Consider the following 570,925-nt stretch of genomic DNA (forward strand, 5'->3'; position numbering starts at 1 on the left):
TAGCATTCAGTCTGCCTGCCCACCCCCTAGTATAGCATTCAGTCTGCCTGCCTGCCACCCCCAGTATAGCATTCAGTCTGCCTGCCTGCCACCCCCAGTATAGCATTCAGTCTGCCTGCCTGCCTGCCTGCCACCCCAGTATAGCATTCAGTCGCCTGCCACCCCCAGTATAGCATTCAGTCTGCCTGCCTGCCACCCATGAGTAACATTCAGTCTGCCTGCCACCCCTAGTATAGCATTCAGTCTGCCTGCCACCTAGGATAGCATTCAATCTGCCTGCCACCCCTACTATAGCATTCAGTCTGCCTGCCTGCCACCCCTAGTATAGCATTCAGTCTGCCTGCCACCCCTAGGATAGCATTCAATCTGCCTGCCACCCTAGTAGAGCATTCCAGAGTGCCTGCCTGCCACCCCTAGCATAGCATTCAGTCTGCCTGCCTGCCACCCCTAGTATGGCATTCAGTCTGCCTGCCACCCCCAGTACAGCATTCAGTCTGCCTGCCTGCCACCCCTAGTATAGCATTCAGTCTGCCTGCCTGCCACCCCCAGCATAGCATTCAGTCTGCCTGCCTGCCACCCCTAGTATGGCATTCAGTCTGCCTGCCACCCCAGTACAGCATTCAGTCTGCCTGCCTGCCACCCCTAGTATAGCATTCAGTCTGCCTGCCTGCCACCCCTAGCAAGCATTCAGTCTGCCTGCCTGCCACCCCTAGTATGGCATTCAGTCTGCCTGCCACCCCCAGTACAGCATTCAGTCTGCCTGCCTGCCACCCCTAGTATAGCATTCAGTCTGCCTGCCTCCACCCCTAGCATAGCATTCAGTCGCCCCCCACCCCAGTATGCATTCAGTCTGCCTGCCACCTAGTATACATTCAGTCTACCTGTCGCCCTCATCCCACACACTGTCACACCCACCAAGCACACTAGGTAAGGCGTGAGTCAGTACACCATCACACATAATGTTTGCCGGCAGTCAAGTCATCTGGAAGGGGGGATATCACCTCAGCAGCTGGTGGTGATAGAATGTATTACCTGCCTGCCACCTGCCAGTCACCACTCTTATAAACCTCGTCATCAGTTATAGTCAAGTCAGTTAGCTCTTACACACCTTCCCTGGCTGACTGTCTCAAAATTTATGGTAGAGTTTGGGGCGTAATTTTGATGCTGTAGGTAGGGTGAGGTTGGGTGGGGTGGGGTGGGAGTGGGGAGGTGGGAGTGGGGTGGGGTGAGGTGGGGTGGGAGTAGGGGTGAGGTAGGGGTGGGGTGGGGTTGATAGGGAGGGGTAATGTAAGCCCTCACCTCCCTTATAACACCCCTCTCTCATCCCCTCCTCACCATCCCTACTTTTACCCTCTTCTAGTCTACTTCTCCCCAGTCTCTCTCCTCTCTTCTTCTACAATTCTCCTTTACTTCTCTTCCTATTTTGTTGTGTCTCTTCTATCTCCTTTCTTTGTCTTATATTCACTTAACACGTTCCCTCTCCTCTCTACTCCTACTACTATTACTACGACTTTTTTTTTCATATCATGGCCTCCAGCCTCCCCCAATAGCCACACCTTCGCCGCCATTTTATTACCTTAAAATTAAATATCCTAATACAGTGTTTTTCAAACTCTTTTTACTGCGACCCACAGCCATAACAACAATTTGAATTGCGACCCATTAAACCTAAGTGTAATGATATGAAATGAATAAATCAAAGACAAACACTGTTAGGTTAAGTTAGGTTAGCTTAGGTTAGATTACGGGGGGAAAACTACGATTACGAGTTTTTCTGCGCAAAACGGATGACATGAAAGGTAAAGAAAGAATCAGGAAATGCTCTCCTTGCAGTCGCTTCCTAGACTGTGGAGTGTACATTACAATAACCAAGCCTAAATTATGGTGCATTTATTTTTATTTTCTTATTTATTTTCGCGACCCATTTTATTTATTTTTTCTTATTTATTTTCGCGACCCATTTTTATTTTGCGACCCAATTTATTTATTTCGCGACCCACTGAAGGGTCGGAACCCATAGTTTGAAAACCCCTGTCCTAATACATAAGTAACTATCCTAGCTGCTATTACTACTACTATTACTATTACTGCTACTAAAATTACTACTACTACCACAACAACAAAAACAACAACAACAACAACAACAACAACAACAACAACAACAACAACAACAACAACAACAACAACAACAACAACAACAACTACTACTACTACTACTACTACTACCACAACAATTACTACTACTACACACTCCTTCACACCTCACTCATCACCTCCCAATTAAACCACAGGTATATAACTGGTACTGAGTTACCCCATTAGTGCAGAGCCAGATTAGTCGGTCCCTCACGAGGCGGGTGGGTAAGACGGTACAAGTGGGGGGGTAAATGACGACACAAGTGGAGGGGAAGACAGAGGTATGTTCTGTCGACTGTGTTGTGTTGGATGGTTGAAAAAAATACAGCTAAAAATAGTTAGAGACTCCTTGTTATATGAGAGAGAGAGAGAGAGAGAGAGAGAGAGAGAGTATATCCCCTAGGTGACGAAACAAGGCGGCCTACCTCACTCACTCCCTCGGTGTGTGGTGTCAAGTCGATAGAGCGGTGACCCCCCTCCCCCATCACTCACTGAAGGACAATCGACTGACATAATGAACACAACACTACACCTACAGCAGCTACTGAGGCAGGAAACACCAGGTCACCATACTTACTTCCCTCTCTCCCTCCTCTGTTCCTTCCCTTCCCTCCCCTCTATTCCTTCCCTCCCCTCCCTCCCTCCCTCTCCCTCTTCTAATTCGTTTCTCCTCTCACTTTCTCTCTCCTCTCCGTCTCTCCCTCCTCTATTCCTTCTCAGCAGCTCACACTACCTCCCTCCTTCCCCTCCCCTTCTCACCCACTTGATCCTACCTGACCGTCTTTCTCCTCTCCCTTCTTCCCGGCTTATTCTCCCCTCTCTTCTCCCTTCTTCCAGGCTACACTTCCCCTCCCTCCAGCTTACCATCTCCCTTTTTGTCTCTCTCCCCAATTCCTCCCCGACCCCCTCCCTAAACCGCCCCTCTCTCTTCCAACCCATCACCATAAAAACATCCCTTCTTCCCCTCACCCCTAAACCACCCCCCCTTAAATCACCCCATTCCCCCCCTCTCACCCTTAAACCACCCCATCCTCTCCTCACCTCTAAACCACGCCCTAAACCAACCCATCCCCCTCCCCCCAAGCTGATGATCTCATTCCCCGCTCCAGACGTCAACAACACCACATTAACCACAACAACAAAGGCACCACACCATCTACATAATCCATTACGCATAGTACCTATTTAAGCATACTGCTCCCCCTCACCATGTGGTTCATTTGCATACAGACTTTGATTACGATAACAGATGCGGGGTTTTTTTCCGGTGTGGTGCTCTGGATACGGTACCTGGGATGACTTTACACACAGACAGACAGACAGACAGATGGAGACAAGAGCTACCAGGGATTATTTCTATATCCTCAGGCCTAATTCACTAAGGGGGGATAATAATTCCCCTCAACACACTGAAGTGAGGTACTGATGATTTGAGGTACTGATGTTGCGAGGTACTGATGATGCGAGGTACTGATGATGCGAGGTACTGATGATTTGAGGTACTGATGTTGCGAGGTACTGATGTTGCGAGGTACTGATGATGCGAGGTACTGATGATGCGAGGTACTGATGATTTGAGGTACTGATGTTGCGAGGTACTGATGATGCGAGGTACTGATGATGCGAGGTACTGATGATGCGAGGTACTGATGATGTAGAGGTAACGATGATGCGAGGTACCGATGATGCGAGGCCGATGATGCGAGGTACTGATGATGATGGAGGTACCTGATGATGATGATGCGAGGTAAATTGATGATGATGAGGTACTGATGATGATGTGAGGTACTGATGATGATGGAGGTGCTGATGATGAGGTACCGATTCACGGAGGTGCAGTACTGATGTGATGCGAGTACCGATGATGATGAGGTAATTGATGATTTCAAAGGGTACTAATGACGAAGTGTCATAAGGCTCGAGGGTGTCATAAGACCTGTGGGTGTCATAAGACTGTGGGTGTCATAAGACCTCGTGGTGTCATAAGAATCATAGGTGTCATAAAACCGTGGGTGTCATAAACCGTGGCGCTTAAAAACCTGTTGGTGTCATAAAACTCGTGGGTGTCGTAAAACTCGTGGGTGTCGCAAACTCGTGGGTGTCGTAAAACCTGTGGGTGTCATAAAACTCGTGGGTGCCGGCAAGACTCAGGGTGTCATAAGAACTGGCTGGTGTCATAAAAACTCGTGGGTGTCAAGTAAAACTCGTGGTGTCATAAACCTTCGTGGGTGTCGTAAAACTCGTGGGCGTCGTAAAACTCGTGGGTGTCATAAACTCGTGGGTGCGCTGGCAAACTCGTGGTGTCATAAAAAAACTTGTGGGTGTCGTGAAACCAGGTGTCATAAAACCTGTGGGTGTCATAAACTCGTGGGTAACAAACTCGGTGTCAAAACTCGTGGGTGTCGTAAACTCGTGGGTGTCATAAAATCAGGTGTCGTAAACTTCGGTGTCAAAACCTGTGGAGGCTATAAAAACTGTGGGTGTCATAAAAACTGTGGGTGTCATAAAAAATCAGGGTGTCGTAAAAACTCTGTGGGTGTCGTAAAACTCGTGGGTGTCGTAAAACTCGTGGGTGTCGTAAAACTCGTGGGTGTCGTAAAACTCGTGAGTGTCGTAAAACTCGTGGGTGTCGTAAAACTCGTGGTAAAACTCGTGGGTGTCGTAAAACTCGTGGGTGTCGTAAAACTCGTGGGTGTCGTAAAACTCGTGAGTGTCGTAAAACTCGTGGGTGTCGTAAAACTCGTGGGTGTCGTAAAACTCGTGGGTGTCGTAAATGTAGAGGGAGGACAGTGTGGTGGCGCTGGATATATGGACGGACACAAAGAGACTCCGTTGTTATCATCAGGGAGCGTGTGGAGGAAAGTCTCGTGACGCTGGTTTTAAAATATTGAGTTAATCTGAAGGGTAACACACACACACACAAAGTCAGACTGATAAGCAAACAGACAAACAGACGGACGGACGGACGGACGAACAGACAGACAGACAGACAGACAGAGACAGACACACACACACAAAGACAGACGAACGGACGAAAACAAACACACACTATACAACTCCCACGCCAGCCACAGAGAAGTCTACGGTCACACCCACCCAGGTTTGACTAACAAGCTTAAAAACGTGACCTAAACTGAAGCTTAAAAAAAACTCTCTCTCTCTCTCTCTCTCTCTCTCTCTCTCTCTCTCTCCATGTTTATAATTAAAAAACCTTGTAAAATAATATAAAAACAAATACTTATAACTACAGCCAATAATAAGCAGAAATTGTCTCCCCAAATTGAAAAAACAAAACAAAAAAACAAACAAAAACAAAAATCAATGACTAATTACATTTTACTGAAGGAAAAATATGAGCGAACAGAATGAATGCTTCCACAAAACGCGTCCCCTTGTGAGTAAGAGATAATTTTAGCATCAGCAACGATCAATATCACAAGTCATGAGAGAGAGAGAGAGAGAGAGAGAGATACGCATAGTCCAAGTTGTCATGCTCCTTCCACCGCCTCTCGCTCCTTCCTCTATCTGTACCCTATGACGCCCTTACTCTGGGGATAAAATGGGCACTGAGAATATTGCTCCTGGAGTGAGTGAGTGTGTGGGTGGGTGAGTGAGTGAGTGAGTGAGTGAGTTGAGTGAGTTGAGTGAGTGTGGGAGTTGAGTGAGTGAGTGTGGGAGTTGAGTGAGTTGAGTTGAGTGAGTGAGTGAGTTGAGTGAGTGAGTGAGTGAGTGTGGGAGTTGAGTGAGTTGAGTTGAGTAAGTGAGTGAGTGTTGGAGTTGAGTGAGTGAGCGTGGGAGTTGAGTGGTGAGTGAGTGAGTGTGAGGAGGAGTGAGGTGAGTGGTGAGTGTGGGAGTTGGGTGGTGAGTGAGTGTGGGAGGTGAGTGGTGAGTGAGTGTGGTGGTGAGGAGTGGTGGTGAGTGAGTGAGTGAGTGAGGTGAGTGAGTGAGTGAGTGAGTGAGTGAGTGAGTGAGTGAGTTGAGTTGAGTGAGTGAGTGAGTGTGGGAGTTGAGTGAGTGAGTGAGTGAGTGAGTGTGGGAGTTGAGTGAGTTGAGTTGAGTGAGTCATAGCTGCCGCCACAACACAAGTGCTGCTCCTCAACAACCCGACCAACACCACCAACCGGAGCCCCGCTGTGTGATGGTGACACCTGCAGTATCCTAGCAACTGTCGCCCCGCCTTCCTCCTCTCTCTCTCTTCTTCTTCTTCTCTCCTCCACTTCCCTCGCCCTCATCTCCTCTCTCTCTTCCAGTCTCCTCGTCTCTTCTTCTTCCTCTCCTCTCTCTCTCTCTCTCGCTTTCTCTTCTCACCCACCTTCCCTTTCACCTCTCCCTTCTTTTCCACGTCTTCCCTCTCCCTCTTTTCCCTACCTTCTTCATTGCCTTCTTCTTCTTCCCCTTCACCTCTCCCTTCTTTCCTCCTCCCTATCCTCCTATTCACCTCCCCCATCACCCTCGTTTTCACCTCTCCGTCTTCTAGCGATCCTCCTCCCCTGTCCCTCGTCTTCTCTCTTCCTCTCCCTCTCATTCGCCATCTTCTCTCCCTTCCTTGTTTCCTTCTACTCTCCTTCCATCTCCCTCGTCTTCTCATCCTGTTCCCATTATTCCCCGTCTTCTTTTGTCCTTCCTCCCCTCACCTCATCCAATTCCACCTCTCATCTTTCTCTTACCTCCTTCACTTCCACCTACCTTCTTTCCCTCCCCCCATTCCACCTTCCGTCGCCTCCAAAAGGTCCATAACACAGGTGGGGTATAGACCACACCGAGATATACCGGTGACCATGCAGTCCTTCCAGTCCTCCTTAAAGAGCTTCTGCCCGCCCGCCCGCCCGCTTACTCGTTCACACACACACACACACACACACACACACACACACACACACACACACACACACACACACACATGCATATATACTGTATCCGTGTGTGTGTGTGAAAAATAAAAGGTGGGACAGAGGTAAAGCAGCTCCGTGTAAAGGAGGAAAAAGCGAGAAACAAAAGAAGAAAAAAAAGGGGTGATAAAGAAGACACAAGGGAGGGGGGGGGAAGAATATCCAGTAAGAAAGGCTTAAAATGGAGGGGAAATGGATACAAAGGAGGAAAAATGGATAGAATGATGGGAAAAAAGGATAGAAGGAAAGGAAAAAGGATAGGAGGAAGGGAAAAAGGATAGAAGGAAGGAAAAATGGATATAAGGCAGGAAAAGTGGATAAGAAGGCAAATGGCCTGATAGAAAAATTGATAGAAGGAAGGAAAAAATGGATAGGATGAAGGGAAAATGGATAGAATGAAGGGAAAATTGATAGAGTGGAAGAAAAATGCATAGAATGAAGGAAAAATGAATAGAATAAAGGGAAAATGGATAGAAGGAAGAAAAAATGGACGTTCACTTCACTCTACGTTATTCAGTTCACTCTACACTCTCCTTATTCTCTTAATTATTTACTTATTTTTTTTTTAATTCACCTTCTTCATATCTATCGTGGAGTGTAGCTATGGTATTGGTGGCGAGGAGGAGGAGGAGCGGGGGCGGGGTGGGCGCAGAGCAGGAATGGGGCAGGAGGGTCGTAGCCATAGTAACCCACACAATTATTACAGTGGGGGGGAAGCAGCAAGGACGTCCCCCCACCCCTCACCTTCCCTCAGTAACCCACTATAAATACCGTCCCCAGCAGCCTTACCATCTTCTTCCCCTCCCCCTTCCTTCCTTCTCCTCTTCCTTCTCCTCTTCCTTCCTTCACCTCTTCCTTCCTTCTCCTCTTCCTTCCTTCACCTCTTCCTCCTCTTCCTTCCTTTTTCTCCCTCCGCTAGACACAACCCCTTCGCTGTCGTATCACCCGTCACCCTGGTTACCTCCCTCTCCCTGTCACCCATCGTGTCACCCATCACCCTGGTTACCTCTCTCTCTCTGTGTCACTCATCACCCTGGTTACCTCTCTCTCACTGTGTCACCCTTTCTCTTCGTCATCCATCACCCTGGTTACCTCTCTCTCTCTCTCTCTCACTGTGTCACCCACCACCCTGGTTACCTCCTCTCTCTCTCTTATTACCTCCTCTCTCTCTCTGTGTCATCCATCCCCTCCACCTCTCTCTGTGTCACCCATCACCCTGGTTACCTCCCTCTCTCTCTCTGTGTCATCCATCACCCTGTTTACCTCCCTCTCTCTGTGTCATCCATCACCCTGGTTACCTCCTCTCTCTCTGTGTCACCCATCACCCTGGTTACCTCCCTCTCTCTCTGTGTCATCCATCACCCTGGTTACCTCCCTCTCTCTCTGTGTCACCCATCACCTGGTTACCTCCCTCTCTCTCTGTGTCATCCACCATCACCCTCCTCTCTCTCTGTGTCATCCATCACCCTGGTTACCTCCCTCTCTCTCTGTCACCCATCACCCTGGTTACCTCCCTCTCTCTCTGTGTCATCCATCACCCTGGTTACCTCCCTCTCTCTCTGTGTCACCCACCACCCTGGTTACTTTACATCGCTGGTAACTTTCTTTTTCTATATCATTTCACAGACTGTGTCACCCCGAGTCCTGGTACAGCTTGGGTCATGTTCAGGTGAGGACCATTATTTTCCTTTTTCGGGGACACCTTTTGTCAGCGTCAGCACAGGCTATGGTTACCTTAGGTCATGGCCATATGCAGTCATCTTAGGTCATGGCCATATGCAGTCATCTTAGGTCATGGCCATATGCAGTCATCTTAGGTCATGGCCATATGCAGTCATCTTAGGTCATGGCCATATGCAGTCATCTTCGGTCATGGCCATATGCAGTCATCTTAGGTCATGGCCATATGCAGTCATCTTAGGTCATGGCCATATGCAGTCATCTTAGGTCATGGCCATATGCAGTCATCTTAGGTCATGGCCATATGCAGTCATCTTAGGTCATGGCCATGTGCAGTCATTTGACGTCATGGTCAGTTGAGATCAGGTCAGCTTGGGTTAGGGTCACCTTGCATCGTGGCCATCTTAGGTGAAGGTCAGCTAGAATCATGACCATTATGAGACAGGATCAGCTTGGGTGTGTGTATGTGCCATCAACTACCAGTGGATCATTCCTGTCGTGTGACACGCAGTGGTCGCTGGTACATCCACCCTGGAGATCGATCCAGCCCTCCACCAGGCTCCTGCAAGACTTCATCAACAGCTTAACTGCCACAATAACCTCACCAGACTACACGATACTGAGACAAACTTTCTTTCTCCCATATTTTAGCTTAAATTTCCAAGAAATTATATGTTAAAGTTTGAGAAACTATTAAAGACATAAATATCACGCGCGTGTGTGTGTGTGTGTGTGTGTGTGTGTGTGTGTGTGTGTGTGTGTGTGTGTGTGTGTGTGTGTGTGTGTGTGTGCGTGCGTGCGTGCGTGCGTGCGTGCGTGCGTGTGTGTGTGTGTGTGTGTGAACCCTTACAATTCATGTAATTAGGAGGGGGTGCCTCTGACTGACAGACCACTGGCAACAATAAATCAATAAATTAATTATAATGTAGTGTATTTTTTATTATGTACTTAGTAAGTTGATTCATATCATGGTGAATTATCCATACATTAAACTATGTGCACATTTTATGGGAATTCTAATGTATGTATGTATGTATGTATGTATGTATGTATGTATGTATGTATGTATGTATGTATGTGGATCCCTGCGTGAGTGTGCACGAGGACGAGACAAATGAGTGTACTAATTGGGTCTTTCTGCTTACATAAATTCATAATATTGCCAACAATTACAGGAGCGAACACGGACCTTGTTAAGTACTTTTGTGGCGTAACATGGTGAACGTGCAGGCTGTCAGACGTACAGTTCACTTGTAGTAATCTGAACCAGTTATGGATAAGTTTGTTACAACATCTAATCGGGTTAACATGAACTTGATACCGGGTCCCCTAACCTAACCATCTTTGTCTTATACTACTGTACACCTCGTAATATCAGGCTCCCTCAGTAAACAAAGACAATAACAAGGTCCATAAACATACATTACTAAATCACTAGTATAAACACTGGCTCATAACACCCTGTTTATCCTCAGCCAGCTCCACTAACACACATTATCTGTACCCACGTCACATGCACGTTATGAGGAGTGACGACACAAGGTATTCGCCACCGTCAACCTCATGACTACAATTCATATAAAATATTAAAGACGTGAAAAAGTTGAATCGATGCTTCGCGGAGCTCACCAGTCCAGTCTTAGGGGCCATTCCATTTATTGATATATCATAAACAGTGACATTTTAAGTTAAATCATTTTAAGACTCGCAGAATCGATACTGTGTGACTGCTGCTCGCTCGCTGAGTTTGCGACTAGTGCTTTCTCTCCGCCAGTTTCTTGCTGACTCACCATATGACAATTACATTTTGCAGTCCTTCTTAGAATCACGTCAGCAGTCGACCTGAATACCGTCATCATTACCAACATGCTACATGGTTTGGAGGCTTACCCAGGCCCCTCAGAGTCAAGCAATAGTTTTAACTAGACGCCAGGCAGCCGGAGCCTGCCAGCTGTGGCCACGGTACCACTGGCGGCCGCACGACAATATTTACGGCTATTTTTAACCTTCATCTTTTAATCTCGCCATCAATATGGATCAGCCTTAGTCCTCAATGAACCCGTAAATCAATGCGAGTGACAATTCAACAACCCTAAATGAAGATGACATTCCAACTGCAACGAAGAACACATGCACGGACGAACGCACTCACGCAAGCACTTTCACAGAAAGTGGGATAGGAAGACCGGTGGCCGCAGGCGCGCAAACACACACACACACACACACACACACACACACACACACACACACCAATGGGAGAGACAAATGGACTCAAACCAACGTATCATAACACGTCTTTTCAGAGTGAGAATAAAAAAGCAGTAATACCTCTGTAACTATCTAGTACAGCTGGACACAGGGAGGACATACAGTAATTATTCATGTGCGTCTTGTCCTTGATCTTTCAGTGACGTGTACCACCAGGCAGCGACTGACCACAACTGTTACGCGTAAAAACTCCAAATGATCTTCCTCTAAACTTCTAAAGTCTCATCTCACCACCCCGTCCATGATGTGACTATAAGCATCATCATCATCATCATCATCATCATCATCATCATCATAATCATCATCATCATCATCATCCTTCACAAACACTCTCCTGAACATCCTAGAAGGTAATCATCATCATCATCATCATCATCCTAGAAGGTAAACAAGCATTATTATTCATAGCGGAAGCGTGGACGTCATTCTTTCCCAGCCCTGAAGCCACCAGGTAAGGTAAGGTGTATTATATATATATACACCGTCGCTGGGAGTCGAGATACCGTCACCAACTACCGCGATCAATCTAGAGGGATTATGGCTCACGGAAACTGGCGATAACCATCAATCACTCGGGTGGGTGGGTGGGTGGGCGTGGGTGGGCGTGGATGGTGGGGTGGGTGAATGGTGGGTGTAGTGTGGGTGGTTGGGTATGCTTGGTAGATGGGTGGGGTGGGTGGGTGTGGTGGATGGGTTGGTAGGTGGGTGGATGCGTAGGTGGGTGTGGTGTGGTGGATGAGGTGGGCGGATCATGAGGCCCACCACATACCCCCCAACACCTCCCAAAAGATGATAAAAAAAACGCAAACAAAGAAAAAAATTATTAACTCATACTCAAAATAATGGATAAGGGACATTATATATTAATTACCTTTTTAGGATAGTTTATGCGTCTGTGTAGTTACTGTGTTGTTGCGTGTAATCAAGTAGATAAACCGGTTGTTATGTTTTACGTTGCAGAAACCTATTATATCGTAATGTAATGTAGATACACCTTGTTATATGTTTTTGTTGTTTTTTTTAACCAAGTATTAACACAAGTTCGGCCACACACGCACGCACGCACGCACGCACGCACACACACACACGCACGCAAACACACACACACTTACAACATGCCTTACCTTGGATCGTTAGGTTGGTTTGTTTGCATCGTGACATTTTTCATCCGAATGTTTAAATACCCCGTGTGTGTGTGTGTGTGTGTGTGTGTGTGTTTTTTTACCTTTTCACTACCCATAAAACAGGGTAATAATATAACACCTCACAACGACGATGGAAAGACGGCACAAGACCCGAGACTGCAGGAACACACCAGCCTCGACGACACCACCTGGAGGAGCTTCTGCAGGAGGATCTATTCCATAATGCTGTACAAATGGCTTCCTTCATGACCTATTATGATACTAAACAACTGCCCCTCAACTGCCGTCTTCTGTCTATTTTCCCCATGACATATAACAACTACTAACCCAGCCCATGACCTGCCATAATTCAGCCCATGAACTACCGTGACTCAGCCCATGACCTGCCATAACTCAGCCCATGACCTACCGTGACTCAGCCCATGACCTGCCATAATTCAGCCCACGACCTGCCATAACCCAGCCCACGACCTACCATAATTCAGCCCATGACCTACCGTGACTCAGCCCATGACCTACCGTGACTCAGCCCATGACCTACCATTACTCAACCCACGAACTGCCATTACCCAGCCCACGACCTACCATAACTCAGCCCATGACCTGCCATAACGAGTGACCCAGCCCATGGTGTCTAGCGTGATCCAGCACATGACATTGCATGAATCAGGCATAACGTGCAATGACCTGGTGTGACCCAACCCAGGGAGGGAGGAGGGGGAGAGTAATGTGGCGTGCCCGGGGCTGTGGGAAGGTGGTGGAGCTGCAGTGACGCCGCCCCCCTGAATTACTTGATCAATATAATCGTTTGCCCTCCCCCTCCCCCTCTCCCCCTTCCCCTTCCTTCTCCTACACCCCATTCACCCAACCACCACCACTACACGCCCAGACTCCCACCACAAATCCATTACTATATATCCTACCCACACCACCACATTAAACACACACACACACACACACACACACACACACACACACACACACACACACACACATACCAACATACACTACCCACACCACGCTACCAACACCACACACTACCCACACCAGACCCTACCAACGCCACTCTATATACACCACATTTTACACACATTACGTACACCACACCATACACCATCACCTTACCCTAATCACACCACACACCTTAACTTCACCACAACCTCCCCCACCATCACCACACCATACCCTCCTAATTATGAACAATACTTCGCTATCAACAAGATGACCTTACAGTACACCACCATACTCCTGACCACCATAACCAACAATGTCACCATACACCACATCACCACCATACTCATCACCACCAAGGCCAGATGTGAACATTTAAGATAACAAAAGAAGACATATGAAGTGAAGAACAAAAATATTCCCACTCAACCACTCTCAGTCCTACAGTTAACCCACTCAACCACTTTCAGTACTACGATAAGCCCACTCAACCACTCAGCCAACCCCTTGCAATTTCTGGCTACCTGGGGGAAAATTAAATCCGAGTGTGTAAACATACCGACACTGGAAAGGACCTTCGCCCCCAACTCGAGAACCTTTCCCTACTCGAGGACCTCCCCCTACTCGAGGACCTCCCCCTACTCGAGGACCTCTCCCTACTCGAGAACCTTCCCCCCTACTCGAGGACTTCTCCCTACTCGAGGACCTCCCCCCAACTCGAGGACAGAGACGACACATAGAGACCTGTTGACGGAACAAGTACGGTATGTACAAATAGGGATGCGGATGTGTGGCTCCCAAGCGGGCAGCATATGTCAGGTCAACTTTCGAGTTACTGAGAAGCTAAGGTGTGCAGCGTCCCGTACTGCTCATGTAGTTATAATGTGGACCATTATATTTGGTGCCATACACTCGAGAAAAAACATTTGTACAATAACCCACAAGTATTTGAAATGCATGTACGATAAAGTCTGGAACATTGGAGACAGAACCTGTGTTTATTATATTCAACAAAAATAACACCTTGATTACCAAGAGAACAAGAGTCATGATGCCACGAGGTAATGCCTCAACACACAACACACACCAAGACAAATCTTCGTAACACGACCACTTGATACATTACAGGTGTAGAGCTGCTGGACTCACCTTCAGTTATCTGTATACTGTACTATACTCCGACGACTGTTTGATGCTTGTTGAGGTAAGAAGGACGGAGACAAGAGAGCCTACTAGAGGCACCATGACACAGGTAAGGTGTCTACCTGTATGAGACGACAGAGGGTCGTGTTGGAAGAGAATAAACATGCCTGGGATGAGTTACTCACCGTTGAAGGACCAAAGGTGGGCGGGGAGAGAGTGTGTGGTGAAGACCCGGCCCAGGCCCAGAGAGGTGAGGGGCCCGTCCAGCAGGTACTCCTCGGGCGAGCTGCCGTCCGTCTCGCTGCCAGCGCCACCCGCTGCCGCCCGGGAAAGGAGCGCCGGGATGGTTAAGGGGGGCGCGTTGCCGCTGGCGTCCGGCACGCTGGAGAGAGAGCGAGCACGGCCACGGTCCCCGGTACGGTCCCGGGAGGCTCCGCCGCCGCCTCCGCCCTGGCTGGCCGACCGCAGAAGACCCACCGCCGACCCGCCCCCCTCACTGTCCGCTGTTCCTGCAGGCAAATACAAAACTCTCTCACAACTTATTTTTTTACAACATGCAACACTTCTTATCATTATCGTATCCAGTAATGCATTACCCCAAAACACACACACACACACACACACACACACTATCCATACTCCAGCAAAGGATTTTAATAATAGTAATAACTATAAAAATAATATTAATACTAGGAGATGTGTGGATACAGTCACTTATGTTATTGTTACATCTTCTCCATCCTTGAGGAACCCCATTTAAACTTACATTTTAAATTCAACAAACATTTTTTTTTAATTCAACTAAACATTTCCACCCAAACTCAATCATAACATTCTTAATACTATAGTAAGGTAGGCCTATATATCTAGTGACACAGCGAGCACCTGCGGCACCTGAAGGGTATCAAGGTCTGCTCAAGTGAGGAATATAACCAAAACAAATTCATTATATATCAGGAAGGCATTGTACGAGCAGACGGCGTTTCTCTTAGCTTCCAGAAGAGCCTCGAATAAAAATAATACACCACAATGAACCACTACGACGCCTGAGAGCACCCACCATTCCCTCTCTGTCATGGAGGCAAAAAAAAAAAAGTTAGACCAGGGAACACGAGCCAATTCCAAGTTGGGGAGGTGTGGCGGCCGTGGTACAAAGATAACATTCACTTCACAGCCCCCCCAGCTACACCACTACCACCAAGTCACAACACTAGAGAGAAAGAAGAAAAGTATGTACCAAAGAGATACCCAAGAGATACCACACAATGTATATTCAACTTTGCCAAGACCGACCATCAACTCTGTACTGTACTGTGAGTCCTGTGATTACGTACTAAATCTAACAGTTTCTGGATTATGTTTACAACTCGTGCACTTGGCTCGAAGTTAACGTGATCTATACGTACAGTAGCAGGTAACTCTGAAGTAGTGTCGGACAGATGAATATACATAAAACACCTGTGGCAATTAGTGGGTGATAAAGAACCTTATTAAAAACTTTGAAGCCGAACTAAAAAAACTGACGCAAAATCTAAAAAAAAAAATTGACGTAAACTCTAATATCTTTCTTAAATTTCTAAAAAAGGTTAAGTTGTATTGTGGATGAGTAAAACACGTAACGTACAGGTAAGTAGTCTCCAATTTATGCACAAGACCTTTCGAGTCCACAAAACTATTTATTTATCTATTTATTTATTTTCTGACACGAGTGGCTGCGGTACCTGGAAATAAAGAGCTTCATGTAAAAGACGTGACTCTGATTTAGTTATGGCAGCTGAACAAGGCCAAGTGTAGATAACTGGTCAATCTGGTACTGATCTTAGTGCTGTGCTGACCTCTCGTGCTCTGGCTGGGGGAGGATAATAATAATAAGACCCCATAGATACCGAACATCAACAAATGTACTGAATGTGTTGATGTTTCTTGAATGTGTTGATGTTTCTTGAATGTGTTGATGTTTCTTGAATGTGGTAATGAAACACTTCTCATGGTTGAAATAAAACATAAAAACAAAATACTTGGCGTAATATATAACCCCAAGAAAGTTATTATGTTTATTTACTCATGAAATTGGAATAAAAGAATACAAATCAAATGGCAGTTCGTATACAGTATATATTCCCATGTCTTACTGTAACACTTCAATGGATTTCCACCACCCACTACAAACATTTTACTTGTATGAGCCAAGACCCTAATATTTTACTACAGAAAGGTCAACCCTAAAACTCGCCTTATGCACAGAAAGGTCTCGGGTCTCGACTAATAATGGTCTACAGTAGGTCCCAGAAGGTCTTGGGCTCGGACTTTGTGATCTTGACCACACCGCCGGGCAGGTCATGGTAGAGGAGAATAAAGTGTGTGACGCTGTATATAAAGCAGCGGCCATAGTCAAGACGTCTCACAAGAACCTAAAATAGTAATTCCCCGAGATGGTGGCTGCCGTGGTGCTGCCCGCCATAAACCAACACGGCCTACGGTGTGGCGCTCTTGTAATACGGTGTGATGCTCTTGTAATACTGTGTGACGCTCTTGTAATACGGTGTGACGCTTCTGTATACGGTGTGACGCTCCTGTATACGGTATGACGCTCCTGTATACGATGTGAAGCTCCTGTATACGGTGTGATGCTCTTGTATACGGTGTGACGCACCTGCATACGGTGTGACGCTACTACAATACGGTGTGACGCTCTTGTATGCGGTGTGACGCTCCTGTATATGGTGTGACGCTTATGTATACGGTATCACACCTTTGCAATATGGTGTGAAGCTCCTGTAATAAGGTGTGACGCTCCTGTATACGGTGTGACACTCCTGTATACAGTGTGACGCTTCTGTAATACGGTGTGACGCCCCTGTTCATATCTGGCGTGAATTCGGACAGTTATTTCCCATACATCTTCCGGTTGACACTGACGAACTAAATCAAAATAAGAATACAATGTAAAAACACCACAATGAACCGGATAACAGTAGTAAGAGAGTAATAACCATACGCACCCCAAGAGAACAACTCGCCTCCATCACTCGTGCCTGGCCATAGTCGTGAGTGAGGCAGCAATTAGCCTAAGTGAGGCAAGTAAAGACATCACACAAACTTGCCCCACCACCATTCACGTCATCATTAAAGAAGCAAGTTAGGCCATACAAACCCACCATCACCATTGGTTTATGCTAAGTACGGTGCAGGTATATACGACCCCCCACCCCCCATCGTATCCTCAGCACCATATATATATATATACCCCCCCCCCGCCAACCCCTCACACACACACACTTCACGAGAATACAAGCAAATACTTCTAGAGAAATGGTCGAGTTTCCTAAGTGGCTTTAATTCAGCAGTCGCTCGAGCCTTAACATCAGCAGCAGCACACATAGTCGGCGACGTACTCAGGCCCGTAACGTGAGCCATGGCAGGGACACACACAGTACACTCCACCATCAAAGCACTCAGGGTTAAGAGGGGGAGGCAGGGGGCTGAGACGGGGTCACAGCTTGAGAGGGAACCAAAGAGAGAGAGAACCACAGCTAGAGAGAACCACAGCTAGAGAGAGACCACAATGACAACTAGAGAGGGAACCACAGCTAGAGAGAACCACAGATAGAGAAACCACAGCTAGAGGAGAAAACCACAGATGGAGAGCCAGCTAGAGAGAACCACAGCTAGAGAGGAACCACAGCTAGAGAGAGGGAACCAGAGGTGAACCCACAGCTAGAGAGGGAACCACAACTAGAGGGAACCACAGCTAGAGAGGGAACCACAGCTAAAGAGAGGAACCACAGCTAAGAGAGGAACCACAGCAGCTAGAGAGAGAGGGAACTAGAGAAGCCACAGCTATAGAGAGGAAGAACCACAGATGAGAAACCACAGCTAGAAGAGGGAACCACAGCTAGAGGAAGAGGGGGCTAGAGGGTGAACCACAGCAGCTAGAGGTGAACCACAGCTGACACAGATCATGACAGCAGGGAAGACGATGTACCCTAAGTCACCACACCTCATGACTCTCCTTAAAGTTATGAGAACACTGAGGTGTGTTGAGAGTAAGCACTCCTGTGCCCAGGAAGGGGAGACGGAGGGAAGGAGGCAGAGAGGGAGGGAGGCAGGGGAAGGCAGAGAGGGAGGGAGGGAGGCAGAGGGAGGGAGGAGGGGGGGTTGGGGAAGAGGATGTATCACTTAAGACAAACATCCTGACAGCGGGTTTTTTTTCCTGTTGCTCCTGGTTGGTGACACACACTGAAGAAAATTACACCTGACGATGGAATGAAGACGCTCAATATAGAGTATACTGTATACCCTGCAGCGGCCTCCTCACACACTGACAGGGTGAACACAACGCCGCCACTAACAACACCCCCGCCGACCATCTTTCTCTCTCTGTGACGTAAATACCGGGATCTCTTTAACTCAGTTGCTCCGAGGACGACCAACCAACCCACGTGAGAAATAACCCGGGGGTGGCAAGATCCCATGGTTCACACCCACCCACCCACCCACCCACACACACACACACACACACACACACACACACACACACACACACACACACACACACACACACACACACACACACACACACACACACACACACACACACACACACACACACACACACACACACACACACACACACACACACACACACACACACACACACACACACACACACACACACACACACACACACACACACACACACACACACACACACACACACACACACACACACACACACACACACACACACACACACACACACACACACACACACACACACACACACACACACACACACACACACACACACACACACACACACACACACACACACACACACACACACACACACACACACACACACACACACACACACACACACACACACACACACACACACACACACACATTCATTCATACATACAACCCTATCTTACAATACCAGTCCCAGTTTCAGTGCGGGCGTTCAAGAATCACAAATGTTTAAGGATCAAAAACTCCTAACTAACACTAAACTAAACTAACCTAACCTGTAGTAATCCAATCTTACATCTATCTAAACACTTTATTATAATGACCTTGAAGAAACACACAAAACACATCACAGCAAATGTGTCTAAACAGTGAAATTTATCGCGTGCCAACAAAATTACAGAGAGAGAGAGAGAGAGAGAGAGAGAGAGAGAGAGAGAGAGAGAGAGAGAGAGAGAGAGAGAGAAGGGCGACAAAAAGATAGAGAGGCGGCAAAAAGAGAAAGAGAGAAAGACAAAAAGAGAGACGAAAATGAAAGTAAAGAAAAAATAGAGAAAAGGAGAGAGAAAGTATACAGTCGATGTTAAGGTTCCACCCAAGCTCATACCACATTCACTTAACACACTACAGAAATGAATGGTTGACCCCCCTTCAGCAGCAGACACACCTGCTTTTCTCTGGTGCTCCTCTACACCCCCACCCATCAAGGTCCACACTATTTAGGACCCTATTTTCTCCCCTGGTTTTTTTCCTTTCTCTCTCTCTCTCTCTCTCTCACTTCCTCCCACCTCCACAAGCACCACACTAACACCTGCCACTGTACCACAACCACCACACTAACACCTGCCACTGTACCACAACCACCACACTAACACCTGTCACTGTATCATCACAACCACACACTAACACCTGTCACTCTTACCACATCACCACAACACACTAACACCTGTCACTCTTACCGCAATACCACAACACACTAACACCTGTCACTCTTCACAATACCACAACCACCAAACTAACACCCTCTCACTCTCACCGCACACCAATAACCACCACACTAACACCTGTCACTCTTACCACAACCACCACTGCATCATAACCACCACACTACCACCCACTATGCCCACCTATGAATTAAACCCTTCACCTAGACAACACACTGGATATCCTCAATCCGTACAGTATGTCGTGTAAGTACTGTATAGCGCAGTTCCATATTCGACTCACGCTCAATAACACACCTGACTGTGAATTTATTACCCCCTGAGAAGAGCATTGCCAGGAGATGTATGGGAGTGATCCAGGTGCTTGAGCCATAAAAGGAGTGGTGGTGGGGAGGATCCAGGTGCTTGAGCTAAAAAGGAGGGTGGTGTGGGGGAGTGATCCAGGTGCTTGAGCCAAAAGGAGTGGTGGTGGGGGAGTATACAGGTGCTTGAGTCATAAAAGGAGTGGTGGTGTGGGGGAGTGATCCAGGTGCTTGAGCCATAAAAGGAGTGGTGGTGGGGGGAGACAGGTGCTTGAGCCATAAAAGGAGGGTGGTGTGGGGGATGATCCAGGTGCTTGAGCCATAAAGGAGTGGTGGGGGAGTATACAGGTGCTTGAGCCATAAAAGGAGTGGTGGTGTGGGGGGGTGATCCAGGTGCTGAGCCATAAAAAGTGGTGGTGGTGGGGGGGTGATCCAGGTGCTTGAGCCATAAAAGGAGGGTGGGGTGGGGGAGGATCCAGGTGCTTGAGCCATAAAAGGAGTGGTGGTGGGGGGGAGGATCCAGGTGTTTGAGCCATAAAAGGAGGGTGGGGAGGGGGGAGTGATCCAGGTGCTTGAGCCATAAAAGGAGTGGTGGGGGGGGGGGGGGAGGGATCCAGGTGCTTGAGCCATAAAAGGAGTGGTGGTGGTGGGGGAGAGTATACAGGTATATATATTTTAGCTCTTGAGGTGTGATGGTATAAGATCTATTTGGATGTCACACTCAAGAGGTCACCAGTCTGTATCTCTGTCTTAAGCTCAGGTGTTGTTGTGTCTCGTTCCTCTATTTCTGTGTCCCTGTAGCCCAAAAGTGGGGGGCAGGAGGAGAAGGGAGCAGGAGGGAGAGAGGGGGTGAAGGGAAGGAGGGAGAGAGGGGGTGAAGGGAAGGAGGGAGAGAGGGGGGAGGAGAGAGGGGGAGGGGGAGAGGAGGGTATGTGGGGGGGAGGGGAAACAGGTCATCCAGGAAATGGGCCATGTGTTAGCTGTGAGTGTTCCGTGTGCCTCCTTTTTGCTGGTGAGAGTATGTGTGAGGTGAGTCTTGACGTGTGCTTGTTTCCTTCCTTCCTTCCTGGATAAGATTCTTCACGTGGTGCTTCACTGGTTATCACCGTGACAGTGGTTTAGTGCTACTCTATACCCACGTCACTGTCCCTTTACTAATACACAAAACCACTAACCGTATAGCTACCTGGTAATTACATCACCTTTCACCTATAACGTGACCCAAGAACGTAGCATTAAGTGAACTACTATAAGAATCTAATAACAAAGATTAAACCAGTGTGCTGACAACATATTAACACGCCCCTATACAATATGTACCATCTTTACACACACACGGTAGGTAGGTAGGGAAGGAAGGACAGCGTGACACCTACCGGCACTAGTGGAGAGCGCCCTGGAGCGGGTGGCGGCGGCGGCGGCGTCGGAGGGTCCACCAGCAGCAGCCAAGCCCGCCCCTCCCCCGCCACCACCACCACCTGCCGTGCTCGCCTTGCCGCCCATCTCTACACCCACACCCAGCCGCCCACGCCGCCGCCCACGCCCCCTAGCCGCGCCTCCACCATCACGGTCAACCACTCACACCGCCGCATCCACAATGTCCCTTCTGAAAACAAAAGAAATACATTAGTGTTTACAAAGAGCACAAAGATTATTATTAAAAGCAACATTAATTAACAATACTACAACACTATTACACATAATTAAATAAAAAATGAACAATATTAAGTGAACAAGTCAATCATTAATATTTATACATAAAAAATAATAAAAGCTCTGTTATTATTGTTGTTGTAGACCATCACTACAAAAATAAACAAGAGGTCAATGATATCCTGACGGCTATCTACAACAAACACTGACGTCATACACACTACTGGGAAAACCAACAACACGGCACATGACAACAGTCTCCCCAACACAGAAGGAGAATATCATTACGTTGCCCTAAAATGGGATGGGAGAGAGGGGAGGGGAAGAAGGGAGGGGGAAGAAGGGGAGGGGAAGAAGGAGGGGAAGAAGGGAGGAGGTGGAAGAAGGAGGGGAGAAAAGGAGGGGAAAGGGAGGGAGGGGAAGAAGGGAGGGGGAGAAGGGAGGGGAAGAAGGAGGGGGGAGAAAGGAGGGGGAAGAAGGGAGGGGAGAAAAGGAGGGGGAGAAAGGAGGGGAAGAAGGAGGGGAAGAAGGAGGGGGGGAGAAAGGAGGGGGATGAAGGGAGGGGAGAAGGGAGGAGAAGAAGGGAGGGGGAAGAAGGGAGGGGGAAGAAGGGAGGGGGAAGAAGGGAGGGAAGAAGGGAGGGGGAAGAAGGAGGGGGAAAAGGGGAAAGGAGAAGGGAAGGAGGGGGAAAAGGGAAGGGGTGGTGGAAAAGGGAAGGGAAAGGGAAGGGAAAGGGAAGGAGAGGGGGAAGGGAAGGAGAGAGAATGAGAAGGGGGGAGAGAGGGAGGGAGGAGGGAGAGGGGGGAGGGGGAGGTGGAGAGGGAGAGGAGAGGGGGGAGACGGGGGACAGGGGGGAGATGGGAGGGAGGGGAAACAGTCGCCTCATATTATCTGACAAAGAAGCCATCCAAAGAAAACTTACAACACAACCGAACCATTAATCCCGTAGCTATATATAAGAAAATATCAAGTTCAAACTGTGTTCAAAATGTGTTCAATACCCGTAACTTCAGCCATCTTGCAACCTCGGACACAGATTCTGATTGTGCCATTCGGGGTTCATAATCAGGAACGTATAATATAATCTTAGCCAACAGCTTTTCCCAGCAGCCGAGAATGGGAAAAGTTTACGGTAAGGGTCAGGCCACAGCAGACACCTCACCATGGTTATAGTCTACTTGGGGTCTTTGGCCGATAGGTACTTAAAAAAGTATAAAAATGTCATATAAAAAAGATATAAAAGTAATATATATATATATATATATATATATATATATATATATATATATATATATATATATATATATATATATATATATATATATATATATATATATATATAATATATATATATATATATATATATATATATATATATATATATATATATATATATATATATATATATATATATATATATATATATTAAAAGCTAAAAAAAGACATAAAAGCAAAAAAATATATAAAAGTAAGTCATAAAAAGCTAAAAAGTCATAAAAAACAAAAAACGTAATTTATAACAAGCTAAAACTCATAAAAAAGTAAAAAAAAGGGGGGCAACCTACAAAAGCCAAAAAAAGCCAGAATAAACACAAACATTAACACAAACGTTTATAATACGACAATAAAGGAAGAACTCGACAACAGTATAACATTACAATATTACACCAATGAGTAAAACATATACGGTATACGGCACCCGGGGGCCTATAAGGAAGATAAGCGTGGGCTGACGCAAGACCCACACGACATGACTCTCTCTCTTCACCAACCCGTCTCAAGTGACACTAAAGAAACTATACAGTATATAGTCAAAGTCGCCCCCCCCCACAGTGAAACTACCCAACACGGAGACAGACACACACACACATTTTCTTTCTTTCCTGGGAATTATTATGGCCGTGGTTCCATCTGTGGTATAGAGAGCTTCATGACCCCGCCGCACCTTATAACTCATGCAACAACATAATATATAAACAGATGGAGGCTTCACATCACCCGCCTCCTTCCTCTCTCTCAATGGTCTGGGAACAATGCACGCGAGAATATGAAATGAAGGTCCACATTACATCATACCAGCGGCAGTAAACATTATACCACACCAGCGACAGCAAACATTACATCATACCAGCGGCAGTAAGCATATCATACCACACCAGCGACAGCAAACATTACATCATACCAGCGGCAGTAAACATTATACCACACCAGCGACAGCAAACATTACATCATACCAGCGGCAGTAAACATATCATACCACACCAGCGACAGCAAACATTATATCACACCAGCGACAGCAAACATTACATCATACCAGCGGCAGTAAACATATCATACCACACCAGCGACAGCAAACATTATATCACACCAGCGGCAGCAACATTTTACATCATACCAGCGGCAGTAAACATTATACCACACCAGCGGTAGTAAACATTATACCACACCAGCGACAGGTAAACATACCACACCAGCGACAGTAACATTGTATCACACCAGCGGCAGTAAACATTATACCACACCAGCAGCAGTAAACATTATACCACACCAGCGATAGTAAACATTATACCACACCAGCGGCAGTAAACATTATACCACACCAGCGACAGTAAACATTATACCACACCAGCAGCAGTAAACATTATACCACACCAGCGACAGTAAACATTATACCACACCAGCGGCAGTAAACATTATACCACACCAGCGGCAGTAAACATTATACCACACCAGCGGCAGTAAACATTATACCACACCAGCGGCAGTAAACATTATACCACACCAGCGGCAGTAAACATTATACCACACCAGCGGCAGTAAACAGTCACAAATATCTGCAAGAAAGCGCTAATTACACGAACACTACCTACATGTGATAAGAACGAGGTCAGGTCAGGTCACCCACAGGGGGCAAACAACCATACAGGTGAGGTAAACACTGAACATAAACAACTATGAGGTCTCCCACATAAACAAATACATACAACATTTTCAGAATCATACACATTTAATAAACGAAACGAGAGAGAGAGATGGACTGTGTCGTTACGAGAGAGAGAGAGAGAGAGATGGACTGTGTCGTTAAGAGTATATATATATATATATATCATTTATAAAGAGACCATTGTGGGTAAGAAAGGCAGACAAACAAGACAGATGGCACAGGAAAACACGACAGATGGTACAAACAAAATATAAAGTCCACAAACAGGACAGATGGTACAGACAAACCAGACAGATGGTACAAACACACACACGCTATATGACAGACAGAGCAGACAAACACTAAAGTTTTTTTCAGGCATAGACTTGAGCTATAATCCTCACCGTCCACATTACCCTCTGGTTATGGTGATGTATCTACACAATGTCTCGTGACACTTATCCACATGTGGGGTGATACATCCACATGGGGGTGATACATATCCGCATGGGGGGTGATACATATCCGCATGGGGGGTGATACATATCCGCATGGGGGGTGATACATATCCACATGGGGATGTAGTCATCAAAACACCTACACACTGATGATAGAAGCAATACTCCGGTTAAAGCCTCCGCCCATGACCTCATTCCCGTGATTTTGACCCCTGTGATATAAACACTTAAGAGTTGGTAACGGGAACTTTGAGTTGACATATACTGTACCTTGATGTTTATACGACTACACCACCTAAACAATAACATTATTGTATATGTCGAGGGTTAGGTTAATTTGGTCTTTTGAAGTGAATTCGATTGATGTTCTTGGATTAGTTAGATTTATCATTTTTAGGGGGAATTAATGACAGACAGATGGCTAAGGGTAATGATGTTTGTCATCTTCAGAGGGGTAAAAAAAATAATGATAAGAGAATATAAAAACGTAAAATGAGGGAATGAGAAAAAAAATGAGAAAAGTTGAGGTGGCAAATCTGGTGGTTTATAGAGGCTATGACCTGGTGGTAAATAGTGTACACACATACCCAGCACCTCAACACATAATGACTAGATGTGCCACACTAACCCTGTAATTTATGAAGGGGAAAAAATTAATATCCGCGTCGCACCAACTTTGAACACTTATTGACACGACAATGGCGAGAAGCGAGCAAATGTGGGTCTTGTTTGGGGACACACACACACTAATACAAACAAAAACAAACAAACTAACACACACACACAAAAACAAACACACTACACAAAAAAACACACAACACAAACAAACAAACAAGCGCGCGCACACAAACAAAAACACACACACACACACACACACACACACACGGGGGGGGGTTCACAAGGTCGATGCCACAACACAATACCAGAACATCACAAACCTCAACTCCCAGTAAGCCCAGCAGGTGGCGTGACTAGTGACTATTCGGGGTCTCACAATGCGTTTGGCTGACGTCACAATATCACAGTGAATGGTAAATGTGAATGTATAAACCAAGCGGCAGCAGCACCAGGGGGGCGTGAAGGAGGGAGGGTGTGGCAATGTGACATGATCATCCCCCCCACCCTCACCCCTTTCCAGCACCTTCTCCACTTCATAAACTCCACTTAGGTAACCCCCGCCCTCTTCCTCCTGCTTCTGCTTCTCCTCCTTTTCCTCACCTCCTCTCCTACGATATCTCCTTCCATAATCAGGTTCGTGTCTTTCCTTCGTCTCTTTCTCTCTCCTGATTATCACTATCACCTCCACCCTTCTCTCCCTCCCCCCTTTCCACATTCAGCTGTAATATGTTTAAATTCCTAAGGTTGGAAAGTTCAGTAGGCAGCACCAACCACCACCAGCAGCCCCGCCACCACTATCCCCACTACCACGACAAACTATGTGCAAGGCTCAGGGGACGTGCGAAGATTATGGGATGCACGAAGATCACTTGGTATATGTATATAGGGCGTTTGGGGACCACAGAGGGCGAATATTACTCACAACCTACAACGATGGTACAATCCCCTCTAACTCACAACCTTCAGAATATAAACACAACCCCCTCGACATTTACAACCATTAGAATATAGACAACCTCTCACAATTTCCTATACATCCACAACCATCAGAAAATGCACACAAACTCTCACAACCTCTTCCACCTCCCACAACCTTCAGCAAATACACACAACCCGTTCTTAATTAACACTTACAACCTTCAAAATATATACACAACCTCCCCAACACTCACAACCATCAGAATATACACACACCTCTCACAACCTACTCCCCTCCACTCACAACAACCTTCAGCAACCACACACAACCCCTCCTACAACCTCCACACTATGTCCTACTCCTTCACCTGATACATACTTCTGGAACATGAATAATATAATGGGTCTTACTATTGACAGGCATCGAAGAGACTCCGTTTTCTACAACCCAGATAAATTCATTAGTTATCCCTGTTCGTTTTCTTTGATAGGGTGACGCTACTGGAGTGTTCCCAACGTGAACCTTCCCAGAGACAAGATTAATATCTTGGATGTATATTATTAGTATTATTATATTGATTTTATTAGTGATTGATATGGCAGAAGAGAACATACATAGGAACACATATTACTTACACATACACGCAACCATACGTTATATATATACACGCACATACTGCACTAGATCACATAAACAAAAAACACACAGCACAAAGGGGTCATTACGTCTGGTTGGTTCTCTTTAGGGAGATCTTCACTTCAGACAAGAGAATAAAGGATCGCTCACGGAAGAGGGATTATTTTCACTGATCCAGGTGGTGTAAAAAAGAATGTACCCACACGAGGGAAAATACACAATTCATACACATACCAGGTATTTAGAAGAACGCGACAGCCTTCACTAGCATTGAACTTGGATTCACAAAAGCTCACACTGTACTTTCAATATACAAAAGAGACCATCTCACTGGATCAACTAAAGTTACCCCAAAGATGACGGACAAAATGACCTTGAATTTACCCGGGTGTCGCAGATATGTGAGTGTGTACAGTATATAAAGTCCTGTACTGCATAAAAAAACATTGTTTGGGATGACAAAGCCTCTGTATAAAGCTTCAAGTATATAATAGTCTCTGAATCTCCAGGTTTTGTTCAAGAATTGTATAGTAACCTAACCTTACCTACGGTTACCTAGCCTAGCCTAACCTAATCTAACCCACTCGCTTCACATCAGTTGAGGTATTAACGACAGACACTACTGCGAGGCGCTACATCAATGCCAGTACAGTACACGCCGTGATCTTCCTCAGGGGAGTTTAAGGAGTTTTCAGATATAACGACTACAGTGGTAAAAGATCTTATTGAGTTATATATGATGAGATTACAGTGAGGTTGAACAGATGAACGTCGGTGGAGATGTGACTGAAAAAAAAATATATATATAAAAAAATACATAAAAATCTAGTCCCCACGATGAGTAAGACAGAGGCGACTAAAAACAAAACAAATTAACATCGTTTGTATTTGGACATTTACCATTACCAAGCACTGGGGTTCACTTGGTGTGTGTGTGTGTGTGTGTGTGTGTGTGTGTGTGTGTTGTTTTGAGACCGACACACCACCAATCTGCTTCACCACCAATCACCTATTAATTATGGGCGGGTTGGGTGCATGGCTCAGCTGGCTCCTGGGTAAACTGGCATAGAGTAGAAGATGATTGACAAGTCTTGGTGAATTCTGACGAAGGTGGTGGGGGGAGGTGTGGGGGAGGGGAGATAAGTGTGTACCGTGCCCGACCAGTCTTGATGACACTTGTGAGACGAAAATCAAGGCGGACTAAGTGAATTTCGGTAAACAAGTGGTAGGAGAGGTGAGGAAAAGTGTTCTTGGTGGTGAGGAGCGTGCGGTGGGAGAGAGGACCAGGGCGCTGCTCCCCTCCGCTATCATAATGAGTGGCAGCATAATCAGGGCTGTGTGTAGGGCGTATATGAGGCAGGTTGGGTCAATACTTGTTTGGGTTCACCTGTGGTATAGGTACTATCATACTACACGCCGACGTTACTCCACCCCTCTGCTCTTTTTGTTTTCATTCCTGACCAGCATCTCATCACAGCCACCCAACCAACATCAACAGAGGGATCGTATTAAATAAAGTACTATAACTATACTGGCATATCCCACAAACAAGGGGGAAGGAATGAAGAAGATAAACTATGATAAACTTTCTACTAAATTGATTCGACACAAAATTAGTGGAGGGGAGAGGTGAGGGGTGTGGGGGGAGTGAGAAGAGGGGTGTGGGAACGGGAGGTGTGAGGGGAGGGGTGTAAGGAGGGGAGGAGTGGGGTGAGGGAAAGGAGGGGGAGATAACATGATAAGAAATGACCTGTGTTGCGACGAGGATTGAAAGGAGTGAGTGATGGGTCTGGGGATTCACTGGCACGCTGATCAGGGGAAATAGTGATAAATGAAGGTGAGGAGATTGATCGTCTGACATCAACGGGAGATATAGGAGGAGGTACAGTGAGGGAGGGGGACGGGTCGTTGATGAGAGGGACGACTTTAAAGACTTAATGTTGTCGAACACTATTGATAAAAACTCTACGTGTAAAAAAAAAAGTATTCCGTAAGAGGGACGAACCAAGCTAACCTAACACTAAACTAACCTAATCTACTCTAACACTAACCTAACACTAAACTAACCTAATCTACTCTAACGCTAACCTAACCTAACACTAAACTAACCTAACAGTAAACTAACCTAACCGACTCTTAATTCTAACCTAGCCTCATCTAACCTAACGCTAACCTAACCCAACGCGAACCAAACCTAATGCTAACCTAACGCAGCCTACCCTTCCCTCACCCCAATAGCGTTAGGGTGGTTTACTTAATCTTTAGGTGAAAAAGGAATGAATTGGAGATTCTTCCGGTAATCGATGAAGGAAAACCTAATCTTTTGCAGGTAGGTAGAACTTGGCAATGTTGATTAAGAAAAAATAACAAGGTAAACACAAAAGGGAAATTATTGACCCGTGAACGACAAAGGATTATTGACACTGGTGGCTGGTATACAAAGGGAGGTATTACTAACGGACTGTCAGTGGTTGGTTGATATTAGTCTTGTCTGTGAGAGTGAATGGGTGTTGAGCTGTTGCTTTGGTAGAACTGAATGCAACCTACTACTGCTGCTGCTACTACTACTTCAGCCTACCATTACCATACACAACCCACTACTACTACTACTACTACTACTTTTTTTTTATACGTGGCCTCCATCCTCCCCCAATAGTCACACCTTCGCCGCCATTTTATTACCGTCTACCACCCACCAATAACATACCATTACCGTTTACCATCCACCAATAACTACCATTACCGTCTACCACCCACCAATAACATACCATTACCGTCTACCACCCACCAATAACATACCATTACCGTTTACCACCCACCAATAACCCACCATTACCGTCTACCACCCACCAATAACATACCATTACCGTTTACCACCCACCATTACCGTCTACCCCCCACCAATAACTACCATTACCGTCTATCACCCACCAGTAACTACCACCATCCATCGTTAGGTACGCCCCCTTCCCTACCTACCATTAAGAGCCATCTAGAGAAGCCATAGGCCTCGTCCATTGTAATTATCGATGTATGGGATGGTGACTATCATGAGCCCTTACCTAGCCACTCCTCGACCTCACCTGTCTTCTTCTCTCTCCGTCGCCTACACCTGCCCTGCCCTGCCCTGCCCTGCCCTGATCCATAATTACTTATCTCCTATCAAATATCCCTCATCCTCCAGACAGGCTTGGCATTTGACTTATTCTTGTCATGCCTTGCCATAAACAGATGTACTGTATCGTGAATTTTCCCTCCACACATTCATCCTGTCACTAAATGTAACTTGCCGACATAATCCATGGCCCTTCAGGCCAACCCCCAAGTGGCCATAATTCACCCTCAAATGGCCTTCACTCCATCCCGCAAATAGTTCTCACTCCTCCCCATCCGGCCGTCATCCCCCCCCCCCTCCTCAAATGGCTCTTACTCCACCCTCAAATGGCCTCCCGCTCCCTCCCTATCAAACCCTCACTCTCCATCCCCCCCCCATCCGCCCTCACTCTCCCATCCGGTCCTCATTCCCATCCGACCTCACTCCCCCATCCGGTCCTTATTCCTCCCTATCCGACCCCAACTCCCCCTCCGGCCCTCACTCCCCCATCCGGCCCTACTCCCCATCCAGCCCTCACCTCCCATCCGGTCCTCATTCCTCCCTATCCGACCCCACTCTCCCCATCCGGTCCTTATTCCTCCCCATCCGACCCCAACCCCCCTCCGGCCCTCACTCTCCCCATCCGGCCTCACTCCCCATCCGGTCCTCATTCCTCCCTATCCGACCCCCACTCTCCCCATCCGGCCCTCACTCCTCCCCATCCGACCCTCACTCTTCCCATCCGGCCCTCACTCCTCCCGTCCCCATCCGGCCCACATTTCTTCCCTATCCGGCCCTCAAGTTCCCTCCTTCGTCCTCATAAAACTGTCGGGAGCAAAACACAAGTTATTTTCCCTCTCGGAGCACTAACACGGATATAATGGGCCTGTTCTCTACCGCTATACATTATCCTCCCATTTGTTGGTGTCTTTTATTTATTTTTTTACAGTTTCGTCGTTCACTGTGTTTACTATTGCGTCTGTATCTCTCTTTCTCTCTGTATCTTTCTTTCTGTATCTCTATGTCTCTTTCTATATGCCTAATCCCCCTTCTTCTTCTTCTTTTATTTCGTTTTCGTTCATATTGTAAACAACACGAGGGAGAGAGATGTGATTCATATATGCCTGGTGTAAATGTTTCCTCTTGTGGTGTACTCTCTCTCTCTCTCGGCCTAGCTGCGGTAATAGTTTTTCACTACTGAGGGTGTCCAAGAAGTTTTAATTAGTATGCGGTCATTTACCGTGGAGCTACCGATTCCTATAAACGACATTGAAACTTTGCTTTGTGTGTGTGTGTGTGTGTGTGTGTGTGTGTGTGTGTGTGTGCGAGAGAGAGGGGGTTGTCACTGACTGGCTGCAATGTCAACCCTTTACGCCCCATCACTCAGGTAGGGCGGCCTGACGAGTCTCTTCCTCCTCACCCCTACCTACACCACCACTACCATCACTCCCCTACACCACCATTACCGTTACTCCCCTACACTATACTTACAACTTTCATCAGTGTGCAAGGGCGGACCCAGGGGCGGGGGGGTTCTGAGGGTCCGGATCCTCCACTGCAGGGATTCCAATATTTTTTGTTTAATGCAGTATTGTACTCAGGCATTTTTTGTAAAGTAAAAATTAATTACTGTTGACCTCTGACTATCTCCAAATATAAAGTGCACATGGCTTCAAAATGGCCGTGATATTGGTCTTGATTTCAAAAATAATTCTGGGAGGGGGGAGCTAACAGCTCCCCCACTAAAAAAACCCCAGCTGGGTGGGCTCGCTTTGCTCCCCATGTTTCCCCTCATTCAAAATTTCTTGGACCCCCGTTTGACAATCCTGGATCCGCCTCTGGTGTGGGTGTGTAAGAGGGCGCCTGCGTGTGTGTGTCTGCCGGCACTCTCCCCAATGACCGTGAAGTGAGGCAGACAGACTTGGGACGTCTGGTCGCCGCCGGCCTGGAGGGTCATTACCAAGTGAAATGAATTGGGCGCCTCGTGAAAGCCACGTTACCTACCAGTCAGTTGCCCACCGATCCAACCTAAGCCAAGCCAAGGTCACTCACTTCCGTTCCGCCCCACCTTCCCCTCTTACAAAGCCAGAAACATCCCCTCAATCGTCTAAGAACAAAAGAAAACTCCTCCATCTGATACTACTCTTGTGAACCTATACTGAATCGACACACCACCGAGGAAAGTGCTCCAGGGAAATGCCTGCCAAGAATTTAGTTCACCTTCTATTGAGCAAACCATACTACTGTATACTACATACTCCTGGAGAAATCAACCCCCTCTATCTCTTTTCCCCCATTCCTACCTCCCTCCCCTCCACACCTAGGAGAAACATTCATGTGACCACCACCTACAAAGGAATAGTGTCCTTCTAATATACCACTGATAAATGTATTTCCTTTGTACACCACAAAGGAAAAAAAACACGTCACCCGCACACACATCTGTGAAAGCTATCAGGTAAGTACCCCCCACCATCACACATGTACTGACACCTGAGAAAACCACATCAGGTGGTTAATCTCCTCTCTCTCTGCCCTCCATCACACCTGCATTGACACCTGAAAGCCAACAGGTAAGAACTCCCTCCCACCATCAGACCTACAGTATACTAACACTAATTGAAACTTGACAAATCACCCATAACGCTGTGTTCCCATCATGTAAATTGGCACAGCTAGTGGGAGATCTGCTTCACTGTCATCTGAAGTACCCACTTACCTAGGTTTCTACTCCGTCACTTTAACATACCAGTAACACCATCTTGCACTGCTCTCTCTCTCTCTCTCTCGATTACTGCACATCAATAACTATACAATACATATTGTATAATAAAAAATATATAAAATAAAAATATAAAATATAAGTGTAGAGTGTTCATCGGGTGTGGCTAAGGGTGTCCCGGCTTTCAACCATATCCATATTGCTGTTATTGTTTACTGTGTATACCTGTATTTTTGTATGGTTAAATATAATGTTTCGCTTTAAACTACTTATGTACTCTATTTTGTTTACTATTACTGCTCCTTTTTCGTTATTCATATTATTATTACTGTTATTATTATTATTTCTGCTGCTGCAACATACGTGAGTAATATTTCCATCCAACTTTATTAATTTTAACATTGCAGAAAATAACAATACTGAGAGCTTAATTAAGACATGTGATAGTACGAACAACGTCACCTGAAGCCACGGGCCGTCAAATTCTCCTGACCAAGTTACCAAGTTCAAGTTCGACCGGAAGACCCCCGTGGTGGAGGACATTACTGTATATCGTGTATTCAGGTGTGGTCATCAGGGGCACAGTTAACCAATCTACCTGCCTATACCCACCTGACACCATGGGTAGAGTAGCAGCAGTGTGTGGTGGGCGGCAGGAAGCATGCTAAGGACAATAGGATAAGCCTTGAGGCACCACCCCCCCCCTGGTCACGTGACTCCGCTATATCATCACTATCTGCTCAATAACACACCCCGACTAAACTTCTTATGAACAAATTGTTACTGTACATTAATAAGACCTTACAGTGTTATCCCCCCCCCCAAGAGCAAAGTAAACAAACTAAGGCACAGGTCCAGAAATAGATTGGGGGATAGCTCTCCCCCTCAATACTCCACCCCCACCCCTCCCTCTGCATGCCGTGAGTCACGTCAGGTCGTACTCAGTGACCTCGAAGGTGGGGTAAAGGTCATAAGGCCGGGTCAAAATATATTATTCTTAACGGCGTAGCCCAAAATGAACGCTATAAAATATCTGGGAGAGGTATGGGGGAGGGGAGGGAGTCCGCAGGGCCCCGCGCCGTCCTGTCGCTCTGGCACCCGCAACATCACTTAACCGCAGGTGCACCACACCACTTTGCAGGGCTTCTCCTGACGCAGCCTTACCTGTAGAGGGCCGTGGCTCTCAGAGTCGACTCCTCACTCAGTGTAATACTATACAGGTTTATATAGCAGCCGGAGTTGTTGTGGTGCAGGAGGTGCGGCCGCCGCTGCTGCTGGTCGTGTGGCTACTACACTCACTCACGGGTCTCACTGAGGCTCACACTGACTCAACTAAACAGTCGTCACGCCATAAACTCTTCTGAATTACAACGTTCCATGTGTGGCGGTACACGAATCTTCCAGCGTATGACCTTGACCTTCACAGGTTGAGGAGGGGAGACGACCACCCAAGCGTCCAGAGGATTACCAATGACGACACCAACTACTTACATGCGGTCCACGCTGAGGTCATCACTGTGTACACTACTTCCCCTACCCCACATCAACAACTTCACAAAATCCCCAAACTTGAGGTGGAAATCGATCACAGTGGTATCGATCGCCTTACACAACAGCGTCAAACGTCAGTCACAGCATACGTGCGCCGACAGTGGCTAGGGGGGGCCTTCAGCAGTCAGTCTTAACTTTTCACCAATATTGTAATAATAAACAGTACATTAGCTATATAACTCTACTCTAGGCAACACGTAAGATCTCCGTAGTAAAAACCTTCAGTGCAACACCATGTAAAAACACCAGCTACCGCACTAGTTCCTACACACACACGCACGTCGACAATAGTGTCAGCAAACACAGACTGACGCACTCCACACTAGACGCGTGCGAGCGATAAGCGATCTGCAGTGATGGTGTGTGTTAGGCCAAGTGGCGCCCGTGTCCAGCTGGTGTGTCTCACCCCCCACCCCCCCGCCATCACCCACCTTCACCTGCCGACTTCTTACTACTACACTCATGTCATCACCTGGGAGACAGTGTGATACGTCGTCCTTACGTCCACACCTGACACATGTACAGCCATGTTACGACCACCACGTCTCCGCGACAACCTTGTGGAGGCAGTGCAGTGACAACGCTGACTAGGGACACCAAAGCAGAACACCAGTCGACACATGACTCACGAGTCACAAGCATCACGTTGGGTAGAGAAGAGCACAACGATGTCAGACTAACTGTCGCGGTATAGAAGAAGAGTATCAAGAACAAGATGGTAATGAATAAGAGATGATGAGGGAGGCAAAGGAGACGTCTGGGGCGTTATTGATCACACTCTTATACTGTTCTATTTTGGCTTTGAAGACATTACTGAAACTTCAACTGGGCTACAACATATTCTATACTACGTTTTACCATTATGGGAAAATGTGGATATCAATCATAGTATTTCATACAACACAATGTAGTAGATATTTCATAGTGCAATGGATGTAGGGTAAGTGTTAAGTGAAGATTCAGGCAGAATAGAAAGAGAAAAAGGGAGAGAGGAAGAAGTGAAGATGAAGGGGAGACAAAGGAGGAGGTAGAGAGGTGGAGCGAGGAGACTTTAAAACTAAGATGGCCGACTAAACAACCATAATGAAAAAACGTTGTCCCGACGTGCCCACAGCTGCCCATGAGAGAGCCTGAGAGCAGACTATAGCCGTCACCTGTGGAGGCAACATCTTGGACCTCGCCAGCCAAAGTTTCTTTAGTAGGACATCGTCTTTGTCCTCGTTGGTCTACCACTAGACCCGTAACTGTCGAGTCCTCTGAGAACACTATACGACTTTTGTAGTTATGTACTGTACACTGATCGTATTGTTCAAACTGTGTGTCCTGATGTATCAGCTGTTGTTACGTGTGAGATGTATTCAACTGGTAGTAGGCAGCTATCAAACAGGAAGGTACTACCGCCTGGGAAGATATTGAAAGCATAATGTGTTGTCTATGGTAGACCCTGCTGCCATATGGCATCACGAAAATTGTGACCAAGTCCCAGGTTGCTGATCTGACTTTCTGCTTCATTTACACACAATTGCAGGGTCTCAATTGTTTCTCTTACTTTGACAATACAACATGCATAATGTTTATCATTTCTCATTCTTGATTTATTTTTTTCCATTTTGTATTTATTTATGATTATGATTGTTTAATATTTTTTTTAGCATTTTGTTATTAATATTTATTAATTATTATTATAATAATAATAGTTATTATTATTATTATTATTATTATTATTATTATATTTTCGCCCCCCAGGCCCTGATGTGGGTCAGTAACCTGTGCCCGGGTGGGCTTATCCCCGTAAAAAAAAAAGAAAAAAAGAAAGGCTTTGACCGAATTGTAATGTTCGCGTCAACGTAGAGGATCTTATTGTCCTGCACAGCCACAATCACTCCAACGAGTGGTTACAGTAGGTGAGTGTAGTACAAGGTATAGATGATTGTGTAGTGGGTGAGGGAATATAGTGTAGAGATGATGTATAGCGGATGTAGTAATAGATTGTCTAGTGTAGCCAGGGACATAAGCGGTACCCCCCCCCTCCCCAACAATAAAAAACAAAACACAAAAACAAACCTGGGCAACGCCGGGTTCACCATGCAGCTAGTAACAACAATGGAAAAAAAATCGCGAGGCCCAAGTAGAGAATCCATTTAAAATTGTTGAGATAAATACTAATTCACTCCCCTCGCCTCACCACCCGGTACACTCCCCTCGCCTCACCACCCGGTACACTCCCCTCGCCTCACCACCCGGTACACTATCTCGCCAAAATCACACATTGTTAGACATATTTACAATGGGACCCCGAGATTTATTTTACAGATATAAACACAAACTGACACCTATGCTAATGGCATGTGACAGTTTGTACAACACACCCTTTTCTATTGAACTAGTTTAATCTACTTGGTAATATTATTTCTTACTAGATTATCAAAATAATTTCATAAGATCATTTTGTTAACTTGTGGTGGTGGTGGTAGTACGCTTGTCACCGTAACCTAGCTCTCGATGCTGCACATAGGAGGAACGAGAACGACAAGAGAAGGGCAAATGGGGAGAGAATTCAAAATGTTGATCAAGGCAGCTTCACTCCTCTAGTGTTCACAACCTCTGGTGGGATGGGCCCAAGTGCAATATGTTTCTACGCCAGACTCGCGGAGTTGATCTCCGAACAGAAGCAGTAGCCCAGAAGTTATGTTACAGCCTGGATGAGATGTCGACTGTCCTTCTCTCTCCTTCGGTCGGCTTTGCTCTGCCTCAGGGGAACGAGAGCTTCTGCCCCTACTCCGACAACTGCTGCAGATATTGACTATGAGGCTACAGTCACTGAATGCCGCATAGATCTGCGGCTCAACTAATTTAACACAGATAGGATACCTTCTTATGTATTAGGATATTTAAGAAATAAATGGGAAGGTGTGGCTGGGGAGCAGGAGGCCACGTTAAAAAAAAAAAAAAAGTGGTAATAATGGTGTTGGTGAAGGGTAGGGGAGGCAGGTAAAGGGGTAGAAGGGGTAGGGGTGGTGGTGGTGAAGGGGTAGAGTGGGGTAGGGTGGGTGAAGGGGTAGAGTGGTGGTGGTGAAGGTAGAGTGGTGGTGAAGGGGTAGAGGGTAGGTGGTGAAGGTAGAGGTGGTGGTTGAAGGGGTAGGAGGGTGGTGGTGAAGGGGTAGGTGGTGGTGAAGGGTGGTGGTTGAAGGTAGGGTGGGTAGAGGGTGGTGGTGGTGAAGGGGTAGGAGGGTGGTGTAAGAGAGTGTGTGTAGGTAATAGTGGTGGTGGGAGGAAGGGTGTGAGGGTATAGGGGTGATGGTGAAGGGGGTGGTGGTGGTGAAGGGGGTGGTGGTGAAGGGGTAGTGGTGGTGGTGGTGAGAAGGGGTAGAGGGTGGTGAAGGGGGGTAGAGTGGTGAGGGGTAGAGGGTGGTGGGTGGTATGGGGTGGGGAGAGGTGGTGGAGAAGGGGTAGAGGTGGTGGTGAAGGGGTAGAGTGGTGGTGGTGGTGAAGGGGTAGGTGGTGGTGGTGGTGAAGGGTAGGGTGGTGGGTGGTGGTGAAGGGTAGGGTGGTGGTGGTGAAGGGGAGGGGTGGGTGGTGAAGGGGTAGGGTGGTGGTGAAGGGGTAGGTGGTGGTGGTGAAGGGGTAGGGTGGTGGTGGTGTGGTGAAGGGGTAGGGTGGTGGTGAAGGGGTAGGGTGGTGGTGGTGGGTGAAGGAAGTGGTGGTGAAGGGGTGGGGTGGTGGTGGTGGTGAAGGGGGTAGGGTGTGGTGAAGGGGGTAGGGTGGTGGTGGTGGTGAAGGGGGTGGGTGGTGGTGGTGAAGGGGGTAGGGTGGTGGTGGTGGTGGTGAAGGGGTAGGGTGGTGGTGGTGAAGGGGGTAGGGTAGTGGTGGTGATGGTGGCCTGTCTGCCCCAGCGAGTCACAACCACCTGCAGGCGACAACCGTGAAACATGTCTCCTCTGTTTTATTCCTCTCACAATAAAAACAAAAACAAAACACAAAAATAAAACAGATTTTCTACTTTGGTGTCTAAGCCAAGTGCCTAAGCCAAAACCACTTAAAACACTTGCATCAACGCCACATAAAACACACACACACACACACACACATCCTTGACCACCGAAGGGTCAAGACGTGCCTCGGAGCAGCCAGGTCAACTGTTAAGTTGGCCCATACCAACCCCTTCCCTTGAACCCCCCTCCCCACCGGAATATCAACAAGTTCTCGCCAGAAGTTACAATTTCATTTAGGAAAGGAACGAAACCAGTGTTAAACAGAGGTGAACAGTGGTGAACAGTGCTTAAGTCAGTGAGAACAACTCAACAGTAACAGTCGTACCCAAGTTAACCTTCACACAGTGAGGTCCCAGGTACCCAGTGATAACGGCCCCAGACCCAACAACAATCAGCGATGTGTTAATCCGTCTACGATAAGAAGGCCTGGGACCACACCTCACCATATAACACCATCTGTGAGGAATTACTACACCACATGTCCCTATAACACCATATGTGAGGAATTACTACACCACGTCAAGTCCTCATAACACCATCTGTGAGGGAATTACTACACCACGTGAGGTCCCTCATAACACCATCTGTGAGGGAATTACTACACCACGTCAAGTCCTCATAACACCATCTGTGAGGAAATTACTGCACCACGAGGCCCCTCATAACACCATCTGCGAGGGAATTACTACACCACGCCAGGTCCTCATAACACCATCTGAGGAACTACCTACACCACGAGTTCCTCCTAACACCATCTGGGAGGGAGTATTACACTATGAGTTTGCTGTTCAACACCTACATTAATCTGTATGTTCACTGTATGTTCCTTTACCTTTCTCTAATGAAGGCTTTTTTTAAACCACCAATGTATGTAATAAGTCATTTATGTCCAATGTATATTTTCAGCCATCGGGCTGCAGAATTTTTTCAATAAACCGTTAATTATTATTATTATTATTATTTTATTACACACACCAAAAAATATATAACCAAAGAAAATGAATCAACATTAACATACACAATTAATTAAACGACTCGATCAACATCAAGAATAGTGACGTGAATAAATAATCAAATTGTTAGTTATATTTATCATTGGAATTTCAACAGAATATAGTTAACTGGACTGGCACTGGATATAATAAAATGAGTCACGTGTAATTTTATTGCTGGAGTATTTAGAAATAATGTAGTGACGGGTGTAGCAATGTGAGTCTGAATACTGACAGTGTGTTGTAGTATTGGAGAACGAGGATGACAAACAACTGGCCATGACCTGACCTGACCTGACCTAACCTTCCTCATTCCCTCACACACCACCCATCCACAAGGTTCTAACACCACCACCACATCCACTATTAATCCCCCCACTGAGCTGCACCACATACAACACGACGCGCTAAACGACGCCAAAAAATTACCCACAATTAACGTCAATTAAGACAGTTATTCAAATCACAAGAGTTAATTTACCGCGAGCGAAATGCAGTTACCAGACACACGGCAACACGGCACACTAGTGAGGGAACATCCGGCACACGGTTGACATGTAAATAGTGGACTCCCCAACACCGTGTCAAACTTCACTGTTCCGGGTACCATCATTATGACACCGCAGTCTGCACCTGGTGACACTCCCGCCGCACCTGTGTCGTAATAATACTCCACCACCTGTGTCATAATAATACCCCACCACCTGTGTCAATGAGCTGCAATAATACTCCACCACCACCTTCCGTTATAATACTCGACAGTCTACAACCAGCGTTAAGTATAACCGTAATAAGCATCATTACTACGAATACCCCGGTAAATAAAAAATTAACACCAAGAATTATTGGGTCAGGCCGCCAATCTACATGTTATTGGGGCGACAAAACTGGGAGGAGGAACATTAAGTGTTACCTCCCTGTAAAACTTCCATTATCATTTACTACGACTACTACTACTACTACCATACTACTACTACTTATAAATATAGCCAACTACTCTTACTACTACTACTACTACTACTATTACTTATAAATATCACGAACTTATAATTGAGATCATTTGGTACTTATAAGGGAGTAAAGTGTGGAGTTAAGGCCATAATGAGTTCTGAAGCTGTCATGAGGAGGAGGGAGGAGGGGGGAGAAGAAGAAAAGAAGAGGAAGAAAGGATAAAAAAGAAAGGAGAAAGAAAGAGGGAAGAAGGAAAGAGGAAAGAAAGAAAAGAAGGTGGAAGGAGAAAGAAAGAGGGAAAGACGAAAAAGAGAACACAGAAGGAACGGAGAAAGAAAGATGAAAAAGAAGGAAATAAAGAAACAACGGGAGGAAAAGGAAAGGATGAAAAAAAAGAATAAGCAATTTCTCATCACCAGACCACTTAATACAACACAACAAACAGCAATCATCCATAAGTCTATTCCACCATCCCATAACTGCATAAAAAACAAAAACACACACAGAAAATCTTTAAAAAAAAAAAACCCAACAATCATCCACGTAACTGCATAAAAAAAAACTTACATTGAAAACATAAAAAATAAATAAAAAATCTTCACAAATTCCCAACAAAATCTCGAGAACAGAAACAAGAGGTCCAATTTCTGTCTTTTTGTGTTGCCTGTTGAGTCGAGTGAGTTGAAATTTTTCAAAAGAGTAAATGAATAATGAGGTAGACACAGCCAATCACGGCAGCAGATATGAATTGCAATTTACAGGTAGCACAGGTGGTTAGTGTAGTAGCATGGTGTTGTGTGAGGGGTTGTTGTGTGTGGGGGTTGTGTGTGGGGGGGGTGGGGGGGGTGGGGGTGGGGGGAGTGGAGGTGTGTGGGAGGGCTGTGGGGAGGGGGGGGAGGGGGAGGGCTGGGTGTGGGGGGCTGTGGGGGCTGTGGGGCTGTGGGGGGGTTGTGTGGGGGGCGTGGAGGGGCGGAGGGTTGTGGGGGCTGTGGGGGCTGTGTGGGGGGTTGTGTGTGTGTGGGGGTGGTGTGTGGGGGCTGTGTGTGTGGGGTTTGTGTGTGGGGTGTGTGTGGGGGTTGTGTGTGTGGGGGTTGTGTGTGTGTGGGGGGGTGTGTGTGTGGGGGGTTGTGTGTGGGGGGTAGTTTGTGTGCGTGTGTGGGTAGGGGGGGTAGTTGTGTGGAGGGGTTGTGGGGGTTGTGTGATGTGTGCTTGCTGTGTTGCGTGCTGTGTGATACGTTGTGAGTGCACGGGTTGTGCTACGTGTATGAGTGTGTGTGGCTAGGAGTGCCAGGGGAATACCATCAATGAGATTCTCAGGAATAATGGCGATGAATTGGATTTTATTTTTATTTTGGAAGGAGCTTTAGTAATTAAAGGCCACATCCCCCCCTCATAATACAGGTGACCGATGATGACCTTCAGTAAGCTTGGTAATGGTCTACAAGGTGTGGAGGTAATAGTCTACAAGGTGTGGTGGTAATGTATTAATTTCACTGACACTGTGCACTAACTCCTCCGTGTTAATAAAGTCAATTAAAAATAATTAGTCTAAGTTTATAAGCCTTTATTTCATCATACTCTGTTAACTTAATAATTATACTTTACGAAATGTTAATTTGTTCCGGGTTTTCACGAGCCAGATGAATGCTTGTCAATTAACACCACCAGTGACGTCTAATAGTAATCAAACTGTATCAGCAGACGGTGTGAGTTAACACGAGCAGCAATGACGATATTTTCTTTCGTTTCTGTTAAATAAAGCAGTGAGAGGGGCGTTTCGAGCGGCCCGGAGAGGAAATAATGAATTTCCGGCCGGCGGTGATCACCGGGCCACCGTGACCCAACACTATCCTGGCCGTCAACGTTAGTGCCATATACGTAACACACACACACAACACACACACACACACACACACACACACACACACACAGACACACACACACACACACACACACACTATAATAAATAATGGTTGCCCCTCGAGTAACGAGGATGGCCGGCCCTAGGGCCACCTCGACGTGAATTTGTTTAAGGCGTAGAAGCTGTCGCAAACACAACAACCACACCTCAAGTGTCAGGGAATAGTGCGAGAAGACCGGACAACTCGCCAACTGCACTGGCTAACCATTACCCCGGAATACGATCCGCAAATCGATTAACATCCAGGTTCCCAATTACTGCTGGGCAGACAGAGGCAAATGGCGTAGAGAAACATGTCCAGAGTTTCACCCTGCCCGGGGATCTCACCCGGGTCCGCTCGCTTGCGAGGCGAACATGCTGACCATTACACCACAGGTGCACACACTAATACACACCCACACACTTAAAGACTCTCCTTATCACACATGACTCACTTATCTCTGCTATCATGAAGTCTCCTTTACAGCTTGGGTTTAAGATGATCTGCAGCTGCCTGTACTGCACAACACTCCAGATGACCACTTACCAACACAGACAGGACGCGGTAGCTACCACACACACCTACCACCACTCACCTGCAAGACATTTTATTAATGTCTCTCTCTCTTTCTCTCTCTTACAACCATAAGAAATATATGGAATTATGACATAAAAATTGTTTGTTTGGTGTTAACGATACAATCAACATTATCATTATCATCATCCTGCAAATAAAAATCACAATAACGTTTTTCAGCCACAACAAAGAACCTGAAAGGCATCTGGATATTGCTACAGAGAAACATGCACGAGGTCATGGTGCAAAATTCACCCAACACGTCAATGAAAAGTGGAAAAGACTTGCGCTTTCTTCTCTGCTTATATGACTGATACTTTAGTCTGCGGTTTACCCCAAAACGACCACAAAGTCCTAATCGGTATAACAACCTTGGTGGATCATTAATATCGAGGTTAGGTTGGGTTCCGGGTTACGTGGACTGACTCACAAACTTTCCTTTAAAAGTACTACGTCAAATTAACGCTACACACACACACACACACATACACATTTCCCCTTTTGTTCTTATTGCTGTAAAGTATATTCCCTGTTATTGTACCTTTTGCCTCAACAACAAGGTCCCAAATCTGCCGTTTCACACAACTCGACGTCACCCACCAGAAGCGTCGCCTCTACCCCAAAAAATTACGTGATGCCAAGTTCTCCGTTCATTTATAAATCAAATATAATTAAAATGAAATAAACAATCACACACACACACGAGGCGCGTGCGCAGAGGGTGGAGCTAGTCACGATACAGTTGAACACTTCTACTGATACAAATTGAAACATAAACACATAGTATACAACAATAGTATAAAGACATAATTGTATATCAAAACATTACTGCATGAGTGTTTTATTGTTTATGTGTTCAGTTCAATTCTGACTACCGTTACCAATTTGTCGGAACAGATTTATTTCAGGTAATACGGCAGCTCCTAATCTGTGATATAAGTCGTCTCGCTGTCACGGTCAGCAGTCGTGCCTACTGAACACAAATAACTCAGTATGATTAAGAATTATATATATATATATATATATATATATATATATATATATATATATATATATATATATATATATATATATATATATACCTATATATATACCAACAGAAATAATATAGAGCAATGATTCTAGTGTGTGTTGACAGCGCCGAACCCGACTTGAGCAAACAAGACATACAAACAAACGTAACGTTCAGGCCGGAGTCATTAAACGAAAGCGAAAATATTTTCAGTTGCAGAACTCCACTGGGGAAATCATTACAGATTCCGGGGCGCGCGGCATTATCTCCACAGTGCTGGACTCACATTCTCAGAGCGTTGTACGACAAACTTTTCTTACCGTAAATGTGGATGAGAACGCATGATAGTCTTCCGCAATTTCGACGTCATTAAGACCGCCACCTTTGTGTTCTAGCTGTGAGCCAGGCAGATCTGTTCTCGTCCCCAACAACGGCCGCTATTTTAACTTCAGAGTCTGTGAACCTGGCCCACACCGTGAAGGCCGGGAGCATCAAGGTCGACCACCACACTTAATATTCAATATAGTGTTACACCTTACCGTGGTCATTCTCCCTGCATCACAACAACTACCCCCCCCCACCAACACACACACTGTATTGTCAACACCCCGAGCACAACTGCCCGAGTACAAGATGACTCTATAACTGAGTACATACGTGTTAGACGACCCGTTGCGAAGACCTGACCTCCTGTACAACTAAATTCCTGGTACACACAATCTTAAACGTATCTTTACAATATGACAAAAGAGACGAAGGAATTTGACAACCCATACCGAGACAAGAGGAGTCGTAGTGTTCATTTTGAAATCCATCGAATCCCTCCGTACAGATACTTCATTTGGGGGTGTGTGTGTGTGTAGAAGAGGTACAGTACTTGAGAATGGTAATGAACGATTCTTTCTGTTTTCTGTTGCACGTTAGTCCTTGTTATTTATTTATTGACTGGTTTACCGAGTCATATATCACACATGTTTACCGATATTCTTCTCTCCCACGGCCTCAATCCAACAGTCGCGTCCTCGTAAAATGTGAGTCACTTTTGAGATATGTGAGTTGAAATTACACACACACACACACACACACACACACACACACACACAAACAAATAAAACACAACTCTTTTTTTAGAAGTATCTGCTTTATATAGATGAGAAAAAAACCTAAATGTAATAAAATTAAGCTTTTAAGGTCGCTGCTCAAGGCTAAGTTCACTGCTCACGACTAAGCTCACTGATCAAAACTAAGCTCACTTATAAAAACTAAGCTCACTTATAAAGACTAAGCTCACTGGTCTAGGCGAAGAGATATCCAACATTAATAACGCTCGGCCTGCAACTGCACCAATTTTCATGGACGTCTGAGAGTGGATTGGTCGTTAAGTATTACCACCCATTACCGTCAGAAAGGTCAAGGTCTTGTGGGCGTTGGTTTGGGTTAGGTAGGGTTGGGTTGGGATAGGATAGGATAGGTTAGGATAGAATAGGTTAGGTTAGGATAGAATAGGGTAGGATACAATAGGAACGATAGGTTAGGTAATGGTTAGGTTAGGTTACCAAAATACATACATTAATAGATAAACAGATTCTAATAAATGATAATCCATTACATATAAAACGAAGAACTGACCATCATATATATTTGGGGGAAGGAAAGTAAATCAAAGTTGTTGACAAAACGTAAAAACAAAAAAGTAATGAAAAAATAAAAAATACCCAAAAAATAGAACCGATTTAGCTGGAACTACGGGGAAGGGTCTGGCAGCTGTCCAATAAAATACTTGGACGTGGGACAGAGAAATAGTAGGTGTACAAGGATGAGGAAGTGGGTTTAAAAATTGCAGGAGTGTCTATCTCTTTAGGAACTATTACTTAAAAAAACCAGGATTTTTTTTTTCATGCGATCAGGCAGGTATTAGGGTGCAGTATAAGTCAGAGGTAAGGTATTGGTGCAGGTAAATCCCTCAATTGTTGCGGTAAAGGTTTATCTTATTATATTTACCCTATCCCTTACTCTTATCAGAAGGTCGTAAATATCCCTAATATGAAGGGTTACTTTTTTTCCGCTCCCGCACTGTACAGTATAATGAAGTACACTCAATCCCCAGAAACGTTAATATAATTTAACACACACAGCCCCCAACCAAAACAATAACACGGGTCAGAGGTGGCACAATATAACCGAGGCACCATGATAAAAGACGCTGAACGAGAGTTGCCCCACCAAAGACAGTTTAATATACACAATAATGAACACATTACGCTGCAGAGGTTCTTGATGGCCTCCACCACCGCCGACACTCCCAAGTCCTGCATTTCTCTCCTTCTCCTCCCTCCCTCCTCCTCTCCTTCTCAATATCTCTCCTGCCCTTATATTTATCTTACTATCCCCCTCTCAATTCTTTCCATTTGTTTTCTAAGTCTTGTATTTATTTCTGTGTTTTGTCCCAGTCATCTACTTGTCTTCTCTTTACTGTGACGTGTTCCTACCCCCCCCCCCCTCGTCAGCGTGGTGCAGGCAGGCAGGCGGGGTGTGCATGGAGCAGGCCAGAGGAGCAGGCCAGACAGCACGGACCTACTGCCACTCATCCCCACGTGACCCTCCACACTAACTGAATTATTACAACTTTTATGAAATATACAACCACGGGGGGTCAGGGGAGGGGGGGAGTGACCACACTACACACACACTGCATCACCACCACACCAGTGACTCACCAGGGCTCATGAGTAACCACCACACTCGTGACTCACCAGGGCTAACCATGGCTCAAGTAACAACGCCTCAACACACCATAAACTTAGAATGCACTCGAACTACCACTCCACTCCACACTACAATCTTGAAACTACCACTCCACACCACCATATACTCTTAAAACTACCACTCCACACCACAATCTTTAAACTACCACTCCACACCACCATATACTCTTTAAACTACCACTCACACCATATACTCTTAAAACTACCACTCCACACCACCATATACTCTTAAACTACCACTCCACATCACACCACACTTAAAACTAAAACTCCACACCCCACACTCAAATATCACTTCACAGTCGCATTCGTTCACATCCACCGTTAACTTTCTTCTCTTTACACACACACACACACACACACACACATTTAAAGGCGTTCACCAACAGTTGTAACTTTTCTTCCAAATCGCCCTGGACGAGAGTTTAGTGTGTGTGTGTGTGTGTATGTGTGTGTGTGTGTGTGTGTGTGTGTGTGTGTGTGTGTGTGATCTAAGAAAACAAGCAGCAGAAGTATATCACGTGATTTTTCCTCTGTTAAACTTGCATCTCCTTCCCCGTCAGCTTTTCTCTCTCGTCTCTCCCACCACCACCCATGACAATATCGACAATGTATATATACATCAAAATTACGTTCTCCTTGACGCATATATGTATATCAGTGGGAGGGAGGGGGCAGGGGAAAGGGTAAGGAAAGAGGGATGGGAAGGACAGGTAGGAATTAGATGGGATGGGAAGGGTAGGGTAGGTAACATAATATCTATCTATCTCTCTCTCTCTCTCTCTCTCTCTCTCTCTCTCTTCTCTCTCTCATGTTGTTCAGGTCTAAGGTTAACAACACAATACTATACAAGCTGAATCGCACCGTCACAGGAAGATAAGATTAAGAGGAAGAAATAAAAAAAACACACAAACACCGTGCTAAGTTTTTTACCTGATATAAAGATAAAGCAGAACTAAGACCCCAGAGCTATATTTAAAGACCCGGGGAGCAATGAGAACTTTATCGTGTTTCTTATCGAGGAATCCGGCACAAGTAGGCAGATGAGGTTAGCCTAATTACAGGTATTTTCATGAGACGCAGATACACCTAGATACTGTTATCGGCCCAGGTGACACACACACACACACACACACACACACCTGCGGGCTACTACGCCACACCCCACCACACCTCGGTATAAACACATAACCTAACTAAATTACCTAACCTTCCATTACCGGTAAACCAAGACTGATATCCCACTACCACACCATTACTGCCACACCACCGTCACTACCATACCGTCACTACCACACCATTACTGCCACACCACCACACTACCATACCGTCACTACTACACCATTACTGCCACACCACCGTCACTACCATACCGTCACTACCACACCATTACTGCCACACCGCTACCATACCGTCACTACTCCATTACTGCCACACCACCACCGCTACCATACCGTCACTACTACACCTTACTGCCACACCACCACCGCTACCATACCGTCACTACCACACCATTACTGCCACACCACCACCGCTACCATACCGTCACTACCATACCATTACTGCCACACCACCGTCACTACCATACCGTCACTACCACACCATTACTGCCACACCACCGTCACTACCATACCGTCACTACCACACCATTACTGCCACACCACCACCGTTACCATACCGTCACTACTACACCATTACTGCCACACCACCACCGCTACCATACCGTCACTACTACACCATTACTGCCACACCACCACCGCTACCATACCGTCACTACCATACCATTACTGCCACACCACCGTCACTACCATACCGTCACTACTACACCATTACTGCCACACCACCGTCACTACCATACCGTCACTACCATACCGTCACTACCACACCATTACTGCCACACCACCACCGCTACCATACCGTCACTACCACACCTCACCATCAATAGCACAGGTATACAATGAACCACACACACAGAAACATGTACACAAAAAATACACAGAGAAACATGTACACAAATAAAGACAGACAGAAACATGTACACAAAGAAACAGACACACACACAGAGACATGTACACAAAGAAACACATACACAGAAACACGTACACAAAGAAACACATACATAAACATGTACACAAACACATATACACAAAAGAAACACACGCAGACAGAAGCATTTACACAAAGATACACACACACACAGAGACATGTACACAAAGAAACACATACACACAGACATGCACATAAAGAAACATGTACACAAAGAAACACATACACATAAAGAAACATGTACACATAGAAACAAACGCAGAAAGAGACATGCACACAAAAGCACAGACAGACACATGTACACATCCACACACACAGACATGTACACAAAGAAACAAACACAGACAAGAAAGCATGTACACAAAGAAAACACACAGACAGACAGAAACACATACACAAAAAACAAACACAGACAAACGTGTACACAAAGAAAACACACACACACAAGCATGTACGTACACACACACACTTAGAAACGTAAACAAACAAATCCTGTACAAATACTACGAAGCAAACACTGAAATAAATAAGAGAGAGAGGTGACAAGCGGAGGTAAACAGACATAAAAAAAATCAATACGCTTGTACTTGAGAAATAGACACGGACTAACACGAACAAGGACACACGGACACTTGAAGAAAACGTGTTCCAAAGTTACCCGCAAGTAGTACATATATGATGAAGCAAAACACACCAGCGACAGACACAAGTAAATAAGTGACAGACAGATACGGACACACACACACACACACACACACACACATGAGACACAAAGACAGGCAGACAAACACACACACGAGACAGACGCAGACAGACACAGACAGACAGACAAACGCACACACGAGACAGACGCGAACAGACCACACACACACACACAAACAGCTTCAAATCTGGTCAAGTCATCTGAGAAAGCATATGAAATAAAGGTCGATATATTTTTTTTTCATGGTCCTACTAACAACACGAACTTGACCGGACGGACGGGCGGATGCAGGACCGGATGGACATTTGTAAATGAGTATGACCTCCTGCGTGACCCCATGTATGAACCACGACAGGACCTCATGCATCACAGAGAAAGAGAGAGTATTTCTGAATGTGTATTTGTATCCGTTTGTTACGCGGATAAACCAATATGCCTTCCGCCCCCACCCCACACACAGAGGATACGGAATCACGTACACATATGTAAAAACTCAAAAATATAGTGAAAAACATATAGCTAGGTTTTCATATGTAAGAACTCGTGCACAAAATATGAATTTGTACATAGGTAAACACACACACACACACACACACACACACACACACACACACACACACACACACACACACACACACACACACACACACACACACCTATCCAAGAAGACACATGCATGAAAGTAAAAAAAAAAGTGTTTGTTCAGACACGTATAAACTCGTTAATATGCACAAAAATATATTACTGTACACGGGAATGAACACACAAAGGGACTGTCGATAAAGGACAGCATATTTAAAAAAAAAAAGGGGGAGAAATAGGAGGAATGTGTTGCATGCATCAAACAGTTTTAACACACACACACACACACACACACACACACACACACACACACACACACACACACACACACAAAGTAACTGTTGACACTGAAAGAGCGGACGTCAAGGTCGGCAAAAATCAATGTCGGTATTTGACACGCTGTTTGACATTGGTAAACAAGGGGGCAACACTACTGCAAACACACCCTCCCTTCATATAAACAAACAAAAATACAATCACAAACACGAAACTCTTTCTCCATAGATACTGTTTATACGCGCACTCACACATCTTGACCATCATGAGTGAGGGTAGGCGTGTTTTCTTGGTGCTCCCACTGCTGTTTACTGACCCTTTCTTACTTCCCTCCCTCTAACTCCTCCCCACCAGGATATACCAACAAACTTCCATCACGAAAACAGTGTCAAGATTGATGATAAATCTACAACACAGTAATAACTCCAATTAAAGAGGTAATGAAAACAGTGCAGAACAGTGCCCAAGTGGACACACCCTGGAGTTACGACCAATGTTTATTCTTCCCATACCACCTACCAGTCCGGCCCTACGACACCAGGTGAGGCCCTACACGACACCAGGTGAGGCCCTACACGACACCATTGAGACTCCATGCACCTTTGTTTACTGTGAAACGAGGCATTGGATCCCCGGATGAGTGTTATAGTGCCTAATCCACCTAGTAAGAGACACTCACTATAGCCCCCTCTGACCATTAACTACTCAGCCCCTCTGACCATTAACTACTCAGCCCCTCTGACCATTAACTACTCAGCCCCCTCGACCATTAACTACTCAGCCCCCTCTGACCAACCAACTACTCAGCCCCCTCTGACCATTAACTACAGCCCCCTCTGACCATTAACTACTCAGCCCCTCTAACCATTAACTACACAGCCCCCTCTGACCATTATCACCCCTCCATTTACAAGTTTAGCACAGAGCTGCTGCACCATCCTCACTAACATCACCAGCCACCTCGGGTCCTCCGTAACGTGGCTATATATCGCCTCACACACTCACCAGCAGGAGGTCACGAGTACACATCTCATCACCAGCAGGAGGTCACGAGTACACATCTCACCATCAACAGGAGGTCACGAGTACACATCTCACCAGCAGGAGGTCACGAGTACACATCTCACCATCAACAGGAGGTCACGAATACACATCTCACCACCAGCAGGAGGTCACGAGTAGACATCTCACCATCAACAGAAGGTCACGAGTACACACCTCACCAGCAAGAGGTCACGAATACACATCTCACCACCAGCAGGAAGTCACGAGTACACATCTCACCAGCGGGAGGTCACGAGTACGCATCTCACCAGCAGGAGGTCACGAATACACATCTCACCAGCAGCGCCTCGAATCAAAACACCTCGAGACACCTTGTGGAGCTCCGACAACTTTAATTAAGACGCCGGGGTTAAAAACACAAGACAGATTGCCTAAGACGCTACAATAAACCCTGATACATGGGATAATCAGACAGCCTTAAGGTGTGGGAATAAGGGCTGTCCTGTGGGGCAGACGCCTTTAAGAGGACAACTATCCCAGTCCAGCAGTACAGTACTGCAAAAGAAAGATCTCACAGCTACCCACCCAAAAAGGTAACGCTTATAAAACTTGGTGAACGATCTGGATGTTAGTGGTAGGGGTGGGGCAGAACAACTCCAACACTGCAGGAAACGAGAACAATTAAAACGTGGAAGAATTTATCCACCTTTGTGCTACGAAAATAAATCAATTCCCTGTGCTGTAGACGAAGAATAGACAATAATGCTACTGACGATGAACAATGTTGCCTCTGGGAGGCACCCGGCGCGCCGCGACTAAGAAAATGAGGGGTACACTGTACGTACACCGTAGAACACTAGAACAACTTCAGTAGTACTGGAGGAGAGGACACCGATGAGGATGATGTAGCCTCCGGTGGACAGACCTAAGTTCTACTGTAAAAGGAGAGGGCGATACTGTACAGAGGGAAGAAGCAACGGGAACATTGTAAATGGATAGAGCGACCTCCCAGCGGCTGAAAAATGAAGGAAATTACCTCGAGGTTGGTTGAGAAGGGAGAAGCAATCTCGGAATAAGACGATGAGAAAAGGCCAAGCTCTTGAGCTGGAGGGCAGCAGAAACGACCTTAAGAGTTAGTGGAGGGAGGAAGATGCAACAAATGCTGCAGTTCCCAAAAGGAAACAGAGGTATTGCCTCACAATTCTCACGAGTCAAGCGGCAGAAGTATGGCCATAACAAAGCTATTTTTGAAGCAAATATTCTGCAAATCTGGCCAGGTCATCTACATATTCATAAAGGCCAGTCATCATGCCTCTTGTTACCCCGGAGAGGCTCAGGCTGTGGAGAATACTGTGGGGAGAAGCATTGTGACGACTGATGGACGATGATGTGACCTCAGGAGATGATGGCGTACAACGTGATCATCAAATAGAGATAACGAAGGATGATGCGGCCTCATACGGCGATGAATGATGATCCTACCCCCACAGACTAAGACGATGGAGAATGCTGACAATAAAACCGCACCGGATGATAAAGTATAATGTATGTTCTTGTAAGGTGATCGACTTCCGCAGCGTTGAAGTATGATGTGAAGAGATGAGGAGGAGGATAATGTGACTCGTGAGCTGGAGGATGATGTGAGATCGTGTGGTGATGCAGGATGATATATGCATAGCAGTGAATAATGTGGATCCTTCTTCACTTTATTCACGGACAAGACACGGACACGACCTTGACATTCAGGTACGTACGTGGTAATAGAAGTGACTATTATATTTACGTACGTGGTGATAGAAGTGACTAGTATATTTACGTACGTGGTAATAGAAGAGTAACTAGTATATTTACGTACGTGGTAATAGAAGAGTAACTAGTATATTTACGTACGTGGTAATAGAAGACAATTATATTTACGTACGTGGTAACAGAAGAGACCCGCGTATTTGTGTACGTGGCTGTCGTAACTGTGTCCTTTGTATTCACGTTCGTGGTTCTGGGACCAACATTCGTGTATATGCAGTACTTGCACTATACGTGACTGTGGAAGCGAGTTGGATTGATTGATTGATTGATTGATTGATTAGCTGACTGATTGACTGACTGATTGATTGATTGTTTGACACATTAGTTGATTGATAGATTAACATTGATTGTTGGATTGATTGATTGATTGATTGATTGATTGGCTGATTGATTGATTGACTGATTGATTGATTAGCTGATTGATTGATTGACTTATTGATTGATTGTTTGAATGACTGACTGGTTGATTGTTTGATTGTCTGGCTGAATGATTGATTAGTTGAATGAATGTTTATAGTACATACATCTGGTGCCCTAACAATTTAAGTCTGAATTTAAAGCTATATATTCACAAAGAGGAGGGGAGGGGAGGGGGAAGGGGAAAGGGAAGGAGGGGGAAGGAGAGGGAAGGGGAGGGGTGTTCTATATATAAAAACACAAGAACCTACAGATATAAAATACATACATATAATAACTACACATATAAGATCAATAAAATAAAACTTGCTTATATATTCCAGAAGAAGCCATGCAGACACCTCCATCCCGTCCTCCTCCCTCTTCTCCTCTCTCCCTCTCCTCCTACCTCCCTCTTCTCCCCTCTCTCCCTCTCCTACCTCCCTCCCTCCTGAGTCCTGGGTGAATATCGCTTCCTATGGTCGCCATATTGAGACCTCGGTCAATATTAGGGGCAGGCAAGCAGTCATTGCCTATTGGCTGGGGATGCAGTTAAGGGCAATGGGAATACGACTCTTAGTATACAGTTAAGGGCGGTGGGGAATACGACTCTTAGTATACAGTTAAGGGCAGTGAGAATACGACTCTTAGTATACAGTTAAGGGCGAGTGAGAATACGACTCTTAGTATACAGTTAAGGGCGAGTGAGAATACGACTCTTAGTATACAGTTAAGGGCGAGTGGAATACGATCTTAGTATACAGTTAAGGCGAGTGAGAATACGACTCTTAGTATACAGTTAAGGGCAGTGGGAATACGACTCTTAGTATACAGTTAAGGGCGAGTGGGAATACGACTCTTAGATATACAGTTAGGGCGAGGAGAATACGACTCTTAGTATACAGTTAGGGCGGTGGGAATACGACTCTTAGTATACAGTTGGGCGAGTGGGAATACGACTCTTAGTATACAGTTAAGGGCGAGTGAGAATACGACTCTTAGTATACAGTTAAGGGCAGTGAGAATACGACTCTTAGTATACAGTTAGGGCAGTGAGAATACGACTCTTAGTATACAGTTAAGGGCGAGTGGGAATACGACTCTTAGTACTACAGTTAAGGGCAGTGGGAATACGACTCTTAGTATACAGTTAGGGCGAGTGAAATACGACTCTTAGTATACAGTTAAGGGCGAGTAGGAATACGACTCTTAGTATACAGTTAAGGGCGAGTGGGAATACGACTCTTAGTATACAGTTAAGGGCGAGAGTGGGAATACGACTCTTAGTATACAGTTAAGGGCGAGTGGGAATACGACTCTTAGTATACAGTTAAGGGCGATGGGAATACGACTCTAGTATACAGTTAAGGGCGAGTGGGAATACGACTCTTAGTATACAGTTAAGGGCGTGAGGAATACGACTCTTAGTATACAGTTAAGGCAGAGTGGAATACGACTCTTAGTATACAGTTAAGGGCGAGTGGGAATACGACTCTTAGTATACAGTTAAGGGCGAGTGGAATACGACTCTTAGTGTATAATTGGGCGAGTGGGAATACGACTCTTAGTATACAGTTAGGGCGAGTGGGAATACGACTCTACTATACAGTTAAGGGCGAGTGGGAATACGACTCTTACTATACAGTTAAGGGCGAGTGGGAATACGACTCTTAGTATACAGTTAAGGGCGAGTGAATACGACTCTTACTACATTGATTAAGGGCGAGTGGGAATCGACTCTTAGTATACAGTTAAGGGCGAGTGGGAATAGGACTCTTAGGATACAGTTAAGGGCGAGTGGGAACAGGACTCTTAGTATACAGTTAGGGCGAGTGGGAATACGACTCTTAGTATACAGTTAAGGGCGAGGGGAATACGACTCTTAGTATACAGTTAGGGCGAGTGGGAATACGACTCTTAGTATACAGTTAGGGCGAGGGAATACGACTCTTAGTATACAGTTAAGGGCAGTGGGAATACGACTCTTATACAGTTAGGGCGATTGGAATACGACTCTTAGTATACAGTTAAGGCGAGTGGAACAGGACTCTTAGTATACAGTTAAGGGCAGAGGGGAACAGGACTCTTAGTATACAGTTAAGGGCGAGTGGGACCGACTCTTAGTATACAGTTAAGGGCGAGTGGGAATACGACTCTTAGATATACAGTTAAGGGCGAGTGGGATTAAAACTTGTAACGAAAAAATTGATAAACTGTAAAAACCTGTCCAATAATGATGATCGAGTCGCAAAAAATTTTTAATACCGAGTGTGAATATATTTACCACGAGAGGGAGGGGAGGAGAGAAGGGGAAGGAGTTGAAGAGGAGGAAGGAAGGGAGAGAAGAGGAAGCGGGGGAGCAGGGAGGGGAGGCATCTGTGCCTCTCCTAGACACTCCCTAACATACTTCAATAATGCTCACTAGAGACAGTTAAAGACCAGAGGCAATAAAATGATACAAAGGCTTTAACACACACACACACACACACACACACACACACACACACACACACACACACACACACACACACACACCTCAAACCCAGTTAACTCATGTGTTCGTTTGTGTGTTTATCACCTTCCTGTCCGCGTCTTTGAAATACAGATGATGAGGGTTGGGGTGAGGAGGAACTGGAGGACAGCAGGGGGTAAAAGTGAGAGTGAGGCGGAAGAAGAAGAAGACGTTGATAAGAGTGTGTGTGTGTGTGTGTAAGTCATCGTGTACTACAACCATCAGTCAGGCGGATCACGATGCATAAGCAGAGATGCATGGTAGGTGCAAGATCGATCACCCCCTCTCTCTCTCTCTCCTCTCTCTCTCTCTCTCTCTCTCTCTCTCTCTCTCTCTCTCTCTCTCTCTCTCTCTCTCTCTCTCTCTCTCTCTCTCTCTCTCTCTCTCTCTCTCTCTCTCTCTCTCTCTCTCTCTCTCTCTCTCTCTCTCTCTCTCTCTCTCTCTCTCTCTCTCTCTCTCTCTCTCTCTCTCTCTCTCTCTCTCTCTCTCTCTCTCTCTCTCTCTCTCTCTCTCTCTCTCTCTCTCTCTCTCTCTCTCTCTCTCTCTCTCTCTCTCTCTCTCTCTCTCTCTCTCTCTCTCTCTCTCTCTCTCCTCTCTCTCTCTCTCTCTCTCTCTCTCTCTCTCTCTCTCTCTCTCTCTCTCTCTCTCTCTCTCTCTCTCTCTCTCTCTCTCTCTCTCTCTCTCTCTCTCTCTCTCTCTCTCTCTCTCTCTCTCTCTCTCTCTCTCTCTCTCTCTCTCTCTCTCTCTCTCTCTCTCTCTCTCTCTCTCTCTCTCTCTCTCTCTCTCTCTCTCTCTCTCTCTCTCTCTCCTCTCTCTCTTCTCCTCTCTCTCTCTCTCTCTCTCTCTCTCTCTCTCTCTCTCTCTCTCTCTCTCTCTCTCTCTCTCTCTCTCTCTCTCTCTCTCTCTCTCTCTCTCTCTCTCTCTCCACCAGGACCAGAAGCATTGCTCACACTGGAAGAATAACAGATAAACATACTGTGTCTAGACAAGACAAACAAACAAATTCCTCCACACACTGAATCCCCTTGTGAGATCGTGTGTGTTTGTGTGTGTGTGTGTGTGTGTGTGTGTGTGTGTGTGTGTGTGTGTACCCTCCAAGATCAAGACATAAATTCCATCTCCTGGGACCAAATAACACCGATTTTAGACCCGTGATTTGACGGGTGAGGCGTCATCCATCACGAGTGTGGGTGTGTGAGGCGCCCCGGATATACTGGTGGTGGGAGGTGGTAGGAAGAGAACTACCCAAAATAACAAAACAAACCTGACAGTCACCTAACTTAACCTAACCAAACCTGACAGTCACCTAACTTAACCTAACCAAACCTGACAGTCACCTAACTTAACCTAACCTAACCTGACAGTCGCTTAACTTAACCTAACCAAACCTGAGTCACCTACTCACATACCTGCTCAACTCACACATACACATACGTCCAGGAGAATATATATATATATATATATATATATATATATATATATATATATATATATATATATATATATATATATATATATATATATATATATCACCTGAAGAATCTCCCGTCCACCAGCTTATTTCATCTGAAGATTAACCACCCTAACACTAATCGGGGAGTGGGAGAAATGAGGTTAGGTTAGTTTAAGTAAAGGATATATTATGTTAGGTTAGTTTAAGTAAAGGATAGATTAGGTTAGGTTAGCTTAAGTAAAGGATAGAATAGGTTAGGTTAGCTTAAGTAAAGGATAGATTAGGTTAGGTTAGGTTACGTTAGGTTAGCTTAAGTAAAGGATAGATTAGATTAGGTTAGGTTAGGTTAGGTTACGTTAGGTTAGCTAAAGTAAAGGATATATTAGGTTAGGTTAGGTTACGTTAGGTTAGCTAAAGTAAAGGATAGATTAGGTTAGGTTAGCTTAAGTAAAGGATAGATTAGGTTAGGTTAGGTTACGTGAAATAAGCTGAGGGGAGGGAGGTAGGAGAATCTCCAGGTGATCCCAGAGAAATATAATATTACAGCATAATCGTTTTACCAGGTGGCTTCTCTTTGGCTTCACTTGCATAGCTACAGACTTTTATTATAATATGTGAAAAGTTTTTGTGCCCGAAAAGGGAATTCAGAAATGGATAGACGGGTGGATGGACTGACGGGTAGATGGATGGATGGATGGATAGATGGATGGATGGATGGGCGGACGGGTGGATGGACGGATGAACGGACGGACGGGTGGACGGACGGACGGGTGGACGTACGTACATTACAGAACAGACGGAATCCATTTTAGCATCTCCCTTTATGTTACCTAGCTAGGATCATGATCTACCCAGCTGACATGTTAACCTAGCTAGGAGTAATTATTTTGCTAGGAGGAACATCTTTCTGGCTTTAATTTTTTTAGCTGGTTAGGAATAAGATCGACCAGTGGTGGTGGTGGGTGGGTGGGGGGAGGGGGTGGTGGGGGGGAGGGGTGGGTGGGGGGGGAGGGGTGGTGGTGGGGAGGGGGTGGGTGGGGGAGGGGGGTGGTGGGGTAAGGGGGGGGGGAGGGGGTGGTGGGGGAGGGGGGTGGTGGTGGTGGTGGGGCTGGTAGATGTTGGGGGTTGTGGTGATGGTGGGGTGGGTGGGTGTGGTGGTGGGGGGTGGTGGTGGGGTGGTGGTGGTGGTGGTGGTGGTGGTGGTGGTGGGGGTGGTGGTGGTGGTAGGTGGTGGGTAATATATTATTTGCTGGCTAGAGTAAGATGCCCCTTGCTGTCACGTCTGTTTGGGGCCAGGGCGGAGACGTCAACGAACCAGTAACACGATCCCACTCGACATCGACTGACAGGAACATGACTTAAGTCCCGAGCTAACCCCACACCTACACTCACTCGTTTCCACACCCCAACACAAACCCACACCCACTCAAACCCCCCACACCTGTTGCCCCACACGTTTCCACACCCCCAACACAAACCCCACACCTACACTCACCTGTTTCACACCCAACACAAACCCCACACCCCAACACAAACCCCACACCTGGGTAGTCCTCAAACCCCACACCCCACACTCACTCTGCCCCACACCCCCCAACACAAACCCCACACTCTATGACTGGAACCCCACACCTACACTCACACTGTTTCCACACCCCCAACACAAACCCCACACTACACTCAAACCCCACACCCACACTCACACGTTTCCACACCCCCCAACACAAACCCCACACCTACACTCAAACCCACACCTTCACTCACCTGCTTCCACACCCCCAACACAAACCCACACACCTACACTCAAACCCCACACCTGCACGCCACGTTTCCACACCCCAACACAAACCCCACACCTACACCTACCTGTTTCACACCCCCCAACACACAAACCCCACCCACACTCACACGTTTCTGTCACTCCCCCAACACAAACCCCACACCTGCACTCCCTGCACGTTTCCACACCCCCAACACAAACCCCACACCTACACTCACTCGTTTCCACCCCCCCAACACAAACCCACACACACTTACACCATGACGTTATCAAGCTAGACTCACAAGGACCAAGCTCAGTATACTCCCGTCACCAGAGTATAATAAATAATGACGTCAAGTAACGAGTACACTTGGCGTCGGGAAAATTCCAAAATGATACTAATTGACTATCTAGTACAGGTGTTCTTCGAGTAGCTACACCTGCCCTGGTAACGAGTCTTTATCAGTGAGGAGATAATGTAGGTATAATTCACTCAAGATATTATGGTTCACTACTCAGAAATGTTCCAATAATGTATCTACTCACAAGACGACCATTCCTCGGTATATATGTACATGAAGCAAGAATACTACTTAAAACAATCTACATATGTAAGTACACACACACACACACACACACACACACACACACACACACACACACACACACACACACACATATCACTGAAGCTTAGAAAATCTCAACTTACTCTGATTGTTCTAGTGTCCGAAAAATGTTGCACTGGTATGAAGAGTTGGTAACTGTGCTCTGGGTAAGGTTCATAAAGGCTTTAGGCCAAGTTTCTGTGTCACCAGTAATTGTTAACACAGGTGTTTAAGGAAGATATTACACGGCCACTAATTAACGTGTCACAGCAGTAGCTTAAGGGCACGTTACGTGGCTTTAGGAACAAGTTACACTGTCAAAAGTAACGTGTCACAGTTACTCAAGGGGAATGTTGCACTGCAATAATAACGTGTCACGGTGAGTTAAGGAACCATAGCTTAGTGACAGGTTACATAGCTACTTGTAACGTGACGCGACCACAATCACCAAATCACTATGCCAAGAACAGTCACGCGTCACACCAGCAACACGTATAGCTAACGGCGTGAGTGTCTGATGCTCTTGTGAGACGACAACAGGAAAGCCACCACGAGTTACGCGACGTGGGAGGGAGAGTGGCGGAGCTGGCAAGGACAACAAGCAGGAGACTACTGGAGGAGGGGGCACAGGTATAGCGGGACACCTGGCTCTCAGCCCCGCCCCGCCCCATCCCCACCCACTCCGCCCCGCTCCTGGTACGATGGGAGGTGTGCCGCAAACTGATGCCGGATGTCACAACACGGAAGAGAGAGAACCAAATGCATTTTCTTCACCACCACCTACTAAGGGTCGTTAAGTAGAGGCAGTTCCAGATGGTGCCAGTGTGCGTCTAAGCTCTCGGTATCACCAACCTTCACTGGGATGCTTCGCCCAAGGCCGTCCACACCTCTTCTATCTCTACCCGGATTTGCCCCGACACACACCAGTACTGCTACACTTATCAGAATGGTCGTCACACCAAGATACACACTAGGGATTCCCTCCTTCCCGAAAGTGTGTCAAGTTCTCCACACCAACACCACAATGGTTAACACTACCATACTGTTAACACTACCTCACTTGGGTACGTCTTTCTCCCACCACGTAAGTAAACATCATCCCACAACGGTTAACACTACATTGCACTTGACGCACTCTACTGGGGTCAGCAGTTAAAATACGACAACACACTCCCTATGGTTAACACACTCCAGTGGTGAATGTAATATGGTCAACAGACTTCACCATGGTTAACACACCTCACTTTGGTTAACACACGGTTACCCCACCCCGGTAAAGGTGACACTAAGAAAGATTTGTCCATCCCACTAACTCAACACCGCGATACGATTAATCTCCAAACATTAATACCAGCCTATCTAGGGAAGTTAATCCACTCCAGTATAGTTAATGATACGGTACAGTTAACACACTATAGGAGGGCTAAACTACATTATACATACCATGGTTAATGCTATAAATAACCGTCTAAGTACAGTGACCACCACTCCAAGGGTACTGTACACACCGCACCACCTGACAACTCGCTCTCCCCCACCATTATAACTCTGTTAATAAAGTAAACACTGAATCACTCTGTTTACCCAAAACCATAGTGTGTGTGTGTGTGTGTGTGAGATAACCGAGAACAAAACCCATGTGAAACTGAGTCACTCCTCGGGTGCAGTCCTCCGGCAGGAAGCGAGTTGGATAATTAGTTTCCACTTTTAACCCGCCACCGTATTCCAACTTGGCTCTGAAAAAATCCTCCAAAACATATTAACATATTAACGTAGGTTCAGGAAAGTGACCACAGTAATGGTGAAGTTGGTCATCCTGCCCAACAAAAATAATCCCGTTTTCTGTAGGTGGAAGAAAACGAGACGTTTATTTTTGCAAGAACCTGATCAGGTATGTAGAAACCACATGAATGAATGAATGAATGAATGAGAGAGAGAGAGAGAGAGAGAGATTTATTGGTCCGTGGCATAACGTCACTGAAATATGGTAATCTCAGTAATGTGACCCTTAAAGTAAGGTCATCGCTGGATTAAGCTGGTCAGTGAAGTGAACACTGTAACAAGGTCGTTGCTAGAGTTAAAGTGGTCTCCGATCCCTTTAAAGTCGCTGTAGGTAAGTGGTCTGTATAGTAAGATGGCTGCTAGAAAAAGGTCTTCCCTTCCGATAAAGTAAATTTCCATAAGACTACCAAAAATAAAAAGTTAAAAGACAAAATGGTGGACCAAAAACCTAACCAAATATGTACAATAGAGTTACGACAACCCTCTCACTTGTAATGTCACCTTTAGGGTTGTGGGAAATTCAGAAGACATTCAAGATTTGGGGGAGGGGGGCTTTGGGAAATCAAGCAGACGAGAGTGAGGGAGGAGGGTACATGGTCCGCCGCCGCCAAGACACCCTGGTCACCCCTTCACCTTCCTCAAGATAAAAAGTGTAGCAAATCGCTTCCACGAACTCTGTAATCTTTAACATCTTTTTAATCAGAGAGGAATGTGTACCCGGTAAGGTGGGGGGGGGGGGGTTACATGGACCTGGGCTGGGTATACCTGTACTGTATATAGCATCTCAACTCATAATGTTCTGCAGTACAATATTTACCTGTGACCAGTATAGTTTGCGAGGAAATTAATAGACATTGGGGAAAGTATAAAATTAACATCAAAATCTTTTATCTTCACAAAATTTCAATAGCATGAAATCTATTATTCCTAGATAAAAATATTGGCAGTAATCATTATAATAACACACCAACTATAAACACTATGTTAATTTATGAGATTTGAGAAAGACTCTAATGTTAATAATAATAAAAAAGTTACGTATTAAGAATCGAAACGTGAACCGAACAGCAACATGTAGTGAACTTGGTGACGAAGAGGAGAAGGAAGAGGAGGAAGAGGAGTAGAAAGAGGAGGAAGAGGAGGAGACAGTACAATAGTTTTTCCACTCCCAAATACCGTCTCTTCTCCAAAAACACATTCTCTTAACAATCAATTCTCTCTCTCTGGTTCTCGACAAAATCTTCTTACCACAATTTCAACTCAATTTTGTTTTTCGTGTTTTTTTCTTCATTACCCACAGTTCACTTTACCACAAACAAGTGAAACAACATCTCCAAGGAAAAACAGAGACGTTTCCTAGGACTCTTTGTTTGTCAAAAAATATAATCATCTTTTATCCTACAAAATCTTCCTTGCAGCCAAACCGCACAAAGCACCTTCCTAATTTTGTTACGCTATATTGTATTCTCCTCGCTAGATGGCATTCCTTCAAGAGTCCTGAAGAAATACGCCAATGAATAAACTTTAATCCTTGTCAAGTTTTTCTGGCTATAGTCATTTTCCATTTAAAAATTAACAAAACTCTATGTCTTGTTACTACTACGTGCATCTTCCCTTCTTGTTAACTTCTAAGAAAAAAGTAAATAAAAAATTACATTTAAATAAAAACCCAAAATATTATGAATAAATACATACATTATGAATTAAAACGTATAAAAATAAAACAGTAATGGAAGTATTAAAAAACCTCTTGGTAAAACCTACCCTCTGGAATCCTTACTCGGCACACGTTAAGAGTAATGAAATAATGCGCCACAGTTCACAGTCCAAATTTCCCGGCCGGGAGTCATAAAAATGGAAATATGAGTTTACCTTAAGTCACACACACACACACACACACACACACACACACACACACACACATTTAGTCACTAAAAAAAAAACTTAAATAATTTTGTTGAGAAAATTTGACAACGGACGAAGGATATTTTAACAACCCTACTGGAAACAACAGGAGTCGCAGTGTTCGTTCTGAAATTCATCCATCACCCCCTCCCCCCTTTCTCTCCTTCCTCAAAATACAGATATAGTTTTTATGAGCGACTATACACGTTCAGTCCGGAGTTCTGAACCATTCCATCAAAACTTGCTGAAGTTCGAGGGACAGTTTTATGGAACGACTGACATAACTGATGGATGACGAATGACGCTAAAATGTAATATACCTCACAGCCCAAGACGAGCATAAAGAAATACAAATGCTGCACAGCGCCTCAAAATATGCACACACAATTCCAATTTATAAATCCTGTGAAAAAGAAAAAGTGTTTTTTTTAAAGCTCATCTCTCGCCATATGACCATGAGTTGGATAGAGGTCTGTTACGAGTAGCAATTTCATTTCATGGGCACCGTCACTGCAGGGTCCCCAACACAGGCGCGCGCTATGACCAACAACACACTGCATCAGCCATCCACAGCAACACACATCACAACCATGCAACGGTAACACAACTGCGACAGCATTAAGTATATAAGCAACTGCTACCACCACCAGCAACACTGCAATGATTAGCCAACATAAGCACCGGTAACACAATCACCACCACTAGCGAAATCAATAGCACCACCACCACAAGTAACATTAACACCACTACTACTACTAGCATAAGTAACAGTAACGCCACCACCACTAACATAAGTAACTAACACCCCCATCACTAACATAAGCAACAGTAACATAACCATTAACATAAGCAACAGTAACATAACCATTAACATAAGCAACAGTAACATAACCATTAACATAAGCAACAGTAACATAACCATTAACATAAGCAACAGTAACATAACCATTAACATAAGCAACAGTAACATAACCATTAACATAAGCAACAGTAACATAACCATTAACATAAGCAACAGTAACATAACCATTAACATAAGCAACAGTAACACATAAGGAACAATAACAGCTACACCATCACCACTGGCATCCAATACCGCCTTACTAGCAGGCTTAGACCAAAACTACACACACACACACACACACACACACACCATAACCAACGCTTCAATCACTCTATACTAGGACAGACGGAACACACACACACACTGTATAATTTAAGTGTTCTGGCACGTAGAGCTTAAATGGTACGGTAGGTCAGTAAATGTCTGTACTGGAGCTATTAATTCTCTAATGTCCTTTCACACCTCCCCCAATATCCATCAAGACTGAGGTGATTACAACAGACAGACAGACAGACACACACACGCGATGGACCATGGGAAGAAGGGAATAAATAAGAAAAGAAAATGGCAGAAAAAGAAAGGAAAAGAATGGATGGGAAAGGAAGGAAAAGAAAGGGGAAGGAGAGAGGTTGGGAGGTACTAGGTCCATCACTTGTATAGCTCTAGTTACCACAGCACAGGGTAGATAAGGCAGTAAGTCTGGTCATTCCCCCATACCTAAACCTCGTATCAATAATCTACTTTTCAGTGTGTTAGAAAATATTGCTGTCTTCTTTTTCTGAGTTATTTAGGCTGGGAGAACCTGACTGATAGTGTACAAATAAATCTTTACTCACATGTGTTGGGGCTACACAAACAATAATAACAGTATAGCCAACAAAACGCACATTTAATACCTGAACCTTTTGTTACACTGTGTCCAATATGGAATAGAATCTCTTTCCTGTACACTACGTTTACTTGAGGAAGGTAAGGTACAGTACTGTACCCTGACTTTCTGCCTACCATGAACAGTATAAGGGGTTGAGTCGTACTTGTATGGTATCAAGCGCACACTGAATATTCGGTTCAGTCAGGTTGGTGAGTGAGTACAGACTGACTGATCATATGCTTAGCACACCCTAGTACTAAAGACACATCATCTCGGTGGTAATTTAACACATCACATCACGAATTAGGCACAATGGTAGTTATAGTCTGGTCAAAAATGATTCAAGTTCCGTAGTTACTGTATGTGCAGAGCTGTCGATCCTAATTACCAGACTGTCAAATGAACTGTAACAATTCGACTGTGCATAATTGCTCTGAGTCCAAGGGAATAAATAATATCTGATGCTACGATACATGTTGCGAGGTTAAGTTGGATTGGTTCTCTTCAACTAACCATTTATTCCTGCAGCCTCTGACCCCGATTGTAAACAGACACTACTTACTATATGCCATGCACGGCCATATTCATAAATTCACACTTGTTCCTTATGCTCTATGACGCCAATTTGAGTGACTCACGCTAATCCCTTACATCTGTACTGAATGAAATAACATATCAAGAATTAAGAATACAAAGGCATAGAAGGAAAAACAATTTTTTTATGAGAGCACATTCAGAGGCAGTAGCAAAGGTGTTATTCGTGCACTTTTGTCGAGGCCCAAAAGCCATACCAGTGAAGAGCTTTCTCGCTCACCATCTCAGCGAGGAGCTCCCGGCCCAGGTACTCTGCGAGGAAAAGTACGCCACAGACCCATTTCACTACGCTATAAAGCCTATTCAACCGACGTTAAGAGGTGGAGTCTCCAGTCATGAGATTTTTATACACATTGATTTAACAGTGAATCATCTTCATTCTTCTATTCTACCATATATACCATTCATGTAGCTACCTGAAGAGAGCGAAGCAGTGATAAATGGCCAACCAGTCGATAAGGTTTGTGGACAACCCTGATAAAACCATCACATAACACCCAACACACACCAGGCAAGAACACCAGGCAAGAACACCAGGCAGTACTAACACACACTTACCTAAAACACACCAGGTAGTAACACGTAACATACCATGCAGTAACACCTAACACACCAGGCAGTAACACCTAACACACACCAGGCAGTAACACCTAACACACACCAGGCAGTAACACCTAAAACACACCAGGCAGTACTAACACACACTTACCTAAAACACACCAGGTAGTAACACGTAACATACCATGCAGTAACACCTAACACACCAGGCAGTAACACCTAACACACACCAGGCAGTAACACCTAACACACACCAGGCAGTAACACGTAACATACCAGGCAGTAACACGTAACATACCAGGCAGTAACACCTAACACACCAGGCAGTAACACCAACACACACTTACCTACACACACCTAAACACCAGGCAAACACCACACAACAGGCAGTACTACACACTTACCTAAAACACACCAGGTAGTAACACGTAACATACCAGGCAGTAAACACCTAACACACCAGGCAGTAACACCTAACAGACACTTACCTAAAACACACCAGGTAGTAACACGTAACATACCAGGCAGTAACACCTAACACACCAGGCAGTAACACGTAACATATCAGGCAGTAACACGTAACATACCAGGCAGTAACACGTAACATACCAGGCAGTAACACCTAACACACCAGGTAGTAACACCTAACACACACTTACCTAAAACACACCAGGCAGTAACACGTAACATACCAGGCAGTAACACGTAACACACCAGGTAGTAACACCTAACACACACTTACCTAAAACACACCAGGCAGTAACACGTAACACACTGGTAAGTAACACGTAACATACCAGGCAGTAACACGTAACATACCAGGCAGTAACACCTAACACACCAGGTAGTAACACCTAACACACTTACCTAAAACACACCAGGCAGTAACACGTAACCAGGCAGTAACACGTAACACACCAGGTAGTAACACCTAACACACACTTACCTAAAACACACCAGGCAGTAACACGTAACACACCAGGCAGTAACATGTAACACACCAGGCGAGGCAGCGGTAACACCTAACACACACTACCTAAAACACACCAGGTAGTAACACCTAACACACACCAGGCAGTAACACCTAAAACACACCAGGCAGTACTAACACACACTTACCTAAAACACACCAGGTAGTAACACGTAACATACCAGGCAGTAACACCTAACACACCAGCAGTAACACCTAACACACACTTACCTAAAACACACCAGGTAGTAACACGTAACATACCAGGCAGTAACACGTAACACACCAGGCAGTAACACGTAACACACCAGGCAGTAGTAACACCTAACATACCAGGCAGTAACACCAAACACACACTTACTTACAACAATCATGAGAGATAACATGTCACATCAGTATTCCTTGGGTAGCTACCTATATCTTATCTCAGGCATGTATACAGTACGGCTCATGATAACTGTCAATTATAAGTGTAGCAGCAGCGACTATCACGTACCACCCTCCTCCCTTCTCCCACTCCAAGTACGATATACCACTAGCAGCGATCACGTACCTAACCTAACCCCTCCTCCCTCTCCCCCACTCAACAAGCACGATATAACCACTAGCAGCAATCACGTACTAACCTAACCCCGATCACCCCAAGTGCGATATACCACTAACTCACCTCTCACTCCGACAGCTATCGCCTCGGTCAGCTATTCCATGCCTTAAACCCTGCATTTCATTGCATATTGGGCGCAATTTAGGATAAAAAAGAAATTACCATTGGGGATGGGAAGTAAGAAGGTTGAGGTGGAATAAGGAAAGGTGGGTGTGGGGAGGTGGAGTTGGAATGGTGAGGAGGTGGATGTGGGGGGAGGGAGGTGGATGTGGGGGGAGGTGGGGAATGTAGGAGGTGGATATAGTAGGGAGTGGGGGGGATGGGGTGGTGGGGGAGGTGGATGTGATGGAAATGGGAAGTGGATGTGGGGAGAAGAGGTGTGGGAAGAGGAAGTGGATGTGGTGAGGGAGGTGGATGTGGTGAGAGAGGTGGATGACGTGAGGGGTGGACGTGGTGGGAGGTGGGATGCGGTGGGGTAAGTGGATGTGGTGGGGATGTGAATTATGGATAAAGTAGTGGATACAGTGGGGGAGGTGGATACAGTAGGAGGTGGATACAGTAGGGAGGTGGATACAGTGGGAGGTGGATACAGTAGGGGAGGAGAATACAGTAGGGGTGAATACAGTGGGGGTGAATACAGTAGAATACAGTGGGGAGAATACAGGTACAGTAGGGAGGTGGATACAATAGGGAGCAGAAAACAATAGGGAGAGGTGAATACAGTAGGGGAGGAGGATGCAATATCAACATCATCTTATACATTTAACTAATACAATAACAGGGTCTGCCATCTCACCCCCCACAAAAAGAAAAGAACATCGTTTACACTAGCACTCAGTTTGGCCCAGGAGTTTATAAAAGACAAGCTGGAGAAATTAAAACCAAAATCACATAAACAACTCCAGGTGTGGCAGTGTTTAAACCCAAGCTTTGATGGAGGGTAAAAAAACAGTGTCACCAAGCTTATTGTCCATACTAGAGGTTCACGACACACGGACCTACACAAGGCACGACACACGGACACGGCGACACGCACGGACACTACACAAGGCACGACACGCACGGACACGGCACGACTACACACACTACATTACACAAGGCACGACACACACGGACACTACACAAGGCACGGACACTACGGCACGACACACACACTACACAAGGCACGACACACACGGACACTACACAAGGCACAACACACACGGACACTACACACACAACACACATGGACACTACACAGAGGCACACACACGGACACTACACAAGGCACGACACACACGGACACTACACAAGGCAACACACACGGCACACGGACACATACACGACACACACGGACACTACACATGGCACACGGACACTACACAAGGCACGGACACTACACAAGGACACAACACACACGGACACTACACAAGGCACACACACACGGACACTACACAAGGCACACACACACGGACACTGGCACAACACACACGGACACTACACAGGCACGGGACACTACACAAGGCACGACACACACGGACACTACACAAGGCACGACACACACGGACACTACACAAGGCACGACACACACGGGCACGACACACGACACTACACAAGGCACGACACACACGGACACTACACAAGGCACGACACACACGGACACTACACAACACACACGCACTACACAAGGCACGACACACACGGACACTACAAAGGCACGACACACGGACACGGCACACACACACGAACACTACACTACACAAGGCACACACACACGACACTACAGGCACGACACACACGGACACTACACAAGGCACGACACACGGACACTACACAAGGCACGACACACGGACACTACACAAGGCACACACACGCACACACACACGGACACTACACAAGGCACTTTTTTTGAGGTTAAGTGTGAGATATAATACAGAACTGCAATACTGTAAAGGATGCATGTATGTATGTATGTATGTATGTATGTATGTATGTATGTATGTAGTGACAAGGAACTGAAAAGGAGCAATGAAACTGGCTGAAACAGAAGACTAGGCGAGGGAGAGAGAGGGGGAGGGGGTGGGGGGGTGTCAATGTGGAGTCGGAGTGAGAGAAAAATGGGGAGGGAGGGAGGGAGGGACGGACGGAGACGAGTCGGTGCATATTCATCAGCCGCTTGTGTCTAGCGCTCCACCACTCACCGACCTCCCTCACCCACTACCACTTACTGCCATCACCACAACCACTTACTGCCACTATTACCACCACTTATTGCAATCACCACTACCACTTTACTGTTACCACTTACTGCCACCATCAGAACAACTACCACCATCACTACCACTTACTGCCACCATCGGAACAACTACCACCACTGCCACCATCACTACCACTTACTGCCACCATCAGAACAACTACCACTTACTACCACCCTCAGAACAACTACCACCACTACCACTTACTGCCACCACCAGAACAACTACCACCACTGCCACTACCACTTACCGCCACCATCAGAACAACTATCACCACTGCCACCATCACCTCCACTTACTGCCACCATCAGAACAACTACCACCACTACCACTTACTGCCACCACCAGAACAACTACCACCACTGCCACCATCACTACCACTTACTGCCACCATCAGAACCACTACCAATACCATTACTTCACAATTCTGTATACCATCACTCAAAACCTCCCTACAGTATATCACCGCCCTATACAGACACATCATAACCAAACCTAACATCATCTCACGTCTCTTACAGTATTACATTTACTTACATCACCACCAGTTGGCCACACATCTCTATAACACAACTCTGTAGAATGGTTAAAACATTAAATAGAGAGAAAGTATATATTTGGTTTTGGTAATGGACATCCGGTAATTGGGCAAAAAAGGAGTAAGAAAAAGAAAAGTAAAAGAGAAGTGCCTCACAACAATGCCAAGAAACAGAAATATGACAAAAACTTGATAAAGATATAAGAAAGACAATTACCAAGTACAGTATTTACAGTATGTCACCTTTTGGAAAGAAAACCTTGGCAGAAGTATTCCCTAGACAAGTGGATGCTCAGCGAAAGTAATAAAGTCCAAATACTGTACTGTACCTTAAAAGTATTTTCAGCTAATTGGATGACTGCAGAATGGAGTCTGAAAAAATAAAGAATAAAAATTTGAGAACCTTGTATACCATATTCTGGGGTAGTGATTTATGGATGTATGTGTATAGTGTATATATCTATATACACAGTACACCAATGGTATACAGTATGCAGTTTCTGGATTCACAAATTTTGCTGATTCGTGCCCCTTACCTCTAGTATTTGTGGATTTCATGGGGTTGAAATCCATGCTTCTTGGGGGTAAATTTTATATCAAAACATGAAAATATTATACTGTAATCCACAAAATATAATTTACTGTAACAGCACATTGGGGGTAAAACCACATGCACTTCCCATACTATTCTTTCAAATTTACTAAAAAATCTGAGAATATTAGTGAAAATGGCTTAGTACAGTATTGTATATACCATTCGAGAAAATAGTTTAGCACTGTACCAGCCTGCATGGAATCTTATCTAATAATGTAGAAAATGTATGAAAATTAATCCAGTAATTAAATGGTGATTACACAGAGAAAAAATTAATTATGACGCTTGGATCCAAGTCTGTGTGAGCGTTGAGTTTATGGCTGGATTTGCCTGCTTTCCTACTTAGTCTGTGTTGCATGCAAAGATGTGTGATACTCCTGCATTTTTTTTATTTGAATAATCTTAATGTCAAGGTTATGGTGGCTGATTTCCAATGAGTCTCTCAGAAATTTTCCTTGATCCTGGGATTTTCTTCTTTCTTACCTCTTGAATATAAAAAGAAAGTTGGAGGAATTATATCTTTCCTACTTTTGTTTTATCTGATTCTCTCAACCCGAACATGAATCTACATTAACACGCTGGCTCCATGCACCCATCAATATCACCTGTTTGTGTAAGTGCTAAAAGACAAATATTTCACAGACATTAACGCTTCCATTTCATACACATGAAAAACCAACACCAAGTTTTAAATTTTTTCGTTATTATAATTTTTTTGTTCTTAAATTAATACCATACCAACTTGTAAAAGGGCTTTACAGGACAGTAAAGCATTATACAGTATTAAGTTAGGTTAGGTTAAGTAGGTTGGTTAGGGTGCTACAGTAGTGTACCAGTATTTTGTTAATAATTCACTGGGAAGCATCCAGTTGCTTCGCATTAAGTACTGTAACTGTTTATTATTAGGAACACGTCAACAGGTTAACCAGACATACGGCAACTATGTAGCAACGGATCATATTTATTCAATAAAACAGAGAAAAAAGTAAGGAAATTTCAATTCTTCCATTTTTTTATTTGAGAGATAAGAAAGTTAACTTCTACAGTATCTCTTTTTTTAAGCCTCTTCTTCTCAAAAGTCTGTGTTGTAAACTATTACCCCTTTCCAAACCTAATATAATTTCATCCTAAGGTAGGTAACCTAAGTTAGGTTGGCTCATCTTACCAACGATAAATTGAAGCAGTTGGAGGAAGTAATTACATGAATTCAAATTGCAAATCTTTATTATTTGGGGGGATTTCTTGAGGTAAGAAAGATGAGATCTTTTACAAAACGTTAATTTGCCCATTCACGGAATTTTACTTCAGCTATTTGCCCAATATTCATTTTGATTGGTTGATGCTGATGATTTGGATTATTGAATTCAGTCACTTACAAACATGACTAGACTAGGTTAGGTTAGGTTTGCAAGTGACCAAATTAATAATCTAAGATCAGTGTAATCAGCCTCGAATAATCAGAAAGAATGCTGGATAAATAACATACATAAATAAAGGTCCAAGACCAGAAAAATGAGCATTGCTATATGCAGTGGTTGTCTGGTCGCCAGTTATTAACATCATGGGCCTCGACCTAACAACAAAGGGTATTATTATCGTTTCGGTCATGCAGCGAAATTTAGGATTTTAAGTTTAGTTTAGTTTAGGTTAGGTTAGGTTAGGTTTTAGGTTAGGTTTTTCCGATGGTTTTTGATGTTTTTTAACATGTCTACCCTACTTCCAAATAGGCGCATGACTAAAACGATAATTTTACCCAACAAAGAATGCCAGACAAACAGTGGAAGTAAAGGTACGTGACTCGAGAAATAACCACTGCCGCTGTTTAGAAAAATTTTCCATAGATTCCTGGTTACTTGCAATATCACCCCAAAGTAACACCCCCACCTGCACCAACAGCAGTCAGTGGTGAGTTTTTACCATCTTGTAGGAAGACCTCACTTAAGGGTTAGTACCAACACACTGTTTACTATATACTGTATTATCTCCAGTAAATCACCCCCAAGGTTGATGAAAATATAAATAATTATATACAAAGTATTTATACAGCACACGAATTCTAAAATAATTATCAGTACCTGGGTGACACAGGCTCCACCACACCTATATACTGTCTATAAACTGTTAAGAAAATAATAGTAAGTGCTATGACACCCTGTCTAAGGCTGCCTCCAGCCTGAGATGAGGATGCCGAGTTACAACTTTGGAACAACATGCAAAATGCCATTAAATTTCAGGATCTTTTAGTTATCACAAACATTAATGTTAATTTGATGAACTGTACTCGGTGATTCTCAAACTACGTCAAAATTCCTTCTCCATATCTTAGAGTTTAAACCAAAAATTTAACATTATCCATCCTCTTGATGCATACCGGACAGGAAGTCGGCAATTTATCAGCTCATTTACTTACGTCATGCAGGAATTTCACACTATTCCTTACCTTTAGAGTTTCTCCTTGAACTAATATTGAGTCATTCAACGCGTCAATGCGGTAATCGTCACTAACACTGATAATTGGCAAGAACAATTCCCAACAGCTCTAAAATAAACATGGCGCACCTAACTGCTGACAAAGGACTTATCATCTGGTGTTACTACTACCTTCCACAATAACCATAAAAACCCAAAATAATCACCAAAAATATAAAATCTATGAATATATTAAAGAAAACAATTAGGTAAAATAAAAGAATGGATGAGTTAATATGAAGATATAAATAGAAACAAGGCATAAAGTTCTAGGGTATAAAGTAGTGTCAGCTGTGAGAGGTTCTGGGGGCGGCTGAGGCTGACTACTACCTCACATTCCTCGACCTGTAAACAAACAACACAGCTCGTCCCTCCTTACTACTGGCGTCTCTTACCTACTATCTCTGACAGCTCTACCTACTCTCTCAGGAATGACCTTATGGCTCCCATTGTAGTAAGTAACAACACTAATCATCCTTGTTCTTTATTTGATACTGACAGTTGTATTTACTGTTTCTGGCAGCTCTGTACTGTTTCTGGCAGCTCTGTCTACTCTCTGGCAGCTCTGTCTACTCTCTCTGGCAGCTCTGTCTACTCTCTGGCAGCTGTCTACTCTCTCTGGCAGCTCTGTCTACTCTCTCTGGCAGCTCTATCTACTATCTATGGCTTCCACTACCGTAAGCAACAATGCTGATTATACTTATGCCTTACTAGGTACTGGCAGGTCATTTTACTGTTACTGGAATGACCTTATGACTCCCATAGTAACAAAACTGTTCAACCTTCTTCCTTTCTGGTAACTCATTCTGTTGTCTCTGGAATGATTCTGTGGCTGCCACTGTCATAATTAACAACACTGATCATCTTTTTGCCTTGCTAGTTAATATATATGATTTAAAGGTTACTACAACAGCAACAAAATTGCCCTGTAAAAGCACTGGGAAAATTAATACCTGTGAACATACCTGTATGTCTAAAAGCTCATAATATTTATAGACAAGGATCAGGGTTATACAGCCACCTAATGAAAAATATCTAGGGAAGAAAATTTGTCTTACCTCAAGACTAAAGTAAATCAGGTGGAAGAATAGTACTTTTCTTACTCATATTTTGTCCCTAGTTTTTCCCATAAATTAAGATGCTACTGTCACCTTCACTATTTATAATTGTTGCAGTGTGCACCAACCAACCGACTTTGAATGGTAAGCAACGGAAAGCTTCCCTGGACAGCCACCAAAATCCTGTTACATGTAAACAAACATGTAAAACTAATGTTCCACTGGGTTTGCATGAGGTGTGTGTGTGTGTGGAAGCAAAACCTGACATATTCTACTGATAGGCCGAGGGTAACAGATAGATGACCTAGGACCCAGAAAACCAGAAAAATCTTCAAAACTTGTTCAGTCATTGTTCTAAGGGTCCTGGATTTGAGGGTCTATACCTGTATTGTAATTGATTTGTATACATTTTGCATAAAACAATGCAACATTATTGTACATTACAATAATGCATTTATATATTACCAGTACTGTAAATATAAATTAATACAATGTTACTGCACAGTCAGCTGATCACCACCATGTACTGTACTGTACTAATATCAACAACTCTGCACCTCTAACACCATTAACCCTCTGCATTACCAATAATTTACAGTACCAGCCATCCACACTACAAGAATCATACTGAATATTATTTTTTTTACAGAAAACTGATCTGGGTATAAAGGAGAATAATAACACTATCCTTTTTAATGAGTCCAAGGCAGAACTCTTCAAACTAAGTGATGGATACAAGATTCTTCATCACAAACTAAAGACACAATGGAAAGTTCTCAGGTAAATATAAAACTGTTTAATGTATACTAAATCTTGAACTTAATTGGAAGCAATGCATAGGAAAGCTTTCACAGATGATGCCTTCCATTTAAAGGTTAATGATAGAAATTTTCATAACCTAGTTTCATTCATGTAAGACTTATCAATGTAAATAATTGCTACACTTCAATTGATATCTAATGATACCTCAGAATTGAATTTTGAAAAAATAATGGAAAACTGTACAGGTAAATGTGATTGATACATTCCCTGAAAGTATTGTGCTAAGTGAAATTAATAGTCCCATAGGAAAATAATATGTAAAATTGAGGGTTGTTTGTTTGATTGAAATTATGCGTAACAAATACCTATGAACAGATAATCCTTTATATACAAAAGGGATGTATAGTACCCAGTATTCCTTTTAAAAAAAAAGGTACAGTACTACACTGAAAACATTTAATTTGGAGAATATACTTTTTTTTTCAATTCATATCATTATCATATCTTTTTTCAGCAACCGTGATGACCTGACAAAAGAAAATTTGGGTCAGGCAAGTGTAATTGTTTTTGCCTGTCCCCGGCAAAGGTTAACTGAAGTTCAATTTTCTATTTTACGGCACCATGTGGAAGATGGAGGAAGCCTTTTTGTCATGGCTGAAGAAGGAGGGGAGAAGAAGGCCAACACAAATATTAATTTCCTTTTAGAGGAGTATGGCATAGCTGTGAATAATGGTGAGTGTCAGAGATACTCGTGATTGCTTCTTCACTGTCTTTGTTATCATCATCAGCATTAACATCTTCCCCTGAAGCAGCTTTCACTGTTTCTAACCCCATTGGATTTTTAGTTGTTGAAGGTTCACTGAGAGTCAAGCAATTCCTGAAATCATCTTTGTCAGCCTCTATTAGACCTGATTCATGCACGAGTTTAGCCCTGGATGTGGGTGTTGAAGAGTAAATAGAGACAAGTTTCAAATGAAAATTGGTGTGTAGAAAGAATAGATGAGAGGTATTCTGGGTAATGTGGATATCAAACTACAGTTAACGCATAAGAGTGAAAGTTTGAGGCTTCATGTTCGTGGTTCCTCCTGTAAAAAAAAATGGACTAGAGGATAGTGAACACCAAACCAAATAGTAATATGAAATTTATCCTCAATATAATTAAATTTGAAGTTCCATTGTAAAAATTCTATTGGTGTTTCAGACTCGGTGGTGCGGACTTGCTACTACAAATACTACCACCCTAAAGAATGCCTTATTACCAATGGAATTCTTAATCGTGCCATTTTGGAGGCAACAGGCAAGAATATTCCTGGGTTACTTCTAGATGACACTCTGCCAAGCAGGTCTGTAAAGTACTGTACATGGCAATGAATGTCTCTTTTGTTATTTTAATATTTTATGTTTCTTGGGGTCAGCCAAAGTTGACTTGTTCAGCTAATCTTGCTTAGGACTGAGCCTGGGTCCTTGTTAGGCCCCAGTCACCATGAATTAGGGCTTCCCTGGGTTCCCAAAGCCTCAAGCAGGCATATTCACTAGTCATTCTGTCCAGGCTTAGCTATAATCCAGGATTTCAGTTTCAATTCCACACATGTCTTAAAATTCAAAATATTGATTCAGGTGAGCTTGTGTGAAGGGCAGTACTTGACCTTACCACATGATAATTAATAGATATTTCTGGCACAGTTTTAATGATATGCCCAAATTTATGAACTGTAGTTACAGTACTGTACAGTATAGTCTGGATTTACGCGGTTTTTGTTTACGCGTTTGGTCATTTACGCGGTGCCTTGCCAGAATGAAATGTTTTAATTACACGGTAAATTTCATCATTTACGCGGCGAGTGGCTGGAGAGGTCCAGACGCGCTGCACCATTTTTTACTCACGCGGTCCATTCTTGACAATACGCAGGAAGCGGCGCGGTGAGGGGTGCGCATTAGGTCGCTCTTACGTTATTGCTGACGTCATATGACATATCGGACTGTGATTGAGCCACACATCCTTACCACCCACGCATTCCCTCCGCCGCTAGGTGTGATTGGTCTAATGTAACATGATGTGCCCTGCCACCAGAAGTCGCTGACCTAGCCGGGCCAGTCTCATTGTTCTCAGTCCGCGTATACAGTTCTCTCTTGTGCCCGCTATTCCCCTCACAATGACTTCCGCTGGACCCCCACCACCCCAGAAAAACCTTGAATTACCTGGACCAAGCCATGATTATGTGAAGGAAATCATCGAGTTGGGGGAGAAAATTAAGCTCTTCCTTGACAACGACCCAGACAAGCAACGGTATGAAGTGTCTAATAACCATCTGTCGAAAGTTATGGAGCCGTATATCCAGATCTATCTCGACAACATCAATGCTAGTCGCCAACGTAATATTAAGGACTTCTTCGCCCGCAACCCACCACAACCACAGCCAGCCCAAGTCAGTGATACTGACAGTGAGGATATGGACTTTGAGGGGTTTGTCTGGGAGGCCCTACAAACCTCTGCGAGTAGTGAAAGTGATTCACCAGAGGGCAACTAATCTGCCCTCTGCCTCGGAACCAGCCGCCATCCACGTGTGCCGACCCATCGCTTCTACTAACATAAGTGTTAAACACCTTTAGATTTGTAGTTTTTTATTTAGATATTATGTGTGTAGCAATACCATCATAAAATTATACAAGGTACGTATTGTGTCGGAAAAAGTGGAGTTTGGGAGTCGGCCCAGTCTCTATTTCAATTAATCCCATATGTTCTGTTATTTCGTTTACGCGTTTCTCGTTTTACGCGGACCCCCATGGGTTCAATTGACCGCGTAAATGCAGACTATACTACAATTGTACAAAAAATTACAGTAGGGATCACTTTTACACGCTTAGCTATTGTCATCACCATAATTATCATAACTCTCATATGTGCATATTTATATCAATACTGTATCATGATTCTGTAACTCAGCCTCCTCACTGTTTCAATTTTCCAGGTCAATGTCCTTTGTTTATCCATTTGGGGCCACTCTCAATGTTGCTCGCCCTGCTGTTGCTGTCTTGTCTACAGGCAGCATTTCTTTTCCTCTGAACAGACCAGTAAGTTTTTTAGGTGTTTTATACAACTTCATGTGATACGGGGTAACCATTGCTGACTGTGTCTGTACTGATCAACCACAGTACCTCTGCTCAAATTCCTCTATATCTACCAGTCACTGGCAGATTGGGAGCTTAAAATGGACTGGGGAAATGCTTGCAAATTGGCCCATATGATCACATCACAAATTCATCTATATTATTATGGGTTACAGTACTCTTTAAAATATCAGTGGGCAAAATAATCAGTCTTGATTGTGCCCCCTATACCCGCTCCAGTAATCAGGTAATTTCTTATTCGGGAATGTTGTAACATCACTGTCAATATTAAATATAAAAATTATCTTAAAACTGCTTTCTTAGTAATTGTAATTTTTATTGAAGCTTTGTTGTTCTTAATAAGTACTTAAAATGAGGAAGATCATTTGTAGTCACCCGGTATATACAGCATAGTATATACCATATGTGGCCTTTTACAATGTAGTGATGACAAAGTGGCATTTCTCTGTTATATATTTTTACAGGTGTGTGCCTTTTTTGAGCACCCCAGAAGCCATGGTCGAGTGGCAGTTTTGGGGTCAGCTCACATGTTCACTGACCAGTACATTGACCGTGAAGAGAACAGCAAAATCAAGGATGTTATATTCCAGTTCCTCACGGCCAAAGATTTCAAATTAAACCAGATTGATGCTGATGATCCAGAGGTATATGTGAGAAGGTTTTAGTTGTCATGGCTTACACTACTGTATATTAATGGAGAAGTTGGTGAAACCATGAATATTTAAATTGTATTAATGTTTAAACTGACCTCAATGGTTCATGGTTTACCCATTTGAACCATCTTATATACAGGTCTGATAATACTTGCAGAGTACAAGAGGCTCTGGATTTCAAGAATTAATTAGTGTAGAGTAATAGAATTCAAACACAGTACAGTACTGTAGAGTGGAAGATAGATTACATCATAGATAAGTTAGAAATTTGTTTTTTGTTTTCAGGTCTCTGACTACAATATGACACCAGATACTGCATCACTGGCAGAGAGTCTGCGCACCTGCCTTCAGGAGTCTGAAGAAGTACCTACAGATTATACACAGCTGTTTCATACTCAGGTAAAATATAATAATATTTCATTCAGTAATAAAAGAACTCTCTTAATGTGACCCACACTTTTATCAGCTGGTCGGTGGTGAAGCTTTAGGGGAGGAAAAATCTGCTAAGCTCTTATCATTATTACAATAATCTTCAAGATGATCAACATGACTATTATTTCTTGTGTTCAATATTTTGAGTATTTTTTATATTTCTTATAAAATTTTGTTTGAAAATGGGAATTATTAAAATATTTGGTGTAGTACTAAATACAATACAGGTTGGTAAGGTGTCTACCTAAAAAAAAACCGGCATTTTCAGAAATTGGAACCAGTACAGTACAGTAAACCTACAGTACTTTAAAGGTTTTTTTTCCCCAAAACTTTTGGGTCAGGGAACACTTCCTTATTTTTCCCATGGGAAGTTCAGTGGAATGGATAATGAGACTGTACGGTATCTGACCTTGTTTACTAGGGATGGGCTTACCTAATAACAATGTTGTATTGTATCTGTTTTTCTGTTTTATTTTCTCAAAATAGTTAACATCAATAGACATGCAGCTAGTGCCAGCTGGGATAGAAGCATATAATAAGCTGAATGTGAAACATGAACCTCTGCGCCTCATCACTCCACAATTTGAGACACCTTTGCCTCCACTACAGCCTGCAGTGAGTACAGTATCCCAGTTTTGTATATTTGAGATTTTGTAATAATAATCAAATATCTTTACCCAGAACAAACATAAACTTTTCTCCAGTACTCAGTGATATAATTACCTAAGAATAATTACCGTATTGATTCAAAGAGGTCCACAGCTCTCCCTTCCCAGTCACAGGGGATATGCTCCTTGGCAAAACTGATAATGAGGATAATATGATTGTGTAACCCATTATTGCTTTACCCCAGAAGACCTGCAATAGAAGTACTAAGTCATAAAAATGGACACAGTAATCTCCTATAAGCTGTACTGTATAACCTCTACATAAAGTGTAAAAATCAATTGTACTATACAGTATTGAATGAAGAACCTAAATAATAATAAATCAGAACCTACATCACAATGAGAGAAATTGTCAGATAAATTAACTTGCAGCAGAGACAAGATAGCCTGAGCAGCATTGAGAGTGAGTTGTATACAACCAGTGTGCTGTCTTCCCTGCTGACTGCTTTCATAGGTGCACCACCTATGATATTATTATTAGTCCTTTAAGTTATTATCATCATTGTTAATGTTTGGGTGTGAGTAAAATATTACTTATAAACTCTTCTAAAATAACAACCAGGCATTGCCTTGGATCACATTCACAATACACCAGAGTATTCGTTACTCTGAACAAGTTACATGCAAGACACCTCACTGCCTCTAACCTTATTTAAAATATATCAGCCATGCCTTATTCCTCTGGATAATTTATTCCTCTAGATAATTTATTGTATTAGTTTCAGTAATACACTGTACTGTATTCTTATTCCACTTATATTTAGTACCCGTAATGAGAGAGATATTGGAGAAACCTCGAGACTTGGAACCATGAGACGGGAAGTTGGTGCATTTTACTCTATCGTGAGAATTGGAAAGCGTGATTTAGGATGCCATGATTGGGAAGGGAAACCTGTAATTAGTATCTGAATTTTGTGTTACATAAAAAAATTTTCATGCATATTTTATGTGAATTATTATAAATTAAATTATTTTGCAGGTATTTCCTCCTTCCTTCCGTGAGTTGCCACATCCTTCACTGGAGCTCTTCGACTTAGATGAAGCATTTAGCTCCGAGAAATCAAGGCTGGCTCAGGTAAGGAATGCTGTTTTATAAATATGCATTAAAGGACTGAAGAAGGTAAGTGAAATCTGTCTTTACCACCTTGTTTATGAAATGGTATAATATATATATATATATATATATATATATATATATATATATATATATATATATATATATATATATATATATATATATATATATATATATATATATATATATATATATATATTAGTGTAAGATATTCATCAAGGTATATTGTAGTACAGTAATTCAAGTATTTGATTTCTAGCATATACCCTTTAGTAAGGCAGAGATAGAAACATACACCAGTGATACCCACTTTTGTGTGGTGTGTAAAAAATTTACACGGCCACCATATATTTGATAAAAAGGTACAATTTAAAGTTGTAAAGATCTGCAAAAGTTAAATGTATGAACTGTACTGTATACAGTATTTAAGGGGTACCTTAAAGTACTGGTCAGATTGGAACACTTCCTCATAAAAATGTACTACACTGTTAAGCCTAACCTATTTATATGCTATCATATTAACATACAACAAACCTCCATGGCCCATTGGTTGTGAAGAAATGGGTCTAGAGGGTTGTGAATTATGCCTTTAAAACAGTTGCCCTCTGTTGGACAGCCCCAAGGGGTTTTACCCATATTTACATTGAACAACTTTGAAACAGAAACCATTTTCTTGGGTTTATTAATATAATATGGTTATTGATTGGTTGTTACATTTTTTCAATATATTTTGACAGGTGACCAATAAATGTAAAGATGAAGATTTGGAGTATTACGTGCGAGAATGTGGAGATATTCTTGGTGTAATCTCTAAGCTGCCTCCTACATCAAGGGATGCTAAACATATACTTGAGTACATCTACACTCAACTTGTAGAATTCAAGAAATTGAACCAGGTATGTAAAATGGGTTTGTGTTATTACATCATTGTTTATTGTTAAGTGTTACGTTTTACAGCCTTAATGTGTTTTTGCCTCCCTGATTGTTTACTATAATACATGAGATTTTTATTTTGTGTTGTAAATATTTTGATACCAACATTTATTATTATATTCAAAATATATACATTGTTTTCATTCATTCTGCCCCATCAATTTTTTGTGTGGTCAGTGAAGGACATCTCCAAATGTACTTGTGTATATATTTGTGCTCGACGAATGTGTTCACAAGGAACAAATTTTATTGTGCAAACATCAGTAAAAAGAAACTCACTTTTGTAATTTTCAATGCAACTTCTTCATTTTCTTATCATGTTCCCTTACTCTCATATCCTTCTTTTGCATTGATATCTCCTAATGGTACTTTTCTGTTTTTTAAGTTTTTTGATACAGATATTAAACTGATCCCAAAGCTTCACATTTGTATCTTTCTCTGATTGGTCATGTATGTACTGGGGTAAACACTGTAAAAAGGCATATTTAACTAAACTACTTTGCATTCCAGCTAGAAATATTGAGGAATATTTGTTGCCATATCTTATAATTTTGTATTTTCATTATCAGCAGCACAAGGATTGTCATACCCCTTTTCTTTACCGTTACATTATTTTCATTCATTCCAGGTCTCACCACCCAACCTTTCATTCCTTCTCATATATCACTTCTCCCATACTCCTCTCACTAATAGATATGTTTCCTCAACTCTTCATATGCAGTACATACAGGTACCCCCAGATTTAAATAGGGTTGTGTTCCTGGAAACCCTAATGTAAATTGGGAGCCTTTTAACATGGTTTCAATGGGATACATTCCTGGTCTCTCCAATACAGACATGTTTCACATAAAAAGCTAATGTACACTAATTAAATACAAAAAAATTAAATCACACTCACCACAATAATAATAACAAGCCTGGCGCTTAACAGTGTCGAACTTTGTCTCCAGGGACACGGTCTTCCTTGAAACCTTGGCTTTCTCATAGGTGGGAGACTCGGCAAAACACTTGCTACCTGTTTTCAGTAAACATTAATAACTTCAGTCACCAAAACAGAACAAAATCTGAACAATAGTGTTATCATCTCACCAATAAATGGCAAATATCACAGCAATCACAAGGTAACATTGGTAACACGAGCGAGGGCAGGAGCGATCACGTTGGAACAAAGCGTGAAACTGTAGTATACAGGGTGGCGCGCGGGTAGATGATGCTGTGCAGAGGATGGAAAAGCAGTTTCTGCACATAGCGGCCATCTTGCATTTAACAAGTGAAGGGAGAGATGTGCTTACATTCTGTGTCAGCCAGTAGAGCCTCCTGACAGCTATCGTTAATGTGGAATTTGCCTAATGTAAATTGCAAGTGTGTTAAAACCTAACTAATATTAAAGCGGATTATCGTAAATCGGGGGATACAGTACCTGTATTTAGTCTATCCTTCTGTGAAATTTTGAAATAATTCCCTCATCTTTTCTACAGGATTAATTTCACTCATATTAGATGCAATTATATTTTAAAAGCTTCCTGTGCTCTCCTGCTGCCTTTTCACCAATGTTGCCTTCACCCACAAGGGGCCACTGGTTGGGGATGCACTAAGGAGACTGTGGATGATCATGCTTGTACTGCCCATCTCCTGTCTTGTATCAATGAAACTTCACATTACTGGACTCTTAAAATTTTAGAAACCACTATTTTTGCACCTTTTTTTTTAATCTGAATTTTATGTTGAGGTTCCATGTCTGTAAATACTGGATGGAATGTATACAGGGAACATCTGGCTTAGTAGTCCTTCTGAAATGTAAAAATAACTAAGCCAACAGATATACAGTAGCCTCAGTTAATCTCAATACAGTATTCATGTTTTGAAAATACTGTAATACATTTTCTACTTGGTTTTGCAGTTGTTGTTTTTTATCTGTCCATTATGTTGAGTATTGTTTTGATAACTGATGTGGTGGATCAGGCAACTCATGTACTGCATCATCAAGCTTGCAGGATGATGCCTCGAGGTTCTCCAGAGTTCCCAGTACCCTTCCACTTTTGTGACTAGCATATGCGATACTGTACTCAAAAACTCAACTTGAAAACTAGAGACAGGATCTCTCAGATCAACTGAAACTCCTAAAAATCAGGATAACTCTTGATGAATCAGTTGCCACAGGCTATAAGCTAAGAGTTTGTTGCCACCATGCATTTGTTCCATGGTTCAAGCAGGCCATAAAATAGGACCCAGTTTCAACCAGGTTTCAGTTTCCAGTCACACCTGCTGTTTGAACCTCTCATCTGGCTCCATTTTTTTAGGCAGCTGAATGGATTTTTTACCTGTTTATCTTCATTCTCTTGAAATGAGGTTAAGCTTACCATGGTAAGTGCAAGGTAAATGAGTTGTAAATTAGGTAGTGGTATAAATCAAATGGCAACACATAGGTAAAAGGGTTCAGCTTAAACCAGGTATTGCTGTACTGTACTTCATTTAATTACTGAAATATAGAGTAGGGTGTTATTCCCTTAAAATGTTAGCATTGGAGTTTTGAAGTTAAACAAAATTCAAGAATACAGTATTGAAGAGAAGAAAGTGGTAAAGCAAGCATCCTACAAAAGGAAAGTATTGGATAGAAAGTAAGCAACAACTGAAAACTTTGACCCTGAAAACACCAGCTGTACCTGAAATCACAACTATGAAGGAAAACATTATTCTCAGTGGTCAAGTATCATCAGAAAAAAGAAAAAACAAAGAGCAATCCAAGATATATTTATTTAAAGAGAAAGTAAGACAGAAATATGTAATATTTCTAGGATTACTCTTTAATAGTGAATGCCATTGAAACAAGCTTTAAAGAAAATTAGGGTGACCTTCAAGAGGAAAAGGATAGCACCTAAAATGACTAAAAAGGTTGAGGCAGAGATTTTCCACGGCATTAGACTCACTCTCTAGGCGACGCAATAAAAAAAGTCATTCCAAACCTGTTTATTTATACCGGCATTTACTAAAATCAGAAATGATTTGCAGACATGAGATGCTCGTGTAAAGACGAAGATATGGATACTGTCGCCCTGAGAAATTAAAACACTTGAACTGGCAAGACTAACATACCAAAAGGTGACAAAAAGGAAGAAACCTGAGTTGTTTTTAATGATTTTAAAGTTTCAGAAAAATAGTCAAGACAAATAGAACCTGTTTTGAATGTGGTGTACATCTGTAAAGGAGAAAAGGACAAAAGTGGTATGAAGTGTCATGTTTTACTTCCACAGACATCAGTTGGGGTAATAAACATTCATATTAAATTTAAATCCTTTAGAAAACCCCTACATACTCTCATAGTAACATTTCTGGTTTAGGAGTTACAACAAGAATAGGTAACTTGGACATACAGGGTAAATGTCTGATGTAGATGAATTTAACCTTTGATCTCATAGGTGTTACATTAAGATTCATTTTTGTGTAATTTTTGGTTCAAATGATGATTACTACATATCATTGATTAATTCTTTTGCTCGGCACATTTAAATTACGGTACACTTAACCCTTAAACAGAGTAAAGCATCCCTAAACTGACTCTACATGCACAAAAACTGGGACGAGAGGAACATGAAACATCCATTGATGTTGGCCACCGTCCCTGCAGCCAACATAAATTTATGTTGGTCACTGTTTAAAAATTAATGAATGCTAAGCGCACACTCAGTATATGGTGTGGATACACTCCATGTATGCTCAGCGATGTTAAGTACATACAGTACTCAGCACTTGCTCAGCTTATTATTAGCGCACACACTCAGCATATGCCTGGCACTGCGAATCCACTCTGTGTACTCTGCATACACTCAATACAAACTCAGTACGTATATATTTTGCATATGTTCAGTATATATTCAACACAGTATATACTCAACATTTCACATACTGCATATTTTCACTTTATTTTGGGGGCATACTCAATGCATGCTTAGTATGAACATAAACTCAACAGTCAGTGTAGATGTTCACCACATACTCCGTAATTGCTCACCACAAGGTTTTCATACGCTCAGCAAATTCTGACCACATACTCAATACTCAGTAAAGTTTACAGTACTGTACTCTATACTAAACACACACATATGGTACATAATCACTGAACATGTACCTAAGTGTTTTTTATTCTCTACATCACCTTTCTGATTTGGCCACACAATATCTTATGTAGTGCTTTACCCGATACCTGAAAGAAGTGCAGTAACAGGCTCTAATGTAACTCTGTACCAACATTATCTTTCACATTCTTGTTCAAAACTAATCAACTTTGTGTAATCAAATCAGTTAATATCAGCATCAGTGTCCTTGAACTCGCTGTTGGGTTACTCGATATTAAAATTTAGTATTTAGGCTCTTCCATTAACTCTTGAAGTACAAACTCTTCATTACATTATTTTGTCTCAGACATATTAAAAACACAATCACTACAGGAGAATGTAGGGTAATGCCAATGGAAGAACTCCTAGTAAGTTTTTTTTTTTTTGCATTAAGGGACATACATTTGGGCAGAAAAATTTGACATTTCACATCATTTTTGTCTTAACATAGTATTGAAACTTATACCTGAGGAAATTTGTAAGGAATGTACTGTTTACTGGAAGCAATATGATTACATCTTGACAGGCAAGAGAACTTCAACTGGAACTCAACAAGAGAAGATTGCATTTCTGCAGAGAGAAATGTCACCAAGAGAGCTGTTTCAATACTTTATTAAGTTGTTGGAGAAATACCCCTTCCATCAGCTAATGGCTCTCTGGGAAAGAAAACAACTTGATGATTATATCATGTTGTCTTTACCCATTAACCACCATGAAAGTTAATTGTACAGAGGTAAGAATGAGTTCCAGGCTCAGTAGTGTGACTTAACTAAGGCAAGTCTTCACATCATTGTCATGTTTATATTCATCTTCACGAAGATGTAATGGCAAGGAAAGCATTGCACTCTTGAAGAGCTACAAGTTATTGAAGCACACATTTTGTCAAACATTATGATTTATGCACTTTCCCAGGTGCTCATTGTAAATTAAAATTGCTGTTGGCTAAACACATGAGTTTACAGAAATTATGCAGTTCTGGACGGGATAGTATAAGTTGCAGTGGAGATTTCAAACATTGCCTTGCAAACTGACTTTCCAGTCCAAATACTTTTTTTTCTTCATACCTTGCATGCAAAAATGGTCCTTTTGAAAGTATATAATTTTTCTGGTTTTCCACCAAGAAATAAATGAATTACACCATGCAATAAAGGAAAATGGGAGTAATTTAGGGTGCCGCAAAATAAAGCAAAGTATCAGACCATGAAATGCTACCAATAATATATTTATACACACTCAGTGTGTACAGTGAAAGAAATGAAAACTAACCTATTGGTAGATGCTTGTGCTTGGGTCAAGAAACAAGTAGATAGGCCCCACTCAACACGAAGGTTAGATTCTTGAATGCACGTTGGGTGAGCTTCAGAAGATATGGGGATGATGGGGAGTGGGACATTCAGTCTTCAGATGACCCAAAAAATAAATACTGTACTGTACAAGTTTTATATTATGAAAACCATTAATGTAAGTTAATATTCAATGAAATCATCATACATACTCTTGTCAGGGTTGAGTCTTTAAGACCAAATCTTAAGGGTAAAGTTTGGGGCTATCTGAAACATGCATGTTATTTCTGTGGGAATGATATTCAAGCATGTGCAAGTGTTGAGGCATTTGGAAAAGGGGGAAACAAGTTGTGGGTAAGGTATCACTAGAGCTATAGTTTAACATCACTTCTGAGGTTTGTTTTGTTTTTCTATAAAATCTGAATATTCTTTGTTCAAACTAAATCTCGGTTTAACATAATTTCTGATTTGTTTTTATTAATTTACTAAATTTATTTGTTTCATTAAACTATGATAATAAAACTGTTTAAATCAATCTTAACATTTAAAACTTCTGACATTCATATTTTTCTTTATTTTTTTTGGCTTGAAATGCTGTTCAAATTAAATTGCAACATATAACATCATTACTAAAAATTTTATATTTTTTCATTAAAAAGTCTCAGTACGATTGGTTTTATGTAACTCTCAACATTTATCATCATTTCTGATGTCTTCATGTTTCCTCATTCAAAAAATATCAGAATGTTTTGTTCAAACTAAATCTCAACTTTGAACAGTATTCCAGGCCACCTCCATCCAGCTGGCCTCTATAATAAGATCATCATTTAATCTCCTGTTATTTATTTATTTTACATTACCGTACTGTACCTGTATTTAAAATATTAAATATAGCTTTATATGTTTTAAGTGAAGTACAGTACCATTTATCAGAACAAATTCATAAAATACAGTCTCTCCTCGACTTACGACTGGGTTCCGGACCGACGACCAGGCCGTAAGTTGAAAATGTGAAAATAAAAATTCTAAAATGAAATACGGTACAGTAAAAGTATCAATAATGAAAAATTAATAAAGTGTTACTGTGCACTTACCTTTAATGTAGTCAGCTGAATGCACACGGGGCCACAATATTTTTTTAATTAAACATGGAGACTACATTAATTGGATGAAGCAGAGGAGGAGACAGGGCTGGGTGGGTCATCAATTTTGCTTTCTTCAGACAGGCTAACATACTTGCTTGTCTAAGGTATTGAATCATCTTTAGGGAGTGAAGAGGTAGCAGTGGTGGGGCATGAGGAGACAGCAGTGGGGGGACTTCTTAAAATATATGTCCAATTTAGACTGCACAGTTTGCCTTTTCTTTTCATTGTAAATCTCCCTCTAGCAAGCAAGTGCATCTTGGATCTGTATGTCAACTTTTGCAAAACGCTCAACATTTTGATCCATTTCTTCAAACATTTGCATCCCCTTATTAATACTAGCAAATGCCTCTGCCTTGTCCTTCAAAATTGTTGATTTCGTCGAATGAGAGAAGCCATGGTTGCCACTGATTTTCCATTTTCACATTGCATTATTATTTTCATTTTCATCTCATAAGTAATTGAATGTCTCCTTTTCTTATCAGCACCATGAGAACTCTCACTTTTATGCTTGCCAGCCATTTTAAAGGGAATTAGAAACGAAAATTTTGTCAGTACACAGCGTGATCACTAACAATAACGAAAGGCCAAACACCAACTGAGCGGGCTACGGCGTGGATGCAGTACACCACGAGGCGGCCCAGTCCACGCTATCGTACGGAACAGAAACGTTTCGGTACTAGAAAATACGTTATTTGAAAAATATTTTATACGACTACGGCGGTCGTATGTCCGGGTTGTCGTAAGTTGAGGAGTACCTGTATAACCCCTAACGGAATTCCAACCCAAAACATAACATTTACTCTAGTTTGTGAAATATTAGAGGTTGGCAAGATTTTTGGAAAACACCTTTTTCTTCTGTATCTCAAAAGTCATTCCATACTTTTTGGATTCCTTTAATGCAAATTTTCAGAACTCGAGGGACACCTGTAATATGTTCTTAGTGTTTTTATATACAGGCACTGTTTGTATACTAATGTGGCATGTTTTACATTTTCAGGATCCAGAGACCTTCAGTAGACCCAGATCTGAGTTGGAAGATATCTGAGGGTGAGATCTTTCACTAACTGTCTGCTTGTTGGCAGGAACACTGTACTGTATTTATTATAACTGTTATTGCCATTACAGTAATGAATACAGTCTGTAGTATAAAGACACTTGTGGCTTTTTACTTGCACAAACTACAAATAAAATAATTAAAGGAAATAAGCACATGCAGTATATTATACAGGTATTGTACTCTGAATCTGAACAAGATGCATTGATAAACAGAATGTGCCACACCCCAGAAACCAAATGTCATTTTGTATTTAAAGCAGATTAACACTTACCCCCAATATAGGCACAGTATTGTATGCTTTATTGGAGTCGTTTTGAAAGATCATGGACTTGATTTCATTACATCTTGTGAATGAGATATTGAATGTTATGATAACATTCAGAATTTTATATTAAATTATGGGAATGCATTTTTAATATATATATATATATATATATATATATATATATATATATATATATATATATATATATATATATATATATATATATATATATATATATATATATATATATATACATCTGCTCCCCGACTTACAACGGGGTTAGGGACCCAAATCCAGGTCGTAAGTCAAAAATACTTTAATAATACATAGAAAATCTAAAATGGGTGTCTCTTTTTCTTCTCAACACCACAAAACTCTCACTTTTAAGCTTTCCAGCCATTTTAAAGTGAATTACAAACGAAAATTCTGTCAGTGCACATTGTAATCCCTGACATTGGGACTCGAAAATATGTAATTTGACAAAATTTTGATACGTCTGAGGCGGTCGTAAGTCGGGGAGTATATGTATACTGTATATATGTATGTATATATATGTATGTATGTATGTATATATGTATGTATATATATATATATATATATTTTTTTTTTTTTATTATGTGCTATTAATGTACTGTAAAAGTTTCATCCTATCTACTTCATGAATTACCATAATTCATTCTGTTAACAACTGGTTCATGCCATCACCACATTACTAGTTATAGTATTAGTTAGTGAGAGTTTGTGGGGTTCTTGTGTCACCTATTTATATACTGTACAGTACTGTATTATTTAAGTATCTTGTGGTTGAACACACAGTTTTTCATGTACAGGCATGTTGTAATTTTACCATTATGTATTTTATTGTAATTTAGATTTACTTTTTATATAGCACATAACTATATGTATGATTAAAAATGTTAGATACTGCATAAATAAAATTATTTGAGAAATTGAGAAGGGCGCCTAAAATTTTTACTATTTTCAAACTTTTGTCATAGAATTGGTTCACACAACACCATTTGGCTTTTCTATTTATTTTCCAAAATATAGCACACACTATTGTTATTAATTATGAATTAACTGACAGAAAGCAGCCACCCTTTTGAGAAATATAGGAGGTAATTTACAGAGCTCCATTACCCGGTAACACATCTGTTGTGTGAGATACAGGGGTTAAGTCCACTGCGGGCTGGGCACTTGGTGATGACCTCTGCAAATCGGAGGTGTGCGGAGGACATATCCATTGAGAAAAAAGGGGTTCTTCCCCTGAAATGTTCTATGCATATCACTGTTAGGCATTTACCTAAAGTTCTACATGTACAGCTCAAGGTTAAAAAGTTTTGGGTATATGCTATATAAAGAAAAAAATATTAAAAAATGCCCAAGTAAAATAATGTTTACTGTACTTAAAAAAAATCTGAAGTGTATAGACACTACGAAACGTACACACCACCTATATGTGGTGAGAAGTGGTGGCATTAAGGAGTGTGAGAAAATCATTGCTGAAATTTACTTGGTGTCTACAGTGTTACGTCAAGTGGCTCAAACAAAGTACTAATATTGAAACCTAAAGGATTGAATAATACCTTAATAAATTATGTTACTGTAAAAATATCCTAATATTTTCCATACAATAATATAGTTAATTTAATTTTGCACTTACCAGCCAATTTTGAAACTAAATGGCACCAAATTCAAATTTTACCAGTCAGTCACTTTCATTGTGAAAAAATTGGCATTTCCGGTAAAACCGTACTTTTCAAATTTTGGATTTTACTGTAGCCATATTTAATACTGTTCAATGTGAATTTTTGAAAATTACTTTAAAATCCTCACTAATTCTGTATCTTTTTCAACAATATGAAGATGTCACAATACATTCAATTTACACAAGATCGAATATAGTTTTAAATGGATCTAGACAGAATCTGGAATACAGGAGATCCTCTACTTATGAACAAGTTACGTTCCTGAGGCTTGTTTGTAAGTCCAACTTTACACTTGTAGATACCAAACATATTGTACAAAATGAAAAGATTATGGATATTTAGCACAGCTATACCCTTTAATACAGCCTTAAAACCTGGCTCACTCTATTCCTCTTAGGTAATGTTTGTTCTTTCTGGAATTTTCTTCAAAACAATCCAGTCTCATCCACGTTAAACACCTGTTCTGGCAGATAATCCCCCTCAGTGATGATGTTTGTATCCCTAAAAGTTTGTAAGTTGAATGTTCTTAAGTAGAGGAGCACCTGTAGTAAGAAACTGCTGCATGGCTACTCCATTTGCATCTACATTAATGTTAAGTGATGATTATTGCCAAGACAATAGAAAGAAGCCATATACTATGAATGATGAAACTATGCAAATTGATTAATGAGGTTACAGAAGGAAGAGGACCTGGGCCTGGTAGATGATGATAAATTATCATTTGGAGAACATATACAATACTGTACACGATGGAGCACATGACGAAACACACGATTGACCTGATCCAGAGAGCATCTCCTGAGGTGGCCATGGAAACACATGAATACTTAAAACTGGATACAGTACCATGGCTGACAAGTGTACAAAATATAAAACATGGATACTTAAACCAGTGGATGGCAAACCCATAGTTGATAAGGGATTACCCTGTATATTATTGCAAGTGTGTGGTCATTCATCAACAATCTCATATATATATATATATATATATATATATATATATATCACTTTACACCAGTGTTGTATTTTTACCGTTTAATAATGTAATAATTAAAATTTTATTCAATTTGTATGTTTTTTGGCATCCTTGTGGGCATCTGACATTGCAGAGAGTAACAGTACCCTATCGTGGAAACCCCTTAGATTAAATAAACAACAGCACAATAATACATAACAGGAATACTGTATACTATTACTTACTACTTTTCTGTCATTCAGAATACTGTACCTCTATTCACAACCCCGCTTACACACAATTGACATTTTAACGCTCCTATTCGATATTCACAAAGCATACCCCGCTTATTCGCAAAGAAAAATTACGGTATCACTTCACATGAGCATTTTTTTTTTCCATGTTGCTTAAAAATTAATAAAGTTCAATGGGTCTATTCACACGAGTGGTATGAGGTAGTGGTAGTGACGGGAGTGTGGTGGTGGGTGTGTGTGAGCTGCTGGCTGGAACACAACCCCCCTATTTACATTAATTCTTATGGGAAAAATTGCTCCGACATTTGCAAATTAGTTATACACAATGACTTTTAGGAATGTATCCTTTGCGATATACTGTATATATTTTTTTTAAACAAGGACAAACATAGAATAAATGGGTAAACACATACAAGTCTTCTTTGTAAATAAAGGCTAAAGAGACAAGTCTGTTTGTCAAAGAGGTTGGCTGGGTAAGGCTTGAATTGCAGTTATGACCGACTGTGAATGACAAACCTGAAGGCACACTGCTGGTATGGCATCATGATAACCTTTAATGGCAGCGGTTTCTTCTAATATTCTCTTCAAAGGCACTAGTAGTTATGGGAAGATAAAAACCTTCCAGTCATCATGGTCAGGTTATCCCTGGTTTTCAGCTTGCAGACTTTGGTGAAATAGTAAAAGAGATGTTTTGGCTGAGCATTAGATAATAGAAAAACCATTATACAGTAAAATGAAATGACTTATAGTTTTAATCTACTCTTACAAGTCTTTCCCAATGACACTGTAAGGTGGCCAGAACCAGTATAATATATACATATTTCATTAAAATTGTGCATTTAATCATTAATGAACAAGTACAGGTATACATGTACTTTTTTTTTAATACAGTAATAATTAATAGCCGGGATAAATAATTTCTGAGCCAAGAAGGTAAAAAAGAATTCTATAAAATTAATAAAGTTATATTTAAAATAATTAAAAAACAAAACTAATAATTTAAGAACAATATCTGTGCACCAAATAATACAATACTATCATAAAGCCTGTGCTACCAATACCCAAAAAAACTTACAGTACTAAAACTTCTTTGTCATATATCTGAACCACTTCTTTGATGCAAAACATGATGGATTAACACACAAGGGACAATTGTGGAGGAATTGTTCTGAACAGCGATGACTTGTATTTAGGTGGCTGCTGACGACATCCACCAATGCCTCAATGAAATGAGGATGGTCATTCGGAGAAGCACAGCGACGTATACACTCGGCTCCAACCTGTGAGAAAAACTACTACGTTAGCAAAATTGTAAATACTGTAATGATTCTAATTTTAAAAAGGAAGTTAAAAGGAATTATTTTGCCTGTGCACAATTGTAACTTTATACATCATATTTTGCAATGCAATTCCTGAAATAATTGCACACTAAAATACAGTGGTCCCTCGGTTAACAAATTACTTTCCATAAGAATCTTCAATTTGGTTAAGGAACAAAAATTCGATTAACGAAATTCTTAAGAAAACATGTCAACATGTTTTGGCTTGCTCATCAGCCGGTAAGTTAGTCCGCCAATACAGTAATCGGTTCTAGGGCTTACATTCTTTCCCATTGAAGTAAATATCAAGAAGGTTGTGCTATTCAATATTTTTCCAAGTTTTATACTATTAAAATTATTAATCATTTTAACACTTATTTAACATAATTGCAGTACAGAGAACTAGTTTTTGGTGCGCCCATCAGCCACTTCACTCACCCACCAAGGCGTCTGTTTGTGTGTCTGTTCAGTGGAGGAAACATGTTGCTTGTGGTTCTCTTGAACACAGTATTTTTACGTTTTTACAGTACAATTATTGGTCATTCTGAAATTTATATAACATATTGATAATATGTAGCGCAGTGCAGTGTTGATTTAAAGAAAATAATCTTGAATTACACCTAGTGAACTTAAAATTTTATTGGTGAAATGATGGCATCAAGCATGGGTCCCCTGGAAGGTGATTTCTCCTCCATCCCCACTTCCTTCTCTTCTCCCTTCTCCTCCACCCCCACTTCTAATTCCCATCATCATCATCAACCAGGAGCCTTCTACATACACACCTCAAAGTAAGTGTACTTTATTGCATTTTTTTTTTACTTTGTATGTACCTTTCGGTGAGCTGGAACCAATTACCCAATATCCCAATGAAACAATGGATTCGGTTAACGAACGACCTTCTGGAACGAATTGTGTTCGTTAACCGAGGGACCACTGTACAGTGTTAGTATGTGATTAATACATTCTCATAAAAGTTTCTAATAATTGGGGCATCACCTAAATCAGAGGTGTAAGTGCCAAATGTGCGAATTTAAGATAGGGGTTTTTCCATTTTCAATTCTTCGTCGATTGGTATACGTACGGTACTTACAACCATAGCATGTGGCAGCTGCATTTGCGGGGTCCCAATGTAACCTGCAAGTGGCAATGTTTTGAGAAGATCAGAAAAGCAGACATCAAATTTGGTGTTTGATGATCTCTTGGAAACTAGGCAACTACAAACTGCAGAATGCCTATCTCGACAAGGCAAAGCACTTATGCCCGTTCTATGCCAGAGGTCACGTACGCATAACCTTTAGTTGTCGATATCTCAAAATGTCAGTTTGGCACTTAAACCCCTGCTTTAGGCGACACCTTAATTAATGACAGTGGCTAATGGGAACATGACATAAAAAACAAGACAAGGATCACACTACAAGACAAAACAAGGATTAAGGACCCCCTAGTAAGTCATCCAGTTTACAAGTACTGCCTGACAAAGGGTGAATGCCAGAAAAGATTTTGTGGCTGTGCCCCTATTTCAAGCCTTACTTATGTCTATTTGCTCCAAATTAAGTCAGGAAATGTAATGTTACTTATCTGTTTTGAAAACTGACAAAAACGAGGCAATTCGAGAATCAGCTGATCAATTTGACCAAAAGATCTTCCCACAATGGATTCAAATGCCCAAGTTTTCAACTATCAATGGACACCCCATTTTCTATGTTCAAATGGGAATTGAATGGAAGTAAGCACACTAAGGCTTAGCCATCTCACAGGTGAATCCTCTTCTCCATGAACTGTGAGGTCTCGTTATGACTGGAAACTTAACTACTGTATTTTGACAGCTCATTAATGCTGATGAAATGAGGTAACAAGGGCTCTGTCATGATGAATTAAAGAGCTCTCAACATTGTGAGCCAGTCACAAAGTCTGTCATCATAAAAATATTTACCCTAATGTACATTATACATCTGTTTATGTAAAACTTACCTCTTCACCAATATCCTTGGCATACTCAATGTCCAGCTCATGAAGGGTCTCAATATGGTCACTAGTGAAAGCTATGGGAACTAAGATCATGTTTCTCCTCCCCCGCTGCACCAAACCTTTAAAACAACAATTGCATACAATTAAATAACTTTTGAAACTGAAACATAATAAGATGATAAACAGACACTGTTCTAAATTTATCAAAACTGTATTGATGAAACAGTGGTAAGTGAGGCAACTTTAAGTGGGGATTCCTCATATCTAATACAGTACAGTATTACATTTTATAATTGTTTCTCTATAACTGCACTTTTGGATTGAGTCAACCATGCTCTTCCTCTCTTTCCACATCACATATCTATTCTCCCAAACACTTCTCTGACAGTCTCCAACTGAATTTTCTCCTTTGTTGCAATTCAAGCTATACTAAAATTCTATGATTAATTGGCATAAACTAGTCTATAATAGTTTTGATTTAAAAGGGTTGACTTTATCTTCATCTCTGTTTCCTGAAAAGGTACCACTTACCCTTGATTGCCTCATCAGTGGCAGGTGACAGCCAGGGAAGTGGACCAACTTTGCTCTGCCATACTAAACGATATGGGTTGGAAAAGCCTAACTGCTCCATCACCAGCTGTACAGTGGCTCCCACTTCAGCTGAGTATGGGTCTCCACGGTTAACTTGCTGTTGAATAAAGCATAGTTTTAAATGATCATGACTTAGTTTTATTATCATTGCTGATAAAATTACAGTAGTGTTGTTTAAATAATGCCTGAATGAATAAAGATATCAAGTTTAAATCCAACGATGATTTAAAATTCAGAGGCATAGCATACAGTACTGTAGTTTCAAACAAATGATTGAATTAGTGCTTAATAATCTGCCTTAAATCCATGAATAAATTAAGATCTTTACAACAAAGCTATAAGCCAGTGGCTTTGTGTTTGTACATTACCAAGGTGTCATGCATGACAAATATGAAGAAATTCTTCACACACAAGGTGACAGATCAATAGAACATTTAATCTACCAGCTCAAGCTGTGGAATCAAGAACAGTACTGGGTGCCAAAATAGCTCAAGACATAACTATCAAGAACAATGGAGGGATCCTACGCTGGCCACTGTCCTCCTTCCCTGGCATGGCCACTTCTAGTTTGGGTGGCCATTAGGTAAATCAAAACCAACTTATCTAATGTTTTCCATTTTCATTTTCACTAAATGAGCCAGTAATGATTTGTCTAACAAAAAACAAGTATCAAATTCACTGGTACCCTGTATTGCCTTCAAGAAATTACTAATCCGATTACTAATATGAAAAGTACAGTTTGGGACTGTTACTGAGTAGCTTTGAAAAACATTAAAAAGAATGACTGACCCTTAGTGGCAGAGAGTGTGCTGAGAAAAGAATAAAAACATCTTTTTGTTTTTCTTTAGGAAACTGGTCTAGTTCCTTCTGGATGTTTTCAGCAAAGCATTTGACAAGGAATGAGTTTGTACACCATCGATCGATCACACTCCAGTTCATCCTCGACTCCTCAGACCTGCAAAAGAAGATTGATCCATAAGCAGAAAAATTATGTGCAGTTGCACTTGAAACATTAATTTTGTTCATGAAAAAATCTGTATGAGGAGTGAAGTTACAAATTGTCTAACTGGTTTTAGGGTGTTAGGTTCTGACCCACCTCACTAAACCCTAATTTTGCTGAATTTTGGAAAATATGCACAATCTGTTAAATTTTACACCTTTTGCAATAAAATACTTGGAAAATACACACCCATGACTTTCATAGCACTTATCAAAAGCCATATAGTACAGTACTATACTGTACTGGGTATTTATATACAAAATAATGTTTATCAGCACAATCCTTACAAAATTTGTATCCCTCCATCACTATTTAAGTAGATTACCCCCCCCCCCAAAAATGCCACTCTGGTATGTGTTAAATTCGATTTATTTAGTAGATACATTTCTATACATAAATATGGCTTTGTTGAAATTGTTTTGCAATTTTATTTAATAATAATCCCACTTTATGGTCCTGGTTAATAAGTTTCTTCTCACACAAATGGCACACCAACCAATGACTGAGCTATAAATAAATCATTATACATTAGTAATCTTTTTCACAAAAATGAGTGTGGGTATAGAAATGATACTGAAAATGGGTGAAAAATCACTTACTCACCTTTTTGCATAAAACTGATGAATGGCATTCATGCTTGAGCCTGTTGTGCTGCAGCTGTATTGTGGATATTGTGAAAAAGCGATACAATTTTCAACGCCATCACTGTGGAATAAAAAAAAACCTTGATCTGAATTTGCAAGAGCTTTACAAAGATGTAAGTAAGCCTACAGGCCTTCAGTGAGACCTGTGAGCCAGTGGTCAACAAGAATTTCAGCCTGTGATAGATGAAGCAAACAACACAATGAGAAAATATTTACTGCATATCATTTAGACTCAGTACTGTACTAATGCAAAACATGAAATTCAATGTTACCTGTTGACAGCATAATACAGAATCAAAGTACAGGTACTGTAGCTTCATTGATCATTTCATATTCAACAAAGCAGAATACATTTACTGATATATGAGATCCTGAGATATTAAATTCCAATTGAATCTTTAATCAATTTTAGAAAGGTAGTAATGTAGCTGGCAAACTCAGTTCTGGAAGTGCTGGGGACAGGTACAATAGTTATACATTCTCCAAGTTATCCTTCTTTTCCATAACCATATTTACTCTGCAAAACCACTTGGTTCAGCCAGCCACACACTCTTGAGTACCAGGAATCTAAATACTGTGCAGTATCTATTTTTGGAGAAAAAATTATCCTTAGGATTTTCAGATTCAAAATCCACTCTAAACCTCATCAGCTGATCTTACCTACATCGGTCAGCTGATGGTGCGCTCATGCCGACCACACTTCTTTTTCATCACACAAAAAGCATTATAGATTCTTACTTAGTGTACTGTCCTTAAAATGTCAAAAAACAAATGCCAAAAGAAATATTAAAAATGCTGCAGCTGTGCAAAAAGAAAACAAAGTACTTAGTATCAAAAGAAATAGTGGAAGTTACATTATTCAAACAGCAAGAGAGGTTAGTGCAGGCATGCCACACACTGAATGGCATCCCATTATGTGTCAAGAGTACTGCACTGAGGATACACTTGAAATTCAGACCAGTCGTAGTGAATGGGTGAAGAATTATTCTGTACAGCTGAGACAAAATGTCCAATAAATCAAGATAAAGGATTCTATCTTAGTGACAAAATAATATACATACTCTTCCATCTGCTGTAGTGTGTCTTCTGTGAGAGGATGGGCATAACGGAAGCCAATGTAATGCTTATGGGGAGCAGATTCAGGACACTGAGCATCCAGACGTTCACACAGTAACTTTCCCTGAAAACAACAATGAACATCTACTTCGGTAAATTCTTTCTAAAAAAAATTTGGATGTGGGTATCACTGAATATCAAGAACAATTCCCCACACTGAAAAATAAACAGGGTGGAGTAGATCTCACCCAATCCATGGATTCTCAATTTGCCAATCTACGGTCAACTGAATTATGGAAAATATGCACAATCTGTTAAATTTAACACCTTTTGCAATAAAATACTCAGGAAAATACCACTAGATGTGGTGACAATTAAATAAATTAGTTAATTTTTAATACTGTACTGTATAAGTACTGTATTCATTTCACATTTTTCTTTTATTCTCGATGAACTGACAGCAACACCTGCTATAGAAGATGGTACAGGACAAAGGCAGACCATCCTGTTTAAGTAATATAGAACTACTTTTTGTACTGTACAATATCTCTGTATTACGTACACTGTTTAGTGTTTAATACAATCTTGTATTAAGCAAAGTTTAGACAAATATTCATTGGAAGGTACAAAACACATTTTATTAGAAAGGGGAGCATGAAACTCAGGAGGTAGGTGTGTGGATGTTGCGAGGCAGGGAGTTAAGGGGTCTGCGTGAAACTTAAGCTGTGTCAAACTCGCGAGGCCACTGTACTTTACAACAGTAAATCTAATACTGACTGTACTGTACATAAATTACTACACCACGTCAGGCCCCTCATAACACCATCTGTGGGAGAATTACTACACCACGTGATGCCCCTCATAACACCATCTGTGAGGGAGTTACTACACCACGTGAGGCCCCTCATAACACCATCTGTGAGGGAGTTACTACACCACGTGAGGCCCCTCATAACACCATCTGTGAGGTAATTACTACACCACGTGAGGTCCCTCATAACACCATCTGTGAGGGAATTACTACACCACGTGAGGCCCTCATAACACCATCTATGAGGGAATTACTACACCACGCCAGGTCCCTCATAACACCATCTGAGGGAACTACTACACCACGTGAGTTCCTCCTAACACCATCTGGGAGGGAGTTACTACACTACGAGTTTGCTGTTCAACACCTACATTAATCTGTATGTTCACTGTATGTTCCTTTACCTTTCTCTAATGAAGGCTTTTGTTAAACCACCAATGTATGTAATAAGTCATTTATGTCCAATGTATATTTTCAGCCTTCGGGCTGCAGAATTTTTTCAATAAACCGTTAATTATTATCATTACACACACACACACACACACACACACACACACTCTCTTTTCCCAGTTTTAAAGAGGAACAGAGCATAAAAGAATTTCTCAAACCATTAGTCAATATTCACAGCTTACCTGTATATCAGTCCATTTAAAGATTGGAGATCCACCACCAATTTCATCATATTTCTCTTGAATGCTTGGTGTTCTCCGCTTGGCAATCCATGGGCCCATATAACTGAAGAATGATACATCCATATGTTCAAAAACTATTACCAGAGGCAAACAAAATAGTAGACAGTACATTTACCTGCAGGTTATGATGCACATGATTAACTTTGACAATGTGGTTTCCCAGCTTGCTGGCAAGAAATCTTGGTTGAGGTAATTTTGTCTATGAATGGTACATTCGAACTACAATATATTATTTTACATGAACATTACTTAAATAAATTAACTTTTATTTGAAATACAGTACTGAACTGTAATTTTTCTTTTTTTCCTTACGGGGGGTACGCGGTGCAATACCCACAGCCCTCTCAGTCTGGCCCTGGTAAATACCACTCATTTATACATGGAGTTCCTGAAGAAATCTTATAAAACCTGAATGCACCTATTTACAAGTCACAATGACCAGGTATCAAAGAAAATAAAGATTTCACCAAAATGTAACTGAAATGGAAATTAGAATTTTCCGTAACAGATTTGGCCTTTTTTCTTAATGGAACTTAATGGGTTAACACAAGTAGACAAATTTTAAGAATCAAAACTGAAATGAGGCAATAATTTTCACAGATGTTGGTTTGGGCAATGACACACGGCACCTAGCAATTGATATATTTTTTCCAAGCCATCCTCGTTTGAGCATACAGTACAGTATTTACCATTAGCAGCAGCTTGTACAGTGCACTCACTACTATGTGTAAACACTTGGGCATCCATACACATTGATGATTTAATTTCTGAGACCATACATTATAAAAAAAATTACAAATCAATTGCTTGAAGATATTCAAATCATAAATTAAAAAGTTATATACAGTATCTATCAATGAGGAATTATTATACAGTATGTACCTTTGTGCCTGGTTTAGGCAGGGTTTGACCAAAAGGAATTGAAACTGGGCTGAGTATTCCTGAAATGCAATTTTGGGTTTTTTAAACGAAAAACAGATGGCTCTGTATATGATATAAAAATAATCACATTTCATGCTTACTCTTGGACTGGAAGCTGAATTATATCACGATCTTTAAAAAGTCGAAGTAAGAAGTCATGCACTTCATCTAAAGTTCGGGGGCCACCCATGTTGAGCATAAGTATGCCCGTCTTTGGTGTGGTTGTAGGGGTGGCATTCTCAGAGGTTTGTGGTGCCTCCAGACCATAAAAGTTTGAAGAAGTGGTAAGCCGACAAATTTTTGACAGCAAAGGGCCATCTGAAAAGAAATAAAGCAAGTACTGTACAGTAATTATATCATGCAAATAAAAATTCTTCATCATCGTCTAAAGAGTCATTTTCCACATTGGCGTGGGTTAGCCAATGCATATAAAACTTAAAAGCAACTATTATCCAGCAGCAACATCCCAACGGATACACTAATACTGTACTCTTTAGTGTGAATGTTAAAAGTTAATGATTAATACAGTACATTTAATTAAATAAAGCAGTCGGTTATATCATGTGGACGACAAACTTGTACCAGTAAGTCATTTAATACTTAAATAACTTTAAAAATTTTAGACTACGTATATTAAAGGAGTCTCCCCATGTAACAATATTACAATTTCATAACATACGGTCTAAGTACTGAAGTATTGTAAAATTTTATAACGATACTTGGATAGCAATCAAACTGAAAATTGGTACAGAGGTTTTCAATGTACTGTATACAAAAAAGAAAGGCTTTTTTCATGGCTAGAATTATCAGGGAATAGAGTATCATATTTAGATATATACTGCTGTGAATATATGTGCTTCATGGAGTGCCTAGTTACATAATACAGTTCAGTATTTGAAAGATAAAATATTTTTCCTGAACCCTTTTTTAATAAGTCGGTTTTAACATTCCTGTATAATCCTCATGTCTAGAGGACAGAAACCCAAGCCCCAGAGGCCAAACTAATGACTGAACTCCGTAAAACTAAATGTATAAACTGGATAATCAGCTATACATGCTTCATATCTATAATGATCTGGAAATATAACTACTTTACAATAAGATACCCTTATAAGGGAGAGAGTTTCGCTGCAAGTAAAACAAGAAATGCTCCAGTCTGTTCAAATAACCTTTAAAAAGCAACTATTATCAGTCAAAGTTAGCTGTAGGGACGACAGGCACCATCCATGGGGGGAACGGGGGGGGTGGTAAAGTCTTACTTTCAGACAACGCAGGAATCTTAGAAATTTTATCTTTGCAATCCCTGGATGACCAAAACTAAAACAATACTGAATGGGGAATCCTTAGCTCTGAATTAAGGGCTAATGACATAAGTTACCCTAATGTACCAAACCTAACTTAACCTAAAACAATATTTATCACCGTCTATAACAAAACCTGTCAATGAAATGTACCGATGAAACATCCCAGACACACCAGATGTAAAAAATGGAGTATTGGCGTCCTCAGAGCTCAGAAAAAGTCATTAAGATATTACAAAAAATGCTTTCCTCTTCCATGTCTGTTTTCATGAGGTACAAAAGCATTTATCTTCTATGGAGAAACATCCTTAAGTTGCTGGTTCAGGCTGGCAACCATATTGTCAAATACTACCAAAATAATTTGGTAAGTGTTAAACAGACCATTTCCCTTAATAACATGGCCTGAATAAAATAGGATGTATACTGTACTGTGATAAATATTTGTTTAAAGGCTGTGGCAAGATTTTCATATTTGGTTATTCTAGGATTATTAAAAAAAATTACGAATAAGGTTGGGTTGGGTTAGGTTAGGTTTCAACAGCGATTTGGATTCTTTTCTTCTTTTTTTGAGGGGGAGGGGGTGATTTAAGGGTTTTATTCAAATCTGACCTTCATTTCTCTTTCAAATTATTTAATTATGTAAAACAAAATAAAAACATGGAAAATTTTAATATACTGTATTACAAAATTCGCTCATTTGCCCCCAAAATGGAGGTTAGATTTGAGTAAAACACACCTAAATACACAAAAAATATATATTCTCGTTACAAACAGGAGCCACAGCCATTAAACGAATATTTACCATACTGTGCATGATTGTATTGCACACTGCACAGAACAATACTGTATAGTGTATATCATCATATATTTTGTACCTGGGAAATTTCAGGGAAAACTTTTCCAAGTGTGTGTGGCATATTATTCTCTCCATCTCTCTGGAACGTAACACTTAAGCTCATTTAAGTAAACAAAAATTTATTGCATGATGTAATAAGTAACATATATGTGAGTACTTACAACCACTCTTAAGAAAAGACTTAAATAACATTGTTCGTCTCATGTTGTGGCAGACTATAGCTCCCGACTCTCAGGTCCCCGGCACAACACTGACGTAAACTAAATCTGAAGACTATTTCCTTATTGCATTCTCTATTCGTCATGAAAATTGTTTCGTAGTTATGAAACATTTTACAATCAAATAAAATTATATTGAAATCAATTAAAATACATATTACGTCTGTATATTCAGTATTTTGTTTTTAATGTAAAGTTTAAGTTTATTTTATATATTCACTAGTATACAATACTGGTATAATTAACAATTATTTGTTTACGCAACAGCATACTATGACGTAATATTTACGCGAACAAAAATATAAATACAAATTAAATTTACAGAACTCAATACAAGCAAACACTCAATACAAGCAAACACTCAATACAAGCAAACACTCAATACAAGCAAACACTCAATACAAGCAAACACTCAATACAATCAAACACTCAATACAAGCAAACACTCAATACAAGCAAGCAAACACTCAATACAAGCAAACACTCAACACAAGCAAACACTCAATACAAGCAAACACTCAACACAAGCAAACACTCAATACAAGCAAACACTCAATACAAGCAAACACTCAATACAAGCAAACACTCAATACAAGCAAACACTCAATACAAGCAAACACTCAATACAAGCAAACACTCAATACAAGCAAACACTCAATACAAGCAAACACTCAATACAAGCCAACACTCAATACAAGCAAACACTCAATACAAGCAAACACTCAATACAAGAACATGCACAAGTTCCTGTATTTTTCAAAATCGTGCTAAAGTTGATCACTTTTTTTGCGTCACAACGACTGGTGTAAATTGATGTAAATGGCTTTTCTTGGCTGATTAAGTTAATTAGATCTTATGGTGGAAATAAAAGATATTTTGAGCTGCAATTGATATTAAACTCCGGAAATTTGTAAGTGGGAGGTCATCTATTCTTAGTCATTATGATGAAAAATATTAAATAGACGAAATTGATACAGTTCTGTACCTCCGTAGACCAATGTAAAGAGAACTCATGTTATTAGAGCTGTTGCTCGTTATAACTGCATTTTTTGGTTAAAACCCAAATTTGGTTCAAACACGGTGCCAACGTTAGAAATGCCAGAATAACTTGCAGTACAGTACCTTGATCGTCTAATTAATATAATTATCATTTCACTACTTAACAGATAATTACTAGTCGTTCGGGCGGTTAGTCTTTTCTTTATTACATTGCGAACCTTATCACCCATTGTTAATATAGGAGAAAACAAGAGTATCTGGAGGAAACCTGTGATGTTTGGTATTTGGCAGTAACCTACTTGACTGCTGGGTAACATCCTTCCAATACCGCCATAATATTACATCCTCGATTGATTATTTTACACTTGATATGTTCCCGGTACTGGTGGTGGTGGTGGTGATTGGTGTTCCCGGTACTGGTGGTGGTGGTGGTGATTGGTGTTCCTGGTAATGGTGGTGGTAGTGCTCCTGGTAGTGGTGATGGGGTGGATGGTGATCCTGGTAATGGGGGTGGTAGTTAATTGGTGATCTTGGTAGTAATGGTGGTTGATGTTCCTGGTAGTAGTGAATGTGGTGGTTGGTGTTCCTGTATTTGTTTTGCCTCGGTTTCATCACACCACAAACAATTAACAAGATGATCAGTGACAAAGAGGTAAAGAGTAAAAGTAAAAGCAAATAGAGCGACGATTTAAAGGTGACTTGAACCCACGGAAAATATTCCTTGATTAAACCCTTACTACTCATCCCAACGTTAACACCCTTCAACACCATTGCATTGACTGTTCCAATGTCAAGAACTACCTACCCTAAGGAAAGTCACCACCCATACATCATAATTTTTATTTAATTCTCGTACACTACCTATGCTTTGGTGGGTGCTAAACTCCCATGACTATTTTTCAAACTCGCATAGACTATTCTGCGATACACGATTACCAGAAAAATAGTGTCTGATTCCCCTAGCCCCTGGGGTGTAATAAATGTATTAAATAACCTACTACTTGACTCACACAATTGCGAATTAGAAAGTGGATTTGGTTTGGTTTATAAAATCCTGTTATTACATTTGGGTGTCTCTTTAAGGTCAGTATTGATATAATTATTCATATATATACTCTTTTGGTGAATTTTCCATAAAAGAAAATATAATAGAGTCGCTTATACAAAATAATTATAATAATTTAAAGGAACAATTTTCACCACGTTCTCGTCAATGACGTCATGACCGAGGCTATGTGGTACAACAACAAACTCTTAAACCTGTAGTGTGTGACAGACTGACGGTTTAAACGGTGATTGTCCCGTGGAAGTTGTTAAGGGGTGATCACAATTATTTATGTAGTTGTTAAAGGTCATATATTTAAATGGCGACTGTGGAGCCCAGCAACAAGTGACACCTTACACCCGGATTCTCATTATTGGTAAGTATTTTCTTTTTATTTCGTGTTTTGATGAAGAAAGTTTTCATGTTTACAAGAATATGATGGAAATATTCCAATGTTGCCATGCATGGAGATTACTATGGAAAATAGGTTTTTATAGTATTTCCTTGTCTCCTACGAATTTGGCCATCATTTCCGTCGGAAATGAGTAGTTATAGGGATATGACCTCTCCCTCCCCCCACAATTACCAATACTCTTAGTTACACAAAATGGACAGGGCTTTGAAGTAGAGGGAATTGTGGGGTAAAACACCAAAAACTGAAGAAACGAAACCTAATGAAACCTCATAACCAGAGAAACCAGAAGGACCTGACCTAACCTAGCCTAAAAAAGTGGTAATATAAGAATGGAGGAAACTGCAGCGGGCCTATTGGCCCATACTGGGCAGTCCCGTTTACACCCAACCCCTATTGCTCATATGAGCATCCAACCTATGTTTGAAACTATTCAGCGTATTCGAGTTAATGATGATATTTGGTAACTTGTTCCATTCATCCACTACTGTTTCCGATCCAGTGTTTACCTATTTCACGCCTAAATCTAAATTTGTCTAATTTAAAACCATTGTTACGAGTTCGCTCCTGGTTGGACAGTTTGAGTACCTTTGTAATGTCCCCTTTGTTTAGCCCTGACTTCCACTTGTACACCTCTATCAGGTCGCCACTCGCTCTACGTCTCTCGAGGGAGTGCAAATTAAGATGCTTTAACCTGTCTCTGTACTCAAGGTTCCTAATGCCTGGGATTAGTCTTGTCATTCTCCTCTGAATTCTTTCCAATGATTCTATATCCATTCTGTAATACGGTGACCAGAACTGAACTGCGTAATCCAGGTGTGGTCTCACAAGCGCAAGATACAGTTTTAGGATGACCTCGCTAGTCATGTAACTAACTCTCCTTTGTATGAACCCAAGTACTTTATTAGCGTTGTTACGAGCAAAAACACATTGTTTACTTGGCTTAAGGTTCCTACTTATCATTACTCCTAAATCTCTCTCGCAGTCGGATTTCTCTATGGCATCGTTGTTCATCTGGTATCTGGTTTCCCTGTTTACTTCTCCTATACCGAGTACTTTACATTTGTCCACGTTGAATTTCATCTGCCATTTTTCAGACCATTCGAAAAATTTGTTTAGATCTTCCTGTAGTTTTGCGGAGTCTTCGTCAGATTTAATAACACGTCCTATTTTAGTGTCGTCGGCAAATTTACTTATGTTGCTGTCTATGCTGATATCTATGTCGTTTTTGTATATAATAAATAATAATGGTCCAAGCACTGAGCCTTGAGGAACTCCACTTGTGACGTTGCTCCAATGGGACTTAGTGCCGTTAATGCTCACTCGCTGTTTCCTGTCCTGTAACCACGGCCTAATCCATTTAAGGATGTTACCTTTGTTGCCATGTGCTTCTACCTTTCTAATTAGTCTTTCGTGGGGGACTCTGTCGAAGGCTTTGCTAAAGTCGAGATATACCACATCATAATTGTGCCCCTCGTCCACCGATTCGAAAACTGATGAAAAGAATGTTAATAGATTAGTTAGACAAGAACGTCCGCTTGTGGAGCCATGCTGGGAATCTTTGATCAATCGGTGCTTCTCCAGGTGATTTCGAATAGAGTTTGAAATGATTGCTTCCAGTAATTTGCCTACTATTGATGTTAGACTGATTGAGCGGTAGATAGAGGATAGTGATCTATCCCCCTTCTTGAAAATCGGTATTACATTCGCTATCCTCCAGGATTCTGGTACTACACCTGTTTTTAAGGACATGTTAAACAACTTTCCTAAGGGCATACTAAGCTCTTCCTTACATTCCTTTAATACTCTGGCAAATATCTCATCGGGACCAGGTGACTTATTAGGCTTTAGTTTGTCTATTTGCTTATTAACATCGTTACTAGTCACTACTATCTCGCTTAATTTGTTTTCTTCACTATCTCTGAATAGAGTCGGTGCTTCTATGGAGAAATTTCCTCATGTCACTGCTAAGGCCAGTAGTCCAGGCTATCCAGCCAGTATTACTTGATGATAGTGTTCCGGCCTTAGCAGTGACATGAGGAAATTTCTTCATAGAAGATAAAAGTTTTCGGTAAATTTTTGCTATAGGACACGAGTCCCTAGGGGTTGACCAATATGTTTTTCCAGTGTATTTTGGTGGGTTTTAAATGAATGACTAATTTTTTGCGGAACTTGCTCGTTTTTGTCCCCCCCAACTATAATGGTGGAGAGCCTTGGAAATCGGGGTGTTTGGGTAGGTGGAGGAAACGAGTCCTCTAACCTAACCCCTAGCCCTGGTAGGCCTAGCTTAAACTAACCTAAATGTTTCAGTAGTTAAAAACTTTGAGGCGCTCCATGTCCGAAAGTACAATACCTTCGTTAGAAGTGGAAGGACCAGGGATACGTAAGAATTGGATAGAATGATCGTCTTTCTCATAAAACTCGGCAAGAAACTTTAAAAAAATTGTAGGAGCACAAATGACAGCCAACCTCCACCACGGCCATTGTGAGACTGGTCAATGAAATTACACAGGCTGCTTCCTTTGAAAAAAAATCACTTGACTGGATGACGTCGGTTAATATTGCGCATAAGTGATGCACCATTAACATCTCGCATACACTGATTACTATGTAAAATAAATTAAAGTAAATTGTGGCTATTATCCATTTCCGCCATGTATATGTGGGATTCAAAAAGCTCAGAATAGCGAGATCTAAATGTTTCAGTAGTTTATGACTTTTGAGCACGCTATGTCCTAAAGTAAAAAAATACCAAATTTTCTTAACTTGAGAAAATAACAAAGCGCACAATGAACATGTATTGCACAATATCACTTACAGTATTAGGTCTGAAATCGGTGGAGGAAAATGGCCAAACCTTGCCTTCCTGTGCATGCCATGTTTAGATTATAGGAATGGTTCTTTATTCAGAAAGTAATTTTATTTTAGAAAAATTAAATAAAAGAACTAGTATTTTAGGTTTGGTTAGGTAGGTTAGTTTTTATTTTATGAATGTTAGATTATGGTGTGTAGTTCTATCTAAAACAAAAAGGGGGGGGGGGGAATGGTATTGCATTTCACAAAAATAAAAGACAATACTAGAAGATAATAGCCAGTGTTTTAGGTGGTTAAGATTTCTAAGTTAGTTTTCTTCATTTTATGAATGACAAAGCATTGTCTATCAGTCAATCGATCAATCAAATGTGCCATCTTCACATACGAGGGTTGGCCACTGCAGGCCCTTCACTTTAAACGTTTTTGGTTGTTTTCACCAATCTCCTTGAGGTTTTGCCCATCTCTGGGAACCCATTTTTTAATTTCATTCATCTATCCCAGTCTTTGCCTTCCTCTGACCCTCCTACCCATAACTTTGCCCATTAATATTTCTGCTGTTATCCACTTATCCCTAATTATATTATATGACCAAAGTACAGTACGGTCTCCTTTTCTTGTTCTATAAATTTCAAGTACCGGGTATGAACAGTATTTCAATTGAAGTTTTTGCCAGTCTTGGTACTTTTTCATTTATTTTCATGTCATTGTAACTAGTTTTTAATACTGTATTCTTTAACACCACATTTCAAAGACCTCTTCTTTCTGGTGTCTGCTGAAGGCGTCCACGGCTCCATGCTTCTGATCCATGCAGCAGCCCTAATCATACTGTACTTAGTATTTCAACAACCTTTTTCTCAGATTGAAGTTTGTCCCATTTAGATTATAAATGCTCTTTTTATCTGACCTATTCTCTCTTTTTTTCTTTCGTATATCTACATTCACAGCTAATGTTACTTCATAAGTACTGTACAGTATATTATGTAATAATATATTGCATTTTCCACTTGTTTAAATTCCCTGTTGATTACTACAATTTTTATTTCGGGATTTATTTTTAATTTGGAAACAACCATTACTTTTTTATCAGCATTAATTCTTAACCTGTCTTCTTTATCTTTTTCCACTAATCTGTTAACCTGTCTCTGCAATGCCACTTCCCTGTCTGTGATAATAGCAGTAACTGTACTGTATTGTCTTCATAGCGTATATTTGATATAGCTGCTATATACCATTAGCTTTTATTTCTTAATTGTTACTTAGAACTTTTCCATTTACCAATTCTGAGGACATATTATACTGTACAATGTTGGAGGTAGAATACAGCTTTGCCTTACTCGCCGCTCAATTTGGAACCAACAAGTACACTACATTACAGTACTATACAGCATTTACTAACACTGCAACTTCCTGTTGCCAGTGAAGAATTTTTTGGAATTCTAATATCTTCTTCATAATACTTATTTCTTACAAGACATTGACTATAGTTTATAATGTTATTACCTTATCAAAGGCTTTTTCAAAATCAACAAAGCAGGCATGGTACTACAGTATATACAAATTTCTTTGGACCTTTAAAACTCTTTCATTAAATATTCTCCAACCAAATACCGTACTGCTCTTCTATTTCTTATTCTAATATCCACTGTCCGCATAAATTTTATTCTATTTGAGACTGTGTAATAAACTTTGCGAATATGATTCATTGAGATAATTGTTCTAAGCAGGGTGCACTGTAAGGCTCCTTGTTTTTTTTATAATGTACAGTCCCCTTCACTGGTGCATTTACAGGGGCTCGTCATATAATCATTCCACAAATCATTTCATTGAGATCTTTGTTTTAATATTGTTTTACTTTGATTCAACAGTATGTTTACTATTGTAGATTTCCTACTGTCGAATATAAACAAACCCAGTGCTGCAACACTGCACAAAACCTGACGAGCCCCTGTAAACGCAATAGTGAACGGGACTGTACATAACATAAATAGTGATTTTTTGAAATCCCTGGCAAGGTCTCTGTAACCGCCTTAGTTAAGGACGGTCGGGTGATGGGCAAGTCGAAGGGAATGATCAGAACCCGCCTTTTGACGCACTCGGCATTTATTGTTATGGTCAAAAACCTGCAAGGAGCAAGGCGTCCATTAGTATTATATGGTGATCCATCTGATACGTAATTTGTTAGTCTCACAATTTTATCTAGACTACATAAGGTCATTAAAAATAGTGACGTAATACAAAGTACAGAACTCTATTAATCTTGGTTGCGCTTCATTCCACATTGTCTTATTGCTACAGATTAGGCAGAAAACGAGTAGGCACAGTATTCTATAACATCACATTATTACGAGCATAATTAGTCCACAATATTTCGGGATTAAGGGGTATGTCATCACGTAGGTTGTCGTTACAAGTGCAGGTCGATGCAAATCAGTATGGTGTTCCAAGAGACCATAGTACTGCGAAAGTTGTCTTTGCACAAAACTCGGGGACAGGATTGTGAGTCGGTGTGTTCACTACACTCAATGGGGTTGGACGATACTGTGTGCCAGAGGTGTCCCGAGCCCCTATCCATGGTCATAACGAAATACTTGCTCTATAGCTGCGAGGTTTACAAACCTCTGGTGAGGTCACAGGTTGTGCGGTCACATGGGGGTCACAACACCGCTTCAGTCTACAAGGGAGGTCGCGGCGTACGTGGTCGTAGGCCGAGAGATTTATGTTTGTTTGAGTAAGGTGATACTCGTAGACAGCATATCGGTTGAGGTGCTGGGAGGCACTCGGTGTCGAGTGGAGGTGCTGAAGGCAGCAAAAGCCAGCACTTGTGTAGCTGTAGCCAGTGGCAACAAGTCTCCTTTTAAGTGCACTGTAGTTACATATTTTAGTCGAACATGCGATCCTATTCTTATTCATTTGTTTTAAAATTCTGTTGGAAGCTGAGCAACCTCACAATCTTTATACAGTACAGTAATTTTTCACTTTACTCACAGCTGTCTCTTAACTTCTGTTCCTGAAATTGGAGATTTGATCTTTATTTCCTTTTCATTTCTGCCTTCTTTTTTACTTCAACCTCAAATAGGACCTTATCATCTTTGGTTTTAAAAGTTCCCCCCCTTTAACTACACTGGTTTATTTGTTTAACCCAGTGGTTCCCAACCTTTTTGTACTCGCGACCCATTTCTCAAAACCCCGAAACACGCGCAACCCATCTGCTATCAGCCGCGAACACGAATAGCCTAACCGTAATACATTGAAAAGAGTGAGCGAAAACTGTAGCCTACTCCACCGGCACAATGTTATGTTGTGTGTTCTAGGTTGCTGGTGTATCAGCGAAATGAAAGTTTTTGGTAATGTTCCTGCTGATGTACTAAGTTCTTCTCCCAAGGCTTCTCGACCCCCCCAGCCAACCCTCCGCAACCCCATGCGGGGTCGCCACCCACAGGTTGGGAACCCCTGGTTTAACCATTTGAATATTTCCCTACGGTTATATCTATTATCATCATCTCTTATCTACTTCCTATTTAGAAAATTTCATTCAGCCTGTCTTCAGTCATGTTTAAGTTTTTCATAAGCCTCACTTTGCTTATTAACTTTCTTTGCTTATTTAATTTCTTAAAATTTTAATTTTTTTATCCAATCACTTTTAGGCTCCTTCCTTTGTACTATTAAATTTTTCCCCACTCTCTAATATTGTTGTGCAAATTCTAGCTTATAATGTACACACAATTATTATTTTGTTTAAAGAAAAAATGGAGGCTTATCTTTTACACCCTATACCACACTTTACCTTTCTCTTAACAGTACTTTCAGTTACTGTACTTAGCTTATTGTAGGAAGGGTTTTGACACTAATGAATTTCTGTGAAGACTTCACCACTAATGCTATTTGAATCTGTCCATCCCATTTCACTTAATCCGAGAATGTCTCGCAGCAACCATTTGATTTCCTTGTATCAAGATAAAAAAAAAAGAGAAATAAACCAGCATATGATTATAGAAGTAAACTTGGCGGACAGAGGCAGTCCTTCATGATAGAAAACATGATAAATCATAAAATTTAAGGATTGTGCATGTAGTACGTTTTCTGTAAGTGTTCACACACTGAGGTGAATTGTATGTTGTTGTTTGGAATTCAAGTACGTAATTTAAAAACAGATGTGTTGAGCACACTAAGAAACTGAGAAAGTGTCATTCATGTACGGTACAGGGTATACAGTATATCTTTTGCAGAGTAGTTGTTTAAATCCAACTGGACATGCTTGTAATCATGTAGTACTTTTATCATAGGGCAGAAATGTATTTGCAAGTGTACTTTTACTTTTAGCTTTATCCTCTTCCTTCACCACTGCTCGGCTCGCTAGCCGCTTGGGTTGTCGGTCACGTCTCTGTTCCATGCTGTTGGCAAGTACTGGGCATGCACTGGCTCCTGAATGGATCTGAACCTGCTCCAGTGTTAGTCAGGTCATGAAACCGCTCACACTCAGTGCTGCCACAACACTCTTTGGCAGGTTGTTCCAAGAGTTCACAATTCTCACTCCAAAAAAGTTCGTTCTTGCAGTTTTCTGGACTTTAGGCTTCAACCTTGAGCTGTGACACCTAGTAGGGCAGGCGTCCGCCAGCTCCAAGTATGGACACTCGACGGAGTAGTGCACTTGGAGATGTTTATACACCTCAATTAGGTCACCCCTTGCATGTCCGTAGTATAAGCTAGGCAGTTGCAGGCATTCTAATCTTTCTGGATAGCTGAGGTGGCCCTCCTTTGAACATTCCCAATTAACTGACAGTCCCTAGCATATCTGGGGGACTAGGTGGGGTGACAAATGACAATACTCCAGGCGAGGAAGCATCTCACTTTTGAACCAAATGGTTTAGTCGCTTGATTCACCTTCTCACAATGGCCCGAGAACTTAAATTCATTGTCATCATACACACCCAGGTCCTTTTCACATTCGGTCTCTATTAATGCAGTTTCTTCGTTCCGTTGGGACATATGATACGCCTCCTTACTGTTGGTATGACCCAGGTGCATCCTCTTACACTTCGTGACGTTGAATCTTAGCAGCCATTTCTTCGCCCATTCTTGAAGCTCGCAGGGATCTTTCTGCTGCTCTTCAGTTTGTTTGGTTCTTAATTTTCCTAAATAACTTGGCATCGTCTGCAAACATTTGTATGTAGGCTTGTATAGCTTCTGGCAAGTCATTAATGAAACAAACAAACAAACAGTGGGTCCAATACACTGCCCTGTGGTACCCTGCTTGTCATGGGTACACATGATGATTTTGTACCATTAATCACCACACACTGCTTGTGATCATGCAGAAAGTCTCAGATCCACGCTAGGACACTTATCCCGAAACCCATACCCTTCCAGTTTAATTCTCTGCTTTTCATGGGGTAAGCTGTCGAAAGCCTTGGCAAAATCTATGTACTGTATATATTGTCCATATTGCCACCCTGTTCCAGAATTTGGGTCCAAACATCCAGTACCAAGGGGGGGGCCACCAAATGTTATGCCATCTATCTGATTTCAGTACTGTATACGTACAGTATAATGTTTTGTTGAAAGAATCAACCATAATCCTCGGTTGCCAGAGAGAAAACTTTGTGAAATTGGGAAGCCTTTAGGCCATTTATATTGTAAGCACAGTTCATTAGTATGTAGTTTTAAATTAAGAGGGACAAAGTATATAGATAAACAAATTAAAAGCCCTAGTTATTTACAAGGTAGGCCTAATGGGGCAGCTACCTTTGTGAATTTTTGGAAGTCCGTACAATAGAGAATAAACCTTATCAAATCACGTTAAGACCTCCGTTTTTACCTCAAAATTGATAACACTGACTGACCAGTGCCGGATTAACCATGAGGCATTTGAGGCATTGGCCTCAGGCCCCCCGACTCTAAGGGGCCCCCAAATCCAAACATTCTCGAAGTTGAAGCGTATAAAACATGAACTTCGTTCAACGATGTCCTAGCAACGTCTCAATTTTCTGTCTCTTATGAACATTGAATGTGTTACTTTGCAGAAGCTTAATATTGATGAAATCATTGATAATTTTGGGTATATTTTGTTCTTGTTATTTATATATACCTTGAGGGTAGGGGGCCCCAAGTTGATCTGTGCCTTTGGCCCCTATTAAGCTTAATCCGGCCCTGTGACTGGCACATGCTATAATGGAGAAGAGAGACTGGTGTTTTATGTGATCCATTTTAAAATGTAAGTTAGTTCATGTGTGTTGTTTTCTTTAACTTTTTTCATATTTATATTTTCAAAACATTATGAATCAATGCATTATAAGTCAAATTGTTCCTAAAATTATCTTCTAAGATTTGGCTGCTTCTTCATTTTGCTGAGCTTCTATTTATATTCCTTCTCCTTTAAGGCAGAGATTGCATAAGGAGCTGGTTTAGTAGTCCAATCTTCAGCATTTTAAGCAGTTCATGCAGTGCCGGATTTAGACCTGTGGAGGCCCATGGGCAGCCTCTTTGTGGAGGCCCCCCCTCATTATAACTACCCAAGAGGGTGGGGTGGCGAGTGAAGCGAGCCTAAACATCTGGGAGTTCTGGGAGGCGCTGTAAGCTCCCCGGGAAAATTTTGAAATTTGAACACTTCTTTGGAGAATTTTGAAGCCATATGCAGTTATATTGAGGAAATTAGAACATTGAGAAATTGTTAATTAACTGTATATTTATTGATAGTGTACAAATTCCCAACACACACACACACACACAAAAAAAAAAGTGAGACATGACTGGATTCATTCATGTGGTTTCAAGTCGACCAGCCCTGATATAGCTACTACCGCATATGTCAAAAATTTTCAAGAGACTTCACAGAAAATAATAATATATTATTATTGCTGAACATAGTTTTACGTGATGGAATACATAAACATGAATTTTAAAGAATGAAAATAAAAATAATCCAAATAAATAAACATATAAATAAAATATTGTAATGTGTGGAGGCTCCTGGGCAGCTGCCCACTTTGCCCACTCCTGAATCCGGCCCTGAGTTCATGTGGTTTATTTTTTATTTTTTGTCAAGGTTTGGTGTGGGTAACATTTTGGTATGGAATTTCCTGGATTTTGGCATTGGTATGGTTTTAAATCTGAAGAGAACCGGGGTGTGTGTGTGTGTTGACAATGAACTTATGTTCTCGGTTCATTGTGAGAAGGTGAATTATGCATCTTAGCGAGCTCTTATAAGAAGGGTGTTCAGATCCCTTGTAACGCTCTTAAAAATGAGATGTTTCCCAATTTGGGGTACTGTACTGTTATGCTAGAGACTCAGCTGATTGGTATGTCCAAAAGAGGACCACCAGACTGGTTCCTGCACTAGGGCACCTCAGTTACTTGGAGAGATTAGAATGCATATAGTTGCATAGCATATACAGTAGCTGTGTACTATAGGCGGGTAAGGGGTGACTAATAGAAGTTAATTAACATCTCGGAGGGCACTACTCAGTCGAGTGCTCCACAGTTCATACCTGAAACTGACAGATGCCCGCCCCACCCCCCACTAAAGGTGGCAGCACACTGGGCACTTTCCTTCGAAGTCACAACATGTTAGCCGCTTTCGCTGACTGCTGGCCCCTACAATTCAGCGAGGAGCAGCACGATTTCAGATGTTACGAAAATGGACAATGGTGTTGAATATACAAGTGAAATTTTAAATCCTGAAACAATAATAATTTAAATACACCACATAAAACGGTGACATTTCACTTTGAAAGTTCTTTAGTATTATTAAATCCTCATTCGGGGTTATCTTTGACTTGAAGATGAATCGGCGCACATCACTTAGTCTTAAACCAATTTAAGTAACTTAATATCAGGTCACTTAATAGGTCTGGTCATAAAGGTTTATGTTAGGTTAAGTTTAGCTTATTTCCCGAAGGAGGCCAGTGACTCGTGTAGGATCCGTAGATTAGATGAGTTTAGGGTTGTCAATCTTCAGGTAGAATAAACTAGGGGAAAAATCTTCATATGATCCCTAATTCTTACGAGTCCGTCGATCTTATTCAAACTCAAAACATTTATTGACAATTAAGACGATACTTCGCAGTTTGGAGTTTTGCACACGGCGCGTTAGCTTCCATTGAGCCATTGGTTATGGGTGACTCAGGAGTTAAATATTAATTTTATTTTGGTTGTAAATGCTTTATGGCGAGAAAAATCACCCCTAGTGAATCCTAGTTTCTGAAAGACAGTTATGATCACAAAAACTTACGAATGTGCAAGATTGGGAAAATTTAAAAAGTGTTGTGAAGATGGCAATAGCGGTGGTAGTTGTGCACACGGCACGCAGCGAGAGTTGGTAGGGCAGCCGCTACTAGCTCCGACTCTTCTGTTACCAGACGTCACTAGCTCTTGAACTCCACCGTTTTCTCTAGTGTTGTGTTGATTCTCGTTTTCGTTTATCCAGATCGCTAGCAGTAAGGTCAACTGATATATACATATATTTGTAAGTAGACGATTATTTTTGTTACATTTATAAATTTGTATTTGTTTTTTTTTTCGTTGCCGGGTTTTACCACTTGTGAGAAATGGTGTAATTCCAGAGCCGACTGTGAATTAATTCGGGTATCATTTGAGGAAATCTGAAGTGACTACTTGGTGAAATGGGTTATGAGAACCTGTTGGACGGTTATAGAACTATTATCTGTTTTTACACTTGACTCGGGGCCCATGATCTATGACAATGATAACACGGGCTGTTTACAGTTTGTTTCGACAGCCCTGAAAATATGAAATTGGTGGAGTTCCCATATTGATGAGGGCGCCTCAAGTATAAAATATTCTCATGCACATCTCAACTTTTATTGATAGAATTTCTCAGAATATTATGTAGTCTGTGAATGGCTAATCATTTGTATTACAATTACAAAATTATTTTAAGGAATAAATTCCTGTAGTGTTCAATTTGTCATGAATACTTTAAATGGATCACGTCACATGTTTATTGGATGACATAAGTACTGCAGCTCTTAGGAAATCTTTTTCAACGAATCACTCGGTCAGCTCGATTTGATACCGAAGAATCGTCTGTTTCCTCCCTGATGTTATCCATTTTATCATCATTGATGTTGTGACTTATCATTGTTATCAGTGGACTTTCACAGGACTTGATTGTGCATTTACTTCTGCCATAGTCCTCCCACATTCAGATGGACATGCTTACGTTTCTCGAGAATGATCAACTCCTGTCCAAGTTATCACTAAAAAGTTTGCGCAGCTGGTTATTTTTCTAAGAGGACGATCTTAAAAGTGGCAGAGGACTTTGTCAACGCCTTTTTATGTGTGTATAGGTTACTTGCTATAGGTAGTCTGAAAACTCCCAAGTTAGAGAATGAGACAACCCCACTTAAGATTTTTCATTCTCAAGATTTAATTTGCCCTTAAGGCCGAAAGCAGCCAGTAAGTCGCATTGTGCTATTCAATGATTGGAACCTTGAACCTTGAAAGCACTGTAGTAAGCCAAAACATTGCGGCTAACAAACCTACTGCACTGAATCCATGGCCTCTCTAAACGGGAAGTGCTTGCGTTTATTGACTTTTTTTTTACGATGTTAAAGTGAAATTTTTTCTGTGTTCCTGATTTATAATGGAAATGACAGTAGGCAAAGTTAAACACTATAATTCCTAACATTGTCATAATCTAACAAGTCAACAAAGGCTTCTTGCAGACCAATCAGGTTAGGTACAAACGATGTGTCGCGCGTATTTTAACACCACGGTTGGTATTAAGAGCAAGAATAGTGCTCGCTCTAAAGTTGAGGTGTCCTCTGTTATTGTTATTATGTTTTACCCTTATATTTTAAAAGAAAATATGAAATTACAGTATATACAAAATAATCCGGTTAACTTTGTGTAACCATGGTAGACTTTTTCTCGTAAGATGACTCAAGCCTACCTGTCTATTGTATTCTTCTAGAAACAGAAATGCGATTAGGATAAAATGGTATCACTTGAGGAGTCTTGCATGAATTTCGGAATTGTCACGTGGGCCAGAACAAGACAGTGATGGAGATATATTCCTTAAGGGCGTCTTATATCACATGAACGTTCATATTTACTTATATCGAACCACCCAAGTGGTTACAGATTTGGCGGCGTCACCAAGCGGAAGTGACGTAGCAGTGTACCAGTGAACTCTCTGGTCAACATTTTTTTCGTTTGTGACCATGTACTGTACCGTACCATGTAGTGTATGTATATTTTTTCGACCGTAACGTGCGGTAGATATATATACCATGTAGTAGAGTATTTAAATAAAGATTATTGTGCAGTAACCAAGCTATTATATTATAGTATTTTGTTAGACGATCACCGATTCGTTAAAAAATCGAAAGAAAAGTTAAATGTGCTTTAACTTTTTGTCGGAAAATCTCACTTGAAGTCAACGGGGTCTGGTCCATTCAGGCCAACCTTGGTCATACAGAGTTATTGAGGGAGGCGAAAGGTTATAAAATGGTTCAGCGTAAAATTTAAATAGACAACGTACAGAGAGGCGGGAAACCACAATCTCCTGATCACTGCACAATAGTTGACAGCTCGCCAGTCATACCTTGTCTTATCTATTATCACTATCCGTCATAACAGTTCATGCCCCCTTTTTATACGAACATTGAAAATGGACTTGCTGTTCTGTATTTTTGATTGATGTGTGGGTGGGCGTTGTAAACTTATTTTTATTTTAGCTCCACTCATAAATGGGTAAGTATATTAGGCCTAATAAAACATCAAGTGATGTTTCTTCACTAAACGAAGTGCAGAGTTTTATGTTCCGGTATTTTAACCTGTCTGTTATCGCTACATGCTAATTATCTATATCAGTGTGTGTGTTGTGGAGTGTCTGGCACACCGTTGCTCTTGGAAACCCTGAACACTGCACCGTGCACCAACTCGCATTTACTTCCACGCCATTTCATTGCAAGTCTATTACCGGGTGTTATATTTTATTTATCTTTTTCAGTTCCTAATTAAAAAGAGAATCCGATTCAGGTCTGCATTTACGTAGGCAAAATTTTTCTTCGCAAATAACAATTGACTGGAAACAGGAGTGTGAGGAGGCGGGGTTGGGGAAAGGGGTGGGGGAATGATTAACACGTCGAAGTCAGAAGCAGCTAATGTCAGCACCAATATCCTTCAATTGTGTATAAAGTGTACTGCAGTGAGTAATATAAACTTTTCGGACAGTAACTTCAAGCAGGACCTCCCAGGGTTTCAATGAAGGGACCTCAAATACTTCCATGAACTGTCGTTTTCTCTATTAATCGATTGTGCAGCTAAAGTCGAATTCCATTTACTCGTCAGATTTTGAATACACTAAGCACTGTTCCGGAATGCATGTTAATAATCATGATGAATTGTGTGAAGTGGCAAAACAGCGTTACCAGACGAATAAAGAAGTTTAGACAATGGCAGAACAACTTAACCACACAAGTGAGGAAATTGTAAGTGCAGTTACTGCTTGCTGCATTAGTAACAATCACAGTGGCTGTAGATGCTGCGAAAGATGTCTCAAGACATGGTGACGTGTGCTGCTAAAACTAAAGAGCTCACACATATTCTGGAGGTTTCCTGCCTTTTCTTTACTTTAGTATCTGGTTGGTTTTACGCTATTTAATCGTCGGTCTGAATACACGGGCAAAATTAAATATTTAATACATGCTACAAATGAGAAACAAATTCTCTAGTGTGTCCTTGGCATTAGGAAAATTTTGGCAATTTAAACGAATTATATTGTTCAAGCAGCCAACTGATCTCTTACATCCTTCACATAAGATTAGTTTCAAAAAGCGAATTTGTCTATTTGAGTGAACTTGACTTCATTAATAGTATGATTTAGGATCAATAATATTACCACGGAATTTTATCATTATAACTGTAAATGTAGCTGTGGTCGTGCTAACGAACAAACAGAAACGCGGAAAAAGAAAAGCAGTGTTGCTGTGTGGGGAATTAACGAAGCGAGGTTATAATGATCCCCAGCTTGAGCGTCACAATTAACACACGGCGGCCATAGATAATATACACTCCATCCATTACTCTTATCTCTGTTTAACTACAATACATGGTCACGTACACAACTCATCAGGGACTCGTCTTTATCTCTGTCTTGGCATTCGTACTTAGATTTGGGCTGTCTCGCTGTCTCCTCACAAGAAAGTGGCATTTGTTACTTGTGATTGGCAAATTTAAGTGTAAATATCCAGGAGTCGTGTGTACATTCAACAAGATTATGGATCAGTGTACGTGGTTGACATAGATTGCTTCTTCCGGGTTTTGTAAAGCTAAAATTAACATATACGAGTATTCCACAACAGTGGAGAAGAATGTGTGGAAACGTGTCGTAATAGTCGTGAGAGAACGAACAAGCAAAAAGGACTGGGTATGGTGTTTAGGGAGCTCGTGATGTACTATCTGGTGTAAGGAGAGGTGTCTTGTTTTTATGTGAGTTTCAAGTGAGTACCTCTAAGATTTATTGAGTACATTGCAACTGAACTTCTTTCACGAGCTCTTCATAGATAGGACTTTGATCTTGAAACAGCTGTCAGGAGTCATGATTATCAGATGTGATTCAGGGTTCGGTTTGGTGTATTGGCCACTCCAGTGATAACTAAGAGTTATTAGTGTACAGTATTAGTTGCCATAAGGCACCACTAAATGCTCGCCAAGCAGTTGTGTGAGGTTACAATCCCAGAAAGTGTTGAAAAAAGAAATTAGGTAAATAGAAAGAGATCTTGAGACATGTTGAAATCGTGTTTTTTTCTGTTAGGGTGTAGTATAGACGAGAGTTTATCACACGAAAAGTACGCTCGATTTCAATAAACGAAATTTAAAAGGAAAAATCGGATAGTGCGACTACATTTATTATTTATCTGCATTTCTGTGTTTAAATAGCAATGGTCTTTAAGCGTGTACTCCTAGTAGGTCCATACATTAGACAACTACGAGAAATAAAGGAAGGCAATTCTTGGTGTTGTAACATCTCTGTCTGAGGAAAGTATTACAATCTGGCATGTTCCACTAGTGACTATACTGTACTATGCATTGTAAGAGGACCACCACTAAGAACTACAGGCGTCACACCACCAGCTTTCCCGACAAGTAACTGGCAAAAATACAGTGTTGTACAATGTATTGGAAATTATCGTTTGTCTTTCGTGGTGGTTTTGGGGGTAAAGTAACAAGTGCAACATTTGTTTTTGTATTTTATGAGCACAGTGTGTCTTACAGCTGGTTGATGTGTCATGGACTGAACTGTCCTTAGTTCAGTTAGTTCAGTTGGTCACCTTTTGTATCGTGGATTTATGATAGGAATCGAAGGTAAAAAAATCTGTAGCAACGTTCTTCACGAGCAGTCAAGTGGCGTTGTACAACGCTTCAAATGTACCGATTGTCTTTTGTTACCCCCTTGGAACATTGGACATGACCACATTGTAGGGTGTGCAGGAATCCTCCTTCAAGGAAGTATCCCGTAGCTCTTATGCGTAGTGCAGTAGGAGAGGCCATTAGTTCCTGTGCAAGAGACCTTTTAACTGTTCTCTTCAGCCATCATCATCAAGCTGCTGTAGAAACTCTTCCGTCGGGCTTCCTCCTTTGCCAGCAATCATTTTTGTAACACGTACCTGATGGTCGTGTTCCTGTTTTGATGTTGCTGCTTCCATTTTCAGTACTGTATTTGTCAGTACTCGGGGTGTACAAGTTTGGCAGCGGATGCATGTGTTAATGTTTGCTTAGAAAATGAACACCTCAAAATTGCATGTTTTGACAACTTGTTTTCTGCCGTACCAATCATATGACCTGACAAAGAAAAAATTGCCTTGTCAAAAGTATACATCCACCCACTGGTGTTGTTGTATGTCTTAATGATCTTGTTCACGTTAAACGCGTCCCCCTTGAAGCCGACACTGCCGACGTACACGCCTTCACAATCACGCTAAAAGGCATGTCTCTCAATATTGTCAGTGCCTATGTGCCTCCCTCCACCTCAACTGTACCTGTCCTACACCTCCATCCCCACCCTCCTTGTGGGGGACCTCAATGCCCGACACGTCAGTCTCTGCTCCCAGGTGCCCAACTCAAACTCCCGGGGTAACTCCTGACTGTCTTACCTGCAAACCACTGGTGACCCTGTTACCAACACCGCTTCCCTCCCTGACCAGATCTCTCCTCCCAGAGACAGGCCTGGCACTTGTCATTAATAGGAACCTGCCACGCTTTGCCATAAACAGATAAAACCTAAATGACGTGTGTACCCGTGACCTATCTTAACGGTGGACTAGTTTTGTATTCTTAGGGTCACAGGTGTCCCATGTACACACACTTTTGGTTACTCACATCGTTCCATTTTTATAATCCAGATACCGTCTTCCTAAAACCTCCTATTAGATTGTGGTTCGTATTAAAATACATTGACTCTTATTCAGATGATTATCACATTCCTTCCGTGGCTTGGTCGTCCACCTCAGTCGTGTTGTGCTCCTTCAAGTGGATGATAAGTGTGGAGTATCCCAAGGTCAGTCCTCATGTTGCTAGGCTGCCTCATCTTGTACTGTGCTAGTAGTGTTGAGGGAGGGTGAATTGAATTGAATTGAAACCGTTTATTTAACCAGAAAATCACAGATACAGAGTGGATAATAATAGCAATATTAACATGGGTGAGCCAATTGAGAACCTGAGCTCTTTTAGGCACCTGATATATACTATACATTTATCTTGAAGTATTATGTAACATTTAGTATCTTCTGGAATAGTACAATTATACGGTCGTAATAAGTTCATCTCCTAATGTTACCATGGTTATCACTTCAATATTTATTTTATTTATTTTTTTAGTTTATTTTTTATTTATATATACATAAATTAAAGTGGAATTGAAAAACATAGTACAATGGGGGAGCAGTACAACATGGGTTGTACAGTAATAACGTTGAACAAGAGGGCAGAGATGTCAGGATTATGCCTAGTTGGCAATTATGTTTATTGCAATGGTAATTACTTTTCTATTTACATGATAATTTCCGATAAAACGATTTTGATGGTACAATAAAAGCAGGTACTGTAAATATAGTAGGTGTTACAAGAAATATTAATACTTAGACAATATATATTTTTTAAGATGATTTAAAGGAAGGGAGCGAGCGTAGTCTTTGCTCGGATGGGAGGGGGAAAGTTGTTCCGCACCTTCACAGCATGATATTTTTTGGAGGTCTGGGACTGAGAGGGGCACATGGGGGTCTCAGTAGCTCTGGGTGCCTGTTGTATCTCTGATCATTCCGGAACTGGAAATAATTATTGTCAAGCAAGTGATTGATAGATTTGTAAACAAAGAGGCACAGCAGTAGGCGTTACTATCTTCGAATTTTAAAATTTTCACTATAGCAAATTTTTTTCGTTTGTGATCTGTTTTTTTTTTTTTTTTGTTCAAGTAGGTCATCGTCCGTACAACTCTCTTTTGTGCAGTTACCAGAGTTTGTTTTTGAAGAGCCAGAGGCCCCCCATAGTGTGTGACAGTGTATCAGGTGTTGGTAAACAAGATCATGATAGATTTCTTTCATTGCTGTGCGAGTGAGTGACTGTCGAGTGTGATACATGATACCGCACTGTTTATTGACTTTACTGTGAATGGCTTGTATGTGGTTTCTCCAGTTATGTTTGTCATTAACATTAACTCCGAGGAATTTAGTATTTTGTTAGCGTTTGAGGACTGTATTACCAAGGTACAGGGGGTCCAGGTCTGGGGTAAGTTTTTCCTTCTGTGAAAGATCGTGTAGTGGGTTTTCTCAAGGTTTAAGGTCAGTTTATTACGTATTACCCAGCTCCTGACTCTAGTTAATTCAGTGTTCATAGTTCTCATCAAGGAATGGAGGTCTGAGTTGCTGGCATAGAGATTACTATCATCTGCAAATAAGTTGTATTTTATGTGTGAGCTGGCGTGGTCTATGTCGTTTATGTACAACAAAAACAGTACTGGACCGAGAATGGAACCTTGGGGGACTCCATACAAGATTGGCGAGGAGTCAGATTGGTGATTATTATAGCAGACATACTGCATCCTGTTGGACAGATATGAGGTGAACCAATTGTGGGACAGGCCCCTAACGCTGTAATGTTCAAGTTTTGAGAGGAGGATGGTATGGTCGACAGTATCCAAGAATATACCGACTGTGACTGTCATCAAAGGAATTTAAGATGTCATTAGTAAAGGATAGCAGAGCACTCTCAGTCGACCTTCTAGCTCTAAATCCAAACTGGGAGTCTGTAAAGATGTTATTGGCATTGCAGAAGGAATTTAGTCTATTATATGCTAGCTTTTTCAGTATCTTACTCAAGGCTGGGAGGACTGATACGGGGCGGTAATTCTTGAAGAGACCTTTGTCCCCAGATTTTTTACATGCTGGGTGAACCTTAGCAATTTTCAGTTTATCAGGAAAGACACCACTAGTGAAGGAGGAGTTACAAATGTGTAGGAGAACAGGTAGTAATAAGTGGGCTACTTTCTTAATGATGCTCATTGGTATATTGTCTTCGCCTGCTGCTGCATCTTTGGACATTTTTATGATGGCCAGTAATTCATTTGCTGTGACATGGGATAAGAACAACTCATTTTGCTGTTTTGTTCTTGGTAGTGGGTGAGGGCTCTTTCAAATTCTATGGTAGATCACGGATGCCTTCAGAAGATTTTTAAGCAACATTAATAAAAAAATAGCTCATTAGCGTGGTTGGCAATGGGGAGGTCTTGCCACAACCGAATCATTTATCATAAAAGCTGAGTGGGGGGGGGCTAAGGCCGAGTGTTCCTGTTCTGAATAGAATTCTGACATTCCAGGTTTCTTACTGCCGCCTGATGCTGACTGAGCTTATTTGTATAATAGCATGTCTGGCATTTCTAATTGTTTGTAAGCATTTTTTCTGGTACCGGTAAGCATCACCGAGAGTTATGGGTCTTTTTTGCAATTTCTTTGGGAGTTTGTTTTCTTTTTATCATTATCTTAACTTCGCTTGTGATTAGGTTTGGAAATGACAGTTTTCACCTCGACTTAGTCTTGAGTGGGAAGTACTTATCAAAGTGTATTGATGCAAGAGAAGTTGCAGCTGTTCACGTTAGGTTGTTTGGAAGACAGACAAGATCCCAGTTAGCATGCATTAGGCAGCGGTGTTGTGGGAGGTGAGGCAGCGGTGTTGGGGAGGGTGGAGGCAGTGGTGTTGGGGGAGGGTGAGGCAGTGGTGTTGGGGGAGGGTGAGGCAGCGGTGGGGGGAGGGTGAGGCAGTGGTGTTGGGGGGAGGCAGGAGGCAGCGGTGTTGGGGGAGGTGAGGCAGCGGTGTTGGGGGAGGGTGAGGCAGTGGTGTTGGGTGAGGCAGGGTGTTGAGGGAGGGTGAGGCAGTGGTGTTGAGGGAGGGTGAGGCAGTGGTGTTGGGGGAGGGTGAGAGTTGCCTTCTTTCTCTTGCTTGAGGGTGAAGCTGAGAGGCAGGATGTTGGGTAGATCGGTGTTATAGGTCATGTGTACCGAAGTATATATGCGTGCGTAGATGATTCACATGTGCGGCTGTTGACAACTTGACATACATACAGTACATACTGTACATGCAACATATACACAAGATAATTTCAGTGGCAGTCGTGATTCAGGGATTGCTGAATTTCCTTAATTATTGGTTCAAATGTTATCATAATCTTATTGAACGTAATCAAATTAACCCAAGGTGATATTGCAACGTGTGTACATGTGTGTGGTGGGCGCTCTTTGTGTTTGACCTGTATGGTGAATTCAGGCTGGATTAGTTTAGGTTTTCTTCCTGCATGTGCTTACCTAAGGGTGCGGCCACACTAACGTGATATGTGATAGATAAGAAATTGAAGTGTCAATACTTTATTGACAATAAAACTATCACATCAATCGGACAGAGTAGTATACTACTCCCCACCTCACCTTTGCCATCCCCTTCTGGGGTTTACAAAAAGTTAAATGTTATAACAATACAAGTATTATTTTTGCATTAATGAAATAGTTCATTTTGGCATGAACACTGTACTACATTAAAGTAACAGATAATGTAATATTACACAAAGATAAATGTCATCTCCTTGGAGCAAAATTTTTATACATTGCAAGAATTACTTTAATTTTTCCATTATTAATCATCGAACAAACTGTTCCTGTATGGTTGGATTTTTTCACATCTTAATACATAATGTTGTAGTGTATGTGCATGCCTAAGATGACACAGTTGACAAGGTTGACCCGCCTCCAGTAATATTTGTATCCCAATCTTAGTCTCGTTAAAACAGCATCAACAGATGGTAAGTTAGTCCCATAAGTTACTGATGTTTTGTAAAACATACGAATAGTGCTGAAGAGATTGATAAGAAGAAACGAAGCACTGGGTTCCGACTGATAAGTGCACTTTCGGAACCCTATGCATTGTGCTTTCTTGTCGTTTATATGTTTAAGGCAATATGGACGCCAAGATCTTGCTGGTTTTCTGCTTACTTGAAATGTTTTGAATATAAAATAGTGTCTTTATACAACAAACTTAGTAATACAACTAGTTTAGGGAATTTGTAAGTAACCGAAAGCTTTTTCAAGTATTGACTAATTTGTGAGTTTTGTGCTAAGTGTCGGTATATACTATTCTTAATTTTGTCTATTTGACCTCTGTTTCTTGTTGTTGAACTTGTCATTACTATCATATGGAGGATAAAACGAGGAAATTGGTGGGTGTGGAGTCCCTTAGCCTCTGGGTGGATTGGTTCAATTTCTGATTAAAACTAATTAATTACAATGTGTTTTCTCTACTCTGCATACACTGTATATAGGGGTACATACCTAATGGTAACATGTACGAACAAGTACTGTAGTAGATAAGTAGGACAGCAGCTATGCTATGTCTCCTATGGATCTGGTTGCTGTTCACAGTTCAGTTCACTTTTTGCTTCAAGTGTGGGAGGGTATGACAGTATCAGTCACTTGCCCTATTTGTATTATTTTGCAGTGATATCTAGTTTAAATCCTATATACAGCATGACGCATAATTAAGGTGCCCCAGGCCTCCCCCACAACACAGAACCCGCATTGCCAGTTTATTTAAACGTAAATTTGACTTAAAACCATTTAAAAAACATGGTTTATTTGGTTAAAACATTATTTTTCACAATGACCAAATAAACCATGTTTTTTTTCCCAACCTTGACGATGATCCTGTACTGTGTACCGGTTTTTCGTTTACTGGGACCACTAATTTTCTTCATTACCATATGACTGCTTGATAGTGTTTGTCGAGTTTTCTGGTTATTAACTCCAGAAGCTGTTGCTGGTTGGGGTTCCGAGGACAGACGGCGAGTGTCTGATGGAAGTAAATAAGTCAGACATTTCTGTACAATGTAAAATGAGGGAATTAATTTGAGATAATTACATAACCCAAAAATTACGAAAGGATTCGGTCGAACTTTTGAATTACTTAAGCAAGAATCAATTTTCTGGATAAAGTTCTAATAATCTCGATCCTCTTATTTTACAATGAATCTTGAGGGAGAGAGAAGGCAGTGAGGGGCGGGAGGAACTTATAGTACATTCTTATTTTACTGTAGCTTTAGCCCCGATAGAAACCTTATGACTATGACAACACTTGGTCAGGTTTGTCACTATTTACACCCACAATTTATGACAGGAAAACATTACCTTGCCTCGTAGTTGCATATGATCTACGTGACCTCCACTGTAAACCTTAATCTGTATGTTCACTATGTTCCTTTTCCGTTCTCTAATGAGAACTTTTGTTGAAACCACCAATGTATGTAATAAGTCATTTATGTCCAATGTATATTTTCAGTCCTCGGGCTGCAGAACTTTTTCAATAAACCGTTAATTATTATTATCATTAGTTACAGGCGAGGAAATACCACCTCCCCTGCTAAGTTGTGTTAACAGGTCATGGTGGCGACTTAACCTCCTTCCCTGACCCGCACTTCACCCCGCAACCAGGGAAATTTTTCTGTTAAGGGCTGGTGCTGGCTGGGTGTGATATCTCATTCCGTGCAGATAAAGTTGACTCCACTTTGAAGGTTGACATTACCGCCTCAGCTGGGTATGTAAGATAGCTTACTGTAGTGCCTCATCCCAATTTTAGTAGAGAAAATAGGCACAACAAAAACGAGAGAAAGATGTTGTATCCTTTTATGTGTACATGGGGATGACGCATGTGTTCGTTTGTGTGTGCGCAAGAGAGTCCACATCCGGGCGTTGTTGTGGGTTACTAGGTATTATCAGTCTGGTGCGCGTACGCTTCCTGCCTCATCTCTCCTCCCACCTCATAACAACACTGCCCACAGCTGTTTTGGTCACACCCTTGGCGACAAAATAGAGTACAGTACCAACCTTGGAGAATTCTTTTCGCACTCCCTTTCTTACAGTGTACGTTACAGGTAGTCTTCCTTGAAATATGTATAATTCAACGATACTGTACAGTAGTGTGTATGTAAAAAAAAAAAAGTTATATGAAAACACGTTAAAAGTCCAGCAGCCAATTCATATTTTTGTAAGGAATCGTTCAAGAAGACATCATGGTCACCTAAAAACCGAAGATGTCCACCATTGATGTTCCTGATATTTTGTGTAGCGCGCGCGTCAGAGACAAATATTTAACCGAATAAACTGACGAATGATTTTAGCGTTGGTGTCCCCATTTAGAACCAGACTTTAATGCTTTGTCATCATTTGAGGAAGGTGTAAGGGAAGTATATGTCGTTATATTATAGGAGAATATGCACCGCTAACTACTGTACTTGGGAGTAGCGTTGCAACTTGGTGTGTACTGTATTTGCATCAGCCGTTGGTCATTAGCTAACATTCTTAAACTTTTTTCATGCCGCCTTTACAAGTTGTGACAATATCTTAATGCATTAGATTTATTTGGGTTGAAACTGAAAAAAAATCCTTTACAAGTTTATTACATATGGTACATTATATAGAGAGCTGTAAAGGCAACATATAATTATGGGATGAATGGGACTGGTTCATTTCACTTGCAATCCTGGCGGCAATAATTAGTGTGATCTGGCCAAGTGCATATCGAAGGTCACTCACTCGTCTTAAGTCAGGCGCGTGTATATTCACTAGTACCGTTAAATACTAACCTAAAACAACTATTCATTTAGCGTACACGTTTTACTTTGTGTTGTTTAGTTGTCCTTTTATATACCAATGTTTCTCACTGACCCACCCTAGTTTATGAACCACTGTACGGCCTAAAATGATTAGCTACTGTCACGACTCGCTAACTCGCATGTTGTTCCAAGTACAGTATTTCCTTAAGTAAAGCATCAGGCACACGACCCTATGAATTGCGTTTTCTCGGTGGTTAAACTAGGCGTCTGCATATGCTGATAACCACAAAGGAAAAAGAAAATACGAAATTCCCAAGCTCGAGAAGTACTGTATCGTATCTGGCGGTAGATGATGATTACGTTATCTATGTGGGTGGTGTGGTTATAATCAGCCATGTGGGAGAAAATTAAACCATTACCAGAGCTCACTGGTGACAGCACTGTAATGTTACTCGTCCGAGGGCTCAGTGCCGGCTTATTTACGTGTGGACATCATGTAGGTCTGATTTTATGTTCCAAATGACATATTAAGCCTCTTCTCATTATCTACGGGACGAGACAAAGCGGGAGATCCGAGCCAAGGAAATTCTGAGTAGATAAACTTACCATATTAAAGAGAGAATGTGGCAAGCCTTGCTCTCATTAAACACCAGGGGTAGTGTGTACTCAACCCTAGTGGACTACAATGACGATAACACACTACAAGAGACAGGAAATAGTTGCAGACATTACAGGAAGACTGGGACCTCTTCACTGGACTCTTATCTCATGCCAAGGTTGGCAGTGACTTGTAAGAATTTTTCCAGTTTGAAAACAAATCATTTCCTGCTTCTTAGTGACAACAGGAAGCTTCACGTCAGTCAGTAAACCCAAATAGTGAACTAAAGGCAAATAATCTCTATGGTGGTTCAGCCTTCGTGAATACTCAAGCTTCCACGAACAGCAAATACATGTTATAAAACAAAGCCCAAGTGCGGGCATGGGCGTGGGGCATTTAGTCAGCTGAAGGGTGATGACATGAGCAATAAAACGAAATAAACTTGACGCAACAACCTGCTAAATGACAAAACGAGATGCGAGATTTTCCACTGCCTTGCGTAAGACGAGCTCAGATGTGCAGTAACCGTAAGATTGTTTTAATTGTTTACACAAAAATGGGAGAGCAGTGAACATAAAAAGCGTGCGTTTGGGTATGACTTTGCTTGGGGGATTGGTATCCCCGCATCCCCTGAGCAACGCTCTTGTGCATTATGCAGAAGACCCGACAGCAGCACCCTTATCCACTACCTCCGAAGATGTCCCCACACACAACGCTTCCGTGACGCCTGCTGGACCACCACTCCACGACCCCCTGACGGAGACACGATGATCCTCCCCATACTGGCCAGATATTGTGTAAATAACATTGATTATGTGTTAAAGGAATATCCTTCCTTCCTTAGGCTTTAGTAAGCCCCCTTTATAATATTTATTCTGTATATACTTGTCACACTTGCCAGATGCTTCTGGTGTCATTGTACAGGGGTACCTAGTGACAGCACTAGGATCCCGCTTCCTCTATCAAGGAATAAACAATTGAAATTGAATTAAAAGCGTGCTCGGAAAGCTACCGGGTAATATCAATAGTAATTTAGAAGCAATTAGAATTTCCTGATATTCTTTCTCAGCTGCTTGATACATTTAAGACTAATGTTTTTGGTTCGTATCCCTAACACCGTGTCTCTGGCCGAACAGATATTATGAAGGCCAATGAATTCTCAATCATAACATTTGAGATAATGTATTTAAGAACATGTTATACCTGTATGTTGATAAGAAATATAATACTGTGATAATATAACATATAGGCTATAACACAACCTCTCGTTTATATCATACTGATTATGTGAGGCAGCTGACGCAGTTTACACAAAGTGGATCGATAGTTTAGTAGGACGTCGACGCTATCGCATAATAACGTATGAGGCTTGAGGAGCCCGCTATTTATACAGGGTGTCTCGAAAATATATATACAACACTACCCTAAAAATTTTCGTGGAGATCGCGTGAATGCTTGTACTGGGTTATAAGAGCAACATTGTCCTCACTTGTGGGAGATCTCGTACATCAACAAGTGAGGACAATGTTGGTGGTGCAAATATTTCGACTTCCACGGAAATCTGTAACGCAGTGTTTGTTTACATTTATTTGACACTATTATACTCCTGACTTTGACGTGACTAGTATGGCATAGCAATCGTCCTTCTGTTAACTTTACCTTGTTGGACCAGCTCTACCATCTTCTCACCAAAACATTATAGGTTACAACACCTTTGGGTGGATGTATCATACCAGAACGCTACATTTGTTCCATATTGTTTGTCCGGACTATTAAAGCTATTAATCTCTGTCGGTTATTTCCCGTCTCCTATCAGTCGTTCTGCGTGGGAAACCTTTTAACTCCCATCAGATCCCTAGCGAGAACAAGGAAGAACCGAACTGGTACGTGTACAGTGACGCCTTTCTTTGAGGGAAAACAAATAGAACGAACGAATACTTGTGAAACGAACGGAGACTATAGGGGTGGGGATGGTAAGACACATTCCCCTGAGCGGAGTTGTCTTGGTACAGGCATATCACCCATATTTATACACCATTTGTTCAAAGTTTTATGAAAGCTTTCTGAAAACCGACAGGCCGAATTGATTTGACAAACTTTGATTACAGATAGACCCGCATATTATAGCAGTGTGACAGCAGTAAATGTATGAACATGTTAGGTGTCTCACTTCACAAGGGTATTATTTTCGTGGACATATGTAGGGACCAGACATTTTCGTGTCTTTTGTTTGTAGTTCAGCTTTTGGTCCTTCTGTTTAAGACTTTTAGTAGTAATTTTTGCTTCACCTTGTTCGAAAATTTCACCAATCTTGGAAAGGGATGTTGAGAAAGAACAGTCCTGTATTGAGTACATCATTTCAGGACGGGTTGACTTGCGTATTACTAATAGGAAATTGTATCCTGTTCCTAATACTGGACTTGCAGTAAGTTTTATTGCCTAACTGATGAATGTTTCCTGGGAGTAATAGTTAGTGAGCATTAAGCCTAAATAGATAAGAAGTAAACGAGACGACATTAGGTACACATATGTATATGATCTCTGCGACATCACAGGTGTGTTATATAAAAGCCTTCTTGAAAGAACACCTGTCATCCATTCAGGGACCACCAGGCCATGTATTTACATAGTGTACGAAATGGCTGAAATTAGATGTTAAATTAATTATCACTGATAAATGTGGAGTTTCTTATACTTAATAGGACGGTAATTATTTTTGAATGGAGAGGGGTGTGTAGAGGGCGTTGTCAAGGTAGTACAGGTGTATCAATGGGGGTGGGTGGGTGGGTCATCGTCGTCGAGGTAGTACACACCACACACACACGCCTGCTGCCAAGTGGAAAGCCAGGTGTGATTATAGTTTCTGCAGGTGATGCTTAAGATTGAACTATAACATTTACGATTAGGCTGAAGCGTCATTTATGGTCTCGTGGTGGTGCTCCGTGGTGGTGATCCGTGACTCGGAACATGAAGTCAAAATCCAGAAAACTTTAATGAAAATCCCTAGTTTGTTTGTGACAAATCCCGAAGTCTTTGTTCATGAAGATCAAGGTCACACGCTGAGAGTCCATGAGTCGTTGTGATGCCCTTGTTGAGTCAGGGAAGCGAGTTGGTTGATGATTAATTAACTAAACGTTGCATGAATGTCAACAAATATGTGCCGTGAACAGCTAACCCCCGCAAGTTATATCATTGTGAGGATCTGAGTTACTATACACTGCTGTCTGAGGTTAAAAAAATAAAAGCTTGAAGGGATTTGAATTGTCAAAGCTTAACATTTACAATAACAGATGAGGTAATTTTTCATTGTCTCGTGTTAAGCTTGGCAGCACCCCTAAGAATCAGTCCTATCATCACCAAGCACTATAATGCCAGGAATTGTGGGTAAAACACGTACTGTATAATCATGTAATAAGTTGTTTGAAATATTTTCTCAAAATATATATATATATTAAGAGCTATAATGGTAGGTAATATTAGGCCTACAACTTCTAATAATATAATTTAATGTCGAGTAGATTTACAGGTACAATATATTGGATAAATAAAATTGTAAATTGAGGGATTGATTCAACACTGGTTCGCTAGACAAGGAGCTACGATGAAGTAACTTGTTCTGATTAGACGGATTCACAAGACCGTATAACCTGCTCTGCTGATGGGTGATCTGAGTGGCAGAATCTTAGCTATTAACTATTAATTTATGCAATAATGTAACCTGTATAACTTCTGTTTTTACCACGAATCACTTTTCGTCATAACCTCACCATTTCCCTTTTTAAGTAGTCATAATTATACTGTATGCAGGTATGTCCTTTTTACCGAGTGTTGTAATATTTTTTCCTTAATGCTAATGATTTTCCTCACATACTTGCATGTTTTGACAGGTATTGAAAGTGGTGAAGAAGAGAAAATATACATCAGTAACCGTCAACAATTGAGGACTTGACCACACCATCAAGTGAGCTGTGACAGTGTGCTTCAACAAGAGAAAGTCGAACAATCTGACACGAATGAGTGACTTTAAATATGGACATTTAGTAAACATGTTGTGTAAAGAAATTAATTAAAGAACCTGTGCCCTTTGGAAGTGTACTGGGAGAAAGTTGATATAGCTTCCCAGACTAGACGGACATATATTGTGAATTGGTGACCGTGTTTAATTTTTATGCGTGAAGCTCTATAAGTAAAATGGCTTCCTTAACATCACATGTCGATATTGAAGGTATGACATGCCAGTCATGTGTACAGAACATAGAAGGAGTTGTGAGTGGACTTCCTGGGGTACAGTCCATTAAAGTCGACCTGGCAGCAAAACAGGGAACAGTAGTACACTTCCCCCAAGGATACGGGGGAACAAATAGCTGAAAGGATCGATGATATGGGATTTGAAGCTAAACTTGCTGAGGGAAAAGAAGCACAAGTGAGAATTGACAGAAACCATTTGATTCTGGACAGTTCTATGGAAGGCACTCCAGGGACCTCAGACAGTAATATCAGAGTGGCCAATCTACTGGGAGAACCCATCAATTGTGCCCAGGAGACCAGCTGATTCAGATCTCCGTTAAAGGTGAGGCCATCTTTTTGTTAGTGGGGTTCTGTTGAGAGAGAGAGAGAGAGAGGAAGAGAGAGAGAGAGAGAGACTATGAATGGAAATCTTAAGAAAGAATATATAAATGGAGAGTTTGAGAAGAGAGAAATGTTTGAGTGTTGGAAATTAAGGGCATGCATGAACCACCCCCTGTACCTTTAAGTATGTGCCTAAGGAAGTGTGCGTTTAGGTGCCACTATAAAATTTAAGTGGAGTGAAATATGTACTGCATTTGTGTATCTGCATCAACTTTTAAACTGAAGTATATCTTAGTCCTCATCATCTTCACCGTAGACATTCACGTGATGGTGCTGAGTGTACTGTAGATATTCTTACCATTAAAACACAAAATACCTATATGGGCGAGGGAACGTTTTAAGGTAGTAGGTAGCTACCAAACAGGGAGGTACTACCGCCTGGGTAGATATTGGAAGCATAATGTGTTGTCTAATGGTAGGCCCTGCTGCCATATGGCATCACGAAAATTGTGACCAAGTCCCAGGTTGCTGACCTGACTTTCTGCCTCATTTACACACAATTGCAGGGTCTCTATTGTTTCTCTTGCTTCACAACATACATATAGCCCTCCCAGGCACCGATGTGGGTCAGTGACCTGTGCCCTGGTGGGCTAATCCCCGTAAAAAAAAAGTGTAGGAGCATGCGGGGAGCCAAGATCGGTTGTTGACCTTGAGAAACCTCGTAAGTCTACACACTTACAGTATATAACGCCGTACTGAAGCCGTACCTCGTTTTGGTCCAGTATTGTATGAAATGGCCAAACGCATAAATTATAGGAAAATTATGTCTATAGATATTTTAGATATTTATTAATACCGATTAGTATTAGTAGAATTTCAACTTAACGCCGGTTTGAACCCAGAGGGTCCTCATTAAGTGAACTGCTAAGTGAACAACAGAACATATGATTAACCACTAGAAACCGCCCGACCCCCCAACTCCACTTTTTGAAGGCACATACCTATGTTGTAGAAAATAACATCTTAATTTTATGATGGTACATGCACACAATTAATACTTAAGAGAAATAGAGAAATACAGTGCCAAGTTAATGTCCATTCAAATAATGGACTCAACTCCTCCCCTCTCACATACACTGCTGGCTCTTTCCTCTCAGAGAAATTTTGGGGAAACCACTAAATTTTAATAAATAATACCTCAAACTAAAGTTAGGATAATACATTGACATTGCTGGATTCCTTGTAAGACCAGAATATTTTGAATATAAATGTCATATATTTTGCACAAAAAGATAACATAGTTAATTTGAGAAAATTTTTATCTAAAATTTGTATGTTTACTATATGATGTTTATATTCAAAATGATCACCAAATTATAAGAATTCCAGCAATGTAAATTATATTCTGGCGGGTAATTTGTATGAATTTTATGAGCTAAAACAGGCAGTCAGGCAGGTGGCGGTGGGCAATCTAAAATAGCTGTCTACACTCACACAGATATGGAAAAAATCCGTGTTATGAAAGTCTGGCGAGGCAACACAGATATGATAAAAACGCTGTATGAAACCACGCGTTAGGCGGGGTAATACTGTGCATTAAAAATAATTTAATTGCACCAAATAAACACCTCTAAAAGTGGGGTGTGGCCAACCTAATGTCGTTATAATATATCCATCATCAAAGAAAGTACGGAGGTATTTCAAAACATTATAGACCTTGCAGGAACACGGGCAAATGATCATCAGTCTCTTTAAAAACTACAGCTCTAAATATCATTATTCCCCGCGCGGTTCTCGGAATCCCGTGACGCGGAGCTGTAACAAGCTCTATTGATGGATTTATGGACGTCAATTTGAGTTACCGGGCTCCTCTCCACCTTTGAGATGGTTTGGTAATCAGGCAATCTCTTCCATCAATAACCTTATTTACAACCAAACATCTACATGGCACCAACCACTTCAAACAACCACCTGCGCCACCAACTTTACTGTCTTTGCTAATTCCCATTTACACCACCACCTACCATTTGTACTATCCATCTACCCTACCACCACCTACCATATCCATCTGTTTGTACTACCACCTTTCCGTACCATTAACTATTTACACCACCATTTGCATTACCTTTACGTAAACATCAACCATTGCATCACCTTTACCACCAACCATCTACACCACCAACCTTTAACACCACCAACCTTTAGCACCACCAAACATTAACACCACCAACAACTAACAATTTCCCAACCAAACGTTTGCACCACCAGCACCTTCAACGATCTCTTCCACTAACCATGTTATTACCAAGCTACCAGCCATCTAAACCAATATTTGCACCACCACCACCACCACCAATGTACACTACCAACTATCTGCTTCAACAATTTGCTCCATCGACATTGTAGGCCAACCATAACTAGTACAAATGGCTGATGGTGGTGGTGCAAACGGTTAAGAGGTTGTGTTGGTGGTACAGATATCATTAATTGATATTCAGTCAATTTGACCAAGGCCAGCTGACAAAGCCATGAAAGACATGTTTCCAGTACTGTATAGTCGTAATAGGCAGCATCTGATGTTCTTAGGGCCAGGCGGTCACCCATCCAAGTACTGTACTGAAATAGCCAGACCCAACTTTGCATAACTTTGCTGATCGGACAAGAAGCGGTGTGGTCGATGGAATTTCTGGTGCAATTGTTTGATGGGGGCAAATGTCTATTGTTGTTGGTGGGACGGATGTGGTTGGGGATGGTGAAAATGTTTGGTGGTGAAAAATGGGTGATGGTGTAAAAGATTGGTGTTGGTGAAAATGGGTGGTGTTGGTGGGGCAGATGGTTGATGTGCAATAACTACAGTATTAAAATTGAATCTCTCTCTCTCTCTTCAATATTGTGTATTATAGACTCATTCAAGAAAGGTTTCATAATGATACAGTACGGGTTTATATATAATAAGAGCAATTTTCTTGAATGAGTCTGTAGTACTTGCAAGGAATGAATCTATGAATTACCGGTATCACTCGTATAATACAGTACAGTACAGTGTAGTCTGCATTTATGCGGTCAATTGACACCCGTGGAGGTCCGCGCAAAACGAGAAACGCGTAAACAAAATAACCGAACATATAGGATTAATTGAAATAGAGACTGGGCCGACTCCCAAACTCCACTTTTTCCGACACAATACGTACCTTGTAGTAAAAATAACAACATAATTTTATGGTGGTATTGCTACACACATAATATCTAAATAAAACTAAATCCAAAGGTGTTTAACACTTGCGTTAGTAGAAGCGATGTTTCGGCACACGTGGATGGTGGCTGGTTCCGAGGCAGAGGGCAGATTAGTTGCCCTCCAGTGAATCACTTTCACTAATCGCAGAGGTTTGCAGGGCCTCCCAGACAAACCCCTCAAAGTCCATATCCTCACTGTCACTATCACTGACTTGGCTGGCTGTGGTTGTGGTGGTGGTGGTGGGTTGCGGGCAAAGAAGTCCTTAATACTACGTTGACGACTAGCATTGATGTTGTCGAGATAGATCTGGATATCCGGCTCAATAACTTTCGACAGATGGTTATTAGACACTTCATAGCAATGTTTGTCTGGGTCGTTGACAAGGATGAGCTTAATTTTCTCCCCCAACTCGACGACTTCCTTCACATAACCATGGCTTGGTCCAGGTAATTCAAGGTTTTTCTCGGCTGGTGGGGGTCCAGCGGAAGCCATTGTGAGGGGAATAGCAGGCACAAGAGAGAACTGTATACGTGGACTGAGAACATTGAGACTGGCCCGGCTAGGTCAGCGGCTTCTGGTGGCAGGGTACGTCATGTTACATTAGACCAATCACAGCAAGCAGCGGAGGGAATGCGTGGGTGGTAAGGATGCATGGCCCAATCACAGTCTGATACTTCATATGACGTCAGTGATAACATAAGAGCTACCTAATGCGTGCCCCTCACCACGCCACTTCCCGCGTATGGTCAAGATTGGACCATGTGAATAAAAAATGGCGCGGCGCGTATCAACCTCTCCAGCCGCTCGCCGCAGAAATGATGAAATTTAACGCGTAATTAAAACATTTCATTCTGGCACCCGTAAATCCAGACTATACTGTAATCAGATTTAGGGGGTGGAATAACTGAAAGGCCAGCTGCCTTTGACTTTATTTATTGAACACATCTTAATACCTGTAATAACATTGATACAAGAAATTTCATAAAAACCCATTCCTATGTATAAACAGGGAGATGAATAATTTAACTATATACTGTATGTACCCTATACTGTATATGATTTTATATTAACTTGATACTGTAATGTACACTCGCAACAAAAAGTATCGGTGCATACTGTACTGTGAACAATTTGAGACCAGTGACGATAGGTTTTGGGAAAGGTGAGTTGTTCCAGCCGTATGTTGGCAGCCCTGTAATCCTCCTGAGCTACAATGGCCTGGTCAAGTGAAACAAACCGTTATAAATAAGGTCGGGAAGTGATAGACAGTATGAAATATGAGGAGCTCCCTGTTAACAAAATTATTTGTGATACTTGTGATTATTACCACATTAATTTATGCTACCAAATAAACTATTCAACCTGGTCGTTCTGAGGGGTGGTGCAGCGTGGACGGCCGCTCCGAGACCTGTCGTCTGTAGCACCAGTTTCGAGGTATCGCCGAACCCATCGTGCAGCGGTGTTCCTGTGGACACCAACCCGCCGGCTACTATCTCTGACGCCGAACCCTTCGTTATGAAGGGCAATAATAGCTTCTCGTGTTCCCTCTGAGGTTTCCTTGTCGTCTGGCATGTGTACATCTCTACTGCTTCATATTGCCTCTGACTTATACCCACGTTCACCGACACCGAACCCTTGCTCATCATTCAGTCGACACAAAACAACAATCCGAAAAGAGGAAACAAACACACTGATTGTCAGCCATATGGCAACACCTAGTGGAGGGAGGGGGGGTGTTATGAGGATACACTTACCAACCTTCCCGACATATCACAGTGTATACGTGACGTTTCGGAAGTCGTTGATCTCACCCTGCACCGATACATTTTGGTGCGAGTGTACATTGGGCAATATTATACTTAAAGTAATCCCAGTGAAATGCATACAGGACAGAGATGAGCTTTGAGGTGAAGTGATTATTTATCTCCCTGCTCACTGTTTATTTTGATTCATTAAAAGAGTCATAAAATAATACTTTTAAGTGCAATTTGTGATTGTGTCATATTATAAAACACACCTGTGAATTATTCTTTATGGTAGTTTTCACATACTTCTTAACTTTGTTGATCCATAGGCATGACATGTAATTCTTGTGTGAAGAATATTGAGGGTCACATCGGAAAGCTGGAAGGTGTACGTTCCATAAAAGTTTCTTTGGAGGAGGAAGTTGCCACGCTTATCATAGACCCCACCTTCATATCTCCAGAAACTGCAAGGTAAAAATTTTGATCATGGGTTGCAAAATGAGTTTGTTATTACAGTATTATGACTGAGTTAGGTATGTTTTACTCCAGGAGTGAGATATTGTAGATGAAATAACTCCTCTTATTGTGTTGCATTCAATTAAGGAATACAGTACGTACATGTACAGGGGAATTTTTGAAAAATATATCGTGGATTATATTATTTTTTAATTGAACGTAATGTTTTGAACCATAAATACATAATTTTTCTTGTTCGTCAATATAACTACTGTATTGTTATTACTGTATTGCAGATTGGCCATAGATGACATGGGGTTTGAAGCTTCACTTATTGAGAGTGATATAGCACTTGTGACATTGGGCATTGAAGGCATGACATGCATGTCATGTGTGCAAAGTGAACATAGAATCAACAGTTGGAGCAAAACCTGGTGTATTATCAGTAAAGGTACAGTACATACTGTACATGGCTGCTGCAGAATGTAATATTTAAGGGTGTTGATGGAGGAGGTAATGTTAGTAATATTTTGGGGGGTACTGGAATGTAAATAAGGAGAGATAAATGGCCATGTAAATGGAAACTATCCAAGTATTAAACTACTGGAGTGCAGGTGTAGTCTTGTTGTTAGTCCAGCCTCTTTATACGGAAAAAACACAAACTAAACTCTGGCTTGATAATTTGTGCCAGATTTTTTAAAATATCCACCAAATCCAGTTAATAAAATTCTCTATCCAGTGCATCCTTAATTCATATCATAACCAAGGGTCATTGGTGGGTGGGGGGGATAACAGTGTAGCTACCTGGGGATGCTGTGGTTAACATTCATTCTGTTGATAAGAACAGTATCTGCTAACATTGCGTATCAAGAGATGTGACTGACCGCCCAAGCGGCTAAAGAGCCAGTCGGTAGCGAAGAGGATGAGAGAGAGAGTAAATATGAGACTGTCTTGTGATATTGATTTCGAATATGGTTAAAAAAAAAAAAAAAAAACGATGTAAGAGGCTTATTTCTAATCTCAAGAGTGCAGTTGACACAGGTGGTGAAAGACAGCTGAACTTTTTGAGACCTGTTGTTATTGTATTGTGGTTATCAATGGTTGTAATTATATAAACATTGAGTATACAAATAATTTTTCTATCACACAGGTGAATTTAGAGGAGAAAAAGGGAACCATATCATACAATCCCAGAACAACAAATCCTCAGCAGTTACAGGAACACATAGAAGATATGGGCTTTGAGGCAACATCTCAGGACATGTCATGTCTGAATGTTCAAAACAGGCAGATGTGTGTGTTATATCTATACAGGGAATGACGTGTAACTCCTGTGTACGAAATATTGAAGGCACTATAGGAGGAAAGACTGGTATTAAAAGTGTAAAGGTAAGATTTTTGTATTGTATGTTTGCCTCGCTTGCCATTTTGAATATTTTAGATCTTCTATATTTGATGATTAATAATTATAACCAGATTCACTACACAGGATTTGACGTGCAATCTTATATTCCACATTCTCGACAGGTTAATTTAGAAAAAGCAGAAGGAACATTTAACTTCAACCCTGATGTTGTGAGTGCCGATCTGATAGCAGGAATGATTGATGATATGGGTTTTGAGGCCTCGGTAAAGACTGCAAACTCCATGAACAAACAGCCCATACTTAATGGTAATGGTAAGTTGAGCTGCTACTCACTTAGTCTACAAACAAAAGTCTTCCAATTAACAGTGTACAGAGTATTTCCTGATGACCACTGTCACCATTTTTATTACTAGCAATTTTCCACTTGTGTGTGGATTAGCTGTGTTTATTTGATAACAGCTCTCCAAGCTACCCAGTTTGTTGGTCTCTTCCATCAGGTTATTATATCTGAGGTCATTTTTTACAACCTATCTGTGTCATTCTTGGCTCTTCTCCCCTCCTCATTAAAGCTCGTGCATATCTTGATCAATCTGGTTTCCTCCTTTCTCACCACATGCCCGAACCACCTAGGCCTATCTCTGCACTAAACTTCACTATCTTTTAACATCACTTTATTCTCATGCCAGCAGCATTCATCTTTTCTCTCACACAAAGAGAGTTCCTTGCACTGTCAATAAAAGTAACAGTGCCATAAACTATTTCCAGTTTCCCAGCCTTAAACCCAAGTTGCATTTTATTAATGTCTACTCTCATTTATCAATTTCTCAATTATGAAATGTTTCATAGCTTTTCATTCTTGTTTGTGTATGTGTATTTAACAGTGAAATCATCAAGCATATCTCGAGAGGAAAGTGTCAGCAGTTCGTGGCAGGAAAATGTTGCCTTTGAAGGAGATGAAACGGACTTGGAAAAGTGTTTTCTCCGAATCACTGGCATGACTTGTGCCTCCTGTGTGGCAGCTATTGAGAAGCATGCCAAGAAGGTACAAGGTATGATCTTCAAATTATGTCTTCATTTGTTGCTGTATATATATTTATTATACTGTAGTCGAGGTACCCAGCTTTACCAGGATTGAAGGATAGGAAATACCATAGTACATGACCATCCCCAATGCCAGCTGCACCTTCCTCCCAAATTTCAGCTCGATACTTTATCTTCAAAACTGTGGTAGAGTGTAGTACTGGCCATGCTGCTTCCTTGTGTATGAAGGCTTAGTTTACAGTGTGCTGTATCCACACTGTCTTTATTTGGCAGTCATCCTGTGGGACCCACTTTTGTAGCCATAAAACTCTGCTGCCCTCCCTGAAATTTAATTTTAAAGATAGTGTATAGTGTATTATTGGGATAGTGAGTGGGAGGACTTGGCTTCAGAGTGATGAATGCTGGTTAGATAGACTCCACTCCAGGGGGCCTGCTGCCTTTTGGGGTAAGCTTCACACCTGATTTCATCTAGTTTAGAGTTGATGGGCGAGACAGGTGGGCTAGTCAATGAACTGTGTAAAATAGATTAAACAATGAGTTGCCATATGAAGGCTTAGTTAACTCCCTTGACAACCCAAACAAGGCAGGCACTAACAACAGAGCTGCCTGGTAACAGGCAGTATCAAGGGGGGGTTCCCTAGTTACAGACTGGTTTTGTTCCCGAGGACATTCTTAAGTTGGATTTGTACGGAAGTCGGAACATATGCTGTATGCATACTGCACTTGCAGAACAATGTTTAAAATCCCACTATATCATAGCCTAAGTCCTTGTATACATCGAAAATCACTTAATTTAAGAGAAAAGAAGAAATAGAATGACAAAATACAGTAAATGAAATTAAAAAAAAATAATGTCCTCGGGTAAATAAAATACTGTAAATTTAAATTTTAACCCTGTTTATATCAGTGGGCGTTCGTAAGTCGGGGTCCCCTTGTACTTGAAAACCGAACTTCAGAATGAATCCTTTATTTATTAGCAAGACCAACATGAAACCATGGATAGGTATGGAGTATTTAGCAAAATTATTCATGAAGCAAATGATTGTAAATTGTAATGTGTATTTAAAGTCATTATCCAGCAGAATTTTTAAGTTGTTGAGTAGTCTTATTGCAACAGCTAAAATTAAAAATGCATTTTCAGGAGTCCACAGTATTCTTGTAGCACTTATGGCAGCTAAGGCAGAAGTACGCTATGATGCAACCCTTGTGATGCCACAGCAAATAGCATCCAGCATCACTGACCTGGGATTTCCTACCACTGTGCTGGAAGAGGCAGGGTCAGGCCAAGGGGAAGTGGATGTGGAGGTATACAGTATGGAGTGCTCCCTGTATATTGATATTTGTTTTCTTTGGTTTTTCTCTATGCCTTCTACACTAGGAGGAAGGTTATGGTACCTCCTTCACACACCACAAATACTGCATATTCCTCCAGATACCTTGGCTGTTATCTTGTTTGTGTACATCATTGTTTAATCCAACACAGTCAATTCTAACTGTGCCTGGATCTATTGCTCTGGTAGAGTGTATATTTATTTATGAGGAGATAATAATGAGGCCCCATAGATGAGTAAATGTATCGAGAACATTGATGTTTAACTTTAAACATTAAGCCCCAGGTTAGGATGCTGCTGGCAGTACCCCCTCCCCCCTGTGGGGTTAAATCTAGAAAAAAAAAAGCTTTTCCAAAAATTATTAAAAAAAAAAATGGCGGGAAAATGGGCGGACGTTCTGGAACGTCACCCGGGGCGCGCTAGTCCGATTTTCTGGAACGTCACCCAGGGCCTAAGGGTTAATGAACACACACCATTATATTTTCCATTGTCTCGCTTGCTTCTTCATCTTTGTTGTTTTTATTTACTTTTCATCATACAGTATATACATGTACTTCTTAAGTACAGTAGGCTACAAAATTGAAGAATATTCATGAGAAATAGTTGACACAGTTTACATTGGGTTGTAAATATTAGTACTGTAATATTGTTGAACAGTTGTTTAATTATTTGTTTCATATCCCTAGATATTGGGTATGACTTGTTCATCTTGTGTTTATGCCATTGAGTCAAATGTCAGAAAGTTGAAAGGTGTGAAGTCAGCAGTGGTGGCCCTAGCAACTGAACGTGGCAAGTTTCATTTTGACCCAGCTGTCACAGGCCCTCGGGATATAATTGATTGCATTCATGTAAGTACTCCTATATTTCTGCAAAAAATTTGTGCACATGTGTGTGTATATAATGGACTTTAAGGATGATTTTGAGGTAGATAAATGTACTTTATAATAAACCCTGCATATTAATGAAATATATTTATTTGCACTTGTTAATATGTGAATGTTTTAATGTCGGTGGAAAAATATGTATAGCACGTGTTGTCTTCTTGCAGAGTCTTGGCTTCAATGCAACACTGTATACAAGTGGTGTAAATAAAGGCAACTACCTAGACCATAGAAAAGAGATTCGTAAATGGAGAAATTCGTTCGTTGTCTCTCTTATCTTCGGTAAGTTATGTTTTCCCCTGGAAGAAATTGGTATTGTGTAACTGTAAACTGTAGTATTTAAACACAACAGATTAATAGTTAATACGCACATCTGTCAGAATATATTTAGTGACGAATGCTGAAGCAGTTTGAGAAAAATTGGAGGATGTTAGGAATTACATATATTTAGTAAGACAGTAGGATTGTCTAGTGTATAATGACTGTGTTAAACCCAACAGATTTATAGATTTCAATGGAATTTTATCATCCTGGTTAGAAGTGGTGTACAGTATATGAATGGATGTTGAGCATGTGTCAAGATGGTTCTGCTCTGTTATTTTTAGGTGGGGGCTGAGTAATGGCTCTTTGCTGTCTAGTAATATACCTTGGTTTACAGGTGTACCAGCCATGTTGGTGATGGTGTACTTCATGGCTATGATGGAGCACATGACGCATGAAGAGATGTGCTGTGTATTGCCAGGCCTGTCCCTTGAGAACCTTCTGCTCTTCCTTCTTGCTACTCCAGTTCAGGTAAGCTTTTGATCTAGTAATCCATGTCAGTGCCATTTCTCAAAATCACTTCCCTTTTTGTTAAGTACATTATCTGTTTAAAAGTTAGGGTACATAGTCTTTTCTGCAATGTAGCCAATTTTCACAGCCTATAGGTCATCAATGACCTTTGAGATTCCATGAAATAGAACAACCCCTATCAGAACTTGCTTCGTCTTTTGAGGCTCGTACATTTAAAATTTGTTTGCTATATGACCTTATGGATTGGTATAATTACTGCAAAGCAAATCTTCACCCTCCAAAGGTGGTTTGAATCTGTGCTTTGAATTCCTAGCCCAAAGATTGCTTTGAAAGCTGAAATGTCTCGCAGGTGTCCCTTTCACCCACTCCTACAGAGCCTGGTATATATGAACATGCAGTTCCATCCCTGCCTCAGTATAAAGCAGGTGTCTGGATGAAATTATAGCCTTATTTTAAAATTCTTAACGTTTTGATCTCGCTGCTAAATAGCAAGCCCCTGCTTTATCATGGTACACTAAAATACATAATTTGAATTTATGGACTTCTGCAAATACTGTACAGGACAAAGGATGATCTAATAGAAGTTATAACCACAGCAGAGGACATACCCAGATAAAGTGTTAATGCCTAGAGGTAGCAGGTGGCTGCTCCACTAGGGGTCACAGCCTCAAGTTAAGGAAGCAACAAGTACAGAAAACTGTCCGTTAACTTCTTTGGGGTAAAAGTTGTGAACTCTTGGAATAACTTGCCAGTGAACGTTGTGATGGCATGGAGTGCGAGCTCATTTAAGAACAAACTTGACCAACACTGACACATGTTATGGTATATTCAAGAGCTCTTACATGCCCAGTACAGTACTTGCCAACAGTGCATAACAGTGAAATGACCAAGCACCCAAGCTGCTAGTAAGCTGACCAGGGATGAAGAGGATAAATGTGAAGTAATTAAAGTACTGTGTGAGAATAAATGGCTAATAAGAAAATTCTAAAAGTAATGGGAGAAAAGTGCATAAGATACATGCTACATCCATGCGTGGATGCCATCATACAGTATATCATCATCAATTGAGGCAAGTTTCATGGCTATATGCTCTTCCCAATCGACTATTGCAGAGTGGGAACTGTGCGTTATAAGTCGGACTTTCAAGCTTCCTTTTGGCAGTTGTGCTTCAGTTCAATTTAAGTTTTGTGTGTGTGTGTTTATGTATATTTAACCATTGTAATCTGTTGACTTGAAAGAAGTTACGCAGAAGAAAGAAACATTGTGATGCACCAAAATTATAAAATCGTATATTTTTTCCAGTTCATTGGAGGGCGGCACTTCTATATACAAGCCTTCAAGGCTCTGCGACACAAAACTGCCAATATGGATGTACTTATCATGTTGGCAACAACTATTTCATATGTGTACTCCTTGGGTGTGGTAATTGCAGCCATGGCTCTACAGCAAATGGCAAGCCCAATGACATTCTTTGACACTCCTCCGATGTTGTTGGTATTTGTTTCTCTTGGACGTTGGCTGGAACACATTGCTAAGGTAAGGAAATTTACGTATTTCCAGCTTGTGTGTAAAGTATATATTCTATATACAGGGTAATTAGTAATTTGTGACCACTCCAAGCAAAACATTCTTAATCGTGACAACAAAACATTGACAGCTAGTATTTTTTGTTACATACACTCTTAGTGCAATCTTGTTTTACTCTATTAAGTTGTCTGCTTTTGTCCATCAACAGGGTAAAACTTCTGAGGCTCTAGCAAAGTTGATGTCTTTGCAAGCAACAGAAGCAATGCTAGTGACACTTGATGAGAACAAAGAGGCTATAGCTGAAAAGATCATTGATGTTCACCTGATTCAGAGAGGAGATATGCTGAAGGTAATATCATAAATTTGGTTAAATGTGGGTCGGATTGTAGCCTTGTGACTACAGTATTTTACAATTTACCCGTAAAAGAACTAGGTAGGTACTTTTTTCTTTCTTTTTTTTCAAAAGGAAATTAGAAGTTATATAATTACAGTAGGTGTAGAGGAAGAATAATTCTTTTTAGTAATAACTACAATTAGAAGGTAAAAATAAGTTGCAAAGAGACTGTCACAAAATTTAGCCTTTTACCATTAATCTGTTGACCAGTCCTCATAATGTTTGTTCACTGTCTAATAAGAGCTGTATCATCTGCTTACCATAACCATGCACTTGGTAGGATTAGCTGCACCTCAGTAGGTAATATTGTAAAACACATTGTATAGTTTAAATGAATTTTAATAGGGGTGATATGATGAATGGTTAATTGAATATGGGATAATAAAATCTGGCACCCTGTGAGGTGCATTTCCTGTCAGGTGACCACTTATAACTCCAAATAACACGTGAAATAATTCTTTAGTTTTCTCCAGTGTTTTGAGGCCACCAGGTTTTAATTACAATGTATTATTTGCAAGGTTTGTAATTTATGTATCGAAGATTTTTTACATAAATAATACATTAAGTTTTAAGGAGTTTTTTTTTATTTTTGGTGAAGGCCTTAGCTCAGACATATTTTACAATAAAAAAGTATGAAAGAATAGTAAAAGGCGCAATTTCGTCTTCAGGTAAAACCAGGAGAAAAGGTGCCAGTGGATGGACGTGTTATTTCTGGTCAAAGCATGGCAGACGAGTCGCTCATCACCGGGGAGTCGATGCCTGTTGCCAAGAAACCTGGCTCGCATGTCATTGGTGGATCCATCAACCAAAATGGTCTTCTTCTGATGAAGGCAACACACATTGGTAGTGATACAACACTCTCTCAGGTTGGTTGTAGTAAAGGAACGTATAGCAAGTAATCTTCCTGTTAACTTGCATTAAAGAGATGCATTGTACAGTACAGTATTGATTTTTTCTCGGTATGCTGCTGTCTGTATTTAGTTATATTGAGGAGGCTTTTGCATGAAATTGCAAATGCATGTGCATCATTTTTGGCTATCTATTCTGTGTTTGGGTAAGTGCATTGTACCAGTTATAGAATAGGAATGATGGGGGTTCATATAGGCTGTGTGGGGTACTACCAGCAGTAGCTAAACCTTTGTAGTGATAACATTAGGCTGTTTACTTATTTAATTCAATTAATGCTAATACCTGTAGTCACTTTGTAACATCTATTTGTATAATATGAACTTCTCCTATTGGCTCTGAGAGAAATATGAATCCCATCCTTTTGTAGAATATAAACCTGGATTATGTGCTGGCCCTGGTCTACCAAGGTCTTACATGATACAAGATGTTGGCACCCCAGGACAAAGGGCTCACCAGGAGCCCTTCTTGAAGGTGCCAAGTTAGCTCTTAAAGGTCTCTAATATGGATGTGGTTTTCAATGGAAATATTGCATTTTGAATAGAATTAGGGTTGTTTGCAGATGCAGTTCATGAGCTAGCCCTTCCCATTAAATGGGGATCTCTCTATATGTCTCTCTCTCAACAAAGTGTTTATATATCGGAACCTGTAATGTACACGGGAAAATAAACGCAAACCATTTTCACCCCCGTATATTTAACCCAGGGCACCACGGTTGGTATTCGGTGAATAATCTGCCTAACTATCAATTGTGGTGGCCCAGGTTAGAAACCCGGCTCCTAAAAGTAATATTTTTTTATAAATAGTGTCCACTATCAGTTACCTCCAAACCAATAGTGGGGAAAACTACTCCTGGGGTGAATGTACTTCTCTGTTTGTGAGTTAAGCATATGTGGTGTTTGTGTCTGTCTTGAGCTTTGGATATGGTTATCTTGTTTGCTAAATATATATCTTGGAGGGAGGGTTCACAGCTGGGGTCATGAGATGTAGTGCTCTCTCTCTGCTGTCCAAAATATAACCCGAGGTTTCTCGAGAATTTCTTGGGCCAAGGAGAAGATATCAAAGACCTCCAGATGGTAGGTATCAAATAAACGAAGCAATTTGATTTTAAGATTTTGGCACCAAATTTAATAACCAATTATGTTCACCCGAGATATCTCTAGGAGAATCTCATGAGTTGGCCCGAATTTTAGGGGTTACTGTATAACTCCAGTGATAGGAATGTTAGAAGGCCAAGAGCTGAGCACTAGTCTGAAAATGGATAAATTGTTAAATGTGAGACAATAGGACACAGAGGTAGTTTAATCACTGTTTGCATCATGGTGTAGGATTGTGAGGAGGTGTAAAGTGATGTTTAGGTGAGGTCAGTCCATGAAAATTGCTCTGGTGAGATTTTAGGGCACTATGAAGTGTGCAGATATGCTCTGAAGACTTAGAGTTGTGGAAATGCATGGTGGTGTGGTGGCTGGTGGTAGAATACTAATAATTAAACAAAATATCTTAATGGTTCTCTAACGTGATGGCCAGAGAGAACAACGGTGTTAACAAATGTCATCCTTTTAACTTGATTATCCTTCATCTCCATTACACTTCAAGCCTACTATTGGTTCATAGAATCTGGCAATCTGGAACCAAATGGTGGAGCAGTGCAACGTGTAACCACTTTTTCAATATCCCATCTTGTTTGCCTGAACAGTGTAACCTTCCATTATTATATGTCCTCTCTAAAGGCCACAGAGCGGGTGTTTAGTGGTAGTGTTCTTGCAGGTCAGTTGCAGCAGCCCACTGGTTATAGATGTGGGTTTTTATCCTTCTAGTTGTTAGTTTTAGTGTGATTACATGACAAATCATTCTTCAGTGCAGGTGCCAAACCATGAATTCATAAACAGTTGTTTAGCTTGGCTGTTGCCTGCTGATTGTTTATACTTGTGGTAATGCTGTGTGACTGAAAGGTTTTGTGGAGCTTCAGCATGTGCCAGTTTATCATCGGTGCCAAAAAAAGAAGAAAAATTGCAAATTTTAATTTGGGAACAAAGAGCTATATGTTGGTTACTCTCCTCCATTGTGTGACCACAGTAATGAAAAGTGCAGTTGTTTAATTCTTTGGAATTTTAAAATAAAGAAATCCAATTTTCTTATGTTTTAATCACTTTAGTTTTTTATTAACATGATGATTTTTACTAATTTATTTAATAACCCATGCTCCAGTGATTGGTAGGATGTTACTAAAGTGTGCCACAGTTTCAGCGCTATAAATGTTACTGTAGTTTTCTTCTCGGGTAGAGGAAATAATGGGATTACAAATGTTAATTTATATATTTTTCTTAGATTGTCAAGTTGGTTGAAGAAGCACAAACATCAAAGGCCCCCATCCAACAGCTTGCAGACAAGATTGCTGGCTACTTTGTGCCAATGGTCGTCACAGTGTCCACTCTGACACTCGTCTGCTGGGTTATTGTTGGTTATATTGACATTAACCTTGTTGATGCAGATTATCAAACAAAGGTATGTTATAGTGCCCTATTTCCTGTGGTGTGGAGAGGAGCAGGTAGGGTTGATGGTCGGTAATGGAGAATTAGTCACAAGTTCCATTTTCTGTAGTAAGATACAATTGTCATGACCCATTGACCTTTCTGTTTTTAGTGGTTATACCTGTATCATTCAGGATGTGGCTGAAAAGTCGACTAGATCACTAGCAACAGTTGCCATGCTTATGGGCATGACGATAGATAGTGTTTTCTTGTGAACTAGTGAGCCATGTAGTAGCAAGTCATCTGCTCGCTCATAAAAGGAGATGTCAGGATGAATCCCCCCATTTATCTAAATTTGGAACAATAATTTTTTAATTAATACTTATTTAATTTTATTTAACAGCTAGATGAAGGGTTCACTAAAACTGAAATAGTACTGGAGTTTGCTTTTCGGTGCGCCATCACAGTTCTTGCGATCGCATGCCCTTGTGCCCTAGGGCTGGCTACCCCAACAGCAGTGATGGTTGGCACTGGGGTTGGTGCTACTAATGGCATTCTCATCAAGGGAGCTGAACCCCTAGAAAATGCTCACAAGGTAGGTAAATTTCAAAATAATTGACAGCTACTGATCATTCCCAGTTTAAATGGTTAACTCTGCCTTTTTCTAGTAATCTTTTAACCAGTGGTTAACAGATTTATACAGTACAGTGATACCTCGCTTTACGCGGTCAATTGAACCCACGGAGGCCCGCGTAAAGTGAACAACAGAACATAGGGGATTAATTGAAATAGAGACTGGGCCGACCCCAAACTCCACTTATTCCAGACACAATACGTACGTTATAGTAAAAATAACATCTGAACTTTATGATGGTATGCACACACACATAATATAGAAGAGAAATATCAATAAGAGAATAATATACTGTAGGTTAGGCTAGATAAAATCGAGGTTAGGCTTAACACTTACGTTAGAAGAGATGGGTCGGCGTACGAGAATGGAGGCTGGTTCCGAGGCAGAGGGCAGGCTACTGGCCCTCAGGTGAGTCACCATCACTGTCATCCACACTTATCAGGGCCTCCCTGACAAATCCCTCAAAGTCACCATCACTGTCTCTGTCACTATCACTGGCTTGGGCTGGCTTTGGTGGGTTGCGGGCGAAGAACTCGGTAATGCTTTGTTGATGGCTAGTGTTGATGTTGTCGTGATACACCTTGATGTAGGGCTCCATAATCTGCATCAGTTGGGTAGTGAAGACTTCATACCGGTTATCGTCAGGGTCATCGGGAAGGAGGAGCTTCAGTTTCTCTACACACTCGATGGCACCCCTTACATTACCATGCGATAACTTGCGTTCTTCTTGGGATGACGCACCACCTGCCTCTTCACTGACGTCATCATCTTCTAACATCTCGTCGGCAGTCACATCAGGATCCCTTATCACCTCCATAATGTCGTCGTTGGTGGTCTCGGAGAAGCCTTTAGCTGTAACACTCTGCGCAGCTTCTCTGGCAAGGTCTACTGCAGCAGTCTGAACCTCACCAGTCACAGATTGACTCTGCCTCCCACCTGGGATACCTTGCAACACATGTCTCCATGCGTGACAAACCGTTGCTACAGACAGCTGATCCCATGCCCCCACCAAGAAGTCCACAGCTTTCTTGACGTTGAATTTCCTCCAAAAGTGTTTCACAGGTACTTCTTGCTCTGCCAACTGTTGTTCCTCGTCCTCTTCGCTCTTGCTATCGGTGTCACCCAGGTTACGCAACTCATCCTTGGTGTTGGTATAGATGTTCAGGAGCTTAAACTTCTTTGCAAAGAATGCAGCTTTCACATTGCAGATTTATTCATGGTCCATGGGCTGGATTAATGACGTAGTGTTGGGAGGAAGGAAGACCACTTTTACGTTGGGGTGACGATCCAACAGTAGGGGCGAGTGTCCTGGTGCATTGTCAAGTAGTAACAAAATCTTGAATGGAACATTCTGTTGCTTACAGAATTTCTTCACGTCGGGAACGAAACGGTAATCAAACCAGGAGAGGGACAGAGTAGAGAACATCCACGCCTTACGTGTGGTCAGCCAGTAGACATTTAGCTTGGTCATGTCCATGTTCTTGTAGGCGTGTGGCTTGCGGGCTGTGTGGATCACCGATAACTTGAGTTTACAGGAACCGGAGGCATTGGTGGTAAAGAGGACGGTGATGCGCTCCTTCTGCAACTTCCAACCCCGACACTTGCTGGCAGTCTTGACAGCAAAGGTCTTGGAAGGTAGCTTTTTCCAAAACAGACCAGATTCGTCCATGTTGAACACCTGGTCGTCGGTGTACTGTCCTTCCTCCATAATCTCTCGTAAGAACGGAGGAAAATCCCTAGCCGCAACATGGTCAGCACTTGCTTCTTCACCACCAATGTTAATGTTGGTGATCTTGTTCCTCTTCTTAAACCTCTGCAACCGCCCAGAGGAAGCATTGAAGGGTTTGGGCTCTGCAATTCCCATCTTAGGTGACATTGCTGCATACAGTTCACGTGCGTACTCCTGAAATGAGCTCGTGTCCACCGCCATGTTCCGTCTTACCTGACGAATCAAGTAGCTCGCAAGTAATTTCTCCGTCTTGAGAAGCACCTTGTTGTGACAATACAGTACTTGATCATAGAAGCACCTGTGGACTTTGATGTTCATGTGTTTCTTTTATCTTGGCTGCATTCATCTTGATTGTCCGGATCGTAGATTCGTTCACACCATGCTGGCGCGCCAAATCAACATGTCTTGTTCCTTTCTCCAACTCTTGGATGATCTTGTATTTAATTTCGTAGCTTAGGGCACGTATCTTCTTGGGCCTAGGGCGGCTGGGTCCAGGTAATGCAAGGTTTCTTTGTGGTGGTGGTGGTGGTCCGGTGGCAGCCATTCTTATAGAACAATAGATACCGATATACACAGTGTGGCCGGGAGGGGTGTAACTGACGCAGGTAGGTCAACGGGCTTCATCGCTCCCACGGCGGGTCATTTCATATTACATTAAACCAATCACAGCTAGCGGGGTAGGGAGGTAAGGATGCTTTGCCCAATCACAGTCCGATACGTCATATGACGCCACCGATAACGCAACAAAGACATACACTGCGCAACCTACTCGCGCCGCTTACCCAACATGGCGGGAGGTTTGAATCCAAAAATGGCCCGGAGCGAGATGACCGCCAGCCGCTCTCCGCGTAAAAGAGTACATGCACCTCATAAAGTGAACATTCCGGGTCTGGCAGGGTACTGCATAAACGTGGAAACGAGTAAAAAAAAAAAAACGCGTTAAGCGGAGTAATACTGTATATGAATTTCATAATATGTCTGTTTTGTTGTGTTGTGAAATTTAAGTAAAGAGCCAGTATATCATCATCAATGTATTCAGGTCATTTTCCATGCTTACATAGGTTAGCCTTGATTATCTGATGATATCTGTTGGGTAAAACCAGAATGGGATGTCTTGCCTCCTTCCCCACTGCACAAAAAATGCAGTAGAAACCAAGGGATGGGCACAACTCTGGTAATGGTGGATCTCCACAGATTTGCCAATGCAGAAGCTTTACAGTATAAACTTTGATTACTGTATATTGCCCATAAACATTCACACATGGTGTACTAATTCAAGTCAATTGTGCAGGTTAGGACCATTGTGTTTGATAAGACAGGAACAATCACCCATGGCACACCAACTCTAGCCAAACTCTCCCTGTATGTGGACGAGAAAGTGTGCACACTCGCTCAGTTTCTAGCCATCGTCGGAGTAGCAGAAAACAACAGTGAACACCCTATTGCCTCAGGTATATTATTCTTTCTGTATTCAGTATCCAGTAAGTAATGGAAAGGTACTCATAATGGAAATATTTAGGCTTGAATGAAATATTTAAGTGCTGAAGCACAATAAATTATTTTTAAACTGATACTTTCTGTATCTGCTTCTTTATGCAGTTTAAAAGTCAGATTAGACCCATTCAAAATATCTTTATCACCTCATTTGACTTCCTTAGTTGTGGTCTTTAAATTAGTTATCCTCCTACAGCCATCTCCAAGTTCTGTCGTCAAGCGCTGGGTAACCTGAATGGTCAGTGTGAAGGCTTCAAGGCAGTGTCTGGCTTTGGTTTGCAGTGTATTATTTCTGGCATAGATCGCCTCATCACAGCCGCCGAGTCCTCAGAGATGTTGCTTAATGTAAAAAATCTCACTATTAATTACATCAATGAATATGGGTAAGTACTTGAAAATTTTACTTGGTTGGTGTGTCAGTCTCTTCTAGTAATAGAGTTTGTTTTTAGAGCAAGTTTCATAAGAATTTTTGTTTTAGGAAGGAAAAGCACGAAATATATGTACAGTAATTGCATTAGTAGGTTAGACCACCGTATTTTCTTACACTACTTTGTAACTGACACAGTGGGTCAGGTGACTCGTATACTGCACATGTGTCAACAAAATTAAAGATTTACACAATGGCTTTTATTTTCTTTTGGGTAAAAAGGATATGGGATTCAAGTCTCTTTGAGCACAATTAACTTGATAAATATACAAATATTCTTACATAAGTGTACTGTAAACAAAGTCAGACAAACTTATGTACAGACAGGATTACATACAGATGGCACTATTCAACCAAGATTTTTTATTTTTTTTTACAGTAAAGAATTAACCTTATTTCTCATGAATATCTATATTAAATATGGAAGTAATGCATGACTAGGATTAATAAAAAATGATTCAATTAGCTGTGTATACAGTACTGTATAGAAAAGGTAATTTTGAATTATATTACTATGTTTCAGGTGGAAATTTTTTTCACAAGGTCTGCATCTCCAATTGTGTAATGGAAGTTGATGGAAAAATAGGTTTCAAGTTCTGGAACTCTGACTTGGAGACAACTTTTCAGGAATGTAACCCTTTCATAACTCAAGGGTTGCCTGTGATAGCCATTTCTAATGGTCACTCCTCTCACTTTTAAGTATTGCCATTGTTGATTTGTTATACATTTTCAGACTAACGGATGTGTTGGATCAGCCACCACAGAGACGAGAGGACATGTTTCTCATTGGGGATGTTTTGGTTGACTGTTCTCAAGCACCACACGTATCGGTGGACACAGAAAATACTCCTCTGTTTTCACCGTCTACAACTAGTAGCAGCATGAACAATAAAAAATGCAATGAACCCTATCAGGTACTGATTTGGCTGTTTTTGTTGAATTCTAGTATGGGTATTCCTCGATAACGATTTGTTGGTTTAGTGATGTATAATTTTTTGACACCCTTTCTTGTTTAATGGTCAATTTTTGGTATAGCAAAGTTCGACTCGCTGGGAATAATTTGAGGGAAATCGGAAAAACTGGGGATTCTGTGCTCCAAGTCCACATCATTACAATACATACTCTAATGTGACTTGGAAATAAATAAAATAAAATATGAAACTATATAGTAAGAAAAATCAAGAGCATGAGTGTATTTGTGGGAGGTGAAAGTATGAATTGAGGCAGTGAGCTGTAACTGTGGCCAGCTACGCTCTTTCTTCCCCCTATGTGACCTCACGGCATACAGGCAGTAGCAGCCACACATGCCTCTGAGTCGGCTTGGTGACTTCCTGGCTGAACTGTGTTGCATGTGTACTGGACCAGTTAATCTGTAAATGTGAGGAATAATAAAAAAAAAATAATAGATAAAATAAAAAAAATACTGCATTGCCCTTTGGCAATTGTTTCATTGGACATGACAGAACACCTGAGAGATCCCCCACACTGCTCCTCCCTCCCCTTCCCACTCTGCAAGGAACTCCTGGGCACATAAGAGATGTTTTTTTTTTTTTTTCATAAGGGCAATATTTTTTTTTCCCGTTGACCCAAATTTGGGTCATAATTTCAAAATTCTGTAAGGGCAAAATTCTGTAACGCATGGGATGCCTGTATTATATCGCATATCGTATCATCTGGATTACTACATGTAACAAAGTGTTAGTAAATACAGAGTAGAATTTTGTCACAATTATACTATACAGGTTGTACCTCTCTAGTCCGGCAACCTCGGGACCTGACCGGTGCCGGACCATGGAAATTCACCCTTTTCCTGGATAGATAGTGACTTGTGCTTATGCTTGGAAGCACTAGCACCACTTTCTCTGTCTCATGGTCTCTTTGGAGACATATTGAAGGGTTAAATGTCGTATAGTAGCTTCTCAAATTTCGAGAGTTTTTAATTCTTAATGTATTTTATTGGAACACAAAAAAAAGATAAAAAAAAAAAATTTTGACCGTGGAAACTCGAATTTCGACGGGTTTGAACGGCCCGCCAACGTGCAGACGACGTGCATAATCGTGTAAACGGTGTCATTTCTCTTATGTACAAAAGATTCATTATTGTTTATTACTGAATGTCTTTTTTATTGAATTAATGTTTGTGTGCAAAATGAGCAATACAATTCATTAATAATACTTAGAATATTAAAACACACAAGGAAATGACACAGCATTGTTTTCGTTGATTACAAAGCCAGTGACTGACTGGTTCTACACATAAAACTGAAGAAAATAAGACCTTGGTTGTAGCTGTAGTAAAATTAATATGGTTGTTTTAAGTAATGTTATTTAATGTTTATAAATGGAACAATAGAAGTAGCTAACGATAATGGTAAAGAAAAAAAGAGATCGCGTATGGAAGTGCGCATGCACTCACGTGAAAACATATCGTCATTACTTTACATAAGAATATGAAAGCTACACTTATTTACTGTTCATATATATTTTAATTAATGTTTCTGAATTTTTTTTTATTGAAGTAATGTGTGTGTGTGTGCGTGTGTGTGTGCAAAATTAACAATACAATTTATTAATAATACGTGGAATATTAGAGGAGACGAGACGAGACGGCTGCCGGCATTGTTTGTTAAAGCTTACGAAACCAGTGACTGATTGGTTCTACATATAAAACAAGAAAATGAGACCCTGATTTTAGCTGTAGTAAAATTAATGTAAAAAAATGAATATGGTTGTTTGAAGTACCTGTAATGTTATTTAATGTTAATAAATGGAACAATATAAGTAGTTAACCATTAATGGTAAAAAAAGTGAGACTGCGCGTATGTAAGTGCGCACATGTGAAAACATATCGTCATTACTCTACATAAGAATATGAAAGCAACACTTATTTACTGCTCATATATATATTGAAGGGTTAAATGTTGTACTCTGTATAGACAAGCAGAGAGAACGAGAGCAGCCGAACTGCCAGATGTAAACAAACCTTAATTTCCCACGGCTTTGTTTTGTTTGTTTTTTTTTTTGTTTTTTTTAAGGGGATTAGCCCACCCGGGCAGAGGTCACTGACCCACATTGGGGCCTGGGGTGCAAAAATTTACGTAATACTCCTGTAATAATAATTCAGATAAGTGAAAAAAAAAAGAAAGCTGCCTATCTACCTATTGGATAAACTAAAATCTTTCCGGACCACAGAATGCCGGACTAGAGAGGTACAACCTATAGTACATTTATTTATTTTAATTTTTTACATTGATATTAGAAGTGCAGTATCTACACATTTTTACAGTAGAGTTGATATAGTACAGTAATCTGTTCGTGGGTGGAAGTGTTACAACATGGATAGTGTTGGGTGAAACAAAGGGACAGACAGACATGGTCAGGATCATGTCTAGATCACAAAATATATAATTATTGCATTGGTAATTTCTATCAACCTGACAATATATGATATAATGTTTCCAATGTTACAGTACCCACCTGTTAAAGTATAAAGTGTTACAAAGATGAAATTTCACCCTCTCGATGGGTATCAGAATGAATCCTTTTATAATGTTACACCCTTGAAAAAATTTTTAGTTTTAATGTACCAGGGAAGTTTAATGCTAATATAGGTCAATATTTCAGGTGTTTGTAGGTAATCGAGATTGGATGAGCCAGAATGGAATATTTGTTCCAAAAAATGTGGATGAACAGATGACCGAACAAGAAGCATTGGGCCGCACTGCTGTACTTGCAGCTGTCAATGGTCAGTATTCTGTTAGTTTTCCTAGTTTTAAAGAGTAATGTGCATTTCTAGTTAACCTAAAGATATTTTATTGTTTGAAGTATCCAGCAGCATGTTATGCAGTGCTGGTACCTACTTAAGTGTATGTACGTACATTTGCAGATACTGCACATGCTTTTTATAATGGTGCCATATGTCCGATCATACATAATTATGTCCACAGATAAGTACAATTTACCTGTGCTTAACCTGTCCATCACCATGCACTCACTGATGCTCTTACCTTCTTTTTGTCATAAATATCCATTGGGTTGTGGTCACAAATGGTTCAGTATACAGTACAGTACAGAGTATTTTGTATCATTATCGAGTATCCATTATACCCAACACTACTATAAGAGAAGGGAATAAAAAAAAGATGCTTCTTCTACATCTAGTGGTGTTAAGAAAATGTATAAACGGGTATTATTACTTTTAATAAAATTTAAATAATCCCATTCAAAATACCCTGAAAGCTGCCCCTCCACCTAAGCAATATTTTTTTTTCTCGTATGTAACTACTCCACTCTAGAATGTAAGCGGATACAGGGGGTACAATAATTTAAGGCAAGAAACATAAATTATCAGAATTGTCTTACTGTAGAACTAGTGAGAATCATTCAGGAGGAAAAATTAGTATGTGTTGTTCATACCATCAAGGAGTTTTGTATTGTGGCAGTGATGACTATAACAAGTTTCTTTTCATTTTATTTGTATATTTGTTCATTATTCATGCTATACTGTACTAAGTTTAAGTATTGAGCTTTTTTGCAGTGTAAATGAGTTAAAGTATTGCATTTACCAGTGCATTCAGTGAGCAGCATAGACAGTGGTGGAAAATGAGCTGTGAGGAACTACTGCTATGAGGATGGACTAAGCTGTGACTTGCCCCCCCATAAAACTGTTCACTTCTTGATGAAGATTTTGTGGGTCAATTGAGCTTGCAAACTTATAAAAAAAATTTGGAGTTAGACTTACCACGACATTGTAAGCACGAGTGTGAGGAGTGTGTTCAAGACTGGCTAAGTGAGGTGCAGATTGGCTGAGCACTGATCAATGCATGCTGTTCTGATTAGCTCAGCATGCAGCTTAAAGAAAAGACATGTGTGTTGCCTGTTCTCATATTAGACTTTCGAACTGCTTCACATTTTATTTTTTATTTTTTTTTTACACAAATCCAATAGAGGAAAATGTTATAACAAAAAAGTTCTAAACAAAGCAGCAATGATGGAGATCTTTTGACAAGTGATAATGAGAGCCATGGAATAAAAGGGTAGACTAGTTGGTTATATCTGTTTCTTTTCTTACTACAAAGTGTGTTTCCACCAGGTCAGCTTCTAGGCATGCTGGCTGTAGCAGATACAGTCAAGCCTGAGGCAGCACTGACTATGTATACTCTGAAGAAGAAAGGTTTAGAGGTCATCCTCCTGACTGGTGACAACCAGAAGACAGCAACAGCCATTGCAAAGCAAGTTGGCATCACCAGAGTCTTTGCTGAAGTCCTTCCTTCCCATAAGGTAGGTGTGAGAAGCTTGTTCAGATTACAAATTGGTCCTTGAATCGGAAATTTGATATGTACAGTACTATATGTAGCTACTTCACTTTATTTATCACGTTATAAGGTCAGACATACCGGTACTGCTTGATATGGATTATTTCTACAGAAATATTTGCAATTAAAGAGAATAATTTGTGTTGAATTAAATAAGATTATACAGTATAGTTAATCATTAGTACTAATAAATTGTTGAAATGGAGGAAATATCCCCAAATCATATTTCCAGGCAGACCCCACAGTTTGGATCCCTCTTTTTTTTTTTCCCCCCCCCCCCTTGGGTTCATGGTTAGCTGAAATGAAAGGCAAAAGGGCAGTTAGGTCTTAGAATCAAGATAACTGCCCTTGGCTAATGGGAACTAAGCCTATGTATTGACTAGGTACATAACTCTAAGTAGACCTCTTGCTCTAAAGAGGCAATCTTTGCATCCGATCTCCATCTTCTGAGGGCAATGGGTGTGATGGGGAAGGGTGGACAACTGATAAATCAGAACCCAGTTGCTATAAGGGTGAGACTATTGTACAGGTGCTCCTCTTACGAACATTCAGAGATACAAACAAACCTGCCCATATGTACTGGCTGTAGGTCATTTGCAGAGAACAAAAATGAATACATGCCCACAGTAGGCTAATATTACCAGTAAGCTCCTTTATCCTGTGCTTGCCTACCATAACCTTAAATTTTTGCTTATGTATATGCCACTTTAAATACGGTATACAAATAGAACCTGATGCAAATGAAGATTTACATATACATACTGTATATAATTTTCATAATCCCAAAAAATCTTAGACTGAGTATAGGATTTATGATGATGATCTCTAGGTAAAGAAAGTGAAGCAATTGCAAGAGTTGGGACAGAAGGTGGCGATGGTTGGTGATGGTGTCAACGACTCCCCAGCATTGGCTCAGGCTGATGTCGGTATTGCTATATCATCTGGTACTGATGTTGCTGTCGAGGCTGCTGATGTTGTACTGATAAGGGTAAGACATTTCTGTACTAATATTGTACTGTATGTTGATATACAGTATATTATAGTGAATCTATTATCCATTTTGTTTTTGTAACCCAGCTGTGAATGCATGGTAAATGAAAGAGATGAGTGATTTGTTTTAACTATATAATATTAGTGATAGCAGAAATATCAATGAAGATTATGTAGTATTTTATAAATCTCGCATTGTCTTTACTGTTATATGCACTTTAATATTGACACAATATTATAACACATCTTTATCCAGGAATTCTATGGGTAAAATTTCAGGTCGCAGGGCCCTAACTTATCTGACTGGGATCTAAAAGTTAATTATATTAAAAAATACATACAAAATCTGTTACCTTCTTATTTAGACTACTGTAAAAAGGTAGAACATTTGAGATTTTTGTCCTTCGGTTTGTTTTCTGAAAACTGATGTAAAGTACCATCATCAGGAACAAACCTTAATCTTAGATCCTGGTGGTTTTGTCATTAGGATTAACAAGCTGTGTAATTCACCAGCCATCTACTGAAAATTGTTTTCAAAGTATGGAATTTCTTGCTTTAATTTTTTGTTTTCCAAGAAATGAAAAATGAAAACCGTTTTTAATTTTTTTTTCCAGAATGACTTGATAGACGTGATTGCTTGCTTGGACCTTTCAAAAAAGACAGTGCGCAGAATCCACCTTAACTTCCTCTTTGCTTCGGTCTACAACTTGGTGGGGATACCAGTAGCAGCAGGAATATTTAGGCCACTAGGATTTGTATTACAAGTAAGATAACATATTCATTCATATAAAGTAGGTGTCTTCTTTATAACCTTCAAAACCTCAATGGGTGTCCTCTTTGAGATAATGAGGCTGCTATCTTGGTTTAGTCTTTCTGTCTTGAATGGGAATACCCATATCACCTGAAAGTCCTTTTCTTTAAAAAATGATGGATACATATATGATTGGAAAGATAGTTACTGATTTAGTACCCTTGTTCCTCCCAGGAAACACGAGCTGGCACGGTCATGTGAGCCAGTGCACTTGTATGTCGTGTTGTTTGCACATCCTCTTGATCGTAAAACCTCACAATGGTTGTGCAAGTGCATCTTTGAAATTAGAATATTTGCCCAACTAGAGTGATTAGTTGTCCGGTATCAAAGCAAGGATTTAGACACTGTTGCTACATAAAGTTCCTAACCTGATATCCTTTAAGTTAGGCTGTAAACTAATATCACCCCCCAACCACCAAAAAAAATATGTATATATAAATGTGTTTAAGCTGATTAGATTCAATATCTGTTTAACCAAGTGAAAACCAGTATTCCAAATATGAATATTTTTTGTTATTCCAGCCTTGGATGGGTTCTGCTGCTATGGCCATGAGCTCGGTCTCTGTGGTGTTTTCATCTCTTCTTCTTAAACTGTAAGTAGTAAATTTATCCAGGTGAGCATGATGTTATTTCTTTATTCCATTTAACTTCACCCTTAATATAATCAAGTACTGATCAACACAGCAGAAAGGAAGGGGTGAGGAATAGTGAAATGCTTGGGGTGATTAAATTGGCAGATAGATAGATATTTTATTGACCACGAATTATGAATATACAGAGTTAACACTAAAATTTTACAAAAAATGGTCCAAATGCATTAAAATGCCAAACATCCATAAAAGTTCACTGATTCAACCAGTAACACAAAAAGTAGAGGAAAACCACGAGTATATAAAGTAAAAATAAAAAAAAACTACAAGTAAAATAAACTAGAACATATAAAATAGTGGTGAAATGGGGGGAGAGGAGAAGTTTGTTGCGACGATATGGATGTGTGAGATAGGTGCAGGAGGAGTGTATGGAGGTAATGAAGGTGTATTAGGTAGAAAGAGCCTGCCTATGTAATGGAAGGAAAGGTTGAACAATACATTAAGAAGAGAGCAGTGAAGGAATAAGGGAATGTAAAAATTTGACCTAAAATATTTTCAGGTATCGTAAACCAACTCGAGAAACTCTTGCAACTCTAGAATACCATAAAGCACAGGAGGCTCGCTTAGGTGGACATGACGACGGTGACAACATATCGGTGCATCGAGGCCTTGACGACATCCCTGCTCCTGCCACACCTACTTCAGCTCTCTCCAGGTATGTACTGGGTAATATCATCATAATAAAGCCCCTTTGTGTATACAGTACATCCTGAAAGCTGTGACCCAAATTGGATTATGAAAATTTATATTCAATTAATCCATTATGTAACATCTGGATATTTGGGCTCCTTCACTGTAAACATTATTTAGATTAATGCTTTATGTAACAGATTAAATTTTTATCAAATATAATTTTATAGCCGAGAGGTTCACACACATTGGGGTTTTGCTGTTTGCCAAAAATAGTTAGGGGTCAAAATTGTAATGGATAGCATTAGTTTTCACAATTAATGCATGATTTTTGCAAATATCTTAAATATTTTGTTTTATTAATTGTAAATGATTTAATTGATATGATATAGTTGCCTGTTTTGTTTATATAATAGAAAATCCAGTCGGCAAACAATGAATCGCAACATCTTAAAACAGAAATAAAAAGAAAGAAATTTAGTTATAATGCAATATAAAACACCAGGTTTGGCTTGTGATTGTGTTGGTAGCCCTGCTCTTGCCACCTTCCTTTCCCCAACTGTAAAGTTAGATACAGGTACTCATTTACAACTGGGTGAATTGGGGATGTCCTTGGCCACAAGCTACTGACCCTAATTGAAGGACATGAGGGTATATATATTTGGCTGCTGCTGCACATTGTTTTAATAGTGTTTTGGAATATCCCAAAGTAAATAGAAGATAGAGGTACAGTATTGATTCATATCTGTATGTAGAATTAATTCATATACTGTACAGTGTTACCATAAACAATATGGATATTCATTCAGAACTTTATAACACAACTATAAACACATCCACATCATTAAGATGTGTAAAACAAGTTCAAGCTTTTAGCTAGTACAGTAGTGTTATTGTAGTATGAATAAACTAAACTGGTATTGCAGGGTCTTGTTTTTGTTTATAGTATATGTAGATGATGTCTGTTAATTCAGATAATTTTCACATCTAAACATTATTGATACTAGTGGCAGCATAGGCAGTAAGATGTTCTGTTAACTTAAGCATTACATATGTTTTTGCTTATTTATTAATTGGAGCATCATACCCGGCTGAACAAAAGTCTTGCAGTATTCGATATCCATCATAACCCTGATATTAGAATTTAATTTTTGTATTGGTGTTATCCTCCTCTTCCTCCCCCTTTTTAGCGTCATTAATCATATGTCATATTTGTTGTTGTTATTTTGTGGCACAAAACATTAGGACTACTAACTCCTTCAGGATGTTGTGATATTTTTTTGCTGACTTTACACATCACATTGTTGTCAGATGTGTAATTACATGTTAACCCATTTGTTTTTCAAACAAAAGTAATAATTCTTAGTTATCTTGTACCATGTACAGCATTGTATATGATTTTGTAGTCCATTTTTGGCATTGATTTTAAAGATAAAATATATAACTCGCGATTTAAACAGTAAAATATAGTTTCCCATCATGGAAAAGACATGGTCTTCAAAGTTTTTGGTAGAATCTTTTTTTTCATTTCATCCATTTTTTTGATAGCCCAATTTCCTCGCATTAATTTGAATATTCACAAAATGGACTGGTCTCTTGTTATCTACAGTCATTATGATATTGGAAACCACATTAATCCAAGAATTTTACATTTTGATAAGGTGTGAAGAAGTAAACTACCTTCTGAATAAACTAAAAGCGATAACTATCAACTTAACAGTCAATTAAATATTTTCTGGTTTTCTAGCACTTGCTAATAGAAAGGGAATTTGTCTCCTTAGTCAACACACAGGCCAGAATATTTTTACTTAACCTTCCTTTAACACCTTTAAACCAGGTAGCTCTTGTAATATGAGCCAACTTATTGAGGGATTCCTCAGTCCTTTGGACATCCTCTCCTCCTCCTATGGCATCCTGGGTTGGAATATTAATTCCTTTTGGTTTCCTTGCAGGTCAGGGAATATTTTGAATGTAAACTTCATATATTTTGCACAAAAGATAAAATATTTGCTTTGTGTAAACCAAATTATTACATTAGATCTAAAATTTGTATGTCTAATGCAAAATCCATGATGTTTATATTCAAAATGATCATCATATTGTAAGAATTCCAGCAATGTAAATTATATTCTGGCCGAGTAATTTGTATGAATTTTATGAGCTAAAACAAATATCTTCAGGTAATAAAAAAAAAAAATATTCTTCACGACACTACCTGTCAATCAAAGTACCCCACCTTGCCTCCCCCCCTCCTCACACTCACGCCAGCTGGGTCGGTTCTCCCCCCCCCTTCCCTACCAGAGAAATGTTTGGGTGAAAAAACTAGATTTTAACTTTTAGTAATAAATAATACCTCAGACTAAAGTTAGGATAATATAATTGACATTTCTGGATTCCTTGCAGGTCAGGGAATATTTTGAATGTAAACTTCATATATTTTGCATAAAATATAATATTTGCTTTGTGTAAACCAAATTATTACATTAGATCTAAAATTTGTATGTCTAATGCAAAATCCATGATGTTTATATTCAAAATGATCATCATATTGTAAGAATTCAGAGTGAAACCGTGTAGTGTAATGCGGGGTAATACTGTACAGGTGATACATTACCTTACGTGAGGCAGGTCTCTCCCATTCTTGCTACGGCCTTCCTGCTTTTATGGCACCATTATTTCAAGATTATTTTAAAATTATCACAGACTTACGAGGTCTCTTGGCATTGGTAGGGGTAGCCAAGGAATTGACTCGACACTTGGATGCCATTGTGTGCAGATTCATCAAGGAATGGCACGAATACACATGGATAGAGAGAGCAGTGCACTTCAAACAAACCTTAATCTAATGGCGTGTGAGATATGCTGTATGAGGGGGATGAGGGAGGGAGGAGTTGATGTTATGCTGCCCCAGCTGACTCCCGGATGCGAGGGATTTATATTCCTGATAGCGATCATTCATATAGTAAGGGATACCTGTACTGTATATGATTAGGCCACTCCAGGCATCTTAAAACCCTTGGGGGGGACACAGACTTCATCAGTTTTAAAAATGTACTCTTTGCCGGGTTAAAGTCCACGACCTCTTGAAACGGAACAAGTCGATATGGAGTGCACTTTCAATGTTACATATGGTTTGGTGCTTTTAGCTCTATTAATGTTTCAATGATGGCAGTGAAGAAACTTTTACAAACTTTTGAGTTAGACATCATTGGGCTTGGATCATGATAACCATTTTCTGAAAACCCTTTATCACTGTATTGAGGTGTTTGCTGCTAAACTTTTGTTCAGTACAGCATGCCGTTTTTTCTCAACAAGCAGACAATATTTTATCAGTCAATTTTATGAAATTATTACAAAGCTTATGACTTAATTTTTATTTAAATTTTTTTAGATGAAACTTGCCATTAAAAGTTGAGCATGCAATCTTCTGGATATTGATATAAGATCTTCATTGGGAGTGAGCACTACTATATATTGCTTATATGGGTGAGTTTGAAATGGAGCTTTGGATGAAATGCCTTTGGATTTGAATTGATCTCCTACTTATTTCATAAGAGGTGGTAGAAGAGTAAGCTGTTACTTTAATAGAGGAAATTCGGTTTGAAACTGTACCAGTAAGGGAACACTTCTAAAATGTAATTATGGAAGAATGACTTTACTGTACTGGGATTCAAATATTTCTTGGATTTATCTGCCATCTTAAAGTTTATGAACTGACATTTTTTGTTCTTGGAACATGAAAGCTTTTTTAACTTTAATGTTTAATGCCTGGGATCCTTAACCCCCTTGTGTTAGCCAAATAAACTAATAATAGTGGCATCCCCCACAGTGAGGGTTTTAAATTTAAGATTTATAGGTGACTTCTTGTCAGAATTCTGAGCTAGCATTACATAAAAATTAGGGGTAGTCTTAGGTTCCATGGTGTTTTCCCAGTAGTAAATCCTGGTCATGTGCTCGAGGAATGTTCCTCGACTTTTGCCGTTGATGCAATGCGAGGAATGCATTTCATGCATGACGGTGATAGGCTTTTGGTTTTATGGCCTTTCTTGTGGAACTGGGCTTTTAGGGAACTTTTAGGGCTTAAACTTCATTGGTCTGTGAAATTTAGGAATCTAAATTTGCTTAGAAGTGCACGAGTTTATTGACAACTTTCAGTTGAAGATGCAGATTAGCATTCTGAAGTGTAGTGGACATCGAGAAAGCCAGGGGCCAAGAGGTATCTTGTTTGAGTGGTTTTGGCATTAAATGAGGGCTCAAAAACCACTGAGTAAATAGTGAGGAACATTAGAATTTTGGGGCGAAAGTAGGGGTTCATCAAAACTTATTCTGTTTATCATGGTGCAGGAGGCAATATCATGGGACTTTAGGACTGGTTTACCCTGGGAATTGTTGCATGTGTGATGACTTAGTGCTGAAGTCAAAGGGCTTGAGTTTGGATGTAGTGAAAAACAAAAGTAATGATCAGTGGCATAATATGCAGCGAGTATGGAAGGTGGGTACACAAGAGTTACGGTGGAGTAGGTGACAACTTAAGGGTGCTCTTGACTTTTAAGTGTCTTGAATGCACATGTGCTCCTATGGCCTTAGCAAGGCTGGAGACACACAACATTGGAGATCTATCCCCAGACTGTCCTAAAAGTTCTGCTAACTGGGTGACATGATCAGTGCTGGAGGGGGATGCTAAAACCAGCTCTGTTGCAAGATTCGGAAGTGGCTGGAGTAAGTTAGGAAGTTGCTGCTTTTAATGATGGGAAGGGGAACATTCCTTCCACATGAAAAGACGTACATTGCTGGTGTGATATTGTAATACCTGTATACTGTACTGTACAGTAATTTTTGTAGCAAGAATTCAGATGACTTTGTTTTCTTGCTTGTCTATTCTTCCTCTCCTTACTTTTCATTTCCTTTACCGAGAAGTAGATAACTTCATTATTTTCATACTTTTTTATTAATTAGTTTGAATAATAAATCTTTGAAATTATTATTATTTTTTAATCAAAATGCAGTTTTCAACACAAATAATGAGATTTTATTTTCATTCTTCAACACATAGTATTAGGAATGCTTCACATGGTATGATCAACTAATATGGAGATCAATATCCACAATATGTGCATATTTTTCTTGAATATAATTTGGTGTATACTGTACTGTATAATGCTCATAATTATAAGTTGAAGTTTGTGCTTTGTGTGTTGTTCATGTGCTGCTTTATTATATGTGCCAGTCATGGTATCGTTTTAGATTTGCGCTTGTTATAAACATTTGGATAATGATTGTGAAGTGATTTTCAGCTTTTTGTTAATTGTTCTTGTGATTGATGCAGTGTTTTTTGACACAAATTGCATTTGATAATATTTTCTTCTGCATGGTAATAATCATTGTTCCATAAACTATTTGCATATTTTCTTGTAAACATATTACTGTTATGTACTTAATGAATGGTTCAACATATCAAAACCTAGATTATACAGTATTCAAGAACTGCAGTATTTATGCTGTATAACTTTTAGTTCGTCCTTCAATTTTCTTCCTGGTAAATCTTTTAATTGGTTAATCTCATAACTGGTTCTGATCATTCCTCATTACACTTCATCAATCATAAATTTTATCCTTAATAGGTGACATTATTATACTACCTTCATTTTAGCTTGTTGTCCAGCAATTTTAGCTTTTTTAGTTCAAAAGAAAAGAACTGTCATAAAGAAGCAACATTTTCACTTGACCCTAGTATTTTCCCTTACTTTCCAGGCTAATTGCAATTCAGTAAAGTTGAAAGAAGAGAAACTACTTTTTAATATGATTGAATTAATTTTTTAGAATGAGTTGGCGTGCGGCAGTCGAGTGGACACAGTGCTCACCTCTTGTTCCAGGGGTTGGTGGTTCAATCCATGGGTACTCCCAGCTGTCACTGGGTACCTAAGTTTACAACTTTGGGGAAGTGAATACAGTCGAGTGCAGTACTGGCCATGCTGCGTCCTTTTGTACTGAAGGCTTAGTATACAGTGTGCTATATCTGCACTGTCCATAACAGGCAGTCTGCCTATGGTACCCACTTCAAAGGATGAAGATATTAAAAAAAAAAAAAAAAAAAAAAATCGGTGTCGGAATAACCAAGTTTCAGGGGGTGCCAACGCAGAGTAGCTCTGGATGACTTGCAATATGGTTTAGCAGGAAGCCAAAGGATTCTACACCTGTACAGTTGCTGGTTACTTGTTCCTTGAATTTTGGCAATGTTCCATCGAGATATCAGTTTGAACCAGTTTAAACACAAGTAATAACAAAGTAACTACAGGTGATAATTATTCATGGATTACTAGGAAGAGAGAAGGCATCATTTCCATAGTAACTTTTCTCTTGAATATCCCTTCAGTTTTTGTTTAGCTGTCATTTGATCCTAAACATTTCTATGCACGTTCTTTTACATCTTTCTCGTTTTATTTTGTATTTAATTTTTAATCACATTGTGTTTCCTTTAAGTTGGATGTACACTTGCATGCCATGTCTTATATATCGTTAAAGTTAATTGATATCACATTATGTACAGCTACTTGTATTTTAGCTTTGTAATTTGCACTTTTTTCTTGCCATATTGCATGACTTTTCATGGGATTTTTAGCTCTCTTAGTTAAGTGTCACAAACCAAGTGAAACCTATCTGTCTGTGTATTGCTGTTCAATTATGCACTACACATGTGATGTTTTACCCCGAGTGCATGTTGTATATAGTTTAAAAACCCCTTTAACTGAATAACTGCTTGCCATTAGATATAAAGTATATACAGTACTGTACTTGTTTTTGTGGTCTACCCTCTATCTGCATTTCAGAGCATATGGTTCAATGGGAGGTTGTAATTTATTTGCAGTAGCTGGAGTTAAAATTGCTCATTTGAATAAGAAGGTTGTAGGACTAAGGTGGTCACTGGAGTAAGGTGGTCATTGACATACGGGGTTTGCAGGAATGGGGTAGTCGCTACTTTTAGCTGTGAATTTTTTCTGAAGAGCTCTTCATACTTGTGGAAGATAGAAAGGGTGTTTGACATTGAGCTTTGACTGATTTCAACCCAAATATATCTCTCTCTCTCTCTCTCAACTAGATTGATTAGATATAAAGAAAATACAGAATTTAATGCAAAGAATCCTCACTTTTACTAAATATAAAATCCTGAGCTTTACATTTAAAGACAATCATGGTGTTAGTCCTCTTCTTGGGTTTACCTCAGAAAAATACTTAAAGGAAAACAGAATATTTTTGAGAAATCTGTATCCATGTTGGGTTTAAGGAAGATGCTGTACAGTTTATGTCCTAGTAACAAAGGTGTTTGGGTATTGTTGCTTTTTGTATGTGTGAGTTCTTTCTCAACCAGAGATGCCATTTTAAGACAATGTAGATTTGCTGATGGGTAAAAAAAAACAACTAAGGGAAGAAGTAGTCTGTGAAATATTGTTGCACTGCATATTTATTTACCAATGAATGTAATGTTGTCTTTTATATAGTACATAGGTTGTTTTTGTGTTGAATACTGTTCTTGTTATATTTTTATTAGCTTACATATGGCATTGTTTAGGGATACGTTCTAATTGCACTTGACACTTGACCATTAACTGCAAGATACAAACATTTTTATGATGCAGTCTTTAAATTTGCATGTTATATATATATATTGAGCCATAATTTTATCTTGCCAGAAATTGTACCCCATTTTAGGGTGTCGAGTGTACAACGGTAATGTGCGCATCTCTCGCTACTTTGTTCTGGGTTCGAGTAGTGGTGTGTTACAGACTTGAGAAGGGTGTTGTTCAGTGTGACATTACCAAACATCACAAGTTTCTTCCTGGTACTGCAGACACACCAGGCTAGAGTCTCTACCGGAAAAATGGATTTCGGGATTAATCCTCTGTTTTTTGTTCATATTATGTAAGATTAATGTACCTTTATATAAAAAAAGTGAAAGATGCCCTGAGTATATTTAAAAAAATATTAAACCTATAGTACCCATTTGGAATGTCACTAAATTCAGTTATTAAAATGTTGAGTGAACAATGTAATTCTAAAGATTTATTATAAGAATTGAGAAAGTAGAATTAAAATATCCCATTCTGTTTTCACATCTGTTTGTAGAAATACCAATGTAAAATTACCGTGCCTTAATTTTTTTAACTGAACAGTATAATACTGTAGATGAAAGTTAGAAAGATAGCTCTCAGCTATTAAGTATGCAAACATAAAGAATATATTTATTAAGGATAATAACACATACCAAAAATTTATCCGATACTTTCAAGAATTTCCGTTTTGGAACTAAAAGTTTTGTTTTTTCATTAACAAGATGCCATTAGCATATTTACTGTGGTTTGGACATTTTGTATCACCCACAGATATGTTGAGCTAAAAGTGCAACTTTAAAACACTTAATGTACAGTATATTCTTAAAAGATAAACCTTGTGAATATTTAAATGTTCATCTAATGCACTACACATCATACACATGTAAATGAAAATGCTTGCTCTGTGTACTGAGCATAGCACTTCTACATGACCGTATTAGACTTCAGTAAGCTTCTCTTGTGAATGTATGAGTGGATACAGTGATTACAATTATAAATTATAGACATATTGCATGTGAACATGGTAGCTAGCTATAAGCTAATGCCAACCTTTGGTTATCTGTCTTACTTGGTTCTCACTGGGAGATGTCGAACAGTGTCTACTGAAGCCATATTTTGTGATATGTGAGTATTCCCTTACATCCTCAGAGTCAAAAAGAACCTTCAGGGCATTTACCGGTCAAGGAGACCAGAGTGTCAGTGCGCTGGCATGAGGTATGGTGGAAAGTGTTCGTGCAGCTATACCGAGACCCTGAAAGCCAGGTACCTAGCATATTACAGCACTGTGTTTGGGCTACAAGAAGGGAAGGTGTTACTCATCAGATAATGTTTATTGCATTTAGGGATCAAAAGTAGTTAAATAATATATTGACTAATTACTTAATTGATTAATTATTTGTGATTTTTACTTTGAAGTTTTTCTCCATAAACATGTTATCCTGATCAAAGATTCTATTTGCCTTGGACAAAGTTAGGCAAAAAGTTAAGGGCAGCCAGTATACTTGTATCAAGAACAATCTTCCTTGTAAGTTATGTCTGATGGCAGTTTTTGTTTAGCCATTTATAACAAATTATCTCCTTGGCTGACTGTATCACCTTTTATGACCTAATGCCTGAACCAAAAGTTCCCTAGATAATGCCATCTGGCTCTAATTCATTGAGTAGTAATATATCTCCTGTGTAACCATATCCCTTAAAAATTTGCATGGAAGCAGAAGTAACCATGGAAGGAAGAGGATAAGGAGTTAGGTTCTCGCTATGATCCCAAAGTACTGTACTGGGTCAATCCCTCTCTTCTAGCTGGCTTCTTGCTCGGTGAGACGGGGTCTTCTAACAACTCAAGAGTAGAGATTAAGTTGTTTTGCCTCAATAATATAGTGTTTTGGGAGTTTTATTGATTGTCTCGCAAGGGTTCTTGGTCACTGTCATAAGGAAAGTTATGATCTTTTTATGTATTTGTAAGCGCTGTTGACATTTGTTAAAGACTCCGTTTCGTTGTTGTGTTATTACATTGAACCAACATAGTATAAAATTGTGTTGAGGAAGGACTCCTAATTTTAGTGATAACTAAACCTGTCATAGGACAAAAAATTTTAATACATTGCACAGTTGTCTGGGCTCAGATAGGTGGACACTTGTGTGATCCAGAATAGAATTACAGCACAGGAAGTTAAAATTTAAAGGATGGTTGGGGGCACACTCGCTTCTCGCCTCTAGGTAAACTGACCTGCATATTAAAGGTACAGTATTGTCTTTTAGTTTGCAGTTTGTAAGTTGAGGAGGGTTTTAATCTAACCCATTTTTTGTAAGTTAGTGATAAAGCCTTATTAGCTGCACATTTTAATTTTCCATGAGCTGATAGATGGCAAGACCCTAAAACACAGTGAGCTCTCGTATCCTTGGCAGACTTCATCACTACCACACAGTTGTATGACTTTGTTTTATTCAGTAAGCTTAATATTCATTGTTTTGCACATACTGTTTTATTCTTACTCATTAAGTGATATCTCCGTTAGCCTGAACAATTGGTACAGAGCACTTCCAGGAATGAGAGATTTCCGGGTAACAAGACGACTCAAAGTTGGAAAAAATCCCTTTTCCCTGGAATTTTCCAGGAAACGGAAAAATATTCTCGGAAGCTCCAGTAATTGTGCGTTACCATCTCTCTCGGATCCAGAAAAATATCCCCCATCCCCGGAATTTTTTGGGTACCGGGAAAATTTTTCCAGAAATTTGGTCCCTCTGAAAATTGTTCCAAAAGCTGTAATTTTCTGGGAAATTCTGGCTTTGGGAATGATTTTAAGATAGTTTTAATTCCGGCTAATGGAGATATTATTGTACATTATGAAGACCATAAAGGTATTTGAATACCTCAGAAAGTGACCACTTTACCTTGCCAGATGTTCCCTCCCAGTGGTTTGGCATTAGGAAGGGCAGCCAACCGTAATCTTTGCTTCAATGTGCCCGAGCTGTACCCATCCCGTCATTGCTGTATCTTATAGGCAGTGGTTAGTGGAGGGGATAGGGGACATAACATTAGGGTTTTAACCAACAGCTACCATTAGGTAACCGCTGTTAATCCACACAAGCGTGAAAAATGGCCATAAAACATTGATGATAATAAAGGATTGCGTATGAGAAATTATTACAGAATTACAGGCTATTCATAAATTAGATTTGTATTTTGAAGTACTGTGTAACCTCCACAGGTATATAGTACTGTATAATATAACCTCAACAGGTATACAATACTGCATAACCTCCACAGGTATACAGTACTGTGTATTTAGTTTGATGGTTAAAATTAGATATGATAATATATCTGTAATGAAAGCATTTTAAAGTTGCAGTTGTATGAATTTCATACTGACCTTATTAGTAAGTGTGCCTATGCATTAGTGAATATTGTTGTTATTCTGTACTCCAGATAATAATTCTCTCGACTCTTCCTGGTATAAGTATCATTTATTCTGACTGTGAGGAATCTGCCTATTAAGTGATAATCTCTGGTTAGGATCCTAAAATGTAGTAGGAAGTCGTGTTTCATTGAACAAATTCCTCACGTGTAAATGAAGTGCTCTTAATCATTATAAAGAAATATTCTCCTTATGGTATTATGTTAGTTCTTAATGCCCATAAGCTTTTTGTATTACAGCATTGGTGGTGAATGTCCTTGAAATATATCATTTATCAAATTTTTCCATCTTTGCTTTCAAAATGCCAACAAATAACTTTTCTCTTGAGACAGCTGTGAACAAGCTGACATACTCAAAAGAAAAAGCATTTGGAAGCATAAGAAAGCTTTCAACTACAGTGTTGCCAAGTCACATTACCTGTTCCAACATCTCCTGTACCTCTAGATGACCATAAGAAAAAAGAACCAAAACATGGCTGCCAATAAACTTCATTGCTTTTAATAAGTACAGTATAGTACCTTAATTCCTATTTCTTCCCCCAATGTTTATAAGAGTGCTGATGTTTATATTAGATTTCTTAAACTTTTTTTTGTTAGCTACTACGGTATTGATTTAGTATACTGTATGGTACGGTACAGTATATGCAAAAATGGCGCATCTGTGATCAGGATAACATGTATGTGAATGGGAGAAAAATTTTCCAATCCCTTCAAAAATCTTGATTTATTGATGTTGGAAATGATTTAATTGTAATTAAGTTCTATTTTTTTATTTAAAGGATCATAGTGTAATGTTTTGATAATGTGTATCATGTGATTGTTTGATTAATACTCGTATGTGTATCTTGAGAGTAACCTTCAGTGCAATTGCATATGTTTTATGTTTGATAATCAGATAACCTTCCATTAACCATAATGCTGTGCAGTATAACAACCTTTCAACAATTTCTTCCAACAAAACTGCCATTTACAACTTTCAGATACTGTTTATGGTTGACCCCACTTGTCAGAAAAAATTTGATCTAGTAAGCATGGCAACATTGCAGGTTCAACGCTATAGCTGGTGTGGAGTTAGGAGGTGAGAGTGATGCAGAGATGGAGGAACTTTTACCTAGAGTTGATATAACTCGAGGAGGAGAAAGGGGAATGTTTGAGCATGGCATTGTTGGTGATGGTGGTTATGGTGTTGATGACAGGCCCACACTAGTACCATCAGAGTCTCTAGTGGTACAGCTCTAGTGAGTTACAGCTTCTAGATACGCTCTCCTGTAAGTGCATGCACCGCTTTTTCATATTACTTTATTCTTGCACGATTCCCTGCTCCACAGCTATCTTATATGTGCCTGTGTGATAGATTTAAATATTTACTGCAAAATGCATTACTGTATTAACATCTTGCTTGACTAATATTGAGCTTTCTAATTCTCCAATAATGCAAACCTAGCTAAAGTAAATTCAGATTTTTGCTTTCCCATGAATGTAAATATTTTTGCTCCTCAATATGTATTTCCATGCGTTGTTGTCCTCCCTAAACACCTTGTTAGTTGCCTATTATTTTGCCTTTTTATTGCAGGATATTTGGATCTCTGCGAAGACCAGGGAGACAAGGCCACCTTCCAGTTCCAACAGACGATGACGACTTGGATTTGGAGCTTAAGTTTATTTCACCGTGATAATTTTTCTTTTCTCTAGTCTTCTTTGACAGCTACTAATAATTATATAGAAGTTTGGAGCCTAATTGAAAAAGATACAATTTCCCACCGGATTCTTGTTTTTTTTTAAATACTATTGGAATAGGTTGCCAAAGAAGCTTCATCATCACCACGTGCTGCCCCATGAAAAATTTATCCCACAGAAGTGACTGCTAAAATGTTAATATTTTATTCAGTGTTTTAAAATGACCATAAAAAACTACACAGCACAGTTCACTCATTCCATAGACTTAAGATACTGTACAGTATATACATTATGATCGTTTGTTTACAGTGATCCCTGCAAATGTTTGAAGCTCGGTAGAAGAAAGTCTTGAGATTAAAGTCATACATTTGCACGGCTAACTTCTTCAGGGAATTAGGAAATGCTTTTCAGTCCCACCTGTTGTAGGAGTTTTTAAGACAATATATTTGTTTTTAACCGTTGGTAAACATTCACCAAATGGACACAGCTCTCGCTTCCTGTCCTAAAGGTCTTTATCATGTAAACTAGGGTACCCCGAATCTATACTCTGTTGTAAGTAGGTATAAAGTATTCAGTTGAGGAAGAGAAGGCAGTTGAGTGCAGTGCCAGCTCCACTGCTTTATTGTGTATTGTATGCCTAGTATTCACTGTGCTGTATCAGCACTCCTTAAATAGACTGTTAGTCCATGGGGACCAACTTTCACCTACTCGTAAATTCAACTCCTAAATAGTTTGTATATGATGGTAGGTGGTGATGCATGTTAGTCCCAGTGACAAGCAGGCATGGTGTTTTGTGGCTGGCTTTAAAATGTATTCTTCTAAAGGTAGGTAAACATTTACATGCAATGTTATATCATGCAATTTACACTACAATTAAGTAAATACTTTGGAGGTAGTGAAGATGGTGTTTGATGGTTGAGGCAGCATTCAAGTGGTATGCATGGAGGCTGGTTGTAGATCTTTTGAACATATACCATATAATCTCATCCCTAGTATGAGTTTTTAAACAAATAATTTACCCATAAATCATAGGTAAATGTTCACATTCAATGTAAATAAATAACAAGCAAGTTAATTTTGTGGATACTTAGGGATAGCGATAGATGGTGGTGGTAAAATTGGTGGATAAGTGTATTGAACAGTGGTCAGCACGTGAGTGACTGTATTTCCTTTTTCCTTGCAAGTTACAGCACCAAAAATAGTACACACACACACACATACCGCACAGAAGCTGTAACTATATGTTGCACAGTGCTTGATGACAAATCTGGGAATCCTACCATAGCAAGACACACAATGACTGATGCTGCTCACACCTCCTGGATGGTGTGTAGGTGTCAAAGATGGCTGGTAGAAGACATTACCTGATTTTCCACTGCATACCTATGATGATTGCTCAGATATCTAGGAAATGATTTTCTTTATTCAAAATAGGGGGGAACTAATTTATCAAACCTATGTCATACATTTATGGAGGATCACTGTATGTAGTTGTTTATACCATATACTACTGTACCATGTACTTCTATGACTAGTTTCATCCTGGGATGGGAGAAGCTCATTATATAAGTAATTCAGACCTGCCACTATACTAACCCAGGCCTTGACTGAGGTCTTAGCTAAGACTGATAAAGTTCACATTGTAATATGTGTCTGTATGTCACACACTGCTGTTATAATGGGATTACTTTTTGTTAACTTGACCAGTTTACTGCATCTGTCTCTTTAACTGAAATGAAAGTAAGTGAGATAGTCCACAGAAGCTAATAATTTTTCCTGTAAATCCATTAATTTTACGCTATTTTCTGTTTTTTATAAAAATATCTCATAGAATCTTTGGGAACAAAAAGTGCAGTAATATTTCAGAATCTTGGTACTCAACTCGACCAAATTGCTTTAGTGGGGATTACTATATATGAATGTTTCTTCAAAATAACTTTGCTCAGCTGCTTTAATAGATGGCTGTTTCCTCTCCAAGAGGAATATGTACCCAGCCTGGGCCCAGGAGAGGTGGGTGGATAAGATGTCAGAACTTGAGGCCCCCATGGGCTGGTCTTTTTTAACAGAAAAGAAATTGTTTAAATAATTTATCAATTTAATTTTTAATTGGTATTTAAAAATATTTAACGGGGTATATTGATACTAATAACTATGATTTCTTTTTCTTCTAAACTACTTGGAATTTTAAATCAAGACTTTTAGATGAGAAGTATTTTGAAGTGTTAATAAGGAATATAAGCATGTAAGTGAGATATTAGCCCAAACCTTTAAAATAATCAGCAACAATGTCAATTTGGGGAGTAGTGTCCAATTTCTGCTTGTAAGTGGCATTAAACCACTACTGACAAGTTACGGACCAGAATAATGTAACTTAACATTATGAAGTTATTTTTTTAAGTTAGAATAGAATGGGGGCTTGGAATCAGATTCCTACAATTCCTCTGTCTGCATCAAGGTATAGGATGTGTTGATGTGAGAGAAATGTATATTTATTCACAAAATGTAATTTAGAGGATGAAAGTAAACTGCATATTTTTATACAAGATGAAAGGAATTTGAATGTGGTTTATATTTTTAATCTGATTTTATTGAGTACAGTATATATAAACATTTCACTTTTGTTTATAGTTTAGGTACTTAATGCTTCTGTGCATACAAACCATAGTTGATGTATTTGTGACAGATTTTATAAAAAAAATCATATCCATTACGATTTTATTTTATTTTCTATACTGTACACTAATTGATTGAACTGAATGAAAGCAGTGGTCATTCCAGTGGTCAAGAGTTGAAAACAAATATCAGTTCCAGATAATTTTTTATGCAGTGTATTGGTGTGTAAACCTTTTTGACCTCAAAAACACACAAAATGGTTAACATTATTTAACAGTTTTCCATTTACATCACAGATAAAAATATTTCCTGGCATACAGAATCATTGGCTTTCCAATTTGATTTTATGAAATCCTTTAACACATGTAATAACATTTTCCTTTATTTAAATCTCTCAACAAAGTATATCGTATCTCTTGTGTTTCTCAGGTAGAAGGGGTTCTTTTACATTTTTGCCCTGATCAATGAGAAGCCATTAGTACTGTATAGCTTACCAACTACATTTAGTAAACTTCATTTTTTAATGATATTTTCCATATACAGTTTAAACATTCATTGCTTTCATCCATTTATTTGGTATAGATTCACATTGTCATGTAGCTGTACATTTTTTCACCCCTTATTCAACTGCTGTGTCATTTCCATACTTTATCAGTGCCTGCATCAATATCTTCACCCCTTGATTTTTCATGCTTTTAGGTACATCACTGTTCTTTTTACTTTTCTCAAATGCCTTCATCTTCTCATTATTTGTATGGCTCATCAAAAGATTTCTGTTGAACCAATAACTATATCTATTATTACACCATATTATAATAAATACAGTACTTGTACTGTATTGTGATACCGCTATATACTTTGTGAGTAGACATGCCGCTTCTTCTGTCCTTCTTTTCTCCCTATGATGCACTTTAACTCTTCACAAAGTCTTTCAATTCTCACAAGTTCACCACCAGCCAGAATAGTTTATCTTTGCGAAAATTATCATTTGTCATCTTTACATTTACGTTATTGGACATCTTTTATTTTATTAGATTATGAACTGAAAATTTGGTAGGAGAAACCATCTGTAATATGATAACACTGAGTAAAAGATTGGTTCTGATATCTCATTTTATAAAAAGTATGTTTTGAGGGTCTAATATCCAGGAAACCCTATTTACAGGGGTATTAGTGGTTTGGGTTTATCCTTACAATTGGTCCTCTTCCCTATCTTAATTGTCACCCTAAAAGGGAGGATAGAAGCAACAGTTGCCCTCACTGACAGTAGAGGCCTGGCAGCTAGTGGAGTCATGACATGAGACAGACAGATACCCCTTACTTTTACATTATTCGTGGGTTGGCCATCTTGCATGGTTTCCAGTTAAAATCATTTGGTTCCAGCCAACTGGGAGGAGGGAAGGGTTCCAAGTCACCATGGTACTATCGTGAACAAAAGTTCGCTCCCTGTGGTGAAACCGAGTCGCGGGAATGAGTCTCCGAACTGACTTACCCTAACTGTCATTTGGTGCGGGTGTGCTGTTTTATCTCATTTGGGTCGATACTGCTTCAGTTTGGGAGGGAACGAACTTTTGTCCACGATAGTATATAAAGGTTGTCATGATATGGTGTTTCAGGGTCATTCCTTCATTTGTTTCAATTCTCTCTGCCTGGCAACTTGAGTAACTGAAATTAGCTTAGAATATAGAACTTAGACTTTCACATTTCCCCACTAATTGCTAGCAGCATGAGGTCAACCTGACACAGGAGGTGTACTACTATAAGTATCCATAGCCTGGTGCGTCAACAGACCTCAAAAGGGAGGAAACCTATTAATAGAAATAGGCAATGGAGAAATAACTTGCACACTTCCTTACATTGTGCAGTCCCATAACATTGTTCAAAAGGACATCCAATAAGTGGCTTGGCAGATGCCCAGAATCCTTCAGGCAAAAGTGGCTGAAGGGATGTTCCTTGCAGCAAGACCAGGAATGTCATGATGCTTTAAAGGTAAAGTGCCCATAAAATATAACCCAACAGAGTTCGTCCAAGAATTAAACTTAGTTATAACCTAGTTCCTCCATGTTACTATTTATTGTTCACTATCAAAATGTTGAAGAAATAATCTGAAATTCAGACTACAGTATACTGTATTCATCCTACCAAGTGAGTAGTGAAAACCACTACTGTATTAAATTTCAAGCTTAGAAGTGAATGTAATCCAGCCCAAACCAGGAGTCTAATTCTTGAAAAAGAATCTGAAATTTTATTTGGGTTTAACTTACTCGAGAAATTGTTCAAATAAGACAAACTTATTGTTTGCCTTCAAAGTAAGAAGCTTTAAACACCTTAGTGTAAGATCAAGGAGGGCAATGATTTCTAAAGAATTGAATGACTATTGGTAGTTCAAGAATAAAGACTTCTGAAGCTCAATAAACATTGAGTTCTGTTAACAAGGGCTTCTCTCAAAATGGTTTTCTTCTGTACATGTTTATCACAGTTCAAGCTACTAGAGAATTGACAGAGAATTGGATTCTGGAACTTAAAAATAAAAAAAATCATAAAAGTCAAAACCATAGAGGCTGCAAAAAGAACAGAAAAAGTAGAAATTGAAGGTGTAAACATGTTTGTCTAATGCCAAGATTACAATGGTCTCTTGCCCACCATTATTCGTGAGGTTAATTTTTTTCTACTCCCTTTTACGTTGATGGTTGGGACACGGAGGTGGAAAATCCTAAGATAAATATCAGCCATAATTGTTATGGGATCTCCTGTGTCCTGAACCCCCAAGACTTGTTAAGTGTCTATATTACCGAGTTTTGAAGCACAAGTCATCAAATCATAGAAGAGAATAAATCTCACATTCCAGGTCCATTTTATCTATGCTATGTGATGTTTGGGGTGTATGTACTGTACAAGATATGAACATGTTTATTTTCACTCCACTCTACTAGTTTTCACACAAACTAAGGCAGTAGTCTGACAGACAGGTAATGTACGTTGAAAAAATTTATATTGTACTGTACTATGGTTACTTATACTTTAGATTCTTATATCAAAATATTCATATATTGTACTGTAATAGACACCTATAATAAAATGTGAAAATAAAAGTCGAAGTTTTATTACCAAATATGTATCCACTGTAATTAAAAGAATTGAGAGCTTATTCAGCTTTAAAACTTGCTGGAAAATTAAAGTATAGCATACAGTAGTCTGCATTTACGCGGCTTTTGTTTACGTGTGGTCATTTACGCGGTGCCTTAACAGAATTAAATGCTTTAATTATGCGGTAAATTTGTTCATTTACGCGGGAAGCAGCGCTGGCAGGGTGCGCACAAGGTCGCCCAGTTATCAAAGCATTGCCGAGTTCTTCACCCACCACAGCCGGCCCAAGTCAGTGATAGTGAAGATATGGACTTTGAGGGGTTTGACAAAGAGGCCCTACAAGCCTCTGTGGTGGATAGTGATACAGGTGAGGGCCAATAATCTGCCTTTGCCTCGGAACCAACCTCCCATCCCCGTGAGCCCAGCCATCTTTTCTACTAACGTAAGTGTTAAAAAACCTAATATTATTGATATTTCTCTTAATTATTAATTGTGTGTGCATACCATCATAAAATTAAGATGTTATTTTGACTACAAGGTGCGTATTGTGTCGGAAAAAGTGGAATTTGGGGGTCGGCCCAGTCTCTATTTCAATTAATCCCAAAGTTCTGTTATTTCATTTACGCGTTTCTCGTTTTACGCGGGCCTCCATGGGTTCAATTGACCGCGTAAATGCAGACTATACTGTACTGTATAGGTATCGCTCGCTATGCACATGTTCGAGATTAAAAAATTCGCTTGTACCAATTTCCTAAATTAAAACCTCTTTCATGTTACGAAAGCTTTCCCCGCTTATACAGATTTGGATCCTGGCAAAAATGCAAATCGTGTGCCTCCGGGAGTTAACTGGGACGGCCATTTTGGGTAGATGTGCAGACATATTTTCGTTAACTGGTCATAATTACTCCCACCCCCCCCCTTCCCTCCCTCCCTCCCTCTCACGTCTTTCACAAGCCCACATCTTTCCTTCTGCCATTTGTTGTGTGTGAAGTGATCTCTCTTTATAAGTGTGTATTTGTGCTGTCCTTTCGTTATTTCATTCGTCATGGCATCCAAGCATTCTGCTGAATCTTCGGCTACCCAAACTACACTGAAGAAATTACGAAAGGCTGTGATTCTTGAAACCAAGCTGGAAACATCATGAACGTGGTCATGGCCCTACAATGACCAGCAAACATCTTCGTCTGGTGACGGCAGTGATGAGATGGGCAGCCCTTCTCATCTTGCAGAGTAAAGGCACTTACTCATCCCATCCTAACTACCTTGTGGTGATCACTGACTGCCTTCCAATAAGGTAACGTACCAAAGTTATATAGCATTTTATAAGTGTTTTTAATGTGTGAGGTAGTATATTACAGCATTTTTGTACAGTACTATTTATCATCAATTACAGTGGGCTCTCGCCAATAACGTTTAATAGGTGCCTGAAAAACACCGTTATTAGCGAAAACGTTATTTGTGTGACATTAAAATACATGTAAAAAGGGTTTATTGGTGCCGCCGCCACAAGAATTTCACCCATTTTTCCCCTTGAAGCCCTACTAACACTTTTTGTTAGCTGAAATAAAAAGAATTGTTATTCAATCATCAAAATAAAGAGTTTGAGTAATATAACACTTAGCTTTGGGAAGTTTTTGAGGTGCTTGGTGCGATGGTTGTTCCATATCTGAGGGTCACTAACACTTGCACTGTCTTTCATTCTACAGGCTAACCATTTCACAAGAAAATACTCTGTTATCACTAACAACCTGTTTCTATCGTCTTTATCATTCATAGCTCGCCTCGCATTTCCATCACTACCGAAATATTTTTAGCCAGCACAATACTCTTCTTGGTCTCCTCTAAGTTCCTCTTAATATTTTGCACTGTAGACTCAGGACAGTTCAATTTCCTCACTTTAAAAGTTCCCTGTCATTCAGGTGGCAAATCACTCCCTCCACCACCTCCCCTAGCCCCCACAGGCAAAAATGCAGAAGCCATTATTGATCACCGACCCTAACGACCACTGGTTATAGTGGCGAAAATCTCACACGTGGGCGCAGCGCTGTATTCCACTGAGCCTGTGTGAGAGTGAGAGTGAGGCGGAGTGGACAACTACATCATCAGCATGGCGGCAAACAAACGCTATCATTGATGTGCTTGGACGCTTCCCGCGAAATTTCCATTATTCAAGAGAATCCAGACGTTATTATCGAAAATGGGTATCTATTGTAACTCGCCGTTATTGTCGAAAACGTTATTGTAGAAGTCGTTATTGGCGAGAGCCTACTGTAGGTAGGTGGTGTTGTTTGTGAACCGATTTCATGTTTTGGAGGGTATGATATTAAATTGTGGGCAGTCTTAGAACGAATATTGACCCATTTATCATGTTGGTCTTGGTTGTGTAGAAATTGCACCCGCTTTTGCAGTTTACTCATCTCGAAAAACATTAGAGAAGATTCAAATCAGTACTTCTTCACACAGAGGGTAGTAGACTTGTGGAACAGTCTATCAACACAAACCGTGAAAGCAAGAATAGATCTGGGTTTCAAAATAGCCCTTGACAAGTCCAAAAAAATACACCCAGACCTAGATTATTTTGTCAAATCAAACCAACTTTCGAATTTAACCTACAATAATATATTCAGAATTATATACTGTATTTACTCGATTCTCAAATCAATGTTTTCCTTACCAGCTGACAGACTGACTTATTAAGTCACCAAAAGAAAATAATCCCTTCCTGCAGAACCTGTCTCACCCTTATCAGTTACCCTGGATCACTTCTCCTTTATCTTGCCCTTATCAGTTTCCCTGGATTACTTCTCCCCTGTCTTGCCCTTATCAGTTACCCTGGATCACTTCTCCTTTATCTTGCCCTTATCAGTTACCCTGGATTACTTCTCCCCTGTCTTGCCCTTATCAGTTACCCTGGATCACTTCTCCTTTATCTTGCATCCTTATTATCAGTTACCCTGGATCACTTCTCCTTTGTCTTGCCCTTATCAGTTACCCTGGATCACTTCTCCTTTATCTTGCCCTTATCAGTTACCCTGATCTTTCCTTGCCCGACCTTATCACTTTCCTTATCAGTTGGATTACTTCTCCCCTGTCTTGCCCTTATCAGTTACCCTGGATCACTTCTCCCCTGTCTTGCCCTTATCGGTTACCCTGGATCACTTCTCCTTTATCTTGCCCTTATCAGCTACTCTGGATCACTTCTCCCCTGTCTTGCCCTTATCGGTTACCCTGGATCACTTCTCCTTTATCTTGCCCTTATCAGCTACTCTGGATCATTTCTCCCCTGTCTTGCCCGTATCAGTTACCCTGAATCACTCCTCTCTTGCCTTGCCCTTATCAGCTACTCTGGATTACTTCTCCCTTGCCTTTGCCTTATCAGTTACCCTGGATTACTCCTCCCCTGCCTTTCCCTTATCAGTTGTCCTAGACCACTCCTCACTGCAGGACTTGCCTCGCTTCCGGCCCACATAGTGTACCAGGGGCTACTCACTGAACACTCAACTTGCACAGCTACTCTCAAGTATAGTAAATCCAGTGCAGCCTATGATTCCTTCGTGGTCAACTCATGTTTGATCTTATAACTGGGCATAATTTTGTTGGTAGGAGTTCAACGAGGGCAGTTTGGATTAATTTAAGAGAGAGAACGTCATTACATAGTCTTGAGTCGATTAATTAACAGTAGATAAAGCCTCATTATATTGCTCAAGGTTATATTGATACTTATGTTTAACTAACTTTATAGATAAGAGAGAATACAGTATCATCTCTCAGTTGAGTGTGCATTATTGTTTTGAGTTTAGGTTAGTTTGATTAAATTAGTTTTTTTTTTTAAGGGGATTAGCCCACCCAGGCACAGGCCACCGACCCACATTGGGGCCTAGGGGGCGAAAATATAATAATAATAATATAGAACCACAAAGAAATACAAATTGAAAACAAAATCAAGTGAGAAACAATATATGTATGTTGTTTTGTCAATAGTAAGAGAAACAATTGAGACCCTGCAATTGTGTGAATGAGGCTGAAAGTCAGATCAGCAACCTGGGACTTGGTCACAATTTTCGTGATGCCATATGGCAGCAGGGTCTACCATAGACAACATATTATGCTTCCAATATCTTCCCAGGCGATAGTACCTCTCTGTTTGGTAGCTGCCTAATACCTACTACCTGTTAAATTATGACAGGTTGTTTGGTTAAAATAGATGATATTGTATTGAGTCAGGGCATTTAAATATATTTATTGATATTCTACACCAAGTTGACAAGTGGGCAGTAAATGTGAGCTGCGACACTAAGGTCGGTGGCAGGCTGGCAGCAACCTGTGCTCACTAAATTTAGGCGAGGATGTGATAAGCTAAGTGGAGCGGACAGGAAGTGCTATCTACTCTACACTGTAGAGTGTAAATAGTTACAAGATGATCCCACACCACACCGACTACCTCACGAGCCGGGCTGCCCCCAGTTCTCTACTTCTCTTATCAGTCATTGTTCTACTTTTTCTGTTACTATATTGGATTATCTGAAAGGCAAATTATAAAATATTGAATATGTATTGCATTCACTTCCGCTGCAGGCTCAGAAGTGTTCAGACAATCAAGGCTAAAATCCACTGGCTTTCCTGAACCCTAAACCACTGGAAATTACAATGCCATCTTTTAGATTAATGATGCCACCACTCGACATTATTTGACCAACACTGGCACATGTTTAGGTCAGTACATTTTCCCATACATGTCAACAGTGAACAACATACCTAATGCTGCTAATACAGTAATGCTTAACATAGTGCATACCCAGTACTTGCTAACAGTGCATGACAGTGAACCCATATATGTTCAGTACATGTCAATAGTGCGTAACAGGCTAACATTGTAATTGAGCCCGCACATGTCCAATATAATTATGTACAGTACTTGTCAACAGTGTGTAACAGAGAACAGATCGACCGTCCGACTGCTTAGTAATCTGGGGATTGGCGAAGAGGATAAAGTTATTAAAGTATTAAAAAACATACTCGGGAGACATCCCCCAGGGTAACTCCATTTCTAGTTAGATTTGTCTCTTAATAACGTTAAAAATCCCCTACAATACAAACGTTTAGACTTTAATTCGAAATGACTTATTATTTCAAGATCGGGCGATCCATATATTTTACTTCCCCTAACCCTGTAATTAGATTTTCCCCCCATCATCGTTTTTGCTCTTTTCAAATTGTTTTTGTTAACCTTTGTACCGCCACGTCGTTTGATGTTCTGGGTGTGTACCGCCACATACGAACATAATAAAATGTTAAATATCTCGCTTATACGTAATTTGCACCATAAATGCCATTGAAGTGTCTTAGAATTTTCAAAACTACTGATTGCAACCATAAAATTCTCGAGATTCATGTAGTGGCAATAAGTGAAATAATACCGTATTTTTTTGATGCACCGCTTCAGATTTTTCCGTCAAACTACGTACTACCTTTCCTCCTTTCTTGATCTTTCTATCAGTGAAATAATTTCTGTCTCTTAAGGAGATCTTTTTTTGGCATCAGGAAGCTGCAGTTTTAATGAAAAATGAATGCACAATTTAGTTCATAGTTAGGCAAGAATATAAAAAAGACTGGTTACTATTTTTATTAAGAGAAGCCGTACCAAAGAAAAGAATAATAGCCACGTCAAAGCCCAAATCAGACGTCCAACTTTTCAAGTGACTTCAGATGAAGTTCAGTTACTCTTATGGCGTATTATTCTTCATTCATTTGGTAAGTAATAACTCTCAGCTGGGATGGCGATAAGGGTTGTAAGGGCTTCAACTCGTAATTTTTTTTTGGGGGGGGGGGGTAGCGTGCAGTGAACATGACAGACCGATATCTGCCGAGGAAGTTCTGAAGGATGGCTTTTGTAAATAGATAGATTGGTAGATGGAAATGCTCGAAGTAAGAATTCCTTTAGGTAGTGCGGAATATTTGTTCACTTGTTACTATAACTAGTTTGCGATTGGAAATGGCGGAAAGTAAGCGCAAGTTTTAACATTGATTATTTCAACAAAAATTATTTGAATATAGATACAGGTAAATTCACTTGGGATAGATAATGCAGTTAAATTGAAATTGAAACTGAAATACTTTATTGAAAATAAAACTATTACATCGAAAGGACAGGGTAGTATACTACTCCCACCCTCACCTTTGCCATCCCCTTCTGGGGTTTACAAAAAGTTATAAATGTTAATACAATAATTATTTTTGCATCAATGTAATGGTTCATTTTGGCATGAACACTGTACTACATCAAAAGAACAAATAATGTAATCCTACACAAAATTAAATGTCATATCCTTGGAGCAAATTTTTTATACATTGCAAGAATTACTTTATTTTTTCCATTATTAATGGTTGACCCGCCCTTCCACTTATCTGCCGTTAATATTTGTATCCCAATCTTAGTATCATTATAACAGTATTAACAGATGTTAAGTTAGTCCCATAAGTTACATTGGTGTTTTGTAAAACTGAAAACTCTCGCTACATATGGCAATCACTTCTCGTCTTGTTTTTCCCGTTCCTTATTTTTTCTTTTATTTTCCCTCTTTATCGCTCTAATAATTTACATTGTTAACAATATCTATATACATCTTTTTTACAGGTTTTTGTTTGCCAATTTGTTAGCCATTTCATTTAAATGAATCCCCACATGTGATGGAATCCATAAAAACTGCACTACATTCCATTTCTTGCATTACTATGACCAGTCGTTTACAGATATTAACAATATGAAAGTTTCATGGATTTTTACTCTTCAAATCTTCCAATGCACTTTTACTATCAACAAATATATTTGTTTCTTTACATTTCTCTATAGCAACTTGGAGTCCTTCACATTTTGCTTGAAGTTCAGCCAGCGTGGATGAGGTGTTTTCACTAATTCTTTTACAAACTGTTTCATCTGCATAACACTCATTGATAAATTATTCCCTTATAAAAACACCACATCCCGCTTGACCGGCATTTAATACTGATCCATCACAATATATATGTACAGTGTTTCGCGTGGTAAAACTATTTATTTTCTCTAAAAAGACATTTCGTAAATAACTGGGATGCCAATCATCTTTTTCCCTCAGGCTGTAAAATATCTACTGCAATGCATCCTTCCTGAAATGGTCTAACCCTTAGATAAGTTTGTAATGAAATGCAATATTTATCTACTCCATACTTCATCAAAATATTATACAGTAGCCTTGCATACTTGGACACATTGCCAAGATCTGTTCTTTCATTTAAGCACATTATTGTACGGGGCAACCTATTATCTCCTCCTCTCCTAATGGTCCTAAGAGTATCGGCTACAGCAAGTTTCTTTACTCTATGTTCTATACTTGGTAAATTTAACTCCATTCTCATTATTTCAATTCTAGTGTTCCGTTGACTACCTAAAACGATTTTCACGGCCTTGTTTTGTATCACTTCAAGCTTTTGGATATTGTTTTTACTCTACATTATAAGGATGGGAGCTGCATAGTCAGTAAATGAACGTATAGTATTGTTCTGATATAAACCATCCTTAAAATAGGAATATCTGCGCCATTTCCCTTCCATGTCAAAGGTCTTAAAAGTCCTTTACATTCATTCTCCAGGTATTGCATGTCACGTATATTATAATCTGTGTGTCTCCAGGAAATTCGTAGCGAGCCATTATAATCATCAATATGTTAAAAAGAGTGGGCTAAGTACACCTCCCTGTGGAGTACTCAACTTCAGTTAAACCACTGTCTCGTTTGATTTTGTTTGAATATATGCTTGCTCATGAGGCTACTGAAACTCGGTAAAGAAAAGCCATAGATTTACAAATTCGATTAATTATTATTAATTTTTGTCTGGTGAGTGCTAATTAGGTATCGTAGTCAATATAATTAGGATGTAGGGGAGTTTGTGTGATGTGGAGAGCTTATCATCTTCGTTGTCTTTGGGGCGTTAGGTATTTACCATGGCGCGTGGTTGAGGGTATCGTGTAGGAGGTGTGGATAGGCAACACGTCACCAAGAGCTATGTAATCATCATATAAAAAACTAAGCATCTCTGTGACCAACTTCCTGGTATTCCCGGGGCTCAACTTGCTAGGGTGTTCCTGGGATTCAACCTGCTGGAGTACTCACGAGGTTCAAACTTCTCGGGGTACTTCAAGGCTCAACCTACCGAGGTACTCACGGGGATTGAACCTGTTGAGGGTACTCCTGGGGTTCGACCTGCCGGAAGAACCTTAATAACATCAGTATTCTTGTTCTAAGGGATCATTTCTTACTTAACTGGTGACGACCCCTGAAAGAACTTGTTTACAACTGTATGTCTGTTTGAGTTTGTTTAGGAGAAGAAAGGTGGTGGTGGGGAGATACTCGGCTAGGGTGGGGTGAGGGCGTGAAGACAGGGTTGGCTCTATCAATCTATCTATCTATCTGTCTGTCTGTTTGTCTGTCTATATGTGTATCTATCATACCACTCCGTAGTCCAGCAGGGTGTGATGTACAGTATAATAAAGTTATGAATATTTGCCTGTCATCATCACCCGGGACAACACGCTCAGCGACTGACAGCTCGGGTTGTAAGATGTCTTCACTTAAGTTTCAGGATCAGATTTTAATAAACACAAATCTTGAATGTGAGAGGGAGGTATTGTGTTCAAAGCTTTGTCAGTAGTGAGGAGAAGTGATATTGATCTATATATATGAATATCCGCTAGACTGTAGTAGTTTCCATGAGGTAAGACAGCACCCACTCTCCGCCACTCCTCTCTTCCTCTCTCTTTATCTCTTATCGCCAAGAGATGAAGTTACCGAATATACATGGCAGCTCAGATGACGTCAGTAGCCGATATATGACGACACTGTATTACGTCAGTAGGTGAGCATTACGTCATCAGTGTACCTCCGTCATCTTTGGAACCGCAAAAATCAATCAGATTTGCTGGAGCGCAAACCACCTGCAATATTTCATTTGTCGTCTAACAATATCATCAAGGAACCATTTAGGAGACCCCAGAGGAGGAAATCGAGATGTGTGAGGTCCGGAGACCTACAGGTAGGTGACCATTCGACTCTGGTCCTCGTCGCCCAATCTTCGTTGGTATATATATATATATATATATATATATATATATATATATATATATATATATATATATATATATATATATATATATATATATATATATATATATATACTTCATTTTAGTCCATATAACACGCGGACTTAGAACATATAATCAACGACCTCACCATCCAGGAAGGTTGAGGGTTCGATTCCTGGCTGGTGAGGTCGTTGATTATATATATATATATATATATATATATATATATAGAGAGAGAGAGAGAGAGAGAGAGAGAGAGAGAGAGAGAGACCCCTTTTAATCTGAACTTCTTTGACGGGATCTGACCTGTGATGCTTTAATTCTACAATGTAAATCAAGTATCGGGGAAGAGAAAAAACTAGTGATGGAAGGACAAAGAAACCCTAAGACTACATGCAGTGTCGTACTTGTGCTTTGAGGACAGGTTGAAAGTGTCTTGGTATGACCTACTTGTTCCCCCACCTGAGAATCTTCAAATGACTTTTCATAAAAAACGAGAACTTCATTGTGTCGGAGTTCAATAAGGAGGGCAGGTGCGAGGCTATTGTTTTCGGTCCTATTTGTTGTTGTCTCCCAAAATAGCTCGAGAAGGGTTTTGCGGATTTGTACCAAACTTGGCAGGTTTGATCAAACTCTAACATGGTTCGAAATAAACTTTTCGCGGAAATTGGGCTAAAATTGAACAAGTGTTGCAATGGTAAAACAGCTTTTCGAGGTTAAAGAAGACGTTGACATGAGACAGTCTCAAGTGATAACTACATTAATCATCACAAGCTCGATATTTACCCTGCCATGGTTAACTAAATAATTTTCAATTTTTTTATGACAGACGACACGAATCAACCAAAACCTAAGTTTCTTAGTCTTTCTTAACTGAACTAGAAAGTATTCTGAGATCGTCAGCACAAGTTGATTGGTTCCTCTTGTTTGTTTTAAAAGAAGCGCGATATAACGCAGGTGTCATGGTGGATCATTCATCACACGGTGACACATGCTAGGGTCACTTCGTATGTCATATGTTTATACTGAACTGTCCTTCAAGATCCAGGCACCGGGCATAGTAGAATGAGAAGGTAATGAGCAAATTTTCTTCAGTAAAAAATAATTAATCAATGCTTAGAATAGCCAAGGCAACACCCTTCACTTACTAACACTTGTACACCACACCCAGCCTATACTGCCCCAACACCCTACCGAGCCTACGTTGCCCCAACATCACATCCAGCTCACAGTTCACGAGGAATGGAACAATGGCTACTGAAGTTAGAGCTGATTGTGTTAAATGCGTAGCAGAATAGTTTCTTATTGTTTGGGTTGTTCAATTGTTTACTTGCCTTTTATGTAGAAACTTTCATTTGGATAATTTGATAACTGCTTGGGCGTGACCTCTTATTTACGCCTTGAGTGTCTGTACTGATAAGTGGATTTTTATAATCAATGTGTCTTTTCTTTGTTAAATATAGCAATGACACTGGAACAATTAAACCATATGATGGAAATAAGACGTTTTTGGGCTGTTTTACTGGGCATGAATTCATTCATCTCAACTTTGACGATGACGGTGATGTGTTCAACAGAAAAGAAAGAAGACCAAGGACAAAATAAATATAGAAATTCTCAAGCCTGTGTAGTGATTCTCAGGGGTTTACAATCAATAATCCTCGTAACTTAAGATGCAAGGTTGCACTTACTGGATGACTTAAGCTAAAACACACAAAAAAAATCTAAATAAATTTGTCTAGTTTTAAGTGAACGTGTCTGATAGTGACGTTATGAAAGCTGTAATTCGTAGTGTTGATGCAGGTTGTTGAGTTATTGAGAAGTGTCCAGCACTCGCAGTCACTCCCTTCACTTCACAACTATTGAACATGAACATAACATAGGGAATTGACGTCATTCACCTGTTGAAGAGATCCTTGCTCACTTCGGTAACAAATTCTGTTTGCTATTATTCTACTCACCAATATAAAAAATGTATTAAATGAGGATATTAAATTAGTTTAATCTTCTAGTTTTAACGTACAGCCGCTTTTTTATGATAGAAGGCATATTAATGACTCTTGAGCGCTGACAGAATATTGTCTAGTGTATTATATCAACAACAACTTTTAAATAATATGGGTAATAAACATATTCACATATCACATTATTCACAAATGAAGGAAACTCCTTTCTTTACCTGTAAGATATGCAGTACATTAACATTTAACACAAAAGGAAATTATGAAGGGTATTGACTGATGGCAGAGTAATACCTGATCATACTTTTAATATCTGCTTTAAAAATTCTGAAGATATTAACACGAATTACCTAGAGAATTATATGAAGGGATACCCTTAACGTTTCTCACCTGACGTCACCGAATATTGTACTGCGAACCTGATTGGTTAAAAACGTCAGAATTGGTAACTTTGTAAGCTGTTCTCTTCCCTCTTCCCCTTTAAATGCATCAATAAATTAATCCTATGCGCATTAGAAATTGATTCTATACACAAATTATTATAAATATGAATGATTTATGATATATATTAGCCAGTGATTATATAGAAAGCGGAAGCAGGAATAAATAGTAACTGGCACCTCTGCGGCAAACATTGAAGAACGGCGACTCTGACAACACAAGCTCAGTGATGGCCAGACTGTGCGAGTGAGAGTGTGCGTCGCGCTCGTTACTAGTGAATGGTATTGTACCATGATAGTGGGAAATTTCTAGTGGCGAGGATTTCGTAAATCTTTACCATGGAGCGGATCTTTGGGGCCAACGGTAAGTGCAATACTCAGTTATATCAGGATTGTGGGATAGCAGAGACAAGGGAATGTAAGGGGAGGTCTAGAGCCTCATCGATTTTTGAGGGGACAAGAGACCGCCCCAACCCAGCCCCGATTTTCCCCTTGGATCTGCCCCGTAAAACATGTTCAGTTTTAGGGGCCGTCGCCATCAACAACATGGCTCTTATTGTAAATACACCACGGGGACTTGTATCAAAATATTAATTACATGGGCATCGAAATCTCTTACAAACCTTTGTGTTGGGAGGATGAGGAGGGAAACAGTGGCACTGTTGTAGATAAAATACTGTTGTAATACCCTGTCACGCCGCTACAACATTAAAACATGATTGTTATCACAGTAGCTGCACGAATACGCCACATGTCAACAGCTAGAAAGAAATACGCTTGGGAATACAAGATGAAAAAGTTAAAGTAGGTGGGTGGTGCAACAAGCTAGCCCGGCCACCCTTCTTCCTCTCCTGCCACTGTTGATGGTTGACTTATGATGAAGCCCCTACAACTATTATTGAAGATGTTTTTTAAATCTTTCAACGGTAGTGCATGAATGTGGTGTTAGTGTTACGTTTCATATAATTGAAAATAAATTGTACGATGCATCTTCTGCCACTCCCAAGACTGAGGGTAATTTAAAGGAAATCAGCTAAATTGTGATTGTCCTCTTAGGCTGTTTAGACTCCTGCCCTGTGTCAAGGGAGTTTACCCTCATTATCAAATTTTTAATGAGTATATAAACGTACACAGGTGTACGTTTATATTCGGGAAACATAACCCAACCACACCTATCTTATTTAATATGATCGTACCTTATTTTATGTATTTATGTTAGGCTCAAAAATGAAAAACGCGTTATGGTCGTTTTCAAAATAACCAGAAAGCAAAATTTTGCTTTTGGGTTTTATCCAAACCTAATCTAACTTAACCTAAACAAACCAAACCTAATCTAACCTAACCTAATCTAACCAAACCTAATCTAACCAAACCTAAGTGAACATAACCTAATCTACCAAAACCTAAACTAATCGAATCTAACCCAAACTAAACTAACCTATAGCAACAGTTCGCTTTCTAGTTATTTCCAAACAACTACAACACGTTGTGGTCGTTTTTCGGTCTGAGTCCAACACACACACACACACACACACACACGTACGTTCATTATACTACCACCTGGAAAGATATTGAAAGCATAATGTGTTGTCTATGGTAGGCCCTGCTGCCATATGGCATCACGAAAATTGTGACCAAGTCCCAGGTTGCTGATCTGACTTTCTGCCTCATTTACACACAATTACAGGGTCTCAATTGTTTCTCTTACTTGGACAACACAACATACATAATATGTATCGTTTCTCACTCTTGATATATTTTTCGTTTTTGTATTTATTTATGGTTATTACTATTATTATTTTATTTGTACAGTATTTGTATTAATTTGCTATTAATTTTATTAATTGTAATAATAATAATAATAGATACTATTATTATTATTATTATTATTATTATTATTATTATTATTATTATTATTATTATTATTATATTTTCGCCCCCCAGGCCCTGAAGTGTGGGTCAGTGACCATGCCTGCACAGCTATTCTCAAAAAAAAAAAAAAAAAAAAATATATATATATATATATATATATATATATATATATATATATATATATATATATAGATATATATAGATATATATATAGATATATATATATATATCTATATATATATATATATATATATATATATATATATATTTCATGTAAATCCATAATGAAAACGTGGATAAGATAAATTTGATAGGTCATTATCGGGAAATATTCAAGACATCTTCAGTTGCCTCTGAAGATGTCTTGAATAAAAGACGAAAGCTAAGGTAATTCATGTTTCCATTTTCCCGTGTGATTTTATCATATATATATATATATATATATATATATATATATATATATATATATATATATATATATATATATATATATATATATAACTTTGGAAAAAATTCAGAGGAGAAATGACAAGACTAATCCTGCATTAGGAATCTTGAGTACAGAGACAGGTTAAGAACATAAGAATGGAGGAAACTGCAGTGGCCTATATTATCTATACTACAGTCCTGCTTACACCCAACCCCTATTGCTCATATAAGCATCCAACCTATGTTTGAAGCTATTCAGCGTATTCGAGTTAATGATGATATTTGGTAACTTGTTCCATTCATCCACTACTCTGTTTCCAAACCAGTGTTTACCTATTTCACGCCTAAATCTAAATTTGTCTAATTTAAAACCCAAGCGCAGTTGCCCAAACCGAGCCCACCATATATTGTTTAAACGCCTCCATACACAACCATATGGTATTACAGTTACGGGTGTTTTCTATAGTTTCATGATGTAAGAATGACAGCCAAATTACCAGCTTTATTCGGATCATTCCTATTATGTCATATTTAAGATTGGCGGGGAGAAAGATTACTGTCCTTGCTAAACTTTAAGAAAGAATGTAAGTTTCGTCAGGAGTAATCGTGCTCACAAGGTCACTGCTATGACATGCGACGTAATATCCCGCGAACTCGTCTGAGGATTAAATGATTACCACTTTGAATACTGTTATATACAGTACTTGTCTATGGCGGGTCCCTTGCATGTTGTTTGTTGGATTGGTTCCTGCACTTAATAAACTGTATTGGCTCCACAAATTCCTTTGCTGTTGCACATATGTGTGTGCTTATAATTGTATACAGTACGGTATGTGACATTCGCAATATACATGGGAAGTTCTTTTCTAATGTAATACATGTTTATATAGTATGTGGACACCTAGAGGATTCTGTAGACTTTCCCGTATATTTTTTATATTAATATTATTTTTTTTATGTATTAGTTTTATACTGTGCGAAGATGGCCATTTATGGCTTGCGTGACAGCTTATAGCCCATTGTACTCAGAGAGACGATTAAGTTGCTGGTTTCAGTGTGTGTGTGTGTCTCAACAGGATGACCCTGCGATGATCAAAATGTTTATGTCAATAAGGTGGGCACTTGTGCCTCTGAAAGATTAGAACTGTATGTCACTAGGAAACACAATTACTGAGCTTAGTGACTTGTCTCATATATGTATACATTTATTAGCGAGTGTGCATGTGAAATTATTAGTTGGTATCCTGGAGCATTACTAACATTTACGTTATTTTGTACTGGGTATTTTAAAACTCGGGGAGTGTGTCACACGCATCTTCACCTCCAGTAAAGAATCTTCAGTGCCACGTAAAATTCCTTAGAATTAATGCCCACGGCTCAGAACAGACTCGTGTCCTAATAGGCTACTCACCCGAGCGATCATTATAAGACGGCGAGCCATCCTGGTAATTCTGATTCATTATTAACTTTGAGGGACACTTTCAGGAGATTTGTGACGTGGCTGTTCCGCATTTTGTGTCCGGCGGTGTGTGATCATCCTCTTACGTCTTCCCACTATCTTGTGCCAGGGATGAGTTAAGAGCTTCTAGGTGGCGTGGTGGTGGTGGGAAGGAGGGTGTGTCGGGTCTGAGCTCACATTAATATTGCCTCCTAATTAGACACGGGAGAAAACATCTAGTTGTCGCAGTATAATTTCACTACAATTTGTGCCGCCATCTTTTTGTACACAATGTTAGCCAGTTCGGTATGTTCTTATATCCTAAGCTGCGGGAAAAGAAACAGTTGTGAGCAAACATTGATGATTTGGCTGCGTTAAACATCACTTGAAACATCATCTACATTTGAAAACCTCCATTTATCAGACCAAGAAAGGTATAGAGATGGGCTGACTCAACGCCGCCAATAATGTAGTAATCTTGGTAAAGGTAAATTACGTCAGGCGTTCCTGGTGCTACACTGAGTATCCAGCCTTGGGTGTAACTCTTGTATCAGTGCGGATATTTTGGTAAAACTGAAGAGGAATATGTGTCATACCTCCCTTACAAGTCCACACCGCATTTAGGTTTGTATCTCTGGAGTTAAGTTCACAACTGAAGGTCAAGGGTTAAATTTGACAAGGGACATAATAACCGGTATATATATGTAGCGCATCTCAGCTCTCTTGTTGGTATAATTATGGTCACTGTTAAGACAACATTTGATGGAGAGGTTTTGTTTTTATCTGCCAGCTGCATTGTTTTTCGTGTTCTAAAATTATCTATAGATACATTGTCATCCACACACTAGTGAATATAAGCTCCTGGTGGCATTGGACAGTTCTTGTTCGACTCATCTTCCTGGATACCATTGTATATATCGGTACCTGCCCCTTGTGTGTACATTGTATAGTACCTGCTTAGTTTATGTTCATTATACCTGCAATATTTCTGTACATGCTGAATTAGTGTGATGTTGCATTAGGGTTTTACTGAGTATCGATCTATATATCTATCTACCAGTGTCTCTATCTATCTATCTATCCATCTTCCTATTTTGTTTACTTGGAAGAGGATATTACAATCGTTTCAATCGTGTGGGATTAAAAAAATAAAATATGTTAATTGATTTTGGTTATTCATGAAAGGCGAGTCCTGTAACCTAATGGTGGTACAGTATCTACGAAAAGAAACCATTACTTTAACACTTTATTGCCATTACAGTTAATATCACGTTACAGCGATATTATTGCTGTAGGTTAAGTGATGTGTTTCTTATTTAGTGATGGTATTGGTAGCTTTGGTGGTGATGGTTGTGGTGGTGGTGTGGGTATGGTGATGGTGGTGGTGTGGGTGTATTTATGGTTGTGGTGGTGTGGGTTTGGTAGTGTGGGTGCGGTAGTGGTTGTGGTGTGGGTATAGTTATGGTTGTGGTGGTGGGTGAGGGTGTGATAGTGGCTGTGGTGGTGGGTGAGGTAGTGATGGTGGTGTGGTAGTGGTGGTGTGGGTGTAAATATGTTTGTGGTAATGAGGCAATGTGATGGTAGAGTGGCAATATGATGGATACCGTAGTGATGGTAGATGGATGTGAAATGAACCTAGTAGTAATGGTTGTAATGGTTGTGATGGTTGTAATGGTTGTAATGGTTGTGATGGTGGTAATGGTAGTAATGGTTGTGATGGTAGTAATGGTTGTAATGGTAGTGATGGTAGTAATGGTAGTAATGGTAGTGATGGTAGTAATGGTAGTAATGGTTGTAATGGTAGTAATGGTTGTAATGGTTGTAATGGTAGTGATGGTAGTAATGGTTGTAATGGTAGTAATGGTTGTAATGGTTGCAGTGGTAGTACTTAAGGTAATGGCAGTAATGGCAGTACGGTTGTAATGGTTGTGATGGTTGTAATGGTTGTAATGGTTGTGATGGTGGTAATGGTAGTAATGGTTGTGATGGTAGTAATGGTTGTAATGGTAGTGATGGTAGTAATGGTAGTAATGGTAGTGATGGTAGTAATGGTAGTAATGGTTGTAATGGTAGTAATGGTTGTAATGGTTGTAATGGTAGTGATGGTAGTAATGGTTGAGATAGAAGAGGTGGGTAATGGTGTGGTGTGGTGTTATTGCAGACAGGAGTGGATGTCCTGTAAGATAAAACATACGTTACAACACTAGCCTCGTCCAGTTGGTGAGAGGAGGAGGAGGATAAAGAGATGGATAGGGTAAGATAGGATAGGATATAGGATAAGATAGGATAGACTTTTAGGGATGAAGAAGGGAATGTAATGAATAGATAGATGTATAGGATAGGATATAGGATAGTATAGTATAAGATAGGATAGAATATAAGGATACAGAAGGAAATTTAATGAATAGATTGATGTATAGGATAGTACAGGATATAGGATGATATAGTATAGGATAGGATAGAATTTAAGGGATGAAAAAGGGAATGAAATGGGGTTTTATTTTCGTTGATGGAGCCAAGTTCTGAGTGGCGGTGTGTAGTGATCTGATTGCCATAATAAAGAATTCTGTTTGACCCTTTGGTGTTTATTGTGTGTTAGTCTGTCTGATGCTGAGAGAGACATTTTTTATATAATTATGGTACAGTTTCAATTCAGGTTATAGATGTCATTTTTAGTTGTTGTTGCTTTAAGGGGTAGGAAGGGGGGAGAGGGGGGTAGGAAGGGGGAGGGGGGAGAGATTCTTTGTCTACCACCCTCCCACCACCACCACCATAACTATACTATACCATCATCATCATCATCATCATCAACAACCACTGTTACTACCACCACCACCATCAGCAGCTATTCTCACCATTACTCACTGTCACTACCACCACCATCAGCTATTCTCACTACTACCATCATCCAGTCACTACCACCACCATCACTCACTGTCACCTACCACCACCACCAGCTATTCTCACTATACTACTCACTGTCACCTACCACCATCACACCACTGTCACTACCACCACCACCACCATTTGTTTTTAGTTCATTAGTTACGCAAGACATCAATAACCACTATGTGTAGTTCTCATGACCACTCCAGCGTATCATCCAGGTATCATCTTGACCAGGTGAGAGGAGCGGGCAATAATATTCATCTCAGGTAAAGATATATTATATTACTTAGCTCTGACTGTATTGTACTCGACGTTATTTATTTACGTTTCATCTGTTTATTATTTGACTTTTCATGACTTAATTTATTTATTTTTCTATCATGAGGAATGATGTTTTTTTTTTCTCTCTTTCTCTCACACGCACAGGGAGACCGACACGCACATAGACACACGTACATACACACACACACACACACACACACACGAACACTTTTTTCATGACCTAATTAATTTTTTTCTCCCATAATGAATGCCTCTCTGCAAGTGCTCAACACAATCACTGACCTATTCTTTTTGAACCTTTTTTTTGTAGATCAACAAGGAAGTGTTGATAGTTAGGTGACATAAAAAGTAATATGGTTTCCTCCCCATTGGCGGCACTGCTGCTGTAGTATCATACCAGGATGTTGTTGGTGATAGTTGTTGACGATTATGATGTTGTGGTGGTGGTGATGGTATTTGTTGTTGTTGTTGACGATTATGGTGTTATGATGGTGATTATGGTGGTGTTATGATGGTGGTTGTTGTTAATGGTGTTGTGGTGGTGGTTGTTGTTGATGATAATAATGGTGCTGTGGTTGATGATAATTCCTTAATTCTTCCCACATTAACTCCCCTCGTGACGTGCTTCTCACCTCACCCTTCCTCCCTACTTATCTCCCATCTCTCCCTCCCCTTCCCTCCACCCTTCCTCCTCTCCCTCCCTCTCTCCCACCCTCCTCCTCCTCCTAGGGTGTGCGTTATCGTGGTGGGCGTCGACCTTCATTAATTTAACAGTGATCAATGATTGGCAGTATGGTCCACTCCCTACTTCCCTCTACTCCTCTTCCCCCTCCCCACACTAACACCCCCACCCTTCCCATCCCCAAACAACCTCTCCCTCACCCCCTTTACCCCTCTCCACCCCCTCCCTCTCACCCAACCACCTATCCGTCACACCTTCCCCCTCCCTCTTCCTGGTTTACCGTATTAGGTCGTGTGTTGCGTGTCATTGTATACACTGAACTGCCATAGGTAGCCAAGACGCTGTTACTATATACTGTACGTGTGTGTGTGTGTGTGGGAGAGAGAGAGAGGTTATGGACTCATAGCTGGTGCTGTAGGTGAGGGAGGGAGGGAGGGGTATAGATGAGGAAGGGGGGGAGGGGTTATAGGTGAGGGAGGGAAGGGTATAGGGAGTCTATGAACACTTACCTGGTGGTGTAGCATCGTGCGTCAACTAGGCATTCATCTCCCTCCTGTTGTAAATATTGGTGGCTAACTACCACCACCTGTGCCTCCAAGCTATTAGAAAGTGCCTCGTGTGTACCAGGTGTGTGTGTGAAGGGTCGTCGTCAGTCAGTACCCACCTCCCACTACCTACCCCCCATTATACCCTGAGGCCAATGGTCATTAATGCCCAACGCGGCCAGTTACCATGTTCTGCTGGAAGGTTCAACCAGTCTGTTACCGTATTTGTAGGTTTGACCATCGTGTGTGTGTGTGCGTGTGCGTGTGCGTGTGTGTGTGTGTGTGTAAAGGAGAATTAATTGAACCTACTCGATAATACGTGGTGGCATTAAAGCCTTCTTGGGGACCTATAGTGAGAGACAGATGTTACCGTAGCTATCAGTAAATACAGGTGTTTGTAGACAGATGTTTGCAGATGAGTTTTGTTTTGCGTTGGGGTTATTAAGAGTTATATTTACTGTTAGAGTTTAGTTGAATGTATGCACGTAATAACTATGCGACACGTGTTAGTTGTATTGTATGTTATTGGTATTCATATTCACTGTTGGTGTTGATGTGATATATTGCTCATTGTATGTGTTTCTGAACGCGTGGAATATAAACGTGATATTTGTAGCTTTAATATGTATATACCCATGTAGTGTGATACGGCCTATATAGCGGCAAGATCTGGATAAAGTGTCGGGTATAATATACAGTACAGTATGTGTGTGTGGCGGGCGGCGGAGTAGTGTAGGGTGTGGCCTCTCAGTCCAGAGGTCCCTTTGTCTAGCGTTGGACGCACGTGGCCACACCAGCTGATCACACCCTCCCCCACCCACCCCCACACACGCCCCCTCCTCCTCCTCCTCCTTCTCCACACGCTCTGTCCTTAACCCATCTTACCTCCTCCTCTCTCTTATCCTCTTATTACTACTCCTGTCTATCCTCTACCCCCTCCTCCCTGTCTATTCTCCTGTCTAGCCTCTTCTCTGTGTGCCGTCGTCATCATCATCATCATCCTAGCTGTCTTTCCTCTCTCGTTTGACCCAGCACGAGCCTGTCAGTCCGCCATTCACTGCCTCGTTTAAAATTTTATTAGGGACAGACGCTAAGGGGAAGTGGAGAACGAGGAAGATTAGTGACCGTAATGTTGGTGGCAGGAGGGAATGAGAGGGAGAGTGATGGGAAAGGGTGGCAGGGGACAGGGAAGGGAGAGGGTGACATGGGGCAGGGGAGGGAAAGGAAAGGGTGGCAGGGGACAGGGAAGGGAGAGGGTGACATGGGCAGGGAGGGAAAGGAAAGGTGGCAGGGGACAGGAAGGAGGGTGACATGGGGCAGGGGAGGGAAAAGAAAGGTGGGGGGGACAGGGAAGGAGAGGTGACATGGGGCAGGGGAGGGAAAGGAAAGGGTGGGTATGGGGCAGGGGAGGGAGATGGGTGTGACATGGGGCAGGGGAGGGAAAGGAAAGGGTGGCATGGGGTGGGAGGAAAGTGAGTGACAGGAGAGGGTGGCAGGGGAGGGGAGAGGGTGGTAGGGGAGGGAGAGGGTGGGCAGGGGGAGGGAGAGGGTGGTAGGGGAGGGAGAGGGTGGCAGGGGAAGGGGATATGGTGGCAGGGGGAGGGAGAGGGGTGGTAGGGGAGAGGGTAGGGGGGAGGGAGAGGGCGGCAGGGGGAGGAGAGGAGGGGGAAGGATAGGTGGCAGGGGAAGGAGAGGGTGGGGGGGATAGGGTGGTAGGGGAGGGAGAGGGTGGCAGGGGGAAGGATAGGGTGGCAGGGGAAGGGAGAGGGTGGCAGGGGGAGGGATAGGGTGACAGGGGACAGGTGAGAGTATAGGCATATCATACCTTCATGGCCATCTCTCCACCTGTGTTGTGTCTCGTCTCCTTCCTTCCTTCCCTCACTATCCACCTTTTATCTTATCTGTGGCGGTCTGTACATGGAGTGTGGGAGATGAAAGGTTAGGTTAAGCTGTTTGATGTGGTTAAGTTATGTTAGGTGTGGTTAGGTTAGGTTATGTTTGATGTGGTTAAGTTATATTAGGTTAGCGTTAGGGTGGTTACTATGGAGATGAAATTAACCTGGGGTGTCATATCTTCAGGTGATCCGAGGTATCTTATGTCACACCGCTAATGTCGTGTCTTGACTCTCGACCACATCACTGGTCCTGTTTCACTCACCTGTTTGTCTGTGTATGAGGAAATAACTATTATAATTTTCAGTGTTTCGTGAGATTTCGGTGTGTGTGTGTGTGTGTGTGTGTGTGTGTGTGTGTGTGTGTGTGTGTGTGTTATAGACAGAGAGACTCACAGTGGTGATCTGATACACCCTGGGATAGATCACGTCGTGTTCTCACTGTGGTGGATTAAGTACACTCACTCACCACTATGCCCCTCCATCCCCCCACTCACACGCACACTAGTGACATTACAGGGACATCCTATGGCACTATAGTGACTCTACGTGACACTTTACTGGTATTTTTTGACACTTATGATACTCTGTGTTATTGTAGTGAAACTGTAATGTTATAGTGATACCCTGTGACATTGGTCAGACATCTGGCATTAATGTCATACTTCCTGACACTGTGGTAATACCTGTGACACCATGCCCCATGCCAGTGGTGACAGCTTGTAACACAATGGCTACATCCCACAACATAGTGGTCACACCTCATACCATAGTGGTCACACCTCATAACACATGTTGTGGAGGAGTAGTTAAGTAATTGTGAGAGACGGCAGTGTGTGTGTTGTGACACCACCTCGCTTATTGTGTCAGCCTTGTTATATTATGAGTGATGGTGTATGGTGGTGAGGGGTGGGCGGGGTGGAGGTGTGGAGGGGTGGGCTGGGTGAGATGGGCGGGGTGGAGGTGTGGAGGGCGTGGGCAGTGGAGGTGTGAGGTGGGCTGGGTGGAGATGGGCGTGTGGGAGGTGTGGAGGAGGGCTGGGTGGAGGTTTGAGGGGTGGGCTGGTGGAGTGGGCGGGGTGGAGATTTGAGGGGTGGACTGGGTGGAGGTTTGAGGGGTGGGCTGGGTGGAGGTTTGAGGGGTGGGCGGGGTGGAGGTGTGAGGGGTGGGCTGGGTGGAGGTGGGTAGGGTGGAGGATGGGAGGTGTGAGAGGATGGTGTAGATGAAATAGCTCACCACCGCCCACATCCTGGTGTACCTCTGAGTGGGTAGATGATGCCCTCGTGCCCTTGGCCTGTCCTCCTGTGACCCTGATAAGTCTTGTAGAGGTTCACAGTAATAGTTGTGGGGCTGTTAAAATAGTCGACAGATTTAATGGTCATTTTTCGGATCGCCTGAAGATATGCACACACACACACACACACACACACACACACACACACACACACACACACACACATATATATATATACAGTATATATATATAAGATTAACCCCCCTAATGGTAACCTAATCCAAACTAACTTAATTTGATCTAACCTAATCCTTTCCCGGTACTATTAGGGTGGTTAATCTTCAGGTGATATAATCTTGGGAAATTTTAGCCGTCCAATATCTGGTGGAGTTTACGAACCTCTGAAAGTCTAGACACTATGTTATTGGTGTTAGAGAATTAGTGGAAATTTGGTAAAATGGTTGTAATAACTAGTGGAGAGGTGAGCTGCTCTCTCATTGGTTACAACAATGTTTAATGGCTCACTGATTGGTCAGGAGATCATCGTTGCTTGGTCTTGTGGTCACGTGTTGAAAGTTGTCGAATTTCTCTTCTTCTTCTTTTTTAACTTAAAGGTAATAACTTCTCCCTTGGCCCAGATTCTTATTAAATTGTACACTAATTATTCCCCCATAAGTAACGGCCTCATTTTTACTCCGACACAATGACGATGATGATGATGATGATGGTGGTGGTGATGATGATGGTGATGATGATGATGGTGGTGGTGATGATGATGATGATGATGATGATGATGATACTTTCTCTTATTACCGGTTGAGACTTAAGCTCCCTGTACACACACACACACCAACCAACGTAGTAACTCTTAAAGCATTGTCTGTACATTAATACCCCAAGATATATTTGTATATACAACCTTGATTATTATTGGTGACTACTACTACTACTACTACTACTTTTTTGGTTTTACTACTACTACTACTACTACAAAAAACTACTTCTACTACTACTACTTCTACTACTACTACTACAGCAACTGACGCGCAACTTGTATCTAATTTTTTTACTTCATGTTATAGTGTGTGTGTTGGTTCATGTTAGTCTGTATGTAGTAGGGGTGAGGGAGTGAGGGGGAAGAAAGGGTGAGGGAGAAGAAGAAGGGGTGAGGAGGGGGGAGAAATAAGAAGGGAGGTTGAGGGGGGAGAAGAAATGGGGGTGTAAGGGGGGGGGGACAGGCTCTCTCTCTACTGCTTCCTATCATGACAAGTCTTACTCTTCACTCGTAATATTTTATCCGTGTGGCTTGATGGCTAATTCCCACTGTAGCTAATGATAACGTTATTTTGGGGGTTCTGTTTATGATCAATATTCTCTACGGCGTCACTGTTGAGGCGGGTGGGGAGGTTAAAGGAGTCTCTCTCTCTCTCTCTCTCTCTCTCTCTCTCTCTCTCTCTCTCTCCTATCCCTCTTCCCATTCACTCTCCCCCATTCCCCCTTTCTCTTCACCCATCTATCCTTCCTTCTTTTTTCTTCCCACTCCCTCCCTCCCTCTCTCTCTCCCTCATTTCTTTCCTCTCATTCCCACTTCCTCTCCTTCCCCCTCCCCCCATTACAAATTAAACCATTGTCGAATAGAGTCAAACGATAATCCAAGGTAGTAGGCAGCTATCAAACAGGGAGGTACTACCGCCTGGGGAAGATATTGGAAGCATAATGTGTTGTCTAATAGTAGACCCTGCTGCCAGATATGGTTTACCTCATATCTGTTCAACAGGATGCAGTATGTCTGCTATAATAATCACCAATCTGACTCCTCGCCAATCTTGTATGGAGTCCCCCAAGGTTCTATTCTCGGTCCAGTACTGTTTTTGTTGTACATAACGATATAGTCCACGCCAGCACACTCATAAAATACAACATATTTGCAGACGATAGTAATCTCTATGCCAGCAACTCAGACCTCCATTCCTTGATAAGAACTATGAACACTGAATTGACTAAAGTCAGGACCTGGGTAATACGTAATAAACTGACCTTAAACCTTGAGAACACCCACTACACGATCTTTCACAGAAGGAAAACTTACCCCCAGACCTGGACCCCCTGTACCTTGGTAATACAGTATTCAAACGCTAACAAAATACTAAATTCCTCGGAGTTATTGTTGATGAGAAACTTAACTGGAGAAACCACATACAAGCCATTCACAGTAAAGTCAATAAACAGTGCCGTATCATGTATCACACTCGACAGTCACTCACTCTCACAGCAATGAAAGAAATCTATCATGATCTCGTTTACCAACACCTGATACACTGTCACACACTATGGGGGGCCTCTGGCTCTTCAAAAACACAATCTCTGGTTACTGCACAAAAGAGTTGTACGGACAATGACCTACTTGAAAAAAACTGAACACACAAACGAAAAATTTGCTAAATTGAAAATGTTAAAATTCGAAGATATTAACACCTATCAATCACTTGCTTGACAATAATTATTTCCAGTTGGGGAATAATTGGAGATACAACTTAAGGCACCCAGAGCTGTTAAGACCACCCCCCATGCTCTCCTCTCACTCCCAGACCTCCATAAAATATCACGGTGTGAAGGTGTGGAACAATTTACCCCCACCCATCCCAGCAAAGACTACGCTCCCTTCCTTCAAATCATCTCTTAAAAAATATCTATTGTCTAGGTATTAATATTTTTTGTAACACCTACTATATTTACAGTATGGTCAAAGCATCCCCTGGCGTCTTCCCCTGTGAGCTAGCGGGTGTTTACTGCGTTACGCCACCGTCAGTTCTTTTTTGTAAGCGTCGTGTTGATATAGCATCTAAGAGTACTTCTCCTTACCCGGAATTAATGGCTCATCACGCAAAGGATAATGGAAATAGCTCAGGTGGTTACAACAGGAATAGACATTATTGTTTACTAAAAATATATCATTGTTTACTAAAAGTACACTTGTTTACTCAATATACCATTGTTTACTAAAAGTATACCATTGTTTACCCAAAATATACCATTGTTTACTAAAAGTATACCATTGTTTACCCAAAATATACCATTGTTTACAAAAAAACATATCAGGTTGCCTCTTTAGTTAAACATTGGTAACTACATAATGGCTTGGATAAATAATATACGTGAATCATCTTGTACTCGTTGGTACTCAAAATAGATATTCACTTAGACGGGTGTGTGGTAGTGTAGGGAGGACAGGTGTGTGGTAGTGTAGGGAGGGACAGGTGTGTGGTAGTGTAGGGAGGGACAGGTGTGTGTGTGTGTGTGTGTGGTGGATGGGTGTACTGTATGTGTGTGTGTGTGATGGGTGGGGGCATGTGTGTGTGGTGGTGTTGGGAGGGACACGTGTGTGTGGTAGTGTAGGGAGACAGGTGTGTGGTGGTGTGGGGAGGGACACGTGTGTGGTAGTGTGGGGAGGACAGGTGTGTGGCGGTGTGGGGTGACAGGTGTGTGGTAGTGTAGGGAGGACAGGTGTGTGGCGGTAAAGGGAGTGACAGATGTGTGGTAGTGTAGGGGGGGCAGGTGTGGTGGTGTAGGAAGAAACAGGTGTGTGGTAGTGTAAGGAATGGGTGGTGGTGGTGGTGTAGGAAAGGACAGGTGTGTGTGTATGTGTGGTGGGTGGGTGGCCGGGGGCAGGTGTTGTGGCCAGGCGTGGGGTTTTAAACTGAGTAGGACAGGTGAGGGAAGAGTAAAGGGAGCCGGGTTGGACCAGGCTAGCCAAGGTTGATCGATTGTCAAGGTTTGTATAGTAGTAGCGAGCTGTGGAGGGATACAGTACTGGAGGAAGGCAGTGTGTGTGTGTGTGTGTGTGTGTGTGTGTGTGTGTGTGTGTGTGTGTGTGTGTGTGTGTGTGCGCGTGCAGTATGTAACAGCACAAGGTTGAAGTAGTTACAGTATTGGAAGAGTGTGTGTGTGTGTGTTGGGTGGTGGCAGCATGGTGGGGAGGTGAGCACTGTTGCAGCTTTGTTACTTCCTGTCTACCCCTACACTCCTTCCCCATTATTATGACTCTACACTCCTCCCTTACCCTCCCCTTCCCCTCCTCCTCCTCCCATCACCCACACACACGGACACACCTGGAATTCTCCCTCTCCCTCCCCCCCCCTCCCCTCCCCCTACTACCTTTTAATTCCTTACCCCCACCCCTCCCCCCCCAACCCCCCATCAGCTCTATTTCAAGTCCGTTGGTGAAGTGTATTTGGTGTTACTGTTGTATGTTGTTTTTGTTGTTGGCTGTTATTGTTTCTGTGGTTATTTTTGTTTTTGTTGGTGATGATGATGTTATTGTTGTTTGTGCTGCTGTTGTTATTGCTGTTTGTGTTATTGTTTTTTGGTTGATGCTAATGTTATTGTTGTTTGTTTTTTGTCTTGGTGTTGATGCAAATGTTATTGTAGTTAGCGTTGTAGGTGTCACTGTAGCTTCTGGTTAAATTTACACTAATAACACTATGAATGCTGATGCTCTAAATGTTGTCTTGTCGCTACACAGTTTATCAGACAGACAGACACAGATTTACCCCCCCACGCAAAGTTCACTACAGAGACACCCCGTTACGTCTGTGTGTAAGTGTGTCTTAGCGTGGGGGTCCTCTAGGTGGGGTGAAGTGTGAGGTGTGGATGGCTGGCGTCCCAAAGGCTTCTGTCTCCTGCTGTTTTCCTGGGGTCTCCATCTCCCGCATAATCTCTCCCCCAACACCTCTTACTAAAGTCATCTCCCGGGGCGATATTCCCAGATCAAAGTATCAAGGTGGATTACGCTAGCAGGATGTTCTCAGTCGAGGTGGAGGCCAGAGAGGTACAAAGGTTCCCCCTCGCCTACCTGTAACCTGTAACCATACCTGCTACCTTTTTTATATTGTTCGTAATGTATTATATAATGTTGTATAAACCTTGTTGTGATGAAGTGAAGTGTGTATTATTAGCCAAATATAGTGTGTATGTTTGGTGGGCAATAGGGTGTATGGGGCGACACTTTACGAGGTAGAGACTTTAGGATACGTGGGAAAATATGCGCCATGACCGTCTTAGTAGGGTGTAGTAAGGTGTAGTAGACAGCAACATCACTCTCATTGTCACCCAGAAAACATGGTTCCAGTATGATGGTTAAAGTTACACCATGACCACCATCACATTGACACCTTTTTCACCTGGAGTGTGTATTTGCGCTGAGCTGCTAATGAGTCATACTTTCAGTCATACTTCAGTCATACATCACCCAATATTATCATACCAAGAAGCTAAGGTCTGTTTTGGTGAGTGTTCTGATTTATTTTTTTTTCTCGTAAATAAGGAAGGAATATATGTATTGCTGATAGTGTTATAGTACAGTGCTGACACCATTATATAGCAGGTGTTATGATGGTGTGGTAGCTTAAGGGGTTATAATCTACAGTTGAATGTGATCTGTTGTTGTGGATGGTTGTGGTGTTTGTGTCCTTGTTATAGTTGTGTTTAATATATTGAGTGTTGTATGTTGTAATAACCGGTGACGCACACATACATACATACATATCCGGTACCACACACAATCCACCCACCCCACCACAACGGTCAGTCAATCTTATTAAAGGGGGATAATACGTAATGAGTTAAGGGTTTGTGAGGAGCAGTTTAGGTAGCTACTGAATGTTGATAAATTGTTACAGAGTTATGGGTGAAAAGTAGCTACGTGAAGGGTATTTATGTTTAATAAATGTATGTATGTGCGTGCATGTATTTATTTATGTATCTTTGTATGTATTAATGTATGTATGTATGTTGGAGAAGCAATGGGCGTTGGGGAGGCAGCGGTAATGTTGGAGAGGGCAGCGGTAGTGTTGGAGAGGGCAGCGGTGTTGGGGAAGCAGGCCGTCATCTGCGGTAACGTGAACTATCGTTGCGGGTTAACCCCTGCTGCCCCTGCTTGCTTATTTCCTCCCCCATCCTCTCCTTCCTTTCTCTACATCTGTCTTAAGTATGTACAGTATACATATTATGTTCCCATGATACCACAACACGTACCAGGTATAAATTTTTTTTGGAACTGATAAACGTATTCTTATTATATATTGTAAGGTAAGGTATCAAGGTGTGTGTGCGTGTACATACTGGGATCACCTGAAGATTAGTCACCCCCGCTTATTTCCTCTATGATAAAATATCTTACCATAACCTAACCTCTAACCCAACATAACTAATCAAGTAAAATAAGCTGGGGTTAACCAGGTGATATCAAAGGAAAAATATTGTTGGAATCTTGAGAACACGAGAGGGAAGCATATATAAATCCCAAGTTTTATGTATGTATGTATTTATGTATTATAGGGTGGGGAGAGGTGGTGGCGCTGGTGTGCATGATGGTGGGGTGTGATGTATGCAGGAGGTGCCTTGGTGAAAAGTGATTGCGGCGCTCATTTACAAGTCAAAAGCACGATTCTCGGTGCTTTTACACTTTTTTCTTACTTATTTATATTGCTATTCTGGGTGTTATTATTGTTATTTTGAGTGTTATTGTTGTTAGTAGTTAATGTTATTATGAAATGAGATTGTGGGGTCAAAGTTCAGTTATAATTATTATTATTATTATTATTATTATTATTATTATTATTATTATTATTACTGTAATTTTAGTGTTATTGTTATTATTTTATTATTATTATTATTATTATTATTATCAATAGTAGTAATAGTAGCTAGTATTATTGTTATTCTTGTTATTTTACTACAACTATTACTATTACTACACAGATATTTTTAAAAAGCTTGTTAGCAGTATGAGGGTGGGGTGGTGGCTCGGCCGTGCTGGGTTGTGTGGCACCAAATGGCCTGAGTCCTTGAATAATACATACACGTGTTATATGTGTTTTTGATGTGGTGGGCGAGAGATGAGGACCAAGCTGACTGAAATAAGAAATGGGCTTCAGGTACAGCAAAACCTTACGTATGAGAGGGAAGGAATTCTTTTATGACTCTTGGTAATTTATTTTTATTTTTTTATTTTTATTTTTTTATGGTTCAGGGCAACAAAAAAAATGTTAAGATGGAAGTGTGAATTATTGTTTGTTTGTATGTAATAAGTTATTTGTTTGTTTGTTTCACTGCTGTTATTCGTATGTTTCCTGCTGTTATTTGTATGTTTCCTGCTGTTATTCGTATGTTTCCTGCTGTTATTTGTTTCTTTCCTGCTGTTATCCCTATGTTTCCTACTGTTATTTGTATGTTTCACTGCTGTCATTCGTAAGTTTCCTGCTGTTATTCGTAAGTTTCCTGCTGTTATTCGTATGTTTCCTGCTGTTATCCCTGTGTTTCCTGCTTTTATTCCTATGTTCATTGCTGTTATCCCTGTTCACTGCTGTTATTCATATTTTTGCCGCTGTTATCTGCTTTACTAGTGTCAGGGGGTTCAATATTTAACCTTGTCTATGTACACTTATTTCGTATCATGTGTAATTCTTGTATCTCTTGAAATATGGCATTGCCGCATATGTTGTTGTTGTGTATAAGAGTTTGTGGGCCACTCTGAGGGAACACGCCAGGCTGAAGTTGTGTTCCTTAAGTGTCAAGAAGTGGATGTTGGCTTTAAGTGGCTGCATGTTGTTGGTCATGAGGGATTTAGTCAGTTGTGGTGTCTGTCTGTGTGAGGGAGTGTAGGGGTTGTGGTGGCTGTCAGGTGTGAAGGTTGTGGGGGCTGTGGTGTGAGGGCTGTGATGTCTGTGTGTGAGGGAGTGTGGGGGCTGTGGTGTGAGGGCTGTGATGTCTGTGTGTGACGGAGTGTGTGGGGCTATGGTGTGAGAATGTGAGGGCTGTGGTGTGAGGGAGTGTGGGGCTGTGATGTCTGTGTGTGAGGGAGTGTGGGGGGCTGTGGTGTGAGGGCTGTGGTGTCTGTGTGTAGAGAGTGTGGGGGCTGTGGTGTGAGGGAGTGTGAGGGATTGTGGTGTGAGGGGTTGTGGTGTCTGCCAGGTGTGAGGGTTGTGGTGTCTGCCAGGTGTGAGGGAGTGTGGTGTTGTGATGTCTGCTAGGTGTGATGGAGTGTGAGTGTTGTGATGTCTGCCAGGTGTGAGGGAGTATGAGTGTTGTGATGTCTGCCAGGTGTGAGGGAGTGTGAGTGTTGTGATGTCTGCCAGGTGTGAGGGAGTGTGAGTGTTGTGATGTCTGCCAGGTGTGAGGGAGTGTGAGTGTTGTGATGTCTGCCAGGTGTGAGGGAGTGTGACAGTGACCACACCTGGAGAAGGTAGCCTTGAGGGCCGGTAATTCCTCCACCACTGGGTAATACCATCAGGACCCGTGACTGTGTTGTGGTTCAGTGTACGTCTAGTGGTAAAGTCAACATCACCTAAAGGAGGTTTAAAATTTGTTGATTGTTTAAACTACACTTGGAGTATCAGGTAAAAGGTTCTCACGGAGCTCCTTATAGAGAGTGAAAGGGATTAGTAAAAGGAAGGTAGCTCTTGTGTCTTCCTGAACAAACACACTACAAGAACATTCCCATTTGCTAGCGGTCTGTCCTTGTTTGAGTGAAGACGCCATCTGAGCGTAAAGGCTGGTGGCATTTCTTCAGGTATTGGTGTGTCTGGAAGGTGCCTTTGAGTGTCGTGATGTCGGCGAATAACTTATGTTGATAGGCATTTTTTGGCGTCACTGAAGATGGCTGTAAACTCGTTCCTCAGGATGATGTGCGGTGCTCTCGCTGGTTATGGGATGTTCGTCGAGTCTGAAATATCTTCCTTGAGAAGTGTATTTTTCCTCGCCACTCTTACAGCTGCTGTGTTGTAGCGAGGTTGTCGATGACTTGTCTTTTGTACCTCTACTTCTCCATCACCGAGGTTGATTCTTTGACAGTGGTTGAGTGGATCTGGTTGATGTTCAGGTCATGCCCTAACAAGGTGTCTCAGTATAGATTATTTATATATGTCCACAAGGCCTCGTTATCCCCCCATCCCTCAAGTAGTCCATCCTCTGCTGAGCCACACAGAGGTACCTCAAGTGGATTTTTTCTCTGGTCACTCTCCCGGAGGTCTCTCACTGTGAGGTTGTCAACACCGTTAGGTTGTGGAGTGATGAACGGGAAGAGGGAGGGCGTGTACCGGTACTCGGGAGATAGTCACTTCTGGCACCCGTGTGAGCTTCCTGAAGGGTATCTTGAAGTGTGAGTCTACTGAGAAAGGAGATGCAGTTATGAGTGATCCTGTTTGTTATTTTGCTTTAGTTTGTCACGGAGGATGACCTTCACGGCCTTCTTCACCAGTTGTTAAAAATAAAAAGGCTTCGTCATTTCCCTCACTACTATCTCGCTTCCTGTACACTACTCCAGCCAGTAACGTGAGGCTGTTTTATACTTCATGTGTATCCATGTAGATTCCTCTCCTTATGAAGGTTTATGGATGAGCATTATAGTGTTTTGTTCTGGTGGCTTAAGAGACAGGACCAGCATCTCACTGTCACTAATGTTGCTCTGATAAACATGTGACGTCAGGTGTTGTCTCGTAAACACTACTTCATCTAGTTTGTGTCTTACACTCACCGTGCCGAGGAAGTGTACAGTATATGGTCCAGGTGTTGGGGGCCGCTTTGTTCTGGCCAACCCGAGAGGTGTGTGTGTGTGTGGTCAGGTGATACATGGTCTCTGCCAGCGCTGTATCCGAAGAGGCAACCGTACTGCTAGCACCATTTTTTTTTACTTGGTTCCAGCAGCAGTGTTGTGTTAACTGATTCTCGATGTTACTTCGTGTGGCTATTTGACCTGAAGATGTGACCATTGTTTGGCTATTGTGATGTAGAATTGTTTGATTATTTTAAAGCTAGTTTAGTGTAAGCGTGAGTGGTGAGTGATCTCTCGAGGTCATTCTTTGTGTTGGTAATAGATGATGACGTCTACCTTGGGATTGATGAGGAAAAATATGACAGAATAAAAAGCTACATAAAAAGACAGTGTGGTGCTCGGGAAGGTCTCGTAACCAGATGATTTTGTGGGGGAAACTTGAAGGTCGTTCTTTATACTGGAGGCGGGCGGTCGCGACGACAACGCACCTGGCAGCGATAGTGACGGCCCTGCCAGACGTGTTGACTCTCCCGTACAACACCCGCTGTACTTTACTCCAGTCTTATTACTGTATTCACCTCATGTTTTGGCGCTACTTCTTCTCTACGGTATTTACACATACTTTATCGCAAATTTTATTGTTTGTGGATTCTACTAGATGCCGAACGTATGTATACTGTAGATAAATAGAAAGTTAATGAAAAGCTATTGGACGGATTATAAAGCACTGATAAAGTTTTTGTGATATAGAGGACTGTGTGTGTGTGTGTGCCTGTACCTAACACACCCTCCCTCCCTTCCTCCCCTAACTTTCTATTAAAACTCTCTACCTGTTAATACCTTCATGCCATCACTCTCTGCTTAAGAAAAAGCAAATATAAACAACAACAAAAAATACTTAAATCCCCCCCAAAATCAGATTGACAAATATAATGTATAAAATATTTAATTAAAAATAATGTGATATTTTTCTACCTCTGACGAGTAGTTTTAACGTGTCGACAATACACAGGGTGGCAGTCATAGCCGCCCTTCACAGTACGTAAGGTCGAGGTCAACATACTGGTAACTTGTTCATCGTGGTCTGTGCAGCGTCTTATGTACGTGAGGTTAAAACTAAACACATACTAACATATCTGTCCAGTGTCTTCTGTACGTGAGGTTAAAACTAAACACATACTAGCATCTGTCCAATGTCCTCTGTATGTAAGGTTAAAACTAAACACATACTAGCATCTGTCCAGTGTCTTCTGTACGTAAGGTTAAAACTAAACACATACTAGCATCTGTCCAATGTCCTCTGTATGTAAGGTTAAAACTAAACACATACTAGCATCTGTCCAGTGTCTTCTGTACGTAAGGTTAAAACTAAACACATACTAGCATCTGTCCAATGTCCTCTGTATGTAAGGTTAAAACTAAACACATACTAGCATCTGTCCAATGTCCTCTGTATGTAAGGTTAAAACTAAACACATACTAGCATCTGTCCAATGTCATCTGTATGTAAGGTTAAAACTAAACACATACTAGCATCTGTCCAATGTCCTCTGTATGTAAGGTTAAACCAAACACATCCAATCATCAACTTCTCTCAGTATCAAATATCATCTTCATTAATGCTAAGTTGATCACCCCATTGACAGCTGGAGTATACCGCCATGTCATCCTAGGAGTGAGAGTGTATTAGTAACAGACTCACCTCTCACTTAACCAGAACTTCACTCTATTACCACACCTGAACTACGTCTGTTTATTACCTATTAAATTACTAGAGCATTTCCCGCCCAGGTGAGGTATACTGCTGGATGTGGTAGCCATGTTTCTTGATCTACACTGTGTCTCCTCTCTCTCCTCCCTCACCTCACCCTTCTTCTTCTTCCACCCTTCTTCCCTAGTCTCCTTCTTCCCCCTTTTTCATACCCACCTTCCTCCTCTTCACCCCTCCTTCCTCCCCCTCCTGCCTATCTTCACCCTTCCGTGACTCTCTCCTCCTCCTTAATCTCCTCCCCCCCCTCCACCCTACCTTCCTTCCTCCCCCTCCACCCTAGTCTCATTCCTCCTCCTCCTCCACCCTACCCCTTCCACCCTTTCCTTCCTCCCTCCACCCTTCCCTGATCCTCTTCCTCATCCTCCTTAATCTCCCTTCCTCCCCTCCACCCTCCCCTCCACCCCTACCCCTGCCCTCCACCCAAGTACAGCTGCCCCAGTACAGTTAGGGTCTCCCACTGGCAGCTGGTGTGTGTCTGAGAGACACACTTCCTGCAGGGGCGTCACCACACCCAGCTGGTAAACATGCTAGACCGACTTTAATGTGTTGCTCACTGATGGTTGTGTTGTGTTGCCTTTTGAGTGTGTGTGTGTGGGGTAGGGTAGGTAGGCCGTCTTATGGTAGCTACGGCAGCCACTTTCTCTTGATCGCCAGCCACCACCTGCCCCTGCCACTCACCGTCACCCTCTTCTACTTCCTCTCTCTCTCTCTCTCATTCATACCTTCCGTCCCCTCTCCTCTCCCGTATCCTCTCCTCCTACCTCCCCCCCTCTCTACCCCCTTCCCCACCTCACCCCAGTCCATTTTCCCCTTTTAGCCACTCTCCTCCTCCCAGTATCCGGGTGACGCACTTAACCTTTGATGGTCTGGCCTTCTTTTCTTCCTTCCTTCCTTCCTTCCTTCCTTCCCTCCTTCCTTCACTCTCTCTCTCTTACATACGCACACTTTAATGACACAATAAAACAAAAATCTATATGTAATGCCTTTCTCCATCTCTCTCTTCTTTTTCTGTACCTCCTCCTCCTCCTTATTCCTGTCTTGTTTCCTATTTCCTCCCGTATCCTACTTCCTCCTCTCTACCCTATCCTTCTTCCTCCTTCCCCTTCCACCCTACCCCCCTTCCTTCCTTCCTTTCGCCCTTCTAGTCATTCTTGTTCTTCCTTCATTTCATCTTCCTAGAGCTGCTCATTACCCCTTGGTCATTCCTTGTTGTGGTAATGTGAGCCCCAGGTGTTAAAATAAGCCCCTGGTGCTAATGTGAGCCCCAGGTGTTGATGTGAGCCCCTGGTGTTAATGTGAGCCCCGGGTGTTAATGTGAGCCCCGGGTGTTAATGTGAGCCCCGGGGGTTAATGTGAGCCCCGGGTGTTAATGTGAGCCCCGGGTGTTAATGTGAGCCCTGGGTGTTAATGTGAGCCCCGGGTGTTGATGTGAGCCCTGGGTGTTAATGTGAGCCCCAAGTGTTGGCGGTCTCCATCACCAGGAGAACCATGGGATATATGTATACAGGAAGAGGGTGAGAGGTAGGGAGGAAGGGAAAAGTTATCACAGGTGGCGGGGAAAAAAGAGTCACTGTCAAGAAGTAATGATTTAGGTCAGGGGAAAAGTCAGGGGAAAAAATGAATTGCCAAGAAATATTAGTCTGGGCCAGGGAAAAAAGTTAGGGGAAAAAATTTTAATTGTCAAGAAATATTGATTTGGATAGTAGTGAGGGGTAAGGGGAGGTGTCTGGGGTAGTAAGGGAGGTATCAGGGAATGTCAGGGGTGATAAGGAGAGGTAAGGAGGGTGTCAGGGATGGTAAAGAGGGTGTTAGGGTAGGTAGTGAGGGGTAAGGGGGTGTCAGGGATGGTAAGTGGGTTGTCAGCTGTGGTAAGGGGGTTGTCAGCGGGTGTCAGGGGTGATAAGGAAGGGAAAGAGGGTGTCAGGGGAAGTAAAGGGAGTGTCAGGGGTGGTAATGAAGGGGTAAGGGGGTGTCGGGTGATAACGAGGGGTAAGGTGGGGTGTCAGGGGTGATAATGAAGGGTAAGAGAGTGTTAGGGGAGGTAAAGGGAGTGCCAAGGGTGGTAAGGGGGTATCAGGGGGGTGGTAAGGGGGTGTCAGGGGTGCTAAGGGAAGTATCAGGGTGTGTCAGAGGTGGCAAGGGAGGTATCAGGAGGCGTCAGGGGTGATAAGGAAGGGAAAGAGGGTGTCAGGGGTGGCAAGAGAGGTATCAGGGGGTCAGGGGTGGTAAGGGAGGTATCAGGGGGTCAGGGGTGATAGGGAGGTGTTAGGACTGTTATTAGATTACTGTTATAATTCTCGAAGGAAATATTAAGAAAAAATTCGTACCGTCAGATCCACACCCCTTTAAACCTCTTATGTGTGATGGGTCAGCCTGGGAAGGTGTCGGGCGGGTCTTTCTTTCTTTTTTCTTACGTTTTTCTGTCTTTCTTTCTTTTTTTTTCTTTCTTTCTCTCTTCTTTCTCTCCTTTTTTCTTTCGGTTTTTTCTTTTTCTTTCTTTTTTATCTTTCTTTTCTGTTTTTCTCTTTCTTTCTTTCTTTCTTTTCTTTTCTTTCTTTTTTCTTTCAGTTTTTCTTTCTTTTTCTTTTCTCTCTCTCTCTCTTTCTTTATTTTTCTTTCTTTTTTCTTTTTTTCACCAGGTAACTGAAGTCCGCTCATGCAAAATATAGTGTGTGTGTAGTAGCAGCAGTAGTGACTCTTAGGAGGTTGTAGAGGAGATATCTAAGTGGAACACCTTTTAAGTAGCTACACCTTTACACACACACACACACACACACACACAAAACCTGGTCTCATGGCTCACTGATTTCTTGAGTGGACGTCGCCAGGCAGTGAGGTATCAGGGCTTGGTCTCCACATTTCAACACCTCACCTGCGGTGTTCCCCAGGGGACCAAGATGGGACCACTGTGCTTCCTCATCCTGATCAACGACGCTCTATCCGACACTCCTCACAGGTGGAAGTACGTGGATGACTGCACTGTGGGGGTTTCAGTGGACAACACCGCACCAGACTACTCATCGCTACAAGGCACCCTGGACAGGCTACAGGCATGAACTACGGAGAACAAGGTCACCATCAACCACACCAAAACCGTAGTCATGCACATCAATACCGCCACCACTCCAGTGCAAGCCCCAGCAGTCACAGTGGGTGCCCATCCTCTCCAGCTGGTGCAGTCTGCCAAACTCCTGGGTGTAACTATAGACAAACTTGACTGGAAGGCCCATGTAAATAACACAGTCAAGGCAGCCTCGTACCGTCTCTACATGCTACGACGACTTAGGTCACTTGGAACACCCACGCCAGAGCTGAGGACCATCTACAACGCCTTTATTCTCCCCAAACTAACGTATGCGTCACCAGCCTGGTCGTCTTCTCTCAACTCCACCCAACAACGTCACCTAGAGAAGGTACAGAAAAGGGCCTGCAGAATCATGCTCGGCGCAGAATACTCCGGCTACACCAACGCTCTCTCCACCCTGGAAATGCCATTCCTCAGTGACCTCCACTACCAAGCACTGGAAAGGTTTGGCAGTGGACTACTGCACCACCCTCGTCATCGCCACCTGCCACCTGCAGCCCCCCACCCAACTTACGCAGTCCGCCACTACAACAAAATTCAGCCCATAAGAGCCCGCACCGATGGATATAAGAACAGCACCATCCCATCTATTGTTAAAATAATAAACATCTCCTGATTTATGTACTGTACAGCCCTGTAAATGTATTCAATGCATATTATATCATTATGTCTAAATCAAATGTAAGTCTGTATATTTTCAGCCACCGGCTGCAACTCTATTAATAAACCGTTTATTATGTTATTATTATTATTATTACACTCAAAGAGGGAAGAGGAAGTGCGTGAGGCTTTCCCAAGGTCCCTGTTAAGGTAATTTCACCCCTTTGATTATGTCATGATAATTTTACCCCCTGTTTTCTTTCTCCCGCCATTATTGTTGAGCAGCGACTTGTCTTCTCAACACCATAGCTGTACTGATGCCGTATACGACCTCGTCAACCTTCTTCAAGAGTAAATGGGTTTATATACTTTAAAAAGCCATCATAACAATCAATAAAAAATAATAAATAAATAAATAAAATAAATCCTGTATTATATAAACTCCATCAAGTGAAATTATACAACTTTAAGATGGGAAGGTACCTCGGGGAATATAGATTTGGCAACGGCGTTTCTAATCTAATCCAACACATTTCGCTGATACTATTTCCGCTGCAAGATGTGTTACAATATATACACAGGGCTGGGTGTTGATGGTGGTGTATGCTGTGGATGGCAGGTGTATATACAGAGAGCGGGTGGGTGTATGAGGGTGTGAATGCGTGGTAGTATAGAAGGCAGGTGTATATATGCAGAGAGGACAGGTGTATGGGGGTGTTTATGAGTGGTAGTATAGAAGGCAGGTATACACAGAGAGCAGGTGTATGAGTGGTAGTATATACAGGTCCTCGTTGGGGGGGGGGGGAGATCATACTGGTATAGGTGAGGTTCCTGCTGCATCTATCCTTGAGCTGCACTAGTCATCACGGTGTGTATATGTGTCAGTCACAGCTTCATGGAGACGGTGTCCTCTGCGGGCTTATTATGTGACGCGTGGTTGTGGTGTGTGACGTGTGACAGGTGACGTGCGCTGGTGTTGCGTCACGTGTGTGTGTGACGTGGCTGTGTGTGTGTGTCTACACATGTTATCATCACTGAGTAGCATCTCGTGGTAAACATCCTTCCCCGATGCTCTTTTGTTTCACGATAAAGAAGACACGGCTCCGTAACTCAGCCGAACCTTGTTTACGTGTTAGTATTATTATTAGTATTACTACTATTATTAAAAGAAACACAACAATTTGATATATAATTTAAATCCTATCTATGTAATTTGATTTATTTTATAGTTTTTATTTATTGAGATGAGTTAATGTGTTGTGGAGAGAAAAGATAGTGATGCCTTTTATATACATATACAAGAGAGAGAGAGAGAGAGGGGGGGGGGCAGAAGAGAACACGGGAGAAAGATAAAGAGAGAGTATACATGAAGGTTAATGAGGGTGAGGCGAGGTACTTGGTGGTGTGTTAGAGACGACTGTCTCTTAGTGTCGTCTTACGCGTTATATTAGACACTGGTGCCTTCCTCCCTCCTTCTCTCTCTCCCTCTCTCTCATTCACTTTTTTACTCTCTCTCTCTCTCTCTCTCTCTCTCACTCTCTCTCTGTATGACACAGCCTCCCTCATTCATGTTATATAACGTAACAATTATATTACGAAGGTTACTCACTGTCAAAGATAAATCCCAGAGCAGTGTTTTCCAGCCTTCTCCTCTCCTCTCTCCTCTCCTCTTCTCTCCTCATAATATACTAAGTAGCTATGAAACTTTGTGTTGTGTTGTGTGTAGGAAAAACCATAGTTACACATAATGGTTAATGGAACTAATACACTTTTTGTCTCACCTTTTTTGTGTTCACAGGTGATAACACAGTGTTTGTTTACCTGATATACTTATTATGTTATCTCTGTGTGAGGTAAACATCCTGGGGTTAACGCGGTTGGGTTATGATATGAACACCGTGTAGGCTGAGCTGATGTTATCTATACGTGTGATCTTGTATTTGCTCTGTGATGGAGGCTTACGACCCAGACTGTGGTGTGATTACCATTGTTGCTGCAGCGATTGTGTCTGGCAGAGTGTCTTGAGGAGGCGGGATAAAAGTCTTCTTAGTGTGTGTGTGTCAGTCAGGTTAACACTATACTCTGAATGGTAGACGGAGGCGCTGTTGTGTGGTACAATATAGTGGTACAGTGATACAGTACAGTGGTATACTACCTACCATAACGACCATTCCTCCACATAAACATTATGGACGTCATTTGTATTTAATTGATTAATTATTACAGTTGACTGTGTGTGTGTGTGTGTGTGTGTGTACGGACGCATTATGGCTTCATTACCTCTATTTTCCCTCTTCCTTATTTTGATAAATTTGTTTTCATAATTAAAGAGGTACCACATGTAATAACAGTAACTACAGGTATATGCAGCTGCTCACTGTGTCACAGCCACAGTAGGGCTTATCACGTCCCAACCACCTCTGTTTTCATAGGTTAGGTTAGGTTAAGTTAGGCTAGTGCAACTTGACCTCACCAACCTGCCCTAACCTAAACTAACAGAGGAAGGAAATACAAGTGTGGTGTGACTCTCAACAGTCAGTCACTTGTACCAGGAAATACAATGACGACTCTTGGTCGCTTATAACCACAGTGTCGTATTGTGCGGGCATGATGGACCCTGACTAGGGGGCTGCATCCACTACCTCAACCCCCGCTCTATTAATAATAAGTTACGTCAAGTTTACAGGCAGTTGAGTTAACTTGTCTCACTTGATACATAACCAATATACATACTGCTTTCCCCGTACCCCAAGTTAACCCTTAATGATATTCGTCTTATTTAACTTCAACGTGAAGATGTCTAATATTTCAAGGCATTTTTGTATATAACCTAACCCATTCCATCCCCTCACACTGCAATGCTACAACACTACCTCACACCTCACCATCTCGCACACACACACACACTTTGGACTCTCAATAATATATAACGTACAATCTAATAATTTTTATATAATATATCTTGACATTGCAGTTAATTTATTTTTTTCATGTAATATCATACAGACATATTGGAACTATCGACATGTAGCTATAGTGTAATATGTACTTTTATTTACATTAGTAGTATAGTTTCAAATGCTCTAACATATAATAATAAAATATAAAGTAATATTATTTACTTAAGAGGGAAAAATATAATTACTGAAGACAACCAGTAACTTTGGCTCTTAAATTTTCGCAAGTGAAGTTTGTGTTGGCTTCAACCACTCGCTGAAACAATTGACGATCGGCCACCTGACAACGTTTACTTTACGTTTATAACGGAGATACTGATGTGTTATTGAACTCACCGTAAAGTTAAACGTTTCATAAATACCCCGATGACTGTGTTGTGTGTGTAAGTGACGCACTGGTTGTAGGGATTCGCCTCATATGGACCGAGACGGAAGACACCATTGTGGGTTCGGATTTTTAGAAGACTCCCACGTAATTTTTCCTGTGATTGAGGATGACACAGCGTATATACTGTTACTGCTGAGTCTTACCTTTGTGTGTGTGTGAACCTTACATACACTATACTTCCTACAGGTAAACACGTACTGAGGTTCAATAGGCTTTTTCCTGTTCGAGAATAATGTAGTCCAGATGAATTCTTTTCTAGTAATAATAATAAGTATATCGTTAAGAACTACTATTAGTGAGGGCAAAAGGTGAAGAAAGTGTTGCTAAATTCGCTCACAAACAAACACAGTCGGTTGTTATGACTGACGGCGGTTATAAGAGGAAATATTTGATCAGCCAGGACGGAGAGATTCACTGTATCCAAAACGTAGCAATATTTCAGGAATGTTATTTTATTTTTTATTTTTTTTATTTATTGGGCACTCCCCTACATCCTTGTGTTAGGCGACGCGCAGAAGCGTTTACAGCGCCCAACAGGGAAGCATGCTAAGTTCATGCTTGCCTTTATGTCTCACGAGTTAAGGGCGTAGAAGCCTGAAGTGTCAATGGTTTATGTCATCAAGTTATTGGAAGCTCCAACAACTTTCCCTGAATACGAATTCGCAATTTTCGATATACAACAGGTACCTACTTTACTGCTAGGTGAACAGGGACTAATGGGGGCTAGGAAGTAAGTCCAAACAACTTCCACCGGCCCGGGAATCGAACCCGTGACATCTCGCTTGCGAGGCAAGAACGGTACCGCATCTACCACCGATCCCCCCAGGAATGTTATGAAAGATATAAAAAAAAATTTTTGGTTTAATAATAAGATAATTTACCTATAGTTAACGGTCGATGTGAGTGTAAAATTTTGTGGTATATATTTAAATTTTTCTCAATCTTAAGTCATGTGTGGAATTGATTTAACATAAATATCCACATGACAGTAAGAAACCAGACACCCTATACGTTATATTACTGCTCATTATATTAGAGTTTATTGACCGATAGTAATTATATACAGGTGTGACTATGATAGCACTTACCTGTAGCAGTTTTATAGCAATAGTAAATAGGTGTTGGCGTTGGCCGAGTAGAGGTACAGGTGATAGTGTGTGTGTCTGAAGCTACTTAATCCATTACCACGATACAATTGACAAAATCATATAAATTAACCAGGAATAAAATGCTATGATTACCATGATTTACAGGCTGACAAAATCACAATTAACCTTTCTGATATATACAGCCCACACACACCTGTACGTACACACCTGATTAGTGAAGTAATATACCTGGCGATGTAATAACCATGATGGACTGAAGGATAATCTCGTTTCTCTTCATCCTGTTTATCTTGTGTTGTGTGTGAAGGAGTGATAAGAATAATCAGAGTGAAAACATTTTTGTGGATAGGAAACAACAATATTCGATCTGTTCACACGATACCTTAAATAGCTAGCTGACCGGTCTAGTGGCTCTGACTAACACACAAACACTGACGTGGTTCTTTGTAGACAGGACGTGCCATACAGCAGAGGAACTGAGGGGATGTATAGCAGTGTATTTCTTCTCATTGTATTAATCTTTGTTTTATATTTAGTCTCTACTTATTTTACATCACTCTTCTATCGTCTCTTTGTTTTTACCCAGAAATAGATTAGAGTTACTTTACAAAGGTACATAGATAATTGATAAATCTATAAATACATAAAGAAAGGGGAAAAATTAGCTCCAAAAGTCACTGGGTGTTTCATTAATACCTTGTTTCTCCTCATCGTATAGAGAGATTTTCACTGGTTTAACTTTCACGGTTTTTATTGGTCAGCAGCTTCCTCGTCGACTCAACTCTCTCTATGATTGGTTGCTAACGTTTGGGTTGATCTGTGCTGATTGGGTCGTAACTCATCATCGTGTGTGTGTGTGTGTGTGTTTGAGGTTGGTTGGTTCTGCACCGTCTATCAGTTTTACAATTGGTGTTTAGAGCGCATGTTGAAGCTTTCTTTATGGTGTGTGTGTGTGTGACCTTGGCAGTAGTAGGTGGTGGTCGGGTGCAGGAGGTGTGTGTTGGTAGAAGAGGAGGAGGAGGCAGCAGTAGTAGTGGTAGTAAAAAAAGTGGTGGAGGCGGCGGCAGTAGTAGTGGTTGGTGGGGGGTGGCAGTGGTAGTACTGTAGTAGTAGTAAGGTGGTGGAGTGGAGGAGGCAGCGGCAGTGATGGTAGTGGGTAGGGGGGGGGGTAAGTAACTCCTGGAACCTGGCGGGCACTGACTCACCCTCTTGGTATTCTCTTCCTCCAACTCTACCAGGAATTCACTCTTAGGTTTCCTCTCTTCCTGTACACACTCTCACCTGGCTACTGGACTGACTGGTGTTGTGTTGTTGTCTGTTTCTCTTCTTACGGCGGGTCTGTGTTCGCGTTTACTCATATAACATTATTGATCGGGTGTTTTACTGGCGTTAACATTGTCTCCTTACGATATGTGTGTATATATATATATATATATATATATATATATATATATATATATATATATATATATATATATATATATATATATATTATTTAGATTAGATTTTTAGTTTGCCCGGGAGGGGGCTAGTTTATTGGGCACCCCCTTACATCCTGTGCAAGATGAAGCACAGAAGCGTTTACAGCGCCCATCTGGGAAGCATGCTAAGTTCATGCTTGCCTTTATGACTCATGCATTAAGGGCGTAAAAGCCTGAAGGGTCATAGGTTTTGTCAGCAAGTTACATAAAGTGACAGAATGATGAGTGTGTGGGGGGGATTAGCCCACCCGAGCACAGGTCACTGACCCAGTGACCCACATCGTGGCCAAGGGGGTGAAAACGCAATAATAATGATAATAATAATGATAATAATAATTCATAGTAAATACTATTTATATAATAATAATAATAATAATAATAATAATAATAATAATAATAAAGAACCATAAATAAACATAAAGAAATACAAAAATGAAAACATTATCAATAGTGAGAAACAATATATGTATGTTGTGTTGTCAGTGTAAATGAGGCAGAAAGTCAGATCAGTAACCTGGGACTTGGTCACAATTTTCGTGATGCCATATGGCAGCAGGGTCTACCATTAGACAACACATTATGCTTCCAATATCTTCCCAGGCGATAGTACCTTCCTGTTTGATAGCTGCCTAATACCTACTTGTGGTGACTTTACACACCAACGATATCTTGTGGTGACTTTACACACCAACAATATCTTGTGGTGACTTTACACACCAATGATATCTTGTGGTGACTTTACACACCAACGATATCTTGTGATGATGACTTTACAACAACGATATCTTGTGGTGACTTTACACACCAACGATATCTTGTGGTGACTTTACACACCAACGATATCTTGTGATGATGACTTTACAACAACAACGATATCTTGTGGTGACTTTACACACCAACGATATCTTGTGGTGACTTTACACACCAACGATATCTTGTAGTGACTTTACACACCAACGATATCTTGTGGTGACTTTACACTCCAACGATATCTTGTGGTGACTTTACACTCCAACGATATCTTGTGGCAACTTTACACACCAACGATATCTTGTGGTGACTTTACACACCAACGATATCTTGTGGTGACTTTACACACCAACGATATCTTGTGGTGACTTTACACTCCAACGATATCTTGTGGTGACTTTACACTCCAACGATATCTTGTGGTAACTTTACACACCAACGATATCTTGTGGTGACTTTACACACCAACGATATCTTGTGATGATGACTTTACAACAACAACGATATCTTGTGGTGACTTTACACCAACGATATCTTGTGATGATGACTTACACACCAACGATATCTTGTGATGATGACTTTACACACCAACGATATCTTGTGGTGACTTTACACACCAACGATATCTTGTGATGATGACACACACCAACGATATCTTGTGGTGACTTTACACACCAACGATATCTTGTTATGATGACAACACACCAACGATTCGTCATGACTTTACACACCAACGATATCTTGTGATGATGACTTTACAACAACAACGATATCTTGTGGTGACTTTACATAAGCAAACAATAAAATATCAACTTACTTTCCTAGTGTTAGTAAAAAGATTATTATCAAGCATGTATATGTGTAAATGGACCATTATTATTTATTTATTTTGTATTTGTTATTAATTATTTGAGTGTGAGACAGGAAGGAGAGGGGGTGTCTAAATGTGTTATATTTTCATCATCATAGACTCGAGTTTGGTGAAGCAATTGGGTCACCTGAAAATTCTCCCTCTCCCCTCCCCTTTAGCTTATTTTACCTAAAGATTAACGACCCTAACACTAGTTGAGGGGATGAGATTAGGTTAAGTTTGGTTAGGATTAGGTTAGTGTTAGGTTAGCGTTTGGTTAGATGAGGTTATGCTAGGTTTGGTTCTGTCAGGTTAGGTTATGTTAGTGAATAGTGTTAGGTTTGTTTAGCATTAGGTTAGGTTAGTGTTAGGTTAGGTTATGTTTGGTTTGGTTAGGTTAGGTTAGCGTGTGGTTAGGTGAGGTTATATGAGTTGAGGTTAGTGTTAGGTTAGGTTAGTATTAGGGTGGTTAATCTTCAGGTGATGCCCTCAATCTTGTCAACACCTTCACATCAAGTTATACTTAGTGATGGTCGCTGAGTTTGTCCAGTCACCCGCCATCTTACATTACGAAATTTATGATGTGGCTTTATGACATTTCCTCCCGTGCGATCATTCCTGTGGATGATACTGGACACACCACACCATGGACACATAGCACTATTGGCACCCACCATTGGCACACCACACCATTGGCACACCACACCATTGACACCACACATTAACACACCACACCATTGACACACCACATCATTGATACACCACACCATTGGCACACCACACCATTGGCACACCACACCATTGGCACACCACACCATGGACACATCGCACTATTGATACACCACCATTGGCACGCACTATTGATACATCACACCATTGGCACACCACACCATGGATACATCGCACTATTGGCACACCACACCATTGGCACACCGCACCATTGGCACACCACGCCAAGGACACACCATACCATTGACACTACACCATGGACACACCACACCATGAATCATTGTGACTCACTGACGCACACACTTAACCTTCTGTTACTGTGAGATGAGGGAGACATTAACGTGGCACTCACCTGTAAAATGTCGGAAGATTCTGGTTTAAAAAATCTTCCTCACTCGCTCTTTTCCATCCTTTATTTTATATTTTTTACGATTTTTTTTTTATTTTCGGACTTTTATTTTGTGTGTGTAAAAATTTATTGTGCAAAAAGAAAAACAAACAACAAATATATTCTGGATCAACTGAAGAATCTCCACCCCAGCTTATTTCACAAGGTTAAGTCACCCCCTAACCTAACATTATTTGAGGAGATAAGATTAGGTTAGGTTAGGGTGGCTTAATCTTTTGGTGATATAAACTGGGTTGGAGATTCTTCAGGTCATCCCCCCACAAAAAACAAAACCAATAAAACCAATAAATAAATTCCTAATTGTATTTTAACTTGTTGCAGGGAGCCGGGCGGAGGATGGGGTACCGGACATGACGATATTGTCCGACATCGACGAGAACTCCATCAACCACAACCTGCGCGTCAGATACCTACACGACCGCATCTATGTATCCTTTTGTGTGTGTGTGTGTGTGTGTGTGTGCGCGCTTCAATATGCATTTAACAATCTTTTTTTCACTAAGGAAGAGGTAAGTTATTATCATAGTTAAAACTGTAAGTAATTCTGGTCTGTGTACTAATTGTGGTAATAATATTTGTGTATTAGAAAATGTACAGAATGTGTGAGCAACTCTTCTCATTATAGAAAAAAATATGGCCAGTTGTTTTCATTATAAAGGTTATAATGCGTGTAAATTAATCGTGTACAATAATACAGTAGACATTACAAAAGTTACAGATTAAAAGACCTATAACATATGACACGATATTACAGAAACTGCAGTAAGTAATAATATAAATACAGAATACAGTTTAAGAGTGTCTCATATTACAAGAATCACTATATATCATTAGTGTTAAAAACTGCCTGAGAAATAATGAAATTGCTGGATGATGTAAACTTGTAAACAAAAGAGCATCAACATAGCTCAGTAATTGAGTGTTGGTAACTTTTTAATGAGATGGAGTTTGCTAGTTTCATTATCATCATATACTGAGGTCTTGTCATAATTTTTTTTAGCCAGCCTCAAACTTTCCACATTAAATAAATTTTATTGTGATTAAACGAGTAGCTGATAAATTATTTCGTAAGTGACGAAAGAGCAATTATAAAGTGTCTGGTTATAAATGGAACTGTCAAAAAGGTTCGGACAAAATCACCTCAGAGATACTTGTCTTGCACCATCACCACCACCAGCTGTCATGAATGTCATCACCACCATCATTCTCACTCACAGTATATATATCTCACAATTTCTTCCTTCAATAACACAGTTTGTTTACATCTTACGCGCAGAGGAGTGTTAACCGTCACTCACTCGGGCGTTGACTCTTGATACATACAGCTACACCCAGCGGAGTGAGGCGGCGGATTATTATTGGATGTCATTTTTAATACTTTAGATAAAATAAATCTTCTTGTTTACTTTGAGATACGAATTACAGATAAGGAAGAAAAGAAAGATAAGAACAATAATCGATACGGGAGAGAGATCGCTATATTTTACTACTTCCCATAAAAATAAACACGCACCATTATAATGATCATAACTTGTATACATGAGATGTGAATATAAGAAAAAAAATTTAGAATGAGGATGTATATTGTTCTGGTATTGTGTGACCAAACCTGAAATATATATCATGAAATATACCAACATGGGCACAATATATGGTACTAAAGTTAATTGTGCGATGGTATTAAATTTTATAATAATAATAATAATAATAATAGGACATATAAACAGTAAAGCATAGTGAAGACTTACAGTGTGGAAGGCAGTTATTATTTTTATTGTTGGAGGAGGAAAAGCCTACTCACTTTGCCGTCCGCGTCGCCTTTGTCACGTTACGTACACTCACTGGACGTCAACACAAAATATCATACATATTATTTTGTCATAGATGCTTAGGGAAGCTTACGTCAACAAGCCTCATTCCTCCAGACTACAACTTACTGGTTTGTATTGGTTTATTTCCACCTAGTTTCGCCACATGTCTTAATAAGGAGTGTCAATGTTCATAGTATTAGTATGTAGTACGTACATAATTTTAGTCTCTAAGTTCAAGAATTATTCTGTTATTAACCTCATGAGTACGATGACTTAACCCCTCGAATACGACATCAACCCCCGAGTACGATAATTTAAACCCTTGAGTACGATGACTTAACCCCCTGAGAACGTAGTCAGGGGTTAGTTTATTGTACTCAGGGGGTTAATATTTCGTACTCAAGGGATTAAATTATTTTGCTCAAGCGGTTAATATGTCGTACTCAGGGGGTCAAGTTATCAAGGGGTTAGTGTTATTATAGGGATATATCCTTTACGTAAACTTCATTTGGAGAATTGTGTCGTTTTCTTTACCTCTTACAGTGATCAAGGTGGTGGCCTACACTACCAGACACTCAGTATATGATAACTATTGATGATTAATTTATTTTCCAGAATTTCAAAGTTATTAACAAAGATAAAATTCTTATGGGATTTTTACATCAACGTGTTCTCTATTAAAGGGGGTGAGTGAGAGTTTTATGAATATTGAAAGGTTAGGTGTGAAGGAGTAGTGTGAGGGTAGATGAGGACACAGAGGTCACAGGTTGTGTTGGACGCTCACCCACACCTGCAACATTGAGTGGGCGGCCACCTGTGAACCTTTTATGTGAGATGTGTGGCGCGGGAGGTGAGTGAATGATAGAGGCGCTGCTTGTCCCAGCCATGGTTACTGCCTCCCCTGCCTGCTCCAGCCATGGCTACTGCCTCCCCTGCCTGCCTCAGTCATGACTGCTGCCTCCCCTGCCTGCTCCACCCATGGTTACTGCCTCCCCTGCCTGCCCCAGTCAGACCTATTGCCCTGTTAGTGGTAGTGAAAAAAATATTAGGTAGAGTTAGTGGACGTAGTAGATGAGAGAGAGAGAGAGGGATGGACGTGCAGGAAGCAGCGGTGTGCGTGCAGGCTCAGGAAGTGTTGTGTTGAGGGGCCAGCTGGTAGTGGGTGGAGGTGGGCAGCACAGGTCCAACGAATGGAGGAGAGGCTGCCAAGGAGAAGGAGGAGGTGAAGGAGAGGAAGAGAAGGAGATCATTAAAAAGATGTTTAGATATACAGTGAAAAGAAACTTGGAAAGAGAGGAGGATGGATGATAGTGGCTGAGGAGCTGCCCAGATGGTGCTAGATTGTGGACGGAGCTGGCAGTGAGACACCCAGGGAGGCGCTGTGTGATGTGTAAAGCTGTGTGATGCTGTGTTGTGTGATGCTGTGTTGTATGTAAAACTGTGTTCTATGTAAAGCTGTGTGAAGCTGTTTGGTATGACGGAACACCATAATGGAACACACCAATTAAATAGATGGTTATGGTAGGAAGATGAAGGTAGAGGGAGGGAGAATGTGGGAGGGAGGGAGGGAGAGACAGAAAGAGTGGACGAGTAATTGGATGGAAAGCAAGAGTGGGTGAGAGTATAGCTGGAAGTGAGAGGAAGAGTTGGTGAGAAGGAAAGTGAGGGTGGGTAGGACGGTTGAGCAAGGAGTGAGAGTTGATGGGAAGAGGCAGGAAGAGAGTAAGAGTGGGTCGAGAGAAAGAGTGGGTGGGAGGAGAGGCAGATTGGGAGAGTGAGAGAGACAGGACACGTGACCACCTGCTGGTTAGAATTGGGTGGTGAATGAGAGCGAGTGTGAGAGAGATGTATTGATTTCCCCTCTCTCTCTCTCATATATTATTTATTGTAAAGGGTAATTTTTTATGCACCTGGATGTATTCGTGTGTATATGTGTATCTGTGTGTGTGTGTATATATTTTAGTCTGTACGTTTGGGTGGTGGTTGTGTGTGTGTGTGTGTGTGTGTGAATTGGGTGCTTGTATGTTTTTAAGTTGGGGTTGGGGGTGGATTGAGTGCGGTAAACAGTATGTGAATGTGTGTGCGTGTACCTTTGTGTGTGCGTATCTATATGTATACAGTACTTGTGTGCACCTATCAGCTACCGTTCTTAATAAGCGCCGTCATCAGTGTAAATATACTAAGCTATCATCTCGGTTCCTTTTCCTCACTTTAAACCAGGACACTCAAGACCCCCTTAAACCAGGACACTCAAGACCCCCTTAAACCAGGACCTCAGACCCCTTAAACCAGGACACTTAAGACCCCTTAAACCAGGACACGCAGACCCTCCCCTAAACCAGGACACTCAGGACCCCTAAACCAGGACACTCAACCCCTTAAACCAGGACACTCAAGACCCCTTAAACCAGGACACTTAAGACCCCTAAACCAGGACACGCAACCCTCCCCTAAACCAGGACACTCGGACCCCTAAACCAGACACTCAAGACCCCTTAAACCAGGACACTTAGACCCCTTAAACCAGGACACGCAAGACCCTCCCTAAACCAGGACACTCAGGACCCTAAACCAGGACACTCAAGACCCCCTAAACCAGGACACTCAAAGACCCTCCACCACCCCATTCATTTTTGCCTGGTCCGTAATGGTGAATGGGAGGCAGTGTATGGGTTTTGTGCTATCAGCTGACACTGTTGTGGCGTCCCATAGCCACACCCACTGTCTCATACGTCCCTAATACTCCTCCATCACCGTGGGAGTTACGCCCATCTTGCCCGTCAGATGCTCTCTCTCTCTCTCTCTCTCTCTCTCTCTCTCTCTCTCTCTCTCTCTCTCCTCTCCTCCTTTTTCCCCTGGCGCCATCGTGTCTGTTTCGCGCCAAATTTTTGTGTTCCTCGTCTGTTCCAGTGTTTGTCCTTGTTTTTTTTTAATCTTTCTCATCTATTCCCCTTGTCTTGTTTCGCTCTTTCTTTCATTCTGTTTGTTATGTTCGTAAGAGAGCCTTTAGCTACTAAATATGCTTTACCTATGAAGATAAAAAAACATCGTAATATGATTGTTATCGGTGTACAATTGAACAAATTCACATTATAAGCTCTTTTTTATTTTTTGCTGTAAGATTACGAACAGCAGGGAATATCACGCAATGCGATTCTTAAACAAAATCAATAACCCCGGTGACGTAACGCTGTTCGTGTTATAGGCCTACTGGGGGAGCTTTGAACATCTGGCTGGCGGGAAGGAGCCACATTTTTTTTAAAGGGACTCGGAGTTAATGGAAATATTTGACTGAAAATTTCTATGAATATTGTATTAATTTTCATGTTTTAAAAGTTCTCTCTTGTTGTTATTTGAGTGTTTGACCTTTAGTGAAAATAATAGAGGCGACATGAGTGGGTGGTATTGGTGGGCCGCGTTGCTTGGTGGATGGCAGACGACACCAGCCAAGTGAACCACGCCTACCTAGTTTAACGGTAGTACTGTATGTTAGTTGTTTCGTTAGAGTATTTGGTTATTATTTTATTTTTTGAGGAAGTTTACCTAGATTATGTTAGATTAGTTACTCGGTTTTGTTTGTGTTCATAAATAAACTACTAACTTGCACCATCAAAGCCTAGCTGATGTATGGCTCTGTAAGGTTCACAAAGGATTTAAAATATTAACAAATTCGAGAAAAAAATCATTTGTGAATATTAAACCTTTATTCACTGATGCGTATGTACGTGTGTGTATATTATGTGTATTTGTGTTATATATGTATGTATGTGTACGTTTATCGCTGTATGTGAAAAATAACCCCACAAAAGGTTCACGTTAAACAATTTCGTTCACCAAAATGTCAGTGTAAACTTATGTAGAAGCAACACTGAACACCCTAATACCAGTAAACACTTAATTTACTCATTAAAGTGAGTTATATTTTTAATAGTTGATGGACTAACGTAATTACTGACCTTATTACGCTTTTTAAAGACCTTAGTTGTTGAAGCGCAGTAATGACATTATCAAGTCAACGATTGATCGCTTTATCAGCCAGGGACAGATATTGTTGTAGTAAATCGCTGTTGTTAAGTGCTTGTATTCTACTACTTTGGTAAAATAATGTGAATTTATTAATTATATAAAATAAATAAGGAATATAGCGTCTAAATAATAATAAATGTAATAGACTAATAATAAGGTACAGTAATAGACAATAATCACGTTCTATTTTAAGTCCGTTAGAATGTGTCTCATACAGACGGCCACAGAGAGATGTTCTACTCACTAACAACTGTTATGTATCTGTCCTGAACTTTTGAGTGTCCTGATTTAAAATGAACCAAGAGACGTAACCTGACTTACATTGTTACCCAACCCAACCCAACTCAACCCAGCAACCCAACCCAGCAACCCAACTCAACCCAACCTATCCTATCTTATCCTATCCTCAAAATAACGGTCTTAGAATGTTTTAGTTAAGTAAGGTTCGGTTGGTATGTTTGACAGAATATGTTAGGTTAGGTTAGGTTAGGTTTAGTTGGTATGTTTGTTAGATTATGTTGGGTTAGGTTGGGTTAGGTTAGGTTTAGTTGGTTTCTTTTTGTGTCTTTAAACAACTGCTTGATACAGCCGCCACCACGATGATGGACAGGGACGGTGATACTGATCTTAATAGTTACCAATAATAATTACAGTGAGAGAGAGAATGGAAGTGTGTAGCAAAGGGAACAAAGAGAGGGAAAGATAAACGACAAGAGAAAGGAATGGATAGAGGAGAGATAGATAGATAAATAGATAGGTAGGTAGGTAGAGAGAGAGAAGCGCAGCATTACCTCACTCGATGTCTATCACCTTTAACCTGCCTCTACCTCCTCCCTCCCTCCCTCCCCCTCTCCCTGCCACTCTACCTCTTTCCCTCCTACTACCTCTCTCCCATCCTCTACCTCTTTCCCTCCCACTCTACCTCCTCCCTCCCACTCTACCTCCTCCCTCCACTCTACCTCCCTCCCTCCCTCTACCTCTTTCCCTCCCCTCTACCTCTTTCCCTCCCACTCTACCTCTTTCCCTCCCTCCTACCTCTTTCCTCCCACTCTACCTCTTTCCCTCCTCTACCTCTTTCCCTCCTCTACCTCTTTCCCTCCCTCTACCTCTTTCCCTCCCCTCTACCCTCTCTCCCACCCCACCTCTACCTCTTTCCCTCCCTCTACCTCTCTCCCCACCCCCTCTACCTCTTTCCCTCCACTCTACCTCCCTCCCTCCCTCCCTTCAATTTTCTGATATTGCCCACGCCTGCTGTAATACCCACCTGTAATGTGCCCACCCTTCTGTAATTTTTTCCACGCCTTCTGTAATACTACCCACGCCTATAATACTACTCACGCCTTCTGTAATACTACCCACGCCTTCTGTAATGCTACCCACGCCTATAATATTACCCGCCTTCTGTAATACTACCCGCCTATAATATTACCCACGCCTTCTGTAATACTACCCACGCCTTCTGTAATACTACCCACGCCTATAATATTACCCGCCTTCTGTAATGCCCGCCTATAATACCCACGTCTTCTGTAATACTACCCACCCTATAATACTACCACCTATAATACTACCCACGCCTTCTGTAATACTACCCCACGCCTATAATACTACCCACACGCTTTCTGTAATGCTACCCACGCCTATATAATACCCCACGCCTTCTGTAATACTACCCACGCCTATAATACTACCCACGCCTTCTGTTATACTACCCACGCCTTCTGTTATACTACCCACGCCTTCTGTTATACTACCCACGCCTTCTGTAATACTACACGCCTTCTGTAATACTACCCACGCCTTCTGTAACTACCCACCTTTTAATACTACCCACGCCTTCTGTAATACTACCACGCCTTCTGTAATACTACCCAAGCCAATACTACCCACGCCTTCTGTAATACTACCCACGCCTTTTTAATACTACCTACGCCTTTTAATACCCCACTTCTGTAATACTACACGCCCTCTGTAATACCCTACCCTGTAATACTACCTACGCCTTCTGTAATACTACCCCACGCCTTTTAATACTACCCACGCCTTTTAATACTACCCACGCCTTCTGTAATACTACCTACGCCTTTTTAATACTACCCACGCCTTCTGTAATACTACCTACGCCTTCTGTAATACTACCCACGCCTTTTAATACTACCCACTTTAATACTACCCACTTAGATACTACCCACGCCCTCTGTAATACTACCTACGCCTTCTCAAACCTTGGGCGACGGATAATATTCTTAGAAGCAGTGCGTGAGAGAGAGAGAGAGACGAATAAATAAAGAAAATATCAGATAGAGATAAAGAGATAGGAAGATTAAGAGAGAGAGAGATTTGTTAGCACGTAGGAGTAATTTTGTTTTACGCAAGTTCAGACTAGAGTCCCACACACACACACACACACACACACACACACACACACACACACACACACACACACACACACACACACACACACCCACACATTGTGTTATAATCCACCAGCTGTTGAAACACCAGCTGGGTGGTTGTGTTGTTGTTGTGAACCATCTCTCCCTGTGTTGATTCTATATTTCTTGTTGATAAAATTGTTGTGGATGATGTTGGGATGATGATAATGATGGGATGATGATGATGATGGATGATGATGATGAGATGATGATGATGGATGATGATAATGATGGGATGATGATGATGATGGATGATGATAATGATGGATGATGATAATGATGGGATGATGATGATGGATGATGATAATGATGGGATGATGATGATGGATGATGATAATGATGGGATGATGATAATGATGGGATGATGATATGATGATGATGATGGGATGATGATGATGGTGCTGGGATGATGATAATGATGGGATGATGATGGATGTATATGATGGATGATGATGATGGTGTGAGATGATAATGATGGGATGATGATGGTGTGGGATGATGATAATGATGGGATGATGATGATGGTGCTGGGTTGATGATGATGGGATGATGATGGTGCTGGGATGATGATAATGATGGGATGATGATGATGGTGCTGGATGATGATAATGATGGGATGATGATGGTGCTGGGATAATATATGATGGGATGATGATGATGGTGCTGAGATGATGATAATGATGGGATGATGATGATGGTGCTGGGATGATGATGATGATGGGATGATGATGATGGTGCTGGGATGATGATAATGATGGGATGTTAGTGGTCTGAGATGATGATAATGATGGGTTGATGATGATGGTGCTGGGATGATGATAATGATGGGATGATGATGGTGCTGGGATGATGATAATGATGGGATGATGATGATGGTGCTGGGTTGATGATAATGATGGGATGATGATGGTGCTGGGATGATGATAATATGGGATGTTAGTGGTCCTGGGATAATAATAATGATGGGATGATGATGATGACATTGTTGGGATGTTGTTTTATAAATGTAGTCAGATCATCATTTTATTGTCATCATCCCTGTCAAGCCTTCATGAACACACACACACACACACACACACACACACACACACACACACACATTAACTTATGGAATATATATTTTTTATATTTCGAGTAATATAATAATAATAATAATATACTTGAGTAAAATTTATGTACTAAAACTAACCTAACATAATTTGCCCTGACCTAACCTAACCTAACTTGACCTGACCTGACCTGACCTGACCTAACCTAACCTAACCTAACCTACCGTAACCTAACTAACCCCGCATAGTGTTAGGGTGGTTAATCTTTAGGTGAAATAAGCCGGGGTAGAAATTCTTCAGGTGACCGGTTCATTATAAGTGCCGAAATCATAGTGAGTGCGTGTGTGGTGGTGGTAGTGGGTGTGGTGAGTGGGTGGAGAGTGAGTGAGTGGGTGGGTGGGTGGGTGGGTGAATGAGTGTGTGATTGAGTGCTTGATTGAGTATGTGAGTGGGTGAGTGTGTGAGTGAGTGAGTGGGTGAGTGGGTGTGTGAGTGAGTGGGTAGGTGCAGAGATTGTGGTTTACTTCCCTTTATATATATACCTCGGGCCTGGTGTGACGTCATTACCCCACCCGCTTGTCCGCTCTGTTTCTTCTGGACGTCAAGACTCATGATGCCGCTCCTCCTCCTCCCCCTCCTGCTGTCTCCTCCTCCTTCTTGTTCTTGTTGTTCTTCTTCTTCTTGGTCTTGTTCTTCTGTTTCTCCTCCTCTTCGTCTTGTTGTTGTTCTTCTTCTGTTCCTTCTCCTCTTCTGCACTGTCTTCTTCATCTTGTTCTACTTCTTGTTCTTCTTCTGCTGTTCCTCCTCCTCTTCTTCATTGTCTTCTTCGTCTTGTTTTTCGTCTTGTTATTGTTCTTCTTCGTCTGTTCCTCCTCCTTTTCTTTATTGTCTTGTTTTTCGTCTTGTTTTTCGTCTTCATCTATTCTTCCTCCTCATTCTTCTTCTTCTTCTTCTTCTTATTTTTGTTGTTCTCCTGTTGTTCCTCCTCCTCCTCCTCCTCCTCCTCCTCTCTCTCCTTCTCCTCCTCTTCCTCTCCTCCCACTCCTGCCATTAAATATTACATATCAACATTCCTAAGTGTCGACTCATTCACATTGCTTGACCTCTCGCCTGGGTATGAATGGACTCACTTCCTCTCTGTAGATAATAAGCTACTCAGTAAAACCTCCATATAACGGACTTCTTTCTTCGTATAACGGACTCTCCATATAACGGATTTTCCCCTATATAACTCGTTAAATGGGGGGAGGGGTTCACATCTAACGGACAGATCCTCTATATAACGGACTTTCCTCTCCATGTAATACGTTAAATAGAAATGTCACTGTACGTAATTTAAGTGTCAACAATATTTTCCCTTGTTTGCTTGTTTGAGTGATCCAGTGTTTGTTTACTGAGTGATCCAGTGTTTGTTTACTGAGTGATCCAGTGTTTGTTTACTGAGTGATCCAGTGTTTGTTTTAGTTATCCAGTGTTTGTTTGAGTTATCCAGTGTTTGTTTGCTGAGTTATCCAGTGTTTGTATGATTGATCTAGTGTTTGTATATTTGAGTTATCCAGTGTTTGTATATTTGAGTTATCCAGTGTTTGTTTGGGTTATCCAGTGTTTGTTTTTTGGGTTATCCAGTGTTTGTTCGATTGATTCTTTGTTTGTTTGATTCAGTCAGGTGTACAGTACGTTCTGACCTCTACAGTGTATACCTGATAAATACATAAACTTACGATGTTTTATATTGCTGATCGTATAATGGCGTTGGTTTCTGTCTATCTGTGTCTGTCTGTATCCGTCTGTATGTCTGTATCTGTCTGCCTGTATGTTTGTCTGTCTATCCATCTTTCTGTCTGCCTGTCCGTCCGTCTGTCTGTATCAATTTTTCTGTCTGCCTGTCCGTCCGTCTGTCTGTTTCTGCCTGTCTGCCTGTCTCTGTCTGTCAAAAAAATCCCACCTGAGTCGTAATTATAGTGTCCATCACGTAATATCATCCAGGTAGCTACTTTACACTACCTGGGGTTTCCGTGTCAAAGGTCAAGGTCATTGGTACTAAAACTTCGAGTTGTAGCTTGATGTTGTTGGTGTTGTGGTTGGATGGCTCGGTGTCGGTATGCTGTTGTGTGTGTTTGTGTGTGTGTGTGTGTGGTAGGTACTGTTGTGGTAGATACCGACGTGCCATGACCATCATCACTCAGTCACTATACTTTACTATACACCTGTGAAGAGAGAGAGAGAGAGAGAGAGCCACTCATTCACTCACCCAAGTTCTGCAGTCTAGTCACCATCACTCTTAAAATATTAACTCGCTTTAACTCACCAATGTCAAGAACTGTGTTGGCTCTCTGCTGCTGAATCTCACTTAACTGTAGTGTATGAGGAAGTTAATTGTCAAACTGTGGTAAACTCCCCCCCACCCCCCCGATGATAACTACTGATGATAATGTTATTAACAGTATAAACTTCCTGTGGTGATGTGAGTGACCTTCAACATGGTTTATTCTTGAGTGTTACTGAGGGTTAATGTAGATATTTTGTTTAAACGAGGAGAAGGAGGTGGGGGAAGAGGAGGAGGAGGAGAGGAGGCAAGGGAGAAGGAGGAGGCGAGAGGAAGAGAAGGGGTATATACGGAGGGGGAGGGAGACGATGGGAACAGGAGGTGGAGGAAGAGGAGGAGGGGGAGTAAAAGGAAGAGAAGGAGTATAAACGGAGGAAGAGGAAGAAGAGAAGGAGTATAAACAAAGGAGGAGGAGGAGGATGAGGAGGCAGAGAAGAAAGAAGAGAAAGAGCATTAACACAAAATACTCTCCTTTCTACCCAATACCATGTGTCATGTATCCCAATAAAATGACACATGTACAGTACTTATTCGTGTACACGCTCCCCCCCCCCCAAGTATCTATACACAGTGGTCAGATGAATCTCAAAATGAACACCGGGACTCCTGTTGAATCGGTAGGGTTGTCAGAATCCTTCGTCCGTCATGTCATATTGTCTCGTACAAAAGAGTCACGATATTTTTTGTTTTAGGAACTGGACACTAATGAAAGTGTATTTGTGTCTTTATATAAACACTCCCTTGTGTCACTTCACTTTCAAGCTGTTTGGTAAATGTCATTGTGGTTTTTTTTTGGTGTTACTTTGTGTTGACAGAGAAGTTATATCACCACCACAACAACACTATCGTAGCTTATTGTGTATTAATAATAATCTTTTGTGTCCAGTAATTATATATATATATATATATATATATATATATATATATATATATATATATATATATATATATATATATATATATATATTATAATTTTAATAAGTTTAATTAAGTAGTGCACCTTCTGGACGAAAACTTTTACACCTGTGATCTCTATATTATATATTTTGACCTTTTTCACGATGTTTACAAATTGACGTCAGGTGTTATGAATAATTTAAGAACATAAGAATGGAGGAAACTGCAGCGGGCCTGTTGGCCCATACTGGGCAGTCCCGTTTACACCCAACCCCTATTGCTCATATAAGCATCCAACCTATGTTTGAAGCTATTCAGCGTATTCGAGTTAATGATAATATTTGGCAACTTGTTCCATTCATCCACTACTCTGTTTCCAAACCAGTGTTTACCTATTTCACGCCTAAATCTAAATTTGTCTAATTTAAAACCATTGTTACGAGTTCGCTCCTGGTTGGATAGTTTGAGTACCTTTGTAATGTCCCCTTTATTTAGCCCTGACTTCCACTTATAAACCTCTATCAGGTCGCCCCCCGCTCTACGTCTCTCGAGGGAGTGCAAATTAAAATGCTTTAACCTGTCTCTATACTCAAGGTTCCTAATGCCCGGGATTAGTCTTGTCATTCTCCTCTGAATTCTTTCCAATGATTCTGTATCCATTCTGTAATACGGTGACCAGAACTGAACTGCGTAATCCAGGTGTGGTCTCACAAGAGCAAGAAACAGTTTTAGCATGACCTCGCTAGTCTTGTAACTAACACTCCTTTGTATGAGCCCAAGTACTTTAGTAGCCTTGTTACGAGCAAAAACACATTGTTTACTTGGCTTAAGGTTCCTACTTATCATTACTCCTAAATCTCTCCGCGCAGTCGGATTTATCTATAACATCGTTGTTCATCTGGTATCTGGTTTCCCTGTTTACATCTCCTATACTGAGTACTTTACATTTGTCCACGTTGAATTTCATCTGCCATTTTTCAGACCATTCGAAAAATTTGTTTAGATCTTCCTGTAGTTTTTCCGAGTCCTCGTCAGTTATATAGAAATTTATTAATTTATTTATTTGTGTGTTTGTTTATATACTTGTTGATATGGTAGGTGTTATGTGTCAGTGTTGATGACTGGAGAGGAATGTATCAGTAATGTATTAATCTGTCTAGTGATTGTGGGTTGGGACTGTTAGTTAATACGTGTGACAATGGCTCATTACTATAGTGGTCTTAAGTGTGGAAGGTACTGTGTGTGTGTGTGTGTGTGTGTGTGTGTGTGTGTGTGTGTGTGTGTGTGTGTGTGTGTGTGTGTGTGTGTGTGTGTGTGTGTGTGTGTGTGTGTGTGTGAGTGACGTGGATAGATAGATGGATAGATAGATAGATACTGGTTGAGTTGCTCTGCTTCGCCTTGATGGAGGGACAAGATAGTGCACGTCCTTGGCAGTGTGTGAACCTTTGTATGTCAGCCGTACCCTCTTTGATCTCGGTGTAAGGCGTCACGTGCAGCTCCAATAAGATATCTCGGTCATTTTTTTTATCTTCATATGACACATCCTGTAGACATCCAATATATCTTTGACTCCTATTTTGGGAACTCATGTAACCCTCCTGCGGCTTCAAGCACGCTCTGAAGTTTCACGTACCCCCTGTCCTGAGGCTTCACGTACTCCCTGAGGCTCCGTAGACACCCATTTCAGTGCCTCTTCCCTAGGCCAATCGCACCTCCTTACCAAATTTCAGTTCTGTATTTAAAAGAATGGAAATATATCCGACCCGAGGGTAAGGTGTTGTGGCCTTTATGGAGGGTAAATATATCACCAACTAACACCATCACATCCACAACAACAGTGACTGAATGACCGAGATCTTACTTCAATACAACATTTTAAAAGATATTAGTTACTACACGAAAGCGCCTGGGAACTTCGTGTTGTCCTTTTTCTTATGTGTGATTATCAGCATATTAGTTATTTATGAATAATGTTCTATCTCTTTGTTGTTTCTGCAAGTTATGAGAGACTCGTCTACCAACTGTTGCTCATATCAGAGTGGGGACAGGATGTATGATAAGAAAGACCACTAACAAACTCACTTAGGTAATTTCTCTTCTCTCTTGTAATCATGTCCACCGCTTGGCTACCAAAACAACCTTGAAACCGAACTGATAACGAGATCTGAGGTTGCCGAGTTCCACGACAATTTAAATAATGAGATACTTAATACACAAAGGCAAAACATACCATACAGAAAACGCAGATCAGACAACAATGACCCTAAATGGATAAATAATTATTTAAAGAACATTATTGGCCAAATGAAGGCTATAGGTAGAAGGATAAATCGTGGCGAAATTTACCTCCGGGATTATTATAAGGTATTGGCCAGTAGGGTTAAGACCGAGATAAGGAAAGCAGAGGAATAATGAGGTGAAGATAGCAAGGGAGGTGAAGACAAACCCCAAAGGATTCTATCAAATGTATCAAACTAAAACACGAGAAAAGATTGGACCAATACAGTCAGATACTGGCGAGCTCACTGATAACGACGGAGAAATGAGCAATAATATGAATAAATATTTTTCAACAGTTTTCACCACCGAAAATTTATACATGATACCCGAGGCACCGACTCTATTCAGAGATAGTGAAGAAAACAAATTAAGCGAGATGGTAGTGACTAGTAACGATGTTAATAAGCAAATAGACAAACTAAAGCCTAATACGTCACCTGGTCCCGATGAGATATTTGCCAGAGTATTAAAGGAATGTAAGGAAGAGCTTAGTATGCCCTTAGCAAAGTTGTTTAACGTGTCCTTAAAAACAGGTGTAGTACCAGAATCCTGGAAGATAGCGAATGTAATACCGATTTTCAAGAAGGGGGATAGATCACTATCCTCTAACTACCGTTCAATCAGTCTAACATCAATAGTAGGCAAATTACTGGAAGCAATCATTTCAAACTCTATTGGAAATCACCTGGAGAAACACCAATTGATCAATGATTCCCAACATGGCTTCACAAGCAGGCGTTCACGTCTAACTAATCTATTAACATTCTTTTCATCAGTTTTCGAATCGGTGGACGAGGGGCACAATTATGATGTGGTATATCTCGACTTTAGCAAAGCCTTCGACAGAGTCCCCCACGAAAGACTAATTAGAAAGGTAGAAGCACATGGCATCAAAGGTAATATCCTTAAATAGATTAGGGCGTGGTTACAGGACAGGAAACAGCGAGTTAGCATTAACGGCATTAAATCCCATTGGAGTAACTTCACTTGTGGAGTTCCCCAAGGCTCAGTACTTGGACCATTATTATTTATTATATACATAAACGACATAGATATCGGCATAGTCAGCAACATAAGTAAATTTACTGATGACACTAAAATAGGACGTGTTATTAAATCTGACGAGGACTCTGCAAAACTACAGGAAGATCTAAAAAAAATTTTCGAATGGTCTGAAAAATGGCAGATGAAATTCAACGTGGACAAATGTAAAGTACTCAGTATAGGAGATGTAAACAGGGAAACCAGTTACCAGATGAACAACGATGCCATAGAGAAATCCGACTGCGAGAGAGATTTAAGAGTAATGATAAGTAGGAACCTTAAGCCAAGTAAACAATGTGTTTTTGCTCGTAACAAGGCTAATAAAAGTACTTGGGTTCATACAAAAGTGTTAATTACAAGACTAGCGAGGTCATCCTAAACTGTACCTTATTAACCCATAAGACCTCACCTGAATTCACGCAGTTCAGTTCTGGTCACCGTATTACAGAATGGATATAGAATCCTTGGAAAGAATTCAGAGGAGAATGACAAAGACTAATCCCGGGCATTAGGAACCTTGAGTATAGAGACAGGTTAAAAAGCATCTTAATTTGCACTCCCTTGAGAGAAAGTAGAGCAAGGGGCGACCTGATAGAGGTGTATAAGTGGAAGTCAGGGCTAAACAAAGAGGACATTACAAAGGTACTCAAACTGTCCAACCAGGAGCGAACTCGTAACAATGTTTTTAAATTAGACAAATTTAGATTTAGGCGTGAAATAGGTAAACACTGGATCGGAAACAGTAGTGAATGAATGGAACAAGTTACCAAATATCATCATTAACTCGAATACGCTGAATAGCTTCAAACATAGGTTGGATGCTTATATGAGCAATAGGGGTTGGGTGTAAACGGGACTGCCCAGTATGAGCCAATAGGCCCGCTGCAGTTTCCTCCATTCTTATGTTCTTAGTGTATTTGGGTCACAGCTTGAGATAAACTTGAAGGTAGTGAGGATGGGATGGACATGTGTGGTGTACAGTACTGTATAATAACATAACGGAAGGTACAATTAGTGTTTCATATCTGGTTCACAACTGAAGAAAAAAAGAAGTAAAATTATCTTATTCGATTTTGTATTTATTTTTTTACTTTAGTCTTGTGTAAATCCCCACCCAGCTTCATTAACCTAAGCGCAACACAAGGCTCACCAGGTCCACATTATCACACATTAGTACAGAATGTTGGTGTTCCCTCCCCCTGAGCTTGGTGTTGGTGGTGATGTTTGGGCCACAGTGACTTAGGCGCCTCGGCCTTGATAGAACATATTATATCACAACACATGTATAAGGGTTGTCTCTCGTGCTCGGGGCTGACTGGTTCTAGAGCCACCTGGACGTGAATTTTGTTTTATTAACTCTAAGGTGTAGAAGCCGTCGCCAACACAACCACACCCACGAACCCAATTACTGCTGGGTAGTGAGAGAGGCAAATGGCGTTATGAAACTTGCCCATTAGTTTCACCCTGCCCGGGGATCGAACCATGGACCACTGAGTTGACAGGTGAGCACACACACACGGTATTAACTCGGCACAATATGAATACCATTTAGTAAACACCTTCATGTGGTGGGTAAAGTAAGGTGAGGTGATGTGATTTAAGGTGAGGTCAGGTAAGGATAGGTAAGGTAAGGTGAGTTGAGGTCAGTTAAGGTAAGGTAAGGTAAGGCGTGGTAAGCCTAGGCCACACTTCATCACTAAAGGCCACGAAAATTATACTGTAGTGATTTATAAGAACCCCAGCCCCGTCCACATCAATTCGTACTGTGTTCCTGGGTAGTGTAATGGTCTTCTGTAAGCCACATGTAACGTGTGTAGCTGTAACTCTACCTCTGTCTGTAACTGAAATATGTATTCTGAATGAAATAAGTATAGTGTGATGGGCGGTGTTGCCATATGGAGGGTCAGGAAAATTTACCAGTGATGTATTTTCTAGTTTGGCTTTATGTTGTCCGTCTGTGAGAACGACGCTTAGGCAGAAAAAAAAATACATAAAGCTAGACAAACAACTTGAGAGCAGATAATAAAAGGCACATAAAATTGACCGATGGAAAAAAAATACCAAAGAAAGACAAAAAATCGAATAGACAAAACAAACAAACAAACAAACGTAAAGAGACAGAGACAAAGAGATAATAAAAGAGAGACTTAACTAAACATCTCGGACATTATTATATACATATTTCCACGGTTCGTCAATATCAATAATCACAATTCTCTCTAATTTTATACACACGGTGAGGCTATCCCGGATGTTGTGGGTACTGGCCTCTCCTTCCCCCCCTACCCCCTTACCCCCACCCTGTCTCCTTCCTCCCCCCCCTACCCACCCACCCACCCACCACTCCCTCTGTTAGTGTATGTATGACTCAGTGTGTTGACAATGTATACTAGTGTTGCTTTTATGTATGTATTTATGTATTTCTATGACTATTGTTCATTTTTATTTGTATATTTAATTTTTGTTTTGTGTATTTTGTAGTGTAGTGTGGATAGTGACTTTAACTCCTTGTGTACGATGATTTAACCCCTTGTGTACGATGACTTAACCCCTTGTGTACGATGACTTAACCCCTTGTGTGCGATGATTTAACCCCTTGTGTACGATGACTTAACCCCTTGTGTACGATGACTTAACTTGCTTGGACGCTAACAACACTTGTGTACGATGACTTAACTTGTGGACGATGACTTAACCCCTTGTGTACGGTAACCAACCCTTGTGGACGCTAACCCAACCCCTTGTGTACGATGAGCAACATGTGGACGCTAACTTAACCCCTTGTGGACGATGACTTAACCCCTTATGGACGATGACTTAACCCCTTGTGGACGCTAACTTAACCCCTTGTGGACGATGACTTAACCCCTTGTGGACGATGACTTAACCTCTTTAGTACAGGAATATTTAGTAAGAGTTAATGAGAGTATGAGTGTTGGGTCGTCACCATCTGGGCAAGATGTTATTCCCAGACTGTGTGTGTGTGTGTATCTCATTGGGTTATTACCACCATCACAACTACTACTACTACTACTACTACCACCACCACTACTACCATCACCCCTCGTCCCTCCCACAACTATTGGGCAGGATATTGTTTTCGGTCCTGTCTGCCTGTCTGAGTGTGTGTCTGTCTGTTTATCTATCTGTCTGTCTGAGTGTGTGTGTGTGTGTCTGTCCCTAAAATAACTCAAGAACGGGTTTGCGGATCTGTACTAAACTTGGCATTTATTATCATCTTGCAACAAGGTTTAAATGATAAAATTATCTTGCTGTTAGTTGCAAATTTGACCAGAAGTTGCCATTTTTTTGTTGTTATTTTTTATTGTTATTTATTTTTATTATTATTATTATTATAAATATTATTATTATTATTATTATTATTATTATTATTATTATTATTATTGTTTTTATTATATTATTATTGCTATTATTATTATTATTAGCATTATATTATTTTTGTTGTTATTATTATTATTATTATTATTATTATTATTATTATTATTATTATTATGATGCCCAGGGTGGTGAGTCAGTTGTGTGTGTACAGTAATGTTGGTGCTGGTGTAGATAGGCCAAAATTTAATAGTGGGTCACTGAGGAGGTGTTGAGCCGGGGCAGGACAGAGGTGTGGTTGAGGTGTGGTCAAGTGTGGTACTGTGGTCCCTTCTGAGTCCCAAGGTCCTTCTGCCACCCACTCCTCCCTTGCTAAAATAACTCACAATATTTTAATTGGAAGTAGAATGACATAGTGAATAAAACAACCTTTTTTTTTAATAGTAGCATCAAGAACTTGAATTAAACCCAGATTTTAATTGGAATTAGAAAAGAAAAACCATGATTTATTAGAAATTTAAAAAAGGTTGAACATAATATTACACCACACACACACACACACACACACACACACACACACACACACACACACTTCCCAAGCTCACCTAAGCCTCCCCTACCTGGTCTTCCTCCCTAAATGCCACACAACGTAAACACCTAGAAAAAGTGCAAAAGAGGGCATGCAAGATTACTCTCTCCCCTTCCTACTCCACATATCAAGAAGCTGACTCTCTCGTCTCTCACTGACCATCACCACGACCTCTTCTGCAAATTTGGTGAGAAGCTCGCCCGAGAATTGCTGTTCGACTCCACAACCGCATCCAGCCCATACGAGCACGAACTGATCGCTATTAGAACAGCCCAGTCCCAACCATTGCAAAAATTATCAATAACTTGTAATAAACCAGTGTATTCACTCCCAGTAAATCCTACTTTTTGCACTGTCACTATGTTGAAATGCTCTGTAGTTTGAGCTTCTCCCCACCTAGTTATTATATATCATATTTGTATCACTTATGTCACTTGTATATTATTTGTAAATCAAGAGACCCATTTTCCAATTAGGTCACTGTATATTTTCAGCCTTCCTTCTACCATACTCTTCCAATAAACCGTTAATTATTATTATTATTATTATTATTATTATTTGTATTATTACACACACACACACACACACACACACACACACACACACACACACACACAGGGGTTAAGACAGTCACTTATAGTCAATACTGATATTATTTACTGACAGAGTTTGTTGTTATTATAGAATCTTGCTGGAGTGGTTAGGCTAGGTTAGTGTATCTCTTGTGTTAGCTTCCTGTAGGTGAGGTAAAGATGCAGACGGAGATGAGCGCCATTAACACCATAACCTAAGTTGAGGTGGTCGTGACTTACTGCTGAGTGTGCAATTATGTAAAAGACTGAGAGAGAGAGGAGGAGGAGATAGGGAGGAGAGAGAGAGAGAGAGGAGGAGGAGATATGGGAGGAGAGAGAGAGAGAGAGAGGAGGGGGAGATGGGGAGGAGAGAGAGAGAGAGGAGGGGGAGATAGGGAGGATAGAGAGAGAGAGGAGGAGATAGGGGAGGAGAGAGAGAGAGGAGGAGGAGATGGAGGAGAGAGAGAGAGAGAGAGAGGAGGAGGAGATGGGGAGAGAGAGAGAGAGAGAGAGGAGGGGGAGAGGAGGATAGGAGAGAGAGAGAGAGTAATGGTGGTATGTGAGACAATAGGAATCACGAGTGAGTCAGCTGGACAATGGCGTCACCCACCACCACCAGCTGACTGCTACCACCACTACCACTACCAGCTGTCTGCTACCACACCACCACCACCAGCTGTCTGCTACCACACCACCACCACCAGCTGTCTGCTTTCCACACCACCACCACCAGCTGTCTGCTAACACGCCACCACCACCAGCTGTCTCCTACCACACCACCACCACCAGCTGTCTGCTACCACCACTACCACCACCAGCTGTCTGCTACCACACCGCTACCTGTCACTACATCTTAGCTTAGACCGTGCAAAAATAGAACCTTTTAGGGACGCACTTTATGTGATGGTAAGATGGCTGATATACTAAAGCTGTAGCCACATATCGCACCTCGTAGCTAAGGAAACATCTATGTGCTGAACTAAACTAACAATGTACTGGAAATACTCTGTAACACTCACCACCACAATATCCTAACCAACCTCAATCCCTTTTCACTGCCGCTCACAGGATAAACTAGTTGCTTTCCTCGACAAAATTCAAATTCAAATGTCTACTCCCACACACCACCAGGTAAACGCCAGGTGTGAGACTAAACTACACGTGAGAGTTCATTAAGGTAACTTGGGTTTAACTGGCCATAAGAATTAATAACTTTGGCTCCACTAGATCGTTAAGTTGAGGTCCATGATGAAGTGGTAAGGAACGCTGGCTTAAGTCTGGTATTTATTTTTTATTTTTTATTTATTTTTTTGCTTTTATGTCGTTTGTAAGTTTGTTGATAAGATAACGTAAAGGAAGAATTGTGTATTATTACCAACATGAATGGAGGGTTGGTGAGGAGCGTAGTGAGGAGTGTGGTGAGGAGGGTTGGTGAGGGGTGTGTTGAGGAGCGTGGTGAGGGGTGTGTTGAGGAGTATGGTGAGGAGGGTTGGTGAGGGGTGTGGTGAGGAGGGTTGGTGAGGGGTGTGGGTGAGGGTGTGATGAGGAGCGTAGGAGTGTGGGTGAGGGGTGTGTTGAGGAGGGTTGGTGAGGAGTGTATTGAGGAGGGTTGGTGAGGAGCGTGGGGCGTGGTGAGGAGGGTTGGGTGAGGAGTGTGAGGCGTGGTGAGGGAGGCTGTGTGGTGAGGAGCGTGGAGGGCTGGTGAAGGTGTGGTGAAGAGTGTGGTGTGGAGCGTGGTGAAGGGTGTGGTCAAGGGTGTGCTGAGGAGCGTGGTGTGGGGCGTGGTGAGGGGTGTGGTGAGGAGCGTGGTGAGGAAGGTTGGTGAGGGCGGTGGCATCTAGGACTCGACCTTGACGTGTGTGTGTAAGGAGGAAGTGTGTTTTGAGTCTCTGGGGATGTGAGGGTAGGGAAGTGGAGGTGGTGAGGGGAGGGGAGATGGTGAGGGGTTAGAGGGGGGTGAGGGGAGGGGAGATGGTGAGGGGTTAGAGGGGGGTGAGGGGAGGGGGGAGGTAGTAGGAGACAGTTGATGGAGACATGACCTGAGGAAACACCAGAGCCTCAGTACCGTTACGTCACCCATAACGTTATATTGTGCACTCAAGTGTTATTACAGCCTCGACATTCCTGGTTACCGTGCAGCCCTGAGTCGTGGAGGTCATCACATTACCCTCATTCCTCCTCCCCTCATTCCTCATTCTTCCTTTCTTCTCACTTACCCTCTGTTCCCCTCATTCCTCCTCACTTCACCCCTATTCTCCTCATTCCTCCTCACTTCATCCCTATTCCCCTCACCCTGCTTCCCATCACCCCTTCATCCCTCATTCGTCTTCCCCTCACCCCTCCTTTCACCCCTCCATCCCTCACCTCTCCATTCCTTACCCCTACACCCATCACCCCTTCATGCCTCACCCTTACACCTCACATCCTATATCTACCCATCACCCCCCATCACCCCCCATCACCCTAAATGGCACCGCTCTCTAGTAGTCACAGTCATCAATGAAGTATACAGTATCCAGGTGAGTAAATCTACAGGTGAGAACAGAGTCTAATTAGTCTACAGGGGCGACGCCTTTAACCCGACGATCACCATGTTGTTGTTCTTGTTGTTTGTGGTGATAGTGGCTTGACCTCGTAAAGACACTGCAATCTAACACCTACAACAGGATCGTCATTAAGTGTTTAGATAGATAGATAATTAGATTGATTGATAGATAGAGAATTAGACAGTTTATGGACCACAAGTTACAAATGGTTTATGATTGATGTGTTGCTGTTAAGTAGAAATAGATCAAAGATTTTGACTTGTGATAATACCTTGATGATTGATAGAAATTGATACTGGCTTAAAATGATACGCTGGAGGGGGGAGGGAGGGAGGGAGAGAAGGAGAGAGGGAGGAAGGGAGGGATTGAGGGATGAAGGAGTAAGGGAGGGGGGGTGGATTTAGGGGGGAAGGATTGCGGAGGAGGGGGGGAAGCTGTCGGCATCCTTCAGTCAATTGCTCACTATCCTCTGTAATGAGTGCATTCTCTGGCTAGTAGGATGTAATACTCATTAACTCCCCATCATGCACTAATCTACTGTCTGATCTTGTGGGCGGGGGGCAGGTGTAGAGGGGTGTGGGGTATGGAGTGGTGGGGCAGATGTGGGAGTGTGGGGAGAGGCAGGGGAGGGAGTGGGATGGGCAGGTGGGAGAGTGTTGGAGAGGTGGGTGAGGAGTGTGGGAGGGGCAGGTGGGGATTGTGGGAGGGGAGTGTTGGTGGGACAGGTAATAGAATGGTTTTTAAAGTATATACCTGTATTTGTTAGTGTCATATATATTTTGGAGTGACGGCGCTTGTATTGTTGCAGGTGTGCGTGTGTCAGTAACAGCTGGTGCAGGTGTATGTATGTCAGTAACAGCTGGTGCAGGTGTGTGTGTGTGTATGTCAGTAACAGCTGGTGCAGGTGTGTGTGTGTGTCAGAAACAGCTGGTGCAGGTGTATGTATGCCGCAACAGCTGGCAGGTGTGTGTGTGTGTGGTGTCAGAAATAGCTGGTGCAGGTGTATAGTATGTCAGTAACAGCTGGTGCAGGTGTGTGTATGTCAGAAACAGCTGGCAGGTGTATGTATGTCAGTAACAGCTTGGCAGGTGTGTGTGTGCTGGGAAACAGCTGGTGCAGGTTGCTGGTGCAACAGCTGGTGCAGGTGTGTGTGTATGTCAGTAAAGCTGGCGCAGGTGTGTGTGTGTGTATGTCAGTAACAGCTGGTGCAGGTGTGTATGTGTCAGAAACAGCTGGTGCAGGTGTATGTATGTCAGTAACAGCTGGTGCAGGTGTGTGTGTGTGTGTGTCAGAAACAGCTGGTGCAGGTGTATGTATGTCAGTAACAGCTGGTGCAGGTGTGTCAATAAGAGCTCAGGTGTTACAATATTGTCCAGGTCATACAGAAGTAATCCTAAAATTACTTTGTTATGAAAGAATACTGTAACCCCTCATGACGTCACCACAGGGTCATTCCGGAACCTAAAACTGTAATTGTGAATATATTGTCTGTCCGGGAGAGGTGTAATTGTGCCTCCCCTCTTCCCTTTCTCTCCTCTCCCTCCCCTCCCTCCCTCCCTCTCCCCTTCCCCCCTCTCCCCCTCCCGGTAGTATTAGGTAAGGCAGGGAGGGAGACAGTGACGGGTGATGTCACACAAGAGAGAGGGAAGCTGACAGGCTGGGAAACTCTCATGTTCAGTCTCCCATTCCTGAGAAAGTTTGGTATAGTTCAGTGATTCTTTCTGCGGTAGCTCACGATATTGTTCATCATTATGTTGCAGCCGTTCACGTTACTCATGTTGGCGTTATGTTGCAGCCGTTCACGTGACTCATGTCGGCGTTATGTTGCAGCCGTTCACGTTACTCATGTTGGCGTTATGTTGCAGCCGTTCACGTGACTCGTGTCGACGTTATGTTGCAGCCGTTCACGTGACTCATGTCGGCGTTATGTTGCAGCCGTTCACGTGACTCATGTCGGCGTTATGTTGCAGCCGTTCACGTTACTCATGTTGGCGTTATGTTGCAGCCGTTCACGTGACTCGTGTCGACGTTATGTTGCAGCCGTTCACGTGACTCATGTCGGCGTTATGTTGCAGCCGTTCACGTGACTCATGTCGGCGTTATGTTGCAGCCGTTCACGTGATGGATGGTGTAAGAGTTGTATTATCCGGCTCTACATGTGGTCACTGATCCCTCTATGAGAACAAACGACCGTAATGCATAGATTTAAATATTCCGGACCCAAAGTGATGGCGCTGTTCATTGTTTTCGTCCCCGGGAGCAGAAATTCCCTTCACGCGGCCAACGGCGTGTAAGTCTAGACAGGTTGATGGAAAGGTTGGAACAAAAGTTTTTAATAGTTCAATTTTGTTTGTGTAATTGCTTATTATAATGGCTTCAAGAGAGTGGTTCATTGTGCGTGTGTGTTATGGTACTCGAACAATGTGTGAGGTAGGGAGAGGTGAGGAGGGGGGAGGGAGGGAGGGAGGGAGAGGCCAGTAGGGGCGGCAGAGTGGCGGCGGGAGAGGCTGTCGAGTGCCACCAGGGATTTAATACCTCTTTGTGTTCCTCACTAAGAGGCTTATCACGCTGCTTCATGGTCTTATCTGGCCTCTCACAGCCTCTTGTTGTCAGTTGTTCACCTGATTAGTCACCAAGTCCTCCTCCCAGCAGCAGCAGAAGCGCGTCAGGAGCCCTCCACACACACACACACACAAACACACACACACACACACACACACAAACACACACACACAAACACACACACACACACATTCCTCCATTGTTTTGTGTCGTTGAATTGAATACCTCGCGTCAACGTTATAGGGACTACTGGGGGAAGAATAACTGTTATACTGTAGTTCATTCCTGTGGTTCTTGTTCATCATATAAAAACAATAAACTTTGTAAGAGAAAAGTTTGTCGCAACTTAAAACATTGTCATCACTATATTGAGGTGAAATATTAGATTTTATTAATATTACTTCTGTATTTTGAGAGAGAGAGAGAGAGAGAGAGAGAGAGAGAGAGAGAGAGAGAGAGAGAGAGAGAGAGAGAGAGAGAGTGTGTCTGATATACAAACTCGTTCCTGCTAATTACCATAACCTTATCATCCAAACAAAGAACTCCTCTGTATCACTCTACAAAACAAACATAAAAACAATAAACATATTCTAACTCAATAATCTTGGCGAATTCCTCTAAACATTGTTAAGTGTTGGATGAGCTAAACATTACGTCATACAGTCATTCATAACATCAGAGAGACGCCCTCACCTCTTAACGAAACACTATGACATTTTTTATGTTATGTAACCTCTAGTAACAGTGCAGTATCATAAAGTATTTGTAAATTAATTTGTCTTCTTGGATCATTATTTTAATCATTATTTTCATTCAAAACAGCTAGAGATAACATTTTAAAATAGTGTACATATAACTAGTGGAGTATAAACACATTAAACTGTTGTGTTGTACATGTTGATGTTTAAATTATATCATATATTATTCCTCTTAAACAACTAAGGCATTTAACCGCATATTCTAGTTTAATACACTATATTAAGAGAGACAACCTAACCTAACTTAACTTAACGTAACCTAAACCTAATCTAACTTAACGTAACCTATCCTAACCTAACTTAACTTAACCTAATCTAACTTAACGTAACCTAACCTAACCCAACCGAACCTCCCCCCCCGTTCATCAATATCACAACACAACATCACCACAACAGATGACGTCAAAAGTGTGGCCTGTATTTATAGACCGTGTTGGTGTCGGAGCTCAGGTTAGCTTCACCGACTCTTGCATTGTTTATACTTTGCAGGTAAAAAAAAACCCTCCCCCCTCCCGTTCGTCACCTTGTAGAGTGAGCGCAGAAGGTATACGAGGGAGGGTATTGATAAAGTGTAGTTTCCCCCTTCTTTTCCCCTCTCCTCCCCTCCCCGCAGTTCCCCTTCCCTCCTCGGCTTCCCCTCTCCCCTGCTGTTCCCTCCCCGGCTTCCCTCCCCTGCAGTTTCTCCCCCTCGGTCATTTCCTCCCCACAGTTCCCCTTCCCGGCTTCCTCCCTCCTGCAGTTCCTTCCCTCCCCGGTTCCTCCCCCGCGCCGTTCCCTTCTCGGTTCCTCCCCGTTCCCCTTCTTCCTTCCTCGGTTTCTTCCTTCCTGCCCAGCACTTTCTTCCTCCCACACACATTAACCACCAACCACGGCTTGAACCACGCTCTAAACCTCCCCACAATTGTACCACGCCTCCGAAACTTGTTGTTCATGATCGTACCACGCGTTACCGTATCATTCAGCCTCCGCCCATTGGCTTAGACTCGCTCCCCCTCAATCCAAATAACGCGTGATTGTTATACCCCCATCGTGATTTATGGTGTGTGTGTGTGTGTGTGTGGTCGCTTCTTACCTCACTCATACTGTTGTGGGTCGTGTTAGTCATCTCCTTCAAGTACTAGTCATTCCTAACTCACTTGTCTGATCGAGTTTTGTTTGGCGTTTCAAAGTTCATTTTGTCATAGTAGTTTGGTTAGGTTAGGTTAGTGTTAGGGTGATTAATCTTAAGGTGAAATAATCTGGGATGGAGATTCTTCAAGTAATTCCCAAGTTTATTTTTTGTATATTATTATATTCGAGTAAACTAAACCAAAACTGCTCTTACCGTAACTTAGAGGTCAAGTTTTATAGAACCTTTAACTCTAGTGGTAAGTTGATTTTCATGGGATATTTTTACTTTTATATTCTCAGTTGTACTTATGAAAACACCTGAGAGAATTTAATCCGAATAGAGACAGATTTTCTTGAACGTCTGTGTAGGTTTTCATGTGTGTGTGTGTGTGTGTGTGTGTGTGTGTGTGTGTGTGTGTTTGTGATGTAATTACGTTTTAAGTGAACCTGATTTAATGCATATAATTCAATTCTTTATTCAACGTTACTCCAAAGTAATTTAACCCAATTATGTGTATTTTTCACTGAGTTATGATGATAGCTGTACTTTATCATAATTACCCCCCCCCCCCCTCCTACATGTTCGTGGTATTTTGGTCAACATTGTCTGTCGCAACTTGGTCTAAACTGGTTCGTGGTGTGGGACAATGTTGAATCTACCGACTTAATCTCCTTGTGTATGATGACTTAACCCCTTGTGAACGATGACTTAACCCCTTGTGTACGATGACTTAACCCCTTGTGTACGATGACTTAATCCCTTGTGTACGAAGACTTAATCCCTTGTGTACGATGACTTAACCCCATATGTACGATGACTTAATCCCTTGTGTACGATGACTTAATCCCTTGTGTACGATGACTTAACCCCATATGTACGATGACTTAATCCCTTGTGCATGATGACTTAACTTTGTGTACGAAGATCTAACCTTGTGTACGATGACTTAACCCATATGTATTACGATGAGACTGAACCCGTAATACGATGACTTAATCCGCCGAAGACTTAACTTTGTGTGATGACTTAACCTTGTTATGTACGATGACTTAAGCCCTTGTGTACGATGACTTAAACCCGTATGTACGATGACTTAATCCCTTGTGTACGATGACTTAATCCCTTGTGTACGATGACTTAATCCCTTGTGTATGATGACTTAATCCCTTGTGTACGATGACTTAACCCCATGTGTACGATGACTTAATCCCTTGTGTACGATGACTTAATCCCTTGTGTACGATGACTTAATCCCTTGTGTACGATGACTTAACCCCTTGTGGGCGATGACTTAATCCCTTGTGTACGATGACTTAATCCCATGTTATAGTATATTATTAAGTATTTATTTTACTTATTTTCATCAGTTTATATGTATGTATGATGGTCCGCTTCACCTTCCATCTAAGTGTGTGTGTGTCTGTGTGTGTGTGTGTGTGTGTGTGTGTGTGTGTGTGTGTGTGTGTGTTCGTTCTCTCGTGTTTACCTGGCATTAGCACAGTGTAAAGAGGGGAGGGGTTTTGGGAGGGGTGACGATCATGGCTGTTATGGTGCACCTCTCTCTTTCCTCCCCATCCCTCACCTCCTTACTCCCCATCCCCTTCCCTCCCCCACCCACTCCTCCACCCCCTCCCTCCCTTCCCCCACCTCACCTCCATTACTGCTAATTATGTTGTGCAGGCAACGTAAAAGGTCACCATGGGTCAAGCTTCAGCAGGTGAACTCAAGGTCTGACTGACTACATGTGGTAACGTTCTTGCCTCGCAAGCGAGATGTCACGGGTTCGATTCCCGGGCCGGTGGAAGTTGTTTGGACTTACTTCCTAGCCCCCATTAGTCCCTGTTCACCTAGCAGTAAAGTAGGTACCTGTTGTAAGTCGAAAGTTGCGAATCCTTATTCAGGGACAAGTTGTTGGAGCTTCCTATAACTTGATGACATAAACCATTGACTCTCCAGGCTTCTACGCCCTTAACTCATGAGACATAAAGGCAAGCATGAACTTAGCATGCTTCCCTGTTGGGCGCTGTAAACGCTTCTGCGCTTCACCTTACACAAGGATGTAGGGGAGTGCCCAATAAATAAATAAAAAAAAAACGTGTGTGTATGTATGTATGTATGTATGTATGTGTTTGTTTAATAATAATAATAATTAACCCGTTTATAAAAAGAATACAACAGGCATAATCTGAAAAAAATACAAGTGTGTGTATGATCATGTGCTTATATATGTGTTTGTGTATTTAACTCCTGTATTTATGGTGTTGTTGTTACAGTTACACGTGTTTTTGTATCAGTGTGTATGAATGTTACGCTTAATAATCATAAGCTTAAAACCATAAAACACACCTGGATGTTTTTACCAATTAGGAATAACATTGTTTTTATTGATGTAATGTAATTGAGATTATTTTAATTATGGATCAAATTTGTTCTTGTTTAATTGAGATGATGTTTATTATCATGGTGTAAATACCTGTACTAAATTAGGTTAGGTTAGGTTAGGTAAAGTAAGGTTAGGTTAGGTTAGGATAGGTTAGGTTAGGTTAGGTTAGGTTAGGTTAGATAAAGTATGGTAAGGTTAGATAAATTAGGCTAGAAATGATGTCGATTGTTATAGTTTGTAACAGACGGTCTCTGCTATGTGATCGTCCTTTATATACTGTTAGGTGTATATTTGTTTATACAGTAATGATGAAAAATATAGAAAGTACCGCTATTTCTTTATGTATATACGTATGTTTATCGTTGTGTGTATGTATGCATCTGTGTAGACATTATAAAAAGCGGGGTACAGTATAAAACAACAGTGGAGGTTTAAGAGGAATGACTCACACACACACACACACACACACACACACACACCGAGTACAGAAGGCTGCACATCATCTTTCAGTGTGTGTGTGTGTGTGTGTGTGTGTGTGTGTGTGTGTGTGTGTCTGCTCAAGATATCAACTCAGTAACAACACACATTACTGCTACCACTTGTGTTTGCTTTACCCACTATATATATATTTTTTTTAACCATAGTAAAAAGATGTTAAAGACTCACTCATACACCGTGTGTGTGTGTGTGTGTGTGTGTGTGTGTGTGTGTGTGTGTGTGTGTGTGTGTTTTGTGGCGTCTTATAGGTTTTGTTGTTATTTTAAGTGTAGCTTATTTAAGGGTTGTTAGTTATGCTAGAAGGGTTAGATATGATAGAAGTATTTAAGTGGGTGAAAGGAATCAATAAAGGGGATATAGATAAAGTTCTTATAATATCCGAGCAGGATAGGACTCGGAGCAACGGATTTAAGTTGATAAGCTTTAGGTTTAGGAGGGAGAGCAGGGATGAACTGGTTCACAAATAGGGTGGTGGACGAGGAACAAGCTTAGCAACTTTGTAGTAAGCAAGGGGAACTCTGGAAAGTTTCAAAAGGAGGCTAGATAGATTCATGGATGATAGAGAGTGGTAGTAACTCTCGACAGGAGCTGCCACGCACAGGCCAACCGGCCTATTGCAGACTCCTTATGTTCTTATTAATCTGCATCCTCATAGAAATCACATTACAAGTGTTAGGTTAAGTTAGGTTAGGTCTGAGTAGTGTTACAGCATCATCTTATATTAGCTTCTTTTTTTTATTGGGCACACCCCTACATCCTGTGCAAAGTGAAGCGCAAAAGTGCCTACAGCGCCCAACTGGGAAGCATGCTAAGTTCATGCTTGCTTTATTAGTTTAGGTCAGGTCAGGATAGGTAATGTCAGGTCGGGTCAGGTCAGGTCACAGCAGTGTTACCGCATCATTTTAGGTTAGGTCAGGTCAGAATAGGTCAAGTTAGGTCAGGTCACAGCAGTGTTACCGCATCATGTTACTACTATAATAAAACACAGGAAACTTTCAACATTTATTATATTAAAAGAACATAAGAAACTAAGGAGTCTGCAATAGGCCGGTTGGCCTGTGCGTGGCAGCTCCTGTCGAGAGTTACTACCACTCTCTATCATCCATGAATCTATCTAGCCTCCTTTTGAAACTTTCCAGAGTTGACGGTGCTGGAGGAGTGATCACAAGCACGTCCTGTTTACTTCATTAATGATCTAGATAATGGAGTGTTGTACTGTATTTGTAACTCTATGTTATAGTACGTTAATAGTAACTAGTGGTGATGTGCTTATTTGTTGGTGGTGGTGTGTGTGTGTGTGTGTGTGTGTGTGTGTGTGTGTGTGTGTGTGTGTGTGTGTGTGTGTGTGTGTGTGTGTGGTAACATGGACAGCATCACACTAGTAATAACATGGCCAACATCACACTAGTAGTAACATGGACAGCATCACACTAGAGGCAGGATGAGTGTGGTGGGTGAAAGGAACAACACACTACTGCCTCACCAGAAGTATTAGTGTGTAGTGTGAAGTAAGAGACACACTGCCCCCAGCCACTCACAGTGTAGTAAGAATATTCACAGTAATTTGTACATTGAACTTAGTAATTGAAGTTCTCATTCATAGGAACTTTTTTGTGGTTGTTGTTTTGTGTTCAAGTTTGTATTTGTGTCTCGTTTGTTTATGTTGGTTTGGGGTGAAATTATAATTAGTGTTTTTTTGGTTCAGGTTTAGAAACACACACACACACACACACACACACACACACACACACACACACACACACACACATGTTTATACTTTGTTGTTATGGAATGAGCTGATGAGTGTAGGAACAACGAAGAAGAAAAACCTAAGGCGTGTGTGGGATGATCACACCCAAGTGTGTGTGGTTGGGGGTGGGGTGAGGGGATCTAGGAGGGGGGGGGCAGGTAACCAGGAAGGCGGGGAAGGAGGGGAACAGGTGAGGGGGCAGGGTAGGAAGGCGTGAACCTGGTGGTCGAGCTGTTACACGCTGTGTGAGAGCTATATACTGGGTGGAAACACATGTAGGAATCTAGCTTTATCGTTATCTTGGGTTTTCGTATCGGGGTCGTCACTGGGTGGGGGAGGTCATCACGAAGTATCATTATTTAATCTCATAAGGCCCCTCCTTCCTTCCCCCCTCCTGCATCATCATCTCAGTCGTCGGTTAGGCTACGGGAAGGATAGCTGCAAACATTATCCCATGTTAAAATATTACCCCGACCGAAGAACGCGAAGACCCCCCCCCTCATCCGGACATACACAGACTACAAACGAATTGAGTCTCATACACCTATTTATGAGGGGAGAATGAGGTAAGAATCTTTTAGAATGAGGAGCGTGTGTGGTGTTGATAGCTTGAGCGGGTCACGGGTGGATGAGAATGGTTCACAGTTTATCGACAGGGTAAGGAAGAGACTGGCTGTATTATGCATGCCCTGGCGCCACTACTTGTTGCTTGTAACACTTATATGTCAACACTTCACATCCTGGGCTCCTATCTCCCTCTCCCTCTCTCCTTTCTTCTTCTCTCCCCTGCCCTCAAACATTACACACTCTCCTGAATGAGATATGTATCTAATTAGGGTACAGTCTTGGTGAACTATTGGAGCCATTTTGTCCGGCAAGTTTATACCATATCTTAAATGTGACTTGCCGCTTGGGTAGGTTGTAAAGTCCGTGGTAGATTGTAACGTCCGTGGAGGGTTGTAACATCCGTGGGGGGTTGTAACGTCCGTGGGGGGTTGTAACGTCCGTGTGGAGGGTTGTAGAGGTAACGTCCGTGGAGGGAAGCCGAAGAGGTAACGTCCGTGGAGGGTTGTAGAGGTAATGTCTGTGGAAGGTTGTAAAGGTAATGTCTGTGGGGTTGTGGTGTGTCACGTCCGTGGAGGGTTGTAGAGGTAATGTCTGTGGAGGGTTGTAGAGGTAACGTCTGTGAAGGTTAAAGGTAACGTCTGGAGGTTGTAGAGGTAACGTCTCGTGGAGGGTTGTAAAGGTAACGTCTGGTTAAAGGCTGCCCGTGAGGGTTGTAGAGGTAGTCTGTGGAGGGTTGTAAATGTCACTGGGGTTGTAAAGGTAAATATCCGTGGGGTTGTAAAGGAAGGTCTCTTGTGGGTTGTAGAGGTAACGTCCGTAAGCGTTGTAAAATTAACGTCTGTGGGGTTGTAAAGATAACGTCCTTGGTGGGTTGTAAAGGTAACGTCGTGGAGGGGTTAGAGGTAATGTCCGGGGGTAAGTAAAAGTAACGTCAGTGGAGGGTTATAGAGGTAACGTCCGTGGAGGGTTGTAAATATAACGTCCGTGGAGGGTTGTAGAGGTAACGTCCGTGGATGGCTGTAAAGGTAACGTCCGTAGAGGGTTGTAGAGGTAACGTCCGTGGAGGGTTGTAGAGGTAACGTCCGTGGAGGGTTGTAAAGGTAATGTCCGTGGAGAGTTGTAGAGGTAACGTCCGTGGAGGGTTGTAAATATAACGTCCGTGGAGGGTTGTAGAGGTAACGTCCGTGGATGGCTGTAAAGGTAACGTCCGTGGAGGGTTGTAACAGTAACGTTACTGAGGTAGATTGAGTGCTTGGAGGGGCTGGCTGGCTGACTGATTGGCTGGTTGGCTGTACAGTATGTAGCTGATGGTTTATGGGTAATCGATGAGGTTTCAGAGCTGCCACCACCACCTTCTGTCTCCGTCATCATCATTATCATCGTCATCATCATCATCATCATCATTATCTTCCTGTCATTCAGTCTGGCTCATAAAGTACCGTATCTTGTGCTCTTACGTGATTCAGTTACTTGATGTTTACGTGTGTGTGTACCATTGTGTTTACGTGTCTGTGCCATTGTGCTTGTACCACCAGTTTTAAATCACATGGGTCATAAAACTCGTCAATAAACTTAGGAAATTGACGGCTACATTTTTATTCCACATGGTCGAGGTGTGTCTTGGGTTATTGATAACGCCATTTTTTGTAGTCGTAAGAGAGACAGGGAGATAGACATACCCCTGTACCATACGCTATAGACTGGAGAACTTTTAAAACTGTTGTAATATATTTCACAACCCATCAAGGGACCAGTAATATACGCTTTGAAAAATAGATGGTCAAAATATGCGAAAGAAGTATATATATATGCTGATAACCACAAGGAAAGAAGAAAACACGGAGTTCCCAAGCGCTTTCGTGTAATTCACATCTTCAGGGGTGAGTACAGACTGTACTCACCCCTGAAGATGTGAATTACACGAAAGCACCTGGGAACTCCGTGTTTTCTTCTTTCCTTGTGGTTATCAGCATATATATATATATATATATATATATATATATATATATATATATATATATATATATATATATATATATAAACTAACTTTTGAATTAGATATGAAGGAAGAATGATTTATGAACTCAAAGCTATCACTGAAACATTTATACGGAATAGATTAATAAACTAGAACGAATGAATTAAAGTTTTGAAAATAGAATAAATCTAACGATAAGACATAAACAAGGGAATAAATGTGAGGGGAAACGTTATATTCGTCACCTATTCGTCACCTCCCCCTCCTGCTGGTCAACACAAGTGGCGCCAGAACGTCGTCAACAATAATACTTCAGCAGCCATCGTCAGGGAAGCTTCATAGTGAGTCAGAAAATATCATATAAATTACTCTCACAAGAATAAATACAACGATATACACAATTTGATACTATATACATTATACATCATAGTGTGGTCTGTAGTATATATATATATATATATATATATATATATATATATATATATATATAATCAACACCACCCCGCCAGGATTCGAACCCACGATCTAATAATTGTGACCGGGGAACACTACTTCTGGGCCACCAGGACACTAAAAGCAATCCTAGACTCTGTTATATTTCACACAAAGCCTGTTCAAGGAGCTTATGGCGCCGTGAACCTCAAATGGGGACCACCCTTGCCTCTTAGGTGATCAGAGCAACGTTTTACCAAATCCGGCTTCGAAACAAGATCGTGGGTTCGAATCCTGGCGGGGTGAGGTGTTGATTATATGTAGAAGTCCGCGTGCTTTATTGGGCTAATGAAATATATATATATATATATATATATATATATATATAAAATACAATTCTAGTTGTGTATATCTGAGTGAAGATAGTGGAAAGGGGGGGGCAACACCTCCGTCCGTCCGGTCAGGTGGGCATAATCTGACACCTGCCGGAGATTACCTGTTGCTCACACACACACACACACACACACACATATACTTTACAGACATACGTACAGCAACATACATACTGTACATACACTAATTTCTCATATCTATTTTCTGAAGTGACAAAGAGAGAGAAATTGTCGTGTGATGGTGTGTGTGTTTTTTCATTCGTCGAAATTCCCCCAACGAGTGTACGTGTTGTCAGTGTTTCAGCCTGTTGTCAGTGTATTAAAGTGTTGTCAGTGTAAAATGTTGTCAGTGTATTAAATTGTCAATGTATCAAAATGTTGTTAGTGTGTCAAGGTGTTGTCAGTGTAAAGTGTTGTCAGTATATTAAAGTGTTGTCAGTGTATCAAAATTTTGTCAATGTGTCACTGACCCAAGCTGTTGTTTACCTGTCGTGTTGTTGAGGGTGACGTTGATAAGCCTTGCCCACCTGTAGTAAACAAGGCGACGTGAAGGCTGAAGGCATAAGCTGGTACAGGAAGCCCTCACCTGTTGGGGCAGAGTGATACCTGGAGCTAATTACAGGTACATTATACACAAGCTATATTTAACTACGGGTATACTACACATAAGCTATACGTAACTACAGGTATACTACACATAAGCTACGTACAGTTAACTACAGGTACACATAAGATACAGTTAACTACAGGTACACTACACATAAGCTACAGTTAACTACAGGTACTCTACAAAAGCTACAGTTAACTACAGATACACTACACATAAGCTTCAGTTAACTACAGGTACACTACACATAAGCTAAAGTTAACTACAGGTACTCTACAAAAGCTAGTTAACTACAGATACACTACACATAAGCTACAGTTGACTACAGGTACACTACACATAAGCTAAAGTTAACTACAGGTACTCTACAAAAGCTACAGATAACTACAGATACACTACACACAAGCTACAGATAACTACAGGTACACTACACATAAGCTACAGATAACTACAGGTACACTACACATAAGCTACAGTTAACTACAGGTACACTACACATAAGCTACAGTTACTACAAAACTACATCAGGCATCTAACAGTTTTACGTAAAGTATTTTATTGCACTGGTTACTTAGTGTTGTCAGTAGCAAGTTGTAGTGTTGTCAGTAGCAAGTTGTAGTGTTGTCAGTGGCAAGTTGTTGTGTTGTCAGTAGCAAGTTGTAGTGGTGTCAGTATCTAGTTGGAGTGTTGTCAGTGGCAAGTTGTCGTGCTGTCAGTAGCTAGTTGTAGTGTTGTCAGTGGCAAGTTGTTGTGTTGTCAGTGGCAAGTTGTAGTGTTGTCAGTGGCAAGTTGTAGTGTTGTCAGTATCTAGTTGGAGTGTTGTCAGTGGCAAGTTGTAGTGTTGTCAGTAGCAAGTTGTTGTGTTGTCAGTAGCAAGTTGTAGTGTTGTCAGTATCTAGTTGGAGTGTTGTCAGTGGCAAGTTGTCGTGCTGTCAGTAGCTAGTTGTAGTGTTGTCGGTAGCTAGTTGTAGTGTTGTCAGTAGCAAGTTGTAGTGTTGTCAGTATCTAGTTGTAGTGTTGTCAGTAGCAAGTTGTAGTGATGTTCATAGCAAGTTGTAGTGATGTTCATAGCAAGTTGTAGTGTTGTGAAGCCTCATTGTAGTCATGTTTTTCACGCTTGTGTTGTATTTATAACACTCTAAACGTGCACTCGAGTTATGTTGCAAAATCTATCGTGTTTCTCAACTTATATATTGTAGAAAATATATATGTGCCTTCTGCCTTGTCTCCCTGTAAGAATGGTATGTCTTTAGTGAGAAATATTGGCAAAAAAGACGTGGTGTATCGTGTTTACTGAGAAATATTGGCATAAAAGATGTGGTGTATCGTGTTTACTTAGATATATTGGCAAAAGGACGTGGTGTATCGTGTTTACTGAGAAATATTGGCAACAGGACGTGGTGTATCGTGTTTACTGAGAAATATTGGCATAAAAGATGTGGTGTATCGTGTTTACTTAGATATATTGGCAAAAGGACGTGGTGTATCGTGTTTACTGAGAAATATTGGCAACAGGACGTGGTGTATCGTGTTTACTGAGAAATATTGGCATAAATGTCGTGGTATATTTATTACGAGAGATATAACCAAGGATATAACTCTTAGAATCTTCTGTATCCTGTCACCATTTACTAGAGTTTATTTATCGTATTCTTTTAAAACTTTTTAGTGTTAGTACATTGTTCCACTTTAAAATGTTGGAAGATTTTATGCATCATATTTTCATATATATATTTTTTGTGTGTGCTGTAATTGGACATAACTCGCACACAAACACAAACATCAGGGCTGCCAACCTTTCAGACTCTGCAGTGTTTATCCCGCATGAGTCCCCTTTGTTTACGGTATGTTGTTATGTTTATTTTGGTGTGTGTACAGTACTTTTAGAACTTGTACCATATTACCCTTTTTTTAAACAGAATTTCAGTGGGCTAAAATATTCCAGTGGAAAATGTATTGGTGTTGTAGTGTGTTTATTTAGTGTGTGTGTGTCAGTAACGTCGTCCTGGTCTCAGCTGCTGCTCCACCACGACCAAGCTTCACAGGATAACTTGATAAACTCAGCTGTTGCAGCATCCAGTCACCTTCAGGCTATAACCAAACCTCCATAGCCTTCAATCTCTCTCTCTCTCTGTGTAGTTGGCAATAAGTTGAAGACCCTTCCCCTACCTCCTCACCCCCCGCCTTAACCCTTTGAGGATGAGAGGATGGAATCATAATACTCAAGGGATTAAACATATCGTTATCAAAAGGTTAAACACATTATCATCAAAGGGTTAAAACACATCGTCCTCAAAGGGTTAAACTTAATTATCAAAGGGTTTAAATACATCATCAAAGAGTTAAAACACATGTCCTCAAAGGGTTAAATATCATCAAAGTGTTAAAACAATTATCAAAGGGGTTTAATATCATTATCGATAGGATAAAATATCGTCCTCAAAGGGTTATAAAAGGGTTAAAACACATCGTCCTCAAAGGGTTATAAAAGGGTTAAATCACATCGTCCTCAAAAGGTTAAACACATCACCATCATCAAAGGGTTAAACACATCATCATCAAAGGGTTAAGACACATCGTCCTCAAAAGGTTAAACACATCACCATCATCAAAGGGTTAAACACATCATCATCAAAGGGTTAAGACACATCGTCCTCAAAGGCTTAAACGTTAATATAAAGATAGTTTATATTACTCCTGACACTTCTAGTTCTTACTTGGGATATCACTTACTTTCTACATTGTCTCATATTACATTGATGTTTATTGACATAATAGTTGCCAACGTAATAATAGCGTGTCGTTTTGTGCATTATTTCCTTGGCGTTGCATGGTGGTCTTGTGCTAGCCAACGTAAGAATAGCGTGTCGTTTTGTGCATTATTTCCTTGGCGTTGGGTGGTGGTCTTGTACTAGCCAAAGTAAGAATAGCGTGTCGTGTTGTGCATTATTTCCGTGGCGTTATATGGTGGTGATTGTTATGTACTGTGGCTGGCTGGTTGTTAGAAAGTGATCCAACAACACAAGAGAGGGTTTGTGTCTTCTGAAAATGAGAATAGAGTGTTGTGGTTGTGCACGATGGTGTTTGATAACCTTGTTTGACACGGATTATGGTAATTTCAAATACTGTATTGATATATCTTCCGACCTTACGATTTTATTTGTGAGTGGATAACTGTGAGAAATGAAGATATAATGATGGATAACTTGAGAGAGAGAGAGAGAGAGAGAGAGAGAGAGAGAGAGAGAGAGAGAGAGAGAGACCATAAACCAGTATAATTTTCCATAGTTGTGAGTGATGACGCCCTTGACACACCATGACACAGGTAACAAATATGCGAGTCTGTTATGTGTGGAGAGAGCTACGTTACACACACACACACACACACACACACACTAGCATATGAAGGATAACTGCATGTGATTGCTGTATAATGTAACAGGAGTAATACTCATGATGCCAATGTCCATGACTTTATAACTTTCACCATGCAGTAGTTACGCGTACACGAAAAATACCAGAGACTTGATTCATTGTTTCTTAGAGTATCTGTCGTTGTTGTTATTATTGTTGTTTTTGTTATTGTTGTTTTTGTTGTTATTATTGTTGTTATTATTGTTGTTGTTATTGTTTTCTTATTATTATTATTACCGTAGTAGTATTATGTCCCTCAGTAACAAGGGGGTTTCTTATCGTTAGCAGGATTAAGATAAAACTGGTCAGTTATTTTAGGTGACATCCTGAAATATTTTTCCTGAATATGAAGAACTAGCGCGCGCCCTTGGTCTCGCCTTCCTGTAAACCACACAACTTAAAGTGCGCTTTTTCTCAGCTGAGAAAAGATGCCCCGCACCCTCCTTAAGAGTTACAGCTGATTGGCTTTTGCAAATCTGTTCGATTTCGTCCTGAAGTAATGATGTATTTTAAAGGAGTTTATTCATAATCGTTGGGATGACCGTTTCCGACGAGAAAGATATTTAGCTAAATTATATAAAGATACATACATTCATTATTTCAAACAGGAGCACGTAGGAAGTTTATCAGAAAACTTATACATGAATTAACTGTTAAACTCTGGTAAGAGATTCACGCTTTCGGAGGACGCATTTAATATATACTTTTTTACCTACAATAAGGCATACTAAGACAAATTACGTATCAATAAAACTACATTATGCAAAAACTAACATTTTAAAACATCAGAATCACACTGAAATATTACACGGCCCTTGAAAATTGGTGGATGAGTGTGACAGACTTGGCCGCTCGAGCGAACAGCCGTCAGTAGGCGGGAAATATATCTGTGAATAACTTCATATTTCAGTGATTCTGAACCTTTAAAATGTTAGTTTTAATAACTGTCTCACCTTAATCACTCATGACTCACCTTAATCACTCATGACTCACCTTAATCACTAATGACTCACCTTAATTATTCAGGACTCACCTTAATCACTAATGACTCACCTTAATCATTCAGGACTCACCTTAATAACTGACTCACCTTAATAACTGACTCATCTTAATCACTCATGACTCACCTTTATAAATAATGACTCGCCTTAGCCACTCGTGACACCTTAATAACTAATGACTCACATTTATAATTAATGACTCATCTTATTCACTCATGACTCACCTTTATAAATAATGACTCGCCTTAGCCACTCGTGACACCTTAATAACTAATGACTCACATTTATAATTAATGACTCACCATAATCACTAAAGACTCACCTTAATCACTCATGACTCACCTTTATAACTCATGACTCGACTTAATAACTCATGACTCACCTTAATAACTCATAACTCACCTGAACCACTCATGACTCACCATTATATTTTATACAACTTACTAATTTACGAAGAATGAATTAGTTATGGATTAGATAAGAGTATTTCGTCGAAGGTTTACATAAGATAAGTGAAGCAAGACGAGTTCCCGAAGAAAAATTATGCAAAGTTATGGTATGGAGGATCTTATTAGTAAACAGTGTTGAAATATTAGCTAGGGAATGGCAGTCAGTCGTCCTGCAGAGTCAGTCGTCCTGCAGAGTCAGTCGTCCTACATTGCCGTTTTCTATAATAAACTTCAACGACCACGTGTATTGTAGTCACCAACGTCTTATTATTCTTCTAGCTGATGTATTTCAAATTGTATAATCTATTTATTTCAATGTGTTTTTTTTACTATTATTTGTATTAGATTTATAAGAAGTGGTATTTTGTATTTAGTGAGAAATACTGGCAAAAAATATCTAGAATTTCGTATTTAGTTAGAAATATTGGCAAAAACAGACTTTAGATTTTCGTGCTTGGGAGAATATTGGCGTTAATATAGGAGATACTGTGGCTTGAAGTGATAAATATTAAAAATATCTAGAATTTCGTATTTAGTTAGAAATATTGGCAAACAGACGTGGGATATTGTGTTTAGTGAGAAATATTGGCAAAAAAGACCTACAATTTCGTGTTTAGTGAGAAATATTGGCAAATATATTATTATTTCGTGTTTAGCTATGTATAAGTGATTCATAGTACAGTAGCCGGAAAAGTATGGTTTCGAATCAGTGACGTACCGGAAATTAACGAGATGTTTAATAGTGTGAGTAAGACGGTGGCTGGGCTGGGCGGGGCGGGTCTTAAGGGAGGCGCCCATTTCTACTTGGCGGTGCGGAAATATACTGTGTTATTTTCCGCGAGATGACGCTCAAGTCAGCTGATTATTTGACTCCATATGACGTCATTTCCGTTCTCCTCTCTCTCTCTCTCTCTCCCCACTTCCCTGAACCATCGTCCTGGAACGCGATAGTGGTGAAGGAAGGTGGTGGTGAAGGAAGGTGGTGGTGAGGGAAAGTGGTGGTGGTGAGGAAAGTTTTCACATATAGTCCCAAATTTGACTTAATATTATTAGTAGTGGTAGTAGTAGTAGTAGTAGTAGTAGTAGTAGTAGTAGTAGTAGTAGTAGTAAGGTAAGAACACCAACAACAACACACGGGCTAGCAGGGGGGGTTAAGTCTTATCTTTTAAACCGGAAATTTTGGCTCAAAGTTAACGAGGTAATATTATTTTTACCCGCGAGGCACACCGACCACCTCCCTCTCACGCCATCCCAGTATCTTGTTTCCTTGTTTTTCTATTACACAAGAAAGTGACTTAGTTTTCTATTACACAAGACAGTGACTTAGTTTTCTAATACACAAGAAAGTGACTTAGTTTTCTATTACACAAGGAAGTGAATCAGTTTTCTATCACACAAGAAAGTGATTCAATTTTCTATTATACAAGAAAGTGACTCAGTTTTCTATTACACAAGAGACCCAGTTTTCTTTTATACAAGAAAGTGACTCAGTTTTCTATTACACAAGAAAGTGACTCAGTTTTCTATTACACAAGAAAGTGACTCAGTTTTCTATTACACAAGAAAGTGACTTGAAGTTTTCCATCACACAAGAAACTAACTGACTTGAAGACTTCTTTACCAATCTGAGTGTTGCGGTGGTACAGAGTGAAGTTATACTGTTTATAGCTGTAAATACCGTAACATAATTCTATTGCTTCATACATAAGTGACAATATGAATATCTTTATACGTATTCAACATCCAATTATTCCCCCATTTACACCCATTACGAGGAACTTATACAACAATTATCTTATTACACAGCAGAACTCGCCCCCCCCCGCAACACCCCCCAATCCCAGTGTGTGTGTGTGGTTCTCTGTTGATGGTGGAGAGTTGTGGTGGAGTGGTTGTTGTGAGGGAGATGTGGGAGGAGGTGGGTGTTGTAAAGGGGTGGTAGTGTAGTTGGTGGAGATGCAGGTTAGGTCAGGTTAGGTTAGATTAGGTTAGGCTAGGCTAGGCTATGTCAGGTGAATACTTCTTCATATGATTAGAACAGTAAAGGTATATTATAGGGAGATACACACCTTCGTCAGTCCTTAACTAATAATTATACAGGTAAATCACTTTCTTCAGCCATGTTCCTTTTAACCTGTGACACACACACACACACACACACACACACACACACACTACACACACACACACACACACACACACGCTTAATAGTTAATTATCTGTTATTTCCTCTTGATTTTTGGTTACGTTAGCCTGGGTGGAATGCTTATGTGTGCGAGTCTGTACTTCCATTATGGTTAGGTTAGGTTAGTTTAGGTTAGGTTAGGTTAGTTTAGGTTAGGTTAGTTTAGGTTAGGTTAGGTTAGGTTAGTTTAGGTTAGGTTAGTTTAGGTTCGTTTAGGTTAGTTTAGGTTTGGTTAGGTTAGGTTAGGTTAGGTTAGTTTAGTTTAGTTTAGGTTAGTTTAGGTTCGGTTAGGTTAGTTTAGGTTCGGTTCGGTTAGGTTAGGTTAGGTTAGTTTAGGTTCGGTTCGGTTAGGTTAGGTTAGGTTAATTTAGTTTAGGTTAGGTTCGGTTAGGTTAGTTTAGGTTCGGTTCGGTTAGGTTAGGTTAGGTTAATTTAGTTTAGGTTAGGTTCGGTTAGGTTAGTTTAGGTTCGGTTAGGGTTAGTTTAGGTTCGGTTAGGTTAGTTTAGGTTTGGTTAGGTAGTTTAGTCTTGGGTTAGTAGGTAGTGTTTAGTTCGGTTAGGGTTAGTTTAGGTTCGGTTCGGTTAGGTTAGGTTAGTTTAGGTTAGGTTAGGTTGGGTTAGGTTAGGTTAGGTTGGTTTAGGTTCGGTGGGTTAGGTTAGTTTAGGTTCGGGTTGGGTTGGTTTTGGGTTTGGTTGGGTTAGTTTAGGTTCGGTTAGGTTAGGTTGGTTTGGGTTCGGTTAGGTTGGGTTAGGTTGGTTTAGTTTAGTTTAGGTTCGGTTGGGTTGGGTTATTTAGGTTCGGTTGGTTAGTTTAGGTTTGGTTAGGTTAGGTTGGTTTGGTTCATTTCGGTTGGGTTGGGTTGGTTTCGGTTGGGTTAGTTTGGGGGTTTGGTTAGGTTGGTTTAGGTTCTAGGTTTTGGTTGGGTTAGTTTAGGTTCGGTTCGGTTAGAGTTAGGTTAGTTTAGGTTCGGTTAGGTTGGGTTGGTTTAGGTTCGGTTGGGTTGGTTTAGGTTTGGTTAGGTTGGTTTAGTTTAGGTTCGGTTGGGTTTGGGGTTGGTTTGGGTTCGGTTACAGGTTGGTTTATGGATGGCTGGTGTTTGTGGTTATGTGATTAGATTGTTTGTAGATGGAATTATCTGTTATTATTATCATGTTATTACTACGGTTCAACAACTAAGGTGTTTTATGGGTGTAGTTAGATTAGGTTTAGGTTATCTTATACTGGATTATTAAGGATGTGTGTTGGTGTATGGTGGTGTGTGATGGTGTGTGGTAGTGGTGTATGTTGGTGGTAGTAGCTTGGTGTGGTGGTGTGTGATGGTGGTGTGTTTTAATAGTATTGGTGGGTGGTTGTAATAGTGGTGGTAGTGGTAGTGGTGGTAGTAGTAGTAGTTAGTGTGTGTGTGTGTGTGTGTGTGTGTGTCTGGTGGTGGTAGAGGAACTATGCAGGAAGTAGTTAAACATCACCACCATTCACCTATAAAACCACGCCCACAAACACCATCGTGTGGTGTGTTGGCTCTCCTGACTGAACATAAACACATTCACATATTTCTGATTCTCACTCGTTTATGTCAACCATGCCTTGAAGAGAGAAGAGATGGGGAAGATGGGGGATGATCAGGGGGTAGGAGGGAAGAAAGACCCCCAGCCTTCCTCAGTTCCAAAAGATTCCAACACAGTAACTTCCCGTACACCACACACACACACACACACACACACACACACACACACACACACACACACACACACACACACACATACATTCCCCAAATATGTAGTATATTTTCAGCCTTCCTCAAGCTCTTCAATAAACCTAATTATTATATATATTATATATACACACACACACACACACACAGAGGGTATTTATAATTCTCTCCCTCAAGACGTCAACTAAAAGTACTAAACGTGATGAGGGAGTTACTATGTTACATTCCTGTTTTCCTGTTCCTCCTGCAACCCCTCCTCTCCTTCCCTCTCTCCCTCCTTCCCTCTCTCCCTCCCTCCCTCTCTCTCTCTCCCTTCCTTCTCTCTTTCTCTCCCATCTCTCAGTGGGCCTCTCAATCCCTTCCCTACACTACCTTTATTCTCCCTCTGTTTTCGGGTTTTTCTCTCTCTCATGGGGGTTGTTGACCATGTGTGTGCATCCTGTCCCTGTACGGAGGAAACTGTACCTTTACTACCCGGTAATTACAGGTACAGATAACCAGTACAAGTATAGATACATGTTATTGTGTTTGCATCCTATACTTATATAATGTACCTGTACTTGTATCTACCTGTACCTGTCTTTGTATCTATACCTGTACTGATTACCTGTATAAATTAATCAAATGAATTATATCACTACCTGGGCGTGTCAATGGTCTTACACTGTGTTAAGAGACAAATGAAGAGTGTTAGACCAGCCACTACAGGACATCCAGGTAATAATAATAATAATAATAATATATATAAAGTAGTAGTAGTAATGTGTGTGTGTGTGTGTGTGTGTGTGTGTGTGTGTGTTTGAAATACTCTGGATAGTTTAGGAAATGTGTTAACTATTTGAGAGTAGCAGACGGTCTGTGGTTACGTCCTTGGGGTGTGGTTGTTGGCTAGGTGAGGGTGGTTGTTGGCTAGGTGAGGGTTGGTTGTTGGCTAGGTGAGGTGGTTGTTGGCTAGGTGAGGTTGGTTGTTGGCTAGGTGAAGGGGTGGTTGTTGGCTAGGTGAGGGTTGGTTGTTGGCTAGGTGAGGATTGTTTGTTGGCTAGGTGGTGGTTGTTGGCTAGGTGAGGGTTGGTTGTTGGCTAGTGAGGGTGGTTGTTATCACTACCATCACCAACACCATCAAGTCACCCAAGTCACAAAGTCCCCTACAACATCATCAAGTCACCAACAAGTCACCATCATCATCACAGTCATCACCAACAAGTCACCATCACCATTCATCAAGTACCACCACCACCAAGTCACCATCACCATCAAGTCACCAGCATCAACACCACCAAATCATCATCACCAACACCATCAAGTTATCACCATCATCAACTCACCATCAAGTCACCATCACCATCAAGTCACCATCACCATCAAGTCATCATCACCACCATCAAGTCACCATCACCAACGCCATCAAGTCACCATCACCATCAGAGTCACCATCACCAGGTTTTACCCTCGCTAAATATAACTTTCCCATATCTAATTTCCAGTCAATTATCGGATTGTTAAGATGACCAATTGAAGAGCATAGATTGTGCAGGAGATTGATCTTAACTGACACACACACACACACACACACACACACACACACACACACACACAAAAAAGGCAGACTATGGCCTGTGTACCGGAGGTGTGTGTGTGTGAAGGTCATAATGTTATCTAGTATTAGTTCAACAACACACAATATAATAATAATAATAATAATAATAATAATAAAATAATAATAATAAAATAATATATAATAATATATAACCAACACGTTGCTCCTATTTTAAAACCAGTCCTTATTCCTATGTCATTATTACTATATCTTCATATTTATTACATTTTATTATACATTTAGGTGTGTATCCTCTCTTGTACAGCGTTCCTCTCACGCCACTTGACGCCACATGATGGTTGAAGTGGTGTAAACAAATGACGTCACTCCTCCTTTATCCCCGCCGCCACGTCTGCAACTCCTACTTGGTAACAGGGTGTAATAAGGTGTACTCTGACTTGGTAACAGGGTGTAATACGGTGTACTCTGACTTGGTAACAGGGTGTAATAAGGTGTACTCTGACTTGGTAACAGGGTGTAATAAGGTGTACTCTGACTTGGTAACAGGGTGTAATAAGGTGTACTCTGACTTGGTAACAGGGTGTAATAAGGTGTACTCTGACTTGGTAACAGGTGTAATACGGTGTACTACTACTTGGTAATAATGTCCACTATTATAGTTTGTGATGTAATTTGTATCGTTTATTATTCCTCTCTCTCTCTCTCTCTCTCTCTCTCCGGATGTTACCTAATGTCAGCTGGCATCCTGTAAGGTGACCTCTGACCTCCCAGGCTCCATGTCTTTAAACCTAATCTTATCTAACTAACCTAATGAAGTGCAGCGTAGTACAGTACTAGAGTCCAATACACCCGTCGCCTTTGTACTGTACTGCCGGTGATGTAACTGTCGAGAAGAAGGGGGGAGGGAGAGAGAGGGGCAGGCAGGCAGGGGGAGAGAGAGAGAGGGAGAGGGAGGCAGGAAGGGAGAGGATGTAGTGGTTAGTTAAGGGGTCAAGATGTGATAATCTGGTCAAACTTCCGATGAGAGACCGACACTTGGTGGAATTTACCCGTGTTGTGACACCGTGAAGGAGGGGGGTACATCTCTCACAACACTGCTACTGCTCTTGTCACTTTGACTAAAATACATAAAAACTCACCACCAGTAGCACCGTTACCACCAGTAACAACGCATCATGTTGCCCCACTGCAAATGGTGTCAGTATCAGGGAGTGTTGTCAGTAAAAAAAGTTTGTGCTGGTGGTAGTAGCTTAGTAGAAGTGATAGTAGTAGTAGTAGTGTTGGCAGTATTATTAAGAGTTGTCAGTGGGTTACATAATACTTCTCTCACACAAGATCCGCTCAACCTCGGCTTATCTAAAAGTTACAGAATATTGACGGATATTAACACACCTTGACTGCTGGACGGGTAGATTAAACCTAACCTAACCTAATCCTTTGACGACTATGGTTTAATGATTCATTTTCTATCATAACAAAAAACTATAGTCGAGGAATAATCTTTGTCGTTCTGTGTTCCACCTCTACTCTATCTATCTATCTATCTATCTATCTATCTCTATCTATCTATCTATCTATCTATCTCTATCTATCTATCTAATGCTACAACTCCCGGATTCTTAAAAGCGGACGCGAGAAAAACAATACAGGAAACCCTCTATTTAACGGACTATATAGACAAAGAAGTCCATTATATCGAGGGTTCGTTACATGTGAAACACCCCATCTTACGAACTATCTGTAGATGAAAGTCCTTTATATCGAGGTTTCACTGTAGTCAGCTCATTAATTTGAAGTGGGTGGTTAATATGACGTGTGTGTGTGTGTGTGTGTGTGTGTGTGTGTGTGTGTGTGTGTGTATGTTGATAATGATGTAGCAATGGTGGAGACTGTGCTGAACATGTAGTAGTAGTGTTGGAGGCTAAGTTTACATGTAGCAGACGTGAATACTCCGCTACAGGATGGATGCAAGCAGTGTTTACTGTGGGGGTGGTGGGGGGGCTCTGATGAATGTTTTGGTCGATCAGCTGATACGGTAAAGATTTCAATGTTTACAAACAAACTAGACATCTCGTGCGGGCGTGAGGAGGAGAGGCAGGCAGCGGTGAGAGGTTAATGTTTTGCTTGGTGAAAGAGACGTGTGAAATGTGGTTGAGGATGAAGGAGGATGAAGGAAGGAGGAGGGAAGGAGAAATTAGGTAAATAGCGGGGGTGATGAGTGCCTGTGGGGAGGGACTTAGGTAGTGAGAGGTTGAGTGGGGTTAGTGAGGTGTAGGAGAATGAAGGATGGAAGGTGAAGGATGGAAGATGAAGGATAAGAGTGAAGGATGGAGGGTGAAGGATGGAAGGTGAGGATGGAGGGTGTAGGATGGAGGTGTAGGATGGAAGGTGTAGGATGGAAGGTGTAGGGTGGAGGGTGTAGGATGGAAGGTGAAGGATGGAAGGTGAAGGATGGAAGGGTGTAGGATGGAGGTGTAGGATGGAGGTGAGGATGGAGGTGTAGGATGGAGGTGTAGGATGGAGGGTGCAGGATGGAGGTGTAGGATGGAGGGTGAAGGATGGAAGGTGAAGGATGGAAGGTGAAGGATGGAAGGTGAAGGATGGAAGGTTAGGATGGAGGGGTGTGGGATGGAGGGTGTAGGATGGAAGGTGTGGGGATGGAGGTGTAGGATGGGTGTAGGATGTAGGATGGAAGGGAAGGATGGAAGGTAAGGATGGAAGGGTGAAGGATGGAGGTGTGGGATGGAGGGTGTAGGATGGAGGGGGGATGGAGGGTGGGATGGATGTAGGATGGAAGGGTAGGATGGAGGGTGGATGGAAGGTGAAGGATGGAGGTGAAGGATGGAAGGTGGGATGGAGGGTGTAGGATGGAGGGTGTGGATGGAGGGTGTGGAGGAGGAGGATGGAGGGTGAAGGATGGAGGTGAAGGATGGAAGGTGAAGGATGGAGTGAAGGATGGAGGTGTAGGATGGAGGTGTGGGATGGAGGGTGGATGGAAGGTGTAGGATGGAGGGTAGGATGGAGGTGTGGATGGAGGTGTAGGGTCAGGGTGAGGATGGAGGGAAGATGGAAGGTAAGGATGGAGGTGTGGGATGGAGGTGGAGGATGGGGTGGGATGGAGGGTGTGGATGGAGGGGGGAGGATGGAGGGTAGGATGGTGAGGATGGAGGTGTAGGATGGAAGGTGAAGGATGGAAGGTGAAGGATGGAAGGTGTAGGATGGAGGGTGAGGATGGAGGGTGTAGGATGGAGGGTGTAGGATGGAGGTGAAGGATGGAAGGTGGAAGGATGGAAGGTGAAGGATGGAGGGTGAAGGATGGAGGTGTAGGATGGAGGGTGGGATGGAGGGTGTGGGAGGAAGGTGTAGGATGGGGTGTAGGATGGAAGGGGAAGGATGGAAGGTAAAGGATGGATGGTGAGAAGGATGGGTGAAGGATGGAAGGTGAAGGATGGAGTGCAGGGTGGAAGGTGCAGGATGGAAGGGAAGGATGGAAGGTAAAGGATGGATGGTGAAGGATGGAAGTGAAGGATGGAAGGTGTGGATGGAGGTGTGGATGGAGGTGGGGTGGGGTGGGATGGAAGGGAAGGATGGAAGGTAAAGGATGGATGGTGGGATGGAAGTGAAGGATGGAAGGTGAAGGATGGAGGGTGCAGGGTGGAAGGTGCAGGATGGAAGGGAAGGATGGAAGGGTAAGGATGGATGGTGAAGGATGGAGGTGAAGGATGGAAGGTGTAGGATGGAAGGTGAGGATGGAAGGTGTAGGATGGAAGGGTGGTGGAAGGGGATGGAAGGTAAAGATGGATGGTGAAGGATGAAGTGAAAGGATGGAAGGTGAAGGATGGAGGGTGCAGGGTGGAAGGTGCAGGATGGAAGGGAAGGATGGAAGGTAAAGGATGGATGGTGAAGGATGGAAGTGAAGGATGGAGGAGGATGAGGTAGAAGGGGTGGATGAAGGAAGAGGAAGGTAGGATGGATGGTGAGGATGGAGTGAAGGTTGGAGGTGTAGGATGGAGGGTGAAGGATGAAAGGTGAAGGATGGAAAGTGAAGGATCTGGGTTGAAGGAGGGAAGGTGAAGGATCTAGGGTGAAGGATGGAGGGTGGAGGATCTAGGTTAGGGTGAAGGATGGAGGATGGAGGATGGAAGGTGAAGGATGAAAGTTGAAGGATCGACGGTGAAGGATGAGGGTGATGGATGGAGGTGAAGGATGGAAGGTGAGGATGGACGGTGAAGGATGGACGGTGAAGGATGGAAGGTGAAGGATGGAACGTGAAGGATGGAACGTGAAGGATGGAATTGATGGAGGGTGAAGGACGATGAAGGATGGAGGGTGAAGGATGGAAGGTGAAGGAGTAGGGTAGGATGTAGGTGGAGGATGGAAGGTGAAGGATGAGAGTGAATGATGGAGAGTGAAGGATGGGGTGAAGGATGGAAGGTGAAGGATGGAGGTTGAAGGATGGAACGTGAAGGATGGAGGGTGATGGATGGAGGGTGAAGGACGGTGAAGGATGGAGGGTGAAGGATGGAAGGTGAAGGAAGTAGGGTGAAGGATGTAGGGTGTAGGATGGAAGGTGAAGGATGGAGTGAATGATGGAGAGTGAAGGATGGGAGAAGTGAAGGATGGAAGGTGAAGGACGTTGAAGGGTGGAGGTGAAGGATGGAAGGTGAAGGATGGAGGGTGAAGGATGGAATTTGAAGGATGGAAGGTGGAGGATGGGAGGTGTAGGATGGAAGGTGAAGGATGGAAGGTGAAGGATGGAAGGTGTAGGATGGAAGGTGAAGGATGTAAGGAAGTTAATGAAGGGTGGAGCGAAATAGAGGTGGTTGATTTAGTTAGTTAACCTGAAGTGTACACGTATTACCTCCGTTTGTTCTGTCACACGGACCACGACAACATCTCGTGGTTAGGTTAGCTTTAGTGTTAGGTTAGCGTTAGGATAAGTTAGTGGGTTAGGATAGGATAGGATAGCTTTAGGTTAGGTTAGGTTAGGTTAGGCTAGGGTGGCTTATCTTTAGGCGAAATAAGCTGTCTCCATTATCTCTCTGTCTCTCTCTATTATCTCTGACACTGCATTATCTCTTCGTCACTTCATTTTCTCTCTTTCTCTCTATCTCCATTGTTTCCTCTCTCTCCATTATCTTTATCTATCTCCATTATCTCTCTCTCTCTCTCTCTCTCTCTCACATACCTTCCTCCTCCTTCCTCAATTTATTGCTGTAATAGTCCCACAGGGTGGCCTTCCCCTCATATACTATCCACATTACTTTCCCTCCCTGGCCTAACCCCTCTCCCCCTCATCTTGCCTCATTCTTCTCCTTACCCGGTCTCACCCCCCCTCACTCCACCTCACTTGTTAGCGTACTTCACCCCTCCTCTTATCCTTATCCTCATCCCACTTCACCCATAAGCTTCCTTCACTCCTCACCTCACCTCATGCCTCCACCTCAGAGTAGCTTGTGGGGAATCCGGTCAGATCTTGAAGGACAACTCAAGAATGTATTGCAGGAAGATGAATTTATATAAGATAGCAGAACTACATGAAGAGGTGAAGAGGGTGGGGGGTTGAGCTAGACCTTAAAACACACGAGCGGTGTAAGAGAAGGAATTAGAAACCATTGTTAGGGCTACTGATCTAAAGGAGGGTCGTTACTGATAACACACACACACACACACACACACACACACACATAATATATATATATATATCTTTCCATCCTATAGACAATCAGAGCTTCATCATCTTATGGCAAACGATGGCGCGCCTCACTCCTAGAGCATTGTGTCCAGCGGCTAATAACAAATTGTGCTCACCTCTACAAGCCTTTCATCATTGTCATTAGTTTAAGGACTGTAATATAAACTTTGAAGAATCTTTATAAAACATACGAGGTAGGAGGCAAAAAACATGGTAACTTCTATGTAAATAATTAATGTAAACCCGTGAGTCATATTAGAATGTGTGTGTGTGTGTGTGTGTGTGTATATGTGTGTGTTCTATACCACTAGTTAACCCTTCTTCCTCTTCTTCCTTCTTCACCATTTGTCCCTTTCTTGATAATTCCCACTCCGTCACCATAATCCAACCTCAAGACAATGGTATACACACACACACACGATCAATAAACATGACTCACTCCTCGCGTGGTTATCAATAATATTATCGTCTCCCCGCGGTCTTCATTGAACGGGGTAATTATGGCTATTCATTGTGAACTATTGTTTTATTTTGCCGTGAGAGGGATTGGTTGGCGGGAAAGCAGGATATGACGAAGACAAAATAATGTAGTGTAAAAGATGTCCAAAAGATGTTTACTCCCAGAATACGTCGTGTTGGGTACGTTAAGGTCGCGTTTACCCCCAAAAAACGTCGTGTTGGGTTCATTAAGGTCGTGTTTACCTCCAAAAGACGTCGTGTTGGGTACATGGTCGTGTTTACCTCCAAAAGACGTCGTGTTGGGTACATGGTCGTGTTTACCTCCTAAAGAGGGTCGTGTTGGGTACATGGTCGTGTTTACCTCCAAAATATGTCGTTATGTAGACGATAGAGATACAGAGAGGAGATGGGGTGGGACGTCATGTCAGGATGAGAGCTGGCCACCGCATACAACCAGGCTGGTGTTATGTTAACTTACTACACAGTATAGTTACAGTAACCAGTATACAACACTGCAGGTACCACAAAACAGGTGTACAGGTACAGCATGTTATCACAATAAACGCGGGTTATCCACCATTGAGTGTTCTCTGGGTGTAGATGGTGGCTATATAATTGTCGCTGTAATACACACAGTTTTCTAATTACCAACATCGAGTTAATGTAGAGTTAATTTTCCTCAATAACCTTTAACCTTTTCCCTCTGGAGGTGTGAATAATGTATGTGTAATTACTGTACCGGGTTAACATTATACACAAGTCGATGGAAATGTTACCCCGATGGTGTTTGTTTACACACACACACACACCAGGCTTCTACTTTCATTTCATCTACCATACACTCTGCATCAACGAATGTTTCTGGTTATATACATTCGTTGTTCAGCATACAGTTCTCGCACACTCACAGACGGTCGTGTAGTTATGATAACCTACCGCCAGCTCTTGGTCTTGTTCACCCAGTCCCCTTCTCTCTGCGTGTCAGATAGTAAGTAGAAAAAGGCTAGATCATGTTAGCCATAACACCTGTTGTGATATCGAGCAGCGCCACAGGTGTCAGACATTTGTTATATACTCCACTTCTTATAATATAGCAACATGATGCAGGAATTATGTACTGACCCGACGGTGTACTAACGACTGACAGCCTGGCGGCACCAGTAAACTGGGCGTCACGTCAAATAACTGATAATAACAGTTAGACTGTTAGAGGATGTAACTGAAGTAGGAATTTTAATATTACTGACTGTACAGTAGGTTGAGTGGTGTGGTGTTGAGTGGACGAGTTGCTGGTGATCTACAACAATTGCTGCTGCTTCTGTTACCTAGCTTTTGTTATGTAATGTATATAAGGCTCGGAGAGCTAATTCAAGAAGCTTTGCATTAATACAACGAAAAAAATACAGTTTTAGAGTTGAATTTGGGCTTTGAACGTACTCTTTCATTGAGAAAGTGGGTAGTGAGCCACTTTGAATTATACAAGGAGTGGGTGGGCGATGGTGCGGGTGTGGCCGAGGTCACTGACCTAGGCAGCCGTGTTAGACCACCATGTCACCGAGGACGGCCCGCGCCTCACACCACCACCTGGGGGCAGTATTCTTCCACCACACGTTTCACTTTACTCGAGTTTACCTGATATAAGCTTTTTTATTGTATTTTCTTCCTTTTGTCAATTTTATCCTTTAGTATCTTTACTGATATCTCGTCACGCTTTATTATATGAACAAGGTATCTTTTTGTGTAAAATTCCAGTATTTCTGTCGTTGCTCTGGAGTTCACCCAGTATAAGCATTTCACCACGTTTCTTTCATTCAGTGTATCTTATATTTAGCTTTCTTTGTATCAACACCTTTTGCACGAGGAAAGTGTCCACGCTTCTCATCTGATCAATACAGCTATACTGACCATACGCCAGCATGTTGTAAAGTAATTACAGTATATTCACCTTACCAAAATAGGTTCCCTCAGGGATAATGTGGCCCAAACCTTGACTCCAGAAGGGTCGAGACACAGGAACCTTTTCAGACTTAAACCACATGTGGTGGGTTATACTGTAGCACACACACACAACTATAAGGTGATCAAGTACAAAACTTATTATCATGTGTACTTGATAAAGTGAATGTTTTCTTTGGTTAAATCATCTTGCTTTTAGGATAAACTTAAATATTTGTCCTTAACTTTATCTCAGACCTACACTGGCAGCATCCTTATAGCCGTCAACCCATACAAGGAGGTGGAGATCTACGGTCCTGTGAGTATTGTGTTAGTTTGATTGAAAACACGAGAAAATGAAAGAGAGCCCCACAGGTTAATGTTCGAAATAAGGCAAACTGAGTATTAGGTTTTATATCTAGAAGTGTAAGTAATAAGAGTGCAGAGGTCTGATTGCAACTATATCTTGCGCTAGTCAGGCCGCACCTCGATTATGCGGTTCAGTTCTGGTGCCCTTATTATAGAATGGATATCAATTCACTCGAGTCGGTGCAGCGAAGAATGATGAAAATGATTCCGGGACTAAGAAACCTTCCATATCAAGATAGGTTAAAGAAACTATACTTGCATGCCCTAGAAAGACGAAGAGTGCGGGGAGATATGATAGAAGTATTTAAGTGGGTGAAAGAAATCAATAAAGGGGATATAGATAAAGTTCTTATAATATCCGAGCAGGATAGGACTCGGAGCAACAGATTTAAGTTGGATAAGTTTAGGTTTAGGAGGGAGATAGGAAGGAACTGGTTCACAAATAGGGTGGTGGACGAGTGGAACAAGCTTAGCAACTTTGTAATAAGTGCTGGAATGCTGGGAAGTTTCAAAAGGAGGCTGGATAGAGTCATGGATGATAGAGAGTGGTAGTAACTCTCGACAGGAGCTGCCATGCACAGGCCAACCGGCCTATTGCAGTTTCCTTATTTTCTTATGTTCCTATGTTATGTTCTATTTAGTGATACTCCAAATAAAACGAGTTTATTGATGGGGATTACTTAATCCGGAGGAAATCCAGATTAACATAGAAAATTCTGGATGGAAAATAAGCATTTTCTCTCTGCCGTTCATAACGCTACCCAGTAGCTGCTTTGTTTATTAGCCAGTTGCACTTCTACAGCCCTTGTGTGTTTATTACTTAACTCCTGTGGACTATTTGTGAATTTGTTTAATAATTGCCATGGCTTTCAAGGTGCAAGACAACGTCAAAATAAGAATACTGTACGGTATGGATGAAAAATCCGGATGGCCGTCTGGCTGCTCATGAATGCCACCCAGCCGCTTTGTTATACAGCTGAAGTCACGACAGTAGACTACCAAAACAGCTACAATACTTTACAGCTACCTAACAAATGGTAAATGTAACACTAGCGGACAGCAGAAAAGGTATAGGGATAGTCTCAAGACAAACCTGAAAAAGTGCCAAATCGACCCCTTCACCTGGGAGGTGATCACTCCACACCGTAACGTTTGGAGGAGCACCACACGAGAAGGTGTCAATACTTTGGAATTAGCCCAACTGTACACCGAGGCAGACAAGTGTCAGCCAAGTCATATTTCCCGCCTTTGCTGATGGCCCTGTAATATTTCAATGTTATTGATATTTAAAAATTTTGCATAATGTAGTATTACTTATACATAATTTGTCTAAGCATGAATTTGCTACCAAAGTTTAACCTGTTATTTCCTGTATAAGATTTCTGATAAACTTCTTACGTGCTCATGTTTGAAATAATGAATGTACTGTATGTATCTTTATATAATTTAGCTAAATATCTTTCTCGTCAGAAACAGTCATCACAACGATTAGGAATAAACTCATTTAGAAAAACATCATTTCTTCAGGATGAAATCGAACAGGTTTCCGACAGCCAATCAGCTCTAACTCTTGAAGAGGGGGTGGGGCATCTTTCCTCAGCTGAGAAAAAACGCACTATAGTATACAGTAATCACAGACGGTATTACAGCAACAGTGGACGTCATCATCCGTACAACACACTTACTACACACACAACGCTGCCCTTACACACACACTTACCAATTTTAATTTGAAAGAACAAGTGAAATAAGATGTTACTGAACACAGGTGCTCATTTTCTCTTCATTTTACAAAATTCATGATTCTGTTCTTAGAGTTGTAAATGTTTAAAACAGCGTAACACAGTAGCTTCCTGCCACAGTCATAAATGTCTTCCTAGATACAAGGATACTGTAGCAGAGGAGCTCTTACTCCTTGGGAGAATGAGGAATGGGGAAGGGGGAGAAAACTTTAAAATATACAAATGGGAAGAAAATATCACTCAGAAAAACTTCAGTTTTACAGGTACTGATGAACCCTTCTGCTCTTCTTTCACACCTTACATGATATATAATTACTGCCTGTGTGCTGTTTGCTGGATGACATGTACATCTCTTAAATGTAGGACAGGACAAGAAAATACTGCGAGAGAGAAAGAGAGAGGGGGAGGACACCAAACTTGCCCCTCACTGATACACTGTAGCTAAGGGAAAACACAAATAAGTACAGAGGATGGGAGCAAACAAACATTTTTATTTCTCTTGAAGACACTTAAAATGGAGGAGAAAGACATGAATAATATAATAGCCAATGTGAAATATGTGGTGAGACGTCAGGCACATTAAAATTACTGGGACTCTGAGGGAATTAAAAATACAGGAAGAAAATACAAACATTTAAAATAGCTGGAGAAGTCACCTTTGGGAATGAGAGAGAGACATTGAAAATGGTGATTAAAGACATTAAAAATTGCAGGGAGAACATTGTAAAACCTGAAAATGTAGAGAGCCACTGGAAATATATGTGGAGCTGACATTATTAGGGGTTACTGTGGGGAAAACTGAAATTATAGGGATACTGTACTAGCTGAATATGTTGGGGGAATTAAGCTGTGAAAATAAAGAGGATCTCTGAAAATGTAGGGCGTCTGAGACAGAGGCCTGAAAAAAAAACCTTGAGGCCTACATCACTGTGTTTTTGAAATGGACTCCTCTGAAGTTGATTCCTGTAATTTCTCAACTGTAAACTACTCTTTTGTGTTTTTTTTATATACTGTACTATAGTTATGCAATTGGAAATGTTATGGTTGATGCTCACTTCACAATAGATGTTTATGTTTTAAATTTATCTACCTACAGGAAGCAATTGTGAGATACCAAAGAAAAAAGCTGCTAGAAGAGGAGCCTCATGTGTTCGCCATCTCAGAGTCGTCCTTCGTGGCCCTGCAGAGGCTCGATAAGAACCAGTCATGTGTCATATCTGGGGAGTCAGGAGCTGGCAAGACAGAAACCACAAAATTTATTCTTCAGTATCTCTGCTCAGTTACCTCTGGAGTTTCCACCTGGGTTGAACAACAAATCATTGAGGCTAACACCATTCTAGAAGCATTTGGTAAGTTATGATAATGAAAGACTGTTGAGTGTTGTTGAATTTGGGTCTGGCAGTAGGGTTGCCACCTCTCAGATTTTGGGCCAGGGTCTTTGCATTTTCAGCTTTGTCTCAGGACTGGTCAAAGTTGGTAAAATCATGGGATATATCTAGCGTGGGCCGCGTGGCACCACACAAATGGCTGCCACATGAAATTGCTTGAGGTAATTTTTGGTAAAGTTCAAACTGGCCAAATAAACTAAAGTATGACATATTCCAATTTTCTTGAGTCTGCAATGAGCAACCAAATGTATACATTTACGAAGCAGTAAGTAAAGGCGAGCCATTAAGTAAATTTTGTTTGCCCCTGTACGTAAGTTTTTCTTTTAGTATCAGATAATGGATAATTATGATTTTGCTTTTATATTTGTGTAAACCAAATTATTTATTTTCATATTTTGTTTATGATCAATTGGTGGCAAAATATTTACACTGTATAAAATCTCTGGACTCAAATACCTTCATAGGTAAAATATTCAGACTTCAAAAGCCACAGAGTTGGTAATGGTACTTGGCAATCAGATAATGTTTGCATGGTAAGCTTCTAAGATCTTGTGAAAGTTTACCGATATCATTTGTGTCTCTTCTGTGTGGAGTTTATGGTCTGTTATTTGTGATTGTGTTGTCATATATATTTTTTGTAGGAAATTTATTATGAACTTCCTTGACTAATGACATCTGTTATGTATCGTTATGTATTGTATCTTCAGGTAATGCCAAGACAGTAAGAAATGACAACTCTAGTCGATTTGGAAAGTTCATGCAGGTGTGCTTTGATACTTCGTGGCACATAAAGGGGTGTGTTATGCAGGACTATCTTCTGGAACAGTCTCGCATCACCTTCCAGGGACCACAAGAGCGCAACTATCATGTTTTGTATCAACTGGTCGCTGCAGCACAGGTGTGATGTACATTATAATTTTTCGACATGTAGTTGTGCTAGATTTTAAATGTGTAACTGTGTTCTCTGTGAAATTGAGGTTATGAATATTTTTTGGTATATCACAAAATTTAATTGAAGATGTGAATGTTTTTGGAATACGTACTTTACAATACTGCATCATGAATGTAGTATCAGAACTGTGGTGACCTTGTTAAGTGTTTATATTACAGTTGTACCCCGCTTTACGCGGTCAATTGAACCCACAGGGTACCGCGTTAAGTGAAAACCGCGTTAAGTGAACAACAGAACATATGGGATTAATTCCAATAGAGATTGGCCCGACCCCCAAACTCCACTTTTTGACGACACACAACTATGTTGTAGTAAAAATTTTATCTTAACTTTATGATGGTATGAACAAACAAGTATTATAGAAGAGGTTAGGTTAGGAAAAATATAGGTTAGGTTAGGAAAACTAAAAGTTAGGTGTAACACTTACGTTAGTAGAAGAGATGGGTCGGCATATGGGGATGGAGGCGGAGGGGAGGGAGGGAGGAGGAGGAGGGAGAGGCGAGGCAGGCGGTAGGCGGGAGCGGGTGGCGGGTGGGGCGAATCTAAAAATAGCGTCTCGAGCCGGACACTCTGCGCGTATATGGGTAGATGAACCGCGTTAAGTGAAAGTTCGGTTCTGGCGAGGCACTGCGTATATGAGAAATCGCGTTAAGTGAAACCGCGTAAAGCGGGTTACAACTGTATTCTTGAATTTACAAAAGATTTTCCCTTGATATATAATGCTTCAAAATTTGCTGTCACATTCTTTCTTGTTCTTAGTTGTGTTTATACTCTGCTGTGTTTATTGTAGCTTGTAAGTTCACGTTTAATGGATCTCAACCCAGATTTTTTTTATTGATATTATTATTTTCTTTGGCTGGATGCTGTTTTTTATGCAATATCTTATATATTTCCCAGAACAACAAAGAACTCGCTGACCAGTTCCACCTGAGGCCTGCCAAGTTCTACACATATCTGAACCAGTCTGGCTGTTTCACTATAGACGGTGTTGATGATGTTCGCAAGTTTGATAGTCTGCGGTTAGCTTTTAATGTTTTACATGTGCCACCAGAAATCTGTGATGGAATATATGGAACATTGGCAGCCATCCTGTGGCTTGGCAACTTGGAGGTAAGGACTCTAGATGTATTTGTTTTATTTTTGTAGCTGGTTTAGTGCTATGGTTTGTATACAAGAAAATTTATACAATACAGTGATATAGATTTCATCAGAATATTGTCGATAGTAATAGTTCAGTAGGTTGTATGCATGAACACCCCTCTGCAGTTGTGTAATTTTGTTTCATTAGCTATATACAGTATACTGTATGTACAGTACTTGATCTTGCATACAACTAAATCACAATATACCTGTAATGTAAACACTGGAAAATACCCAAAGTAGCCAGTTTGATGTCCTCATGGAAACTGATGGGACCTCGTTCATCGACCAGTGCCATCAATACTTTCCTCGATAAGAGAGCTGAGTTTGAAACTCTACTCAAGATCCATCAACCGGATATAATATAGGTGTTGTGGAACTGTTTGTTGTATAAGAACAGGAGGACTGACCCGTAGGAGTGCTAGTTGTATGCAAATGGATAGGACTCGGTCACCGTATTTATATAAAATGGAGAGGTTAAAATGTATAAATGTTTCTGAGTTTAGTAATAGCTTCCACATACCCTCTCCCCTCCCAAGTCTTACAAGCACATTACTACCCGGACTACTGACTTTTTTGGCACATGTGGCTTAAAGGTAGAATCAATCATCTGATAACAGAACAGTGTGGTGCAGGTAGCCTTAGGTACTAACTGTGCACGATGGTGGGTCAGTCATCCTTGTTTCTTGTAAAGCTCGTGCATGTTAATTAAACATAAACATTTAATTCATACTAGGGGACCCCTGTCTTCCTTCATATATATCTTAGGCACCTTTTGAGCTAGGAATCTGACATTTGAATAAATTAGTGAACAAGTTCTTTGGTTATATATATTCATATTGTACAGTGGTCCCTCGGTTAACGAGCGCCTCGGTTAACGAGATTTCGGTTAACGAGTTACCTTCCATAAGATTCTTAACTTCGGTTAACGAGCAATCCCTCGATTAACGAGTTTCTTACGAGCCGACCTGAACATGTTTTCGCTTGCATTTGGCGGTCCACCAGCTGTAGTATTAGTCCGCCAATACAGTAATCGGTTCTAGGGCTTAAATTCCTTACCATTTTAGCAAATATCAAAAAGTTTATACTATTCAATAATTTTAAAAGTTTAATATTAAATTTTTTAGTCATTTTAACAATTATTGAACATAATTGAAGGTAATGAAACTAGTTTTATGCTCACCATCCAGCCTCTGAACACACCATACAGGCGTCAGTCTGTGTCTTTTTAGTGGAGGTAACATCTTGCTTGAGACTGTTCAACTAAACGCTTTTTTCTGTGTTTGCAAGCAAATTATTGGTTATTTTGAAATTTATTTTACATATTGACAATATATAATGCAGTGCAGTGTTGATTTAAAGAAAATAATCTTGAGCTACACCAAGAGAACTAAAATTTTATGGGTGAAATGGCACCATGGGGTAACTTCTTTTCCACCCCAATGCCTTATCTTCTCCCTTCTCCTCCACCCCCATTCTAATTCCCATCATCATCATCATCATCCAGGAGCCTTCTACATACACACCTCAAAGTAAGTGTACTTTTCTACCTTTTTTGTTGAATTTAGGCAATTTTCGGTGAGCTGGAACCAATTACCCAAAAACCCATTGAAACAATGGTTTCGGTTAACGAGTTTTTCGGTTAACGAGCAACCTTCTAGAATGGGTTGTGCTCGTTAACCGAGGGACCACTGTACAGTTGCTCAAAAAGCCATTTTTACAGACTGAAGGATTTTGACAACCCTACTGAGACAGTAAGAGTCTCTACTGTATGTTCATTCTAAAATTCATCGAAACCCCACCCCCCTTAAAGTTGTTTTTTTAGCAACTATACAGGGTATACCTACCACCTCCTCCCTTATCCCATCTCCAGTTGTCACACAAAATACAAGTACGGGGCAGTGTACCACTACTGTACCTGTTAATGTTTCAGTTCTGCAGAGTTGAATGATTTAAAGGTTATAACATTGCACAATTTTAAAATGGTTATGACTTTATGTAGCAAATGTTCTGCATTATAAAATGTGCACCAAGCCAATTTTAATTATTGTCTATTTGTATTGTTATGAACATTATTAAACACAGGTATTACATGTGTGTGTGTGTGGTTTTTTATGTTTAGTATATTGTATCTTTTCTTTTTTATTCCCCAGTTTGCTGACATTGATGGTGAAAAATGTGAACTGACAAGCAATGACAAAGAGGTGCTAACAAAATTGTCTGAACTACTGGGGCTTACAGAGGAAGATCTTCTTGGTATTGTGCTACAGAGACAGATTAACATTAGAGGCAACATCACTCATATCCCACTGAAACATGCTGAAGCCAAGGAAAACAGACATGCCATGGGAAAAGCGCTTTACTCTCGTACATTTGCATGGCTGGTGGACCATATCAACAAATGCACAAACCCAGGCCAGGACCAAACTAGGTGATTTGTCTCTTCATTTTGTATACACACATTATGACAGAATCTCATCTAATGTAACATGCCATTTTACAAGTTCATATCATTCAAGACTCACTTTTAAGTTGTCTTTAAATTTTTTTATTTTATTTACTTGCATTGCCGACATCACTTCTCATAAAGTCCCTACTGGGAGTTCTAAGTTCTAAGATTGTCGTATTAATATTTTGGGAGAGATAAGGTTCCTCTGGGGTGCAATGGCTGAGTAGATCCAGCATTTGCCTCCTATCCCAAGGATCTTTGGTTTGAACCCAGGGCACTCCCAGTCCATCCAGCTGTGAATGGGTACCTATTTCTACAGTTGGGGAAGAGAAGGCAGTTGAATGCAGTGCCAGCCTTGTTACCACCTTGCATATTAAAAGCTTAGTATTTTGTGTGCTGTAATCACACTGTACTTAATGGACTGTTTTGAGCGAATGCATTCCTTATAGATTGCAGTGATACCTGTGACAGTATAAAGCTTGTTATGTCCATAAATCTTGATATCTATTTTGTTTGTTTCATTGAGGAACAGATGACAAGTTCCTGTCTTAAGTTTGTTCTTTGGGAATTAATCCTTTAGTGGTTTTGTTTGTGATGAATAATAATTGCAAACTCCCAGTCTTTGTTTTGGTTGTTCCCATGAGATAATTGTCCCTTCTATAGGTTGGGACTATTGGAAGCAGGTGTCTATTTCTCTCATTTGTGCATATTGTTATAGTACAAAGAATAGTTAGATGTGATTAACACTAGGCAACACCCTACTCTATCTAGGAAACCATAAAGTACAGTACAGAGTACTAATATAATGAACTAACCCAGGCACGTCATAAAGAAACTTATGTTTTTCAGGTGAATTTTGAAAGATGGAATTGTGCACTTCATTTTTTTTTAATTATTTCATTACTATCAGAATTGAAATCAATGGGTATCATTTAGAAAAGTGTATTCTTTATGAAACTGTCCTTTTAGTGCCGGTAGTTCAGATTAGATTAAAGTTTTTTTTGCTTGTTGCTGAAAACAAGCATTTGGTACATTTAATCAGGAGCCACATTAGATTAGAGAAATGCTTGACTACAGCTTTGCCATATCAGGTCAAATGCTAATTAAGTTTTCTTTAACAGGTTCTTGGGTGTTCTGGACATCTTTGGCTTTGAAAACTTTGCTGTGAACTCCTTTGAGCAATTATGTATTAACTACACCAATGAGAAGTTGCACAAATTTTTCAATCATTATGTGTTTGCTCTGGAACAGGAAATAGTAAGTCTCTCCTATGTGTTGTGTTTTTACATTTATGAAATATATATTGTATTTAAATTTTTTTTCATCATCTAATTTATTTCACAAACAAAAAAATATGAAATATTATGTTTAACATATGCAGGATCAATCCTAATATCTCTCTTATTATGGATCCTATAGTTCAATGACTTCAGTAATGTGCCAACACTTTTGAGGTTAAGACCCAGGAGCCCCTGATAATGATGAGGTGGAAAAAGTGTCTTGATCATTCTTCTTGTTGCTTGCAAGCATTGCATTCAAAAGACCACAAACCAAGTGAACGTTGTTCACACAATTAAGAATATAGAGGCTAGCGAGTCATGGTCTCACACTGGCCTGGGAATCACCAATTCAAATGGGTCAGCCATTTTGACTGGATTTCGAGGATCACCCATTCAATTCCAGCTAACTTCTACTACCCACTGGGAGGAAGGAGGAACCCGATGTCAGATTTCTTGAAGGGTCCCAGTATGTTCCACCACTTATATTAGAAGGACATAAAATAAACCTTCCTACAGAAAGAACTAGGCATAATACTGTATTATGTGTAAGTATGAACCATCCCCCAAATTGGAATAAATCAACAGTGCCCCAACTAACATCTAAAATAGAATGTATCCTGAAAAATTAAATTTCTTACCTCACCAGAGCACCCCCCACTTTTGTATTAGACCTCCACATTCTTTGGAAATACAGTACTTACCTTAAACAAGGTGAGCTACACACCAGGAAATAACTGATACCAGATTATCATAGAGCTTTGCACCTGTCACACTAGTGATTCTCCAACTAGGCCATTGAGCATAATAGTCAACACATAGCGTGAAACAACAATGACAAAAAGCCTGCGTATTGACAGTACCCCCCCTGTAATGTTAAGGACTATGCAGCAGCAGCCTAGTAGCTAACATGGTGTGTGGGAAAAGACACTAAGCTCCATCAGAAGGCAGGATGAAACAGGTGATAACCTTGCAGGATGGTGGTATGTATACTATAGCTGGAAGTGAATGGGTGACCCTGGAATCCATACTAGATGACTGATCTGTGCAGCGTGGTGAGATGCCTGCCAATGTATTGTCATATTTTGCTCATCTCCATCCCTTATATTGGCTGTAAGGGAAACCTGTACTTGATGTGTGGTCTTTTTTAAAAGCCCTGCCCATGATGGGGATGTAGCTTCAACATGATAGTATTCTTAGCCATACCATTGTCAGGAGTTTGAAGTCCTAACCCTCAAAATTAAAGTTGATACTTTATTTGAGTCACCGAGTAGAGGGCTTTATTTGATATATGTTAGATGCAGTATACAGTACTGTACCTTGTTTTGGTTATTTTCTACAATGTACTGATAAATTCACTGGAATTTTCCCAGGAATGGTACAAATACAAATAAAATTAGTTATTTTTAATGGGTAGGTCTCATAACCATTTAAAAGATATCTGGATAAAAATTTAATTCTTTTTGACTGCAGTATCACCAAGAGGAAATCAAATTTTCCCACATCACTTTTACTGATAACACTGAGTGCCTTGAATTAATGGAGAAGCCGCCAAGATGTATTCTCAAACTTCTCTCTGAAGAGTGTCGGATGCCCAAGGTTAGTTTTCTTTGTGATCGAAATTGTGTAACTGTGATATAGGTCATCATATATAATTTTAATTTTAACACATACCTCTTCATTAATAATAAAGAATTATAATTACTTGGGTATAAATTGAAAACTATATAAATAGACTCAAAATGTTGCTGTTACAGGGTAATATTTTCAGTGAGACATTTATCACATTTAAATTATTGATATAGAGCTTTTTTTTCTTCTATTTTTTTGTGACTGAATTTCATGATAAACTAAACTTTCCAGGGTGCTGACAAGTCCTATCTGACCAAACTGCACCAGGAGTTTGAGAATCATGCAAATTACATCAAAGGTGATGATAGAAGAAAATGGGAAGTTGAGTTTGGCATCAACCACTATGCAGGTATGGAAACTGCTTGACTTTCATAACATTTTATTATAAGTATGAGAAAAATTTTATTGTTGAAGATATTAGTGTATGCAGTAACCTTGAGTTATTTGAAAGATATTTTGGGCCTCTGCTCTCTTACTCCTTATTTTGTATTGAATTACATATACTGTACCAATTTAGACTCACCTAGAACATCATCCTTTAAATAATCTTAGTCAGATTCAGCACCAGGTTGCTCCTCTCACTCAGTGCCCATTCTTGATACACGTGATTCACTGCCCGATCGGTTGTCTCTTCTAATTAAATGGCTTACTCTTCTTTTCTCACTTGAACTGGAAGGAGAAGTGGCTGCTGAATGTTAAGACAACTTGGTAAGTGGTGCACATGGTAAACTCAAGAGAAATTGCAAGAGAGCGAGCATCCTTGACCTTCATTGAGCACAGGCTAATAATAGATTTATAATTAATAGATTTGCCAATTTTTAGACCTTGTACTATGAACCATCCTTTGTATAAAAGATGCTTCTTGCTCAAGCTCTTCTAGTGTTAGTTTGTCGCCACCACACAGCCAGATAATATCATGTTTTAGTGAGTGAACTGAATTTTCCATACAGTATTTTACCCTGAGTATTGTTACTAGGTGCCATTTTGTATTTAATTTATTTATTCTTTTTTTTTTTTTTTACGAGGATTAGCCCACCCTGGCACAGGTCACTGACCCACATTGGGGCTTGGGGGGCAAAAATGTAATACAGTGGTCCCTCGGTTAACAAACGTCTCGGTTAATGAAATTTCGGTATAACGTATTACTTTCCATAAGAATCTTCAATTCGGTTAACGAACAAAAATTCGATTAACGAAATTCTTAAGAAAACATGTCAACATGTTTTGGCTTGCTCATTCGCTGGTAGGTTAGTCCGCCAATACAGTAATCGGTTCTAGGGCTTACATTCTTTCCCATTGGAGTAAATATCAAGAAGGTTGTGCTATTCAATATTTTTCCAAGTTTTATATTAAAATTATGAGTCATTTTAACACTTATTTAACATAATTGCAGTACAGAGAACTAGTTTTTGGTGCACCCATCAGCCACTTCACTCACCCACCAAGGTGTCTGTTCAGTGGAGGAAACATCTTGCTTGTGGCTCTCTTGAACTCAGTAAAGTTTTACATTTTTACAGTACAATTATTGGTCATTCTGAAATTTATATAACATATTTATAATATATAGCACAGTGCAGTGTTGATTTTAAGAAAATATTCTTGAATTACACCTAGTGAACTTAAAATATTATTGGTGAAATGACGGCATCAAGCATGGATCCTCTGGAAGGTGATTTCTCCTCCATCCCCACTTCCTTCTCTTCTCCCTTCTCCTACACCCCACTTCTAATTCCCATCATCATCATCAACCAGGAGCCTTCTACATACACACCTCAATGTAAGTGTACTTTACTGCATTTTTTTTTTTTTTTACTTTGTATGTACTTTTTGGTGAGCTGGAACCAATTACCCAATATCCCATTGAAACAATGGATTCGGTTAATGAAATTTTCGGTTAACGAACAACCTTCTGGAATGAATTGTGTTTGTTAACCGAGGGACCATTATAGTGCAATAATAATAATAATAATAATAATAATAATAATAATAATAATAATAATAATAATAATAATAATAATTCATAGATAAAATTTAGAATAAAAAAAAAATAATAATGATAGTACAGTACTTTAATAATAATAATAATAATAATAATAATAATAATAATAATAATAATAATAATAATAATAATAATAATAAAGAACCATAAATACAAAAATGAAAAAAAGATCAAAAGTGAGAAACAATACAGTATATGTATGTTGCGTTGTCAATACAGTAGTAAGAGAAACAATTGAGACCCTGCAATTGTGTGTAAATGAGGCAGAAAGTCAGATCAGTAACCTGGGACTTGGTCAAAATTTTTGTGATGCCATGTGGCAGCAGGGTCTGCCATTAGACAATACATCATGCTTCCAATATCTTCACAGGCGGTAATACCTCCCTGTTTGATAGCTGCCTACTACCAGGTCACCCCGATTTGCTTTATTTTGCTTTAACGATGTTGATGTTTTAAAACCACCACCCTCTTTGTGATAAAAAAAAATTGCATGAACGATGGTCATCGTCTGGACAAACTCGCTGATGCACGGAATATGGAACGCATCTTTTGCTGCACTTTTCAGCCGCAGTGTCATCAACCTGTGCTCCGCCACGTGGCCACCCAGTGTCTGATAAAAATATACAGACAGACCAGCACTTTGTTCCATGGTGATTGTATCTGCCTATGATCATGTACAGTAACTCAATGACTTTTTTTCTTTATTTTTTTTTTTTACACAGAGATTAGCCCACCCGGGCACAGGTCACTGACCCACATGAGGGCCTGGGGGGCGAAAATGTAATAATAATAACAATAATAATAATAATTAGTTAATAGTAAATAAAATTTATAATAAAAAATTAAAAATTAAATAATGATAATAAAAATAATAACACTGATAATTATACGTAATAATAATAATAATAATAATAATAATTTTAATAAAGAAATACAAAAATTTAAAATAGATCAGTAGTGAGAAACGATATATGTATGTTGTGTTCTCAAAGTAAGAGCAACAATTGAGACCCTGCAATTGTGTGTAAATGTGGCAGAAAGTCAGATCAGCAACCAGGGACTTGGTCACAATTTTCGTGTTGCCATATGGCAGCAGGGTCTACCATTAGACAACACATTATCATCAGTGTTTTTTTGCTTGTTTTTCCACACATTCGTTCTGTCACTGTGTGGAGAAGAAAAAACACAGATAAGTAACAACAACAATACTGACCGATAATAATCGTTGAGTTGCATGATCACCGGCAGATGCGATTACCATGGAACAAAGTGCTGGTCTGTCTGTATATTTTGATCAGACTTACCTTTGTCCTCTTTGTTGCCAGAATAATCACGAGATATTGAGTGTATATTGAGTCCTGTACAGGCAGATTTATCATTCTCATCTTTTTCATGGGATTTTGTCAGTGATGAGCTTTAGATGGTTATGGCAAGAGTGAGTGCACCACACTACTTTGTTCTTTAGGTTGGAACTACGGTATGAAAGAAATATTGGATGGAATCATTTATAATTTTGTTTACTTCTTCTTTGACAGGGAAAGTGATATACACAGTGCAAGGGTTTGTTGACAAGAACAGAGATGCCCAGCAAGATGTCTTCTTTGATCTCATGAGCAAATCAGAGAACAAGTTTATATCTGATCTTACACGGTTTCAGGTAAATAATCATAAACAGTACAGTACATAGTGTGATTCTTATTTTCTTAGTTGTTAGGAAATTTTTATTCAATATCAATGGAGAAATGTTAATTGTATAAATAGAAATTGACAGTGTGAGGTGATGATCTCATGATATTAGTGTTTCATTGCATATTTAAGTAGCCCAGTACAGTATCTAGCTCAGTGCATATCAACAATATAATGAGGGTTTATTGTGTGTGTGTGTGTGTGTATGCGGTGTGTTTACAATCAGAGACAAAAGTCATGTCTCGGTTTTGTCCGAAAATTAAATATAACTCGTGAAACATTATGAGTGCCCCCTATTACAAGGCAGAGCGCACCAAAAGTTTAGCCCTTCGGCTTTTGTTTCCACCAAATTTCACTACATGACATTTGTCTTTCATTGTACAATAATCCCTTACCAACTGTGGGAGTACTGTACCATCAATTGATATCATGAAATTGAAGTATTTGATTACTAGTGTTGTTTTGCCTTGTACAGTATTATCTATTACTCCCTCTCAGGATCTGCTTGGGTGCACTATAGCAAGAATGGGGACCATACATAGTACTATATCACGAGGGACCTCCAAAGGGAAGCCCACAGTGTCAGATGCCTTCCGAAACCAACTCCAGGCTCTGGTTGATGTCTTGCAGTCCACAAACCCTTGGTATGTAACTAAGTTGTAGAATGATATGACAGTCATAGGCCTTGATAGAAGTACTTAAAGCTGAACATATTTAAGTGAGGTAGGGAATATATTTAAGTTTTAAGGTTGAAAGGATTAATTGACCTGTATTAAATACTGGTGAATCCAGGGCTGAGTGAACTATCTGGCCAAGGTTACAACATAGGGGTGCGAGGGAGCTATTTGGCCACAGTTACAACCCAGGGGTGTGAGGGAGCTACCTGGCCAAGGTTATAACCCAGGGGTGTGAGGGAGCTACCTTGCCAAGGTTATAACCCTTCACAGTAATTATATACATGCATTGATATCCTTTGTCTGTACTAGATTAAACAGTAAGGTAACTCTGCAAGTGTTATAAATAGTACCATGTTAACTTAGTATATATATGGTGAAGTTTTGCAAAGGATATACACATCTGAAGGACTGGTCAAATTAATTGGTATATAATGGGATTAAAGAAGATGCAGAGGCCTCTCTTTTTTGTTTTAACTGCCTTAAATGATACTGATGGGTGGGACTAGATATATGTTATGAGATAATAATGGAACAGTAGGTAGTTTTAATATCCTGATAAATATGTGTTTATATCTCCATCAGGTATGTTCGATGTATCAAACCCAACAAGAACAAGGCTGCTGAGTCCTATGATGAGGCTCTGGTACTAGATCAGCTGCGATACTTGGGCATGAATGATATTATCAGGATCCGTAAAGAAGGTTTTCCCATACATATGACTTTTGATGATTTCATTGGCAGATATTTCTGTCTCCATAAGAGGAAACGATTTCCAGATCCCAAGCAGCATGTATGGTGGGTACTTCAGAGCCTGGTAAAGTTATTAAGGACTACATAAGTGTAATGACTGTACAGTTGTAGCTGTGAGAAGTTATGAGAATTAAGATAGGAGTTATTGAGGTACATATATGTGGAACAGAAAATAATATATTTTTCATTGTGGCATATCAATAAATTCTTTAATAATTGTTATTAATGGACAAAGTTTAGTTGCTTTCTTAATATTGAAGACATTAAGATAGATATACAGGTACTAAAAAAATTATGTATTTTTGCTTTGTCTAATTTATTATAATTTATGCATATGATATCTTCTTTATTCCACAGTGAAATTTTAAAGAGTCTAAATTTACTACCAAATGAGTGGCAAGTAGGCAAAACCAAAGTGTTCATCCGACAGATGGTATACGAGCCACTAGAAGACCGTCGGCAGACCAGTCGTGTTGAGGCTGCTATAAAGATACAAGCACTTGTTCGCATGTACAGACACAAGAGAGGTTTGTCTTTACTGTATTGTAATTTGATAATCTATTATTTTATTCAGTAAAGTATTTGTTAACAGAAAAGTTTAGGACCAAGAGGCTTCTGTGAAATGGATAAATATGTAAAGTGGATACTTTCATGAACAAGGCATACTGTACTTTTGTTAGTTTGGTTTTATTATTAGTTTCTGCCAATACCTGTTCACTAACTTAGTTCATTATTTTCTAATATTCTCAATGTTATTAGTCTACAAATAAAGTATGCATTCAATGTGTCACTATTCTTCTACAATCATCATATACTGTACTGTTACTTACTTCTCAAACTCATGTGAAGACAAATAGAGTCATCACTCACACCACCTCACATAGTCACTGAGCCAATTGCCTGATTCCAATTTTTCCTAATTTACTGTCATATAATATGTGAAAAATCAGATACAAAATTTCTTTGTTCTTAGGTCCATATGTAAAAGGCTTAAATTTTTAATGAAAAGTCGTTTTTACCGGTAATGTAGATTTTCAGTTGACAGATATTTTACCCGTTCAAATAGTTATTCCTGTATTTTAGATGAATTTACAGTGTAAGAATATACTGTACATCATCTCATACCTTTCATGGTCAGCCCTCAAGGCAAGCACTAAAAAAAATCTGCAAAGATTAAACATAAAAAAGATGATTTGATATTCCCAGTCAAAAACAAAAATATTAGATATGCTTAGAAAGTCTGTACATTAATGTATCTATTGTTATTTATATACAGAAGTAGTTATAAAAGTGAAATTATGTACATACAGGATACAGGGACAGTACTTTACACTTACTGTACCGCAAAGGATAGTGTTTTGTGTACCTTCCCGTATTAAGGTACAGCTGAAAATTAAATCAACATTTGTTATCAAATAGTAATTCTCATAAGAATTGTCTCAGTATGGTCATTCATCTTCTCTTGTCATCAGTCTTCATTTTATTAATGCAAATTATATTCCACTAACAGAATACGACAGGATACGTGTAGCCTGCTTAGCCATTCAATACCGTTATCGTGGTTGGAGACTTCGTCTTGCATTTATTAGAAAGAGACGAGCAGTCATCATAATCCAGTCTAATGTACGAGGAATGTTTGCACGTGAGGTAAAGGATCTGTTGTTGGCTGCAGAAAGTAGTGATGATTTTTTCATTATGTTTTCATGGTATAATATAAAGTTAATGAATAATCTTAGTACAGTATAAACTATTGAAATTTTGTTTGTCTCTTAATAATTACTGACACCAAATTATATATTATTATCATGTATATAATGTGCACACTTTATATGTGATATTAAAAGACATAACAGTAAGGATCACACATTTGAGCTGATAATTTCTAAAGGTTGCCAACGCCCTACGTGAGATGAAGCATATTGAAGAGGAACAGCGAAGGAGAGAGCGCTTGGAAGAGGAGCGTCGTCAGCGTGAGGAGGAAGCTCTTAGATTGGCTGAGGATCAGGAAAAGAAGCAGGAGCTTCAGGAAGCTCAGAGGTACAAATTTGTTTATAACTGCATGTTTATGGATGAAAATATGATGTTGGGTATTAATTTATTGTGAAATGATTTTATCTGGCTTTACAAAGTATGATCTCATATTTAAGCAGTGTAGAATGTGAATTTGTTTTCCAAAATATCACTCTTGATCCTCTATACCTTAAAGTTGTGAAGATCTAACAACAGTACTCAAAATAGTTACTAAGTAATTCTGCAGATCAATTTGGTTATTACATACTGTACTGTAGTTGCATCACTTGGTTGGTATTTTCACAAGGAAGACAAATGCAGTATAGTACAGGGCACAAGAAAATAAATATAATTTATCTCAGCTAGCATATGCTAGTAAAGTATAAGAAGGAAAGAACAAAAGGATAAAAAAAGCAATAAAGAAATGGAAAAATAAGACAAAAATTAGAAGTTCAGCTTTTTAAATACCCTGTACGGTATTAAAAATTTAACCCAGAACTGCTCTCCATCTCCTGAGGAAGAACTTCTGACATGCCCCTCCACTGATGGGAATAAATTATAAAGAAAAACATACACTAATGTTTCCCTCAAGCATGACCATATTGTCTTGAGCCCAACAGGAGATTAATGACAGGTGTGGCAAACACAACACATCAATGTTCTACTGTCTTGTTCACCATCAGTACTCCAAAACTATTAATTTGAGGAAGGAATGGTGTTGATGCCCCAGGTCATCCTATGTGTAGATGGCACAACATTTATAAAAAAAAAAAACAATTCTTGACGTGTTCACAGGGCCGGATTAAGCTTAATAGGGGCCTGAGGCACAGATCAACTTGGGGCCCCCTACCCTCAAGGTTATATATATATATATAGCAAGAACAAAATATACCAAAATTATCAATGATTTCATCATTATTTAGCTTCTGCAAAATAACACATTCAATGTTCATAAGTGACAGAAAATTGAGACGTTGCTAGGACATCGTTGAACGAATTTCATGTTTTATACGCTTCAACTTCGAGTCGGGGGGCCTGAGGCCAGTGCCTCAAGTGCCTCGTGGTTAATTCGGCACTGCTTGTACTGCTTGAAATCAGAGATTATGACAACCCAATCCTCCACTGATAATTGAAGTTTCTGTCATCTAGTGCAATAGGCCTCAGCAGAAAGGGTAAACTCTGTTCAATAAACATCAGTAAAAACAATTTTGCGATAAAAGAAACATGTGGACCTTAGGGAAAGAGTAAACTACCACGTTGGAAACACTGCTTCTTTTCCGATCAGTGAAGTTAAGTAACGTTGGGTCTGGTTAGTACTTGGATGGGTGACCACCTGGCACGAAGAACACCAAATGCTGTTGTCATAAGGACTCCACTAGAAACAAGCATCTCATGGCTTTGTCAGCTGTCATTGGCCAAATTGACTGAATATCAATTATTATTATTATTTTCTTTGGGCATTATGCTCCAGTGCAGTCTGAGACATAGCCAGAATCAGTCAACTGGCTAAACAAATGATAAAAAGATTCCTCTCAGGCTTTCATAAAATGAAGAATTATGTACCTTCATACTCATATACAGTTGGGTCAGTTTAAGATCCCTTTTGATTTTTTATCTTTTCAGTTTTCAGAAATTTTGATATATTTGACCCTTATATTGTCAGTTATGATAAATATTTATAAATGCAAACAAATTACTATAACATACTGTACAAGCAAACTAATAGTTAATTGCAAGAGAAAGAAGCAAACAAACTTTTGAAGGAAATATGAGTGCACAGGGGGCCCCCAAATTCGCTGGGGTTAGGTTCTCAAAATGGCTGTGAATCGCCAAATCCGCAAATAACATTTGTGGCCTGGGGGGGGGGGGGGGAGGGTTACATTTTTGCTTGTGTACAAAGAAATGTACATTCCTTTTATGTGTTTGCCCTTAGGACAATTATTTCTTTTACCTGTATTGTATATACAGTATATGTGTGTGTGTGTGTGTAGACATACACACACAAAACACATATTAATTAATAAAAACGGGAAAATACTCTGACAAATAATCAGAAACAAATTTATTAAAAATGTGACAGTCTACCCCAAGTCCGTGCTTTATTACTTTATTAATAAAGTTATAAAGCACGGACTTGAGGGAAGACTCACATTTTTAATAAATTTGTTTCTGATTATTTGTGAGAGTATTTTCCCATTATTATTTATTTGTATGTGTACACCCACACACATACAGGGTGTATTTACAATACACGTAAAGGAAATTACTGTCTCTAGAATGAATGGCTCCCTGTCCCAGCTGCGAAAATGCCTGCAACTTTAAAACTACCCACAGGCATTCTTGGGTACATCCAGGGTGTCATCCGCGAATAATAGAGGACCGCGAAATAAAAATCCGCGAACTTGGGGTCCCCTATACTGTACTGTAATTTATTATGTACAGTATATGCAGTAATATATCAAACTGCTGGACATCTATACAGTCACTCAAAAAACTATCTTTATTTAGGGTGATCGATGAATTTTAGAATGAACATTGCAACTCCTGTTGTCTCGGTAGGGTTGTCAAAATCCTTCATCCATTGCATTACCGTATATTTTTTCAACACAATTTTGTAAAGATAGTTTTTTGAGTCACTGTAAATCTGGATCATTAAAAGACAGAATTGGGGATTTCTGGGTAGTTATATTCCAGTTAACATTGGAGTAATAGTACCACAGCAAACTTAATGTAAGTTCAGTGTTATTGTCTGGTGTTTTGGAATTGTAAATAGTTTTAGTAAATTTTCAATGATGCTACTGAAATAATCGTGTGTAAATTTTGGCACACATCACATTGACAAGCATATCTGACATTTTGATTGTAGGGGAAGCTGTTTCATATATATTAGTTGCCAGTGTTGCAAAAGGGGTTGTTAACTCATTAATGTACCTGTGATATTAGTTTTTCTTTAGAAACACATGATCATTTTAGTATTTGTATTTCAACAGTTAGCATATCTTTAAACTCTCCATTTAACTAAATTTTCTTCTTGTGTTGCTAAACCAGAAACATTAACAAACAAGCAAATGATGTGGCTCGTACAACAGAGGCTGGCACACTTCTTATAACAAATATAATACATTATATGTGCCTTTGTAAATAGCTTCATTGCAAATATTGGATGTGTGGATGTTTAGCATTTAAAACATATGGCGATTTTTAAATACTATTCTATATTTAAAGAATTGTTCACAATTTTGATGTCACTTAAAGCACTCGTGATCTTCAGCTACACTAACTGAGATGACAAGACAAATACTTGCACATTAGGATGTGTAGCTATAGTTACAGAGCAGGACATTGCATTACAGAAGTGACACTGCCCAGACCAGTTTATTTACAATTCTTGTCCAGGATGTAGATGTACGGTATGTACAGTCAAAGCTCAAAAATCCAAACAGCTTGGGAAAATTATGTACTTTTTAGTAATGTGAAGCCCATATTGTGGTTTTGGATAAATATCTTTTTATTATTATTGGTACAGGGCCTGTATCTGTATATTATAAAAATAAAGATGCACAAATAAAGACAAGGACTCTTTGGGTTGGAGCCTATCTAAGTTTAAACCATGAGGTATAGGGTTGAAAACTTTTGTTCTGGAGCACATTTTAGCTTTTAACTTGGGATCTTATGGAAAACATTTCTGTCCTGTTGAACGGGAATTCGCGTAGCGAACACTTATTCAAGAACACATAATAGTCACTCATTATGCAGGAACTCACTATCTTTATGATGAGAGTTCATTGAATTATACCTTCTGTGATGATTTATTGAATTAATACCTGTATATATTGTACATTTACTTTGATTAGTTTTTGTTGTGTAAGGTGGCTGAAAATCAGGCTGCAGAGAATTCATCCACCATTTATAACACAATATTCTTGGGAAAATTGCTTCTAATGTGTAAATTTTTGCATTACACATTACTTATGCAGAATGCATTCTTTTTTGTATTGTGAGGACTGGCTGTACTATACTGGGAGGGGAGGGGCAGTGCCATTGTGGCAAAATCCTTGTTATATCCAAAATTCTGGTGTTCTGGCCATCTTCTACAATACTTACTCCAGTATAGTGATGCACCCGGTACTACTGTATAGTGTATAAATTGATATGATTCCTTTTTATATAAGATAGAAAATAATCACAGAATTATCTCTTTATGATTAAGTTTCTGCCCTCAGTAGAAACTTGCATGTACAGTACCGGGTATATTATTCCTGCTGATTGTTACTCATAAGTACAGTACAATCCAATAGGATGGTAGGTATAAATGACATGTTTTATTGTGACTTTTCAATGGAATATTATCAGTGGTACTTGTGTATTGCTTAAACAAATTGCTCATAATGTTTTTTTTTATTACTGAATTCTACACAAAAAGTATCTTATATGCATGATGGAACTTACTAAAAAATTAACATATTGTGTACAGTAATACTTACACTTTCTCTTAATAGGTCTGAAGTGAAGGTGCTTTTAGTTAAAAAGAAATAACATCCAGGCTTGCTTTTCTAGTCTTTATTTTCTCCTTTCCTGCTTGCTAATTTCTTGGTTAAGAGAGTAAGGGAAACTTATCCAGGGATATCTATGTTTGCCTAAAAGCTAAATCTCCTGTAAGAAATAAGAAATGAGTTCTTGTCCTCATTCTTTGTGATTGTTGAGCAAAATTTTCAAAATTTTAGTCTTTCATAATTCTGAATACTAATTTGTTGTGAAACAGCATTATATAGCAAGGTTTATAATATCCTATTTCTATTCACTGAATAATTTTATTTTGGTACAGTATTCATAATTATGATACAAATGTGTACTTATCACTTGTCCTGTTTTTGCTTGATATGCTTTGTGCTTCTCTTTCAAGCCAACAATATGATGGTCTAGCAGCGGTGGGTGAAGGGTGAGTATGGCTGTGGTTTACTAGATTCATTCTCTTCTCATGCACCACAAGTAAACTTGGAATTCAGTATACGTATACCACAAAACCTTCATAATTCGTATCCCCCCAAGTTTGAAATCACTTATAATTCATAATGATTGGCTATTACGATACATATATAACTTTTTTTGTAATATTTGGTAAAATTTGGGATTATGAGAGATATTTACAAATATATATGATGCACATGTCACCATGGGATGTGACCACTGACTGCCTACCTCAATGTAAGCAAGCACTATATGCGTCACACATGTCGGTCACAGTTAGTTGACGTTGGTCAGTTGTGGAGTGCAGATCTATGGACTACCGCAAAAGCTTTTTTTCACTTGTTTTTCCATCATTGTCCAGTGTTTGAGCCTTTATATCCTGATAATCCTAAATCTGGAACTGTACTTTGAATTGTTTTAATTTTGATTGGGGCAGATAATGGGACAGTGCCATTGTTTTTATTTCCCCTCAGGAGTTGTCCCTCATATTCTGTAAAATCTCGTAATTCATAAGGGCTAGAGCCCCTATTATTTTGAATTATGGGGGTTTAACTGTATCTATTTTACATCTATAATTTTCCACAGTATGCTTAGCTAAGATTTAATATCAGTCTAGTAGCTTACTATTACAGTACTGTATATTAACTTAATCATAATACGGTATTGTGGGATTCTTGCAATGATTGTAAAATTTATCTCATGGCTCACATATCATTTATTGCATTGATATCTTTATACTTTTCAGGCATTACTTGTATTTTCACTCCATATTATCTCTGTTGGGATAATATATATTTCTTTAAAAGTCTTCCTTGGTATTGGTTCCATTATTGTTTCTTATCTATGGTTGTCTGTGTGTGTGTGAACCTTGATGACAGGTTTTTGCTATTGTGTGTACCGGTAGTTGCCTGTGACCATTCTCTCTCATATTTTCTTAAGAATTCATTTAAGATATGAAGGACATAAAGTTGCATGATACATTTCCAATACAGTAGACTGTATTTTAGATAATTCTTGTCTTTAATAGAGTATTTCTTTTTATTGTATATTTGTATAACGTTTTTTCAATTAATTTTTTTACTAAAACTCAGGAGAGTGGAAGAAGAAATAGCTACACTCTCCAATATGGCTGAAACTGTCAACAACCGGTTTGCCACATCAGGCCCTGCCAATCCAGATGATGCATCCCAAGGCTCAGGTGAAGGCGTTGACCTGGACAATCTCTTCTCTTTCCTTTCCAATATGGAGTCAGAGAAACATGTTCTAGATGAAATTTCCCGGCAGATGGATGAATTGGCAGATGATGTTGATGTGGAGGTATGTGTTAATAATTAATTATTTTTTTTTACTGAGCTTAACTGTAAATATAAATCATAACTTTCACAATATATTTCATGTTTTGGAGCAATAGTCTGACTGCATACTTCATTAGTGCAGAAAAGTGCAGTAAAGTCTCCGATAACAACGGATCGACCAACAACTTTTCATATTAAAACCCTAGTTAATTTAGGACCCAATTCAATTTACTTCCTTATTTCATTCGTATTTACGACCAAAATATAATAAAATGAAATTAAATTACAATTTCTTATAAATGATAACTAAATCCCAATATGTATGATAAAAAAAAAATTACTGTAAAAAAAATGAAGAGCGCCTTGCGCAAAGAAGCTGCCTTGGTAATGAGTGGTAAACAACAGTCGGTGCTTGGCGGGCCTTTTGTTTTCACGCATCTGGAACAGGAGAAAAACTTTCTCAGGTTTCTTACAGCATTTTTGCATCCCTATTCAACATGAGCAAGAGAGGAGACAAGACAGCATTGTTTTCGTGAGTGACGATGGTGCTACATAAGAAACTGAAGAAAATAAGACCCTGGTTGTAGCTGTAGTGAACTTAATTTAAAAAATTTAATACCTGTATGTATGTTTTAAGTAATGTTAATTAATGTTAATGAATGGAACATTAGAAGTAGCTAACCACTAATGGTAAAAGAAAAGTAACAGAGACGTGACCGATCACCTGAGTGGCTAACAAGCCAATTAGTGGTGAAGAGGATAAAAGTAAAAGTAAATAAGGTGAGACGATTGGGAACGCCAACGTATGAACAGTAAGTGTGTACATGTGAAAACATATCATCACTTCTCTACATATGTATTTGAAAGCAACACTTACTTACTGTTCATATACATTTTAAATAATATTTACGAATGTAAAACAAAAATTCTACTCATCAATGGTGGTAAAGTCTAAAACATAAGGACAGCCAATGAATATTATGCAAGATTTTACTCAGATGACGAAGTCATCAGGTTCAACTCTGACTGAAGCTGTAGCTTTCCATAAAGCTGTTGCTGAAACTGTTACTGAACCTGAAGTTGATGTTGAAGCTGCTTATGATGCTGAATTTGATGGTGAAGCTGAAGTTGATGGTTTAGGCCTTTGAATGATAAAGGTGTCGAAAGAACCTTGCACAGCTGCCTTTTTTTCTCATTATACATCTTTATGTAGAGGTCATTTGCATTTATTTAAATTTTAATGCTTTGTTCTGTTAATGGATCCATTTCAGAAAATATGTTCATTGCTTGCTCCATATAATATCCACAGACCTCTCACCTTTTTCATATCGTTTTAACACATCTAGTTTCTCGGCTAAGCTTATACACTTTCTATTAGCTTTTGAAACAACACTATCATCACTTGCTCTCTTTCTCATGTTGAATAGGGATGCAAAAATGCTGTAAGAAACCTGAGAATGTTTTTCTCCTTTTCCTGTTCAGAGGCGTGAAAACAAAGGGCCCGCCAGCTGCGATTGTTTATACTAGTGATGCTGGCGTCACCACTATCAAGCCTGGCAGCCTCCGTGCGCAAGGCGTGTTTTTTTTATATATATCGAGATTTAGTTATTTAAACGAAAATTACATTTATTTTAATTTTTCGTAAATAAAAAGAAGATAATGGCTTAAATTGAATTGGGTCCTAAGTTAACCAGGGTCTTCGATATGAATCTTCGTTAGTTGAACCGTCATTATCGGAGGCTTTATTGTACTGTATTTCATAAATTAGGTTCCCTCTTTGCAGCATTCTCTAGACCACCCCACACTTTCTGTGATATTTCATTATAGTACATTAAAATATAATCAACCTGTGCCCACAGATTGAAGCCCTCAATCATCTTGAAGATCAAGGGGATAGTTTCCCACCTCCACCTTTACCAGAAGCTCTCAACGATGGGCTTCAGTTTCCACCTCCAGAACAGCCATTTCCTCCACCACCTCTGTCATCATCCCCATCACCACCTCCTGCAAATACAGAGTCAAAATCAAATCGTGTTTCTCGGGAGATCAAAGAAAATGGAGAAGGCACATTGCCTCCTCCTCCTCCACAGGTAATAGCTGAAATTATTTTGTATTAATTAAAGTATCAAGGTGGATATTTCATCTTTCCAGTACATCACCAAAAATAATCCATTATTTTTATTTTGTGCTGTTTTCTATCCCTTCTTTATTATCATCAGAGTTGTTTTCATAAATTAATAAAAGATCTTGAACCATCAGACAGATGTTTGGTTTTGTGAATAAGGTGGTAGAAAATAATGATTATCAGTTGTTAAATAACTGATAGATTACTTACTAACCGCGCGATGAATGTTGTTGGGAAGACTGGAGTATAGAGCTTGACCAGGGTATTTTCACTAAAAAGGATAAAAATACATTTTATACTTTATGAAAAGATGCCTATTTAGGAGACATGATAGACCAACAACACAGTTTAAAAAAATTAATGTTTTAAATTAATATTTCAGATAAATGGATACCATGAAGAAGAAAAGCCTAAGGAACCAATATATGAGACCATCCCAGCAGGCCTGCCAGGGTCTCAAGCACGCCGGGAACCTAACTATGTGTCTGGTCCACCACCTGCAGGTTGGATATTCAAGTACAGTACAACATGTACACCACCGATTTTCCGGAAACAGATGGTCCGGCACCTCCTTTAGTCCGGACAAAATTATGAGAGGGCACTTAACTTCCCTCCCTCCCTCCCAGCCTGGGTGAAGCTAGTTTTAGGCTTAAAGTTTTTATCTTATAAAATGTAGCTGACTAGACATAGCAGAATATAAATTGCATTGCTGGAATCCTTGTAAGATAGTGATTAATTTTAGTATAAACATTATATATTTTGCACAAGATAATTTTTTTTTACTCTAGTGTAGTGCATTTGAGTACAAAGTGTGTACAGTAATGTTGCTCAAAATTATGGCTTTCTCACATTTAATTTACATTTAATATTTGTTTGATTTAAGTTCTAGCAGTCCATGGTTCTTTAGAGACACAGGAGGTGTATAATTAGTAGGTCAGAGGTGTATTGTTGAATTATTATTACCTGACCTCGGTTGGTCCGGCAAAACGGATAATCTGGCAAGGCTTTGGAACCAAGGGTGCCGGAAAATCGGCGGTGGACCTGTACCTGTATTTGTTGAAACGTGACTGATTCACTTTTTGCCGACGACAGAAACATCAAAGACAGATTACTAGCAGTGCTTATGAGTAACAAAGTAGCAATCATTTTTTTCTTTACTTAAGTAAATGTTTTCCAAATTTACTTTATACAGTAAGTCCTCGCTTAACATCAGGGTTACGTTCCTAAAAATGCAATGTTATACTAAACATTAAGTGGATCAATTTTCCCCATGAAATACATATACATATACAGAAAATCATTGTCATTTCTATAGAAAATAATGCATACATATACAACTACTAAGTTTGTGTTGGTACTCACCGATGGGCAGAGGTGGTAGAGTGAGTGTGTGGTGGGTAGTGAAGCAGAGGAGGCGGATGGTGGGTGGGGAGGAGTATGGCGGGAGCGGAGAAGGAAGATGGGAGCGGAGGAGGGCGGGAGAGGAGGGTGGTGAGTCACTGAGACTCTGCGCCGAGCCGAGAGAGCGTAGCACGGCCAGACGAGAGAGGGTGATGCAACGTAGAAAGTAGTCCGTGACAACGCAAAACGACGTAGTATCGGATCACCGGGACGTTAAACGAATTTTTGGTCTAAAGTTTAGCGACGTAGTACTGAAATAACGTTAAGCGGGACGACGTTAAGCACAGACTTACTGTACCTGTACGGCACAAATTCACTGAATTTTTATATACTGTATTTTGATTTAAGTACGGTACAGATAAATCTCTATTTGCGATGGGGTTAGGTTCCTGAAATCTCCATCACGGGTCGAATGTTGTAAATCAGGTTCATTTAAATTTTTCAATTTCAATAGTTTATCCCTTGATAGAGGAAGTGGGATCCCAGTGCTGTCACTAGGTACCCCTGTACAATAATGCCAGAAGCATCTGGCAAGTGTCACAAGTATATACAGTATAAATATTATAAAGGGGCTTATCAGGTTCATTATAACATGGGGTTGAATGGGATAGGTTCCTGGTCTGTCGGACACCCATATGTATCACCCAAAAAAATCTAGAATACTATTATCACTACAACACAATTAAACAACACTTACCATATCATTAAGAATAAGTCTAGTTATCATCACATGTCCCCATCAAGGCTAAGGAAACTCTTAAAGTGGAGTGGAGACATCAACCCGAGTCCCACACAGACTTTGGGGAGTCTAAAGAGTGGGGACTGGAGGTGTAGCCTTAAAGATAGTGAACAAAATGCCTGCCAGACTTTTTCAAAGTTACACTACTCACTTTACAGTCACAAAAATACAATAATAATGATGGGGACTCAATTATTTTATAAAAAAAAAAGTGATGGTGTGGTAGGGGATAAGTGGGTCTTATGTTACTGATCTGACCTGATCAATATCAGGGGAAAGTGGGGCAGGGGATTAGTGGTCTCATGCAGTCAGTTCACCCATTGTTAAGGTGGAGGATTAATGGGTCTCATGACCAGAAGATGTCTTGAATAAAGATGAAAGCTAAGTAGCAAATATATTTATTGGCTAGCAAAATAGTGTATAAACTTGTATTCACAATATCTGCTCTAATTGTTATAGAGAAATGAATTTAGTACCATTGCAAATGTAGAGACGCAGTATTGTATATGAAGGGTACAGGTATTAATGAGCTCAAATTATTACAGTAACATGACTTTACTAATTAATGACTAACAAACAAATAAACAATATTGTATCAAGAATGAGTTAAAACATCTGTTCTAATTGTGTTGAGAGAGATGAAGTTGATACCATAATGATCCTGAATAAAATCTCTACCAGACTTTTCCAATAAAATATCCTTGAACAAAATATTTTGACAAGATATAAAGATGGGGCTCATTTTTTTATGATACAACATAAGAAGGGAAATTCATACCAGAGTCTAAAAAGTACATTCTAATTACGTTAGAAACACAATTTTTTTCCCTGAGAGTAAGCGTTGCATCTCACTCAAACATACACCAAAGCTGTATTTGTGAGATCATGTGGCAGCTCTGTGTTTCTTTACATCATAGAAAAATCCCAGATTGGCCCTAAGGAACCTCACAATACGGTAGTAGGCAAACGAAGGATGGTAAATAAGCATTTCATCTTTATCTGTTATCTGCTAATTGGTGCCGGTGTGGCGGGGTGTTGTGACATAGGAGAGGGAGGGTTGGGGAGTTCTCTTCTCCTGGTAGAGAAAGAGGTGCACCGACATACTATCATGTATCCTTAATCTGTGAATGTTGATCGGCTATATGTGCTTTTAGGTAATACTGTATTGTGATAAGCCAATAAAACATTATTAGATTTAGTCTTCATTATTATGTGGACAATATTCATGCTCTCCATGCTAACTTTTTTGCCATGCCTGGTTATAATGAAGTTTAGCTAAATTTCAAAATCTATTTCTAAGTGCACCTTTAATGATAATCGACTAATACCGAGGTCAGTCTCTTTATGAATCACTTGGAGCAAATGTGTGAAAACCAGTCCTGCCACCACCACACAAGGACATAATTCCCACATAAATTAAGACCAGTGATATTACAACATTTTAAGAATGAATGAAGGTATTTTGGCTCACTTACAGGTCCTCCTCCAGCTCCTCCCGAGGAGGCTGTCGAGTTAAGGAGACCCAGAGAGACCACACTCAGAGAACCATCCAGTGAGCGGCGGCGAAGACCCTCAGGACAAAAGAGACCTTCGCGATCACCTACTTCACGTAGTCCATCTCGTGCAGCTAGATCTAACACAAAGAGTCCTGGGGTGAGTTAAATAAAAATATAATGAAATGTTTGAAATTCAGACAGATTACAGTCAAAAAATGGTCTAGTTATCAGAAATTTCTGGATAGAAGCAAATACTTTTTAAATGAAGCCATGTATACTAGAAAGCATTGAAATATAAACAGGAGTGTTTACCTTGGAAGGCTACTGCATAAATGCCTATGCTGTTTTTTCATTCACATAATTTCTCTGTATTGTCTATGTTGATGTATTGAAGAAATAATTAAGAAGCTTATCTCTGAACAAAATATTATTATGCACAGTATTAGAAAGGTAGTGTTAACATATTTTGTAACTCAGTTTGCTCTTAAAACATGTTTAAGAACAAACCGAGTTACCAGAGACATGGACAATCCTTTCTGATATTGCTTGTGATATATTTTGCTGCAAGAAGTTAATTATCCCTTAAGAAGATTTACATGGACACACAGGTACACTTCTTACAATACTTTAGATGCATTTCCGAAGAATGGAGTGTAAAAATGCCACATACAATTTTGATACAAGTGAGAGTTTATTTTGATTTTAATTAATGAATTTAAGGAGACCAATAATTCCCAATATTATTGTCATCAATATAATTAGATACTTCATCAGGATCTTAATGTTTATTGGTCCATCATCATCATCGTTTTAAGACCATTTTCCATGCTTGTGTGGATTAGCCACAGTTACCTGAGGGCAGCTCTCCATGCAATCTCTTTGGTCGGGTTCCTAACTTGAATGTCATTTCTTACAACCTCTTTCCATGTCATTCTTGGTGTACCCCTGGCTCTCCTCCCCATCACATTTACCATCCATTCTCTTCACATGCCCAAACCATCTCAGCCTGCCACTTTGCAGAACTTCACCAATACTCTCAGTACCCAGCCATCCTTTCAATACCCAGCCATTCTCTTAGCTCTGAACAGGGGTTCCTGTCAGGGGCCTCAGCATATAATGGCTCTTGAGTCTGTACATGGTAGATCTCTATTCTTCATCATATTATGAAAACTAATTTTATTTATTATTTTAAATACAATATGGTTCTGCAGATAGAGGTCACATTGTTTATAAGTTTTTATTTATTAAGGAAATTTCCCTTTATAAACCACTTTGAGATACAGTACTACTGTGTTGTGAAATGGCTCTGTGTTCAGTTTATTGTACTGTGTTCAGCATGGTAGAGTACTAGCCAAAGTCAGCAATGAAATAGACTTACAATTTGCTTCACCATTGTAGCCTTGGTTTGTTTTGCAGCCTCGGGCAAATAGCCGTAATAATGGAGTTGTTGAGGACCCAGACAGAGTGGAGAGAAGGAAACAGCGTGTGGAGCGGAAACTACATGAATTGGAGGAACTTGAAGAAAATAAGGAAAATGAAAATCAAAATCACTTTGATATGATTGAGTTTGCAGAGAAATTCTTTAACAACCATGAACGATCTCCTGAAGGTATAATGCTTGAGTATGATATATTTTTTGGACATATTTTTACTCTGAAGATTTTGTATATACAGTATATGGCTGTTTTCATTAATTGCTAAAATCAGGGAGCTTTCATTTTATTTATTTTTATCTCTATAATGTTGACTATTTTTACATGTCTGATTTTACATTATCATGTTATTCTCTTTGTTGTAAATTAAATTTTTGTTAATTTTTTTTGCTTCTTTGTAGCTGCTTCAAACTTTCCTTTAACTTCAACAAAAAATGTTGTGGTTTTGTATACTATCAATAAAGTTTTCACCTTTACTTGCACCACAGGCACCATCATATCAACACTGACACGCAAGCGTTCTACAGCAGAGTTTCTTCCCAAGTACGAGCTGATCACATATTCTCGCTCTTCCATCATCCCCACCTCCCACGTCCACCTATACGACCCAGAAAATATCAACCTTGCTTGTACCATCTTTAGGGTCAGTGTTTCTTCCACTTGTAGCATATTTGCCACCTGCTGCCAGGTTTTAGCTCACATATCTTTGTGTGCTGTATTATGATATTGTACTCAACCTTATTTCCATGGATATCTGTTGCATTTTTTTTTTTTTTTTAGGAAAGGTGGTAAAATTTTGTCTAGTATGTGAGAGATTGTTATTAATGGTAATTTTTTTTCTTATGGAAATGCATACGCGGCTTGGTATGCATATATTGTACAGTATGAAATGTGATAGCAACATGCAGGTATTCTTTTGGGAGATGATAGAATGAGGGAAGGAGCATGATAAGAAGTGCTGGGATTGCTGAACATCAACTTCATATACAAGTACTGTATTGTGTTTGTAATTGCAATAAAGTACCTGGCATCCAAACCTAACTTGCCTAAGGTTCGGTAGATTAAGTTAAATTAGGTTGGCTAGGTTAGGTTCGGTTAAATTGATTCATCTTATCACCAATAAATCATATAATGTTCAGTAGCTAGTTAGTTGTTCCTCTGTGAATGAAATGCTGTTCAGGAGAAAATCACCAAAATGATATTATGAAACCTACAAAGCCTTGTTTTTTCTTGAAATAGCCAAAATATATTCATTAAGAAAATTTGGGGTAGAGCAGTAACACATGTATCTTTCACTGTTGTGCCCTGGGTTTGAGTCTTGGCCCAGGACAGACATGGGAAGGGTGTTGTTTAGTGTGACCTGACAAAACATCACAGGCTTCCTAAGAGTACTCCGGGTTCCTCCTGTACAACACCGGACAATAAAGTTCATACCAAAGAACAGACCAATTATGCAAATGGCTAGTAAGCTGATAAGTGGTGAAGTGATGAATAAAAAAAAACAATCTTATTATCTTTACACAACTGTTCTATAGCACAGTTTGTGATTGGCATCACAAAAATGTGGGCGGAGCTTCTGGGCAACCACATGGTAGTAGTGCGGAGGACAAACAAATCGCTATTTACCACTGCTACCATTATTATCTTACTCATTAAAAGGCGTAGAACAAAATACACGAAAATATAACGGCTGTCAGCATATGAAGTACAGTATATATTTCTATGAGATGTTTGTCCTTTGTTCTGATGTTACCACGCTGTTGCCATGTCGTCTCGAATGTCGTCGGCGAATAATGAACTGTGTTATAGACCTAGTTGCTGGTTGTTTGTGTGTTACAGGATAAACAAAATTATGCAAAATAATTGCCATGAAAATTGAGGGTTTTCTTATCAGCAGGAAAAGACTAAGGGGTTTGGGTTCCTCAGACTAATTCAGGGTTGTTTCAGTTTGCCTGTTGATTAACTTGTTTTTCAATCCATGTCTGGGTTAGGGTTACAATTATTCCAGTGACCGAAGTGTGTCAGAATAAATATTTCTTGATTAATTTAAGTTAATTCATCATGACTTTGTGTACTGATAGTACAGGGTATTTTATTAGGTTACATGTCTCTTCTTCTCAGCCTTAAAATGGGAGTTTGTACTTTAATCATTTGTATTTTAAGTGACATGAATTCTGTATTTTCTTAGTCCTGCTTATGGAATAATAATATTATATTGTCATATATAGAAATACTCTATAATATTTCCTTATTCCTTTTAGGATTTGTGCAAGTATTGTCGGGGAGAATTAAAAAGCGAACAGGAGACAACAACTGTACAAGGTATTATTGGGTATGGCTTGGATCGAGAGGAGCTACGAAATGAGATATATGTTCAGTGTATGAGGCAGGTGACAAATAACCCAAGCACAGAATCACAGGAACGACTATGGCTAATGTTGTGCCTGTGTGTTGTTGCTTTCCAACCTGGAAAACTTCTACATAAAGTGAGTACCGCAATGAAGATTATCGTATTTTTAAAAGCTGTAGAGCATGTATTTAATAACTTTTAGTAAAGGTCACTTCTTTAAGGCACATTGAAAATATGTAGGATCCCATCCACAATACATGCTTATAAAAAATATCATGCTTTTTAAGGCATATAAACCTTTTTTTTTAATACAGTATAACATAATTTACAATAAGGTGTAGCCACTCAGATGGGGAAGGACAAAAACTCACCAGACAAAACTAACCTCACCTAATTTCACAGTAACCTAACCTAAAGTTAATATATTACCTAACCTGCCTGGTGAGTTTTTATATATGCCCCATAGCCACTCATACATTACTATCACCTTAAGCTGAACTGCCAGAGACATCGGCTGATACTTTACCGACCAATAGGAGACTATCATCAAAAAGAGATGTTTGAAGATAAATCAGGAAGGACACACAGTTATAAACCATATGTACGGTACACTATTAGGTGCATTATGCTGCCTGGATTGTGTGACAGTCATGAACAACTCATAGTAGACTATCCTTAGTTGTTGTTTTCTACTGCCCATGTATAATATTGTTTTGCAGTCAGTGCCCACTTACTGTACGTAATGCATTCCTGGAAACTTGCATGTTTATTGATGTACGGTAATTAAACAGTAATTTCCCATAAAAACCTACGATGTAGATTGATATACATCTCAGTACATTCATATATATATATATATATATATATATATATATATATATATATATATATATATATATATATATATATATATATATATATATATATATATATATATATATATATATATATATATATATATATATATATATATATATATATATATATATACATATAGGTTGTCCTGGACTGTCCTCGTATATATATATATATGTATATATATATATATATATATATATATATATATATATATATATATATATATATATATATATATATATATATATATATATATATATATATCCCAATAAAGCACGCGGACTTCTACATATAATCAACACCTCACCCCGCCAGGATTCGAACCCACGGCCCACGACTCTGACTGGGGAACGCTACCTCTGGACCACCAGGATACTAAAAACAGTCCCTGGTCACAGTTGTGGGTCATGGGTTCGAATCCTGGCGGGGCGAGGTGTTGATTATATGTAGAAGTCCGCGTGCTTTATTGGGCTAATGAACATATATGGATCCTCGTGTTTCGAAGCCGGATTTGGTAAAACGTTACTCTGACCACCAAAGTGATACGGGTAGTCCCCATTAGAGGTTCACGGCGCCATAAGCTCGTTGAACAGGCTGTGTGTGAAATATAACAGAGTCTAGGGCTGCTTTTAGTATCCTGGTGGTCTAGAGGTAGCGTTCCCCGGTCACAGTCACGGGCCGTGGGTTCGAATCCTGGCGGGGTGAGGTGTTGATTGTATATATATATATATATATATATATATATATATATATATATATATATATATATATATATATATATATATATATATATATATATATATATATATATATATATATATATATATATATTAGAACAAATTGCCTCTAGTAATGATGGTATGGTGAAAAAAGTGCAAATAAACTTTAAAACAGTGAACAAGTAACTCATCTCAAATTATTATATCCACTTGTATCCTGGACCCGAGGAGTAGTTACAGATGAGAAGAGAAATTATTGCTTGGAGGTGGAGGGGCAGCTCAAAGGGTATTTAACTGTGGATATCATTTTAATATTATGCAAGCCAGCACACATCTTAAACTTGCAAAACCACTCCCAAGTAACACTAAAAGGGCCAGAATCACTAACACTAACATCTTCCATCACACAAGTTTTCAGATCTTCATATATGACCCTTTCTTTTTTCTTAAATATGAAAAGGCTAAGAGGTATTGTGGGCTGTCTGTAAAGCATGTAGATCATAAAGGAAGGAGTGTTCTTGAATTCCGGTTTCAGTATCAAAGGCAAATGCATAATCAAACCTCCCACCCTCCCTCCTGTGATGTAGAAAGATCTGTGTGGACCTCTACTGGGAGTAGAATCATTCCTAAAGAGCTATTTTCAGAATTCGTGGGAGATGAACATTTTTTTTAGTGATGATAACCGTTCAGATATGGTTATAATGAACAGTGATATCTCCGTTAGCCGGAACAATTGGTGCAGAGCACTTCTGGAAATGAGAGATTTCCGGTTAATGATACGACTCTCAAAGTCAGAAAAAAATCGCTCATCCCTGGAATTTTCCAGGTAACGGAAAAATTTTCTTTGAAGTTCAAAGAATTGCCCATTACATCGTCTCTTGAACCCGGAAAAATATCCCTCATTCTCGGAATTTTCCATAATTTTCTGGGTAACAGAAATTTTTATCTGAAGTTCCAAAAATTGCCTATTACATCATCTCTCGAACCCGGAAAAAAAACCCTCGTCCCCGGAATTTTCCGGGTAACGGAAAATTTTCTCTGAATTAAAAAAAAATTTGCCTGATTTTCATCCCTCAAAACCGGAAAAAAATCCCCCATCGCCAGAATTTTCCGGAAAATGTGCCCCGCGGAAAATCGTTCCCAAAGCTATCGGAGAGTTCCAGGTTTGAGGGATTCCGGCTAACGGAGATATTACTGTACAGTATCTATATTATAGCATTGCCACTGTTCTCAGGGAGCATGATGCAGTGTCTTGTGTGTTGAAACTGTGTGCATTATGATCTATCTACAGGTACTTGCCAGTGATCAAAAAAGGGATATCTATGTTACAGTCCCCCCCCACCTCCTTTTTTTGTTTACCGGTACTCCTTAATATTTTGTATGGTTTTGGTGATTTTAATTTCTCTTTGTTTCTTCCCAGTATTTCGTAAGTTTCCTGCAAAAGAATCTGGTTCTGGAGGGCAAGTTACGTCAGTTTGTTCAGTGGTGTCTTGAGAACTGTAAGAACACAAAGGTCTCCAGTAGACGGCTTCCACCTTCATCAGTGGAAATTGCAGCTATGAAGAAGCTGGGAACAATTGTCTGTAGGTGCGTAAGAACTGGATGATATATTGTACAGTAATTTAAGTTGCTAAAGGCCAATTTTTTCATTTTGTATGCACCGCCTAATTCCATGTTTGTGAAAGTTGAGAGTTTGGCAACAGTTGATTATATTTATAAAAATTATTTTATATCATAAACCTAGATACTGTAGTCTTATTATAGAAACTAAGGATTTTTTTTTTAACTCAACTGCTTTTAATGGAATAGATAGAAAGAGGCCCTTTGTAATGGGATGCTGACTGAATGAGTTGATGGTAGAGTTGAAGGAGATTTTGCTGATTGATAATAGGTCTTACAAGAAAGATTCAATAAAAATTTATAAATGAGAATGAAGAGGTTTAGAGATCATGAATATTCTACTAGTGGTAGAAGCAGCCACATATGTAAGTCCACGCTTAATGTCGTGGTTCCGTTCCTGAAAATCGCGACGTTAACGGAATAAATTTTCCCCATAAGAAATAGATAAAATACGGGAGTTATGTTCCCCAGCCTCCCTTTGCCCCATAAAATACATTACATATACATAAATTCAATGGAATTTTTATAGAAAATAGTATATATTATACATCCAAAAAGATAAATAAACTAAATCATTTTGTATTGTACTCAATGATGGGCGGAGGTGGAGCGAGTGTGTGGTTAAGTAGTGGAGAGGAGTAAGGTTGGAGAGGAGGAGGGTGGCGAGTCACTGAAACCCGGAAGGTGGCTCCTCCTCTGGCTTTGTCTGGGTGAGAGAGGGTGATGCGACGTACAAAGTAGTCCATGACAACGTTATACCGAATTGGCGGGACGTTGTCCGAATCATGGATATCTAAAGACTAGCGACGTTATAATGAAACAACGTTGTCGGGGGCAACGTTAAATGAGGACTTACGGTATGTGAAGCCTGAGTATAGGGGGGTGAAAAAGAAAAAACATCATGATGGAATGAAGATGTTATAAAGCAGGTCGATGGGAAGAAACATCTTCAGATACAGTTGTTGAATCATCCAGAAAATGATGAGGAATGAAAGACAAAGAGTAAAATATAGAAAGTCTTAATGGTGGATTGAAGCATGAAATCCCAATTTATAGATGATGTATCCATATGGGAGTTTTTTTAGATATATTGTACAGTACCATGAAGTGCCTCAGGCAGTGTCTGCCATTGCCAAAGGAGCACACAGTGTTTAACAGCAGGTTACATTGTCCATATGTAAATGTTTATTGAGTAAGCGTCCATCTCATCCAGTTGGATCTGAATTCAGCTGAATTTTTGGGGGGTATTTCACTAACTTTTCCTTTCCAATATCTCTTTTTGTGGTACTGTATATGGTAATAATAAGGAGGCACTGTTAATCAGTGGATTAATACTAGCTGGTATTATAATGGGGTTTCATAGGTACCTGTAATAATCCCAATAGACTTGTCTAGTTATTTCATCCAGATCCTGGCTTGGTCATTAAATGGTATTTTAGGTTTTATGTATTTGTTGTACCTCTTAGAAATGTACTTTAAATATGTTGACAGCTACTATGGAAAATTTGGTAATGGTTCATATGGAATCAAATAAGTGTTACTGTACTGTATTTATATTAATTTAAAAAAATTATACTGTATCCTGATTGATGTCAGTATTTTAAAGATACGGTGGTAGAAATGATTTACCCTGATTATTTTGAAGAAAAAATACTGTAGTTGATTTAGGTAAATATCCTTTGATCACAATTTCTTTATTTTTATAACACGAGTATCATTGCTTTAGGTTTTTCTTCTTGGACGGTCGTACTAAAGCAATTGATGTTCACCCTCGGGACACGGCTGGTGATGCTATGCAGAAACTGGCAGATCGACTCGGCTTGGGAAGCCTGGAAGGTTGGGCCATATATGAATCTGGATCTGATGGAGATAAACATGTGAAAAGTCACGAGTACCTGTATGATGTCATATCATCTTGGGAGATGTAAGTTGTTATAAGTTTGTTTCCCTATACAGTATGCATGTACAGTACGCCCTGATAATTCTTGGATTTTTATTTTGCGGTCCTCTATTAATTTTGCTGATGACACCCTGGATGTACCCAAGAATGTCTAAGGGTAATTTTAAAGTTGCTGGCATTTTCGTGGCCAAGACAGGGAGCCATTCGTTCTGGAGATAGTAATTTCCTTTACCTGTACAGGGTATTGTATATATACGTGCGCGTGTGTGTGTGTGTATACACACACACACACACACACATACAAATAAATAATAATAGAAAAATCCTCTCACAAATAATCAGAAAAAAATTATTAAAAATGTTGAATCTACCCTCAAGTCTACTCCGTGCTTTATTAATAACAAAGCACAGAGTGGACTTGAGGGTAGTCAATATTTTTAATACATTTCTTTCTGAATGTACAGTACCGTATTGTATTGCATATATGTGAGTGTGTGTAGACACACACACACACACACACACACACAAAACACATATTACAAATAAATAATAATGGGAAAATCCTCTCACAAATAATCAGAAAAAAATTATTAAAAATGTTGAGTCTACCCACAACTCCATTCCATGCTTTGTTATTAATAGAGTACAGAATAGACTTGAGGGCAGACTCAAAATTTTTAATATTTTTTGTTCTGATTATTTGTGAGAGGATTTTCCCATTATTATTTATTCGTATGTGTGTATCTACACACACACACACACACACACACACACATATATATACAATATAGGTAAAAGAAATAATTGTCCTAAGGGCAAACACATAAAAGGAATATACGTTTCTTTGTACACAAGTAAAAATGTACCCCCCAAAGTCAGCTTGGCAGTTACTTCATTGCATAAAATGCTCATGATTTAAACATCTTCAATAAAATCTTTCTTTTAGTATGATGAGATGGTGAATTTCACAATTTTGTTACAAATGAACCACAATAATTACTGTACAGTAGTACCCCGATTTACGCGGTCAATTGAACCCACAGGGTACTGCGGAAAGTGAAAACCGCGTAAAGTGAACAACAGAACATATGGGATTAATTCCAATAGAGACTGGCCCGACCCCCAAACTCCACTTTTTCCGACACAATACCTATGTTGTAGTAAAAATAACATCTAAATTTTATGATGGTATGCTCACACAATTAATATTTAAGAGAAATACAGTCGCCAGGTTAATGTCCATTCAAATAATGGACTCAAATCCCCCCCCCTCTTCCCAGCTCACTGGCCCCTACCTCTCTGAGAAATGATTGGGTGAAACACTAGATTTTAACGTTTAGTAATAAATAATACCTCAGACTAAAGTTAGGATAATATAATTGACATTTCTGGATTCCTTGCAGGTCAGGGAATATTTTGAATGTAAACTTCATATATTTTGCACAAAAGATAAAATACTTGCTTTGTGTAAACCAAATTATTACATTAGATCTAAAATTTGTATGTCTAATGCAAAATCCATGATGTTTATATTCAAAATGATCATCATATTGTAAGAATTCCAGCAATGTAAATTATATTCTGGTACAGTAATTTGTATGAATTTTATGAGCTAAAACAAATATCTTCAGTTAATAAAAAAAAAAATATTCTTCACGACACTATCTGTCAAAGTACCCCAACTTGCCTCCGCCCCTCTTCCAACCATGCCAGATGGTCGGTTGGTCCCAACCCTCCCCCCACCCCCCACCTTTCCTCCCTACCAGAGAAATGTTGGGTGAAAGAACTAAATTTTAACTTTTAGTAATAAATAATACCTCAGACTAAAATTAGGATAATATAATTGACATTTCTGGATTCCTTGCAGGTCAGGGAATATTTTGAATGTAAACGTCATATATTTTGCACAAAAGATAACATATTTACTCAGAGTAAACAAAATACTTGGAGTAGATCTAAAATTTGTATGTCTAATGCAAAATCTATGATGTTTATATTCAAAATGATCATCAAATTGTAAGAATTCCAGCAATGTAAATTATATTCTGGCCGGGTAATTTGTATGAATTTTATGAGCTAAAACAAATATCTTCAGTTAATAAAAAAAAAAATATATTCTTCACACACTATCTGTCAATCAAAGTACCCCACCTTGCCTCCCCTCCTCTTCCAACCGCGCCAGATGGTCAGTCCGTCCCTCCCTACCAGAGAAGCTTTGGGAGAAAATAGTAATTTACATTTTTAGTAATAAATAATAACTCAGACTAAAGTTAGGATAATATAATTGACATTTCTGGATTCCTTGCAGGTCAGGGAATATTTTGAATGTAAACTTCATATATTTTGCACAAAAGATAAAATACTTGCTTTGTGTAAACCAAATTATTACATGAGATCTAAAATTTGTATGTCTAATGCAAAATCCATGATGTTTATATTCAAAATGATCGTCATAGTGTAAGAATTCCAGCAATGTAAATTATATTCTGGCCGGGTAATTTGTATGAATTTTATGAGCTAAATAAAAAAAACAAAAAATTATACTTCACGCGTATATGAGTAGATGCACCGCGGAAAGTGAAAGTCCGGTTCTGGCAAGGTACCACGGAAAGTGAAACTGTGCAAAGCGTGGTAATACTGTACGTATATGTATGGATTTTATACCCTCTAAATAATGCCCACAAGTAAAATTTCCTTATAAAAGTTCCTGGCTTTGGCCATGACTTTTAAATTTCCTTTATATAAATTTTCTCATGAATATAGACTAATATTATCATTTAAACATGCTAGTTTTCACTTGCCAAAAAAAAAACCATTTGTTGCTCTGGAAACACCCGACATATTACCTTGAGTTTCAGCACATTAGGTCAAAACTTGTACAGGTTTTTGTTCAAATTTAATGTAAAGGTATTCCTTTACATGCTGGTTAAGGATCTGCATTCAAAATTTTAAAATCAGTAATTTAGTGTTAATTAATGACCTTTGAAATAACTATACACACTTAAAATATTTAAAACATTTATTATGCTGCTCCTGTATGTTTTAAATCACCTTTCTTCACATTTTCTCAAAAGTACAGACTAACTTTACCATTTAAATGTGTAAGTTTTCACCTTCCAGAAAAAAGATACAAAATTTATTTATTTATTGCTGTCAATCATTTCTCTGTAACACACAGTTGGCAAGTAGTTTAATTTCACACCACCACAATTATTCAAATTACCTGGAGGGCCAGTGAAGCCCAGGGGTGCTGTTTGATTAAAGGAATTGCCAAAGCCTAGAACAATCGGTTACAGAAAGTGTGTTTCAAGGTTAAAATAATTTGGAATGTTTGGCCATCAGTTGCTTTTAACCTGTGTTTTTTTTGTGATATTGATTTCTATAAATTAAAAGATTCTGTGAGGGCATCAATTGACCATACAATAATTGTAGCATACAATACTGCTTATGCTTGAGTTTACCTACCTGGTATTTAGTTTTATAAACTATTTCTGGGACCATATTAAATAAACTTCATTTACAGAAAACAACAAAAAGCTGGAACCTCTGGGATGTATGGTACACTTAATAAAAAAGCATCACAGACAGTCAGTGCTGGAGAGAACAGATTTGTGTTCAGGAAGCGACTGTTCCGTACTCCTCGTGAGATCCCAAGTGATCCAGTTCAGGTCAACCTTCTGTATGCCCAGGCTGTGTATAGTGTTGTCAGGGTAAGTATTTGGTAAATGCAAAGTCTTGTACATGATGAGAATGTTTGTTTTGGATGGCAATATTAGTATATTGCCTTTATACTAAACTTTTAAAAAGGTCTTAATCAATTAAAGTATTTTAGGTAACCCCATATTTTGGAGATACTGTATGTACAGTAGATGGAGGAGTGAAGCAATAAATCCAACTTACGGCTTAGGGCTGAAATGAGTGACATGAGAATCCAGTACACTGTTGGTATCTTATAGTACTGTAGAATCTGTGGTAGGATAAATTATTCCTATGAATATTGCAGTAACTGTAATGCAGCTCTTCACCCATTGACTTCAGGAGACTTTTAAGTTATGCAGTATTGTGGTGGTCATCTAGATAGCAGGTGAATCTTCTCAGTCAGGAGAGAAACTTAACAAAGCTCTGCATATCTGCAGAAATTTTAATATTTGTTTTGCCATGTATTTTATATTTTTATTTTGAATTAGAGAACAGTACGGTAAAATAGTTTAAGTATATGGCACAAAATCATATTGAAATGATCATTCTCTTGTGTTACTGCAGTACTTATATTATATCCTAGATCATCTAAAAGCTTATATAAAGAGAAAGAATAAAGAAATGGGCACTTGACAAGCTAATTTTGTTACAAAAATTGCAAAATGTGTTATTGCTTAGAGATAACAAATGCCTTACCAATATTGTGTTCTCATTAATTGTCCAGTTTGTTGGTACAAGACTGAAACACAAAAGCAGGCAACACTAATTATTTAAAAAATATTTTTTTCCCTCATTCTACTTGTTGGTTGCATATTGTATATATAAAAAAAATTTATATTAATTTTAATATGACCACCATGACAATGGACGAGTTGTCGGTCAGAATTTTTTCGTAAGATGGCAGGTCAATGAGTAAAGAAAACTCTTAAATTCACTATGGTAATGACATTTTTAAATAAATTAGGCCAAAAAGTGTAAAAAATAAGGTTTCAAGTTGCTAAAAAGTCACGTGACTGCGAAAAGCTCTGTGATTGGTTGTGATGTCACATACTCGCTCGAGCCGCTGAGAGGGAGCCTGGAGGCAGCCAGCTGTTGTGTATGTGTTACCAGCAGGAATACAGGACTTGTGGTCATGTACAATGTTGATATACACAGGCATCATTAGATTAAAATAAGTTACTGCTCAAGTATCATCGTGTGTATTTACTTGCTGGGTGCCAAAATGATGCAAAAGACTGATAACTCCAACATGGAAGTTTTCATCACTGTTCTCTATTACATTTCTGGAAAATGTAAGTTTTCGTCACTAATGTCTATATTTAATGTTGTGGAAGGACTAGGGACGACCATGACCAGGGGATGGGCTTGACATGATCAGATGACAGTTGTAATTTAACGTGCGTCAAAACTGGATGGCGGAGTTCTTGATAATACTCTACAATCATAAACACATCTACTTTTGGTAAATTTCTTTCATCTGCCTTGTTGAACCCTGGAAGTAGTTGTCCAACCTTCTCGGCTGATTGGCTTTGTAAATAAATATTATTAGATAATTAATTGTGCTTTACTGTGCAACACGGTAATACTATTTTGAATATATAAATATTACTAAGGACATTAACTAATTCAATGGATATTAGCTGCCCCAATGACAAATTTTATAATAAAAACATTCCAAACAATATTGGCATCATTTTGGTTTTGGTCATCTGGTGAACCTTAAGTACTTTAAACAATAAAACACATTATTTCTACAGGACTTCTGTCACAAGACATTTTTCGATTGCACAAGAAAATATGGGTCATAGGTTAGGTTAGGGTATGATAAGTTATATTTTAAGTTATAAGATTAGCTTAACATACACCGGTAAGGGGGAAGTGTTATTCAAAACTAGTGATTTCCAATTGAAATGAAGGTCTTAATTGTTCATAACACATCGAAAACAACCAGAAAAAAAAAACATAGTCTGCATGTCTAAGCACAGGAATGAACCAAAACTTAAAATTTACCCTATATAGCCTATCTCGAATCTAAGCATCTGAATACTTATGGCAGTTAAAGTAAAATTTTACCAATTAATTAATATAAATGATGATATATCCAAGTGGTTCATTAGTGAATCATCAAAACAATAACAGCATTCTGTTGTCATGTCTTCCTAGCATCAGGCATTCTCAAAAAAAAGTCCAGACATTGTCATTACTGTACTTATAAATTGACTCATATCACCACTCCTGCATCGTCTGCAGGGAAGGTGGTGATGTCATTGCAAATGGCCACCCTGTTTCTAGAGAAATAAACTTATCTCAACTATTATAGCAGGACTTTAAGCTTTTATTACAAATTATATATACCGTATCACTCTACGAGCGTGGCAGAGTGTATTTCTTGTGTTAACCCAGAACCAACAACTCGTCCATTGAGTGGGTAGTGGGATGGTCACAGCTTTAAAGAGACCTCCATTTTTGGGGGGAAAATGTTGTGTCATATCCCAGTCATTTGAGGTCAAAAGAGGAAGGGAAAGGTAATCACTTTATCCTAGGGAATAACAGAGTAACTCAGGCTGATGTTGAGAGGTCCTTTCTGATGGTAAGTCATCCAGTATTATAAGAGTTGCCTGACTTCATGTTCTTCTAGTAAAGGGGATTTCCATCCCTCCATGTGGGTTTGTACTGCAAAGAGATGGTTGTGTGTAAACTATAGTTCAACCTTCAGAGATGTCCTGTCTATTATATTTTTTGTGCTTCATTCATACCTTTTGAAAGTTTAGGGTTTGTGTAGGTTATACTAGTCGATGCATAGGATAACCAGATGTGAAGTTGGAGTTTCTAATGGTCACTATTAGATAACCATACCTACATATTTCCCCAAATTTCACTAAGCTTCACTGAAGCATGGCAAAATATGAGATGCTGTTTTTTAGATTCAGTTAGATTGGATTAACTAACTTTGATTAATATCCAAATGCTCCAATTAGGTAAACACATGCATTTGTTTGCAGGTTCCTGAGCTCTATATCTCAGTGGTCGAAGCATCATTACATTTTTGCACTGTTTTATTGTATTTTTATGCCATTTTAGGAGTTTCAAAGGGATACCATCATGGGCTGATTAATTATTTGTGTTGTAAAAAAGTAGTAATATCATATAAGACCTTAAAAAGTCTTATAAATATATTTAGTGGTGTAAAAGAAAATTTAAGTCATGGAATGAATCACTTTTTTCACAGTAAGATGTTAAATTTAATAGACTATAAAATGCCTGAGACAAGACCTTAAAAACCAAACCTTCATAGGGAAGGCATTGTGAATATTTAGTGATAATATTTATCACAGGTCACTTGATTCCTCCCTACATTCATGATGTAGGAGTTTGTTCTTTAATTCTTCACTTATTTTATACTTCAGGCTGATGAATTCCCTATCAACGAAAAAGTTGCACTTCAGCTAGCTGGTCTACAAGCTCAAGTGGCTCTTGCTGATCCCCAAGATGGCAAGACTGAGTTCTATGCTGATATGCAGTCATATTTACCTGGTCGTATAGCTCAAACTAAAAAGCAGACAGAATGGGTGTGTAAAGCATGAAGACAGTATCATAATGTTACATCTAGAGACTTCATTAATCTTTATTACTATTATATGATATCAGTGTCCATATTGAACTCTTTCTCAAATAGATATCTAAGGCCAGACCCAGACAGGGTAATCTAGGAAGGTAGGTGCCCCTCAGACCCCTGCCCTCCAAGCCTGAATATCTGACTAAGAGGTTATACCTTTCTCATTGAATTTATATAAAATAATTGTCTTACAATTTATGTACAGTACAAATTAAAGTATTATTATATAAGATTCCACTGGCACACTAAAGCTTGCTAATTAATCATGAAAATTTAAGGATAGCATGAAGTTTTAACCAATCAAATGTTCTAAGTATAATACAGTATATAATGAGAGGCTTGGAGAATGGCCATGAAATTGTGATGATGATGATGATTATAATAATGATGAGGGTATATGTTCCAACAGGTCCCCATACTTGCTCAGGCCCATCGGCAGTATGGTACAGGAAAGACAGATATTGTGGCCAAAGTGTGGTACTTGACATGTGTGATGCAGTTTCCCTTGTATGGTACCACTATGTTCCCAGTTTCTTACCGAGGATATTGGTCTTATGGCAATACACTCATTTTGGGAATTAATTGCGATGGAATTGCAATGATCAAGCCTGATGACAAATTTATTTTGTATGAATACAGATATTGTGACATAGAATCTATCTTCTTAGACCCCAGGTATGGATGTTTTTATAAGTAGTGAACATAATGTAAAAATATATAAGCAAAATGAATCATTAAAGAATTATGTAGGAGGTTCAAATTAACCATAATAACCCACATTTCAGTGACAACTTCATTACCATCAACTTGCTCCGTACGCTACCAGATGCTCATAAATGTTTTGTATTTGAAACAAAGGAAAAACAAGAGATTGGCTTCCTCATTGCCAGTTATTCCCCTTTGTTGGCTTCATGGATCAAAGATATGGACTCAAATAAGAAGGTCAGTTTATTTGTTGTGATATATTGTATAGATAAAAAAATATAGTTTACCTGAAAATAAGGGGCAAGGAATTTTTTAAGGATTGATTGAATACATGTATTAATTATTTCACTTCTTCATTGGCAATATTGTTTACTGCACTTCTAATGGATATCAGTGTTGCCTATATTTTTCTTGTGTACTTAATTCTTATTAGGAGTTTTTGTTTAATAAAAATGTTAAATGATTCTCTGCTATTACAGGGACTGAAAAATTGAAATGAAGGTAAATGAACTCCTTAACACAAAACAAAAAATTATCTGGTGGTATGCTGATAATTTTTTCCCTTTATTTTGCAGGTGAAACAAATTACTGGTGAGGACCGGGTGAGACTCTACTACAACTTGGTACATTCCAGACGACAAATAATTGATGCGAACATACTCAGGAAACCTCAGGATCAAGGCGGCAACTTCATTGTCAGCACTCTTAGAAGGTGTGAATAGTCTTCTGCTCCTGAATATATAGATCCTCAAAATATTATAAGCAATAAGGCTTTATTTCCTATTGTCTCTTCAGCTATGGTGGAAATAATGTAATAGATAATGCATAGACTTTTAATTATGTGAAATAAGTAAACTTATTTAGAACTACTGAACTTTCAAGGTTGTGGCCACTCACCCCACCACTCCACTGCTTGGTCTATCATAACAGAGTGCATCACACACCCTGATGCCTGGTCTATGATGCACCTGAACTTAAATCATATTCAAAACATGCATAAATGAAAGCCCAAATTTTGTAAATTTTTGCACTACTTCATTTGCAAAAATTATAAAGTCTTTAAATGGGTACAGTAGTACTCCGATTTACGCGGTCAATTGAACCCACAGGGTACCGCGGAAAGTGAAAACCGCGTAAAGTGAACAACAGAACATATGGGATTAATTCCAATAGAGACTGGCCCGACCCCCAAACTCCACTTTTTCCGACACAATACCTATGTTGTAGTAAAAATAACATCTAAATTTTATGATGGTATGCTCACACAATTAATGTTTAAGAGAAATACAGTCGCCAGGTTAATGTCCATTCAAATAATGGACTCAAACCCCCCCCCACCCCTCTTCCCAGCTCACTAGCTCCTACCTCTCTGAGAAATGATTGGGTGAAACACTAGATTTTAACGTTTAGTAATAAATAATACCTCAGACTAAAGTTAGGATAATATAATTGACATTTCTGGATTCCTTGCAGGTCAGGGAATATTTTGAATGTAAACCTCATATACTTTGCACAAAAGATAAAATACTTGCTTTGTGTAAACCAAATTATTACATTAGATCTAAAATTTGTATGTCTAATGCAAAATCCATGATGTTTATATTCAAAAAGATCATCATATTGTAAGAATTCCAGCAATGTAAATTATATTTTGGCCGGGTAATTTGTATGGATTTTATGAGCTAAATAAAAAAAAAAAATTATACTTCACGCGTATATGAGTAGATGCACCGCGGAAAGTGAAAGTCCGGTTCTGGCAAGGTACCGCGTAAATGAGAAATCGCGGAAAGTGAAACCGTGTGAAGCGGGGTAATACTGTATATGAATTTCATATGTGAAATACAGTAATATTTCCGTTAGCCGGAATCCCTCAAACCCAGAACTCTCCGATAGCCGGAATTGAAATTTTCTTGGAAAATCGTTCCAAAAGCCGTAGTTTTCCGGAAAATTCCAGCTTTGAGAATGATTTTCCGAGGGGCACATTTTCTGGAAAATTACAAGAAAATTTTTCCGATACCCGGAAAATTCCAGAAAATTCCAGGGATGGGGGAGTTTCTTCTGGGTTTGAGAGATGAAAATCAGGTGCATTTTTATAAAATTCCGAGAACGCTTTTCCGTTACCCGGAAAATTCCGGGAATGGGGGATTTTTTCCGGCTTTGAGAGAGTCGTCCCGTTACCCGGAAATGTCTCATTCCCGGAAGTGATCTGCACCAATTGTTCTGGCTAATGGGGATATCACTGTACAGTGGTCCCTCGATTAACGAACACAATTCGTTCCACAGAGTCGGTTGTTAACCAAAAATTTTGTTAAATGGATGGATCTATTATTTCAGTGGGATATTGGGTAATTGGTTCCAACTCACAGAAAAAGTAAATACAAAGTACTGTATACCGGTACTATAATTAACAAAACATTAAATATAAACTAAATACAGTACTGTACAATGATAAATAAAAAACAATTGAACACTGTATTTTAACTTACTTTGAGGTGTGTATGTCGTATTCCCGGCAGCTTTGTTTACACATCAAACAACTGATTGTAGCGGCGGTCGATGATGACATGCCATATTCTTTTCAGAGTGCATTGGTTCTAATGCCTTCTTCATGTTTCATAATATTTCTGCACTGTATATTATTAATATGTGAACTAAATTTCAGAATGACCAATAATTTTAATGTAATAATGCAAAAATAGTCAAGAGACCAACAAACTGGATGTTCACACCACTGTAAACAAAGTTAAGCTGAGAAGGGTTGGTGGGTGATTCGATCAGCTGATTGGCACACAAAAACTGTTCCCTGTACTGTTTATATTATCAATATGTTAACTAAATTAGAATGACCAACAATTTTAATATAAAAAATGAAAAAATATTCAAGAGCACAACTTTCTTGATAATTACTCCACTAGAAACAAATGTAAACATCGAACCAATTGCTGTATTGGCGGACTGGCCGATCAGCTGATGCGCACAACAAAGCGTGTTTCTCTTAAGGCTGTCGTTAATCGAAGTTTTGTTCGTTAATGGAATTGAAAATCCTTATGGGAGCTAATTCGTTAACCAAAATTTCATGAATTGGACCGTTCGTTAATTGAGGTGACCACTGTACTTTACTTTATCCTCTTCGCCACTGATCGACTTGCTGTTTGGGTGGTCAGTCACATCTCTGTTATACAATTAGCAATTGTACTGGCTTCAGAATGTATCTGTACCTGTGCCAATGTTAATTAAGTTGGTCATGAGTGAGCTCACACTTGGTGTCATTACAGATTGTTCCATGAGTGTGTATGAAAACCCTGAGAGAATCAAGTAAGAATACAGAGTTACACACATTTAAAAGTACTTTTGTACAGAAAGTAAAGAGTAACTCTGAAAATAATATTTATGTGTATAAATGAAATGTAACCCAAATATTGCTCAGTAGTGCACTTTTTTACAGGATTGTATAAATAATGATAAAAGTTGACTATTGGTAACTCATCATACAATATTAAGTTTTGATAATGCAATAATTCATTGTCAGAACTTTTGCCACCATTAGTAGCACGGTTTGGGGTTAAAAATGAATAAGTATTACCCTTGGCTTACCAGTAGACTACATCAACTTCTGCTTCCACTCTCGCTCACTCACCCAAGCAAAATTTTATAAAAAGAAAGATCACTGACCTGACTAACTTTTATTATAGTAAATCCTCCTGGTCCTTAAACAAAAACATCTGTAATAACTTCTGCACTCCCTCTTTTCCTCCTCTTCCTACCTGATAACTCTATAGCCAATTTTTCCCCTGATAAAGCCAATGTCTTTGACACCTCATTCTCCTCTAACTCCACCTTAGATGATTCCAACTCTATCCCTCCTACACCTGCTCCTCCTACTGAACCTATGCACTTTCCTATAATCTTCACTCATAGTGTTGCTGGTGTGTTATCCAGGTTGGATTGAGTAAGGCACATGGACCGGATGGAATACCCCCTCGTGTTCTGAGGGAGTGTGCTGAAATTCTGGGCCTTGTGCTTGCTTGCCTCTTTTGCCTTTGCCTCAAAACCCAAACTTTTCCTTCTTTTTGGAAGCATGCCTCGGTTCAGCCCATCCCGAAGAAGGGTGACCATTCCAATCCCTCTAACTATTGTCTCATTGCCCTAACTTCATCCCTCTCTAAGATTTTTTAAACTGTCTTAAACTCTCATTTTCTCCGTCACCTTGAACGCCTTTCTCTTTTGTCGGATCACCAGTATGGCTTTCGCCAGGCGAGATCTACTGGTGATCTCCTCTCCTACTGCACCCATCTTTGGTCATCCTCTCTTGGGGATTATGGGGAAACTTTCGTCGTGGCCCTCGACATCTCCAAAGCATTTGACAGGGTATGGCATAAGTCTCTGCTTTCTAAACTTCTCTCTTATTGTTTTTCTTCCCACTTTGTTCTCTAATTTGTAGCTTCCTGGAGAACCAATCCATGGCAGTTGTTGTTGAGGGATCGATCTCTCGCTCTTTCTCTACCAATAGCGGTGTCCCACAGGGTTCTGTTCTTTCACCTACTCTCTTCCTTCTTTTTATCAATGATTTACTTCACACTACAGTATAACTAATTCTATCCATTCTTAAACTGATGATTCTACTCTTTACTCTTCTTCACATTTTTCCTTCCCCCCTAATTCTCAAACTAAATCTGTTTCTAGAGCTGATATCATTTCATATATCAATGCAGATCTGTGCAGCATCTCCAAATGGGGAGGTAGAAACTTGGTTAATTTCAGTAGTAATAAAACACAATATTTACCAATTACACTTTCCAAGATGCAATCATTCTGCCAAATTCTAAAATAGATTTGCTAGGCCTCACCATTTCCTCTTAATATGTCATGGAAGCCACACATCCACAACATTGTTAAAGCTGCCTCTCGAAAGCTGGGAATGCTGTACAGATGCCGTAGCTACTTCACTCCTGAGCAGTTGCTTCAGGTTTATAAGGGATTCATTCGTCCGAACTTGGAGTACTGCTCTCATATTTGGGGTGGCTCTTTTTCTGTCCAACTGTTAGATAAGGTGGAATCAAAGGCATTTCATCTTATTAACTCTCCTCCTTTAGTTGATAATTTTTCTTCCCTTTCTCTTTGCCGCAATGTTGCTTCACTCTCTCTCTTTTACAGGTATTTTAACGGGCAATGATTGGTGGATTTGGCATCCTGTGTACCACCGGCAAGACCGAGGGCTCGTAACACTCGCCTTGCCCGCGGTGCCCACCATTTCTGTGTGGATGTCAGTCACACTAGAATAACCCGTTATAGTACCTCCTTCTTTCCTCACACAGCCAACCTGTGGAATGCTCTGCCCTCTTCTGTGTTTCCATACTCTTACAATCTGTCTCACTTCAAAAAGCTGGTCTTCTGGTATCTTCTCTTTTTAATTTTTATTTTACTCATATTTTTTTGCCCCCCAGACCCCATTGTGGGTCGATGACCTGTGTTTTCTTTTTCCTTGTGGTTATCAGCATATATATATATATATATATATATATATACATACAGCTAGACCCCGACTTACGACGGGGTTAGGGACCTAAATCCAGGTCGTAAGTCCGACATAGATTAAAAAAATAATAATAATAATAAAAATAATAAAAAATCTACAATGAAATACAGTACAGTAAAAGTAATAAATAATGAGGAATGGATACAGTACAGTGAAAGTAATAAATAATAAGGAATGGATACAGTGTGACTGAGCACTTACCTTCAATGTAGTCAGTTGAATGCACATGGGGCCCCCATAATTTTCTAATTATACATGGAGACTACATTAACTGGAAACGTTTCGGTATAGAAAATGTGTGCGTCATTTGGAAAAAAAAAAATTAATAAAAAATCTTCGGCGGTCGTAAGTCGAAGCAGTCGTAAGTCGGGGTCTAGCTGTATATATATATATATATATATATATATATATATATATATATATATATATATATATATATATATATATATATATATATATATATATATATATATATATATATATATATATATAAAATAAGAAAACAAAATTTCATTGTGTATGCATACTTTAAATAAAAAATCTATTTTTTATTTAGAAGTTGAAAATTGCCAAAAAGTGAGGTACATGGGTTTGTTGATATTCCACCAGCTTCTAGTGAGTTGCAACATTTGCCAAAAGTAGAGAGTTCATCAATAATAAATGTTTGATTGAATACAGTAAATAGCCCAATGCCTTGATTGTCTTTATTTATATTTACTTGTGTTAATAATGTAGTTTAATATTGCTTTCACATAGCTTTTGCAGTTAATATTGGTCAAATTAAACCTAAGATTCAAAGTAACATATACCAGATACTTCGTGTCCTCACATGGCCCAACATAACCAAACTTTACCCCCCTTTTTGTATTAGTGAGGTTATACTTTATATAGATGGGTATCATAAGTGCATTTTAATTAATTGTCTGTTATTTTCTGTATTCTTCTTCTAGATTAAACAAACAAAAGTTGGAAAAGCTTCGTCAAGACTATGGGGAAAACTCAGAAACATATAAGGGCTTCCATCACATGTTTTGGGCATTCTCCAAGGCTCCACTAACCCAGACCCTCACCAAAATAGCATCTCCTGAATTTGAACAACAGGCAATTCAAATTTCACTTGTCATTCTAACTTACTCTGGTTTGAATCCAAATGGTAAGTTTAGAAGTTATATTTGCCACTGTCTTTGGAATTTCTGTGAACTAATTTATCTCTCTTTGTAAAGTGTAGTGTCAAAAATTACTCAAGCAACAGTGAACGATGCGCCAACACATGCACCATGATTTATCTTTCGTTCAATAGAATTAATTGATTTTATTCCCTGTTATCTCTAGTATATGACATTAATATCAGTAAAATAGGAGGCCTAGAATTTTCATCACAAATGGTCGACATTGTGTTATTTGCAATGTTATTCAAATACATGCACATACTATACATTATCTTATAACTTTAATGAGGCAAAATGCTTGACTGGGTAAACCCAATTCATTAGGCAGATACTGATTCATTATTGTATTATGCATGAATTGTCTGGTGATGATGTATGTGTGTTGTACAGGTGCTCTTTTCGTTACCAGTATGAACATTAAACTTAAGAACTTTCAGAGATATGTACAAACCTGTCCATACTGTACTGTATTGCCTAAAAAATTTACATAAGCTGTTTATGCATTGCAATGCTGTTAAAGTCTGGTAAGATATACTTCAGAGTAAAATGCTGTATTTATTATTTTGGTATAGCTGTACTGTATATCCTTTATTTTTTTATTTTTTTACAATATGTTCGGTATCTACAAGAGTAAAGGTGGACTTAAGAACAAATGGACTTCAGAACAAGCCTTAAGAACATAACTTGTTTGTAAGTAGAGGAGCACCTGTACTTGAAAAAAAAGTTGTGAAATACATTTTCATGTGAAGCCTTTATTATTACAGTTGAGTCAAGAATTTTTAACTTACCAATATCATAGTTTGGGATATTTTACTATGATAGTGGCACAAATATACAGTAAACAACCTCTAACCCAGACTCACTTAATCCGGATCCCCTTGCAAACCGGACTTTGGTCCAGCACTGGACACATGTATCCCCACCTGGAAAAGCACAACCCAAAATCCAGTTAATATGGAAGAAAGTTCGTTGAAGTGAAGTGTCTAAGAAATATAAATACTGGAGTGTACAGTACAAAGTCAATGAAAGTAGCAGTGAAAACATAACCTCCGTTCCACCTTTGGTGACAAACATTCTGAGTGTTGCACAGTACAGTCACTTTCTGCCTTAACTATCTCCTCACCCCAAGACTCAACTGCATTGCTATAAGTTAATAATTAATAAGTACAGTACTTTGTTATTAACTTGTACTGTGTGTTTCTATTTTTAATCAATAAGTATATTATACAGTAGTGCAATGTATACCGTATGAAACATTCTTCTACTTTGTATGATTCTCTTATCACAATGAGCAAAAGAGTGTATAAACTTTTATCCATAGTATCTGTTCTCATTATGTTAGAAATATGAATTTGGTATCATAATGATCCAGAATAACACCACAAGATTTTTTCAATAAAAAATCCTTGAACAAATTATTTTGAAATGAGTAATGATGGGACCTCAATTCTTTTATGAAAAAATATAAGAAATGTTTATTCCGAAGTCTATAAATTCAGTTCTTATTAAGTTGGAAATACTTTTAAACCAAAATAATCCTGAATAGTTTATCTAAAAGTTTGGTTAAATAAATAAATTAAAAAAGCTATACCAGGTATATATGATTGGGGCATGAGGGCACAAGCAAAAATATTTATGGCTGATAATGCTGTGGCATGTTGCTACTCATGTTAAACCCGGAATTTTTTCTTGCTAAGTGAATAGGTTCACGTACTGGTTCTTTTTGCTAATATTGTGTTGTGTGAACTGTGTTAAGTGAGGACTACTCACACACACACACTGTACCCTCGTTAATTCAGATCATTATAAATTGGATTTCGGCTTAATTCGTATGTTTTTTCAAAAATGAAATCAAAGATTTTAATTCAGAATGAATCTGAAATAACTAAGCAGTTCCAAAAAGTTGCATGGCAACGTGCTTGAAATTTCAATCTTGTTGGTTCAACTGTGCTCTCGCAACTCCCTAAGCAGGTGTGTAGGACTAGGTTAGCTAGCAACCTGATGAAATATCTGGATAGAAGAAAGATAATTTCTTACCAAAAGATTAACTTTAATCGGGTGGATGAATTATGCTTTTCATATTTTGGTTTTATGTGTGTGTCTTTCTTCAAGGAAGAGTTCCATAATTTGTGACTTTATTTGGAAAGTGACCATCTTATGAGGGTACTGTACCACAGGAAAAAATGCCTTATACAGTAATTGTTAACTGACATGTATAGTTTATCTCTGTTTCTAAGTATTGTTTTTTGAGTAATTAATGGATATCAAATATATGTTTATACCATGACTAATATTGTATGCAATTTATTTACAGCAGAAACAGCTGTAACAAGTGATGACCAGCAGCTGACCATGGTGCAGGGTGTGGTGGAACAGTGCATGAAAAGAGACCTTCTCCTTAATGAGACCTACCTTCAACTTATAAAACAGACCACAGACCATCCAGGTAAAATATTAAATTATGAGGATTAATTTAATTCAAATTTTGTTCTTTCTATGTGCAGATGTGATTGATTATAAATCATCCTGAAATTATATGAATTTTCTGTATTGAATATTGTGGAGGTGTATGTATTGGTAGTATAGTACAGGTCATGCCTAGTAAGCGAGTGGTACAAGGTTCGATTCCTGGGCATGGTAAAATTATGGGCAAGTTTAGGAACCTGGATGTCAATCTATTTGCGGATCGTGTTGTGGGGTAATGGTAAGCCAGTGCAGTTGGTGAGTTGTTCAGTCTTCTCAGACTATTCCTTGACACTGGGTCATGCAACTCGTTAACTTAAGGTGTGGTTGTTGTGTTGGCGACAACTTCTACACCCTAAACAAATTCACGCCTGGGTGGCCCTAGGGCCAGCAATCCTCATACACAAGAGGCAACCATTATTATTATAGTACAGTACATTTATTCAGGAGACTTAATTAACATTAAGGGTTTCATTATAAGTACAAATTTAAATAAAGGTAGAATGATGTCTACTTTTATCTCTCTATAGTATTTCTATACTGATTTACAGTGTGTATCCTGCACTGAAATATGCATCCTTAAATTGATAATTGTCATTTAAAAATTTTCCCATAGATCCTAACTCTCGGGTCAACCTTCGCCACTGGTCACTACTCACACTCTTCTGCTCAGTTATACCTCCCACTGACAAAACAATAAGAAAATACCTCCGTGCTCACTTACAGCGTTGTGCAACAGATTATGTATCAGAAGAAGGAAAATATGCTCGTTATGCTGAAAAGGTAAATTTATGTACATGGAACAGGTAATTTCAATTTAATGTATAATACTGAGAATATGTTGTAACAGTTATATAGACACTATCAGTGGTTATAGGTTCTTTTATCCACTTTTTATCTTTTGTCAGTGTTTGGTTAAAGCACTAAACAATCGGCGTCGGCAGTGGGCACCTTCCAAGCAGGAGATTCTCTGTACCATTAATCGTAGACCAATATATGCTCGTTTCCACTTCATGGATGGCCAGTTCCACTCCCTTGAATTTGATGCATCAGCCACTGCCACAGAGGTTGTGCAACTCATAATGCATAAAATTGGCTTAAAAGATACTGCTAAAGGTATGTATGAAATATGTTTTTGTATTACAATAGATTGAAAAAAAATGTTTGAAGTAGTTTTTGGCACTTAAGTACACTACCTGATTTTCTTATGTTTTCATTTTTTTAGTGTTTATTCCAACTCTAACAATCAGGTTGCTTGTTTTGTTAATCAATTTTCCTTTTAATACTGAAGTGCACACTTCACCAAATGCCTTGTATGCATTTCCTGTCAAATATACTACTGTATGTAGTCACTTATAAACACTTCACTCACTGTCAGCCTAATTTTTGTATCATGTACAAGATTTAGTATCACCCATTTCCATCTCAGGCTCAAACATTTTTCAATGATTCATAATATCACATATTATAGGATAAGCACACTGGATTGTAAACATGGAGTGGCAATTTTATATTAATATTGGTGTTGGTTCTTTTATCATTATACGTACATTATTTGTTTCTAATTTGTTGTTGTACAAATAATTGTGGATGTGGTTAGTTATGGTAAAGGAATTCTTTAGTTGCATCAGATTTTGTTGCACACCGATGTTGTGTTGTTTTGGTGGTCATGAGCTGTTTGCTCATGGAAAACCGAAAGTCAGTCACCACACAATCGTCACACTGGCAACATGACCTTCTCTGACCAGAACCATCTCAACCTTTATTATTGCTAAACATCAGTGTAACACCTTTAATTTAATTCATGAGTATACTTCTGTTGCACTCTGTATAGACCTCTCTTGTTGAATTTGTTCACCCAATTCAGCATCGTGTGTAAGATACGGTATATACATATTTATGGTAACCGTTGACTCTACAGTTATTCTTATATGACCAGTATGTTTATTACAGGCCACTTGAGTTATTCATTACTGAGTACAGTAGGTATTCTTAAAATTGGTCATAAAATCACTTCTTCCACTTTACTCTTTACATGAGGATGGACATTCAAGAAGCAGCAGTGTGCTTGTATGTTACAAAAATAATGTCCATATGGTTTTCAGGGATGAATGTGCTCTTGTTATGGAGAATAACGTCTATAGCAGACGACATATGTTATGTTACTTATAAAATGAATGATAATAAATGAATGGAGAATCTTTGTAAACTTTTTATTCCAGCCACCTGATATTATAATGTGGAAAGACTTGTAGAATCAGGAAAAATCCTCAAACTCGTGTTAGTTTAGTTAACAAAATTTCTCTTGCAGGTTATGCAGTCTATGAGATGTTAGGAACGACTGAAAGGTGCATATTAGCAGAAGAAGTGTTAGCTGATGTAATGTCAAGATGGGAGCGGTATCGTCAGTCTACTGCTGCAACTCAACACCATAACCATCATATTTTCTTGTTTAAGGTATGTTAGAATATTCAACACCTATCATCCTATTAAACCTGGTGTCATCCCACTTGGATGATTCCCATCTGGATGATTGTCTTTGTATGTAGCTTTTGCCATCCCACTTGGGTTTGCCACAATTAACTGATGGTAGCAATTGGGTAAAATGGGGGCTCACCACACCAAACCCAGGATGCCAGCCCAGGAATGCAGCAGAGGCCAAAGAATGGGTATAGTTCTAGTGAACTGGTTGCCATTGGGCTATGTTGAAGCAAAGTTTTATGGCTGGATGCCCTCCCTAATGCCAACTCACTGGATGGGAAAAGCTGGTAAAGCAGGACCAGAACTCCCTGAGGTAATCAAAGACTACTCACCTACCTGGAAGTAGGTCTTTGGGTCCCTATATAATTGTTGATCACAATTGATTGTTTGGGTTTATGATCCTAAGGTGCAGTAGCTAAAACAACTCTGTGCAGTGGGGGTCGATAAGCTCCGAAGTTTTACGTGTGTCTAGTGACATATACCAAAATTTATCATCCATGGTCTCACATTGTTTCCCACAAAGTATGCACAGATAGTTGTTTTAACTACTGTACATTGTACTACAGTATCAATTTTGAAGATACACAAAGTTCAGAGATTTTACTGTGCAAACTTTGTATTCTTGTTCATTCTGTGTTATGTGTACAGTTCTTTTGATTAGCATATTTGTATTTAAACATTTTATCTTTATTCTTGGCTAAGAACTTTGATGGTATATTCCGGATGATCACTTTGTAATTTTTGCCGATTTTGTAACTGCTCATTTTTATCCCACAGAAACACTTACTTCTGGAGACATGGCTTGATCTTAGTGATAATGTAGAAAAGGAGTTGCTCTACTTCCAAGTTCTGTACACACTTCGTGCTGATAAATTCCCAGTTACACAGATGGAGGCTGTAAGTAGTAAAATTATTTTTATGATCACTTTTTTTTCATTAAATTAAATTCTCAAACTATGTTATGTGAATGAATCTGACATCATCTACTGTAGATATCTGTGTCCATCTGGCTGTGGCCAAATCTCATAAGAATGGTTAGTCGTGTTTTGAATTAACTTTTAGTGACACTCCCTAGAAGTATTCTTCTAGATAAGATTTCAAAGGGAATTACATATGAAGGATGTTTTACTTATTGGTCATTTAACAAATGACCTGTGAGATCACTATTCCAAAATAGGCAGAGACACTGTCCATAAGGATCAGTGTGAAACTGTATAAACATCTATTCACACAGTTAAACCAAGGTTTATTAAGAAAGCTCCAATCCTGGGTTAGTGGTTACTTTAAAAGCCAGTTAACCAGCAGATACAGCAAGAGTAACTCATAACCAGTTGTCTTGACTCAAACACCTATCTTAAAGTTAAGTCACAGACATCAAAGCTCCCAGTTTACCTTGCCTGTAAAATGTCAACTCATACTGCTTTTGCTGTCCATGTCCCTATGACCTTGAGAGAAATGGCAGTGGAATCTTGCAATCTCCTAGTAAGGCCACTCATGATGGTGAAGTCAAAAACATGTACACAAAAGAAAGAAATTAAAATAAATAATAATTACAAAAGTTCTGTATGTAAATGTATTGAAATATAAAGGAAATACACAAATAAAATGGATAACCTACACTCATTTGCATAAAAATCTTGAACTTTTGGGGTAAAATCTGTGCCAAGAGACCAAATAAAAAAAGCAAGGTGGATGGTCTGGGGCGTGGTGGAGTACGTGGGGGATGATGCTTCTCTCTACTCTCACTGATCCTTTTAACACTTTGTTTCTTCTTACTTTCCACTTCAAATATTTCTCTTGCCTCTGAATATTCCTCACTATCAATGTCGTCACTATAGGAGAGTGGTGTCAATGATATCTATTGGCGACATGTGAACCTATAAAATAAATGGAGTACAGGAAACTTCTGTAGATGATGTCTGCTATTTCAAGGGTAAATGGCGATGGTAAATTTTAAGGAGGACCTATTGTGAGGCCCATTTATGACTATAAGAGTAACTGTTTTGACAACACCACACCACTATTTCTGATGTTACAGATTATCTCTGTTGTGAGATATTAGTGAGTGTCCTGGGATTCAGTCCCCCAATTATCTTCTAAAAATTAATTTTAATTATATTTTCAGGTAATGTTATGTTCCTTAAGGGCTCAGATAGAGTTAGGTAACTTCACAGGAGCAAATATGGACTACGGGGAAGTGATAGCACACACGCTCTCTCCACGGCTTTTGACAAATGTTACTCATGAGGCAGTGGCCATGCACCATCAGAGTTTATTTAATATGGACTCACAAGAGGCTAAACAAGCCTTCCTCAATTTAATAAAGTCTTGGCCTCTCCATAGAGCTACAATTTTTGATGTTACGGTGAGTAGTACTAATTTAGTTCTCACATGAAAGAGACATTTTTCTACAAGTAGAAAGTTGAATGATACAAGTGCCTCAAGTAGTATGTTAAGTAGTATGTCAGTTGTGTGAGCATTTTTGAGGAGATAGTTTTTGGTTCAAGATGGTAATGTTTGAATTTGTAATTATTTTCTTAAACATGCCTCTTTGATCAGTTAGTGTGATTTGTAGCTTCACTTGAAATTTAATTATATTTGTTGGTGCACAGTGAATATTTTGTCTATTTCTGGTATCTTACCACTTTACTTCTCATCAAGAACTGGATCTCGCACATCAATGTTCACCTCTGTGTATTTAAGTCATCAGAGTGAAAGTGATATTTCACAAATGTGTGTGTGATTAATATTTTATAATAATCATAAGGATATGAAGCAATTTTTGTGCACTTTTATTTGTATTATAATCTTGTACTTAAGTAATGAATTATTCTTTGGAGTTGAGGTGATATGGGGATGAAGGCAGATGGTCATAGAAATAAGTGCCACTTGTAGCAGAGGTGGACTTTTGGAAATATTCTGAGTGAGACATTGTGGCATGGAGTTTATTTAACTCAGCATTATAAGTACAGTACTGTATATCCAGAAATTAATTCATCTCAAAATTAGTCACAAATATGTTTTAGGAACTGTCATTTACATTTTCACAAAGTTAATATCGATGTTTATCCGTTTCAGCAATCCTTTACCTCAAACTGGCCCAAAGTTCTTTGGTTGGCCATTGATGAAAGCGGTGTTCACCTGCTGGAACACCGCTCAAGAAATGTCCTTTGCACCTATGAGTACGATTACATTCTCAACTACTCTGCCTCCATCACAGCTCTCATGATCATTACAGGATCAACACGAAAACAGAGCAAAATTATTCTCAACACTACTCAGGTAAAAACAAAATAATTGGTGTTTTCTTGATTTAGAGCTTTGAGGAATGAAGCATGAAATCCTCACCCTTAACCTTCTTAAGGTAGAACAGTTTACTTGAGGGCCCTTAGTTTTATGAGAGAGGGGGTCCCAAATCATCCAAGGATAATCTCATAATTGTTTATGGATAAACCAGTTCCCCTGCCCTCCCATCTTGTACCATTTACCTGTGAGGCCTCCAAGAACCAAGACTCCTTAATCATCATTTGCCTTGCCAAAGTAATGTCTTTGTTCTCTATGAGTCGTCGCTGACACTCTAATAGAATAGAACACCATTGTCATGTCTGCAGAACTATGTATTGAGACCCATTTATGGTACTTCAGGTATCTGTTAACTGTCAGCCCCTGGTACACAATCAGCCACCATACCCTCTTTACTGTTTACAGTAATACCTAAACTTGTGGTAAGTGGGACCCACTAGCATCATTATGTAAAGGAGAATCTTTTTATGAAATTTGAAGAAAATCTATGTTTTGACCTCGCATGCCAAAACACAGGATAATAAGTTGGGCGTTTTTGGGGCAAAGAACATCCTTTTTCTGGAAAGTGAAACTTGTATTATTAAATGGTAATGCTAGTCTTTATTCTTGCTAAAAATTATATGAAGGTGGTTTGAAGCTTAGGATAATTAATGTTTTAAATATTATATGTCTTTAATTATTTTAAGGTTCATTAATTAACACTAATTGCTCAAAATTTAAATTTTTGAACACAGATCCTTAACCAGCAGGTGATATAGTACCTATGTATGAAATTTAAACAAAATCTATGTTTTAACCTCATACTGTATGCTGAAATGCAAGATAATAGGCTAAATGTCATTTTTCCAACAAAACAGCCTTGTTTTGCGAATGTGAAAACTAATGTACAGTATTTAATGGATAAAGTTATTCTATATTACTGAAAAAAATATATAGAGATAATTCAAACATTATGGGTTTGGCATAATTATGTTTTAATTATTCTAAATGAGTTTAACTAATTTAAGGCTAATTAATTAACACTACTCAGATTTTACAACTTCTGAACCTAGATCCTTAACCCTTACACCCTGGGCTAGGGTGCCGCTGGCCATACCCCCAACACAGGATAAAGTGAGAAAAATCAACTTTTCCAAAAATTATTTTTAACCTTTATAAATGATAAAACAATAAAAAAAGACACAAGAAAAACTATACATTGTCTCTCTATATTCTTCCGTGGCGCCTCATTGACGAGTCAAATAAGGGGAATTTTTTTTTTTTTTTTTTACATCGAGTGCTCGCTGTCACTACGCCCTTAGGGGTCATTTTCCCGCTTGCCTTTGTGTCCCAGTTGGCCAATAATGCATTTATTTACTGAATCATAATAGTTATTTCCTGTAAATAATTCATTTAGAATTTTTCTTACATTATTTTTCATAAAAAGTGCTTGGCGGCACACAGCAGTCTGTCACCAGCTCTCTGGCTGTCTTTGTGTTTGGTATAGCAAGTAATACATAAAATAATAATAATTCCACAAATAAATACATTTATAGCATAATCATAGCATTATTTTACAGTAATACACCTTTTCACATATCCGTTGAGACATTGTTACATAACTATTTGACAAATTTCATAACCGAATGACAGAACACATATCGAATGACAATCTAAAATAACTGTTGGTGGTATGTCATTCTCCAATTGTTACATTCTCAAACTATATGTAGACTGTCTGTTTATTGTTCACATCTGTCAACTTCATAACTTATGTCAATCATTTCCGTTTGCATGAACGAACAGTTATTCTAGATTGTCATTCGATATGTGTTCTGTCATTCGGTTATGAAATTTGTCAAATAGTTATGTAACAATGTCTCAACGGATATGTGAAAAGGTGTACTACACTACAATACAACTACACTACTTATTGCAATATTACTTTGATACAACATGATAAAATGGACAAACAATGAAAATGAAACAAACAAAAGTAGGTAATTATGTTCAGGAAGCTTCCCTGTGGCCGAGGTGTGGCGTGACAGGCAAATAGTCACACGGGAACCTGATAACCCACGCTGGGCATTTAAACAGTGGTGGGAAAAGGCGCGCGTTCTGGAACGTCACCCGGGGCCTAAGGGTTAACTAACATGAGTACCTTTGTATGAAATTTGAAGACAATCTGCACTTTGACCTTGTGTGACAAAACTCAAAGTACTGTAATAGGTCAGAGGTTTTCAGGGTAAAATCTTACATTTTGAAATGCTTAATGTATTCTTTTGGAAAAATGTGAATAAAGGTGATTTAAAACTTAGGGTCATGGCATAACTAACATTTTAAATATTTTAAGTACCGTATGTTTAATTATTTCAAGGGTCATTAATTATTCATATTTTAAATTTTGGAAGTCAAATACTTAAACGTGCTGGTTAAAAATTTTATATTTAAGTGATTAGTGTTAATTAATGATCCTTTAAATTATTTATTATTTACCATGTGTTTATTTATTTTATCTATTTATTATTTATTTTATGGGAATTAGCCCACCCGAGCACAGGTCATCAGGGCCGGGGGGAGGGGGGGGGGGATTGGTAAATAAATTTTCGCCATAAATTAATTCAGAAATGGTTAAAAATAAAACATTAAGAGTGAGAAATTATATATATGTTGTGTTGTCAAAGTACTGTAAGAGAAACAATTGAGACTACAATTTTGTGTAAATGAAGCAGAAAGTCAGTCAGATCAGCAACCTGATACTTGGTCACATACCATTAGACAACAAATTATGCTCCCAATATCTTCCCCATTTGATAGCTGTCTACTACCCGTAAACACATTTAAAATGTCAATTATGGTGTGCAGTGAATACAGCATTTTTGTATTGGCCTTAAGTCACAAACACTGCTCACACTGGATCAAATTGACCAGTACATTAAATTCACTGTCTCTATTCTTAGAATGTGTAATGAGCTTATATTTGATTATTGAAATTATAATTCACAAATCCTTCTGGGGTTAAATAAGTGCATCATCAGTAGGAGTTACCTTGATATCTTCCAGTTGCCATTAATGAGAGATTAGCATATTTAATTTTATTATTATAACTAGTAAGATAGTATGATAAGGCAGAATATATTAAGAAAAATAGAAGTGAAAACCAGAGAGAAACTGTAGTGTGTAGGTAGAAGAGTATCTGTGCCACGGTAAATGTCAGGAAATCAACAAGTAGTTTACAGAAGAAACTGAGCAGATGACATGTATAAGAGCCAGGTCATGGGAAATGGACTAGTCCAGAATGGCAGATGGAGTTGGGATGCCTACAAGCTTTGTGATCATACTTAGTATAAATGTGCTTTTTTGAAGTACAGTTGTACCCCACTTAACGCGGTCAATTGAACCCAGAGGGTCCCGCGTTAAGTGAAAACCGCGTTAAGTGAATAACAGAACATATGGGATTAATTCCAATAGAACCCAGCCCGACCCCCAAACTCCACTTTTTGACGACAAATAACTATGTTGTAGTAAAAATAACATCTTAATTTTATGATGGTACATGCACACAATTAATACTTAAGAGAAATAGAGAAATACAGTCGCCAAGTTAATGTCCATTCAAATAATGGACTCAACTCCCTCCCCCTCTTCTCACACTACACTCACTGGCTCTTCCCTCTGAGAAATTTTTGGGGGAAAACCAGGTATAGTAATAAATAATTCCTCAAACTAAAGTTAGGATAATATAATTGACATTGCTGGATTCCTTGTAAGACCAGGAATATTTTGAATATAAATGTCATATATTTTGGACAAAAGATAACATAATTACCTAGAGAACAATTTTTATCTAAAAATTGTATGTTTAATGCAAAATATATGTTGTTTATATTCAAAATGATCAGCAAATTGTAAGAATTCCAGCAATGTAAATTATATTCTGGCCGGATAATTTGTATGAATTTTATGAGCTAAAACAAATATCTTCAGTTAATAAAAAAAAAAAAATATTCTTCGACACTATCTGTCAATCAAAGTACCCCACCTTGCCTTCCCCCCCTCTTCCAACCGCGTGGTCAGTCCCAACCCTCCCCCCACCCCCCACCAATCCTCCATTCAAGAGTTTTTAACATTTAGTATTAAATAATACCTCAGATTAAAGTTAGGATAATATAATTGACATTGCTGGATTCCTTGTAAGACCAGGAATATTTTGAATATAAATGTCATATATTTTGGACAAAAGATAACATAATTACCTAGAGAACAATTTTTATCTAAAAATTGTATGTTTAATGCAAAATATATGTTGTTTATATTCAAAATGATCACCAAATTATAAGAATTCCAGCAATGTAAATTATATTCTGACCGGGTAATTTGTATGAATTTTATGAGCTAAAACAAATATCTTCAGTTAATAAAAAAAAAAATAATTCTTCACTGGGTAACAGATGGTCGGTCGGTCGGTCCCTCCCTCCCCCCCACCCCCCACCAACCGTCCCAAGGAGATGTGTGGGATAACCACTAAATTTTAATAAATAATACCTCAAACTAAAGTTAGGATAATATAATTGACATTGCTGGATTCCTTGTAAGACCAGGAATATTTTGAATATAAATGTCATATATTTTGGACAAAAGATAACATAATTACCTAGAGAACAATTTTTATCTAAAAATTGTATGTTTAATGCAAAATATATGTTGTTTATATTCAAAATGATCACCAAATTATAAGAATTCCAGCAATGTAAATTATATTCTGGCTGGGTAATTTGTATGAATTTTATGAGCTAAAACAGGCAGTCAGGCAGGGTGGCGGGTGGGGGGTGGTGCGAATCTAAAAATAGCTCTCGAGCCGGACACTCACCGTGTATATGATGAAAAATGCCACGTTAAGTGAAAGTTCAGCTTTGGCAAGGCACCGCGTATATGCGAAAACGCGTTAAGTGAAAGCGCGTTAAGCGGGGTAATACTGTAAGTGTTGGGGAAGATGTTATGGTCTTGGGACAGGTTTTGGTTTATTATGGTTCTTATGGCAAGTTGGAGTAGAGCTGCCTTTCTTTTTTAGTAGATGGTGGCTTGGGGACAAGCATTCAGGAGGATCATTCCTATTCTTCTCAGTCAGGAGAACTCAGATAGTCAATCTGTAGTACTGTATTAGGATCCTGATGGTGTAACCCAAATCTAGATAGTCGATAGATGATTACTAGAATTTTTGTGTGTACAAAAAGAACACAAAAGGGTGTGTTCTTGCTTAGAAACAACAAATTCCTTGTCAGAAATTATATTCTCATAAACTGCCCTGTTTTCTGATGTCACAGCATTGATGTAAAACAGCAAGAGTTATATACATATATATTTATGATAATTTATAATTGAACTATCTAATTAACATACTGATTACCTAAGCATCTTCAGTAGCCGGGTTTCATGCCTGAATGTTGTTAGTTCTTCATTTTCTTAATTCTTTGTGTTTTATTAGTAAAGCAGCATTCTGCTGCTTAATAATAGTATTAGACTGTAGTTATATTGCATCATAGACCAAAATATTGTTGTTATTATTTGTAAATCCTTTTCAGGCTTTTATGATTGCAACCTTAATCAAGGATTACACTGAAGTCTTGAGAGAAAATCTTCGTGGTGTGACTGAGGGCCCTACTCCTGTTGGACTGATGGCACCTCCTGCATCACAAGATGGGGAAACCAGACGATCCTGACCTCACAGTATTATGGCTCGACCCCCCCCAACGTTAACGGAGGAGCTTGTTACTCAGTGATCTCATAAATACTTCAGTATACTTAATTTGTCTTTTGGCTACACAGTAATGCTTGTATCCATGCAGTGCTTGATATTCTGATGAATTTCCTCACAATATTATATAAATTTTATTCAAAATTTACAGTACTTTGCCAAATACTAAATACTGTACTGTAGTACAAAATACTGTACAGTGTACTGTAGTATTACATCATTTTGGCTACAAATATCTACTTTTCATTAGTATGCCTGGGAAAGAACCAGATTAACTGTGAAATATAAAATTATTGATATCTAGGCAGGGAAGCTAAGTGCCAGAATACAATCATATTTTTAAATTCAATATGTTTGTAGTAATAGTGTATGGAAATCTCAATTTCACAAGTTTGTTTTTCTGAAAGCTGATATTAATAATGTAATCAAACATGTGATTTGCATTGATTGAATGTTATTTTATTCAATTACAATGCTTAAGAATAGTACTCACTGTTAGAAAAGCATAAAATCAATTCATATTGAAGATTTTTAATCCAAAACTTTATTTATCTTACATAACAGAAAACCATCAGAGTCCTGTACGGATGAGGTAAACAAGTATCATGTCTCACCAAAGTATTCCCCAAACATATTGTATTAATTGAATGACATTATAACAGTTGTATATGTTTTCTTATAAATCTTTGGTGAAACTGAAAAAAATAATATATACTTGAGATGTACATACTGTATTTGTGATCTTGTCATTGGTCTAGAAAAATAACCTCTAGATGATGGCCGAATCTCCACTTCCATGCACTAACTTGCTCAAGAGTTTAACATGCAGACTGATGTTAGTGATCATTCTCATGCAGCAACAACCAAAGCCACATGTTAGTGTGCTGTGCCAAGTATTGGCTTTTTTTTTTTTTTTTTTTTTTTCAAAGCGCTTTTAAGTGTGAATGCTTCTCTGAATGATGATAATTTTTAATGGTTACTGCTTAAATCCTGGAATGATTATACAGTATATCCTAAGACTCATTCAGTGTTTCCTTCATGTACAAATATTTTTTGTTATTTTAAATTTTTGAAAATACTTTTATATGATGTAAACATTATATATACACTATATATATATATACTAAAAAGATTAATTGCCTTGAGGAGTAAAGAACCTCTCCTAAATTGCCTTTGAATTTAGGGTGTTAGGAATTTAAAATGAAGTAGGTTTCCATTCCTTGGTACTATGATCATATAAACCATTTAAAATTATGTGCAACTGAATCTTTATTTAACTTTTCAGTGGTAAATTGATTATATATTTCTGGTGCTACATGTTTGTTGACTGTGTTCTACATGTGATGTAGGAATTACTTGATTTCTTAGTATGTCCCCTTAGCCAGCCATATAATTATTGCAGACCTATTTAGCTTGATATTGGATATCCATTATGTCAGTTTTGTTTATATAAATAGTATTTATGACAGTGTGATGGCATATATCTCATCACTAAAATAAGTTGACATGTGATGCTATGGCTAATGTAAATTCTTGTTAACGAAGGTCTCTTTAATATAAGTACCCAAGATTGTTGATGGCTATAATCATTACTCCCACACACAAGTATTTATTCTTTTCAGTTTCTTTTCAGCCAGCATAGTTTGCTGTGATGCACTTGTCTGTTAAAAAGGGATTATGTGATTAAAGACATTAATTCATACATATAAAAAACTCAAGACAGATATGATCAAATATTTCCTTGATCCAGTTCATGCTAGTCGTTACTTTTTTTTTTAGTTTTTATTAATTACTGTATATTGTTTTGAATATTTTAGTTAGTTTTTTTTTTTGTATAATGATTCCAGAATCCATTTTTCCTACTCAGTGAATGTAGTGTGCAAGCATAACAAGTTATACAACTATTAATTGTTGAAAGATATGATGCTAATGATCAAAGTTTTTACGTGTTTAATTTTTTTTTAGGAAGACTGCATGTATATATTGTAAGAAAGCAGTCTTTAAATTTGATCTCCAGATATGTGTGAAAGGATGGATTATATTGAAGAAAATGCATAGATAATGATAATATTTTCTGAATTCTTTTTTCAAGATTTGTCATTTATTCAAGGAATTGCCTTTCTTTAGTGATATCATCCTTCAGATAAAATGAGTATGTAAATAGATTGTATCCAGAGGTCCTAAGAAATTTACTTTAAAAAATGTCTTGGTCTCAGTGGAGGTCATCTTATTTGATCCTGTAAATTGGATTAAAACACAAGAATGTAAAAAAAATGCAACTAATTTTACTTCCTTTACTATTTGCTAAAGGTTGCCATGACAGTGGGGTAACACTCATCATTTTATAACCCAGGAGTCTCAAATCTAATACTCTGAACAGATAAGGCTGTGGTATACACTCACATGATTACCTTGGTCATGCAGTTCCTTGATTGTAAAACCTTTTATGGTGGATAATGGTACAGTATGAACAGATAGATTTTAACAAGTATTTGCCCCAAAAATGATGTTATATAATGAGAACATATAAATTAATTACAAATCATCTTGCTATCTATCCAGATGTTCCAAAATGCCTTAATGTTTAGAGATGCTTCCTGTTCAGTATTTGTGTAATCTACATTTGGGATGAATATGAATATTTATCAAAGTAATATTGCATTGTTCTCACAATTATGTGCAATAGATTCTCCTCATGCCTTTTGTACTTACATTTTTACCAAAGAATCTCTCAATGGTAGCATGAAAGTGTGTGTATATATTTATTATCTGGTGACTCTGGTAAAGAGAAACTAGCTTTTTATTAAATTTTCATGCTGACTTGGCTGCGATCATGCGAATATGACACATAGTGGACATAGTGAGATAGGCAGAAGTGAATGAGACTATTGCTTTATACAGAAGCTGTCAGACGGTACAGTAATTGGTGAATATAATGATGATGGTGATTATTCTACATTTTATTGATAAAATTTTTTTTTACAAATGAAGATACTGTAGAATTTGTTTTCTAAAATTTCAGAGGTGAGGCCACCATAGAAATGCTCTTTAGCAGGTAGCAAACTATTATAGATAGAAAAGAATTATGCTAGGAAAGATTTAAGATGAAAATGTTGAACTTGGCCAGTGTTACTGTTATACCTTTTTGTGTTTCCTCAGTCACCCATTTTGACTGACAGGTGTTAACAAGGTTGTGTTGACTGTTACTTATCACAAGCCAATGCTGACAAGTAGTCATTTATCCCTCATTGTCTTATATCAAGGGTCTCTGGTACAATTATTATACAGTATACCCAGTCCTTTACATTTATTATTAAAATTCAACTTCACATTACTTGTATTCTCAGTTGGTATTGTTGGACTATTTTTTTTTCTTTTTCTTTTTTTTAATGGGGTGCAAAATGTCAGTTAAGAAGATGGAATGTGATTGTATTAACAAGAAAGCAAGATTAATGATGATGATGATTATGTGAAACTCTCAATGAGCTTTTGTAAATCTTGTCAGTGATATGTCAGATGTTATTTCTACACAAATATATAACAATAATTGTATATTTTTAATTATTTACCTACCATTGTGTAGATTTTTTTTTATTTCCTGCAAAGTAATAGACCAGCCTGTTATTCATCACTCGCATAATTACCTGGGTATGGGAGGCTTCAAACCTGGAGGTTACTGGATATTTTTTTTGTTTTTTTCCAACCCAGAATGCGACATCTAGCTTTATACCTAGGTATGTAAATGCCTAGCATTAACTCGCCAGGCCAACATACAGGCAATTAAAACATCTAATAATAACTTAAATACGTAATATTAGGACACGTTGCTACCTGGCATTTAATTGCAATTCTCAAAACGGCATTTAATTGCAATTCTCAAAACCCCCTCCTGCACCCTCCATCACACGCTTTGCTACCGTCATTTTCTTGCCTGACAAATCAGCTGTAAATGCGCAAAAGGAAAGCTCAGCTAATTTGTGTTGTAATAGCTGAAATAAATCACTGTAGGTGCGCGTGATCTAGGTATATGCTGATAACCACAAGGAAAGAAGAAAACGTGTTTTCTTCTTTCCTTGTGGTTATCTTCAGAGACAACTGAATTACAAGGACCGAGAGAGGCTTAAGTACACAGGGTTGACCTTACTAAACATGAGGTCGTCATAATTACGACATCCACTAATCCGCACACCAGCACTACCACAGGTAGTGCAGGAATGGAGCCAACTGAACATCCACCCTTTATATACTAGCCTACAGGAAGCAGGCATACACTGCCCACTCTGCTATGTATAGTACTGTAAAGTAAAAAAACAAATTATTGTGCCACTTTCAATGCTTTCCATTCTGGAACATAAAATGAAATGTCTAGATAACCCAGGTATGCTGGTGTTGATATGCATGCTCTACTTACCAGATACTGTACTTCCTTATGATAGAGATACGAGTCGTCTCGGGAAGCGATTCGTTTGTATGTATTAAAAATTGAGTTGAGAGTTTTGAGAACGTTTCACAAAGAATATTACTTTTATTTGCATCACTGTAAAACATGCTTCGTATAATTATACAGTACTGTACTTAAAGCAGGGGAATGTTGGAAATGAATAATGTTTCTTTCAACTATATGCCGATGTCGGAGGTGCATTCCAAACCACAGATAAAATGGACATATTTGGTGGATATAAATGTAAACACATTATAACCTTAATCCTCATCACCTTCTATCTTATCTCTATCTCCAATACCCAAGAACTAGAGGTTACACCTGTGACCCATACATATGAATGATATGCCAAAGCGGATTAATGCGTACTGTACTGTGTAAACCGATTCCCATTTTCCTGGATTTCATTTAATCAGCAGAGCTTTTAGGAATTCTTCCAAATGACTTAGGGTAATGTTAAGAGGCTAGAAAAAATTGTGAGCCATACGTTTATTAACATGTGTATTTAATATTCTGTCTGCACCTCCAGCATCAATGACTTGATTACCAGTAAGTCTACACGTCACTGACATAACAATCCACCTTGCTACCGTTTTTCTGCACACACCAGTTCGTCTTGCCACCTTATGATTGCTGAGACCATCATTGTTGAGAGTGATGATGAACCCTCTGGTTTCCTTACCTACTTCAGTCCTGTGTGTGTTTTCCATATACATTACAGTAAATGATTGATGGAGACAAACTCGGTAGCCCCACTTATCTACCACATCAATTGCAAATGCATAATAAATGACCAGATTCCACATAAAATCACATGAACCCACATCCTCATACATATATTAAGATACATAAAGGATGATATGCAGGGATATCCATTTTGTAAGGAGAGAGATTTGAAATATTAAACCATCAAACAGGTAGGGAAATGCCATGTACAGTACAACTATTCTCAAAGTATTTCAGTTAGTCTTTTCCACTACTTGTTGGTTTTCTTCCAGAACACATAAAATATGGTAGCACATCTGTTTCAGTGTCATATAATCCTTTCCTAATCATCTATTAATCAACTACTACAGAGCAATTGACTGTTGATTTTTAGTGCAAATTGAAGGCTATTATAATACAGTAGGGGATGCCAACCCAACACATATCATGAGTGGCCGAGATATTTGCTCATTCCCAGTTCCAACAGATCCCAAGGGCACAGTAATTTTTTTGTTGACTGTACATATGGTACTTTCACACTTACTGAATGTACAGTGCAGTATACATAACTGCACTTATTTACATATTAAAACAACTTTAACTGTATTCTTGACTGATTATATCCTGGTACAACCAGATCCTAAGCGAAAAAAGCAGTAAAAGAGCGAGCAAGTTTGTGCAATGGCAACAGACAATGAACTAAAAATGTCATGATGCAAGAGTTAGGAGAGATAGGCTGTGAGTACATCAGCCAATCACAGGCATCTCAAGCAGTCACATGACAGTAGTGGTCAAGCACTTTCAACCTACCCACCCAAGCACCTGGCATGCATCGGAAACTCGATGCAATCTTTCAGAAATTCGTTCCCATGCCCAGAATGGAGTGATTTTCCAGAAATGCACATGATGCAATCCTCAGAAATTCATTTCCATGACTGGAATGAAAATAATTCCCCTGGAATTTCTCGGAATGCTAAAAAAAAAATCCGGCTATAGGAGAGTTCCGGGGAAAGAAGATTCCGGCTAACAGAGATTACTGTGCAGTATTGGCAACTTAATGATGTTATATTGTTATTACTGTAATGTACTGTACTTCAATAACTAAGGTTTTCAAGCACATAACAAGGATAGTATTTACATAGGTTCACCAACAATTAATAATTATGAGACAGAAATCCCTGTATTGGAAGTTATGTACAGGTATAGTAAAGGTACTGTATATACTTATGAAATTAATAAAATTTTAAATTCTTAAGTATCTATGGCAAACATTCTTTTGATTTTCTTATACAGTATTTACAAACTTTAAGAAAAGTGCACTAACTAAAATGATTTGTGTACAAGTACACATCACTTATTTTCCTCTTGAAGACAAACATCTTATTTGATCTGAGATTTTAGAAATGCACTAAAACCTTCAATTTTTTTAATTTCTCCTAATTTGGCTATTTTGGGAAATTTCAAAGCTCAAATCTAATTTCAACCTTTTCTGAATCATAGTAAATAGCTTCTGAAACAGGCCACATGGTGTGTAGCATCCCCTCACTCTTGGGCTGACAGGGACAGCATCTGTCAGTTAGTGTGGATATTCCATTGCTCATCACTCTGACATGATTTCTTATTTTGTGCATTTTGAAAGCCGTAAGTGTTTCATAATGTCTTTTAATGAAGGTCCTGGAATTTGTACAGGAACTTACAAAAATCCTCTTGAAAGCAAGAGGAATGTTATTTATTTATTTTTTATTGATTGCCAATAAATTGCAAGCACTGGAAATGTGTGTAATTCAAGATAAGTAAAAGTATATTTCATGACATTAGGAAGAGTAAAAATTACCTGCGTGATTATATCATGAAACTCAAAGATCCATGTGAAGGCACAAAGAGAATTGAGCATTGCCAATGCTCTGCTCCAACATTATTATGATTTACCATATGCAGTAAATCCTCGTTTAACATTGCCACCAACAACTTTGTTTCGTTATAACGTAGCTAGTCTTTAGATACCCATGATTCAGTTAACATTCTGCCAATTCGGTATAATGTCGTCACGGACTACTTTGTACGGCGCATCACCCTCTCTCACCCAGTTCGAGCGAGAGGAGCCACCTTCCTCCTCTCCACTACCCACCACACTGTAATGGCCCCTGTCTCATCAACAGAACGTATTATATAAATGGGTTCTTACATCTGATTGTATATTCAGATTCACCACCTGTAACTTTCCACTAACTATGAGTAAGACATGAACTGATCACGTGAAGAGTAACTTTCCCAAGAGGGAGAAGCCCATATGTCAGCATCTATGTAAGCGCGCACTAGTGCGATGCCTTCGTCAGTCACTCACCAACTTTCATCGAACGGACGTTGATCCACGTTTATATTACATAAACGACGTCCTCTTTCTCATTCATTCATAAATAGTGGAACTTACGGTTGATCTACACTCAGGAATTAGACATAATCTTTTTGTAATAAAACAAGAAACTTCAATTGGGTTTTGTTACTAAAAACCCAATATATATTATATGTGTTCCAACCTGGTTAAATGGGGAATTAACCAATGTAACAACACACTCGCTCCACCTCCGCCCATCAGTGAGCACAATACAAAATGATTTAGTTTATTTATCTCTTTGGATGTATAATATATACTATTCTCTATAAAAATTCCATTGAATTTATGTATATGTAATGTATTTTATGGGGCAAAGGGAGGCTGGGGAGCGTAACTCCCATATTTTATCTAGTATTTCTTATGGGGAAAATTGATTCAGTTAATGTTGTTTCCGTTAACGTCGTGGTTTTCAGGAACGGAACCATGACGTTAAGCGAGGACTTACTGTACAGTAATGTATCTTTGTTAAATTAAGTACTGGCTTTAAGAAATTTTCTATCCCTTATTATCACAATAATATTGTTTTCTTTAATTGTATACAATGACTACATTTAATGTCATCTACAAAATTTTCAGAAAACCAAATTTGCATGCCTGATTTTCTGAGGCAATTCACATGCAATTTATAAGGACAAATTCAAACCAACATAACTTAGATTAAGTAAGTTAAGTCAGGTTTGGTTGGTTTGTCATCTTTGATACCGGTAATGGCTTAATAATGAAGTCTAACAGCAACCACTTAAAACTACAGGGAACTTAAAAGATGGTTCTCTTTTATTTTGTATCAAATATTTGGGGAATCATGTAAAATATGTAATACAAAATACTGGAGAAATGAAAATGAGCAAAATTAACAATGACTATGAGGTTATATAATAATGATCAATGTTGAGAAACAATGTGATCACCAGCAACTATGTAATTCTCACAACCATGTAACCAAAATAATGGTGACGCAAAAAGACAATTCATCTATTTCATCTGAAACTTATTGTACATTCAACTATTCTCAATCTATAACCCCTCTTGCATAATACTGAAAAGGTAATAAATAACTTTTAATATACTGTATTACATAATGAGCTAAATGCCATTGTGAAGGAGTGAAAGATAAACTGTGAAGGAGTGCAAGATAAACTATCATACTGTATTTCCTGCATGCCTTGAAAGTTCACTTAGCCTACCTTATTAGCTGAACTAAATCATTGCTGTTAAAAACTGTTACTGTTTACTAAAACAGTTAATAAAAATACAACTCCAGTGCTCTACAATAAATCAAGCAATGACTTCATCAGTGGTGATGTACAAAATTTATCATAATTCAGAATTTGCCTTATTTCAGCACTTGTAGAGGCAGAGCCCATATTATTCTGATTTATGGAGGTTTTACTATACGTATTGCAATTCTTATATCCCCTTTAGATTTTATACTTTACAATAAACTTTAAAAGATCATTGTCTTCAATGATATTCTCATGATCATAATCTTGTGAATAATGTCACAGTAGTACCACCTGAACACTGAGTCAGTAAATGAAAACCTCAAACATTCCAGCTCAGTTGAAAACATAACTTTAAAAATAATTATTTCTATTGCCTAAAATTCTATATGTCACATGTATAAAAATAAGTAAATTCAATACTATAGTGTAGTAACAGTAAGAGCTCTTATATACAATGCTAAGATCAAGTACATAAATGTTGAAACTAAGAACATCCTTACCCAAGGATGTTGATTGACATTACAACCTAGTGCCAACAAGAGTTGACATAACTGCATCCTTTCACTCAGCAGAGGGTGACATATGTCAGGTATGTATTAATTTTTTTACCAAATCAGGTACGTATATATGACAAAACATCTCAGAAGAGTTTCATAATCACTATTTCTATCAATAATATTCAGAGTTATGGCTCCTTAAACTGTTACAGCATTTACAATGATACCTTCTCAGTCTTCCTAAAACCCAAGTTAAGCCAACACTGCTCACCTAGGATGATAGAAAGTTAATTCTTAGCTTAAATTAAGGCAAGAGCAAAGTAACCCTCCTGAGCTGGGATAAAACCACCCCTCTAGTTTGAAGTTATGGAATGACACCATAGTATAAGCATGGCTTTCTCACCTATAGAATGAAGTTAACTCAAAGTAATTACTATATTCATGAAGAGATCACAAAATAAGCTAATCCTTGGACAATGTAACCCATTGCAGGAAGAGAATATCATCAACAGGTTCTTTAGTTTCCACCTATAAGTAATTTTGCAGAGAAAAACTAAGTTGTTGCAGATCACGGAAACTTGAAGGGAACACATGTTAATTCAAATTAATGGTGGGATTCCTTCCAGTTCTTAAACTACTCGCTGTATAATGTGAAAAATTTAAAGTGGTTTCCATAGGCATGACTGCCTGCTAGGGACAGTATGGATATGGCACACTGTATAATGTAGTGCCTTATAAAAAACACCAATGAAAATAAGTTCTCTTTTACAGAAAAATCAATCAACACTATTGGGGGAGATGTGAATATGTTACTATTCATCCATAGTCTCCATTGGAATTGTTTCAAGGTTAGAGGTAGTGGAAATCTTCCTGTTTGCTGTACTCTCCTTAGATTTATTGGGTGTTTCAGAAGTATCACTTAGTTCTGTGGCTGCTTTGTCCCTGTTAGAAGCAGGATGGAAGATATTCGACACAATGGAGAATTTCCTTGGGAGGGAGGTAACTGAAGTCTTTCTAGAAGATTCAGATGCTCCAATACTCAAGTCATTGACTCTTGTACTTGTGTTTGTTCTCATTGTGGAACTGTGCGCTCGCATAGAGCTAAGTGTTTTTTGGACACTCTGAAGGCGAGGATTCCAGGTATCTCGTATCTGTCAAAATAGGTAATGCAGTGTACAAATGGAAAGGTTTTTTACTTGTAAAATCAAATGGTCAAACTTAGTTTAATACTAGAAAATAAATTCTAAGAACATTCTTCCTTACTATCAGTTCTTTTAGACTTACCGGTACTCTGTCAGTCCAGAAAAAATTCTCAAACATCCGAAGAAGTTTCTAACTTTCCAACAGGTGACTCATGTAATGCATAACTAAGCCTTTGGTTTGGTTTTTAAAGAGACCCTTGGTACTAGTGACTGCAAACTAATCACCCTTGAAAAGAAGATGAGAAGCAATAGTTACCATCTCAAGAAGGATATTAACAAGTCATGACATTACTGTATTACAGTGCATCCTCATATAATGTCATCCCGCTTAACGTTATTTCGGTACTAGGTCGCTAAACTTTAGAAAAAAAAAATTTGCTTACCGTCCCAGGGATCTGATACTACGTCGTTTTGCGTCGTCACGGACTACTTTCTACGGCGCATCACCCGCTCTTGTCTGGCCGTGCTACGTTCTCTCGGTTTGGCGCGCTGCCCTCACTCGTGGAACGTCACAGCGTCCCCAAGCCAGTCTCTGTTACGACTTCACAGCATTCATGTGTGCTTAAGTGCTTTTGCTCTAAAACTATACTATAACCATTCAAAATGGCTTCCAAGCACCCATCAAGTGCTACTAATACTTGTGCAGTGAAGAGGCAACGTAAGACCATTACCCTTGCTACGAAAATGGATGTATTAAGCCGATTTGAAAAAGGGAAACGCGCTGTGGACATAGCCGCTGTGCTTGGTCTAACCCCCACAACGGTGCGTACTATCCGGATCAACACTGACAAGATTAAGGTTAGTGCTGGAAGTGGTACTACTCTCAGTGCAACTAAAACAACTCGTACTAGAAGTACTGTGAAAGAAAAAGTGGAAAAGATGCTGGCTATTTGGGTGGAGGACCAGAATCAACGCAATGCGCCTGTAAGCCTTATGGTTATCCAGCATAAGGCCAGATCCTTGTTTGACAATGTAAAGGAAGAAGAGGGTGAAGGATCGAACGAAGAGACCTTTATGGCCAGTCGAGGCTGGTTTCAATGATTTAAGCACAGGTATAACTTCCACAACATTAAGATGACTGGTGAAGTTGCCAGTTCAGATACGGTTGCTGCCGAGACATTCCCACTAGAATTCAAACGGATCAACCAGGAAGGAGGATACTCATCAAAGCAAGTCTTCAATGTGGATGAGACTGGTCTCTTTTGAAAGAGGATGCCTGAGAGGACCTATATCTCCAAATAGGAGAAAAGAGCGCCAGGTTTTAAAGCAGCAAAAGACCGCTTTACGCTGCTGCTTGGCGCAAACGCTGCCGGCGATTTCAAGCTGAAGCCAATTCAGTGGTCCCTCGGTTAACGAGCACAATCCGTTCTAGAAGGTTGCTCGTTACCCGAAAAACTCGTTAACCGAAACCATTGTTTCAATGGGTTTTTGGGTAATTGGTTCCAGCTCACTGAAAATTGCCTAAATTCAACAAAAAAGGTAGAACACTTACTTTGAGGTGTGTATGTAGAAGGCTTCTGGATGATGATGATGATGATGGGAATTAGAATGGGGGTGGAGGAGAAAGGAGAAGAGAAGGCATTGGGGTGGAAGAGAAGTCACCCCATGGTGCCATTTCACCCATAAAGTTTTAGTTCTCTTGGTGTAATTCAAGATTATTTTCTTTAAATCAACACTGCACTGCATTGTATATTGTCAATATGTAAAATAAATTTCAAAATGACCAATAATTTGCTTGCAAACACAGAAAAAAGGAATTTAGTTGAAGAGAGTCTCAAGCAAGATGTTACCTCCACTGAAAAGACACAAAGACTGATGCCTGTATGCTGTGTTGGCAGACTGGATGGCGTGCCACAAACTAGTGACCCTACCTTCAATTATGTTCAATAATTGTTAAAATGACTAAAAAATTTAATATTAAACTTTTAAAATGATTGAATAGTATAAACTTCTTGATATTTACTAAAAGGGTAAGGAATTTAAGCCCTAGAACCGATTACTGTATTGGCGGACTAATACTACAGCTGGTGGGCAGCGAAATGCAGGCGAAAACATGTTGGGAAAAATTTGTAAGGAATTCGTTAACCGAGGGTTTGCTCGTTAACCGAAGTGAAGAATCTTATGGAAGGTAATTCGTTAACCAAAATTTCGTTAATCGAGGCATTCGTTAACCGAGGGATCACTGTAGTCATAATTCAAGACTTTTCTTATTGTTATAAATGTGTCTCTAAGATCATTCACAAAACTTTCAGGGGTCAACCCTGGAGAGCTTTTTGATTGTGTGTGCAATGTTTCACCAAGAATTTACCTATGACGATTCAGCTTTTTCTGTTTAGACAAGGAAGGCCAATCAGTAAGAAAATAAACGCTTATTCGACACAAAATATTGGGTGAATGGTAAATGTGGCAGCTGTTTCTCTTGTTAAATGTGAATCTTAAAGCAGTGATGCAGGGGCATTCTGATAAACTACAACGGGTGTAAACATGAAACTTTTGGTACAGAAATGTGTTGAAGTGGAAAAAGTTCCATGTACAGGTATTATAAAATTGCCCTTCATTGCAAATGGGAAATTGAAAGCATGAAATGTCATTTTACTGCAGAGAAGAGACGAGTAATCTGAGAACAAATTAAGTATACTTTAGTGATAATTAAAGGAGTAATAAGCCTCTCACCTTTTTCTTATTGTCCTTGTTGCAAACAGTCACAAGGAAGATGAATACTCCTTGCAATGCATTGATTATATCAAAAAACACCCTGTAAAATCAATTCACCAAGTTAGATACAATATATCAAATGCTATCTACTGTATTTAATTACTGTACTGAAGTTTAGTGGATTCAAAACAATACTTTATAACAAACAAACTTTACCTAAAGAGCCTTAATAAGTTCTATCTTAATTATGTTTTGTCAGCTTCACTTGGATTTACTTGTAATATTAATAATAAAAACTTATTCTTGGTCTTAAACAGTACAAATTCTCCCTTTAGTGTTACTATATAAACAGTTACCAACTAATGCACAATGTGGAGGATTTGGTTTCAATGAAGACCAAACCAAAAAGGTATGTTACCCTGGTTAATGACAGTCAGTTTGAAAATGCACTTTTATGTATCAAGGAAATTCAAACAATGAAGAGTATAACGTTTGCTGAGAATAACTTTCATTATTATTTCACACGGAAGAGACTCCAGTAACACTCAAGACAAACTTGGTTAAAATAATTATAACTCTACAGTACGTACCTGCAAAAATCAACAATATTTTATTCACTCTTAGCTGCCATAATCCTGTACAAACAAAACTGCACTCAAACAGCCTCGAATAATGATACAGTATTTTGATCTTCCACTGTGATTTTGACCTTGATCTTACAATGACATTTCTAACCACACCCTGCAAAATACAGTGTACTTAGCAAATGCTGCAGCTTCTGAGAATGTGGGGGGAGTGGGTTTATCACTAAGAGCAGAGACGTTACCGAGAACAAATTATGGCTTGAATGTCATGTACACTAATTCTGACACGTTCCTTGATAAGAGAGAGGAGTTTGAAACACTACTAAGAGTACGCCAACAAGATATTGTAGGTGTTGTAGAACTGTTGTACAACTGAAGATGTCTTGAATAAAGACGAAAGCTAAGGTACTCCGTTGTTTCCATCTTCCCGTGTGATTTTATCAAGATTTATCTTATCCACGTTTTCATTGTGGATTTACATGATATATATATATATATATATATATATATATATATATATATATATATATATATATATATATATATATATATATATATATATATATATATATATATATATATATATATATATAAAAAGAGTGAGTCACTGTGCAATATGTATTTTTTGTAGGGTCACGGGGGGGGGAAGGGGGCGGCAAACTCAAGGGCCGCCCCGGGCGGCACACACTCTAGCTACGCCACTGACTCCGAGAGATAATTTTCTGTTCCAACATGTTAGAGACCCGACACATTACAGAGGGGAGCAAACACCCAAGCCACTTGACCTCATCATAACAAAAGAGGAGGGTATGGTGGCCAAACTGGAACACCTTGCCCCAGTTGGCACCAGTCACCATACAGTGTTGTCATTCAGATTTAACTGTTACCTAGTTAAGGATAAGGCCAGGCCAAGGTGGAAATATTACAAGGGAAATTACAATGGGATGAGGGAAGAGATGAGGGGTATCAACTGGCCTGACTTATTAAGGTACAAGAACGCAGACACTACGCTGTATATCATAACTAGTAAAATGACCCATTTGATCGATAAATATATACCCAAGACCAAACCCAGTGCTTCTAGGAATACGAGGGGATCCCTACACATGAACCATGCGGCGGTCAACAAAATTAAGAAAAAACCCCAGAAATTCAAGACGTGGGTTGGGTCAAACGATGAGCAAGACAGGAGGATGTATGCAAGAGCCAGAAACCAAGCAAAGATAGAGTGTAGGAGGGCTGAAAAGGAGTTCCAGAGGCTGGTTGCAAGCGAGGTCAAGTCAAACCCAAAGGCGTTTTACCGCTATGCAAAGTCGAAATTGAAAACTCGAGTAGGAGTATCAGACCTGAGGCTGGTGGATGGTAGTTATGCAGATTCTGACCAGGATAAAGCTGAGGCATTGAACAGCTTCTTTTCCTCAGTGTTCACAAGAGAGGATGCAACTAACCCTCCTGCGTTTGAGGACAGACGGTTCGACACAGCACTGCCCCACATTGTGTTCACAGAAGAGGGTATTAGAAATAAACTGTCCAGGCTAAAGGTCCATAAGAGTCCCGGACCTGACATGGTGCATCCTAGAGTGTTAAGAGAGTTGTGCAATGAGCTTGCAGAGCCCCTGAAGATCCTGTTTTGTAAATGCCTGGACGAACAAATGGTCCCCAGTGAATGGAAAGTGGCTTATGCGAGTCCTATCTTCAAGAAGGGCGATCGTCACTCCACGAACAACTATAGACCGGTGAGCCTGACCAGCATAATATGTAAAGTACTTGAGAGTATTATCAGAGATGCCGCAATGGAACATCTAAAACGAAACAACCTTGTAAAAGATTGCCAACACGGTTTTATGCCGGGGTGCTCCTGCTTAACACAATTGCTCAAGGTATTGGATATTTGGACCCATATTCTGGAACAGGGTGGTAATATTGACAATATTTACCTAGATTTTGCCAAGGCTTTCGACAGTGTACCCACGAAAGGCTGAAAATCAAACTGGAAGGGTACGGAATTCGGGGAAATGTCCTAGCGTGGATAGAAGACTTTCTACATGACCGCAAGCAGTGTGTGGTGATTAATGGTATGAAATCATCATCTGTAACTGTCACAAGTGGGGTACCACAGGGCAGTGTATTGGGCCTGCTGTTGTTTGTTTGTTTCATAAATGACATGCCTGACGTTGTACACTCCTCCATACAAATGTTTGCCGATGACGCCAAGTTATTTCGGGAAATTAAGAACCAAACGGACTGTGAAGAGCTGCAGAAGGACCTCTGTGGGCTCCAGGAATGGTCGAAGAAATGGCTGCTGAGATTCAATGTCACGAAGTGTAAGAGGATGCACCTGGGGCGTACCAACGGTAAGGAGGCGTATCATATGTCCCAACGGGATGAAGAAACTGCACTAGTTGAGACTGTGTGAGAAGGACCTAGGTGTGTATGTTGACAATGAGCTGAAGTTCTCGGGCCATTGTGAGAAGAAGGTAAATCAGGCAAATAAATTATTGGGTCTTATAAGAAGGTCGTTCAGATATCTAGACGGTCCGTCCCTCGTAACGATCTTCAGGAGTGAAGTGCTTTCCCATCTGGTCCCCGAGATATGCTAGGGACTGTCAGTTGGTTGAAAATGTTCAAAGGAGGGCCACCAGACTGGTGCCTGCACTTCGGCACCTCAGCTACCCTGAGAGATTGGAGCGCCTGAACTTGCCAAGCTTATACTACAGACGGGCAAGGGGGGACCTAGTTGAGGTGTATAAGCATCTCGGGGGGCACTACTCAGTTGAGTGTCCTTACTTGGAGCTGGCGGACGCTCGCCCCACAAGGGGTCACAGCTCAAGATTGAAGAAGCCGTCCAGAAAACCCAAACTTTTTTGGAGTGAGGGTTGTAAACTCTTGGAACAATCTACCAGAGAGTGTTGTGACGGCACCGAGTGTGAGCTCTTTCAAGACAAGACTTGACCAACACTGGAGCGGGTTCAGGTACATTCAGGAGCCGGTGCATGCCCAGTATTTGCCAACAGTGCGTGACAGAGACATGACCGATCGCCCGGGCGGCTAGCGAGCCAATCTTTTGGTGAAGAAGATAAATGAAAAGGAAAAGTAATCAGAGACGTGACCGATCGCCCAAGCGGCTAACAAGCCGATCAGTGGCGAAGAGGATAAAAGTAAAAGTAAAAGTTATGGCAACCAAAATTAAATCTCACTGTTTCAAGTGGTCACCACATGAGTGTAAAATTTATTTGAAAATTATCCCTAAAATTTTAATTTATAGTTCTGGTACAACAGTGATACTGCATTCATTTAAACAGAGCAACCAAAATAAATTAAAAAACTTTCATCATTGGCATTCTACAAAATTATGGTAAGAAACAACAATATTGTATCTTATTTATACCTACCAATAGGTACAAGAATTCCTCTGGTGGGCACCGGAGATGGTCTCTGCTATCCATACAATCCCCATGACAATGAAGAGCTTTATGTAGAGCCAGGCCCTGGGAATAATAAAGCCTCACTGTTTAAAGAAACATTATAAAAATAATTTTTATGGCTTCTACATCAACTGTTAAGTGAAATCTGAGATTACCTGCCAGAATATTCCCCAACAAATTATAACTTGTTCAAGGGTCTATCTGCATTCTTGAGGCAGGGTCGATGTTCTACTCAGATCAGTGCAAATTTTGTAACGTGTCAATTACCCAGTTCCTTCAAATATGTGAAGAAAGTTCCAACTTTGATTCAATGATTACTTTGAAGCCAGCAAATCAACAGGTACACTGGGGCCAACTCTGAACTGGTAATATCTCCGTTTGCCGGAATCCCTCTAAAACGGAACTCTCCAACAGCCAGAATTGAAATTTTCTAGGATAATCATTCCCAAAATTTAAATTTTCTGGAAAATTTCAGCTTTGGGAACGATTTTCTGTGGGGCACATTTTCTGGAAAATTCTGAGAAAATTTTTCCGGTAACCGGAAAATTTCAGGAATGGGGGATTTTTATTCCGGGTTTGAGAGATGAAAATCAGGGGTATTTTCCGGAAATTACGAGAAAAAATTTCCAGTACCCAGAAAATTTCAGGAAAGGGGGATTTTTTCCGGCTTTGAGTGATGAAACATAATGTATCATTCTGGTAAATTCCCGGGATGGGGGATTTCTTTCTGGGTTCAAGAGATGACATGATGTATAATTTCTGGAACTTCCGAGAAAATTTTCCCTTTACCCAAAAAATTCCAGGGATGAGGGATTTTTTCTGGCTTTGAGAGAGTCGTCTCGTTACCCAGAAATCTCTCATTCCCATAAGTGCTTTGCACCAATTGTTCTGGCTTACAGAGATATTATAGTTCACATAACTTTTATCCCTCAGACATAAATTGAGGAATCACACTTTCCATATCCCTTCTAATTTTACTATCTTAATATATTTGGTCACTGACTTCCATCCCTCACAAGAGATCAAAACCACCACAACCAAACTGAGGTAGAGTTTTCCTTGCCATAATCAGGGAATCTTCCGAACAAGTAAAATAGAAGAAGACCTGAGCAAACTTTTAATATGGACTGAAAATAGCAGATGCAATGTATAGTACAGGGTAACAAGGAAAAATGTTGAAGTTCTAAGGTAGGGAACAGAAACAGGGAAACAAACTATCAACTGAACAAAGTAGAAAGAGAAATCAGACTGAAAAAGATTTAGGGTTAATGATAAGAACAATATGCTTATCTATAAAATATTGTACAGCTAACAATGTTCATATCTAGAGAGATGTTACTAATTAGAGAACATGATAATGTGGATATACTGGTAGTACAGAAATTAAGTATGTTTTAATTTGCACTGTATAATATATGCTAATTAATGTCTATTTTTTGCTGATAGTAATATAATATCATGAGATAGTTCCATTAAGTCATTGATATAATGCACAAATTCTAAAATGGGCAAACTTACTGTAGTTTGGTTTTGGGAGCATTACTGCTATGGCTTGTGGTAGTGTTAAATGTCCTTCGGGTTTTCTTGAAGTCTCCTGCCAGTGTGACCGCTACATGTACAAAGAAGAACAAGTTGATCACCACTAAGATAAAGATGATCCCTGCTAAGTAGAGCCAGTACTCAGCAGTGCCTGCAATGATTTTAGAGGTACAGTAGATGAATAAGAAATATAATTACTAGTTACTAACTGATTGATTTTAAGATGGCATTTAACAGAAATTATGTAAATTAAGAATATTGAAAGTTTCATTTTAAAATCCTAATCTCTAAGAGAGCCTAGAACCATGCAGTTATCATAACATAGTTTGCTTATGAGGGAACTGGAAACCACCTACCATCCTCAATAAAGCAAGTCAGGGTGATTGATTAACATGTTTGGCCATACCAATTACTCATTCTTCCATGTCACAATTTCTACCTCAAGCAAGGGAAAATTAGGAGCTACAGTTTCCCTTTAATGGTGTGTTAGGCCTCTTCTGTAAGCAGAATCTATCTAATCAGCATGCCTCAAGCAAAGGCTACATATGTCATATTAGAATCCATGACCAATTCACTAGTCAAAATACAATTCCACCTGACCATTGAATCATAGCTGTGTGGCTATGGATTCTACTACAAAATAGGAAAAAAGCTTTCATAATCAAAAGTCAGTTAAGTGACTTTTGTTAAATCCAGACCTAAGTTTCTAAAATACACAGGAAAGTACCAGAACACTGCAATTCCTCCACCTCTTACAGAGCAGTAAAGGTATTAGAAGAGGCCTTGAACAAAGTTTTAAACTTTTGGGGAGAGAAATTACTGGCAGGTCAAAGAGAAACTGCTGTAATTCATGAAACAACTAAAACATTTCTATGACCTAAAGTGTACATCACGGGGGATGGACAAGACAAACTGGTCTATTTTTTCCAAAACCAGTTAGATGAAAGGACATTTATACGGAGAAAAGGTACGGTACCGGCCTAATAGTTTCTTGTTTAACCATAAATAGAATCTTTAATTACAATAATTAAATCTAAATTTTACTTTGGACAGATCAATTTATCATACTCAGAGCTATGAATCAGAGGTGAATGGCAGAAAGGAAAGAGGAAGACCAAGAAGGAAATGAAAGAATTAAGAGAAGAATGACTTAGAAATGAAGGGAAAGCAGTGAAATACATGAATGATGGAAAAGCAGAGTGTAAATCAATTTACAGAAAACAGAGAGTCCACATTAGCTCATGGTTTTGGCCATTCTGTGATGCTGTGGGAAAGAACCAGAAAAATTCTCATAAAAAAATAAAAAGAAAACATAAGCAAAACAAGTGGTAAACCTAAATTCAAACACTAAAATGATATTTAAATTTACTATCACTTTCAATTAAAATCAATGAGGACACCATTGTCACAAAAGCTGAAGGTCTGTTAAAACCAATGTCTGATATTGTCTAATAATTCCAATAAACACTCTATTAACCAGAGGGAAAGTCCGAGAGGCCGCACCAGTGTCTCAGTTTAAACACATGGCCCATGCCATAAACAACACCTCTGTTGTGCTCCACTGTGTGTTCACAAACTGCTACAATATATAAGACAGTTTAAACATAAATTTAAGTGTACTGTATTGTATACTTGAGTGTAGTATGTAAAATTAACAGTGAGTATACAACACAGTGGTTTAATAAGTGTGTTCAAATACTGTGAAAATGTACAAATGTGTATTACACATACAAGTGTACATACTCATTCGCACTTGTGAAATGGCCATTTGAAACAGCTCTGGGAGAAGTTTTTCTGAAATACAGCATCTACATGGTAGAGTAAAAATTCTATTGAATATTTTCATGTTACTTCACTGTTACATACTTTTGTTCCTGAGCCAGACACCTTACCAAGAACTGGGCAGTAACTGACCCCAAACACTAATCAAGTTAAAGGTCTTGTTATAAAAAGTTATCATTACTTTATATTCATTAACATGTTTACCATATTGCTCCTTCCCTATTCAGCATTACTAATGCATTTACAGTACAGTATATTAATACAGGAGAAAAGTAGCAAAGATCATGTTTAAATGTGCCATCTACAATAAACACCATCAACCATTAACAAACACCATAAACTACAACATACATAGGTACATATATATCATAAACTTACATTATACAGTATTCTAAGCCAGAGTTATACAATTAGTTATCAACCACAACCAGTTCCACCGACCAGCGCCCACCACCTCCACACCCCCATACAGTCCAGGAATGTTCTACCCTCCTTCCTTAAAGATATGGAACTCTGGAACACATAACCATGAGCTCAAACAATAGACCATACAATGAAAATTCAGGATCCATGACCCAAGGCACAGAACTTCGGGTCAGGCAGCAGGTAGGCATGGGTCAATGGTTAGGCACCAGTAGGGTCCTCAAGCTTAACCTCCCATATCCAGCTTCATAATAAAACACATACTGTATCAGGCTGTGCAAATTAGCAGCGCCCGGCAGTCCAGCCAAATGATTTTTCAAGTCCATGTGCCTGGCACTTGCCTGGTGGACAAACTAATATTTTGAGAGGAAAAAGAAGACGAGAATTTGTCAGGTGCTGGATCACCCTACCTTCCTGCATGCTTATATATATATGTATATATATATATATACAGTCGACCCTCGTTAAAACGGACTAATAGGGGGGGAAGGGTGTCCGTTTTAGCAGATTGTCCGAATTAACCGATTTAGGGGTTAATATTGCATTATACAGCTATGTGTATGTTTATTTGAGTGCCCCGTCATAGGAGTCCGTTTTCTCTCACTTCAGGACGCCTGAGTCGTCCGTTTTCTCTTAATCTTAGAGTGCATCAGTGACTTTGTTATTCCTTAGTAGTGACAGAATTTGATATTGCAACTGGGGTTGCAATTGTTGAGGCAACTTAGGTATGTCTGATTACAGTTGGAATATTCAAGATCCATTGTGAGTGATGTTTAAAGCTTCAACTGTCTTTATGGTTGGTAAAACTTGTCAATTCTGTCAGTCTGAGTGGCATGTGTGAGGCTTTGCGTTTGTACAACCGCTAAATATATAAATATATAATGTTATGGTAATTATCAGAAACACATAGGCATGACTAGGTTTATTACAAAGTGATGAAAATTAGACGATCAATACTGTACAATGGGTAGTCCACAAAACACGTAGCCATGTCTCTTTATTTGAGTGCCCCGTTATAGGAGTCCGTTTTCTCTCACTTCAGGACGCCTGAGTCGTCCGTTTTCAATTAATCTTAGAGTGCACCAGAGACTTTGTTATTCCTTAGAAGTGACACAGAATTTGAAATTGCAACCCCAATTGCAACTGGGACAATCCCAGAACCAGAAATTTGATACTGACAGTACAGATTTCATCCGATTTATCCGAAATCCGGATTAAAGGGGTCCGAATTAACGAGGGTCGACTTATATATATACTGTATATATTATAAAGTTTTCAAAGAAATAAAAGCCATCCCTTCATTTACTTACAACGGTTTGGCTCAAACTCACCATAGAACCAACAGGTGCCATCTGTATAATGAGGTCGGATGGCATTTTTTAATTGTAGGCTATCAATGACCAGTGCCACCACACCCACCACCAGGGGACCACCCCAAGCATATATGCTGTACAGTAGGAATACTTTCTTGCTGTGATGTTTCTGCTGGGATGATCTGCAAATGGTCCAGACTTTAGTATATGATATGGGTTATGCTGAATCTGCATAATGGTATTATATACACGATCAAAATATAAACTTTGGATGAGTCTTCCCAAAGTAGCTGGACCTGCAGAATTATCAGTTAAAACGAACCGTAAAAAAAAAATACATTATATTTGGTCCTTTTAACAAATATTCACTGAATTATGTCAATTAAAGACTACAGTATACACATATAAATATGTAAAAACAGGTACCGGTATTTTTTGAACGTGGACACAAATGTCTAGCTTCCACTTTACAACAACTGATAGGTATAGAATTACAGGTAAACCTCGCGATACGATGGGGTTAGATTCATGAAAAAACCATCACTAGGTGAATTATCGTAAATAGGGAGTATTATAACATGAGGTTCAATGGGATACATTCCCAGTCAGTCCCCAAACATACATATATCACCAACAAAACAATTCCAACAATACTACTATCAGTACAAAACAATTAAACAACATCCACCACATCCTGAAGAATAAGCCTAAGGGGAAGGGGACTATTGGAGGTGGAGTGGAGACATAACTCTGACTCCACCACAACCTCTGAAGAATCTAATGCTGCTTAACAATGTCAAGCTTCACCTCAGACATGGTTATCTTGGATCCCTTGGCCTTCCCGGACATTTTCAAAGTTACGCTGCTCACTCCACAGCCACAAAAACAGAGCAAAAGCACTCATTACAAAAACAGAGTAAATGATGATAACAAAAACAATAATAGCAGCAGACACTTGTAACATTTTCAAAAGAACCGAGACAATGCACCTTACAGTCACAAAAACACAGAAAATATCACTTCACAGTCACCATAACACAGTTCAATCTAAATGTTAGCGCTGCCCTCTCACTATATAGGGAAAAAAATACATCGATGATAAGTACAATATATGATGCTGGCCGATAATCATGGAGCCATGAGATGGTGGGTTTACGCTCAACAAAAAAACCAAACACAGGGCTATAGTGCACAGGTTGGCTGTGTGGCGGTGCATGGGTAGGCTTACAAGTGTTGATAGAAATGCATCATGCATAGGGTTAAATATTGTTTCCTTACAAAATATCACTGATTTGACATAGAAAAATATAATTTGCATTGCTGGAATTCTTATAAGATAGTGAATAATTTGAATATAATCATGCTATAGTTTGCACAAGACAAAAATTTTAGTAATCATTTAGTACATTATTTTGAGTACATATACAGTACAGCTTTGCCCTTAGGACAGTGTAGCGTGTCCAGAGAAACATTAGTCACAAATTTTAAAATATGATGCGCCAGATATGATGTGCCAGATTGACTCGCGCAAAATAGGAAACATTCGCTTTAAATTAAAACTTTGTCCTTAATTGTGGGTGTCGCTTTAAATCAATAATCTTAAATTGAATCGCTTTAAATCGACATTTTACTGTATGTACTCAAATTAATCAGTTTCTTGCAAGGATTCCAGCAATGTAAATTATATTCTCCGTGGTCACTTCAGTGACATTTTATAAACAAAAAACAAAAACTCAATCTAAAGGACATAAATAAACTAATAAATACTTCACTAGACCTTCGGTGCCAACTGTCAAACATGTCACTGTCACCTCCCCTTCCTACCTCCCTTCCCCCCTCCCAACCAGGGTTTGGTGGTTATACAGTAGGCTTAAGTTTTTATCTTACAGTATATAATATCACACACTAAAGTGAGGAGAATATAATTTGCATTGCTGGAATCCTTGCAAGACAGCGAATAATTGAATATAAATGTCATATATTTTGCACAAAAGATAAAAATTTTAGCCATGTGTAATTAGAACTAAAATTTTTATGTCTGATGCGAACTATAGCATGATTATACAAGTACAGGTATTCAAATTCATCACTATCTTATAAGAAATCCAGCACTGTAAATTATATCCTCCCCGGTCACTTCTATGACATTTTATAAACAAAAAACAAAAACTCAATCTAAAGGACATAAATAAACTAATAAATACTTCACTAGACCTTCGGCCCCAACTGTCAAACGTGTCACTGTCACCCCCCCCTCTCCATCTTCCCAGCCAAGGTGGGGTGGTTATAGGCTTAAAGTTTTTAACTTACATAATATCACAGTCTAAAGTTAGGAGAATATAATTTGCATTGCTAGAATCCTTGCAAGACAGCGAATAATTTGAATAGAAACGTTATATATTTTGCACAGGAGATAAAAATTTTAGCCCTTTGTAATAAAATTAATTACGTATACGGTAACTAAAATTTGTATGTCAAATGTGAACTATAGCATGTATTTATTCAAACTGATTACTATCTTATAAGAATTCTAGCAATGTTAATTATACAGTATTCTCCCAGGTCAGTTTAGTGGCACTTTATAAGAGAAAAATTTAAAGTCACTCTTAAGGACAGATAAATAAATAATAACTAGACCTTGGCATCAACTGTCAAACATATCACCACACATCCCTCCCCCCCATCTTCCCATCAGCTGATCGCTAGTAAACAGACCATTTCACGTCCCATAATTTTAGCTGTGTTGATTTATGAGTGTTTGTTTTAACATAATACAGGTTGACAATCCCTTATCCGAAATCCTTGGGGCCAGACGCATTTCGGAATTCGGAATTTTTCGGTTTACAGAATGGGTAGTTTTTATTTTTTATGTGTGTATTAGCCTACCTGGGCACAAGTCACTGACCCACATTTGGGCCTGGGGGGCGAAAATATAATACAGGTTGTACCTCTCTAGTCCGGCAACCTCGGGACCTGACCGGTGCCGGACCATGGAAATTGCCAGACCATGGAAATTCACCCTTTTCCTGGATAGATAGTGACTTGTGCTTATGCCTGGAAGCACTAGCACCACTTTCTCTGCGTCATGTTCTCTTTGAAGACATATTGAAGGGTTAAATGTCGTATAGTAGCTTCTCAAATTTCGCGAATTTTTAATTCTTAACGTATTTTATTGGAACACACAAAAAAATAAATAAATAAAAATTTTGACGGCGGAAACTTGAATTTCGACGGGTTTGAACGGCCCGCCAACGTGCAGACGACGTGCATAATCGTGTAAACAGCGTCATTTCTCTTATGTACAAAAGATTCATTATTGTTATTACTGAATGTCTTTTTTATTGAATTAATGTTTATGTGTGCAAAATGAGCAATACAATTCATTAATAATACGTAGAAAATTAAAACACATGAGGAAATGACACAGCATTGTTTTCGTTGATTACAAAACCAGTGACTGACTGGTTCTACATATAAAACTTAAGAAAATAAGACCTTGGTTGTAGCTGTAGTAAAATTAATATGGTTGTTTTAAGTAATGTTATTTAATGTTAATAAATGGAACAATAGAAGTAGCTAACGATAATGGTAAAGAAAAAGAGAGATCGCATATGTAAGTGCGCATGCGCACACGTGAAAACATATCGTCATTACTTTACATAAGAATATGAAAGCAACACTTATTTACTGTTCATATATATTTTAATTAATGTTTCTGAATTTGTTTTTATTGAATTAATGTACGTGTGTGCAAAATTAACAATACAATTTATTAATAATACGTGGAATATTAGAGGAGACGAGACGGCTGCCGGCATTGTTTATGTTAAAGCTTACGAAACCAGTGACTGATTGGTTCTACATATAAAACTGAAGAAAATAAGACCCTGAGTTTAGCTGTAATAAAATTAATGTAAAAAATGAATATGGTTGCTTGAAGTACCTGTAATGTTATTTAATGTTAATAAATGGAACAATATAAGTAGCTAACCATTAATGGTAAAAAAAAAGTGAGACTGCTCGTATGTAAGTGCGCACATGTGAAAATATATCGTCATTACTCTACATAAGAATATGAAAGCAACACTTATTTACTCCTCATATATATTGAAGGGTTAAATGTTGTACTCTGTATAGACAAGCAGAGAGAGAGAGAGAGAGAGAGAGAGCGCAGCCGAACTGCCGGATGTAAACAAACCTTAATTTCCCGCGGTTTTTTTTTTTTTTTTAAGGGGATTAGCCCACCCGGGCATAGGTTACTGACCCACATTGGGGCCTGAGAGGCAAAAATTTAATACTCCTGTAATAATAATAATAATTCAGATAAGGAAAAAAAGAAAAGAAAAAAAAGCTGCCTATCTACCTGTACTGCGCACCTCATTGTCATTCCTAAAAACCCGTTTTAATTCATATTACGCTACATAATATTCAAATCCACCGCGCTTGTAGAATCTCAGGAGAGACGTGTATTTCCCATCGGTTTTACCCTCAGGATCACTCTCAGAAAGCCCCGCCTTCGAACACAGTTGTCACTGCGTTTATTGCACTCTCTACTGGCAAACGCAACCTTGAATTAGTCTGTTTAAATCAACTTTAGTAATTCGCCAGACCTTTGTCAACTGAGGGTCATCTTTGAATGAGTAACAGTTAGTTTGTTTGTGATTATTGTCATTGCGTGAGTAGCGATCACTGGCAACTCAGGGGTATATAAACTCAAGATGGCCAGGGAGCGCGTCCCCTGACGCTGCCCCGTTTGTCTCCAGGTATGTTCCGTGTTCCCTAGCCATTCAGTTAATTCAGTCAATTGTAGTGAATATCAGTGTTCACCAGTGTTCATGATTTAACAGTTGAATTGTCATTCACCCAGTGTAGAAGTAATATAACGTAAATACGTCTGTCGTCTAGACAAGAGAGTTTGTTGGTGTTGTCATGTTTCTCAGTCCCCTGATGCTGCCCCGTTTGTCTCCAGGTCGAGGGTGGGCTTAATTGAAACCCACCGGTCGCTCGGAGCCGGTGGATACCCAGCAGTGGTCAATATAGGAGTGATGGCGCTGATTCGGCATGATTAATCGGCTCTACTCTACCTCGTGGGCCGAGGACCCCAAACCCACCTCGGGTCGGAGTGTAACCGACCACAACAGCAGTTGTTAGAGGCGCCAGCGCTATACCCTGGGACAGGCCTTGGAATTATGGTCCACAGTGTGGTTGTATGTGTTTTTTACCAGTATGTTTTGTCAGGAATAAATCAATTAAGACATGTTATGGTTTCACCCTTCTTTACCCTTATCGATCTGGTCAATGGAAAACCTAACCCAATGCCTAGTCCACTCTGCCCGCTACCTAACGAGCTACATGCTGTCCAGAGGGGGTCTGGTGGCAGCGACCCTTAGAAATTAAGATTAGAGTTAAGTTATCCCCTTAGACTTAGTGACCCCAGAATCTGGCAGTATATACCTATTGGACAAACTAAAATCGTTCAGGACCACGGGAGTTTCCGGACCACAGAATGCCGGACTAGAGAGGTACAACCTGTAATAATAATAATAATAATAATAATAATAATAATAATAATAATAATAATAATAATAATAATAATAATAATAATAATAATAATAATAATAATAATAATAATAATAATAATAATAATAATTCTTAGGTCTAGGTCATGTTTCTCACTTTTTATCTTTTTTCATTCTTGTATTTCTTAATTATTATTATTTTATTATTACAGTATTATTGTTTTTATTATTAATTTTATTATTATTATTATTATTATTGTTATCATTATTATTTTATTTGGGTGTATTTTGTATTAAATTTTTTATTGACTATGAATAATTATTATTATAATTATTATTACTATTACCTTTTTGCCCCCAGGCCCCGATGGGCTAATCCCTCTTAAAAAAAAAAAAAAAAACTTTCGGTTTTCAGAGCTTTTCGGTTTTCGGAATTTCGGATAAAGGGTTGTCAACCTATACTACAAAAAACAATGTTTTGTTTATTCTAGGAGATGGGCTGAGGTGCATCTGGGTAGACTCTCAGTCTTTTTCGTAGTTTGTGTTTCTCTCAAGTACCAAACTAAATTATTCCATTGAAAGAACACTTCGATTTAGTGCAAATTCGGTTTACAGCGACCTCTCATGGAACGTATCTTGTGTTATATCAACGTTCTACTGTATATACAATCCATATTTTGCACTACATAAAAAAAAAATCCAACCAATGCATATCGTTGGCTAATTAATCAATGGATATTGTTAAAGCAAGTTGTTTTGATCGTATATAACGAGATGGTTTTAATTTATAACCATCGTTAAAGTGGAATATCGCATCTCAGGATATCGTATCTCAAGGTTTACTTGTACAGGTACTGTATATAGTTGTGGTCCTTTTGCTGCTGTAAAGCAAGTACATTTACATCTGTTCCTCACAGGATACCATAATTAACAGTCTGGGTAAGTAAGAGCAGCCCATTCATCAATTAATGCCACTTGGTTTTTAAGATGAAAAAAGTGAGTGGATCCCTCAGGCCTGGCTGCCCATCAGGGGTATTGTTGATATAAGACAATGTGTACTAAGCCAATGATACATAAGGAGGCAATGTAGTCAACAATATATTAAAGGGACTTCACTTCATTAAAATCTTAGAAACAATTTCTAACTGTGTGGACTTCAGTTGCCCTGGACAAGAACCAGCTACCTTTAGGACAAGAGGCAGACCTTGTAGATGCTTCAGTGAATCCTTACTTACCATTAAAAAAAAAAAATACTACTTTTGAAGCCATGATTAATATTGTTGTGATTTACAAGTATCAAAAAACATGTTTCAGATTACCTGTACTGTACTAAACATTACAGTTCAACTATCTACCTGACTATGCTCAGAATACAGCCTGTAATATGGTGAACAATATGACATCTCTGAGAGGGGTCCATGAAAATTAATGTGATTTCATGACCTAATACAGTACATAAGAAAATATGTTAATCACCACTACCCCAATAACAAAGGCTCTGAGACTTACCGGAGTGTTGACCACATGTCGTAACACATAACGTTAAGCCAGAAGAAAGTTGCTAGAGTGCTCACATGACCGATAAATGCTGAGGAGAAAAATGAACCAGATCATTTGAAATACAAAAAATTCACTTTCATAGTTCTTATCATTTATTGAATATAAATAAAACTGATCATAATTCTAGTGTCTGAGAAGTTACTAGAGACAGAGGGTGAGGGAGAAGGGGGGTTAACCGATTTCCTCCCATCTAAATATGAACAGCAGGTATACTGTACACTCGCAAATGACGGTTGTAATTGGGTGTTTAAATTAGACCTTATGATAAAAAAGTGCATTAAGAGCTATAATCATAATGCTTAAAAAAGTGTTTGGTAACACAATTTAACCAATTATTTCATCTTCACAGAGAAATTGTATAATGCATGACAATATTTTTAGTACAACATGTTGTAATACATCAGCTGGTCCATCTCAATGGCTGATGTAGTACAACATGTTGTAATACATCAGCTGGTCCATCTCAATGGCTGATGAAGGAACAATTTCTTAAGATTGCAGCATACAGGCTTGGAATCCTACTTTTAGAAAGCCCTAACACCCCTAGAAAAGGTGCAACAAAAAGAGGAACTAAGATAATTCTGGATCTTGTATGTTCTATTAATTACTGTATTCAAGAAAGACTGTCAGCCAAGTTATCATGCGGAACGAACATAAGGAAATAATTCTTCACACAGAGGGTAGTAGACCTATGGAATGGTCTGCCAGCTGTGAAATCATGAACAGTACTTAAAATTGCAGTAACACTACCAACTGATTTCTGGCCAGAAATCTAGGTTTTTCCATGGTATTTGGTGTGATTCATTCGAATTTGACCTTCATTTCTGTCGGAAATGAGCCATTTTTTAGTAACCCTCCTCTCCCCTCCAACAATCTTGGGGGACCAGTGAGAATTCGGGGTTTATGGGTTGGGGAGAGCAAAAAAGGAAACTAATAGGAAGCTAATCTAAGCTAATCTAACCCAACCCAACCAAACCTAACCAAAGCCTCACCTAAACTAAGCTACAAAGCTCTGTGATTTGTCCTTTGAGGCCCACCAGATATCATTTTAACTCTTGGGAAAACTGCTAAATGTCTCTCATAGTTACAATCTCAGAAATTTTATTAAGATAACATCAACTCTGATGGCTGCGTGATATTTTACATGAATTCACCATCTCGGTTATTATCCATTTGCGACGATAGTGGTATAAGAAAAAAGTTGTTGCAATTGACATGATACAACTTCTGGTGAACTCAAAATTGCTGTAACTCAATTGGGAGTGAAACTGCAATAATACCAATACTACTATGTACAGAACTTGTATTGTACTGTTCTATCCTGTATATGAAGTTCTAAACTTTAATACCAGATACAAAGTACAGGGGTACCTGTATTACTACTCACCCAAGGGTTCTACTCAAGAAATTATCCAACCTAAATCTAAATTGTTTATGTATTACCATTTAAAATATGTAAGAATGACTTTTATTAAGCATCAAGGAGTGATGTATATCTTACCCATAGTGATGCACTCAGCGTCGGAGGATGCCTGAACTTGATTATTGATAATGAGGGTGAGGTATGAGGCCAACATGGCAGTAACCATTGATATAAGGCATCGACCATAGGTGCGATCCCTTATCTCTGCCACACCTAGGTACACACCAAGGGTAGCCACCAAAAACAAGCAAGAAATTCCAAGCAACACTCCAATAAGAATGTTCTTCCAATGACAGGGAGGTTCCATCTCTCCAGGAGCACACAAAATGACCTGATTGACTAGAGTATAATTCGGACCTGGTTCCAGGTAAAGATCAAGGCAGTAGTTAGTTGGTGGGTAGCTATCTTCAAAATGAGGAATATGAAGTGAACCATTTGGCAATAAGTAGAACTCATCGTAACTTTTCACATCAGATTCTAAATCAAAGAAACTTTCACAAAATGGAAATCCAGCAACTACTGTCCAATTTTCAGCAGGTGCCAAAACTAAAGTGTTATTTTGACTAGCAGAGATTGGTAGCTGCCAAATCTCTTCCTCTGAGTAGGAATTAACACACGTCATACCCAAAAGCAGCTGACCTTGTGGACAACATTTCCGTACACAATTGCTGTTGTTGCACTTAACCTGGTGTTCCAGAGACGGGTCCAGATAGCAGAATTTAGCTACATATTGTTGAACATTAATGTCAATATTCATGCCCACACAGTACTCATATTCCCTATTATAAGTTGTGGGTTTTGTCGATGACTTCCATTCTAATATTGCCCTCTCTGAGTTATAGGCAAGAATTCCCTCTCGAGTGTTCAAGTTAAGATGGCGAACAACTGATATTCCATGACAGGTAACATTTTGAACATCCCCCTCAGCAGCTGCCCATTGCACAGGCATGTTATTAAAGTCTATGGGTGGTGCAAAGTTGCCACTGTAGGCAACACAGGAGTCGTCATGAGCCAAAGCATATCCTGGAGGGCAGCATCGAGGCACTGGAGGAGCAGGCAAACACACGTGAGCTTCCCAGCCCATATGGCCATCATGCAAATAGTTTTCAATACAGTAATCCTGGAAGGATTGTTCACCTTCCCACTGAAGTTCTCCAGATGGCAGAAAAAAAAATCTGAAGGTACTATCATTGAGAACAACACGTATCAGACTACCAGAACACTGTGGCTCTGCCACCACTATGTTCTCAAACATACTGGTGTTAAAAATTAATGGTTCATTATTTATGGTGTCCCACAAAATTACAACTGTCTTCCTTTTTATACAGGTAGACTCATCCAGCACATGATCAACTTCACATTGACATTTCTTAAGTGTGAAATTTGTCAGAAGTGACTCTGTCACCTGTGAGTCAGTAAGTGACTGGGTAAAATTAGAGGAGACTCCCCATACTGTGACGAGGATTACTGTCGTCACCACCTCAAGCCTCTTCCAAGTACAGTATCTCAGGTTCATTGTAAAATCTGGTAAGATGGGAACATCAAGTGTCTGGCAAATATTCTGCTGATGAGACACATCTGAAAAGAAAAAAATATTCAACTCATTGCCAAAATAAATAAAAGGAAATTATATAAGGTCAAGCATTGTAACATCATTAATAAGTCCTTCTGAAAATGAATTTAAAATTTTTTGTTGCTCATACAGTACAGTACTTGTATTATGGTAATGATAAGAACTACGTGCTGCTGCATTTCATGTAAGAATTTTGATCAAAATAAACAACAGACTTAAATGAAATTCGATTATGATAGTGATGTGATTGTTTTTTTTATGTAAGAATCATAAAAATAAATAAAATTAACTTCAGGAGTGAGGTACTTCCTCGCCTGGAGTACTGTCACTACGTCTGGTCTCCGAAATATGGTAGAGACTGTCAGTTGATTGAAAATGTCCAAAGAAAGGCCACCAGACTGGTGCCTGAACTTTGGCACCCCAGTTATCCAGAGAGATTAAAGCACCTGCATTTGCCTAGATTATATGACAGACGGGCATGGGGGGACCTAACTGAGGTGTATAAACATCTCAAAGGGCACTACTCAGTTGAGTGTCCATACCTGGAGCTGGCGGTTGCTTGCCCCACAAGGGGTCACAACTCAAGGTTGAAAAAGCCTCAAGTCCAGAAAACTGTGGAGGCAAACTTTTTGGGGAGAGAGAATTGTGAATTCTTAGAATAACCTGCCAGAGAGAGTTGTGACGGCACTGAATGTGAGCTCTTTCAAGACCAAACGTGATCAACACTGAAGCAGGTTCAGATATTTTCAAGAGGTAGTGCATGCCCAGTACTTGCCAACAGTGCGTAACAGAGATATAACCGATCGCCCAAGCTGATCAGTGGTGAAAAGGATAAAAGTAATAATGTTATCTTGGAAACATTTAAAAATTTATTTTTTAAATCCCAGATGAAATAAACAATTTATGACAACCTCAAGTTTCAGATTAGAGAGGTAATTAGAGCTATCAGTGTAATAATTATTGGGTAGATAAGTATCTACTGTATCTGATTTGTAAACTTGACTAAATCTGTGACCTTGACCTTTCATCTGATTACTACAAAAATCTATTAAGCCTTTTATTTTACCCTTCCCATACAGGGCTAAAATATAATAATAATAATAATAATAATAATAATAATAATAATAATAATAATAATAATAATAATAATAATAATAATAATAATAATAATAATAATAATTATAATAATAGTAATAATAATAATAATTCATTGGTCTAGGTCGTGTTTCTCACTTTTGATCTTTTTTCATTCTTGTATTTCTTTATTATTATTATTATTACTATTTTATTATTACAGTAGTATTATTTTCATTATTATTATTATCATTATTATTTTATTTTTTGTGTATTTTTTATTAAAATTGTTATTTACTATGAATAATTATTATTATAATAATTATTATTACATTTTCGCCCCCAAGGTTAAAAATGCTTTGAAAGCATTTGAGGTAGATTTAGGATAGATGATAAGTGGATCTCATATTTTTTACCTGACTTGACAGACTAGTTATGTCACCTGTTCTTATAAGCTCGTCTTATGTTTGCTGTGGTGGTTGGTGTGTAGATTAGTGGATGTCAATTTTTTTGACCTGACCTCATATTTTGTAAGGTCACCCTGTATACATAAGCTCTCTCTCAGTCTTTGTAATTCAGTTGCCTCCATCAGCATATAAAAGAGTAAATTTGTCTGGAATTTTAACAAAATCCATTGACATTGTAGTGGATACTCTCCCCTACAACTGCCGACTAATCACCTGCCTTTCGCTTACCAGCCAATCAGCTTACAGCCAGTAACGTCGACGGACTAGGTCTCAGGCGCGAATGGAGGAGTACTATCGGTGACCGAGTCTTGACCTTCCACTTCCCAGCCAGGATCAGCGTACCAGTCCTCTCTCGCGTGCTGCACGGTGATAAACATAAGCACATAAGAATGGAGGAAACTGCAGCGGGCCTATTGACCCATATTGGGCAGTCCTGTTTATACCCAACCCCTATTGCTCATATAAGCATCCAACCTATGTTTGAAGCTATCCAGCATATTCGAGTTAATGATGATATTTGGTAACTTGTTCCATTCATCCACTACTCTGTTTCCAAACCAATGTTTACCTATTTTGCGCCTAAATCTAAATTTGTCTAATTTAAAACCAATGTTACGAGTTCGCTCCTGGTTGGATAGTTTAAGTACCTTTGTAATGTCCCCTTTGTTTAGCCCTGACTTCCATTTATACACCTCTATCAAGTCGACCCTCGCTCTACGTCTCTCGAGGGAGTGCAAATTAAGATGCTTTAACCTGTCTCTATACTCAAGGTTCCTAATGCCCGGGATTAGTCTTGTCATTCTCCTCTGAATTCTTTCCAATGATTCTATATCCATTCTGTAATACGGTGACCAGAACTGAACTGCGTAATCCAGGTGAGGTCTCACTAGCGCAAGATATAATCGTAAGATGACCTCGCTAGTCTTGTAACTAACACTCCTTTGTATGAACCCAAGTACTTTATTAGCCTTGTTACGAGCAAAAACACATTGTATACTTGGCTTCAGGTTCCTACTTATCATTACTCCTAAATCTCTCTCGCAGTCGGATTTCTCAATCAATGGCATCGTTGTTCATCTGGTAACTGGTTTCCCTGTTTACATCTCCTATACTGAGTACTTTACATTTGTCCACGTTGAATTTCATCTGCCATTTTTCAGACCATTCAAAAATTTTTTTTAGATCTTCCTGTAGTTTTGCGGAGTCCTCGTCAGATTTAATTACACGTCCTATTTTAGTGTCATTAGCAAATTTACTTATGTTGCTGACTATGCCGATATCTATGTCGTTTACGTATATAATAAATAATAATGGTCCAAGTACTGAGCCTTGGGGAACTCCACTAGTGACGTTACTCCAATGGGATTTAGTGCCGTTAATGCTAACTCGCTGTTTCCTGTCCTGTAACCACGCCCTAATCTATTTAAGGATATTACCTTTGATGCCATGTGCTTCTACCTTTCTAATTAGTCCTTCGTGGGGAACCCTGTCGAAGATATACCACATCATAATTGTGCCCCTCGTCCACTGATTCGAAAACTGATGAAAAGAATGTTAATAGATTAGTTAGACGTGAACGCCCGCTTGTGAAGCCATGTTGGGAATCATTGATTAATTGGTGCTTCTCCAGGTGATTTCGAATAGAGTTTGAAATGATTGCTTCCAGAAATTTGCCTACTATTGATGTTAGACTGATTGAACGGTAGTTAGAGGATAGTGATCTATCCCCCTTCTTGAAAATCGGTATTACATTCGCTATCTTCCAGGATTCTGGTACTACACCTGTTTTTAAGGACATGTTAAACAACTTTGCTAAGGGCATACTAAGCTCTTCCTTACATTCCTTTAATACTCTGGCAAATATCTCATCGGGACCAGGTGACTTATTAGGCTTTAGTTTGTCTATTTGCTTATTAACATCGTTACTAGTCACTACTATCTCGCTTAATTTGTTTTATTCACTATCTCTGAATAGAGTAGGTGCCTCGGGTATCATGTTTAAATTTTCTGTGGTGAAAACTGTTGAAAAATATTTATTCAGATTATTGCTCATTTCTCCTTCGTTATCAGTTAGCTTGCCGGTATCTGAACGTATTGGTCCAATCTTATCTCGTGTTTTAGTTTGATACATTTGGTAGAATCCTTTGGGGTTTGTCTTCGCCTCCCCTGCTATCTTCGGTGATTGGCCCGCACAGTTCACACCTCGTGTCTCTGATCCTGAGCAGCCGTATTAGTATAAATACGAGTAGGCCTGGCTGCGGAACTGTGGCAGCACGCTGTCCAGTAAGAAAAGAGATCGTAAAAGAAAGGAGGGAAATTGAAAAGGAAAGGGCACAGGAAAAGCAAAACAGGACCTACTCACCTGTAGCCAAATTAACAAAGGAAACAACTAAAGTCCTTGAAAAGGTAGCCTCACAATCCCCAGCCCAACAACCTGTAGTGCTCAACCTGGGAAGTCAACTGTCGGTTAAAATCATGGCGGCAATAATACACGCCCACCTCTTGAATATAGCCAAACCAGGATGTTTTGCTAAAAGGGTAAAGGAAATGTTCGCGGCAAATAACCTCCCAGACATGGAATTCCCCAACGACGTTCCCACCTCAGAAATCTTCAACCTCATCTACAAACCGGCGGAAACCACCAGTCAGGCGCATGTCACCCAATCACAAGCCACTTCCGACAACCCCAACCAGAAAGTATTGAAGAGGGGATGGAAGAAGACGAAGATGAGCAGGAACCCATTTTATAACATGAACCTGTTATACAACCTGAACAAGCGATCACATATAGCACCCCTAAAAAGAACAAGATGGGAATCTTGGCACCATCACCGTCACCAAGAAAAATGACTGAGAATCAGGACCTCGGGGAGGCAACCGGTATTAGGTTTTACACGTGCTCAGCCCCCCAAATACTCTCAACCGAGAGACTACTGACAGAGATAAGGGAAGGAAAAGTAAAATATACATATACAGATACGAATCTGGAAGATCACCATATAGAAACATTAATAAAGAGAGGAAGAATCCTGACCAAATATAATAGAATAGAAAAGGTGGAGCAATCCAAATACAGAAAAGTTCGCCTCGGCCTGCACACGGAGAGGAGGTCTTCAGGAGAACATCGATCATCTAAAATGCCGCAAACAAGCTCGAGACATCATCATTCATAATCAACAGACTTAAAATAATTCAACATAATGTGCTGACCATGACCACACCAAGAGCTCACGAAATGTGCAACATATATCGTACCCTGGACCCAGACGTCATATTATTAAATTCTCACAGCAAGGGTAATTCAAATAAAATCAAGATATTCAATTACACAGTATACAAAAAACCCAGCCAAAATCCGTTACAAGATGGAATAGCCATAGCAATTAAAAGAAGTATAAAACATAAAATTCATGATACATTTCAAGAAAACTTTCTGGCAATTGAAATTAACAGCACCACGGGTCCAATCATAATCGGCACCTGCTACCTCCCTCCAAGACGACAAATCTTTCCAATAGCATAATAAAAAAAATAAAAATAAAAATCTTTCCAATAGCAGACATGCTCAGATTGATGAGGAGGAATATACCAGCATACTTTCTGGGCGATCTCAACGCTAGACACCGCATACTAGGACACCATACCAACAACGCAGTAGGCCAGGTCCTGAACACACTAGTGAGCCACGGCAACGTGGTACACCTCGGACCGGAATTCCCCACGTACATTAGAGCAGGTCACACAGAATACCCAGATACCGTGTTAACAAATCAACACCACCACCTAAACATACTACTCGAACCCGGCCCAATATCCACAAGTGATCCCTATCATAGCCACACTCTCCACAGCCCCAATACAGATCCCGGTCTGGCTAAGATTCAACTATAACCGGGCTAACTGGGAAAACTTCAAACAAGAATTAAATAACCCACAACCCATACAATTACACAACAGGCACACTTCTCCAATAGACCGATCACTGGACACATGGCACGAGCACGTTAGCCAGGCCATGGAACACAACATACCCAAGACCACCCACCGAACATTACCACACCCTCAATACTCACACCAATCAAGAATCATACAGACACAATTTAGCAACCTAATTAAACTAATCACACAACAAGGATGGACACCAGGACGCAGAAGGATATATAGCATAATACACGAACAGCTAAAAACATCTCAAAAGAAGCATACAACAGGAACTGGCAGAAGCTGATTTCAGAAACGGAAGGAAACTACCATAAACCGAACTGGAAATAAAGCACTTAATGGGAACCTCCAGCAACGAGTCTAACTATATAGTAAATAGTAATCAAGTCAAATTAACAGATCCAACCGAACAAGAACCGGAATTTAGATCTTTCTGGAGTAAGATCTTTCAAATAACCAAAGAAGAAAACGTAAACTTTTACATGATCACAGAGAGGGAAATATCCAACCACATGTCGCAAATAACCCACATCTGGCAACCGAGCCCCACGATCGACCTGAATACACTGGATGACATGTCCCCACTAAACAAACCAATCACAGTGGACGAAATAGTAAGAACAATCAACAGTTTTAATAACAAGGCTCCTGGAGTCAGTAAAATAAACTCATTTTACAGCAATTACCAAACAACATGGTACTTCTACTAAGAAATATATTCAATGCATCCATAGCTTCAGGCCACTACCCAAAGAGATTTAAGACAGCAATTATCAGACTGATACCAAAACCAGAAAAAGCCCCCACAGCAGTAGCAAACTACAGACTAATCTCTCTATTAGAAACTCCGGGAAAAATTTTAGAAAAAATAATTAACCACCGATTAAGACCACACCTGGAACTAGAATACAAATACAACCCTAGACAACACGGATATAGGAAACACAAAGGAACAAACACAGCCATAGCCCTTATATACGAAAGTATAGCAAACACAATGCATAATAGAGAACAGCGCAACATAGTTTTAAGGGACGTGGCAAAAGCGTTCGATAGGTCTGGCACTTGGGACTTAAATATAAAATAACCAATCAAGAACTCCCTAACAACTTCACCTCTCTACTTTGTAATTTCTTAGACCATAGAGAAGCACACATTATAATAGGCAATCACAAAGGCCCAAGCTTCAGACTTTATAGTAGAGTACCACAAGGAAGTAACTTATCCCCAACTCTTTACACGATCTACACTTCAGACATGCCGCCACCAATTCACGGTGAATACATTGCATATGCTGATGATATCACCCAGATCATCCGCCATCCAGGCAAGGCCAAACAGATGATGGCATTAAAAACAGCTCGCGCCATAATACAAATTAATAATTACGAGAAGAATGGCAAATAAAAACTACGCCCTTAACTCATGAGACATAAAGGCAAGCATGAACTTAGCATGCTTCCTTGTTGGGCGCTGTAAACGCTTCTGTGCTTCACCTTACACAAGTATGTAGGGGAGTGCCCAATAAAAAAAAAAAGTACGGCTGTATAGATGACATTATGTATAAGTATTGTATATGGCATTTTATACTCTGCATTATCTTCATTATATATGAACACGAAGAAAATTACCATAGGTTGTAGTTACGAAATTATGAAGGGAAATAAACACTTCCAAACCACCCAGTGAATCCACACAACGTTTACAGCGCTTGTGTGTGTGTGTGCCAGACCACGGTGCTTCCACCACACCCCATCTATGTCTTTTATTTTCCCTTCATTCGCATAACTATATGAAAAATCGCGTTTAATTTAACTACATATTTCAAAAACCTTAAATTACATGTGGATGAGTCACTCCTCATTTGACACACTTATAGTGTAATACTTTGACCATCCCACCTGGGCACATGGAGGCCCACGGTAACTCTCACGGGGCAACATACAATATTTATATATAATATCATCTATACAGCTGTACTATGACTGTGTGTGTTCGTGCGTGTGTTGCCTCGTGATAGTTAGAGTGGGCCCTCGTCCAGAAAGGACGCTGTACTAACCTCCAGCACCGACCCAGGCGGGCTAGAGATTATGGTTTCCGAGTGTACGTACGTATGTGAGCCCGTTCAAAGAGAAATAGATAAACAAAGATAATTTGACAACTGGCCACATACAGTATGCTACAGTGTAACCAGAAACATATTGTTATGCCAAGGCATAATTTATAATTTCGTATTGTAATCTTGTAAACTAGGTGTTTTGATTGCTTTCTGTCCCATGCAGAAGATATTTTGGGTAAATTTGATGAAATTTTTGTGTATATATTTTTCTGTCTCATCATATATTTAAAATAAATAATTATTAGAACGAAGTTAAGCAACGTTGGATCTGGTTAGTACAGTACTTGGTTAGATGACCGTCTGGCCCAAAGAACACCAGACGATGTTGGCATAAGGACTCTACTGGAAATAAGCATCTCATAGCTTTGTCAGCTGTCATTGGTTAAATTGGCTAAATATCAATTAATACAAAAAACACGACAAATTTACCTGTCAGTGAGACAGATTGCTCAAAAATATTTATCCCGATACCTCTTTAATGATGATAGGTTAAACTCAGCTCTAGTTAGTCAGTATACCCATGTGGTTCTCTACTTTTACAACTATATATATATATGTATATATATATATATATATATATATATATGTATATGTATGTATGTATATATATATATATATATATATATATATATATATATATATATATATATATATATATATATATATATAAAACAATTCAATTATGAATGGAAAAATCTGATGTAAGGAGACGACCGTCCGAGGTGTGCTGTCTCCAATACTATCAAATGGGAAGCGCTCCACTTACGGTTGCCCAAGACGGCCGGACGGCCCCATTACCTTAACCCTCAAGTAAATCAACAGAAAACGTCAATATACGTTAGGTAACTCGGGCAAAATGACCCTTCTCGACCACACGACATACACCCTTGTTGTAAAGGAGGAAACGGATGTTAGACGATACGGAGTAATACTTTTTATAATTGTACAGTACACATCAGGAAGGACGATTTACCAAATGCTACAACATTCTACCACAGATAATCAAATAAAATCACTATTACCCAACACTGCCAACGAACTGAACCGAAGTTTTTGGATCATTGTGAGAAGGTGAATCTTGTTACAACTAGTAAAAAAAAATTAATACGAAGAACTTACTCATCCTATAACGGTCTGCAATTCCCCCTTAAGCTTTACAAGTGATTTGTTACCTCTGCTAGGTCTCCAAAATACACCAAGACGTTGAGAACCTCCAAATGAGGGCCACCATACCGGTGCTAGCGCTCAGACACCTCACTTACCAGGAGATATTAAAACGGCTATAAATGTTTTGCTTACACTACAGAAGGACAAGGGGCATTTTATTTTATTATAAGTTTAACTGTATCTCGCAGAGCAACATGCAGTCAAATGTAACATATCTGAAGACTGAAGTTAGCGGCTGGCCATCAAATATAGAAAACTGCCAAAGCTAATTTCTTTGGAATTATCTGTCACGTCAGAGAAAATGTTATGGCGGCACAAGTACTGGAACATACGAGTATTTAGGTGGTATATTCGAAGTGTTGTGACGGCACCGAGTGTGAGCTCTTTCAAGACCAGACTTGACCAACACTGGAGCAGGTTCAGGTACATTCAGGAGCCGGTGCATGCCCAGTACTTGCCAACAGTGCGTATCAGAGAAGTGACCGATCGCCCAAGCAGCTAACGAACCGATCAATTGGTGAAGAGGATAAAAGAAAAGGAAAAGTAACAGAGACGTGACCGATAGCCCAAGTGGCTAACGAGTCGATCATTTGGTGAAGAGGATAAAAGAAAAAGAAAAGTAAGAGACGTGACCGATCGCTCAAGCGGCTAACGAGCCGATCAGTGGTGAAGAGGATAAAAGTAAAAAGTAAAGTAACCAGTACATCCCCAATCCTAACAGTGTGTAACAGAGAACAAGAGGACAGCTAAGTGGCGAGGAGGATAAAGTAAAAATAAATAAAATAGTATAATACCCAATTCCAAAGCAAAGTTTACCGTCGGGAGGGAGACTGACAGCAGACGATGAACACCAAAAAACCAACACAACCAGAGTTCGTTGAATCAAGTTAGGTTGTTTTGTGTCGTACTGCTGTCAGAAAATTTTCACCTGTAGTCTTCGATCTGATAATTAGCCAAGCATTGGGTAGTATTTGAGAGTGCGTGGCACTCTTTGTGAGGTAAATGTGGTAGCATTTGGGAGATGTGTGGCATTTTTGGCAGGAATGTTCAATGTAGTAGTATTTGGTAGATTCATGTGGCAGTATTTTATCCTTAGTGATCATAGTGCAAGATAAGAATCTTATTAAAGTGGATTTTAGTGTAATTTTCGAGTCGTATCATATAGGAATAAATTTTCATTTTCAAGACAAATTGATTTTTTTAAGGTTGTGGCAAAAAAAAATAGGCCGAGTAGACTACGGTCAACGCCAGGGGGAACAATGGAGGAGATGCCTGGCGGTACCCAGCCCCACTTTTCATCATTATAGTTGTCACTTTCACCTTTATATTCATCAACAACACGGTCAATCTTCGGGGTATTTCCAACAGTTCCACCAGTATTTAACTCCGATGAAATTGAGTTTTGTTTTAGAGATCAGGAGATTTATTAATTATTATGATTTTATGATGAAGGTATTACGTAAAGCAGCTGTACCAGGCTTTCATTTCCTGTTGTTTTTTAGTCTTTGGTTTACTTCTTAGTAGTGAGCTTAATATAACACAAAATAAGTGAAGGAAAAAACAGATAGGCCCTTTTCAAGTTGTCATAGTCAGCTCGAATTAAAATTGTTTGTTAGGCCACAACCCTAAAAACAATACCATGTAAAGTATTAAACTTTTGCATCAACTTGAATATGGATAAGGTCACTCCACTAGTACCCGCCACCCGCCACCGCCGTGTTGTTGCCTCAGTGAACCTCCAGACGAAACGTATTCACCACGCCAGTTATAGGAAATTTTTAAAACTGGAATATCTCTCTAAACTACATTGAGCAAAGTTTTACCATTCTTAAAACTGCAGGCGGATGTAAAGTATGACTACATTTTTGCAATTACAGAGGAAGTTCATTAGCTGGGTCTATACATACAGTACATATCTTACTATTACTTTTATCCTCTTCACCACTGATCTGCTCGTTAGCCGCTTGGGCGATCGGTCACTTCTCTGTTAGGCACTGTTGGCAAGTACTGGGCATGCACCGGCTCCTGAATGTACCTGAACCTGCTCCAATGTTGGTCAAGTCTTGTCTTGAAAGAGCTCACACTCGGTGCCGTCACAATACTCTCTGGCAGATCATTCCAAGAGTTCACAACTCTCACTCCAAAAAAGTTACCCCTCACAGTTTTCTGGACTTGAAGCTTCTTCAACCTTCAGCTGTGACCCCTTGTGCGGCGAGCGTCCGCCAGCTCTAGGTAAGGACACTCGACTGAGTAGTGCCCTTTGAGATGTTTATACACCTCAATTAGGTCCGCCCTTGCCCGACTGTAGTATTGTATAAGCTATGCAACTGCAGGCGGTCTAATTCGTGGCCCTCCTTTGGACATTTCTGTATCTTATAGATAAGTATTTCGGTCATTATAATAATAATAATAATAATAATAATAATAATAATAATAATAATAATAATAATAATAATAGCAGTAAAGTAACATACACACAAACAAGCTCTGAGTCAGCCTGGAAGGCGTCACTCATGACGTGTTCAGGATATTATTTGGTAATGCTAAGCGGAATCACAATGAGACAGTATATTTATGACAGGGTGGCCAAAGCCGGAATATTTGTGACTACTATGTGCATGTGACGAGGTTAAGTAGTTTTTTAAATGCATTATTCTATGCATACCTGTCTCAGGTTACACCAAGATGTGGAAACTAACATGGGAATTATTTTGCCTGCATTTGTACTGTTGTTTCTGAATAAATCAATTTGTTTCTGATACATAAAGTATCAGCTCACTTGACCACGGACAATATCATGAATAATTGAACTTATGGGATCAAACTTAATAACTGTAAACGTTATCAATCATATTATGTTTATTGGGCTATATTAACTTAAATGTTAATTTATCATTTCATTAGTATGTTTTGTTATTTGAGTTCATCGGTTACAGAGCCGACCAGTAGCGAAGACGATATGGTGATTTTTTTTTATAATTATCAAGCGTTGTAAATATTTAATTTGTTACTAATGGTTAAAAGAATCATACTGAGTAATGTGAGTTTTGTTTTTGATAAGTTTAAAGTATGGGTTAGTCACGTAGAAGGTTCAGAGATTAACAACACCTTACGAAACAAATTCTCCCCGATTACCTAAGCGGAAATTTTACAAGAGCGTGACTGAATTCAAGAACAAATTATTAAATTTTGAGGGTGAGCATTGTGCGTGTGTGTGTGTGTAGTATACAGTCTGCCAAACACACCTCTCACCCACCCCCTCTCAACCACGAGTATCCAGCTTATATAAGATCCGTTGTGACGAACTGGTCTAAAGGGACCACATCAAGGCCTCCTAGATACTAAGAGAAGGCATTGACCACTCCCTGTTTCCCTATCCCTCCACACACTTTTTATTTATTTTTTTTTCATTCACTTGGGGATGTCCAAACCCACCCTCCTTCCACACCAACAAACCCATCTCCGACTACTCTCACCCCGGGAAATCCCGTGAGGTGCGTCGTGACCCTCAAAACTGTTATTGAATTTTGATATTGTGTTTGTTTGTTTGTCTATAGCCATATCGAACTCCGAAACAGAAGAAGGCACAATGTTCAGCTCATGTGAGTCCCTACGTGATCCAAGGACTAATCCTTGCTTGGTGCTACTATAGTATGCGTCTACCGAACTGGAGTTACAACTCGCGTCCATTAAACTATTAAGTTAATGGATGATACACTGTAAATATCACGATAGACCAACTCCAGCTCGGTAGACTTGATATTATAGTATAAATATCCAGGTAAACCACATAATATAGCAGCACCCACATTTTGAGGTCACATTGGCTTGAAAATTATTTCTAAACTCCAGCAAACTGTCATCTTGCCACACTCCTCTTCGATAATGCTGTACAGACGTAGTGAATAAAAAAATTTGGTTCGTACAACTCTGTGAAGGCGCGGTCACCAAATTACAGCCATCAGCGTCATCATATGACACTGAAACTACATGTACAACATAATGGCCCGTTTTTCGGAATAATGACGTAGGCAACAGATCAGACAGTTACCGACACAATAACGTCACGCACACTCTGGCCAGATTTGTTGTGTGTGTGGTGCCCTTTATTGTGACTTCCGGCCTGCCGAGTATTCCCCTTACGCACCACCACGAATACGAACGTTTATACAGGGGAAAAAGAGAACTGAATCTAGCACAATAAAACATATCAACAGCTTTATTGTGGTTACATGAACTCTCAACCCCGTGTAGTGTGTAGGTGTAGTCTGGAGATATTCAGAGGCAGGCAGACAGTGGGCGCGCATCGTTCTTTGACAGTAAATGGAGGGAAGGTGACACAGGGACTAATTAATAAAATATGTATGTTTGAGTTCTAATGAGAGAAAAACGATCACAAACCAAATGTTTGTGAGTGGCCACCGAAAGACGCTCGTACAAAAACAATGACCTTCAAGGGACATCCTCGGTCCAAGGTTTTAGTCTAGAAATATGAAGTCGACAACTCAAAGAGCTTAGCCGAGTTTATAAATGTAACTGGCAACACAAAATACTTCGGAATTTGCAGAAGTATTAAAGATGTGATTGAGGGACCATGCTAACTAAATAAAGTGGTCAACATGAAAGAAAATATGTAGTAAAATTTTTGGATGCCCTGCTCTATGTCCTGGTAAATAATAATAATACTATTTTTTATTATTATTAGTGCTGCTACTAATAATGCTGTATTTGTAAAAAAAATACAAAAATGGATTCCGCTTTGTCTTGAATGTAACTAAACTTATATCATTCGATCAGTTATATTCGTGAGACTTTTAAAGGTCATAATGGCCAAAACACGTTCCGTGTCTATCATAAGGCTAGGTTTGTCATTCATTCATAACCTCGTATTGACGAGTGAGTGTAGAACACAACAGGGAATCAGTTCCTCCCTCTCCCTTCAACAACAATCCACTTTTCAGTCCTGAATAAACCATATAAAATAATAGTTGAATGTTGTAATAATGACTAAAAGTCCAAAATATTTGTGATATACACAATGATAATTATTTCATCGTTATTTTCCCCTGCGTCATTATAATATCGTGTTTCCAAGAAACGTGTCACTTTCCGAGTGAAACATAAACTGTTGATCAAGACACAGAACACGGTATCATTGCTTTCCACCTGGTCACGTGCCGCCTTACATATACATTCACCAGCGTGTCACCTGTGGGGACTCCAGTCATGTAATATTAGTATTCCCAGTTGTAAACAAAGAGCATCAGACAATAGGCGTCACCGTAGGTAATATTATATTCTTTCCAACAGTTGTCATCGTTCTCTGTCATTATGAAGATGTAAAAGGGACCCAGCTTATTGTTGGAAATATTATGATCAATGGTAATTAATCATTATAAAAACGAGGTTGACGGAGCTCATTATCTTGAGGAACTTTAATTTTTGAAAATGGACGAAAACAGCTGAAGTTCACGTCAATCTAGACGGTAGTTGTGTTATTTTGACGTCAATTACATTACTTAACCAGTGTATAGATAAATAAGTAGTTTTAATTCAGATTTATATGAAGTAATAAGTTATGATATGTATATAGCAATTTAAGTACCAAAATCTTAGAAACACGTATAAAGTTAGTCCAATATACGGCATTCCGTTTTCAATTCTCATTTATTATTGTGATTATATATTTTGTATAATCAAAATAATCTCGAGATTGTACTCTACACTAACACATCATGCTCCAAACATAGATTCAAACACTCAAATTTTCATTAAGGTGTTTTCGTATTAATTTATTTTTTACTTTTATCCTCTTTGACACTGATCAAATTGTTAAGCTCCCTTAGGCAAGTTAGGCGGTCGGCCACGTCTCAGTTACACACTGTTGGCAAGTACTGGCTCCAGAATGCATCTATACCAGACTACCAGCACCAGTGTTTAGTCAAGTGTCTTGAATGAGCTCACACTCGGTGTCATCGTCACTCTGAGTGTTGATGTTGAGTGATTCACTCAACACAACACACACTGGTAAGCTGTTCAAGGGTTTACAATTTTCATTCCGAAAAGGTTTGCCCTGACAATTTTGCATGTAAGGACCGGTTATATTCCATAAAGTATAATTTCTACGATAATTTTTCACAACTAGCTCCAAATTTCTTACAGAAAAGTTCCTGATACTTTATTATTATAAGTAATGCAGAATATCAATACACATAATAAGTCTAAGTGAAAGTAAACATAATGATGTCACTTACTGGATCTGTTTCACAAACAAGATACGCACTCGCTGAACCACGACAGGTTATTCAAAGACGGGATGATCTTGTACAAATAACACAAAAGAGTGTGTAGCGTCCAGTAATCCACTACATGTGCAGCTCAGCGAACTACCGCCCCATCGGGCAGCAACCGTAATACTGAGTGGTTGAAGCCACTGATCGTCTGATGCAGTGTTTTGGTTGGCCTGGAGGCGGGTGAGAGGTCGTGTTCCAAGTTGTGGTGTGAGGAGGGAGCATCCCCACGTCAAGTGAAGGGATCGTTTTACCGTCTGTGCCACTTTCATACTTTCACTATACTGTACTAGACACACATCTTATGATCATATACCTGTATACACACACGCACACACACACATACCCATATATATATATATATATATATATATATATATATATATATATATATATATATATATATATATATATATATATATATACATATACAAGTAAATCACTGTAGGTGCGCGTGATCCACGTATATGCTGATAACCACAAAGAAACAAGAAAACACGCAGTACTGGGATAATGCCTACTCAATATTACCGTGCAATTCAATTGTCAGTATGAACATTATAGAATCCAGTCTAATTAAACATACCGAATCTGTCAACATGAATTTGAGTAATGATATGTACAAACTGAACAATTTTGTGATTAAGAAGATTTGTAACCAGGTGAGAAGGTTGGGTCATCTTACCCTATAACCGAACTAGGGACAGCTGCTGTGCTTAGAGATGGCATGGTCAATTTTTTTATTAATTAGATTAGTTAGGGTCACTACCTTATGATCAGAACATTGTGGACACCTGCTATCCCCTAGGGACTTGATCTCACTTTCCTCTACTGTATATATTAGCCTTGTCAAGTATTATTCTTTAGTCTGCACTCATCCCTGAAGATGTGAATTACACGAAAGCGCTTGGGAACTTTTTTGTTGTTTCCTTGTGGTTATCAGCATATATTATATATATATATATATATATTATATATATATATATATATATATATATATATATATATATATATATATATATATATATATATATATATATATATATAGCGGACTCTCTATGATCCCCCACCCACAACTTCTTGGACCCCCCCTTTTGATATTTCTGGATCCGCTCCTGATATGTGTGTACCCCGAGTCAGTAATAGCCGTAACATAAGTACACTGATCCATGTTTTGAGTAATTAATACTACTGTATTGTCTTTTCTGGGTCTTACTCAAGCTGTAGCTATACAGTAGGTCACAGTAAGTCAAGAAAGACTGCTAGAACAACCATATTCTTTGTGAAAATTCTTTTAGGGTCACCTGAAGACTTTCCACCCCACCCTGCTCCACCTTAAGAATTCCCCTTTAGAGTATATTTTTAGCTGTATAGTTAGGTTAAGAACAAATGCAAAACAATTATGCTTCTTTTTTACATGCTTATTGGTAGGTTACAAGAATATACAATTTAATATTTACGCAATATTCTAAAGTACACAATACTGATTACATAACTTTATCCTCTTCACCACTTGTTAGCCCCTTGGGATCTCAGTAACATCTCTGTTACACACTGTTAGTAAGTATTGGGCATGTACTGGCTCCAGAATGTACTTGTACCTCAGTGCCATCACAACATTCTCTGGCAGACATATATCAAAGAGTTTACAACACTCACTCCAAAACAGTTTGCCCTGGCATTTTCTGAACCTGTTTTCTTCAACCTTAAACTGTGATTCCTATTGAGGAGCGTATCTGTCAGCTCCCAGTATGAACACTCAACTGAGCAATGACCTCGGAGGTGTTAATAGACTTCTATACTATAGTATAATCTATCTGGGTAACATGGATGCCGTAGTGAGGGCATCAGTCTGGTGGCCCTACTTTGGACATTTTCAATCAATTGACAGTCTCTAGCAGACAAGAAAGAAATTTACCCAATAATACAAAATACTGGATACTGTAGAGCAATATGGTGACAGTCTCAAAAGTATTATGTATGTGAAAAAAGATCATGCCACATGAATTCTTAAAGATAAGCATTTATAGTCTTGTTTGCAACCAAGCATTGCCTAATTGTCTTGATGTAACTCTTGTGCTTGTTCCAATAGGATTCAATTGTTTGCGTGTGTACACTAGGCTAGGACACACTACGTTATATGATGTCAGTGTGGGTCACAGGTCATGTGTGCGTCAGCTATTCAGGTCAGTTCAAAGTCACACAGCCAATACACATTTGATCTGACCTCACCTTAAGACTCCCCCCTCAGCCCCTAGTGCTACCTGGGGTGGAGGTGATTCAGGCGATCTTACATTTTTTAGGGTGAAACAGCCATGGGACATTTTTGTAGTGACACTGAAGAACACAGAACCATGAAATATACTGGCTACAGACATTAGCTTGAGCTTTATTATTGTCTCAAAAAGGACACTTAAAAGGATTTGTCAACATTATCATCAAATAGCAACTATTGTAGTACAATACTTGTCGACAATGCATAACAGAGACGTGACTGACCACCCAAGTGGTTAACAAGCTGACAAGTAGCGAAGATGATAAAATAAACTAAAGTTTGGACACAACTGAGGGAACATTTGTGGTTGAGTGGTGATATCCCTACCCACTATCACACCTCATATTCACCATCAACCCCCCAATCACCATCACACCCCATCCACCATCACATTCCACCCCACCTACCATCAATCCTCAACTAATCCAAACCCCCACACCCACCATCAACCCCTCATTTACATCAGCCTCCCACAAACAGTCCTGACCTGACATGGTGATACAGTAATCCCATGGTTCTTCCCTTATATATATATATATATATATATATATATATATATATATATATATATATATATATATTATATATATATAACCGGTCGGAATTGATGGACCCTTAATTTCTCACTTGACTTGGGGTTTATTAATTATTAGATGGAAATTGCAGTGGAAGCGCCCCTTGGAGAAAAAACCCGAACCAGCACAAGAACACTTAAATTTACTTAACAAAATGAATTCTCCGTGACCCGTGGAAGGATAGCATCTGTGATTGGGATGAATGAGACACACTGTAAAATTTAGACACTTATATTTCCTCCAACACTACAGACACAATCAAATAATGGTACACCAACATATGCGCACCTCTTAACCTGAACTTAAAACGCTACTCTGGGGGATAAAAGTTATACATGATATTGAAATTATTAGCACCTCAGACAATGCCTCATTAGACAACAATAAATTCATATTAAGAAGTGTTGCCTGCACACATGAAACAGGCCTCAAGGGCTTTCAACAAAATAACATCAATCACTGAGGAAATGGTATTAAAAAATAAGAAATTATTAATTCCACCATGAATAGGCCTTAAGGGCACTCAATAAAATAATATTATCCCAATAAATGCACACCTCCTAACCTAACTCAAAGCACTGTCCTCATGTGCTGAGAAAAACATGCATACGACCCCCCTAAAAAATTGTTCTAAGAAACTGCACCTCACACCTGCAACGTGCTAAACGCAACATTTCTGTCTTCTCTTCTCTCTCCCGCTAACATATATATATATATATATATATATATACTGTATATATATAAACACCTGCATGGAGATTCCCTTAATTTACTGACAGGGGAAAACTATGTGTGGAGTATTGTATTGTACAGTATATCAAATATAGTAATTACTTTAAGTTGGCAAAAGGGGGAGTGTGATGTGATGTACGAGCCTCCAAGCTTGACATAAACATGAATGGATTAAAATTGTGACTAGACATAAAATAACCAGAGTGAATACCATACTCTCAAAAAATGATTTTAAAAAAAATCAAGTGTTTAGAGTTGTCACTTTGTGGATGGGGAACCATTTACTATATCAGCAACCCTGACTTGATACTGCAGATAAATACGGTACAAATTTTCTGAATTTTTACTGAATGTACAACTTCCATGGAACATATCCCTTTTGCAGAGCGAGAATGCCTAGCATATACTGTACAGAGTACTGTACTGTAAATATACAATATTTTCTCAAAATACTGTATTATGACTTACCAATACAGTACAGGTACTTTATTTCTCAGCAATCATGATGTACACAAAAATCCTTTTCTAGATCCATTGCACAATAATCCTTATTTGTCATTAGCATAAGATTGACTACAAATCACATTAAGTTACTTTTATCCTCTTCACCACTCATCGGCTCGTTAGCCGCTTGGGGGATCGGTCACGTCTGTCACGCACTGTTGGCAAGTACTCGTCATGTACTGGCTCTCTGTTACGCACTGTTGGCAGGTACTGGGCATGCACCGGCTCCTGAATGTACCCGAGCCTGCTCCAGCGTTGGTCAAGTCTGGTCTTGAAAGAACTCACACTCAGTGCCGTCACAACATTTTTTAGCAGATTGTTCCAAGAGTTCACAACTCTCACTCCAAAAAAGTTTGCCCTCATAGTTTTCTAGACTTGTGACTTCTTCAATCTTGAGCTGTGACCCCTTGTGGGGCGAGCTTCCACCAGCTCCAAGTAAGGACACTCGACTGAGTAGTGCCCCTTGAGATGCTTATACACCTCAATTAGGTCGTCCCTTGCCTGTCTGTAGTATAAGCTAGGCAAGTTCAGGCACTCCAATCTCTCAGGGTAGTTGAGGTGCCGAAGTGCAGGCACCAGTTTGGTGGCCTTCCTTTGAACATTTTCAACCAACTGACAGTCCCTAGTATATCTCAGGGACCAGACGGGGTGGCAGTACTCCAGATGGGGAAGCACTTCACTCCTGAAGATCGTTACGAGGGACGAACGGTCTAGATATCTAAACTACCTTCTTTCAGACCCAATAACTTATTTGCCTGATTTACCTTCATCTCAAAATGGCCTGAGAACTTCAGCTCATTGTCAACATACACACCTGGGTCCTTCTCACATTCAGTCTCAAATACATTGTAGTGCAGTTTCTTCATCCTGTTGGGACATATGATAATGCCTCCTTACTAACTAATTCAATGTGAATTGAGAAACTTACATTAACATCATGGATGCTAAAACTTTGCAGTAAACCACCTCTTTCAGTCCATACGTTTACAAATACAGTACAGTTCAGTATTAATACTATCTTGGTCTACTCAACACCTTCATATGCAAATTGTTTAAAGTAACAGCAAGAGCATTACTAGTTTCTAATTGTCCAAGGAATTAATGTTATTTGTTTTTACAAAGCATAACAAACTTCCTTGAGAAGAAAGTCAACACAGAAGATTCAAAATGCATATAAATTCTAGATTTAGTTTTTGCTTATACTTGTACTGTACTGTACACAATTAAACTCACACTAATAATTTTCCCCAAACATGATGCATTTATTCGATAGGATGGTTGACTTACCAGAACCCTTTATGGGTAGTAACATTGTAGGTAATGCAGCTAACCAATGGGTAAATACAAACCTGTCTTGGATTATCTGCTGACTGAGATATGTGTTTTATGCAAACTTAACTCTTGTGCTGGTCTTTTTACTTTTAATAATGTCTTGGGTTCTATTATTTTTACAGAAATGTAGTGCTAGTGCTACTCAGGCAGAGAATCTTTGAATTTGCATAACAGTTTGAAATATTAAAAAAGCCTTAAAGTGGCAAGAAAATTAATGAATGAATGGTTTATAACTATTAAATGGTCATAGGCGAATATAAAAGCTTCTTTTCCAACTAGTACACCTTTTACTGACCTACACTCTCCCTCTGTCCTTCTCTTCTTTTATAAACAGTAGCCACAGTAAGCTATATCTTCTTTCAGGTATTTTGTACCTAAATCGGTTAATGTACGTAAGTTGGAACGCATGCTGTGTGCATACCGTACTTACAGAATAATGTTTAAAATCTCACTATATCATAGCCTAAGTCCTTGTATACAGTACATCTAAAATCACTTAATTTAAGAGAAAAGGAGAAATAGAATGACAAAATACAGTAAATAAAGGTAAAAAATTTGTCATCAAGCAAATAAAATACTGAAAATTTCAAGTATAACCTCGTTCATATCAGCGGTTGTTCGTAACTTGTAAAAATTTTAGTTGCTTGAGCTGTGTAAGCAAATTAATGGGTGCTTGTGAATGAAGGAGGAAGTTATTCATAAATATAGAAATTTTCTCTTAGTATGGAACCCCATTTTTCTCACAAGGTTATTATTTACCTTACACAGTGTTTTACCGGCACACTTCCCCATGTACGGTGAGACTACTGTATTGGTTCTAGTTTTCATTAAATTGAAAGTGAACTTCCTTCTTAGTCATTACTTTTTCATTATTCATCTTTTTTCACAAACTATTGCTGTACTGTACTTCAATCTTAACCTTTTCTACCTGGATTATCTTTTGGTTCTTTCTTTATTAATTTGGTTATCTTCATGTCATTTATAAACAAATTATTTTTCAATTTGTTGTTAAATTCATATACAGTACTGACTTAGGAAATGGCTTAGCATGAAGAATTTTATGTACAGTGATTATGATAAGCAGTCTTTTGATTTTCTTAAACAAGCATCCAGAGAAGTACACCAACAAACAATGAATACCAAATATGTACAAACCATTTATTGTTTTGTTAACCATGTATGGGATCCACTCTTTGCTGAATAAAATCATAGTGTGTTAACCAAATAAAATATTAAAAGTGGCATCCCATTAGTATTTTTGCCTCACTTTCACATAACTAATTCAATGAGAAACTTTAAAAAAGACAGTGTTCAATCATATTCTCATGATGATGATATTGTGAATTATGTCACAATAGTACTGCCAAAACACTGAGTTAGTAAATGAAAACCTCAAACATTACTTCTCAGTTGAGAACATAAATTTATCACTAGTTATTTCTATTGCCTACAATTCTGGCATCAGTATAAAAATATCAAGTACAGTACATGAAGGTTGTAACTTTGAACATCTTTACACAAGGATTATATATGTTCTGTATGTTCAACCCATAGTTTAATATCAATACAGTGAGGGTTGGCATAACATTATTGCTTTTCACTCAGCAGAGTGACTGATATATGGTAGATATTTATAATTTACAGTATTCTTTTTTCTTTTTTAACCAAACCAGGTACCTGTATGCAAATAACCTAAAAACATCTCAGAAGAGTTTCATAATCACTATTTCTATGAATAATATCCAGAGTTATGGCTCCTTAAACTGTTACAGCAGGGGACTTAGCCATTTTCTTGACAACCAGTTATTTACAATGATACCTTCCCAGTCTTCCTAAAACCCAGGTTAAGCCAACACTGCTCACCAGGGATAATGAAAAGTTAAGATTTTAGGTCAAATTAAGGCCCAAGAGCAAAGTAGTCCCCCTGAACTGGAATAAGACTTCCCCATAGTGTGACACCATAATATGCAGGTTTCCTCACCTAAAACTCAGCTAAAAGAGCTACTGGTTAATACTATACTGTAATTTAATATGGTAGTGTTCTATAAAAGGCAGAATTATAAGTTCCCTTTAAAGAAAAAAATCATGAACACTTAAGACTGAGATATGAGTAGAGTACAGTATGTTACTGATCAGCCGTAGTTTCCATTGGAATAGTTTCAAGATTGGAGGCAGTGGAGATCTTCCTGTGTGTATTGTAAGTGGGATGGAAGATATTCGATGCAAGAGAGAACTTCCTTGGGAGAGAGGTGACTGAAGTCTTTCTAGAAGCATCAGATGTTCCTATACTCACGTCAGTGCCTCGTCTCCCTGCATTTACACCTATTCTTGACATTGGCCCTTGCATAGAGGTAAGTGTATTTTGGACATTCTTAAGGCGAGGATTCCAGGCATCTCGTATCTGTTAAGATAAGTAATGCTTTGTAAAAATTTTAAGTTCTTTTACTGTACTTCTAAAATCAAATCACCAAAATTAGTTTAATAATAGAAAATATAGTTTTGAGAATATTCCTGACTACGTACCTGTACTATAATACAGAACACTGTATTCTTCTGTGCTTAATCTATATCCTATAAACAAAACTCTTATATACAGTAGTGCCTATATAAATTTATAACCTAATGCCTTCTGCTCTCTATGTTGTTCACACTCATCATATTCAAGACTGTCACCCTTGTTCAAGATGTCTAAAGTAGCCATTAAGGGGGCAGTAAGGGTAACCGAGATTTAATAATACGCCTTTATGAAGAAAAAAAATGTACGGTCTGCTCTTGAATGTTGGTTGAAAATGTTCAAAGGAGGGCAACCAGACTAGTGCCTGCACTTCGGCACCTCAGCTACCCTGAGAGATTGGAGCGCCTGAACTTGCCTAGCTTATATTACAGACGGGCAAGGGGTGACCTAGTTGAGGTGTATAAGCATCTCAGGGGGCACTACTCAGTCGAGTCTCCTTACTTGAAGCTGGCGGACGCTCGCCCTACAAGGGGTCACAGCTCTAGATTGAAGAAGCCGCAAGTCCAGAAAACTGTGATGGCAAACTTTTTCAGAGTGAGGGTTGTAAACTCTTGGAACAATCTACCAGAGAGTGTTGTGACAGCACCGAGTGTGAGCTCTTTCAAGACAAGACTTGACCAACACTGGAGCGGGTTCAGGTACATTCAGGAGCCGGTGCATGCCCAGTATTTGCCAACAGTGCGTGACAGAGACGTGACCGATCGCCCGGGCGGCTAGCAAGCCGATCTTTTGGTGAAGAGGATAAATGAAAAGGAAAACTGCTCAGAGTCGTGACCGATCGCCCAAGCGGCTAACGAGCCAATCAGTGGTGAAGAGGATAAAAGAAAAAATAATTCATTAATGATTGTTAATACATAGTAATGATATCTGTTTAGGAATAAAAAACACATTCAAATCGGTTACTGACTTACATAATGGGTCATGAAGAAAAAGTATTGAGTGAAAATGGAAGCAAAAGGCTATAAGTGATATACTGTAGTTTATTAATGAGCTGACATTCATGAGTCTATATAGTGGGTCTTAGGGGTAATAACTTTATCTGTGGAAAAGAGAGAGAGCTTTGTATAGCCTTATTATCGTTGTGCTGATCATAACAACACAACACTGCCCTCAACAACAACACTCACTAAGCAAATAACAAGGTTGATCTTTGTTTAGTTTGCTTCAGTAAAAAACAAACCTTTTCTCTTGCACAACACAAGATACATCTGAACCAAAACTGATGATTACATTTTTTCTTTCCTTGCTAAACAATTGGTCAAGTGATTGAGTCAACAACTAATTTTTTATAATGATCTCAACTAGCTCGCTCACTACCCTTGTCTGGTATATTAGGTAAGGCATATAATGGTGTTCACATACGTCCAAGGTATTTTAACATGTCTTTGAATTGTCAAAATAAAATCATTAACATTAGCATTAAAAAAAAAAAAAAAACACTTCATAACTGATCCAGTAAGTCTCTCAGTTTATTTCATAATAGAGAAGTTCCAGGAATGACCTGAACCCCTGACCTATCCCCATGGCTGCTACCTATCCCCTGACCCTCCCCATGGCTGCCATCTTCCCCCTGGATCTCTCCATGGCTGCCACCTTCCCCCTGAATCTTTCCATGGCTGCCACTTTCCCCCTGACCTCTCCATGGCTGCCATCTACACCTCACCCCTGACCCTCTCCATGGTTGCCACCTGTCCCTTACCCCTAACCCCCCCACTGGCTGCCACCTCCCTCTCACCCTTCCCTTCTCATTAACATTTCCAAAATGTTATGTCAGTGAAGGACATATATCAGTAACATAACCTTGTGTACCTTATTACTAATAAATCTAACCTGCAGGATAATAAGACAGTATCCTAGTAGTAATTACCCATTTATTAATTAACTTCAGAGAATATAAGGTTTTCTATATGGTCATTATTGCATCTCAGTCATAGTTATTTCCTTCTTAAGAACAAGTGGCTGCAGTGAAGTTGAAAGAGCCACGAGTCATTACTTTGAATGTACAGTATACCCAAAAGTGTTAGAGTAGTTTGATGTGGGTGAGGTAAGCCAGACAGCCATAATATAGTACAGTATCACTCCTTGTCCCTCTCTTTCCCATTAACTCCCATTCCATCACCTCAAAACCCATCTACATTGATTCTGCTAAGTTGAATACATACTGTAACTTATGAGTACAAATATTATTGACAACTTATACTACCAAACAACTGACCAGCTGCTGCAGCAGTCATCCCCTCATTTAACTTGTCTAGTAATTCAACTTTCTTTGTCAAGGTCATCATTGACTTCTACCTTTTACATTTAACTTTTCTAGCATTACTCGCACTGACATTAAGCAGTCTATTAGGGGCTATTTCCACACAGAAACACTAAAGTTTGAAAGTACAACACGAGATGCTGCGGGAAAAGGCTCGCAGGCTAGCCATCACAGCCACCATCTGCTTACCGCGAATAGTCAAAATCGTGAATCGGAAACCTGTTAATGGCGAGGGTCTACTGTGTATATACCTACACACACACACTAGACCCTCGCTTTATGCGCATTCACTACATATATGCTTTTATTTTTATCCTGCAATTGTGTGTAAATGAGGCAGAAAATCAGATCAGCAACCTGGGACTTGGTCACAATTTTTGTAGTGACATATGTTCTTTGACTTTTCCATTTTTTATGCACGGTTTCTGTGCTGGTTCATATTTATTTACTAAAGTGGTTAATGTTTTAAAGGAAATTCTATTGAAATATGAATGGCAAATGAAGAAAATGAATAGAGGGACTTAAATGAGGTAGGTTAGGGAAAGGTACTTTGAAAGTGTTTTATTTCCGTAGACTTTATGTACTATTAACCGACCTTTTCGATTAACCGTCGACCCCTTCCCCCATATGTGGTTAATCGAGGTTTTACTATATATATATATATATACAGGTAGTTCTGCTATAACGCGATAATTGTGTTCTTGTAAAATATCGTGTTATAGAAAATCGCGTAATAGAAATAACAGGGCTTATGGAGAAAATAGGGTTAGGTGCAGATTACTCGAAATCGAAAAAATTTAGTAGTTAGCCTAACACAAAGGATAGCACAGTCTAAATAAATGTTACATTCATATCTAATAATGAAATCATACAGTAAATTTAACACTTTACCTTGAAAAAATATGAATGTAACTTGATGGGGGAGAAGGGTGATTTTGAGGTTGATAACATCGAGCTTCTCTTCAAGTGTTATATCCTTTCTTTTACGATAATCACCGGGAATTCTATCATCAGAACGCTTTTTGGAGATATTCTTCTTTACCATATTCACAGTTAATACCACAAAATTGGAGAAATAGTAAGCAAAAATCGCGTTATAGCAAACAAGCGTTCGCGTTATACAAATATTGTTCCGAATTCATAAATCGCGTTAGAGCAAATTCGCGTTATCAAAACACGCGTTATAGCAGAACTCACTGTATATATATATATATATATATATATATATATATATATATATATATATATATATATATATATATATATATATATATATATATATATATATATATATATATATATATATATATATATATATATATATATATATATATATATATATATATATAGTGTGTGTGCATTTATTACATCTTTAGTGTTCAATTTGTTAGGGCACGCCACTGAAACATCCAGGATCATAACTCAAGTGGTATACCTGTACTGTCGTCAATAAGCTCAAATTAGAAAATGGCAATAACTTTCACACTAAAGAATAAGAAGGATAAATTACCTGTACTTGCTTTTATCGTGAGGGGTTACAGGAAAGAACAACACAACAACTGTCCTAAAACATATGAAGAGGAATAAAAAGGAAAAAAGAAAATGACCAGTTAAGTAACAAACTGAAGGGAACACAACAATGAGAACAAATTAAGTATACTTTAGTGATAATTAAAGGAGTAATAAGCCACTCACCTTTTTCTTATTGTCCTTGTTGCAAACACTCACAAAGAAGATGAATACTCCTTGCAATGCATTGATTATATCAAAAAACACCCTGTAAAATCAATTCACCAAGTTAGATACAATATATCAAATGCTATCTACTGTATTTAATTACTGTACTGAAGTTTAGTGGATTCAAAACAATACTTTATAACAAACAAACTTTACCTAAAGAGCCTTAATAAGTTCTATCTTAATTATGTTTTGTCAGCTTCACTTGGATTTACTTGTAATATTAATAATAAAAACTTATTCTTGGTCTTAAACAGTACAAATTCTGCCTTTAGTGTTACTATATAAACAGTTACCAACTAATGCACAATGTGGAGGATTTGGTTTCAATGAAGACCAAACCAAAAAGGTATGTTACCCTGGTTAATGACAGTCAGTTTGAAAATGCACTTTTATGTATCAAGGAAATTCAAACAATGAAGAGCATAACGTTTGCTGAGAATAACTTAAATTATTATTTCACACGGAAGAGACTCCAGTAACACTCAAGACAAACTTAGTTAAAATAATTATAACTCCACAGTACATACCTGCAAAAATCAACACTACTGTACTGTACTGTATTTTATTCACTCTTAAATGACATAACCCTGTACAAATAAAACTACACTCAAACAGCCTCTTATACAGTACTGTTCAGGGGGTCCCCAACTTACGAATGAACACCAATAAGAACAGGGTTAAACTTTAAATTTACAGTATTTTATTTACCTGATGACTTATTTTTTTACTTTCATTTACTCTATTTTGTCACTCTATTTCTCCTTTTCTCTTAAATTAAGTGATTTTAGAGTTATATAAGGACATAGGCTATGATATAGAGGGACTTTAAACATTGTTCTGTAAGTACGGTATGCACATAGCATGTATTTCAACTTAACGTACATTTTTTTACTTAAGAACGTTCTCCAGCACGGAACCCGTTCAGAACCCAGGGACCCCCTGTAATGTTATTTTGATCTTCCACTGTGACTCTGACCTTGGTCTCACAGTAACCAGAATTATTTTAATCTCAGTGTCTCAAGTGGTCACCACATGAGTGTGTAAAATTTATTTGAAAATTATCCCTAAAATGTTTATTTATAGTTCTGGTACAATAATGATACTGTATTCATTTAAACATAGCTACCAAAATAAATATAAAGCTTTCATCATTGGTATTCTGCAAAATTATGGTCAGGAACAACAATATTGTATTTTATTTATACCTACCAATAGGTACAGGTTTTCCTCTGGTGGGCACCGGAGATGGTCTCCGCTATCCATATAATCCCCATGATAATGAAGAGCTTTATGTAGAGCCAGACCCTGGGAATAACAAAACCTCACTGTTTAAAGAAACATTATAAAAATAACTTTTATGGCTTCTCCATCAACTGTTAAGTGAAATCTGAGATTACCTGCCAGAACATTCCTCATGAAGCATACCTTCTGGGACCAACTCTGAACTAGTTCACCTGACTTGTATGCCTCAGACATAAACTGGGGAATCCTACCCTCCATACCCCTTCTACCACATCCAAAGATGAGTGAGTTATGCTCTTTGCAAGGCTAAGTGAAGCAGATACTGTACATTTCATAACTTCAGGGCCAATGCCTAAACACAATAAGTTAATTCCTCTTCAAAAAATGGAAGCAGCAGCATAATCTGTTTTGTAAAGCAGAATAGTGTACTTTATACCCCGTACTAAAAAGTCCTGTGAAAGTCTAATAATACTTAGTATAAGAACATAAGAAAATAAGGAGTCTGCAATAGGCCGGTTGGCCTGTGCATGGCAGCTCCTGTCGAGAGTTACTATCACTCTCTATCATCCATGAATCTATCTAGCCTCCTTTTGAAATTTTCCAGAGTTCCCGCACTTACTACAAAGTTACTAAGCTTGTTCTACTCGTCCACCACCCTATTTGTGAACCAGTTTCTTCCTATCTCCCTCCTAAACCTAAACTTATCCAACATAAATCCGTTGCTCCGAGTCCTATCCTGCTCGGATATTATAAGAACTTTATCTATATCCCCTTTATTGATTCCTTTCACCCACTTAAATAATTCTATCATATCTCCCCGCACTCTTTGTCTTTCTAGGGAATGCAAGTTAAGTTTCTTTAACCTATCCTGATATGGAAGGTTTCTAAGTCCCGGAATCATTTTTGTCATTCTTCGCTGCACCTACTCTAAGTGAATTTATATCCATTCTATAATAAGGGCACCAGAACTGAACCGCATAATCGAGGTGCGGCCTGACTAGCGCAAGATATAGTTGCAATAAGACCTCTGCACTCTTGTTACTTACACTTCTAGATATAAAACCCAATACTCTGTTTGCCTTATTTCGAACATTAACGCACTGTTTTCTAGGCCGTAGGTCCAGGCTTACAAGTACCCCTAAGTCTCTTTCACAAGTCGACTTCTCTAGGTTGATGTTGTTAAGGCTGTATACATTATTAGTATTTGTTCTTCCAATATTAAGTACGCTGCGCTTGCTGGTGTTGAATTTCATTAGCCATATTTCAGACCACCCGTGTAGTTTATTTAGATCCTCCTGTAATGCATTTGCATCCTGCCCTGAATTAATCTGTCGCCCTATTTTGGTGTCATCCGCAAACTTGCTTATGTCACTGTTGATCCCTGTATCTAGATTGTTTATGTAGATTATGAACAAGAGTGGGCCTAGTACAGTCGGCCCTTCACATACGCGGGTTTAGCATTCACGGATTCGCAAATACGCGGATTGCCCCGCCGGAGGAATATTCTGTACATTGAAGTACATTCAAATCGCGCGCCATTCAACTCGCGCGCGGCACCTCACACGGGACATCGCCCGCTCCCGCAACCTCACACACACACGCATACCTCTCCCTCACTCAGTCAAGTCTCGCTGTAACCACGCTTGTGTTGACATCAGCATTGTAGTTGCAAAAATATTACATTTCCGTGAATGTATTATATCAAGCACAGTATGAATAGAATATCACTAATATAAGAGTATTTTAACCGAAAGCTACTAAAAAAACGAGTAACATATCTTGAACATCGGAAGGCTAGGTAAAGTCTTTTGTTTTCATGTAGTTTATCCTAATTTACATTGAAATGCATTACGTTTCAGCAAAACTACTATTTATTTCTGAGAATATGGAAATGTAATACAGTGGGGTATGCTATAACGAACGGATTCTACTACGAATATTCCTATAACGAACGGTTTTACCTATAAAATTGAGAATGCTATAACGAACGAAACTCCTACAGGTAGTTCTGCTATAACGCGATAATTGTGTTCTTGTAAAATATCGTGTTATAGAAAATCGCGTAATAGAAATAACAGGGCTTATGGAGAAAATAGGGTTAGGTGCAGATTACTCGAAATCGAAAAAATTTAGTAGTTAGCCTAACACAAAGGATAGCACAGTCTAAATAAATGTTACATTCATATCTAATAATGAAATCATACAGTAAATTTAACACTTTACCTTGAAAAAATATGAATGTAACTTGATGGGGAAGAAGGGTGATTTTGAGGTTGATAACATCGAGCTTCTCTTCAAGTGTTATATCCTTTCTTTTACGATAATCACCGGGAATTCTATCATCAGAACGCTTTTTGGAGATATTCTTCTTTACCATATTCACAGTTAATACCACAAAATTGGAGAAATAGTAAGCAAAAATCGCGTTATAGCAAACAAGCGTTCGCGTTATAGCAAACAAGCGTTCGCGTTATACAAATATTGTTCCGAATTCATAAATCGCGTTAGAGCAAATTCGCGTTATCAAAACACGCGTTATAGCAGAACTCACTGTACAACGAACATTATTTAATTTTTTTTCTAATTTATTGTTTTTTATTACAAATATTAATGATATTCTTTATTTCAGGGGTTTAGATGCATCTTTATGCACTTTTTTACAATTTTTACAATTTTATATTATATTTTTCAGTGTTAAGTGGTTGTATTTGGGGGCCTGGAACGGATTAATCCTATAATGAACGAATGCTATAACGAACAAGGTTCTAGAACCAATTAGATTCGTTATAGCATACCCCACTGTATTTTGCTGAAATGACGTACGTATTACAGTGGAAAGTGACGAAAGCAATGACTCGCTTTCTTTCGTTCAAAAGATGTTACCGTAATCGCTTTTCGAATGGTTTTCAGTTAAAAAACTGTTGTATTACAATAATATTCTATCCTAATTCACTTGTGATGCAACAGTTTTTTTAACTGAAAACCATTCGAAAAGCGATTACGGTAACATCTTTTGAACGAAAGAAAGCGAAAGTCATTGTTTTCGTCACTTTCCACTGTAATACGTACGTCATTTCAGCAAAAATATTACATTTCCGTGAATGTAGTATATCAAGCACAGTATGAATATAATATCATTGTAATATAACAGTATTTTAACCGAAAACTATTAAAAAAACGAGTAACATCTCTTGAACATTGGAAGGTTAGGTAAAGTCTTTTGTTTTCGTCATGTATTTTATCCTATTTTACATTGAAATACATCACGTTTCAGCAAAACTACTATTTATTTCTGAGAATATATTCATTCAGGCACAGTTTAGGTAAAATATACATGTGCTGTAACATTTTTTTAATTGAAAACGATTCGAAAAACACGTACCCTCTAGCCCTGTTCAAGGAGAAGACTGGGAGGAGCTGTTTGGTGCTTAAGACGATGACAAGGAAAATGATTTTGATGGATTTTAATGAAAATATTCAGAAAGACCCTGGCACTGTCAAGGAAAGTGGCTGCTGAAGGCTTCCGGGACATGGCAGAGGACGAGATTAGGGAGCTAATTGAAGAGCACGACACTGAGCTGACCGAGGAGGATCTACAGGAGTTAGTAGACTCAGGCAAGGAAGAGGAAGCGAAAGGGAAAGAGGATGAGGAAGAGCACCAAGAAATAACGTTGGAGAAGTTGGGGGAGATGACCAGGAATATTGAGGCACTGAAAAACCTGGCCTATAGTATGGACCCCTCCATGGTGCGTGCCCTGAAATTCATGCGAGGGATGGATGACGTTTTCGCTCCATACAAAAACATAATGGAAGAAATGAAAGAAAGAGACAACAACTCCCCATCACCATGTTCTTTGATCACCGAAGGAGAGATTTAACACCATCAATCACTGGCGACTGTGAGGAAGCAGCTGAATCCACAGTCGCCCCCACTTCACCACCTGTTATGGAATTGAGTGACCATGAGCCCGAAGATCCCCGCCCTGTCGCCGAGGAGAGGTACGGTACAGTAAAGTGAAATTCTTATCTCTTTTTTGTAATAGCTTTTCTTACCATGTTTATTGTTTGTAAAAATGCACAGTACAGTTCAGTACAAGTACTGTACATAGGAAGTGGAGGTGCAGTTACTCACAAAGCATTTGTGTTTGTTGTCGGCAGTAGCGACGGTGCGGAGGGAGGGGAGGGAGCAAGTTGGGAGGAGTGGTGAGGTGACCTTGGACGCAGGAGCAGGGACGAGTGGAGATACCAGCCAGTATATTTCGGGTGTATTAATTGTTTTTATAGCTATTTTTGCATTTTAATATTAAATACTGTACATTACGTTTCAACAAAACTACCATTTATTTCTGAGAACATAGAAATGTAATATTTTTGCTGAAATGATGTACGTATTACAGTGGAAAGTGGGATAAAATTGTGACGCAAGCAATGACTCTCTCTCTCTTTCTTTCGTTCAAAAGATGTTGCCGTAATCGCTTTTCGAATGGTTTTCAGTTGTGGGATTATAAGGCTAATGATAGGATAGAATATTATTGTAATACAGTATGAGTACAGTACAACAGTTTTTTAACTGAAAACCATTCGAAAAGCGATTACGGTAAAATCTTTTGAACAACGAAAGAAAGCGAAAGTCATTGTTTTCATAATTTTATCCCACTTTCCACTGTACAGTAATATGTACGTCATTTCAGCCAAAATATTACATTTCCATATTTATTTCTGAGAATATATTCATTCAGTCACAGTTAAGGTAAAATATACTTGTGATGTAATATTTTAATGAAAATACGGTATCGTAGTTTTCTTTTGTATCAAATTTAATTAACAAAGATTGATGTTTCAAATGTAATGAACAAAAATTTATGTACAGTATCTATAAATAAACTTTAACAAATGAATACTTTGTTTTACATCGTCCTGTGTATACCATACCATGCATTTGGCTACTTTGGGCTAGCTATGATGACGCAAGAGATCTGCCCTGGCGACTGTACCGACACTCACAGCTGGTGGTGCGTTGGTGCGTCGTTTCCATTGTTTACTGGTAGTTACTGGTAAATATTTTTCAACCTAACGAAACTATTACCCTTTTAGAGGTCGACCCCCAATTTTTTGCAAAATAATTTGGTCTTAAAAACTCGAACTACACACAGGTATATACAGTAAATAAGGACATGGGGGGCCAGGGGTTTTTTAGGGGGGGGGGCAGCAAAAGTACACGGATTTTAAACATTCACGGGTATCTCTGTTACCTAACCCCGCGTATGTTAAGGGCAGACTGTACTGACCCCTAAGGAACCCCACTGGTTACACAGCCCCACTCAGATTTAACACCATCTACGCTGACCCTCTGCGTTCTATCGGTGAGCCATGATTTTATCCAATTTAAAACTTTCCCCTCGATACCATGAGCCTTAATTTTTCTCAGAAGCCTCTGATGCGGTACTCTGTCAAATGCTTTGCTAAAGTCTAAGTAAATAACATCATAATTTTCGTCATTATCTACTACCTCGAAGACTTTCCTAAAAAACGTCAGCAGATTTGTTAGACAAGATGAAGTATCATGGCAGTTCAACACAAAAAATCATCATGAACAAAATACAGTACCAAACACTTCTGTCCTCAAGACTGCACAACCTATTACACCCCCAAGTTATGCACACCTTATCCCTCCAACTCATCTGAAAATATTAGATTGAATAAGGTCACGCCCATACAAATCTTTTTACAATATTATATGACAATCAATCCACATCATTCAGCACTGCAAAAAGGACAAGCACTTTTGAACATCTCCAATTGCCTAGCTTATACTACAGAAATGGAAGGGATGATTTATTGGAAGTTTCTAAGCACCTCAAAGGACATGACTCGATTAGATGTACCTACCGGGTATTTGGAGTTGGCTGATGGCTGCCTGACTTGAGGTCAAAGCCTGAAGTTATGGAATCTGAGAGCGCAGAAAACTGTCTGAGCTAAATTATTTGCAGTAAGAGTTGTAAACTCTTGGATAACTTGCCAGTGTTGTGACAACACCAAGTGTAGACACATTTAAGACCAGACTTGACAGACACTGACACATGTTGAGGTACATTTAAGAGCCCGTATATGTCAGTGCAGTACTTGCCAACAGTGCATAACAAAGAAAGACCAACTGCATGGCTTGGTAGTTTACTGAGCAATGAGCATACTGTAAATGGAAAAAAGAAAAAATTTAAAATCTAAATTAAGACTCTGACCTTTAGCGGGATAGCCATCTGCTAATTCCAGAAGCAAACATTTGACTGAGTAATGCCCTTTGAGGAGCTCATCAACTTCCTCTTACCCACCCTTCTATAATATAAACAAGGCGACTGAAGACATTCTCAGTAACTTAGGTGTCTGAGTACTGGCACCGACTTCTAGCCCTCCTTTGGACATGTAAGATACCCAGTAATCCAGGCAAAGTACTAGTAATAGGGAATACGTACTATAAAGAGCGGGAACAGAAATACTGTAGATATTAATTAAGTAAAAAAAAGATGAGCTTAGATTAAAATCATATGATAATATGAATATACAGGTAATTCAGAAAACAAGTACTGTATTGAACGTTTTAATCCAAATTGCACTTTATACAGTACAGTATACAGTATGTAAATTAAAGGTTAATTAATCTTTATCCTGATATTAATTAAGTCATAAAATACCATTATTCAGTCTCTGATGAAGTGTAAAACTTACTGCGCATTAGTTTTGGTAGAATTACTGCTTTGGCTTGTATTAGTGCCAAACGTTTCTCGCCTTTTCTTGAAGTCTCTTCCCAGTGTGATCGCTACATGTATAAAGAAGAACAAGTTGATCACCACCAAGACAAAGATGATGCCTGCCAGGTAGAGCCAGTACTCATCATTACCTGCAGTGGGTAGATGGATAATACAAGTGATTATAAATTCGTAAAATGTTTGACATTTTATACAGGTATTGAAATAAAAAAATAAAGGATTGGATTAGAAATCTTATATTTCAGCAGAACTCACAGCCAGGCAGGCCTCAAAATACAGCTGCTGACAAAGGAACTATAATCAACCTTTCATTTCTACAATGGAGGTCAAGATGATACGGTATGTTAAAAAATTTGGGTATACCAATATCTCCTCCCTCCACATCACACCTATCTCAAATGACAACAGGGAACTTAGTGCTACATTGGCCCTCCAGGGGTCAGGTCTTCTGTGAGCAGAGCCTGTCCTATCATCACGCTCAAAGGCAAGGCTAAATCATCTTTCTCAGCATTCAGGACCAATACAGTAGCTATATCAAACAAAGAGAAAATTAAGTAAAACTACTATCCATATTGTTATTGCAAATTTTCTCTTTTTTTTAAGCTTTGAACAATGTTCAGAACTTGGTAGATAAGGGGTTGCTTTGTTCATACTGTATAGACATACTGTACTGAGAAAATGGGAAGTTAAAGAAAAGTAAAGAAAGTGTACAGTACAATATCTATAAATATTAGGTCGATGGTAGAATGGAAAGGGGACAGCCAAAAAGATTGAAGAGGAGCCACAAAAGTGAGGTAGCATGGACCTCAAGTAAACAGCAGTGTGCCTCCACTGACCGTATCTGTATCCTCTTTGCCACTGATTCGGCACGCATAGACATCTCAGAGTCACAGGCCACCTCATCCTACACTACCATCATCCCCGTCTACATAAAAACCAGCCTGTCAGTACAGTACAGTGGTCCCTCGGTTATCGAACACAATTCGTTCCACAGTCGTTCGTTAACCGAAAATTTCGTTAATTGAATCCATTGTTTCAATGGGACATTGGGTAATTGGTTCCAGCTCACAGAAAAGTACATGCAAAGTAAAAAAAAAAAAAATGCATTAAAGTACACTTACTTTGAGGTGTGTATGTAGAAGGTTCCTGGTTGATGATGATGATGGGAATTAGAAGTGGGGTTGGAGGAGAAGGGAGAAGAGAAGGAAGTGGGGATGGAGAAGAAATCACCTTTCAGGGGACCCATGCTTGATGCAGTAATTTCACCAATAAAATTTTAAGATCACTAGGTGTAATTCAAGATTATTTTATTAAAATCAACACTGCACTGCACTATATATTATCAATATGTTAACTAAATTTCAGAATGACCAATAATTTTAATGTAAAAATGCAAAAATATTCAAGACCAACAAAATCGATGTTCACTCCAATGTAAACAAAGCCAAACTGACGTCTGGTGGGTGAGTCAAGCGGCTGATGGGCACACAAAAACTAGTTCCCTGTACTGCATATATTAATGATATGTTAACTAAATTTTACAATGACTAATAATTTTAATATAAAAAATGCAAAAATATTAAAGAGCACAACTATCTTGATATTTACTCCACTGGAAACGAATGTAAACATAGAACAGATTACTGAAATGGCAGACTAGCCCATCAGCTGATCAGCTGATGCTCACAACAAAACGTGTTTGTCGTAAGGATTTCGTTAATCAAAGTTTTGTTCATTAACCGAATTGAAGATCCTTATGGGAGGTAATTCGTTAACCAAAATTTTGTTAATCAAATCGTTCGTTAACCGAGGGACCTACTGATTTATACTGTACAGTACGTCTATTGGATTGTATTAATGTACAGTGACCCCTCCGTTAACGAACTCAATCCGTTCCAGAAGGTCGTTCGTTAACCGAAAAGTTCGTGAACCGAAACCATTGCTTCAATGGGTTTTTGGGTAATTGGTTGCAGCTCACCGAAAATTTCCTAAATTCAACAAAAATGGTAGAAAAGTTCACTTACTTTGAGGTGTGTATGTAGAAGGCTTCTGGATGATGATGATGATGATGGGATTTAGATTGGGGGTGGAGGAGAAGGAAAAAGAGAAGGCATTGGGGTGGAAGAGAAGTCATCCCATGGCGCCATTTCACCCATAAAATTTTAGCTCTCTTGGTGTAATTCAAGATTATTTTCTTTAAATCAACACTGCACTGCATTATATATTGTCAATATGTAAAATATGTTTCAAAATGACCAATAATTTGCTTGGAAACACAGAAAAAAAGTGTTTAGTTAAGAGAGTCTCAAGCAAGATGTTACCTCCAGTGAAAACAGAGAGAGACTAACTCCTGTTTGCTGTGTTAAGAGGCTGGATGCCGCACATTAAACTAGTCACTTTACCTTCAGTTATGTTCAATAATTGTTAAAATGACTAAAAAATTGAATATTAAACTTTTAAAATTATTGAATGGTATAAACTTCTTGATATTTACTAAAATAGTAAGGAATTTAAGCCCTAGAACCGATTAATGTATTGGCGGACTGATACTAAAGCTGGTTGCCCGGTCAGTGCAAGCGAAAACATGTTGAGGTCGGTTCGTAAGAACTTCGTTAACCGAATTTTTTTTCGTTAACCGAATTGAAGATCCTTATGGAAGGCAGTTCGTTAATCGAAATTACGTTAACCGAGGTGTTCGTTAAACGAGGGGTCACTGTATATTTATGTACTGTACTAATTGTGTGTACTGTACTATGTCAGTTAGTGAGGAAACAGTTCAGTAATGTATTGGGTCTTGGGACACAGTGTGGAACCTATCCCCTTTGCACCATGTTAAAATAGGTTCACTTTAAACAAATTCACCTTGAATACTCTTTTCTAGGAATGCACCCCTTATTTAAAGCAAGGAAGCACTGTGCAGATATTAGTAAATACAAAAATTACTGTACTATATAAAAGTATTATTTAGGGAATTAAACATGAATGAAAAGAAGGAAAGGTGAAGACCAAGAAGGAGATGGAAGGATTAGGTGAAGGATGCACTATAAGCCAGGGCATTGACGTCCAGGAAGCAGATGAATAAATGAAAGATAGGAAGGCAGTGCTAATGATTTACAACTGAAGTTATAGCAATAACAGAAAATAATGAGTCTGTATTATCTTCTGGCTTTGACCAACCTATAATGTTGAGGGACAGCCAAAAAGGTAAAATAAAATTTGAAAATAATAGAAAAGGCAATAAAAAAGAAGATTGTTTAATGTCACTTTGAATAGAGAAGAATTAAAAAAAATATAGTATTGTATAAGAAATACATGTAATATGTAATATACCGAAGTCTGTAAATAACATTATTCATACTTTCAATTATATATAAAAAAGGTTGAGCATAAACTCACCATAGAACCAACAGGTTTTGCCATTCAAAAATTGAGGAAGGATGACATTCTTTAATTGTAGGTTATCAATGACCAGCGCTACTACACCCACCACCAGGGGACCACCCCAAGCATATATGCTGTACAGTAGGAATACTTTCTTGCTGTGATGTTTCTGTCGGGATGATCTGCAATTGGTCCAGACTCTTAGCATATGATGTGAATTATGCTGAATCTGCATATGATATGAAATGTTAATAGAAAATACAAACTTCACATGAGAATGACTGGGGTTAAGATCAATTAACACTCGTTAAATTGTAGTGCATTTGATAAATTATAAGGGGTGGCCGGATGGATAATGAGCTCGCTTTCTATCCTTCAGGTTCATGGCACCCCTAATCCACCCAGAGGTACTATAATGAGTACTGTACCTAAGTTGGGAAAGTGAAGACAGCCATGCTGCTTGTTTGTGTACTGCACTAAAGACTCGGTAAACAGTGTGTTACATGCAAACTGTCCCTAACAGGCCCTCAAGCCTATGGGTCCCAGAGGTAACCTGGCAATGTACAAGTATTATCATTTTTAAAGTGCATAATTCCCAAACTTTTCAAATACTTTACTGTATTATGGCTAGAATTCAGGATTATTTTTATACTGTACCTGGTAGTTAAATTATCATTGAAGTTACTATATACAGGGTAATTTTTCTACATGTTAACATGAAGATTAAAGTACTGTACAGTATTATTATCTTTTTTCTTTCTTTTATCCTCTTCACCAAAAGATCGGCTTGTAAAATTGGTACCCTATTACTGTGCTGTATGTTACATTGAATGAAAAAAATATAATAAAATTTGTTCATTTTAACCAAAATTCATTTAGTTATATCAAAGACTAAACACACAGAAGTATGTAAAAACAGGTAATAACAAGGACACAAATGTCTTGCTTCCACTATGCAACAACTGATAGGTATAGGACTATCATACTGTATATAGTTATGGTCGTTTTGCTGCTGTAAAGCGAGGACATTTACATCTGTTCCTCACAGGATACCATAATTAACAGTCTGGGTAAGTCAGAGCAGCCCATTCATCAACTAATGCCACTTGGTTTTTAAGATGAAAAGAGTGAAAGTGGATCCCTCAGGCCTGGCTGCCTATCAGGGGTATTGTTGATAAAATACAACGAGTACTAAGCCAATGATACATAAGGAGGCAATGTAGTCAACAATACATTCAAGGGACTTCACTTCATTATAAATTTTAGAAACATTTTCTAACCGAGCCGATCAGTGGTGAAGAGGATAAAAAAAAAGAAAAAAGAACTGTATGGACTTCAGTTGCCCTGGACAAGAACCAGCTACCTTTAGGACAAGAGGCAGACCTTGTAGATGCTTCAGTAAGTCCTTACTTACCATTTAAAAAAACAAAATGCTACTTTTGAAGCCATGATCAATATTGTTGTGATTTACAAGTATCAAAAAACATGTTTCAGATTACAGTACTGTACTAAACATTACAGTTCAACTATCTACCTGACTATGCTCAGAATACAGCCTGTAATATGGTGAACAATATGACATTCTTGAGAGGGGTCCATGAAAATTAATGTGATTTCATGACCTAATACAGTACATAAGAAAATATGTTAATCACCACTACCCCAATAAAAAAGGCTCTGAGACTTACCGGAGTGTTGACCACATGTCGTAACACATAACGTTAAGCCAGAAGAAAGTTGCTAGAGTGCTCACATGACCGATAAATGCTGAGGAGAAAAATGAACCATATCATTTGAAATACAAAAAATTCACTTTCATAGTTCTTATCATTTATTGAATATAAATAAAACTGATCATAATTCTAGTGTCTGAGAAGTTACTAGAGACAGAGGGTGAGGGAGAAGGGGGGTTAACCGATTTCCTCCCATCAATTCAATTTCAATTGTTTATTCCTTGATAGAGGAAGCGGGATCCTAGTGCTGTCACTAGGTACCCCTGTACAATGACACCAGAAGCATCTGGCAAGTGTCACAAGTATATACAGTATAAATATTATAAAGGGGCTTACTAAAGCCTAAGGAAGGAAGGATATTCCTTTAACACATAATCAATGTTATTTACATAATGTCTGGCCAGTATGGGGAGGATCAACGTGTCTCCGTCAGGGGGTCGTGGAGTATCTAAATATGAACAGCAGGTATACTGTACACTCGCAAATGACGGTTGTAATTGGGTGTTTAAATAAGACCTTATGATAAAACAGTGCATTAAGAGCTATAATCTGGTCTAAGTTTGGTAAATTTTTACTTTCGGATAGGAGTCCCTATGGGTTGACCAATATGTTTTTTCCGGTGTATTTTAAACGAATCTGACCTTCATTTTTGGCGGAAATTGCTCGTTTTTAGCCCCCTCCAATAATAATGGGGGAGAGCCTGGGAAATCGGGGTTATTGGGTGGGGGAGAAAACAAGTCATCTAACCTAACCCCGAGCCGGGGGCTCCGCCTCCAGAGCCCCGGTAGGCCTGTAGTGGATTTCTCCCCTACAAACGCTGTTTGTCGCTGCGTAACCGACCCCACGAATTCCCCAGTGTATGCCTCGTGGTCAGGGTCAACCAGCGCCGCCCACGGAGCGGGGGTCAACTACTAAGCCACGCCTACCTCCGCTATTTAAGACCTGACCTCGTGGTGACCTACCTCTTTCTACCGACACCAACCAGCCAGCAACACCTCCTCCTCTGCCTGCCTGGCGGTCCTCGCTCCCGCCGGCGAGCATGGCGACCCACAAGCTGTCCTCCTCTGAGCACCCTCACCAACCAGCTCTCTCTACACCACGCTTGTAACCATGCTGCCTTCCCTGCCCCAAGCACCACGTCCTACCGACCCCAGCACACCAGTCCTGCCTCAGACGCCGCCCCCGGCCCAGCAGTACTCCCTGCTACTGTCCTGCACCCTGCTGCTGTCGTGGACCCAGCTGCTGTCATGGACCCAGCTGCTGTCACAGGCCCTCATCCGCTTCTGCTGACGCAGCCCCTGCTCCTGACCCAGGCCCACACACCCCAGCAGGCGCATCTGACGACTCTGTACCTGCCGTGAGGGAAGCACATGCACCGCCCGTCCTGCCTCAGACGCCGCCCCGGCCCAGCAGTACCCCCTGCCGCTTCTCCTGACGCGGCCCCTGCTCCTGAGTGCGGACCCACACACCCCTCTTTTCTCCCTCAGGTACTCCCTGCTAATGTCCTGCACCCTGCTGCTGTCGTGGACCCAGCTGCTGTCACGAGCCCTCTTCCGCTTCTGCTGACACAGCCCTTGTTCCTGACCCAGACCCACACACCCCAGCAGGCGCATCTGGCGACTCTGTACCTGCCGTGAAGGAAGCACAACATTCATCGCCTCCACACACCCTTTTTCGCCCTCTTTACTCCCACAGATATTGTGTATCTAGACAGTTGTCTCTAGCGACCGGCTCATCCACGCCATCGCTGTTGTCTCACATGAGGCATGCACTGCCCGTTCTGCCTCACATGTGCTATGCAACCCTGCAGACAACAAGTCTCCTACACCGCCTGGAGGGAAGGAGGGAGTATTGTAGTGGATTTCTCCCCTACAAACGCTGTTTGTCGCTGCGTAGCCGACCCCACGAATTCCCCAGTGTATGCCTCGTGGTCTGGGTCAACCAGCTCCGCCCATGGAGCGGGGGTCAACTACTAAGCCACGCCAACACCCGCTATTTAAGACCTGACCTCGTGGTGATATCTCTCTTTTTACCTCCACCAACCAGCAAGCAACACCTCCTCCTCCTCCGCCTGCCTGGCGGTCCTCGCTCCCACCAAAGAGCATGGCGACCCACAAGCTGGTCCTCCTCTGAGCATCCTCACCAACCAGCTCTCTCTTCTTCTAGCTACAGCCGCAGCAAGCTACACCACCTCCTCCGCCGCTGCCTGGCGGCCCTCGCTCCCACCGGCGAGCATGGCGACCCACAAGCTGTCCTCCTCTGAGCACCCTCATCAACCAGCTCTCTCTACATCACACTTGTAACCATGCTGCCTTCCCAGCACCAAGCTGCATTGTACATCCAATACAACATGTATACAGAGAGCACATTGTGAGTTTCCTTTCTCCAACCCATCCTGAGTGTGAACACAAACATCTCAAAAACCCCACAGGCCTAGCTTAAACTACCCTAACCAAACCTAAATGTTTCAGTAGTTTAAAACTTTGGGGCGCGCCATGTCCGAAAGTACAATACCTTAGTTAGAAGTGAATAGAATGATCGTCTTTCTCGTAAAACTCGGCAAGAAACTTAAAATAATCATAGGAGCAACAATGTCAACCAACCTCCACCACGGCCAATGTCAGACTGGTCACTGAAATTAAAATTTGTACCCAGGCTGCTTCCTTTGAAAAAATTCAAATGTGATCGGTCGAAAAAAAATCGTCTTTGCCTTGACTTTCTTAAAGTGTACACATGCACACACACACATATACAATATCACACAGTAAATTCTATATGATCAATGATATTTAGCAACGTGACAACGTTAACACGGAGTGAGGGTTGTAAACTCTTGGAACAATCTACCAGAGAGTGTTGTGACGGCACCGAGTGCGAGCTCTTTCAAGACAAGACTTGACCAACACTGGAACGGGTTCAGGTACATGCAGGAGCCGGTGCATGCCCAGTATTTGCCAACAGTGCGTAACAGAGACGTGACCCACATTGTGTTCACGGAAGAGGGTATTACAAATAAACTGTCCAGGCTAAAGGTCCATAAGAGTCCCGGACCTGACATGGTGCATCCTAGAGTGCTAAGAGAGCTGTGCAATGAGCTTGCAGAGTCCCTGAAGATCCTGTTTTGTAAATGCCTGGATAAACAAATGGTCCCCAGTGAATGGAAAGTGGCTTATGTGAGTCCTATCTTCAAGAAGGGCGATCGTCACTCTGTGGAGTATGGGATGTTTGTGTTCACACTCAGGATGGGATGGAGAAAGGAAACTCACAATGTGCTCTCTATATACATGTTGTATTGGATGTACAATGCAGCTTGGTGCTGGGAAGGCAGCATGGTTACAAGCGTGATGTAGAGAGAGCTGGTTGGTGAGGGTGCTCAGAGGAGGACAGCTTGTGGGTCGCCATGCTCGCCGGCGGGAGCGAGGACCGCCAGGCAGGCAGGCAGAGGAGGAGGTGTTGCTGGCTGGTTGGTGTCGGTAGAAAGAGGTAGGTCACCACGAGGTCAGGTCTTAAATAGCGGGGGTAAGCGTGGCTTAATAGTTGACCCCCGCTCCGTGGGCGGCGCTGGTTGACCTAGACCACGAGTCATACAGTGGGGAATTCGTGGGGTCGGCTACTCAGCGACAAACAGAGTTTGTAGGGGAGAAATCCACTACAACTCCACGAACAACTATAGACCGGTGAGCCTGACCAGCATAATATGTAAAGTACTTGAGAGTATTATCAGAGATGCCGCAATGGAACATCTAATACGAAACAACCTTGTAAAAGATTGCCAACACGGTTTTATGCCGGGGCGCTCCTGCTTAACACAATTGCTTAAGGTATTGGATATTTGGATCCATATTCTGGAACAGGGTGGTAATATCGACAATATTTACCTAGATTTTGCCAAGGCTTTCGACAGTGTACCCCACGAAAGGCTGAAAATCAAACTGGAAGGGTACGGAATTCGGGGAAATGTCCTAGCGTGGATAGAAGACTTTCTACATGACCGCAAGCAGTGTGTGGTGATTAATGGTACGAAATCTTCATCTGTACCTGTCACAAGTGGGGTACCACAGGGCAGTGTTTTGGGCCCGCTGATGTTTGTTTGTTTCATAAATGACATGCCTGACGTCGTACACTCCTCCATACAAATGTTTGCCGATGATGCCAAGTTATTTCGGGAAATTAAGAATCAAGCGGACTGTGAAGAGCTGCAGAAGGACCTCTGTGGGCTCCAGGAATGGTCGAAGAAATGGCTGCTGAGATTCAATGTCACGAAGTGTAAGAGGATGCACCTGGGGCGTACCAACGGTAAGGAGGCGTATCATATGTCCCAACGGGATGAAGAAACTGCACTAGTTGAGACTGTGTGTGAGAAGGACCTAGGTGTGTATGTTGACAATGAGCTGAAGTTCTCGGGCCATTTGAGAGAAAGAAATCAGGCAAATAAATTATTGGGTCTTATAAGAAGGTCGTTCATATATCTAGACGGTCCGTCCCTCGTAACGATCTTCAGGAGTGAAGTGCTTCCCATTCTGGAGTACTGTCACCCCATCTGGTCCCCGAGATATGCTAGGGACTGTCAGTTGGTTGAAAATGTTCAAAGGAGGGCCACCAGACTGGTGCCTGCACTTCGGCACCTCAGATACCCTGAGAGATTGGAGCGCCTGAACTTGCCTAGCTTATACTACAGACGGGCAAGGGGGGACCTAATTGAGGTGTATAAGCATCTCAGGGGGCACTACTCAGTTGAGTGTCCTTACTTGGAGCTGGCGGACGTCCGCCCCACAAGGGGTCACAGCTCAAGATTGAAGAAGCCGCAAGTCCAGAAAACCGTGAGGGCAACTTTTTTCGGAGTGAGGGTTGTAAACTCTTGGAACAATCTACCAGAGAGTGTTGTGACAGCACCGAGTGTGAGCTCTTTCAAGACAAGACTTGACCAACACTGGAGCGGGTTCAGGTACATTCAGGAGCCGGTGCATGCCCAGTATTTGCCAACAGTGCGTGACAGAGACATGACCGATCGCCCAGGTGGCTAGCGAGTCGATCAGTGGCGAAGAGGATAAAAGTTAAAAAAAAAAGTAAATAAAGTGACCGATCGTCCGGGCGGCTAGCGAGCCGATCTTTTGGTGAAGAGGATGAATGAAAAGGAAAAGTAATCAGAGACGTGACCGATCGCCCAAGCGGCTAACGAGCCGATGAGTGGCGAAGAGGATAAAAAAGTAAAAAGCTCACTCCGCTGGTTACCATGGAAATATGGAAACGCTGCCCTCTCATGCCCCGGGCTTTTAGTTAGCCGCGTTGCCAACAGATGGCGTTGATCGGAGCTCTGGCTTACTTTTTTTTATTGGTATACGCTTTCTCGTCATTCTTATTATACAGTAGTCTTAGGGCACGACTGCATGACATCAGTCAATATTGTGCATGGGTGATGAGCCGATAACATCATCTCACAGACGAAGACTGAAAACTACGTAAAATCAATTAAATTCAATCGTGTCGCTATTATCCATTTCTGCCTGGAATATATGGTGTACAAAATGCTCAGAATAGGGAGATCTAAATGTTATAGTAGTTTAGAACTTTCGGGCGCTCTCTCCGAAAGTAAAATAATACCCAAGTTTTTATAGTATTAAGTCTTTTGCACATTAGGAAAAGTTAGGTCAGGATTTATTTTTTTTATCCCACATTTTCCCTCACCCTCAATGACCTACCCACTCATCAGCTTACTATTACAGTATAGTCATTAAGTTGGTTGGTCTATCCAGAATGCCTGGAAGAAACCTGTGATATTTGGTAGGGTCACACTGGATAACAACCCTTCTCACGTGTGTCCGAGCCAAGCAAGACTCAAACCAAGGAAACATCGGTGAATGGTGCAAGTCAAAACAAACAGCCGTCACAACTTTTCCCACCAATTAATCAGTGCTATCTAGTGATTAGGCGGGCTTCCTCCTATATATTTTCCTTGATTCAAACCCTTCACATATTCGTGAGATAGGCATTACCACCAATACTAAATCATTGTTGTATCTTCTTAAATATACTGCACATGAACATCGAAAATAAATAGAACTGTGGGAACCAAATTTACCAGGGGTGCTGAATGTTAATTCTGGTGGCCTAGATATTATGTAGTGCAATGTACAGTACAATATGTATACAGTAGCACCTTACACCAAAAATATAAGGATGCTGCAGCACCCTCAGCACCCCCTTCTTGTGTCCATGAAAATAAGGGTCATATACTACTGTATTTTTAAATCACAACAATTACCATTAAAGCATAAAATTAATTTTTATATAGGTATAGGTAGAGCGAGATAGTACAAAAGTAAAATACTTTGTAGCGTTTTCATCGGAAATTTATATTTTTTTATTTTATTTCACTTTAAAACATGCAAATTTTGATCACATAAATTGGGCAGGGCTTTGAATAAGAGGGAAATTGTGATAAAAACACATCAAACAAAGAGATCATCAAGAATTTAGCCTAATGACTCAAATATCAGTATTTAACCTAACCAGAAGGACCTGACCTAATTTTCTATCCAGGGTGGCAGACACCCAGGCTATAAATCTAACCTGACCCAACAAGACAAAACAAAATACAAAGGGAACCTAACGAACCACACCTGAAATTGAAAAAAAGGAGTAACACGTTACACGAATATCATGTGGCATCGACAATTCTGCTGATTGCTGGAGTAAAGAATAAACAATTTATATCCACACTAACTTGAACTTTCCTAAGTGAAATAGAAGTCAAATTAATTCGCATACTATAAATTTTCGACGAAAACTCTGTAGACTAAAGTATTCTTAGTATTTGTCTCTAACTCCCCATATGAAAATCAATATAGAATTCCGTGCATGGTCACTTCCGAATATTAACCATATAAACATAAGGATTTAAGGATGACCTTTATTAAACATCAAGGGGTGATATACAGTATATCTTACCTAGGGTGATGCACTCAGCGTCGGAGGATGCCTGATCTTGATTATTGATAATGATGGTGAGGAATGAGGCCAACATGGCAGTAACCATTGATATAAGGCATCGACCATAGGTGCGATCCCTTATCTCTGCCACACCTAGGTACACACCAAGGGTAGCCACCAAAAACAAGCAAGAAATTCCAAGCAACACTGTATTAAGAAGAGTCTTCCAACCGCAGGGAGGATCAATAATACAAAGAATAGCCTTATGGAGAAGGGTGTAGTTCAAACCTGGTTCCAGGTAAAGATCAAGGCAGTAGTTAGTTGGTGGGTAGCTATCTTTATAAAGAGAAATATGAAGTGAACCATTTGGCAATAGGTAGAACTCATCGTAACTTTTCACATCAGATTCAAAATCAAAGAAACTTTCACAAAATGGAAATCCAGCAACTACTGTCCAATTTTCAGCAGGTGCCAAAACTAAAGTGTTATTTTGACTAGCAGGGATTGTTGGCTGCCAAATCTCTTCCTCTGAGTAGGAATTAACACACGTCATACCCAAAAGCAACTGACCTTGTGGACAACATTTCCGTACACAATTGCTGTTGTTGCACTTAACCTGGTGTTCCAGAGAGGGGTCCAGATAGCAGAATTTAGCTACATATTGTTCAACATTATTCATGCCCACACAGTACTCATATTCCCTATTATAAGTTGTGGGTTTCGTAGATGACTTCCATTCTAATATTGCCCTCTCTGAGTTATAGGCAAGAATTCCCTCTCGAGTGTTCAAGTTAAGATGGCGAACAACTGACATTCCATGACAGGTAACATTTTGAACATCCCCCTCAGCAGCTGACCATTGCACAGGCATGTTATTAAAGTCTATGGGTGGTGCAAAGTTGCCACTGTAGGCAACACAGGAGTCGTCATGAGCCAAAGCATATCCTGGAGGGCAGCATCGAGGCACTGGAGGAGGAGGCAAACACACGTGAGCTTCCCAACCCACTTGACCCCCAACGTGCACATGATGTTCGATACAATAATCCAGGAAGAATTGTGTATGTCCATCGTCCAATGTCCATGCAAGTTCTCCAGATGGCAGCAAAACAAAATTGAAGGTACGATCATCGATAACAACACGTGGCAGGCCACCAGGACATTGTGGCTCTGCCACCTCTTTGTTCTCAAACATACTGGTGTTAAAATATAATAGTTCATTATTTGTGGTGGTCCACAAAATTACAACTGTCTTCCTTTCTATACAGGTAGACTCATCCAGCACATGATTAATGTCACACTGACATTTCTTAAGAGTAAAATTTGTCAGGGGTGACTCTGTCACCTGTGAGTCAGTAAGTGACTGGGTAAAATTAGAGGAGACTCCCCATATTGTGACTAGGATCACTGTCGTCACCACCTCAAGCCTCTTCCAGGTACAGTATCTCAGGTTCATTGTAAGATCTAGTTAACACAGGAACACTAGCGTCTGGCGGCAGACACACATCTGGAAAAAATGAAAATAGTGTAACAAACATTAAATCATACATAGCTATATCATTATTACGTAATTTTTTATGACAAAAGTGGGTAAGCATACAATAATATATTCATTTTAACTGGAAATCCTTCTCGAAAAATTTGCACGTGCATGTAATAAGTTATTATAAAAAGTATATCAAGTGACTGACACCAGTAAAGGTTTAAAAACTTGACTGGTGGCCACCTTGAACCCACAGAAGCTGAAGGGTTTTCCCACATTTTATGGATAAAACTCTTTAATTTCATATTTCTGAGGTCTTTATGTCCAAAGCAATATGCACAGTACATTTATACTGTTTATTGTTATACTGAATGTAAGTGAAAAAATGAGGAATGTGTAAGTTGATAACAAAAATCAACATCTTTATAGATTACAAAATTAATATAAAACAGGCATATAAAATTATGCTGACAGAAAGCAATAATTTACTTTAATCCCCTTCACCACTGATCGGCTCGTTAGCCGCTTGGGCGATCGGTCACGTCTCTGGTACGCACTGTTGGCAAGTACTGGGCATGCGCTGGCTCCTGAATATATCTGAACCTGCTCCAGTGTTGGTCAAGTCTGGTCTTGAAAGAGCCCACACTCGGTGCCGTCACAACACTCTCTGGCAGAATGTTCCAAGAGTTCACAACTCTCACTCCAAAAAAGTTTGCCCTCACTGTTTTATTGACTTGTGGCTTCTTCAACCTTGAGTTGTGACCCCTTGTGGGGCGGACGTCCGCTAGCTCCAGCAGGCATGTACTCGACCGAGGAGTGCCCTATGAGATGTTTATACACTTCGATTAGGTCGCCCCTTACCCGTCTGTAGTATAAGCTAGGCAGTTACAGGCGTTCTAATCTCTCTGGATAACTGAGGTGCCGAAGGGCCAGGCACCAGCACTGACTGGAGACGTCAAGTGTGTTGTGCTACTTGGCTATCTTCATTATCTCCCTCTCCCAGTGAAGGTCACTTCACTGATCTAGTGTTCAGAATACAGAGTTAATTCAGACATGTATCAGCAATAGTATAGAATTAGGTATAAAGTGTAGTACGAATAAGCGTCCCATCTGACTTCAGTAACTCGCGTTTACGGTGAACGGTAATTAAAGTCACAGGAAAAAAGTCAGAAATTTTGGCTAGGAAATAGTATTTTAAGTCGCTTATTAACTGACAATACAAGGTTAGGTTAGGTTCGGTTTTCAGATATTGACATCAATGATATCAGTTTTGATATAAAACTGTGATCTCTTGTAAGATGATTCAGATTCTCTTACAATATCTTTGGTGTTTAAAGGAAATGTGACTTTTTTTCCCTGGATTCCACGTTTACACCCAATAAGTTAATGGTCGACTTCGACAACGTATCATGACGATCAGACCTAGACCGTAACTATAACAAAATTCTTCGCCCGTCATATACCTTCAGGATAAAACAACTGTTCACGGGAAAAGGGAAACACCTTAGCTTTCGTCTTTATTCAAGACATCTTCAGAGGCAACTGGATTACATGGACAGAGAGGCTTAAATATACAGGGTGACCTTATTAAACATGAGGTCAGGTCACAATGATGTCATCCACTAATCCCCACACCAACACACACGTAGAGGAGCTTAAGAGAAGGGGTGACGTGACTAGTCAGGTCAAAAATAAGGGACCCACTAAATAACTATCCTACATCTAGATCAAAGGTTTTCAGAGCATTTTTAACCTTGGGCCACTGACAAATAAGTTTATGTAACATATCAGTTTTGAACTGACCATCACTAGGAATTAAAATCTATATATATATATATATATATATATATATATATATATATATATATATATATATATATATATATATATATATATATATATATATATACTGTATATATATAGTCCATAAACTGGGAATGCAAGATCCAGCATGAGAGGACCGTCCGGGCGAGTGCCACACGTTCATGGTATAATCTAAGAAGCCTAGCCCATCACCTTACGAAATTCCCAATTAAGACACCAGAAAACGTCATTATCCGCCAAGTAACGCAGAAAAATGAGCCTTCTCAACCAACCACACGACATAAACCCTTGTTGTAAGAAAGCCAAGGGAACGGATGTTTGGCGAGATAACGTTAACGAAATGTGACGCTTACTGTACACTCCTTGATAAGATTCAAGTATTTATAACACATTCTTCCATATACCACCAAATGCTTTTTTATTTTTACAGGAATTAGTCCACCCGGACACAGGTCATTGACCCACATCGGGGCCTGGGGGCAAAAATATAATAATAATTATTATTATTAAAAATAAACAAAAATTGTCATCAAAATAAAAATTAAATAATAATAATAAAGAACCATAAATACAAAAATTAAAAAAAGAGTGAGAAACAATATACAGTATTATAATAATAAGAATAATTAACGGTTTATTGGAAGAGCATGGCAGCCGGAAGGTTGAAAATATACAATTACATAATTGGGGTCTCTTGATTTACAAATAATATACAGGTAACATAAGTGATACAAATATGATATATAATAATTAGGTGTTGATAATTTTTACAATGGTTGGGACTGGGCTGTTCTTGTAGCAGTTTGTGCTCGTTTGGGCTGGATGCGGTTGGGCAGAATAGTAGCTTGGGGTGTGCAGGTGTGCTCCATCCTTCAGATTAGGTCAGATCCAGCCCCACTCAGTATTGCTGTGTTATTCATTCGAGTTAAAATTGCCACTTTTGTATATTACTTGTGGGTTGATCGTCAATCTTTGCACTGTACTGTTGGTGTGAGGATGTTGATAAATACAGATGGGAAGGAGGAGATGGGGCAGGGGAGGGCCCGACAGACCAGGCTGGCAGCTGTCTCCATGGTCAAGAGACCAAGGCCGCGTTATTGGGCAGCGCCGACTACACACGTCCTTACCCTATGAAGGCTGAGGGAAGTAATGTACAGTATGTTGTGATGTCAGTAGTAAGAGAAACAATTGAGACCTGCAATTGTGTATAAATGAAGCAGAAAGTCAGTTAGATCAGCATCCTGGGACTTGGTCACAATTTTTGTGATGCCATATGGCAGCAATTACTACTACATTGTCAAAAACTAACACATACCTACCAGATGAAATTCAACGTCGACAATGTAAAGTACTCAGTATAGGAGATGTAAACAGGGAAACCAGATACCAAATGAACAACGATGCCATAGAGAAATCCGACTGCGAGAGAGATTTAGGAGTAATGATAAGTGGGAACCTTAAGCCAAGTAAACAATGTGTTTTTGCTCGTAACAAGGCTAATAGAGTACTTGGGTTCATACAAAGGAGTGTTAGTTACAAGACTAGCGAGGTCATCCTAAAACTGTATCTTGCTCTTGTGAGACCACACCTGGATTACGCAGTTCAGTTCTGGTCACCGTATTACAAAATGGATATAGAATCATTGGAAAGAATTCAGAGGAGAATGACAAGACTAATCCCGGGCATTAGAAACCTTAAGTATAGAGACAGGTTAAAGCATCTTAATTTGCACTCCCTTGAGAGGCGTAGAGCGAGGGGCGACCTGATAGAGGTGTATAAATGGAAGTCAGGGCTAAACAAAGGGGACATTACAAAGGTACTTAAACTATCCAACCAGGAGCGAACTCGTAACATTGGTTTTAAATTAGACAAATTTAGATTTAGGCGCGAAATAGGTAAACATTGGTTTGGAAACAGAGTAGTGGATGAATGGAACAAGTTACCAAATATCATCATTAACTCGAATACGCTGAATTGCTTCAACCATAGGGTGGATGCTCATATGAGCATTAGCAATAGGGGTTGGGTGTAAACGGGACTGCCCAGTATGGGCTATATACCCAATACTATGATAAATCTATCCTATGCTACAGCATACGGGTCACCTGAAGATTAGCCCCAGTTTATTTCAACTTAGATTAACCATCCTAATCTAACATAACATTCTATACTCTATCTAACCTAACCTAAACCCCAGGTAGTATTAGGGTATTTAATCTTAAGGGATAATAAGCTGGGAAGGCAAAGATTAGTTTTCGATTGTTATAATTTTTAATAAACACATTACATAAATATTTCGAACTAAGAAATGTTTTTCAGTTATTGGCACTCTTTCTTAACTGCTACACATGAACCATGCGGCGGTCGGCAAAGTTTAGAAGAAAACTCAGGATTTCGAGACGTGTGTTAGGACAAATGATGAGCAGGACAGGAGGATGTATGCCAGATCCAGGAACCAAGCTAAGTCAGAGTGTAGAAGGACTGAAAAAGAGTTCCAGAGGCAGATTGCTAGTGAGGTCAAGTCAAACTCCAAGGCATTTTACCGCTCGCAAAGTCGAAATTAAAAACGCGAGTAGGCATATCGGACCTGAGGCTTGAAGATGGTAGTTATGAAGATTCTGACTATGATAAAGGGAAGGCGTTGAACAATTTTTTTTCATCTGTGTTTACAAGAGAGGATACGAACAATCGTCCTGCGTTTGGGGAAAGATGGTTTGACACAGAGCTGATCCACATTATGTTCTTGGATGAGGTTATAATAAATAAACTGTCAAAGCTGTGGCGCGTGGAAACCATCATGCAAGTAAATCACTGGACAATTTTGTAATTAAGATTTGTAACCAGGTGAGGTTGGGTCACCTTACCCTCTGACCTGACTACCGACCGTTGCGGTGCTTTTTAAAGATTAGTAGGGTCATTACCTAATACCTGACCATTGCGGACCTGATCTCACCCTCCGTGTTTTCTTTTTCCTTGTGGTTATCAGCATATACCTGGATCACGCGCACCTACAGTGAGTTACTTGCATATATATATATATATATATATATATATATATATATATATATATATATATATATATATATATATTTATATATATATATATATCTTGATAAAATCACACGGGGAAAGGGAAACAACGGAGCAATATTATTTTGGTCTTGCCCTGAAGATGTTCATTTTATCAAGATATTTATCTATCCATTGCCATTGTGATCTGCATATATATATATATATATATATATATATATATATATATATATATATATATATATATATATATATATATATATATATATATATATTTCTTATGTAGATCCACAACGAAAATGATACGATAAATCTTGATAAAAATCACACGGGGGGAGGGAATATGGATAACTCCAGCTTTCGTCCCTATTGCCTCTGAAGATGTCTTGAATAAAGACGAAAGCTAAGGTGCTCCGTTGTTTCCTTTTCCCTGTGTGATTTCAACATCAATACATACACACACACACACACACACACACACACACACACACACATATATATATATATATATATATATATATATATATATATATATATATATATATATATATATATATATATATATATATAATTACATATGTTGTCTTATCTTAACACATAGTTACAAATATTCTACCTATGATTACTCTATCACAGAGACGCTGACTCAAGCTAGACAGACATGGACAGTGACATAAAGCGGCGAGTCATCCCGGAAGACATCGCAAGATGTTTCGTCATAACGCTCACAGGAATCACAGCGTAACAGTACTGTACATGGTTGTGTCCATGTCTGTTTAGTTTGAGACAGCGTCTTAGGTATAATATTTGTAACTATGTGTATATGACAAGGTAAATTAGTTTTTAAATACAATTTGTCATACCTATCTTAAGGTAACATTCAAGATGCGGTAACCAATAGAGAATATTATTGTACCTGTGTTTGTATAAAGTTTGTGTCTGATACATAAAGCGCCAGCTCACATGATCAGTGGCATGATTATGAACAGTTCAACTTTCTAGAATCAAACAATCATTCTAAACGTTATCAATCGTATCAAGTTTCTTTGAATATATTAATGTGGGAGGTTCTGGGGTTATTAACGCCTACGAAATAGGAATTCTTCATGACTTAAGCGGGAGTTCCAAGAAAGGGTGGCACGTCACGTCTTCTCCAGCAGTGTTTCAAACTCCTCTCTCTTATCAAGACGGTAAACATAATGGCGTGAACAACTATTAATTTCGGCGTAAAGTATAAGTTATATGATAGTTTTTTCACCGCTAGCTCTAAATTATTTGTAAGAAAAGTCCTGATACTTTATTATAAAAAGTAATGCAGAATATCAATGCCCAGAATAAGGAGTGAAAGTAAACATAATGTTGTCACTTACTGGATCTGTTCACAAACAAGAAGATACACTGGCTGTAGCACACAGATTGTTCAGAAACGAGGTAGTGTACACAGTATAAGCAACAATAACAGTGAACAACTAGTGAGCAGCTCGGCGTAATGCTATCACAATGAGAAGCGGTCGTAGACTGAGTCACTGAAAGGGTGCAGAGATGTGGTAGTTGGCCCAGATGAGTTGGGTGGGGAAGCCCAGCAGATGTAGTAGTGGAAGGAGTTGTGGGAGTTTTCCGGGGCAACAAGGTGATGGGGTGGTTTGCTGGCTGTCATTCTCGCCGGGTCACCCACATCTTATCACTGAGCAATATATATATATATATATATATATATATATATATATATATATATATATATATATATATATATATATATATATATATATATATATATATATATCAACTGTAGTGGAAATTATGTAGGACAGACTGGGAAAGCAGTGCACTATTCGTTCATGCTAGGAATAATAATAATTCCATGGATTGGAAAAACAGCTTAGACGTGTACAAATCATCATGTATCACAGAAAGCCTTCTGGTTGAAGCTAGTTTGATTAGGGAATTAAATTTTATAAACCTTAGTGATGGTCACTACAAAACTGATAATATGTTACACAAATTTATTTGTCATTGGCCCAAGGTTAAAAATGCTTTGAAAGCCTTGGCGTTAGATGTAGGATAGATGATTAGCACAAGTTGATCAATGATTCCCAGCATGGCTTCACAAGCGGGCGTTCATGTCTACCTAATCTATTAACATTCTTTTCATCAGTTTTCGAATCAGTGGACGAGGGGCACAATTATGATGTGGTATATCTCGACTTTAGCAAAGCCTTCGACAGAACCCCCACGAAAGACTAGAAAAGTGGAGGCGCATGGCATTAAAGGTGATATTCTAAAATGGATTAGGGCGTGGTTACTGGACAGAAAACAGGGAGTGAGCATTAACAGCTGTTACATTTGGGTAATTACTCGCTCCCTCGGTACATACACGCGATCTATTAACTCAAATTAAATTACTTTTTCCAATTTTTTTTTACTTTGTGACACCAAATACTAGTTGAGAAGTGATTAGTAATTCGATTTATTCATGTAGGACCATTATTTGACTTCATTGCGGCTACATTTGGGTACATTTGGGTAATTAATCGGACCCGTCCTCCCAGCCCTGAGTAAGATACTGGAAAAGCTAGCATGTAATAGACTAAATTCCTTCTGCAATGCCAATAACATCTTTACAGACTCCCAGTTTGGATTTAGAGCTGGAAGGTCGACTGAGAGTGCTCTGCTATCCTTTACTAATGACATCTTAAATTCCTTTGATGACAGTTCACAGTCGGTATATTCTAAAGCCTTCGATACTGTCGACCATACCATCCTCTTCTCAAAACTTGAACATTACAGCGTTAGGGGCCTGTCCCACAATTGGTTCACCTCATATCTGTCCAACAGGATGCAGTATGTCTGCTATAATAATCACCAATCTGACTCCTCGCCAATCTTGTATGGAGTCCCCCAAGGTTCCATTCTCGGTCCAGTATTGTTTTTGTTGTACATAAACGACATAGACCACGCCAGCTCACACATAAAATACAACTTATTGCAGACGATAGTAATCTCTATGCCAGCAACTCAGACCTCCATTCCTTGATGAGAACTATGAACACTGAATTAACTAAAGTCAGGAGCTGGGTAATACGTAATAAACTGACCTTAAACCTTGAGAAAACCCAGTACACGATCTTTCACAGAAGGAAAAACTCACCCCCAGACTTGGACCCCCTGTACCTTGGTAATACAGTCCTCAAACGTGAACAAAATACTAAATTCCTCGGAGTTATTGTTCATGAGAAACTGGAGAAACCACATACAAGCCGTTCACAGTAAAGTCAATAAACAGTGCAGTTGTGAAGATAAACCCTGTGAACAATTTCGTGAAGATCTAGTGATTATTAAATGAGACTACAGTTCACAAGTGTGTTTCTGTGACCTGGTAGAAATCTACCTGCCTTTTGTTTGTATCTACACTGATACCAATCGTCGGGAAATTACCGGAGACTGGCTGGATAGCCAGTGGTAATTCAACGACAATTGTGATAATATCTACTGCTTTTGTATGTATGACCTGACCGCTGGTAGCCAGCAGTGGAAACTGGTAAGCGGTGAAAGGGGGTTCGTAACATAAGGTTAACATTCGTTTAAAAGCTGCGGCAAGATTTTCGTATTTGGTTATTCTAGGATTATTAAAAAAATATATGAATGCCCGTAGTATATTTCTTTGGGAAAATTAGTATTAACAGAGATATGAGTAAGGTTAGGTTAAGCTTGGTTAGGTTTCAACAATGATTTATAAGTTGAAATTCTTATGAGAAATAGGTTTTTTTTATGTATTTGGGTGTATTTTATTTGGTGTACAAATGAGTGAAAGTAAAAAAAATAAATTTGCTCATTTGCCCCAAAATGAAGGTCAGATTTGAGTAAAACACACCAAAAACTTAATCTCATAACAAAAAGGGGCCACATCCCTTAAACAAATATTTACCACAAATAAAAATTAAAATATATAAAATAAAAGAAAAATACTGTGTTATTCTTTTGGTCAATCATTTCATGTGACACGAGACAGAACAGCTGAGAGATCTCCCATGCTGAACCCACACCCCGACTCTGAGAGTTAACTGCCAAGCATGTAAATTGTTTTTATTACCTTTTTGTTTTTACTTAAAAATAAATAAATAAATAAATAAAATATATATATACTGTATATACATATACAGTGGCCCCTCGGTTAACGAGCACAATCCATTCCAGCAGGTTGTTCGTTAACCGAAAAATTCGTTAATCGAAACCATTGTTTCAATGGGTTTTTGGGTAATTGGTTCCAGCTCCCCGAAAATTGCCTAAATTCAACAAAAATGGTAGAAAAGTTCACTTACTTTGAGGTGTGTATGTAGAAGGCTCCTGGATGATGATGATGATGATGGGAATTAGAATGGGGGTGGAGGAGAAGGAAGAGAAGGCATTGGGGTGGAAGAGAAGTCACCCCATGGCACCATTTCACCCATAAAATTTTAGCTCTCTTGGTGTATTTCAAGATTATTTTCTTTAAATCAACACTGCACTGCATTATATATTGTCAATATGTAAAATATATTTCAAAATGACCAATAATTTGCTTGGAAACACAGAAAAAAAGCGTTTAGTTGTAGAGAGTCTCAAGCAAGATGTTACCTCCAGTGAAAACAGAGAGAGACTAATGCATTTGCTGTGTTAAGAGGCTGGATGCTGCACATTAAACTAATCACTTTACCTTCAATTATGTTAAATAATTGTTAAAATGACTAAAAAATTGAATATTAAACTTTTAAAATTATTGAATAGTATAAACTTCTTGATATTTACTTAAATAGTAAGGAATTTAAGCCCTAGAATCGATTAATGTATTGGCGGACTAATACTAAAGCTGGTTGACCAGCCAGTGCAAGCGAAAACATGTTGAGGTCGGTTCGTAAGAAATTCGTTAACCGAATTTTTGTTCGTTAACTGAATTTAAGAATCTTATGGGAGGCAGTTCGTTAACCGAAATTTCGTTAACCGAGGGACCACTCTCTCTCTCTCTGTGTGTATATATATGTATATATATATATATATATATATATATATATATATATATATATATATATATATATATATATATATATATATATATTTTTTTTTTTTTTTTTTGCAGTCTACCATATGAACAGAAGTGTGTGCATTTAACAGTAAAAAAAAAAGGAAGAAAATTACGTATATCTACCCAAAATTACGAGTTGAACAGTAACATAGCTAACAGCTCAGCCTCACCCGCTCTGAGTGCGACTAGGTGGCGAGTCAATGTCTTGGCTACACAATTATACAAGCCTTCTCCATGGATATTATTCCTCATTTAGCAATCATTTTGCTTAAAACTAGTATTTCAGGAATGCTTTACAACCATTACACGAGGGATACCTGTAATTTAAGTGTTTGAGTCAGTAAAGCTGACAATTCTACGGTTTTGTCTCTAGTGGAATTAATGAGTGTCAGCTTGCAACCAGACTCATGAAGATGTTGAAATTGTTGTCATATTGATATTAAAGAAGCTCATCAATCACTAAACAGCCTAGCCTCTAAACCCCTTGACAGATTTAAAAAACTGCTGACACCGCATTTACCACCGTAAAACGTCAGAAATACAATGGCCAATCCACGAATTCAAAACAAATATAATTGATGCTCTGCAAGCTCAAACACTGATTAGATTATAACCATTAGTCTTCAGGATGTTGTGCCTCCATACTAGAGTTTGTTATTGCATGACTTCCTTAAGAGAAGTTCCCCAGTTGATGGAGTGGAGGAGATGGACCAATCCCCTGGCAGTAAAGAACTAGTTTAGTTAACTCCAGTAAGCAACCCAATTACAAGGGCATCAAATAGAGAAAAAATTATAAAAATCTATACTGTATTTGTACCATCTATACAAAACCATTAATAAATTTTTACACACAGGTTTATACATTCTTTTTTACCTCCCTAAGACTAAACTCCTAACTACTGTACAAGACTTCAATATCTAATAAACTAATTGAACATGAAGGACAGGCATGAATGTAGGTTAATGAGCAGTATATTAGTCTCGAGGGCCATAACTGATGTGTTTGAGATCGATATTCACAAACCTTAAACAAATATATTCATCAATTTTATGAATTACAACAGCAAAGTAAAGAATTTTTAAACCAACATTTATTAAGTACTGAACTGTACAACCTGATCATTTATGGGAAAACATTTTAAACTAAAAAAGGATGTACAGGTATTGCATAAAAAAAGTACAGTACAGGTATTCTTAAATCTGAAAAATATGGATGCCTCAATGTGAATGGAATAGTTTGAAAATCTTTGGTCCTAAGAAATTATTGCTTTTAAGTTGCAATTTCTTCAACACTACTGTACTATAGGTACAACTAGATGATGAGTCTGATATTACAAACAAATATTCGTGAGTTTTACAAATGATCTTTCGTTTCTTCACATTTTTTCTTTGTGAATTAAAGGTCAAATCAAGTGTTTCTAAACACAAGTGTTACTATACTGGTCATTTACATCCATAGTTGGTTTTTTTTAAACATTTAACCATGTCAAAATCTGATGATCCCAAAGTAAGTCAAGAATGGAAATAAGTGTTCAGAAGACCTACACAAATTTCAACCAAATAACAAATTCCCTGATCTTAAACTATATAATACTGGGTGACAGTCTATATCCTGCTTTATTTACAACTATTCTTGAAAAGTGTTGAACATTCTTGTGTACAACTATAATCACACACACAAATGAAAAATATCATTTCAAACTACAGTATTAACATACTGTATTTATATCAGAATTACCGTATATCACGGCCTATAAGACGAAATTTGAACATTAAAAAAATCTGCCCAAAGTTAGGGGGTCGTCTAAACCACCAAGTTTAAAATTCTTACCTCTTAAATATTGTGGTTTAGTGTGTCAAGAGTGGTGATGAAAACATCGTAAGCCACTCACAAGGTCTTACCACTAATTATTTTATACTGAAACTTACGTTTGGCAAGCTGGATTCAAATTAAGATTACCGGTATATTAAAATAATAAAAATGTATTATAAACCTGTCTAACATACCGTAAAAGAGATTTATACCCCTATAATAAACACAGCTATCATCACACACCCCTCCCCACGCCCCCCCCCCCATTTGCCAGTGAGGAGCCGTGGAGGTGGTCAGTAATGCATACCGGTATCGGTATATTTACTCATAATAATATTTATCTCCTATAAATAATTGATTTAAATTTTATTTTTTTCCAAAGAATATTCAGTAAATGAGTGCATTAATTCTTGAAACTATCGACGGTTAATTACAGACGCTCAAGTGACGTCACTAGTGTTTACACTACACCAGCTGGTAATATTTGATGCCATTACTTGAAGTGAATTGGCCTTATTTTAAGTAACTAACTATAAATAAATACAAAAATTAAAAAAAAAGATCAAAACTGAGAAATAATATACTGTATGTATGTTGTGTTGTCAAAGTAAGAGGAACAATTGTGTAAGTACGTAATATTTTTTCACTCAAATCCTAATGAAACACTACTGGAGAACATTCCTTTGTCGCAAAACAGTTTATAAATTAAAGAAAATAATTACAGTGTGTTTAATATATTACAGTATATTATAAATAAATAAATAAAACAAATAATTCGGTAAATCTATTTAAAGTAAATGGAAAATAAGCAAACATGTTATTTACCAAGACCCTTCCGTCTGGCTCAGGGTGAGATGTAGGGGAGATAAAGAAGGCTATTTATAGCCCATCAGAAGTGACCAGTACCCTAATGCACCATAAATAATTCATTGAACATTCATTTTTTGTACATAGTATATTCAGTATATATATATATATATATATATATATATATATATATATATATATATATATATATATATATATATATATATATATATATATATATATATATATATATATATATATATATATATATATATATATATATATATATATATATATATATATTTGTGTAATAAATGTATGTAGTAAGTACATACTGGTAACCTTTTTCACTCAAATCCTAATGAAACACCACAATTAGAATACGGTGGTTGCTGTTGAACCACATGTTGTATAAATAGTCACACCACCGAGACGAGGGAACACTCCCAACACGCTTCAGTGACGTCACTAGTGTTTACACTACACCAGCGGGTATAATTTGATGACATTACTTGAAGTGAATTGGCCTTATTTTAAAAAATCAAGGATGGTTGGTAAAGGACTACTGAGTCAGTGGGTAAGTGTCACATTTGGGGTACTGGTCTTATACAGCAAATAGAGCTCAAAAGCTACTTTTTAAATGGAAATTTGGGGGGGGCGTCTTATGCACCCCGCCGCCTTATAGGCCGTGATATACGGTATCTTAAGTTAATTTTTTCATGAGCATGTCCAATACATAACTCAGCTATATGATGCCTAACAGGGATTGTGACCTGAAAGTCTACTGTAACTTTTATCACATAATCAGATTTCAAATAATATGCCAAGTAACACACTAAGTTGTTTTGCATTATGGTTAAAATAAGTTGTTTTGCATTATGGTTAAAATATCCTAACTCCAAAAGAAACGGGCACAAAAACTTTTAATGGGCCTTTACAAGAAATGCACGATACAGTATTCCCATCCTCCCTGAGTTTTGACATCACATCTTCAGCAAATGAGAGTAACCTTAACCCTTGCTCTATTTGGATTACAGAAGAGTTTATAACATGGCAAGACAGCAGACTAGTATGTAGATGAAGCATCAATTCCAGATACCCATTTCCTATCGTATACGTGGGTTGGCAATTGGAAGGGCATCCAGCCATAAATTTGTTTCAAATTTGCCACCCTACCATCAAGTAACCATGGTTAATCCATGTAAGGATGTAAAACTGCCAAAGAATGGTGGTGATGATGATGAACCCATAAATAGGACAATTCTTGTTCAGGAAGGTAATGGGATACAATTTCAACTTATTTTTTACTTGTTTGGATCCATTTGCAGCCTACTAATGCAAAAGGCAGTACCAATAGAATCGCTGAACATGCCAAATGGCTAAGAATTTGAGATATGAATTATTAACAGTACGTACCAATAATTCTCACCTGTAGGTGTGTTCATCTTATCCATAACATCTTGCCTGAACATGTATAAATCACCAAAGTATACTTATGATTTTAATATAATTATAAGAGAAGACATCTGCTCTGAAACTGTATTTAGAATCTCACTGAATACTGCAGAATGTGTGTGTGTGTAAATACAGAGCATGAAATTTTAACTCAATCATGACAAAAGTCTCAATAACTGTGGTCCTTAGTTTATTGGTGGTTAAAGCAGCTTAGAAAACAAAAATATTGGACCACATTCAAATAATCATTTCTTTACAGTTGGAAGAAAATCTACTGCAATATGTTCAATCTGATTTCAAAAATTAACAATCAGAGTATTAAAGCAATTTTTTTTAATTGAGGAACAAATACCTGTACAGTACTATACAGTTCATTTTAGATAAATATACAATTTAGAACTTAATATAACCTATTAAAAAAAATACATACAGTACTTTTCTACCTAATATTTAAGGATTTTCTTCACAGCACTAAAGCAGCGCCACTTGTCAGGTAAGTAAAACGGTTCAAAGATGTGTGGGAAAGGAGTGTCAAAACCACACACTCGTTCTATTGGTGCCTCTAGGTGAAGGAAACATTCACTCTGCAGAAAAAAGAAAAAAATCAGTACTGTACAGTAAAATAACTCTTTTCTTGAAGGCTTTTTATACAGTACTCAATATTAAATGATATTTAATAAATAATCATAACATGAAGTAATTATTGTATCATAAATACAGTACACAGACAAGTCTTAAATTTGGTATTTTTCATTATAAAAAATTGGTCAAGAAGGCAACATCTGCAACAATTAATGGTACTTAAAATACCACTGGTATGGCTGATGGATTATACAGCTAGATGTTGCATAAATGTATCTGGCTAATATCAAACATGATACATCCCCAAATCTGGTTTATCGATCACTTAACACACACACACACACACACTAGCATCAACCATCAGTAGCAAATCCAGTCCCCAAAACCACTTGATGCCATTGTCTTCCCACATTCATGTACACTGCTGCTTTCTACTTATACAGTATTATTAATGCCACTACCAGTACTCCAGATTACATCCTTATTCATACCTGTACAGCAGCAGCAAGTTCAGCTCCAAATCCATTCGTTATTGGTGCTTCATGAGCAATTATGAGTCGACCAGTTTTCTTTACAGACTGAAACACAACATTCACAGTTTATTGGTATTATGTAGTAACAAGTATATTCCATTCTCAATACAATATAAATACAACATGCCTATATTTACTCTACGCTAAAAGAACAACAGCTGTTAAATTTCATACCAAAATTTATAAAATATGTTATGAACAAAAATACATGCAACATTAACTTTTCAGAATTAATGTACTATATTGTACATGATAAAATTTTAAATTATTTCATGATAAAAATTTAGGTTTAAAAAATCATAAATACATAACACATCACAACAAATCAATTAAGCATGAAACAGTTGTCAAGTGATCAATGTATGATATCATATAAATATGAATCTCAATAGTCAATTCTGAGGTTATTTTTAGATTCTGTGATTTAGCTGAACTCGACTATAGTACAGTATTCCAATGTTAACCTGGCCCGTAAACCACGCCCCTCTTCTATAAAAATAGCTGATTGGTTCATAGAAAAGGTTCATGTAGCTGTCCATTTATTCAAACTAATTGGTAAGCAGACCTGTTATTATCTAAAATAATGTTACATATCGGGGATACCAAAATGTGAATGATTTCAGCTATTTGTATCAATAGATGAGGGGAGTGGCTAATGGGCCACGTTGGCATGGAAATAGTATACTGTAGTTAGGCACAATTATATCTTCAGCTACAAGAAAGTGGTAGTGAAACCAGGGAAGGAGGGGTCATGAATCCTGGGCCTGTCTTACACAACAATAATTCAAATACCCTACCACAATATACACATGTGTCCCTGACCTAATTAGTTTGCTACGTAATAGTGAGCCACGATATAGCAGGGGTTTACTGAATACCCATTGACAAAAATGTAAGAAAGCAAAAAAATTTAAAATCTACTATTGTAACAGGAAAGGGGACAAAAAAATCATAAAAGAAAACAACTATAAGACAAAACTACAACACAGCAATCTGGGAAGGCCAGTAGTGTGTAAGTGAGAGACAACTGTAGGGTTTACACAATATAATGTAAACTAATACAGTACTATACTGTACAACTCTTTGATTATCCAGAGTCTAACTAACAGAAAACTTAAATTACCCACATTTTTGTACTAACCCAGCACTATTAACAACTAGTCAAACACTGATAAATAAAAATACACTATCCATAGCATACTTATTGTAAGTACCGTATCTACAAAATGTATTAATTCATGCTAACGTTAAAAAAACTATATATTAAAACATGTGGTTTTCCTCATCAGTAGTGAATACAAGTCACACTATAAAGAACATGAATACAAGGCTACATGGAAGATATAGAGGATACATAGTTAAGTGACATTGGAAAACTCAGATCAAGTGTGGTGTCATGGGGTGAGGTGAGGCAGCTCCCTTGTCAAATATAATGACACTAAGAAAAAGAAAGCTGAGATTTTCAGCTAATTAATCCCTTCAGTATGATGTCTTCTCATATTTTATTCTGGCTACCACTAGACAATTTTATTCAGCTTGGAAAGTTCCATCTCATAGTCAAGGGGTTAAACAAAACTTTGCTGGTTCTATAAGATGTAGATTCAAGCATATCCATAATCCATTTGCAAAGGAACACTTTACTGGGGGTACTTAGAACATGAAATCATCCCTCTCTCATCCTTTTGTAACTTCATTATTTACATCTGGCTAGCTCTAGATGATTACACTCAGCTGAGGACACCCCTATTGTCAAAGCGTTATTCTGCATTGCAATCTCTCCCAACTGATATGTACTTTCCTTCCTCACCCCTCGTACCCCATCTATCCTGACACACCCATTTGCTCTCCCTCCAACTCACTAGTGAATTCTTCGAATTCACATTTCACAGTTCAGGGTTCACATCTCAGGGAGTGAGATGATTGGCAATGCTGCTAAGTGGTAAATGAAGGAGTGAAGCCAACTGTACTTATCAATAATGAATGGATTGAAAAAGCGGTAAAATGGCACAAAAAGGGTTAACTTCACACACACACCAAAAAAAAAAAAAAAATGTTGAATCAACCTTCATTCAGAAAGCATAAAAACGTTCCAAATATTAATGATTGACAGTACTGTACAGTAAAAGTTAAAATCTGAAATTCAAGATTCCACACAGTTTCAATTTGAAAGTGTGCACTATGTTTCAAGCATGATTTTGGTAGTTTAACTGCTTTAACCCTTAAAGTAATAGTGTTGCACTTATGTGTTTTATTTTGGCTAATGCCAGCTGAGAGACCTCTACCACTCGATGGGTTAATTCTTATGTTCTCCTGCACACAATCATGTCGTATGGTCTATAATGTTGCATTGTTCAGAAATCCTACCCTAACACTGGCTTCCAAGAAAAGACCAAGTGATATTACTCTTAACCCTTTAACAACAGCCTTCATTAGTGCAAGTTAGCTGTAAGGACAGCAGCCATCAAATACAGACATTTCATGTTCTTTGCATTTCATTTTAGCACACATGGGAGTGGAGTAAGGAATCCTTAACTGCCAATTAAAAGGTTAATTTCATGCAAAAGGCTAAAATATTACAAAAACTAATAAAAGTTTATGAAGTCAAGAAGCAGAGTAACAAGTTTTGAAATTCTGTGCTCACAGCAAAACAAACATGGCCAAGCATAAATCACTGCATGGAACAAGATCAACAGTTTGACACAGCAGTATATGAGTAACAGATAATTTCATCAGTTTGAAAATAAATAAGTAATGGTGACATAGCAGCAACATGTATGTAAGGTACCTCTAACCTCCTACCTTCATCCAATATTAGAGCCATGATTACAGCCACTGTGATCTCACATGTCAGATACTGTAACTATCTCACCATGACCAGAGCTTACATCAGAGATTTTTAAAACCTGGCACATCACCTACCCTCTCTCCTGAATAACTTTACATTACTGATAAAGCAGTTTCCTGTTTCTGATATTTGCCTACACTGATTGTAGCTGTTGTCGAGTATAATTCAACAATGAATTACACAATCCTGTACAAGCACAGAATCACTTTCTTAACTTGCAGAAATGTTGCAGGAATGCATGAACTTCATTTTCAATATCTGCCAAGCACCAAACCCAAGGCAATGAAAGATTATACTGTAGAACAAATGTAATGGCTAAAATGATGCAAGAAATTGTTCAAGGAAGTGTCATCACACTTCTTAAAGGTTAATGAATGTTCTTAAAAGTTACAGTAATGTGCTGAAATCTTCACTGTGTATTTAGGTTCTTGTGTTACTAATTGACTACTAAATGGCATCAATTATCCGCCCAAATTTATTATCGACAAGAGATCTGTACCTAACGTGTTGATAGCATAGCCTACTGCATATACTATACCAGAATTTTCCACCTACCAATAAATAATCTAACAATAAATAAAACAATATGGAAATAAGAATCCAGTTACTTTACTTTACTATAATGTGGGTGATTCGCCCATTCAACTAACACACAAAAGCTTCTTACTTACATTAAAAACAGTTTCTGTGTCCCATGGTAGAATGGTGACAAGATCTATCACTTCACAGGACACATTCAGTTGTTGACGTGCAAGTTCTGCCACCTCTCTTAGCACATGGACTTGTGTTCCCCATGCTAAAAGTGTCACATCCTCACCTGTGGATTATCAATATTGTATTGATACATTAAGTTATTCCATCCCTTTGATTTATTATACAAAGTGTGCCCCAAGAGGGGATATATATACCAGTATGCAGATGGTCAGTGCTGGTAACATTACTTTCTTGTATTCAGTTCCTAGAAACAAGAAAAGAAAATAACACTCGGACATTTTAATATACAGTAATTACAATGATAAAAAGAAGCGACTGAAACTACAAAGACAAAAAGAAATTTGAATGATTTGGGTTCATGTACGGTGATGGGGCACAGGAGAGGAGGTGGGGTGATGAGGGTTGTAAGGTGTAAACTGTCTGAAAAGGTTGGAGTGAAAGGGTCTGGCTATGTTGTTTAGTGATGGTACTTAAAGTTGCATCATGGGTTAATGGAAAAGGGGAGAAGAAAGAGGATGGTAATAGGAAGCTCAAGAACAGATGCTATAAGCTTCAATACACGGGATAGAGTGATAGAGATGGAGGATTTTAATGAAATAATTGGGTGAAGGAAATGGAAAGAATGGTGGGGAAATATGGGGAATAAAAAAGAAAGAAAATGAAAAGATGGAAAGATACTCGATAAAAATGTTGGCTGAGAAAGGGTTGATAATGGGAGACATTTAGAAAAGAAAAAAAAAAGGAGCCCCCAAGTTCGCGGATTTTTTTTTTTGGTTCTGGTTATTCGCGGCAGATGACACCCTGGATGTACCCAAGAATGTCTGTGGGTAGTTTTAAAGTTGCCGGCATTTTCGCGGCTGGGACAGTAATTTCCTTTACCTGTATTGTAAATATGTGTGTGTGTGCGTGTGTAGACACACACACACAAAACACATACAGTTAAATAATAATTGGAAAATTCTCTCACAAATAATTAGAAACAAATTTATTAAAAAAAGTGACAGTCTACCCTCAAGTCCGTGCTCTATTACAGTGCAGTGACATCCCCGTTAGCCGGAACAATTGGTGCAGATCACTTCCGGGAATGAGAGATTTCCGGGTAACGAGACGAATCTGTCATACCCGGAATTTTCCCAAATTTTCCGGGTAACGGAAAAATGTTCTAGGAAGTTCCAGAAATTGCCCATTACATCATCTCTCGAACCCGGAAAAATATCCCTCATCCTCGGAATTTTCCGGGTATCGGTTTGGGGTTCCAGAAAATGTGCCCCCTCAGAAAATCGTTCCCAAAGCCTGAATTATCAAGAAAATTACGGTTTTGGGAACAATTTTCCGAGAAAATTTCAATTCCAGCTATCGGAGAGTTCCGGGTTTGAGGGATTCTAGCTAAGGGAGATACGTATTACTTTTTATTAATAGAGCATGAACATGTGGGTAGACTCACATTTTTAATAAATTTGTTTCTGATTATTTGTGAGAGGATTTTCCAATTATTATTTAATTGTATGTGTTTTGTGTGTGTGTGTGTGTATCTGTGTGAGTATCTACACACACACACACACACACACACACACATATACTGTACTACAGGTAAAAGAAATAACCATCCTAAGGGCAAACACATAAAGGGAATATACATTTCTTTGTACACGAGTAAAAATGTACCCACAACCCCCCCTCCCCGGTCCGCAAATATTATTTGCGGATTTGGCGATTCGCAGCCATTTTGGGAGCCTAACCCCCGCGGCGAATTTTGGGGGCCCCCTGTAATTCACAAGTATACACACAGGCACGACAAGGTAAAAGACAGAAGGTTGTTAACCTATGTACTGGTGGACAGAAAATGGAATTCCAAATTGATCAATATTCCTGTCAATCATACACAGATGGAAAGGTGAAAAGGAGGCAGTTCAATCAAATGTACCAAATATGGTAGTTACAAACTTGGAAATAAGAAAAATCTATTAAAAAAAAATATTTTTTTTTTCTGAAAAAAAAAAAATAATAATAATAATATCTCTAGCAAGGACACAAATACAAACTTATTACAACCTCTAAATTTATATTTTGCAATATTATGAGTCAAACTAATAGAAAATGAATTAATCACTAACATTTGAACATAAACTATCAAGAAACAAAGATCACCTTCTACTAGAACATCAGCAGATGAAAGTGGCATGGTGTAATCCTTGGTGGGTACCATTTCTACAGCTGAGCGGTACAGAACCTTGGGTTCAAGGAAGATGCAGGGGTTATTGTCACGAATGCAGGAGAGCAGCAGTCCTTTTGCCTTGATTGGTCCTCGGGGTATTACAACCTGTTAAAGAATACAGAAGTTGGTTAAATCACTTCCATAAATAAAAATTAAAAGAACAAAAATGCTTAGGATATGATGTGTATGGTAATAAGACCTCTAAAACAAAATATTTATTGCTGCAATGCCTTATTAATGCAAAATCTTATGAAATAGTTCCATCCATTTGCTTCATTTTCTACCTTGCAAAATTGCAAAATATTCCATGCTAACCACCTCTAACAATGCACTTTTTTTAGGATTCCTCATTCTTTTATTTTTTTTTATTTTATCCCATTTTCCTACACCTACAGTACATTTAACTTATTACAGACAGTAAAGCATATTTAAAACACATTCCTACTAAGATGCATTTTTCTAAGAGGTAAAAACTAGGACATTAAGGAACCAGTGCATGCCCAGTACTTGCCAACAGTGCATAACAGAGATGTGACCGACCACCCAAGCAGCTAATGAGCCGATCAGTGGTGAAGAGGATATTAAGTAAAAGTAAGACCTGTGGTGTGGCTAAATGATGTTTTGCAGCATGGATGTAATTTTACATGGAATACACTCCTACCTAAGCCTTCCCTCACCATTTAAGAGAGATAAGAGGGATAGTTCTATGGAACAAAGAAGCATAACTGGTTTTGTGATAAAAACTACTAAGTCTGAAAAAGTCACTTTGGATCAGCAAGTTGCTAATTATATATATGCAACAGGATATGTTCCACCTAATAGACATCAAATTGGAGGGTCTCTTTTGGATGAAGCCTACGATTCAGTGATTAAGAATTATTCAGAAGAACTTAGTGGGAAAACAGTTTGCATGGCCATGGATGGATGGAGTAATGTCCATAATGAGCCTATAGTATGTATAACTTTAACAGCGGACAACCGTATTTATCTTGTTGACTCTATAGACACAGAATCAAGACACACAGCTGAATATCTGTTGAAATTAGCTGAATGTGCTACAAAAAAGTGTGAAGACAAATTTGGATGCACAGTAAGCTGTGTAACAGATAATGCTGCTAATATGGCAAAAATGAGAAGTGAATTCGGACAAGATAAATCCATTATAACATATGGTTGCTCTGCACACCTGTTAAATTTGCTTTCACAAGACCTGCAAATCAAGAACATTAAGGAGCACATTACTGAAATCATTAAGTACTTCAGAAACCATCACATCCCAGGATCTTTGTATAGAAGAGCAGGAGGAACAATGCTAGTAATGCCATCAGACACACGATGGAACACAGTGACAGATTATATTGAATCTTATTTAAAGAACTGGGAGACCCTTGTCAAAGTGTGCAAGGAAAATAGAGAAGACATTGATAAGAAAATTGAAAGGAAAGTTAATGATAAGGCATTAAAAAGAACTGCAGAAGACTATTTAGAGAGACTTAAGCCTATTGCTGTGGCATTGGACTGTGTCCAGAGAGAACATACCCTATTAAGTGATGCTGTAGAAATCTGGGTAAAACTGAAAACTGATATTAAGGAGTATTTAACAGAAAAGAAGGATATGGATAATTTTGAAAAAAAAAATCTAAGTAGCATTGACACCTGCCCATTTTCTAGCTAATGTGATAGATCCTAGGTATCAGGGCAGACATCTGACTCCTGAGCAGCAAGACATTGCAGAACAGTATGTGTGCGAGTCTCTTCCACATTTCCTTTCAACATTAATGTCCTTCCATGGAAGAAGTGCACCATTTAAAGAGGTCTATTTTGGTAAAGATGTTGTAAAATCTCTCTCACCCCTTGCTTGGTGGCAGTATTTTGCCAATGATATGACAGAAAATGTAATGGATGCTCCTAGGCAATTATTTACAGCTGTTGCATCATCAGCAGGGGTTGAGAGAACATTTTCCACATAAGGATTTGTACACTCAAAGGTAATAAATCGCCTAGGACAGGAAAAGGCATCTAAGCTTGTCACAGTACATAAGCATTTCAATGTTCAACTATGCTAATTTAAATGTTTTGAACTATTTTTGTAGTTTACAGAATGAGAATATTGTGTTGACTTGAAGTTATTACCGGTAATTCTTAATACACCATAATCCTACAAATGTAAGAAAATAAACTTGTTACCAGAATTATTTTTTTTACAAAATGAGAATATTATTCTGTTGACTTGAAGAAGTTAAGTTATTAATTTTTGAAACACTGTAATCCTATAAGAGCATTTATGTTAAATTTCATTATTACCTTTGGATTTGTGCACTCAAATGTAAGATATGTTACCAGTTTTCTTTTATTTTACAAAAAGAATATTATTGTGTTAAATTCCATTGGTACATCTACTGCATAAATATCTTAATGCCAATTTTCTGTTTATTATCCTGAATAAGCTTTGGTTGAAAAATACTGTTTTTATGGTTTAAAAATACTATTTTGATGCAATTAGTAAAAAAAAAATCGATTTAAATGAAAAAAAATCCAATTTAAATCAAATAAATCGATTTTTTGTATTAAAAAAAAAGAAAAGAAAAATCATGAATTTTTCCAACCCTGGTTTAACCCCTTCACAGCGGGAGGTTACCCTAAGCTGAATAAATTCGTCTGGCGGGAGCCAGAATAAAATGGCCTGACGGTAGCCAGAATAAAATGACAAGTGCGTGACACGCAGTGAAAAGGTTAAGTGACAAGTGTTTTTAGGTCTTGGGATACTTGTGTGGCACTACCCAAAAAATGCATAACATTTGTTTACATTCTCACAGTATTAGGCACATTAAGTTGTTATACACTCATTACTGAATTAGTGCCATTGTTTTATTAAACACTAACAAATTTTCACAGTTTCCCCTCCCTGATATAGGTACAGAAATTACCTCCTGCAATCACCATGGTAATATTTCAGGTAAAGAAATAAAGCGTGACGATTGGGAATGCCAACGTATGTACAGTAAGTGCGTACATGAGAAAACATATCGTCATTTCTCTTCATATGAATATGAAAGCAACACTTATTTACTGTTCATATATGTTTTAAATAATATTTACAAATGTGAAACAAAAATTCTACTCACCAATGGTGGCAAGTCTAAAACATAAGGACAGCCAATGAATATTGTGCGAGTTTTTACTCAGATGACGAAGTCATAAGGTTCAACGCTGGCTGAAACTGTAGGTTTCCATAAACCTGTTCCTGAAACTGTTACTGAACCTGAAGTTGATGTTGAAGCTGCTTATGATGCTCAATTTGATGGTTTAGGCCTTCGAATAATAAAGCTGTCAAAAGAACCTTGCACAGCTGCCTTTTTTTCTCATTATACTGGGTGTCCCATAAATTTCCATACATAGGAAAAATAAACCTTTTTATATGAAAATCCACTTTTATTTATATAATATGCACTACATGACTACCAATCTGTTGAAAACACTCTTCAATGCGTGTCCTCCACTGCTGAAGAACACGTTCAAGCACAGCTGGAGTTATGCTTGTAATGGCGTTGGTGATACGTTGCTCGAGATGATTTATGTTTTGTATCTTTTCCTGATACACCATGGCCTTCAAATGACCCCAAAGGTAAAAATCAAGTGGGGTAAGGTCTGGGGATCTGGGAGGCCACTCCACAGGACCACGCCGACCAATCCAATGTTAAAAACCATATGTATGGAAACTTATGGGACACCCTGTACATCTTTATGTAGAGATCATTTGAATATTTTTATATTTTAATGCTTTGTTCTGTTATTGGATCCACTTCAGAAAATATGTTCATTGCTTGCTCCATATAATATCCACAGACCTCTCACCTTTTTCATATCGTTTTAACACATCTAGTTTCTCGGCTAAGCTTATACACTTTATTAGATTTTGAAACAACACTACCATCACTTTCTCTCTTGCTCATGCTGAATAGGGATGCAAAAATGCTGTAAGAAACCTGAGAAAGTTTTTCTCCAGTTCCAGATGCGTGAAAACAAAAGGCCCGCCAAGCTCCGACTGTTGTTTACCACTCATTAGCAAGGTAGCCTCTTGTGCAAGGTGATCTTAATTTTTTTTACAGTAATTTTTGTTTATAATTCATATCAGGATTTAGTTATTATTTATATGAAAATGTAATTTTATTTTATTTTTATTATATTTTGGTCATAAATACGAATGAAATAAGGACGTAAATATAATTGGGTCCTAAATTAACTAGGGTTTTATATGTGAAAAGTTGTTGGTCGAACACGTTGTTATCGGAGGCTTTACTGCATTTCGGGACAAAATCGGACAGGTTTGCAACAGCCAATCAGCTGTAACTCTTGAGGAGGGGGCGGGGCACCTTTTCTCAACCGAGAAAAAACGCACTATAGTAGGTTGTAGGCAGCTATCAAACAGGAAGTTACTACCACCTGGGAAGATATTGGGAGCATAATGTATTGTCTAATGGTAGACCCTGCTGCCATATGGCATCACAAAAATTGTGACCAAGTCCCAGGTTGCTGATCTGACTTTCTGCCTCATTTACACACAATTGCAGGGTCTCAATTGTTTCTCTTACTTTGACAACACAACATACATATATTGTTTCTCACTATTGATTTTTTCATTTTTGTATTTCTTTATGGTTCTTTATTATTATTATTATTATTATCAGTGTTGTTGTTATTATTGTTATTTTTAATTTGTATTTTTCATTATATATTTTATTTACTATGAACTAATTATTATTATTATTATTATTACATTTTCGGCCCCGATGTGGGTCAGTGATCTGTGCCCGGGTAGGTTAATCTCTGTTAAAAAAATAAAATAAAAATAAATAAATAAATAAATACTGCACCTTATACAGATGCTTTTACTGCACTGTAGTCCTACACTCATTCAGATATTCACATCTTATATCTTAATGCAACTAGATGAAACTTCAGTCACTAACATCAAGCTACTTATTAGGTAGTTAACAGTACCAGTATGTTTTCAGATGTAGAGTGTCAGGAACACAAGAATCTTCAATTATTTAATTGCTGTGAGTGCAAATAAAAACCTAACTTACAGATAACTAGAGAACACTGCCTTGAGTCATACCTTGAGTCCTGGGGTATGAGCAAAGTATGCTTCTGGTGATTGAGAGTGATAAAGAGCACCATGACCCACTGCACCACAAGGAGCTCGGAAAGTCAAATTTCCACAGTCAAAAATGTTGCCCGATCTGTAGCGATATTTTGCTGCCTCATTTACAATCTGAGGAAAAAATAACTTAATTAGATAAATTCTTTCAATCTATATAACAACTCCATTACAGTATTTAATTCTATTTTACCCACTTACTTTAACGCAAGTTGACCTTGACTAAAAGACAAAACATACCTCCCTCATCCAGTCATTTATCCATCCTTTGAATTATTATATGTGTACAGTACTGAACTGTATTTCTCTGTATAAAATTATATTAATAAAGGTGTGTAGTATCATATCAGTTCATATCACTTATTTCACTATTCCTATTCTGCTTAATGCTGAAAATATTGAAATGTATTATAAGAAACAAGTGAGCTACGTTCTGTCTTAAAATTAGATATTATAGTCTGGAGTAATTTAAAATAAAGAAGTGAATTTTTTTTTATAACTCTTAAATGGCAGGTACAGATCCCCTAATCCACCCCATATGAATAAATATTGGAACATAAAGATCATGAAACACATTATTTACTGACAAATGTATGAACTACATTTTATGAATATGTTCTCTAATTTATTAACTCTGGGAGTCTAGTGTAAAATGCTATACAAAATTTCACATTATTATATAAACTGTATTGTATATAATTTATAAATACTTGATCAAATGCAGGGAATATGTAGTCTGCAAACTGGATTTCTGGAATGGCAGTGGCCCCTGCAACAGCAACTCCAATGGCAAAGCCAGCAATTCCTTGTTCACAAAGTGGTGTGTTGAACACTCGGTCCTTGCCATACTTATCTTGAAGTCCAATGGTGCACCGGAACACTCCTCCAAAACCAACATCCTCACCAAACACCACTGAAATCATACAGTTTTGTTGAGTAATCTAATATACATTTTTGATCCTTAAATTAGTAGTTACCTAAAAGTTCAAGTCAATAAAGATCAATTGTCTTTCCACAAGGAAGTACGTGTAGTACAAAATATATTTTATTGTAAGGTGATTTCTGAAACCATGTTTATGACATAAGGTCTACAGCAAATCCTCTTAATTCATATACAGATAAATACTAAATTATAAAGGGCAATTGTATTAACATAATCTTCATGAAAGATGCTGAGAACAATACAGGTTGAACCTCTACAATACAACACCTTAGGACCAGACCAGAGAATTCATCAAGCCACAGGTGGTCAATATATTATGGTAGTAAAAATTATACAAGTTTGTGTACATAAAGCCTCAGGAACATTGGCCACCTAGCCTAGACAATTTTCATAGCAATGAAGCCCTTTTGGGACGCTGCCTCTGCCTACCCCCGAGCAATGGGGGTTCCTGATGATGCTTCCCCCTTCCCTGCTAAGTGGGCTAATTTTCGCAGACGAAGAATTGTTTCTTCCCTTCGTGTTTTTGACCTTCCGATAGTGTGCATGTAAATGAGTACAAAATATTAAGAAAGTTATGTAGATCTATCTGAAGTTATTAGTTGAAAAATAACCATAACATAGCACACAGCTCGGCCAGGTATTGAGAGGTCTAGGGAAATAGGTTAACAGTGACGAGTCTAACTTGACAACAATGCCATGAGTGATGTTAACAGATGCAAATGAAAAGAAAATTATTTGTAAGGCTTCATTTGTATGAAGTATTTGTAGATTTAAAGCACCATATACTGTATAGTGAATGAGGTTCTGCTCTTCATTTACAGAAGCAACATAAAAAAAGAATCTAGGGGTATGGTAGGCAAGCCCAGGATAACGGAGCTTATTGGTAAAGTCTATCGCAAGCACGTACTGTAACGGACAGCTATCTTTCACAGTAAACGACCCATAGAAAGGGATGAATTTTAACCCCACAAAAATATTATGCAAATATATTTTGACCCCTACTTTTGCATAAAAATTTGATCATAACTCAAACTATCCTTAAGTATAATGGTAAATAAGCATGATTTTAAGATACAGGCACTCAGAAATATGTACAGGAAGCAATAAAACACAAGTTATGACAAGAAAAACTCATGCCGGACTGTGGCTTTGAGCCAACACATTAGCATGGATGCTAATTAATAATTCATTAATAATTCAACGAGAGAGAGAGAGAGAGACTTTTATAACTTCTAGAATGATCATAAGACAACCTGCAGTATTATCTGTAGACAGAGCAGTATCTAGAGCATTGTTGATGGACTGGAACAGGTTCAACCTCTGTGTTTCACCTGAAATAAAGAAATTATCAAATTACTGTACTGTATTGTATTACTACGCTGTATTCTTATCTTTAAATCTATTGAATGTAAGCATGTAAAAAAATAAAGAGGACTCATTATAAACTCCATTTTTAAACTCACCTAGGTGACTAATCGAGAGACTTAAGTAATATTGGCCAGGTACTGTAGTATCAACCAATTATATATACTACTGTATACAGTACTGTACCAGGAATTATCTAAACTCAAGGGCACTGTTTAAAAATCATATAGTTAAATATAGTAAACTAAAAATGAAATATATTGATTTATTAGTTGTCCAGTTATATTTTTGGAGTTTATATATTCTTAACATCAAATCAATAAACTATAAAAAATTATCACTCCTCTCACAGTACAGTATTGTACAGTATGTATTAGGGTAAACTATCATGCCTTTGTATTAATAAAGTGTATGAATCTACTTCTGGTGAGACACTTCATCATGGGGAGTTTCATAATTAGACCAGTAGATATTTTCCATGTGATATTTAGATGGGTTGATAATTTCCTCCTATTGTATAGGTAATGTTGCAGAGATTAAAAAAAATTGGGAACATCTGGTTTATGTCAATAAAAAGAGAAGAATTTAAATATATTGAGCAAGTTCACTTAGGTTAAGCTGAATGGGTTAGGTAGTGTACAGTTTCTCCTTGTAAATTTTTTTTCCTACCGGTAATTATACTGTACTGTACAGTATTGCCAGTACCGGTTTCTTGTCTTCCATAGCCCCATACTACTGAAACTAGGAGATTATCCCATCATTATGTAATTTTTTCTTGTTTTAATGTATCATTTTCCCCACTTGTCAGCATACTAGACATCTGGGCAGTCAGTTTGTTCTTTGTCATGACCATCATATTTCAGTATTAACACAGAATGAAACCACAGAACCTGGAGAAAAACTGTGGTGTTTGGCAGATAACACCTTCTAACATCCAACCCAGCATTGAACCTATGACATAATGGTGAGAGGCAACTGTTTTAGTTTAAATTTAAAAAAAAAAGAGGGGGATCACTGACAAATTCCTCCCGACTCATAACTTCAAAACTATGTTCTGCACAACACAATGGCTGATGTATACAATACAAACAAAGATATACTTCAGAAATTAATAAAATTCAAGTTCAACCCTTAAGCCCAGGGTTAGGGTGCTGCTGGCAGCCCCCCCCCCCGAAAAAAAAACTTTTCCCAAAACAATTTTTAACCTTTTTAAATTATAAAACAAAAACAAAAATAAGTAAGAAAAACTATCTATTGACCCTCTAGAAACTTCCCTGGCCGCATGGTGGGAGGGAGGAGGGGGGAGATAAGGAGACCATGCTGGTTTGACAGCCGACGCTTGTGGTCGTTACGCACTTAAGATATTTTAAGCTCGCCTTTGTGTTTGAAGTGGCCAATAATACATAAATTTATTGATCTTAATTATTTGCTATAAATAATTCATTTAGAATATTTTATTTGCATTATTTTTCATAAAAAGTGCTTGGCAACGCTCACCAGTCGGTCGCCAGTCTGCCTGTCTGTCTTTGTGTTTGGTAGAGCAAGTAATGCATAAAATAATAATAGTTCCATAAATAAATACATTTTTAACATAATCATAGCATTATTTTGCAGCAACACTACACTACAATGCATCTACTGTTCACTACTTTAAGCAATAATACTTTGACACAACATGATAAAATAGACAAACAATGAAAATGAAACAAACAAAAGTAGGTAATTATGTTCAGGAAGCTTCCCTGTGGCCGAGGTGTGGCGTGATGGGCAAATAGTCACACTGGAACCTGATAACCCGCGCTGGACATTTAAACAGTGGTGGGAATAGGCGGACGTTCTGGAACGTCACCCGGGGCCTAAGGGTTAAATATACAATACTCAGTGTGATTTTTATTTTAATTTGATGGATTATACAATATGCACTCACATCAATCAGTGGCACTGGGGGGTAAAAATAGTCAATGATGAGTACAGTAATACAGTAGTCTGTACAGTACTGTAATAACATCATTAGTAAAAATCTTCGATCCCCGGAACTTTTCATTTCATTGATGCAATAATAAAATGTTAGCACTCCAAGAAAAATCTCTCCATTCCGGAGATTTGAATGAATTTTTGAGTGATTGCATCATGCACAGACATGTGCCAAGCACCATGTGCCTACAAGCAAGACCTATGATTGGTTTATGTTTCTCGCAGTCCACCTCCTCAATTTCTAGCATCACGACATACTTAGTTCATTGTCTGCTGCCATTATACAAGCTTGTTCACTCACTTGCTACTGATTTTGCATATGTTCAGTATTGTGCATTACAGTTCTGTACATTACAGCCTGTACTGTAACAGGATACAATCAGCCAAGAATACTGTTAAAGCAGTGTTAAGATGCAAAAAGTGATTAAAATTATGTATACTGTACTGTACAGTAGTACTGTATATTCAGCAAGTGTGAAAGTATCATACATACAGTACAGTACTGTACATATCAGAGTGGACAGTGTATATATGCCTACTGTAGGCTAGTGTGTAGAGGGTGCATATACAATCCCTCCTTCATGGAGGTAGAGGAGAGTGACAGTTAGCAACACCTGCTACAGTAGATGCTACAGGACAAAGGCAGGCCAACCTGTACAGTATCATCATATTGCCAGTACAATACAGAGTATACAGCACAGTACTGTTGTATATTTTGTTTATTTACACTACAGTACAATATACAGAGCGGTACTGTATTTATTTATGCAAACAGTATTGCACACGTACAGTATAATACTGTATGTGTACAATAGTGTTTGCATAAATAAATACACTATTGCTGTGTCTGTCCAACTGCAGCTAAGCCTCTATACCAACAGTGTAACAACACCTTTGCTTTATATACCGTAAATATTCACCCAAATGAATAACACCAACTTATTCAACAATGATTCAACCTGTTGACGATAATACACGGCTGAGCTTGTAACTATCTCAGAGGTCGAGTGCAGGTCAAACAACTGGCTGATTCTCACACCCAGAGAAGGTAGTAGAACCTTACCACTTGAACAGGGAAGAATATGTAACTGAAGTGTCCTCTCAAAGAGTAGTCACAACAACTCCCTGGAGAGAATTCATAATTTATTCTCTCAGATTATATCTGTGTATATAGGTGCTTCGACAATGAAGGAAAAACAGCCCTGACACTTAAAGATTTCCAGAACTTAATTAAAACAATTAATGTGATACCAAAACAGCTATCACAACGGTACTCGGTGCATAGTTGAGATGCGGAAACATTCGCCAACGCCCAGAAAAATTCCCTAGATGTGCAATTTTTTTTCAGGGTAAGATAATTCGTCTTAATACTGAAAATCTCTCAAACCCGGAAATGCTCTGTATAGTGCCAAGTGTTCTGTATTACTGCCTCTCCTTAACTACCAAATATGAGACATATCACCATAGACGATACTACAAATGCTTCCTTACCTCATGGGCAGGCAGAAAAGTGCACAAGAAATACATTTTATGCACTACTTCATAAATTTCAAGCGGCCAAGCTCTGCCACATTACCGATGGTTGTGGAGTATAAGTCGACATTTTAAGCTTGAAAAAATCTCTCCAAAACCAAAGGTCGACTTACAAGCCGAGTATAAAATGTGAAGCTTTACCACAGATTGGTAAACAGGTGGAACAGCCTGCCTAATACTCACTGTGCATCACTTAGCGTAACTCCCGTGGCCTGCCGCTAATATTTCCTACTGAAATTCATGTTTGGTAAACTTATTTAACATAGATATTAAAATAAATTAGTAAATTCCAACACAACACCACACGCCATTTCCAACAGCTGATGCACAGTAAACAACCGATCAGAACGTCACTAAACCCAGGCGGCCAGCCAGACAACTACCCGGTACTACAATATGGATGCCATCTACGCAAATTTATGATAGCGCTTAAGATTGTGAGTTCACATACACTACAGGGTTAATGACAGTTTAATGATACATAATGGCAGTTTATTGAATATATACACAATTACATTATTATTGTACTCATATGGTTTAGTAAATTGCCATGTAGGCTTGTTCAGTGTCTGGGGGGTCAATAAGCGGATGACAGTCTAAGTCTAAGCTGTGTGCCGACAGTGTAATGGACCCATAGTTTCGCAGCTGGCCGCGTGGTGTTGTTGGTGCCACTGGCAGTTTGTTTACACCAGCTGATGTAAATGGCGGATCGTAAGCCAGGTGTACCATAATGTTCTACTGTACTATCACACAGTATATAGCGGTACTATCAAGGTGCTATACTGGTATGCTGTGTAAACAATTAATATTTTAGGTAAATTTGTATAAGCGCACCCAACTCTGTTAGAAAGTCATAAATATATTTTTCAAGTGTACTTGTGTGTTTAGACCGATCATGACCTTCATTTCTGTTGGAAATTGCCTAGATTTTTTTTTCATGGAACATTTTCCGAAAAAAATAATAATGGCTAAGCGAATACAAAAAAAAAAAAAAAAAAAAAAAAAAAAAAAAAAAAAAAAAAAAAAAAAAAAAATAGAAAAACATAAACCTGCCCTGACCTAACCTAACTGACTCTCACCATATGATGGAATCACTTATTTCTTACCTTATTGGCCTGGTTCTCGTTCGTCGTTGGAGTTACCACAATGCCACATACAGTGGGGTATGCTGTAACGAACGGATCCTACTACGAATATTCCTATAACGAACGGTTTTACCTATAAAATTGAGAATGCTATAATGAACGAAACTCCTACAACGAACATTATTTAATTATTTTTTTCTAATTTATTGTTTTTTTATTACAAATATTAATGATATTCTTTATTTCAGGGGTTTAGATGCATATTTATGCACTTTTTTACAATTTTTACAATTTTATATTATATTTTTCAGTGTTAAGTGGTTGTATTTGGGGGCCTAGAACGGATTAATCCTATAACAAACGAATGCTATAACGAACAAGGTTCTAGAACCAATTAGATTCGTTATAGCATACCCCACTGTATGTTGGTCTTGACGATACTGTATTTACATTCGTTCTTGCACTTAGGACACTTTACTGAGGCCGGGAGAACCATCAAGAGATCGAAAAAATGCTATACAGTCAACCCTCACTTTACACGGTCCCACATTCCACGTTTACGCGGTGCCCTGCCGGAACTCAGGATGCTCACATTCCGCGGTGCGTGTACCCCATTACGCGGAGTGTCCGGCTCGACGCTATTTTTAGATTCGCCCCACCCGCCTGCTCCCGCCTCGCCAAGCCGCGCGGTAAGGTTGCGCAGTGCATGTCTCTGTTGCGTTATCACTGACGTCATATGACGTATTGGCCATGCATCCCTACCTCCCTCAGCTGCTAGCTGTAATTGGTTTAAAGTAATATGACGTGTCCACCCGGGGGAGGGAGGGAGGGAGGGAGGGAGGAAAGACGACGCTTGACCTAGCCGTGGCAGTTTCATCCCTCTAGGCCACACCGTGTAACCGTGCATCCATTGTTCTGTAAAATGGCTTCCGCCGGACCACCGCCCCCAGAGAGAAACCTTTCCTTACCTGGACCCAGCCGCCCTAAGCCCAAGAAGACACGATGTTCCTTAAGCTACGAGGTGAAGTACAAGATCATCCAAGAGTTAGAGAAAGGAACAAGACAGGTTGATTTGGCGCGCCAGCATGGTGTGAACGAATCTACGATCCAGACGATAAAGAAGGATGCAGCCAAGATAAAGGAGCACATGAAGATCACAAGATCCCCAAATATGTAACTGTATATTTTCAGCCTTCTGGCTGCCAAGCTCTTTCAATAAACCGTTAATTATTATTATTATTAAGTCTACAGGTGCTTCTATGATCAAGTATTTTCACAACCAGATGCTTCTCAAGACTGAAAAATTACTTGTGAGCTACTTGGTGCGTCAGGCGCGACGGAACATGGCGGTCGACACGCGCTCTGTTAAGGACTACGCACGTGAACTGTATGTTGCAGTGTCACGAAAGATGGGAATTACAGAGCCCAAACCCTTTAATGCTTCCTCTGGGTGGTTACAGAGGTTTAAGATGCAGAACAAGATCACCAATATAAACATTGGTGGTGAAGAAGCTAGTGCTGACCGTGCTGTGGCTAGGGAATTTCCTCCGTTTTTACGTGAGATTATGGAGGAAGGACAGTACACCGACGACCAGGTGTTTAACATGGACGAATCTGGTCTTTTTTGGAAAAAGCTACCTTCCAAGACCTTCGTTGTGAAGAATGCCAGCAAGATTCGGGGCCGGAAGATGCAGAAGGAGCGCATCACCTAGTGAAGTTTGTATGATATGGACACAAAGTAGTACCTTAAGCTGTGTACCCTTATATTACTCCATTAATTATGTATAGTAAAGTATTACAGAACATGTATTAATTCTATGTAATATTCCCATTTATTATGCACCATATTATGTATATAAATTATCATATTTACATTGTATGTATTCAACTTGTGAATGCTGGCATCTGTACAGGCCAGCGCACAGTAATACATGTAGAGTGAAGACTGCCAGTCCTTGTGGTGCGGAAGTGAGCTTCTTGGTCCCTTTGTATATATATCTCCCGTACGAGAATAAAACCTACTTTTAAGATAACAGTGGCATAGAACATTTTGTGGGTATTCAAGACGAACACAGAAAGTTGACTTGTGAAAGAGACTTAGGGGTACTTGTAAGCCCGGACCTACGGCCTAGAAAACAGTGCGTTAATGTTCGAAATAAGGCAAACAGATAATTAGGTTTTATATCTAGAAGTGTAAGTAGTAAGAGTGCAGAGGTCATATTGCAACTATATCTTGCGCTAGTCAGGCCGCACCTCGATTATGCTGTTCAGTTCTGGTGCCCTTATTATAGAATGGATATCAATTCACTGGAGTCGGTGCAGCAAAAATGACGAAAATGATTCCGGAACTTAGAAGCCTTCCATATCAAGATAGGTTAAAGAAACTAAAATTGCATTCCCTAGAAAGACAAAGAGTGCGGGGAGATATAATAGAAGTATTTAAGCAGGATAGGACTCGTAGCAACGGATTAAGTTGGATAAGTTTAGGTTTAGGAGGGAGATAGGAAGGAACTGGTTCACAAATAGGGTGGTGGACGAGTGGAACAAGCTTAGCAACTTTGTAGTAAGTGCTGGAACGCTGGAAAATTTTAAAAGGAGGCTAGATAGATTCATGGATGATAGAGAGTGGTAGTACGGGTAACTCTCGACAGGAGCTGCCATGCACAGGCCAACCGGCCTATTGCAGACTCTTATTTTCTTATGTTCTTTTTTTTATGAATAATGATATAGAATGAAGCAGTATCTGGTACTTCAGGAATGTTAGCAGTTGCCAAAAGTTTCCAAGATGGCTCATCAATAAAATTCAGCCTTCATAAAATGAACCAAACTAACCTAACTTAACCTAACCTGAATTAATAGTTACCCTGTACCGAATTTGTATTTTCATATCTAACATAAAACAAACATAAGCCCTTTTTAAATTTATTAATACGAATTCAATATGATAGTTTCGAGAAACTTAGTCAACCGCCTCCAAGTAATAGATAATCACAAGTGATCTTATGCGAAAAGTATTCCTTGTGCACTTTTTGACCTTACCATAAGGTAAGGAAACATTTATCTTTTATGTTGATATGTCCAACAGTTGGAACTTGGAGGATTGTTATTATTAGAGTATATTAATGAAACTTATCCTCTTCACTTCTCATCACTAACTCATGATCAATACTTGCTTGGGTTGGATGTGAGAAAGGTGTTGTCCAGGGTGACCCTATCGAACACTGCAAGTTTTCTATGGGTATTCCAGTTGGCTCTTGTACTAACACAAGATCCATGGAGTGTGGCCCTTGCTGGGCCTCTCGGGAGACTACTGGACTAGTCATAACCTGTCCGACTAATTACCCAAATGTAGCCGCAATGAAGTCAAATGATGGTCGTACAAGCGTAAATCGGGCTGTGAATCACTTCTCGATTATTATTTGGTGTCATAAAGTCACAGAAAATTGGTAAACTTAATTTAATCTGAGTTGTGTTAGGTTAGGTTAGGTACATGCACTTGATCTATTAACTCAGATTAAATTAAGTTTACCAATTTTTTGTGACTTCGTGACACCAAATACCAGTCGAGAAGTGATTGGCAGTCCGATTTATTCATGTAGGACCATTATTTGACTTCATTGCGGCTACATTTGGGTAATTAGTGGGACCCGTTCTCTCTGGTACGACCTTCACTGATAAGTTATCCAATATCAACATAGAAATCTAAAAATCGGGTATCTTTTATTTTTCAGACATTTCACGTTTTAATAACATAAAATAGCTTGAATGTTAAAAATAATCTCAAAATATTTAGTACAGCTGATAAACAATTCTCAGGAGCCTCAGATACTTGTGTCAACGTGATAATGGCAAGCCTAGCAGCCACTTATTCTTTACTCCTTCAAGTTTCATCGTAATAACTTACCTGAAGACTCTGGCACGGTGTCAGGAAAGTAGGTAAAATGTGATGAGTGTCTATTCACCAATATATTACAAACAGGTGAAGCCAACGCCGGCTTTAAAGCCCTCTTCAATAACGGTAACTGGAGCAGCGGCTTCATGTCCCCGGTGCAGACAGCTTTTACCACTGGCTGGCTCACTCACCAGACGTGTGATGATGTTGACATAAATACCACGAACACCACATCAATATTTTCTTAGGGTAACATAAACGAACCAAATCTGTTTTAACTGAGCAAAAAAATGACAAATAATCATGATATTAGATTTTCATTTGGGTCATCTGCCTTTAAATATATATGAATAAGTTTTCGTGGTAAGTTAGTAACATTATCTTCCTTGGACGTTACTTAAACCGAGAGACATATTCTCTACACTTTTTTATTCTCTGTTTGCCTTTTTGGGCTCTCAAACTACGAGAGATAATGTTTGAGAATAGAGATGACAAATAGTATAACACACAAGAGAAAACTGAGGAAAGAAGGGTTGTACAGTACTCACTGATTCAGGTGGTCTGGATGAGTTACCTAAACCCTACTCATTAAATCCAAGGAAGAAACCCGATTAAAATTAAGAAATATATATTACTAAAGGAACTGGAGTTGAAATACTTTAAACTGCATTAAGTTCTCCAATACAGCCATTTTAAACAGCAAGAAAAGAGAAAGTACACACCAGTAAACCCTTTTCTGGATCATCACCTATTATTTGGTCTGACTAATTACCCAAATGTAGCCGCAATGAAGTCAACTAATGGTCCTACATGAATAAATCGGACTGCCAATCACTTCTAGACTAGTATTTGGTGTCATAAAGTCACAAAAAATTGGTAAACTTAATTTAATCTGAGTTGTGTTGTGTTAGGTTAGGTTAGGTACATGCACTCGATCTATTAACTCAGATTAAATTAAGTTTACCAATTTTTTGTGACTTTATGACACCAAATAATAATCGAGAGGTGATTGGCAGTCCGATTTATTCATGTAGGACCATTAGTTGACTTAATTGCGGCTACATTTGGGTAATTAGTCGGACCCCCTATTATTTGCTACTCTTGCTAGTATTGTGTAAGCACCTTCCACAAGGTAATTAAGCGGTCTCTAATGGTTTTTGCTTGGGTCCCTGATACTAGCAAATGAGGAAAAAGTTAATCAGGCCTCCAAATTTATCTCCACGCTCAAACACCTTGAATCAGTCTTTAACTACACCTGCTGAAGAGACTGAAACATTATTAACCTATAGAACCCCTGTGATATGAACTAGTCTAAACACTCAAAGGACCATTTGGGATTGGGAACATTTCTTTTATTAGATTATCACATCAGTCTGTGTACAGCACTCCTAACAAGTGCAGGTGTGGAGTGGGGGTTAAGTAAAGTTCAGACTAATTTTACTTTTTACTTTTATCTTCTTCACCACCGATCGGCTCATTATCTGCGTGGGCAGTCGGTCACATCTCTGTTGGAAAGCACTGGGCATGAACTGGTTCCTGAATGTATCTGAACCTGCTCCAGTGTTGGTCTGTGTATGATCTTGAAAGAGTTCACACTCGGTGTTGTCACATCACTCTCTTTAGACTAACTTTAGATCAGGCTGATCCAATTAATACCAAAGACACATTAATCCTTTTACTATAGAAAGAGTTTTTGTAATTGCCGAGACCATTAAAATCAGATGATGACAGTTCAATCTTTTTAGATTTTGAATTTACGTACTATATTTTCTTTAATGAGTTATAAATTAATAGCCAATCATAAGCTAGGAAGTGATTGTGTTCAATTGTTTAGTTACATTTCTTCTTATCAGTCACCAAATATGTACTGTAATTACAGCTGTACTAAAAATATCTTTCATGTGAAATATTGACCACTAATCTGTCACCTAATAATCATAATGTAACTCACATACAAAACCCAGTGCAGCTTCGAGAACCACAGTTAGGTAATCGTGGATAACACTACAAACTTGGAAAATGGCCATACAGTAGTGATAATGATTATTTTAGTTTTGTTTTTCTGGTAAATAAAAGTCAATGTAATCTGAGGTTTTCATTCATATTAATCTCAATTCCTGGTATAAAACTTTCAAGAGCACTTTTATAAAATCATGAAAAGGAAACAATACTGTGTACTGTATAAGATTTAGATGTACAGGGGGCATAACTAAGACTGCAATTTTCTTTGTCCTTGGATAAAAAAAAAATGTTACCCATAAAAGTTGTCAATATGGTCATGACTTTTTTTTAAATTTAATTAAACATGAAACTGCAGTTGTCTAAAAAATAAGAGAAATTAGAATATCATTGAATTGATATACAGCTGCTCCCCGACTTACGACGGGGTTAGGGACCCAAATCCAGGTCGTAAACCAAAATGGCCTTAAGTCGAAAATGCTTAAATAATACATAGAAAATCTAAAATGGGTGTCTCTTTTTCTTCTCAGCACCACAAAACTCTCACTTTTAAGCTTGCTAGCCACTTTAAAGTGAATTAGAAATAAAAATTTTGTCATTACACAGCGCAATCACTGAAGTTGGGACTCGAAAATATGCAATTTGACAAAATTTTGGTACGACTGAGGCGGTCGTATGTCCGGGTGGTCGTAAGTCGAGTAGCTGTATACACTATAATTATTTTAAGGAATATTTGAAGCAAACTTCTATGCCTTTCAAATAGACATGGTGATGTTTAAAGCTATAGCCTTATCACTTTACTAGCACCATATAAAATTGTTACAAGTTCTTTGGACGTACTTTATACAATTCTGGAAGTCTAAGTAAGTGCAATGTGCAAGGAATGCAATAAAAAATATTGTAAGAACCTTGATCCTGCTGACGAATTACATATTTTAATAAAAAGCTAAAAAAAATGTATTCAAACAATTGTTTCAAAAACACAGATACCATCTGGCATCTGTTCTGAAGTTTACATAAAAATAAAGAATTCAGAGGGGTAATAAATAACTTGTATTTAACCCAAAATATCGACATCGCCTTCATCTTCTTCATCTTGATCATGTTGCTGGACATCACCTTGACAAGTTGCGGCTGATACACATATCACCTCCTCTTGCTTAAAAAGACCACTTCTCTTTTCTTTCATCAACTGCTTGTACTCCTTTCTAGTTCTTGTGCGCAACTGAAGCAGGTCTTGTGAAATGCACTAAAAAATAAAATTGGGAAGGTTGTACCACAAGACTGTGACCAAGTTTTAAGCCATCTTAATACCTAAAAGTTGCAGTCTCAGAATTTTCTGAATTCATACTTGTGCTATAAATCTTTGCACATAATAATCTCTAATAACTGTGATTCACATAAGCATAACAAACAACAGCATGGTTTTTCCCACTAAATCTCTCCATATAATTTTGTGTGCAATTGTGGGGATCCTGTCAATTTATAGGAATTTTCCTTATGACTTTTCTAATGTAATGATCACATACAGTATATACAGTACCTGGGTATGATGTTTGCTTAACCCCTTGAGGGCTGGTTCCATTGTGTACTGAATAAAATCATCTGGCCTTAGCCAAATAAATTACTGTACTGTATTAAGAGAGGCATTCTTGGAGTGAAAGAGTTAGTCGTGTCTGTTATTACTTTCAAGTTGTATATTCTGCCAAACCTTCATTATAAAGGGACCAGTACTGATAAACATTTGGACTGTATGGAAACATCATGACTACCAGGATGTCAGGTTTACTTAGGCACCAACCAAACATTGTATACTAGTACGTTTAATTTACATGTGAAATTGTGCATCTTGTGAAGGCTAATCATGTGCACAGTACTAGGAGAGCCATTGAAGGGGGCCCCAAGTGGCTTAGAAGAGTAGCAATAGGTGTCCAGTTAACATGTATTAAGTATCAAGGAAAACGTTTGTAAGTTTATATAATACAACTGAGAACCATGTTGTCTGGATGACATTCTGCTATGAGCATCCAACTGTGAGGAAATTATTTAAATTTAAGAAGATGAAAACAAAGATTTTTTTCATTTACCTTTTTCCCTTTTTTACTTCCCTGGTACTTCAGAGGCAAACTCTTTTTGGGGTCCTTGTGATGATTAGACCATTGTGTTGTGTTTACTTCATGCGTTGGAAGCCTTGCTGACTGGCTCACTGCATACTGCGTGGAAGGATGGTGACTCAGCTTGATCTTTTTATCAACCTTTCCACCAGCTACATTCTTAGGTTTTTTGGAGTAGTAAAATAATTTTCCCCTTTTTCTAAAGCTGTTGTTATTCCTGCATTTCTGGGATGTTTTACCATACTGCAATGAAAACATAAATATCAATCATAAATTCACAATGCCATTACATAAGAGCTGAATCAAGTAGTCTTTAAAATATTTCTCCCAAATTTAAATAGCACACTGAACTTCTATTTGGTTATATTCTCACTTTCCCTTTTTTTTTTGACCACGAACTAAGTAATCTTCAAATATAAGTTAAGATTCACTACACACCTCCAAACAATCATCCACAGTACCAAATATATTCTTGCCTGCGTGTAACCCTCTCCCCTTTATATCTTACATCTGATACACTGACTTCTCTTCATAAAAATTTTCACTAATGTACAACTTCCTTCACTCTTCCAATATACTTTAACCATCATACGTCAGTACTGCCTCATAACTCAGCTTTGTTTACAATTGGTTTATCAGTGACAGCTCCCCAAAGTTGACATTCCTTAGCCTCTCCTTTATCCATATTTTATATAAACCAGTCTTGAGAAAAACAACAACTTATTAAGGTTAACTACATATCATTATTCATAGAACTTTCTCCAACTTTTAGTATGAAGGCCCTATATCACTTTCAACATTAACACCAGAAGCATATTGGGAATTCACTTTCAGCTCCTACTTGTGCATCAAAACATAACTCACTAACACTAAACTAAGCAGTGTCAATATGGTAAAAAGTGGGTACCACATAACTAATAGCCCACTGGGAGCAGTTCAGACATAACACACTGAATACTAAGCCTTTAGATCACAAGGAGGCAGTGTGGCCAAACACTACACTAACTGCCTTCACTTCCTCAACTGTAAAGTTAAGGTCTCATTCACAGCACAGACTGGGATATATGTGGATGTGAACCAGCTACACTTTTAGACAGGAGGGAAGCAGGCACTTGGCCACATCACAGAATCCACAAACACACAAAATAAAAGGAAGTACAATATTTACTAAAATCAAACTTAAACAGCATGATGTTTGAAGACAAATAAATAAAGCAGGAGCTGTAAACTTTGCTTTCTCTTACCGAAGTATTGGATAATCTGCTCACTGAAGTGGTTTCTTCATTACCCAGTCCTCTTAAGTAACGACGAATGCTTTCTAACTTTTCATCATCTAATGATGAAATCAAATCATGTTCACTGGTCATAATGGGAGCATCTGTTGGTGATTTGGAGCTGAGAAGATTAACAAGATCAAGCCTCTCTCGAACACCTAGGAACTGAGAGAGTACAACACCCAGTCCTTCACCAACTGCCCACTGTTCACTGCTACTCAAATCACTCCTGTAAACAAAGATAATGTTAGGAAACATCAATACTGGCATCTGCTGCATGCAAAGGTTGCCTCATTCAAACCTTTAATGGAAAACCAGTACAGTACTCCTCCAAAAATATATTCCCTTACTGTTTACTGTTAAAAAAAAAAAAAAAAAAAATATATATATATATATATATATATATATATATATATATATATATATATATATATATATATATATATATATATATATATATATATATATATATATATATACATATATATATATATATATATATATATATATATATATATATATATATATATATATATATATATATATATATATATATATAAAGCACACGGACTTCTACATACAATCAACACCTCCACCCGCCAGGATTTGAACCCACGGCCCACGAGCCCATGACTGTGACCGGGAACGCTACCTCTAGACCACCAGGATACTAAAAGCAGTCCTAGACTCTGTTATATTTCACACAAAGCCTGTTCAACGAGCTTATGGCGCCGTGAACCTCTAATGGGGACTACCCGTATCACGTAGGTGGTCAGAGTAACGTTTTGAGTGTATATATATATATATATATATATATATATATATATATATATATATATATATATATATATATATATATATATATATATATATATATAATGAAAAAATAATGTAAAAATTTGGATATATATATATATATATATATATATATATATATATATATATATATATATATATATATATATATATATATATATATATATATATATATATATATATATATATATATATATATATATATATATATATATATATATATATATATATATATATATATATATATATATATATATATATATATATCCAAATTTTTTACATTATTTTCTTCATTATATATTGTTTAACAACACTTTATTTACATTATTTGTTATATATGGGTATATTATTGTTGTTTTGTATGGGCTTTAACCTAATCTAAACTATGGGTCCAGGAACGTATCCCTGTCATATGTCGGGGGACAGCCTGTATTCAATACTGAATTGACCATTCACATCTGCCAAAGAATGCCTAACTTTAATGATACTCTGCCTCAACAAACATTCAAGAGAGTAGGTTTATTCAATCAGAAATATGCTTACCATTTAATGTTGCTATCCAGAATATTGAAAACTTTCTTTTTTCTTGGAGAAACTCCATTTTCTTTAGTAGACACTTTGTACCACTGACACATTGAAGGAGTTTGATCACATGAAGGTGAGACAGGAACAGAGTTAGAAAACATATTAGAATTGGAGGGCACTTGAGAAGCTGTAGTTAGAGGAGACCTCCGTGATTTCTTGTGTTTTTTGGGGTGGTTAGCCCTCCTTCCAGATAATCCTTCAATTCCTGACTTTACCCTCAGCTTCTTACTTTCATGTGTTAACTCATTGGAGCAGACACCTGAGTTCTCCTGTGTTTCTTCATTAAGAAAATTATCAGGTAATACAGAGTTCAAAGATGAAGATTCCAATAAATTGGCTGAAAGACTTGAAAACAGCATAGACGTAGGAGATGTGTCTAAAGATGAAATATCTGGAGAAATTCCTGACGAGTGATCAGGTGACTGAGGAACTGAGTAGGAGGTGATGGTAGAGGAGGAGGAAGATGCATCTGACATATTACTTGTTGTGTCATGAAGGAAGCCAAGGTCCTCTTCAGCCACATGAAAATCATTAGCAAAAGTCAGCAAGTCCATCTCATCTGAAAAAAATAAATAAAATAAAAAATAAGTAAACACAAGTGTACACCAAATGGCATAAACTGTAATAGTGTACAATAAACCCTATGATGTGCAGTAGAAATGTAGATGAAGATGGGTGCAAGAAAACTATCTTCCCTGAATGATATGGATACAGCTTGTATTGGGGCTTTTAACATTTCCCAAATTTACAGTGGCACACAATGGGCATTTCTATATTGTATCTGCTAACAGAATGAACAAACTACTTATTGTGTTACAATCAGCACAAATGTTATCCACTCAGGGATAAAAATTACTCCTACATACCTTGAATGCAATTTTCAATGTTTGTTTCAAACAGATTTGCCTGTAAAACATGGTCAGAATCCCAGACAAAAATGTTGTCATCAGTTAAATCTGCTTGAGGACTTAATGATGGAGAGCTGCTCCTTGTGCCTGAAAATCCACTGTACACTCCTGATGAACTGTCCCAGCTGAAAAAATGAACACTCTTGAAACTTCAGATACAATATTTGCTTTCCTGTGAAATACATCACCAATGCAATGTCAAAATATACATACAGTGACTACCATGGAGATTTAGGGCGAGGTGTATTCTTAATTATAAAATTATAAAACACTAAATCACGATCCCATGAATATGTCTGATCAGAATAATTTAAAGTACAGCCACAAAATTTTTGCCAGAATCACTATTAATCAATAGGTACAGGGTATCACAGTTAACCTAATACTGTAATATTGTTCTGTACATTAAAGGTTTGTCAGGTGATGGCTGGAGGGTTTCCCCATGTATTTATATATACCATACTGTACCGTATATACATGTACACTCCCTGCAAAAAGTATCTGCAATTTTTTTACCAGACAATATGACAACGGACGAAGGATTTAGACAACCCTACCTAGACAATAGGAGTCGCAGTGTTCATTTTAGCTTCCATTGGAACCCACCTTGTAAATACTTTCTGAAGTGAGTGTACATATTGTACAGTACTGCATATATTTTGGGAGAGGAAGGAGGATGAATATTACAGCTTACCTAGTGTCAAACATATCAGAGGTGTTCATTGTTCCTAACAGCAGCTCAGGAGATAAACAGGGTGTGTTGCTTGTAGACAAATCTGCCATTCTTTCACTTGACATCATCTTCAAAGACAAAGATTTCTGTAAAAATGACTTCACATATTACATTCAAGATAAGCTTACAATCAATGGTCTTTGATGCAATTTTATCAAAATTACTCATAATTTTATTCATACTGTACTGTATTTACAAGAGTATAACCCCTTGTGTATGGGGTTGCCTCCGAGCTGAATAAAAGTCTGGTGTTAGCCAAATAAAGCAATAAAAGTAGCATATCCGGAGTGAAGGGGTCAAACTTTATTTTTCAATTTCAATCAAATTAAAACTACCTTCTAACTGTTGGGTCAGGTTTGTTTGCTTATGGTCAGTTTCACAAGTAGATTTTGAACCTGTATTGTCCTTGCTCAACAACTGGAGTTGCAGTCTTCATTAAAACAAAGTCATAGGTGAACATTCCATCAAAAATTACATACCAATTAAGAATGTGGAGCTAAACTCAACCTATGGTTGTAATAATGCGGCTAACTAACCCACACGCTGCGTGGCCGTGATATTACGTTCTTAAGGAATAGAAACCTAACTACAGTATTATATGGAAAGCTGCAATGAGCTTATTCCACTCAATGTGCTAAATACCCAACAACCACACAGCAACTGTCCACCATTTGAACTCTGGCCATGCAACCTATGGAATAGGTAGGCTAGCTGCAATATTATGGCAAGAGAGCCACTTCATTTCTTGAAATTTGTGCTTGGCAAGTTTGGCCTTGTCACTCTAAATGCCTTGCATGATTTATGAGAAATAAATGAACCAAAATAACCTAGGATAGGCTACAGCGAGACACGAACACATGACACCACAGGAGAAATGACGGTGCAATAATTACGCTAAAATATTTATTTCTTCACCTACAAAGCACTCAGACATGAAATTACTGCCATATGATCAGTTTATCGCCGTGTTTTACCACAGAATTTCACCCATCTTTCACCCCCTGCCCACTACAGGTGATTTCTCATCGTAAGTTGAGAAAAACAAAAAATAAATAAATAAATAAAATTACAGGAATTTTTTTTTATAACTTTTATAACTCACACTTGTGGAAAAAATGTACGAAACAGAATAACTCTTTCTGGTATTAGCAGTCTCCTCTAATATTACCAATCATATAATGTAGTAGTATCAATTACGTTTTTATAAGTGTTCCTGGGAAGTAAACAAAACAGCTAGATTTAATCATAGCACGCTAACATAATTTAGTGCTCGTGATGAAAAAATAGCAAATATGACATCATGAAAATTGCAAATCCTTGTCAATGTACAGTATTGCATGAGATTTTCTTGAGGTAAGAAAGCATTTAACTTCTATTGGAAAATTTCCAAAAGTTACTGGTTAGTGTGTGATATTGTTTTCAAGTACTGTATTACCTTCCTAACAAATCATCACTTTTAAAGAGTCCAGTATGGTCTTGGCTCCAAGGATTTCAGAGATGGTGATTGTTTTAGGTGGCACATTTATTGTACTGACCAGACACAAGAAAGAAATTTTCTCCACAATTAAGCCCCTGGATCCTGGTATAAAATATTCATGACCAACATAAGTAATTACATCATATTTAAAAGCTGGCCTTAACTGTCCGACTGGATATTTCACTTTGAGGTTAATACACTGACCTCTAACAAAACATGACATAACGCCTCATTATTGTTATGTAATTTAAGAAAGTTTTTTATTTCTCTTGCTAGCGAAAATAAATTAGAATTGTACTACTGAACCTTTATTATACTTCGATAGTAATAAATACTTACCGAACAAACTCTCACTCAAGGGTAAATCATAACCACTAAACACCATAACATAGACCATGTGAGGCCACTGCTCCACATGCCACATTTTCACCTAAAGTTAATATGCTAAATATAAATAGAATCATGAAACTTACTTTCTCTTTCAATATTTCTGTTGGGTTACCATCCAAATGACTCAATATAAGATGTTTAGTGGCGTAATGGAGTCATTATAATAAGGCAAATGTGGTGAGGGATGGAGAGTGCGGGCCATCAGCTGTGTCACAACAACAACGTGGTAGAAGCGCGCCACCCCCAGCAGACGACACCCTCCACACACCTCTCCTCAACCAGGTACTTTCTCCTTATTCTTACCCAAGTTAACCTCAGTAAGTAACATCGAAAGTTAAGTTATACTATAGTGATTTGATACGACAGAAAATAGAATTACAGAATGGTATGTAAGACACGGGTGAATGAGCTATATATCAACAAGGTAGACGGGCGCGCCAGCACCTTCATCGCTCACACCCTCCTGCAGACGACGTTCCTCCACTCTGAGTCATCTCTCTTTCACCTAGTACTCCTCTGTTATCCTCTTTGTGAAGGTTAGTACCTGTATACTGTGGTGGGGAATGTATGGACATTCATATGGTCCTAAATATATACATCAAGACTTAATATAACGATTTCTCAGGTGAGTCTTGAAGTTTTGGTGTGGTTTTGTTTTGTTCGTGTTATATTATGTTTTCTACGTGTTAGGTGTTACTAGTATAGTTATGTATAACAGTTGTATTTAAAAATCAGCAGTTCGTGTCATCCAAAGGGGTCTAATTTATTGTACCATAGTGAAGAATGGAAGAATTTTTAACTCAACATTTTAGATAAAGTCGCCTTTACCAAGTCAGAAAGGTGTTGCTGGCGTAAACACTACTTTACTTTATTACTTGGTCTTCTAAGTTAACTTGAAAAATCTGTCGTTTATTCAAAGACTTGACTTGATTTAATGTATTATTCAAAGATATCAGACGAGATTTTGTAGAATGAATATCAGTCTTTAAATTATGATATTAAACCTTTCGGAAATTCCAAATATGTTGACGTTCCTCGTGACAAACGCGACTGCTTGCTACGTCTATTGATCTGGTGTAATTAGGCTTCCTCTTTATGGCCGATCTTTAGCGAATTTCCTTCATATATTTTCAGGAAAATATTAATTTGAGGAAATATTTTCAAAACGTTGTAAAACAAACTGCCAAAACTATATGAAGCTCGAACCGTAACATGTACTGCACTCCAAAAATGGGCCATTTCTCAGTGGAACGGTTATTTATGATGTAAAACATATTCACCCTTATCATAAACGGCTGGTTTTGTCGCATTTCTGAAGATCTGAAAATAATTACGTCATAAGACCTTGAAATTTGTGAAAGGTTCAACGCAAACTTTGCCATATTCCATGAGCGCAGCCCCCAGTCGTCCCCCCCCCCTTAAAAAATTAAACACAATACTGTGGAGTAAAATTTTTGCAAATTTCGATTCTATATGTCCAAATTGAGTATTGGAAATATAAAAACGGCCATTAATAAAAATACCTTACAATCAACCCACAAGCTATTTGATAAATTAGTTCACTAAAGAACAAATTATCATAGTTTTCAGTCACCCCAACATTGTATGTTGGTCAGACAGGGAAGGAATTATCTGCTGGATTAACAACATAAAATTGCCATAAGATATACCCAAGATAATTGTGCTGTATTATAACACGTTAGTGAGTCGGGTCATGCCATTAACTGGAATGATTCATCCATAAAGTACAAATCTAATTGTAGGTTTAGAAGAAAAATAGTAAAGTCTGCTTCGATTGAAAAAAAAATCAACATCTCAAGAGGACAATGGTCCCCTGGCTTTATCACCTTGGTAGCTGTTCATAAGACCTTGCCTGACATTCGCCGCGGTCAGCTGCTGGTCAACAGGTTACTTGATGTCACTTGACGCACCTGTAAAACTTTCAATAATACAAAATACTTTTGTTTTCTTCTACAGTGGGATTTCAGTGTTATGATTTATGTGCTTTACAATATATATATATATATATATATATATATATATATATATATATATATATATATATATATATATATATATATATATATATATATATATACAGTATATTTAATATATTTAATATATTTTTCTAATATGTGTTGCATCGCATGTTGTATCGGGGAGCAGAGAGGGTGATGGAGGCTGGGCGGTCGGAAGTGGGCGTGAGCCGGGTGTGGGCAGGGCTGTGGGTGGGTGCCGCCCGGGCCATCACCGCCCACGAGCTAGATACCCGCGGCATCACTACCCTCGTCTGGGCCACGCCTGAAGTAGACCCTCCAGATCTCCCGGTAAGACCTCTACCTGACAACCTCACCGATGCTATATTGTTGAGGTTCTGCCTGTGTGTGTGTGTGTGTGTGTGTGTCACGTGAAGATTTCACACTAGCTTATTTCACCTGATGATTAAACAGCCTAGTGATGACCAAACCTAACTTAACCATAGCCCCCCCTCTGTAGCGTTAGGGTGTTTAAATACCAAGTGAGATAACCTGGGGTGTCTACATCTTCCAGTGATCCCTGTGTGTCTATGCATACAGTATATCTATACATTTACCTCTACATCGTTCACTCGCGAAATTTTGGCAACTGTGTTTAAGAATGTTGTAGAGCGAATACTCAAATACTCAGCTAGAGAGTAGTAAGACAGTTTTGGCTCAGGCTGTGGTAGAACGATGTATTCTCGGCTTGGAATGTTTTAGTTTTTGGTTTTGTAAGTTCAGGCTTCGAATATAAAGGATTGGGCCACGAGTGATAGACGTTTTAACATCAGGTGTAGATATTTTAACTTCGACTATAGACGTTTTAACCTCACTAGAGACGAATGGGCAGCGGGCAGCAGATTCATTAATTTTCTAGTCACCTTTGAAGGATTATGAGGCCATTTGTAGACTTGCACCTAGCTTCTCTCGCCTTAAGATTAATCACCTTAATGCTAACCGAACCAAACCAACTTAACCTAACTCTACCAGGTAACCGTAGGGTGATTCTTCAGGTGAAATAAGCTGGGGGAGAATCTTAAGTTAGGTTAGGTTAAATTATATTAGATTAGATTAAATTAGCGTTAGGGTTGTTAATCTTCAGGTGAAATAAACTGTGGAGGAAGGGGAGAGGGTCGAATCTTCAGATGATCCAGAATATCCTACACTACTTATCAATCTTTCCTTTCTTCCTCTCCTGCAGGATGAAGTTCGCGTGGTAAAGGTCCTCGTGAAGGATGACCCGGAACAAGACATCAGCCCATATTTCCCGGTGGTGGCCGAGGCCTTCAAGGAATGTCGAGGTGAGTCCTGTTGGTGAGTTGCCTGGGGTCCTGTTGGTGTGGGTGAGTTGCCTGGGTTCCTGTTGGTGTGGGTGAGTTGCTTGAGGTCCTGTGAATGTCCTGTTGGTGTGGGTGAGTTGCCTGAGGTCCTGTGAATGTCCTGTTGGTGTGGGTGAGTTGCCTGAGGTCCTGTGAATGTCCTGTTGGTGTGGGTGAGTTGCTTGAGGTCCTGTGAATGTCCTGTTGGTGTGGGTGAGTTGCTTGAGGTCCTGCGAATGTCCTGTTGGTGTGGGTGAGTTGCCTGAGGTCCTGTGAATGTCCTGTTGGTGTGGGTGAGTTGCCTGAGGTCCTGTGAATGTCCTGTTGGTGTGGGTGAGTTGCTTGAGGTCCTGTGAATGTCCTGTTGGTGTGGGTGAGTTGCCTGAGGTCCTATGAATGTCCTGTTGGTGTGGGTGAGTTGCTTGAGGTCCTGTGAGGGTCCTGTAAACGTTCAACTCGAAACGTCTTCGGGGTGAACAACAGAAGGTCTGCTCGGGTGTGAATGTGCTTCATATTTTGTGTTGTTTTTTTATAATTTTTTTTGTCTCTTATATACTTTATTTTTCTATCCCCTGTCCCTCTCATATACTCTTCTTTTTTCTCTCTCAAATATATATATCTCTCTACTATTATTGTATCACCCCTCTCTTACGCTCGTGGGTTGTACAGATTCCGGCGGACGGGGGCTAGCAGTGGTATGTCGGGCTGGGATAAGCAGGTCAGCTTCCCTGGCCCTGGCGGCGCTGGTGGGTCAGACTGACCTTGAGGACATGACCCTGAGACACGCTTATCTCACCGTCAAGGCCGCCAGACCCTTCATCAGGCCCAACTACGGATTTTTCTCTCAGGTCAGTACCGTACAGTACCTCTTCGCCTTCAAGTTAACTGAGCCACTGACATCAGGACCTTACTGGAAATAAATATCCGGTGGTTTTGTCGGTTGTCCTTGTTCGACTTGTTTTACTGTTTACTATTGTTGTATAACTTGCACTGTTTAGATGCATTGAAATTGTATACTGTACTTGCACGGTCTATAAGTTCAGACTCTTGACATCTTGTAGCTCTCTTTGGTTGCTTCGTGTAACATTGGGTTGTGTCAGAGGAGGGACTTCTACATAAGAAGTCCCTCCTCTGACACAACACAATGTTACACTAGGTCAAACAGAGGTCAAATTGACTTCCATGATGGGTTCGTTTAGGTAGGTCACAGTACCCATTGCTCATTATCGTTAAATCTAGTTAAATCACTAAAGAGTACTGTGGGGACGAGTGATCCACATGTCTAATTTTAATGTTATCTCAGCTAATCTTAGTCTGGCCTTTAACTGTTAATACATAAAGTGCCAAATAATGTGTATCTTATGTATTAATTTCCACTTAGCGGATAAAATGATAGATAATGCATACATATGTTTGACAGACTTACGTACTGTACATGTTTCAGATGAAGTTAGTGAGGAGTTGTAAGTTGAGTTTTCTTGGTATATCGCGGCGAGGTTTGTACTACATGGTGTCTTAACTCTCGTACAGCTGATTACTTACGAGGTTGAGGTGCGAGGACGGTCGACGGTGGCCATGCAGGAGTCGCCGTACGAGGCCGGGGAGCATGTGCCTGAGGTCTACCTGGAGGAGCTGAGTGACGGTCTGGGCTCCACCTTCACCTTCTTCCCCTTGTGACGATGGGCTGCTGCGGGGCTTCTGCTGGTGGCTCTCCTGGCCTGGGCCCGGGCCACACCTTAGGCGCTTTCCAGCCGCCACCACCACCACTACTACTACTACTAAAACCATCTGGGCCTTACCAATATCACCACCACCACTAACACCACCACCAACAACACTACCACCACCAACACTCCACAAACACTACTACCACCATGCCCCACTAACACTACCACCACCAACACTCCACAAACACCACCACCAACACTCCACAAACACTACTACCACCATGCCCCAAACACCACCACCACCATGCCCATGCCAAACACCACCACCAACAACACCCCACAAACACCACCACCAAACCATCAACACCCCCACCAACACCACCAACACCCACAAACACCACCACCAACACCCCACAAACACCACCACCACCAACACTCCACCACCACACCACCACCAACACCCACAAACACCACCACCAACACTCCACAAACACCACCACCAACACTCCACAAACACTACTACCACCATGCCACACTAACACTACCACCACCAACACTCCACAAACACTACTACCACCATGCCCCACTAACACTACCACCACCAACACTCCACAAACACCACCACCAACACTCCACAAACACTACTACCACCATGCCCCACTAACACTACCACCACCAACACGTATCCACACTCCACCAACACAGGCATTCAAGATCTCGAAACGATAATATACGCACTGCAGAAGGGAGGAGAACACCATATTATCATCTTGGGAACATTCAAGTTGTTGATACCACGTTACTCGTGGTTTTGCAAGAGGAGACGAAGATGTACTGTATTGGGCTCTACTACATTCATCAATCATATATCTGTATTTTTTTCACTAGCTGCCCAAGACGAGTATTGCTTGTATCGTATGAAGGTTATCTATCCCTGTTTATTTCACCTGTTGATTAAAACTTCCTTACGGTTACCTTTCATAATCTAACGTAACCTAACATCACTTAACCTAACACTGACTTAACCAAACCTAACACAAACTTAACCAAACCTAACATCACTTAACATAACACTGACTTAACCAAACCTAACACTGACTTAACCAAACCTAACACAAACTTAACCAAACCAAACATCGCTTAACCTAACACCGACTTAACCAAACCTAACACTGACTTAACCAAACCTAACACAAACTTAACCAAACCTAACACAAACTTAACCAAACCTAACACAAACTTAACCAAACCAAACATCGCTTAACCTAACACTGACTTAACCAAACCTAACACTGACTTAACCAAACCTAACACAAACTTTAACACAAACCTAACACAAACTTAACCAAACCTAACACCAAACTTAACCAAACCTAACACAAACTTAACCAAACCAAACATCACTTAACCTAACACTGACTTAACCAAACCTAAATACAAACTTAACCAAACTAAACATCACTTAACCAAACCTAACATCACTTAACCTAACACTGACTTAACCAAACTAAACATCCTAACACAAACTTTAACATCAAACCAAACTAAACATCACACCTAACAACTTATCACCTAACACAAACTTAACCAAACCAAACGTAACTTAAAGTAAACAAGCCTAGCCTAATGTTATTATATCCTAACATTTCCTAACCAACCGAACCAAACCAAATCTAATACTAACCTAACCTAACCTAACCTAACCCTTCCCTCTTTCCCCCCCACACACAAGGTAGCATTATTTGGGTGTTTAAAAATCAGGTGAAAAATAAGCTGAGGCTGCGAATCCTCATACTGTACTGTAAAAACGAACCCATTTCTGTGCTCTAGATTGTTCCGTGATGAATGGGTAACGGAGCTGTTGTTATGGTTAAGGAAAAGAAGTTTGTGTTTTAAAGTTTATTTTATTGTGTAGTATGGGAAGGATATTATTTTGTTATATACTACTTTGTTCATGGGGCCAAGATTTGTATATCATAGAGAGAGAGAGAGAGAGAGAGAGAGTATTTATGATATTAATCTTATACGTGTTGGTTTGTTAACTGTTGTTATTCGGCAGAGCCACATTAACGTGTCTTTCATGGTGAGGTATTATGCAAGTTTTCGTGACCTTGGAACTTTCTAAGAATAGACATATCACGTGAAAGGTTAGACATCCTAGCTTATTTCACTTAAAGATTAACCTCTATGTTAACCTAACCTACCCTACGTAGCGTTAGGATGGTTAGTCTTCAGGTAAAATAAGATGATATGTATAAGCTTCAGGTGATGCGATAACAATAAACAAACTAACGAGCACAATATTGGTAAAGTCTTATTATGCATATCCAGTCGAGACATACAGGTAGTCAACTTTATTACTTCAAACCAGGCGTCACAAACCATCCTCACGGTCTATGTATTATGGTCTTGTGGGAGAGTCAGAAACATGTAGTAGTATACAGTGTGACAACACACTTTGGTAGTTTCATTAATAATTGATTTGTGGTGTGCTTTTTCTTGCCTTTGTGTGTGTGTGTTTGTGTTTTACTTTGTGTGGAAGTGCGTGTGTGTTAATGTGTGTGTGTATTGTGTTATGAGTTTGTTCTTGTGTGTATTTTAGGTTTTGTTGTGGATTAGTGTGTTTAGAGTGTATGTGTGTGTGAGAAAGTAAGTGCCTAATGAGTTAGGATAATGGTGGGAAATTTAGAACACCAATCATTATCGCCAATATGTAAACATTCTCTAGAACAGCAGTAAACCTCTAGAACCAATTGTACGTGTGGACAACTCATTTATATTATTTTGTGCTTAGCAGTAGCTAAAAAGTGGTGATATTCTAATGTGTGATAATCGTCGACTCTTGATGATGGATTGTATAATTTGTGTGTATGTGTGTGATGCGACCTTTACATTCTGGCTACTTAAGGATGTTACCGGACTTCAAGGGAGGACGATGGTGTGTGTGTTTCCGAGTGTTAAGTGTTATAAGGGAAAAGAAAAAAATGTGTTAAACTTGTTTGTATCGAGTTAAAAGCTGAGACGTGTGTTTTACTGTGATGCAATTTCTTTTATTTACTGTATTTTTGTATTTAGGATACACCACCTATGACGCACTGCTTTTTTATGAATTTACAGTCGGAGTGTTTTAAGTATATACGAGTTACAAATAAAATTTTGTTCAGTATTCATGTTTTTCCTATTAGTTACCTCTTAAGGAAAGTAATAATTGATAGAAAAATTATATGGTATTTTTTCTCGTGGATATATATATATATATATATATATATATATATATATATATATATATATATATATATATATATATATATATATATATATATATATATATGTATATATATACTCTATATACACAGTATATTTATTGTTCATGAGTTGCCTGTCGAGGTGACGATTGTTGCTGAAATGAGATACTCTTTTCTGGTTTCAAGTTTATGCTGTTGACGCTCACCCACTTGGGGAAAGTCTGGTAGTTTGAACCCCCAGGAACACTGATCCACTAGGAGAGCTCGGGTTCAGTTAGTGTTAGTTTGAGCCCCAAGAACACTGAACCACTGGGGGAGGTCAGGTAGTTTGAACCCCAAGGAACATTGACCTACAAGGAGAGCTCAGGTTCAGTTAGTGTTAGTTTGACCCCCAAGAACACTGAACCACTGGGAGAGCTCAGGTTCAGTTAGTGTTAGTTTGACCCCCAAGAACACTGAACCACTGGGAGAGCTCAGGTTCAGTTATTGTTATTGACCCCAAGAACACTGGGAGAGCTCAGGTTCAGTTAGTGTTAGTTTGACCCAAGAACACTGAACCACTGGGAGAAGGTTCACCCCAAGAACACTGGGAGAGCCAGGTTCAGTTAGTGTTAGTTTGACCCAAGAACACTGAACCACTGGGAGAGCTCAGGTTCAGTTAGTGTTAGTTTGACCCAAGAACACTGAACCACTGGGAGAGCTCAGGTTCAGTTGGTTTGACCCCCAAGAACACTGAACCACTGGAGAGCTCAGGTTCAGTTAGTGTTAGTTTGACCCCCAAGAACACTGAACCACTGGGAGAGCACTGGGACTCCCAAGAACACTGAACCACTGGGAGAGCTCAGGTTCAGTTAGTGTTAGTTTGACCCCCAAGAACACTGAACCACTGGGAGAGCTCAGGTTCAGTTAGTGTTAGTTTGACCCCCAAGAACACTGAACCACTGGGAGAGCTCAGGTTCAGTTAGTGTTAGTTTGACTCCCAAGAACACTGAACCACTGGGAGAGCTCAGGTTCAGTTAGTGTTAATTTGACCCCCAAGAACACTGAACCACTGGGAGAGCTCAGGTTCAGTTAGTGTTAGTTTGACCCCCAAGAACAGACAAACTAAAAAGGGGGGTCCAAACACAAAATGTCTACGATTCTACACAGAAAACATGCATAAGAATTCACTACACCTTCCGTTGTGTTATAGAAATGTTAAGATACGGCATTTAGCAGATCTATCAAGATTCAAAAGACTGTTGATGCGAGATGAAGGCGTGTCAGGGGAATTTTCCGTAATAATGGCAGGAGTTTTGCATGAGGCGAAACAAAGTAGTGAGGGTGTCTAAAACTGCCAAAAGAAAACGTGACAGCGTGTATAGAAAATGTAAGCTCTTCAAAGAAATAGAAGATACAAGGTTAAGTTCACTGCTATTTTGGGGTGAACACTGACACCAAATAAAACATGACACAGATATAAAGGGTCCTAATAAATTTGGCAAAATATTACCTGTAAACTAACATGAATTAATCACCAAAAAGCACAGTTATTATTTCCTAAAAAAGACACATTTAAATACCCTCAACCCATTGCAGAGATATAAGAATAACAAGAAATTATACGTGAAAAAGGAAGGTGAATTAAAAAAGAGCTCGTATCCATATTCAACTCCTGACTCAAACAAAAACAAGCAAAAAAAATACAGGATACTCCTCGACAGAATGACATCCTACACTTTCGATTTATATTTGTTTGTTACTTGCTGACGTGAATATCGGAGCCAAACATTATCGGGTGAAACTTTAAGAAAAACTTTTTAGGTAAAGTTTGTAAACGGGGCACACGGGTCCAACTTAGTAACACAATGAGGTAAATGTCGTCCCCGTCTAACTGGTTGTCCTTGTGTAAAGATCAGCTTCTTTTTTACTATTCATATTGAAAATAACACCATGAACTTGAATCAGGGAATTGAGGAAACACAATCTACACTGGTATGATGATATCAACGTTGAGGAAAAACTAGACGAGAAAGTAATAGTTATAGAATAAATGAAAATTATACATGTCGACAGAGCAACAGGTGGAACCACTGACTGAACATAATACATTTCTATCTCAAACTATTAAGCATCCAATGGCAGAACAATAGACGTAAATATGTGGTTATAATGAAATATTATCATCGATTAATTGATATTTGTTAGCTTCATTTCCCTTCAGTTTTCTCTCTGAGAATGAATCAGATATACTCTCGTCTTGTTGTGATCATTTGCAGTGATCTAAACGCATTGATTCAAACCACGAGATATATTTTCGTTCTTCAGGTTTTCTATGATCTTATCATGCATTAGTATTACCAATAATTACAGTGAAGGCACCATTTGTATAAAACATTAATATCAGCATAAATCTAACCATCGTCCAGTAGATCAATTAAAATATAAGTTGTCCCGGATGCAATTACATTATCATTTATATATTAGGATAGACTTAAAAGCTCAATATACGTTAATTAATATATTTCTTTTTTTACGTTTAGTTTGAATAGAGTGTTATCGCTCAATCGGTCATCCTCCAGCTGTTGTTATGTGGCGCCATGTCTTAGGATTGAGGCTGCGTTGGGTTCCACTCAATGTTTTTCTGCTATTAGTGTGCATTAGAGGCATAAAAGAGAAGATAATATGACAATCTAGTCCACCTTGACATCAAACTTCAAGACAAGTAGGTGAAGTACAGAATATATTTGTGGTGCTGTAATTGGATTTCATCATTTTATCAAACTAGGAATAAGTTGTTTTGTGCATTCATACTGGGAAAATTTACGGTGCATATCTTGTAATGACCTTATTTCCATTCGTTCACTTATTTTTAGTTTAGCCATATAGAAGGAAAGATGTTTATGGCGTCTATTACCGGAAATTCAAAGCTCAAATTTGGGCTTCTAGTTTAGATTAGAACCGAATTTTAAAACCCTGGAATTAGAATGAATATCCCGTTCAGACTCATAATTCAAAGGTTACGTAGAGTAGGCGATCAGACAGAATAAATGAGCTTAATAAAAAATATTATCAACAGTGCTGCAATATTTAGAGGTTATTTTTACTTGTTTGAAAATATTTGACAATGCTTTCAGTGTGGGGCCTCGCATGGTGACCGTGTTGCTAACCCAATGCTTGTGAATATTGAAGATTACTCAATATTTTCAACATTCCCCATCCCTCGTAAGGTTCAAAGGTATTATGACCTGTGCTCGGGTGGGCTAATGCCCGTTGGAAAAAAAAAAAGTCATCCGGGGAATCGGTCAGGTTGGTTAAATGGTTAGGTTAGGTAAGTTGGATATCTAAATACAGGGATGACCTGAACTAAAATTATACCGATTCAAACTTCTAACAGTGTACAGTATTCAGTTCCTTACACTTTACCGATACGCAAAAATAAGACTGAACGACAAGACTATCTTCCGCCTCCAAGAAACTGCCACATATTGAGTTTAGATGTCACCGCGTAAATAGCCAAGCTGAAGTTAATACCCTGGAGGCTGTACGAATACCTACTTTCTTTTTAACTGGCAATTTGCAATATGTAAATGCAAACTTATCAAAATTTTCTGTATAAAAGGTTTGCATTTGGACTATCAGTAGATGTGTATAGTAAGATTACATAGCTTGGTCGTACAGTAATTTATTTTTATGATATGATTTTATTACTGCGAGGGTTAACATACAGTATACCCAACGATCCGTATGTCCATAAGGATAGCCCGGGGAAATCTGCGTTCGGATCTTTACTTTTAGCGCGGCCAGACAAATATGATATTTAAGTGCGTATTATAGGTCAGTACTGTCTTGGCACTAGTTATACTTAATAGAAAGATGATTCTATCATAGTTTTGTGCGGCGATTTAAAGATGTTTGCATTTCTTTAGAGAGACAGGGATGGGTTAAGTGGTTAGGTTGGGATGGGTTGGTTGTAATATGCAAAAAGTACTCTTTTATGGCTAAGTTTTTCCGACTTCACCGTAAATACATTTTGCCAATTTTTATCCATAAAATCGGTAAAGAAAAAGAAGAAACTTTAAAATTTATTTTCAGGACTTGTTACTTCTCCAAAGAAACATACAATATATTTTTAAATCGGCGCCTAAAATTACACTAAAATTATGTATTTCCAATAAAAAAATTAACAGGTCGCTAAATCGAAATAATCCCATTATTATTATTATTATTATTATTATTATTATTATTATTATTATTATTATTATTATTATTGACAGTACAGATCGTCAAGAGGGTTGATCCATTTGTTCATTGGATAAAAAAAAATTGTAAATTACAAAATCATAGTCACTTATTATTTTTATTATTATTATTATTATTATTATTATTATTATTATTATTATTATTATTGTTATTATTATTATTATTATTATTATTATTATTAGACTATTTACTATAATTTTATTTTTAAATTTTTACGCAGTCAGTACCGACTCAGTACGCATATACTGTAATATAAATACAAGCAATGAGGCTATTGGAGAACTTACCACGTTTTGGAATAAAAAAAACCCGCTCGTGTTATTAAGCATCGAGTATAAAGATGTCCCACTTACACACACACACACACACACACACGAGTGACTAAGCTTAGTTAGGGGCAATCTAATTTCGTTTACAGTGCTATTTTAGTACCAAAGATTTTATTTTATACCGTCGCCCTTTTTTATTGTTGAAACATTTTGGTATATTGGTGAGAAATGAATTTTTTTTGTTTATTTCTACTGAGTTCACAGTAGAGGGTTTGTGTTCCCGGCATCTGGAAATATAATTGTTTTTAGTTATAATACTTGTATTTTGAAGACTGTTGCAGTATTTATTTTTACAGCGAAAACTAAGTTACAAATAGTTATGAGGGCTGTGATAAATTTCATAATATTTAATTGTTGGTGACTATTGTACTTACTAAACTGGAATACTCGCTTAAAGCAGACCGTAGTTGTTGAAGCGCAGTAATAATATACCATCAACATTGACTGTCTTCAAACATCACACAGAGGGAGACGACTTCATCAGCTATAGTTGTTGTTGGCCGATCACAACAACTAGCATGCTGGATTAACAGTGACGAGTAACTGGCGTCTTCTACCATTATACTAATGAAATTAGGCAAGGATCTGGAATAGGTTGATACTCCACAACTGTATCCCATAGACTGACATAAGCAAGTTTGCGGATGACACCAAAATAGGGCGGCAAATTAATTCAGGGCAGGATGCAAATGCATTACAGGAGGATCTAAATAAACTGCAGGGGTGTTCTGAAAAATGGCAAATGAAATTCAACACCAGCAAGTGCAGCGTACTTAATATTGGAAGAACAAATACTTATAATGTATACAGCCTTAACAACATCAACCTAGAGAAGTCGACTTGTGAAAGAGACCTAGGGGTACTTGTAAGCCCGGACCTACGGCCTAGAAAACAGTGCGTTAATGTTCGAAATAAGGCAAACAGAGTATTGGGTTTTATATCTAGAACTGTAAGTAACAAGAGTGCAGAGGTCTTATTGCAACTATATCTTGCGCTAGTCAGGCCACATCTCGATTATGCGGTTCAGTTCTGGTGCCCCTATTATAGAATGGATATAAATTCACTAGAGTCGATGCAGCGAAGAATGACAAAAATGATTCCCGGACTTAGAAACCTTCCATATCAGGATAAGCTAAAGAAACTTAACTTGCATTTCCCTAGAAGTATTTAAGTGGGTGAAAGGAATCAATAAAGGGGATATAGATAAAGTTCTTATAATATCCGAGCAGGATAGGACTCGGAGCAACGGATTCAAGTTGGATAAGTTTAGGTTTAGGAGGGAGATAGGAAGAAACTGGTTCACAAATAGGGTGGTGGACGAGTGGAACAAGCTTAGCAACTTTGTAGTAAGTGCTGGAACTCTGGAAAGATTCAAAAGGAGGCTAGATAGATTCATGGATGATAGAGAGTGGTAGTAACTCTCGACAGGAGCTGCCATGCACAGGCCAACCGGCCTATTGCAGATTCCTTATTTTCTTATGTTCTTATGTTCTTATGTAAAATGAATGGGTTAATACTGACCACATCGAACAAAAACAAAGAAGCAGGGTTAAATCATGGGGCTATCCACAGTAACCATAAGTTGGATGGGGAGGTGTGGTGCAGTGCTCGGCTCACAATGTTCTTGACGGTGTGGTGTGCATTGGTCTGGTTGGTGCTCAACAGGCAAGTTAGATAAATTGCCAAAGTAATAAAATTAGATATCTGAGTTTGTTGCCCTACGCAGGGAATCATATTATAGTCACGGATATATACAGTACACTCCTTGAGTGAAATGTCTTATTTTATCTTAATTTATCAGCAACTGTTACAGCACTTTCGTACCTGTGTAGTTGCTCTTGTTAATTTTCCAGTTTTATCACTACTTAAGTAAAGCGTATAATTATCACGTGAAGACTAATAGAAGGTAGACGGCATAACATTGAAGTAGTGAGGTGTACATTATTCACACCATCTGGACAAAGGGTGAACCATGCCTGACCATAACTGGGCCCGTTGCTCACGCAGCCGACAGTACTGTACAGTATTTATCAGTGGAACGACTGCCTCAGATTTGCCGATTCACTACCAGAGACAGGATAAATATCGTGTGGAAGTATATTTTATTTTGATATCCACCAACACGAAATACGTCAACCACGTGCGTCTATATAAACTTTTAAATATATAATTAAAGATTCACCTTCCGTATATTATTTGTTTACACTATTCTGGTTGTCGTTCCGGCTATGTGTACAGTTCACTTAAAGAACAGCCTGAGTGTCAACAGAGCGTTGTTTAGCGGGCCAGGTGTGTTGTGTCAGTCGGGGACCTACGTGTTGCATCTTCCGGAGGTTATATAAAGGGGCGCGGGAGAACTGAGGTTGTCAGTTTACTGCGTGCCAGTGTGGTGGTGGGTGGTCAAGGGCTAGCACGTCCACCATCTCTTGTGATCAGAATTTTCTCGGCAGATTTTTTCTGTGCTTGTTAACGGAGTGCTTTTGTTTTAAGAATTTTATCGCCATGGTACATTCTGTACATTACTACAGGAATGATGCTTTGCTACCTTACCACTAAATAAAAGTAACTAAGAAGTGATCGTGAACACCAGAAGAAATATCTGAATCTGTATATGAACTGATTTGTGGATAAAACACGTAAAATGTAATCTATTATGTTACAAATATTGAAGATAAATAGTATGTAAGATGTTACTAACACCTAGGAGAGGGATGGAGTCATGAACTATATAGTACAGTAGACCACGCACTAGTACACGCTCTCCAGGACGTATACAATATTACATGGTATTAGTAGTACAATAATTTATTCCTAAACAACAGTAGAAGAGTCAGATTGTAACCAACGCCTGCTGAGTGAGGTGACGTGTAGGGGAAGTTACATGTGGGTGGCTTTTGTTGGTGTTAAACAATGAGGGATTTAGTTGGTTTTTAGAATGGACATGTTAACAATAGGATTTTATTTGTTGGCGAGTGTTGAATAGGCGATGAAATATAATGCTGTAGACAATAACGGAGAGAGATGCCACTTGGTAAATATTCGATTATTATGTTAGCCCTGATTCGCAATTAATTATGTTTGGTCCACAGGAATATACTGTACCACGTATAATAATGAGGTCGATGGAGAGTTGTTTACACTGGTCATTAATTTTGCTGTTGCATTTTTCCCGCCAAACGCTACTTGAGTATCCCAAAGAAAACTATTTTTTTTTGGGGGGGGGGGGGTTATTTTCTTAAACTAATTTGAATTGTTTGAACATTGCAAAAGACGTGCATTGTTTAGAATGATGATGAAAATTTTGAGAACAGTCATTGAAGTCAACTGTGAGAATAACGTGTTTACGGCAAGACTGAGAGACACACGGGAAGGACTCTGGCAAGGGTGAAAATAAACTTAGAATGTATACAAATATAAAAAATGGTCTACTGATTATGTTTTGTGCCATAGAGGTGTCAGCTGTAGTGTTTTAAATGCTTACTGTCTTATTTTTATTTATTTTTTAACATGTTTGTATTTTGAACGGCGGTGATTTATTTTTTGGGGGGTGGGGGACCGACGCTCTCATATAAAAAGATCAGTTACTATTACTGATATTATTAAGGTTGAAATAGTTGGTAGGGAAAGCCACTAGCCAGTTGACTATGAATACATTAAACAATTATGTCTGATTAAACGTACTGTAATAGTCTTTTCTCTTCACTGTGGGTATTAGACAGTATAGTAAGACACTTTCGTCTCCATGGGAGGTAAATATTCAGGTGTATAGCTTCATTCAGGCCCGTCCTTTAGGGGGGGCGAACAGGGGCGACCCAATGACCTCGAACACATTACTTGCTGACTGGTTAATCTGACCTGACGGCTTACGCCACCATCACAACCGTGACCTTACCATCCGTAGCGACAGTTCCATGGGAGTTGGTGGGGGTGGGTTCCTCTGACCGCATAATCTGACTCCATAATCTATTGCACTCCACTCCACACAGCCAGTCCACCAGGGTCAGTAGCCAGTGAGATCCTGTCCTGTGAGCTGTGACTCCTGCCTTTTGAGCTTTGTGGATATACTTTTTTTTTGTGTAAGAAACATGGCAAGCAGAGACAGAGACAGATATATATTTATATATTTTCTGGGGCCCCGCAGTGGCTGAGTTGCCCTGGGCCCCGCACCCTCCTAGGGACGGCCCTGGCTTCATTAACCTAAAATCTACTACGTGGGATAAAGTCACCCAGTATTAATATTCGATGGGATACTTAAACTGGGTGAATACAGTTAGTTGCTATTCTATGAGCAAACGAAACTGAACGTGTGTTTGTGGGAGGTGTGTGGATTGGGCAAACCGCTTGCTCTTTGTGTACAAAATTAACCGCTACCAGAAAAAAAAAGTCTTGTTAAACTTTGTCCAGACACAACGAAGCGTGTGTACAGTAGCCCAGTTGAGACCAGTTGCTCAGTTTTCAGATGTAGCAGTAGTGTTAACATATTGATCTGACTGTGATTTTTATTATTCCAAACATATCATAATGGAATTAAATGAGATCTACCACACAGTGAAAGATCGCTTCAAATAAGTAAAATTAAAGAATACAATAAGTGTAAAATATTCCGAGTTTTCTTTCGTTAATAAAGATAGGTTTAAATATCCATCACTCTGTATCTATATTCATTTTTACTACACATTATTAGTATTAATAATACTTAAAAAGACAGGGATTTTATATAAAACAGCTAGATAAGTAAGTCATTGGACACTGACAACCCTGGTAGGTAGTAGCTAGTTCACGCCAGTTGCCGTTATCAGCTGTAGCAGTCTCTAAATTTACCATAATAAGTCATCACTGTGGAAAATAAAAAATAACAGATTACAGTGACAATGAAAAAAGAAACATGACAAACTTTTTCTTGATATTGAGAGAAGTGGAACCAGAGACAGACCGGGAGAAGTAAGTAAATAACATGATAAGTGCAGACAGGGAAATGCGAAGATAACGACGACCTCCAATAAATCTGGATGTGGTCCAGAAAACATGACAGGGCATCAATTGATAGTTCCTCCTCTACGGTAAACTCGCTCTTCTGAAATCTGAGAGTGAACTGAGCTGTTTGTGCAGACATACAATATCCGTATACAGTGGTGGTGGTAAAACGTAGTTCAGGTTTGTTTGTGGACAAGTTTGGGTAAAAGTTGAGTGTGTGTAGTGCGCTTATAGGTAAACTCCATTAGCTATTGTCTTGTAATGAGTAGGTTTTGCTTTCTCACAACACACACACACATTGTTTTTTATAATTTATTCAAACATTTTATTGACAAAACATTTAAGATTAAAAAAATCGCTGCTTAACAATGTATTTGTCGATTTAACAATAGATAGGTAGTCCCCAAAGAGGTGTTGAAATCTTACTAATTACCTTAGTATACGTAATTAAACCAATAAAGATTACAACTGCGTCATTCGTGGGCAACATTCCTCCTCTACTCACAGCTAATCAACCAAGGTCAATAAAGCGTGGAGGTCGTCTGTCAGCCACTCGCTACGTTTAGGATAAAAAATCACTACCCGATTCACACATTAATTCATCACGTTAAAAAAATCACATATTGATTTTTTATGGGTAATTTGAGTCGGGTTTACATATATTGTTATTTAGGAGTTATTTTTCTCAAACGTAATTTTTTAAGACGTAATGGCAACTCTTCAATGTTTGTTTTTCATTCTTCATCCTCAATACGGTGCAACCTCTATTTAACGGACTATATGTAGAGGAAAGTCCGTTATACAGAGGGTCCGTTAGATGTGAAACCTCCATTTAACGGACTATATGTAGAGGAAAGTCCTTTATACAGAGGGTCCGTTATATTTGAAACCTCCATTTAACGAACTATACGGTGAGAGAAGTCCGTTATATATAGAAGGCTTCACTATACAAGGTGTTGATAGTATATTGTGTTACTACGCTTCAACAACTAACTACAAATATCTTTATGCTCATAGATTAGTTAGTAAAATACACTCCAGTCATCAGCAAATACAAACTTGAGATACGTATCATTCTTACAACAGTCTGGAAATTCCTGCCTCTTACGCAATTCATCAAATCAATGTTTTTTATCAATCTTTGCTAAATAGATTCACATCACTATATTTCCTTGAGTGAATCATTTCCTCATTTACCTTCGTGGGGGAGGGAGGGAGGGGTGGTGGTGGTGGTGGGGGAAGGGGGGTAGGAAGAGTTGCATTTCCTCCCGTTATCAGATATGTGTCCAATTTTCCGCTGCGTCTTGTCAACTTTGCATATTCATTGAACTGGCCATTTTGTTTCCTCCACGCTTTTGGTATTTTCGTTAACGTTCCCTTCCTTCCTTCCTCTCCTCCCCCTCCCACACACACATTTCTCGATATTCTATTTTTATTTTTTTACTGTAATTTATTTTTGTGTATTTTATATATTTTGGATGGGTTACTCAGTATGTATATGTGTGATACTCTTTTTAACCTGTTGTAACCTGTATGTTAATGCCAAGGGGGTAATGTTTGCGTCTCTCTCTCTCTCTCTCTCTCTCTCTCTCTCTCTCTCTCTCTCTCTCTCTCTCTCTCGTTTGCAACACGGAAATTTCTCTCTTCACTGTGTCCTACAAACTTTGTCCTATCTTATCAGCAGCAGCAACAGCATCCACCCGTCACTGTCTTATACACACACACACACACACACACACACACACACATTCTTTCTGCACTTGATAACCTCCATTCAGAACACTCGGTATACTCTGCCGGGAATTAATCTATACAGCGCACACACATATATATTTATAATTAATCCCTCTCTCTCTCTCTCTCTACCTTTTTTATTCACAGATTTCATTAATATACTTCGTAAGGCTTCTTATCCTCCCCTGCAGACCTCCACACCTAATTAATTTATATGGTATTATCATTCCCTATCTAGTTACCTTTTCCTTTAGTATCGTTCAGCATTTTTTATTATATTCATTCTGTTTCATTTTTCTGTATAGTGGTCATTCAGTTTTATAGTCACCTTTAATAATGTTTTCATAATACATCAACCTTGTATCGTTTAAATGTACCTTTAGTATATTTTAAATAGCTAACCTTTTATTTTCCCTCGTAATATATTTTTTTATATCGTTTAAATGTACCTTCAGTATATTTTAAATAGCTAACCTTTTATTTTCCCTCGTAATATATTTTTTTATATCGTTTAGATGTACCTTCAGTATATTTTAAATAGCTAACCTTTTATTTTCCCTCGTAATATATTTTTTTATATCGTTTAAATGTACCTTCAGTATATTTTAAATAGCTAACCTTTTATTTTCCCTCGTAATATATTTTTTTTATATCGTTTAAATGTACCTTTAGTATATTTTAAATAGCTAACCTTTTATTTTCCCTCGTAATATATTTTTTTGTATCGTTTAAATGTACCTTCAGTATATTTTAAATAGCTAACCTTTTATTTTCCCTCGTAATATATTTTTTTGTATCGTTTAAATGTACCTTCATTATACACTAAATGGCTCCACTGTACAGAATATCACCCCATATAGTCTGCCTCGCCTCATTTATATACTGTAGGGTTTGTTGTTTTATCTTTAGGCTTCTACAGTACACCGACCACCTCATTGTGTTATCTCCAGCACAACACCCAGATGCTGACTCAACCTCCTCGGGCATAAAATTGTGTTTAGTTCTGTTCCTTGTAACCTAAGACTATGGCCATTCAGGACCATTACACTTTAAGACCATGACCGACCATTCCAGACCATTCAGGACCATTACACTTTAAAACCATGACCATTCAGGACCATTACACTTTAAGACCATAACCATTCAGGATCATTACACTTTAAGACCATAACCATTCAGGACCATTACACTTTAAGACCATAACCATTCAGGACCATTACACTTTAAGACCATGACCGACCATTCCAGACCATTCAGGACCATTACACTTTAAAACCATGACCATTCAGGACCATTACACTTTAAGACCATAACCATTCAGGACCATTACACTTTAAGACCATAACCATTCAGGACCATTACACTTTAAGACCATAACCATGACCATTCAGGACCATTACAATTTAAGACCATAACCATTCCAGACCATTCAGGACCATTACACTTTAAGACCATAACCATTCAGGACCATTACACTTTAAGATCATGACCATTGGGTTCAAATTCTCACAAGTTCTTATGGGGAGTAGTCCATTTAGATGCATTCTTACGTGTTCACTTACGAGGAAGAGTGATGACACGAACCTCTTGAGAATCTGGACCCCCGGACCCTGGACATGACCACAAACTTTTAAAATTTGATGAACCTCCCGGCTGATCTACTCTTCGTGACCTGGAGACTTGCTGACCCGGTGTAACAGCCCAAAATGTACCCCCTGCTCAGACTATACCCCGGGTATATTCTGGGCTAATCCAGTTTATACCTTGGGGTATAAAACAGGCTAGGCTATTTCATACCCCCCTAGGCCGGATTATACCAGCCCCATGAGAGTTCTGTTTTGAACTCAGTGGTCTGGCTAAACTATCTTAATTTAAATTAAAAAACACACTCAAATATTAAATTTTGATTTTATTTCTCACGCTGATGACACAACCTTGTAAACTAAAATACACAATTTTAATCGCTTAAATGCCGTTGCAAACTAATCAAGTGCAGACTACAATGAAGCATGAGCTAACAAAACATATATCTAAACACTGGTTACAACATTGAAGTGCTCTGACACATTCTCAAGATATAACGCATGATATGTCAAGCTCTGGAGACTAAAGCTGGCAGGATACAACTTAAACATGACATAGGAATAAAGAAAGGAATTTATAAGAAATTAAAGGGAGGGGAGGAGCAGCTCAGAAATAGGTATAATGAATTATCTAGGAATGTTAAGAAAAATGTAAGGAAGGCAAGGAACAGATTAGCGGACCTCTCGTAAATTTATTTACAAAATCATTAGACACGGGAGTTGTGCCACGCTTGTGGAAACAGGCAAATGTAGTACCCATATTCAAAAAGGGCGACAGAGCATCAGCGCCAAATTACCGGCCGATTAGTTTGACGTCAGTAGTGGGGAAATTTCTTGAATCAATTATAGCAAATAGCATTCGATCGCATTTAGACAAAAGCAAATTAATCTACGACTCTCAACATGGGTTTACAAAGGGAAACTCTTGTTTAACAAATCTGCTGACGTTTTTTAGGAAAGTCTTCGAGGTAGTAGATAATGACGATAATTACGATGTTAATTACTTAGACTTTAGCAAAGAGTTTGACAGAGTACCTCATCAGAGGCTTCTGAGAAAAGTTAAGGCTCATGGTATATAGGGGGAAGTCTTAAATTGGATAAAATCGTGGTTCACAGATAGAACACAAAGGGTCAGCGTAGATGGTGTTAAATCTGAGTGGGGCTGTGGAACCAGTGGGGTTCCCCAAGGGTCAGTACTAGGCCCACTCTTGTTCATAATCTACATAAACGATCTAGATACTGGGATCAGCAGTGATATAAGCAAGTTTGCGGATGACACCAAAATAGAGCTGCAGATTAATTCAGGGCAGGATGCAAATGCACTACAGGAGGATTTAAATAAACTGCGGGAGTGGTCAGTAAAATGGCAAATGAAATTCAACACCAGCAAGTGCAGCATACTTAATATTGGAAGAACAAATACTGTCAATGTATACAGCCTTAACAACATCAACCTAGAGAAGTCGACTTGTGAAAGAGGCCAATGTTCGAAATAAGGCAAACAGAGTATTAGGTTTTATATCTAGACGTTTAAGTAATAAGAGTGCAGAGGTCTTATTGCAACTATATCTTGCGCTAGTCAAGCCGCACCTCAATTATGCGGTTCAGTTCTGGTGCCCTTATTATAGAATGGATATCAATTCACTGGAGTCGGTGCAGCCAAGAATGACAAAAATGATTCCGGGACTTAGAAACCTTCCATATCAAGATAGGTTAAAGAAACTAAACTTGCATTCCCTAGAAAGACGAAGAGTGCGGGGAGATATGATAGAAGTATTTAAGTGGGTGAAAGGAATCAATAAAGGAGATATAGATAAAGTTCTTATAATATCCGAGCAGGGTAGTACTCGTAGCTACGGATTTAAGTTGGATAAGTTTAGGTTTAGGAGGCAGATAGGAAGGAACTGGTTCACAAATAGGGTGGTGGACGAGTGGAACAAGCTTAGCAACTTTGTAGTAAGTGCGGGAACGCTGGAGAGTTTTAAAAGGAGGCTGGATAGATTCATGGATGATAGAGAGTGGTAGTAACTCTCGACAGGAGCTGCAAGCCCCAAAATATATAAAGTATGATGGAAAAAACTCTGGACATTGAAATACAGACTTATTTATGAAAAACACAAGGAGGTATAATCAGGACTAGAGAGGTATAGTCTAAGCTAGCCCAAATTATACCCCGGGGTATAATATAGCCTGGGCTATTTTATAGCCCACTGTAACCCCGGGTAGTTTGGCGGGGGGTTAATGTGGGCTGCTACACCGGTGACCTGCTGACATAGTGTGCTTGATACCTGTCACGGTCTTTCTTACCTGTAGTAAAGATCTTGACGTGTTAAGTATATAGGTACTCGCTCGTGTGTATGTGTGTGTGTGTCTACTCTGTGTTTACGTGTTTATTGCATGTGTGAGTGTAATGCTAAGTGTGCACACACATAATACACACTCACACACACACACACACACACACAGTTTCGTATCCTATTCTCAAATATTTATCTCACGTACAACAGCTCCCTCGGTACCAACTTCTTTCACCTCATGCAATAATAGCGAGCGTACCTTACCTTGCCTTACCTTGCCTTACCTTACCTTGCCTTATACCTTTTAACCTTACCTTGCCTTACTTACCTTGCCTTGCCTTACCTTACCTTACCTTACCTTGTACCCTTACCTTGCCTTACCTTGCCTTACCTTACCTTGCCTTGCCTTGCCTTACCTTGCCTTACCTTACCTTACCTTGCCTTACCTTGCCTTGCCTTACCTTACCTTACCTTGCCTTACCTTGCCTTGCCTTACCTTACCTTACCTTACCTTGCCTTGCAATAAAGTCGAATCACTTAAAAATTAACTAGCCTAAACTAAACTAACCTCACCTAACTTAAATTAACATTCAAGTATTATTAGGGGTGGTAAATCATCCGGTGAGATAAGCTGGGTCTAATATTCAGGTGATTCGTAATGGCCGACGTATTGAGGTAAATACAGATTTTTGTTATTATTATTATTATTATTTTATTCTGATCTGATTTATGGTGACCCTGAACTGTGTCTGCTATTCTCTTCATGGATTTTTAGTGATAAATTGGACCTTTTTGAGAAGTTAATGTAAGTAAAAAAAAAATCCCTTAATCTCACCTAGTTTGAACCCTAAAATTTCCCCTTATATTGCTAAGTACAAATCCCATTCATCAACCCTAAACTCCCCTTTTAAGTGGATGACATTTGGTGGTGGAGATGGGGTGGTGGTCATTAGGTGGTGGAGACAGGGGTGGTGGAGACAGGGGTGGTGGTTAGGTGGTGGAGATGGGGTGATGTTTAGGTGGTGGTTAGGCGGTGGAGACAGGGGTGGTGGCGTGGCGGTGGTTAGGATCTTAGGTGATGGAGACAAGTGGCGTGGTTAGGTGATGGGGAAGGGGGGTCAGTGATCAACCAGAGACGATCACCCAGGTAAACAAACACTCGAGTTAAAGGAACCACTGATTGCTTATTGACTCGACAGGTGTGTGAGTGTGTGTTCAGGTGATGTCTCGTTTTATTAGAGAAGTACAGGGTGTCCCATTTCTGTCTGTGGGTATACTCTCTCTCTCTCTCTCTCTCTCTCTCTCTCTCTCTCTCTCTCTCTCTCTCTCTCTCTCTCTCTCTCTCTCTCTTTCCATCGTCAATCTGAGTACCTTATCGACGTAACCTTCACCCAGACGCCAGGTGGGGAAGTACAGGTGTGTCGTCTTTCGTGTGGGAATTAATTGAAGAAGTATTTTTGTATTTGTTAGTTGGCTCAGGTGGGGAGAAGGGGAGACAGGTATGACGGGAGCTGGGGAGATAATTTTGCGTGAGTGAGGGGAGATAGGTGTGTGTGTGTGTGTGGGAGAGGGGAGACTTCAGGTACAGACTATTGGCTATTTAGACACAAATTAAAGCCATTACAGGAGCCTATAAAAGAAGATTGGTTTCTTTTACCAGCTGGGAGAGTGGGGGTGGTTGTGTGTGTGTGAGAGAAGAGAGAGAGAGAGGGGGGGGGAAGTAGATGTATAATTTGTACCTGTTCATGGGAAGATTATCTGGCCTGAATCTCATGCAGTTGCTTTCATGGTTCAAACTTTTCCTATACCTCTGCACTAATCAACAGTCCACCCTCACCGCCCACCTGTTATCTAAAACGTTACTATTGACTATATCAATTATCGTTAACTCATGGTCATTAACTCTCACTACCACTTATTACCATCGAGCATTGCAAAATAACACTGTCCAGTCGCTATCATATACATTACCAGAGGTCGTTGATATCCTCCACCGCTATCATACTGTAGTCGTTATCAGTCTATCACACACATTACCAGAGGTCGTTGATATCCTCCACCGCTATCATACTGTAGTCGTTATCAGTCTATCACACACATTACCAGAGGTCGTTGATATCCTCCACCGCTATCATACTGTAGTCGTTATCAGTCTATCACACACATTACCAGAGGTCGTTGATATCCTCCACCGCTATCATACTGTAGTCGTTATCAGTCTATCACACACATTACCAGAGGTCGTTGATATCCTCCACCGCTATCATACTGTAGTCGTTATCAGTCTATCACACACATTACCAGAGGTCGTTGATATCCTCCACCGCTATCATACTGTAGTCGTTATCAGTCTATCACACACATTACCAGAGGTCGTTGATATCCTCCACCGCTATCATACTGTAGTCGTTATCAGTCTATCACACACATTACCAGAGGTCGTTGATATCCTCCACCGCTATGATATATCCTAGTCGTTATCAGTCTATCACACACATTACAGAGGTCGTTGATATCCTCCACCGCTATCATGCTGTAGTCGTTATCAGTCTATCACACACATTACCAGAGGTCGTTGATATCCTCCACCGCTATCATGCTGGAGTCGTTATCAGTCTATCACACACATTACCAGAGGTCGTTGATATCCTCCACCGCTATCATACTGTAGTCGTTATCAGTCTATCACACCGCTATCATGTTGTTTACCTATTATGATACCGTCAGTTATTACAGTGAGAGGAGCTTATAACTATACTCGCCTCTCAAACAGCTCCCCGCCACGCTGTCCTTGGACCATCCGCTTTGAGTCTGGTCCCCTGCCAAGTGTGTAATGGTGATCCAGCTGTGACTCTCCCAAATTCTGGCTGGCTGGCTGGCTGGCTGGCTGGCTGGCTGGCTGTTATACCCTCTCAGTGAGTCGAGCTTGTTGCATGGTGATCGTGAGGGCCGGGGTATATTTTGTTTCCGTGTGTGTGTGTGTGTGTCGGTGGGTCGTTGTGTGTATGTGTGTGTGTAAGTAAATTATCTTAAAAACGGATCCATTTACTTTGAGAAAATGTAATAAATTTAATATAGGGAATGGATGACGGCTCAGGAATATATATTTATTTTTATTTTCAAGACTGTTGGTTTTACGGTATTTGCCAGAAATTTACGTTTTATTATTATTATTATTATTATTATTATTTTAGGAGTGATATTGATGTCCCAATTGAGTTGCCCTTGCCCAGTTAAAAAAAATTATATGAGGGAGAGAGGTGTCAGGTATATAGATAAGAACCAGTCGCTCTCTCTCTCACTAGATCATAATACGCCGCAATATGATACAACGGACGAAGGATTTTGACAACCCTACGGAGACAACAAGAGTCGCAGCGTTCATTTTGAAATTCATTGATTCCCTCCGTAAAGATAATTTTTTTGACGCGAGTAGCTACCCAATGTCAACAACAGCATCAACAATATTGACATCAGGGCCTATCCTCTCTTACCTACCTACCTACCTACCTACCTACCTACCTTACTTACCTAACCTACCCACCCACCCACCCTTTACCTCTCCCTTGGACGCTAAGCTGAGGCTCCCACTCTCGAATCCGCTGGGAAATTTGGCAGCCTGGCAGGTCTACTCTACAACCCATATTCCAATTTTGATGCTCTCAGTAAAATGAAGGATCTGGTATTAACCCTTGTCCGTCTTCCCGTCCGTGCGTATCTCCTGTACCTGTACGTGGGTCCCCGAAAAAAATGTAAGCGTTCGTGTTTTTTTATGTTTTTTAGATTTGAGGTTGGGCTTTTTTTTCCCCGTGTACGCGTATTTCAGGGTGGCTTTCTTGTATACATATTTCAGGGTGGCTTTCATGTTTACACATTGCAGGGTGGCTTTCATGTTTACACATTGCAGGGTGGCTTTCCTTCCAATGGCTATGTTTACCAAGACCCAGTACGATAACCCAGCCCACCCACCCACCCACTCCTTGTTCTGTTCGGTAAATTAATTGAGTAATTATTCCTCTGGCTTGGGGATGATCGGGTCGGGTGGACAAGCTGACCCTGTGGTGTCCGACATAGGGCCAATTAGGCTGGTCTCCCCCTTATACGAGTCTCCCCCTTATACGAGTCTCCCCCTTACACGAGTCTCCCCCTTACACGAGTCTTCCCCTTACACGAGTCTCCCCCTTACACGAGTCTTCCCCCTTACACGAGTCTCCCCTTACACGAGTCCCCCTTACACGAGTCTCCCCTTACACGAGTCCCCCACCCACACGAGTCTCTCTAGTTCACCGTGTATAGGTCGTGCAGGTTGCTGTGTCCCCCTGTCTAGTCAATGTGTCCTGCCTTTTCAATGTATCCCCTTGCTGTTGTCTCCGAACCTAGTTAGTGTGTCCCCAGCCTGGGTGTGGGCCCCAGTCTAGTGTGGCCCCAGGCTAGTCAGTGTGGCCCCCCAGTCAGTGTGGCCCCAGTCTAGTCATGCCCCCAGGCTGGTCAGTGTGGCCCCAGGCTAGTCAGTGTGGCCCCCAGGCTAGTCAGTGTGGCCCCCAGCCTCGTCAGTTTGGCCTCCAGCCTAGTCCTGTGTGGACTCCAGCCTAGTCAGTGTGGCCCCCGGCCTAGTCAGTGTGGTCCTCTACCTAGTCAGTGTGTCCCTCTACCTAGTCAGTGTGGCCCCCTGCCTAGTCAGTGTGGTCCCTGCCTAGTCAGTGTGGTCCCTGCCTAGTCAGTGTGGCCCCCTGCCTAGACAGTGTGGACCCCTGCCTAGACAGTGTGGCCCCCAAGCCTAGACAATGTGTCCCCTGCTTAATCCGTGTGGCCCGTGCCTAGTCAGTGTGGCTCCCAGCCTAGTGAATGTGGCCCTCTACCTAGTCAGTGTGGCCCCCAGCCTAGTCAGTGTGTTCCCTGTGTTCCCTTCACTTGAAATTGCGTCCTGGAAACAGCAGTTAGGATATCAATATAGTTTCCCCACTTGGGTTTAATTGAAGCTAACAGCCTCAGAGATGCTTGTGATTTGGCCTTGTGAAGTAAGGGTTTACAAGCTGCTTCGGTCATCTGAGGTAAATAGTTTGGATCATCTGAAGATTAACCACCCTGATGATAACCTAACCTAACTTAACCCAACCTAACTTAACCTAACCACCCTGACGCTAACCTAACCTAACCTAGTGCTAATCTAACTTAATCTAAGGCAGTAATGCACCAGGGATAAGTTAAACAGCTTGGAAGAACAAACAAAGATGAGACGGAAAATATACATTGGAACAAATTAAAATGAAAGAGTAGGGTTCGGATTCGATTGAGGAGTTCGAGTTAGGGTTCGGATTCGTCTAAGGAGTTCGAGTCAAGTTTCGGATTCGTTTTCGAGGTAAATAAAACCTCAGAGACAATGAGAATCGAAGTAGGGGAAGGAGAAATTTGTCACTCTGTAGCAGTCAGTACCGTCAAGCTTCCAGGCGTGAGTGGATGGTGTGTCTGCGTGTCTCCTGACGTAGACGGTGTGTGATGAAGCGTAAGGTACTGGCTCGAGGTGACTTATCCGTATGACTATTGGCATGGCATCGCGAACACTGAACCGCATCTTCCACACCACAGCTAAGAGTTTGGGTAAGCGCTGGAAACTCAAGAGAAAATAACCAGTAGTAATTTTTTTTTATGAAACACGATCTGATAAATAGTTTTGAGTGAAATAGACGATTTTTTCAGTTTATTATTATTATTATTATTATTATTATTTGTATTATTATTTTTATTTTTTATATATTTTTTTTAATTTGAAGTTTTAGATGTCATAGGTGTGGTCGCCATATTAGTTGTTTATCTTTATAACTGTGAGTATTCCTTGGTATGGATTCCGTGTTGAGAGATTAAATTACTTTAATATTCTGAAGAAGATTATAAATGTCTGACATTTTTTTCCTGTGAATAATAAATGGTTTATATCTCTGTCGGTACGTTCGTATTTTGAACATTGTAACGTATTTTTTGCAGATTAATGTTTTAATACTGGTGACGTTATAAACTTTAATGCAATAGTATGATGATTACTAAACTTGTAACTACCGGCTTGAGATAAACATTCGTGGAGTGAGGGTTGTTGTTGTTGAACTCGTGTAATTGAGAACATCGAGTTTCCAATACCTTCCGTTTCACTTACAAGTCTGACATTGAGATGTTTTATATTCATGTAATACAAGAATAACTGACTAGCGTAGTGATGGGGCTGTGGGAAGATGGAACTTACCGCATGATGAGTGTTACTACAGGAGGGCATAATGATGCTGAAGCTAACTCATGTGGCTGAGTTACGCGTTTTTGAACACTTTGCTACATAAAACTAATAAATCATTGGGATTTACTCAAAAGTAGTTTCTGCCCCTACGTCATGCAGGTGTTTACGCAACGACCTCAGTGAGAAGGCTTGTTTTCATTCGGTGTGTTCCGGTGAATGAAAACAAACCATCACGGAACGCACAGTGGTTCACTGCTGCTAACAGTCACGCATTGTTTCATGTTTTTTGTTTTGTATATCTGGCTGGGGGGTACATCGGCGGTGTTGACTATTGTAATGTTTAACTTATATATATATATATATATATATATATATATATATATATATATATATATATATATATATATATATATATATAGTTGCAATAGATATATTCTTTAGGAGGCGGAGACGTATAATGAAGAGTAAAGCCAGCACTGGTAAAATTCATGAGTAATTGGGGAGTGATAGTTTATGAGAGACTTCCTCCATCATCAGGCAATCTAAAACAAATGAAGCTGAGAGTAACACACGTCGTACAGTGCAATGTAGACAATTACTGGAGGCACCCAACTAGCCCCTTGTGCACGGGGCCCTGCTGTATAAAATTTTCTGGTGTTAGCCAAATAAAATATTAAAAGTGGCGTCTCTGTAGTGAAGGGGTTAAAATCAAATAGATATTGAACATAACTCTAAGTAACCAGAACCGAGTTTTTCAGTACACCACTTGGCTCTAGTTACTTAGATTTATGTTCAATAACCAATTAATTTTGAGTTTAATTATCTGCATTGTTTGTAAGTGTCCTCCTCTCAGTTTCATTTGTTTTAGATAGCCTGATGACGAAGGAAGCCTCTCAGAAACTACACTATGCAATAAATCATGATGTTTTACCAAGTGCTGGTTATACTCTTCATCATACTGTAGTGGCACAGGAACACAGGCCCGTAAGTTATCCCATACCCACACTGTTGAGCACTACATACACACCCCCACTGAACGTCAACACCGAGTTTACTGTCTCATTACCAAACATTTAGGTTAACTCCTCCCCCACCTAGGCCTGTCAGACTCCACCTCTCTCAAAATAATATAGTAATAATTGTCATGTTAATATATGGATCATCGGTACATAAAGATGATACATTAACCCAAACTAGTCATATTATTCGTTCTGTCTGCTGTACAAAATTATGATAGGCCTATAGTTCTTGTTTATCAGTGATGGAAGTATGGTTATAGTTTAAGGGCCTAAGCTATCCTAGTATAAGGTAGTCCTAAGTTAATACTCTTAAGTGTTCGTATTGGTAGAATTTATTTCTGTATGATAGTTTCCTGTTCTCTGGCGTATGTAATTTTTTTAAGGATTATATCTTGTTTTTATTATTGTTTTCGGTTCAAATTTACTTTTTTGTTTGGGTTGAATTATATCATTTTGTTGTTATTTTATTTCCACGCACACAAGTCTTTTCTTGCTGTGATTCAGAGTGGCATAACAGATGATATAACAGGTGCTTGATATAACAGTTGCCAACATAACAAGAGCGAATACCGCGCTTGTTAACCTTCAACAATAGCATAGGGTCACCTCCCCCACGGCTTCATGTAGCACTAAATCCACCTGTGTGTTGTTCCATTATCAGCAAGCTCTCCCAAGTGTGTACACGGACTAACATACACACAACCAGATATAGTATCCTAGTCCCCTATAATACTCTAGCGGGGGGGGGGGTCTCGAACCATTGTCTTTGACCGTACGGGGTGAATAGTAATAAGAACATAAGAATGGAGGAAACTACAGCTGGGCAGTCCCATTTACACCCAACCCCTATTGCTCATATATCCATCCAACCTAAGTTTGAAGCTATCAGCGTTTTCGAGTTAACGATGACATTTGGTAACTTGTTCCATTCATCCACTACTCTATTTCCAAACCAATGTTTACCTATTTCGCGCCTAAATCTAAATTTGTCTAATTTAAAACTATTGTTACGAGTTCACTCCTGGTTGTATAGTTTGAGTACCTTTGTAATGTCCCCTTTGTTTAGCCTTGACTTCCATTTATACACCTTGATCATATCGCCCCTACACTCTACGTCTCTCGAGGGAGTGCAAATTAAGATGCTTTAACCTGTCTCTGTACTCAAGGTTCCTAATGCCCGTGATTAGTCATGTCATTTTCCGCTGAATTCTTTCAAGGATTCTATATCCATTCTGTAATACGGTGACCAGAACTGAACTGCGTAATCCAGGTGTGGTCTCACAAGCTCAAGATTTAGTTTTAGGATGACCTCGCTAGTCTTGTAACTAACACTCCTTTGTATGAACCCAAGTACTTTATTAGCCTTGTTACGAGCAAAAACACATTGTTTACTTGACTTAGGGTTCCTACTTATCATTTTGGTCACCGTATTACAGAATGGATATAGAATCCTTGGAAAGAATTCAGCGGAAAATGACATGACTAATCACGGGCATTAGGAACCTTGAGTATAGAGACAGGTTAAAGCATCTTAATTTGCACTCCCTTGAGAGACGTAGAGCGAGGGGCGACCTGATAGAGGTGTATAAGTGGAAGGCAGGGCTAAAACAAAGGACATTACAAAGGTACTCAAATTATCCAACCATGAGCGAACTCGTAACAATGGTTTTAAATTAGACAAATTTAGATTTAGGCGTGAAATAGGTAAACACTGGTTTGGAAACAGAGTAGTGGTTGAATGGAACAAGTTGCCAAATATCATCATTAACTCGAATACGCTGAATAGCTTCAACCATAGGTTGGATGCTCATATGAGCAATAGGGGTTGGGTGTAAACGGGACTGCCCAGTATGGGCCAATAGGCCCGCTGCAGTTTCCTCCATTCTTATGTTCTTATGTTATTAGTGTGTTTATGTGTTTGCAAAATTCACATATCAGTGTTAAGAAAAAACAACAACATAAGGAAACATTACTTCTCTTTTAACCTTTATGATTCAAACTATAAAAACAGTTATATAGAAATTTTTTTAACTATTTAGTAATATATGAATCATTAAAGAGATGAATTGAGGGGTGACTATTGGAAAGGTGGTTAAGGGGAGGAGGCGTAATAAGCCCTTGTGGTCCCCTCCTCCCTTGATGAAGATAACAGGGGAGATGAAGCACCGAGGAACAGTGTGTGTGTGTGTGTGTGTGTTAGGTTGACTTGTGATGGTGGTTATCAAGTGACTGTATTGTTAACCAGTGACTACAACGTTAATTGTTTATGGTTAACCAGTGATTGTAATATGTGAACACTGATGGTAAACCAGTGACACGTCCTGTTATTATATGTAGAGAGATTATAGTGTACTTGATGGCATATATCTTACGAGACATTTGGTATTATTCTCCTGTGTATATATCTCTCTCTCTCTCTCTCTCTCTCTCTCTCTCTCTCTCTCTCTCAGTAAGATCAGACTATATTCATCTCTCGTATTTTCTTCTTCTAGGTCCGTGTTTTTTTTTGGGATCGTGAATGGTGGTGTCATTAGGCCAGCTGGAGTGTGCTGCTACGTGACGCTGAAAACATTACTCTCTGGGTCTTCGTCTCTCTCTGCCACCCGCTCGCCGCCTCCTCACACTGACGGGAATGAAGAGATGTTTTTTTGTTTCTTCTTCTTAGTGGGAATTAAGTTGATGGTTTCCGAAGACGGTGAAGCTTAGAACAGTCGTCTCAGTGTTGTTAGAAGGTATTTTACAAGAGTGTGTGTGTGTGTGTGTACGTCGTCGGTAATATCCCCAGAAGAAAAAAGTTTGTGTGCTTGTTAAGAAACTTTGGTGGGTGTTCAAACTGTCTCGTAAGCTTATTTTTCGAGAGGAACAGCAGTGTCGTAAGTTTTATATATATATATATTTAAGTGCAGATAATAATCGCTCGAAATTCCTCATCATAATTTAAAGTGGATTATCGGGAAAATTTCAGAGTGCAGATACTAGAAACTACAGCAAAGGTAAATTAATAACTAAAAACTACATAATATTGGATTTCATTGATATATAAAATACCATCGAGAAGTAAAAGATATTGATAGTTTCTTAATCTTCTATAGAAAATGACTTTGATTTTAATTAAGGAACGAATAGACACTTTGTAGTACTACACGTTGACAAACTTCTGAAAGTGTTTGTGTGTAAGATTCCAGAAACTCTCTCTCGGTCTCTCTCTCTCGACCTCTGTGGTGTACGTACTGCCGGGAACGTGTCTCGAGTTGTGTTTATCTGGCGAAAGTCTCGTCAACTTTTGTGTCGGGACCTCGATACTATGAACCAGTGTACTGAACCTCGATAATATAAACCAGAGTAGTGAACCTTTATGTCATAGACCAGTGTTATGAACCTCGATAATATAAACCAGAGTAATGAACCAGTGTACTGAACCTCTATAATATAAACCAGGGTAGTGAACCTTTATGTCATAGACCAGTGTACTGAACCTCGATAATGTGAAATAGTGTACAAAATCTCGATAATATGAACTGGTGTAATAAACCTCGATAATACAAACCACCAGTATAATGAACCTCGGTATTACAAACCAGTGTACTTAACCTCGATAAAACAAACCAGTGCACAACCGAGACATCACTAAATTGACCGTGTAGAGTGAACCTTGACCTACAGTAGACCAGCCTGGTGACTCTTAAAACACTTGGTTAGATTAGGTTTTCCAAGTGGTGAGTTTAATCGTGATCATATTTAGGAAAATAATATTCTGAAGAGGTTATTAATATTTTCAAGAGGGAATCAAAATCATACTGGGAATATATATATATACAATATAATCTGATGTATTTTATTAAGTGTTGAGTGAGGTGTTGGAAAGGTGTTGGTTCGTCCTGATACTGAACCGAAGCCTTTATGAAGTAAGTCGAGATTGTGAACCTTTTATGAAGTGAATTGAGACTAATAAACCGATACCTTTTATGAAGTGAATCGAGACCGAGGACAGTTTCCACCCGAGTGTGTCTGGAATCGAGCCAAGTGAGATCAAGGCGGTGAGGTGAGGCAAGGCGAGACAAAGGACACAAGAAGGTTATCTGGCACGCCCGAGTATACAAGACCAAGGACAAGATGTGGGTGTTCCTCTGGCTCCTACTGACGATGGTGACCGCGCAGCAACAGCAGGAGAACACGTGAGTATTTTTTTTATTTTAATTTTTATTTTTGGTACAGGTAGAGGTTTAGTTTTATTTTCCAGATGGTTTATTGGTTTACTTTGGTCATTCGTTAGTGCATAGGTCAAGGTAAGGTTTATATATATGTGTGTGTGTTTATTCTTGTGTTTTAAAGTTTTAAGTGAAGAAAGTTGACTTGTGTCTTCATAAGTGTTAAGTGTCGTGGATCAACTCGTGTCTTCATAAATGTTAAGTGAAGTTAAGTGTCGTGGGCTAACTTAGAAATGTCTTCAGGTAAGTGTTAAGTGACTGAAGTATGTATCGAAAACAACCCTAAGGCGATAAGTGGAGTCGTAGATGAAAAAAACAAAATAAAACACAAAATAAAAACACACCAAGCTTACTAGAATCACCACGTACTTTAAAACCCTTTAGACTTATATAGACTAAAATAATACCTTTTATGTAAATCAGTTTACTCCCCACTCCCCCCCCCCTGCCTTCCCCAGGTGAGAGGTGGTTGATCAGGTGAGAGGTGGTTGACTAGGTGAGAGGTGGTTGACCAGGTGAGAGGTGGTTGGAAGTGGTTGACCAGGTGAGAGGTGGTTGGAAGTGGTTGACCAGGTGAGAGGTGGTTGACTAGGTGAGAGGTGGTCGGAAGTGGTTGACCAGGTGAGGGTGGTCGGAAGTGGTTGACCAGGTGAGAGGTGGTTGGAAGTGGTTGACCAGGTGAGAGGTGGTCGGAAGTGGTTGACCAGGTGAGGTGGTTGGAAGTGGTTGACTAGGTGAGAGGTGACCGGAAGTGGTTGACCAGGTAACTTTGACGAGTCTAACATCACCTGAAGAGAGAACATTATTAGTCGTCTGATGAAAAAAAGAATCTTGTATTTTAACTTCCAGAACTCAGTTATATCGTCACGAGAATCAGTCTAAAATCTGGGGAAACTTTGGAAACAAAATCTGGGAAACTTTGAAAAAAAATCCTATCCTTTGTAAGATTGTAATATACTTAATCTTCCCAGTATTACGTAGATGAAACAAAAATAATTCGGCCGTCACACACAAATGATAATAAGATATACATTCAGATGTTAATGTGGCATATATATGAGGCTGTTTTGACACGAGGTGAAATGTTATCAGTACCATTGGCGCCGGGGAAGAGAGCAGTCATGGTGGTGGTGGGGTTGGAGGCTAGGAAGGTGAGGTTGGGGAGGGCTAGGGAGGAGGTTGGGGAGGTAGGAAGGAGGTGGGAGGGTAGAAGGTGAGGTTGGGGAGGGGTAGGAAGGTGAGGTTGGGGGTGTAGGAAGGTGAGGTTGGGGAGGGGTAGGAAGGTGAGGTTGGGGAGGCTTGAAGGTGAGGTTGGGAGGGCTAGGAAGGTGAGGTTGGGGAGGGCTAGGAAGGTGAGGTTGGGGAGGGCTAGGAAGGTGAGGTTGGGAGGGGGTAGGAAGGTGAGGTTGGGGAGGGTAGGAAGGTGAGGTTGGGGAGGGTAGGAGGTGAGGTTGGGGAGGGGTAGGAGGTGAGGTTGGGGAGGGCTTGGAGGTGAGGTTGGCGAGGCTAGGAAGGTGAGGGTTGGGAGGGCTAGGAAGGTGAGGTTGGGAGGGGTAGGAAGGTGAGGTTGGGGAGGGTAGGAAGGTGAGGTTGGGAGGGGTAGGAAGGTGAGGTTGGGGAGGGGCTTGGAAGGTGGTGGCGAGGGCTAGGAAGGTGAGGTTGGGGAGGGCTAGGAAGGTGGAGGTTGGGGAGGGGTAGGAAGGTGAGGTTGGGGAGGTAGGAAGGTGAGGTTGGGGAGGGTAGGAAGGTGAGGTTGGGGAGGGGTAGGAAGGTGAGGTTGGGGGAGGCTAGGAAGGTGAGGTTGGGGAGGGGTAGGAAGGGAGGTTGGGGAGGGTTAGGAGGTGAGGTTGGGGAGGGCTAGGAAGGTGAGGTTGGGGAGGGCTAGGAAGGTGAGGTTGGGGAGGGTAGGAACGTGAGGTTGGGGAGGGTTAGGAAGGTGAGGGTTGGGAGGGTAGGAAGGTGAGGTTGGGGAGGGCTAGGAAGGTGAGGTTGGGGAGGGCTAGGAAGGTGAGGTTGGGAGGGGGTAGGAAGGTGAGGTTGGGAGGGGTAGGAAGGTGAGGTTGGGGAGGGGTAGGAAGGTGAGGTTGGGGAGGGCTAGGAAGGTGAGGTTGGGGAGGGGTAGGAAGTGAGTTGGGGAGGGGTAGGAAGGTGAGGTTGGGGAGGGTTAGGAAGGTGAGGTTGGGGAGGGCTAGGAAGGTGAGGTTGGGGGAGGAAGGTGAGGTTGGGAGGGTAGGAAGGTGAGGTTGGGGAGGGCTAGGAAGGTGAGGTTGGGGGGGTAGGAGAGGGGTTGGGAGGGTAGGAGGTGAGGTTGGGGAGGGCTAGGAAGGTGAGGTTGGAGGGCTAGGAAGGTGAGGTTGGGGAGGTAGGAACGTGAGGTTGGGGAGGGTTAGGAAGGTGAGGTTGGGGAGGTTAGGAAGGTGAGGTTGGGGAGGGAGGCTGGAAGGTGAGGTTGGGGAGGGCTAGGAAGGTGAGGTTGGGGAGGGGTAGAAGGTGAGGTTGGGGAGGGTAGGAGGTGAGGTTGGGGAGGGAGGAAGGTGAGGTTGGGGAGGGCTAGGAAGGTGAGGTTGGGGAGGGGTAGGAAGGTGAGGTTGGGAGGGTTAGGAAGGTGAGGTTGGGGAGGGTTAGGAAGGTGAGGTTGGGGAGGGCTAGGAAGGTGAGGTTGGGGAGGGGTAGGAAGGTGAGGTTGGGGAGGGGTAGAGGTGAGGTTGGGAGGGCTAGGAAGGTGAGGTTGGGGAGGGTAGGAAGGTGAGGTTGGGGAGGGGTAGGAAGGTGAGGTTGGGGAGGGCTAGGAAGGTGAGGTTGGGGGAGGGTAGGAAGGTGAGGTTGGGGCGGTAGTGGGGGTTGGGAAGGGGGGTGGGGGAGACAGTGGTAAGCCCTGTGATGAAGTTTATATTATATTACTTAAAGAAAGTGTTAGGTAGTGGTATTATTTTACTCTGAATGTTTATAGGGGAACCTGTTTGAGTGGGTGTGTTTTTGTGTGTGTTTGTGTTTAGTGGGTGTGTTTTGTGTGTGTTTGTGTTTGGGTGTTTTGTGTGTTTGTGTTTGAGTGGGTGTGTTTATTGTGTGTGTTTGTGTTTGAGTGGGTGTGTTTATTGTGTGTGTTTGTGTTTGAGTGGGTGTTTTATTGTGTGATAATGATAATAATGATAATAATAACAATAATAATAATAATTAACGGTTTATTTAATAAAAGTTCGGCAGTTCGAAGGCTGAAAATATACATTGGACAAAAATGGCTTATTACATACAAAGACATGGGGTAGGTGGGTTCGTTTAACAAAAGCTTTCATTACTGAAAGCAGAAGGAACAATGATTGAACATACAAATTATTATAGTTTACAGTTGATGGTCCGGGCCTGGGCTGGTCATGGAGACACCAGGTGGTGAGGTGTTCACGTGGTGTAGTAACTCGTCCTCGCGTGTTAAATAAGAACATAAACATAAGAAAATAAGGAGTCTGCAATAGGCCGGTTGGCCTGTGCATGGCAGCTCCTGTCGAGAGTTACTACCACTCTCTATCATCCATGAATCTATCTAGCCTCCTTTTAAAACTCTCCAGCGTTCCAGCACTTACTACAAGTTGCTAAGCTTGTTCCACTCGTCCACCGCCCTATTTGTGAACCAGTTCCTTCCTATCTCCCTCCTAAACCTAAACTTATCCAACTTAAATCCGTTGCTGCAAGTCCTATCCTGCTCGGATATTATAAGAACTTTATCTATATCTCCTTTATTGATTCCTTTCACCCACTTAAATACTTCTATCATATCTCCCCGCACTCTTCGTCTTTCTAGGGAATGCAAGTTTAGTTTCTTTAACCTGTCTTGATATGGAAGGTTTCTAAGTCCCGGAATCATTTTCGTCATTCTTCGCTGCACCGACTCCAGCGAAATGATATCCATTCTATAATATGGGCACCAGAACTGAACCGCATAATTGAGGTGCGGCCTGATTAGTGCAAGATATAGTTGCAATATGACTTCCGCAGTCTTATTACTTACACTTTTAGATGTAAAACCCAATACTCTGTTTGCCTTATTTCGAACATTAACGCACTGTTTTCTAAGTCGTAGGTCCGGGCTTACAGTACAAGTACCCCTAAGTCTCTTTCACAAGTCAACTTCTCAAGGTTGATTTCTTTTTGATCATTGTTCCCTAGTTCTTCCCCTACTGTGATATCTCTGATAATATTTTCTTTTATTTGTTAATACTAGGTCTAATATATTGTCACCTCTAGTAGGTTCTGTAATTAATTGTTTTGAAAAATTGTCCTGTACTGCGTCTGTACTGTTGTCCCAGTCAATATTTCTGAAGTTGAAATCCCCCATAATGCACAGGTTGTTGTATTTTGCTGCCCTACTCATTTCCTGCCATATGGGCTGAGCTGCTTTCCCAAGACTTGGGGGCCGTAATCAATCCCATAATTATTTTTTCTCTTCCTTCCGCAATTTCTACCCATACAGACTCGGTTCCTATTTCACCCTTTATTGAATTATTAATACAACATTTTAATGTATCCTGATGAAGAGTGCGACCCTCCCCTTCTACCTTCCCTGTCCTTGTGAAAAAGGTTGTACCCTTCTGTGTGGTACTCTAATAAAAAGCTCTTGCTCGCCAGATTCATCAAGTTTCGGTGATTGCTATGACGTCTACATTCTGGGTACATACAACCGCTCTCAGCAAGTCTATTTTATTTCTAACGCTCCAACTGTTTGTATAGTATACATTTAAACTACCTTCTGGTCCTTTTTTACCTTGTCCTGAGTAACCAATTTTACTCCCCAGGACCTGCTTTTTTTGACTCCCACTTACCCCGACCTCTCTCTACTGGCGAAACCCCCTTTAGAGTGACAATTTCATCCCAGGGATGCAGCAACGTCTTTACCCCGCGCGAGACAAGTGTACTCAGTCACGACTGTACAGGTAGTCGTTTCCATAGAATGGTTGCCAGTTATCAATGAATGCCCAACCATTGCTTGCACAATGTTTTCAGTTGTCAATTTATAGCAATTGCCTGGACAGCCATTCACCGCCAACTCTCTTCTAGGCAAGACACCACATACTATCGGGATCCCTCCTATCTCTAACCTTCCCCAGCGCTCCCTATACCTTTTGAAAAGTTCCTCACTCCTAACCTTTTCTATGTCGTTACCTCCTACACTAAGACACACACTACTGGCTTGGTACCCTCCTGATAAAACCTATCTATCCTCTTAGCTACATGCCCTATCCCAGCCCCAGGAAAACACACCCTAGTCTTACGTTTCCTATCTCTTGCACAAAAAGTCCTATCTAAGAACCTCACCTGGCTGTCCCCAACTACCACGACCTTACCACTGGGCAGGGTTTGAAAAACTGCCCTTTTCTCTCTTGGCACCACACCGTCCTGCCTCTTCTCTTCCTCGCCAGCTTCCCCAACACTTGGTAGGGGTTACTGCACTCCACACCCTGATCAGCTTTCCTGAGTCTGACCCTAGTCCCTTTGGAGACAACTACTCTCCACCCATGCTCCTCCTGACTGAAGGATTTCAGTCCTGAGGGCTTCGTTCTCCCCTTTTAAAACGTCTATCCCTCTCCTCAACTGCTTCAGCTGACTTAACAGAGTGGCCAGGGGGTCGTCCTTCCTCACACACCGCCCTCTTCCCCATAACACAACGATCCACGGCGGCCATTTCCTATGGTCACTAACACGAGCACTTAGGGGCATGTCTTACAAGCTAGGTCAGGTCGGTACTGAAAAATATATCTTGCCCCGAGTGAGGATCGAACTCACGACCTTGAGATTATGAGACTCACGCGCTGCCTACTGCGCCATCGAGGCGTTATTATTAATTTGGTGGTGTTGATATTAAAGACCTCACGTGGCCATGGGGACACCAGGTGGTGTGGTGTTCACGTGGTGGAGTGAGTCGTCCTCGGGTGTTGATATGAAGGACCTCACGTGGTCATGGGGACACCAGGTGGTGTGGTGTTCACGTGGTGTAGTGACTCGTCCTCGGGTGTTGATATGTAGGACCTCACGTGGTCATGGGGACACCAGGTGGTGTGGTGTTCACGTGGTACAGTGATTCGTCCTCAGGTGTTGATATGAAGGACCTCACGTGGTCATGGGGTGGTGTCACAGTACCTCACTGCTCGGTGCTGTTGTGTTATCCCGTAGTCAGGTGCATAGCCGGCCCTCTGTTGTTCCCAGGGTGGACGGATTAATACCTCTGGTCAGAGGATGGTTCCGAGGGTTGCTTATCTCAGTGGTGGGTCACGGCTCTCACTGGTACTGTCTAGTGCTGAATTCACTCTCAAATACTGTTAATCACTGTTCAACACTGATCCCACTTCTTTCCGAAACGAAATTGTCACTTTTGATTATGTTGATATCCCGGTGGTGAGGAAATATATTAACACTTTAAACAATAATTTCAGATATAAATAACACAGCACAATTAATTAGCTCCTAAGATATTGATGTAATAACAATTTAAACAATAATTACACTCACATTACACAGCTCAAATAACTCGCTACTTAGATAATGATGTAATAACACTTTAAACAACAATTACACTCACATTACACAGTCCAACTACTTAAGTACTTTGAAAACAAGATAATGTGATAACGACCCGACCACCCAGCATTATGTTCCACCGTGGAAGAGATTTTCAGTAAGTGTCGTGAGTTTGCATATGTTAGGGAGATGGTAGACAGGCGAGGCGTATATATAAAAAAAAAATTCTTGTTTCAGCCTATCCTACTTAGTGCTTAATGGGTTGGGTGTGTGTGTGGGTGGATTATGGTGGTGTGGTGGGTGTATGGTGGTGTGTGGTGGGTGTATGGTGGTGTGTGGTGAGGTGTGGTGGTGTGGTAGTTATGGTGAGGTATGGTGGTAGTAGTATTTATGGTGAGGTGTGGTGGTTATGGTAAGGTGTGGTAGTTATGGTGGTGTGGAAGATATGGTGAGGTATGGTAGTTATGGTGAGGTATGGTGGTGTGGTAGTTATGGTGAAGTATGGTGGTATGGTATTTACGGTGAGGTGATCCCAAAAAATTATCCTTTAAAATGTACCTAATTGTGTGTGTGTGTGTGGGGAGGGGATTCAGTTCAGTAGACACCTGTGCTGTTAATGGTTCGGCCGCCAGGTAGCTAAGGTGGGTATTATGTATGCATCTAGGTGTGAGAGAGAGAGAGAGAGAGAGAGAGAGAGAGTGTGTGTGTGTGTGTGTGTGTGTGTGTGTGTGTGTGTGTGTGTGTGTGTGTGGAGAGTAGCCACATCTTTTGGTCAGTCTTTATATAGAACTTAAATGTCGGTATTTTTATATTAAGAATAATTAAACAAAGAAACAAATAAATAAACAAGGAGGCATACAAACACACACACACATACAATAGATAAATAAACTGACACTTAAAGACTACTAATTGATGTTATTTGACTGAGACTAATTAATAAAGAGAGGCATTTACTAATTAGGGTTTAAATATAGAATTAGTGGCATGTGTGGGACATTTAATTTGTCGTATAATTTTAAGCTATAATTGCCTTTTGACTCTAGTATAATTGGTATAATGCATTGCAGTTTTTATTTGGGTGTTGGGGGGATTGACAGGTCGAATGAAATAATTAACTTGGGGGTAATAAAATGTTGTCTTTGATGTGGGTAGATTAAGTGTTAAAGAGGGGGAGAATTTTAGGGAATTAATTGACACTAAGTATATATATTGTGTGTGTGTGGGGGTGATATAGGTACTGTCTAGTTTGGTGGGAATGTATGAGCTTAGTGAGTGACAGTCAGAATCGGCTTGGAATTGATTTTTTTTTATTTTTTATTTATTAGTATTATTTTTTATTATTATTTATTATTATTATTATTTTTTTTTGCCTGATGCTACAACCTTCCCTGCGCATTACCAGGACACATACATATACATTGACACACACACACACACACACACCAATTCTGCACACACATGCATGCCTACACACATTGACCAAGGACAGTGTGTGTGTGTGTGTGTGTGAGAGAGAGAGAGAGAGAGAGAGTCACGTCTTCCAGCGACACACAAATCATTGTTATTACTTGCGACACCTCACATACACACACACACACACACACACTAAAGGTGACCACCACACGAGCACGTTGACAACAGTTATTGGCAGCCCGAGTCATCCCAGACAGTGTTGTTATTGTCGTGGAGGGAGTAGTTGACAGGTAACATTGCAGTGCACTGATACAGTTATCACCTTGCAGTTGACCAGGGTCTGTTTACACCTTGCAATACGCCGTTTTGGTTTATATCTGTGCAGCTCACATCTTGCAATATATATATACCTGTTTACTTTATTATTTGCTATATACCTGCTTAGTTTACACCTTGCAATACACCTATGTAGTTTATACCTTGCAATACACCTGTGCAGTTTATACCTTGCAATACACCTGTGCAGTTTACACCTTGCAATACACCTGTGCAGTTTACACCTTGCAATACACCCATGCAATTTACACCTTTCAATACACCTGTACAGTTAAGACATTGCCAAGCCGTTATAATTTCCATTTGCAAGACAGCATTAGCGTTTTAATACTGGTAAATTCAACACGCCATTATTTGAACCCTACATAAAACATTGGTCTCACCTACACAGTTAGTACTCCCCTGCGGTTAATTTCACCAGCTGATTAATCTTCCTACCGCTACCGTACCTGGGATGGTTAGGTTAGGTTAGGTTAGATTAATTTAGGTTTGATCAAATTATTTTAGGTTAGGTTAAATTTGGTTGGATTGGGTTAGGTTAGGTTAGATTATATTATTTTAGGTTAAGTTAGGTTAGGTTATATTAAGATTAGCTTATTTTAGGTTAGCTTAGCGTTAGGTTAGTTGAGATCAGATTATTTTAGGATAGGTTAGGCTAGAATTAGATAAGGTTAGGTTAGCGTTAGGGTATTTAATTTAATGTTAAGGTGAAATAAACTGGGGGGTGTAATCTTCAGGTGATCAGCATATTGGAATTTTTCTGTTTACGACTCCCAAGCGGTAATGAATTAATCAGCAGGTGTCACCCGGCAACACCTGTGGTAGGTAGTTTTCTCCGCCAGTGCAGTAATATAGTGTACTAAACAGACTGAAATATTGTACCGAAACGCGAGTCAAGAATCCACTTTTCCTTCTCCTCCTCCTCATTCTCTTTAAATTTTCTTCCTCTTCCTCTTTTCCTCCTCTTCTGTTCTTTCTTCTTCTCTTCCTCTTCTTCCTCTTCCGCTTCCCCCTTTTCCTCTTTCTCTTTCTGCTCCTTTTCTTCTGTTTTTTTTCTTCCTTCTTCTCTTCCTTTCTTTCTTTTAAGCCTTTTCTTCCTCTTATTCCTCCTCCCCTTTTTTCTCTTTTCTCCTCCTCCTCTTCCTTCTTCTTCTTCTTACTCTTCCTTCTCTGCCTACTTCCTCTTTCTCTCTTCCACCTCAGGAGAAGTTCCAAGTCCCACTGATCCCGGCGACGTGAGGAGGCAGTAGTCGATATGACCATTCTCTCTCTCTCTCTCTCTCTCTCTCTCTCTCTCTCTCTCTCTCTCTCTCTCTCTCTCCTCTCTCTCTCTCTCTCTCCTCCCTCTCTCTCTCTCTCAAATCCTGGTCTTACGTAACGGCTCCAGTGAATGAGAACCAAATCATATACTGAACATCGTCTGAGTTTAAGAGGAACGGATCACTGAGCTTCATTTCAACAGGCAAGGAATTTATTATTATTATTTTTTTTAATCTTGTCTCACTTTTGTTATAGGTCATGTTTTTATGCCCTTTTGGTTTTAAAGTGATTTTTTTTACGTAAGAGCTGTGTGAAATTTAATAGCAGGAACTTTGATGACGTGAAGATTAGCCCACCTAGTTTATTTCACCTGATGATTTACCACCCTAGGAGAGTTAATTATGGTTTGGTTAGGTTAGGTTAGGTGTGGTTAGGTTAAATGAAATTAGGTTTGCTGGTAAAGGTAAATTAGATTAAGGTAAGTTAGGTTTGGTTTGGTTAGGTTACATTAGGTTAAGGTAATTTGGGTAGGGTAGGTTAGATTAAGTTTGGTTAGGTTAGGTTAACTTAGATTTGGTTAAGTTAGATTAGGTTAATTATATTTAGATTAGGTTAGGTTCAGGAATAGGGTGAAAATCTCAAAAGGTGAAATAAACTGGGTGTCTAATCTACCACAAAAACCTTTAATATTTAACTGTTTACCCATTAATAAAACAAAACTCTAATAACACTGAAAAAAATTGAAAGAATGAAATAAACAAATAAAGAAAGAAAGGAAGAAAGAATGAAAAGGAAACGACAGGAAGTGTGGAGTCCGCCTTTCACAGTGATGGGATTTTGTGTGTGTGTGGCGAGGCATCTTAACACATCCACCTCTTCCGTGCACCTGAGAGCGGTGGAGATCACCTGGTGTGTGTCGGGGTTTATATGCGTTCGGGAAAGCGTTGTCAGTCACGTAGGAGGGGAAAAAAAAGGAAATAGAGATGAAACAGAAAATGATGACCGAGAGATTTAAATTTGCGTTAGAATACATACATACAAATGCATAAATTCGTACATGCATACACACATATACTTTACGCACACACACATGCAAACACATTTTACCATTTTATACACAGACACACACACACACACACACATTGTAAAACAGATTAAAAACAGGGAAAATTCAGGACAAAACTCTGGGAAACATAAGATGGAAAAAAAATCACCATGTTTTCTTCCTGCTTTAAAATCCTTTCCCACACAGAAACCAAATTCAGTAGATTTAAGGCATCAGGCGGCAGGAAACGTCCACGAACACACACACACACACACACACACACACACACACACACACACACACACACACACACACACACCACTTTCACTCATTTTCTTAATCTCATTCTCTCTCTCACACCGCATAAACATACATGCATACATACATATATATATATATATATATATATATATATATATATATAAAAAAAAATATACCTACAAGTATCTTTTAATGATTGTGTAAGATCTCACACACACACACACACACGTGTTTTGATATCGCTGTTTTGGGATTTGTTCGGTGTGTGGTCACGTATAGGAACCTGGAATACACTCTTGGCAGCTGTCACGTCTTGCTGGAGAATATTGTGAAGTGGTGGTGTAGGGCTAAGCTTTTGTGATACTGTGAGAGTGTGGAGGGAGGGGGAGGAGAGGTGAGGGATGGGGGGAGGAGAGGTGGGATGGGGGAGGAGAGGTGAGGATGGGGGAGAGGGATGGAGAGAGGGGGGGAGGGGGAGGGGGAGGAGAGAGGATGGGAGGAGGGTGAGGGATGGGGAGGAGGTGAGGATGGGGAGGAGAGGTGAGGGATGGGGAGAGGTGAGGGATGGGAGGAGGGAGGAGGTGGGGGGAGGAGGGGAGGAGGTGAGGATGGGGAGGGAGGGATGGGGGAGAGAGGTGGGATGGGAGGAGGTGGGGATGGGGAAGAGGGGATGGGAGGTGGGGATGGGGGAGAGAGGTGAGGATGGGGAGGAGGAGTGAGGGATGGGGAAGGAGGTGAGGGATGGGGAGGAGAGGTGAGGGATGGGGAAGGAGGGTGAGGGATGGGGGAGGAGGAGGTGAGGGAGGGAGGAAGAAGAAGAGGAGAAGTAGTAAAACAAGAAGACGACAGGGTGAGTGGAGAAAACGGAGGAGGGAAAAGAAGATGATGAAGAAGAAGGCAGAAGGAGGAGTAGGATGACGAATAAGGTGGAGTAAGAGGGAAGGGGAGGGAGAGGAGGCTGAGTAAACGGAACAGGAAGGAGGCAGGAGTTGGGGAAGAGGAAGGGGGTAGAAAGACTCGGGTGGGGAGGAAGAGGAGCAGTAGGAGAAAGAAAGGGAATAAGAGGAAAATGAAGAGTAGAAAGAGGAAGAGGAAGAGTAGGGGAAGTAGGAAGAAGAGAAGGAGGAAGAAGAAAGGAGATGAGAAGAGTAGGAAGAGTTGATTCATGTTATATCTTAGAAACGGAAGTGGTCAACAGAGTCCTTGTGTACAGAGGACACTACAACCACTACTACCTCCACCACCACCACTACTTTCACCACTACCACTACTACCACCACCACCACCTCACACTACACACACCACCACACCACCACACCACCACCACCACCACCACACCACTCCTACTCCTCCACCACCACTCCACCACCACCACCATTACTTCCACTCCACCACCACCACCCCACCACCACCACCATTACCACCATCACTACCACCACCACCACCGCCAAGAGGAGTGGGCCAGGTTCAGGTGTATGCTTGCTTACCTGTATACACAAATCCAGTGTGAGTGTGTAATAATAATAATAATAATTTACGGTTTATTGAAAAGGTTCGGCAGCCCGAAGGCTGAAAATATACATTGGACAAAAATGACTTATTACATACAAAGACATGGGGTAGGTGGGTTCGTTTAACAAAAGCTTTCATTACTGAAAGCAGAAGGAACAATGATTGAACATATAAATTATTATAGTTTACAGTTGATGGCCCGGGCCTGGGCTGGTCATGGAGACACCAAGTGGTGAGGTGTTCACGTGGTGTAGTAACTCGTCCTCGGGTGTTGATATGAGGGACCTCACGTGGTCATGGAGACACCACATGGTGTGGTGTTCACGTGGTGTAGTAACTCAATATCGGGTGTTGATATGAAGGACTTCACGTGGTCATGGGGACACCAGGTGGTGTGGTGTTCACGTGGTGTAGTAACTCAATATCGGGTGTTGATATGAAGGACTTCACGTGGTCATGGGGACACCAGGTGGTGTGGTGTTCACGTGGTACAGTGATTCGTCCTCAGGTGTTGATATGAAGGATCTCACGTGGTCATGGGGTGGTGTCACAGTACCTCCCTCTCTGCTCGGTGATGTGTTGTAGTCAGGTGCATAGCCGGCCCTCTGTTGTTCCCAGGGTGGACGGATTAACACCTCTGGTCAGAGGATGGTTCCAAGGTTGCTTAACTCAGTGGTGGGTCACGGCTCTCACTGGTACTGTCTAGTGCTGAATTCACTCTCAAATACTGCTAATCACTGTTCAACACTGATCCCACTTCTTTCCGAAACGAAATTGTCACTTGATTCTGTAGATATCCCGGTGGTGAGGATGGGTCGGGGAGAGGGAATTCAGGAATGGACCGACATGGCCAAGGGAGTCGCTGCTCAACAGGATAAGCGGTTGAATAGGTCTTGACCCTACGGTGGTCAAGGATGTAGTACTGTATGTGTGGGCGTGTGTGTTTGGATACCCAGAGAGCGAAAATCCTTTAAAATCGCTCCTCTTCCTCCCCATAACACGCCCCCCCCAGCACCTCCCTCCCCACACCTTCCCTTCCCTAACACCCCCTCAGCCCGCCACAGATACCACGGCATCAAGAGAGATCAAGTTATAACTCTGACAAAGACTTGAGCACTCCGGAGAGCCACAAATTACGCCTGGGATGAAATATTTTACGGTAAATTTCAACTCCGCGCTCCAGAAGGTTAATTAGGTGTAGCAGAGGCGGGGACAAACACCTCTGGCTTTGGAGGGGAGGGGGAGAGTGGCAAGGTTGAGGAGTGAGGGGGGTGCCAGGTGGGAGAGAAAGGGGGTGGGAGGGATGAGGGAGGGTGGCAAGATGAGGAGGGAGGGGTTGAGGGTGAGGGAGAGAGGGTTGGGCAGGTGAGGAGGAGGAGGGCCCAGGAGGAGATAAAGAGGTGGAGGGGAGGAGTGGGGAGCCGGGGTAACAAAGAGGAGGAGGAGGCGGGTGATGGAGGTAAGAGGGAGAATACCAGCAGGGTTGAGGGAGGGAGAGGGGAAAAGGGTAGCAAAGTGGGGGAAGGGAAGAGGAAAATAACTGCGACATATTTAGACCGGCGGTAAGATGGCTGAGGGGCAGGTGATCACAGGTGGAGGTATTTCAAGAATGTATTTTTAATTTTTTTTTGTAATGTTCGGATTTTTTTGAAGATTAGAAACCTTTTCCTTCCACAGCTTATTTTACCTGGTGATTAAAATACCCTAATGCTCTATAGTGGGGTTTGGTTATGTTGGGTTAGGTTTATTTTTGGTTTGGGCCGGTTTGGTTAAGTTTGAGTTGGTTAGGTTAGGTTCGGTTTCGTTATGTTTGATTTAGATATGTTAGGTCATGTTTGGTTTGGGTTGGCTAGGTTAGGTTTGGTTAGGCTAGGTTAGGTTCGGTTTGGTTTGGCTAGGTTAGGTTAGAATATAATAGAATAGGTGTAATATCACAGTGATATTTTGCACCGAGTGTTTATTATGGGCGAATGTTTCACTTATACTGAACTGTACCTTATACTTACAGTGTACTGTACCTTATACTTATAGTGTACTGTACCTTGTACTTATAATATACTTGTATTTGTAGTGTAATTTTACCTTATACTTACAGTGTACTGTACCTTGTACTTGTAGTGTACTGTACCTTATAATTTCACAATATTGTACTTATAACTGGATTGTACCTTATACTTTAACTATATTGTACTTAACTGCATTGTACCTTATATTTACAATTATATTGTAACTTATACTGTATTGTACCTTATACTTACACTATATTGTACTTTACACTGTACTGTACCTTATACTTACACTATATTGTACTTACACTGTATTGTACCTTATACTTACATCTGTATTGTACTTACACTGTACTGAACCTTATACTTATATATTGTACTTACACTGTATTGTACCTATACTTACACTATATTGTACTTACACTGTATCATTACACTACATTAAATTGTACTTATACTGTATTGTACCTATACTTACATTATATTGTACTTACACTGTACTGTACCTTATACTTTCACAATATTGTACTTACACTGTATTGTACCTTATACTTACTATAATTGTACTTACACTGTATTGTACCTTATACTTACACTATATTACTTACACTGTATTGTACCTTATACTTACTATATTGTACTTACACTGTACTGTACCTTATATACTTACACTATATTGTACTTACACTGTATTGTATATACTTACACTGTATTTTACTTACACTGTACTGTACCTTATACACTATATTGTACCACACTGTATTGTATATACTTACACTATTGTACTTACACTGTATTGTACCTTATACTTACACTATATTATTACTTACTGTGTATTTGCATCTACTTACACTATATTGTACTTACACTGTACTGTACCTTATACTTTCACTATATTGTACTTACACTGTATTGTATATACTTCACTGTATTGTACTTACACTGTACTGTACCTTAACTTACTACTATATTATTACTTATACTGTATTGTACCTTATACTTACATATATTGTACTTACACTGTACTGTATATCTTTCTGTGTACTTACACTGTACTGTACCTTATACTTACACTATATTGTACTTACACTGTATTGTACTTTATACTTACACTGTACTGTACCTTATACTTACACTATATTGACTTGCTTACACTGTACTGTACTTATACTTACACTATATTGTACTTACACTGTATTATTTTATATATTACTGTGTTATCACTGTGCTATATACTTACTATATTGTACTTACACTGTATTGTACCTTATACTTACTGTGTTATTACTTACACTGTACTGTACCTTATACTAACACTATATTGTACTTACACTGTACTGTACCTTATACTTACACTATATTGTACTTACACTGTACTGTACCTTATACTTCCACTATATTGTACTTACACTGTACTGTACCTTATACTTACACTGTATTGTACTTACACTGTATTGTACCTTATACTTCCACTATATTGTACTTACACTGTACTGTACCTTATACTTACACTATATTGTACTTACACTGTACTGTACCTTATACTTACACTATATTGTACTTACACTGTACTGTACCTTATACTTCCACTATATTGTACTTACACTGTACTGTACCTTATACTTACACTATATTGTACTTACACTGTACTGTACCTTATACTTACACTATATTGTACTTATACTGTATTGTACTCTACTTATGACTATACTGTATTTATACTGTAATCTCCTTCTCTGTTGCCAGTTTAAAGCTTTTGTTGATATTTTTAAGCTTTTATTGACGGTTTAAGTTTGTGTTGTCAGTTTTAAGCTTCTCGTCTCATCAAAGGAGAAGAAAGAGAACAAAAGGAGAGATGGAGAGAGAAAGAGAGGGAGAGAGAAAGAGAGGGAGAGAGAGAGAGAGGGAGAGAGAGGGTAGTCGCTTCTGGCATTGTGTCGTATATGAATGTCTCCTCTCCTCTTCCTCTTCCCCCTCTCTTTTCTCCCTCCCCTCTCCCTCTTCCTCCTCCCCCTCCCCGTCTTCCACCTCTTCCTCGTCCCCCTCTTCTTCCTCTTTCTCCTTCTCATCCACCTCTTCTTCTTCCTCCTCCTCCACCTCTTCCTCTTCCCCCTCTCCCTTTTCCTCCTCTCCTCCACCTCTCCCTCACCCCTCTTCTTCCCCCTTCTTCCTCCACTGACAACTAAGGGCGTGGACTTCCCCTTGACACTCTTAACGCCGTCGCGGGTTCTCTTCCCTACATACGTGAATCACGACTCTCTGACCTTTCTTGTTCTTTGTTCTTCTTGTTCTTGTTCTTCTTGTTCTTATTCTTGTTCTTCTTCTTCTTCTTCTTCTTGTTCTTCCTTTGTTCTTGTTCTTCTTGTTCTTCTTGTTCTTGTTCTTCTTCTTCTTCTTCTTCTTCTTCTTCTTCTTCTCTCACACACACTCATCCTCCTTGTGGGTTAATTAAATCACTTGGCAATAGTGATTAAGACCCTGACCATGAGTTAGGTAATTACAGGTGACCCTAAACTTCAGTGACTACAGGGGGAAGGGGACAATTCGGGCCAACTTCTCACATTATATACTGCTCTATGTATCCGTGTGTATGTGGGTCTAGCTCTATGTGTCCGTGTGTATGTGGGTCTTGCTCTATGTGTCCGTGTGTATGTGGGTCTTGCTCTATGTATCCGTGTGTATGTGGGTCTTGCTCTATGTGTCCGTGTGTGTATGGAGTGCTCTATGTATCCGTGTGTATGTGGGTCTAGCTCTATGTGTCCGTGTGTATGTGGGTCTTGCTCTATGTGTCCGTGTGTATGTGGGTCTTGCTCTATGTATCCGTGTGTATGTGGGTCTTGCTCTATGTGTCCGTGTGTATGTGGGTCTTGCTCTATGTGTCCGTGTGTATGTGGGTCTTGCTCTATGTATCCGTGTGTATGTGGGTCTTGCTCTATGTGTCCGTGTGTATGTGGGTCTTGCTCTTTGTCCGTGTGTATGTGGGTCTTGCTCTATGTGTCCGAGTGTATGTGGGTCTTGCTCTATGTATCCGTGTGTATGTGGGTCTTGCTCTATGTGTCCGTGTGTATGTGGGTCTTGCTCTGTGTCCGTGTGTATGTGGGTCTTGCTCTATGTGTCCGTGTGTATGTGGGTCTTGCTCTATGTGTCCGTGTGTATGTTGGGTCTTGCTCTATGTCCGTGTGTATGTGGGTCTTGCTCTATGTGTCCGAGTGTATGTGGGTCTTGCTCTATGTGTCCGTGTGTATGTGGTCTTGCTCTGTGTCCGAGTGTATGTGGGTCTTGCTCTTTGTGTCCGTGTGTATGTGGGTCTTGCTCTATGTGTCCGTGTGTATGTGGGTCTTGCTCTATGTGTCCCGTGTGTATGTGGGTCTTGCTCTATGTGTCCGTGTGTATGTGGGTCTTGCTCTATGTGTCCGTGTATGTGGGTCTTGCTCTATGTGTCCGTGTGTATGGGTCTTGCTCTATGTGTCCGTGTGTATGTGGGTCTTGCTCTATGTGTCCGTGTGTATGTGGGTCTTGCTCTATGTGTCTGTGTGTATGTGGGTCTTGCTCTATGTGTCCGTGTGTATGTGGGTGCTCTATGTGTCCGTGTGTATGTGGGTCTTGCTCTATGTGTCCGTGTGTATGTGGTCTTGCTCTATGTGTCCGTGTGTATGTGGGTCTTGCTCTATGTGTCCGTGTGTATGGGTCTTGCTCTATGTGTCCGTGTGTATGTGGGTCTTGCTCTATGTGTCCGTGTGTATGTGGGTCTTGCTCTATGTGTCCGTGTGTATGTGGGTCTAGCTCTATGTGTCCGTGTGTATGTGGGTCTTGCTCTATGTGTCCGTGTGTATGTGGGTCTTGCTCTATGTGTCCGTGTGTATGTGGGTCTTGCTCTATGTGTCCGTGTGTATGTGGGTCTTGCTCTATGTTCCGTGTGTATGTGGGTCTTGCTCTATGTGTCCGTGTATGTGGGTGCTCTATGTGTCCGTGTGTATGTGGGTCTTGCTCTATGTGTCCGTGTGTATGGGTCTAGCTCTATGTGTCCGTGTGTATGTGGGTCTTGCTCTGTGTCCGTGTGTATGTGGGTCTTGCTCTATGTGTCCGTGTGTATGTGGGTCTTGCTCTATGTGTCCGTGTGTATGTGGGTCTTGCTCTATGTGTCCGTGTGTATGTGGGTCTTGCTCTATGTGTCCGTGTGTATGTGGGTCTAGCTCTATGTGTCCGTGTGTATGTGGGTCTTGCTCTATGTGTCCGTGTATGTGGGTCTTGCTCTATGTCCGTGTGTATGTGGGTCTTGCTCAAGGGGTTAACATTGGGTTATTATTGGTTTGAATTTATTATGGGGATATCAGCAGGAGTGGAGTGAGATGGATGGATAGATAGATAGATAGATAGATAGATAGATAGATAGATAGATAGAATTAGTAACTCAAAGATGACGCTTAGCTAAGAGGAAGGATGTCCACACACACCACACCACACACACACACACACACACACACCAACAAACCCATTACAGTCTTCCAGGTGTGTGGTATATCGACATGTAAACAAAGGGAGGTAAATACTGACTTCTATAAGCCAAGGATGAGGGACGAGGACCAAGGTAAATATTATTGTCTGGTCAGGGATAAAACATTAGCTGAACCTCTACTACTGAATGAGGGGGATAGGGGGAGGAGGTGGTGGATTAGCTGAACCTCTACTACTGAATGAGGAGATAGAGGGAGGAGGTGGTGGATTAGCTGAACCTCTACTACTGAATGGGGGATGGGTGGGTGGATTAGCTGAACCTCTACTACTGAATGGGGGGGATAGGGGGGGTGGATTAGCTGAACCTCTATTACTGAATGGGGGGGGAAGGGGTGGATTAGCTGAACCTCTATTACTGAATGAGGGGATAGGGGAGGAGGTGGTGGATTAGCTGAACCTCTACTACTGAATAGTGGGATAGAAGTGGATTAGCTGAACCTCTATTACTGAATGGGGGGATAGGGAGGAGGTGGTGGATTAGCTGAACCTCTACTACTGAATGAGGATAGGGGGGAGGAGGTGGTGGATTAGCTGAACCTCTACTACTGAATGGGGGGATAGGGGAGGAGGTGGTGGATTAGCTGAACCTCTACTACTGAATGAGGGGATGGGGGAGGGAGGTGGTGGATTAGCTGACCTCTACTACTGAATGAGAGGGATAGGGGGAGGGGGTGGATTACTTATAGTTAATCCCTTGGAAGTAGTTGAAATGTGTTGGTTGTAATGTAATTAGTTGGGTACGTTGTGTTGGTGGTGTGATTGTGGTTGAAAGGTTAAGGGGATTTATTTTTGGGGGTAGGATAGGTTAGGTTACGGTAGGTTAGGTTAGGTTACGGTAGGTTGGGGAAGGTTAGGTTAGGGCAGGTTAGGTTAGGGTAGGTTTGGGAAGATTAGGTTACGGTAGGTTAGGTTGAGAGGATTTTTTTTTCGGGTTATAAGGATTGGTTGCTGTAAGAGAGAGAGGCAGACCAAAAGTAGAAATTAAACTTAAAATAAAACACGAAACACACAAGATATATATATATATTTTGTAAACAACATCCAACATTCATCAAATTTACTACTGAAGAGAAAATATACATATGACGATTCGGGAGAGCGTAAAATATTAGGTCTCTCTCTCTCTCTCTCTCTCTCTCTCTCTCTCTCTCTCTCTCCTGTTCACATATACTTCCAATTTTGTTTTAACAGATAAATCACCCAGGTACTTGTCGCTGCTCTCCAAGAATTCAATTTCGAATATGGAGCAGCAAGTTGTTGTTGTTGTTGTTGTTGTTGTTTTTGTTGTGTGAGGGAAATGGCCTGGTGGAGGTCGTTAATTTGAGAAGCAGATGACACTCGTCGACGTTTTCCATTGACTGCGATGTTCCATTTAGAGGATAGAGATGGTATTTGATGACCGTCCGTGTATAGATTGTTAACTTGCTGACGAGGACACACACGGACACAGAACACACACACACACACACACACACACACACACACACACACACAACACACACCACACACACACACACACACACACGGACACAGACACACACACACACACACACACGGACACAGACACACACACACACACACACACACACACACACGGACACAGACACACACACACACACACACACACACAGACACAGACACACACACACACACACACACACACACACACACACACACGGACACACTTTACTCTAATTTTACGTAACACTTATTTATTTATTTATTTATTTTTATTTTTTTTTGTCTCCTTGTGTGTCTTTGGGTGAGAGGTTTTGAGATATATTAAGAGTTATTATGTTATTAAGAGTGACTCTTGATGGAGGATTTCAAGAGCTTAGTTTACTTACTTTAGCGTCTGGGTGTTTTAAAGAGGAGATGCCTTGGATATTGCTTTTCTTTCTGTGTGTGTGTGTGTCTCTGTCTGTCTGTCTGTCTGTCTCTCTGTTTGTTTTCTTCTCTTCTTTCTCTTCTTTCCTCTCTCTCTCTCTCTCTCTCTCTCTCTCTCCTCTCTCTCTCTCTCTCTCTCTCTCTCTCTCTCTCTCTCTCACCTGGTGGGGGAGGTTATTGGTCCCCCCAAATCAGTGATGCATAAAAAAAAATGGATTTGGCTTTTGACTTGACTTTGGTCTTGTTTTGACTTTTGTTGTTGTTGTTAATGGCGTTGTTGTTGTTGTTAATGGCGTTGTTGACGTTGATGTCATCGTGTTTGTCTACGCTAGCCTCTGTTGTTGATCTTTAAGGGGGCAAAGAGAAGACTAAAGAAGAATAAGGTAGAGAAGGAAATTGAAAGATAGAAGGAGAAGAGAAGAACAAAAGAGAAGAGAAAAGGCAAAAGAAAAGAAAACAAAAAAAGAAAAAGAAGTAAAGAAGAAAATAGAACAAAGAAGAAAAGAGAAAAAGGGAAAAGCGTAGAAGAGCAAAATAAGAGAAAAGAAAGAAAGAAAAGAAGAGAAGAAGAAGAAACTAGGAGAAAAAGAAGGAAAAGAATAAGCTGGAGAAAAAGAATAAAAAAAAGAAAAAAAGATAAAACAAAAAGAAGAAAACAAAGTAAGGAGAAAAAAAAGAAGGAGGAGGAGGAGGAGTAGGAGAAGAACAAGAAGGAACTTACACTCTGAGAAATTAAAAAATAAAAGAATAAAACATATATTTGATGTTTCTTAGGATCACAAGACGAAACAAGGGGATAGGAAGAATGGATTAAACATGACACAGCAGAACGAAGGGGGAGAGACACAATAACATCTGTGAAAGGAGGCCTGTGGGAGAATGGATATGACATGGGAGAGAGAGAGAGAGAAAGGGAGATATATAGAGAGAGTGTGTCTTATCTCGTAATCTGTAAATTCTTCACTAAGATGGTGTGTAGTTTGAGTCCAATTGTAAAAAAAAGAAAAATTATGTCAGGGATCTTTTTCTGTTGTCTAGGAAATTTGTCGACAGGGGTAAGATTCTTGTTTTCTTGTCTAGGAAAATAGTTGACAAATGTATGGTTCTCGTTTTGTTATCTAGGAAATTCATCGACAAATTTAAAGTTCTCGTTCCTTTGTTTAGGAAAAACTTCAAAAACAAAAGTTATCAAGGAAAGAGTCCAGCAGTGAGGATATTATTTTGCTGTCAGGTAAAAAATTCCAACAAAAATGCGTTTCTCCTTCTGTTGTCTAGGAAAAAACACCAACCCAAATTCAGTTCGGTTTCATTTATGTCGGCGGTCAGGGGGAGAGGGGATTTTTCTAGCTATTCTTCACTATATTTTTCTTTTAGTTGGTAACACAGATCCTCTTCCAGCACTTGGTTTATTTCTGCAAGAGACCCGGGTGGTGGTATTGGATGACCTGAGGACAAAATTGTCTTTGTAACAGCAAATAATCCAACCAATTCTAAGTTAATCGAACCTAATCTAACTTAATCTAATTTAACCAAACTAATCTCACTTAATCTAGCTTAACCAAATCCAATCTTACTTAATGTAACTTACCAATGTAATCTAGCCTAACCTAAGGTAACGTAATCCAACCTAACCTAACCTAACCTAACCTAACCTAATCGAATCTGTGTATGAAATAACCATTCATTAAGGTCGTTTATTTTCTAACTGGGTTTTGCATACCTGGCTTTATAAATATCTAACATATATACATACCTGACGACACACGTGGCTATATATCACTACTAGAGGAGCATATAATGTTATCCCACTAGTCCGTCCGTCTGTCTGTCCGTCTGTAATTTTTTGTGTAATGCAGTACTGTGGTTTCAATCTTAATGACTTCACACTTGGTATAAACAACCAGGACACCTTGTATAGTCACTCCCACCAAAAAAATATCTATACAAAATTGTGTTGAAAAAATATGACACAACGGACGAAGGATTTTGACAACCCTACCGAGACAACAGGAGTCGTAGTGTTCATTCTGAAATTCATCGATCACTCCAAGTTGAGATATTTATTTGAGTGACTGTACTTGTTCTCACTTGACGATATAATGATGACCAAATTCAACTCAGTGTCAAAGGTTAAGGTCACTACTGAAGGTTAAAGGTCAAAGCGTTGTTGATAGTATGGGTTTTGTATCTATGTATGGGTATGTTAATGAGATATCAGGTGAGAATATTTTTGATCACTGATAGAGAAGGTAGACTGTAGGTACACACACACACACACACACACACACACACACACACACACACACACACACACACACACCACACACACACACACACACACACGGGTACATAGTTCAGATGTATAATAATAATGGTTGTCTGTTTGTTTGTCCTGGGGAAAAAATAGTTTCACCTTGTAATATTACCTATAGCCTTCTCGATTACATGTGAGTTCCTTGTATGACTCTCTTATGACACCCTTATGATAGTATAATATGACAGTCTCTCTTGGCAGACTCATATGACAACCACTTGCGACAGTGTATGAGTCAGGAGTCTCTTATGACAACCTTATGACAATCTATGAGTCACAATTTATTATGACAGTCTTTCTCGGCAGTCACCTACGACAGTCTATGAGTCACGAGTCCCTTATGACAGTTTCTTATGACAGTCTCTCTTGCTTGGTGTTATTGTGTGTTGTGAGCCAAGGAATTTCTATTATCGTAACTCCTGACGTCGATAAATTCAACCTCACTGTGTCGTCGTTCGTGGTTTCCGCCCAATGACTTCCTCCGTTACTGTGTTTTGGTGCGTCGTTTTCTGTGTGTGTGTGGGTGGGTGGGTGGGTCTGTGTGTTTGTGTGTGGGGGGTTGCGTGTTTGTGTTGTAAGTTGTATGTGCCTGTGTACTTGTGAATGTATGTATGTATACTCGTATATGTATGTATGTATGTGTATGTATGTTTGTGTATGTATTTATGTAATGTGTTTGTGTTTGCTTTGTGTGTGTTTTGTTCCTGATAGAGAGAATTAAGTCATCTTGAGGTATAGTTCCCCCTTTGCTTTCCTCTCCGCCTTCCCTCTCTCCCTCTCCCCCTCCCCCTCCTTACCCCCTCCTTACCCCTCCCCTCTCCTTACCCCCTCCTCCCCTTCCCCTCTCTCCCCCCACCACCTCTTGTCTGTTTCCCGAGGGACGTTCACTTATTCGTGTGGCTCGGTGTTCATGCTTGAGGAACGGTGGTAGTGTTGCAAGGTAATGAAGGTGGCTGAGGGTAAAACAACACAGGAGAGACATGGGAATTGTGGTTTTTTTATTATTCTGCATCGAGGAGGAAGAATATATATATAAACTTGTAGGTGGGATGTTTTCTTTTCGATGTTTTCTTTTGGATGGTTTCTTTTGGATGGTTTCTTTTGTTGTGAGAGAGAGAAATAAACTTGTAGGTGGGATGTTTTTTCTTCGGTGTCAAGAGGCAAGGCAAATAAATTTAAAAAAAGAGGGGAATGCTTTTGTTTTTCTTCTACACCGAGGAGGGGGAATGTATGTAATTGCAGGTGGGATGTTTTCTTCTGTAGTGAGGAAAAAATAATTCTTGTAAGTATAAATGTCTTCTTCTGTAATGAGAGCAAATCTACGACATTTTACCGTTTCTGTAAAAGTTCTGGGCATAAGACAATATTTACTCTCATTACCAAATCAAAATTATACATATTTTTACAGCCATAATAAAAGATAAACGAGGGAAGAAGAAGAAAAAAACACTATTAATATAACTTTCTTCCCCAGGGGATTTAAGAATGTTATAATTATGTTTACTATATTAAGCTTAAATTACCCTTGAAATTTATTAATCAGGGAGAGAGAAAAAAACGGGGATTGTAATTATGTCTCCCTGTGGTATAAGATTAATGTATGTCCTCTATAATCGTCTCATAAATTACCCTTTTGGGGGTATTTAAGATTTTATGGGTTTATGGAATGAACTTTGTATACAGCACCAAGATGTTTTGTGTGTGTGTGCAGACGTATATACAAATATGCTTAGATACACACAAACACATAATACACACATACATATACGCACATAAACACATACAGTACGCATATATACACACATGCATACACACACATACCTTCATATACACATAAATACATACGCTCATATACACACACACACACATTTATGCTCATATACACACATGAATACATACGCACATATACACACATACAGCATACAGTATACACATATACACACATACCCAATGAATTGTGTGAAGGGCCATTGTTCTGGTTTTCTTTGTCTAGAATGTTATTGTTGGTGTTTTCGTTGTAAAGGAAAGGCCATTTATAGGTACAGTCCCCATCACTAGTACATTTACGAGGGGGGGGGGGGCGGCTCGTCAGGCTTGGTTAAGTGTGACAGCGCCGTGTTTGTTTACACTCGCAGTAGTAAACATCGCATGGAATCAAAGTAAAACAATATTAAAAACAAATATCTCTATGTAATGATTTGTGGAATGTTTTTATGACGAGCCCTGTAAACGCACTAGTGAAGGGGACTGTACTTACATTCTCGGTCTTAAGAAATGTTGGATAGCTACATGGAACCGACTGCGTTAGTCATTTCTGGCAACGAGGAGTATCATAAATTAACATATGATTTAAATAATATAAGAATTTTAATAAGTTGAAAAAAATCTACGTTAAAATAAAATGCTGCTTTAAAAATTATAGGCGGTTATTAGCCCCAATTGCAGTTACAAAAATTTACCATTGCCAGAGGTCACTTGTGGAGGTTCTGTGTAGGAGTTACTTAGTTAAGAGTGAAGAGACTATATAAGCGAGGAAACGGTATGGTTAGAGTGGTGAATATGTCCTCGTGTATGTCTAGATTGAATTATTGTATGAATTTTACGGTGTATTTCTCCTAGGTGACATATTGAAGGAAAAGTATATATAATTAAATCCCCCTTAAAAAAGAAAGAAAATAGTCATCTTCTGTTTTTCATTTTCTAAAGTCGTCCCAAATGTTTTAGTTCGGGTAAATAAGTAAATTAATTAACCACTATATCAATTAAAAGGTGATGCGGGGGAAACTGACATAATATTTTTAACCTCCTTGCCAGAAAAATAATATACCCGTAGGTTTAATAATGGCTCTATAAAGATAAGATAAAAGATAATGTTACTCATCAGATAAAAAAAAAATAACCCAGGCCTTCATAGTTCACGCGTGTCACCCTCTCAGTCATCCATCACTCGCCGCTGCCATTCAGTTGTTATCCGGTCCTCCCACGCCGCGCCATCTTACACTAAAAAAAAAATCGGGTCACTCATTTTCAGATTATAAATTACTTTTGGGTATTGACAGCGCTGTAATTGGTTTCCTCCGATAGATTTTATATTAGTTTTTTTTGTGGGGGATAGAGGAGGTGGGGGGGGAGGGGTGGGGTGGGGTGGGGTGGTTGATATAATTATAATCCTCTTATGAGGTTGGGTGATGGAGGCTTCTGAGGGCTGGTGTGGTGAAGGATGGTGAGGTGTGGTGAGTGATGTCGAAGTACAGTGAGTGGTGATGACATAATGAGAGGTGAAGTATAATGAATGGTGAAGACGTATAGTGAGTGGTGAAGTATAATGAATGATGACGTATAGTGAGTGGTGATGACGTATAATGAATGATGACGTATAGTGAGTGGTGAAGACGTATAGTGAGTGGTGAAGTATAATGAATGATGACATAGTAATTGGTTGGTGATGACGTATAGACTCTCTGCTTACCTGGGAAATAATTTGTCTTGTTTAATTTTGTACTCAAGGTGTGTCGCCGCGAATGGGTTAATGAGTGAGACTGGATGAAGGGAAGGTATTTTCAGGCCAGGTGTATAGAAGGGGTTAGTTAATGTGGGGAATATTTTATGGGCTTTGGAACCTGTGTTAAGGTGATTATTGGGTGATGTTGTAGTTGTTGGTCTTGTTCATTATTGTTGTTGATGCTGTTGTAGATGATGTGGTTGTTATTGTTATTTTGGTTATTTTTATTGTTATTCTCTGTGTTATTATTATTGTTGAAGTTATTACTATTATTGTTATTGTTGTTGTTGTTGTTGTTATATATGTTGCTCTTGTAGTTATTATTATTATTATTATTATTATTATTATTATTATTATTATTATTATTATTATTATTATTATTATTATTATTGCTGTTGTTATAATCGTCGCCACTATAAGTAAAGACATGTGACTTTGAGGATAATCTTAACCCAGAGAGCGACGCCATCCAACACCACCCAACACTATCCAACATCATCCAACATCATCCAACACTACCCAACACCATCCAACATCATCCAACACCACCGAACACCATCCAACACCACCCAACACCATCCAACATCATCCAACACCACCCAACACTATCCAACACCACCCAACACCATCCAACACCATCCAACACCATCCAACATCATCCAACACTACCCAACACCACTAAACACCACCGAACACCATCCAACACCACCCAACACCATCCAACAGCACCCAACACCATCCAACAGCACCCAACATCATCCAACACTATCCAACATCATCCAACACCATCCAACATCATCCAACACTACCCAACACCACTAAACACCACCGAACACCATCCAACACCACCCAACACCATCCAACAGCACCCAACACCATCCAACATCATCCAACACCATCCAACACCACCCAACACCACCCAACACCATGTGTGACGGGTTTAGGAAGATCATATTATAAGAAACGCCTTGAAGAGAAAGGTTTATTATATGAGCATCTGGGAATTGTCCATTGTGTTGACCTGGGTTAATTAAGGCTGCGGTGTGTGTGTGTGTGTGTGTGTGTGTGGGTGTGTGGTGGCGATAGGTTGGTGGTTAGGTTAGGTATGATGACGTTAGTTTAGGTTAGGTTATATGAGGTTAGTTTAGCGTTAGATTAGGTTAGGTCAAGTTAGATTTAGGATTAGCGTAGTTAATCTCAAGGTGATATAAGCTGGGAAGAGAGGGGGGGCTAATCTTCAACTGATCCATACAAAATACTATACTGCATCCCACACTACACGGAGATAACATCCCAACGTGACACACACACACACACATACACACACACGTACACACACACAAACCACCAGAAAAACCTTGCACAGTCCCGGTCAACACTCGTGGGGGAAAGACGAGGAAGGCGGATATTTACCAAGGAAAAACTTACAGTCCTCTCCTCTAGCCTGCCCGGGGCGACACACGCACGCCCCTCCTCACTACAAGTGTTTGCCGCTCAACTCTTCACTTGACTTCTCACATCGAAGGAGGAGAGTTTTTGTCGTGTTTGTATAAAATGTTGCGGGACGTCTTGTATGTGATGTGTGTTTTGTTATGTTTGGTTTTTGTTTTATTTAAAAAAAATGTTTTATTTTTATTATTTTTTTTTATTTTTTTTTATTTTTTAGATTTGTAATTTTTGTTGTTTTGGTCTTGGTCGGATTTTATTGGTTAGATTTCCTAACTCTTTATTATTGTTGTATTGTCTAGGTATACATTGGAAATTGTTTACTGTACTGTACCTCCACGGTCTATGTATAACGTATACCTGCATTACCGATATATAGTACATGTTAAACTGTATACGGCACCTGCATAGTTTATGTTCCTACCAAACCAAGTGAAAATTGTATTATTATTATTGTTATTATTATTATTTTTATTATTATTTCGGTTACCATTATTATTATTATATTTTTTGTTCTTAAGTACAATGCATTAATGGGCAGCTGTGATGACCCTGTGTAGATCTTCCTTTTATGTTCTATATAGTTTTTTTCTTACGGTAAAGTTGAGTCACAATGGATGGCCTGGGGACCGCCGCTCTTGTTCATAAAAAGGAAAGGCTAATGAACCTCTGAGAGGCTTACATATGAACCATGTCTTGAACTACTAAACCTATGACTTAACACAAAGATCGTAAATTAATCCTTTTTTTTAACTAGGTTAGATAATGTTTAGCTAGTGTAGGTTAAAATTAGCTGATGTCATTCTTTTCTAAATAGCTTAATGATGAATAAATTTATCAGCGTCGGCAACAGGCCTGATGGTTGCCGGTTGTCGCTACACGCTTGAATTTGTAACATTTTTTCAAGGATATTCAGATATATATTTTATTTTATATTTGGTGATATTATTTTACGATTAGAGATAGTATTTAGTGATAGTTTATTAAAATACGCGAAATATATTAGATTATTAGACCGTGGAAGGTATTTTAAAGTATATATTTTACAGCTCCCCGCGCGTTCCGTGAGTTGTGGCAGTCCACTAGGCTTCACACACTGCCCGACTCTTTCTTCCTCCTTTCTCCTTACTCTACTTGCCCTGAAATACTATCCATACCAGCTCTTTATCTTTCTCCAGTCTCCACCCCATCTCCACCACCATCACCACCCCATCACCACCCTCCCCCCTCCACGATTAGCGCCAACACAATGTTTACCTGCCAAATATTTTTACAGTACCTTAGGCGAAAATCAGCTTTTAAAAATTATACTCCACTTGTGTTATTAAAATTCTGACATTGAAATTTACATTATATTTCTTTAAAAAAAAGTCTATACTTAATGGAATGAAGTAGACTGTTTTAAATTTGGTTGGTGTAATTATTTATTATTATTATTATTTATTATTATTATTATTATTATTATTATTATTATTATTATTATTATTATTATTTAATTTTTTTGGGGGTAGATAGAAAACGTATGAACAGGGAGGAAAGTGGAGATAGAAAATGGGGAACGGGAAAGGCAAGTTGTCATAGAAAACGAGAAGCAGGAGGCACCGCAGGACCTACAGAGAAAGACCTATTCTCCAGGGGCCGTCATGGGCTGGGCTAGATACTGCTCTCGGAGGTCCCCCTGTCATTTGCCGGCCAGCTTATCACACCACGGGGAGGAGGGGAGGTGCTGGGGTGATGTCAGGTGGAGTGGTCGGCTACCTGGAGGAGGAGGTAGAGGGAAGTGCTGGGATGGTGTCAGGTGGGGTGGTCGGCTACCTGGAGGAGGTGGTGAGGTGCTGGGATGGTGTCAGGTGGGGTGGTCGGCTACCTGGAGGAGGTGGTGAGGTGCTGGGATGGTGTCAGGTGGGGTGGTCGGCTACCTGGAGGAGGGAGGTGCTGGGATGGTGTCAGGTGGGGTGGTCGGCTACATAGAAGAGGAGGTGGTGTCAGGTGTAGTGGATGCCTACCTGGAGGGGAAGGAGGAGGTGTCAGGTACAGTGGTCGCCCATATGGAGAAGAGGAGGAGGAGGGTGGAGGTGTTGGGGGTGATATCAGGTGGAGTGGGTGGCTACCTGGAGGCGAGGAGGAGCGGGAAGGAGGGTGATTCGGAGGACAAGTATCAAGAGGAAAAAAGTACCAAGCAGGGACAAATTCCAAGGGTAATACCAGCAATAGTGAGAGCTGAGCTAACAACAGGTGAGACAGGTGTGTTGTGTTTACTATACTCACACAAGCACAACAAATACCTGCGTTATTTATTGCAGGAGTTCTCGACATATTTTCCTCGGTTTCATTCCCGTTCCAGATATAAAAAAAAAACGGCGGCAATTTTATTATTATTATTATAACAGTGACGTATATACCTGTCTGTCGGTCTGTCACTTTTGTCGTGTCCATGTGATAACTTTTTACGATGTCAGAGAATGTTAATCATATTTTGTATACTGATTGATCATTAACCAGGGCAGTTACCTATTAATTTTCAGGTCAAAAGGTCAAGGTCATATTACAGGGGTTAATACTTTCTAGACTCATTTTTTTATAAGTAAACCATAACTTTTCTAATCATGTTTTTATGACGTGAATAACCATTGTAGTATGTAGAGTAAAAGTATAACAGTAGTGTATAATAAGTTTGAAATATATATGAATAATGTGTGCCAGAATCGTGTCCTGATAGAAGCTCTGAATTCTGCTGACTAGTAAAAAAAAAAAAAAAATCCATTGAAAAATTCTCCTACAATCTATTTTTTTTCCCCGGAAGTTTACAACCGTTGTATAACCATTTAGATCTTCAGAGACGATTTGAAATATTCATTATCCGGGCTGTGCTCCCCCCAAAAAAAAGATTGAGAGAGGAAAAAAAAAAGAAAAAAAGGATGCTTAATTCATATTGTGTCCGGGATATGAGGGAATATTTTTTCCTGTTACGGTCGCCATTATTGAAGGAGAAAATGTACAATGTTCACTTTGCTGAGTCAGAATTGCGCATTTTTTATACTAAGAAATGGGTTCTGTTTAGTGGTGGTGTGGTAGTAGTTGGGGCTGTGGTAATGTGGTGTGGTTAAGTGGTGGGTGGTGGTGTGGTAGGGGGAGTGGTTAAGTGGTAGGGTGGTGGTGTGGTAGGGTGTTGGTGTGGTTAAGTGGTAGGGTGGTGGTGTGGTAGGGGTGTTGGTGTGGTTAAATAATAGGGGTGGTAGTGGTAGGGTGTGGTATAGTATGTTGGGACGACAGGCATAGAGGTAAGGGGAAATAAACTGTACTGTATATATAGAGGTTGAAGAGGAGATGTAGGAACCACGTAGTATATCCCCACAACACACACACACACACACACACACACACACACACACACACACACACACACACACACACACACACACACACACACACACACACACACACACACACACACACACACCACAACACACACACACACACAACACAGCACAACACAACACAACACACACACACACACACACACACACACACACACACACACACACACACACACACACACACACCACACACACACACACACACACAACACAGCACAACACAACACAACACACACACACACACACACACACACACACACACACACACACACACACACACACTCATATATTACAGTAGGTTGTGTAGTTTCTTCCATGGAGGTCAATAATACTCACTTGTCTCTCTGAAGTATTAGGTGATAAATTCTTCCATGGTGACGTTTATATTGTTTATGTTGTAACGTGAGGATAATGAGGATAGTTGAGTACACGGGGCTTTAGAGAGGATAGCGAGGATAGTTGAGTACACGGGGCTTTAGAGAGAGGATAGTGAGGATAGTTAGAGTACACGGGGCTTTAGGAGAGAGGATAGCGAGGATAGTTGAGTACACGGGCTTTAGAGAGGATAGTGAGGATGGAAGTTAGCGGGACACGGGGCTTTAGAGAGAGGATAGAGGAGATAGTTGAGTACAAATAGAGAGAGGATAGTGAGGATAGTTAGAGTACACGGGGCTTAGAGAGAGGAAAGCGAGGATAGTTGAGTACACGGGGCTTTAAAGAGAGGATAGTGAGGATAGTTGAGTACACGGGGCTTTAGAGAGAGAGGATAGTGAGGATAGTTGAGTACAAGGGGCTTTAGAGAGAGGATAGGTGAGTACACGGGGCTTTCGAGAGAGGTTAGTGAGGATAGTAGAGTACACAAGTCTTTAGAGAGAGAGGATAGTTAGAGTACACGGGGCTTATAGAGAGGATAGTGAGGATAGTTGAGTACATGGGGCATTCGAGAGAGGATAGTGAGGATAGTTGAGTACACGGGGCTTTAGAGAGAGGATAATGAGAATAGTTGAGTACACGGGGCTTTAGAGAGAGTATAGTGAGGATAGTTAGGTACACAAGTTCTTAGAGAGAGAGGATAGTGAGGATAGTTGAGTACACAAGTCTTTAGAGAGAGAGGTTAGTGAGGATAGTTAGAGTACACAAGTCTTTAGAGAGACAGGATAGTGAGGATAGTACCCGATACTCGCTACTTAAATTATTTATCCATCGAAAATATAAACAATGTATTGGACGTAAACAAACTAAATATGCATGACGTAATTATGGTAATATTCGCTGAAGCTTCTTAAACAAAGGTAATGTTCCGCCCCGAAGATAGTTCATAATATTACTGGATTAAAGAAAAGTGTGCGTCAGGGTGCGTCAAAAGTTATAACCCTCCGCCATCTTGGGAGTTGTGGATCATTTATGGATTTTCTGCAGACGTATTATTGGAACATGTTCTTTTTTTTTAAGAGTTTGTTGATATTGATAGAGTTGGGGGTCTCTTTCATTTCTTCGTTGCATTAAGGGTAACAGTTTTCTCAGTTTTCTCTTCTCTTGGCCTGAAGCGTCTGGGACCATCCTCACGTTAAAAGTATTTCTCAATTTTCAAGCCTGCCTCTCTCTCTCTCTCTCTCTCTCTCTCTCTCTCTCTCTCTCTGTGTACTCTAAAGGCTTTTTTGGTAGCTGTAAAGAATGTGTCTTTTGCCGTGTGGTGCCTGACTTGGCTACACACACACACACACACACACACACACACACACACACCCTGGAGGACGAAGACTTACTCACATAAAATATCTCCACGAACCTTTCATTTTAAACTTCTCTGAGCTGAATAATATCACTTGTCATTAACCAAATAAAATATTAAAAATGGCGTCCTTGTAGTGAAGGGATCAAGTTCGTTCAGTACCTCCTACATTTTCAGCTCTGTATCTGGCATTGTTGATCTGAGAATTTTTAAACATGTATTACTGTGCTTGAACTAGGAAGGGACATATACTAGTTATCAATAGCATATTAATAGCTCGTCGCGATAGGATAAAGGTGTTTTACTATGCTTGAACGACTATAGCTAAGGTCGTTAAACTCGTATAATAGGATATGATATGAGGCATCTCTCTGGGTCATTAGCGAGGGAGTAAAAGTGTGGTCAGGTGTGGTCAGGGTGGTCAGGTGTCTTAAGAATGTGGTGGTGGGGGGGGAGGGGGGCAGGTGGTGATGGCTGCCCTGCTCCTCTTTAAACACGAGAAATAATGGTTTTGGTCACGAGGGAGGGTGTTAGTTGTTACTCTTGGTTGTGAGTTGTGATGTTATGATTTGGTGATAAAGGCAACGAGATGGAGGGTTATAAGTTGTTCTTGGTTGTGAGTTGGTGAGAAAAGTTGTTGCTCCTGGTTGTGGGTCGTAATAACCTCGCCACAAAGCTGACAAAGTACAACAACAACCTGGTCCTCGGCGTGTTGGGTCACACTCGGATCACCTGAAGACTATGCTGTTTACACCTGGAGATTAGCACTGATGCGCTTTGGGGGATGAGGTTAGGTTAGGTTAGGTGAGCGTTAGGATGGTTAGTCTGTAGGCGAAAGGTTAGGTTAGGTTAGTTTAGAGTAGGGTTAGGTTAGGTGAGCGTTAATGTGTAGGTGAAAGGGTGGGTTAGGTTAGGTTAGGTTAAATTAGCGTTAGGGTGATTAATCTGTAGGTGAAAGGAAGGGTTAGGTTAGGTTAGGTTAGGTTAGATTAGATTACCGTGAGGATGAGTAATCTTTAGGTGAAATAAAGCTGAGGTGGTGATTTTTCAGGCTACCCTTTGGCTGTAACATGACCTATTTTTCTACATTTTTTTTACCCTAAGAGATTATCTGCAAATAAATGATAACACTCAGACAATCTTGACAAATTCTAGTGAGAGTTGAGGAAAAAGAAAAAAAAATATTTAAGATTAAATTCCCTAGTAAAATTCTGTTTCCCAGGTGGCAGTCGGCGTAAAGGAATTTTTTTCTTCGAAATTCCTTACCTCACCTAATTTATATTGCAATTCGGTTTAGTACAAGTCGTTTGATGTTTACAGGAGGGAAAAGGGCAGCCGGGTTCTGAGATAGAGAAGGGAGGAATTTAATCAGTGCCTTGATCTGATTTGCTTAATCCCGGATGATGAGCGATTACGACGTTAGACTTAATCAGATTACGATAATTTTAATCAGATTACGACGTTCAAGTTAATCAGATTACGACGTTCAGGTTGATCAGATTACGACGTTCAGTTCAATCAGATTATGACGTTTATTTTATTTTTTATTTTTTTTAATTTGGACAAACTAGTGACATTTTTTCTTTAATTTGTGAGTTATGTTATTCGAGTTATTGTACCGTGAATGTTGTTGCTTTACTGAGAGGTGTATGAGTGTAATGAGGGGGTGGGTGAGGGTGGGGTCGTTAGTGTGAGGTGTGGGGGAGGTGGTAGTATTGTTGGAGGGTGGGGGAGGGAGGAGGGGGTCGTTATTGTTGAGGGTGTGGGGGGAAGGGTCGTTATTGTTGAGGGGTGTGGGGGGAGGGAGGGAGGGGAGGGAGGAGGGTCGTTGTTGTTGAGGGGTGTGGGGTGAGGGGTCGTTAGTGTGGAGGACTGTGGGGGGGAGGGGTCGTTAGTGTGGAGGACTGTGGTGTGGGTGAGGGAGAGTAGAGGGGGGAGGGGTTAACTATAAAACTCACCCATAAGACTCACCCATAAAAGCCTACATCAGATACAAAAGAAAACACTAATATTTCCACTATTTCCTCCTCCCACCAACTCCTGGAAATAGTTCTGTGATGTTACTCGGGAAATAGATCTTATTAACCTAGACCTTGACGAGACCATACAGCGAACTCCGTTGGGAAATAATCTTGTCATTTTTTCCCCCTCGCGATGTTTTATTTTTTCATGATTCATTTGCATAAGTTTTCGCTCATAGGTAATTATCATCATCTTTCGTGAGTGGTCTATAAATTATTTCTGGATTTAATTTTTTTTATCTTTTTATTTTATTTTTGTAGATTTTGTAGTTTATTTTTTATATGGATTTAAATAAAGTGTATAAGCTTAAGATTTTTTTAGATGGTTGGTTGGTTGATTGATTGGTATTGTTTGAAATTGGTGATTGTAGAGAATAGTTGATTGTAGCTTATGTGTGAAAAATGTTTTAGGTTTTCTGGGTGATAGTTTAACACTTAAGAATTAGGGTTTAACTCTAAGGATGTTGGTTTAATCCTTTGAGCATGATTTAACTCCCTTTTTTTTTTGGACTAGGGCTTAAACCTGTCCCGGACGATGTTTTAACTTATTCAACGAAGATGGCTTAACCTTCACACACACAACAACACACACACACACACACACACACACACACACACACACACACACACACAGTAAGGTGAGAGTACCGCTGGAGGCCCTCAGTACTCTTACAACGACTATGATTCACGCGTCCCCTCCGCCACTCAACACCCATACCTCCTCCTCCTCCTCCTCTTGTCTTCCTTTTCTTCCTTCTCCTTCCTCTTCCTCCTCTTCCTCCTCCTCCAGGCTCCCATGTCTTCCTCCTTTCTGTTCCTCCTTCCTGTTCCTCTCCCTGTCAATCCTCTTATCTGCTACTTGCTCGTCCCTCCCTCCCTCCTCCTTCCTCCTCCCTCCCTCTCCTCCTCCCTCCCGTGACCCTCCTGTGTTATAATTCGTCCTCCCGAGCTCTTTTCCTCCCGCTGCACCACAACAAAGTCCAGTCTTCCGGCAACACAACCTCGGCATTAGCGGGTGAAGTGGACGGTGGACGGGTGGATGTTGTTAGCGAGGTGAAGTGGACGGTGGACAGGTGGATGTTGTTAGCGAGGTGAAGTGGACGGTGGACAGGTGGATGTTGTTAGCTAGGTGAAGTGGACGGTGGACAGGTGGATGTTGTTAGCGAGGTGAAGTGGACGGTGGACAGGTGGATGTTGTTAGCGAGGTGAAGTGGACGGTGGACAGGTGGATGTTGTTAGCGAGGTGAAGTGGACGGTGGACAGGTGGATGTTGTTAGCGAGGTGAAGTGGACGGTGGACAGGTGGATGTTGTTAGCGAGGTGAAGTGGACGGTGGACAGGTGGATGTTGTTAGCGAGGTGAAGTGGACGGTGGACAGGTGGATGTTGTTAGCGAGGTGAAGGGACGACGGTGGACAGGTGGATGTTGTTGTTTTGGGGTTGACAAGTCGCCGCCGCTCACCTGTTTTAGCCACAAACATAAAATTAAGGAAAAAAATGCTGAACTGTAGCGATGTTGTCAAAGTAGTAAAATCCTGTGAACCGCTAAATTGTTTAATAGGATGTGTGTGTGTGTGTGTGTGTGTGTGTGTGTGTGTGTGTGTGTGTGTGTATATAAGGGTTTTTTCTTTGTGGTGTTATGATGGTGGTGGTTGTGGTAGTGCGTTTAGTGATGGTTGTGGTGGTGGGTGGTGGTTGCGATAGTGCCATAGTGATAGTAGGTATGGTGATGGTGGTTGTAATGATGCTAGTAGTAGTTATGGCGGGTTTTATTGTTACTGATGGCAGTTAGTGGTAGTTGTAGCGGTTGTATAGTGACGAATGTTATTGTTGTTGACGGTGGTTATGGGAGAAGAAAAAAGAAGGAAAGAAGAAAAAATACAAGAAAAAATTAAAAAAATAAAATAAAAAAAGAACAAAATAGAAAAAGGTAAGAAAAAGAGAATCAGGAAAATAATAAAAGAATAAAAAAAGAAGAATCAACAGGACAAAAAAAGACAGCGAACAGAACAAAAAAAAAAAATATTGCTTATAAACGATCTAAGAAAGTTTTATAAAGGGAGTTAGTTATACGGCCGGCAGAGAGGGAGACGAGAGAGTGAAGTGGTTGAGAGGAGACAAGAGGGTGTGAGGAAAAAAGAAATGTTTTATTTGAAGTGAGAGGTGTGTGAGGAGTGTGTGTGGAGGAGTGTGTGAGAGAGAGATATGTAAGCCAAGTGGCTGGGGGACGGTGGGGGCGCCAGAGACGAGAGATGAATGTGCTGAGGGACACGGTGAAGGAGAGAGACAAAGAGAGATTGAGGATAGATAGATAGATAGACACTGAGAGAGAGAGGGAGGGGGGGTAGATAGGATAGATTGATAGATAGAGATTGAGAGAGAGAGAGAGATAGGGTGGTTAATGAATCGCCCTGTGTTTTAGAACTGAACTCGTATTTGTATGATGTCATTGTTTACATTACTGGGTCGTTATCTGACAAATACTGGACGCTGGCACCGTTAATGGTACACTCTGAGAGGACTGACAGAAACAGACGGACACCCGGTGGACAGATAGAAAGTGACGGTCATCCGGTGGTCAGACAGAAAGTGACGGTCATCCGGTGGTCAGACAGAGTGTGACGGTCATCCGGTGGTCAGACAGAAAGTGACGGTCATCCGGTGGTCAGACAGAGTGTGACGGTCATCCGGTGGTCAGACAGAAAGTGACGGTCATCCGGTGGTCAGACAGAGTGTGACGGTCATCCGGTGGTCAGACAGAAAGTGACGGTCATCCGGTGGTCAGACAGAGTGTGACGGTCATCCGGTGGTCAGACAGAAAGTGACGGACATCCGGTGGTCAGACAGAAAGTGACAGTCATTTAGGAAACACAGAACCGAAATACAGACATTCAAAAGACAGGGACTGAAATAGACAGGAATTCCAGAGAGACAGACAAATGGAGTGTCATCCAGTGGACATAGAAAGAGACCGACATACAGACGTCCATTAGACACAGACAGACAGACAGACAGGTAGACAGACAGACAAAGGCGTTCAATAGCCCCGGTTATCGTCGTGGGGTTAAATATATTCTCTTTTTGATGTCTTTGTTATGGCGGCTGATATAATCTGGTGTGGGCGAGACTCCCCGGCCTCTTGAGGGCTAATCACACACACACACACACACACACACACACACACACACACACACACACAAGTGATTGAGTGGCGTCACACTAATTAATAGATCCTCCACCTGAATGAACACAACCTCACCTGAGCTTCCATCTTAAGAGGCTCCATCCGTGTTGCTTTGTCCACTCCTGATTGGTCGCCCACACATGGTTTTGGTCACCCGTGATTGGACGGTTCTGCTTTATGGGTTTTTGTTTGTGTTGTTGCTCCTGTTTTTGTTGCTGTTTTTGTTTGTGATTTGTTGTTGTTAGTCTGTAGATGGGTTGTTATTACCTGGGTATGGTAGAGTTAGTTAGCGAGTGAGAGGGACAATCAGATCATCTTTTTCATTAGTTTGGTTTTGTTGGCTGTGTGGGAGTAGAGTGTGTGGGTGTATGGGGTGTGTGGGTGTATGGGGGGGTACAGTGTGTGGGTGTATGGGGTAGTGTGTGTGTGGGTGTGAGGAGAGAGTGTGTGGGGTGTGTATGGGTGTGTGTGTGGGGGGAGAGAGTGTGGGGTGTGTGGGGTAGTGTGTGTGTGTGGGAGGAGTAGAGTGTGTGGGGTGTATGGGGTATGTGGGTGTATGGGGTGTGGGTGTATGGGGTGTGTGTGTGTGTGGGGGGTAGAGGTGTGAGGTATGATAGTGGGTGTATGGGGGGGTACAGTGTGTGGGTGTATGGGGTAGTGTGTGTGTGGGTGGGGGAGTACAGTGTGTGGGTGTATGGGGTAGCGTGTGTGTGTGAGGTAGGGTGTCCCATTCCTCACCTTCCTTCATCTCAGGTGTATCTGTTAATTGCTCCGAGACTAACCAAGGCTCAAGAAACACACCAACATTTTTCACAGGGATTCAAAACTCGTTGGTGTTGTCAGTGAGTATTTCTGCCTAAACTTCCATCAATTGTTATTATTTTCACAACTTCATTATAACTTCGGGCTTTCACTTCACTCACGAGAAAGTGAATAATACCGATATATGGAATGAAAATGAATAATTGAATGAAATATGATGACAAATTTGGATAGAGAGAGAGAGAGAGAGTAAAAATAATGTATGTTGCCTCCATCCTGTTTCATTGATGTTTTATTAATATTGAAAATGTAAAAAAATATATATGTTATAAACTGTAAATAAATAAGTGGGGGTAAATAACAATATGTAAAAGAGTACATATAATAAACCTTTAATGGAAGGTATTTTTTGTGGTGTGTTAAATAGTGATTGTATCATTGTTAAGTTAAAATAATACGTAAATTCTTGCGTTGAGGTTATTAAATAATAATAATAGTAATAATGATAAATATGATGATGATAATAATAATAATAATAATAATAATAATAATAATAATAATAATAATAATAATAATGATAATAATAACATGAACTACTGCCCCCCTCCCCCGTCCCCCGTCCCCCCAGCCCCCCAAAAAATCTTAACCATCACATTATTAATATCCCCCCCTCGCCTCCTCCCCCCTTCCTTCCTCCCTCCTCCCTCCCAAAAAACTACGTCTCTCTCCAATCAGTTTCTTTAATACCGTAATTGGACCACCTCATCAGCTGCCGAGAAAACTCCTGCTCGTGGTTGAAGTGTTTACCTTGGCTGGCCGGGGAAGGAGGAGGGCTGGACTTACAGTACCCTTATTACAGATGCTGTTTCTCTCTCTCTCTCTCTCTCTCTCTCTCTCCAAGATTAAGTACCACAGTCTCTGTTAATGTGTGTGCGTGTGTGTAGGTGAGGGTGGGTTTTGGTGTGTGTGTGTGTACGTATGTGTTCCTTTTTGGTGTGTGTGTTTTGAGCGTGTATGTATTTTTGTATAGGTGCGCGTGATCTAGGTATATGCTGATAACCACAAGGAAAGAAGATTAGTACCCTGATGCCGTCCCCAGATTATTTACTTACTTAGACGGTAGACGAGTGGAGGAGACGGGAAGGAGATGATGCCTAGGTGATTAATTAGACAGATGATTGATATTTAGACGGTATATTGATGTTTTTTTATATTTATAGAATGTTTTAGAGAATGTGTTTGGGATTTGTGATGTGTTGGGAGTGAGTGTGTGTGTGTGTGTGTGTGTGGATGTAAATAGTGTTTATATAAAGGAGAGTATGGTCTAGTGTTGGTGTATAAAGTTAAGAGTTATCACCACTACTATTAGCATCATTACTACCACCACCACTCACAACCCACCAACCACCACCACCCACCACCACTTACCAAAAGCATTCACCTACCACCACTCGCCAGTCACCACCATATACCACCACTACCATCACCAATCTACTACAACCACCACCACCCACTCACCACCACCACCTCCTGTTCCTCCCACACCCACCATCATCACTCACCATCACCACTCACCACCACACTCACCACCACCACCACCTCCTGTTCCTCCCACACCCACCATCACTACTCACCACCACACTCACCACCCCCCTCACCACCACACTCACCACCACCACATTCGGTCACCAACAATATACTATGTTACGCCGACTCTTAATTTACTTTAATATCCATCAGCATGCTTAGAAAAAAAATCACAAGTGTCAAAAGGTCGTTAGTGAATCCTGGCAAGGTCGCCAAATCTGTTACGCCGTCTCTTAATTTACTTAAATATCCAGGTTCTAGGGCGTAACCAAACAAAAAAAGTGAAGTAAATTTAAAGGGAATAAAAATAAATAAAGTAAACCTTTAAGAATTTAATTAATTAAATATTAACACAATAAAGAGCCTCGTAGGCTGTCACAACAAATTGATTCACCATCGAAACTTTTAAGACACAAATGATACTAAACATCGAAACATCAAAAGAATAAAAATAAAGCATTGGATTACTTTAACACTGCATAAACATATAAAAACTAACACTGAAATTAACTAACGTGAAACAACACTCAATTACTTAAATGTAACTAAGCACATACTGATGGACATAAATAGAGACATAAATAGGTACTGTCAAAGATATACCACATTGGTGGCAACAGGAACAATCACAGAAATAAAATGAAGTATAAGTAACAGGTGACAAGTGTCACTCAAAAGAACGTGAACTGAATGACAAGGAGGACTGGACCGAACTCCGTCAGTTGGTGGACCACTATATATAGGGCCAATTCCCGCCAAAAACCCGCCGGTGGGTCGTTTAACGATGCAGATGGTCGTTCGAGAGAAAGAATGCTTTTTACAATACTAAATGAAGAAATAAGATGGGCTTGAACAAATAATAACTGTTAAAACCTTAACAGCACAGGATAAGGTGACTAGATTATATAATAGTAAATAAAACACATCATTACAGGAATAATATGGAACAACATGGAAGCATGTTAAATAAAAAAAAATAAAAAAATACCACACGGTCGTAACAACTATTACCCAATTTCTTCACAACTTAGAAAAAACAAAAAACAAGAGAAGCCTGAGGGATATTTTCTCTGTATTTACTTCCGGGGGAAAAAACCCACACAGTGCTCTTGGTTATTTTATGAAGAAATTTTATTGTTTATTTTTTTCCATTTTTTGCCCCGGGATGGAAGGGTGCGAGGGAGGGAGGGAGGAAGGATGGAGGGAAGGAGCAGTTACCGGGTGGGGTGGGGGGGTATTGTTCTCTGGTCCAGCAGGGATGAAAAGCTCTGTAACTTCCGTAATTTACTTAACTCAGCCACGTACCTCACTTCACTTCACCTCACCTCACTTCACCTCACCTGTAACTTGTGAGGATAATAATAGTTTCTTGGACGTAACTAACAAAATAGATTTAATGTTATTTAATTACAGTGAGTCATGTAACAGGAAGGTTATATATAATGTGTTTGACATGAGAAAGTGTTCAGTAAAACCTCTATTTAGGGGACTGTATATGGAGAGAGGAGTCCGTTAGATCAAGGGTCCACCGTCAGATGTGAAACCTCCATCTAACGGACTGTATATGGGGAGAGGAGTTCGTTATATAGAGGTTTTCACTTTATATTATCTTGATAACTTAACTCATATAAAACTTATGGTGAGTTAATTATGTTTCAGGTGAGTAAGAAGGAGGTAAATTAATGTCTGCATTAATTTATGGTGACTTACGTTGACAGGTATTTAATTCTTACGATGGTGTTTTTTTGTCATGTAATAATTAATCCAACTCATTTTGATTATTGTGATTTGTGTTTTATAACTAATTCATATAATTCCTATAAACTGAATTAATATAATTATGACATATACAGTACACAAGGAGGCTTTATGGTCGGTACTGCATTTGACCGTCTTCACTCCCTCAACTGTAAATTTAGGTGCCTATTTATAGCTTAGGGCCATATAATTCAGGACCACAGTTTAGGACCATAGATTTCAAGACCACAGCTTTGGGCCATAGAGTTCAGGACACAGCTCAGGGTCACAATGCCTCACTACATGTGGTAACCTACAACACTTCAACACTACATTATACCTTATACATACATCTAGTGTGTGTGTGTGTGTGTGTGTGGCAGGCAAGTAGGTAGTGGTGATGAATGGTGGTGGGTAGATAGCGGTAGTTGTGGTAATGATGGATGGTGGTGATAGGTACTGGTAGTAGTGATGAATGGTGGTGATGGGTAGTGGTGGTGGTGGTGGTGGTGGTGGTGGTGGTGCCAGTGTGCAGGAAGGGATATTAGATGCCATTAGTTAGCCTGGACGACCACAACTTACACTCCCCCCACCACACCCCTACCCCCACACCTTCCATCCCTCACACCTACCTTCCCCTACCACTCACTATCCTTCCCCTCCCCTTCTCCCCTCCCCCTCCCCTTCTCCCCTCCCCACCCAGTAAACTATCGTCTCTCTGCCTTATTAAACTCAGTATTGACCTCCCCTCCCCCTTCCCTAGTCCCCACTGTCCCCTACCCTCCCCGCTTTAGTCTCGTTTCTAACTAACTTGTCGTGTAAATGAGACACACGTAGAGATATGAGAGAACGGGTGTAATTATCTCTCTCTCTCTCTCTCTCTCTCTCTCTCACCAAACACGAGACACCCCTCTTACACACAGGAGAGAGATAGTACTGGTGACTTGTCTCTCTGTTGTCTCTCACATCTACGTAGGAACGAGACAAAGGGTTAACTTGTCTCTGTTGTCTCACATCTACGTAGGAACGAGATAAAGGGTTGACTTGTCTCTGTTGCTCTCACATCTACGTAGGAACGAGACAAAGGGTTGACTTGTCTCTGTTGTCTCACATCTACGTAGGAACGAGACAAAGGGTTAACTTGTTCTCTGTTGTCTCTCCATCTACGTAGGAACGAGACAAAGGGTTGACTTTCTCTCTGTTGTCTCACATCTACGTAGGAACGAGACAAAGGGTTAACTTGTCTCTGTTGTTCTCACATCTACGTAGGAACGAGACAAAGGTTGACTTGTCTCTGTTGTCTCTCACATCTACGTAGGAACGAGACAAAGGGTTAACTTGTCTCTGTTGTCTCTCACATCTACGTAGGAACGAGACAAAGGGTTGACTTGTTCTGTTGTCTCTCACATCTACGTAGGAACGAGACAAAGGGTTGACTTGTCTCTGTTGTCTCTCACATCTACGTAGGAACGAGACAAAGGGTTAACTTGTCTCTGTTGTCTCACATCTACGTAGGAACGAGACAAAGGGTTAACTTGTCTCTGTTGTCTCTCACATCTACGTAGGAACAGACAAAGGGTTGACTTGTCTCTGTTGCTCCTCACATCTACGTAGGAACGAGACAAAGGGTTAACTTGTCTCTCTGTTGTCTCTCACATCTACGTAGGAACGAGACAAAGGGTTGACTTGTCTTCTGTTGTCTCCATCTACGTAGGAACGAGACAAAGGGTTAACTTGTTCTCTGTTGTCTCACATCTACGTAGAACGAGACAAAGGGGACTTGTCTCTGTTGTCTCATCACGTAGAGAGGGTTGCCCGCTCTGTTGTCTCACATCTACGTGGGAACGAGACAAAGGGTTAACTTGTCTCTCTTTGTCTCACATCTACGTAGGAACGAGACAAGGTTAACTTGCTCTCTGTTGTCTCACATCTACGTAGGAAAAGAGACAAAGGGTTGACTTGTCTCTCTGTTGTCCTCACATTTACATAGATTTGTCTCTGTAAGGCAAGTCCGGGTGAGTGGTCATGAGTCCTCTAGTCTTAAACAAGGACGCTGCTATGTGGAGGAGGACCCAGCTGTTGTTAGTGGAGGAGGACCCAGCTGTTATCAAGTGGAGGAGGACCCAGCTGTTGTCAGGTGGAGGAGGACCCATGTTGTTAGGTGGAGGAGGACCCAGCTGTTGTTAGGTGGAAGAGGACCCAGCTGTTGTTAGGTGAGAGACCCAGCTGTTGTTAGGTGGAGGAGGACCCAGCTGTTGTTAGTGGAGGAGGACCCAGCTGTTGTTAGGTGGAGGAGGACCCAGCTGTTGTTGGTGAGGAGGACCCAGCTGTTTTTAGGTGAGGAGGACCCAGCTGTTGTTAGGTGGAGGAGGACCCAGCTGTTATCAAGTGGAGGAGGACCCAGCTGTTGTCAGGTGGAGGAGGACCCAGCTGTTGTTAGGTGGAGGAGGACGCTAGGTGGAGGAGGACCCAGCTGTTGTCAGGTGGAGGAGGACCCAGCTGTCAGGTGGAGGAGGACCCAGCTGTTAGGTGGAGGAGGACCCAGCTGTTGTTAGTGGAGGAGGACCCAGCTGTTGTTAGGTGGAGGAGGACCCAGCTGTTGTTAGGTGGAGGAGGACCCAGCTGTTGTTAGGTGGAGGAGGACCCAGCTGTTGTTAGGTGGAGGAGGACCCAGCTGTTGTTAGGGTGGAGGAGGACCCAGCTGTTGTTAGTGGAGGAGGACCCAGCTGTTGTTAGGTGGAGGAGGACCCAGCTGTTATCAAGTGGAGAGGACCCAGCTGTTGTCAGGTGGAGGAGGACCCAGCTGTTGTTAGGTGGAGGAGGACCCAGCTGTTGTTAGGTGGAGGAGGACCCAGCTGTTGTCAGGTGGAGGAGGACCCAGCTGTTGTTAGGTGGAGGAGGACCCAGCTGTTGTTAGGTGGAGGAGGACCCAGCTGTTGTTAGTGGGAGGAGGACCCAGGTGTTGTTAGTGGAGGAGGACCCAGCTGTTGTTAGGTGTGGAGGAGGACCCAGCTGTTGTTAGGTGGAGGAGACCCAGCTATCAAGGGAGGAGGACCCAGCTGTTGTCAGGTGAGGAGGACCCAGCTGTTGTTAGTGGAGGACCCACCTGTTGTTAGGTGGAGGAGGACCAGCTGTTGTCAGGTGGAGAGGACCCAGCTGTGTCAGGTGGAGGAGGACCCACCTGTTGTCAGGTGGAGGACCCAGCTGTTGTTAGGTGGAGGAGGACCCAGCTGTTGTTAGGTGGAGGAGGACCCAGCTGTGGGAGGAGACTGTTGTTAGGTGGAGGAGGACCCAGCTGTTGTTAGGTGGAGGAGGACCCAGCTGTTGTTAGTGGAGGAGGACCCAGCTGTTATCAAGTGGAGGAGGACCCAGCTGTTGTCAGGTGAGGAGGACCCAGCTGTTGTTAGGTGAGGAGGACCAGCTGTTAGGTGGAGGAGGACCCAGCTGTTGTTAGGTGGAGGAGGACCCAGCTGTTGTTAGGTGGAGGAGGACCCAGCTGTTGTTAGGTGGAGAGGACCCAGCTGTTAGGTGGAGGAGGACCCAGCTGTTGTTAGTGGAGGAGGACCCAGCTGTTGTTAGGGGTGGAGGAGGACCCAGCTGTTGTTAGGTGGGAAGACCAGCTGTAGGTGGAGGAGGACCCAGCTGTGTAAAACCCACGTTGTAGGTGGAGGAGGACCCAGCTGTTAGTGGGGGAGGAGGACCCAGCTGTTGTCAGGTGGAGGAGGACCCAGCTGTTGTTAGGTGGAGGAGGACCCAGCTGTTGTCAGGTGGAGGAGGACCCAGCTGTTGTTAGGTGGAGGACCCAGCTGTTGTTAGGTGGAGGAGGACCCAGCTGTTGTTAGGTGGAGGAGGACCCAGCTGTTGTTAGGTGGAGGAGACCCAGCTGTTGTTAGGTGGAGGAGGACCCAGCTGTTGTTAGGTGAGGAGGACCCAGCTGTTGTTAGGTGGAGGAGGACCCAGCTGTTGTTAGGTGGAGGAGGACCCAGCTGTTAGGTGGAGGAGGACCCAGCTGTTGTTAGGTGGAGGAAGACCCAGCTGTTGATAGGTGGAGGAGGACCCAGCTGTTGTCAGGTGGAGGAAGACCCAGCTGTTGATAGGTGGAGGAGGACCCAGCTGTTGTCAGGTGGAGGAGGACCCAGCTGTTAGTTAGGTAGAGGAGGACCCAGCTGTTGTCAGGTGGAGGAGGACCCAGCTGTTGTTAGGAGGAGGACCCAGCTGTTGTCAGAAACTGGAGGACCCAGCTGTTGTCAGGTGGAGGAGGACCCAGCTGTTGTCAGGTGGAGGAGGACCCAGCTGTTATCAGGTGGGAGGAGGACCCAGCTGTTGTCAGGTGGAGGAGGACCCAGCTATCAAGTGAGGAGGAGGAGGTGAAGGCCGCTCGCTTGTTATGTTCTTAACACTGAGGTGTGTGTGTGTGTGGGTGTAATGGTGAGTGTGGGTGTAATGTAGGAGGTAAGTAGGAGTGGGGTAAGGTGGAGGGGTGATGTAGGAGGTGGGATGGTGGAGGTGTAAAGGTAATGGGTGATGGTGCAGGTGGGATGTAGGGGTGGAGGGGAGGAGGGGGTGAAGAGGTGTAATGGAGTGGGTGTAATGGTGGAGGTGGGTAAAAATGTGAGGGGTGTAATGTAGGAGGTGGGTGTAATGGTGGAGTGTAAATTTAAAGTGTGGGTGTAAACATAGAGAGAGGAGAGAGTCTGTGTGTAAACGTATTAATTTGAGTGTAAAATATACAAGTTCCAGAAATGAAAAATGAATAATAAGAGAATAGCTGAATGTTAATAGATATGTTTACGACTATAGCCAGCTGCTTATGGGGAGGAGGGAAAATGAGAGACTAAAGAAGGGTCTAGGGTAATATGGATGAGAGAGAGAGAGGGAGTTAGAGTAATGGGAGAGAAAGAGAGAGACTGAAGGAAGACTAAAGTTTAGGTGAGAGAGAGAGAGAGAGAGAGAGAGAGAGAGAGAGAGAGAGAGAGAGAGAGAGAGAGAGTAATGGAGAGAAAGAGAGAGACTGAAGGAAGACTAAAGGTGAGTAGTTTAGGGTAAGAGAGAAAGAGAGAGAGAGAGAGAGAGAGAGTATGGAGAGAGAGAGAGAGAGAGAGAAATAAATCCCTGCGACGTGAAGAGTTCCAAATAGGGGTAGCTATGTATACTTGCATGTACAGTAGTAATATTATCACAACAATACTTTAATTAATAACAAAACAATTAATTCCCTTTCATCTTTAAACATTGCATATACAACTTATCACACACACACACACACACACACACACACACACACCCACACTCTCTCTCTCTCTCTCTCTCTCTCTCCTCTCTCTCTCTCTCTCTCTCCTCTCTCTCTCTCTCTCTCTCTCTCTCTCTCTCTCTTGACCTTGAACTGTGCCCAAATTTCCTTCCATTAACCGGGCCTAGCCGTCAGGGAGAAATATGGACTACAGTTGAGGGAGTCAGGGGCAGTGTATTGCTTGTACTGTATTGGAGGGTTGATGACTATATATGTATGCTAACCTCTCTCTCTCTCTCTCTCTCTCTCTCTCTCTCTCTCTCTCTCTCTCTCTCTCTCTCTCTCTCTGCCTGCCTTTCCCCTCTCACCACACACCACTCCCTCTCAACTACCTCCTCCCTTCAACTCACACACCACCACACCTCCCTCTTCAAATACACCACCACAATACCTTTCTCCTTACACACCACCACCATACATCCCCTTCAACCACACACCCTCTCAACACACACCACACCACCTCTTTCAACCACTCCCTTTCAACCACACATCAACAAACAAATTTCCCTCACCAGACAGCTTCCTCTCCACCACACACCACCACACCCACCTCCTCTTTTCAACCCACAACAACGTCCCTCAACTACAAACAAACCACTACCCAACCCAACACACTGACCTGCTATTTACAGTAGAGTTGGTTGCTGGGGAAAAGCCAGGTATGAAAACATTCCTTATTTTTAAGCAAGAGGTATATTTAGCCTCCCTCCAGCCCAGCCGAGACTGCCAATGGGGTTATAAACAGACACACACACACACACACAGCCACACACACACACACACACACACACACACACACACACAGAGCCACACACACACACACACACACACACACACACACACACACACACACACACACACACACACACACACACACACACACACACACACAGACACACACACACAGAGGCTCACACTTTACACGGTTAATTGTCGTCATCTGTTGTGGTAAATGGTCCTCACCGTAAGCAGATTACTCCCTGATGCGGTGTTAAGCCTGTCTTGGGGGGCTCCTTCTTGTTTGGTGCCGTCAGTGTTTGTGTTGGGATATTTTTTTTTTTCATTGTGTTTGTTTTGGTTTTGTGTTTTTTTTATTGTGTTTTGGTTCTGATTCTGTTTGTTTTGGTGGAGCTGTTTTTGTTTTGGTTGTGTGATTGTGTTTGTTTATGGTTGTGATTGTGTTTGTTTTGGTTGTGTGATTGTGTTTGTTTGTGGTTGTGATTGTGTTTGTTTATGGTTGTGATTGTGTTTGTTTTGGTTTGGGATTGTGTTATTTTTGGTTGTGTGATTGTCTTTGTTTGTGGTTGTGATTGTGTTTGTTTTGGTTGGGTCTGTGTTTGTTTTGGTTGGGATTGTGTTATTTTTGGTTGTGTGATTGTCTTTGTTTATGGTTGTGATTGTGTTTGTTTTGGTTGGGATTGTGTTATTTTTGGTTGTGATTGTGTTTGTTTATGGTTGTGATTGTGTTTGTTTATGGTTGTGATTGTGTTTGTGTTGGTTGGGTCTGTGTTATTTTGGTTGGGATTGTGTTATTTTTGGTTGTGTGATTGTGTTTGTTTATGGTTGTGATTGTGTTTGTTTTGGACGTTTGTTTGGTTGTGTGATTGTGTTTGTTTTGGTTGGTCATTGTTTTAAAGGTTTGTTTGCCTGTGATTGCGTTTATTTTTGGTTGATTTATTTTTTATTTAGAAGTTGGTTTGTGTATGGTTATGGTTGTTTATTTTGGAGGTTTGTTTGGTTGTAATTGTCTAAGTTTACTTGTGTGTGATTGTGTTTGTTTGGTTGTAAATTTTCTTCGTTTTGGGGGGTTGATTTGTTTGTTTTCTTGTGTGATTGTGTTTGTTTGCTTCATTGTTTACTTAATATTAATTTTTTGGAGGGGAAGACTAAATACAGGATCCCCTCTCTCATTGTATCCAGACATATATACTGAATATCTTTCTTTATTTCTTTATTTCTTCCTTTCTTTATTTCTTTCTTTCTTTCTTTCTTTATTTATTTCTTCCTTTCTTTCTTTCTTTATTTCTTTCTTTCTTTCTTTCTTTCTTTCTTCCTTCTCCCTAACTAAACCTTTTTTTTCTTTGCCCCTCTCTCTCTCTCTCTCTCTCTCTCTCTCTCTCTCTCTCTCTCTCTCTCTCTCTCTCTCTCTCTCTCTCTCTCTCTCTCTCACCATGAGCTGACACACACACACAAGAGTTTAGATTTACATCGTCGTCCAGGGAACAGTTCATCATTCCCTTGGCCTTATGACCACTGTTAGTTCGTATCCTCTTGTGCATGGTAGAGAGGTGTTTCATGGTAATGTATCATGGTAGTGTGTCATGGTAGTGTGTCATGGTAGAGAGGTGTATCATGGTAGGAGTGTATCATGGTAGGAGTGTATCATGGTAGAGAGGTGTATCATGGTAGGGGTGTATCATGGTAGGGAGGTTATCATGGTAGTGTATCATGGTAGAGAGGTGCATCATGGTAGGAGTGTATCATGGTAGTGTATCATGGTAGGGAGGTTATCATGGTAGTGTATCATGGTAGAGGAAGGTGTCGTGGTAGAGAGGTATATCATGGTAGCGGTATCTCATGAAACAAAGGTACAGTAAATCATGGTAGAGAAATATATCATGGTAGTGAAGCATATCATAATAGAGTGATCACGTAGACCAACTCTGTGTTCGAGATAGACATTCTCTCTCTCTCTCTCTCTCTCTCTCTCTCTCTCTCTCTCCCCACTTGTTTCCTAGGGGTGAATATTTCCCCTGGGGCTATAGGTCATATCCTCCACCTCCCTCCCTCCCTCCTCTCCTCTCTCTCACCTCCCTAACCTCACCTCCGTCCCTCACCTCACCTCTCTTCCTCCTCATCACCTCCCCTTCTCCACTCTTCTCTCTCACTCACCCACCTCCTCCCCCCTCTCTCCTCCCCGCCTCCTCTCCTCCCCGCGACCGCCTGAGTTATGATGTGTGTGTGACCAGCGCTGGTAAATTATTTGTGGTAATATATTGTTACTTATGCTGACCCCGGTCCCTTTCTTTCTTTCTTTCTTTCTTACTCTGATTAAAAGCTTCTCTCCCTTCCTTCCTTCCTCTTCACTCTTCATACCCCCTCTCCCTTCTTAACCCTTCCTTCCCTTTCCCCCCCTTCCTTTCTCCCCCCTTCGTACCCCTCTCTTTACTTACCTCCCCTCCTCCCCTCCCCTAGCCTCCCCAGGTAAAAAGTAATCCTAGCTTAATATGACTTTTGGAGCTAATATGGCGGAAATTATATTAGGTGGCAACTGACTGACGATGAGAGACCGGTGTAGGGGGAGTTCTCTCTCTCTCTCTCTCTCTCTCTCTCTCTCTCTCTCTCTCTCTCTGACCATTACACCTTTGCGTACAGTACATAAGTGAATTACAGACGCCTCACAACAACATCATTTATCACTGTATTTATTGTAACGTGACAATAGTTGATAAAAGAGTAAATAATTACGATAGATGCGTAAGTGTTTTATTGTGGGTATGGTAAGACCGGACGTGTGATTGATGAGCCTGTGTGTGTGTGTGTGTGTGTGTGTGTGTGTGTGTGTGTGTGTGTGTGTGTGTGTCACCCACGATAGCTGAGGACGAACCGGAAGATGTAATTTAACGCGTGGACAGCTTCTTCTTACCGCCTGACAGATCCTTGGGATGAGTGCAGAAAAGATCACAACCAACACAGCCTAGAGAGAGAGAGAGATGTATGGATAGAGAGAGTAGATAGATAGATAGATGTATGGATAGAGAGAGTAGATAGATAGATAAATAGATAGATAAGAACAAAACAGAACGAAGAACAAAATATTAATTCACCATACAAATTTCTCTCATTAAAAAAAAAATAAAATTAAATAAATAAATTTCTATCATTCATATATTTCTTCCTACATGATTTATTTACTTCACTTATAAGACAACCAGACATTATATACTTAGAAAAAGTAAGAATAAACTAGAACATTAAGACAGTAAGACATATCTGGACCTTATATGTCTTCCAGATAGCCACTTTGTTTCGTTGGGTTAAGTTGGCTCAGTGCCCGCCCCATCCCCCATCCCCCCTCCCGCCTTGCCTGATATGATAATGTGTTTGTCGTGTCGGAGGAGGTTTTTTTCTTATTTTTTTTTTCTTGGACGATCTAACACAGCCACTGTTTATGGTTGTTCTTATTAGCTAGTGTTGGGATATTATTTTTGTTATTCCTAGATGGTTTAGATATTTGTGAAATGAGTGTCTAACCGGTGCATAAAAGAGATTGGAGAACCACCTAACCTAACCTAACCTTCTTGATGGACAAAAGAAAAAAAGAGAGCAAGAAGTGGCCATAATTATGTTAATTTGGGGGCTGGTCGAGCCACCTCTGGTTCGTTATGGGGATTGAACCAGGTACCCTTAGGACGGGAGGCGAGCTCTGTGTGCACTCGGCCGCCGCACCCCTACAATTAACGAGAGACTATATGAACACCCATTCACCTATATCTTTCGATGGTGTGATGGTTCCGGGCAGTAATTAGCACACCTGGTCGTTAATGTGATTAGCTCTCCTGGATGAGTCGTTTCTATGGCTTCATTCGCTCAACTATCACGCCAAGGAAATTACATTCTGTCACACTGTATATATGATCCTCATTAATTAACTAACAATGTTGGTTCCTCGTCCCGGGTGGTTGGTAATGCGTACTGGGGATGAAGTACCTTGTTCACAGTGATGTAGTCGTGAGTCAATTTTGCCATCTGGTCGTTATGGTTGGTGGTCGTTTTTAGTAGGGTGGTCGTTAAGTATGGTGAATTCAACTTAAGTTTTAGTCTCTCTCTCTCTCTCTCTCTCTCTCTAGTTCTCCTCTGCTGCCATATCTTTAAGAGCTATTTCATGCTCCTCCTCCTATTCTTCCTTTTTCTCCTCACCTTATCTTCCTCCTCATTTTCTTGTCTTCCTCCTCCTCCTCCTCCCTTTTCTCCTCAGCTCATCGTCCTCTTTCTCTTCTTCCTTTTTCTCCTCATCTTCCTATCTTCCTCCCCCCCTCCTCCTTCTCTTCCTTTTTCTCCCCATTTTCTTTCTCTCCTTCCCCTCTTCTTCCTCTCCTCCTCGTCCAACAACTAGTCGTAACTTCCTCCCTTCTTCAGGTAGGTACTCACTCCTCGCCCCTCCTCACACACACACAGTCTCCCTCCCTCCTTGACTCTAATTAGAATATCCGAATTTACTCCCGTATCCGAAGTAGTTTTTAAGAAGCTCTTCCCTCTCTGTACCAATTAAGGGTTTCGTATACGTTAGCTGTTACGGATATGGCTTAACTTGTCTCTCCCGTTGTTGATTTAGACGAAAGGTTAATTATAATCCTTGGGTTAATATTAGGGGTGGAAGTGGTTTTTTTTAACTCTTTGTTTATCCTGGGAAAATTTGTGTGTGTAATGATGCGACTTTGTTTATACTAGAGATAGTATATGGTTTCCTTTGTTAATACTGGGAAAAGTACCTCTTGCAATTTTCCTGTTCTTGTCGAAAGTGCATTATTATTATTATTATTATTATTATTATTATTATTATTATTATTATTATTAGCTATTTTTATTGCTATTATTATTATATTATTATTATTATTATTATTATTATTATTATTATTATTATTATTATTAGCAATTTTTTTTATTATTATTATTATTACAATCTGTGCCTATACAAATAAAACAACATCCCTCCCCATGCACCACCGTCGAGACTCCACTAATGACGACCCATCCATCAGTCAGCGGCCTTCCTCTTCACAAACCACCAGCAACCCTCCGTCATCACCCCCTAGGCCTTCCTTCACGCCTCACTAGCAATCATTTCAACAACCTCTCACTGTAGTTATTATTGATGTTCGGCTGTAATCTGTAATTAAAGAGATTCATTTGTCTTGTATGTACTGTGACTGGTCTCCTCTGTAATACTTGGCGTTATGAGGCCCCTACTACTGTGGATTTAAGCATCTGATTGGCTCTGTTGGGTATGGTTAGGTTAGGTTAGGTTAAACATCTGATTGGCTCTGTTGGGTATGGTTAGGTTAGGTTAGGTTAAACATCTGATTGGCTCTGTTGGGTATGGTTAGGTTAGGTTAAACATCTGATTGGCTCTGTTGGGTATGGTTAGGTTAGGTTAAACATCTGATTGGCTCTGTTGGGTATGGTTAGGTTAGGTTAAACATCTGATTGGCTCTGTTGGGTATGGTTGGAGTTGGGTTAAACATCTGATTGGCTCTGTTGGGTATGGTTAGGTTAGGTTAAACATCTGATTGGCTCTGTTGGGTATGGTTAGGTTAGGTTATGCATCTGATTGGCTCTGTTGGGTATGGTTAGGTTAGGTTAAACATCTGATTGGCTCTGTTGGGTATGGTTAGGTTAGGTTAAACATCTGATTGGCTCTGTTGGGTATGGTTAGGTTAGGTTAAACATCTGATTAGCTCTGGTTAGGTTAGGTTATGCATCTGATTGGCTGTTGGGTATGGTTAGGTTAGGTTAGGTTAAACATCTGATTGGCTCTGTTGGGTATGGTTAGGTTAGGTTAAACATCTGATTGGCTCTGTTGGGTATGGTTAGGTTAGGTTAAACATCTGATTGGCTCTGTTGGGTATGGTTAGGTTAGGTTAAACATCTGATTGGCTCTGTTGGGTATGGTTAGGTTAGGTTAAACATCTGATTGGCTCTGTTGGGTATGGTTAGGTTAGGTTAAACATCTGATTGGCTCTGTTGGGTATGGTTAGGTTAGGTTAAACATCTGATTGGCTCTGTTGGGTATGGTTAGGTTAGGTTAAACATCTGATTGGCTCTGTTGGGTATGGTTAGGTTAGGTTAAACATCTGATTGGCTCTGTTGGGTATGGTTAGGTTAGGTTAAACATCTGATTGGCTCTGTTGGGTATGGTTAGGTTAGGTTAAACATCTGATTGGCTCTGTTGGGTATGGTTAGGTTAGGTTAAACATCTGATTGGCTCTGTTGGGTATGGTTAGGTTAGGTTAAACATCTGATTGGCTCTGTTGGGTATGGTTAGGTTAGGTTAAACATCTGATTGGCTCTGTTGGGTATGGTTAGGTTAGGTTAAATCTGATTGGCTCTGTTGGGTATGGTTAGGTTGGTTAAACATCTGATTGGCTCTGTTGGGTATGGTTAAGGTTAGGTTCATCTGATTCTTGTTGGTATGGTTAGGTTAGGTTAAACATCTGATTGGCTCTGTTGGGTATGGTTAGGTTGAGTTAAACATCTGATTGGCTCTGTTTGTAGGTTTAGGTTAGGTTAAACATCTGATTGGCTCTGTTTGGGTATGGGTTTAGTTTAAGCATCTCAATTGGCTCTGTTTGAATATGGTTAAGTGAAGTTAACTAACATCTGATTGGCTCTGTTGGGTATGGTTAGGTTTAAGTTTAAACATCTGATTGGCTCTATTTGGTATGGTTAGGTTAGGTTAAACATCTGATTGGCTCTGTTGGTATAGTTAGGTTATCTGATTGGCTCTGTTGGGTATTTAGGTTAGGTTAAACATCTGATTGGCTCTTGTTAGGTATGGTTAAGTTAGGTTAAACATCTGATTGGCTCTTTTGGTATGGTTGGTTGCATGATGGCTCATTGTATGGTTAGAGTTAGAGGTTAAACATCTGATTGGCTCTGTTGGGTATGGTTAGGTTAGGTTAGTTTAGCTCGGTTGAAACTGTTGGGAGTATGGTTAGGTTACATCTGATTGGCTCTGTTGGGTATGGTTTAGGTTGATTTAAACATCTGATTGGCTCTGTTGGGTATGGTTAGGTTAGGTTAAACATCTGATTGGCTCTGTTGGGTATGGTTGGAGTTAGGTTAAACATCTGATTGGCTCTGTTGGGTATGGTTAGGTTAGGTTAAACATCTGATTGGCCTGTTGGGTATAGTTAGGTTAGGTTAAACATCTGATTGGCTCTGTTGGGTATGGTTAGGTTAGGTTAAACATCTGATTGCAACATATGGTATGGTTGGTTAGGTTTCTGATTGGCTCTATTGGGTATGGTTAGGTTAGGCTTATCTGATTGGCTCTGTTGGGTATGGTTAGGTTAGGTTAAACATCTGATTGGCTCTGTTGGGTATGGTTAGGTTAGGTTAAACATCTGATTGGCTCTGTTGTATGGTTAGGTTAAGTTAAATCTGATTGGCTCTGTTGGGTATGGTTAGGTTAGGTTAAACATCTGATTGGCTCTGTTGGGTGGTTAAACATCTGATTGGCTCTGTTGGGTATGGTTAGTTGGTTAAACATAGATTGGGTATGGTTAGGTT

At 39.8% G+C, this 570,925-nt stretch overlaps 10 protein-coding genes, 1 long non-coding RNA gene and 1 other non-coding gene across 27 annotated transcripts in view; 4 read left to right on the forward strand and 8 right to left on the reverse strand.

Annotated features, from left to right (window-relative positions):
- Positions 1 to 74,211, reverse strand: part of LOC121873273 (E3 ubiquitin-protein ligase ZNRF1-like) — a 126,365-nt gene extending 52,154 nt beyond the window's left edge. The window contains exons 1-4 of one of the 4 annotated variants that reach the window (XM_042376711.1): positions 74,055 to 74,211; positions 71,349 to 71,391; positions 21,587 to 21,816; positions 14,398 to 14,721 (exon numbers count right to left, since the gene is read on the reverse strand). In XM_042376711.1, the coding sequence (XP_042232645.1) occupies positions 14,398 to 14,721; positions 21,587 to 21,713 (451 nt within the window). In that variant the 5' untranslated portion in view covers positions 21,714 to 21,816; positions 71,349 to 71,391; positions 74,055 to 74,211. Of the gene's footprint in view, positions 1 to 14,397; positions 14,722 to 21,586; positions 21,817 to 34,397; positions 34,965 to 43,074; positions 43,179 to 60,223; positions 60,709 to 71,348; positions 71,392 to 74,054 lie in introns of those variants that run through there. The other 3 variants (XM_042376713.1, XM_042376714.1, XM_042376712.1) reach the window with 3 other exon arrangements.
- Positions 74,212 to 74,396: 185 nt separating this feature from the next.
- LOC121873274 (intraflagellar transport protein 52 homolog) lies at positions 74,397 to 90,890 on the forward strand. The gene is made up of 11 exons (XM_042376715.1): positions 74,397 to 74,537; positions 75,791 to 75,921; positions 76,418 to 76,635; positions 77,105 to 77,246; positions 78,873 to 78,975; positions 79,497 to 79,676; positions 79,971 to 80,084; positions 80,604 to 80,732; positions 81,765 to 81,860; positions 82,598 to 82,756; positions 90,331 to 90,890. Exons 1-11 carry the CDS (start codon positions 74,523 to 74,525, stop codon positions 90,376 to 90,378), a joined length of 1,335 nt encoding a protein of 444 aa, XP_042232649.1. The 5' UTR covers positions 74,397 to 74,522; the 3' UTR covers positions 90,379 to 90,890.
- Positions 90,891 to 94,522: 3,632 nt separating this feature from the next.
- Positions 94,523 to 104,980, reverse strand: LOC121873277 (ferrochelatase, mitochondrial-like). The gene is made up of 9 exons (XM_042376724.1): positions 104,894 to 104,980; positions 102,677 to 102,893; positions 101,595 to 101,697; positions 100,157 to 100,275; positions 99,055 to 99,156; positions 98,241 to 98,406; positions 97,392 to 97,548; positions 96,864 to 96,979; positions 94,523 to 94,853 (listed from the first exon to the last, which is right to left on the reverse strand). The coding sequence occupies exons 1-9, from the start codon at positions 104,934 to 104,936 to the stop codon at positions 94,653 to 94,655; spliced, it is 1,224 nt and encodes a 407-aa protein (XP_042232658.1). The 5' UTR covers positions 104,937 to 104,980; the 3' UTR covers positions 94,523 to 94,652.
- Positions 104,981 to 107,173: 2,193 nt separating this feature from the next.
- Positions 107,174 to 183,725, forward strand: LOC121873275 (copper-transporting ATPase 1-like). 8 transcript variants are annotated; one of them, XM_042376719.1, is made up of 27 exons: positions 107,174 to 107,370; positions 141,806 to 141,947; positions 142,229 to 142,383; positions 143,083 to 143,321; positions 143,460 to 143,610; positions 144,180 to 144,347; positions 145,481 to 145,644; positions 146,357 to 146,518; positions 146,719 to 146,833; positions 147,210 to 147,343; positions 148,646 to 148,879; positions 149,079 to 149,219; positions 149,933 to 150,130; positions 152,499 to 152,675; positions 153,045 to 153,236; positions 156,296 to 156,455; positions 156,695 to 156,881; positions 157,659 to 157,839; positions 160,550 to 160,670; positions 162,018 to 162,205; positions 163,070 to 163,228; positions 163,845 to 163,994; positions 164,564 to 164,634; positions 165,191 to 165,346; positions 174,078 to 174,191; positions 177,390 to 177,611; positions 177,917 to 178,031. In XM_042376719.1, the coding sequence occupies exons 4-26, from the start codon at positions 143,199 to 143,201 to the stop codon at positions 177,580 to 177,582; spliced, it is 3,639 nt and encodes a 1,212-aa protein (XP_042232653.1). In that variant the 5' UTR covers positions 107,174 to 107,370; positions 141,806 to 141,947; positions 142,229 to 142,383; positions 143,083 to 143,198; the 3' UTR covers positions 177,583 to 177,611; positions 177,917 to 178,031. The 8 variants fall into 8 exon arrangements, with proteins under 8 accessions (XP_042232653.1, XP_042232652.1, XP_042232650.1 ...); XM_042376718.1 differs by lacking the exon at positions 107,174 to 107,370 and adding an exon at positions 118,559 to 118,681; XM_042376716.1 differs by lacking the exon at positions 107,174 to 107,370 and adding an exon at positions 135,800 to 136,497.
- An 11,741-nt stretch (positions 183,726 to 195,466) lies between these two features.
- On the forward strand, positions 195,467 to 355,765 carry LOC121873278 (unconventional myosin-X-like). 2 transcript variants are annotated; one of them, XM_042376726.1, is made up of 40 exons: positions 195,467 to 195,597; positions 230,497 to 230,603; positions 284,789 to 284,851; positions 287,740 to 287,992; positions 288,739 to 288,929; positions 289,881 to 290,093; positions 292,277 to 292,554; positions 293,694 to 293,829; positions 295,323 to 295,448; positions 295,713 to 295,830; positions 299,016 to 299,137; positions 299,665 to 299,810; positions 300,426 to 300,638; positions 300,951 to 301,120; positions 302,104 to 302,240; positions 302,482 to 302,630; positions 307,507 to 307,542; positions 308,663 to 308,888; positions 310,726 to 310,956; positions 311,374 to 311,494; positions 314,609 to 314,784; positions 316,044 to 316,236; positions 316,549 to 316,703; positions 318,322 to 318,546; positions 321,408 to 321,574; positions 323,334 to 323,531; positions 327,031 to 327,217; positions 330,614 to 330,775; positions 331,232 to 331,497; positions 331,608 to 331,764; positions 332,103 to 332,239; positions 338,014 to 338,216; positions 340,547 to 340,678; positions 341,312 to 341,478; positions 341,604 to 341,811; positions 343,007 to 343,152; positions 343,954 to 344,073; positions 345,302 to 345,541; positions 346,255 to 346,458; positions 352,041 to 355,765. In XM_042376726.1, the coding sequence occupies exons 1-40, from the start codon at positions 195,573 to 195,575 to the stop codon at positions 352,176 to 352,178; spliced, it is 6,642 nt and encodes a 2,213-aa protein (XP_042232660.1). In that variant the 5' UTR covers positions 195,467 to 195,572; the 3' UTR covers positions 352,179 to 355,765. The 2 variants fall into 2 exon arrangements, with proteins under 2 accessions (XP_042232660.1, XP_042232661.1); XM_042376727.1 differs by lacking the exon at positions 307,507 to 307,542.
- Positions 355,766 to 359,563: 3,798 nt separating this feature from the next.
- Positions 359,564 to 399,744, reverse strand: LOC121873279 (G-protein coupled receptor Mth2-like). 2 transcript variants are annotated; one of them, XM_042376728.1, is made up of 9 exons: positions 399,496 to 399,744; positions 386,242 to 386,372; positions 382,978 to 384,477; positions 381,426 to 381,504; positions 374,416 to 374,579; positions 370,859 to 371,030; positions 369,308 to 369,403; positions 365,350 to 365,431; positions 359,564 to 362,625 (listed from the first exon to the last, which is right to left on the reverse strand). In XM_042376728.1, exons 3-9 carry the CDS (start codon positions 384,413 to 384,415, stop codon positions 362,287 to 362,289), a joined length of 2,370 nt encoding a protein of 789 aa, XP_042232662.1. In that variant the 5' UTR covers positions 384,416 to 384,477; positions 386,242 to 386,372; positions 399,496 to 399,744; the 3' UTR covers positions 359,564 to 362,286. The 2 variants fall into 2 exon arrangements, with proteins under 2 accessions (XP_042232662.1, XP_042232663.1); XM_042376729.1 differs by lacking the exon at positions 386,242 to 386,372.
- Positions 399,745 to 406,095: 6,351 nt separating this feature from the next.
- LOC121873280 (probable G-protein coupled receptor Mth-like 3) lies at positions 406,096 to 439,504 on the reverse strand. Of its 2 annotated transcripts, XM_042376732.1 has the most exons (9): positions 439,219 to 439,504; positions 433,856 to 434,016; positions 431,533 to 433,018; positions 424,540 to 424,618; positions 422,867 to 423,033; positions 419,430 to 419,601; positions 412,674 to 412,769; positions 411,420 to 411,501; positions 406,096 to 407,350 (listed from the first exon to the last, which is right to left on the reverse strand). In XM_042376732.1, exons 3-9 carry the CDS (start codon positions 432,965 to 432,967, stop codon positions 407,075 to 407,077), a joined length of 2,307 nt encoding a protein of 768 aa, XP_042232666.1. In that variant the 5' UTR covers positions 432,968 to 433,018; positions 433,856 to 434,016; positions 439,219 to 439,504; the 3' UTR covers positions 406,096 to 407,074. The 2 variants fall into 2 exon arrangements, with proteins under 2 accessions (XP_042232666.1, XP_042232665.1); XM_042376731.1 differs by lacking the exon at positions 433,856 to 434,016.
- Positions 439,505 to 446,121: 6,617 nt separating this feature from the next.
- On the reverse strand, positions 446,122 to 470,010 carry LOC121873281 (2-oxoisovalerate dehydrogenase subunit beta, mitochondrial-like). Its single transcript, XM_042376733.1, has 8 exons — positions 469,837 to 470,010; positions 461,229 to 461,306; positions 459,743 to 459,945; positions 458,991 to 459,146; positions 453,805 to 453,976; positions 451,614 to 451,759; positions 448,056 to 448,142; positions 446,122 to 447,566 (listed from the first exon to the last, which is right to left on the reverse strand). The coding sequence occupies exons 1-8, from the start codon at positions 469,970 to 469,972 to the stop codon at positions 447,426 to 447,428; spliced, it is 1,119 nt and encodes a 372-aa protein (XP_042232667.1). The 5' UTR covers positions 469,973 to 470,010; the 3' UTR covers positions 446,122 to 447,425.
- A 1,896-nt stretch (positions 470,011 to 471,906) lies between these two features.
- Positions 471,907 to 480,408, reverse strand: LOC121873282. 2 transcript variants are annotated; one of them, XM_042376734.1, is made up of 7 exons: positions 480,164 to 480,408; positions 478,175 to 478,281; positions 477,439 to 477,605; positions 476,531 to 477,131; positions 475,142 to 475,400; positions 473,871 to 474,140; positions 471,907 to 473,032 (listed from the first exon to the last, which is right to left on the reverse strand). In XM_042376734.1, exons 2-7 carry the CDS (start codon positions 478,279 to 478,281, stop codon positions 472,841 to 472,843), a joined length of 1,596 nt encoding a protein of 531 aa, XP_042232668.1. In that variant the 5' UTR covers positions 480,164 to 480,408; the 3' UTR covers positions 471,907 to 472,840. The 2 variants fall into 2 exon arrangements, with proteins under 2 accessions (XP_042232668.1, XP_042232669.1); XM_042376735.1 differs by having other exon boundaries at positions 478,175 to 478,299.
- Positions 480,301 to 485,280, forward strand: LOC121873284 (dual specificity protein phosphatase 14-like). 2 transcript variants are annotated; one of them, XM_042376737.1, is made up of 5 exons: positions 480,301 to 480,362; positions 482,247 to 482,407; positions 483,300 to 483,399; positions 484,087 to 484,265; positions 484,948 to 485,280. In XM_042376737.1, exons 2-5 carry the CDS (start codon positions 482,255 to 482,257, stop codon positions 485,092 to 485,094), a joined length of 579 nt encoding a protein of 192 aa, XP_042232671.1. In that variant the 5' UTR covers positions 480,301 to 480,362; positions 482,247 to 482,254; the 3' UTR covers positions 485,095 to 485,280. The 2 variants fall into 2 exon arrangements, with proteins under 2 accessions (XP_042232671.1, XP_042232670.1); XM_042376736.1 differs by lacking the exon at positions 480,301 to 480,362 and adding an exon at positions 480,430 to 480,616.
- A 28,719-nt stretch (positions 485,281 to 513,999) lies between these two features.
- LOC121873285 lies at positions 514,000 to 514,279 on the reverse strand. The gene is made up of 3 exons (XR_006090213.1): positions 514,263 to 514,279; positions 514,179 to 514,206; positions 514,000 to 514,081 (listed from the first exon to the last, which is right to left on the reverse strand). It is a non-coding gene; the product is annotated as an uncharacterized LOC121873285 (long non-coding RNA).
- Positions 514,280 to 520,688: 6,409 nt separating this feature from the next.
- Trnam-cau lies at positions 520,689 to 520,761 on the reverse strand. Its single transcript has one exon. It is a non-coding gene; the product is annotated as a tRNA-Met (tRNA).
- Between the last annotated feature and the right edge of the window lie 50,164 nt (positions 520,762 to 570,925).

This window comes from Homarus americanus, unplaced genomic scaffold (genome assembly GCF_018991925.1).
Source record: "Homarus americanus isolate GMGI-L3 unplaced genomic scaffold, GMGI_Hamer_2.0 scaffold32929, whole genome shotgun sequence".
In the NCBI taxonomy this organism is placed as follows: domain Eukaryota; kingdom Metazoa; phylum Arthropoda; class Malacostraca; order Decapoda; family Nephropidae; genus Homarus; species Homarus americanus.

Coding starts and splice junctions, on each gene's coding strand:
- LOC121873274 (XM_042376715.1), top strand. Junction 77,247..78,872: donor GATGACACTCTGCCAAGCAG/GTCTGTAAAGTA, acceptor TCAATTTTCCAG/GTCAATGTCCTTTGTTTATC. Junction 78,976..79,496: donor CTTTTCCTCTGAACAGACCA/GTAAGTTTTTTA, acceptor ATATTTTTACAG/GTGTGTGCCTTTTTTGAGCA.
- LOC121873277 (XM_042376724.1), bottom strand. CDS start 104,936: ATGAGACGAACAATGTTATTTAAGTCTTTTCTTAAGAGTGGTT. Junction 102,894..104,893: donor GTCTTTTCTTAAGAGTGGTT/GTAAGTACTCAC, acceptor ATTTCTTTTCAG/ATGGCCCTTTGCTGTCAAAA. Junction 98,407..99,054: donor CATCAGTTTTATGCAAAAAG/GTGAGTAAGTGA, acceptor CTTCTTTTGCAG/GTCTGAGGAGTCGAGGATGA.
- LOC121873275 (XM_042376719.1), top strand. CDS start 143,199: ATGTCTGAATGTTCAAAACAGGCAGATGTGTGTGTTATATCTATACAG. Junction 143,322..143,459: donor CTGGTATTAAAAGTGTAAAG/GTAAGATTTTTG, acceptor CATTCTCGACAG/GTTAATTTAGAAAAAGCAGA. Junction 165,347..174,077: donor CCTACTTCAGCTCTCTCCAG/GTATGTACTGGG, acceptor TTACATCCTCAG/AGTCAAAAAGAACCTTCAGG.
- LOC121873278 (XM_042376726.1), top strand. CDS start 195,573: ATGGAGCGGATCTTTGGGGCCAACG. Junction 314,785..316,043: donor CTAACACAAAGAGTCCTGGG/GTGAGTTAAATA, acceptor TTTGTTTTGCAG/CCTCGGGCAAATAGCCGTAA. Junction 331,498..331,607: donor TCTATCTTCTTAGACCCCAG/GTATGGATGTTT, acceptor CCCACATTTCAG/TGACAACTTCATTACCATCA.
- LOC121873279 (XM_042376729.1), bottom strand. CDS start 384,415: ATGAACCTGAGATACTGTACTTGGAAGAGGCTTGAGGTGGTGACGACA. Junction 374,580..381,425: donor GACATGTGGTCAACACTCCG/GTAAGTCTCAGA, acceptor GACCATTTGCAG/ATCATCCCAGCAGAAACATC. Junction 362,626..365,349: donor ACAAGGACAATAAGAAAAAG/GTGAGAGGCTTA, acceptor CTATTTTGACAG/ATACGAGATACCTGGAATCC.
- LOC121873280 (XM_042376731.1), bottom strand. CDS start 432,967: ATGAACCTGAGATACTGTACCTGGAAGAGGCTTGAGGTGGTGACGACA. Junction 412,770..419,429: donor TCTACCAAAACTAATGCGCA/GTAAGTTTTACA, acceptor TGTTATTCCCAG/GGTCTGGCTCTACATAAAGC. Junction 411,502..412,673: donor AGGAAAACCTGTACCTATTG/GTAGGTATAAAT, acceptor TTGATTTTACAG/GGTGTTTTTTGATATAATCA.
- LOC121873281 (XM_042376733.1), bottom strand. CDS start 469,972: ATGAAGCCGCTGCTCCAGTTACCGTTATTGAAGAGGGCTTTAAAGCCG. Junction 453,977..458,990: donor CTCATACCCCAGGACTCAAG/GTATGACTCAAG, acceptor ATTCTTTAACAG/GTTGTAATACCCCGAGGACC. Junction 448,143..451,613: donor ACACAGAAACTGTTTTTAAT/GTAAGTAAGAAG, acceptor GTTGTGTTTCAG/TCTGTAAAGAAAACTGGTCG.
- LOC121873282 (XM_042376734.1), bottom strand. CDS start 478,281: ATGATGTCAAGTGAAAGAATGGCAGATTTGTCTACAAGCAACACACCC. Junction 477,606..478,174: donor TCTGATATGTTTGACACTAG/GTAAGCTGTAAT, acceptor TCATTTTTTCAG/CTGGGACAGTTCATCAGGAG. Junction 475,401..476,530: donor CTGGATAGCAACATTAAATG/GTAAGCATATTT, acceptor CTTTGTTTACAG/GAGTGATTTGAGTAGCAGTG.
- LOC121873284 (XM_042376736.1), top strand. CDS start 480,463: ATGGTATGTAAGACACGGGTGAATGAGCTATATATCAACAAGGTAGAC. Junction 480,617..482,246: donor CTGTTATCCTCTTTGTGAAG/GTTAGTACCTGT, acceptor ATCGGGGAGCAG/AGAGGGTGATGGAGGCTGGG. Junction 483,400..484,086: donor GGCCTTCAAGGAATGTCGAG/GTGAGTCCTGTT, acceptor TGGGTTGTACAG/ATTCCGGCGGACGGGGGCTA.